Raw genomic sequence first — 576,716 nt, 5'->3', positions numbered from 1 at the left:
GTAACAGGCATCTTCTTTAGGCTACTACTGTAGGTGAAATATTCAATGTGGCCAACAAAAGCAAGATGAAGACATACTGTAAACAGTGTGTAACTGTACAATGAAATATTCAAGCCAGTGATCAGTGGCAGCCTTCATTTTTGCTACTTTCCTTATGGAGTTCTCATGAACAAAAAGCAAACGTCCTCGTTCCAGTACAGTTCAATCACGCACACAGCTGTGATGTGTCTTCCACATATCCACTCGCAAGTGTTGTCTAAATTCACATTCTACAACAGTCTTCACACAAGCTCACATATTCTCTCACCCAACACACGCCTCTCATTCTCATATTCGCATGCCACAATAGCTGTGTAATTCTAATATTTTTCAATGTGGTAAGGTTTAATGTTTTAAATTTTTAAATGTCAAATCTGCCATAAACAGACTGAACAGAAACTCAGGTCCCCTGTTGAGCTCCAGTGCTGCTCATCACTGAGACACAGTTATCCAGCCTGACGTACAATGGTCATCTTGTCAAATCATAATCCAGGATGTGAAGCAAGGATCCACCTGGAATGGGGGATTTGGATCGTGTTAAATGCACTTGAGAAATCAAAGAACATAATCTGTATGAATCCACCTGGCTCATCCCTGTAGAAATAGGCCCAGTGGTGCATTTAAAGGACAGCAGTGGCTTAAACTCCATGTAGTTGAACTACATAGCTTAACTCCAATTTGCTGTAACTTGCTGGTTGTCTAACTACATTCATATTTTGTGCTGCGTCAAGTATTTCAACTATACTATTGGGGTCATTTTTTGTAGTTTAACTACTCAATTAAACTACAATTTTGGCCATAACATGAAATGTTTTTTATATAAAAAAAAGTTGTTCTTTATTTTATTTTACCATTATTGTGTTCTACACCTGTCTTTGATAGAAGGCATGAAGTCCCAGCCAGTGCAGCATGTGAGCGGCTTTTTAGTGTCTGCAAAGATGTTTTTAGTGCCAAACGGAACCGTCTGAAACTTTGAGAGACTGCTGGTGTCAACAAGCAATTCTGCCCTGGCACCTTTTATCAATCTTGTTGAGTGATTTACATTTCTGATTTAGTGGCTATTGGGGTAAGATTTTCATTTTCTCTTTACTGTATATTAACATGTATTAACTGAGTTGAGAGGCATATTTCTGCTGGCTTTTGTAGGCTTTTATATTTTGTTCCATATACACCACATGTTGATTTATTTAAGGCTGAGTTAAATGAGTAGAAGTACTTGCTGAAGCTACTTTTTAATTTCTCCAGGGGTAGAAATGAAGTTTGTTCAAACTACTGCCAGGCTCAACTACATGAAGGACGGCATCATCCACTTACTGTATTATATCAAACCAATTTACATCTTGTTCACCAACTCACACATCACACACACACTCCAACACGTACTACTTTATATATTTAAGGTACTGTAGTGTCAATTTACTCCACTGTAAGTTTTGAGTTTGAAGTTTGATCGCATCATTTTATTTGTCTATTTTTGATGCACAGTTGATTATCATTTTTTCTTTCCTCAATTACAGTTTATTCTTTGTCTTTACAGATACACTTTTTCAAAACAAGGTCAAACCTCTACACACAAATCCCAGCATTGTAAGTACCACGTATTTGCTGCAAAATAAAATACTGCATTGAAAATCTCACATAGGGAAACCCAATCAAGAGTATTTGCATAGTATATTTTTGTATTGGTCCAAAAGTCCAAACACATCCAGTCTGGTAAATTTCTGGAAAAATCTTGATCCAAATCTATAATGTGCTTGTATCTTCTATAGGCTTGCGTCTACATTTCCATATTGAAGTGACAGCACAGTGATCTTCTGAGAGAGAATATACTTTCCAAGTATATATTATTTCCAATAATACTGATTATGGATGATTTACTAACCTATAAATCTATTTCAACTTTCTAATCTGTCATTACTGTAAGAATCATCCTGATATGTTTTTACCCATCTATGGTGCAACAACCACCAACTCCTCCAGAACCATCACGTACAACACCGGCTTCCTGACCCAGTTCAGATGCGTTCTCAAGAGGACCTCATACTCAACCTCCAGACCAAGGGGGCAGTTGTCGGTCTGAGAAGTGAAGCTCACTTCCGCGTTCAAAAAACTGCAATCCCCTCTGGGGGCTGGTGTCAGAAAGCAGCATTCTCCATAGACCCCCATGTTAAAATCGCCGACTTTACATCCTCAATAAACTTGATCAAAGCCTGGTGTCAGCACGTTTTTGTCTCAATCGATAGTTTCTACCCCAACACACACTCTGAGGGGGGTGGATTTTTTTTTAAAACTCTACCGTTTTACTGTTATTAGGTTAAAATTCTGGCCAATTAGGGCGCGGAAACGTTGAGTGACAGGTCCGAGCAGCTCCGTGGACAGCTGCTTCGAGGCCAGTGGGCGGGTTCTCGGCCGGCCAATCCAACATGGCGCTGTTCAGGCCGCCATATTTGAGTCACAAAAACGACTCCCCAAAACCAATGGGTGACGTCACGGACGCTACGTCCATTCTTTTTACAGTCTATGCTCCAGACCTCCGTTGCCCAGGTAACAACACAGCACCCGTCAAATGAACCGTCCGAAGAGACACACCTGAACGTGGCTGCCCCAGTGGCCGTTAAAATAGATGTGTAATTATGTGCAGTCCAGTAAACAGCATTAGATAAGTATCACAGATAACTGCAAACAGTAAGAATGACGTCCCTGATGTGTGAATTGCAACAAAGAGGTTGAGAAAAATTGCCATTCATCTGAATAGTGTCACCTCACCATGGTAACTGCTGAGCTAATCATGTAAATTGGAGACATTGAAGTCTGCTCAGTTTACATTATTACTATCAATCCACAACCCTGCTTTATATCAACTCATTCACTTCATATGTGTGTAGTTGTCAAAGACAAGCAGAACAGCCAGTGCTGTTGAAATGACAGGTGTGTGTGTGTGTGTGTGTGTGTGTGTGTGTGTGTGTGTGTGTGTGTGTGTGTGTGTGTGTGTGTGTGTGTGTGTGTGTGTGTGTGTGTGTGTGTGTGTGTGTGAATGTACAGTACAGTGTGTAAGCCTAGTAGCTGGCAGCAGTTCATCACTGTGGGTGGCATGGCGTCACAGTTGTTTGTGGATATATGATCCTATGTGTGTCAGGGGTGGGAGGGGTCAAAGGTTTATTAATGAACCAGTAAGTAGTTGTTCAAAATAGAGCCCTGACCCCCCCCCCCCCCACACACACACACACACACACACACACACACACACACACACACTCCAGAAAGACAGAGAGAGTTTTGTCATGACATTAACTATTATCAAAAGTAAAAATCAGACAATTTCAGTGGAACTAGTACCCCATCCCTACCCACACACACACACACAGACACACTAATGGGCAGCAAGAATTTCTCTAACCTAACTCATATTAAAAGGGGCTCAGCTCTCCTGTGAACTATTGATGTCTAGACAGCTCCTCTCCCATGAAAGGCTCAGAGGCCTCATCCCTCACACTCATCCTCTTCTCTCTTTGTCTTCCTCCTCAGTCTCGCCACCTTCCCTGCTGGCACAGGACAATTACCAGCCAGCGCTACTTCCTAAACATGTCATTGGAGGCCAAACAATTCCCCATCAGGCCCCAGCGGCCAGGGTCTGGGGGCAGGACCCCCATGATCAACAATGCAGAGCGACTACACAAGGGAACGGCTGGCTGCTCTCCAAGGCCTGGCGGAAGCAGGTGTCAATCATGGCAGCAGAGGAAAAATTACCTGATGATGAGAATAGGCTGATTTTTTTTTTTTTTATCCATCACAGTCATCATGTGAGTGCTACACTGGCAAGTGAAATAAAATATTTTCATCTTTAGTTGAAATCTTTGTTCATGTAACAGGGTTTTTTTTATTGCACACTCCTCTATTTTTTCTCCTAAATTGGATCCTGCTCATATCTGAAGTCTCCTGTCCGGGCTTATCACTAGCTAATGACTGCATCGGCTCACCAGTGAGGGGGAGGCTCAACAGTATGTCTAGGTCTTTTCATGCCAGAGGGGCCTCTGACACAAAAGGCTGTCAACAAAGACCCCTCTTATTTTCTCATTATTGACACTCTTAATTGTTTGTGCTGTCTGATAATAGCCCTCAAAGCTTCACTATATCAGCAATAACCTTCTGTCTTGGTTGTTTTTGAGAGGGGGTGACAGTAGCTTGTCCCTAATTCTGCGTCATATCCCACTGGTGGGGGACGGGGGGGAAAAAAAGTCCTTTCACTTGGAGGAATAACTTTGTATTCATAACCATGGACCAACATTGCACGAGCACATGTGAATGTACAAACTCTCCAAGGTCATCAGGGAATCCCATTTCCATATTGTTTATTAGCAGCGTTGTATGTTTGATAGCACTGCCATTCAAATTTGGAACCACACACACCATGTGATATTGTTGTCTTATTAATTACATGCAGGGGTGTAAGTACAAATCCCCTGATATGTCAGCCACCGCATTCAAACGTACTGCCTTATTATGAGAGGAAGCGCTTGCCTTAATTAAACGACACACTTTTATTAGTGCAGCATGTTATGGCGGCTTCCATCCTTGTTAGCGCTGAGTGCCTGACGCTGGTGGTTCTGCCATTCACTGGCCTTTAAGAAATATAAACTGTCTAATCCCATTTCAACTTGTGTAATTACAGGGAATGCTCTTGTCATTAGTCATGCACAAATTGCCCACTTATCCTGGCTTCTGAATATTCAAGAGACACTCTTATAAATTGTTAGGGTATTGAAAGGAATTTGCCCGAAAGCAAATTAATAAGTTATTTATGAGAAATGTTAAAGCTTATGGCAATAATAGCTGTAGCACAGGATTTAAATAAGCAGGCTGAAACACTTACATAAACACACACACACAATACTCATACTGAAATGGACATTCACCCCTGTTACACACAAAAACATCGGTCTTGAGGAATGTTTGCAATCGGCTGGTTTTACATATCTATTGGTGTTGGACTCAAATGTAAATTTGTGCTGAATTGCTTAGTGAACCTGCTAGGTCACTTCTAGTTGATAGTTTTTCAGGCAAGTCAAGCGAAGACAAGGTAAAACAAATCTATCTTATACATTACATCTGACTGACTTAACTTGTTCTGTGCCTCTCATTTTTTGCACCCCCCCCTATCTTGTCCGCAGGTATTAACAGTTGTTGCAAGCAATATGTTGTCATTAAAGCAGAACCGCCACCTTACCGTGGTGGAGGGGTTTGAGCACCCGAATGATCCTAGGAGCTATGTTGTCCGGGGCTTAATGCCCCTGGTAGGGTCTCCCAAGGCAAACAGGTCCTAGGTGACGGGTCAGACAAAGAGCGGTTCAAAGCCCCTTATGAAGAAGAAAACAGCAAGGAAGTGTACGTCGCCCGGACTGGCGTTACCGGGGCCCCACCCTGGAGCCAGGCCTGGGGTCGGGGCTCGCAGGCGAGCGTCTGGTGGCCGGGTCTTGGCCCACGGGACCCGGCCGGGCGCAGCCCGAATGAGCGACGTGGGCCCGCCCTCCCGTAGGCCCACCACCCGCGGGAGGGTTCACAAGGGGAAGGTGCCGTGTGATTTGGGTGGCAGCCGTGGGCGGGGGCCCCGGCGACCCAATCCCCGGATGACGACTCTGGCTTTAGGGACATGGAATGTCACCTCGCTGGGGGGGAAAGAGCCTGAGCTTGTGCGGGAGGCTGAGAGGTATCGACTAGAGATAGTCGGGCTCACCTCCACGCACAGCCTGGGCTCTGGAACCCAACTCCTTGAGAGAGGTTGGACTCTCTTCCACTCTGGAGTTGCCCATGGTGAGAGGCGGCGAGCTGGTGTGGGCTTACTCATAGCTCCCCAGCTCAGCCGCCATGTGTTGGAGTTCTCCCCACTTAACGAGAGGGTCGCTTCCCTGCGCCTTCGGGTCGGGGATAGGTCTCTCACTGTCATTTCGGCCTACGGGCCGAACGGCAGTGCAGAGTACCCGGCCTTCCTGGAGGCCCTGGGAGGGGTGCTGGAAAGTGCCCCAACTGGGGACTCCATCGTTCTGCTGGGGGACTTCAACGCTCACGTGGGCAGCGACAGTGTTACCTGGAGAGGTGTGATTGGGAGGAACGGCCTCCCCGATCTGAACCCGAGCGGTGTTTTGTTATTGGACTTCTGTGCTAGCCACAGTCTGTCCATAACGAACACCATGTTCGAGCATAAGGGTGTCCATCAGTGCACGTGGCACCAGGACACCCTAGGACGGAGGTCAATGATCGACTTTGTAGTCGTGTCATCTGACCTCCGGCCGTATGTCTTGGACACTCGGGTGAAGAGAGGGGCTGAGCTGTCAACTGATCACCACCTGGTGGTGAGTTGGATCCGCTGGCAGGGGAGGAAGCTGGTCAGACCTGGAAGACCCAAGCGTATCGTGAGGGTCTGCTGGGAACGTCTGGCAGAATCCCCTGTCAGGGAGGTCTTCAACTCCCACCTCCGGGAGAGCTTTTACCGGATTCCGAGGGAGGCCGGAGACATTGAGTCCGAATGGACCATGTTCTCCACTTCCATTGTTGACGCGGCCGTCCGGAGCTGCGGCCGTAAGGTCTCCGGCGCCTGTCGCGGCGGCAATCCCCGAACCCGGTGGTGGACACCGGAAGTAAGGGATGCCGTCAAGCTGAAGAAGGAGTCCTACCGAGCCTGGCTAGCTCGGGGGACCCCCGAGGCAGCTGATGGGTACCGGCAGGCCAAGCGGACTGCGGCCCGGGCGGTCACGGAAGCAAAAACTCGGGTCTGGGAAAAGTTCGGGGAGGCCATGGAGGAGGACTACCGGTCAGCCTCGAGGAAATTCTGGCAAACCATCCGGCGCCTCAGGAGGGGGAAGCAGTGCTCCGCCAACACTGTTTACAGTGGAGGTGGGGAGCTGTTGACCTCGACTGGGGATATCGTCGGGCGGTGGAAGGAATACTTCGAGGATCTCCTCAATCCCACTGAAACGCCTTCCGTCGAGGAAGCAGAGGCTGAGGATTCAGAGGTTGATTCATTCATCACCCAAGCTGAAGTCACTGAGGTAGTCCGGAAGCTCCTCAGTGGCAAGGCACCGGGGGTGGATGAGATCCGCCCTGAGTACCTCAAGTCTCTGGATGTTGCGGGGCTGTCGTGGCTGACACGCCTCTGCAGCATCGCGTGGCAGTCGGGGACAGTGCCTCTGGACTGGCAGACCGGGGTGGTGGTCCCTCTCTTCAAAAAGGGGGACCGGAGGGTGTGTCCCAACTACCGGGGGATCACACTCCTCAGCCTCCCGGGGAAAGTCTATTCCAGGGTGCTGGAGAGGAGAATTCGGCCGATAGTCGAACCTCGGATTCAGGAGGAACAATGCGGTTTTCGCCCTGGCCGTGGAACGCTGGACCAGCTCTACACCCTCCGCAGGGTGCTCGAGGGTGCATGGGAGTTTGCCCAACCAGTCCACATGTGTTTTGTGGACTTGGAGAAGGCTTTCGACCGTGTCCCACGTCGCATCCTGTGGGAGGTGCTCCGAGAGTATGGGGTCGGAGGGCCTCTGCTGAGGGCTGTACGGTCCCTGTATGACCGGAGCAGGAGCTTGGTTCGCATTGCCGGCAGTAAGTCAGACCTGTTCCCGGTGCGTGTTGGACTCCGGCAGGGCTGCCCTTTGTCACCGGTTCTGTTCATTATTTTTATGGACAGAATTTCTAGGCGCAGCCAAGTGCCGGAGGGGGTGCGGTTCGGGAGCCACTTGATTTCATCTCTGCTTTTTGCAGATGATGTGGTCTTGTTGGCTTTCTCGAGCCAGGACCTTCAGCATGCACTGGGGCGGTTTGCAGCCGAGTGTGAAGCAGCTGGGATGAGAATCAGCACCTCTAAGTCCGAGGCCATGGTTCTCGACCGGAAAAAGGTGGCGTGCACCCTCCAGGTCGGGGGAGAGTTCCTGCCTCAGGTGGAGGAGTTTAAGTATCTTGGGGTCTTGTTCACGAGTGAGGGGAGAACGGAGCGCGAGATCGACAGGCGGATCGGTGCGGCGGCCGCAGTAATGCGGTCATTGTATTGGTCCGTCGTGGTGAAGAAGGAGCTGAGCCGAAAGGCAAAGCTCTCGATTTACCGGTCGATCTACGTTCCCACCCTCACCTATGGTCATGAACTCTGGGTCATGACCGAAAGAACGGGATCCCGGATACAAGCGGCCGAAATGAGTTTCCTCCGCAGGGTGGCGGGGCGCTCCCTTAGAGATAGGGTGAGGAGCTCTGTCACCCGGGAGGAGCTCGGAGTAGAGCCGCTGCTCCTCCACATCGAGAGGAGCCAGCTGAGGTGGCTCGGGCACCTGTATAGGATGCCCCCTGGACGCCTCCCTCGTGAGGGGTTCCGGGCATGTCCCACCGGGAGGAGGCCCCGGGGAAGACCCAGGACACGCTGGAGTGACTACGTCACTTGGCTGGCCTGGGAACGCCTTGGGGTCCCCCCGGAAGAGCTGGAGGAAGTGTCCGGGGAGAGGGAAGTCTGGGGATCCCTGCTCCGACTGCTGCCCCCGCGACCCGGACTCGGATAATGCGGCGGACAATGGATGGAATAAAGCAGAAGTAAGCGATCCGGTGGTTTTGGCTAACTTCCTGTCAGCCAATGGAGTTAGCAGTCCCCGCCCTTGTCCCTACGTCACCACATTCACGCGCATCCCTTGGCTGCACACACAGAGAGGACCGCCCCTTTATGCCGTTCTCTCTCCTCATTGGATAAAGGTTGTAGGATACAAGGAAAGTTTTCTCCTCGGCTTACAGCAGAGCAGAGTGACTGACAGACCCGTGTTTCAGACCAAACACTCTATAGAAGTGATTGATAGAGATAGAAGATAGAACTATTTAAGACTTATATTAACACAAATATTCCGCTTACTTCTGCTTTAAGTATAATATATAACTTTTTGTTTATTTGGTATGTAGCCTATAAAGAATTTGTCTCCATGTCAATGTCAATGTCAACTTTATTTATTAAGCACAAAAAGCCTATGGCCAACCAAAGTCCTTTGCAGGATAACATAATCAGCAACAATAAACAATACAAGCAAAACAGTGAAACATTGAAGAAAAAAACAGAAATGAACACCTGTCGTGTGAAATGCAGCTGAGACAAAGTCCTTGCAAACAGAACTTGTTAGAGTTTATAATTCTGTGTAACAGTATGTCCATAATCATCACCTGCGTCACTTAAAGGGCAACTTCGGTTTTTTTCAACCTGGGCCCTGTTTTCATATGTTTTTCTGTATATGTGAGTGATGGATAATACTTTTATTAAGGTGGCTGCAGTATTGAGCCAGGCAGGCAGCCTGCAGCCCAGCTAACGCTCTACCACGGGGCAAGTGGCTCCCGTCAAAGTTCGCCCTATAAACGGGCATTTTTTTCAAACTGACAGGCTCAGATAGTTACAATGAGTGTCCGACAACATACTACAAAGGAGAAATGAACGTATGTCTCTACCTTTAGCTGGAGGTCGCTGTTTGCTGTGATCTGTGTCCAAATCTCACCACGCCAGAAATCTCGTTGTGAAATCTCGCGATAACTCGCGGCAAAACAACGGTGGGGAATACTGTTACCTGACTGAGGTGAAGAGAGATGACCGGAGAATTTACAAATTAACAACAAAATGTTGGGCTGCTCTTCGCACAGCTTTCACAGAGCTTTCACAAGTTAGGGCTAACAGTTAGCTGTGCTACAAATGGATGCTAACACTCCTGTCGATGCACTGCGCCGTCGCCGTGCCGACCACAGGGTCTGCTGTGACCACTTTGACCGGGGATGACTACTGCCAGTCAGAAGAAGAAGAGAAGTGCTAAAGGTAGAGACATACGTTCATTTCTCCTTTCTAGTATGTTGTTGGACACTCATTGTAACTATCTGAGCCTGTCAGTTTGAAAAAAATGCCCGTTTATAGGGCAAACTTTGACGGGAGCCACTTGCCCCGTGGTAGAGCGTTAGCTGGGCTGCAGGCTGCCTGCCCAGCTCAATACTGGAGCCACCTCAATAAAAGTATTATCCATCACTCACACATACAGAAAAACAAGAAAACAGGGCCCAGGTTGAAAAAAAACAAAATTGCCCTGCCCTTTAACTTCAGCAGGAAATATGTTTGGTAAGACATTAATGGATTAAAGGATAATGGGTGATGATTCCAGTGAGTTATTCTATAGTTTATTTTCATTGTACAATACAGGATGTACAGTAGTGTAAAGATGCCTTACAGTACATATGATAAAAACTTCACAGAACCATTTCAGTATGTTGAGAAGAGAGAACTGTGAGAGTTCTTGAAGGTATGGATTTACTCTGTAACTTAAGTCACAAATCACTGATATGTGATTGGCGATAAAGACACAAAGTGGGCTGAACAGTTATGACTATAAAATGATGACTTGGCGGTGAGAACGAGAACACACTGCAACTTATGGAAAAACAGATGCAACTACAAAAACACAAACAAATTCAGAAAACATCTTCATGAATTCGACAACACATTTTGCATGTTCACTTTGAATATGGGACCCTAACCACAGTAGCCTGGGTTTGAGTCCAACCCTTTGCGCCATATCAATATGTTTCTCTCTCACTGTTGGGGTGGCAAAAATTTATTTGGAAAGAAATGAGTGATGAACTTGCTGGGACACACTTGTTATTTAATGTTTTTGATTTCAAGTGTCTCAAGTGGACCCTGCCAAGTTCAACATTCTTTAGTGTCTGCAGGAAACACTCCCAATGTGGCTTAAGTTGAGAGCTCTCAGGGTCATGGTACCTTATACTGCTGGGTAGTTTGATCTGTGTATACATCATTGAAATTCTACATTAGGTTTTGTACATCAAATCTTTTTTAGTAAAGCAAATAGTGACTGGTCATGCATCAGTCAAACCCTTACTGTAAGTATCTTCCTCAGTGAGAGTGCTGAAAGCCAAAAACCTGTTCAGTTCTCCCTCTGTCAAGGCCCCATCTTCCTTCTCAGTGTCGATCAGTGTCGGTGTGACCAACAATATTTTAAGTGGCAACAGTCTTACTACTAATACAGTGACGTCATCAACGCTGCCCAGATAGAACTAACAACAGTAAATAATCTGTACATCTCTTGCAGTGACTATAAGGAGTTAGTGATGTACATCCAGGTGGTGGTGGAAACTTATATGTAATGTAGTTCATGCTAGGAGAAAGACATGAAAGACAAACACCATAGAGAATGAGAGAGGCTGAGTGGTTTATTTCATACAAGAAGAACAGTGGGGTGGTGAGTCATGGTCCACACAGCACTGTTACACAGTGTTCATCAGAGGTGGGAAAAGGCCGCAGCTTCAAAACCTGAGAGTAAAGATTCTCTGGACCAATGACCCCAATGCAAGAGAAAGTTGTTCAGTCAAATTTCTACTTAAAGCAGAAGTATGCGATATTTTTGTGTTAATATAAGTCTTAAATAGTTGTATCTTCAGACAGCAATCACTTACATAGAGTGTTTGGACCGAAACACGGGTCTGTCAGTCACTCTGCTCTGCTCTGAGCCGAGGAGAAAACTTTTCTTGTATCCTACAAGTTTTATCCAATGAGGAGAGAGAACGGCATAAAGGGGCGGTCCTCTCTGTGTGTGCAGCCAAGGGATGCGCGTGAATGTGGTGATGTAGGGACGAGGACCAATAGATCCATGACGAGGGCGGGGGCTGCTAACTCCATCGGCTGACAAGAAGTTATGGTGCGTTCAAGGCAGCCCGTAACTCGTGTCTTTCCAACCTGTGAACTCGTACCAGTTCGATCTGGTACGAGTTCACGGGTCGGAAGTTACGAGTGGCCGTTATAGTGACTTCCACAGGCAACAGGTCGGAAAAACAAGAGTTGCGGGTTGCCTGGAACGCCACAAAGTCTTAGTCGTGACTTGAAGCTGTAACTTACGGTTTCAAAAGCCTGCCTGGAACGCAGCATTAGCCAAAACGACCGGATCGCTTACTTCTGCTTTAATTTTAAACATTTAAATAATTTCTACATAATATTTTTTTTTTAATTTAAAGTTCTTTTTAGAAGACATGAGAATAAAAACCACATTTTAACATCTTTGTTCCACATTTAAAGGAGCGTCGAGAGCGTCAAATTAGAAGTTGAGAGAAGTTCAACTTTATGCAAATGAGGAGTGTCGCCGCCGCCGCGGCAGCCAGTTGCAGACCGGGAGTCTCACAGCGGGAGAAATTGAGAGCGCCTGAGTGGACACATCTTCCGCGCTGCTTGAAAGTCCCGCCCCTTTGGCCGCCGGCCGCTGGAGCTGAACAGAGCGGTGAAAGAGTCTGCTGCCCAAGTTGCTGACGCTCCCGACGCTTTTGGTGTGAACGCACCATTAGACTGCTGGGGGACACATCTGGTTACATGGAGTCCTCTCCTCTCCTCTCCTCTCCTCTCCTCTCCTCCTCTTTGAAAATATATAATCATTATTTTTTGTTTTATTTTGTGCCTACAGAGCACTATCTGTCAGTTTGTATTGTTTCCAATATACAGAGTATGATCCTGTCAGGTGTTGTGGAATTCTGCTGTTTGGGCAGAGGATGAGTCATATAGCAGCTGCGTGGTGCAAGGTGTCTGAGGAGCGTCACTCTCAACAGGTAATAAAATCACATTAGGTTGCAGCTTGGCAGCTAGCCTGTCAAGATGAGTAGTTTTGCAACACATGCAAGACATGTTGGTCTAGTGCAATCAATGCATTGTTGCAATAACATTTGTATCAACGCAATAATTATGTATTTGGCCAAATTGACAGCTGCAACATCCATTCATCCATTTTCCTCCACTTTTCTGCAGTTGCATGGTGGCAGGACATCCCCCTGCTGAAGGTTAACCTTGGCTCTGTTGACAATTCTGTGGAAGAATGAAGGCAGCTTCCAACAAAAACATGTGTAGAAAAATAGATGTGGTGCTGATAAGTTCAACCAGTGAGTTTGTACGCTCAAATCTTTTAGTTGAAAAAACTGAGTTGCGACAAAACACCACTGTAAAAATAAAAAAAATGTATACCCAAAATGGAGAGAGAATAGAAAAGAGGGATGGGAGAAACACCACAACTGTATTTTTCTTTTTATGATGGTGGGAGTTGAGTAGAGGGATTCAGAGAGACTGGGGTCTAATTTAAGACAGGCCAGATGCCATGTGTCCAGCTGGTGCTGCGATGGTGTGGTCTACAAGAGCAGAGTAAACACACATTCCTGTCATAGCAATGCATATGACCATGTGTGCGTGCGTGTGTGCGTGCGTGCATGTTAATCCACATTCTTAAACACCAAAACAAACAAACACACATACAGTACAAAGATAGATGGATTATTAGTCAGTAGACGACTAAGAAACATATAATGTGCATATTAGAAATACATCCAAACTAAAAGAGATGTTATAACCACAAACGATATAACAGGTTGTTGTCACATTGTGTCCTGTCTGTTGAAAACAATTGCCGTTGTTTTGCAGGTCTTTGTAGGTCTGAGTAGTGCAGAACTTTTTGTAGTTATTTGGATAACATTCCAATAAGAAACAGTGAAAACGAGAGGCTCCATACCAGGCGCACTCTGACCTCTCAGGCCCTGTACTGTTGGCCTCTTCGCTAATTCATCCATGATAATGGGCCACACACACACAAAGACACTCCACAAATAAAGGTGCATGATAGCAGGAACAGCCATAAGGAGCTAGCTGGTGTTTCACTCTGTAATACACACAAACATACACACTCACACATTCACACAGTCAGGACATTCCACATGTAGTTTCCCATCCAGTTGAAAAGTGGCTGAAGAGTTGCTGACAATCCTCCCTGATCCTGACCAAGACACTACCAACGTCCCACGGTCAGGACAGGTGTCAGGGAAGAAGCTGAGGGGAGAGCAGAACATTTAAAACAGACTATGTGACCTTTCTCACCTTTCCGCTTCAGACCCTTGACCCGCTCTGATCTCTTGGGCACCTGCGCTAGTTGCTCTACAGTATGTGGACAGCCTGTTGCCATGCGCTGCTGAGTCGAGTGAAGTTAAACCCATGATAAACCCAGGGTGAAGCAACACTCATGGCCGTGACAACACAGAATTCACAAAAACCCAGCTTTGTAAGATTCCAGGACATACAGAAGTAAAAAGTGGAGACATTTTCATTAGGAAGAAAAGGTAAAAGGTGAAGTAATGCAGCAGTGGGTAGCTTGATAAGCACAGTCCCTTCAAAGCAAGTGTATGTTGTTGGTCTCTGTATGTCATGTCATACACTGGCAAGCTGCCTGGGGTGTGCTCCACCCTCGCCATGTGTCAGTTTGCAGTTTGGTCATTTTCAACCTTGTGCTTGTGGAATAGGATTGATGACTCTCTTTTTTGGACTAAAGAGATCCTAGATTTAAAACTACATGCTATTACTTACCTACATACTCACTGGGGCAGCTGACCAATGGTGTATTTAGGGCCTGAGGGCACCAGAAGAGCCTATTTTCTTTTTAATGTTTCTTCTTTTATATAGGAAAGAGTGTTTACTTTTTGACAGACTGAGCCAAGAGAACTCATGAAACTCTGCAAACATTGGGCACATATTCTAGGGTTCTCACGCAAAAATGCCTAGCACCCCCTGGAATGGTCTATGACCACTCTGCACTGGGGTTATTTTGTAGTAGGTGGATGAAAATTGTTAGGCCCAACCTGTCAAAATGCACAAAAAAGTATCAGGCAGCAATTGTCTACAAAGAACAAAACAGGAAAAGGACTGTACTGTATGTTACTGTAATGAGCATGGTCAAAGCTGGACCAGCATTTCTGATGATTCACAAGGAGTGCAATGACCATTCATTGCTGCTTGCAGCTTTAGTCACATGTTTAGTTTGTGAGTTAGATGTACCATGACAAGCTCAACCAGCTTATACAGGTTCTGTCAGTAGAAGTAGTTCTGTTTGTGAGCAATGTGAATCTGAGCCGCATACTGTTCTTCCTGTATTTTCCCAGCAGTCTGGACAGCAGAGCTCTCTGGCAAGCTGGAGACCAAGGGCAAAGGGCAGGTCAGGGAGCAACAACACTTACTCCCTATAAAGTGTCCACCTGCACCCTGCTCCTCTGCTGTTTACTGCCCAACACAGTTCTGTTGGTGCAGCAGCACTGACACTTTTAACACTGCACAGTGGAAACTGTGAGCATGTTTGTCTGAGCTTCCCTGCCCCTCACACCATAAGAGCCAGGCTTCACCAGTGACAAACCTTTTGGTCATTGATGTAGACCAAGGTTACTTACATTAATTGTAGAGTTATTTCAAGTTCAGACATTTTCAAGTTCAGACATTTTTCAGACATTCAAAAAGAGGAACATTTACCATCATCTGGTGTCTTGGTAAACCAACCAAAGCATCAACTTCAAAACTGTAGTGTTAGGATAATTTCTGTTTTTTACAATCTGGACCTTATTTCTAGCATAAAATACAATCATTTACTCACCCAGATAACTCTGGTGTCATTACAAGTCGTTCCGACGAAATGAGCTCCAGCAGAGAGCCGCGTATATCCGTATAATGGAGTCTACAGGGCAGCAGAATGCAGCCTCTAAATAACACATTATCTGCAGAGAAACTCCTTCATTTCACCAATATTTTGTTATGATACGCTAGTGCTATTCCCCTCTGAGTCCGGGGTTAGCTGTTATCAACATCCGGGGTCTGTAGGTTGACCTACTGACCTCTGACCTGGATGATGTCATCTCCGACCGCTGCCCGGCTCATTCTGATAATGATCATTCCACTTCGGCATTCAGGTCCATTTTTAGCTCAACTAGCCGGAGCTTTAGTGAGTCCAGGTTGTGGAGAGGAAGTCTGTGGAAGCTGAACTTCATCCAGCTGCTCATTTTGTTCTGACAAGTCAGAAACACATAGAAACGAACCGTAGCATTAGCGGTAGCAACAAGCCGCGCCGGGCAGCGCTCAGAGATGACATCATCCAGGTCAGAGGTCAGTAGATCAACCTACAGACCCCAGATGTTGATAACAGCTAACCCCGGACTCAGAGGGGAATAGCACTAGCCTATCATAACAACATATTGGTGAAATGAACGAGTTTCACGGCGGATAATGTGTTATTTACAGGCTGCATTCTGCTGCCCTGTAGACTCACATTATACGGATATACGCTGGATCTAATTTTGTCGGAACGACTTGTAATGACACCAAAGTTATCTGGGTGAGTAAATGATCGTATTTTATGCTAGAAATAAGGTCCAGATTGTAAAAAACTGTAATTATCCTTTAAAAGCTACAGCTCCCACAATGATCACTAGAGTCTGGATCCAAAGGTGAGTCATTCCCCTTTGCCTCCCATGTCAAAATGTCCAACTTTACAATAGACATGTTTACATCCTGGTACAAACACTGTAGTACCTAATTGAGGGCGTGGCTTCACAGAGTCACAGGTAGGTGAAGTGAACATGCTGTTTCTGCTCCATCCACACCCCACCTCTTTGTCCAGTTTAAGATGGGAGGTATCTGATCCTTAGAAATCCATGGATAATGTCACAGAGGATACGTTCATTCATTTACTTTCTACACTTAAGGTACATTTGCATAAATAATCTTTAGAAACCTGCTTATAGTGCTGGGTGCTGCTGGTGTTCCCTGCTGTCCGCATATGACCTGTTCATCCTCACTGTCACTATCAAATAAAGGCAAAAGAAAAAGCCTAAAATAATCATAGCGCTGTGAGGCAGCAGGCTGTCTGCTATTTGCTGTTTAGGGAGAGGACAGAGGGCGTTAGAGCTCTGAAAACAGCTGCACCTGATGGAAACAAGACAAACTGTTGTAGGATCTAGGAGCTGAGAGGTGTTTCATTCTCTGCAGGCTCAGCGTTGCTCACAACAATGTATCTAATGATGACTCATTACAATACATTGTTGTTGAAAATTTTGATGGATGCTACTTTAACTTTATCTATGTGCATTTACATGGATTTAATTCAATAAGTAATGAATAGTTGAGCCTGTCTAATTGTAGCAGAAAAGGTTTTGTTAAGAAAAACTCAAGGTCACAGTAAAACCTTTCCTACTGCCAGGGGAATGCTGTGAGCCCAGATGCAGACTCATTTAGACCTGATGAGACAGTGAAGACACTGCAGCATGACCAATCTAAAAATTACCCTGCAGGCCTCTCCCTTTGTTTTGACTCCAATTTCCAGTCATGTTGCATGTTTGTTGAATATCAACTGTTGAACAGCAACTACAGTGAATAAATTCATTTCACATTCAGCAGAGAAGGTAGCAATTCCATGCAGAGAAATGGGGCCTTGGATTTCGGGAGCGCATCAGACCCCCTGTTGTGTTTCTCATCCAAACTCATTTGGATGTGTGACTGGGAACGAATCAAGGTGAATTACTTCTACTCAGCCAAAAAGCTATCTCTCATGCACACAGACATGCACAACACATGTGCAAACAATACACACCCCAAACATCCACAAACAGCACCCATTTAGGCATGGGGCTTTATGATATTCTTTCAGAAGGAGCATCTCTGCATTATCATTTTTCTACTCTCATTTCATTTCCAGTCATTTGCAGACTCTTCTTAAAGCACATTAAAAATAATGTAACCCCCTTGGAGGTCTCATAACTACCATCATGAACAATCGTTTTCAAGGGGGTCCATAAAACAAGTACAGAATACATTTAGACAACACATATAACAAACACAAAACAAAACAATACGCCTATTTACTGTAAAAACATGGATTGTTGTGCCATGATCAAGCACAATACCACTTTCTGTGTCAGCGATGCATAAAGTGATTATTTTTATTAAACTTTCACAGGTGAAATGGGTCAAGTTCTAATGTTCTACTTATAGTAGTGCATGATTTTTTTTTTTTCAAAGAAATGAAATAATACAAATTCATAGTAATAAAGATAATAGACAATGATTAAAAGCAAAACACAAACAAACAGACAGACAGTCTGCTCAATTAATCAATCAAATTATCCAGATTCTTCATTTATGCAGAGTCATTAGATATGATCTATAAAAGGCTGCCAAGTTTTGTTAAAGGCTATGAAGAAACCCCAAGGGGAGAATCTGATCAGGTGAAGTTCTTATTGACAGTATCATGTAATTATTCATCCATACGATTGTTTTGACAAATCAAAGTGGGCAGTTTCCAGCTATCCTGTTTTAAGGCTTTACACCAGTGCATGTTATACCTCAATCTTATGGTGATTTTGCAATCCATTAGCTAAGGAGTATACTTTTTTTTAAACAGACATACAGTATATTGTACTCGAGAATTTACTATATTTTTTTTTACATCAAATACACTATGTCCAGCAACAAAGACAGCGGACATCCCTTTGGCCTCTAAATCTGATCACCATGCAAATATTGTTATTTTCTTTCACTAAGAAAAAAGCACCCCAGTGGAGATTCAGCTCTACTTTAATATTCAGTAATAACTTTTTTTTGCTGTTGTAGAGGGCCCAGCAGCAGCTCTGCTCCCTGAGACTGCTAAAAAGAAACAGCCTGGGTAGTAAGGTAAGCTGCTGGAGACCTTGTATAGGTCTTGCATCGAAAGCCTGATGACTTACTGCATTTCAGTGTGGTACGGGAACACACTGCAGCAGTGACTGTTGAAATGCATGTGTGTTATGTGTTTTCCCCTTGTCCTCTACCCCCCTGATGCATATTGCACTTCATGAGGATTTTTTTTTTTACTGTATGTTGATATTTATTGTATGTTCTCTAGCACCTTATGAAGCTGTTTTTGTACTGTTTTTGTATTGTCTTGCGGTTAGTAGCTTGCCCTTTCTCCCATGGGAGACCAATAAATTGACTTTGACTCTGATTTTGACAGGAAAAGGCTGCAGAGAGACATTAAAACTGCTCAGAGAATCAATGGCCGTCCATTCCCCACCTTTGACCACATATACTGTATGTAACTCCGGCTACCTCACCAGAGCTAGGAGCATCATCTAGGACAGTTCACATCCCTGCCACCATCTTTTCCACCTGTTACCCTCTAGGAGTCTCATATCTGTAAATGTACAGAGGGTGATCTACAAATGTTCCTTGGTTTGCACACGTGTTTTGCTATCCACAAATACAAATTTCTAATTTGTAACTTGTATTTTGGTTTTTACAAATACATGTGTATTTGTAAATATATAATTTTCCATTTGTAAAACTGAAAGTTCTGTTTGTGAAGTGTGATTCAGCATTTGTGCATCACCACTCACACACACGCATCTCTTTCCTCAATGACGTATTTTTGAGATGTTCTTGTGGAGATCCACAAACACTCTGTGGCAAGGTGAAGAGGGCCCGGGCGGGGATTGAACCCACACCTCCCGGGTAAGAGTCATGCGCGCTTGCCAGTCACCCAAAGGGACATCCCCTTGGCCAAGTAGCCAGGGCACATGATCAATTGGAGGCATAGTGACAGGAACCTCAACTGTCACATCTCTCCCCCTCTTTTCACAAGCACGTCCTCGTGCTTCCGCGCAGGCTGCCACACATATTAGGAATCCATGGACCCACCCCTAGTGCTACATGGATCCTGCCAACAACGCCAGAATGTGGCAAGGTGAAGAGGGCCCGGGCGGGGATTGAACCCACACCTCCCGGGTAAGAGTCATGCGCGCTTGCCAGTCACCCAAAGGGACATCCCCTTGGCCAAGTAGCCAGGGCACATGATCAATTGGAGGCATAGTGACAGGAACCTCAACTGTCACAACTCTTTGACCTTCAGTGTTGCAGTGTTTGGCTGTGTCTCCATGTCTCCAACATTGATTTCCCTGCGAGTTTGTTATCAGACAAGCACTGGGGAGAGATGAGTCTGACGGATTGACGGCTCTCTCAGGATGACTCTAAGTGCTGTTCTTCCTGACTTCACCTTTTGTCCCATGTCCCTGCAAAATGTTTAGCAGCTGGAAGGTTGAACAGAAAATTGATTTTTTTTTGATCTGCTAACTGGTCCTGCAGCTGGGAGGGGCATTGCTTTGAAAGCCTCCTTGAGCTCACATGAAATACATTCCATCATCATAGAGAAGCTCAAACAGTTTGCTTGTGGAAGAGCCACAAGGCATCTGTGCCAAGGCTTTCCAGGAAGTGCAGGTATATGGTCATGAAAAAAGCATCCCCCACCTCTTCTCCTGCCTCTCCTCCAACCTTCACAGACAATGGGCCGAAACAGTTGGCTCCCACTGCATGGAATGGAGGCTTATAATGTTGTACTCGGATGAGTAACTTGGTGACATGGTGTGACGGGTCCGGGACAATGGGGTGAATCGCCTCTGATTTCATGTCCGCAGCCCTACAAAGTCTGCCTCTGGCTCTGAGGAGTCTGGTGATTTCATCATACAAGGAAGCTGAGACAACTATCTGAGATAATAGTCTGTTTAGCTTTGGCCGCCTTCACTACCTAGGGAAAGGAATCAGCCTGAGCCTGAGCCAGACGCATTCTCAGCCTTGCTGTAGTCTGAAGCACAACACATGTTGCAATGCATCTCTTCACACAAATTCTCTATTCCCAGCTTACTCTGCTATTTTCTATTCTTTTCTATCGCTTTTCAGTTCCTGGAGCATCTTGTTCAGCAGTATTCTCCTCCTACTGAGGCGCTGCAGAGCACCACTTCCTGGAGTATAAGGCGTAGTCACTCTAAGAAGGAACCACACAGTAGCACGAATAATGGTGTGAAACTGCCACAACTTCAATAAATAATCATTCCATGATCTTGTCACGACACTGACAGCTTCACCGTCACTTTTCACAATGCTCCACTGACAGAATTGTACAGAAATCAATCAATACACTTTAAATGTCAACATGCCAACTTTGACCATTTCATTTGTTTCAATTACCCCCCTTGCATTAATAATGTGTTTGGTCTTTTTTCCTTCACTGAGTGCTTGTTGTACAAAAGGCAGAAGTTTGTTTCTACACTGACAGACTGCATATTAGATCCTGAGCAATCCAAAGACTGTTTTCCTTCCTGACATCAGTGTTGAGGGAAGCCCTCCATACCTTTTGCCAGGAGACATGTTGATAAATTGCATAATGATGGGACATGTGCTTTTATCTTTTCATGAGGATCAGAGTCGGTCATGAATCCTTGCCAACGTTCTGATCTCCAGAAGCTCTTCTCTCACATCCTCATTGCTGCTCTCTGGGATATTCAAATGACAGAGGTTGGATCATTGTTCCTTGCCTCTCCTGCAGGGTAGTAATCTGATCATTCAACATCCTCACTGGGTAATCGCCGCCGTCACATTGAATTTCCAGTCCTTTCACTTTTTCTTGCATGGTAGTGATTTCAGTCAAATCTTTAATGACTATTTGATCAAAGTTAGAAAAACGATCATTCAGCCCATTAATGGCTTTTAGGATGGGATTAGAAACTGCCTCTTCTTACATTTTTGGGTCCTTGGTGCAGCTCCTCTTTGTGTTTGGACTGTTATTGGGTGTTTGGGGGTAAATAAAGTTGTAAATAAAATAAAGTCCATTATCACACCTCTTCTCCTGTCCTTTGTTTCTCCTGGTCATCCTGATGCAGGGCTCTAAATGCTTTTTGGTGGCTAACCTAACTTGTTAAAGTGGACAATAATTGTTTCATCTGTTGTTACTACTGCATGACAAAACATCACGTGCTAACTACACTGATCTTGACACGTGGTAACCATTTGACATAGAAGCCAGCAAAACAACAATTTAAATTCTTTCAACTTTTTAAAATCCTAACAGCACTGATAAAAAAACAAAAAGAAAAATAATCTGCACAGTCCTTTGCATATTCTTATCCACATCACACCTTACATCTTCTCTGCCAAGGAACCTTGGGAAGAATCCCTTGTCCAACTGTAAGAGGTCATGTGACTGAATGAAATTCAACACCTGAGAGTGTTTTCTGGATGGAATCAGCTGTGATTGATCTATTTTCATAACTTCAATCAGCTGTTTTTCAATGAAGCAATGAAGAAAAAAACCTACAGGACCTAACTTTGTTTCAGTCTACTTGACTACTTATACTTATACATATTTTTGCTACCTACTGGTAAATTAACCTTGTTCATGCTACTGCTCATACTCATCATTTGCAAAAAGACACATTAAGTTCACCATTTACCAAAATCACAACCAAATCTTTGACTTTACCCATCTAAATGCCAAATAGTTGTACTGGTACTTAAACATCTGATGATACTCATACTTGGAGGCATATTTTTCTTTCATTTTGCTGTGTGTGTGTGTGTGTGTGTGTGTGTGTGTGTGTGTGTGTGTGTGTGTGTGTGTGTGTGTGTGTGTGTGTGTGTGTGTGTGTGTGTGTGTGTGTGTGTGTGTGTGTGTGTGTGTGTGTGTGTGTGTGTGTGTGTGTAGGTGTGTGTGTGTCAGGCTCATGCTGGGCTGAAGCTGGGGATCGGCTGGAGTTTCCATATATATATTCTCCTGTTCTCTTCTGTTGCCTTCTACACCTCCTTCAGCTCTTTGATGTCAACCTCAGTGAAATGGAATATAGCAGAGACCACTAAGCAGGACCACCTGCAGTCTCTTGTCCATGGTCCATCATTTAAGAGCTGCATCCTAACCTTCGTGCAGGAGGACCAAAAATAGAATTGAAGCTTTTGGTGCAGAAGAGATTTTCTGAACAGTATGACGTTAGTTCTTTTTTTTTATGAAAAAATGTTGACTTCTCTGTAAGAGTATAAATGCACCAACCTCAGTCAAAACAGATGATACAGCTGGGGATACAGCTTCCCCAGCTCTGGCCTGAAAGGGATAGTTCAACATTTTGGTAAATTGGTCCATTGCCATAATCCCTATAGCATAGCAGTAGGTTCGTTACCTTTAATTGTCGGTGCAAGCTATTTTTAGAACGGCGGAGCAGAGCCGTGAGCTGCTCAGAGCTACGCTACGGAGGCTAATGGGATTTCTTGGTTTCCCTCATCAAACTCATCAAATACACAATCCAACAACTCCACAACGCTCTGGTGGACAAGTTGTGACCTGCACATTCACCACGCTATGAGATAATAACACAGTGTTACCAGACAGAGTTGTTTTAGAGGGAAATTCATGCAAAACCGCTGATGCGCGTTCCCATTGGAGGCAATTTTTTGGCAAGCAGTCTCTGCATTTACTTCGAAAACTGGTAACGTTCTGTTATTATCTCATAGCGTGGTGAATGTGCAGCTAGCGGCTCTGCTCTGCCGTTCTAAAAATAGCTTGCGCCGACAATTAAAGGGAACAAACCTACTGCTATGACTACAGGGATTATGGCAATGGGCCAATTTACCAAAATATTGAACTATCCCTTTAACAGAATGGTTGAATGCACCACAAACTACATTAACTCTTTTTTTTTATGTACAGACCCTGTATTACCAGCAATTCAAGCAACAAAGCCTGGATCGCTAGTATCATCAAGACCAAGACAATAAGTCAAGAGCTGAAGAACAAACTATAAAGGCCTGATGGTATCTGGTCTTTCTAATTTCTCTGAAGTAAGAAGCTGTTTGGTAACAAAGCACAACTTCAGCCCATTTCAATTCAAGTTCAAACAGTTTGTCTCTTAACATCTGAAGTGTTGCCTCGCATCAAGTCAGTATACACCAGGGGCTGGAGGCCGTATTGGAACAGGACAGGCCAAATCCAACTCCCTCAGAGTCTAAGCTATACAGCTGCAGCTTCAGGGCTTACTTCCCTGGCAGAAACTTCTTTTTAAGCATGTCACTCACTCCAACCTGTATGCAGTAGAACACTCTGCTGTAGTTTATAACAAGATCAGAGGTCTTCACTCAGAGGTACCCAACCCAACCACTACTTGAATCTAACTATACGTGGCCACCACACTGCGTCCCCTCATCACCACAATGTTTTGCAGTAATGCTTTTCTTCTGAACCCACGATAAGATTCATCAAAACAAGACCGCAATCATGAGAACACAGTGTTGCAAGAGCGTCAGTAAAAACACAGATGTAAGTTTCTATGAGAAACAACATCGGCTGACCCTCCACTCCATCTCCACTCCCCAGCTCATTAAGGCTGCGACTGAGCGCAGCGGGCTAATTGAGTGAATTGTCTGACAATGGATATTGTGCGTATGTGTTTGAGAGGTGAAGTGTGTGTGTGTGTGTGTGTGTGTGTGTGTGTGTGTGTGTGTGTGTGTGTGTGTGTGTGTGTGTGTGTGTGTGTGTGTGTGTGTGTGTGTGTGTGTGTGTGTGTGTGTGTGTGTGTGTGTGTGTGTGTGTGTGTGTGCTGCGCCAGTACGCTCCCCTGCATTGTTGTTAGGGCCCAGCTCCTGAGCCAGCCGGGGCCCTCAGTGCCTAGATAACGAGCTGTATGCCTGACAGGTGTGTCGAGATTAGGGCTGGGCTCATCCCTAACACCCCCACCCCCCCACCCCACCATCATCCCTTACAGTAAACATCCCATCATCCTGCCTGCCCACTCTGGGGAGCAAAAGGAGAGAGCATGTTTGACATAATTAATTGGCTCTTTCAAAAAAGTGAGTCAAAAAAAGATGAAAAGGGTTACCAGGCTGAAATAATTAATTTGGAACTAAAATCGTGACAGTTGGTTCCCTCAACAATCCACCTTTTTTTCTCTCATCAGTGCCTCTTGAAAGAAGAAGGTACGGTGCGTGGAGAAAAAAAAGCATATTTAATGAAATACGGCAAAAAGCGAATTTAATTCATTTGAACCTGCTGAGAAGGTCTCGCTGTTATACATTTTTGTAGATTATTGCCTTTCATTATGAGGCTAATGTAGCAAGCATTTTATTCCAATTAATTTCAAATGAAAGAGGAAATTATGTGGATTAATAATGGCGTGGGTGGTTACACACGTCCCTTCAATTACCATTGCTACAGTTCCCTATCCATATCTTACCATCACAGTAATTAACAGCTTTCAGGAGGGCTATTATGCCAGTCACTGAAAGGAATTTGCTATCACAGCCCAGACAGAGAGGCATTGCTGGGATCAGTGCCACGCTGAATGAAAGGCCGTGACTGGGATGAGTTAGATGCTGATTCCAATCACGGAGGTTCGTCTAGGCGACCTCTGGCATTGAGACAACAGCCAACATTCGTAAATTGAAATGATGATGAAAGCTAATTTGTCCAAATATCCACATGTTCACTGTTAAAATGGGCCCTTTGTTCCTCAGGCTGCTGCATGATCAACTATAACAACTGGAGAGAATTTATTGTGTTTCTGACCGTTGCAGCAATAGTCCGATTGTGTGTGTGTGTGTGTGTGTGTGTGTGTGTGTGTGTGTGTGTGTGTGTGTGTGTGTGTGTGTGTGTGTGTGTGTGTGTGTGTGTGTGTGTGTGTGTGTGTGTGTGTGAGAGAGAGAGAGAGAGAGAGAGAGAGAGAGAGAGAGAGAGAGAGAGAGAGAGAGAGAGAGGGAGGAGGTCCTGAATTTGTGACTGCTGCTATCACCATTAGTGCTAATTATGTTCTTTGTTGAATGGACAAAGGAGGAGTAATTGAATCCATCACCATTCTCTCCTCTCACCCAGAACCTCTACTTAACCTACAGTACGAGGTCTCGTGAAGCCGGAGTGTGTCCTCCAGTCTCTGCCACAGTGTGTGCACTTTCACAACTTAGTAAACACAATCAGCTGTAACTTTGCTGATGAATGAGAGAGAAGGCAGAGACGCTCCTTCCTTCAACAGCAGCTGAGCAGCAGTGACCTTCATTTCCGCTGATATTCCCTCTTCATTACATCAAGTCTGACTTTTGGAGGTCTGAGCATTTATCCGTCTGTCTGATGAAACTTTATTAATTTTGGATGTATTTTAAACATACATTGTTTTAGGGGTAACTCTGGTGTCCAGTCAGTTTAATAACTGACAACCAAATATACAAAGCATTGCAGAAATTAAACTGATGGAGTTTGTGCTCCTTCATGGATGCTTCAGGTCCAACAGCCGCCTGATAAACAATTTATCATCTGAATGAGCAACAACAGTGGCCTGCCCTCCCTGGAGAGCAGCTCCAGCCGTCCTTTGTGGTAATCTCACCCCAAACTGCCTGCCCCTCCTCAGTGAGGGGGGGCACAGTGCTCTCAGAGGCCTATGGAGGGATCTGGATCCACTGAAGCAGCACCCCACAGGGAACCCAGCCCAACATCCTGCACCTCTCCCCCTGGAGGCGGAGCTCACATATAATTGTCACTGGGTGCTTGTTAAAGGATCCAATTAATCAGAGTAGATCGGCCATCACAGGTCAGCAGACAGGCCACCCTAAAACAGTTGGTCCTCACTTCATCTCATATGTGGTTTTAAATGAAGACTCGCTGTACCATGACTCCATGATGTCCCCTTGATGTGCCATTAACATTTATTACTTTAGAGAGGAAACAGGGCATTCACAGCAAATGTACATCAACATGGCTGCAGAATCTGTCAGAGACGAGCTGGCTCAGTTTACGACGCAGCCTTTTATTTTGAAATTCTGACTCGTGTCAATTCTTAACACCACTCTTATTTTGGTCACATCAGGAAGTTGTCTCAGTGAAGTGGAATATTTGTCTCATATTTAACCAATTTTAATTGTCACTATCTTTGATGTCAATAGCTACCATGGTTACAGCTGTTGTTCTCCTCGACCATACCGTGTTTACCACACAAACAGAGGACACATATATAGCTCCAACTGTGATAAGCATATCATGCCTGTTTTATAATGATAATTATTTATATAGTATGACATGTGACATGCACAAGTGTTTCACATGAAAAGGCATAGGCCTAAATAATAAATGAAATAGGAAATCAATGAAATTTGTCATCAGATTGATATTATCAAGTGCTAAATAACAGAATAAGTTCAACTCTAAAGTGCTTTTACTCAAAGACACTTAGCAAGCTGCTTCTCTAGTATACAGTAATAGGTTGTGCATTTCACAAGTCGGGGGCCACAACAACGGCATCCCAAGTTTTCCTCTGTTAGTTGTTACTGGGAACTCTCAATAAACTGCTGCGAGTCGGTAGAAATATGGCACTCTTCATTTACATGATCAATTCAGTCATGTTTCATTTTCAGAGGAAACTATTTTTATCAACTCAACTCAGTTCATTACAGTCATTTTATAGTTCTGGTTGACAAAGTGAAAGCTGAAAAATGGCTTCATCTTATTTTTTTACTGTATCCCCTCATCCACCAGACTGGGTGGTGGTAGTCACTCTTTCAATTACTGACCTACATCCTACCTAGAATAGAATAGAATAGAATAGAATAGAATAGAATAGAATAGAATAGAATAGAATAGAATAGAGAATACTTTATTCATCCCTAGCAGGGAAATTCAAGTTAGTCCAGTAGCTCACACAACAATGACACAAAAAAAAAGAGATGAACACAAAAAACATTTTAACAAGTGTTATATAAAACGATTGCAGCAAGAACAAATGATCTCTTAAATCTTTGAGTTCTGCAGGTCAGGGAGATGAGCCTTTTACTGCGGCTGCTCCTCTGACCTGAGAGGGTTTTGTGTAGAGGGTCACCCAGGATGGTCTTCAACTTACACCCCATCCTCCACTTTTTTTCTTCACACACACATTTTTATATGTGACATATCAATATTTATGGGTGACCAGGACTGTCCCAATTGTGCAGCTAATTTAAAGCAGAAGTAAGCAGAATGTTTGTGTTAATATAAGTCTTAAATAGTTCTATCTTCCGACAGCAATCACTTATATAGAGTGTTTGGTCTGAAACACAGGTCTCTCAGTCACTCTGCTCTGCTGTAAGCCGAGGAGAAAACTTTCCTTGTATCCTACAACCTTTATCCAATGAGGAGAGAGAATGGAATAAAGGGGCGGTCCTCTCTGTGTGTGCAGCCAAGGGGGCAGTTGCATATGGCATAGACTGAGGACGATACACATGCATGTGGTGACGTAGGGACGAGGGCGGGGACTGCTAACATCCGCTGACAGGAAGTTAGCCTAAACCACCGGATCGCTTACTTCTGCTTTAATCTGAACCAGCTGTCACACATCTGTATTTTTCCCTTTTTCACTCTTGTCTTCTGCTAAGAGGCCAGAATTTGGGTGGGACCTGCAGGTTCAGGTAGTATTCTCTGAAGTCTGAATAAACAGAATAATGACCAAACGGGGCAATATCCAAATGTCTCACATACCTAAAGCAGATATAATTTGTCCAATTTGGAGGATGTTGAAATCACTGATGCACGGCAACAGAGGAACCTTCTCATCCTCAACACTGCTCACAGGCTTCGTGTGCTGCAGTAGACCACACTGAGCAGCTCAAGGTGTTGTCTGGTGGAGGTGCACAGACATAATCAATGATTTAGTGATTTCTTTAACAGCTACTATTGCTACACAGTAGTGAGTAGAGCAGTGAGAGACATCTACAATGGAGGACAATAAATGACACAAGTGTGACTAAATGAATGAATAAATAAATGGAGAAATGTAAAAATAAATACAAATAGAAATAATTCAATACAGAATGAAATTCTAAAAACGTGCTCTTTCAGTTTTCTTTCTATTTATTTGTTTGTTTGTGTGTGTGTTTATGCATGTATTTATCTAGTTATTATTGCAGTTTAAGATTTATTTCTGAATCATGAATTTATTTTTGTGTTTATTCCTGTATTTCTACATTTCTGCTTATTTAAATATTTCTGTATTAGTATGGTAATTAAGTAGGCAATAGGCACAAGCTGCTCCATCACTAGTGGCATACCATTATACTAAATGTATAAATACAGAAATAAGCATCAGGCGGGGGGAAAGAAATCTAAAATGTGGAAATAAACCCAATACGTAAATGAGGAAATAAATAAATAATTCAATAAATAAATGTATAATAACAGAAACATTATTCACAATCATAATGAATTCATTTTGACTGTATTTAAGTATTGGATTATGCATCGGGCTTTTGCTTGTTTGTTTTTATACTAAGTTGCGTCATTTTTTTGTCCTTGATAGTCAACTGCCCTGCACCTGCTTAAAATATATCTCTGACTTCCTTCAGGCCTGTCTGAGGATAACAAAACAGATTGTTGGAGCACAAGGGGAAGCAGAGGCTTGTACTGCGAGCAGACGCTCCCAGTGGACACATTACCTCTCTTCCTGTGTGTTCGTTGACCACACGGGGGAAAGAGACTCTGGAGACCATGTGCAGCGCTGGTGGTTCTTCTTCACACTTTTAAATCACATTCTCTCTGCCTCTTTTCAAAATTGGAAGCAGAACTTTGAAGCCGAATCTGGGGGAGCAGAGAAAAGAGGGACAGATGGGAATCTCAAAAATGGTGTGTTCAGGCAAAGGGAGGAAGATGAGTGATAAGCTGCTGAAGAGCACTTTCTAGTGGTGCAACTGAGAACTAGCATGTAGCGCCAGACCCCAACAGAAACCAGAACAATGTGTGTGTGAGCTGAAGGTCGTTATTCTACATCTGAGACAAATCCAACAAGCACCCACTTACTTTTAAACAGACTTTAAGGAGAGTTTTCAGTTTCCACACAACATGGTAAATGACTGCATTTATACAATTCCAGGTGTGAAAGAGGAGAGGAGATAAATGATCAAGGCCACGTAGTGCACAGCTATCACCTTCACTGGAGATGTGTCTGAGGAGCCAGTGTGTGTACTGAGGCTTCATCTCCTGCTTGAGGAAAAGACTCATAGGAGGAGGGATTATCTTCGGCAGGCCTTATGCAGTCAGACATAAATGTTTATCACCTATAATTATATTGGAAATATATATTTCCATATGAAAAGAATGTATGTATTAGCCTATGTCAATACCTTGATGATAACGGCTGTGCCATGGAGGATCCTCTGATCACAGGACAGCCAATACAACACTGGAAGCTCAGTGGACAAACCTGTGAATGAAATGTTATCTGAACTGTACAGACATTGTCATAGAAGGACAATTTGGGATTTAATCACTTTCAAGGTTCCTGTTGTGGTGCAACACACAGCACACACTGCCCTCTAGTCTGGTATTAATATGGACATAACTAGGACATCTACTGAGGTGAGTTCATTCACCAACTTGATATTAAATAATGGGATTTATAACCAATTCATATGTAACATGTTTCTCACTGTGTGAGTGTAACTGTATGGCTGTGTGACTGTGGTCATAATAAACCAGTCTAAGTGAAATGTTCTGTTTTACCTCCATCACTGTTGGCTTGTCCCTTAACCATGTGTCTCCATGAATTCACATGAGTGTATGAATGGTGAACTGTTGGTGCCCTGCAGAGACAGTGAGCCAAACCACTAGAAGAACGACAATAAAGATCTTTCCGAGTTCCCAGAAATGACTAATTCAACAAAGCTGTCTGCTGTAAATTTAACACGAGGAATAAAGCAGTTCATAATCCTGAGAAGAGGAATAGGCTAAGTCCTGACAGACAGAACAGTTGAACTTTGTTCGAGTCCAGCTTTTGGCTCCACATCTCCTCTGACAGACAGGTTTCTGCTGAGGAGCTGTGGATGTGTGTTTTCAAATAATCTCCTACCACTGCATACAAATCAATAAACACAGATCAATGAGACATGTTATCACGATCACCTTTATTTTGTGGCCAAAAGCATTGCCATATGTGGAAAGGCTTTATTATTATTATTATTATTATTATTATTATTATTATTATTATTATTATTATTATTATTATTATTATTATTATGATGAGATAACTGTCTGGTTTGTTCAAGCACCAACAGCAGAGACAAGATGAAGCGATGTCTCATTCCAAGAGTCCAATAAAGACAGAGAGTACTGGACATACATTTGTGTTGATTATTGTTATCTCATTATATATACAAGGTACATCATCATTTTGACTTATTTCTGACATCTATCACAAAAAGACAATATATTCATTAGGAAATTATATATTTTATTGACCTAATGGTGTAATGATTAATGATTTGAAAGTTGAGGTGTTTATATAAATTTATCCAATCAATTTAGTAAACCTTGTCAATCATATACACATTGTGTGTTTGGTTGGTGGAGATGGCAAAAAAAAAAAAAAATATATATATATACACATATACGGTTGAGGTGTAATTTATATTTGACCTCCCACTCACACTATGGGTGTTAGAGGTCACTGCTCTTATTGGGGTTGAGTGATTACTGTAAGCATCTGTTGAAACAAACACAACTCAAGTTACCATATAGTATGTCTCATTAAAAACTGTGTAAGGAAAGAGTTCTCCTCCAGCTCTTTCTCTGCTGCAGGTGCAGCACAGGATTGCATGGAGGGATCTGGCATGTTTTCACATGGAGCCTTAGAGATTAAGCGGCATCGGCTGTCAGGCTGCACACCCTGCTCCTCCTAAGGTGCTCATGTAAACAAGCTCCACTGCAGGCCCTGTAACAAGAGAGCTCACTTTCCAGCTCACAGCACCACACATTGTTCCTGTTAGAGATGCATTCTCTCCATGCAGGTTTCCCTCCTAATCAGGGGTGTCAAAGACAGAGGAGGGAGAGAGACAGAGAGGAGGGAGAGAGCAGGAGCATTTCACTGGAGACGCCTGCGTTCACGGCTCTAAACTCTACATATGAGAAGCTGAGTGTCGCAGAGACAAGTTAACTGTCAATCACAAGGCACCCGTCTGTGCAGGACTCACATGGTAGGCTGGTGCAGGGAAAGACAATGTGCTCCCAGATCATTTACACATCCGAGTGGGAGAGAGTCATACATCTGCAACCGGAACAGATTGTTGTATGTGTGTTTTGAAAGGTGGAAATTATTAACTTTACGAATACGTATGTTTTATTTACACAGCTGTGAGAGCTGTACTGCTGCTGCTGCTGCTGCTGCTGCCGTGGGGCAGCAGAGCTGACTGCCTCAGGCTCTGGGTATTTCTGGACTAGAACACACTGCAGATGAAGTGGTGGTTGAAAAACAATTGTGGACTGTAGTTAAGATCAGTACTAACTGACTGAATGACTGATATTAAATGACAATTAACATCAATTATAATGATAATAATCATAATAATAACAGATGAAATGATAAAATGTATGAAAATGATTGCAAAGCCATTTTAAGAGAAATAAAACAATTAAAGGAAAAGTAAAACCAGGAAAACTATCCAATAAGAATATCACTGAACAACGACCTTGGGTTTTTTGAAAAGTGCTTACTGTATTTTATTTAAAATTTTTGATTTACATAAAGAGTTTTGATCATTTTGTTTCTTTGTGCAGGATAAAAGTGTGAAGACCCTGACAAATCATTCCTTTGTATTAGCTGAATGTCACAGCCTCAAAGCAGTGAGATTTACACACTGTAGTGATTTTCTGACCCTCGCACCATTTACACCTCCTGTTCAGCACCAAACACATAGGCAGCCAATGCCATATAGTAAATATAGCCTATCAGGAGTCAGTTATTAGAAGTTTGCTCTGTGCCTAACAGACTTGCTTCTCGACATGACATTTCTATACAACATGGGTATGCAGAGGAATGCTTTTAAAGATCAGTTTTGAGTCTATTTTTCACAGAGAGTGGTTGATATTCCTGTTTTACGAACTTCACTGGTGTCATTATGGAGCTTCATCAACTTTTTGAGACCAAAAATAAAGGTGCACTAGGTCATTTTTGTAGGATTAGTGCCCCCCCCCCCTCCCCCCCTCTCTCTCTCTGTGTGTGTGTGTGTGTGTGTGTATTCATCAGATCTGGTGTTTGTCAGTTAGGGTCTTCAGCCTGATCCAGCTCATTCCAGACCCTTATCCAGGAGAGTCCTGACTACATTAAGCTCCAGCTCATGCTCTCCTAGATCTGCTCCAGGGCTCCATATCCAGACTTATCTCTGGCAGATGATTGACAGCTTGGGGTTTATTTCCCTTGAGTCCTCCCACTAACCCCCCTGTCTTCCACTCATTGGCTGATCCCCCTCTTTGCTCTCATTACAGCTCTTATCTCTGTGCCCTGCTCATAAGGTTTATCTTTTTAATTATGTTGCCACTAACCTATTGAAGAAGCTCCATGAGTGTCTATCAGTGGCCGGGGTCTCCTGTGTTCCAGACCTTTATGCTGTCTGGTCATACACACGTGTGTGTGTATGTTGGTCCCACATGGGCCAAGTCTGTCCCTGTGTCCTCACATACAAAGGCAAGTGTTTGTGTTCAGGGTCTATTGACAACAGATAACCTGTTCATACACCACCCCGTGTCTCTGTCCTCCTCATATGCCTCCTCTATTGTTGATCCCAGTCCTTCACCCTCATGGTCTCTTCCTTGCCTAGGAAAGATTTCCGGTGTGGGGGGGTTGGCACAGTGCACAGTTCAAGGTCAACAAGCTCTCATCAGACATTTCAACATTTTTACAGCCAATGTGTTGGTGCCTTCCTGGTGCACTGGGGATTTAGACTTGGCTCTGAGAGGGATTAGAGGTCTAACTCAGATACAGTCGGTGTCAGACTCCAGAATGCCTCTTAAACCTCGAGCCACAGTTGTTGAGACCCGGCAAACCAAGTACTGTCACAAATGTTAAGTCTTTTCCTTGTGATTTGTGAGATGGAATCAGTATTAAACAGTCCTCATGCCGGTGAAGACGTGGATGACATGAGGTTGCAGAAGGCTGGCTGGGGTCAAGTGCCATGGCAGCAGGGGAGCATTTAAAGTCATCACCCCTCTCACCCCTCTTTAGTGCAGGTCTTCTGGGGCTGTGTGTAAGCTCAAAGGCTCTCCCACGCTTTAACATCCAGTCTATAAGCACAGCACAGCAGCAGGGGGTTCCTGAGTAACACAAATCATTGATTCATAACCAAAGTGGCATAGCTGCAAGGTCAGAGGTGAAATCACTTCCAATTCAGGAAGTGTATGTTTTGTGCAGTCAGCACAAAGGAAATGAATGGAAGAAATAGTAACAATAACGCCGCACATTTTAAATAATTAAAAATAGATTTTAACTAACTTATTGCAATGTTTATTTTAGGTTTTTTACATCTTAGAATTTAGGATTTTAAACTCGTATCAATATATTCCCCTGAAGTAACTCTGAGTGTGTGGATCTGCTCTTTGGATGGGAATAAACCGGCAGCAGCAAACTGAGCAGGAATGTTCCATTTCTATCAGAAAAGATGAGATGAGCCATCTTGTGAAATTCACACCTCACAATTCCAATCACAACCTCTTTTCAAATATTCCCCTGCCTTTGTCATCCATGCTTGTTGACAATGAAGTGCACAGGCTGCCTGGCATGATATCAGTGGTGAAATGGGGGGGGTTGGTGGTGTGGGGGGTGGGGAATATAATTGATTTGACTTTGGCGTTAGCAAATCCCTGTGAGGTTTGAGGGGGAACAGAGGAGGAGCAGCCACAGAGTGTGTAATCACTGGGTATCCATGACACCACAGACAATAAGCCCTCTTAATAAGCCTAATCTCCATCATTGGGATAGAGGTAGAGGCAGCGGAGGAGGAAGGGGAAGGCGAGGGAGACGCGGCCCTTTTCATGGCAACTAAATTGGTTTTTCTTGGGACTTGTAGCAGCAGAGCTTACACACAGTATTCAATTCTGAATACCCTGATATTCATGAAAAGGAGTTTAAACTGTAAATTGTGCAACAGCGCCCTATTCTTCTAATGGAATATTGTTGTTTTTATCACTTCTGTGACAATAAATTATATCTATGAGTCAACTAATTCAGTCACTTCTTATCTCTGATTATCAGTTTTGTAATTGTCTGGAACATATTTAACACAAATCTGAAAAAAATAATCATGTCTATCTTTTTCCCTTTTTTTTATTTTATCTACTACCCTTTCAACTGATTGGTTGATACCTGCTTCTGGGGCCTCTGGTGCAATGAAGGCAAGTAAAAATGCTGAGAGACTTGGCAATAGAAGAAGCTCCATGATCAAGTACATGTGAAATGGGAAATGTTTTTTGTTAAATGCAAAATAATTATATGTGACTTTACAAGCTCAACCCTGTTAGCAAACAGTGAGAACACATGGACCACACGGTTAATCAGTCATTCAAATAATGTAGATCAACCGGAAACTGCATCCAGTCCATAATTTCAGAGTGTACCAGACTGTAAGTCATTGTTGGAATGCCATTAATTGGAAAAAGAGTTGTGGTAGTATCATTAGCTTATATGGTGTCTGCTGGTTGCTAACTTAACTTGAGGCTCCTCCTTGTGACCTGCAGACCACCGTAACAGTCCCAAAGCTGTTACACTGTTACGTTTGTTATGCTTTTTCGGACCACACACACACACACACACACTATCTTTGTCTCTTTGTCTGCCTGTGTCTGTCTCTTGCACACACAAACACACACAGAGCTAAGTGGATTATACACTGATGATTTGTGTTTGACCAAAAGCATTTAGTCACGGAGGGCACAGCAATTCAAACCGAGGATTAGGACGCTAGCATATCATCCGTTTGGTCAGAGGGCATGTCTAATGGCGTCAGTGATTTAGCATGTCATATGTGTCTGTCAGCAAATGAGCTAACAGGACAGGATGGAGGCCTTGAGCATGCTGGGTGAACTCTCCAGTTCACACTGATCCACGTGCAGAGAACACCACGATCAGGCCGTTTGTCACTGTCGCTGACTGACACTCAGCGACACAAATACACAACACTGACACTCATTTTCTGTCATCATGAATTACACTGCTGTTTTGGGATTAGAACTGACCCGTATGTATGGTGATGTGTTGGGAATCCTGTTACTCTGGTTGTCTTTGTTCAAAGCAGTGTTGGTTCCAGTCAAGTCGCAGAATCTTTCATTATGTTGTGCTGATCTTCGGTGAAACAAGATCCAGACTACTGGTTTAAAGCTTCCAGCATGGATTTAAAACCTCCTGCAGAAATGGCTGTTCCCACCCACAGCACCCCCCCTAACCCCCAAGACATCAAAGCATAAAACCCTGATTTGTAAGGATTTGTCTTGTTTTACTTGAATCAGTTACATTTTCAGTCACATATTCTCTGTTTACCCCCCCCCCCCCCCAACACAATTCAAAGCCTAAAATTAGAATCATGTATTTCTTTATATTTTCTTTTCTATTTGATTGCTAAAATACTAAAATCTAAAGTATAACGCAATTATCAAGGAGTAAAACATCGGCCCAGATTTGCACCACTATAAACAAGATGTCAGCCTCACACTTTTTGCAAAACAACGGTGATTTGCAAAACACTAAACACACTTATATACATTAGGCTCTGACGTGTGTGATGATGTCACTTCCTTGCAATGCCAAAGCACTGACTGTCAAATTACCACAACCATGAGACAATTGGTTAAACACAATCATCAGGTACATAAACAGATGATTGCTTTATTGTAGGCACACTGATGAGGTTTAAGCACTATAAAAATGCAGCAGGTGAGTTCACCTGTCTTCAGCCAACATGGAAGTCAGAAATGCACCAGATCCACAGTGTACAGGACTAGGAGTTTTTCTGAGTATGGCAGTGGAAGGTTTCAGGCTCAGGTTCCCTTCATTCAGGCCATGGAGGCCTCTAACCAGGATTCAACATTCAAGACTTCACATGTTGTCTGATATCACCTGTGATCATGTTGATGAGATTCTCTGGCCTGATCCAGCTACAGTAAGTGAAACGAGAACGTCTAGTGTTGTCTGTACTGTATTTTTGTGTGGTCTGTCTTTTTTGTACTGGATTCAGTATTTTATGATATTTTGATATTCTCAATCTGTAGCATGGTCTAGTGTAGGGTTTAGTGAGTATATATCTCTGTGTACTTCACTTACAGTGCTCACTGACAAGAAGAATTGCTAAATGTGTTTTAGGTTAAACACAGCAGTGTGTAACTGGTTCAAACAGAATGAGGTCATATGGAAAATGTGTATTTCCATATGGTAACTAAATATGATTTTTATAAAGTAGTCTATAATTTTTCATTTAGCAAAGGATGAGGTGTTCTCGAATTGGGTGTATGGTTGTGCTAATTGTGTGTAGTGTTTTTAAGCAATCAAAAAAAACTGCATTGGTTGAATTTCAATATATTATATTGAAAAGTATGACATTTTTCCAATAAATACAGTTGCTCCAGTGTATGTAAGAGGACCTGAATACTGAATTAAATTAGCCTTAAAAAGGCAAAGGGGGAAATGTTTCAGTGTTTAATTGGTAGTTGTGATGTGCTTTACATCATTATTAGATTTTTGAACACAGACTTTTCAACAGCCGTTTTAATAATAATGTCAGGAAAGGCTTCAGAAGTCTGTGCACTGCTCTGATACCAAGTAACTTATTAATAAACTTGGTCTTTGTGCAGCTATGCCAGCTACTGTTTAGTGCACATAAACACTGTTAACTCAGCTGTTAACAAAGTCCCACCATTAAAAAGTGCACACATGTATTTGGAAAATAACTGGTGTAGGAAGTGCTACAGTATTCATTTAATGACTGACATATGACACATCATATCACATGCATACATGGTCAACAGATAACAAATATTCTTAGTACCATGCGATCAGGTCAGTAATCAATATCAGCACACGTTAGCATGAAATGACACAGCCCACACATCACAGCAACAGAATCATTGTGTATGAGTGAAATGTGTGTTTTAAAGATACCTCAAAATATCATGCACAGATCCCAACACAACCAGACATCACAGTGTGTGTGTGAGCCATTATCCTGCTTGTGGGCTCCACAAAAATGCACCACAGATCCCAACAGTGCCGAACTTCATCGTCCCTTGATATCCGGCTCGGTAGCTTCCAGGGGGAGGGAGGGGACAAGTTGAAATCACAGAGGGGACCGTGACATTGCCTTTGAATCTTCAGACACTCTCAGAGAAAATTCAATTTGACCTCCATGACCGAATTGTTGTGGAGTTTGTGTCAGGGCAGGAAATCACTGCATGATGACAATGCCATGTGTGATTAGAGCCAAACACACAAGAGCACAGTGTGTTGAGGAGGCTGTCCATGGCTGCTTGATGAAAGACCTTCTCTGCTGTCCTGATATGATTTGGAAAATGTGAAGAGATGATTTACAGTAGCTCTGCAGGTAGTTGCACTGAGTGTATATTACAAGTTTCATCATATTAAAAAAAAAGTCTAAATGAGTTGCATTTCCAGCGTGATGTGGCCAAGACATCTGGATCTCACTTAGACACCCTGAATGTCTGATGACATTGGTCTTGACCTTTTACAGCGCCCCCCCCCTCCCCCTTTGATCCCCACTCTGTGGACATCTGTGGAATACTGAAAGCACCGGCCCTCATGTGTGACGACACCATTGTTCCCCTTCCACACAAAGTTTTTACTTTGATGTGTGTGACTCCTGAGGAGAAGGTCCTGATGTGACATTTACAAAAGCAAACACTTGAAATCTTTTCAATCAAGACTCCATCATCAGAACAAATCAGTTTCAATGTTTCAACTGGAGGAGTGGCACAGTGACTCTGTGTAAAGACAAATAAATAAAATGGTGTTTTGTTTTTACACATGATCAGATGAATGTTCCAGAGCTATATCATCTGAAACCACAAGGTACCACACGGACAGACCTGAGGATGACAAAACATCATCCATTAGTCTTTGAGTCTGTGTGTGTTGTGAGTATGCAGTGGCTCATTAGTTTAGTTTAGTTGAGTTGGCCTACGAATTAAGTTGCCTGAGGAGATATGTAGTGTTGTGCCCCCTACTGGTTGTCCTCACTCTGTATTCATGCATGTCAACAGCACATAGGACAGAGGTCAGCACATACCTCAATTACAGTTTTCTCTAATTGCTACACACTAAAATGACATAGCACAAATATTTAAACTGACACACAGAGAGCAAAACCTCTTCTTCAAGTCTTTTCTGCTTTACACACATTTGACAATTCAAAATGTCACTTTTTAAATGCACTCAACACAGTTCTCTGCATAAGACACAACAATCTGACACACATGTTGGCCATTTCAAAACACTGCCATTCAAAATGACAGTACATGAACCACTGGGTCAGCACATGTGGCACCTGGCCAAACACCTCAATGGTTAATTTTTCAACTTCACTGTAAATCTATCTGCTGTGCATATGTTACACTGACTTGTTTGGTGAAAAATAAATAAATGCATGTTTCAACAGCATGTGTGTGTATCTGCAAATATTTCTGTGCATGTGAACAATCTGAATAATTCTCTACAATTTGAACTATTTCAGTTTTATGGCAAAGCTACTAAAGATGAGAGTGCTTTTCATTATGCCCAACAGTGTGTAGTTGGTTAGACACAAATCTGGTAATATGAATGAAGTGTATGCCTTTTGATAATGCTACTGTAGTTCTGGTTGCAGTGCTTCATTTTGCAGGATATATGAGGTATTGGTTGTGTGTGTGGTTTTGTGAATTGTTTAAAGTATCTTGACAAAACCAGCCAATTGTGTTTTACTGTAACAATTGGGGGAAAACATTTATAATCCATGAGACTTCAGAGAAACCACAGCATGTTTCACATCTCAATATATTTTAAAATGATATATTATTGTGTGTCAGGGTGTGTAATAGTAATAGTAGTAGTTATGATAACCACATTATTGTTGAGAGTAGTATGAGTGGCCGCATTGGAAAGTCTCAATCCTACTGGGAAACAGGTTTATTTGTTAACTTGGGTAGTGTAAAGTTTTTTAAGAGCCAAACCAACAGTGAAGGTTTGTGTCTCACAGAGCTCCATCGTATGGTCATGAAGTTCAGAATACAGGCCATTAAAGGTTACACTTCTCTTTGTAGGAACAATGTGGACTAAACTCTGAGCTGCTGATTCACCAGTTCATTACTTTGACATAATTGCATTCACTGACACATTGTCATTTGATTTCTCAACAAGAACTGGATTTAGACTCTGTTAAGTGTGTGTTATAATTTTAACATGAAATCTTTAGTAAATGAAAGTTGAAAGCGGCCTATCAGCCTGAGGTGGTGCTGTGTACTTATCACCTTTTGCCTTTATGTTTTGTAACTCTGTTCTGTTCTTGTTTGCTTTACTCTGTTACTTGTTGTTGCTGCACTTTATACGGGTTCTCTCCTTTTTCTTTACATACATGTTGATGTTTTTTATGAGGCCAGACCTGCTATTATTAGGAGTACTTTTTTAAAATATGTAGGATATTGTATGTTGTGTGTGGGAGTGTATCATATACCACGTTTAGGTGAGGACAACAGATGGAAAATAGCTTCCTGCTAAATCTGGTGCATTCATCTTTTAAATGATTAATCTAAGTGCACACTGTCCTTATAAACTCAATAACGTAAAAATGAAAATAAAAAGAATCACAGACAGTGGTGTCAGTTCTCCGTCCACAGCCCTCAGAGGAGCTGTCAAAGATGGATCAGGCAGCAAAAACTTAAATAGAAAAAAATAAAGTGTGTTGAAAGGAGGATGTAATGAGAGCATGTGGCTAGATGTGGAGGATAGGGTTGACTAGCATTGGTATATTTCTATAGCTGTGCCGTATACCTGTACTTGCAATAAATACATGACCATTTTTGTAGTCAGAGATATGATTAATTAATAAATAAAAGCTGCGTCAAAGAAAGTCATTCATTCTGCCTCTTGTTGATGTGTTGAGATGTGGTTCATCTTGAATGTAAGATTAACCATTGTGCTAAACTGCTTTTGGTAAACTCAGCACAGAGGAACACGAAACATTAGAAATTGTAAAAAAAAAAAAAAAAAAAATATATATAAGATAAATAATAAAAAAGAAAATAAAAAATAAAAAAATCTGTTGTTGTTATAAACATGACCCCTATTTGCAAAGCTCAAATTGTTGAAGTATCATCATTTAAACAATTAGTCACACAGAAAAAAAAAACTAATTTCTGAACTGGTTGATTTATATTTTAAATCCAGTCCTCCACTGATAAAAATCCATTGTAGGAGATGGCCAGCATATATATTTACATATGTCTCATTGTCTACACTCCCTCTCCATTCATTCACTCATCTTTTGTCTGCAGTTTGAGCTCTGAATGTAACAGACTGAGCGGAGTGTAAAGAAAAACCAATTAACTGCTTTTGGCACCAAACAAACGTGTCCCACCTGAGACTGGCTTTGCATTCATTCTCTCCACCACCGGCCCAAGGCCTCATTCAGGCCTTAACTGCTTCTCATGACTGTTTCGTAGCTTTCTTATTAGAGGACATGCTGACATAGCAAAGCATTGTTCTGGCTGGAAATATGAGTCCGGGATGTGCTGCTGCAGCTACAGCTGCTAAGCCACAAAACTCCATTATTACCTCTATTCCAGCTCCCTCGTACCGAGCTGAGGAGAGTGGAGACACTGCTGGAATAGGAGGCTGATTGTGATTGATGGCTTCCCATTAGCAAGTCTGTTATCGCTCCGGCTGGGGGGAACAACCACTGAGTTGTAACACAACACATTACCTGAGTCTCTCTCCCACCCCAAGCCAAGAGCTCCTTAAATAAAATATAGACCCTCTCTCCAAGATCCTCATTCCCTGCTCAAGGCACTCTGACTGTTATCCCGTCAGCTGTGATTTGCTGAGCATCCCCTTTCAATAAACACATCATTGGTATTCATATTAACTGGAGCCTATGTCAGAGATATCCCCCCCCCCCCCCTCTCTCTCTCTCTCCCTGTAAAACCTGATTGTGGATGTATTCACTGTAGCTTCACCAGGTTTGATTTTCTTTCCTCCTCCCTCCTTCTCTTCTCTTTGGTGCACCCTGTCAAAATGATTGATTGGGACCAGGGCACAGAGTGTCCTGCATTACCCCAACAAATGATCTGGCCCTTGCTTGCAGACCTTGGCCAGAAAGAAATCAATATTTCACCATTAAAATCTATCAGAGGAGAGTTAGGGCAGAGGCTGTCAGAGGCGACACTATCACGCCACCGCAACATTAAATCTGACACCTGCAGCATATGAGTAATCAATATCTAGTGGTTCACAGATCATTTGTGGTCACCTTTTTAGCAGTGATGGATGTCTCCTGGGGCAGTGATTCATGTTGTGATACAGTTTAACAGGGTTTTATTCCAGTTTAGACGGTCATCCCTCAGAGATGGGCTGGAGATGGAGCACTGTGCTTCCCCGCTAAGACCTATTTCATTGTGTTGGGCCTGTCCTCAGCAATTACAGCATGCCTTTTATAGATTTTGTCCCCCACAATGTGTGTAAAACACGCAAGCGGGTGCAAGGTCAAAGACTGTGAGGCTCAGCAGTGGCAGACCTGGCATGATTTACATGGGGAGGGGGCTGACACACACTGGTGGTGGCGGTTTGATGAAAATCTGTGCAGTGTCCATTCACGATACTTGTGTCCATGGCCTGATGAAAGTAATGGTCTCTCTGATGACGTGACATTTTATGTGACATCATTCTACTACACACAGTGCTCATCTGTGTCTCTGGATTGGTAACATTACACTGAGTGTTGGTGCTATAATATTGTACTGACTAGCACCGACTGCTGAGCACTGTTCAAAGAAGAATGGGCCTCATTCATGATCCTTTATTAAGAGCAAATTTGTTCTTAAGTCCTACTTACGGAGTTTTAACAACGACTGTGGCATTCATGAATGTTTTCTTATCTGGGATTTTGTTCTTATCTTGGATAAGAATGAATGCCACAATTTGTTCTTTGCTAAGTACAAAATCTATACACATTTGAGAGCTGACACTTGTGCAAAATAATTGATTATTGCATTTAATTCTGTTCTGCAGGTTTATATATGTATTATATGATTTTAATTAGAATGATTTTCTTATCATTTATGATGTTTTTATTTTATAAATGATTTTATCATAAAAACACTATAGACCAGTGGTTGCCAAACTTTTTTGACTCATGACCCCATTTTGACATCACAAATTTTGCGCGACCCCGCGATCATGTCCAGTCACGTGATCGTGGCCGTCAATCAAGATGCGCCAGCTCAGATATTTTTATATGCTGCATTTTATTTGAACTCTTTATATTCAAAAAAGTGAAAGTGTAGAATACAGTTGTTGTTGTCTCTGTTATAAACTGTTTTCTTGTCTATAACAACATCTATGTCCCGTATGTCCGTCCTGGGTGAGGGATCCCTCCTCTGTCTCTCACCCTGAGGTTTATTTATTTTTTTATGGAGTTTCTCCTCAGTTATGATGCCATGTAAAGACCTTTGAGACAAACTGTTTGTAAAAACGGGCTACTGTATACAAATAAAATTGCCTTGCCTTGTCTTTAATATTGTGTGGTGTTTTGAGAAGAACAATATAAAACAATATTTTTATCAGTAATTATTTGAATCAATTACTAGACATTGCAAGTGACCTCATTTGAATTCCAGGCGACCCCATGGGGTCCCGACCCCAAGGTTGGAAAATCACTGTGCAATTCAATAGCAATAAAGTGACTGTTTATATGATATATGATAGTATCATGATATTTATGATGGCACACCTGAGGGTCTGATCCAGCTCAGATCAGTCTGGACCAGCCTGTCCCCTCCACTGCTCTGCGTCTCTCTTTGCTTGACAATACTTTCTTTACCCACAGATTTGAGATCGAACCATTTCTTCTTTACTTCGTCAGTAGTGCGCTCTTCTTCAGATACAACGGTCAGTGAACCACTGACAGCATCCCATGCATCTTTATTTTCTCTGCTGTGCTTGCATCATGTGGTGTCAGCACTCCAGGCCAGGTCCTCCTTAATGTGCACAGAGGTCTGAGACCGTCTTCACAAATCCCTGCAGATAATGATGGGCTGGGTGTCCATTTTCTTCCACCTGAAATGTCTCAGCTCCTTAGTTTTGAGTGGTGTTAAAGACCACGTTATTGGGTCTCATTCACCAATAGGCTATCTTCATAAGAATCAGATTCATCAACGTGTTCTTAAACCACAGAACTGTTCACAATTGTTCCTACATTGATAAATGGAGAGTGCGTGACTGGTGATCCTAATTAACATAGGATTAGCATAGGTAAACGCCCCATCAATGCCCTTAAAAGGGCATGAGACTGCTGAAATTAAAATCTGCAGAGGGAGCACCGACACTCCAAATGTAAAAATAACTTTAGTAGTGAAGTGGAGATACTGCTGCTGGAAGTGAAACAAAAAATAAACAGCTTATATTTAGTTTATATTTTCATATTTATATTTAGTTACATTTAGTAGCATCAGAAGTGGATGCAAAGTAACAGAAAATAAAGATGCATGGGATGCTGTCAGTGGTTCACTTACGTATCTGAAGAAGAGCGCACTACTGACCAAGTAAAGAAGAAATGGTCTGATCTCAAATCTGTTTGTAAAGAAAGTATTGTCAAACAAAGAAGAGAGACGCAGAGCAGTGGAGGGGACAGGCTGGTCCAGACTGATCTGAGCTGGACCAGCACACCAGTTATTATCAGAGACACTGCACAGCTAAATGCTATAGGATTCCAGCAGCGCTGATAACTGATATGGAATAAGTGTCTACAGTGTTTTTTAAGAGACCAATATGATTTGAAAAATAATTACTAAAAACATCATAAATTATAAGAAAATTATCCTAATCCAAATCATAACAATGAATAATATCTAATATTATAAGACTGCAGAACAGAAGAAAACGCAATAATCAATTATTTTGCACAAGTTACAGCTCTCAAATGTGTGTAAGTATACTCCCGAATGTGCATAGCAAAGAACAAATACTGGAAAAGAAAACATTCATAAATGCCATGCCACAATCTTAAATCTTAAAAACCTCCTAAGTAAGAACAAATTTGTTCTTAAGGACGGTTTGTGAATGTGGTCCATTGTCTGGTAGCCACTCCAGCTCATCAAGTGGACTCATCCCCTCAGCCTGACTAGTCGTATCATCCACAACTTTGATAGTTCTATTGCTGGAGTGCAGTCATAAGTGTAGAGGCTCAGCATACAGTCCTATGGGGAGCTGACAAAATGTATGTGTGTGTGTTATTACTCAAGTAATAATGTATGAGAACAGAGTAATGGTGTAATAATGTAGTAATTACTATGTGACACTGTAGTAAGAGTCATAACTTAACAAATGAATTCACATTTTTCACTGATTTCTGTGTTATTGGTGTACCACTAACATACACTTGCCTTAGCAGGTTACTAAAGAAGTGTTGGTCAAAACCAAAGTAGTCCTGGTGGTCTACGAGGACTGCAGCGACTGGTTCCATTTCATGCCTCCTCTTCAGCAAAAAGTGTGAGAGCTCTCAACCTTGCCTCCTGACCCTCAGTCTGTGAGAGGAGATAATTGCTTGTCAGGAATAAATAGAGAGATTAATGAATTCATTAGTGGTGGGGAGTTTAGCTCTTCGGAGCAGCACTTACAGCTATGACACATCACGCCTATTGTTTTACTAGCTAGTTAGCCTTGAACAATAACATTCACACAGCAAATTGCCTCATAAACTGATGTAAAGCTCAGAGAAACTGTGTCCTTATCCTTGAATTTAGCAATAATACAAACAAAGGCTCTTTAAATCCTGATTATTCATCTTAATTACTTTTGTCTATACAAGCCCGTGTCTCTAGAAGCTGGAACAAAACAGGACACATTAATCCACATTAGCAGTGAACACTGTATCAGTTGATGTGTGCAATTTTGCCATGGCAGTGCAGTGTGTGCAGCATTACTGCCAAATATGTAGCAGCTGTACAGTCAACTACATATTAAGTCAGCATGTAAATTCATGCGTGTGTATGACATTATGTATGTTTGAATTGTGTTGATTCTTTCACAAATGATTTTGTTACATCAGTTTATGGGTCATCTGAATTTTGTCATTGCTGCTGTCTTAGTCAGGAGTGCACGGAAAAAGAGATTTTGATAACACTCGTTTTTTCTCTATTCACAATGTGCAATAATTTAACTCAATTAGAGCTGCATGACCCTAACCTAACCCTGAAGACAGGCAGAACCTGAGCGCTAACACTGCACTTCCATGCTACAACTAATTGTACATAATACAATTTATTTAATGATATAGAGAACTAAGCTCCAACTACCATTTTGTAATTACAGGAGATCTAGTGTAGCTATAGTACTGGGTAATATACATTAAGTTTTAAAAAAGACAGTGAGTCGGTTATAAAGGGGAATAAAGACACATTTACCAAAGCCCATGGTTTTATTATATGTTCAAGTGGAGAGGTTTGTGTAAATGAATGGAGATGTCAGTCCCTGTTTCACCACTGTACATTTCATCCTATGGGAGCATAACAATTTCTCATATTTGAACAGATGTTACAGATATAAAACATTACCTTAGCAGAAAAAAAAAAGAAAAACAGGTTCATAAGTCTAAACTACATCATGGAATATTACAAAACACTGTTTTATGTTTTAAATGCTGGAATTGTGATTATATTCATCATATTTCATTCAACAGAAACTGTTACAAAAATGTCCCTTCAACAATCCAGTCCCCCTCTATCACTGTTTCTCATTGTTTATACGACTCACATTTTCTTATTGAATGGTTTTACCAGGAGGATTCAGTCCATCCACACAACTTCAGATTGTAACATTGCTGAACACTGGAGGTATTCAAGTGCAATCCTGTAGTCGAATCATCAAATTCAATGTGCATGAAAATAAGTTCAAGGAAAATCCACCCAGACAATCTTCACACACCATAGTTGATTTGATTCTACCTGTTTTCAATTTTCTGCTGTCATAATTCATACTCAGTGGCATGGCTCATGAAGGAGAACTGTCCCAAGAACATCCAGAGCTGCATGAGGACAATGAGCTGAGAGATTTGGTCTTTTACTAAGTGCTGTTTTTCAACTGAGGAAGCTACAAACGTCAGACAAATGTTTCTCTCTGAAATCAAGATTTAAAAACATAAATTGATGTCCTGAGGAAATGTGCTTACCAAGCTCATGCTGCTGGTGAAAATTCAGAATTAACCATCCAATGAAGAGCTTCACACAGTCGAAAAAAATCTATTTTCATGTCAGTGTGGCTCCCTTAACAGCATAGCACCATCACTCCTTTATCAAGTAACATGTAGATATACACTAGTCTCATTACATACACAGGTTAGTGTGGATGCAAGTCTCCCTAGTTATTAATGAGCAGGGCTGCGTGTTCTCCACCCACACGTAAAGGATGTGATAGAATGAACCGATAAGAGTTTAAAACTGAGCCCTAAGTGAGTGTGTTTGGCACAATGGAGCCAAAGGTTTTTAACATCCGAGCTGATCTAAAGAACGATAGATGCTTCGCTGCTAATCCCCGCGCAGGTTTATAGCGATAAACCACACCAAAGGAAACACAACAAACTCCAGTCTCATTGTTCAGCTCAGCTCAGTTTAGAACGAAGCCAGTGACCGCTCCAAACTCTGATCAGCCTGATGAGCCAATCAAAAATACTGTCCAGTCCAGTAGCCAATCAGGAGCTCGGGGCTTGTTCGATATGCTTGACTGGGTAGTTGAGGGCCAACTGGTGCTGCATGCAGATGTTCTCTAATGACCTGTCTGTGGCTGCAGGCTACCGCAAACACAAGAGTCCTGATGGAGATGGGAGATTCCTTAGTCTTGATGGGACTTCTCCTGGATAAATTTATATTCATACTGAAAAACAAGAAGAGAACAGGAAGTGGGACACGCCGGACCAGTCATGACCTCTCGTGTCATACATTTTGCATTACAAGACATTAGTCCAACATTACTTCAACAGAGGTCTCTTACCAAGGCTAGCTGCCGTCCTATATTTCCCATCGTTATCACACCAGCGAAGAAGATACAAGGTAACCAGGAGCGGATGTACAGGAAGTCTGGTGACGTATACCTGAGCAGAAGAAAAGCTCGTTACAACAGCTAGGCCATTATTTAAACCAGTGCAGTACCCGTTGAAAATGTGCATACATGTATTCAGTTTGCATCAATCAACAAATCAACCTCAGGTATGAGCCTTTTTTTTTTTCACATCCTCTTACATGACTACATTCTCTTTGGTTACTGGCTTCATTCGCTGAGATTAAACCTCAGGTATGGTCAATAAAGTTGTTGTCAGTGTATGCAAACACTTCTAGAAATACAGTACTAGCACCTTATTGCCATTCAACTGTAGTCTTTGCATCCGTTGTTATGTTGATCGTCCTGTATCAAGCAGGGCATACATTGTTACAACTTTATCCTACTTTTTTGGCCTTAAAGGAATAGTTCACCCAAAATTGAAATTCCCGATTCGTCAAATTTGGACGAACTGGGAAGAGGACAGACCCTGGTTCGTCCAAATTTGACGAACCGGGAAGAGGAGCTTCTGCTACAAACAAATTTGAAATATTATTTAATTTCTTTGGGACAATTTCGCATTTCGGGGCTCCAATACAAGACGGACATTACATACGAGCAGCATGGAGGTATTTGGATGTTTTTTGGTGTGTCTTTTTGTTACAAAGACAGTTGGTATCCATTTGCAACCATTATGCACTGCTACGCCGAGACCCCCTGTAACTCAGAGAAGCCACGGATAACTCTGAAACTTCTCCCAGCCCTTAGTCGACATGAGGGTGAGTAGATAATGAGTGAGATTTCAATTTTGGGTGAACTATCCCTTTAATTTGCACTGGCACAATTTAATGTACATGATCTTGTTTACTGGCCCCAGTGTGAACACAAGTGTCATGTGAAACAACACTAATGTTTGATTCTTTCTGTCTTTCAAGGGTTTTCAATTGTGCTGCAATGTAAAGACTTGTTGATGCTTAAGGTTTCATCTTTACAGTTTTTGCTGACATGGACATGACCAGGCTTTAAACAGCCAATCCAAACACCACTTTGCCTTAGAAGATCAAGCTTCTACCTATATGTCAGTCCTTTAACACAGCTGGTTTGTATGGGATGCTCATTTTTTGAGTATGCAAGATGGCCACTGAATTAAATGATGTGACAATCACATCTTCTAAAGTTTCGACTGCTGTCAGAGAGGGGAATGCTTTCCCTTGTTTGTCTTGAGGGTCTGACAGACTCCTAACTTATCCAATGAAATACACAAGATCAGAAAGTGAAACTGTGTTCCCATAATTCTCTTCTATCTGACAAGCAGCTGTCCTCCAAACTCGTGATGAAACTTTAATCAAGTTGAGAGAGAAATGATGTTTGTTGGTACATTCATTTCCTCCATGAATTGTAAACTCATGTCACAGTATCCTTTTAAGAACAACCAATATAGCTTAGATCTTCTCCAGTTTCAAACCTGTCTCAGGACCCATCTCTTTTACTAGTCACCACGGTCTTCTTATGTATATTATTTTTCTTTTCTTTTGCAGTGATTTTATTGTGGTCAATTTCATTATTTCATCTATGCAGAGCAGTGGCAATATTTGTTGTTTCTAAATGTGCACTCGAATTTTTCATCGTTCCTCAAATCACCTCATGCACACTAGGTTTGGGGTAACTTACTGAAAGACTCCATTATAGACCAGGAGCTGTGTGGCCAGCGTTGCCAGCAAGGCGATGCCGACTCCGAGGCCGAAGCCACTGCGGGATCGGTCGAACGTCCACCACAACCCGATGGAGAGCGCTGCCAGAGTCAGTGACAGCTGGATGTTGTTGGCAAAGTCCACTTTCTGACACGAGTGGGGTCAAGGACCATGTGGTGAGGGGGGTGACAGCTCCAAATGCTATCTAGAATGCTATACTATTTTCCCAACCCTTGACCTAGTTAATCATTAAATCAATGGAAAATCAATGGAAAAAGTGCATTCCTCTGGTTGGCTACTGCTGGACACAGACTGTAAATACAGTGGAGGATTATAACATCAGAAACAACAACAGATAAATGAAGGATACAGCACTAGCGTGGTTGATGCCCACAAACACAGCCACACAGCGCATCACGCTGGACCACTCCCTCTTGAACTTGTGTGGCTCGCCCAGTTGTCTGTCGATGCAGGGGTACAGGAGGCCGATCACTGCTGTGGGGACAAGGGGAGGCCACATGACAGCTCTAGGTCAGTGTAGCATGCATGCTGCTCAGCAGACACTGAGCAGGTTTACACATGTCACTACAAGTAACTGTGGTAACTGACTTCCCAAAGTGACTTAAAAAAAACCACAAGGAAAAACTAAACATCAACAAAGGGAGAGAATTTGAGATGATTTCAGACACACAAAACAACTACAGACACAGGAAACGATAGAGACAAACAACATAACAGGACTACAGGACACATAACAGATAAAAACATAGTGCAAATGCAAAAAAAGCACCGCGTGGCTTGTTGCCACCGCTAATGCTACGGTTCGTTTCAACAAAATGAGCAGCTGGATGAAGTTCAGCTTCCACAGGCTTCCTCTCCACAACCTAGACTCACTAAAGCTCCGGCTAGTTGAGCTAAAAATGGACCCAAATGCCGAAGCAGAATGATTATTATCAGAATGAGCCGGGCAACGGTGACATCATCCAGGTCAGAGGTCAGTAGGTCAACCTACAGACCCCGGATGTTGATAACAGCTAACCCCGGACTCAGAGGGGAATAGCACTAGCCTATCATAACAACATATTGGTGAAATGAAGGAGTTTCTCTACAGATAATGTGTTATTTAGAGGCTGCATTCTGCTGCCCTGTAGACTCCATTATATGGATATGTGCGGCTCTCGGCTGGGGCTCATTTCGTCGGAACGACTTGTAATGACACCAAAGTTATCTGGGTGAGTAAATGATCGTATTTTATGATAGAAATAAGGTCCAGAAGTTTATTCATGTAGCCCACATGTCTGCACCTCTCAAAACACCAGCACTTCCCTCCTTTTACTTTTTTCCCCCTTTTACGTTTCAAGTAATATAAAGAAAAACAACTAGAATGACTTCCTCGTGGTCATCTGCTTCCACAACTCTACTTTCAGAGTTTATCTTGACATCTGTGGGAAATTGTGACATCAGTGCTGTGTAAAATGTTGAGTCATAACTAAATAATGTTTTGTGAGGTCACACTGACCTTGACCCCCAAAATCTAGTCCACGAAATAACAAAGCAGACAAATAATTTTTTGGGGGGGACGTGTCTACCTACCTGATGCTGTTCCACAGCAAGGCGGCACCCACCAGGCTGAAGAGAAGATACTGCTGATGACATCTGGGGGGAAGAGGGTGACGTTTCTCTGCACTTGAAGTAAGTTTAGCACCAGGGCCAAGAAGACGCCCACAGAGAACAGCATGGCTCCACGGATCACCAGGTTGGTGCTTCTACAACACACAAACCAAGTCAGTCAGGAGCACAGACGGACACAATGTGGTGAGAGGAAAGTACAACCAGACTGATATAGATATCCTCTAAAGCTACAGTATGTTATACTTAGAGAAGCTAGTGGCACACACTTCCATCGCCATCATTACGATGAGATCTTTCTTATTTGATACATTAGACACAATGGGTCTCATTCATGAAAACTGAGCAGCATGAATTTGTGTGTAAACTGTGTGCAGACGGAAATTTACTTTTTCATAAAATCTAGGCCTGCTCCTGACTGCATGTAGTACTAAGTTTAGAAATGCACATAAATGTTGCTTGTGACTTTTGGAAATTACTATTTGTATAGCTCTCCGTTATGTACACAACACACATATGCCTTTGAGGCACGCACTTTAAACATCACATGCTGCTGATATGTGATGCAAAGTGTGCAGAAGACGAGCCTCCTCCTCCAGTGGCGGGTGGAGTTCTTCTGTGTTTGTGTTTTTTTCCCCATGCGTCATATCAAACTATTTTGGCTTTAATTCCTCAATGGTTCTTTAAATCAGTGACACTTAATTCACTACATCCGTTACCACTTACCAGGCTTTTGATTTAACTGCCTCTCCACTTAAACCAAAATTACTTCGAACCCAGTCTCTCCTTTCTTCCCTCTCCCTCTTTCCTTGTTTGCATCATGATCGCAGGTGGACAGGATGCTTCTGTCTCCTTATATGGTGGTCATGGTCTCCGTCCTTACACAGTGGTGGAAAAAAGTTTTCTGACATCCCTGCAGATGCGTCATTTCTTGCTGAAGAAACCCTTGGACGGCCAGATGTTGGTTTGTCTTCCAAGCTGCTGGTTGGTCTGGATTTCTGCAGAGTGGATCCAACTGCATCTGCTCTTCCTGGCTGAGAATCTGGATCTTCAGGTGTGTTTCCTCCGTTAGGTTCCTTGTTTTAGACATTTTTGTCTCTGAAGAACTTTCAGATGTGCTGGCTTTATATAGACACCAAGCCTTTTAATAAAAAGCACAACCTTCAATAGTGGATCACTAGAACCCAAATGACCCAATACTTAAAATGTCTTATGTATTTTTATGGAACCGATCAATTTAAAGTTTTTAATGGCTTTTTTAGGATTTGTTTAGCATTTTGGCTGTGACTGTACTAGAAGAAATGGATTGGATTGGTTCCATAAAAATACATACGGTGAGACATTTTAAGTATTGGGTCATTTTGGTTCCAGTGATCCACTATTGAAGGTTGTGCTCTTTATTTAAAAGCTTGGTGTCTATATAAAGCCAGCACATCTGAAAGCTCTTCAGAGACAAAAATGTCTAAAACAAGGAACCTAACGGAGGAAACACACCTGAAGATCCAGATTCTCAGCCAGGAAGGTCCAGCTGCCTCCAGAGAGCCAGGAAGTGCAGATGCAGTTGGATCCACTCTGCAGAAATCCAGACCAACCAGCAGCTTGGAGGACAAACCAACATCTGGACATCCAAGGGTTTCCTCAGAAAGAAATGACGCATCCTGATGGAATTGTGCAAACTTTTAAGGGTGTCCAAAAACTTTTTTCCACCACTGTATGGCGTTTCATGGATGGAGATCTACGCTAATTTCTTCTGATCACCGGGAGCACGATATGAATTAACGACGGGTTGTCATTCATGGTCTTACACACATGCTTACCATCAAATCTGAGATTCCCGCAGCGTTCATGAATCTGAAGTTTTAGTAGCTTTTATGTGCAAATCTACACACAGACTTAACATTTCATGAATGAGACCCAATGAGAGAGCACATGTTCAACTATCTGCATGATGTCACAATTCAAAGACCACAAAGTTCATTTATATTGTGAAATAGGGAGGCCCAGAGCTAACCTGTTGGTGATGACTGAGATATAGGGGCCTCGGGTCTGCTGCTGTGTGGAGCCAGAGCCGGAGCCGGGCCCTGACGACTGCTGCGGACTTGGTGTCACTTTGTTGTCACTCATGGCTGTCAGTGTCAAGGGCGATGAGAAGCCTACATCAGGAAATATGGAAAGAACTGTGTTCTTCATCCACCGATGAGTGTGACGTCCTCCCCTGACATCCTAAACGGAGCTGGACAAAGGCAGGCAGGAAGTCAGCACAGACTCTGAACCACAAAGTCACATTGTTACAGGATCTGCAAAAAATATATATACGCTACAAGATGTTGTCTGAGTAACAGTTACACACACTGTTGCTCGAGTCTACAATGTATTGCTCACTTTCCACACTCAACACTGGTAATAAAAACACTCTGCAGTTGAGCGGCTGCACCACAGAGAGAGACAGAGAGACGTGGTAACATTCCTCAGGCCGGTGGGGTCAGCTGGGCTGGGATCTCAACACGCTCGACTTTGGTAACGTTAGGCTACTTTTCGTTTTTGACTTTAGCAGGCGACACTGGACTGCATGGTTGACTTAGCCTAGCTGCTAACCACCGAGCAGCGCCACCACGACGTGTCTGTCTCTCTCATTAACTGCTTCTGATTCATTAACACACAAACAACGAAACGCCTCTGTTAATCGGTTATAATGAACAACTAGCTGTAGCAAAGACGGTTTAAATATCTTTGGCTGTAACGTTAGGCACTAGGCAGCTAGCGTGCTAAGCTAGCTGAAGAGCATAATGTCAATAACAGCTAACCGTCAGAGGAAAAGCTTCTTCTTACCCTACGATGACAGAGAGCTTCAAACATGAACTTCATATGACATTTAAACCTCTCACTCAGTAATAATACACTGCAATACAAACATTAATGAGCCATCTTTGCCTTTCTACTCTACTTCCGGCTGTCTGAACCGCAGGGACATCCCCTCAGCGTCTAGCCATGACGTCACGGCGTTACGTAAAGCACGTATCACGTGATCTGTGATGGAAAAAACCAATAACACGTGATCTGTGATGGGTGGGGGGGGGCAATTAGCTACCTGCGGCAACTGTTAACCACTTGAAAACTGGTGGTCAATTGTTACTTTATGAAGAATATGATAATCTTTAATGCTACCCCGCAGAATGTAGCTATTGCAGATTCATTTTGGCTCTAAAGCTTATCTTTATAGGACAGCTCCTATAAACAATATTTTTCTGGGAAATGTTGATGTCACAAAGTAACAAAATAATGTACAAATGAATTAGAAATCTTGTATTTATTTGTACATTTGTTAGTTGTGACATCAACAAATCTTATCTATTTTTTGTCTAAAAACATTATTGTACTCTACTTGCTTGTCAATAAAGATAAAAAAAACATTAGAAATGTAACATTTCTTCTGCTAATTTTTTTTTTTTTAATCTCTTTATAGGGATGTGGGATGGGGGAAAAAAATGTGGTTGATCAGTAATAAATTTTGTCTAAACAATAAGATCAGAATTATAGCCTACAAAAAATATATCCAGCAAAAAAAAAACACTAGAAAGATTTAAACTGTGGCTTGTATGATGAATCTATTGCACATGTATTTTTTCACTGTTTACATTGTCAAATGTTTTGGTTGAATGTACAAAATTTTATTGAAAAGAAAACTGGACATTCAGTACATCTGCATGAAAAGGACATTTTTCTTTACTTTTTTTGTACAACTTGTTTTATTTTTAGTTAAATTTATGTTACACTTTATCAGCACTGACATCAATGGATTAGAAATGCCATAAAAACAAACTTTATTTTGGAACATGTTTTATGTAATTTATGCTTTTCTTTACATTGATGCATTTTTTATACATGATACTCATATTCTCTTTGTATATCTATATTTTTATATGTTTTTCTTCCCCTGGCTCAACAGTTTTGTTATGTATATAATTGTTAATAAAGTAAAAAAAGAAAAAAATGAAATAAAAATTTGTTAGAGGAAAAAAAAATGTGTTAACCACCAATCAGTGGAAGGGTTGGGTTGGGTTTAAATTAGCAGTGGAAGCAGCAAGTGTGTGCAAATGGCTGTTTTTTGTTTGTTTTTTATACAGAGAGAGAGAGAGAGAAATATAGAGATATGGAGATAGAGTTGTTTTTTTTATTTTGTACAATAAGATGCCAGGCCAGTGCAGCATTTCAGATTTCAACAGCAGAGAACTTCTAGGCTTATGTGGAAGTCATGCAACACACACATTTGAGTGTGCAGCATATTTGATAGTCTTGTGTGATGAAATAGGTTTACAGAGAGCCAGAGGTGAGAGAGTCAGTGCAGAGTGGATCACCTTTAATCCTTAGTCCCATTCACACTGGTTTGAATTGTACATACTGAAGCCGGCTGCCATGATGGGGTTTCAGGGATTATTATAGCTGGCTACACAATGGTCTGAACAGCAACAGATTCTCCTGCTCCCTCATTCACCCACAGCTCACAGTTAACTTTATCACATAGATGAGGTTCATACACATATTAGGGATCCCATGAAAAAGCTGTTGCTGTGACAATGTCAAACAAACCAAGACAAAAAACAAAACAAAGAAGAAATGAAGAATAAAAAAGTTCAAGTTAAAAGATCGAAACAATGTATCTAGTAAATAAATTATTCAACGTCTTGTTGAGAAAGAAATACATTAATCCTGGATACAGGCACAGCACTACACTGAAAAAGAGCTCAACTGGTTTACACCAAACTTAGTGTAAATCAGCCAAGAATCGGCATATTTTGATGCTGACCTGGTCAGGTTAGGGACGGATACACAATACTGAAAGAGATTTTTTAGATTTTTCTCCATTTCACGGAGTTCAATTATGTTTAGATTTTGATACAAAGAAATCAGACATGTGGTACTGAAAGTTATGAATGTGTAGCCTACAGTTTGCTGGGACTGTTCAGGGCCTTTCCAGGTGAGACTATGCTGTACTTGTGTATTGGACCAACTGCAAATTTTAAGCCTGCAGCTATAGAGGACACCAAGGTCCTCTATCCTGTGTCAGCATTGTGGTGTGGCAAACATTTTTTCCTTTCATTTCCAAAAGAAATTCAACTCATAAGAGAGCTCTGGTGTCCAACTGATAGCAGGTCTAAATAAAGTAAATGTGGTAAATGAAAAATAACCAGACAATGCCTTTACTCTAAACCAGCTCAGAACTTGACTGCATTGCAGAATTAAAGAAATTACAAGTACATAACTTATATGAAATAACTCAAGATAAACAGTAGCCTATCTTCTTAAATAAATACCATTAGCTGTAACAGACAATGTAACAGACTAGATAATAAATCACTATTCTGTAACCCTAATGCTCACACAATGTCCTAATTGGTCAGTCGCATTCAGCGATATAGGCTGCACATTTATCTAACTATATAGTTCATTCACTTTAGTTTATTGTCATGATTCAACATGTCAAATATGAAGGAACCTAAAGGCTTAAGGCATTGATAGGACTTTGTCCTCCACACTCACCACTTTCACCAATTATGTGAGACTGTCATAGAGACAATAAGACACTGGACTATGTCCACAAAGGATGCATACAAGTCATCATTCCCCCTCAGCTGCTCAGTTTACAACCTGGTTCATCTGGTCCCTGTGGTGAAAGAACATCAACAACCAAATGACACTGTGCTGACCACCTGTGTGGGTGGGGCGCTTCCAGAGCCTCACCCACCACGTAGAGTATGTTCCATGTCAGCTCAGTCTCTCAGTCGCAGCTGCCTGGGTTTGAATCCCGCTTAAGACCCTTTGTTGCATATCGTCCCCTCTTTCCTTGTCCCACCTTGAGGACTCTGGAAGCTCCACTTCAGGAGACTGTCAGAGCTCTGAGCTGCTCCTTCTGCAGGATTCTTCACACACAGCGCATAAGAAACACTACCAGGTCCTTCATCTCACCAACTGTCAGACTCTTCAGCAGCCACTTATAATGCAGCTTTGTTGTTATGTCACTGTCATTTCTACACATCTATATATTTCTGTGCAGTAATATTACTCTCTGGTGCTATATTCTCTCTCATTTAAGTATTCTAATTTCCCTATTAAAGTATGAAGAATTAGAATTAGAATTAGAATTAGAATTAGAATTAGAATTAGAAAAACGTTATTGTCCCGCCAAGGCAGGAAATTCATCTTTGGTCTCACTTATAGACAGATAAATAGACATATAAATTATAAATTATAAAGGAGCCCTTGTAGATCTTTTTCTTTTATAATAATAATAAGTGTAGTGGCAGATCTGTATCCTGCTGCTCCAGAAGGGGGGGTCGGGGGGGTCCTGAACATGGCTCATCATCAGTTTCAGGAGCTGCATATTCAGATTTTTGAGTTCATTTTTTTTATTTAAAAAAATTGAGTTTGCAGGTTCTGCACACCATCCTACCCACAGCCTCATGGGATACTCTCTTAAACCCAGTAATTACAGTAATAAAGGAACTCTGAAGAGAGTATGGGGACTTTCAATTAGCTGTCAGCGAGCAGCCGCAGGTAGAGTTCATCATCTTGCCTCTACCAAATACTAAGGGCCATTTCATCAGACCGCTGAATCCTGCTGTCAGCTCTTTCAGTATAAATGTGAGTGATGGCATGTGCAGGGCGGTGGGTGTGGATGGGCTGGGGCCTCATCGTAAATGTCATCCCCATTGGACCATTGCATGTCCCAGCTCCAAAATAATAGGCCCTGTGACCTCTCTGTTGTCTATAATTAACCTCTTAACCCCCTCCCTCCCTGCCTCATCCACCAATCCCCAGACCGCAATGATGTGAGGGAAGCCTCCAACCTCAGCCCATGACTGTCTCTTTCTGCAGGCACAGACAGAAAATGGGAAAAGCTTGTGGGAGCAACAAAAGAAAATGGCTGCTGCTCTGCTATGTCACATGTTTGGGATGACCTCAGTGCTCCGTACTTTGATGAGAAAGTTATTCTAAAATTCACTTTTATCCATATTCATCCATAGTGTGACATATCCAGTAGTCAGGGTCATAAAGGGACCTGGATATGTGAACTACTTATTTGTCTGAGAAAATATTTCAAAAATACTAATTCCAATTTTATCTGAAATGTAAATTTGATTTCAATTTTGTACATTATAGCAACCTCCACCCACAGGGCATGAAAGGGAAACAAGGAGATCCCTCTAACAATGAATGTCTGACATGCTCTCTCTGTCTCTGTGTGTGTCGACATGCTTGGAATCTGCATTAACAGCACCTCTGCCTTCTCTCTAACAGCAGGGGAATAGCCAGCTTTGGACAGTCGAGCTCGGGCTGAAAACAAAAAAGAGAAATGAGGTGTAAAAGACAGACTCCCCGAGCAGGCAAACTGACATTTACCACAACAATGAAACATTTAGAGAGCAAATCGTGGCAAGTACTGGTTGTCGACTAAATAACAACCAAACACAATGGAAAGTCAAATGATCCCTAATGGCTGGAGCTGACACCTGAACATAATGACATTTCGAGGATGCATATGCAGCCAATTCCAGAATAAACAGACGACAAGAAAATGAGACATGGAATGAGAGAGCGTTTCTCTGTCTCTGGGAGGAGAGGCATCTCCCACCTCCAGGCGATTCGGGGAGAAGAGGACTTATTTGTGCTCTATCATTGTCTGCAGATTCTTCAGACTATGAGGAGAAAATGCAAATGCCCGCAGAACCATGGATGCCATGCCAGCATGTGTGTGGCATATTGAATAATAATGACAAAGTGGACTATGTCCCATGTGAGCAAGCCTGTGGAACAATGATTACAGATTGGTCAGTGTGTCCTTAGCAACACAAGGGACTCTGATTGTAATGCTAATCAAAGCGTGCATTGAAATATATCTGTAGTTGCAAGGCAGGAGGAAATAAGATGGAGTGTCCCAGTCAGGCTGTAATTGTATAATGAAGCTCTGTTTATTTTGATATTTTAGTCCACAGGAATTCACACAGTGGCTTTGGGCAACCTTAACCTCTTCCGCCACCTGCTGGCCAAGCTGATAGCAGGCTTATTCATTCATCCAGACTCTTGTTTTTGTTGTAGGACGTTTTGAAGTAATTACTGTCCGCCAGGCATAAAATGTTGATGTATGAGCTCAACTTTATTTTTGCATTATTGAATTCCTTTCGTGATATGGAGAGTCTGTTAACGGTGCTGGATCATACAGGCACAAGCTAATCCAGTCTCAATACACATTAAACATCCAGGGGGGATTCATCATGGGTTCCAGTTTCACAACCCCCCCCCTCCCCTTCTTCCCCAGGGTCTCCTCTTTGAATGCTCTTTATTGTCATTCTGAAGAGAGGAACAAGAAGGAGAGCTGAGGCACAGTGATGCTCAGCTGCACACTCCATGGAGGTTAATGGAAGGGAGGAGAGTCAGAGCTCCGCCGGCCTCTTATTGGCTGCCCGGCAATGTACAGCTTCTCCGCAGCACAACCTGTCACTGTTAATCAGGAGCCATCTCTTAACAGCCAGCCAGGGCAATCGGAGAGGTGAGCACATTGCTATTCAGGACGAAACAGATGATAAATCATTTGTACATAATTAGTGCTCAGCAAGGTTACAACTGACACGTATTTTCATCTTAATTAGGAGGGAAATTTGTTCCATTAATTTAATTTGGTGCGCATGAGCAGCTCTACACCTAACTAAGTTAATCTTACACCTGTCACGGAGGGAATGGTGCTGGGCCTCTGATTACAGCAGGAAATGGGAAAGAGTCCTCTGCTCGGCTGTTTCATGCTGTTGGACTGTGCATGGTGGAGCAGCAGAGGTAAATGAAGCTGCAGGGTTGAACATCACTGCTGTGTGGGGGAGGCAATTAAACTTCTGCTCTGCAGGACGATGAATACAGAATTATTAAGGCTGAGTAACAACAAAGTATGGGGCTGGTTTCACAAAGTTTAGGTGTATGTTTAGGTGTTGCTATTGGTTCAATCTTTTGTTCAAAGATCAGTGATGTTTCCTCCACAAACATCAGACACTGTACCTCCAGGCTGATTCAGTATAGACAACAACAAAAAACAGGAAAACATGGCCCAAATTTCATGATTTGTTTGTGTTTTTTATTGTTTTACTCTTTGCTAAATTTCCCAAGTACAACTTCTTTGTAAATTCATCCTAAGAAAACATTTTCTGTTGGCTAAAATGGAGCTCAGCAATTGATTGCGGCTCACCACTCAGCCATCTTTATTTTGAACACATGTTTTAATTTACACAGGCATACACTAAATTCCTTGGATGAATTTAGAATCAGTCTCTGATTATTTGGTTTAATACTCTGTTAAAGTCTGTTTTTGTGAAACCAGCCTCGGGCCAGGAGGAGAAAAAACACCTATGAAGCTATGCTCCTTAAGTCTAGAGCAAATATTTAAGATCCTCTCATGAATGGGCCTGGTGGAGAAAAACTTGTTTCATCACGGGGGCTGTAGAGCCCTCATAACACTGGCTGTCTGATTTACAACCACAGCACCCTTCATATATTTGTGTGAGAATCACTGTCTGATCTGGTTGCAGTCCAGCAGGCAGGAGGAAGTTCAAGGACTAGGTCTCTGTTCAGTGCTGAGAGCTGTATGAAGCTGTAGTAATTGCTCCAAAGAGGAGGTTCGATAGAGAGGAAGGCAGAGAATGACTGATTTAGTAACTATAAGGTTTCTAATGGAATTCTCCACTGCCTCTCGGGCACTAAAGCTGACAACCATTACCTGAACTGATGCATAGTCCATTATAGCATCCCCCTCTGTAATAGAGTGTCTATCATGTGAAATACAGAGATGTCAGGTGCCAAAGCATGCACTTTCACCCATGTGTGAAGGTTTAACCCAACTGTAATGGCTTTTCTCTTAGACTCTGCTGCATGGCCCAACAAGTGTACTGAAAATCATCAGAGAGAGAGAGTGGGAGCGAGTCACGCACAAACCAGAAAAATGCTGCTTTAAGCTTCAGCAGCGGACCACTGTAGATCACTGCAGACCACTGTAGACCACCGAGGACCAGCACACCGGCCACACAGCAGGCTGTAGCCACAAAAAAACACTCAAATCAGTTTCAGTGAATGTTTTTATGAATATCACTATTTCTGAGCTAACTGTAATGAAAGAAAACATCACCTGTAAATCCTGTGATCCAGAGAGTAAAAGGCAAAGTGCAGCTGGGGCACACACTGCCCAGATATGACCTACAACTATACACATGATCAGTGAAACCAGTGCAGTGCTGTTCCAAAAATCTCATTTGGTGAATGGATTATTTAAAAAGTTGATCTTTTAATCAGTTTACTGATGAAGAACAAGTAGTTTTCAGCTAAGTATGTTACTGTCATTTCTTTGGTACCAGAACCAGAACATTAACAGCATCAGTCTCTTTGTGTTGTTTTCATTGTTTTTATTACCTTATTTTATCCCTTACTGTCTATACATGTTTTTGTCTGCAGTTTTATTGAATTTCTCTTGTCGGTTTATTATTACTGCTGTTTATGATTTCATTAAACGCTGTTTAACACACACCAGCTGGACTGTGAGGCCTTGAAAATCAACTGTACACACATGTCTTCTGCTGATAGCTTGTTGTCATGTGTTTGAGTCAGCAGCTTGTGGCAGCACTTCACTATGAGCTGCATCACACTGGGATCATGTCAGTTCAAAACAACTAAGTACTTTCTCTTGAGTACTGCACTTACCAGGGTTCCTACAGCTTAAGCCAAGTTAAATTTAAGACTTTTTAACACTTTTTTAAAGCCACTTGAAATGAAATTTAAGACCGACTTCACAATAAACACAAATGCAGAAAAAAGAAGAAAAAAAACACCACATCAATTACATAGGGTTAGGGACAATTTTACCCACTTTCCTATGTGGTAGGTAAAGTCAAGGTAAAGTGACTGCTACATGAACATTGGATTGTGTCTCTTTCCAGCTGTCCTTTCAAAATAAATGCATAAAAAGTCCAAAAAAAAAAAAAAAAAAAACACTGACTCGGGAGCTGGTGGAAGTGAGAAATTTAGCGTTGACGGCCGCCACTAACTTCTCTATGTCGGAATGTTACCAATTATTTTGAGATTTGAGACTAATTACAACCATAAAATACCACTTACCATATGTTAACATTTTTAAGACTTTGAAAAGTTGATTTAAGACATTTTAATGCCAATTAAGGCCTTGTTTTTAGATTAATGAATTAAATGCCTTTTAAGACTTTTTAAGGATCCGTAAGAACCCTGACTTACGTATATTAACCCAATATCTGTACTTCACTTCAAGTGCAATTAAGTCTCCTAACTTTCATGAGGTATTTGATTAACAGTAAAAAACAAAAAAACACAATATTTCTCAGATCAGATAGTGTTCACCAGAAATGTCAATAAATATGCAACCAGACAATCAAGATATGATAATTTACTGGCGCCTAAACCAAGAACAAACTTTTTAAAACATACTGTAATATACAGAGCCATTATAGGATGGAACACATTACCTAATAATATCACAAATATTAATACAAAACACATTTTTTAAAAGGTAGTAGAAGTCTATTTAAATAAATTGAAAATTCAATGTGTAAGAAATATATAATAATTTATTATAGGAATGTATTTGTGGGTTGAACTGTTGTGGTATTGTAATGTGATGTATGATGTATTCTTTGTACCTAATAATATATTTTAGATTAGACAGTTTGCTGTTTGTGTATATGATGACGAGGTGTTACAGTGATCTGGAACAGTGAAGAATGTGAGTTCACAAACTTCAGTTTCATCTCTTTCAGAAACATGGGATTGTAACTTTGTACTATTACTACATGACTATGAATGACTCTTACTCTGAAGCAGCATTTAGTCAGCCAATGAATTTTGGCATTTAAAAAAAAACACACCACACACTGATGAACACAGAAGAAAAGCCAGCTCCTCCACTGTCAGTGTGCTAATGATGTCATGTTAAATTACCATGAGGGAGAAGACTCTTCACCAGAGACCGTGGTTATTTTGTTGTTGATACTTAGATGCATTTAAGTGACATGTGTAGGATCAGCTTTGAAGTTACCTGCTCTGAAATCTGTTCATTTGGTTTTGCTGGCTCTGCAGCACATGAGCTGTATGACAGCAGCAGTGCACTGTTCAACACAAACTGAAATGACTGTTACAGTGTATCTGGCAGGTGATGCAGCGGTGCACTGGAAGGCATAACACAGAGAGAGCATCCATATCTTTAAACCCACAGGTGGAATTTATTTCAAGTCTTCAATAATTTGATATATTTAACACATTTCAATATCAAATATAGGCGACAACATGAAAGAAATCCAGAAAGTAACCAGTCCTGAAAAAAAAAAAAGAGTTGATCAAACAGATGATGGGAGCTCCCATCAACACTGAAACACACAAACTGATCATACAACCTCACAAACAGTCCAAAGTCCACATCATTCTCATCAGTTCAATTTGATTTTTTTCTCTGATTCCACAGGAGGTTTCCGCCCGGCCGCGGCCTTCTGGTGTTTCATCAGCTCCTCCTGGGCCATGGGCGGGATGACGGCCCCCAGCTGGGTGACCACGCGGGGCCGGGTCATCTTCCTGACGGTGCGCTCCGTGTTCCAGGTGCGGCCCGTGGGAGCCGACACGCTGCTCTCGAACTGGACCTGGTTCTGGAAGGGGAAGGGCAGCGCGGTGACCTGGTGGCGGCTGACCGAGCTGCTCCTCTTCTCCGACAGGATGACGCTGGGCAGCTGCTGGTCCTTCCTGGGCGGACCCGGGGCCGCCTTGATCCTGAACCTCTTGCGTTTGTTGCGGGAGAGTTTGAGTCCCGTCCCCCCCCACTCCCCCCACCCGGGCAATGTCAGGTCCACCGTCTTGGGCTTCCCCGTCTCTTCCTGCTTCCTCTTGTCCTTCAGGAAGTCCGAGACCACGTCGTCGCCGGCGAAGGCTTCTCTGATGAGCCCGATCTGGTCCAGCTTCTCGTCCTCTGCGTCTTGGACCGTGGGAGCGAGTGAGACGCGGATGACTTTTGTCTCTTTGGTGAGAACTTGCTGCAGCTCGATCCCTCTCTTCCTCTTCCTGGTTTTGCCTGTGGCTTGAGGTTGTGGGTTTTCTGTGGCAGAGGGCTGAGCCGGTTCTTGTTCTTGTTCTTGTCCAGTAGACATGTCCTCCTGGCCGAGGAGGTCCACGTCCTCCAGGGACCTGATCCTCAACAGGCCTTCGTCCAGCTGAGCCGAGGTGTCCGCCGTCTCCGTCTCCGTCTCAGCGTCCCGCCGGGCGTCTGAAAGTCCTCGCATGAGGTTTGTGAACTCTGACAGCTCCTGCTCCTCTTTGTCTGAAGCTCCACTCTCTTCCTCTTTCTCCTCCTCCTCCTCTTTCTTCTCCTCCTCCTCCTCTTCATCATCCAAACATATCACAGGTTCTGTGTCAGCCGCCTGAACCTGACGCTGTTTCCTCTTGTTGTCAAACTCTCTGAGGAGCGCCTCCTCCTGTGTTTCCTCCACAGCCTCCTCCTCCTCCTCCTCCTCCTCCTCCTCCTCCTCCTCCTGCTCAGCTCCTCCTGCTGCTGCCGTCCCCTCTGCTGTCACATCCAGCGGGACACTTGTCTCTGCGGGCTCTGAGGACAGCTTGCCTCTCATCCAAGGGTTTGCAGAATCCAGCCCTTGTTCTGCAGCATTCACAAAATCCGGCATCAGCTCTTCATCGCCCCCCGCCTCCTCTTCCTCCTCCTCCTCCTCTTCCTCATTGTTCAGTGATGTCACCAGTTTCTGGGTCAGGTCTTTGTTCACCTCCAGCTGCTGCTGCATGGCTTTGCGAGCCCCCTCGTCGTACTTGGCCATGATGGCCTTGGACTTGGCCCACTTGCCGCTGTTCTGGTGCTTGAGGGACATGCGCTCCTGCATGCGGCCCAGCTCCATCTTGTTGAGCTGCTCTAAGGCAGCAGCCGGGTCCGTCTTCACCATCTCATCAAACTGCTTCAGGAACTCTTTCCGCTTGGCCTTGTTCTGCACCCGGTGGTATTTCTTGCTCTTGATCTTCCTCTCTCTGCGGGTCTTGGCCTCGTAGTAGGACTGCAGGGCCCGGGCTTTCTGCAGCTCTGCTCTCCGGCTCTTGGCCTCCTCCAGGCTCATGGCCCTCAGGGAGGCCTCCTCGGCGGGGGTCAGGATGGGGTCGTGGATGGGCTCCTTGTTGGCAGACAGGAGGGCGAAGATCTCCTGCTCCAGCGGGGTGTGGGCCTTCCAGCCCGTCACCACCCTCTCCACGGGTCTGGGACCGGCGGGCTCCTGGTTCAGAGGGAAGACCAGCTGCTCGGCCCTCTGGTTCTGTTTGATGACGGGTTTCCAGCGGGACACCTCTGTGGCTGCTTTCTGGAAGGCCACGTCCCTCTGGATGCGCTCCGTCTCCTGCCTGCTGAGGGGACAGTCCACAGCCTTGCTGCTCTGCTGGAGGGACTGCAGCTGCTTCCTGGTCTTGGCGTTTTTGTCTATGGTCTGGATCAGGTCTGACAGGGCCACTTTGTCGCCCTCGCCCTCCACGTTGATGGTGAACTCGGACATCTGGACGGCCGCCTCCGACCTCTCCCCCAGCCTCTTCTTCCTCTTCCCCCCCAGGCCGCTGATGGCCTCCAGCAGCTTCTGGCGTTTTCGTTCATTCTTGTCCTCGTCCTCCTCCTCCTCCTCCTCCTGCTCACCGGCGATGTTTTCGTCTGCTTCATTCTCCTCCTCCTCCTCCTCCAGCTCCAGCTCCAGCTCCAGCTCCGGCCTCACCGTGCTCTCCTCCTCGGTGGTCGCGGAGCGTTTCTTCTTTCTGCTGCTCACCACCTTCCTGCTTTTCTTTGATACTTTCGCCATGCTGAAGTAAACACTACCCGGAGCTGACTGACTGCTGATGAGACACACGTGTGCCGTAAACAGAGCCGCTGCCGTAAAGTAGTCGCTCCAGTGAAATTGTCGTAAAACTTCCTCTTCAGCTCAGCAGTCATTTACCGCCACCAACTGGCCGCTCCATGACTGTGTGAAATGTGAAATGCCACTTTTGTTGGAAAATGACTGGAGATCATAGAGCTGGCTGCTGGAGATGCAAAAATGTAACTGCTCTTTCTGTCATTTACACCCAGAAACAGTTGCTCATTTGTTCTGGCTTTGCTCTTACACGAAAAAACTATGGGCAGACCTTAGCAAAGTTATTACTGACTCTTTCACTATCTTATTTTACTTTGGGAAAATGCTGTTTTTGGTTTCCATAATTACCCTAAGAAAGAAGGAAAATAATAATAATATTTTAATAAATCTGTTTTTATTTCTTGCAAAATGTCATATTCATAAAAGTAAATTTTCTAAGAAATCCACTTGTTTTTATAAAATAAATAAATAAATGGAAAATCAGCAAATGAAAAGGCGATTAAAACTACCGGTATAGACTTTTGAACCAGACTTTTTGTCATGTTTTTTTTTTTTTAACAACTGTATTGCTTTACAAAATACATAAACAGTGCATAAAACCATATGATGAGCATCATATTAATAACAATTGGATAATAAACATACGTGACAATAAAATAAATACATAGCCTACATAAATAGAATGTCTTTCTGTCATGTCGTTTCATTTCAGTGTCCTGGTCCTACTGTGGGCAGAGTCTCTTCAGAGTAATATGATCCGGTCATGTGACCTGTCATCAACAGCCCTTCACGTCAACATGGCGACGTCTGTTTTCCACAGAGTGAGAACTGGGTCGAAGATCGGCGCCCAGTACGACCAGGAGGGAAACCTGATCCAGGTACAGGTCGCTTAGACCGGTTCTAACAGAGCAGGAAGGATTTTTATTATACAATAGTTTTTTATGTGTGAAGAGACCAAAGGATGGTCATGGCTAATGGTGGAAGCTAGCTGCTAACGGACGAAAACTCAACAGGCTTAATGCATACAGCCGCATAGCTTCGCTCCTCTGTTGTCTGCATGTAGATGATGACTGACATCCCTGATGAGGATCACAGGACAGGGACAGGGACAGGGACAGAGCGACCCCTCACCCCGTCCTCTGTCTCTCACCCTCAGGTCTCTGCTCCTGTTTCTTCCTGAGAGTTTCTCCTCAGTGGATGTGAGGGTCTAAGGACAGAGGATGTTGTTGTGATGCCATGTAAAGACCTTTGAGACAAACTGTTTGTAAAAACGGGCTGTGCAGATAAAATTGCCTTATCTTGCCTAATAGATGAATGAATCAAACACAAACAAAATAAATGAGATAAAAAAAAAACACAATAAGACCTTTTTTGTTAGATAAAACTTTGTCTTATCACGTGTGATAAAATGGAGAACTCTTCCCAAAGTCTAGGGCCCTGACAGTGAAGAAGCCAGCCCAAGACTGTCCAGAAAAATATACAGGCAGCAAGTTTACAGCAAGAAGTTTGGGGGGTGGGCAGGGTGGAAGGACAAACATTCTCATTATGAAATGACAATATTGAGTTTGTCACTCATTTTACAAAAAAAATCTTGTGAGTCCTCACACATTCACTACTGTACATATAGTCAAACCTGATTGGCTGGAACACATCAGTGACTCTTACTGTTAAAACTGTGTGTTTAACATTCAAAGCAGAACTACTGCTTTCCTAGATACCATAGAGAGTCTTTAAAACAATATAAAAATGCTTTAGGCTATGAATAAAATTGCCTTGTCTTCCAGGTGGAAACTAGAGAGGATGAGGAGCAGAGCGTTAAGCTGGCGGAGATCTTGGAGCTGCTGCTGGCAGCCGGGTACTTCAGAGCCAGGATCAAAGGACTGACTCCTTTTGATAAGGTACCCTCACCCTGTACTGGTCCCACCTGGGTCCAGGAAACCACCCTGATCCAGTCCCCACTGCTCAGAGAACCCCTGACCCTCTCTGAGCTCATTCCCTTCACTGTGGCTCAGCTTGTTCCCTCCAGCCTTTCTTAGCTTTCATCCCGTGTCTCCTCCCCTCCTCAGGTGGTGGGGGGTATGGCCTGGTGCATCACCACATGTAACTTTGACATCGACGTGGATCTTCTCTTTCAAGAGAACTCAACCATCGGTCAGAAGATGTGAGTGTGTGGTTACCCTGTTAGCTCCGTCTGTTTCTATTTCTCTTCTTATGATATGGTCCACCTGACGGTCAGGGATCAGTGTTACTGAGTAGGCTAGGGGTTTCACACATGAAACAGATAATTTACTAGGATATTTTATATGCATCATTTTGTTTAAAGGAGCTATTCGTAAGTTTTGCCATTGCCACTAACATTGGTATTAGCAGCTGCATACTTACCAGTCTAGAAGAAGCATTTGAGTTCAATGTTAATCCATCTCTCTATCATGTCAGCCAGCCCTGGTCTGTCACTACACTTCACACAGCCTCCAGTCTGTCCTGAGGACATAGGACAGGTCGTATTATGACCTGTTATACAGGACACAACCAGATCAGGTTGTCATGAGACAATCAAAATTGAACATAAATCATTTTAAAAACACTGACTGTGACTTTATAGTAACTTAATTTTCATACTTTCAGACACTGTTTCAGTCCATTTTGTTTTCAGCCTTTTTGTGTATGGTGAATAAAGAGGTAAAGAAACACTTTAACTTTGTAGGAACCCTAATGTTTTTTTGTAAATTTTTTTGACTGAGACCAAATCATAAAGTATGGTAAAAGGCAAAGTGTTTTTCTATTGAAACTTTAAACTGTACAGAAATGTTGAAGCAATAACTTGACCTGAAACAACCCAATTTGTGCAGAAATGAGGCGTTGGCGTTGAGATTTGGCAGAGAAATAAAGGCAGTTTAATGACAACTAGAAAAAGAAAGCATTTCCTGCAGAAAATGCGTGTGAATGCTGAAAGCAGCTGAACGCTACTGCTGAAGCAATGCCGAATGAGCTGAAGAAATTGTTGAAAGAAAGAAAGAAAGAAAGTAGAAAAAGAGAGGAAAAAGGAGAGAGAGAGGGGTTGATAGATGGAAAGAGGTAGATTGGTAGAGGGGGTAGAAAGAAAGAAAAAAAATAAAGAGACAGAGAGAGTGGGAAGATAGATAGAAAGAGAAAGAAAGAAAGAAAGAAAGAAAGAAAGAAAGAAAGAAAGAAAGAAAGAAAGAAAGAAAGAAAGAAAAAGGAGAGAGAGGGGTTGATAGATGGAAAGAGGTAGATTGATATGGAGTAGAAAGAAAGAAAAAAATAGAGACAGAGAGAGTGGGATAGAGGTAGATAGATAGAGATAAAGAAAGAAAGAAAGAAAGAAAGAAAGAAAGAAAGAAAGAAAGAAAGAAAGAAAGAAAGAAAGAAAGAAAGAAAGAAAGAAAGAAAGAGACAGAGGGGGTAGAAAGAAAAATGGAAGTAAAAAGACATAGATAGATAGATAGATAGATAGATAGATAGATAGATAGATAGATAGATAGATAGATAGATAGATAGATAGATAGATAGATAGATAGATAGATAGATAGATAGAGGTCTGGTGACCAGCAACAATCCCAGCAGATCAACAGCTTAAAAAGATGTAGTTTTTAATCTGCACACTGGGAAAGCAGTGTGTCATGCGTATTTTCTGTCTCACTGCAGAGCCCTGACAGAAAAAATAGTTTCTGTCCTACCAAAGATGAAGTGTCCTCATCGTCTGGAACCTCATCAAATCCAAGGGCTGGATTTTATCCACATTTTTCCTGTCATACAAGTAAGAGAAGCAACACTAAAAACACCCATTTCACATTTGTTTGTCAAATCTGTGATTTCCACCTTTGCTTATGGTGAGATTTCAGTAGTGGCTCATTAACGTGTTCATTGATGTGCTGTTTTGCACATGAACAACAGGGCTGCTGCTTCGGTGCTCACAGAGACACTTTCCCGTCCCGTTGTTGTTGTCTGTTATTGTTCTTGTGTCTGAGCAGCTTTGTGGTTTCTTTTGCCAGTGGCTGGTGAAGCGAGCCATCGAGACAAGGGAAGAGATGGGTGACTATGTGAGGGCGTACTCCATTTCTCAGTTCCAGAAGACCCACAGCCTCCCAGAGGTAAGGACACCTGTCACAGAGCCAGAGCGTGGCTGTGGTGGCTGCTGGGCTGACATCCAGGAAGTCAGATACATTTCCATTTAATATAATGAACACAGCTCTTTACTGTTCAGTGGGTGCAGCCTCAGTAACTGACCCAAACACAACTTTTTGAACATGAACCTTTCTGATTAACAATAAAAATAGACAAGGTAAAATATAAGAGTCATACTGAGTGTGATATGTTTTTGATTTACTGTGCAAAGTTTTAGGTAGGTGTGGAAAAAAAGCTGAATGCTTTCAAAGATGGAAGTGTTAATTTTTTTTTCATCAATTAACAAAATGCTGTGAATAAAGAGACAAAAATCCTAAATCAAATCAGTATTTGGTGTGACAACCCTTTGGCTTCAAAACAGCATCAGTTCTTCTAGGTAGCTACACCTGCACACAGTTTTTGAAGGACCTGGGCCGGTGGTTTTTTCCAAATATCTTGGAGCTCCTCAGATCCTTCTGCCTCTACATGTAATCCCAGACAGACTGGATGATGTTGAGCTCAGGGCCACACCATCAAATCCAGGACTTCCGGGACTTGTTGTTCTTCTTTATGCTGATGATAGCTCTAAATGGATTAGCATTCTAACTTAACAGCATTTTTTCACGCCTGCCTAAAACTTTTGCACAGTACTGTACTTCCCACACATCCAATGGAAGCACATCCAGTTCTCCATTGGGTGGTAATTGGTGGTTCTATATCTCTCTATCTATACTGTATTAATGATCCTTGAAACCAGAGCTGGTGTTGACAAGAAACCTTGTCTTCTAGGACGAGGACTTTCTTCAGAGGAAAGACCAGGCTGTGAAGGCAGTTCTGGACGTACTGGTGAGTGGATGCTTCATCTCAAAGTAGTCAAACCCCTTCTTTCTTTGCAGTTTATTTTTTTAATAGATAACTTATCTCTGATCAAGATCCATCCTTATGCCTTTCATGGATCCCACAGGAGGGAGAGGGATGTCTAGATTTATTACCTCACTCTCACTTGATGGCTATGATGACCCTAATACCAGATGAGTTGAATACATTTGCAAACATTTATATGTGTGAGTGTGCACTAGGGATGTCACAATTACTTGTTTTCACAATTAACTGTGGTATTAAAAGCCCCAATTAATTCATCGTAAAGATTCCTAAATACCATCACTTCCGAAAAAAGATTATGTCGGAACCATATCAGCAGATGTGCACCAAAATAAAAGTAAATGCACAGATACTGGTCCATTTATCTAACGTAACATTGAATTAGTAGGAAATTAAATGTTAGCGTGTCATTTGTATTTAAAAACAAAACAAAAATGATTAAAATAAATGTAAAAATTTGGTATAGATGACAATTTATTTCAAACACTTCCCCTGGGGGGTTAATAATTGGTCATATATGAATAGATACTTGAAATATTTTGTGTAAACAATGAGTAATATAATTATATTTTGACTATATTTGATTTTACACATTCATAGTGTTGTGAAATTAATTAATGCATAATAATCATGATAATCCTAACACCGTGATTATTTCATCTGACAATAATCGTACCAAGAAAATGTATATTCGTGACATCCTTAGTGTGCAGTGCACTCACTGGACTGATGGATAAATTGATCAATTTTTTATCCATACACGTCTGTTGCTCATGTGGGGTCAGGTCTGAGTGGCAGCAGGCTGAACAGGGCAGTCTGGACCTCCAGCTCCTCATGAGGGATTCCCAGACATTCCTGTTCAATTATTTTTATCTTTGTACAAGATGTAAAATTTGTAGAATATTTTGCGACATAACCGCACATACATTATATGAACAATGTAACTATCAAATTTACAATAATAAATACGGCTGAAATTGCTCATGGCTCATTTCTGAAGTCACTGTGGTGTTTTCCAGAAAGTGTACAAACCACAGAGGAAGTACAGAAGACAGAGGGATGCAGGACAGCTGCTGGATGAGGAGTCCAGGGTTCACTCTACCCTGCTGGAATATGGCAGGTATGTATCACATTGTGACATTGTGATTTTACCTTTGTGATTCTCTAACTATACGTCTCACATGACCACATGTGTTTCATCCTCATACTGCAGCTTTTTTAGCTTCACCATGATGATTTATAGACACTGTGATGATTATTGTTGTGAAAAAGCCACTGCTGAAGATGTATCGTATTCTACTTGCAGGCATTAAAATGCAAGAATGTTGTGAAATCAGCACCGGGCCTCTGAAATATCAATTTCCCTGCTCCTCTAGATAATACATAACTAAGCTCATGGTAGTAAAGTGACAGTAGTGGTTATCTGACAGGTTGTGTGAGGTAGTCACTAAGCTGTGGCACTGTACAGTGAATGCTCTGGGTACACGTGTGTTGGAATATATCAGTTCAGTGGTTGTAAAAACAGTTTTTTGTACCATGTTGCCTCCTATCCTGACCATGCATGACTACCTACCTCACACCCCAAGTTAAATAACCGCAACTGTCCCTTTAACAGAATGCATCTTCTTTATAAAGTAAAATCATGGTTGTTGCCTTCACGACCCTGGTGAAGATCCCTCAGCTGGTTAAAACATATAGTTGAGGAGTGTATCTTGTAAGAATGAATCATCACATGGATGGACACATGCTTATTGGTAGCATTGTTTTGACTGTCAATGACGTCATGTCCTCCACCATCATGTGTGTGTCTGATGGAAGTCCAATATTGACTTTGATCTGATTTCAAACCACAGGCACTATTTTACATCTTGGTGGTTTTCAGCCGGATATTTTAACCAGATGAGGTTTATAAGTTATTTAAGAACCACTCAAAGGGAAGGTCAGCAGTAAGCCCTCTATACAGCATTGGTGGAACACTCACTGTAAATGTAAAACTGCTATATTTAGTGCTTTAACAGTGTCTGCTTGATTTCCTGAACCACTGACACTGAAAGGCTCTAAACCGGGAGGAGTTTATATTAATGGGGATGAAGACAACTCCCATGCTGCAATTCTATTTCATGATATCACCCAGCACTATCTTTTATTAGTGTTTTGATGGAGGGACTCCCGAGGGGCAGAAGTTAAAGTAACATTGCAGCGTTTTTCGGCCTTAAAATAATGTTTCCAGACTCATTGCAATGGTAGAAAAATGGTTAATAGGATGAATGGTGCTGCCGCTGCAGCCTGAGCCGGGTCGCGTCGGCTGAAACTGCACTATGTAACTTCCCTGCACGGGTACGAATCACCAGATGGTGGAAGCACTGAGCTGAAACTCCGCAATGTTGCTTTAAAGGGACATTGTGTAACCTCTCCTGTTATCTATTCACGAAAATCGATTATTTCGTTCAAAAGTCTGTTTTTCATTAATCAGCAATCCCCACCATCAACAAACTGAAGTGTTCCTTTCAGCTCTGAATGAGCCGTTCATATCATTCATATCTACATGGAGCGGGTAAGCTCGGTGCTGGCTGCCATGTGGTGTCGCCATGTTTTTACGTTCAGTGGCAACTGAACAGTGGAAACTCAGCGGAGACACCGGAGCTGTCGGCTCAGGTGGAGGTGGCGTCGGTAACGCAGTGAGGAGGAATGGAGCGTTACACTGATGCTGCATTCACCTGCAGTCGGGCAGACGGCCGTCGCTAACAAACCAGATGTCATTTTAGTCACAGAAGTCCAGAGAAAGCCGGTACAACGTGGGTCAGGTAAACAATACCACATCGCCATGACAACATATTGTCACGTGTATTGTTTTGCCTCGTGTTGACGGACCACTTGTTTACATAGAGGCTTGTTTATGCCGTTACATGCAGCGGCTGTCGTCCGTCTGCCATCTGCCCAATTTCACGTGAATGCAGCGTGAAAAATACGACTGAGTTGCTTGCGATATACAACCACAACGCTAGATGGGAGGAATTCCTACACAATGTTCCTTTAAAGCAGATATCAGCTTCACGGCCGTTTCGGCTAATGCTGCGTTCAAGGCAGGCTTTTGAAACCGTAAGTTACAGCTTCAAGTCACAACTACGACTTGGTAGCGTTCCAGGTAACCCGTAGCTCGTGTTTTTACCATCCTGTTGTCTGTGAAAGTTCCCTATAACGGCCACTCGTAACTTCCGACCCGTGAACTCGTACCAGATCGAACTGGTATGACTTCACAGGAAGGAAAAACACAAAGTACGAGTTTCTTTGAACGCACCATGAGTTAGCAGCCCCCGCCCTTGTCAGGCATCAATTGGTCCTCGTGCTACGTCACCACATTCACGCGCATCCCTTGGCTGCACACACAGCCCTTCATGCCGTTCTCTCTCCTCATTGGATAACACTTGTATCCCACAAGGAAAATGTTCTCCTCGGGTTACAGCAGAGCAGAGTGACGGAGAGACTCGTGTTTAGGCTGAAATACTTCATGTAAGTGATTGCTGACGGAAAATAGGACTATTTAGGACTTATATTAACAAAAACATTCCACTGATATCTGCTTTAAGGTAGTTAATACAGTATAGTATAGTCTCAACATGACAATACCTGATCCACTTTGATGGCTGGTCGTGGTGTTGACATGTTGCTTAGTGCATCTTCATTTGGAATAAGAATTGGTGAGAAACATTCCTTTTTTCTGAGCCTGTTTGATCCTTCACTCTTTTCCTCCCTTGTCCTTTGTTCTGAAGCCCAGTCATGTGTTGTTGTATTCTAGAACCACACATGACGTGTCTGCTTTCTTATCTGTCTGCCATTGTTTTCTCATCCGTCCATCATCCATCTCCATCTCTGCGCTAGAATGTCAGATTTCCTTCTGTAAGTACTGTTTGTGTGAAGTCTTCTTCTTCTTCTTCTTCTGCAAGTTTCTACTCACAGCACCTTGTTTTGTGGTTGAACATGTCACTCAGAGAATGCGAACAGACTTCTCAAATCCAGTGGAAACCTCTTATAGTGATCACAGTCACAGGCAGCCTCTGACTGCACCGACACTGTTGTACCCGGACTCAGTGCTCAGACCTGCTGTTATAGTGATCAGCTCACAGCTGGTCTGTTCACACCTGCTTTGAAATGCGTCTCTGTATTCCCACTGACCATTTGTGATCAGATCTCACTTCCTTCTTAAAGGGATAGTTCAACATTTTGGCAAATTGGCCCATTGCCATAATCGCTATAGTCATAGCAGTAGGTTCGTTACCTTTAATTGTTGGTGTAAGCTATTTTTAGACGGAGCTGTGGAAAGAGGGAAATACATGCAAAACTGCTGATGCGAGTTGCGTTCAGGGACAGTTTTTCAGCAAGCAGTCTCTGTATTTCCCTTGAAAACGGCTCCGTTTCATAACGTTCCATTATTATCTCATAGTGTGGTGAATGTGCAGGTCACAACTTGTCCACCAGAGCGTTGTGTAGTTGTTGGATTGTGTATTTGATGATTTTGAGGAAACCAAGAAATCCCATGAGCCTCCGTAGTGTAGCTCTGAGCAGCTTGCCGCTCCGCTCTGCCGTTCTAAAAATAGCTTGTACCGACAATTATAGGTAACAAACCTACTGCTATGACTATAGGGATTATGGCAATGGGCCAATTTGCCAAAATGTTGAACTATCCCTTTAATATGTAAATAAACCGGCATGTTGTTGGGTCTGCTGAGTGTGTGTGTGTGAGTGAGAGAGGGGGAACACACAGGAGTATTTGAGCGAATGAATGTGCTGCTCACCGCCACTCTCTTTCAATGAAAGAAGTTCCCTCCATTTGAAATAGTGCTTATTATATATTAGATATATTTTTGGTTCATTATGAAACTGTGTTTTTGACTTAGTAATCAGCATCTGTTGTCTTCTAAAGTTGAGAGAGATGATGATCATGATGATGATGACACAGAGCAAAGGGTCACAGGCTGGCCCTGGACCAGCTGTGGTCAGGACTTGTGTCCGTTGTTTGCTGGAGACACTTTCATTGTGTTGTAGGTGGACTGGATGTGCAACTCGTCGTGTGTGTGTGTGTTTTGAAGCTGTAGTGTGTTGAGCTTTCACGGTTCTGAGCATTTTTCAGTGCATTTTGTGTTTGTGTTCATTTTGGTATGTTTGAATGCAGGTTACACAACGCAGGGTGATACAGATATTGAAATAATTACATATAATATGAACAATTGAAGTATACAGAAACTATGTAAGGTAAGAGTTGTTGAATACTTCCTAGCAATGAACCTTGTTACATTTGTAAAGCACCAACAGATTAAACAATAATGTTAAGTGCAACAACTGAGGTGACATTAACAGCTAACTTGATTTAATAAGGAGGAGTCACAGTGGGGGAGGCGCAGGGGCAGGGGCAGCTGAGTGAGTTCACTAGTGGAAACGTGGAGGTTTGCAATGACAACTGCAAAAGCCAAAGTGTGCTTCTTTTAATGATATCACTTCCATTTTTTATCCAAACTTCTCCTGCCATTAGCGAGACAAGCAGGACGCCTGTCAGAGGGAAGTCAGTGGGGGAAACCATTCAAGAGCTCTGTGATTAACACAGACAGACAGACAGTTCTATTTATGGGTTGATAGATAGATGATGTCAATAGGAAAATGTATTAAAATGTGTTATATTATACATATGCTAATATTTATCCTATTCTAATATCGACCCTGACAGATGTGATCAGTACAAGAGGTTTGACTGTCATTTCAGCATGATGGATGCAAGCTGTGGTTTTGCTCTGATGTGCTTTTGTGTTTTCTTAATTTGGTCAGATGATCCTCTCCTGAGATCTCTGCCATTTCATGTTCCAGTGTTGTAACGTGGCATGTTGTATTTTAAGACAGATGAAGCTCACCTCAGCTATTTTACTGTCACAGCTTTGTTATTGTCACAAGAGTGTTTTTTTTTCTGTCTCCAGGCGATATGGATTCAGCAAACAGTCCAAACAAGATGAGGTAGGTTTTCAGCAACTATACAAGCACAGTTCGGTGAGATGCATTCACCCAGACTGCTCACAACACATAGAACATGTCAGCGCTAAGACAAGGAGTTAGGTTTTTATGTTTGTGTACTGCTCAGTTTCTTTCTGCTTCCTCTCTTTCCTCCATCAGGTGGATGATGGGATGGCTCTGCAGGCCAACGGCTCTCAGGTGGGCTCTTCCAGGATGGCAGAGGCGTCAGAGGAGGAGGACCTGCAGGCAGCAGAGGAGGTGAGTCCCACATGACATATGGACATGCTTTCAGCATTCACACTCATTAAAGGGATAGTTCACCCAAAATTCAAATTCCACTCATTGTCTACTCACCCTCATGTCAACTAAGAGCTGTGAGAATTTTCAGAGTCCTCCGTTCCTTCTCTGAGTTACGGGGGGGGGGGGGGGGGGTATCTCAGCAGTATTTGTCCATATAATGGTTGTCAATGGATACCAACTTTCTTCGTCCAAAAAGACACACCAAAAAACATCCAAATACCTCCATACTGCTCGTTTGTAATGTCCCTCTTGTATTGAAGCCCCGACATGAGAAATTGTTCCGAAAAAAAATTAAATAAGTCTATATTTTAAGCTTGTTTGTAGCGGAAGCTCCCAGTGTCTCGGTTCACTGCTCTTCCTGTGACCGGCGGAACAATTTCTCATGTCGGGGCTTCAATACAAGAGGGACATTACAGACGAGCAGTATGGAGGTATTTGGATGTTTTTTGGTGTGTCTTTTTGGACGAAGAAAGTTGGTATCCATTGACAACCATTATATGGACAAATACTGCTGTGCGGACCCCCCCGTAACTCAGAGAAGGAACGGAGGACTCTGAAAATTCTTACAGCTCTTAGTCGACATGAGGGTGAGTAGATAATGAGTGAAATTTGAATTTTGGGTGAACTATCCCTTTAAGACTTGTTGTAAATTTGGATTTTTATTGTGGTTAATCTGTATGACTGAATTCAAATCATGTAAAACATAAATATGATCATCACACAGTAAAGAAACTAGTGGGTTAATAATCACTGGTTTGTGATTTGAATGTTTGTTTCTCTCTTTAGATGCGGATCAAAACCCTGATGACCAGCATGGCTGCTATGGTGAATGAAGAGGTAAAGAAACACTTTAACTTTGTAGGACCCCTAATGTTTATGTTCATTTTTTTGACCAAGACCAAATCATAAAGTATAGTAAAAGGCAAAGTGTTTTTTTCCATTGAAACTTTAAACCGTGCAGAAATATTGAAGCAATAACTTGAACTGAAACAACCCAATCTGTGCAGAAATGAGGCGTTGGCGTTGAGACTTGGCAGAGAAATAAAGGCAGTTTAATGACAGTTAGTGCCATGTGCACCAGCTGCTAATCTTGTGTCACTCGAGTATGAAGTCATCATTTGCCTGCCTGAAAAAAGAGTCAAACTACATTACACTCTCAGCAAAATAACATTTCTATATTTGGGAGGATTTTGCCGATAACAAATTTGTACCCCCCACAAAATGTGTTGAAAAGTAAGAGTCACTGATGTGTTCCAGCCAATCAGGTTTGACTATATGTACAGTAGTGAATGTGTGAGGACATGCCACAGTAGTTTCTGACTGTGAATCTGAATCATAAACATCAGCATAAAAGGAACATAGTTAAAACAGTATCCAAAGTAATATTTATAGGTAACATTATGCACATAGTGTACTGTCAGTAATGACTCTCATTATCAGGTGTGTAAATGGTGTAAAGTTTCGAGGAGTTTCTACTGGGACACGTCGTTTGTGAGGTGTGATGTCACTGTCTGAGATGCTTGCTAACTGAAGTTTGTCCTGCAGGGGAAGCTGACAGCGAGTGCAGTGGGTCAGATTGTGGGGCTGCAGTCTGAGGAGATCAAACAGATTGCCTCTGAATACGCTGAGAAGGTGAGTGTTATAAAATCCATAGCAGCCAGCAGCAGTTAACAGTCCACTGCACTGCCCCAATACAAAGTACACATCCTCCAGGCCAGTTGGACTCCCAATACAAGGGAGTCACATTTTTACTTGAGTTAAAGTACTGCAGTGCTTGATTTAAAAAAAAAAAATCAACACAATGTTGTATTGTGTCCAGTTATTTCTCAACATCAGCCCCGGCACCATGAGCAGAATGTTACGAGCAGCCTGCCGTACACCTGAAACACCAAGTCTAATGACACTAATGATTAGACAAAGGGACTGGACCATGGACCCGTGTATGTCATAGTACATGCTTTAAAGGGACATTGTGTAACTTCTCCTGTTATCTATTCACAAAACTTTATTATTTTGTTCAAAAGTATGTTTTTCATTAATCAGTAATCACCCCCATTAACAAACTGAAAGCCTAAGCTCTGAATGAGCCGTTCATATCATTCATATCTACATGGAGCGGTAAGCTCGGTGCTGGCTGCCATGTGGTGTCTCCATGTTTTTATGTTCAGTGGCAGCGTGACGGTAGGAAACCACGGAAACTCAGCGGAGACACCGGAGCTGTCGGCTCAGGTGGAGGTGGCGTCTGTGAAAAGTCACCGCGGTAACGCAGTGAGGAGGAATGGAGCGTTACACTGATGCTGCATTCACCTGCAGTCGGGCAGACGGCCGTCGCTAACAAACTAGATGTCATGTCACAGAAGTCCAGAGAAAGTCGGTAAAACGTGGGTCAGGTCAACAATACAACATCGCCATGACAACATATTGTCACGTGTATTGTTTTGCCTCGTGTTGACTGGCCACTTGTTTACATAGAGGCTTGTTTATGCCGTTACGCAGCGGCTGTCATCCGTCTGCCGTCTGCCCAATTTCACGTGAATGCAGCATGAAAAATACGATTGAGTTGCTTGCGATATACAACTGCAACGGTAGATGGGAGGAATTCCTACACAATGTACCTTTAAACCCACATATCAGTATGATAGTGCTTAAGTGATGACACAATACAATAAAGGTTTTCTAAAGCTAATAGTCACTAAATGTATCTTACACATGCTTTGATTATATTGGTGATGATAAAATGTCTACTGTCTGAAGAAAGATCAGGTCCTGTTTCTGATCAATTTGATTTGACAGTAGGAAGGATAACCAAGTGTTACATTGGGGTCTATAACTCACCATGCCCTTACTCTGGACTGATACCAGACCTGGTATGTCCATGACACCTTCATTTGTGTTAGTCATAAATACAATTTTACATAGACTCAAACAAGGACAGCTAAATTGGTCTACCCTTTTATACATACATGACATTGCCTGGTTGCCACCATTACATAAACTATAGTATCCAAAAACCTAATACAGTGATTTAACATAACTTGACTCCTGACTGAGAGAACAATAAAGTCAAAGTGTATTGGTTAATGGTTCTGACATTTATTATAGAGGTGTTTTCCAAACACAGTGAGCGTGTTCCAGCAGCCCAAGCTTGCCGTGGCCTTCATGTTGCTGCTTCCTTCCCATGATGTTGTTGTATTGTTGTGTTGTAACATGCTGTATAACCCATGTGTCTCTGCAGCAGTCAGAGCTGACCTCAGAGGAGCGTTCGGAGCGCTTCGGCCCGCTGCAGCAGCACCGCAGGGCCGTCACCTCGCTCAGCAAACAGATCCAGAACAAGACCAAACAGCTGGAGGAGGTCAGCAGCTCACACTGTATACACACTAGCTGATAATAATTTATTGTTTGGTAACAGTTTTGATGAAGTATTTTTTTATTTTACTCTGCATGTATCTGGTAAACATAAGAACAATGGTGTAGTGTGGAGTTATCCCCTAAACCTACAACCTGTCTGATCTCTTTTTGATCAGTTATAGGTGGAGTTAAAGTAATCCAGCTGTGTACTCTTACTGCTTCCCTGCCATCAGGATCTGATGTGTTTCATTTTGCCATAAAGTAACTGTGTAACATGACAACTGTCAGTAATAAGTATTTATTTTGGCAGCTACAAGCCAAACATGGAGAGGTGAAGATGAGCTGTGAGGAAGCCAAGGCTAAACTGATGGAGGTAAGATAATACATGTCTTCACAGTCTGATATGAGGAGAATTTAACCAACATGACAAAATAACACTGATTACACTGTGGGACTTCAACAAAAAATGGATTATTTCATTCCAAAGTCTGTGTTTGATGAATCAGTAATTCCCTCCATCAACAGACTGAAGAGTTCTGGTAAACTTTGAATCTTCCATTCATATCTACATAGAGCTGGTGAGCTCAGTGCTGGCTGCCATGTTGTGCCGCCATCTTTTACGTTCAGTGGCAGCGTGACCGTAGGTAACCACGGAAACACTGACTCATCGGAGCAGTCGGCTCAGTGGGAGGAACGACGTCTGTTTGAAAACCATCACGGTGGTGTAGTGTGAGGAAGGATGGAGGGTCACACTTGAGCACATTTCACCGATTTTAGCTTTGAGGCTACCCGTCCATTTTAGAATTCATTTTAAAATCCTTTTATTTGCTTTTAAATCTTTAATTGGTCTCGTCTCGCCCCATCCTACCTCTCTGAGCTTCTGCACCCCTACACATCCAGCCGATCCCTCAGGTCAGCTGACCAGCTGCTCCTGAGGGTTCCCAAAACTAGGCTGAAGCTCAGAGGGGACAGAGCGTTTTCCATTGAAACTCCAAAATTATGGAATGAACTACCGGACAGGCCTCCTCGCTGTCTGCTTTTAAAACTCTTCTTAAAACCCACCTCTTCTCTTTGGCTTTTCACGCTACGTAAGTTGTTGATTTTTATCTGGGGTGGACAGTCTATTTATTTACTATGTTCTATTGTGTTTTTTATCTTTAGTATTTTTGCCTTTTTAGTATGTTTTATGGTTTTTATTTTACTGTACAGCATTTTGGAAACCTCTGTGTTTATTTAAATTGTGCTTTATAAATAAAATGGATTGGATTGGATTGATGCTGCGTTCAGGTGGAGTCGGGCAAACCGGTGTCATTTTAGAGGATTAGAGGAGGCCAGCAGTTCCAACAGACTGCTTGTTTGTTTATCCCGTTCCGTGCAGCGGCTGCCGTCCGTCTGCCTGATTCCACATGAATCCTGGCTCAGCGGCTGACAGAAACTCAGTTCTTCTGAAACTGAGAATGGCCCCCCATCCCCTTATTTGCTTCATTCATAATGAAACAGTATTGCTAATAATCAGATTGTGTCAGAGGATTTCAGCGTAGTATTTGTTCCTTCAATGTGGTGAGGATGCAGTTCTGTTCACACTGTCAAAGGAATGTGGCTCCATGTGGCCCAGACCACCTCTGAATGTGGTCTGACTGATCTGATCTCAAATGCGTCCTCCTGAATGTGTCCTGGGTGAGTTCACAGCTGTACTCAGAGCTGATGACTTGTGGTGGGATCATCCAGGTCTGAACAGTGGCCTCTTTCAAGTATGATATGTTTTGTTTTTGTTTTGTTTTTTAGAAAAAAGTGATGTGTGATGTGTGTGTCTCCCCAGGCTACTGAGCTCTCAGAGAAACTAGAGAACCAGCTGAAGTCTTTTGAGGAGATGGAGGAGCAGGCTGACATCAGGTGAGTGTCTGGTTGCTTTCGTTTAATCATCATTTCTACCGATTTCCCCCCAAAACCTGGAGCATTGAATCACAGGAATATATAGAATGATCCATCTGTTGAGTTCACTGGAGGTCACAAGGTCAATGAACAAACCAGTCATTAAAAAGCAGCAGTTCTGCTTCGGACTTCGCACTTTTCTGAGAGAACAACCAAAGAAAAGTGTCAGGAGCAAAATTGTATGAATTAATTCACCTGTTTATTGATGATTGAAGAGCCCACTTAATAAAAGCTTTCCATACTAGAAATATGTAGCTCCTGTCACCTCCTGACTGTGTTTTTACAGTGCAGGCAAGTGAGAGACTGATGAGAATAATATCACCAGAGTCCCTTCAGAAAGTCTTCACACCTCATCAGTCTTCATATACATCACTGTGTTTCGGGTTGAGTTTTTTAGAAGGTGGTCTACATGCATCATCTCTGCAGCTTTCTGTAGCTAGAAGAAGGATTCAGAAGGACTTCAGGAACACAGTCACACAGGGTCAGAGAGTCTGACTGCACTTAGCTTGTTTTCATGGATGGATGGATACTTACCTATTTACTAACTAAAAATAGTAAATACCAATTAATTGAAGGGTCCATGTGCTCCTGCAGCCTCCATGGCTTCTGTCACAGAGTCCGCCAAACTCTGTGCTCAGGCATTAAAGCAGGTTGTGTGGAGAATGAGGCAGTAGACAAGATACATTTTATTTTCATATCCTGCCAGCAGGTGGAGCCAGAGACCACGCAGTGTGCACACATTCTGCTGTAACAGACCACAGAGGGAAGATGTCACAGAAATGAAATCATGAGGCCAAATCATGAGGACTCTATGAGGCCGTAGAGTGTCTGGGCTCAGGCCGAGAGAGGAGGGGAGGAGTTGAGAGACAGCTCACAGTACAGCCAGTGCTCCTCCACATCCAAAAGGAGATGGCCAGTTGAGTTTTGTTCCAACACCCTGGGACAGACCCAGGACTCACTGCATAGATTATACACTGTCCATCCCAAAAAAAGTCACACACTAATATTTCATTGGACCGCCTTTAGCTTTGATTATGGTACACATTTGCTGTGGCATCATTTCGATAAGCTTAATGTCACAACATTTATTTCCATCCAGAGTGAGAGTTGCATTAATTTTTCAAAGAATCTCAATGGGGTTCAGGTCTGGACTCTGTGGTCACATTGGACCACATTTCTTCCTTGAAGATGATGGTTCCCCCACTCTCCTTCCAGTGTTTAATAATGTGTTGGACATTTCTTAACCCTCCTGTTGTCCTCTTGGGTCAAGGAAGGAAGGCAGGAAGGACGAAGGGAAAGAAGGAAGGAAGGACAAAGGGAAATATGGGAGGAAAGAAGGAAGGGAAAAAGGAAAGAAAGATGGAAGGAGGGAGAGAACAGATTGGGTTAACTGGGTCAAAAAGGAAGGAAGAAGTAAGGACGAAGGGAAAGAAGGAAGGAAGGGAGAGGGAGGGGAAAAGGATTGTGGAAAGAAGGAAGGGAAAATGGAAGGAAAGAAAGATGGAGGGAGGGAGGGAGGGAACAGATTTGTTCAAGGAAAGAAGAAGAGGGAAAGAAGGGAGGAAAGAAAGATGGATGGAGGAAACAGATCAGGTCAATTGGATCAAAAGTGGAAGGAAGGAAGGGAGGAAGGAAGGATTGTGGAAAGAAGGAAGGATAGAGGAAGGGAACAGATTGGGTCAATTTGACCCAGAAGGACAACAGGAGGGTTTTAACACAATTTTATGTCCTTAGATGTTTTATTTGCTTGATGCCAATAATTTGACCCCATTTGACCCTGGATCATGGTTGAGACTGCACCAGTTAGGGTTAAATAAGTTGTTGCCCGCTGAAACATAATCATCCATACAGTAATTATCCAATGGGAGGCTCTGACCGATTAGCTTAGTTGAATCCAAGTGGTGACTTTTTTGGGGGGGATGGGCAGTGTATATCCACTCCAAGGAGACGTAGCCCCTCCAGGGTCTCCTTGGCGTGTGCTGTCAGGGCCACAGGTCGAGACATGATGTTGTCCACAGGACCAGGACCTTCCCTGTCTGCAGACTGAGGCTGGGCCAGCTGGGCCTCAGACACACACACCATCCAGACCAGCAGCTTATCCAGACTGCAGCCTCTTGAGCTCTGACCTCACCTCTGCTGACAGTAAACTTGACACCTGTGTGTCTGCTGCTGTTTTTTAACTGTGTTTGAGGTCAAATCTTCCAAATTTGAGAGAAGAGTTTGTAGAGAAGGAGGCGGTTTTCCTCCTGAGAAAGTGCAAGGTCACCGTTGCTCATGGATACAGGTGGGAGTTTGTCTCATTGAGTTTGTCTTGTGTTGCAGCTTGTTGGAGAAGCTCAGGGCTCTGGTGACGATGAACGAGAACCTGAAGGTGCAGGAGCAGGAGTTCCGCACACACTGCAGAGTGAGTCCAGTCCATCAACACACGCTGATTCTAGATCCCGTTAATCCTAGTGTGTGTGTGTGGTGAGAGTGACTTTCTAAATCGTTTGATGTCCTCCTTATTTTGGGATGTTGTGTGCAGGAAGAGATGAGCCGCCTGCAGCAGAGCATTGAGGAGCTGAAGATGGCATCAGGACAGGACACAGAGGAGGACAAGGTTTCTATTCTTCAAACCCTTTACTCTTTGACTGAATCTACTGTCAGTATCCAATAATAACACAGTGAAAACTTAATTTCAAATTGTTTTTGTTTTTTTTTCAAAAAGGAGAAACACCAAAACATATCACACTGACATAAGTACTTCTTTAGACACTTTGATTCAATTACAGCGGCTTTGATCACAGCCTCCAGCCTTCTGTTAGCTTTCTGTCATTATGAGGAGTTGTGGTTGGATTGATGAGGTAAAAATACATCTGAATTATCTAATCATGAGAAAGCAATATAAAATGAGAGCAAGTCAACACTGAATCTATTTGTATCAATAGTCTTCAGTATGTTCACACCAGTGGAGTGATGCATATTTTCTAAAGTTAAAAAAAAGGAAGTTCAACTGGAAAAAGAAAACTGAGGTTGTTTTCACCATGGCTCAGTCAAGACTTTGAAGGTACTGTATCTTTGCTCATGTCCTCTTTTATGTCGTTGCCCTGCTAAGCCAGACTACGAGAAAATTCCAAATTGAGTTTTTTGTGAAATTGAACTTGTCAATAAATGTTTTATCTTGTGTAAAGTTTTCAGCGGTCAATTTTGCTCAGTTTTAGAGATATGAGGTATGAAAAATTGCAGTAACTACAAAATCACTCTTGAAACTGAGCCAAATCGCAGTAACTGCACAGTTAACTGCGGTTTGGCTCTTTTTCCCTGTACTTCAGCTGCAGTTACTGCGCTCTATTACACACTGCTAGCCAGTTACGGTAGCTAGCGAACATTAGCTTCGGCAGGTTAGCACAAGCACATAACACTTTAGCTAAACACTGGACATTAAATGTTAGCTCACTAAAGTTTGTACTGTCATATTATTAATCATTTTTGAGGTGGCCAAAGTTAGTAATTAAGTAATGAAAGCTGGAAGAAAACAACATTGTAGTTACTGCACTTTGCCTCAGCATTTACTTGTCTATCTGTGTAAGGAAACCTGGCACCAGAGCGCAGTATCTGCTTTTTAGGGGTAAAATGTAAAATATGTGGTCATATATTTAATTGCATGAATATTAATTCATGAAAACCTGTCAAATATGTGTATTTTCACTAATCTACCTACAACACATTTGGAAGGCAAATCAAAAAACTTTAAAGCCATTTTTCTCAGTTTCACTGCTTGCGTAGTTACTGCGGTCTGGCTTAGTAGGGCAATAGGGAGCCACATGACTAACTGGTGTTTGATCAGTTATTGACCTTAGCCCAGACTCACTTGAGGTTGTTGTGGAAAAAAGAAGATGAAATTAAAACCAATACTGTATTTTGATGGCCGTCCGCTACACAGCGTTGTTAAGGGCTGTAGGAGCTCATTCAGTGAAGATAAAAAGGTCTTTCACTGCAGCAGTGATTGGATTCTATACTTGTAAATGTGGCATGTACCACACAGTGCTTACCCATTGTATAGCTTTCCTTTTTTTAAGTTAATTTATCTTTATCTAAAGCCCCTCCCAGTTTTTAATTATGCTATTATTTATTTCTCCACACCGTCTTTCACATTCTAATCATGTCTCAGTGGCTTCTGAATTATTCTGTGTTTTATTTTTGTTTCATCTGACAGATGCATTCCAGGATTAATGAAGTTATCTATCTATGTCATTCTCCTCCTTTCTGCCTTTGTTTTCTAGGAGAGGAACCAGCTGATAGACAAACAGTACGACACAGACAGAGAGAAACTCCAGAGGATCCGTCTGCTCATGGTAAAGACTTGTTACAACACAAGATTAGATGGAAGGCATCCCAGAGAGGCAGTGAGGTCACAGCAGCAGATAACACTCTGCAGATAAGACTGAAGCAAAGTGAAGACGGTACAACAAATAAACGGGATAGGAAGGGATATTTCAACATTTTGGCAAAATGGCCTATTGCCATAATCCCTATAGTCTTAGTAGTAGGTTCATTATCTTTAATTGTTGGTGCAAGCTGTTTTTAGATCGGTGGGGCAGAGACGTGAGCTGCTCAGCTAATGCTACGGAGGTTCATGGTATTTCTATGTTTCCCTTAAAAACAACTCCAAAACGCACTGGTGGACACTGTGCATTGACAATAAAGGCTTTCTACTTGTGTATTAAGACCCTCAGAGGGCCCTGATGTGAGGATGAAGGGTCTCAGTGACACTCAGGCCTTTCCCTCTCTCTGTTCAGGCTCGCAGGAACCGTGAGATCGCCATTCTGCAGAGGAAGATCGATGAGGTCCCAAGCCGGGCTGAGCTGACCCAGTACCAGAAGAGATTCATTGAACTCTACAGCCAAGGTGAGTTGTGCTCTTGTGTCCTGACTGTGAGCCTAAAGTAGTATTTGATTATATTCAGAATCCGGTATCCATGTAACATGAAGTGTCAGAACAGGGTCCAGGTTCCTGCAGGAGTGGCTGGATTTCTCCCACCACAGTATCCTGGTTTCTATAGGAGTGCTCCGGGAAGATATGCAGGTTTTCTGAAACCAAGGTGTTTACAGTCAGACAACATAACCAAGATACTAATGAACATGTGAACATATTCCCTGTGGCATGCTTTAATCACACATTACCGACACCAAATGTCTCCTACAAACCAGGAGCAAATATCGTGTGTTCGTGTCATGTTTCATGTTTCCCACATTCTGTTTACCACATTCTGTTATAAACTGTTTTCTTGTCTGTAACAACATATATTGCACGTCTGTCCGTCCTGGGTGAGGGATCCCTCCTCTGTTGCTCACCCTGAGGTTTCTCCAATTTTTCCCTGTTAAAAGGGTTTTCTATGGAGTTTTTCCTCAGTGGATGTGAGGGTCTAAGGACAGAGGATGTTGTTATGATGCCTTGTAAAGCCCTTTGAGACAAACTGTTTGTAAAAACGGACTATACAAATAAAATTGCCTTGCCTTCCCCTTCAGTTTCTGCAACACACAAAGAGACCAAGCAGTTCTTCACTCTGTACAACACTTTAGACGACAAGAAGGTCTATCTGGAGAAGGAGGTGAGTCACCACAGCAGGCCACCCTAATGGGTAAATAAATGTGGTTTCTGGAAATATTTTGACCTTTGCTAAGTTTGCTGCAATCAAAAACAGGTCAAAACTGTTAATGGAACACTGATTAATAGTTAATAGGACACCTATAAGTAGAGTGATATAGGGCCGTTGTATAGGGGAGAAAGGTGATGATAATTCTAGGGGCCCAGCGCCCAGTAGGGCCCACAAAACCCCCAGTAGTCTAATCTTTGTATGACTGAATTATTCTGCATAAGACCCTGACTGATACTCATAGTAATGCTGCATTAGCATCAAAACAAAGTAGGCTAAATAAGAAATGATAAAAAAAAGTGGAAAAGTCAGCGGGTAGGGGCCCACTTTAGTATACTTTCAGGGGGCCCAGAATTCCTAGCAACGGCCCTGGTGATATATGTAGTTAAAAGTCCCAGTGGTGATGTATTCTGCATCAGTATCCATTGTATTCCTTTCATCCAGTCAAACCACCTTACCTAACCAGTAATAATAAGAACATGTGTGTTTACCTCTAGGTGAATCTGCTGAACTCTATTCACGACAACTTCCAGCAGTAAGTGCACATGTGTTCACCTGTGAACCGCTGAGGTCTATGATGTAATAAAGTAGGTCCAGTTTTCACCTGCTCTGTCAGTGACTTACTGTGCTGTGCTGTTGTCCAGGGCCATGTCGTCTGCAGCAGCCAAGGAGCAGTTCCTCAGGCAGATGGAGCAAATAGTGGAGGGGATCAAACAGAGCCGCATCAAGGTACAACTCTACTCTGTTACACTTTGGATTCCATGTTCATTTGTTTGACTATTCTTTCTGTGGTTTTGGGAGTCTTGAGTCTTGAGAGCAGTTGACTACATCCATGACACAAGCTCCTACAGCAGCTGTGATGACTGTCCTGTCCTGCCTGTTCACGTTTCCAGATGGAGAAGAAGAAGCAGGAGAACAAAATGAGGAGAGATCAGCTGAACGATGAATACCTGGAGCTGCTCGACAAGAGGAGGCTCTACTTCAAAACCGTCAAGGACTTTAAAGAGGTGCTGTACAAGCTTCACAAGTCACAGATTATAGTGTTTACAGGAAGCAGCTTAAAGAATGAATTATATAATGAAAATCTGTAAAACGCATGGATCATCACGGCAGCTTTTAACAATGGATATCACACAAATTGATATCCGTGTTAAAAGCCAGCGTTAGTAGATCCATGCGTTTACCGCAACTATGACAACGACTGAAAACCATGGAAACGTAAACGTACAATTCCACCGGAAATGCAAAACCCGGCTTCCGGTTTTGACCATAGATGACGTTTGGAAACTTGTGGATAAGACAAATTCAAACATTGAGATAAGATATTGTAGGAACATTTTAGACCATTGATTTGCTGCTTGTTACCATGTTCACCCATAAAACCCAATAACACAAACTACAACAGCTAACATGCCTCTCAGTGCCTCTCAGTCAGGGCTGCTACACTCAGAGCACCGCCCGTTCTCAGATAACAAACACTGACATCACGTCAGAACTGGGACCAGGATCATGTCCTGTCACAGTTATTATTACTGTTCCACTAACTTGCACCACACGTGTTGATGCTGATGTATCCAAACAAAAGAGCACGTATCATTATTGATTAGATTATGATGATGATTTTTTTTTTTTTCTCCAGGAGTGCCGGAAGAATGAAATGCTGCTATCCAAGCTGAGAGCTAAAGGAGCCTCGTAGCCTGGACATTGCTGTGAAGTTGAGTCTATTGATGTAAAAAAGAAAAGAAAAAAACATGTCTATTTGAACCAACTTATTTCGGATTCACTGAATTTTCAACATCTTCACCCTTTTTCATTCTTCTCTTTATGGCTGATCTGGTTTCAATACAGTTTTAGACTTCATCTAAAACCCTGTGAGTGACAGTAGCCCTTGATGTCAAGTTTAAGGTGATCTTTGTGAACTTGTGCCAAACCCAGCCTGTAACTGATCAGTCACATCCTTGAGTTTATTTCAGCAGAGTGTTAAATTAGAAAATGAAGAGTGTGTAGAGCCACATAACAATCCTCTGAACCACAATAACTTGTTCATTATTCTAACAACTTTCATCTTGGGACTGTTTAATGTCAGATTCAAAAACCAATGTTTCCTTCTTAAAGGTGCAGACAGCTGCTCTCACTGTAAGAAACTCATTGTCCTTTATGTTGATGGTAAACTTCTGCAACATAAAAGGTCTCATATCCAGTAACAGTGCCTTAACATGTCGTGTGTTAACCAGCGTTACATGACAGGAACCTCCCTTAACAAAGTCTTTAACTTCATGTGGACAGGCTGTGATGATGATGATGATGATGATGATGTATGAAGGTGCAGGTTTAATGTGTCTTTGTACCTTAAGTTATTTTCTAATGTGCCTCTGAAGGCTGAGCTCACCTCTCCATCCAATCACCATGTACGTCCAGCGCACAGTGAATAAAAGAGCATATGAACAGTTCATAAGTTGTGTTATCAGTGAAGTGTACCATCACTCCCTGTGTGTGCTGATTGAAGGCAGCATTCTTTCACAAGCTGTTGCCAGAAGTTACATGATGACCCTGAAGGAAACATCCCATCTGTCAGCACAGCATCAAGATCTCCTGCTTCAGATGAACAAGCTGGCATAAAGATCTGCTCCAACACGGTACCCACAATCCCTAGCAGTCCTGAAAGTCCTGGAAAATGTGTTCCACATGGACTAACACAAACAGCTAATACCTCTGGATTTGTTGTATGTCAACATGATGATTCAGGTGGTTGTTACCTCAGTAGAGGCTGCGACACCACAGAAGTTTAGAACATCTCGCTGGTGTCCCAGTTCAGGGGCCACATCCCTGGGAGGCACCATTGTGAAGGCTCAACTGAAATGACAAGGTCTGGTCAATGGGGGATTTTCCATTTAAGAAAAAAGTTTTCAGACAGCCTTAAAGGTTTACACAATTCCCTGCACATGCAGATCAGGATGCGTCATTTCTTTCTGAGGGAAACCCTTGGACGGCCAGATGTTGGTTTGTCTTCCAAGCTGCTGGTTGGTCTGGATTTCTGCAGAGTGAATCCAACTGCATCTGCTCTTCCTGGCTCTCTGGAGGCAGCTGGACCTTCCTGGCTGAAAATCTGGATCTTCAGGTGTGTTTCCTGCTTTAGGTTGCTTGTTTGAGACATTTTTGTCTCTGAAGAGTTTTCAGATGTGCTGGCTTTATATACAGTAGACATCAAGCCTTTTAATAAAAAGCACAACCTTCATAAGTGGATCACTGGTACCAAAATGACCCAATTTCTTGTGTATTTGTATGGAACCAATCAGTTTTAAGTTTTTAATGGCTTTTGTAGGATTTGTTTAGTATTTTGGCTGTGACTGTACTTGAAGAAATTGCACTTGAAGACCTAAAGTGATTCTTAAAGGTAGGGTTGGAGATCTTGGAAAAACGTTTCCATCAGGCCACATTTTGAAATCACACGTCAAAAGTCCCAGCCCCTTTCCTCAGACTTCTCTGAAGCCTTCACCTTTCCGTGGACGTAGACACCCACAGCATTGCCAGAGCTACATTGTCAACCATCAGACTGGAGTGTGGCTTTTCCGCAGACATAGTTGAAGACTCTGGTGGGGGAGGGAGAGAGACGGCAGCTTGATTGGTCGTAGACAGAACCAGACATGAAGGCATCTGATTGGTTTTTCCTTTTCGGAGTGAAAAGCATGGATTGGTCAGAGTTTTGTCAGTCCTGCAGCTGCCACAGAGGTCTGATTATAACGGGCCAGGCAGCATCCACTGCCAGGCCCAGGACCCTATTGTTCTTTCTTCTTCCGAGGAAGTCCTACTTCTCATGCATAATCAGTGAAAAAACGAGAGTGGCATTTTTAAACATCATATGTTCTCTTATGATATATATATAAATGACAGAATTTCGGACATTTTGACAATTTTTGAAATCTGCTACGACAACTGCTGCCGAGCCGGTGACTCCCTGAGTCTATTTGAGAAGTCACACACGAGGTCTCGCTTCCAGACAATTAGCTCAGTGAATTAGGAGCTGTTTTTTGGTGTCAGAGGATGTGTGGGTTCAAGCCCCAGCAAGGATGATGATGGTGACAGTAGCACAAGACAATAGTCCTGATGGCGTTACAGCATACACTTTGAAAATAAATTCATGACAGATCAACCATATGTACTACGGCTTTGCAACTTTCACTTTAAAATTGCCTAATTTTGTCTATTAAAAAATTGCTTTAGTTTAGCTCAGTTGGTGAAGCACCCGCCCCATGTGTTGAGGCTATAGTCCTCACTGCAGGCGACCCCGGTTCGAATCCCGCGCCGAGCAGCCCTATCCTGTGTGTCATTCCCCCCCTCTCTGCCTCCCATTTCTGTCTCTCTTAACTATCCTGTCAATTAAAGGTGAAAAAGCCCAAAAATATATATTTATTAAAAAAATTAATGATAGAAGATAGAAGGACCATTTCAACCAGCTATAACAAAACATGTTTCTGAACAGGATTATCAACTATAACTTTATATTAATGCAATATTTCACAAATGCATGAGGTGTCCGAAACCTTTTTTCCACCACTGTATGTCACCAGTTCCTGCCCTGACATTTGCATCACAACGTTGCCTAGCAACCGTGGCAATGCAAACTTCTTTTTTAACTAAAACTTTGACCTTTAAAGGTCCTTTAACAGCTGTACCCGTTGGGTTGAGATGAAACCCAATATTTGTATTCAACAATGTAATGGCCTCAACCATAACCAAACAAACAACCCTAGATGTATGGACGTCAATAGAGCAGGCCATCAGTGATGATGCTTTTGATACAGGTTTAATGATCAGGTGTCCATATGTCCTTGTGGCCATTTAGGCTATTTACCCGCCTAGAAAATATCCATGACGTAAGGTTACCTGACTGAACTTGTGTAGCCTATGTGTGTGTGCTGTGCTGCCTCAGACTTCTCATGCTCTATCAGCTCAGCTCACTCTCCAATCTCAGAAAATGCGATACTGCACATACAGTTTGCATGTCTCTCCTGTCAGATTAGGCAACATCACAACACATCCATGTACGCAGGCTACACCCAAACACGCAACTGTGATTGTTAAGTTGTCTGACTGTACTTGTGGCCGTCCTCTAGGCGGGTTGAAATAAAACATGAACTGGATCAGATGCAGCAGACCAGTAAGTGAGAGGTAGTGGGGAAAAAGGTCTGCAGCACCCTCAGAGAAAATCATGTAAGGCTGTTGAAGCAGGACAACTGATATGTGACTGATAATGACAGCGTACAGAGGAGTATCTCACTGTGTCCCTGTCAGTCACTGCTCTGGCGTAGACACATGCAGGCACTGAGGAGATAAAAGAAGGAGGTGGATATGGAGGAGGCAGTAGATCTTAGGATCAAAGGAGCAGGAGAAGAGGAAGCAAAACCTGGACCTGGACTCTCCCTGTACCACTACCACTACTACGGCCCTCTGTCCCTGGATGTGAGGTGTCTGCTGCAGATCACTGAGCGGTCTTCCAGCAGGGGCCTGATGTGCTCCGCTATGGATGCTTCCCTGCTGCTGCTGTTCCTGCTTTTCTGTGTGTGTCATCGACCAGTGGAAGCAACAACACATGAGGCAGTGGCTTCACCTGACAACCTCAGCACTCGCCTCCGAGGCCTGTGGAAGCTGCACGTGAGGGACTCCCTGCGGAAAGAAAAAGGTGAGGGTGCACCTGTTTAAAGGGGACCTACCGTATTATTCTTTTCCAGCTATTCAGACATTATGTATTTAAGATGTTGGATTCCTGCTTCAGAGGATGTGGAAGTGCCATATCATGTGGTAAGTGTGCGTGGGCAGTTTCAGGCAACACAAGGCAAGGCTATTTTATTTGAATAGCCCGTTTTTACAAACAGTTTGTCTCAAAGGTCTTTACATGGCATCATAAAAACATCGTCAGCCCTTAGACCCTCACATCCACTGGGGAAAAACTCCATAGAAAACCCTTTTAACAGGTGAAAAAGTGGAGGCAGGCAGCTCTGAGCCGCTGAAAACGCTCGAGTTTGGAGAGTTTTTTTTTTAAAAGTCAGATATTGTGACATCACATCTTCGGCGGAAGTCAACTCGCCTGGCTCTGGCGTCAGTGCCCATTAGTAGCCTATGCCCACCCACCCTCACTCTGATCAGCCTCAGCATTAGCCCAGGTTCCTGTTTTGATGATGAGGCAAATGGTTTATCATTTCTCTTTCTACCATTTGGTTTTATGTGATAAAAACACGTGATGATAATGATAAGGTGTTAGTACATCAGACTGTGTGAGAAGAATTTCTGGGAGAATCTTAGATGAGTTCATCTCTTTCTGTGCTATCAGTAGTCTTTCCTTTAGGGTACAAACCACAGGGTGCAGGTACCACAGTATGCCCCCCCCCCACCCCCCCCTCTCTCTTTCTTTTTATATGACTAGACACAGAGCTGAAAAAATACTGCAAGGAAAAATAGACTGTCCCTTCCAACTTCCTCCCTGAGTGATCATGTTACAGTAAATCCAGCTAAATCACTGTAGTCCTTTTCAATTATGCGTTTGCTGATTTTGTCCAACGATGTTGCAGATACAACATTTGTGTACTAGTGTTGTTTGGTTTACTACTTCTGGCAATAAACTGAGTTTTTGATATTATATTTTGTTATAATTTACGAAAGCATGGACTCTGTATTTCTTTTGGGATGACATCATCCATAAAAGGCAATCTAATCATTTCTTTACCATGCAGGTTCCAGACCTCATCCAATCAGAGAAGGAGCCAAGCAGCAGCTGCTCTACTGCCGTGTTGGGATTGGCTACCATCTCCAGATTCTGCCTAATGGTTCTGTTGGAGGTGTCCACAAACCCACTGACTACTGTGAGTTCAGTCCACGTTCACTGGCCTGAGATTTCATTATGTGAGGAGCTTGTGATGAATCCATCCAAGCCATGATGGATTGCTTTAAAGCAGATATCAGCTTCACGGCCGTTTCGGCTAATGCTGCGTTCAAGGCAGGCTTTTGAAACCGTAAGTTACAGCTTCAAGTCACAACTACGACTTGGTAGCGTTCCAGGTAACCCGTAGCTCGTGTTTTTACCATCCTGTTGTCTGTGAAAGTTCCCTATAACGGCCACTCGTAACTTCCGACCCGTGAACTCGTACCAGATCGAACTGGTATGACTTCACAGGAAGGAAAAACACAAAGTACGAGTTTCTTTGAACGCACCATGAGTTAGCAGCCCCCGCCCTTGTCAGGCATCAATTGGTCCTCGTGCTACGTCACCACATTCACGCGCATCCCTTGGCTGCACACACAGCCCTTCATGCCGTTCTCTCTCCTCATTGGATAACACTTGTATCCCACAAGGAAAATTTTCTCCTCGGGTTACAGCAGAGCAGAGTGACGGAGAGACTCGTGTTTAGGCTGAAATACTTCATGTAAGTGATTGCTGACGGAAAATAGGACTATTTAGGACTTATATTAACAAAAACATTCCACTGATATCTGCTTTAACCCTGTGTTCCTCTGTCTCCACATTAGCTTGGCTGAAGGTGTTTGCTATCAAGCATGGAGTGGTGGGAATCAAAGGAGTCAAGAGTGGCCTGTACCTCTGTATGAGTGGAGGAGGACTGGCAGGGGGAATGGTATGTAGCCCATACACACCTCACATTGTAGCACAGCAGGGGGGTTGGTGTCATGTCATATCTGTGTACTGTAAGGGGAAATGACTGAGACCAGGAATAGTTGTACCGTGGGTCAATTCACTCCTGTAATCAAACTGTAGTGGGTCTAGTGCATGTTCGACCTGTGACCTCAGAAGATGGAGAAGTGTCCATTCCAGGGTCTTCATGATCTATGATGTGTATCTCAGCTGGTCATCCTACAAGACATCATGTTCTTGTCTTGTTCTGGTACATGTTTTCCACAGGGAAGCAAGTCTTGTCCTGTGTTTTCCACAGGACCAAGACAGTCCCTGTTTGTAGACTAAAGTTGAAGATCCTCTGGAGAGGCTCAGGTCTGCACAGTCCTTTAAAGGTATATGATGCGAAGCCTGCGGAGCTAGTTCAGGCAGACAACTCAAGCTGCGCCCATCCTGATCAGCTGATCAGTCACATGCCCTGCTCCTCCAAATAGGGCGGGATACTTAAAGGGACAACGAGGAGTTTCTGTTTGGTTATAAAAAAGTCTCACGTTAATGTGGATGAATCTACCCACACTTGTTAATGGGCCCATTTTCGATAAATATATCGTTTTGTCTCTATCGTTATTTTGTTATTATTAGTGGTGGCGGAAATGCTGGTCGAGCCAACCAGCGTTTTTTACTTTCGGTTTCGCAACGAGTCATGAGAATAACGCCGCCGAATCGCCGTTTATGGTCGGAACTACGACGGTATGTGATCGTCTTTGAACCTCTGACTTTAATTCTTGATGAATGAAAACATGAGTCTGTCTTGCGCCGTTCAAAGAATTTCTCAGTGCGCGCGGAGGCTCATAAATGTAGTGTGAAACACTTCGCTTTTCCAAAACTCCTCGTTGTCCCTCTCACTCTGCTCTGCTGTAAGCCGAGGAGAAAACTTTCCTTGTATCCTACAACCTTTATCCAATGAGGAGAGAGAACGGCATAAAGGGGCGGTCCTCTCTGTGTGTGCAGCCAAGGGATGCGCGTGAATGTGGTGACGTAGGGACGAGGGTGGGGAATGCTAACTCCATCGGCTGACAAGAAGTTAGCCAAAACCACCGGATCGCTTACTTCTGCTTTAAACCCCCCAGCTTACCTGCTCATCCCTGGCTATGCTGCTGCCGCTGCTATTTTCTGCTCTGCTGCCTTATATTAGTGCTGCTTCTGCATACATCTCGCTGCTGCTGCCCATGAGGTTTTGCAAACCCACCTTTTCCCCAGTATCCACCTGTTGGCTCTGTCTCTATGATCCCCTGGGGGGTCAAGGATACCTAATGCTGTGCTTCAGCTTGCAATGCTTACAATCAATCCTGCTGCAACCACGCTCAAGAATATGCTAACTATGCTGTGCTTCAGCTTGCAATGCTTATTTGTTCTCATTCCAGAGTTGTCTGACTGAAATGTATTTCCATAAAACAATGTACTACAGGCCCCGCCTCCTGCCTGTCTAATGCAATTCCTTATTTAGAAATCATTTTATTTTAAGAATTTTGGTCAGTCCCACTGTTTTATTTCTCTGACTCACTGCTTTGTTCTCTAATGCCATGCCCTCTCTTTATTCGTATATGTCACTCAACCACTGCTGTTCTCTGTCTCTCTTGTTGAGCCAGGGAGCAGAGGGCCAACTGTGACTGGCATGTTTCACAAACACCTGTTCCTTTTGGACTGAATGAATGATTGAGCGCTGAGCTTCATTACAGGACAGGATGATGTGATGGTGAACTGTTCTCTCATGTTTTCCAGGAGCAGTTTTCTGATGACTGTTTGTTGAAGGAAAACCTGGAGGAGAACCACTACACCACCTACTCTTCTCTGTCTTATCCAGGCACCTACCTGGCTCTGTCCCACAAGGGAGGCCTCAGGAGGGGCAGCAGTGTGGGCCGCCACCAGTCCTGCACTCACTTCCTTCCTCGGAGAACACCTTGACATACTGGTCAGAAGTGCAGCTATATGTGGAGAGGCCCACAGTGACCACACCGTTAGAATGACACAGAGATGAAGTCATTCTGAAACACAAGTGATGTAAATAGTCTCTTAGCTCTCTGTTGTTCAGTTGGTTTGGACCTGGAAATGTGCTGGTTAATATTTAACAGATAGCAGTCTGTGGTGATCCACCGAAATTCTGAATTTCTGATCTATTAAAACTCAAAACCAAATTATAAATTCATTTAAACAAGATTTGTTGGCAATAATTTCCAAATGGGAGAAGAGGAGTTTGAATATGAAAAATTAAGTTAACAAAAAAGATGTAGTGGGGAGTTAGGTGATAATGTTATACTTTGTGTCGGTTAACCCCAAGAGGACAGCATGAGGGGGAAGTTGTTCTTTACCTTAGACAGGTGAAGACTCAGACAAAGCTTTGACCTTTACACTGTAACTCGATGTATGACTGTGAACTGGATGTGAAAAATGACCTGTTCATTAGATGAACACCAGCCAAGATTTAGGTTTCAGAAAGAAAACGGGTTTAAAACCCTGTTGTCATTCTTTATGATTGTGTTTTATTTTATTTTCTATATACGTATATAATATATTTTTTCAGAATCATTTGTTCAATTAAATAAAAGATCTATATTTTATAATAATGTTGTGTTGATGTTGTCTTTTTCAAGTTGGATGAAATCTTTTCACAAACTCATCAATGTAATGATGCTGAGCTCTAAGGCAGAGTTAGTTGCTCTCTGGCTCCCTCCACTGATAACTCAGGTCCTGTTGCTCTTTTCCTCTTCTAGAAATTCTCAGCATTTTTTCAGTAATATTCAATAAATTCAATAGTAGGTGAGTAGAAGGGGTTGCCGTTTGTGTGCAGTTTTTGATTCCTGTCTCAGTGGGAATTATTTCATTTATCTTGCTACTGAACAACTCAGTTTGAAAACTTAATCAGAAACCAAGGTCACTGAGAACAGTTGAATGGGAACTGCTCTCTGAATGATGGTAGTTTTTTTTTTTTTTTTTTTTTTTTTACCAAACATGGATGAAAGGTCACTGACCTTTATTTCTGTATATCTCCAAAACTTGTTACATACTGACTATTTGGTGAGAATGAGCAGCTGGACAGTGTATCCAGTGACAGTGCCCTCATAGTGACCAGAAGCATCCCTCCTCCTGCACCCATGTCCCCACACACACTGCCTGGACACTCAGAAGACATACGAGCATGTAATCCTACCCACAGAATGGGAGGTGCAGGGTCACCCGATCCCCCTTCTTAGTGGCAGCACTCACCTGCTCAGGTGTCCCTTTGTACCAAAGTGTAGGTACGGCAGGAGGGCAGCCATTAAAACAGAGACACAGAGGCAGAGGGACAGAGGGACCGAGGGACCGAGGGACAGGGATTTGGGGTTATGGTGTTGGATAAAGCTCAGCAGAATGTGGACGATGGGACAATGATGAGTAACATCAGTATGTTGAAGATAATTAAGTCAACCTCAGGAATACTTTTTTTTTCATGTGGTCTCCGTTCATTCCACTGCTTCTCGTCTGTCTTTTCCAGATCCTGCTGCCGACTCTGCTGCTGCTGACACATCGACTCCCCCCTCAGTAAGTCACACAGTCAGAGTCCTGACTGTCTCTTTTATATCTTTGTCAACTGCTTTAATACGTTTATGCTCTGGACAATTGGTGGACATCAACTTGAGAATTAGATTCTATTATTTCCTGACATTTTATAAACTGGACTGATTCTATTGTGGACCCCAATTAGAAACCACCATACATGAACACTGATCACTAACAGTCCAACAATTTACAAAATGTACACACAGAAAAAACAATAAACAACTATACTACAGTATGAAAGAACTAGAGAATGCATTTCCTGAAGGAAATACGGGTGAATGCTGAAAGCTGGAAGCTGAATGAGCTTAATAAATTGTTGAAATAATGTTGAAAAGATGAAAAATCCATATCTCTCCATCCCAAATCCTGTCAGTATTTGTTGATATCAGATACATTTCCAAAAGTCTGAGACCACTTTCCCAGACAGACATGTTTAAAATGAACAATGAATTAATGAGAAATTGTCATGGTGTTTTTACCTGTGAGTGTTCTTCAGGAAACTTGCATTTATACATTAAATATGTGTATCATTCACAATATATTGGTCTACCATGCACAAACTATGGATATTGTCATACATGTACATTTTTACTATGGGTATGTCATGTTTCCAGACTTGTCTTCATATAGGCCTATGCTTACTGTAGCAGCTCTTGATGTAGGAATATATAGTAGGTCACACAGGCTGGTTGGACTGCTGTTTTCTTAAAGAGGAACTATGCAAGATTTTTACCGTAATTAAACAGCTTCAGAGTCCTAGTGCTGGTTAAATCAGTGACTTGTAACTTGTTCCAGGGAGAATTTAGGCTCTCTGCCTTCCACCTAGCATCTCTTAGCTGAAAACCAACCTTACGTAACCCGTAATCTCTTGTTAGACTAGACAAATATACATGTCATAAAACATATAACGTTCCATGGATTGATTTCTTGCCAGCTTGATTGAAAACAAATGCAGGACGAGGGTTAGCAACACAGAGGACAAGAGACCAGACTTGCACAGTTCCCCTTAAAAGGAGCAACAGCTCGTTCACAATTGTACGAAACATTCTGTGACTTCCTCTGGTGTTCTGTTCTGCCATAACAAACCTGTTACACCTTCATGCTTGCTGTGTTTCATTTACCTCCACATTGTCCTTTTACAGGAAATTAAGGCAGAGAAACCTGAGCAACCAGACCCCTCCACTATAGAAGTGGTTTCTGTGACAGAGGAAGACCTCCCCACAGTCGAGACCCCCAACACAGTGTTCGTCAGCCCCCTTGGCAGTTTTAATGCTGACCCCCAATCCCCAGCCGCATCCTCTCCAACCATGCCAGTCACCAAAGTGCAGCCATTTCTCCCAGGTAAGCCATGTTGTGGGATTTGTTTGAAATGTGATAAGACATCATGTGCTCTGCTATGGAGATAATGATGTAGGGTGATGTGTTCCAGCACTGATCCCTCCGTCCTCCTCTACACTAGTGATGAAGTTTTTTCTGCTGTCACCAAAAACTAATCTTTTAACAACTAATCGTTGTGTTGACAAGGCGAAAGTCGTGTTTTCATTTGAAACTTAAGTAATAATAATAATAATAATAATAATAATACATTTTATTTGGGGCGCCTTTCAAGGCACTCAAGGTCACCTTACAAAGCAGAGAAAATAACAATAACAACAAGAAGTAAATACTAAATCACTAAAAAAAAAAAAAACTCTGCGATCTTCAAAAATGAAAGATGCAGGGGTGGGGGGGGGGGGGGGGGGGGGTAAAAAGAGTTTAGAGGGAGTAGGCCTGTTTAAAAAGGTTAAGTCACCAAAATCCAATCAGCCTGAAGTACAGGCGAACCTTTCTCCTCCTCTCCTGTGTTGATCATCACCAAAAAACCATCTCAGTGTAGTTTTCCATCTCAGCTTCTCTCTGGGGCTCTAGTAACAACAGGTCAGTGAGCCAGTCAGAAATTATTGAATATGAATGACAATGATTGATTGGAATCGCAGATTTCAGGTGACCTCTAGCTCAGAGAAACCAACTCTTCAAAGGTTGGATGGTGAGCAGGGTTTAGGGCTAAGAGGGAGACTGCTTTGTTCGGACAGGTCAGTTTTTCCATACAGGGTGTGTGCATCAGGCTTTGATACTTTCACAATATCGCAGTTTTTCAAACACGCATTTCTTTTGTCACAACTAAATCCTCAGTGGCTTCAATCAATTCATTGAATCAATTGCAATTTGAAGATCTTTTTGCAAAACTTTAAACACAGTTTCTCTTCTTAAAACACATTGTGCATGGTGATGCACAAAAGTAAACATGGGTTGCAGAAGTTAAACACAAGTACAGCACAGGTGTTGTTGCTTAGACACCACACCTCAAAACTGTTTGGTTAAAATTTGAGAGAAACAATGGAGAAACATTCAAGTTTATGTTGTTAAATCGAAAGCAACTGGACTTAGTTATTTGTCTAGGAAGACGTTTCACCTCTCTTCCAAGAGGCTTCATCAGTTCATGTACGCATCTGACCAGGCTGGGACTGGTCCTACTATCTGGTGTGGAGACCCAGGTATTTAACCTCTTGTGTGGGCGTTCACAAGGGTGATGATGTCACTGTTTCCCTTTTGTGCTCCAAGTGCCAACGACAGTCGTTTAAATGACTGTCTTTGATGGAAAATTGGTTTCGACTTCGTTAGTGCCCTATGTTGTTATAACGACAGTCGTTGGAGGCACTTGCCACTTGTGAACAGTTGTTATTCTTTGAGGCTAGATTGTTGAATCTCCTGGGAAGGGATGAAAGGGCAGCATTGTAAATTGGAGATAGGTGGTGTCTGAGACCCCCTCCCCTGTTGAGGGATGGTTTCTCTGCTTTTACATAGATGGCTTCTTTTACTCCTCTTTCAAACCATCTGTCCTCTCTGTCTAGGATGTGGACATTGCTGTCCTCCACAGAGTGGGCTTTCTCCTTGAGATGTAGATGGACAGCCTGAGGAGTTAGCTCTCCTGTGTTGGGCCATACGTTTATGCAGTGGTTGTTTTGTTTCCCCAATGTAGAGTACATCATCACCCTTGTGAACGCCCACACAAGAGGTTAAATACCTGGGTCTCCACACCAGTTAGTTGGACCAGTCCCAGCCTGGTCAGATGCTACATGAACTGATGAAGCCTCTTGGATGAGAGGTGAAACGTCTTCCTAGACAAATAACTAAGTCCAGTTGCTTTCGATTTAACCTCCTTTGAAATACTATGACCTGGGCAAATGAGAATATGCACAGGCTTATTCAAGTTTATGGATATTTCTGTTTGTTCCTATTCGAGCCCAGGTCCTCCATCAGGGGCCGTGAGCTTGAGGGTCCTGCACACTATTGTATCTGTTCTCCTGGAGCTATTCTCCCACTGTGGGGGTCACAGCCCTGAGTGTCCGAATGGGACCTCCAATCTCCACATCCTTCTCTGTTCTTCTCTCAGCCCTTGGTATTACTCCAGCTTCTTGTGCTCCTGCTCCTTCTTGATGTTGCTGTCTCTTTGGATTGCTACATGTACTGTATCACTACAGCTATCCTCTGCTGTTTGTTCACCATTGTCTGGTTGGTTAGCCACCACTACTTTGTCAGTCTGTATGCCTGGTCATTTTCAACCCCCTTTGGAAGTGTGTTTCATTTTGACCTTGGGACTTCCAGCTCATAGGCAAGGCAAGGCAATTTTATTTGTATAGTCCATTTTTACAAACAGTTTGTCTCAAAGGGCTTTACATGGCATCATAACAACATCCTCTGTCCTTAGACCCTCACATCCACTGAGGAAAAACTCCCAGGAAATAAAACAGGAGAAACCCCAGGGTGAGAGACAGAGGATGGATCCCTCACCCAGGATAGGCAGACGTACAGTAGATGTAGATATTTAGTATTTATGTAGTTTTTCTTCTTTCTTTCTTTGTTTTCAAGATTATGAGCTGGATCATAAGTGATACCCAGAGGTGCCTTACTACTGTATTGAACTATAAAAACTACAGAGAGCAGTTATTTTGGTGAGCAGCTTCATTAGTAAGATGTTAAAGATTGAAAATGTTCTCCTCAGTAGGTAGGGACAAACTAGTGAGGTTAACCACAGGTTCAAGGTGTACTGACTCATAACTATCTCAATCATGAGATACAGTAGTATAGATTTTATTTGATAGTTTCATTGTATTGACCCTGTCTGGAGTCAAAACATCTAATTAGCTACTTGAATGACTTATTTGTGTGGACAGACGAAGACCTGGAGAAGAGCTGGAAGAACAGACTGTTGGCTCATCGCGTCGAGCTGCTCATTGCTTCAGGCATCGTTGTGGTGGTGACTCTTGCTCTTGGTATCGGCCTTGGAGGTGAGGAACTCAGTCTATGTGGAATTTGTGTCTATTAAACATTGATATTATGCCACTACAGCATGGGCTTTCCCACAATGGACAATGTTATTATGGTGTTTCTAGTTCTGCAAATACAATGTAAACCAGTAGCTACTGGATATACCTGTAGTTCTATGAATCACAGTGTGCTGTTGCAAGGGGACATCTAGAGGTTGTAGTGATAGTGATAGTGACAGGAGTAAAGGGAAAAGTGCTGTGATGTAGTATACAGACAGACAGACAGACAGCTTATCTTTGATCATGCTGCTGTGTGTCTACAGTGGGTCTGAGCTGTGTGGGGAAGTTTCGATGTGGTTCGTCATCTCAGTGCATCGTCTCCTCGGCTCAGTGTGATGGACAGGTGCACTGTGAGAATGGGGAGGATGAGCTTGGCTGTGGTGAGACACACACACACATACACACATACACATGCGCTTGCCAGCATATGTCACCACATATTCATCCACAGTGTGTCCCTTGCCTCCAAACACAGAAAAAACAAAACAAGACAAACAAAGAAGAGACAAACCTTAGCTCCTCGTGAAGATGAAGGTTCTGCTGTTCACGCAGGCCCCCTAGTGGTTGGGACGCCGGCGTCCCAAATCAATAACACCTGAACGGCGTCCTTAATACAACGAAAAGTAGGCATGCTGTAATGAAAACTCCACCACAGACCTTTTAAGGACACTTTCGGCAACATGTAGAAAAAAAAATGAAGTTTTTAGGTGCTACGGTTTTTTCACAGTCACTGAAAATGTCTCAAACAATATCAGACTACGGCAGCCCGCAAGTGACGTCACGTCAACAACGAAGGTGATTTTAACATATATGTACCATCTGTACACCTCTTCTTTCACCACCAAAAAATCATAAACTGTCATATAAACAAAGGCAAAGCACAAAAATGCAGTTTTTACCCCATTAAAGGTTTAAACAAGCCTGCTCACTCAACACACACAAACCCGGAAGTCATTTTCGAGTGCCGAAAAAGACGGACATAAACAGTCACAGACCCACTAAAACACTGAATAAAATTACAAGCTTACCCTCTTTTTCAAGCTGAAGATGTGCTCGACAAAACCGGCTTGGTTGATTTTATCCATCGTGACCAGATAATCCTTCAATGGTTACGTTTACCCGCAGTGCTAATGCTATGAGCTATTATCCGTCAGACTGCGCACCCGCTTTGCGCATCTCTCGTCGCCTGTCAATCAAAGTCACGGGGGTGAAAACTTTTTGGTCCAATAGCAGAGACTCTAAGGTGTGACCTGATGTATAATGATCCCTGATTGGGCAAAGCTTAAGCCTGCACCCAGCTGGTTCATGTGGTTCCCTCTCCCCCTAGTGTCAACAAGTAAGCAATACAAGTCTCCACAAAAAGTGTGTTTTTACTGCCCCAAGTTTAATTAAAATAATAATAAAAGACAAAATGAACTATTTCAAATGTCCTTGTTAATTTAAGCCATCACTGATGGTTGTGGGATGTTTACTTCTGGAGTTTTAAAGGAAAATAACAATATAATACAGGCGAAAATAGGTCAAATTCCTGTTTGGATGGGTTTTGGACACTAAATATTCATCCCCATAAATTAAATTTTCAAATGGCATTTTACTTATGTAACTGGTGTTCCTAAAAGCCATCAAGTGTGTGATTGGCCCCAGTAAGTTATCTGTTGGAAAAAAAAAAGTCTCACTAAAATCTTGCAGTGTGCATTTTAGCCAAATTGGACAATTTTGGACAGTTTTTGCACGCTGTACATCGCCAAGGGACACTGTTTGGAAAAACTCTATAGTGCCTCAGTAGTTTTACATATCAACCTAAAATTTGGTACATATGTGGACAGGGAGTGTGTGAACCATATATGTAAAATTCAACCTGTTTTATAATTAGGATTTTGATATATCACCTTTTCACCAAAACTTTCAAACTCGTTTTTTTTTTTTTCAAAAAAAAATTGTAATTTCAGAAGCCCATTTTTTTATGGAATGACTCAATTCAATATTTTATAGATATAGATGTAAAGGGACAAAGGTTTTCTTTCATTTAAGCCATTAGCCATAGTTGTGGGATTAGTACTTCTGTAAATAAAAAGCTTTAATTGCAGTGATACAAAAACAGGCGGAAATTGCCAAAAATGGCCTCTGCATGAAGGTTAAGGTTAGGATCAAGGCCACATCAGGGCCAGAACTGAAGACTGAGTTAGGTTCAGGCAAGAGAGAGGCAAGGCAAGGCAAGGCAAGGCAAGGCAAGGCAACGCAATTTTATTAGTGTAGTATAGCCCATTTTTACAAACAGTTTGTCTCAAAGGGCTTTACACAACATCATAACAACATCTTCTGTCCTTAGACCCTTCACATCCACTGAGGAAAAACTCCTAAGAAAAATGACATAGATGATATACGTGACATAGATGATATACGGACAAGAAAGCAGTTTATAATGCAGAATATAGCAAAAAAAAAAAAAAAACATGGAGAGGGGGGAGGCTAAGGTCGTGGTTGGGTTGGGGCCAGGTGTAGGAGGAAAGTCAAAGAAGATAGATTCCCATGTGTTATGCTGGTGAACTACCGAACACAATAAACACAGACACGTACGGGATCGCCATCTTTACTTCTCATTCACATCATCTGTACACTTCTTCTTTTCCTCTCTTTCCTTTTCTCCCTTCACCGTCCCTCTAGCGCTTCTAGCGGCCGGATGTTATAACTAGTGATCACATTCTATTTGTTATGAACACAACATTTTCCCCTTTCAGTAAAGCTAACTTCTTCCGTAACATAACATTTGAAAACTACTCATTCAGAATAACAACATTCTCGATGCTGCACTGGGCCTAACACTGTTCACAGTAAATAACTTAACCAGCCTTTTGAATCAAGAGCATACATGAACATCTATCAAAAGTAAGGAGTTATGTAATAGCTGTCAACAACTGCGCAAAGCTAATGCATAAATAATAACAATATTAGTCACCAACAGTATCAATGTACAATTATCTTCTGTTTCTTTTCTCTTTTTTTTTTTCTTCTAACATTTCAACTGAAACAGTTCTTAGCCTATGTAGGCAGGTGACCCCTGTTAGTCTACCCCAGAATATAGTCTTTGGTCCAAGCAGGGGAATTTCTATCCCTGTCAGGTCTACGTTGTTCAGTAGTCTCTAGGTGAGCATGGGCCGCCTGCTGGGGATTTCCCTCGTCTCTGTCCATGCTCACTGCAGCGTCTAACGCTGGTAGTGCAGACAGATGTGACGCATTCCACGTCCTCCCATCATCAAGCAGATATGTGTTGGGGCCTTTCTGTCTCACCACAGTTCGTGGTGGTGTGAACTTTTGTTCTCCTTTCTTAACTTTCCATGGTTTTCTGACCCGAACCTGGTCACCTGGGTAAAAGTGCTGGTGTTTTGCACTTCTCTTCACATCGGTGTATTGTTTTGATTTTTCCTGCTTGTCTTTCACTCTTTCTCTCACAGCACCTTCATTCACTGTGGTAGGAATGACATCCAGGATCTGGAGTTTTGTTCTCATTTGCCTTCCATGGAGGAGAGATGAAGGACTGACTCCTGTGGTTGCATGAGGGGTTGCTCTGTAATCCATAAGAAAGGATTGTATGAATGATTTCCAAGGTGTACCTTGTATTGAAGCAGTCTGCAGACAGTCTTTCAGCACTCTGTTGAACCGTTCCACTTCTCCGTTAGCACGGGGATAGTACACAGATGTTCTGGAGTGCACAATTTCTCTTTGCTTGAGAAATTCCTTGAATTCAGCAGAGATGAACTGTGTACCATTGTCACTCACTAGCTCCCTTGGGTTCCCCTCTCGTGAAAATATGGCTGTGAGAAACTGGATAATTGTTGTTGTATCAATGTGTGTGACAAAAGCAACTTCTGGCCATTTGCTGTAGTAATCCACTAGCGTGACCACAAACCTGCAGTGCCTCGGTGCTGTCTCAAAAGGACCAACGATGTCAATGCCAACCTTCTCCCAAGCAGCGGCTGGTAATGGAATAGGGTGTAGTGGTGCATTGTGGGTCACAGCTGACTTATCATTTTGTCTACATGTAGCACACACCTTGATGAGAGCTTCCACCTGACTGTCCATTCCTGGCCACCAGTACAGTTCTCTCAGACGTTGTTTGGTGCGAGCAATTCCCTGATGGGTCTCATGAGCAATGTCAATCAGGTGTCTCTGGAGGGACTCTGGTACCACAAGGCGGTAAGTGCCTCTGACAACACATTCATCCACAATAGACAGTTCATCACGTATCATGTAATAAGGTTGTAAGTCAGGATCAACAGCAGTCTTTTTCCCTGGCCATGTGTTTGGAATTTGTGCACGGAGCTTGGTAAGAACGGGGCAGGAGTGGCATTCAGCTTTAAAGTGTTCCATAGAAATTGCATTGGTGTCTGTCATTATTGCTGCAACTGACTCCACAGTCTCTGTGTAATCCATGACAGTTCCAGGGAGTGGTAGTCTGGACAAGCAGTCTGCAACATTATTTTGTGATCCAGACCTGTATTGGACATCATAATTGAACTCCATGAGACGGGCAGACCACCTGGCAATGCGAAGACCAGCCCGGTTATTCCCTTTTGTGGTCAAGAGCGTGGTCAGTGCTTGATGATCCGTGCGTAGCAGGAATTTTCTTCCCCAGAGCCACACACGCCACTTTTCAGCAGCCCATACACATGCCAGGGCCTCCTTTTCTACAATGGAGTATTTTCTTTCAGCATCCGATAGGCTACGAGAGGCAAAAGCAACTGTTTCTTCTTCTCCAGCATCATTAACTTGTGTTAAAACGGCTCCAAGCCCATAATCAGAAGCGTCGGTGGAGACCACTGTAAGCTTATGGGGGTCAAACAGTTTCAGTGCTGGTCCATTGGCAATCATGCCCTTAACTCATTCAAAGCTCGCTTGTGCTCCATCATTCCAGGTGAATGCAATGTTCTTTCGCAGCAGAGCTCTCATAGGTTCCACAATGCTGGCATAGTTAGGCATAAACTTGCTATACCATGCACTTAGACCTAGGAACGAACGCAGGGAAGCTGCATCGACAGGTGCAGGGGCATCCAGGATTGCTTTGACATGAGAATCATTAGGCTCCAAGCCATCAGGTGAGAGTCTATAGCCAAGGAAGTCCAGTGTAGTCTGGCGGAAGAGGCATTTTTCTTTATTTAATTTCAGACCAGCGTCCTGAATGCGGCGTAGGACAGCTTCCAGATTGACGTCATGATCTGCTTGTGAGGAGCCATAGACGATGACGTCGTCCAAGTAGCACTGTACGCCCTGCAACCCCTTGAGAATGTTTGTCATCATCTTTTGGAATGCAGCAGGGGCGGAGCTTAGTCCATAAGGCACTCTGCAGTACTGATATAGACCTTCATGCGTAATAAAAGCAGTAAACCTTCTGCTCTCCTTGTGCAATTCCAGTTGATGGTAGGCACTCTTCAGGTCCAAAGTGGAGTACATTCCAGATCCACGCAGCTCTGACAGCAAGTCCTCAATCAGTGGCAGGGGGTGGCTGTCAGGCACCACTGCTTTGTTAGGTTCCCTCATGTCCACGCACATGCGGATCTTACCATTTTTCCTACTGGTGACAACAATGGGGGACACCCATTCAGAAGAGTCAATTTTCTCAATGATTCCTTGCTCTTCCAGTTCATTCAGTTCTTTGGTTACAGCCTCCCTCACTGACAGTGGCAAGCGGCGGAGCTTTTGCTGCACAGGTTTCACCTCTGGCCGGATTTGTACTTTATGCACAAAGTTCTTGGCGTGTCCAATTTCCTTCTCCACTCTGTGAGCTGTGGATGAGAGCAGTGGTTCTGGTGGGGAAATCATTGCACAGTCCATTATGGGGTCAGGTGGAGGTCCCACCAAACGTCCTCCTTTTATCTCAATGTCAAGGGCTTCACACAAATCCAGCCCAATCAGTGGTATGCCGGACTCGACAACATTGAAAAATCCAGTGACACTCTTATTGTGGTAAGTGACTGTAGCTTCAAGGCGTCCAAGTACTCGCAGTCTGTGTTTTGAGTATGTCTGCAGTTGTACTGTGGGTGGGCTGAGTTTGCTTTTCTTGAAGTGTGCCATGTATATGTGTTTGGAAATTATTGAAGCACCAGATCCAGTGTCAACTAGCATATTACAGGTATAGCTTTGAGACTGTGATGTGGCTACAGTGAAATTTCCAAACAGTTTCCCTTTAACTGACTTCCTGTTGACACATAGTACCGTCACCTCAGGTAAATCCACTTCATTTACTGATGTAGTAGATGATTTGCAAACCCGAGCAAAATGGCCTGTTTTCCCACACTTTTTGCATTTGGCATTCCTTGCAGGGCAAGACTGGTCATTAGCAAGGTGACTCGGTGAGCCACATCTGTAACACTGGCTGTTCTCCCTTCGTTTGTCCTCCTTCTGTTTCACAGGCATCTTATTTCCTTGTCTGTACACTGCATTAACATGCTTCGTTTCAGCATCCCTGAACGTTTTAGCATCAATCAGGGCAGTTTCCATCATTCTGGCCAAGGTAAGTGTTTTGTCAAGTGTTAATTCAGGTTCTATTAACAGTCTTTCACGTATCCGAGGCGTGCATGTCTTCTCAACTATTTGATCACGCAGCATTTCACCTTCCATAGCGCCAAAATTGCATGTTTTGGCGAGCTCACGCAGCGCTGCCAAATAGTGATCAATTGACTCACCCACAGCTTGAGCACGCTGCCTAAAACGGTACCTCTCAGCAACGACGTTAACTTTTGGAGTGAAAAACGTCTGTAGAGCCAGCACGGATCCATCGTACGTATCAGCAGGAAGGGGTAAAGTATTATAAAGTCTCTGTCCCTCTGTTCCCAGACAGTGAATTAGAAGCGCTCTTTTCCTCTCTGCAGAAAAGGCAGATCCACCGATCGCGAGCAGGTAGTTATCAAACAACTTTTTCCAAGCGTCAAACGCTACTTTCGGTTCTCCCGGGCACTCCAGGAACGCAGAAGGGGGTTGTAGTCCGAGCAGAGCCATCTTCGTTTGCTTTTTTTTTTTTTATCCTCGTCGCCACTTGTTATGCTGGTGAACTACCGAACACAATAAACACAGACACGTACGGGATCGCCATCTTTACTTCTCATTCACATCATCTGTACACTTCTTCTTTTCCTCTCTTTCCTTTTCTCCCTTCACCGTCCCTCTAGCGCTTCTAGCGGCCGGATGTTATAACTAGTGATCACATTCTATTTGTTATGAACACAACACCATGAAATGTCTGCCAAAGTGGGATGAGAGAGGAGAATAGATCAAACTCAGTTTGATCATGTGACTGTGACTGTGTAGTTGCATTTCATGCAAGAAAATACATTTAAAAAGTTGGCGTTTCTTTACATATATCATAGTATTGTTGGTGGGTTTGCAAAGGTTGTTCCTAGCCAGAAACTAATGCTATCCCTGTCTCTCTCTCACCCTGTCTGTCAGTGCGTCTGAGTGGGAGGAGCTCAGTGCTTCAGGTCCAGAAAGGAGGGGTGTGGAGGACAGTCTGCTCCGAGGACTGGAACAACTGGCTGGGGGTCTCTGCCTGCAAGCAGCTGGGATATTCAAGGTCTTGACTGCAACTCAGATGTCTTTATTTCTTCCGTGTTTCCTTTTTAGTTGTATCTGTATGTTATGATGTTGTGATTTGAGCCCACAACCTGATTCTCATTTCGGGTGTTCCTTGTGCAGAGGGTTGTGATAGAGTCTCAACTAGTCAAGTCAAGTCATTTTTACTTATATAGTGCCAATTCACAAGATAAAAAATAGAGACGGTCGGCCCAGAGAGAAAATAACTAGTAAGGATGATGCAGTAATTAGAATGTCTATAATAATCTTGTCATCAGTACAATTTGGTCTAAACTATCAGTAATGCATCTATTATACTGACACTGAGGCCCCTTGCTGGAGGTTAGATGGGAACAGGTACAAGCCTGAGCTAATTAAAGGCTACGCCATAAAAATCTGTTTGAGGATTGGATTTGAAGGCCTGAATGGAGTCAGCTGTCCTGGTGTCAGCAGGGAGGCTGTTCCAGAGAAGAGGAGCCTGGTAGGAAAATGCTCTGCAGCAGCTGGTGCCTTTTTAAGTCTAGGAATAGACAATAGTCCTATAGATTCTGTGATGAAAGGGCATGAGATTCACTATGAAGTTTAATCAGATCAGACAGAAAAGAAAGAACAAGTCCATTCAGAACATTAGAAGTAACAAAAAGTTTGATCTGATGATGATGAGCAGGAAGCCAATGAAGGAAAGCTGTAATATAATGAAAATCTCTGGAGTTTGTCGTGATTCTAGCAGCAGCATTATGAGCCATTTGAAGCCTCTGAATGCCAATATGTGCCAGGCCAGATTATGAGAGATCACACAGTTGTCAAGAGTTACTGTTAAATGATCAAATTTGTGTCTGTGATAAGTCGGGCCAATGACCAGCATCTTGGTTTTGTCAGTATAAAGGAGCAAAACGTTACAAGACATCCAGTTTTACACCAAACACAGATAGATCTCTAAATCCATAATCTCAGAGGAATCATCAGCCGGATTTTGAACACAGTTTTTGTTGAAACTGTCTCTTCTTGAGTCCAATAGCATCATGAGAGTGAATAATAAATAACATTAATTAGAATAACTATTTGAGGACAACTCTAGGTTTCCAGTGTTTCCACCAAACCTCCTCTTGTTAGACCACTGATCACGATACAGTACAGCTGGAACCTGACATACAGTTCCTCAACTCACCTGTGCAGAGTGACCTTATTAACCGCCACCTTTGACCTTCGTCTCCAGAGTGTGGCTCAGGATTTTAAAAACATTATCATGGATTTAAAGTTTGAGTTGTGCGTTCTTCCTGTGTCTGTCAGGTATGTGGAGTCATTCTTCATCTCTTTGACTTCCGTTGAGCAGGACCTCCAGCACAACCTCATGTCCATGGTCCTGACCCAGCCTCAGGTCGTAACGCTGCAGAACACCACCACCTTCAGGTACATCAGCACACACTGAACTGAAATGACCATGTCACTGTCATAATCATGTTATTACAGTTTTTAGCATAAAGCAAATATGTTAGCTTAGTTTCCCTTTAGTAGCCTCCAGTATGTGGCCTTGGTGTAAAGAGTGGGGCTGTTGAACTCCATCCCTGTGATTTGTCATTGTGTCATGACAGTAAGACTGAGTGCAGCTCAGGGAAGGTGACCACTCTGAAGTGCCTGGGTGAGGAAACCTGCTGCACTGACTGATCTGTTACAGTCATCACTGTTTTCTATGAGGATTTAACCTGCAGTGGGGAAGTTTCCTATGTGTCATGTTTGTTTTGCATGGCATGCACCTGTGTTATCCCTTATCTTGTGTCCGGGTCACCAGTGACCCGTTTTCAGGTTTTAAATGCATAAAAGTACCACATAAATTTGTTTATAGCATGAAGGCTTTTTGACTTTGTCAGGAACCTCTATTTAAACAAAATAAAACAATTTTTTTCACAAAATTCTAAAATGCTCTGGTTAAAATTATGACATTTGTGGTGTTAGGGTCAATTTTGACCCAGTTATAACGATAAGAACAATAATGAGAGTTAAAACTGAAATCATAAGTGCAAAACCAACCTTTTCATGCATGAGGAAGCCTAACAACGTAACCAAGAGATGAGAAATAAATGTGATGATAAATAATTGTTTTTAGTGTGTTTTACTGCTGATTTAAGACTCGGGTCAAAACCGACCCTAACACCTTAAATGGTAGCAGAAAGCTGACAAGAGGAAGGTTATTTTAGTGTGGGTTGAGATCAGAATATCTTCAGCTGTTTATGTGAAAACATACTCTAACTTAAAAGCAAAAAAAAAGAGTTGAATGTGATTTCCTAACTGCTATGGAACCTATTGAAGGCCTGGAAGATAAAAGAACATTTTCCTTTAACAACCTCCTAGAATCAAGTGATGTATTTTTCTAGAGGATTTTTTTTTAAACCTAAATCTCAGGGATTGCTGTTGTAACGGATGTGCACTCACTCACCCATAAAGGACGTGCTACGGGCAGGCTGTGAGAAAACACAACACAGAGGTCCAGATACGATCATCGGCTACACTGTCACGAATGGGGAAAAAAAGTTGTGTGTGTGAAACAAGCATCACTTGTCTCTGGGAGGTTGAGTAGATACAGTAAGATTAATACTGGGTGTGTTAATGTGGCTTGTGTGTGTCTGTGTTTGCATGTTGAACTGCGACAGATGTTAAGGTTGATCCAGACTCTGGTCTGAACTACATCCTAAACGTTACATACTCCAGATGACAGCCGTTAATCGGTTTCATGATGACACACCAACACACAGGATACAGAATACAACTTTTCATGTAGAGTTTCATCTAGTTTTGTAGTCAGAAACCACAACGTTAGATGTTTCATTTTCACACTGGTTATTCAAGATATAGAGCTCAAGATCACAGATGCACTCTTACACTTCTGTGATATTTAACTGTATTACTGAGGACCTGATCATGTTAGTAAGAAGCATAGATATGAATGCTGGGATGACTGTTAATTATTTAGCAGACATCAGAAATAGAATAATAAACACTAAAACAGCAACATTAGGCCTCTTTATCATTTTCATTGTTAGATATATGACCTTTGACCTTTAACGTCTGTCTCCAGAGTGTGGCTCCAGGCCTCAGTACAACACTCGTATTGTTGGAGGAAACATCTCCAAACCAGGCCAGTTCCCCTGGCAGGTGAGTCTTCACTACAACAGTGAGCACCTGTGTGGAGGCTCCATCATTACTTCACGCTGGATCCTCACGGCGGCACACTGTGTATACGGGTGAGTCACACAACCAAAGGTAAAGTAAGAGGAGATATCAGATGTATATAGTGTTATGCCCAGAGCAGACCAGTCCGAATGCGACTATAGGGTTTGAAAGAGGCCAGAACAAGGTTCAGTACAATGTTCAGACTTTTCTCTGCACTTTGCTTCTATTAAAAGTTTTACTCAAACATCTCTCCAACAGTTTTTAAAGCAGCTGTCTGTGAAATGATCTGTGGCAGACATCTGATATGAGACATTAAGCCACAACAACACACTGCCTGGGTTTGGGTTTTTTTTTTTATTTAACAGAGTTTACAAGTCAAAAATATTTTTCTAACAAAGTTGCATCTGAAAAACTGTAATCGTGAAAGTGTCAGAGCAGATTCAGAAACTGAGCCTGAAAACCAGCCATAACTGAGCCTTACCTCAAGCCCCGCCCACCTGGACTCACCATCTTTACAACCTTACAGGCTGCTACTGTATGAAATCTGCCATATTCTTAATGGATCACTCAGATAACACTCAACCAATTAGAATAGAGGCTCAGAGAGGCAATGTATAAGTGTAAAATATGGAGCTTTAAGGCTGTATATGTCCAGTACTGAATACATTTGAGCAGGACTATTTTCCATGAGTCCTGCTGTGCTGGGTCAGCTCACATTGGCTCTGCTGCTCTCATGTCCTCATGTATAAGTCATTAAAGGCTGGCTGTGTTGAAAGCACACTAATACATTTACCCTGGTGACTGTAAACCAGCCTCTTGTTTGGTGGAACATGTGATTTGTGTTTACTTTTCATTTAAACTCATCTAACTGCACAACAATAATAGGATGATATGTTCCCATCACACCTCCTGACATGATGATTCTGTCCCGTCTGTCCTCAGGTTTGCGGACCCCTCCATGTGGACAGTCCACGTTGGGATAACACAGCAGCTGGTCCCCGGGGCCCAGTCTCTGGCAGTGAAGCGGATCATTTACCACGCTCGCTACCGACCCAAAGGACTGGACTACGACATTGCACTAATGAAACTGGACACGTCTCTGGTTTTCAATGGTACTGGCGTTTTCATACTGTACATGCACTGTCCACACACCTGTCTCAGACCAGCAGCCAAACACACAGACTGCCCTCTTCTTATAATCTCACTTAGTTCCAACAGAATTCTTCTTTATGCTCTTTAAAAATGTGACTCACTCACTGCAGATTGTTCTGTTTTACAAACAGAGTAAGTACATCAGTATTCAGATGCTCTTCTGTAGCCTATGTGTAAAACCAAGTGAATAAATCAGCATTAAGTTTCAGTATTCCAGCAGAAAGCTGTGGGTGTGCAGGACATACGTTACATGCGTATCTAACCCCAATAAATGGTAGGTCAGCATGTGGGTCCATTTAATGGATCACCTGCAGCTCTACGAAGGTTTTACACTTAAAGATATTTCCGGGCCTTTATTGTGATAATTACAGTATGAGAGAGTCAGGAAATCAGGAGACAGAGAGAGGATGACATGCAGCAAAGAGCCACGAGTGGAATTCAAACCTGAGTGACAGATTTTTAACTCAGACGTTACTTTATTCTCTCTCTCTTCACTCCTGTCAGGTATCATGGTGTGGATCAGTCTTAGTCACATGCTCTTAGTGTGAGTTTATGTGTGTGTGTGTGTGTGTGTGTGTGTGTGTGTGTGTGTGTGTGTGTGTGTGTGTGTGTGTGTGTGTGTGTGTGTGTGTGTGTGTGTGTGAGAGAGAAATTATATATTAAAGGGATAGTTCAACATTTTGGCAAATTGGCCTATTGCCATAATCCCTATAGTCATAGCAGTAGGTTCGTTACCTTTAATTGTCGGTGCAAGCTATTTTTAGAGCGGCGGAGCAGAGCCGCTAGCTGCTCAGAGCTACGGAGGCTCATGGGATTTCTTGGTTTGCCTCATCAAAGTAATCAAATACACAATCCAACAACTCCAAAACGCTCTGGTGGGCAAGTTGTGAGCTGCACATTCACCACGCTATGAGATAATAACACAACGTTACGAAACGGAGTCGTTTTCGAGGTAAATTCAGAGTCTGCTTGCTGAAAAACTGTCCCTGAAGGCAACGCGCATCAGCAGTTTTGCATGAATTGACCTCTAAAACAACTCTGTCTGGTAACGTTGTGTTATTATCTCATAGCGTGGTGAATGTGCAGGTCACAACTTGTCCATGACAGCGTTTTGGAGTTGTTGGATTGTGTAGGCTATTTGATGAGTTTGATTTGAGGGAAACCAAGAAATTCCATGAGCCTCCGTAGCATAGCTCTGAGCAGCTCACGGCTCTGCTCCGCCGTTCTAAAAATAGCTTACACCGACAAATAAAGGTAACAAACCTACTGCTATGACTATAGGGATTATGGCAATGGGCCAATTTGCCAAAATGTTGAACTATCCATTTAAACTGTGTAACTGATCATGATGATGGGAACCACACACATTCAATCTTGGGCTAAGTGTGTGTGAGTCTCATGAGTGCCTCCTCTGCAGGCCTGGTGCAGCCCATCTGTCTGCCCAACCATGGGGAGAAGTTTGTTGAGGGCACCATGTGCTGGATCTCTGGATGGGGAGCGACCGAGGCCGACGGTGAGCCCCCACCCCATTTTACTGATTGTCACAATTGCTAAAAAATACATTTCATGAAATCTTCAATGTTTTTCCTCAGAACTGTACACACAAACCTCAAGAGTCAAACTACTTTCCCCAAACCTCTGACTCTACTGCAAACACGCACACATTACAGTTTTTTTTACAATCACTGTGACCCATCGATACTATAAACAGTCACAGCACCGTGTCATAAAAAACACTAACAACTGATGGAATAACACAAACTGAGTCACTTTACATGTGTCAGATCTACTGTTTTACAATAGACAGATGATTGTATTGATCATAAATTTGACTTTTGTGCTGTAGTTTCTTTTGAACCTCTCCTCATTTTGCTTTTATTGGGTTTAGTAAATGCAGGTATTTTGTTTCTTTTTTGCAAACACTACAAAAAGTGTAACCTACTGGTATCTCAGAATGTACACTTTACAAAAAAATGGACAAAGCGTCAACAGTAAAGCAACTGAAAATTACTGCAGAAAAAGAAACATCTGCATCATAGCTGCTGGTCATTCACAGATGTGTGAAAATGTAATTTACAAACAGAGGAAATACAGTAAATAGGAAAAATACAGAGTCAATGCTAATCTTGGTCTTCTGTTTTCCTCTTCTTTGTTTTATACAAGATCATCCCAAACAGGTCATGTGACTGAAATAACCTCAACACCTGAGTGTGTTTCCTAGATGTTACAATTGGGGTTGATGTATTTGCATGAGCTCAATCAACTGTTTTTCAAACTGCTGTTCACTGCTGTTCACTTTGGCCTTTAGGTTCAGTTTAGAACATGAGGTTTTCTGTTTGACAAACAGTGTGAAAGTAATTGAAAATTTAGCAGTTAACATCTACTGTTTTGGTCTTAGTTGAGCTTGTGTGTAAAAGAAATTAAAACAAATTTTAAATGTGTTAAATGTATGTGTTTTGTGTCAAAAAACAACAACAAATGTGTTAATTGTAGACCCCACACAGACTGAAAAAGTGTTACAAATATTTTAAAAAATGGGTCATAGGGATCGTAAAAAACTGTGAACAGTTTTGTTTTTGTTTTTTAGCTCAAAACCAAACCCTGTTTTCAGATACAAGACAAACAGAAAACAAACACCACTCCTCATTCATTACACACTACACAGAAACATGGAAAACATATAGCTCCAGAAATGTTTAGTCTATATAGGCTAACAGTCAAAATGAATATTATATCTTCTAAAATATTCCTATGTGAGTAACAGTTACAGTATATCAACTGTAAACGACGTAGTATTTATCCAAAGATTCAGCTTCTGCTCTTCTGTCTTCTCCAGGAGAGACCAGCTTGGTCCTGCGCTCGGCCACCGTCCCCCTCCTGTCAACCAAGAACTGCAACCAGCCTGAGGTCTACGGCGGACTCATCTCCTCCTGGATGATCTGTGCTGGCTATCTGGAGGGAGGAGTGGACTCCTGTCAGGTACATCCACTTCACTCACCTCACAGTTGCTTTGTTTTTTTTTACCTTGAAATAATCGTGTATCTATTCTATTGGTTTATTACTAGAGGTGAGCCCTGTTTTCAGAGGTCAGACATGTCTGTTGGCCTGTTAAGTCTATTTCTGTCTCAGTAGAGTAATATGTCTCCATGTGTGTCCTCAGGGAGATAGTGGAGGTCCTCTAGCCTGTGAGGACCTGTCTGTGTGGAAGCTGGTGGGAGCGACTAGCTGGGGGATCGGCTGTGCCATGAGGAACAAGCCAGGGGTCTACACTCGCATCACACAGTCCCTCAGCTGGATCCGCAAACAGATGGAGGTGAGAGCAGGACAAGCTGTCCACATCCACTGTGGACAAGCTAAGGGCAGAAGTAACTGGATGAATGCTAAAAGCAAGGAGGCCGGTCCTGTACTGGGAGTCAGTTGCTTGTTTTGTTTAAAGGGATAGTTCACCCAAAATTCAAATTTCACTCATTATCTACTCACCCTCATGTCGACTAAGAGCTGTGAGAGTCCTCCGTGCCTTCTCTGAGTTACGGGAGGGTCCGCGCAGCAGTATTTGTCCATATAATGGTTGTCAATGGATACCAACTTTCTTCGTCCAAAAAGACACACCAAAAAACATCCAAATACCTCCATACTGCTCGTCTGTAATGTCCCTCTTGTATTGAAGCCCCAACATGAGAAATTGTTCCGCCGGTAATTTGCACTGACACAGGAAGAGCAGTGAACCGAAACACTGGGAGCTTCCGCTACAAACAAGCTTAAAATATAGACTTATTTAATTTTTTTGGGAACAATTTCTCATGTCGGGGCTTCAATACAAGAGGGACATTACAGACGAGCAGTATGGAGGTATTTGGATGTTTTTTGGTGTGTCTTTTTGGACGAAGAAAGTTGGTATCCATTGACAACCATTATATGGACAAATACTGCTGCGCGGACCCCCCCGTAACTCAGAGAAGGGACGGAGGACTCTGAAAATTCTCACAGCTCTTAGTCGACATGAGGGTGAGTAGATAATGAGTGAAATTTGAATTTTGGGTGAACTATCCCTTTAAAGCACCGTCCAGTCTGCCTTTGTGATGGGTCACATGCAACAAAACAGTGTAGAGCCAAGACTATGTGAACACACAAATCCAGAAGGAATCATAATCCATCTTCCAATCAGAATTACAAAGCTTTTCATTCATAAATGTAACTGAGAATGTGCATGTGCATGAGCCTCATGAAGGCACCTCCTTTATCAACCAGTCAGTATCAGTCCCTGTCTGTGAGACAGAACCACCATTCCATTGACTGTGAAGCTGAGGTGAAAACGTGCACCACTCTACTTCAGTACAGTCACTGAAGTTGTAAAGACATGTTAATAAGGCCCAGACACTGTGGTTATAACACACACACATCAGTATCAAACAGTTTACACAATGACTCACTGTGAATAATCAGGATCTTAAACTAAGCTGAAGGAAACGCTGAGAACAAACACAGTTTTTTATGAATTTTTTTAACTGTAACGTTCCTGTTATAATGAAGCTCTGTGAGTGTGTGGTTTTATTTGAGGTTAAATTGTGTCTGCCTGTTTAGTATTTTGACTTCACTGTAACTTAGAATAACTGTGTGTATAGGTGAGGTGTTGTCTTTAAAAAATATATGTCCATACTTTAACAATGTTTAACATGGTCATGATGCCTCACTAGACTTGAACCCTGTGTAGCTCCAGCTGTTGCCATGGTGACAGAACAACAGCTGGTTGCCCATAACAGACTGTGTGGACAGGGGAACGCCAGGTGTTTGTTATATGACAACAGCTGTGAGATTTAACAGTTGTGAGCAATTTCACTGATGATTACATCAAATTCTTAAACTCCATTCTGTGTGTTGTCTTTCAGAGAGAAGAGGTTGTCATTTCTCCAGCTCCGAGCACAAACAACTGAATAACCTACAGTACAGTTACTTCTCTGGACTCTGGATGTTACCACATTTGGACTGTACCACAGCAGGACCACAGAACCTTGGAGCCAATCAAATGGTGTCAAGAGGCAGAGCGAAGAGGCAGAGCAGAGAGTTAGGCATCATTTATTCCAAAATAGAAAGCTCTAAGGCAAAACAGACAAGAGAAAAGTGAACAGCGCGTCATAAAAAGCAACAGCTGCAAGTGAGGAACGAGCTCTCATCAAGGACCCACCCAGTCTCATCCTCAGGCTGTGGGAAATTAACCATTTCAAGTCTCAACTTTACAAGAGGGATATAAACCAGATTACTGCAACTATTGACAGACAACTGTTGTACAGTACAATATTACAGATATTCAAATAAGAGGCACCCCAATTTGTGCGGTTTTATCAACAAAATGATAAAGAGATGTCAAATCACTCACTATGTGTATGTAGTGACAGGGGGGGACCAACGGAGGCTGCAGGGTGCAGGGGGTCCACCTGCTCCTCTGCTCCGGTCTCCATGCAGTAGCATGTTTGTCGACATAAATAAAAGTTTAGTGCGTGCAAAAGTCCACTGCTTCATGTTGATGATGGAGCGCGTGTCTCAGTGTGGATATTGTCCTCCCAGGGGGGCTCCATCACAGACTCTATTGATTGTGTGAGTAGCATAGTGTTCTGGATTGTGCATTTGAGAAAGTGATGCCTACACTATCACTGTAGAACAAGTAAAAGACGTAACATAATGGTATACACAATGTGGCTAAAACTGGAGCTGCAATTCAAACGCTGACACTTCGGTTGAGTCTCTGTGTCAGACAAACGATGCTTCACAGAACCACCGGGTTCTGCAGTTTAGTGTCTATTTGACCAATTTCTACAAGGGTCAGACTCCTTTGTGCTTCTTGGCAAGGATTCTTTAGAAAAGAACACAGTAAGGCCTTGTTAGTATGGTAAGTTTAAAACCAATTTAAATAGCAATTTTCATCAGCATTCAATTCCTTTTTCTGTTTTTTAGAAAACTTCAAAGAGCCCCTGGAAAACAGGGTCGCTAGCTTTAATTATCAATCTGTACATAAATATTCCTTACAAAAAAAACAGGAGAACACAAACAAAACAAAAACACTCAGTTCATATTTTTGTATATAAAAATAAGCATCTCTCCTTTTTTTCCCTCTCATCTCTTCACCGGGGCCCTGCTCGGCCCTCGGGGGCTTACAGGGGCCTGAGTGAGAGCCATAGAGTCAGTCGTAAGAGTGCGCACATCTACTCAAAACACAAGCATGCAAAAAGTGAAGACAAACCATTACACATACAACTTTAAAGTGTTGGCATCCAAAATGAGAATCGACGGGGACGGGGAGCAGGAGAAGGGGCCCACAGGCCCAGGGGCCGAGAGAGAGAATATGTGTAATCAGTCAACATTTAGTAACGGAGCATACAGACTTGCTTTGGGTGTTTTTAACACTTCTATTTTTCTTCTGTTTGTTTGATTTAATCTTTTTGAGCTTAAATATACAAAAAGTGCACTCGCCTACATCAACTAAATAATTAAAAAATGGTTTCTTAAATGAAACTCCTGATGTACACATTTGCGGTACAAGCCGCCATTCAGCAGGTGGAGGGTTGGAAGAGTGCAGGACACGTCCTGTTGCTTTGTGCTCTATGTAAACCTAATGTGTATCTGTACTATGACTCATTGTGTGTTTGAAATGCAAACGCATTGTGTAGACCTATTTCTGCATGTCCCGCGTGTACGAGGAGATCAGTGTGAGGGTCGAGTCCTCTACTGCAGTGAGTCGCTGTTGTCCAGGCCCAGCCCGGCCATGTCTGCGTCGTCGTCGTCGTCCATGCTGTCCCCCGACTCGTCCTCGCTGTGGCCTCCCAGCATCACCTGCTGCACCGCCAGCGTGGCACCGTCTGAGGTCAGGCTCTGCAGACCCTCCACGTTCATCGTCACCATCGTACCTAACAATCAGGACACAGTTCACAGGTTCAATTTCTCTAGCTGAGCTAAAGACATATTTATTAGTCGCTGAGTATTGATATCGTAACCTTGATACTGATTATTTCCTGCTTTAACAGCTGAGATGCTTCATGGTGCTTCTCCTGAAAGTTGCCTTTGAAGTGAGACTGTCAGATTTAATGATCAAATCAGCTGTCCAAGTCCAATCACAAGTTTCAGATTACATCTCTCCTCAGCAGTACCGTCATTGTTATATAAACATGTGCAATCAACATATTGCAAAAGACTGACTAAAACACCACAAAGTGGAACAAATTACTGTATGACACACAGGGTCCTCAAGGTGCAGCACCAGCTGAACCAGGAAAAAAACACTACCGCCTTTCAGTCTCTGTCCGAACACACACGTATACACACAAACGAGACTCTGGCGGCCCGCCACAGTCTCGTTTGTGACCGTCGTAGTATCTCACACAAAATAATATTACAGACAGCGAGTGAGTGTCACGACTTCCTGTATCTGGCCCTTCAAATTAAAAGCCCTATAGCCTTTCATATACAGTTCAGTCATATTGATTTTGACAAGACACGGCTCCAAATGTTTTTTTTCTTTACTGCAACCAATCGACCAATGAAATTTTGGACGGCTAATAACCTTTTTGGTCGACCAGTGCTTGGTGTACTATTTGAGGGCAGCCCTATTTTGGTCTTTTGCTTTGTTTTGTTGTGTAAAGGGTGGAGAGTCATGTTTTCTCTCCAGCCAATGAGAGAACTCAGGTGAAGCTCCGTGCAGCACAAGTAGGAGGGCTGCTAGCCCGCAAGCTGTCTTGGATGCTAGCGAGTGCTACCACCCACTAGCTCGACGCTAACTTCTGCTAGTGGTGGCGGATGGCATCGGTCGCTAGCACCCGCATCCCAGCTCACCACAACAGCTCTCCTACTCGTTGCAGCATAATTCTCGAGTCCCCCGTTGTCGGTGATGGCCAGGTACCGCCCCGCCGCTCCAGTGCTTCACTCGGACTGTATTTCCTTTTCTTTGCAGTCCTGACTAGTCCTAGTTGCTAATTGCTGTCAGTTGAGCCTGAGAGGAGGGGCCCAGTTTGAATGTTTTGTTTACAAACTGCAACAAACAGACCTCCCGACTCTACCTTTGATTCGGTTAATTGTTTACATTTACAAATGTTTCTGGAGAATTGGGGCTATGTTTTGGTGAAAGTTGCAAAACTGTAGCAGGTACAGTTGCTTTGTTATGAATTTTCAAAGTTTTAAGATTTAGATGCTTGCCGTGCCACATTTGCAGCTGAGCAAATCTGGGAATCATGGGACTGGACCTTTGTGCAAAGTTTGGTGAGTTTTCATGCATGGGAAGTAGGATTTCCTCGGAAGAAGAATACTGGACAGAGCATTAGGGTCCCGGCAGCTTAGGCTGCATGGACCCTAATAAAAGTGTGGTAGTGTCAAATGAATTGGTGTATTTTTCCGATGTGGTCCACCTTTTTGTGTTACTTAAACGTTGTGCTCTATGTGTTGATAGAATGTGACATCATTAAAAGACAGTAAGCTCTCAGCCTGAATTATCCAAATACCAGCAGGAAGACTGGAAGTCCTGTTCTTTCATTAGATGACCAAACCATGTCTTAAAAGGATAGTTCACCCAAAATTCAAATCGCACTCATTATCTACTCACCCTCATGTGGACTAAGGGCTGGGAGAAGTTTCAGAGTCCTCCGTGGCTTCTCTGAGTTACAGGGGGTCTCGGCGTAGCAGTGCATGTCCATATAACGGTTGCAAATGGATACCAACTGTCTTCGTAACAAAAAGACACACCAAAAAACATCCAAATACCTCCATGCTGCTCGTATGTAATGTCCGTCTTGTATTGAAGCCCGAAATGCGAAATTGTCCCGAAAAAAATGAAATAAGTCTATATTTCAAGCTTGTTTGCGGCGGAAGCTCCTCTTCCTGGTCCGCCCAAATCCGTCATATGGACATGCAGTGCTGCACGGAGCCCCGCTGTAACTCAGAGAAGCCACGGAGGACTCTGAAACTTCTCCCAGCCCTTAGTCGACATGAGGGTGAGTAGATAATGAGTTATGAAATTTCAATTTTGAGTGAACTATCCCTTTAACATTAAATACAAACTGTACATAGAGAACATTGCTGTGTACCGTCTGGCATGGTAACATGCTGCTGGGTTCCTCCACCAGCTGCGATGGAGTCGGGCCAGAAACGCTGCAGTGGCCGATTTTGAGGCGTCTTCTTCTTGGTTTTAGGCGTCTCAGAGGAGCTGGCGTCCAACATGGGCTGCAGGATCCGTCTCCGTGCATTTATAAACCTGAAGAGACAAAACAACCACTCTTAGTTCCGTCACAGTTCTGTGGTTGTACCAGTTGTACCATTTCACATGGAGTGTGTAGTTTATGGCAGGTGTATCTTAGATGACAGGTCATACACATTATACACATTTATACAGCATTCATTCACACAAGGGTTGGAAAGGAGAGCAATATAATAAGTGGCCCCAGCTGGACATGACTCTCACTCATCTCACCAGAGAAGACTCACCAGTTGTTGACCTGCAGAAGTGTCAGGTTTGTCTGAGTAGCGATCTGTTTCTTTTCATCCTCTGTTGGATATGGGTGCTGCAGAGGAGAGCAGGGAGAGGGAGCGTCAGTGTTTGCAGTGTTTTTAAGTGTACAGAAAAATCAGATGCGAACAGACTCACCCCAATGTGCTGGAAGAGCCATGAGCGCATGACGTTGGTAGCGTGTTTGGGTAGAACGCCACGCTTGTTCTTGGTTGAGCTGTCATCGTGATTAAAGAGATTCAAATCCTGGTGAAACTGCAGCTGGAGCTGAGCAGAGGGACATTCATTTAGACCTTTCCAATTAGTCTGGCTCACTAACAATACATTATTTCATTCAAACTCCACTTCACTGCACACTGCACAACTGTTACTGAACTTAACTGTGAGAGCAATAAAAAGCAAAAAGTAAGGCTGGGTGATATGACAAAAATCACAATATATTTTCCATATTGATGAGGGATGGAACGGTTTATGAAAACCGTCCAAACCGAATGGTTCGCTTTCGGTTCATAGGCATGACAGAGAGGAGAGATGGTGAAACGCTGTTAAACACCACAATCATTTTTCTGAGACACTATGGCGGGCCCAAACCAGACTGCGGCGGGACGCCTATTCCTATGCCTATGGAGCCAAGGTTTCACTTTATGTTGTTGGTAAATAATGTGGTTGTAAAAGTAGTAAAGGTAAATTATTTTGTATATTTCATAAGATATCATTTTTGTAAGAACCACAATTGATAAATGTAGGTTATATATTTCAGTGAATAACTAATCGTTCTTCGCTTTCGTTAAATATAACTTTCTTTGCCCAATAAATTAAAAGCATGTTGGAACTATCAATGTCTCCCCTCTTGCAGTGCCAGAATCTCATCTACTTTTAACCTCTGACATTTGATACATCATTGTGACAGTCTGACTGCAGGGCTCCAGACTAACTTTTTTTTACTAAGAGCACAGTGGCCCCTAACTTAAAATTTTAGGAGCACAAGCAGAAATTGAAACCTGAGGGAACTAGAGAATGTGTTCAGTTTGGAAGGATGAGATTAGTTCACTTCCAAGCCCTCTCAGGATGGGACAGCTCACTAATCCACAGCTCCCAAGGCTATAGTCTATTTGTTTCATAATATTTAAAGTAGAGATGATGATGATGCTTCGCTGTAATATGTTTGACTACTAACTGCATTGCGAGGGATGAAGCAGCGGTACCGCTATATCTGTTATCATATTCTGTAGGTTGAACAGATTGATGAATATTTAGCTTAGCTATTACAGCTTTAATATTTCAACTCTAACTCTAGTAAAAAGCCAATAAGAACTTATTAAAGTCACTTGTTTAACAAGCTGACAGTAATGTTTTAGGACAGCCATTTGTTTTTGAAATTAAACACTTTTTTTCAATTCTCTGTAAACCCCCATTAAACATCCAATAAAATATTGCAGCAGTGGTCATGTGCATCCCCTGTAACATGCAACCAATCTTGACACCACAAACCACCCATCACCCTCAGAGAGACGTTACCTGATTGTTTTGGACGCGAATTGTCCCAGGAGAAAGAGCCTGTGTTACCACCTGGCCCTGAGGAGTGACGACTGTAACAGGCTGGTACACTGTGCCACCTGAAACACACACACACACACACACTGATCAAAGTGTCCCACTGGTACACGATGGTATCTGAGCAGCATTCACATCAGTACAGTACCTGAGGGAGGGGTTGTATGCCATGATGACATCCCTGCTACCACCTGGGTGGGGTTAACAGCTGTCACGGTAACATTCCCTTGCTGCAGCGCTGACGCTGGCACCACAATCTGACCTTGGGGACTGATGGTCCCCGAGACAGAACTGGGGTTCTGTACGATAGAACAGAAAAAAAGGCTTCAGTAACACAACACACCTCTGTTATGCTGTGATTTTACACCACACTGATTTAACTTCAATACTGCATTACAGGTTCAAAGTAAAAAACATCACAAGGCCTGAAAATCTATTCCAAAACTAGAATTCCCTTGTTTGTCTCTGCTACTCAAACTAGTTTCAGATTGCATTCCTGTTTATCCAGAGTCATATAAAATATGATCCACCTGAGGTCATCCTTGAGGCCTCGTGAACATTTGTGCCAAACGTGAATTATTGCAATCAAGGCGTTGTTACTGAGATATTGTGTCAGGAATGGGACAGATTGATAACCTCAAAACAATATGGCTCCAGCACAGAGGAATCAAAACACTGGTGTCAGGCAACAACAGATAGAGCTACTATGTTGCTGGTGGTTTCCTGCACCCAGGTGAATGGTGATGGATATACAGTAGTCTATCTACAGTGCATACCTGGATCTTGGTGGGTGAGAAGGTCGGGACCTGGCCTGGTCCTGGGGAGTACGGGCTGCCTGGGTCCCCACTCAGCAGGGTCTCACTGTTCATCTTAGTCTTGAGGCAGGCGATGTAGCGGCTACAGAAGTCCTTGCACAGGTCACTCACCTTCTCCAGCTCAAGTAGGTGGATCCGCAGCACCTGGATGGCTTTCACCATCTGGAGGTCAGAGGCAAAAACATACAGATTTCATGGCAGTCAACAAAAGAGAAATTGACCACCTTTCTCAAGCTGTACATTGCTGTACCTCTCTGATGTGCTGTTGCTTGCATTTAGCTCTGGTTTCGTCTCATTCCAGTGGGATGAGACCAAGGCCATTATGGCTGTTAATTATTGCTCTCAGTATTTTTGTGACTGTAAATATTTTTTGGTTATTTTGGCACATGAATTCAAGTTAAGCTTGACAGTAATCCTGCTACGGAGAACACTAGTTCAGCAATATACAGTCAGTGGCAAGAAAAAGTATGTGAACCTTTCAGAATTTCCTAGTTTTCTGCATTAATTGCTTTGCTTTCCATTGCAGGCCTTACGTTTGCCACTCCACAACACTAGTGGGAAAATGTCTTGTGGACTGATGAAACTAAGATTACATTTTTTGTATTATTTATTTATTTGTATTTTTTGTACGTATGGTGTAAAATGGCTCTGCATAGCAGCATGTAAACAAACATCATGTCAAATGTGGAGTACGGTGGAGGAGCATCATGGCTTGGGGCTTTGCTGCCTCAGGGTTAGAGTTAGGCCTGGACAGTTTGCCACCATCGAGGACATAATGACTTCCAGAGTTTATCCAGGCTTCCTACAGGATAATGTCAGGGTGGCTCCACCAGCTGAAACTCAGTAGAAGTTGTGTGATGCAGCAGGACAATGAACCTAAACATTGAAGTAAATCTACTATCTGGATCATCTAGAGTAGCTTCAACAAAAGAAAATCCACCTTTGGGAGCGGCCTAGTCAGAACCAGACCTGAATCCAACAGGGATGCTGTGGAATGACCTCCAGAGAGCCATTCACACCAGACATCCTATAATAACATGGCTGAGCTGAAGCAGTTCTGTCAGGACCAATGGTCCAGAGTTCATCCTGAGCGTTCAGCTGGTTGAAGTTGTTGCTGCCAAAGGAGCTTCAACCAGTTATTAAACCCAAGGGTTCACTTACTTTTTCCACCTGCACTGTGAATGTTTAATGGGTATGGACATGAAATATGATAATTATTTGTGTGGTATTAGGTGAAGCACATTGTGTTTGTTTATAGTTGTGACTTAGATGTAGATCGGATCACATTAAATGATCAATTAATATAGAAAACTAAGAAATTCCAAAGGGTTCACATACTTTTTCTTGCCACTGCATAAGTTACCTTGGTTAGTGGAAGTAAGAATGAACTCTGGCTTGTATCAACAAGACTTAACAAAAAAAAGCAACGATTTTCCTTTACCTACCTTGATGAAATAGGTTTGTTTAAATATGTAGCTCGCTGTCAAACCTGTTTTATAGTCTTCAGGGAAAATGTCTTGTGGACTGAGGAAACATGTACATGGTAAATTCAGAGGGTCCGCCTCTGACATCTTACCAAGTTGTCAAGTTCCAGGTCTTCACTGAAGAAGGGTTTTCCCTCTTTCTCCTGATTGCGGACAAAGTTTTCGATGTCCACATCAAAGCTAGCCGAGGTGATGCAGTCAGAGCTCAGTGTGGACTGCTCACACTTCTCAAACAGCAGGGCCAGCAAAGGGAACAAGGGATGCCTGAAAATGGTACAATCCACACCACACATACACAAAGAGGACAAATTAATAAGACTATGCTCGCTATACTAATAAAATATACTAATAAAATCAGATGATTAGCCTACATTTTCAGAATGAAGTGAAAACAAACCATATAGGTTGCACTTCATCTGTCATGAACACAGGATACAGTAATGACTGCACAGTAGTCGGCCTAGGGCACTGTCATTATCCAATAAATGAGGGTATTGTGAGTGTCTGACTTGCTTGCAGCCATGCTTAGACTTTAAGTGGATACAAAAATCAACAAACACATCTATTAGTTCACACACAAAAAATAGCAATAGTTATTAACACACGCTTTGGAATTTTAAATGCCAGAGGGCAATATGAAAGTCACATGAACAAAAGGGGAGGGGCCTTCATGGACATCATGTGAGCTTTTCTAGGTATCGTTTAGTAGTGTCAGGCCTATCTGGTTCTCTCTTTTCACAAAACACACACTCAGAATTAGGACTACCGATATATGGAGGCTTTGTCGGCGTCCATGGGTGTCTGCGGCTCGGTTGGTGTGGGGCTGGGCGGCTCTTCCAACGTCCCCTCAGTAAACTTCTGCTCCGAGTCGCTGTCTACCTTTACCACACCTTGCATCTACAGGAAAAGACAAAACAAAGTAATGAGGACAGACAGCAATAAAGAGACAGAAAGAATCAGAAGAGGTGAAGAGAAGGCGGAGAATGAAGGACATAAAAACATCATGTGAACTCCAAGAGTAACTGGAGGGCAAAGCTGAACACAGAGCCTCACTTCAAGATGATAGAGTCATGAGGACGTGGTCTTAAAACATGTCAGAAAACGCGTTGTACAAATTAAATAAGTATGAAGACTTGTTTACAATGTGATCCAAGGTGGCATAAAGACATAATAAAGTGTCATGAATTTTCAGTCCTGTATCGGTCACTGGGCAGAAAAAAACATAAAAGAATAAATAAAAAACTGCATTAATGTTGAGTGACCTAGTTTTCAATTGGATTTATTCTTATGGTTGTACTGAAAAGTGTCATAGTGTATTATAAATCAGGGGGACAGATGCAATTCATTTTCATTATGTGTTACAATTAAATGTTCATCTTATCCTATACAATGTTATGACTTAATTGTAATATCGGATATAATCCAGAAGATGTGAAGTCACCATTCCACTTAAACCATGTCTTTAGTCTCAGGGCCAGACAGCTACACAGACCCCCCTCTCAGGAGCATACATCTCATCCTTAACCATGTGCCTATGACCAACAATGACTGAGATTGAGTGCTAAAAATAATCACTTGCTTGGGGTGTAAAAAAAAAAAAAAAAAAAAGTCATTCTCAGCTCCTGACACCCACAAATTTGGTCCTTGAAAAAAGATGTTTTGTAAGCGGCTTACATGAGAACAGACACAGAAATGCTTGACATGAATGGGAATTATATTACATCAGCCTATAGGCTAATACTGATTCTATAGTATACTAATATATTATAATAGTGATTTATTTGCAGAAGCCAAGCATGATGTCACCAACAGATTACTAAAACTGACGCAATATCATTGTGCAGTTCCTTTTGTTTGACAAGCCACCACTAAAAATAACAGAATCTATGGACAAAGAGTGTGAGTTACAGCTTGACGTATGTGTTTGATTGTATTTAGCAAAGCAAAATTAAAATATATGTATAAAAAAATAAGATACAGTTTAGCCAGGTGGAGCAGGTTGTGTCAGCCTCAAGGGCCCAAACCATTTCTCTCTCTCACCCACCTGCTGCTCTCCCTTTGGATACTTGTCTATGGAAACCAGCTGGGCTGCCATCACGTTCACTGCAGATGCTGCAAACACTGGAGCATTATAGAGAGTGGGGACAGGTGGCCAACCTACACATGCACATAGGTTCAGTTAGACCACTTTTAAGTGAAGGCAAAAAGCTTTAATAAATGCATGATGTCAGGTATTTCAGATGACCCATGATGTCAGTTACACTGATGTCATAGTTGTAGTAGTGTAAACTGGGCCGGTGTGACTGACAGAAGGCATGCTTAATTTAATATTACAATAATCAATATTAACAATAAACTCCTAAAATAGTAGATAAGAATTAAAACCATGCCATTTAATGTTCAAAAAACTATTAAAGTAATGAAAAAAAAATGTAAACAAAATGAAGTGGCAACTTCAACTCTTGAATGTTCGGCCGGTACATCTGGGCAACACAAAGGCTTCTAAAGACTGGAAATAAACGAGTAACATTTATGAAGAGACTGCTTTTACATATGTATTAATGTAGCGTCTATATTTTAATTCCCTTCTACGACCCACACCACTCATGTAACGCTACAACAAAGGGGAAATTATAGACTCTGGGTGCGTTGTTGTAACTGTGGTGAGCATGTTCACGGTGTCCTGCAACTGATTTTAACACACCCACCACGATGAATTTAGCATGAGCATTTAGCTTAACGTTAGCAGGTCTGACACCGTTTGTGGCGGCAAGGGGAAATAAAAACTTTCAAGAACATTTGGGGCTAATATAACCTGCTACCCTTAGACTTGGGTAACGACAGTGTTTTTACAGATAAAGAGACTCGGTGAAGTCTGCTTTTCTTTACCATAATATTGATAGCCAGTCTGTAACGCCGACACGTTAGCGTTAGCTCTCGATCGGTATCAAGAGGATTGCCTAAATATGCGAGCGTCTGGCTATGCTACCGCTAACATTAGCAAGGTAGCTACATGTTAACTTAAAAGTGTCTCTCGTGCTGGTACCGTGCACCCAAAATGCAAAGCGCCATATTTAGTAAGGGGAAATCACTGCCAAAACACCAAGCTAAACTGGTTAGCCATGTACAAAAAAGGACCCCGCTGCGGAATGATACGATGCGAGCCGTCTGCCCTAATAAGACAGCATTCGTCGCTTTACCGTTTTGAATTAACATTGTAAATGAATATGCATTTCTTGTCAGCTGTGTAAAATAATTCGACTGCAGTGCTATTTAAAAGCACTATCTGAACACCGGGATAGCCCGTTTGATCCACAAATCCTTCACACATCAGTCAATCAATCAAGCGGGGACAGCTGCCCTAGCCGTCCCCTCCCCTCCGCGGTAGCGATACAACTGACGGGCCTCATTTCTAGCTCTCTCGCCCTTTGCTTTTCCACAATCCTCCTCTGCCCCCAAAACGCCGACATATTTTTTTTTACCACCCCCCCACCACCACCCTTGTATACAGGTTTGTTTTATTCTTCCCGGAGCTCTGCCGCTTCTGTTTCCCTTCCAAAAGCACACTCCGCTGCACTGCCTAGGTCCGCGTTCCTCGCCCTGGGGCATTTTTGCGTGCGGCCCAGATTGTTTGATTGATAGGGAACGGAAAAAGAGCGATTTTGAGTGACAGCTTACCTGAGTGCCAATCTTCGTCACACTGACAAGCGGCTGCAGCAATCGGGACCCGCAGTTGTGCCGTTGCGTCATCGCGTAAGGGCACGCAGGGGCGCTCAGCTCATGAATATTTATGAGGTGGGCGGAGACATGACGTTCCGCTGCCTGCCAGTCCTTCTGCACCCTGCCGGGTTTTTTTCTTTTCTTGCAAACGCTATTCACTGTCCTTATTTACACAACACGTTTTCTATGTATATCTCCAGCTTAACACCCCTTTATGCATATTCTCTCCACATCCGATACTAATACACACGAAAATAACAACAGATGCTCATTGTTTACTTGTACAGAGACGCATAGAGACAGGATAATTAGGACACTGTGTAGGGAGGCAGGCTAGGGGGTCAAAATTGTAATCATTATAATAGAAATACAGAAAACCATTTGCAAACTCAGCTCTATTCAAATTAACCCCCCACCCCCCAGGCAGAAAAGCAGCATAAAAGAAGCGTTTGATCTTTGCCTGCTGCTTTGTACACCTATTCTTTATGTAAGACAAAACAGAATCACACCAGGCAGAAACACACTATACTTCCTATTTGTGTACTTTAATAATATTACATTTCAACAGCTGAATTCCATGCTGTGATAGATGGGGGGAGGATCACACGTAAAGAGGGACAACACCATCATCACAGTCTATAAGCATTATAAAGGTTTGCAGCCAAGCCAGCTCCTCTAGTGCCTGGGTGAGGGTCTGCCAGAGGAGGGCTGAGGGAGACGAAACTTGGCCATCTCCAAATCCAGGTCAGCAAATGTGTAAGGGTTGTAGCCGTGGTGTTGGCAGTTTTTATAGGTGCTGTTGTCAAATGGCTCCTCAGGCTCCGGAGGCGCTGCTGCTGCAGCCTCTGCAGAACGAGAAAGACAAAGAGGCATGTGAGAGAAAGTTGAATCTGCTGCAAAGATTAGTGTCCCCAATCTTCCTCCTGTTTATGCATAAAAACAGAAGTGGTACAAGATACGCCAAATGCAATGCTGGGTCTAGTCTACCTGTCTCTTTGTCACGGTCTGTATTTCTAATAAGCTATAGAGTAAAAGAGCTTTGGAAATATTTGAGGGTTTTTCAAGGGACCATACATTTACATATTCACACATGCTTACAAAGGTGGTTTTTAGTGTAGCCTTCCCTATAATGGGCAACATGACCCCCAACAGAGTGTGGAGACACACTGGTGTGAAAAGTCTCAGAGCGTGTGAAGGTAAACGTGCTAGCAGACAGTCCATGCTAGAAAGAATACTGCTGGAGGCATGGAATGGATTTCAGAGAGGGCAACAAGTCAAAAATCAAATTTCAAACCAGGCTTTGGTGCATCTGATCACACAGATACGTTGTGTTCTTAAAATACTAATTTACTTCTATATCTAAATCTGTGCGGTAACTCCTCAGCATCCTGTCACAAGTTAAACAACAAAGAAAAACTGTACACATCCACAATCAAAGAGGGATACATTTACAAGCACATTTTAACATTTTCCAGTTATCAATGCAGATCCCAAAGGTTTCCAGGAGGACAACAGATTAACAGACGTTTTAAAAAAAGGAAGAAATGAACAAGTGGGGAAACAAATTTCCAAGGTGAGGACAGAGTTGTTCCAGGAAGCAGAATCCCCCCAGCCTCGGAGAAGAACATGCTGACAATGGGCTGTGGTCACAGGCAGACACTGAGAGATCTACTGGCTGCTTATCAGGTCAACATACACAGCTCATATCATGACAATGAGCTAATGATGAATAATCGTGTGTGATCCTGCTTCCTGAAACACCTCCACTGACTCCACCCACTCCCAGCTCTGCTCATCCTGCTGCTGTCAGAGGCAGGACTCTCCACAGTACGAGCATGTGCTATCTTAATAGTTAGCAGAAGTTGGACCTGGCATTATGACATTATGAAACAAACAACAGCATTATTACCTGTAACCTTAACAGTAACTCTGAAAACCTGAAACCAATATTCAATACAGAGATGCTATGAAGAAAAAAAAAAAAACGAGGATGGGCCAAAGTGAGACATAAATCAAAATGAGCAAAGTAATCTGGGAATGAGGCTGGATCTGGAAACTGTGAGGACTGGCAGAGCAAGAGGTGTTAAGAATGGGATGAGAGGAAAACAGAAGCAGGAGCAGAGTCAGGCTACATCCACACAGCTAGTTTTATTTGAAACCAAACCCATCTCTAGACGAGTGTTTCAGACATAATCACCTACAATGGGAGTGTGTGTGTGTGTATGAGCAGGGAGTAGACGTACACTGCTGGTCAGCTGTAGAAGATACTCAGAGCAAGGACCAGCAAAAGTTATCCATACTGTATTGACCACTGGGAGTCGAGGCCGATACCACCCAATCAGGAGATGAGGCAGGTGACTCCGTTTCTGTCTGTTCAGGCTACAAACCTACCAAGATTTTTTTTAAAGCCCCAGTATGTAACTTATTTGGCTTTTTATTAGCAAAAATCAAATATTGCTTTCATGAATACGAATTTCACTTAAGTCCAATCACACCTGCATACAAATGAAAGCTTTCTCGTACCTTAGAATTAGTTGTTACAAGTCGTTACAAAGTGGGCGACGCACCGAACCGAGGCGATGTTGCGTCGCCATTTTTTACGTTGAGTGGCAGCGTGACTGTAGGTAACCACGGAAACTCAGCGGAGCTGTCGGCTCGGGGAGAAAGTTTTCCAGGTAGCGCCTGTTAAAACTGTCACCACTGTGTAGTGTGAGGAAGGACGGAGTCACGGATGTTGCATTCAGGTGCAGTCAGGCAGACGGCCGTCGGCAAACCAACCGGATGTTATTTTACTCGAGAAAGACAAGACATGACAACATATTGTCACACCTGCATTGTTTTGCCTCGTGCTGGCGACCACTTGTTCACATAGACGCTTGTTTATCCTGTTACATGCAGCGTCTGTTGTCTGTCTGATGTCTGCCCGATTTCACGTGAATGCAACATCAAGAATACGTTCCGATATGCAACCGCACTGCTAGATGGGGGGAATTCCTACACATTATACCTTTAATATAAAACAGTTCCAGCAGTCTCTAGAAGTCTCTGTTTCCAGATGCACTTCAAAACAAAAACCATAAACCTATTAGTGTGGACGTAGCCTAGTGACAGTATGCCATTAGCAAGTTTGCTTGCACCATGCACTGACAGAGGACAATACAGTTGTATGGGTCAAAATTAGACAATCCTTAATGACAAGCAAGAAAGCAAGACCATGTGAAAGCTGTGAAGAATCCGGACAGAATAGAAGCAAAAAGCCCTGAAAGCAGTGTTAAAGGTGTGACCACTACAACAACAGCAAGCACAAGAACCAGGCTGAAACCAACGCAAAGACAGGTTATGTATGACAGGGATGGCAAAAAGCAAACGCAAAAGGTTATTTAAAAGAATCCAGGGATGATGTGACAGTAACGACTATGTGACGAGCTGACACCTTAACAGTACACAGAACCACAAAGAAAAGAGGGAGAAGAATTGAATTTTTTTTGGAGGGGGGATGGGTGGTGTGGTGTGTACCCTCAGATGATTCAGCTTGGGCCTCTGCCTGCAGCTCCTGCAGCTCCTCTCCTACAGCTTCAGCTATGACTGGAGCAGGGTCCACCAGCTCCTCAGCGCTCTCCACAGGCCCCGAAGCTTCAGCTGAAGCTTCAGCAACAACTTCAGCAGGGGCTGCTTCAGCTTCTACAGTCTCCGTGGCAACTTGGACAGGGGCTGCTTCAGCTTCTACAGACTCCGTGGCAACTTGGACAGGGGCTGCTTCAGCTTCTAGCTCCGTGGCAACATCGACAGGTGCTGCTTCAGCTTCTACAAGCTCCGTGGCAACTTGGACAGGGGCTGCTTCAGCTTCTACAGTCTCCGTGGCAACTTGGACAGGGGCTGCTTCAGCTTCTACAAGCTCCGTGGCAACTTGGACAGGGGCTGCTTCAGCTTCTAGCTCCGTGGCAACATCGACAGGGGCTGGTTCAGCTTCTAGCTCCGTGGCAACATCGACAGGGGCTGCTTCAGCTTCTAGCTCCGTGGCAACTTCAACAGGGGATGCTTCAGCTTCTACAGGCTCCGTCACAGGGGTCAGAGCTTCAGCGGGGCTATGCTCTGTAGATTCCACAGGAGCACCAGCTGCTGGAGTTGCAGCCTCTATCACATCTTCAGCTGGAGCATCGGGGACATCTTCTATCATTTCTGCAGCAGCTTTCACTGCGGCTTCAGCTGGAGCTGTGGTGCTGGTGGCAGCGACCTCTGGAGCGTCTTCTGTGGCAGCATCCACAATCTCAGGGGCGGAGTCCACTAACAGCTCAGAGCTCACGCTGGGCGTCTCCACGGCAGCGGGCTCTGCTGCGGCCGGAGAAGTCTCCTCTGCAGCATCAGCAACCGAGGCAGGAGAATCTTTTTTTTCTGATGGAACTTCCTTCGTAGCCTCATGACTTTCTTTCTTCACCTCTGGCGTGTGCTGGACTATTTCTTCTTTCACATGGGGCTCTGACACCGCTGGTGCTGGGGTCTTGGTTTCAATCTTCACTTCTGACTTATCTTCAGAGTCAGAGTCTGAGTCAGAGTCGGAATCTGAGTCAGAATCTGAGTCACTGGATGATGATGAGGATGCTCCATCAACTGCAGGATCTGCAGGCTGGGCGGATGCTGTGTTGGGCGGGTCTGATGTCGAGGCTGCGACTGGAGTGTCGTCTTGTGTGACTGTTTCAGCTGCTGCGTGGACCAGGTTTTCAGGAGCTGTCGCCTCGGTGACAGGCGGAGGTGGAGGTGGAGGTGTGTCGGCAACAACCTGAACACCATCTGGGTCGGGAGCTGGATGTGAGGAAGCTGCTGGAGCTCCAGCTGTTTCACTGGCGGCCACAGCCACAGAAGCTGTAGCTGCTTCTGTTTGTGCGGCGGCCGCTGGTTCGGCTGCACCTACAGACTGAGCTGGGAAAACCTCAGACTGGGAAAACCTAACTGGGAAGGCAACGGCAGTCTTGTAGGCTAACAGGGCTGCTCTGTCATCAGGAGACACTGCTGCTGTAGGAAACAGGAGTGGTTAATGAGGACAAACACGCACAATTAAATGGCTAATTATTTACAGCGCCAGACAAGTTTGGACATGCCTTCTTATTCACAGTTTCTTCTTATTTTCTGCACTATATAGACTGGCACATACACAAAACAACAGGTTGCATGTTTAATCATCTTCAGAGTGGCCTACGCTTGATTTTATGATCAGCTTCACGTTGAATTGAATTTGAATTTTTGAGTTTATATTCAAACGTGTGTAAAATGAAAAAAAAAAAGGGAAATAAAAACAAAAAAATGAAATCCTAATATGCACAAGTTCAAAAAAGGTGGGAATTCTACTCATTATGGTTTATATATATCTATCTATCAACACATAAATATCCATATGAATATATATATATATATACACTTCATAAATATCCGTATCAATAAACATAGCACATACATTATTAACACATATATAGTAGGCTACATAAATATCCACATCATCTTATCATATGCCATCCGGTTGCCAACAGTCTTGAAGGAGTTAATACCCCTTGAGCACCATTGGCAGCTTGTCTTTAACTCTGCGTCCTACTCGTCCCTCACAGACCTACAGGTGAGCTGGTTCATTGTGCTGCTGAAAACTAATGATGGCCCCACTAATGGGATGGCATGTGGCTACAGAACGTTATGGTAATGTTGGTTAAATCTCCAACATTCATGTAGGTGCTGCTAACAGGTGATGTGTATGGCTGCTCCTCCTCTGCAGCAGAGCTCAGTCCTGGTATCCCTCTATAGCCGGATTTGTCTGAGCATTTGATGGTTTTTACAACTGCACTTAAAGAAACTTCGGACTGAGCTCCATCTTTTCCAGTATGGTTGAACAATCATATCTTATTACTTAGTTGAGTTGGTGCCGGTGTAGACTGGAAGTTAGCTATATGTCTAATGTCTGCAGCCTAAAATTAGTTTCCATCTTTAATTGTGTAAGAAGTGACTAATGTCAGACGGTTCTATAAGTAACACAACAGGCCAATCTACATAATTCCATATGTTTACCTCAGTATTGTTTTAGAAGATCAAAGAAAAAGCTATGAATATGTGGGAGTGTCCAAACCATCGACTGATGCTGTATTATCGCACCCAAATCAGCTTTCCCTGAATTTCACATGGCAAGTCAATATTGTAAAGGAATATTCATTAACAAAAACAAAAGTTGACCTGGTTGATACAGTTAGAGTATTTATATTCGCAATTACACACAGTCAGTAATACTTTATTACAGACTGAATTTAAAACGGAGGATGAAGTGGATGGCTGGAAGAGAGAACATTTAGACCATAATACTGTATGTGTCTTACTCTGGCTCGCAGCTGTGGTCTTTTTGGCCGGTTCTCCAGTCTGAGTGCAGAGAGGAGCAGCGGAGCGCCTCAGGACACCCCAGCTGTCCACCTGGAGACGCTGCAGAGGAGCAGAGAAGACAGAGTTTCACTCTTAGCTGTTACCGTGGCCGACTTTAAAGCAGTACTAAAGAACTTTCAGTTTTGGTTGAGTTTGGCGGCGCCTGTGGACCAAAGCGGTAGTGTTTTGCCTGAAGGAAGACTCCATTTCCCATGAACACTAGCGTGAAGCCCTGTGAATTTCCTGCATTAAAATTAACAGAAGACATCAAAACTAAGTAGTATCTGTTTCCAGTGGATCATTTCAAAGTGAAAACACAAACATAATCCATTGCTAAAGTGCCGTTTTGCCTGTTCCCTCCTTGTTGTGACTCGCAAAAGTGAAAGTGAAAGTAAAGTGAGAGACAGGTTCCTACCATGCTCCTCAAAGCTGCTTAGTGCCACAGAAAGAGATACAGACCCCCTCAGACCACGACAGAGGTGTCATTCAACTTGTTGTAAGTCGATGTATCATCACAAAAGTTATGAAAATATTTTATGAAGGTTGAAAAGTTACTTAGTGCTGGTTTAATTCTTATGGACAAGCTTGTTTGCAGGAATCACAGTGACTGGTTGATGACAGACTGGCACAAACAGTATCCACTAGTAGGGGAGACGGCGGGGACAGTTGCAACACTTTTTGCATTTGGCTCTCTTACTCAGAGACGGTTTGGATCAGACAAACCAAATTTTTATACAATAAACTTACATTTGTCTGTTAATAGCCAACGCAATTAAAATATGATTACAGAATCCACATTTTTCACAATTTGCATTTGAGTGTAAGGAGTCAGATGTTGCAACATGTTACAAATACAATATATTTCATGTCTAGTAAAAGGATTATTATCAAAAATGTAAGTTCTATAGTGTTATTTATTCATCAGCTTTGATCAGATGGCAATTACAGTATAGATTTGTCTAGATTAGGAGGCCTTATTTTATGTGCAGATGTCAAATATTCAAATTGAAAAAACAAAGACTTTCAGTGACATAGGATGAATGGAACAATTTGTGAGGGAATAACTTTTATATTGCCATTGTCATTTATTCTCTCATCATTTTAATATTAGCAATACAACAGAAAAAAAAAATTAATGTCAAAATACTGTTTTGTGGTCTGTTTTTATATTCATATATTGCACGGGGACAGTTGCAACAGCCATGATTAAACCCCATGTGCTAGCTAAACAAAGTGCTCTTGATTCATGCTAATCATATCATCTTAAAGTTAACATATCACTCCTTTAAACCATATAAGTTTGAGCAGAATCACAAAAAGAGTGACAACAGTTTTAACAAAAACAAAGCTCAAGAAAAAAATACTTTCGTACCTCAAAAACTGTTTTTTTTCTTTTGCAATAAATCCTGGAGCATCTTTTGAATTCAACTGATTTTTCTCTGCAAGGGGGGGGATCCATGTGTGAGTGTGAGTATCATCACTCTAGCTTGTTCCTGATTGGAGAAAAATGACATGTTGCAACCATCCCCTGTTGCTACTGTCCCCGGTCTCCCCTAGTAATAACTAAAAACATTGAGGAACTCGGTAATAACAGAAAAGAAAAATGCTATTCAACTAGCTGAGCCAGTTGATAGTACAGGACAGGTTATCCAAGATGATCAATGTTAGCTACAGTTAATCCAGATAATCCTGGGTATGTTAAACTGGCTTTGTAGGACAAGCCTCTGAACACTGGGGCTCAGAGTGGTCCACCTCAGAGCAGAGGCCTCAAAGAGCCCCGAGGTCTATAGAGCCTTTCAGACAGAGTGAGGAGTAGCTAGAGTATAAGAGCGCATTTCTTCTTACAACACTGATGCATGCATGTACATTTATTTTAACAGGGACCAAGAATAAAAGATAAACAGTGAAAATGGACATTATGTCCTCTTGAAATTGCTGAGTCAGTTACAAAGTTAGACAAAGTCCACAGCTGCAGCAGAGAGTAGCTACGGATTCTCTGGTGGAATTTCATTCCAGTTCAGAATACAAACCCCCTTTTGCTTGTTAAGATGATGTGACAGTTGTTTCCTAATGTAGGCTACTTTTCGGATTTTGAATGTTATTGGTTTGATTCCTACATTTTGAACATACATAATATATCCTTTAACCATAACCATATCATACCATACTAACATGCAAACAGGATTTCAGCACTACTAGGCCTATTTCTCCAGAAACAGAAATAGGGATAGGGAACCAAAAAAGTCCCCACCTGTGGGTCCTGGGGACTCACTCACTACTTTGACAACTGTACTTCTGTAGATCGTAGAAAGTCAGAAGTAAGACTATTGTAATCTTTGACTTTATGAAAAGTGGACTGAAAGATCTGACCATTTCCAAAAATAACTAATAGTCAAGTATAGCAGCCTACAGGTACTGGAAAGACCTGCAGTAATCCAGTAAAAGTACTTGGTAACTGTCCACCCATGGTTGTTCATAACGTGGCTCTGTTATAATAATAATAATATTGATCAGGTGTATTTCAGGTTGATGGACCACAGTTCACACCATTCCTTCTTGGTTCAGGTAGAAGACAGGCAGGTCGGGGTCAGGACCAGGACCAGGACCAGGGCGCACACAGGACGCCCGCCCAGAGCGAGTTGTCCCGGCTGCTGTGTCCTGGTCCCCGGTCCCCTGACCCCCACCTGGACCTGGTTTCCAAACAGACCCTTTGAACACGTCTGGGAGACTGTTGAGGTGTTTTACCTTGAGAGCGCCCAGTCGTCCTAAGCGTAGCAAGGAAGTCGCCATGTTGTGTTCCCAGTGTTCAGCTCCGACCGGAAACTTGAGCTGAACAAACAGTTCCGCAATGGAAAGGACGGTTCTGACGTCACTGAATGTAAAGAGTCACTCGCTGTTTTCTAAAGTAAAAAAAAAAAAGTTGTTTTCTAAAGTATGTCGACTCATAAAGTATGTGTTTGATATGCCTACGAGCGTACACGCAAATTCCATCTCTGAAATTGTTCCTAATTTAATACGTTTTACATGTATAATGTTCACATGTAGTATTATTATTATTATTATTATTATTATTATTACTACTATTATTATTATTATTATCATGGGAGCAGCCACAATGGGCAGCAGGTTTGGAGACGCAGCAGAACATAAAATCAGACAGACAGATTTGAGTGTGTGGTTTATTAACAAAGATGTCATCCACAGTAAAGGGCAGCAACGCCTCCTGACCACCACCTTCATAGAGCTCGTCCAATCTTTGATGGAGACTTATCTCTGTCGTTATAGCCTACCCATCATTCATCGCATCATTCATTCCTCGCTCCATCGCAGCGACTCTCGAGCGCTGTCTTCCTCCTTTTCCCTGCCCCTGTGCTGGACTTGGTCCGTCCAGTTCATGTCAGGCTGCCGTCCGTATTTGACATTTTTCAGGTCCTGTCAGACTCTGTTCCATACTGACAGACTGTTGCTCAGCTCTATTGCTCAGAGTCGGCTCCAGGCGCACAGTTAGTCCTGGTCCTGTAGGACACATCCATGGTCCTGACTCCTGACCTGCCGCCGCTGGGTGGCGCTCCGAGCTCACTGACGTCATAATCCGTCAATTCAGAGTGTCAGACGGCACTTCTTCACCGTTTTGTTGCTAATAATTTCCTCTCATCATCATTATTGCAAAGTGGAAACAGAAATTTGAAATATATAGGAAACTGAGACCCAGAAGTAAACATCAGCCCCACTTTGACCTGTGATAAACACACTGTGGCCTATCACTGACTGAAGAATCTGTCTCAAATGTGTACTGGAGTACAGTAGCCTATTATTTAGATCACAAGTTTCCAAAATAAAAAATATTCAAGTAGCTGATGAGTAGCGTAGTTGTCATGTTCAGACATGAAACAGCTACATCAGTGATGATCACAGCCTCCAGTCTTTTTTGGGTCTGATGTCTCAATCCTGCAGCTGAAAACACTTCTGAAACCAGTCTGAACAGTGGAACCCATAGACCGCTGTGCTTCCTGCCCCTGCTGAACACACAGCACTACATTTGACCAGAGGATTTTGCAGTTTTCAGTTGTTTTACATCAGAAATATTCTCACAGAACAGTTCATCTTTCTCCCACACAGATAAGTTGCCTTCACACATTCTCTGGAGTTGAATTTCAACATTTTATTATACGATATTACACACCTTCCTAAACACAATGGTGAGGACATTTCTTGGCAATGATTTACTGGGGTCAAAGACGATGCTGGGGTCAAAGACCCCTAAAGGTCACCAAAGGTCATCCACCAAAGTGGTTCCACGTCTGAAATCAAACCTTGTGTATGAAATGAAATGAAATGAAAGTTTCATGCTTTAGTCATAAAATGCACAATTAGTTTGCTTATCTGCCCCACTAATTCTCTAAACCAAATGACAACACTTTTTCCACTGTGGTCAATTTTTGTGTGAAATCTGAAGCTCTTCAGGCTTACATGTACACTTCCAATGTGCTGTAAAGTGACAGTGAATGGTGTACTGAGAAGGGTTGATAGGCAATGCTGAAAATGAATATAGTTCTCCTTTTTCACATTTTTATTTGACTTTTCTGCAAGTCTCTTTTCCTGAAGTGAGCCAGGTCTTTATTGATGTAAGTGCATGCATGTAACATCTGGCCAGGGACAACGGGTGAAGATTAGCCTTACTGGCCAACTCTGGCTCACTCGCAGTTTCTTTTAAATTCTGTTGATCAGTGTTGCACTGTCCCTGTCAAATAAAACAATAAATTAAATTAAATATATCAAAATATTTGGTTCTGTATTCTGAAGCTTTGGTGACAGCTTTTATTCATTGGTCTACACCTCTTTGACTTGACCAAGCTTCCGTGACTGACTGACTTTGTAGGTTCAGACTCATGAATGAAGTCTGAGTAAACGCTTTAGCGCAGGTGATTGAGTATTATGAGATATGCATTAGCTGTTCTGACAATTGCAAGAGTTGTGAGAATGGTGTTTCTGAGGTGAGACCGGCATCAAAGTGACTGAGAAAAACTGCAGTCAGAGAAGAAATAGAATTATTATATTGCAGTGTGTTCTGAACCAGTAACTTGTTTCGTCATCACCAACAGCACTGGGGTTTTTGGCTACATATCATTCCACTTTACAGGTGTCCTGTAATCAACATTACACTGTGCGTTACACTGTGTCTTAGATTAGAGCAGACTTTGAAGATCAAAGATAAATACATAAATTTATCGTCTCTCCGTGGTCATCTGCCTCCATCACTCAGATGAGTTTCAGGACGTGTATCCTGATTCATCCAATATGAACCAATGGGGTGAATATTTTAATAATTGCTGTTTGAACTCTTGAACAATAACATTAAAACAATTCGGGGTCACCTTGAGCTTTTTGAAATAAGGAAGACATTTGAAGAGATTCCCCTGAGGAGTGTGTTCACAAGGTTAAAACTGTGTGTAGTCAGTTCGACCTTGATCCCCCCAAATCTAGTGAGTACATCCTTGAGTCCAAGTAAATGCCAGTTTACAATGGGAACAGGATGGACTGCATGTGACCTGAAAACAATATGCTAACTGCTCCGTTAACATTGATTATCAACCAGTGATGATATCAACAGACAGACACACTCACACTCACATGATCAGGGATTTATTGTTTCTTCACACTCAGCTCAGCCATGTATCAATCTGCACAAAGCTCATGTTACAGCTCTACCTACACCGCGTCTGCTAAACATTTACAGCTAATGAAATATCTATTGCAGCTTTATTTTCACACAGAGAGCAGGAGGCTGGGTGTGTTGTGACGGTTAAAGGAAGCAGACTGTAAGATTCCATTATGAAGCACAGACACACAGGAAGAAGGGGGCAGTAGAAAAGAGTCATTACAAAATGCTGATGTTCACTTCTGGGAAACTTCATCAAACTTGGGCTCTGAAAAAATAAAAGAAAACAATGCATGAAGTTTTAAAGTTAATATGTGTGTAGATTTTGACATCAAAAGATTACTGTACAATACAGTCACAAAGTAACCACTGGTTTACCTGTGAATTTGAACTCTGGGAAAGATGTGAGGTCTCCTCCACCATACAGTCTCTGAAGCTTTGCTACCTCCTCTGCTAAAGCCTTCTCATACTCTGAGCCTGCGTCCACCAGCCCCCCAGTAGCCCTACAGAGGATCACACATCAACACAATGTCAATTCATCTCTCCACATGGAAAACTGCAAAAATCATTCCATTACCTAAGAATCCTATTGTATCTTTCTGTACCTCAAATAGCAGACCAATACGTTTGCTGCCTGCTCTGAGTAAAATAATGGAGAAAATTGCTTTTAATCAAATACAGCACTATTTTGCATCTAATGATTTGAATACTGACTATCAACATGCTTACAGGGAGGAACACTCCACTGCCACAGCACTCACACAAATGGCTGATGAGTGGCTTCAAGAAATTAACAATAGACATTTAGTTGGAGCAGTACTGTTAGATTTCAGTGCAGCTTTTGATATTATTGATCATAATTTGTTGTTACAGAAATTAGAATGTTATGGTTTCAGCTTGAATGCAACTCGATGGCTAGAGAGCTACTTGAAAAACAGGAAACAGACAGTCTGTTTTAACGGAAGTTTGTCTGAGACAAAAGTGATTGATTGTGGCGTCCCGCAGGGTAGTAGTCTTGGTCCTTTGCTATATTCAATATTTACCAATGACCTACCACTGGCCCTAAAAGACGCAAAAATTTCAATGTATGCAGACGACTCGACAATATATATAGCTAAAACCACAATAGAGGAACTTAGCAGTGTGTTAAATCAGGAACTTCAAGCAGTGGTGAAATGGATAGTTGATAATAAATTAGTTCTTAATACCTCTAAAACAAATAGCATTGTGTTTGGGACAAAAAATATGTTAACAAATGAGCCAAAACTGAAGCTATATGTGAATGATGTGATTGTAGAGCAAGTGCACGAAACCAAGCTTCTAGGAATAATATTCGATAGTAAATTAACATGGGCAAAACATATTGAGAAAGTAATAAATAAAATGGGCAGGAGTCTGTCGGCGATAAGAAGATGTGACTTGTTACCTGTAAATTTAAGGGGAAGTGTAATTAAGAGCCTTGTGTTATCACACCTCGATTATTGTTCGGAGGTTTGGTCGTGTGCTGCTTCATCACTTATAAAGAAACTGCAAATTGCTCAAAACAAGGCAGCACGATATTTGTTGCGCTGTCCATACAAAACCAATGTTGATAAAATGCATAACTGTCTTGCTTGGTTGAATGTTAAGAACATATTTACTGCCTCAGTAGCAGCTGTTATTAGAAGACTGTCTGTGACCAAATTGCCAAAGGTTCTATATAAACGTTTGTCTTTCAGTTCAGATGAGCATTGTTATAAAACAAGACATGCTACGGAGGGTAAATTCACCTTACCCAAAGTAAAAACAAACAAGATGAAAAGCACGGTAATGTATAGGGCCATGGTGATATGGAATGCTCTACCACGACATATCATCCAAGAACATAACAAATACAGATTTAAAGAGCTACTGAAAGAACACTTATTAGTCAAACAGCTGTCTATCTAGCTGAAGCTATTTGGCACAATTAATTAGCATTTGTCTGATTTACTTGAAATATCTTCAGTCTGCTTGTGTATTGGGTACTGTCTGTAAGTTAATGTAATTATGAGGAACGAATGTCTTTAAACATCTGATTATTTCACAACTATGGTTAATAGCTAGCTACACTGTGGAAATGAATAAGGTCCAGTAATATGTATATGTTGTTTGTATTGTTTATGTTTTGTTGTTTTGTCTTGTTTTGTCTTGTAGATCGTTGTGAGTTGTAGTGGTTATGGATGTTGTTATTGTGTTTATGGTGTGATGTGTTTTTGTATTTATCGACTGCAATGGACAGTTCATCTGTGAAAGTAGACTCCAGGAAGAATAGCGATGGCCTTTGCCAAAGCTAATGGAGATCTAAATAAATGAAATGAAATGATGAGTGGACTGCTGAACACAGGGGGAGGTGCTGACACTTACTGGCTTTTTGTGGAGTACTCCCGTATGGAGTCCAGGAAGAGCTTCTGGATGGGGTCCATAGCAGCTGAAAGTCCCAAGGAAGGAAAAAAAATAATAATTAATTTCTTTTCAGAGAAGCTCTGAGATCACTATCATGCATCTGGATCTCATCTGTCCGCATTTAACATAAACCCTCATACGCAAACCAGCACCTGGGACAGGTGGACAGTGGGTAGCTACAGGGGTCAGACAGGAAAGAACAAGTGGAAGGTCAGGTCAGTCGACAGGTTAAACAGCTGCTGTGACAGCTCATGCTAGACTGCTGAAGATCTCCAACAGCCAACAGTAAGGAACCAAATTAAAAGTCCACACAGTAACCAGACTGCAGCCTCACACAGCTGCTGCCATGAAGGACAGGGAGGTTTACATTTACCCTTAACCAAGTTTCACCCAATAACCTGTGAAAACATGCTGGACTGCTTACATGTTACTACTGTACACAAATGAGTGTGAGAACTGAAACAGAGGAAAAGGTAGTGGAGGACGAGAGAAGGTGAAACAAACACCTTCCCCTTGGGAACAGTACCTTACACTAACTTTAGTAATAGACAAACACCAACACACAGTCAAAAAAAAAAGTCATAACATTGGAAATTGGGGGTGCTGAAATAGGACAGACTGAATCAAACAGTGGATCTTAAAACCCTAGAACAAACACCTGTGTTGACTGGGAGAAATGATGAGTAAAAGGGTTAAGAACTGAGCAGCCACATGTGCAGAGATAATAGAGGTGAGCGTCATAACGGGCAGGTTATCAGTGAGCAGAGAAACTAATGTCCCAAAATAAAGCAAGACAAAAACCTACTGGCAAAATGCAGTGCAGTTAAAACATGCGGGTAAAACAGCTGAGGGCGCATAGACACAGACAGAGAGTTCAACTAAAGCAGCATGACAGAGGACCCAGAGCAGGGAGGGTGAATACAGCATGAAGGAGGGAGAGGGTTTGAGAGGGTTTGGGACTATTAGACATTTTCTGTACAAGGCTAGAAAAAGGTGTGCTTGTGATGTTGGGTACGTTTACACTTTATCCTTTAACATTCATCACAAACGACTGCTGGTGTGTCTGTATCAATGGTGATGAGAATGACTGGTAGACTGCAGGATCCACAGAGGAAAAGAGGAGGACTGTGGGGGAGGGGGGAGTAATGTGTACCCTCAGATGGTTCAACTGGTTCAGCTGGTGCCTCCATCTGCAGCTCCTCTCCTGCAGCTTCAGCTACGACTGGAGCAGGGTCCACCAGCTCCTCGGCCATGTCCACAGCAGCTTCAACCACTTCAGAAACAACTTCGACCACAGGTGCAGCTTCAGCTACAGCTTCAACTAGGACTTCAGCGACAGCTTCAACAACAGGTGCAGCTTCAGCTACAGCTTCAACAAGGACTTCAGCGGCAGCTTCTACAACAGGTGCAGCTTCAGCTACAGCTTCAGCAATGACTTCAGCGGCAGCTTCTACTGCAGGTGTAGCTTCAGCTTCAACAATAGTTTCAGTGGCAACTTCAGCAACTGGTGCAGCTTCTTCTGCGGGTGCAGCTTCTACAGCAGGTGCAGCTTCTTCTGCTGGTGCAGCTTCTTCTGCTGGTGCAGCCTCAACGACAGGTGCAGCTTCTGCTGCGGGTGCAGCTTCAACAGCAGGTGCAGCTTCAGCTTCAACAATAGTTTCAGTGGCAGCTTCAGCAACTGGCACAGCTTCTGCTGCTGGTGCAGCTTCAACCACAGGTGCAGCTTCAACAACAGTTTCAGTGGCCACTTCAGCAACTGGCACAGCTTCTGCTGCTGGCGCAGCTTCAACTGCAGGTGCAGCTGCAGCTTCAACAACAGCTTCAGTGGCGGCTTCAACAACTGGCACAGCCTCTGCTGCTGGTGCAGCTTCAACAACTGGCACAGCCTCTGCTGCTGGTGCAGCTTCAACAACTGGTGGAGCTTCTGCTGCTGGTGCAGCTTCAACAACTGGTGGAGCTTCAACTGCAGGTGCAGATGCAGCTTCAACAACGGCTTCAGGCGTAGCTTCAACAGCTGCAGCTTCTGTTCCTGCAGCCAATTCAGAAACTGCATCAGCGGTGGGAGGTGCTTCAACAACAGGTGGGGCCTCAGGAGCCAGGTCTGGTTTGGAGACAGCATCAGCGGTGGCAGTGGCCTTGACCACTGGGCTGGTGGCCTCTTCCACAGAAGCAGCTGCCACAGCCTCAGATGCAGTGGCAGAGGCTACGGGTTGAGCAGCAGCAGCTGCTGCAGCAGCAGCAGCAGTCGCTGAAGAAACCTCTTTCTTGGGCAACTCATAGGTCTTGTGCTGGACAAGTTTCTCTATATCGAAGTATGTTTGAGTCTGGTTTTTATCTAGGATGTAGGAGGGTAAGCAGACAAGATGTATTATTTTATATAAACATATGCACATGATTAAGGACAAAATGTTCATTGTAACTCCACATTAACAACCCCCCCCCCCCCCCCCCCCCTTTTTTTAAATTGAAGATATCCTGGATGTCCTGTATATTCTAGACATACAGGAAAATGCAACAGAAAAGTTAATGAGGAAACAATCACAGGCCAGTGAAGGACACAGAAAATGTATTTTACAATGTGTGAGTAAACTTGGACCATAACAGCTTGATATTGAGGTACATCTAACATTAAATTTGGAATGACTGGCCAGAAGATGGGACTGTCAGGGAAATAATTTTTAAGACCTGTGGAAAGAGAGCAACAAGTGAGAATGATGAACTGTGGTGTATGCATCACACAATGTTCTATTTCAAGTAGGCTACACTACCAACTGCCAAGATCCAGATTTGCTCCATTAACCGGTCTGATCTTCCTCTAGGTCACTGATAAAGACAAATGTGACATCACTGAGCTGAAATCATATAGAAACTTACAATCTTTGTGTCTTTATTGAGCAGTCAAACTGCTAGTGGAAACAATGAGTGAACCACCTCCTCTGGAGCTTCTTCAGTTTAGAGAAAGCCCCAGGATGTCTGGTGTGCCACAGCATCTCCACTGGACTGATGCCTGGGATCTGACTTGACCACTCGGGAAGGTGGACTTTCTTTGATGAGTAGGGTCATTGTCCTGCTGCATCAGAGCTCTAGCAGGTGGAAAGACATCCCTGACAGTATGAGGAAGAGACCTGAATATACACTTGGTACTTAGTTTTCCTCTCCCGTCCAGGTCCAGAGGCAGCCAAGACCCATATCATGATGTTTGCTCTATCCTGCTTCTTCTCTGGGGAGGATGTTTTCATGTTTGAAAGCCCCTTAAATGCCACAATATTTTCACATTTTGTTGTTGGCAATTTTCTGTGATTCACTCATTTGACAGACAAATTTTGCCCAAAATGAGTTACAAGCAAGGGACATGACTGGGGCCTGATGCAGCAGGGGACCTTGTAGATGTGAGGATGAGTGCTGGGAGATAAAGCAGTGCATTGAAACTGCTCCTCATACATGTGTTGGAGGTGTTTAGAGAGGTCCCCTCGGAAGAGATGAGTCCCCAAGAGATTCTTGTAGATTGACAGGGACAGCCCTGCGAGTAAAGTCTGGACTGAGATTGTCTTGCGTGTGTAGCCGATGTTCGTATCTGGCCCTCTGCATTGTGTTTCTCACGGCCTGCCCTAGGTGGGGTTTGAACCCTAGTCTCCTGCACGGCAGGCGACAATGCTAACCGCTTCGCCAAGAGGTTGACAACCGCTTGGCAAGTTGGTTAGCACGTCCTTTATGGGTGAGTGAGTGCACATCTGTTACATGTGCAGGGATGGTATGGACAGACCACATTCCTTGGACAAGCTCACTGTTTGAGTGGGAGCACAAGTACAAGAGTAAGAGTACAAGAAGATGGAGCCGGCTCAGAAGATCTGCACATTAGTGATATGAATTTGATCCAGGAACTCATCGGTACTGTAGGGCTTCTCTGTATGATTTTGTTAATGCACACAGAGAGAGGGATAAAGAAGGACCACTGTGTAAAAATCATGTTTTACATGTTCACATTTATGCAGCTTGAACAGCTTGTCTGGGTTAGTGGCACTGGCAGAAGCCTTTTTGAGTACAACCTGAACCTCAACCTGTGTGGCCTCAAATGTCTTCAAGGAGGTGGTGATCCTGCAAAGAGAAGGAGTCCATGTGCAAATCTTTAGGACAATTTAGAGGGAAGGATATGGGGAAACAATGTATTTCCTTGCATCCAGTGAGATAGAATTCAAACCAAGAAAGAGCTCTGCATGCTCACATTGGAGAGTGCAGGCAGCGAGATGAGGTGATTCACTACATCAAAGACTCCAGTGTCCAGCAAGATCTGAACCGTCAAAGACAGAGCTATTCAGGAGAGTGGTCACTCTTAAACTTGACTGATCTGAATCGAGGAGGTCTTTCTGTGAGACTTGCTTGGATAAGAACGAAAGTAATGAGCCCAATCAATCCTTCTCCATTTGAGCGTGGTCAGGTAAGAGGTTTTTGAGAAGAGGGGTTTCCTGATCCCAGCTGGGATGAGAATCAGCACCTCTAAGTCCGAGGCCATGGTTCTCGACCGGAAAAAGGTGGTTTGCACCCTCCAGGTCTTGGGGTCTTGTTCATGAGTGAGGGAAGGATGGAGCACGAGATTGACAGGCGGATCGGTGCAGCGACCGCAGTAATGCGGTTGTTGTATCGGTCCGTCGTGGTGAAGAAGGAGCTGAGCCGAAAGGCGAAGCTCTCAATTTACCGGTCGATCTAACATTCCCACCCTCACCTATGGTCATGAACTCTGGGTCATGACCGAAAGAACGGGATCCCGGATACAAGCGGCCGAAATGAGTTTCCTCCGCAGGGTGGCAGGACGCTCCCTTAGAGATAGGGTGAGGAGCTCTGTCACCCGGGAGGAGCTCGGAGTAGAGCCGCTGCTCCTCCACATCCAGAGGAGCCAGCTGAGGCGGCTCGGGCATCTGTATCGGATGACCCCTGGACGCCTCCCTTGGGAGGTGTTCTGGGTATGTCCCACCGGGAGGAGGCCCCGAGGAAGACCCAGGACACACTGGAGTGACTATGTCACTCGGCTGGCCTGGGAACGCCTTGGGGTCCCCCCCGGAAGAGCTGGAGGAAGTGTCTGGGGAGAGGGAAGTCTGGGGATCCCTGCTCCAACTGCTGCCCCCGCGACCCGGATTTGAATACAGCGGATGAAGATGGATGGATGGATGGATGGGTTTTCTGATCCAGTTTGAACGCCATTAGAAATTCATCTGAAGAAAGTGAAGTAATTATCACAAGTTGTGACTACATAAAGAGCAGCAGAGAGAGATATGGGGCGGCAGTGGCTCAGGCGGTAGAGCGGGTCGTCCAATAACCAGAGGGTTGGTGGTTCGAATCCCGTAGTGTCCTTGGGCGTGTGAATGTGTACGAATGATCATGGTGGTGGTCGGAGGGGCCGTTTGGCTTCCGTCAGTCTGCCCCAGTGGCTGCCCCGTGGACACACGTAGCTTACCACCACCGGTGTGAATGTGGTATGAAAGAATAATGGTTGTTGACCAGAGGAGGCAGGAAAGGACATGACTCAGTATGGACAGTGGTGTTCTTTTCACCAACAAAGAATGGTCATCTTCTGGGAGCTTCAGAGAATTGGCAGTGAAGAAGAATGCAAGGATGTTGGCTGAGACATTTGTCTGGTGAGGGAAGGGGAGGCTTGAAGTTCTGAGGTCAAAAATTACTTCAACGACATAGCATAAGTAAGAAAGCAGAAGTGACAGATGAACCATGACATCAGTGACTGGTTTTGTGCCATTTTCTCTGAAATACTCAGTGGTGGTGGGCTGAAACTACAGGTGGTGGGATGAACGGCTGATCTGGTTGGAAAGGTGCAGAAACCTGACTGTCAGACAGACTGTGTTTGGGTGAGAATGAGGTCAAGTACTTTACCAGCTTTGCGAGCTGGAGGGCTGCAGATGTATTTCAAGTCAAATGAGTGCATCAGCGACAGAAGGTCTGCACAGCTTGGATTGTCAAAGTAGATGTTTACATCACCAGGAATAGCCGACAACAGTGTGTCTGTGACTGTAGATGTCAACCACAAAGACCTAGCAGTCCCATAACAGCATGGTGCTGGAAGGAGGAGCATTTATTTGAAGGATGCAGTGAACGTCATTTGTTGGAAATCAGGAAACCAGCCTTGTTTGAACAGATGAAGGTATAAGCTCAGCAGGGATTGCCAGGGTGGGTGAGTGCCAGAGGCCCCAAAGACAGCCAGAAATTAAATCTACTTTGTCAGCTGCAGACTGGCAGTTCATCATGCCTCTTTGAATAATGATGCTTTTTATGAGACCGCAGGAACAGAATTGCAGCAAATAACTATAATGCTAATTAAGCACAGTGTTTACAGTTTTCTTTGTCAGTAGTCTTAATCAATTTCCAACAAGTAGCAAGGACTCCTTTCACAAGAATCTGTGAAGAAGATAATATGGAGTAGCACTTACAACCTTTGTTACAACTGCAGCCTCTGTATGTCCTGTGAGCTTATCAAGATCTTTGGAGTAGAGAATACATACAGACCTATGCTCTCTCCATTAATCATACATCCTCTGAATTGGTGGCACAAATCCAGTATTCTCTGCAGATCCGCTCCAGATTCCTGAAGTTAAATGTGGGCCATCAGTAAATCAGTACTTTGCCCCGTTAGGCTTCCCCTCAGCCCTGACCCCTGACCAGTCTCCTCATCCTTTCTGCTGAAAAATACTCCCACAGACAGCCTGATGATGCTCTTGTAGAGACCTTCAATGCAACAGAAATGTTTTGAGCCTCCAAGCATCTCTGTCTCTGAGCTCTGCAGCAACTCCTTCTTCCTCATGGTTTCTGGTACTGTATACATCTTGACACATCATGTCCAATCAGAATTGACCACAGGTAGACTCAGGTCAAGTGGAGAAACATCAGAGTTGAGCCATACCTCCAATCCAGACTCTCTGACAAACTCCAGACCGTCTATCTCCAGTGTCTAGTTAGCTTCTGTTCATGTCTTTAGCCAAGAGGTTCACTCACTGCTTCCAGTTGATTTGTGAATGTTTGAATCATTGAATAATGAATAATTGAGTTCTGTCCATCCATGATTCAGTTACTTTACAGTAAAATCTGATCAGAAAGTCTTACCAGAGCTTCACTGGAGTTAATGACAGTGTTGAACATTTTATAGTGATGCATGTATTAACATGGATCTGCCAAACTCTTCTACGCTGTTTTTCCTACTAACACAGCTGCTCTGTGACCTTTAACCCCTTATCAAGCAGCTAGAGTATATTATGTCTGTGAGACTTTGATGAATAAGATCATATGATGGAAATAGGAACGCCTGACCAGTTTCTCCTCCACTTTCCAAATGTTTACATTTGATAAATGTTCTTCGGACAGTGAGAAATTATATAGAGTTAATGGCAGTTGATTACAGAGGTCCTGGTTTCAAACTGATGTTTAAATCTGATCTCTGACATAAGCCAGACCAGAGAAAGATTCATGTAACTTGACTGACAGTTAGCATTTTAAACCATTGCCAAAGCATGTATTTTCAGTGATGGGTGGCTGCCTTGACTACACGTACCAGTATGTATTAATATATCAATGAATAAACTGACAAATGAACATCACCTATAGTTAAATCTGAAATGTTTTAAGTGCTCAGCTGAGAATCAGAGCTAAACAAAACATCTTAAACCTAGAGAATGAGCAATGCCAGTGTGACTGCCTGTGATGATTTCCTGCAGCCTTCACAGCACCCTGCACTTCTGATTCAAAACACTTTAGTAAGGTTCAGAAGACCAGAATGGAAACTTTGCAACAACAGTAGAAGAATTAGAATAAATTGACTCTTATTTGTAATAAGAGAGTAAAAAACAACAACTGCAGACCAGCTAAATGTGGGGTTGGGTCAAAAGTTATACTATTAGATTCATTATGAAGTATAGCCATCTTCTTCACTATATGTCTTACATATACAGCACAGTGGTATTAGATTAGCAGCTAACAGTGATGTGCTGATGCTCCAGGCTCAGAAGGTTTTTAAACATAAATACAACTTGTACTTCCTCCACTCAGTGACTGACACAAACCACAGTCTGAGCAGATCTGGTGAAGAAGCAGTCAGGTGCTGTGACAGAAGAGGCTACTATGTGAAACGTACCTGAGCTGTTCTTTTTAGATGACTTCTTACTGCCCCCAGATTTTGAGCTATAGGCTGAAGCTGCAGGTGCTCTGCTCACAGTGATCCAGCTCTCAGCCTGCAAACACTGTAGACACACAGAAACACACTTTAATGATTATAGAATGATGGATAACACTGACAGCTCATCATAAAACCATTCTGTGATCATTTCTGGGTCAAATTATTCTAAATAATAATGCTCTTGTCATCGAGCTCAACCGTCTGAGCAAGTTCACCTGAAGCAGGACCAGCATGCGTCTGACCCAGCAGACGTTCAACAACTCCCAGGGAAGTTGCATTTCATTATTCTCCTCTGTTCTAAATTGTTGTAGCAGAGTGCAGTGTAGTGGTCTGAACACCTCAATATCCTAATACCACATGCATGGGAATTCAATTTAGCCCCCGGGACCATATAGATTTTTTTGTTTTGTGCCTTGTGCCTTTGTTTTGTGCCTCCTTTAGAACCTGACGAAGGTCTCAGTACCGAAACGTTGTTTAAGAAACCTATGCAAGAATTTTCACCACTTTTTCCTAGAAATGTTTTATGTTTTTGGAGAAATAATACCACATTTTCCAGAAATTTCCCTACAATATTTCAAAAAAAATTGTAAGAGTATACGCACATCCCTTGCTTGGTGTGCTGGGCTAAGGGGGGAAGCTTCAAAAGAAAAAAGGAACAGCCCGCACAACCTTGTTATGCTCCAAATATTTTTACTGACAACGTGTCGGGCTCCTCAGCCCTTAATCAGGTTATTATCACCTGATGAAGGGCTGAGGAGACCGAAACGTTGTCAGTGCCACAAATTCATGCCATTGGCCCTAATTTGAACATATACATTGACTTAAAAAGTTATGTTGTTATGTTGTCTCAGAACAAATATTTGTGTATTTCTGGTGTTTGCTTCAAATTTTTGTCCAGTGGGGGTCTGTGGTCTAATCTGTGTCAATTTAGGTGTCCTTGATGTAAAATAGTTTGAGAACCACTGCTCTAAAGGTCATTTGTGTGTGACTTTGTGACATGCCAAGCTACAAGATGAGACTGTTGTTCACTCATGACGGACAAATATGGACACATGTGCAAACACACGTAATCTGTATGTACTGTCTAGAGCTAAACTTCAGCTCTGTATACTACCTACTGCTGTAACATGTTATGTCAAAATGTCATAAGTAAATTAATGTTATATCAAAATGTAAAAAAAAGCAAAAAGAAAAGATTATGATAAAGATTTTTTATTCTGTGGGTAATGGGCGGGACTAGATAAGCTTTTGCTTCTCCCGCTTTCCCTTTCGGCCATGTGTATTGTATTATTTGAACTAAGATGAAGTGTGATGATGATGATTTAAATTGACATGCCCGAAATAAACAAATTGATTGATTGATTGATTGATTGAAAACATGCAAGTTCACACTGTGTTGTTTAAATATTATCATGTACATGTAGCAAATCTAATTTGACACAGACACAAAAACAATGGCACGTGTGATTTCTGACCCAACCTTCTGATATACACCTGTGTGTACATTACTCTTGCCCACAGTGCTGCCGTCTTTACATCTTACATCATGGTAGACTCTGCTCTGACATGTAACCTACCTGTACAGGACAAAGAATTCACACTAAACCAGAGGTCATGTGACTTAAACCTGTTCTTGAGCTTTAAAATCTGCAAAGCTAATGTCAGTTAAAGTTTGTTTTCATTCAAAGGGGAAAATGTGATATGTCAAGTAAACCTCCTAAAAGAAATACTTTCTGACCTTGAACTTTAACAAAAGATTTTAGAGTTTGACACGGCCCCCGACAGGACACAGTGTACTATTTCTGCCTCAAGCCATAGGCACTTCCCATATGTCCATACTGCCACAGCAGACCACTGTGTGGCTGCAGTCCACTTTTAGCTGTCAGTCACATGAAACATGTGAGGGTTTACAGGGCACACTGAGCACAGACATATCTCAGCTCTGCTTGTGTGATCCATAACAACACTTATAGCTTCAAAGACACACCTGATTGTCAGTGTGTGTGCTACAGCTGCTACTCCTCTAGCTCCTCACTGAAGCCACAGGTCCTGAGTGTTCACATGTGCTGTATTGTTGATTTGTGACCAAGCTCCAGCCACTTTTCTGACTTTTTTAGTGTCTTGAGAAACCCTGGGGTCTCCACTAGAGTTTAAAGTGAAGTACTGGGAGTTTTAACACTGTCTGAACATACAGGCTGAGATAGTACTGAATGTCCTATTAGTACATCAGTGGGGTGTTGGAGGTAAAAACAACAAGACTTTGATCCAGTCTCACAAAACAGACTCTTCCAAATGAGCAAGTCCAGGCCCAAAGCCATGCAGAGGCTCTAATACAGCCGATGACTCTATTTAGCAAAGTTAACCAACCATGCACATGCATGCCCCTGTTTTTCACATGAATAGCACCAAGCAGGCCTGGTGTCTGCTGTTAGCCTGCTCCATGCAGGCTCTAACAGGTCTGAGCTGTACAACTCACTAAATTCTAACATTTATACTAGATAGATACATAGATAGATAGATAGATAGATAGATAGATAGATAGATAGATAGATAGATAGATAGATAGATAGATAGATAGATAGATAGATAGATAGATAGATAGATAGATAGATAGATAGATAGATAGAGTCGTGCAAGGCTTGCTCAGAGCTGCAGAGCTGGTTAGAACTGCAGCCATGAGGTTGCATACATCACTTGACCTATCAGTTCCTACAGTGGCACAAATATTGTTACCTTCACACAGCCCAGCCGTCCAATCCTCAGCAGAGAAGCCGCCATCTTTCTGTTCGCTCTGCCTGTGCTGAAATTCAGTAAACACACGACGCTGCGTCAGTACTTGGTGCAACAACTGCCACTGATTTAAATGAGGTCAACATCGCCCGGGGACAGAGGCGCGCGGTACCGACCGAGCTGTGGTGGAGTCGGTCAGTCCTGGTCCTGGTCCTGGTCCTGGTCCTGGCTCAGGTCGCAGCAGCCTGCAGAGGGACGGAGCGGAGCGGAGGCTGCTTCTGATCACAGAGCTGGAGTGGAGGCGGTTCACAGCACCACAGACACACACACACACAGACACAGAGAGACAACAGCTCAGTCGAGCATCAGCAGCAGCACAGACACAGACAAACAGCTCAGTCCAGCTTCATCACCTTTTATGTAACACACGTGTGTGACACGCCCCCTTCCGGACTGCTGTGTTGTCCGGCGGTATGAACCTGTGTTTTATATTTTAACCATGAAGCTGTGTGGACAACATTGTCCCCGTGTCCTGGCTGAATGTATGAATATGTAGTGTAACCATATAGAACGTCTCTGGTATAACATTAGTCAGTGTTAGATGATGAGTAGCATTAGATGATGTGATGAGAACAGAACAGAGGTTTTGCTCCTCACTTCAACCATGTGCTTGTAAAATACTCAACAGCCTGGTTTGTCTTTGTGAGTCTGCAGGAGCAGCAGCAGCTTTGTGTACATTCTGTACTTTCTGAGCTGGGTGGGCGTGTGCGCCTGCTGTGGTTTGTGACGTCACTAGCCCGCGACAAAAACACGCCTCTCAGCGTGGCTCGCCGTCACGTGTGGCTGCTCCTCTACAACAGACATGGCTGCCGTGGGTTTCTGTGGAGACTGGTTCGTTTTCAGCTGCGATAAGAAGCTGGTAGCGATCCACAGCAGACAGAGCAGGTGAGCTGTCGGAACCGAGCCGAGACTCACTTCACCTGGCGAACCGAGCTACAGCTGCTAACCGAGCAGCTAGCAGCTGTAGCTCTGACCAACCGCTTCCTTACAGCTCCTGTCTTTAACATTCACTTGAATTTCTGTCATTTTTCATGAACAGCAGGAGTAAAATCAGATGTTCACTGGATCTGTACAACAAGTTCCATTAGTTCTAGATGGTTCCCTGGTCGTTTCTCTGCCACATAGTCCTCCAGATCTATTTAATAATGTTACTTGACAATTAAGTGCACTAGGTCAGCTTCTTTGTTAAATGTTTTATGTATATATGTGTGTATATGATTCTTTATTTAATTATCACTTTTAATAACATCATATTTGCAGTTTCCCTGTTCAAGCCATCACTGAGGAGTTCCTCTTGTAGTGTTGTGATGGTGTTCATGAATGAATCATTATTTATAGAAAGAAATGTTGATTTCCAGTGTTCTGACTGACAGACAGATCTGACAAACTGAGGGAAAGAAGAAAAGTAAATAGATGAAGTCTTTGATTTAAAGTGACACTTAATTTGCTTGTGCCACTATTGAAGGAATGTTTTTACTAGGAGCGTATCTGTGTTATCCATAATTTTGCATTTGAATTGAAAAGAATGGGTTTCTGAAATCAGATCAAATCAGATCTCATAACAAAAGACTGCTCTCCGCTGAATACCATCCCTGTTTACATTAAAGCCATGACATAAAGCAAGAAAAAGCCAAATCCATTCGGTAAAAGAGTCATACCTGTAAACCAGCTGAATACCAGAAAACCTGATATAAGTAAATTTCCCTACTGTGTGACAAATAAAGGAATCATAATTTTAATCTTAACACGCATTTCCACCGAATCAAATCTGTAGGCTATTTTGAGCGTAAAAATAAGACAAATAGAAACTAAACAAAAAACGTTATTGCCCATAGTTTTCTTTGTTTGATACATCAAGAGACTTTTGGCAAAGTAACCATGGACAGCTCATGCATCGACTCGCTCTGCTGCTAGTTTTAATAATATGTGATCGTGTTCTACCAATGAATTAAAAATGGCAGAAATAAGCCTTGTGTTCAGAGCTGCTTTCTCCCCACTGAGGAAAGTCAGCATGTCAAATGTCCACCTACACCTCAGAGGAAATAAGTGCTTTCTTTAAAAGGTAATCTGAGCTAGAGTTCTTCTGACTCTTAATTTGTCCGTCCTTTCTCGTTGCAGAGAGCCGTTTGTGTTTGACTGCAGCACAGCTGAGAAGAGACCCAAGATCAGCCAGGACAACAACAACAGGTACGGACCAGCAGATAGTCCTGAGGTTTGTACTGTGAAGATTTAACATGAGCAAGGTAACTAAAGGGTTAACTCTGGGTTTTCCCATTCCACATGTGTGTGTGTCTGTAACTGCTGCTGGGATCACCGTGGCGAGGATTTTGCTCCCAGTCCTGACCCAGGTGGCTCAGCTCTGCCTCTTCACATGAAGAGAGGAGATCGAGCCCAGGGTTCAGCCTGGTTTGTAGTTGAGACTTGGGTTGTTAAATGAGTGAGTGTTCATGTTTTAAGAAAACCAGAAAACTACAGTGGCCTTGAGGGCTCAAGCACACTGCAATAAAAAAACAACACACACATTCATAAACACAAAACGCAACGAAATTCAGACACATCTTCATTTTGATAACATGTGCTGCAAATGCTCAACACCAAAAGATGACATTAACACACTGCAAATACTTGTAACACAACAGAAGTGCATCAAGGAGACACAGAGCAGCTCAGGTCAACTTTTGAATGAAAAGTTGAAGACTTGTCACCGGTGTGTTAGGAAGGTTTGATTGGTTTCAGATATCACTGTAAGTGAAGCTGTTAGCTGAGCCTTCTGTGTATGTTCAGTGTGTGTGTATGTGATGAGGTTCCCATCAGTGAATGCTTTTGCAAACACATTTCAATCTCTGAAAGTATCGGCATCTTTGCTTTTACAGTCTTCTGCTGTAACAATGTCTCGTTTTTAGTTTGATCCAACAGATCAAACAGAAACATAACATACGGTTTACCATTCTCCCTGTTCATTAGAACACACATCAAACCTGGCACATGCTGCTGGAACCAAACAGGGTGTACTGTACATCTGTGGACCGGAGGTCTGGGGGTATTCTGCCTCTAGGGGGCGCTACAGATACATGCTGTTGCATCTGGCACTGCATGGATTCATGGATTTCATTTGCTCTAGGATGATTATTTAGTCTATTTATAAAACCGACATGGCTTAGGCAACTATTTAGACTAATCCACCTTTTACAGAGCTGATTTCTTCAGCTCATCCACTGAATGGGTAATGGAAGTTTTCTGACTGGAACCTCAGATCAGTTCAGAAGCCCCATCCTCTTTATAGTTTTTAAGAAATGTAAAATTAAATAACAACTAAATAAAACATCTCTTTTTGCTCAGTGCTGGATTCAGTGTTATCCGATGATTCTTCTGAAACCAGTAGAATGATTTTTTCCTCACACCAACATTTTGACTGTTAATGTGACATGAGATGTCACTGTCTCCACCTTCTCTGGAGTCCCAGTGTCAGAGTCCCACTGACCGAGTCCCAACTTCACATAGCAACAATTCACAACCGTGACGTGATTGTTTTCAGCTCGTGTTAAAGTGATGCTTGATGTTTTCTTAAGTTACAGTGCATTCAGCCATCCGGCCCACCATGCAATTCACACAAATACAGTCTTGAGTCTTCTGTTCTCACACTGCTCACACCTGAACTCATTCACTACAGATTTTTGTTTTTACAAAAACATAACATTATCAAATATCAATAAAAAGAAAAAGGGAGACAGACAGCTCCATATTAATAAATACACTGCAAGTGAGTACAAATCTTGTATAAAAGTAAACTGAGAGGCAGAAACTCCATGTCCATGTCAGGTCTGTAACATGGAGTGAAAATGTTAGTAGTTGTATCAGTAGTAGTAGTAGTAGTAGTAGTAGTAGTAGTAATTTATTTGATCTTCAGGCATCAATTAACATTCAGTAATACATTAATTAATTCAAATTTAATTCATAAATGTTACATAGATTAAAAGGGTGTAGGCTGAAGCTATTCAGCTTATAAATGCCGACCTTTAATTCTTCATTTCAGTTAAACCGAGGTCCTATGGAGCTCTTCGTGGTTTCAATGGAACAGAAAAAGTAGAAGACATTTTATAATCAACAGATGAAGCCAAAATAAATAAACATTATTAAAGTTGCAGTCAAATCCCAAATGTTCATTCCTGTTGATAGTTTTGTGCCATACTGTGTTTTAATTTCTTTTTAAACTGTTATGTTTTTGCTTTAAGATCCTCTGGCAGCCACAGAGATACACATGCAATGTAGTAACTATACTGGCTTGTTTTAAGTTAGCTCCTATCTCCCCTCTCTTTCCTCAAACATTTTTTGAATTTAGGGAGTAAATTATTCTTTGCTTTGTATATTATCTGTGCAGGTTTCATTTTCACTAAGTCAGCGAACTTTAATACGAGTAGTTTGATAAACAAATGACTGGTGTGGTGGTTGTATCCTGCATGATGCAGGTTTACATCCCTGTTTATCAAGAGCCAAATGGAATATGAGCAGGTTGAGTCATGTCTAAACAGCTTTATTGAAGTCAGTTTGACCTTTGACCTTTAGTCACCAAAATCAAAGGGCTTCATTCTTGAATCCAGTGGGCAGTTGATTGAGTGTAAGGTGGTGGTGCAGAGAGATGAAGATGTGACTGTGTGTGTGTCAGCAGCGATGGCTGTCCCTCAGAGGAGACGGGAGACGACAGAGTCCTCAGCTTCACCGTGTCTCCGTCTGGGAAGCTGCTGGCGCTGACCGATGACTCCAAGAGGCTGCTGCTGTTCCACTGCCAGCCTGCATGGACGTGTGTCAGCATCAGGTACAGTACCGGCTCCACCTCTGTCCTCACAGCAGCGTGTTGCACTCACACACATAATATCATGTTGTGTGTCAGTAATCAGTGTGTGTGTGTGTGTGTGTGTGTGTGTGTGTGTGTGTGTGTGTAGGTGGGTGGTGAGGAGGTGCACGTCTCTGGTCTTCAGCCAGGCCGAGGACCAGCTGCTGGTGGCCGACAAGTCAGGAGACGTGTACTCGTTCTCAGTGCTGGAGGCAGAGAAGGAGGGAGAGCTGAAGATGGGCCACCTGTCCATGCTGCTGGCCGTGGTGAGAGCAACAACACAGACACACAACTACACACCCACACTCCCAGTCTCGCAGACTTACAAACCCTTCAAAGTCAGTAATCACCCAGTGGGACATCTGTAGCCATTGTTGACAACCACTTGTTCCTCTGAGCTCTGAACACACGATTTCTGGTCTGGTTCTGGTCAGGGTAAAACTTAAAGTGTGGCATGGCACTGTGATCATCTAATCTGACATGTGATTATCTTGAATAACTAAATAAATGGTGTAGTAGTGTAACCCTGGTCCCTGGTCTAGGACTCAGACACAGACTCCTGGTAAGAGACAGCTCTAAGGACTGTCCCACTGTCAAACCATGAGGACATGGTTCTCTAGCAGACATTCTGAGCTCCTAACACACTCTCAGCTTGGCAGAAACTTCATAGGCAAGGCAATTTAGTCCATTTTTACAACCAGTTTGTGTCAAAGTTCTTTACATGGCATCATAACAAAATCCTCTGTCCTTAGACCCTCACATCCACTGAGGAGAAACTCCATAGAAAGAACAGGAGAAAGCTCAGGGTGAGAGACAGGGGAGGGATCCTTCACCCAGGACGGGAAATAGATGATGTATACAGACAAGAAAACAGTTTAGAATATGGAAAAACATGTGAAACCCCAACAGGAAGCCAGTGGAGAGAAGCTAAAGTGGGAGAGATGTGTTCTCTCTTCTTAACTCCTGTCAAAACCCTCGCTGCGGCATTCTGGACCAGCTGGAGACTCTTAGAGAGTTTTTGGGACATCCTGACAGGAGAGAGTTGCAGTAGTCCAGCCTAGAAGTGATAAATGCATGCACCAGTTTCTCAGCATCACTCTGGGAGAGGATATTCCTAATCTTAGTGATACTGCGCAGATGGAAGAAGGCGGTCCTGGTCAAAAATGACTCCAAGGTTCCTCGCAGTTGTACTCGGGGTCAGGGTGATGCCATCTAGAGTAGCGATCTGATTAGAGAAAGTGTCCCTGAGATGTTTAGGTCCAAACACCATGACCTCAGTTTTATCTGAACTCAGTAGCAAGAAGTTAGAGGACATCCAGGATTTAAAGTATTCCTTCCAGATTATATCGTCTAATGGAAGCATGTAAAGAATATTGTGTTGACATTACACAAAGGATTACCGTGGTTACCGGGCCAAAGTGTCTCCTTCTGTGCTAAATGCCTTGTCCCCTCTGCTCCTTCAGACCATGTCACCTGATGACAGGTTCATCATCACAGCCGACCGCGACGAGAAGATCCGAGTGAGCCACCTCAGGTCTCCATACAACATCCAGTCCTTCTGCCTGGGACACCAGCAGTGAGTATCTGCAGACTGCAGCAGGACACAGGACACAGGACACTGACCTGATGGACAGTGTGTGTTTCAAAATGTTTCTGGCTCATCTCACACATCTTTTCAGTTTTCCTCCTTTTCATGTTTGAATCCAGTTAAACTGCACCCTGGCTGGTTTTCCCCCTGAGCTCACTTTGTAAAGATGGCCCCAGGCAAACTGTGGAGTAGGGCTGTCAGATCCAACTTCGCTATTCAAACAGAACTCGAATGATTGTCAAAATGAGAACATTCGAAGGTGGAAACTGACGTTCGAATGTGTGCCTTCCATAACAAGGCAAATCTCGATTTTCAAAAAGTAGAGCAGAGTTTTTTTAATTGCCCGTTCATTCAGCTGCCACGGTGTGCCTATGTGTCCCCACACTACACGCACACCTTCTTCTTTTTTAATGGATCGATCTGCGGACCACTAGCGTGCCGATCACGGATCAACTGTGATCTGTTGCACAACTACTTATTATATTTTGATTATATTTTGATTTCCCTTCTTGAAGTTTTATTAAGTTGGTAAAACTTAAGTGTGTTGCAAATGTTACATAACAAATTTGGTTGGAATGCCCTTTAGTGGACGCAGGACGTAATAATAAGCTGCTATAGGTGGATATAATGAGCTAAAAACAACGGGTTAGATGGGTTAGAAATTAGAACCTGATTTGGGGAGAAGATTGACTACTGTGGACTTAATCTGACCACACCATACATATACATATAAAATTGCCTTGCCACACCAACAGGTAAACTAACAAGTTTAGTTTCCACAACCTCCTGAGAAATAAGCAGAGGAAGGTTCTCATGTGGTTTGTGTGATGCACTGTGGTTCTCTGGAACTGTTCTCTGTGTAAAAGCAAACTGAGCCGGGGGGAGAACGCTACCAGTCCATGAACTCATCAGCTCAGAGCAGAAGAAACGAAGTGAAGGTGTTAAAGGGATAGTTCACTCAAAATTCAAATTGCACTCATTATCTACCTCATGTGGACTAAGGGCTGGAGAAGTTTCGGAGTCGTCCGTGCCTTCTCTTGAGTTACAGGGGGTCTCGGCGTAGCAGTGCATGTCCATATAACGGTTGCAAATGGATACCACTTTTCTTCGTAACAAAAAGACACACCAAAAAACATCCAAATACCTCCATGCTGCTCGTATGTAATGTCCCTCTTGTATTGAAGCCCCGAAATGCGTAATTGTTTGTAGCAGAAGCTCCTCTTCCTAGTCCGTCCAAATCGGACGAATGGAGGTATTTGGATGTTTTTTGGTGTGTCTTTTTGTTACGAAGACAGTTGGTATCCATTTGCAAACGTTATATGGACATGCACTGCTACACCGAGACCCCCTGTAACTCAGAGAAGCCACGGAGGACTCTGAAACTTCTCCCAGCCCTTAGTCCACATGAGGGGGAGTAGATAATGAGTGCAATTTGAATTTTGGGTGAACTATCCCTTTAAACTCCCTGAGCCACAGAGCTGCAGCTGGAGTCAGGATGAACTGTGTGTTGGCTCACTGGAGGTCTGACTCTGTGTTCCTGCTCCTGTCAGGTTTGTCAGCTCTCTGCTGGTTCCACCTTCTCAGCCTGGCTGTCTGCTGTCTGGATCAGGGGTAACTCCATTAACACACACAATACACACTGTAATATTCAGAAATATACTTCTGCACTTTAGTCAAGAGTCAGTTCTATTCTGCTGGTTTTTAGATGAATCTTTATCTTCATCTGAACCAGAAAGCACCATCAGCTGACTGGGGAACAGTTGTTATTCTGATGAGTTAGAAGATGTACTGTGTAAACGTTTGCCAGGATGGGACGGTGAAGCTGTGGGAGTACGAGTCTGGCCGGAGGCTGCAGAGCTGGGACCTCACACAGCTGGAGGACACACACAGCTCCGATCCTGACGACGACAAGGTGAACACACAACACAGGACCCACATCACTAACACACTGACAACACGACCTCTGCCTTTTCCTGTGATTGTCTTGATTTAAATATGACGTACGTGTGTGTGATGTTCACTTCTGTTCATTTGATCAAATCTTAAAAGAAATGGATTCCTACACATGGAATGTTAAAACTCTGTTTGAGGGAACAGCTTGTCTCTTATAGCACAGTGCAGAAAGCCCATGTTAACCCCTTCAGTGCTAGGCAGAATCCACTACTTGGCTCAAGAGCAGGATCCTTTCTCTCCATGCCATTATGAAGATTATTATGTAATGTGATGTAATAAAATAGAATAGAATAGAATAGAATAGATAATGTAATGTAATGCAATAGAATATAATAGAATAGAATAGGTAATGTAATGCAATAGAATAGAATAGGTAATGTAATGTGATGTAATAGAATAGAATAGAATAGATAATGTAATGTAATGCAATAGAATATAATAGAATAGAATAGGTAATGTAATGCAATAGAATAGAATAGGTAATGTAATGTAATGTAATAGAATAGAATAGATAATGTAATAGAGTAGAATAGATAATGTAATGTAATAGAATAGAATAGAATAGAATAGAATAGAATAGAATAGAATAGCTAATGGAATGGAATAGAATAGATTAGAATAGATAATGTAATGTAATGTAATATAATAGAATAGAATAGCTAATGTAATGCAATATAATAGAATAGATTAGAATAGATAATGTAATGTAATAGAATAGATAATGTAATGTAATAGAATAGAATAGATAATGTAATGTAATAGAATAGATAATGTAATGTAATAGAATAGAATAGATAATGGAATGGAATAGAATAGAATAGAATAGATAATGTAATAGAATAGAATAGAATAGAATAGCTAATGGAATGGAATGGAATAGAATAGATTAGAATAGATAATGTAATGTAATACAATTGAAATCCTTTGAGCAACTGGAAAACAGACCCAATATCCCCAGGTCCCCCTTTTCTCTAAAGATGACGTGTCACATTTTTAGTTGTCAGCAGTAAAAAAAAAAATAAAAAAAAAATCACCAGTTTTAAAGAAATGACTCCACCACTTGTCTCTGTTGCTCTTTTTTCCCAGAAGCCCACAGTGCGCCACATGGCCTGCTCCCCTGATGGCCGTCATGTTGCTGTGCTGTGTGAGAGGTGAGTGCAGCTGGTTGTGTGTGAGTCATGTGACTGGACAGGTGCTGCCATGTCATTTCACTGTGGATCAGTCTCAGACAGAGGAGTTCACAGATGGAGCCTGAGGTTTATATACAAGTCACTCCACAAAAATAGTCTCAAAATATCAAAGTAAAAATAGATGTTGACATTGTCCTTTTCTATATGAAACATCAGAGGGTTTCGTCAGTCCAGCTCAAAATAGACACTTTACCAATCCATCTGTCTGTTGGAGACAGTGTGGATGCCTCCAAACAGATCATTTCCACATATTCTGGTCTTGTCTGGTCTGGCAGGAGGTCTAAAACATTTAGCAAAAAGTACTTCAGACAGACATTCCTTTTGAGTTAGTATCATTATATTTAGGAGTTCTACCATCAGAACACGTCTCCTCTAATGACAAATATTTTATATTATTATTTGAAGTGCTGCTTGTAGAAAAGCCATAACAAGGAAGTGGCTAAAACTAGAAAACCCTACAGTGGACAAGTGGTTTGACATCATTTATGACATTATAAGATGGAAAGACTAGAGCAGGGCCTGTTTTTGAAAAGATGGGAAAGATGGATCAGGTTTGTCACAGCCACTCCACCATTATTTGTCTAATGCCAGGTCTTACGTCCATTTCCCCCTCTTTTATCCCCCTTTTTAACCCTTTTGTATGAGTGCACCCCAGCATTCCTTTATAAATGTAATTTTGTGTATTGTTGAGGGAGGACCAATCTGTGATTCAGGTGTAATTTCCAGATGAATGGATGAGAATGGTGAATTGTTATGTGAATGAACATGTGAACCATGAAAAATCCTAATAAAAAGAGAATTGACACAAAAAACCTGGCACAAGGTTGTTGGGAAATACAATTTAAAGGGTGCAGAAAACATATTACACAAACATATTATCTCAAAAGGGAATATGATTTAGAGAGGCAAGATTTTTTTCAGATACCTTCAAGTAAGGAATCAATTAAATACAATTTTGAGAGAGGACCAGACAAGTGACACCCTGAAGGTTTTTGTTTCAATTTATAAATCTGGGTGTGGAAAGAAATTCATATCTAGATTATACAAAGGTCTCCACGACGCCTCAAATTCAAACAGCCTGCATATTAAATGTAGATGGGAAAGGGAGGGAGGGTTAGGGTTAGGGCGAGAGTCATCAGGGTAGTGGAACAAATTGTTGGAGGATGTGTGGTTCAGATGTGGCCAACCATTATCATTTATTTTGGGATTGTCTGAAACTTTCATCTTTCTGGCATGACATTCTTGATTGTCTGGAGTATATGTTTCAAATGACTTTACAATTTGATGTCAGCTCAGTGTATTTTTGTACCACGGCATTACATATCAATCAATAGCAGACAAATATTTAATGAAGATATTATTTATTGGAGCAAAGAAAGCTATAACAAGGAAATGACTACAACCCAACGCACCGGGGCTGTTCACCAAATCTACATCATGCAGAGACAGACATTCGCTCTAAAATTGCATTCGGAGAAATTTAAGAATTGGTGGTCCAAATGGATCAGATATATAAGATCACTGAGACCTGCTTTAAGTACCTCTATTACAAGGCTTGAAGTACCAGTCTATTCATCTTGATGGAAAAATGAGTAAATGTGACTTCTTTTGTTCAAATGTTCCTATTTAAAACATTGTAAAAATGAAAGGGAGAGTAATAGCTTGGAGAATATGTTTAACACAATTGTCCAAATACATGTTTTTGTTCTGCTCTGTATTGGCGCATTTCCACTAGCACGGCTCGGCTCGATACGGCTCGGCATGGCACGGCTCGGCTCGGCTCGGTTGTGTTTCCATTACAACTGAGTATCACTAGTACCGCCGTGACGTCATTTACACGTCGCCGAGCAACGCTCTAAACTCTGTAAATATATAACTTTACCAACATTTGAAACATTTTCAGGCGAGAAAGTAGTCGTTTAGATCCCCAACGTGTTGAAAATCTGACAAAATACCAGCTGTTTACAATTTTGTTTCAACGAAGTCGGCGTTACTAAAGCTAGCCGTAGTGAGCAACGCACTTCCGGTTATTTTCACAAAATAAAATACCCGTTGCCTTTTATCATAAGGAAAGCCATTACGATAGAATTGGTGCTTTTACTTTGTAAACAGGAAGTGAACCTACCCTCGCTGTAGCTAGCTTTAAACCGCCGTTTTGACTGCTCTCGTCCCGTTAACGGCATTTAACCGTTCAATATGCCTTACCGGAGAGTCTACCAGCTCTGAGATCGGCCTGGTTCATTGTAAAACATTTATTTATTGATGTAAATGTGGTGTTTTCTGTGCGTACAGACCCCAAGGCAGTGCTGCTCTTCTGTCTAACCACAAACAAACTGCTGCTACAGCCACAATTGTTAGATTTCATCAATGAGACCAACATTTAAGAGTTTAACCAGCCGGTGGTAAACCTCTAAAAGCCATCGGGGAAGTTAATTAGCGGTCTGTTCTCCTCGGGGTGACGGTGGTAGGCTGGCCGGTGTTGTGGCCCAACTGGTTCCAATTTAACTGGCTCCCGTACTGAACAGCTGCAGCTGTTTTGCGCTCCCTCAGCAGATTCGTCACAAATTCACAAACATACACAACATATTACCAGCGAGTTTCAAGCCGCAGTTCACATCTACTGCAGCGAATATGCTGCTGTGAGTGAGCACTAACAGTTACGTACCAGCCACATGAAAAAAAAATAAAGTGGAGAAAAAATAATCTTCACATATTTGCGTGGGTCGGGACTCGATCTTGCTTCAGCAAAAACTGTTACACCACTAACCACCTGTCTAGCTCTGTGAGCCACTCAAGCTCACAGGTGACAGCCGTTTCACTGCATATCACTCAATTACGTCAGCACAGGTAACGCTTTGACTCGAGCTGATCTGAGACAACTGGTTACCATTGAAAATACACAGACAATGCCTCGGTGTTTATTGTTCTCTTTCCTCCAGTCTAATCAACATATTCAGCGCTACACTTCTCTCCGCACAACACTACACACTATGACAAAGCCTGTCGTGTTGAGAAAGTGATTAAATAACTCGGAAATACTGTCAAAATACGCAAAACAATAAAAGCGAAACACTTGAGCCACTGCATGTGTAGGCTACATGGTTGAAAAGTACTACTTGCATTTAATCACATTACTGTATTGCAAATGTTTTGTGTACTTACATTTCTTTACACTTCTCTACAGATCTTATAAAACGCACAACGTATTTATTGGCGTGCATTAAAAGAAATGTTCACTTCAAGTCGCCGTGGTTCGCGGAAGAGATGTTACCTCTGAGTCTATCTGTTTCTGCGTTGTGGCTATGATGCGTTCAAGGGAACAGGGCAGCGTCGGACGTGAGTCGATTGTTTGAAATGTATTTATTGAATGGTCTGATGCTTTCGATTTCGTGTGTCGACATATTTTATCATTACCCTTTGTAAAGGTATACATTTTAATTAAAACTAGTTTGACATTCACAGAAAAAAATGACAAACTAAACAGTTTTGGGTCCATGGCGATCTAAATGGCAAGAAAATTATCAATCTCTATTTGAACATTAGTCCAGAATGATTTTCTGTCATAGATATGTCAGTTTTTTCTGTGAATGTCAAACTAGTTTTAATTAAAATGTATACCAAATACATATAAATTTCAAACAATTGACTCACGTCCGACGCTGCCCTGTTCCCTTGAACGCATCATAGCCGCAGAAACAGGTAGACTCAGAAACTTCACCTCTTCCGCGAACCATGGCGACTTTAAATGAACATTTCTTTTAATGCACGCCAATAAATACGTTTTGCGTTTATACGATCTGTAGAGAAGTGTAAAGAAATGTAAGTACACAAAACATTTGCAATACAGTAATGTGATTAAATGCAAGTAGCCTAGTACTTTTCAACCATGTAGCCTACACATGCAGTGGCTCAAGTGTTTCGCTTTTGTTTACATATTGTTTTGCGTATTTTGACAGTATTTCCGAGTTATTTAATCACTTTCTCAACACGACAGGCTAGCGCTGAATATGTTGATTAGACTGGAAGAAAGAGAACAATAAACACCGAGGCATTGTCTGTGTATTTTCAATGGTAACCAGTTGTCTCAGATCAGCTCGAGTCAAAGCGTTACCTGTGCTGACGTAATTGACTGATGTGCAGTGAAACGGCTGTCACCTGTGAGCTTGAGTGGCTCACAGAGCTAGACAGGTGGTTAGTGGTGTAGCCTAACAGTTTTTGCTGAAGCGACATCGAGTCCCGACCCACGCAAATATGTGAAGATTATTTTTTCTCCACTTTATTTTTTTTTCATGTGGCTGGTACGTAACTGTTAGTGCTCACTCACAGCAGCATATTCGCTGCAGTAGATGTGAACTGCGGCTTGAAACTCGCTGGTAATATGCTGTGTATGTTTGGGAATTTGTGACGAATCTGCTGAGGGAGCGCAAAACAGCTGCAGCTGTTCAGTACGGGAGCCAGTTAAATTGGAACCAGTTGGGCCACAACACCGGCGGAGCACGTCAGGAGCCGGGCTGCTGCCTCTGTGATGTCGCGGTCGCTGCTCGGACCTGGAGCTTCACACTCGAAAAACATCGGGGCAAACTTCTAAACAGCCGTCGTTTGGATAAACTAACCGCACATGGGGATCTAAACAGTTACTTTCTCGCATGAAAAAATATTAAAACTTAATAAAGTCACGTAATAACAGAGCCAGTCTCAATATTAGAAATTCTCTGGTAATAACAGGCTTCAGCAGGAACATTTCTGTTGTCGTCGCTTCCAGTGACGACACTCATCGGCCAATCAGTGGAAGGCAGTCGGCTGACGTCACGTTTTAGTAACGCTTCGGCTCGCTTGGAACCAGGGCTGAGGTGATACCAAAAATGTACCCGGTTGCAGGTACTGCGTGCTAGTGGAAACACGCAATAGCGCGCCGAGCCGTGCCGTACCGAGCCGAACCGTGCTAGTGGAAATGCGCCATATGAGTGTAATGGTGCTGAAATGACTTTCTATGTTTCTCCCTGATAAAAAAATAAAATAAAAATAAAAAAGGAGAGAGAATTGAAGATGACAGGAAGGTGTTAGTAGCTCTTCTACGGCAGCAGTATGTCAGCTGACCTCTGCTGGTGTAAGGGATAGTTGAGGGAGGGGTATTTTTGGATTTACAGGGTTAAAAGAGACCAGAGGTCAGTGTCCTTCAGCTGGAACCTCTTGTCCAGCTGTTGTTGTTGGGGGTAGATGGGGGGGGGCTGGAGAGAACAGATCTCACACAGTCGATTCCTTCAGCTCCATTTCTGATGAAGACATTGTTGTATGAAGGACTGTGGTGACTCGGTGGTCCCCTCATCATGTGTCCTGTCCCCTCAGACTGTCCTGGGTTCAGTTGTTCAGCCTGCGGGGGGGGAGTGAAGACAGGCTGGTCCCACACAGCAGGCTGTCCCTGTCCCACTGTCCCCTCCACGTGGCCTTTGACCCAGAGGGACGGCTCTGGCTGCTGATGGACGACGACCACGCTCCACTTCAAGTCTACACTCACACACCTGACTCCTGGCAGGTAGAGTGTCACACAAACACACACACACTTAGGTTTTAGCTGTTAGTTGAATGATGGGTCTGTTGTCAGGGAAACGGTTGAACGCTGACATCATACATCAGCAGAGGCTACCTGGATCACACACACCTTTCAAACTCACTAGTACTGCTTTACTGTGAGGAGGTTAAAGGGATAGTTCAACATTATGGCAAATTGGCCCATTGCCATAATCACTATAGTCATAGCAGTAGGTTCGTTACCTTTATTTTAAAGCCGCAAGCTACTCAGAGCTACGCTACGGAGGCTCATGGGATTTCTTGGTTTCCCTCATCAAACTCATCAAATACACAATCCAACAACTCCACAACGCTCTGGTGGACAAGTTGTGACCTGCACATTCACCACGCTATGAGATAATAACACAACGTTACCAGACAGAGTTGTTTTAGAGGGAAATTCATGCAAAACCACTGATGCGTGTTGCCTTCAGGGACAGTTTTTCATCAAGCAGTCTCTGTATTTCCCTCTAAAACAACTCTGTCTGGTAACGTTGTGTTATTATCTCATAGCGTGGAACTGAAAAAAGTAGTGCTGTTAGTAACACCATTATTCCCATTGCTGCAATTTAACTTAACTTAACTAATAACTAATCAAATCAGTCAAGTCTCATAACAGTTTGTATGTGAGTTGTTGCCATGTTAACTTGTGTTGTGACAGATCACTCAGACTCCTTCACTGCACTGTTCCCTCAATCTGCATTCAGACAGATATACTGTATGCTCTTTGTTGTTTTATTAAAAAAAAAAAAAAAGCACCACAGAGAGCTGACTGGAGCTGGAGCTGCTGAGCTGCTCTGGTTGGGATGTTTTCACACGCTCCGTCACCAGCCTGGACTGTGATTGGATGTGGCTGCAGTGACGGCTCAGCTGTCTCTGTGCTTCTCACTCTGACCTGTGACTCTCTCTGCTCTGTCCAGTGTGAAGCTGTGAGCCCTGAACTCAGCACGGTGATGGACGCCTTCAGGCCACACTGGGAGGCACTGGAAGGTGAGACACACACACACACACACACACACACACACACACACACACACACACACACACACACACACACACACACACACACACACACACACACACACACAGCCTCTTGTCAGTGTGTCCTCCCACTCTCTCCAGACAGAAATAACCTGCTGTGTCACATGACTTGACACAGTGCCTCCCCCAGGCATGCTGTGCTGCTTCACCATCATCTGTTCATTAGTGTGAAATGATGGAAGGGCTGATCCCTGGTCAGCTGCTGCTCAGCCTCCTGTTGGTTCAGGATGGAGGGAAGCCCTCTGCTCTTTAGCTCCACCTTCAGGTGTGACAGCTCCCATCCACCTCTGCTCAGCTGTGTTCAGTGCGGAACAGCAGTTGCATAACACCTAACACAATAAGCCAAGACGAAGAGGAGAGAAAACATCATCCCTCTTGAATGCTGCTTCAGCTCTACTATCACTTGGAAGATCAGGAAGCCGGTGGAGGCCAGTGAGTCTGTAGAGCACTGATTCCCAACCAGGGCTTTGATTTGATTTATTTAGCACAAGTTGAAAAAAAAAATGCAAGGAGGGCGGGTCATTCTGACTCGCGCTGTGCTGTTTTGTGAATGAATGACAAATAAAGTTGATTGAAAAAAAAAAAGTGTGCCACAGCCAGGAGCCAGGAACAGAATCAAAAGGATATCAGAGCAATGCTGATAGCGTAGCGTAGAGTCCAGGGTTCAAATCCCATAATATGATTTTTTTTTTTTTTTAGTATAAAAAAGTCCTACAATACCGGTTGCCGTTGCCATGGTCGCTCGTAAACACCGTTGTGGCGTGATGTCATCACTGATCAACTGGGCATGCGGGTCACTTAAAGGACAATTCCAGGCGAATTCAACTCTGGGGTGTATTTACCTATCATTTTAGGTCTAAAAGAATGAATCTGAAGATTTTCAGTTTAATTGCTCCTGTTTAGCGGTAGTTGCATCTGTCCCCGCATCCCCACGGCAGCAATGAATGGGAGTGGATGTAAGTTCCGCTGTTTAGGCTGTTTCCAGCCCTCAAAGCCGCAATTTTTTTCCACAGACAGCGTCAGATGGCTACTCAAACATGCACCGAGAAGTTAATTTACTTCAAGCAAGCCGGCATGTTTGTAAAACTAGATCTAATTCAAAGTCTCCCGGAGTCTCGCGCGAGCCCGAAGTTGCAGTGCTGGTGTATTCAGGCGCAGTAGGAGCTCCCGCTTGTGTCATAAACACAGGAATATCAACTCTTTACTTGCTTGAAGTGTACATTTTTTTCCACAGACAGCGTCAGGTGGCGACTCAAACATGCGCCGAGAAGTTTTTTTTACTTGAAGCAAGTCAAGAGTTGATATTCCTGTGTTTATGACACAAACGGTAGCTTTTCCCACTGTGCCCGAATGCACCGCGCACTGCAACTGGGTCTCGCGCGAGACTCCGGGAGACTTTGAATTAGATCTAGTTTTACAAACATGCCGGCTTGCTTGAAGTAAATAAACTTCTCGGTGCATGTTTGAGTAGCCATCTGACGCTGTCTGTGGAAAAAGATTGCGGCTTTGAGGGCTGGAAACAGCCTAAACAGCGGAACTTACATCCACTCCCATTCATTGCTGCCGTGGGGATGCGGGGACAGATGCAACTACCGCTAAACAGGAGCAATTAAACTGAAAATCTTCAGATTCATTCTTTTAGACCTAAAATGATAGGTAAATACACCCCAGAGTTGAATTCGCCTGGAATTGTCCTTTAAGGAGCTTGAGCTGTTCACACAGCGATCCGTAGAGACAGGACACATTTAAAGACGTGATGTGAACAGCCAAACAGAAAATCGGATTTGAGCAATAAATGGGAATTGTGCATTAAGACCTGCAGTGTGAACGTAGAGACAGTGATGAGCAACACTGGGGCTCCACAGGGAACTGTTCTGGCTCCGCCCCTGTTCACTCTGTGTGGTGGATGTGACAGCGGCCTTCAGTCATGAATCGATAGTGACAGACTCACTACACATTGATAGAAAGACCTTCAGAGTGTAACAATTAGTCAGCACACTATGGCTTTTGAAGAAAGCATTAAAGGGTAAAACGGAAACCAGCTTATACCAGAACTTACCTGAGAATCATCAGGTGTTGAAGTTCTCTGAAGTATCGGGGATCCAGTCACAGTTGTCAGAACAACCTGTACTGCTACAAAACACATATGTACTTTTAATATTTAATCAGTGTAATTACATTTCTAAAATGTAAGGACACAGGCCTACATTGTTTCATCCATGTCAAACATCCATGTCTTCCTGTTCAGCTTAAGTAGCTCTAAGAGCTGTTGTGACATTAAGTAGAGCTGTGACTGAACAACTTTATCTTGTATTGGAGTCATACTGGACCAGACTGATAGAGCTGGAGACTTTGTCCACCTCTCAGTAGTTCAGAGGAGGCAGCAACGTGGGTCATATGATTTAGCTGACTTTTCCTCTGGTCATCCTCTCTACACTATAAGAAGTTAAAATGCTTGTTTGGAATCCCCACCTTTTGTGCAGCTGGTGTGTCTCTATAGTCCAGTAATTTTAAGCCAAAAAGGGGTCATCCTTTAACAAATTGCAACAGAAGCAAACTTAACTGATTTTGTATCCTCAACATGTCCTGAGTGAGGGAAAAAAAAGCCCAGAAGAATCCCATTAGGGGAAAGTTTCGAAAAAGACCATTCATACGCCTATTAAAGAATTTCAAAAAACATGTAATGCATTTTTTGTTTGTCTTAATGTAAGTAATGAACTCGGTAATTTTCATGGCGATATCTAAAGGTAAAAAATGTTACCCTATTCATGTGAAAAAAATAATTACCATAATAGGCGTATGAATGGGCTATGTTTGGGTCTTTTTCTAAACTTTCCCCTGATGGGATTCTTCAGGGCTTTTTTCCCCTCACTCAGGACATGATGAGGATACAAAAATCAGTTGAGTTTGCTTCTGTTGCAATTTGTTCAACCTTTTTTCATAAAATGACTGGACTACTAAGCTTTTCCCTTCTGCTCTCCTGTAGCCTCCACACGGAGCAGCAGCAGCTCGGAGCATCTGTACAAGTCCAGTTATGATAACGTGGCCGTGTACCTGCAGAAGAAGCAGCAGCGTCTGGAGGAGCAGGAGCTGAAGAGGACCAAGACACAGGAGAGGAAACAGAACAAGAAGAAGAAGAATTCAGACGGAGGGACTCCATCATCCACCTCAACATAGACTTTCAGTTTCCTTTATGTTAATGAATCTAACTTGAACATGTGCTCTGAAGAAGCATCTGGAGAGAGACTATACAGATGTAATTTTTTTTTTGATTTAGTTTTTCAGATTTTTACTAAATGAGTGAACAATGCTGTTTGTGAACGTGCTTCTCTCATTAACTCTGAGCAGTGACTGGTCTGAGAGCAGCTGCTGCGTTCAGTCTGTGGCTGCACGTCACTGCAAAATACACAGCTCATCATCTGGCCTTTCTATTTCATGTCTATCTTCTATCATAATTTTTCTTTATCACTTTGAAGAAATTCTCACAACTCTTACACAGTTCTCAGAACAGATAGTCCTTTACTCTCCCCATTCAATCTCCAGTGCAAGTCCTCTAAAACAATCAAAACCTCACCAGTCAGAACCTGCAAAGTCAGTCAATCACTTCAAAAGTGTCACCAGTGAATTAAAACTGAACTTTAAAGGGGACATATTATGGAATTATAATTTTTTGACGGCTCTTTAACATATATTTGGGTGTTTGTCTTGTCATTCAGCCCCCAAAATGTGCCAGTTGACAAAAAAAATCTGTAATTTTCAGGCTCCAGAGGTTGAAATCCATGTGGTTTCATGAGCTGTTCCCTCAGTTGTCTAGGAATGATGTCATTAGTTTTCAAATTCTAATAACACATTTGCATAACCCCACCCCTACCTGTGAGTACCAAGTAACAATAAAGGTGGGCCTGGTGAGCAGTGGCTCATTTGCAGAGAGCTGTGATGTTTGATCTTTGGGGTATTTTGACCAAAGCATGTCACAGACACAGACATATCTATAAGACACCTGGGAACTATTTGAATTCTTGGAAATGGGACATAATATGTCTCCTTTAAGACTCAGACAAGTGACGTTTTTATACTTAAAACCTGAATGAGTAGGACAGGAAGAGGTTCAGAACATGGTTTATCCAGAAATAAGAGCGGAACAGCCCACTGACAGGTGTCATGATGAAGTGTTATTCACATCACCTGTCAGTGGTCAGAATGTTAGGCCTGGTTGGTGTATATGGATGCATGATGACAGATGATGTATTTCCAGAGGAGGGGCTATATTTTAATTCCTCAGGTCGTCCTCCATCTTCCACCATTCCACCTTGATCCAGGGACAAACAAACTCAGAGGAGGTGGAGCTTGACGGGAGGCTGAGAGATCAGAGACAGCTCTGTGAAGCCTTTGTGCTGATCTGAAAGCTTCTGTCTTGAAATATTTATATTATGCCAAAAATATTTGAATTTCAATTCTTAATCCAATTGAGAGAATAGCAGCTGACAGAGTGAACATGTTCCTGCAGCCTCAGGACAGTTGCTGCTGACCCGTCATACACAACCATGTTCTTACATGTAGAAATACAACTGTTAAGTAGAGGGAGGTCACAATAACAGTTCAGAAAGATTGTGTAATTAAAGTCACCTCTTTATTTTGTAGGAAAGAACAAATGTCACTATAAATCTGTACAATCTGTAAAAAACAACTGTTCAAAAGAAAAGAAAAAAAAAACATAAACATAGTGGTCTGCTGTGCAAATGCAGACGGTCCCTGAAGAAGGCTTTGGATTGTCCCTCTGGTTCTGGAGTCCAGCCCTGTAATGCGGTCTGAGAGCCACTGTCAGATCACATGACCACTGAAGTGGTCCAGGGTCAGCCAGGCTCAGCTGCTCAACGAGGTCTCTGCTCCACTCTGAGCCCTGGGTTGGAAACACATGAGACTGATGAGGAAAACACTCAAACACATACACACATACACACACTACCGTACTTATCTCAGCAACATCTGTACTCATAGACCAAGTGACTGATGAGATCTGGTCAATAAGAGACAAACAGCTAAAAAACCTACACACTGCACAACTCCATAGAGAGCTTATGACCTCATATACTAGAAGCACTTTTACTACTTGACTTTATTCCTCCATTCTTGTCCTCCACTCTGTTGTCTGAGGTCACAATGACACTGACTGCTGAATACCGACATCTCACCACCTGAGACATCACAACAACTGACACACGAACACGTCCTTATCAGCCAGGTTCACTGAGCCCTGTAGTGACAGGTTGTGTTGGTACATGCTGCTGCAGGCTCTAGCTTGTTCAGTTCAATTCAAATCAATGTATTTGTTTATTATAGCCAAATCATTAATAGACTTTATCTCAAGGCACTTTACAGGTTAGTTAGGGTCAAGACCTGACTTTGTTACAGAGAAAGCCAACACGTTCGCAGAGAGCATACTTAAAGAGAAACTCTTTAAACAGGAAGAAACCTCTAACCAGGACCATGGACATGGTTTTCATCATCTGAAGGTGTCTGAAGAGGCTCTCACCTGAATGTGTCTTCACTTGAGCCTCACTGCGTTCCTAACTGTATGGAGGACATACCTGACTCTAACGCAGTACAGTGTCTTCATACCCTGGGATGTAAAATGTCTCTCACTGTCTTTCCTTGGATTTAGCATCACTGTATTTGTTTATATGAATTGCTGATTCCCATCTGAATGAATGAAGAGTTTCTCTACAAACAGAAAAGCGCCATCAGTAAATTGAGTTAATGGGCTCCTGTCTGTAGATCTCAGCAAACTGTACAACTGCTGCTAGAAATAATGAAGAACCCTCCTGCTCCCAGCCACACTGGATTCCCATGTTGTGGAGCTATCTGGATCAGTCTAATTCAGGTTATTTGTATAGTCCTAAATCATAGCATGCATTATCTGAAGGCTCCTTACAGAGTCAGGTCAAGGCTTTAACTTTTGTCACAGCAAGAGAGAAATGCACAGAGAACAGCTCTTGGTGACAGAGGGAGAAGAAGCTGAAAACCTCCAACAGAGCTGGGCTCAGGATGGGCTGGATGACATCTGCCTCACTCATGAGTTAATATCTTTTGATGTTTCAAAGGAATAAGGATATACAACATGTTCCTGACAGAAATCCACTCGGGTCACTGACAGTGACCTCTGGCCACAGTCTCTGGGCCTCCAGATAAAATCCTTAAAGCTACATATATTAGCAAGGTAGATGTTTGTGTTAAAGCTCCTTCAGAATCAAGGTAGATTGTGTTAATGCTCCATACAGTATAAAGGTAGATGTCCATGTGTAGTGTGATTATAAAGCAGCTCTAGGTTCTATTATATTAATACTGTGAAAGTATCAAAGCCTCAGTCCACAGAGAAATGCACACAGCCTGTATTCAGAAACTGAGCCTTAAAGGGACAACGAGGAGTTTTGTAAAAGCATTTTATCAATATTTATGAGCCTCCGTGCGCACCGTGAAATTCTTTGACCGGCGCAAGACAGACTCATGTTTTCATTCATCAAGAATTAAAGTCAGAGGTTTGAAGACGATCACATACCGTCGTAGTTCCGACCATAAACAGCGATTCGGCGGCGCTATTCTCATGACTCGCCAGGGTCAAAATAACGATAGAGACAAAATGATATATTTATCGAAAATGGGCCCATTAACAAGTGTGGGTAACGTAGATTCATTCAGACTTTTTTATTGTTGCGGAATTTTTCGTTCTGCCGATGGAGAAACTCCTCGTTGTCCCTTTAAAACCAGCTGTCAGGACTTCCTGTCACTTTGTGATGTCACAACAAAGAAATGACCACTCTCAGCCACACCAGAAGCCCGCCCACCTGGGCTGGTAACCTGGTAACTCGTCCTGTGACAGACTGTCTACATGGATATTATCAACTGCTGAAGACAGTTAGAGCTGCTCCTAGATCTGCTCTGATCCTCCAGGAGGACTCCTCACTCCTGGTCTCTCTTACCTTTTCAAACTGTTCACTTCTTCTTCCCTCCAATGGTCAAGTTCTCACTTTTCTTCTTCTGCACCTGAAGATGTCACATTGCTGGTTACAATCAACAGGGAGGACAAATAATACACATACTGTACACACACACTTATAGTCACACACACAAACTGACCTCATTCATGGCATCATCAATCTGTTTGAGTTCTTCATATCTGTCTCTGGACTCTCTGAGAGGCTGCACCATAGCCTCCTCAATCTGGGGGAACAGCTGGTACACACGGACACACATGCACACACAGACACACACACACAGACACACACAGACAAGTCCAAGTGTCAGTGCTATCACTTTATCAGAACATTCTGCTGATTTTGGCAGCAGGTTTTTTCCATATTTGTCCCTCACAAAGCGTCTAACTTCAACCCTGGATCCTGTGAGCCTTGGCAGGGTTCAGACAACACATCCACTTTTCAAAGCAGCTTCACTATCAAATGATTAAACCCATCTATAGACCTCATCTACAAGCATCATGACTGATGTGTCCCCATTAGGAGCACCAGAGCCTGTTTAGAGGCTGCTCAGAGCTACGCTACGGAGGCTCATGGGATTTCTTGGTTTTCCTCATCAAACTCATCAGATACACAATCCAACAACTCCACAATGCTCTGTTGGACAAGTTGTGACCTGCACATTCACCACGCTATGAGATAATAACAGAACGTTACCAGACAGAGTTGTTTTAGAGGGAAATGCAGAGACCGCTTGATGAAAAACTGTCCCTGAAGGCAACGCACATCGGCAATTTTGCATGAATTTCCCTCTAAAACAACTCTGTCTGGTAACGAACGTTCTGTTACGTTCATCAGAGCGTTTTGGAGTTGTTGGATTGTGTATTTGATGAGTTTGATGAGGGAAACCAAGAAATCCCATGAGACTCCGCAGCGTAGCTCTGAGCAGCTCACGGCTCTGCTCCGCCGTTCTAAAAATAGCTTGCACCGACAATTAAAGGTAACGAACCTACTGCTATGACTATAGGGATTATGGCCATGGGCCTATTTACCAAAATGTTGAACTATCCCTTTAAACTGAAGAACTAAGAATAGAATGTATAATCGTCATCATTGTCCTGTCCTCTCAAACTCACTCTTACTCATCCTCTGCTCCATCTTTTTCAAGACACACTCACACACACACACACACACATACACATTCAGAGGGTGTGACGAAGGAGCCAGAGTTCAAGTGATGATGTGTGTTGTAGTAGAAAACAAAACCACTGACTGAGGAGTCTAGTCTAGAACATTACAGCCTCTTCCCGCATATTCACCTTCATCACCGTCTCGAACATGGGGATAAGCACAAACTTGATGAAACCGATCTGAGCCGTGGGCTTGGTGACCTTCTCTCTGTCCATGAACGGAGCCACGGGAAGCCCCTCGGCCTTCTCCCTGTCACTCTGAGAGAGGGCAACACATCACTGCACCGTAACAGCAACACACTCACCAAATAATACATCATGATATTGAGAAAGACTGTCCCACCTGCATGAAGTACTCCTCCAGCAGGCAGTCCACCCACGGCTCAGCCACCTCCATGGGCCGCACCTCGTTGGAGATGTCACAGCACTTGATGAGCACCATCTTCAGCTGCACAGGGTCAGAGCTCAGAGGTCAACATCACATTCTCCTTCACCTCAGTGGAGATTGTCATGAGGTGAAGAAAGGATGTGCAGTGAAACAACATTTACTCTATGTGTAGACTAAACAATGATGTTGTTGACAGTAAATTCAATATAATTCAAATAGAATCTTAAAGCAGAAGTAAGCAGAATGTTTGTGTTAATATAAGTCTTAAATAGTTATATCTTCCGACAGCAATCACTTCTATAGAGTGTTTGGTCTGAAACACGGGTCTGTCAGTCACTCTGCTCTGCTGTAAGCCGAGGAGAAAACTTTCCTTGTATCCTACAACCTTTATCCAATGAGGAGAGAGAACGGCATAAAGGGGCGGTCCTCTCTGTGTGTGCAGCCAAGGGATGCGCGTGAATGTGGTGACGTAGGGACGAGGACCAATAGATCCATGACGAGGGCGGGGACTGCTAACTCCATCGGCTGACAAGAAGTTAGCCAAAACCACCGGATCGCTTACTTCTGCTTTAATTGGATTTTAAAAGAATGAATCTATCTGTATTTAAGGATTTAGGCTTCAGTTGATCAGAAAAGGTTTTTCCATGAGTTCTCGATCATTTCACAAACGTACAACTGTGGGATGGCATTTCTCCTTCAGGGAATCATACAGTATGTACCTTTATCTTATTCTGAGTGAACTGTTTTGGGAGAGAGATGAGCTTTTGCAAGTGATCTATGGTGTTGTGCTGAACTGTATCACTGTTTAACCAAATGATCTTAGAATTTTGAGAATGTAATTTCTGTTTAGAGAAATGAGCCAAACCAATGGAGAAAAACTGTAATATATACTGTATATATGCCATCATGCTATTCTACATGTCATAGTGACAGCTCTGCAGCTTGTCATGTCCTTGCAGACTAAGCTCATACTGTAGGAAGATCCTGGGACATGATGATGATGATGATGTGGTTGTCTTCTGTCTGGACCACCTGAACACGTGTGTGGACTGGAGGAGGAGCTCTTACACATGTGACGTGTTCCTCATCCGTGTAGTCAAAGTTGTCGACTTTCTGCTTGAAGGAGTCGAGGATCTCCCCGTGTCGAGCCATGTCTGTGGCCAGGATCAGTGTGATGGTTCCCTGAAACACACACACACACACACACACTGATTTGTGCTGAAGGCCTTTTGGCTATTTGTTTCCTTCAAGTAGTTTTAGGCTGCTCCATCCTCAGTCTCCACACTCACAAACTGTCTAACTATTTAAGCTTTTTTTTTAAGCCACATATAACTGTTTTTACTCATGTAAACCATTCAGCTGCTACACAGCCTGCCTAAATTCATTCATATGGGGGCAGTTCTCAGTCTTATTATGCACACTGTTAGATCAAATACTTTGCTTTATCTCTGTTATCAGACTGCAGCCGAGGACCGAGGTCAGACTTGCTGTTACTTAGATGTGCCCAGGTCGTGATAGAAAGTATCCGCATGAGAACCTGGAGCTGACCATTTGTGATCAGGTCTTAACAGGTCTGAACAGGATCAGAGACACACAAAGTGGCAGGAGTACCACCTGACTTTTTAACATCACTGTTCCTCCATTATATCGTGATGCTCCCTCCCACACAACAATCAGTGTCACACACAGTAGAAACCTAGCACTTAACATCACCATGGAAACCTCTGTGTTGTGCATGTGGGGACAGTCAGCTGAGATCAACAACTTCTCTGATGTCTGTCGAGGTCTAAGGACAGAGGATGTTGTTATGATGCCATGTAAAGCCCTTTGAGTAGGGATGTCACGGCTACTTGTTTTCACAATTAAATGTGGTATTCAATTCCACAATTAATTAATCGTAAACTTCAAAACGTCAAACTTTATTTATTCATATAACACCTTTCATACATATAAAAATGCTTTACAATGTTAAAAGTAAATATTTCTCAATACCGTCACTTTCATGTTGGAACCACATCGGCAGATCAGGTATGTAAGGATCAGCCTAACATTGAACTGGTAGATATTAGCGCGTCATTTGTAAACATTAATGCATAAAAATTGTGATAATTGTAACACCATGATTATTTCTCTGACAATAATCGTACCAAGGAAATCTATAATCGTGACATCCCTACCTTTGAGACTAACTTTAAAAACGGGCTATACAAATAAAATTGCCTTGCCTCTGTGGCGTTTATCAGTCTGTTTCTATACAAGACAATGGGTTACACACATTTCAAGAGTTTCCCAATACAGTATTAGTCAAAACCAAATGAAATAGGGTGAATGTGAGGACACATAATGTCATTTTGTTTTGACTAAGAAGCCAGCACCACAGATTACTCAGCAATCCCAAAACATCTTTCTGAGATTTGCCTTGTCTGGTTGGCACACACACAGACACACAGCTCTACCTGTCGTATCTGCTTGAAGGCTTCTGGGTCGAAGTGGGAGAAGATGTTGCAGTCAGGCTGTGAGAAGATCTGGAAGGCCACGGCACAGTGATGGTTCTCCAGAGGAGAGATGTCATTGTAGCGAACCGCCAGCTCTGTTCTCGCATTGACCTGGTACCTGGGGGGGGGGGGTGATGGAGCAAAGATGAAGAGAAGACAGGGAGCAAATAGAAAGATTGGGAAGGACACCACCGAGAGGGAGATGGTGTTGAAAAAAGAAAACATGAGAGGAGAAGGAGGAGAAAAGAGAGAAAAAGAATCACAGATTACGGGAATTGCTCTGTGTGTGTGTGTGTGTGTGTGTGTGTGTGTGTGTGTGTGTGTGTGTGTGTGTGTGTGTGTGTGTGTGTGTGTGTGTGTCTGTGTGTGTGTGTCCATGTTGTCTTACGTATTGTTGTATCCAGGGTGATCTAGATCATGACACACTGCAGCTGTCATGAGAATCAAAACGTCCACCTGTGTGAACTTCTCCTAAAAATAAAGACACACACACACACACACACACACACACACACACATACACACAAACATTACTTAATGCATTAATGTAGTATTGTGATATGTGATCCTATTTGTGTGTGCGCTTCTGCGTGTGTGTTAAGTGTGTGACACATCAGTGATGCAGATGCTTCATAATGAGTCATTAGTCCTGTGATAACTTCTCCTCCAGGGAAGAGTTGTCCCTGACAACAGAGACAGAGAGAGGCTCTGTTGTCACTGTGCTTGTGTGTAGAGGGAGAGAGAGTGACAGAGAGGACAAAGATTTTTTCATCCATTTAAAATAATAAAATATGTTGGGTTCATAATAGAACAGCGTTGGGACATCATCTGACATGATCTATGATCCACCACAGCTTTCATCTACTGTACTTCCTCAGAAGTGGGTGGAGCCTTGATTTACCTGGAGTTGTTAAAGGGATAGTTCAACATTTTGGCCCATTGCCATAATCCCTATAGTCATAGCAGTAGGTTTGTTACCTTTATTTGTCGGTGCAAGCTATTTTTAGAACGGCGGAGCAGAGCCGTGAGCTGCTCACAGCTACGCTACGGAGGCTCATGGGATTTCTTGGTTTCCCTCATCAAACTCATCAAATACACAATCCAATAACTCCACAACGCTCTGGTGGACAAGTTGTGACCTGCACATTCACCACGCTATGAGATAATACTGTAACAGAACGTTACCAGACAGAGTTGGTTTAGAGGTTGCGCGTTGCCTTCAGGGACTGTTTTTCATCAAGCAGTCTCTGCATCTACCTCTAAAACAACTCCGCCGTTCTAAAAACAGCTTCCACCGACAATTAAAGGTAACGAACCTACTGCTATGACTATAGAGATTACGGCAATGGGCCAATTTGCCAAAATGTTGAACTATCCCTTTAACAGGCGTTTATTAGAGGCAGGTCTTTACGTACAGTAGAGTTGGTCATGCTTACCTGGAGGCTGCAGAGGCAGATCATACTGTACATCATCTGGGTCACACAGAAACAGTGGCGGAAGTTGTGGAAGGCGTTGTGCCTGTAGTTGTCATGGATACACAACTACATAGAAACAGAGAGAGAGAGAGAGACGGTTGTTAACACTGAACACCAACCAGGGTTGCCACACGCTGACACTCTGGGTGTGGGTCTCACCAGCCATCTCTTGAGGGTGATGGGGTTGATGTTGAAGTCTTTGACCAGGCCCAGGTCATGGTACATGTGCTCCAGACAGCTCAGCATCTGGAGCAACAAAGGACTGCATTGTGATATGTGTGAATGACAGAAGTAAAACCTAATGACATATCCAGTACTAGAGCTTTGATCTATAATAATATATTATACGTTATCTGATTTGTTTTTATTTGTCTGTCTTTGTGTATTTTTTATTGAATTGTTCTGCTTATCAGTAATAAAGATTAAATCACAATCTACTAACTATCTATAACAGGTCTGATTAACTGCAACAAACCAAGCTCACCTGCTGTGACTCAGCAGCAACAAACCTAAGACACTGAGTTCACTGCAGCTTATTTTAGTCAAATTTTAAAATCTTTCATTAATTCTGTTTTCTACAGTATATATTTCATTTTAAAAGTTTGTTGAGTTCGAAGCAAACATGCATACAACACTGCGTTTTTTTCCTAACACTCTGATGCACATTGCTCAAAGTCATAGTATCAGCTCCAGGATGTTGATCTCTTATCTCAATGATCTCCTCTCATCACCTGCTGAGTCTTATCAAAGACAGTCTGCTTTTCTGATTCAGTCCCAGAGCAAATACAAGAGGCTTGATGGAAACCTGTTGCTAGTTGGGTCTGACTATTATTTTTAGATTTTGATTTGTTCTGATTCAGTAACCTGGTTGAACTCAAGGTGCTGTCAGCCCTGTCCTGTTTGTCACACAGATACCGTAGCTAAACACAATATTTACATTCTAATAACAATAACAGTTTTATATTCACTTTTAGATGTTAAATTCATGATTTCACATATAAGTCCCTGAGAAATTACATAAGAAGCACTGCAGCAGTTACTGTCAACTGGAACAAAACACACACAGAGAATTTTCTATATTATTTACGTAATATTCTAATATTTTGGTGAATGTGGGGTGTGTGGTCTGCTGCCACACTAATGTTAGCTAATAGTAGCCTACACCTTGTCATTTATATAGACAGACAGACAGACAGACAGACAGACAGACAGACACAACGATAGATAGATAGAACGATAGATAGAACGATAGAACGATAGATTGATAGATAGAACGATAGATAGATAGATAGAACGATAGATAGATAGAACGATAGATAGATAGATAGAACGATAGATAGATAGAACGATAGATAGATAGATAGATAGATAGATAGATAGATAGATAGATAGATAGATAGATAGATAGATAGATAGATATATAGATAGATAGATAGATAGATAGATAGATAGATAGATAGAACGATAGATAGATAGAACGATAGATAGATAGAACGATAGATAGAACGATAGATAGATAGATAGATAGATAGATAGATAGATAGATAGATAGATAGATAGATAGATAGATAGATAGATAGATAGATAGATAGATGATCGATCGATCGATCGATCGATCGATCGATCGATCGATAGATAGATAGATAGATAGATAGATAGATAGATAGATAGATAGATAGATAGATAGATAGATAGATAGATAGATAGATAGATAGATAGATAGATAGATAGATAGATAGATAGATAGATAGATATCAGTCTCACCTCATTGGGTTCCCACTGCCAAGCATTGAATGTAGGCAATCTAAGAGCTTCTACTGTCTCCTTAGACAGATGGTACTATGCACACACACACAGCAGGCAGCAGTACACACAGGGGGGACGGGGGGGGGGGACAGGGGGAGGAGAGGAGGGAGTTGTGGGTGAGACAGGTTCAGGAAGTTCATCAGTCTTACCTCATTGGCCTCCCACAGCCAGACGTCAAAGGCGGGTTTTTTGAGGGCGTCTATGGTCTGTTGTGACAGCATGTACTGCAGGCAACAGATCTCTGTTAACCCTGTCCGCCTCTGCCTGGCTCGGGGGCACACAATCTACACACCTCTACACACACCCACACACCTCTGCAAACACCTACACACACATCTTCCAAAACTGCAGTCTCCTTTGTACTTGACGTTCTTGAATCAACTGCTGCTGTGTCCGACCACAGAGCCATGTTTAATATGTGTAACATACTATGATACTAGCAGTTGTACTGACATAACAACTGTCTGTCAATGTGTCCCTATGTATCATCTACTGTTACTGTCTGGACTGACCCTGACCAACATCTTCAAACACAATCAGTCAACATTTGGTTTGATTTCTGACTCCAGCAAGTGGAACTGCTGACTGACTAACACACACACACATGGAGAGACAGGTGTGTAGTGGAGGAAAGACTCACCTTGGGGTAGGAGGGCACATCTCTACGAGGAGTGAGCTTCTTATTGTCTTCCAGGAAGTTACTACAAGATACAACACAACAGAGAATAAACAACAGCATCCATCCATCAGTCCTCCTGCTGACCTCCTATCACAGGAGACAAACAAGGCTCATGCTACACTCATTCACATCATTTACACCCAAACCAGTGGTTCTCAAACCTTTTTACATCAAGGACCCTAAATTGACACAAATTAGACCACAGACCCCCATTGGACAAATTTGTGAATTTGTGGAAATATTGTAGAGACATTTGTAGAGATGTTTAAACATTTCTAGAAAGGGGCGGTGCGTCTATCTCTACTCCGTGCTATCAAATAAAGGCAAAAAGCCAAAAAATATACTAAAAATAAAAAAAACCTTTCTAGAAAAAAGTGGTAAAAATTCTCAAAAAAAAGAAAGAAATTCTCAAAAACAGTTCTAGAAAAAAAAAAAAGTTTTAAAAAAGTTTTAAAAATGTTTTAAAAAGTTTTAAAAATGTTTTCGAAAAAAGTGGTAAATTAAAAAAAAAAAGAGTACCAGTAAATAAATAATAATAAAAATAAAAATAAAAATATAGTTGTAAAAACTTTCTAAATAAAAAATAAATAAATAAATAAAAAAAATTCTAGAAAAAAGTGGTACAATTTCAAGAAAATGTTGGGGACCCCCTTGAACCTTCTCAAGGACCCCTGGGTCCTACTTTGAGAACCATTGATCTAAAGAGTCACTGATCAGCTTAATGTGCCACAGCCACAAGGAGAACATGCAAACCCACAACCTTCTGCAACCACTGCACCAACAAATACTGTGCAAATATTGTACGACTGATAATAAAACTACAAGTTGATTAATGGATCTTGTGAATTAATCCTAGAGTCTGTAAAATGTAAAAACATTTAAACCGTGTCCGTATGTTTCAGAAATCTGTTTAGGCTTCAATGACTTAAAATATTCATTTATTATTCAATCAGTGACTCATCAGAAGATGAGTGACTGATGCATCCAAGCGTTTTGGCTCTGGTCTGTTTGGCTGCAGTGATGCAGTAGATACAAACAAGATGTGATGTGGTCAGGATCAGGAAGTGACTGTTCACACTCACCTGTTGTTTCTCAACGCCATCTCCTCGCGGAGCTTCTTGATGTCGTTGCGACATTTCTCAATCTCCACCACCTTCAAGCCCTCCACTGCAGGCAAACACAGACATCTGTTAAAACCGCATTGGACATACAAGCTTTATATTTTTCAAACCATGAACCCGTATCAGGTTCATGATACTGACATGCTCCGACACAGTTTAGGTGCTCAGGGGCTCAGTGGTTCACAGCTGGCTCAGCTCTGTGATGCACTTTACCACTGCTGGCTTCATTTCTGTTGTTGATCAGTGAATGAAACAAGAAACACACTTTCCTGTCACCATTGCACACAGCTGAAGAAACATTTTTGAAAACATAACTAAACTAACCAAACTATCCCGTGGTGAATTCAAGTTCAATGGCAATCTGGTTGGTCTGCTGGGAACACCTCCATTGGTGTTGTAGGACTAAATGTACAGGGTTTATCTGCCTGTGTTTTGACCAAGGGGGGAGTTGTGGGTTCTATAAGTGAAGACCACTTCCGCGTTCAAAAAACTGCAGTTCTCCGGTGGCCTCTGGGGGCTGGGACCAGAAGAGACCGGTTCTCCTCTGGGGGCTGGGACCAGAAGAGACCGGTTCTCCTCTGGGGGCTGGTGCCAGAAGTGAGCAACTCTCCATTGACCCCCATGTTAAAATAGCCGACTTTACAGATTTTTTGTTTTTGGTCTCTACCGATAGTTTCCACCTCCGTGAACACTGTGGGTTGTACCACAACCGTTTTAGTGTTGTTTAGGCTTCATAAATGGGGGGGTGGTTACGTTGAGTGACAGGTTCACAGACAGTTACCGGCCGTTAATTGGTTGCTTGAAGTTCAGGGTTCTCGGCCAGCTAACCGCCGCACCTCTCCAAATATGGTAAGTAGACTCCCACTAAAATCCAAGATGGCGCAGTTCAAATGCCGTAGTAGAGGCACAAAACAGACTCCTGTATTGCTACACTATATGTGACTAATAAAGTACCTTTACCTTTACACTCCCCCAAACCAATGGGTGACGTCACGGTGCTACGTCCATTCTTTTTACAGTCTATGACTTTGATGTTTTGAATTTGCCCGGAATTGTCCTTTAACGCCTTCAACCCAGGATGAGGAGAACAGGTCAGATAGAATCTGAGCTGAGCTGTGGTCCAATCACAGAGCTTCGCTGCTCTCTGTCTACCTCCTTCACTCATTCATCATCCACCTCTCTCTTGAGAAGAAGAGGGACCCCGCGGCCCCTGACAACACTCCTGCTCTCATTACAATAGGTGACCATGGCGACCAAAGTGTTGAGAGGATGGAATCTGTGTGGGTGCCTCACTGTTGCCATAGTAACCAGGTATCCAGGCAATCGGCATGCTTATGTCAAGTGGCTGTACATAAGAGCTGAAACTACTCCAGGCAGCGAGTGTGCTCCTCAGTCCAGGTCCAGGATTAGAGGACAGGGGTCCTGAGGTGGTGTTCCTGACTTTGTGGGATCTCCAGTCCACACTAATGATGCATTTTGATATAATGACCCACTTCCTGCAACGGATCATGTGTAGCCTAAGGGATAATGTAGTAAGCGGGTTGTTATAGAGAAATAAACCCCGACAGGATGGACAGAACCACCACGCAAAGCTTTTCAAATCCTTTTAGAATGAATGATTTCATTTCTAGGCTGCAGAGTGTTGGGTAGTGTGGGATTAGAGTTCATGTATCACTCTGTCTCCTTTAAGAGACAAAACAGCAGGAGGAGTCAGACAGCAGCTTTCAGTCAGAAAAAAGAGCAGGTTCAAACCCATGAATCTTAGAACTGAGATGTTGTCAAACACTTGGATGAGAGACACCGAGACACTGAGCTGGGATCTCAGCTGGATTTACTTTTTAGATGGTGGCAAGCAGAAAAGGGCCACAGGCTGGACTGGAATCCAGACTGTCACTGCACAGCCCAGATGGCACACACTGTATCTATAACAGAAGGCTCAAGACGGGCTGTAGAGTGTCAAACAGCTCAGCTTCAGGTCTTTATGACTGACTTCCTCTGTTTGATACAATTAGATCTAAGTATAGAGTGATGACTTCTCTTCTCCCTCTCTGCTGGGACAATTAAAATGAGACATGGAGGTTCCTCCTCAAGTGGCAGGAGAACAGGTCATCATGAAGGCAATTTACTGCAATGTCCGGTTGCTCAGATGTAAATAACACCACTCACAACACCTCCACCTCCGCGTCAGAGAAGGATATTCTTGCTTATCACTTAAAGGGATAGTTCACTCAAAATTAAAATTTCACTCATTATCTACTCACCCTCATGTGGACTAAGGGCTGGGAGAAGTTTCAGAATCCTCCGTGGCTTCTCTGAGTTACAGGGGGTCTCGGCGTAGCAGTGCATGTCCATATAACGGTTGCAAATGGATACCAACTGTCTTCGTAACAATATTTATATTTATTTATATTTTATTATTTTATTTACAATATTTTATTTATATACTATATTTCAAGGTTGTTTGTAGCAGAAGCTCCTCTTCCTGGTCTGTCCAAATCTCGCGAGATTTGCGCCGGCGTCAGTGCGATTACTGACACCGCATTTCGGGGCTTCAATACAAGACGGACATTACATAGGAGCAGCATGGAGGTATTTGGATGTCTTTTGGTGTGTCTTTTTGTTACGAAGACAGTTGGTATCCATTTGCAACCGTTATATGGACATGCACTGCTATGCCGAGACCCCCTGTAACTCAGAGAAGCCACGGAGGACTCTGAAACTTCTCCCAGCCCTTAGTCCACATGAGGGTGAGTAGATAATGAGTGAAATTTGAATTTTGGGTGAACTATTCTTTTAATATCATGATGAATTGTAAAGAACCATTGACCAACAGGTCATTTATATCATCAGTATTCATGAGCTGATTTGCATTGACCATTTATTATTTAAGTGGAGCGTACTGAGGGCAGGACATGAGCTGGATCCATATGTTACATTTCCGAGTTGAAGGAAACCGTGCCTGCAGGTGTGTGCACACAGTTTTGCATACGCTGTTCTAAGCTTGTGTGCACACAGTGTTAGGCACTGTTGTATTAACGAGGCCTGATCAGCTCCGTCACTTCTAAAACATGTCTCTGGCTTCAGCTTTGACTTGTGATCGATCTCACTTCCTGCTTTATATGCAAACAAATAGGCATGTGTTGTTGTTTTGAGCCAGTGTGTTTGTGTGTTATGAAGCGACTACATGGACCCTGATTGGCTGACGGCTGACCAGTGTCAGTACATTAAGACAGATAGACTCTTTGTGTTTACCATCCCTTTGCTTTAAAGGAGAGCTGCCTACAGCAGTTGGTGAAATTGCCATGGTGACCAAAGCAAACTCAGGTCATGTTGTCATGGTGACTGAAAGGGTCGGCGCACAGGGGGCTATTATGAAATGCCACATCACATGGAGAAGCACATGCAGCCAGACAGAGGAGTCAGAGCGCATCATGGATTAAACACAACACACACACACACACACACACACACACACCAAAACACATGTGTTTCTGTGTCTTGTCATAAAACACTGCACTGTGTGATACGATTCCTAACAAGTACACAGCCATGTAAAGCACCAGATGCCTACACAGGCAACTACATGAACCAGACTGAGCCCCGTTACCACAACAATGAGCTTCATCTGATCCACTTGGTATAGAGCAGCCTGTTGCAGAGACTTATCACAGTGACATCACCAGCTGCTTCATGCTCAATGAGGTCTGGACCATCTCTGCAGCTCCATCAACCACGTCTTTATGGTAGAAAGAGCAGACAGAAACAATGACAGTCATATGAAGCCTGCTGGGTATGATGAAGGATGAGCCAGCTAAGACACTGGTGGTGAGAAATAAAGAGGACAGGTCACAGTTGTCTGCTGCCCTGTCTGATCTGAGCTGATCTGTCCAGAGGACTGAGGGGATCTGACCAGATCCTGGTTCAGAGCTTGTAGCCTGAGGCTGGAGCTGCTGGGTGGACTGGCCTGGATCTGGCCGATGCCTAATGTGGGCTGGTCAGCAGGTCATCGGCACAGCCCATTGGTTACTTGTCATTCAGTCTGGGGCTCTCAATCAGCCAGTTACTGGATGGGTTGAGCTAATGGCAGCGTCACCACAAGCCTCAGGTGTCTCAGGTGACAACATAGATAAACAACGGCGGAAAAAAACGCTCCGGTGGCGCCGAAGAAAGAACTCCAAACTCAAGACTCACAATGGCTTGGTCCAACCAACCCCCCTGTCCCCACTGTCCCCACTGTCCCCACTGTCCCCACAGTCACACAGCAGCTGTAGAACTGAATGTCTGCAGAGAGCTGATCTGTAGCAGTGAACTGCATAAGTTAAAACAAAACAAAAGAAATGACCATGCTGCATTTTCTTCTGTCTTGTTATCGTGCAGACGCCCTGGATGGATTCGCCACATGTCATCTTCCTCAGTCAGACCCACAGAGATCCATCTGACACTCATTTTTTTCTGCTCCGCCGTTCTAAAAATAGCTTGCACCGACAAATAAAGGTAACGAACCTACTGCTATGACTACAGGGATTATGGCAATGGGCCAATTTGCCAAAATGTTGAACTATCCCTTTAACAGAAGTTTTTTGTTAAAACTATAGAGAGTACACTTGGTTGCATCAAAAAGGGAAACTACTGTATAATAGCCTACGTAAAAAAAAAAAAAAGGTGGGGGGTTAAATGTATCCAAACAATATGATTATAATGCTGATTATACTTTATACTTTAACTGTCCTGATAGGAGTTGTGTTTTATGGGTGTAAAAATGATTTAATTATGTATGTATAGCCAGGGTTCTCCTGTTGAATTTAATGTGCAGCATGAATATGTTGTGTCATGATTAGAGCGCTGACTAGTCTTGATTCTGTAGTTGACTGGATGTTCCAGGTTTGATTTCACTATTATTACTTTGACCTCATTGAACATCAGATTCAGACAGCACAGCAAAAGGTTCTGTGCATTTGAAGAGTTACTGTGACGAAATGCTGCAGTTACTCTTTAGGACTTTAGGGCTGAAATTTATTTTCAACAATGAGTAACTGGTGTTCATTAAAGGTGTGTGTAAATCATGCAACTCTGTGGTATGAAACACTACTTGAATCTTAAGAACTAAAGCATCACATCAAGTCACTGAGCTCTAAAAGTGAAGGACAGCATTCTACCCCACCATTATCTTTAATCACAGCCCTGACCAGGAAGGATGGAATGATTACAGAACAATCACTGATTAAATGTTCCTGTGGGTAATTACTGCAACAGTCGGGAACACCAAGAACAAAAAGCACTGATGGTGCAGGACAGTGCAGTTTCTGCCCTATTTATTGATCATGGTTTATAGCTGCTTTTTATCTGAGGAGGACCGACACATCTGCACCTGGAGCCAGGATGCCGTCATTTCAAAGCTGCGTGGGGTCAGAAGCCTCAGGACGAAACACGTCCTCCTCACAGTTAATAAAGCCAAAAACCTGCAGAATGATAAAGGTCATGATTCCAGAGAGGAGGATTACTAAGTGTGATGATGACAACTTATCAATTAGATTAAAGCAGGTGAAATGTGGTGGATGTTCATGGAACAGGTCAGCAGACCATATAACCTGTGCAGCTCTAACTTATCTAATCACAGCCTCATAAACCAGAGGAACACTGGTGTAGACATGCACTGACAGCATGCTGCTATCCCTACACCAACACAAATGCACAACAATCACAAGTGCAACAGCTGGCCTTCTGGACATGGCTGGCTAGCTGGAGGGATGATTCCTCCCCCCTCGTGTACTCTTAGAAAGGTTATGCAATATCTCAAGCTGAGATATTCACCTCAAAGGTCTACTACAGACCTTTACACCGCTTGGCAGCCGTCTTTGACTAGTGTGAAGGAAATAGAGGCAGGGTAGGTAAGAGGGTGAGTTGGCTTAGGTTGGCTTAACTCGGCTGGATTGGATTGGATGCAATGGTCGTTTGCATTTGTATTTGTCTTCACAGTATAATTCATAAAATAACTAAAAATTGCACAAACAAAAATCTATCCTGTGCTCGATTTCTCCTTTTGCTAGTCGCACAATACTAATGTCTTTTAGTCAGTTCTAGTCAGTTGTTCTTCCACAGATCTCCTTTCTGTGGTTGCAAGAAACCTGTCAGCTTGTCTGCTCAGACTACGCTCAACTCTGCTGCACACGCTCAACATTGCTCAGCATTACAATGTGCCACATTTTTTTTGATCTACAGATCTTTTCCTGCTTTTAGTTAAACAATTCTAATAACTTCATAACTTACTGTAAAAGGATAGTTCAGCATTTTGGCAAATTCGCCTATTGCTATAATCCCTATAGTCTAGCAGTAGGTTCATTACCTTTAATTGTCGGTGCAAGTTGTTTTTAGATCGGCGGGGCAACAACTCCAAAACACTCTGGTGGACAAGATGTGACCTGCACATTCATCACGCTATGAAATAATCATGTATAATTATGTAACATTACGACAAATGAAGCAAATACTATATATAATAACTCTGTCTCGTAATGTTCCATTATTATCTCATAGCGTGGTGAATGTGCAGGTCACAACTTGTCCACCAGAGCGTTTTGGAGTTGTTGGATTGTGTATTTGATGAGTTTGATGAGGGAAAGGTGAAAATACCATATGCCTCTGTTGCGTTACCTGAGCAGCTTGCGTCTCTGTCCCGCTGATTTAAAAACAGCTTGCACTGACAATTAAAGGTAGGTATAGGGATTATGGCAATGGGGAAATTTGCCAAAATGTTGAAATATCCCTTTAAGGGTGCCAGTTTTTTTGCAGACTAACAGGATTACTGAAATATAATAACATATAAAAGATCACTGAAAGTGCAAAGAGTTTGCATTGAGATACTGAGGGATACTATAACTCTACCTTCATGTCAAAAGCTTCCTCGACTGTTGCAGTGGTGGAAGTGTGTGTGGTGGAGGAGGTGTGGGACAGTGTGGGACAGTGTGGCAGTGGGTGGAGGAGGCACACTTACACTCAACTCTCTTCTCCAACATGGCCAGACGGTTGGTGACCTCAGTCTTCAGCTCATTGATCTTGAAGGCCCTAAAGTCAGAGGACCAGGCAGGAGAGAGACAAAGGATCGACATTTGACACATTGTCTCCATGACAACAGCACATATTTTATATTTACATTGTCTGCTGCTGATACACCAAGTAGGCTATATAACTGAAATCACAGCATGGCCAGGTGTAAATCATATTATACACATGAACATAGATTAGTTTGGTTTGGTACAAAAAAATCACATCATGATTCTGATATTTCAAAGTAGAAATATGAAAAATTCAAAGAAAAACATTCAAACCAAAATTATAACTGCAATATGATTTTTTTCACTAATAAATAGTTAAATGATCAATATTAACTAAATGTATCAGATTATCAGTTACTGTACAGTACTATACGACTGTATATCACATCTCTCTAAAACTGATACTGTAAATTAAATAAGTAAGCTTGTTTGTAGCGGATGCTCCCAGTGTCTCAGTTCACTGCTTTGCCTGTGTCTGTGCAAATCTCGACACAGACATTACAGACGAGCACTATGGAGGTATTTGTATGTTTTTTGGTGTGTCTTTTTGGACGAAGAAATACCATCATATGGACATGCAGTGCTGGACGGAGCCCCCCTGTAACTCAGAGAAGGCACTGAGGACTCTGAAACTTCTCCCAGCCCTTAGTCGACATGAGGGGGAGTAGATAATGAGTGAAATTTGAATTTTGGGTGAACTATCTCTTTAAATCATTTTCCAGGACAAGTTATCACGCCTCACACTAATACATCCCCCGTCAATGTCAATAATCAAAAATATCAAAACTATAATAAAACCAAATCAAATCAAACAGCCACTGAGACACCTAGGGAGTGAATTTACGCAGGATGAACATAGTCCATTGTCCAGGCAAAAAATGAAGTTTCTTAGGTTTATTTTCCATTGGCAAACAAACCAACAAAGAACAATGGCCCTTTGCCGCCTCTCTTGCCCTGGTAAAGAACCAACTCCCCCCCCCCCCCCCCCCAGGTGCCTGCCTACCCATATACTGTATGTAAACTCACCCAGCGTGCTCCAGCTACCCAGTGCCTTCCAAATAAAAGCATTGCTAAATACCCAAATTAACTCAAACAATATTAAATATCATAAGCAAACTAAAGGCGTATTCCTCAAAACTAAACAACAAAAAATAACTCAATAAGTGATTACTGTAAATATTACAAAATTAACAAATACTGTAGCTCCAACACACTCATCATCTCAAAGTCTGAAAAAGTCCAACGGAGCTCTGGTAGCTGATGTAATAAATAATCTTCCAAGACAGCTCAAGCTTTTCCAGGACATTTGACTTTTTTTTCCTTCTCATTTTCCATGTGTTTTCCATGACCGGAAAATTGGTCAACCATTTGTTCAACTTGTGTTGTAGAAAGTCCAACAAAAACATTTGTGACAAAATAAAGTTTTCTGCTGACACCCAACACAGACAGATATCCTGACCTTATGAAAAATCTGAAGGATGAACAAGTGATTTACAGTGATTGAGATGTTAAAGAGAGAGTATGTACGGCTCAGAGAGAGGATCTCTTACCTGGAGAACTGCTCTGCTACCTGCGTCAGCACATTCTGAAAGAGTTCCTCTTTATCTGAGGAGAGAGCAGAGAGTGGAGGTGGTTTACACACTGATACATGAGCGCGCACACACACACACACACACACACACACACCATTCTTCTTGTAGTACTAGGATAACAGAGTGTGATTAACACAGGTGTTGTGGTAAACAGCATAGATCCACTGAGGCTAAATAAATATTGAGTTGTAAATGAAACAGCAGCTGGATGACACACAGCAGGCCACAGCCACGGCAACAGAAGCCCCCCCCCCCCCCTTCCATCCTCACCATCGGAGAGCAGCAGTGTTGAGTGTGAGTGGCTGACAGCTCCATGTGTTAAGAAGTCACCTCACACACACACACACAGAGGCTGGACACACACAGGAGCTCTGCCATTGGCCCAGAGCTCCTGTGTTGTGGGTAAAGTTCAACCCAGCGGGCCAATAAAAAAAGATATTGTTGGTTATATTATGGGCTGGTAGCAGTTTGTACATTGTGTTGCTCACATTCCATCTTTCATGCAGAGGTCAGAGGTCACGGTAGCCTGAGAACAGCTGAGAAATTCCTCTCTGTGATTAATTAATCTGGCTCGGAGCGACAAAACAGGAAGAACACACTGAACTACTTCAGTCAACACATTTGAAATGAGTCCAACAGTAACAGTTCAGTCACTGGGTTACTACACTCAGACTGTTGCCATGGGGACACATGACACACACCAACACATTTAAAGTGTTGAATCATGAGAAGATATTACTTTGAGTGGGACTGGATCTGAATGTGAGGGGGAAAGTATGATTCATTTTAACACTAATCAATACTGTTTGATCATCTGGTCTGATAAAAGCTTCAACTAGGCATCCAATCTACTTGTATTAATGAAGTCTGATATGATTATGGATGTAAATTGTTGAACTAACATACTGTGATGTCTCCAAATGGATGTGTGTCTGTGAGGATCAGTGCAGAGCAGCAGGTCAGGTGTAATGGCTCTCCTCAACTCAACATCTCAACACAAACTCAGGTCTGCTTCTGCAGACTGTTATAAAATCACTGAAGGGGACTTGATGGATGACCATATAAACTGGAATAAAAGGCCTCAACTAGTAGAACCATAAAGATAAACCATGATGAGGAGGATCCTGTGCTCATGCACATAGTGTATTAGTGTAAACAACCAACCTGAGCTGGAACAGAGCGGCCCTGAGGGTCAGTGTTTCTGACTGTGGCCCTTCAGGACGTCACAGCTTACAGTTAGCTTTTCTGTACAACTCCCAGTCTCAAACTCCCTCTGTGCCATCCAAACCAGTTCCTCCTCAGCCCCATGGTGCTTCTCCCTGAGAACACAGGACCTCAAGAGTCCCAGGTAGACTAGAGTAGCACTACACCTGTCATCATGACCACGCCATCGCCCCATAAAAAGTCCTATTCTCCTGCCTTGTCTGTGTATTTAGCCTGTGTGCTCCCTGCTGCCTTTGCCAGTTCATCCTGTTGAAGTTTTTATTTGGACCTAACCAACTCATGTATCCCTCCGCCCAGGGTTAGCGCCCGCCGATCAGCAGTTGGGTCCAAATAAAAACTGGGTTCTTCCTGCACTTTGAGGGGCTGGAAAAAATTGTATTATAGTGAACAATGGAACTGTGTTTTTTTTTTTCAGGTAAAACCTCTTTTAGGTCAGCCAGTAGTCTTGACTGTGGTGATGTTGTTGATGTTGTTTTGTGTGGAGCTGCAGACAGAGTACAAAACAAATGTCCCCTGGGGGACAATAAAGAATACTGGGCTCAGTTTACTGTAGGAGATCATTTGACCTACTAACAGTGGCTTCGCTGTCATAAAACAATTCCATTGTCCTCAGATGATAATACACAACTGACAGGTCACCAGTCTAAATTATTCCAGATGTTGTTCTGACCTGGAGTCAGTGCAGGGATGTATATATCTCTGGTATGTCTGTCAGGAGTTAACAAAGGTCCCGATTTCTCTGAACACATCTGTGTGCAGCTAAAGAGCTAAAAGAGGTTTTACCTGAAAAAAAAAAATACACAGTTCCATTGTTCACTATAATACAATTTTTTCCAGCCCCTCAAAGTGCAGGAAAAACGTATCCCTCCGCCCAGGGTTAGCGCCAGCCGATCAGCAGTTGGGTCCAAATAAAAACTGGGTTTTTCCTGCACTTTGAGGGGCTGGAAAAAATTGTATTATAGTGAACAATGGAACTGTGTATTTTTTTTTCAGGTAAAACCTCTTTTAGTCCACGAAAATAGGCCATTTCTTTGGGTCCATTCACAACAATGTATGTTGTAAATCTCTGGGCAGGGCTATGGGCTGGCATTGCTAACGGGAGGAGTGCAGAGAGTCTTCTACTGCAATTAAAGTACTTAGGGGCTATTTGTAGATCATACAACCCCACTTTAAAAAAATGCTACTATCCCTTTAACGAGTGGAAAAAGGAACCATGACAGGCACTCAGAGCCAGGATAGGTGACATGATCTGAAGCTAAACCCCAACCATGTCATTCACATGTATGAGAACCATGCAAAGAGAAGGGAATTGAACCAACAACCTCCTGGACAAACAGCCCACATTGATACTGTGTCACACATCAATGCACATCATCTTTTTACTCTTTCTTTGTGAATTGAATGACATGTTATTTATTTAAAGGTATAATGTGTAGGAATTACCCCCATCTAGCGGTGCGGTTGCATATCTGAACGTATTCTTGATGTTGCATTCAGGTGAAATGGGGCAGACGTCAGACAGACAACAGACGCTGCATGTAACAGGATAAACAAGCGTCTATTTAAACAAGTGGTCCGCCAGCACGAGGCAAAACAATACAGGTGTGACAATATGTTGTCATGGTGATGTTGTATTGTTTTACCGTCTTTCTCTGGTGGAGTAAAATGACATCTGGTTGGTTTGCCGACGGTCGTCTGCCTGACTGCACCTAAATGCAACATCAGTGCCTCCGTCGGTCCTCACACTACACAGTGGTGACAGTTTTAACAGGCGCTACCTGGAAAACTTTCTCCCCGAGCCGACAGCTCCGCTGAGTTTCCGTGGTTACCTACGGTCACGCTGCCACTCAACGTAAAAAATGGCGATGCAACATGGCCGCCTCGGTTCGGTGTGTCGCCCACTTACGTATGTATTTGTAACGACTTGTAACAACTCATTCTAAGGTACCAGAAAGCTTTCATTTGTATGCGGCTGTGATTCCACTTCAGTGAAATGAAAGCAATATTTGATTTTTGCTAATAAAAAGCCAAATAAGTTACATACTGGGGCTTTAATGTGTGATTTTATGTGATGAAGCCAAAGACAAATTTCCACATTGTGGACAATAAAGGAAAGATTAAGAGTAAGAACTGACGAAGATCCAAAGTGATCGAAACGTTGATCCACAATAAACATTAGAGGAGCTTTATACAGTGTGCGGACTTCACTCCTTTTTTCTAAGATGAAGAACTCACCAGCAAGCGGTCCTCCAGTCATAGGCACCACCCGGTACGGTGACCTTCAACACAACACACACAAACACACACAGGAGACACACAGTTAGTTAGTTAGTTGTGCAGGCTGAGGTTTGTCTATGTGTTTTCCTTCGGCCTGTACTCACACACACTTTACAAGGAAGATTAACAACACTCACACATCACACACTGTAAAGCGTCCTCTCTTATCACAGCAGGCCACTGTCTGCAAATGTCTACGACACGAGTGGCAGTGTAGAGTGACCCGGCAGCTCTCTGCTGCATGTCTGAAATCACTGCTCAGTCCAGCACCTTGTTCTGACTGACCCAGCAGCCTCTAACCCTCCAACCAGAATGTGAGTAGAGTGGTGTTCAGTCATCCCCTGCACCCTGCATCCATATCTGTCATCATGTTCATGCTCCATGTTCAAAAACAACAGCAACGTGCATTTCACATTAGATTCCAATCTCTTATCCTATATGCTTCCAAACCTGATTGTGATCCTTTACCCTGTCCTGGCCTATTGTTTAGTTTTGGTTACAACTCTAGCTGCTGAGTTTTGAATAGTTTGGAGCTGTCCAATAGCTCAATGGTTCAGACAGGTACTGTAAATAAGGCATTACAGTGATCATTGTGCAGGGATATAAAGTTGAGGAGAGGCTGTATCTTTAAGATCATTTCTGGTCCTAATTTGAAAAGGTTTGGGGACATCCAATTGGTAATGTTATCCATTCAGCTCAGCAGAAAGGCTTTCATACTGGTGCCCAATACGTCTGTCAGCATCTTCCTCCTGCAACCAGTGTCACTTCACAGCAGCTCTACACAGAACAACAGTGGAGAGAGGAGGAAATGAGGAGGGAATGACAAACAACATAAAGTATAATGAGCTACTATAATTCTGTATAAACAGCTGTGACTGATGTCATATCAGCTGTCAACAAACCCTCTGCAAAGGGCCGTGTGTGTGTGTGTGCATGTGTGTGTGTGTTCGTGCGCACACTGCAGGAGTCAGGACCCAGAGGAAGCTTCTACTCCTTAATCAGACTCACGTTGCTACTAGACAGCTTTAGCTGTACGAAACCAAATGAAGAACAGTTTTAAAACATTTCAGAGACAGAGCAACCTGCTGCTAAGAAGAACCTTAGGCCTGATCTACTCAAGGTTTGTGTGTATAAAACATGTGCAAACCTGATATCGCCTGTCTGACTACAGGTGTGCACTGAGGATTATGTTTTTCTCAAATGCTCCAAAACAACACACACTCCACAGTCCATTTAGCAGCTTAGCCTCTTGGGGCGTTTCTGCCCACATGTGCAAAAATAGTGGGAGGAGAAAATGCAAAAAGCTTGATTTAGCTCATCCAATGTGGTTTACCTGGAAGTGAACTGCAGTAATTGTGACTGTGTCTGGACTGAATACGTTTGAGAAGGAGGTGCTAACCAGCCAGGGGTTGTGTTACTGCAGCCAGAGGGAGACATCGGCACAATGACAGGGTTCTTATAGAAAACAGGTTTGAATGAATGACAGAAGAAAAATAATTCAGACATATCTAAAGGTTGATTTGGAGTTAGTCAGACTCTGTCTTCACCCCATCTTTGATCCCTCTCTCCAGGTTATTTAGATGCATCAGACCGACCAGGTGCAGCCAGGGTCAGCTGCTGAGTGTGTGTGGCACTGGCCCAGGTGTCCCGAGACAGCACACTACCCCCCAGCACAAAGCCTCATGTCCCAGTTATACCTGCTGCACCTGCTGCTCAACTAAGTTATTTTCCTCTGGAGTGGCCTGGCCGAATAATTTCCTTCGGGATGAATAAAGTTCTATCTATCTATCTATCTATCTATCTATCTATCTATCTATCTATCTATCTATCTATCTATCTATCTATCAGACTCCCACATTTCTTCTTTGCTGCAGCTCAACGTTATGTTTATTTGCCCTTTTCAAATTTTATTTCACATTTGTGGCTATCCAGTTGCAAAACCCCTCATTTAAACACTGCTGTTGGCATGTGTTGTCAACATGCTATTTAGTGCTGTATATGTGGGATCTTAGTAAATCAGAGCCGATAAAGGTGTGATGAGCCACTACTGAAGAGCTGCTTTCAGACTTTCACTGAGCGTTTCCGTTTCCACCAGCCCTTTGAAAATGAATTGACTGTGTGTTTGTTTGTCTACATCTGATGACACTTAGAGGTTCCCTGACCTCGCATCACGCTGCTGTTCATTCAAGAGCAGCGCAGTACACATCCACAGTACAACACTGATTTACCTCGGCAGGTCAATCAGTAGCTCAGCTCTGAGCAGCTGCACTTTTAGTTTAGCACATGGTAAATGTTTAGCAGGTCCCTGGTAAAAAAAAGCCCTTTAACTGGTTGTTTGTAGACAAGCATCAGTTTGAGCAGGACTTCTTTTCAGTATATCCAGTGTTAGAAACATGCATACCAGTCCCACCTGCAGTGGCTTGGACTTGAATCTGACTAGTAGCCCTTTGCTGCATGCCATCTGTCATCTCTGCTCTCTCTACCCTCATTTCCTGTCACTCTTAGACTGTCTATCGAAATAAAGCTCCCAGAAGAGAAATCTTTACAAACAATGGAAGACAATCAGCTCCATCTCGAGTCAGGCGTTGGGCATCTTTGCAAAATAAATGCAGAAACAACACAGTCTAAAGCTTGAAGCAGTCTGTGCACAATTGACTGATTCTTTGTCTTTCTAAAGTATCAATAAGGAATAATTTTGCAGGATGAGCATAAAAGAGGTCAATAATCTGAGGGATGGCAGTGTAGGGAAACATCACTCAACAAAAGTCCAAGAAATCCACACCAAAGTCAAAATAAAAGGAGTATTTATCTGCATTTAAACTTGGTGGTGATGTAAAGGGCGGAGATGAGAAGCTGGTGAACCTTCTCCAGGCAAAACAACAGAAAATAGTTTACAGAGTGAATACTGCAAGAACTAACTCCAGGTTAGACGAAGCTGTAGCAAGACTTGTGCAGAGTGAGAGGCTGAAATACTGAAAATACAAGGGCAGCTCCAGTGAAAGCTAACAGATCAAAAGGAACAAAGACATGAGGATATAAAAGTTTCTGAAGGAACTGAAGGAGAGGATTTAGTAGCCAGCAGGGGTTCAGCACCCAAACAGGACCAGCAGAACACCAGGCTACAAGGAAAAGCTGCAACTATCAGACGTGTTCAAACAGAGAACATACAGTATAGATTATACATAGATTTATAAAACAATCCATTCTGCCCAGGCAGCTTATAATTATAACAAACATATAAATGAGCTAGCCATATTGTTTAAATAATAATTAAACAGTCAGACAAAAAGAGAATTCCTCCTCTTTGCTTTATTCATTGAGCCCTGAGGTGAATTACTGAGACCAAGTGAAGTTGTCAAGGCCAGTATATGTTGTATAGGTGGCATAGTCAAATCATTTAAGGGTTAGTTCAACATTTTGGCAAATTGGCCTATTGCCATAATCCTTTTAGTCAAAGCAGTAGGTTCGTTACCTTTAATTGTCAGTGCAAGCTGTTTTTAGATCGGCAGGGCAGAGGTGCTCAGCTAATGCAAGGAGGCACACGATACTTTGCCTTTCCCTCATTAAACTCATCAAATACACAATCCAACAACTCCTAAATGCTCTGGTGGACAAGTTGTGACCTGCACATTCACCACACTATGAGATAATAATGGAACATTACGAGACAAGAGTTGTTTTTGAGGCAAATGCGTAGCAGGAACTACATTCCAGACACGGCTGCTGGGCGGAGTGATTTAAAAAATGCAAGTAGTTCCAAGTATTTGCTTCATATATTATTTCACAGCGTGGTGAAAGTGCGGGTCACAACTTCTTCACAAGAGCATTTTGGAGTTGTTGGATTGTGTATTCGATGAGTTTTAAGGGAAAAGGCCCATTTATACCCTATGGTAAAAACGGATACGGACACTTCAGGTTTGTTCTGTCCTTTGTTTTCTGTTTGTCTGTTTTTGGTCAGTGTATTGTCAGCTTATCTATTGTGTATGTTATTGTCTGTTTTCATTAAAGAAAAAAAAACAATTAAAGGTAATGAACCTACTGCTAAAACTACAGGGATTATGTCAATATGAATTTGCCAAAATGTTGAACTATCCCTTTAAATTATTTGGGAATAAGTTTGACAAAAGACATTTAAAAACTAAAACTAAATATGCATGGATGGAATCTATGCCACTTGTATTAATAGTAGCAGCAGTATCCATCTGTACAACAGGAAATGAACAGGCTCCAGCTAGACTGGATTCTAATGTCTGAGCAAATGTCAATTGGAGACTGGATCACACAGACATACAGTGAGAAACATGTTCTGTCCAGCAGCCCATCAGTGAATATGCTGCCTGTACCTCTCTGTGTTGTGTGGCATGGTGGGGTCAATGGACACCATGGCTCCAGAGGAATCCAGCAGGGACAGATTAGTGTTCCTGTGTAAAGAGACAGAAACACATGTTGAAGTTGAACTGAATGTAACTCCATGACCTGCCCATCAGAGACCAGACCTCATGCATTAATATCTCTCAATAAATCCACAACGACATTTCATTGGGGCTGGTGCATCAGACCAAAACATCCATGTGGAACTCTGACTGAGTAATAATCTATATATTCCTCAACCGCAGTTTCACAACAATATCATTTTCATGGAGTTTGTCAGCTTTGTGGTAGCCTACAGTACAAGAACATACACAAATGAAATGAAATTTTAATTTCTAAGGTTGGATACTATCTAACAATCATTTTTATGAAACCAAATACCACAGTGTATAGGCCTAAACCTGAGAGACATTTAAAGGAAAGTCCACAATAGCACATCACTCTGGTCTTTCTGCTCCTCCAGACTGTGAGCAGGTGACTGTAGGGAATACACTGGATAAATACATCACACATCCCCTGTCAAATAACTTGAACAATCACTTCAGCAGCACATAAACCAAACCCCAACCTCCAGGGCCGAAAATGTAGCCAATAGTGAAGTCCAAAAAGACTGCAGTTCCTCTAATGACCATAGACTCCCATTAAAATGTCCAACGAAAACAGTTTTGGTCTCTACAACAAATTTCTGTCATGAAAACTGAATCTTTATAGAACTCACCTGGCTTTAAGTAATGTCAAATTGAGGGTATTTCTGCTGGGTCCACTAGCCTGGTGTCACCTCAGCTAACTCAGTCAACTTGTCCTCACTGTGTTTGTAGTTTCAACTGTTCATTCAAATATCAAACAGATCATTTGACTCGTTGGCTAACAGAGCATGAGGGACTCTGAGCTCTTTGCTTTTTCAGGTGAATCAATTTATACACTAATTAGCAGCTATCAACATCAGCACTCACCATACCTAGCTTGTTAGCTTAGTTAACTTGTCAGCAGTGTGTGTGTGTGTGTGTGTGTTACCTTGGCACACCCAGGGCTGTACAGAACAGTTCCTTGATATCACATGGGCTGCAGAATCTACTGAAGACCACCTGAAGAACAACAACAACCACACAATCACAGAAAATGAATGATTGTGCATCACACTGCAGATCTAGTGATGAGAACCTGGTTTCACTTGTTTCACGGCTATAAAGCCTCTAGGCTACATGGTCCAGACAGAGGAACATGGTTTTCAAAAAAAATGTTGCCCATCTAAACCAAATTCATTTGAAATTCATTTTCTTCAAGTTATGTGACAATGCAAAGTAAAGTTTTTATGAATTGAACATTTTTTATGACTTTACTATGAAAACCATGTTCAAAAGTCTGGGTTGGGAACAAACCTGGAGCATATTTGGATTTTCAACATACAAACAAATATTCAAATGTCATAATTAGGCCACAATTCAAACTTAGCCCCAACAAATACTGAAATTTGAAAAATATGTTTTTCTTTAAAGTTCACTCCGGGGACAGACACACCATGGTATGGGTTTGGTTGTTAATTTTGTGTCTATTTTAGTATTTTTGCAATTGACAAGACAATTGACAAGCATTCAGATACTGCACCCAAACATTGCATTGATTAGGTTTTAAAAAAGCAGTCATTAAAGGAGTTCAGAAATGGCCGTTTGTGAAAAAAAACTACCACACTTTCATCCCGGATTTACTCGAAAATAGAATTCTGCACAAAGTTTGGGCTCCATCGTCTGATAGATGAGTTATTACACTAATGTTAAGACCCACAGTGGGCTCAAATTCATTTTTCTTTTCTGTACACCTTTAAATGTATAAAATAATGCAGGATATATTTCCACTACATGAGAAAGATAACAGACAAATGTTCTCAGTGAACATAAATGTAAATGTTGTTTTCCTTTGCAGAGGCTGACAGCACGTTGTGGTGCAGCTAACTGATGTGTAGCAGGAGTGTCTGGTCGACTGTAGTCATGTGAAAGTGGAGCGATCAGCCACTGGGGAGAATCTGTGAGCCGCTCAGGGCTTTTGTTCTGAGGAGAGTACGCCACACGCACACCGCTCCACAGCAGCTGCAAGCATCCAACGTCATTCAAGCTGCTACACAAACAAGGTCGAGTCACTGAAGATGAGAGATGACATGACCCACACAGGAATAGGAGACGTGCATGTGAAGGCATGGAAGAGCGCCAGGCGGTGGAAGATGAAATGAAGAGGCTGGGGGGGGCTGAGGGTGAGGGTGGGGGGGCTGAGGGAGGTCAAAGAGCACTTCACTGGTCTGGTTGTGGCAGGGTGGCACAGGTGAAAGTGACAGGGGCTGCTGGAGACAGGAGTACTGCTCCTCCAAACACTCCAACTACCACACCAAAGTCACCATTAAATGGATACAGTGCAGAGAACATTAGATATAAATACATTTGTTGTTTAAAATTACATATATTATCCACTAATGTATTAATAGGCTGTGTGGCTTTAGTTAGAAAGAACATACAGTAGGCTACTGTCCTAAAGAACACTCACAGTAACAAGTGTTAGTGACCAGTCAGCATCTCTTTAAGGGATAGTTCAACAGTTTGTCAAATTGGCCCATTGCCATAATCCCTATAGTCATAGCAGTAGGTTCGTTACCTTTAATTGTCGGTGCAAGCTATTTTTAGAACGGCGGAGCAGAGCCGTGAGCTGCTCAGAGATACGCTACGGAGGCTAATGGGATTTCTTGGTTTCCCTCATCAAACTCATCAAATACACAATCCAACAACTCCACAACGCTCTGGTGGACAAGTTGTGACCTGCACATTCACCACGCTATGAGATAATAACACAACGTTACCAGACAGAGTTGTTTTAGAGGGAAATACTGTCCCTAAAGGCAACACGAATCAGCGTTTTTGCATGAATTTCCCTCTAAAACTAGCCTAGAAATCTAGACGCACCCTAGCGGCAGCAAAAATATTTGCTCCGTAGGTGGGTCTAGAAATGAGCCATAGGAACTTTTTGAGTCTCGAACACCGATTGTGTTCACCAATCACAGCGCTCTATCTGTTTAGAGAGTCGTTGGGCGGGCTTAACGTGATGACGACATACATTTTAATTGGCTTGTCAGGCTAACGTCGTCCTGCTCTTTGCTCTGATTGGTCGTAGCGCTAGCTAGCGCTACCCTATTGCGTGCAGAGGCAGTTTGAAAGACAGCCTTCATCCCGCCCCCTGGATTGAGCCGAGGTCTACCGGTCGTTTCCAGACTATACATTTTAGTGATATAGTCTGGCTCGTCAGGCTACTCTAAAACAACTCTGTCTGGTAACGTTCTGGTTAGCTTGCAACAATAAATGAAGGTAATGAACCTACTGCTATGACTATAGGGATTATGGCAATGGGCCAATTTGCCAAAATGTCGAACTATCCCTTTAATGCCCCAGTCAGAACTATCAAGGCTCTGTCACATCAGACTGCATCTGAGTTTCCTCTGGTCAAGAAGCCTGATCACATCTGTAGTGGTTATAGTTACAACACCCGACTATTGATCTGCTTCTGCTCTGTCGAAGAAACAATCCAAAGTCCAGAGCACACCAATCATTATCAGAACAGTTATCACTTCATTCTCTGTTGATCAATTAATTAACCAATTACAGCAGCTCTGGATGGAACATTCTCCTGCTCCTTCATGCATAAGCCCTGGACTCTGGGGGGCCTGTCCTGGTCCTGGTCCCGGTGGGATCAGCTTAGTTTAAATGAGAGTCCATGAACCATGATGAGCAGCTCCCAGAGGAAACGACCAACGCTGAAAACAGCTGAACGCGCTGAGGGCCGCTGCTGAACAAGTGATTCAGTTAAACTAGATTGCTTTTATTTTCCCCGTCTGTTAAGGTGCTGCAGGGTGGTGGTGGTGGTGGTGATGATGATGATGACGATGATGGTGACAATGACGATTGTGATGATGATGATCTCGCACCTTCAATCTACCATTATCATGCAAATAAAAAAGACACCATGTTTGCAAAATGAGGCTGAAGCAGAATGTGATTATTAATGAGGAGCAGAGATGACAGGAGAAACAAAAGCCACAGAGAACAATGAGAGAGGAGAACAAAGCTGAACACACACTGATCAATATGCAACACAAGTGAAGAACACAAGTTCCACTTTGGCTGAAAAGCAGACAATTAGAATTCATATTTATTTATCAAGCTTCAGCCTGAGACACAGCCAATCCAGGGTTGAAGGCTGGGACAAACCTGAGTGGTCGCTGTGTCTCAGTGTCTCCATCAACACTTCACTCTCTTTTACTCCATCCTATCTGTTGGACATCTATAGTGAAACAGAACTATGGTAAAAGTGAAAACTACTGTGGGTTTGCTTTATGCAAATCAAGCCTTCTATCCTATAATTAAAGGCAAAAAGCCCAAAATAATACTTAAAGCAGAAGTAAGCGGAATATTTGTGTTAATATAAGTCTTAAATAGTTATATCTTCCGACAGCAATCACTTATATAGAGTGTTTGGTCCGAAACACGGGTCTGTCAGTCACTCTGCTCTGCTGTAAGCCGAGGAGAAAACGTCTTGTATACTTCCTTGTATCCTACAAGCTTTATCCAATGAGGAGAGAGAACGGCATGAAGGGCTGTGTGTGCAGCCAAGGGATGCGCGTGAATGTGGTGACGTAGGGACGAGGACCAATAGATCCATGACGAGGGCGGGGGCTGCTAACTAACGAAGTTAGCCAAAACGACCGGATCGCTTACTGCTTTAAAGGTGATAGCTACAAGTTTAATTCCTACATTGCCTGCTCTCGCTCCAACCTTCCGTTTTACTGGTTGCCAGTACCTTAAGTTACTGGCAACCAGTAAAACGGTTAATTAGTTAAACACACTATATTCTAACTTACAGTAGACACATGACATCAATGTTCTAATACCGTTGCCACAGAGATCATTCCATGCCGACGTTGCCAACGTAACCAGATGTAAATATTTATATATTTCGGACCCGCCAAAATGTCTTAAACAGTTATTTATATACAATTCTTTTTTAAATTCAGTAAAATTAGTACTTTTATTCTGCACCCCTCTAGACATTCTGTGGATGCATTATTTTTTAAAAATGTATCCTTTTGATGAAAAAGTTGTAGCTATGACCTTTTTAAAGGGACATTGTTCTCCTGTTATCTATTCACGACAATCGATTATTTTGTTCAAAAGTCTGTTTTTCATTAATCAGTAATCCCCCCCATCAACAAACTGAAGTGTTCCTTTCAGCTCTGAATGAGCCGTTCATATCATTCATATCTACATGGAGCGGGTAAGCTCGGTGCTGGCTGTCATGTGGTGTCTCCATGTTTTTACGTTCAGTGGCGGTAGGAAACCACGGAAACTCACCGGAGCTGTCGGCTCAGTGACCACTTGTTTACATAGAGGCTTGTTTATGCCGTTACGTGCAGCGGCTGTCGTCCGTCTGCCGTCTGCCCAATTTCAGGTGAATGCAGCATGAAAAATACAATTGAGTTGCTTGCGATATACAACCGCAACGCTAGATGGGAGTAATTCCTACACAATGTTCCTTTAAAAAAAAAAAAAGAAAAGAATGGACATCCTGCATGTTTTCTGTTCCTCCAGGACTCATCACACACATTCATCTTCTTACCCTGTTTCCAGATTGGGAAATAATCTGCATGAGGCCATGACATGTGTTTTTTTGCACAGATACATGCACTGTGTGAACTCCATAAAGAAGACACAACGCCATAAATGCAAACTGCCAGTGAGGCATAAACCTGATTATATGGCTGTTTATGGAGCACCTCTCCAATCTGGAGCAAGACATGTCCACAGTAATGAGACACTGGGAGGTGATGAGTGCTCAGCAGTGGATGAGCTATGTGGTTCACATGTGTCTGGATGTCACAGTCTGAATGTTAAAGAGATAGTAGCATTTTTTAAAAGTGGGGTTGTATGATCTACAAATAGCCCCTAAGTACTTTAATTGCAGTAGCAGACACTCTGCACTCCTCCTGTTAGCAATGCCAGCCCATAGTCCTGCCCAGAGATTTACAACATACATTGTTGTGAATGGACCCAAAGAAACGGCCTATTTTCGTGGCCTAAAAGAGGTTTTACCTGGAAAAAAAATACACAGTTCCATTATTCGCTATAATATAATTTTTTCCAGCCCCTCAAAGTGCAGGAAAAAGGCCGTTTCTTTGGGTCCATTCACAACAATGTAGGCCTATGTTGTAAATCTCTGGGCAGGGTTATGGGCTGGCCTTGCTAACGGGAGGAGTGCAGAGAGTCTTCTACTGCAATTAAAGTACCGTACTTAGGGGCTATTTGTAGATCATACAACCCCACTTTTTAAAAAATGCTACTATCCCTCTGTGATCCCTACTATCCCTGAACCCCATGCTGTGGTGATGTTTCACTGTGGCAGTGGTGTGGTAGCCTGATGCATCAGCCGCTTATTTCATTACATTTCATATAGCGTCTGAACACGAGCCATAGGGATTCGTTTGCTTCCGGGAGGCGGTTGCTTACATTTGCTTCAACTAATCGCTGCTGCTTGGTGGTCACGTGTGCTATACACCGGTTAAGCTCATAGGTTAATCTTGAGCGCTTGAGTTCAACGTCATCGCCTTCACTTACCCGTCTGTTCGCTGATTGGTCCGTCCGCTCTGGCGGACGGAGCAAACCGAAACGCATTGCTAGTTTCCTGACTACATGGTTGAGGCAAATAAAATTTGCCGGAACCAGTAGGCGGCGCTAGCCTGGCTAGTGGTGTGGTCCACATCACAAGAAATCTGGATGCAGTGTGGTCAGATTTTCACCTGAACACAGTAGCCTAACTGTCTGTGCTCATGGACAGGATGAAATTATTGTATGAGTCAATGAAAGAAGAGAAGATCCTGCAATTTACAGCTCAGTTCCATTCTGCTTGCTCTGGCCCTGGTTCAAAACATTTTAAAAGATTTACTATCAAACCTCAAATAATCTGAATGAGTGGTATGTTCGCAGCGCTGACTGAGCTCCAGCCTTTTAGTCGTTATCCGAATCACATGTCAGACTCTACAGAACAGGAGACAAAACATCAGCTGAGGTTTGGAGAGCTTTACTCCCTGACAAGACAACATGCAAAACACACAGTAAAAGCAAATGTCTATATTAGACATATTAGTGTGAGTCTGCAGACACTGGATTTCTCTGCAGCTTCTCTCTTTTGAAATGGTCTGAGGAACAAACACATGACCTGGAGCCTTCGATTTTCACATGTTGGATTAATAATTTGCATGTGTTGGATTCATATGAGGGGTGAGTGTGTGCAGAGCTCCTCCGTGAACTCTTCCAAACACACCTGATTATTGAAATGATGATAATGCTCATCACTTCACACTCAGCAGTCTGCGTCTCTATATATCTGACACACAGAAGGTGAAACAGTGAGGGTACGATGAATGGTGATGATTCATACATCATCATAACTCTGGCCTCTCTACTAACAAGCTATTTTTAGCAGGTAAAGTGTTCAGTATCATTTCATTCACAGTGATAAACAGACAGATGTGACATTTAGACTTAAAGGTCAACCAGCATCTGGGTAGAATTCACTCTCTAATGGAGATTTTACACAATAAACAATAATAAAGTGTAATGATCTTTTTGTTGCTGTATTTTTTAGGCCTATAACTGTTGTAACTTGTCTTTTATTGCTGATAGTGTAGACACGATAAGAAACTAAATGAGACGTTCCGCGGTAACTTCTATAAAAAAAAAAAATCTATAAAATCTATAAATGGATTTGTGAAGCTTCAGCGGTGAATATTTAGCAGCTTTATGACAGTTTATGGTCCATGTTTAATCAGTTCCTCCATCTGTGCTGCTCAACATTACAACTCCTCATTACCATCACTACCTACTGTGGAGAAATGCACTGCGAGCTCTGCTCTTCTGTTTATCATGGTGCTCATTTTTTAACTAATAGTGAATTTAATTTGAGTGAGTGTCTGGTGTTGATGAGCTGTAGCCTATCACAGTGCAGCAGCAGCAGCAGCAGCAGCAGCAGCAGCAGCAGCAGGTCCATACCTTCTGGATCCTGCCGTCCACGTCCAGGTAGATGACCCGGTATGAGGACGAAGCGGACCCCATGTCCCCCTCTCTGTCCTCGGCGTCAGTGTGTGTCTCTGCGCTCCCCGGTTCTTCTGCCACCGCCGCTGTGGAACAAGGTGAAGGGTGAGGGGGGAGTCACCCTGAAGACCTGGTCCCCGGCTCCGGCTCCAGATCTGTCTCAGTCCGGTGTGTCCCCTCACTGTCTGACCGCATCTCATAAAGCCCCCGCCCCCGCGACCCCGCCCCCGCAGGGCTACACGCGCTCACCTACACACAAACACACACTCTTTCTCTCGCGCGCGCCTTCGTTTTCTCTTTCTCGCCACACACACACGCGCGCGCGCGCAGCTCCGGACTTGTAGCCTACCTACAGTAAAACACTTGTGTGTTGTGTTTCTTTGTGTGCACTCGGTGAGCGACACGGCTCTAACGTCTCCATTTCCACCAATTAGAAACAAGTGTAGGTGACGTCACACAGCCCCCACAACACAAGGTGGGTTGCCCTGGTTTCTTCCTCTGTGATTGGTGTCTGTCTCTGAACTGTCCTCACTCAGAGGGACTGCGGGGACGCTGCATCCCGGACTGGACTGGACTGGTCCCAGAGGATGAAGGCGCAGATCCAGACTTCCTCTCTCTGGTCATCATCACAGTTCCAACATGGCCAATGACGTTTCCAGTGTGTAAATATCATTAGGCAACACGGTTCCCTATGTTATCAGGGTGGTTTTTTTTTTCTTTTTTTTTTTTTTTTACCTGTATACAACTCATACCATGCCACCATAAATCACAACTTCTTAGAGGCTCACCATTTCATTCAAAAAGTACTGCATTTAGTGCAGCATTTATTGTGCTTTATTCACTATATGAAATCAAATAAATTGAACTTTTTTGTCCCATAGAACAACAATAGTTTTTTGGGAACCATTTTGTTTATCTTTATTAGACTCTCATGGTCTAATTGGATGTTCTGTTCATCATGAGGACTAACAGAGATAAATTGTGCCTATTATGAGCTAAAATGTTAATTTTTATAAATGTATGTTTGCTTATGCACTTGAATATTTAAAATAAATTCTTGAAATTCAAAAACAAAACTGTTGTGGTCTGTTTTGATATTAGCATGGGGACACTTGCAAGAAGTTGTTACAGCCGTCAGCCATGGCAAAACATGACATCGACAAATGCTAACCATGTCATTTAATAGTCAACAAAACAGTGATTCAAACTTTGTACGTTTGGATTCACTCCTACAAAAGGTCAGGACAGTATGACAAAATATAGCTACTTTCATACCTCTAAAACAACTTTGTCTCAGTACAAGCAGGAGCAGATGCTGAATATGTCTTCTCTATTCTTGGTGTGCGTGTGCAGTGTGAGTGCCATTACTCTAGCATGTTTCTGATTGGAGAAATAAGACTTGTTGCATCCGTCCCCAGTCTCCCCTAACAGTCCTAGAGAAGAGTATAATGGCACATTACATAAATAAATTAAAAAACTGTAACATGCTAATAGATAGATAGATAGATAAAATTTCAGTTAATTTAAGTTAAAACATGACATTGATATCTTAATCTGATCCCCCCCACCCCCTGAATCAAAGCAGTCTAGAACCAGAGCCTGGACTCACATCCTACGGTTCTCTCAGCTCCAGGTTCTGTTTGCATCAATAGAAATTTAGGATTGTGTGTCTGCCCGTGTCACTGAGTGGGCTCCTGTGTGTCAGGACCTTTTCAGATGACACCTGTCATCACCAGATGAGACTGAAGGCCACTCCACACCATGAGTCAGATGGCTTTAGCCAGCCTGTAGTAGCACACTGTAGACAGAGCCATCAAAAACACCACACTGAGAACAAAGTGGTTTATTTATTTCCCAGAATGTTTTGGGAGCAAACCGACCCCAAACCAAGATATCCAGAGTAACGAAAACCTTCAGATGTGCTTCTGTATTACAAAATCAAGACACACAACAGGCAAGGCACACAATGTCTTCAGAAGGACAACCACTGATCAGAAATATACACGGGACAGCCAATAAATTAACAGGATCTAATCATAAATATTAACACATGTGAAAGAAAGAAACAATTAAAATGAGCTTTAAACTCAAATCGAAGGCAGTTATACTAAACAAACTAGCTTAAACAACCAACAACATTGCACTGCAGAATAGATCCACAAGGTTTGAAGAGTCTGTTGTCTGATCTGACAACTTTACATTCAAAACATCTCAGGACCCCCACCCCCAGCCCACCCCAGCCCTGCACATAGTGAAACATCAGCATCTGGAGGTTTGGTATAAAAATACAACTTTGGTGAATTTAATTCAGAAAACACCTCAGATTGACAAAATAAGTTAATGTATATTTTTTTAAATTACAACATGATCCCACAGTCTCTTTGGTTCAGTAAGGCAAATGCGACATGCAAGGCATAAACCTCCACAGTCCAGGGGGGTCTAGTGGTCTCAGTCCATTTGGGTCCTAGTGGTCCCTGTATGACCCCCTTTCACACAGGTCCTCCACTGCATTTATTATTTGTTACTTTATTACAATAGCGTCATGTTTCTGCTGTTCCAGAATGAGCTGTCAGAAGCTTCTAGGTCCCCAATTTGAAAACATTTGTCCTTTGAGATCTAAATAACAGCAGACGTTGCTGAAGGTTTGGTGAAGTGACTCTTCACCTAAATGTATCTGTTGCTCAAAGCTTTCTGCTTTGACATCATCTTCAGAAGGCAACAAAAACATGACTGACCAGGTCAAACCTGTGAGCTTTCACTCTTAATAAAGAGCTGGGCTCAGGTACTGTAGGACATTTGAAGTGGGTGGATCAGACGTTAAAGGGATAGTTCAACATTTTGGCAAATTGGCCCATTGCCATAATCCCTATAGTCATAGCAGTAGGTTCGTTACCTTTAATTGTCGGTGCAAGCTATTTTTAGAATGGCGGAGCAGAGCCGTGAGCTGCTCAGAGCTACGCTATGGAGGCTCGTGGGATTTCTTGGTTTCCCTCATCAAACTCATCAAATACACAATCCAACAACTCCACAACGTTCTGGTGGACAAGTTGTTTTAGAAGGAAATACAGAGACTGCTTGGTGAAAAACTGTCCCTGAAGGCAACGCGCATCAGCGGTTTTGCATGTATTTCCCTCTAAAACAACTCTGTCTGGTAACGTTCTGTTATTATCTCATAGCGTGGTGAATGTGCAGGTCACAACTTGTCCACGAAAGCGTTGTGGAGTTGTTGGATTGTGTATTTGATGAGTTTGATGAGGGAAACCAAGAAATCCCATGAGCCTCCGTAGCGTAGCTCTGAGCAGCTCACGGCTCTGCTCCGCCGTTCTGAAAATAGCTTTTAAAGGTAACGAACCTACAGCTATGACTATAGGGATTATGGCAATGCCAAAATGTTGAACTATTTTTCTATCCCTTTAAGATTCCGATCTAAGATAAGTGGCAGGTTAGATGTACGAGTGTGTGGAGCTCCTAGGGACATGAACAGGAGGAGTCAGACCCAACCTACAGGAGGAGCCTGTAGAGCACTCATTGACTGCTACCTACACATAGAACATCTCAAGTCCCAGCATGTGTGTCATTAGTAAGGCTACTTTTCTACATCTACCAGCTGTGTGGTTAGACTGAGCAGGCAGTGTTGGAAACAGGTTGAGGTGAGAAAGAGAGCAGGACTCCTCTCCTGTACAGGTCCACTGTGTGAAGACTCCTCCAGCTGCTGCCAGCAGGTTTGGTCCATCAGGCACGACTTCACATCTCCATCCACCATGAAGGTACAGCCAACACACTGTGGCTGGCACAGCAGTGTGTGTGTGTGTGTGTGTGTGTGTGTGTGTGTGTGTGTGTGTGTGTGTGTGTGTGTGTGTGTGTGTGTGTGTGTGTGTGTGTGTGTGTGTGTGTGTGTGTGTGTGTGTGTGTGTGTGTGTGTATGCATACATACACATGTTAGTTCATTAATGTGTGTGTGTGTGTTCATGACAATCAAGTTACAGTCAGAGCTACAGTCCATTTCAGGCTTGGACAAGTGGTTTCATTGTGTGTGTTTGCGTGTTGGCTCAATGCTCCTTCAGCCTGTGAAGTAGAGACAAACATTTACACCATGTTGATAAGTTGGTGTCATTAAGTTTCACACCCAGGAGTCATAAACTGAACAGTCAAAGATTATCGTTGGTATTTCAAACTAAACTTTACATTTTGTGTCCATGAGCAGGGCACTCTGTCTGTAGACTAGTGAAGCAGGACACCTTTGTTGCCAGGACAGCTCCAAAGTTGGGTGTGTAGTGTGTACATTTAAAGTGTGTGCGCAAAAGACGCTACACAAGTTGGGTGTCAAAACTATGTTAGGGAGTCATATTATTGTGTATTTGCCTGTTCGTAGTTGTGGTTGTATTTCATTTTAGATCATAGTTCATTGAGCGTTTCATAGTAATGCTGCGTTCAAGACAACTCGGAAGTCGGAAAAAAACAAGCTCCGAGTTGTAAAAAATGAATTGAACGGCGTTGAACTCGGAAATTACAGGTCGGGAACTCGGGCATCATATCAGAGCTCCGACTTTCCGACTTGACGTCACGACAACATGGCAGCCCTCGTCTTAAACAGTTAGAATTTAGACATTTAAATGTATTTGTTGAGGTTTTAATGCATATTTTTGTGTATTATTGCAGTAGCCTATACGAAATACGTTTATATTAAGCTGTGATTGTTGTATGGTGTGAAATTGCGGTCCTCCTATGTGACGGAAATAACGTTTAACTGTCATCAAGGCTGTAACATTATATGTGCACTCATCTGCAGCGTCTCCTCTCCTCCAAAATAAACATCATTTACTGCTGCATTGATTTTTCGTATTCAGCTATGAGCCACAATACGCCAAACTTCCTTCAGGTATCCATGTTTTTTTTCTCCCGAGTTCCTGCAGCGTGAACGCAATGATGTCGGATGTCGGAAATTTCCGAGTTGGGGATTAGGACCTCCGAGTTGTTTTGAACGCAGCATAAGACGCATTGGGCAGGTTGGTGAGGCAGAAATGCAAAAACACTTTAGGGTTCATGTCCAGTTAAATGCTAAGAGGGTTTTAATTTGTGCTGCTGGCTACAGAAATAGTTTAATAGTTTCTAACAGGGCAATCAGGAGCTCAAGGTATTAATTGAACTAAATTATTGCTCTATAACCTGTTTGACAGTGGACACTGAGTAATGAAGATGATGAAGAGGAGAAAAGCAGGACTTACTCTACAGCAGAGATGGGACGGGATTTACTTGATGTCAGCTCCTTTGTCACAAGTCGTAGCAGAAGCTGTAGGAACATTCGTTAGGTCAGTAACGTAGGTAGTCAGAGGCAGACACACTGAAGACATCAGGAATCTCTTTGTAAGGTGTATAGAGGGATTGGAGACTGAAAACACAGCTGATATGTTATTGCCTTATGACGCTGTCATGGTGACATCCAAAGGGAATGGTAGGAGGAACACTGTGTAGTTCATCAGAGCGGTCTCCTTCTCACTCATTCACCTTTATTTACTTTTTCTATGCACCTTGTTATTGAATAAATTTGCATGACCAGTACCAACTGGTTTCATGTTGCTTCCCTTTTCCCAGAAACAATGGGCTGGGTTGTATTGGAGCAAAAACCATAAAACCAAGGATACCTGCTGCAAGAGGACAAAGAGCTCAGTGTTACAGAGGTGAGCTGCCACTGTTAACATATACTGTATAAATATATACGAGCGTTGTTGCTGCTTCAACAGCAGCTCAGTAAAACACCAGGTGTGCTTCCTCTGGTGTTCACACTGAAACTTGTGTTGTTGATGGTTTTCACTCACCACGAGAGCAAAGAAGTCAGCAGTCATCAGCATGTAGAAGACCTGATCCCAGCCGCCTGCAGACAACAGGCCAGCCAGCAGGGGGCCCAGTGCTGCACCTGACAACACACACACACACACACACAGAGGTCAGTGTGTGAATGGGTATGCCATACTACTATGTTTTCTATGGAGAGACATTTGTCTCTTTATTATTCAATCAAATAGAATTTGCAACCAAAAAGAGAGCAAAAGAGTTTGCAAGTGTGCAATTGCAGAAAAGTTTTAAGAGCATATTTCTTCAACTTCAATCAAAACTAATGTTTGTAAGTAAAAAGATATGACGATTTTGCTTATAAATACACCAAGACACCCAGTCCGCATTGGAGCCAGGTCAAACCCACCAATAGAAACTCTTCTCTCATCCATCAGCGTAGGCCCCGCCCATTAAGTGCAGTTGAACGCGCAAGCAAAACTTTTTAGCTTGCAAGCGAAGAGGACTGATTTTCTAGGAAAAGTTTTTAACTTTAACTTTCCCTTTCCCTTATCCCTTATGCGTTCAAATTTTGTTGTTGTTGCAAATCTATTCTATTTGATTGAATAATAAAAGACAAATGTCTCTCCATAGTTTTCATTTTGACAAGATGGGGTGTAAAGAAGACCTCTCACATCACATCATGTGGATCTCCAGTATATATACCTAGAGTCCCAGATGTTGTTGTGACAGTGGTACTGACCTACAGATCCCGTGCCGTCAATGATAGCAGTGACGGTGGACAGTGCCCTGGCGTTGCCCTTCAGGCTCTTGTGGGTTCCCTGGGATCAGAGGGAGAGAGAGGAGACAGAGAGATGAGTCCATGGGCAGGCTCCTGACACACATCACACACACATGACATAACCTGCAATCAGACCTGAAGACCAGTTTCTCACAGTTTGACACTTTGACTGTGTCTTTGATATAACCAATGGCTGAATCTAAATCCATCTGTTGCACAGCGCAGTTTAGTTCTTGATTATCTCAAGCCAGACTATGGTAGAATGAACTCTGGGTAATTCAGCTCCAACTGCTTTGGTTACCTCAGCAGGAAACATTTGTCTTTAGGAAGAATTAATAATCTGATTTCTCTGTAAACACTCTTTATGCTCTCTCCATGATAATGCCAGCAAACTACAAATCATGAGACACGTTTTGCTGTTTTTTGTTGGCTGTCAGCGCGGGTGTCACTAGTTGTTAGTTACCATGGTAACAGTGTATTGGACTGGGGGTCTTTATCTGTGTGAAACAGTGTGACAAACAGCAGAGTGATCTAGGAATCAAGCAGAGACTGAACATGCTTACCAGATCAGCAGACACTGCAGTGGTGATGAGGGCGTAGGGTCCGTTGACCAGACATCCACACACCAGCAGCATGCCTGCAAACACACACACATCAGCTGATGATGCATACACACTCAAATCAAGTCAACTGACTCCTTTGAGGACCTGTGCAGTGATGAATATATAACATTAGAGCTGCTGCTGTGTCACAGGACACAGTCACTAAAGCTCTATTAATTGATTATGAACTAATGATGAGCTGATGAGCTCCGGACTTCATACACAATGATCAGCTGGACAACAAGGTGAAGCGGTGCTGTTTTTGTTCTGAGCTTGGACCCAGAAGATGTTTAGTTGAATAATTCACAAACACTGAAGATGGTCTGCTCTGACTGTGGCTGAGCCGAGGAAGGAGGCGGAGCTCTTACCGATGGTCGGCCCCAGACCCAACTCACTGATCATGGAGAAACCGTACAACTGCAAGACAAAGACAGAGAATGACAGTCAAACGCTGCAGGAACCTTCATCCCTCACCTGTCTCAACCAAGGTTATTATAGTTTTTACATTTTCATTGGTTTTGATTTAGTTTGATTTTTTATTTCAATTTAGTTTTAGTTAGTTCAGTGAGTGATGAATCAGTTTAGTTTTTATTTTAGAGGAATTGACTAGTTTTTATTTAGTCTTAGTTTTTCAGGTTTTAGGAGAAAGCCTCTGTCAGACTTCTGAAGATCAACTTCCACATTAGTGGGATTTTCCCTTTTAGTTGCATCCCATAATGTTTCCATCAGTCCTCATGTGGGTCGTACTCCAAGTGGTCCCATATTGAGCTGTGGCCTTTTCTTCCTGCAGCTTTAGACATTGACAAGAAAACTACAACTAAGCTGATGTTATCTGACTACACTTCAGTTTTAGTTTGTTTTACATTGTTCACTGGAGTTTTGATTTAGTTCTCATTTTTTGGGGGGGAAAAAATTCAGTTTAGTTTTAGTTTGAGTGAACTGTAATAACCTGACCACATCCTGCTCCAGTCAAAGGAAGATATGAGAGAACTTACTGTCGGAGCAGCCAGCAGCAACATGACTGCACAGGTGGTGGCTCTCTTCCCCAGCTTATCAGAGATCACTCCTGCCAGGATCCCACCTACACACACACACACACACACACACACACACACACACAAGAACAGCAATGAGTCAGGGTCATCCTTCACACTGACCATAATTCACAGTGGTGAGGACATGTTGACTGTGAGGGCTGAATGAAGGAAGAGAAAAAAACTTTTATGTGTGTTCACACACAAACACACGCTCCCGCAAACACGCCTCTCACTCTCTCAAGAGGAAAGTCAGAGGGACATGTCAACAAAGCCCTTACCCACAATTCCTCCCACATCAAACAGAGTGGAGAGGTCTCCAGCCTTCTTGGCATCCAGGTGAGCTGAAATACACAAACACACACAGGCTGAGCAGCTGGTTCCGCTGCACTTTGTCCGACATTTTCTCAGTCTTCATTCTAAAACCACTGTCCTGCAGCAACTTATTCACATGGATCTGAGTAATGGGATCAGAGCCATGGACCCTGTGTCCTTCTCTACATGTGCTCAGGTGGATGTATAAGATGAAACGTGTGTAAACAGACAGGAATGTGCATCACTGGATTAAACGTATTCTCTAATATGAAAGAACCACTGAGGAGATTCCTCTCACCACACTGCAAAAACTCAAAATCTTTCCAAGAATATTTGTCTTATTTCTTGTCAAAATGTCTAATTTCTAGTCAAAACTAATCTCTTTCCACTTAAAATAAGACTCATCACAAAAAATAACTTGTTTTTAGACACTTGTTTCAAACAAATTTTCACTTGAAATAAGTAGAAAAATCTGCCAGTGAAAGCAAGTTTTTCTTGTGCTTGTAATAAGAAAGAAAAACTTGCTCCACTATCAGATTATTTCAAGTGAAAATCTGCTTGAAGGAAGTAAAAATTGTCTAAAAACAAGCTACTTTTTATGTGATGAGTCTTATTTTAAGTAGAATGAGATTTGTCTTGACTGGAAATAAGACAAATATTCTTGGTCGTTTTTGCAGTGCACATAGGACGGATCCAAACCTCCAAAACTCTCCTCATACTAAGGTACATACTGAAACTGTGATAATGTGACAATATGGCAATGATATGAACATTTACCACAGTGTAGACTTGTTTGCTGTCTTATTCTGATTAAAAGAAAGAGAAAAAAAAACTTTGGTAAGGACTTGGGAATCTAAATGTATGGCTAGTTAGCAAGAGAAAGAGTTAAAAGATTTGAGAGGCAAATAGTGAATTGACAAGTGATTTTACCCATCAAACAACTAAGCAGAACAGAAACAGAAATACTGAGCTTCTCCTAGTTTCAGTTTGGTCCTGAGCATTTGTTCATTATATACTAAATAAAAAGAGAACTTGTTCTGTAGCCTCTGTGTAGTTGTGGGTCATGAGCTGTTCAAGGTTGGGAACCACTGGTCTATACAAACTGTTTTCTCCTCATAATCAGACTGCAGACTGAGTCATGGCAATATGTTACAGTACTAAAATATCCTGTTCAAGTCTTACTGCCCCCTACAGGTGAGATATTCCAAAACAACGGCTTCAATGAATTTTACGTATACAAGTGCATGTGCTGAAGAGGAAAGTGACATCAAGAGAGACCAAATCAAAATGTAACAGTAAAACAGTAAAAAAAAAAAAAAAAATGAAATAAATAATTAATTGAACAAGGTTCCATCTTTTGGTTCACTTGGTTCATAATTTATCAGCAGAAACATAAGATCTTTATTACAGAGGCTGACATGATTATAGTGCTGGGTAGAACTGTGGGTATGCTCTTTAATAAAAAAATAATAACCCTTATTCTAATTATTATTTGAGCACTTTCCAAAAATGTAACAGTAAATAGAATGAATAAATTCAACAGATAGAACAATTAAAGAGTGAGGAGCATTAAAAGCCACTAGAGCTGTGTGGGGCCCTGACTGTGCAAACTGCTCTGTCAGGAACTAGAGGTCTGATCCAATAAAGTGCTGGTCCTCACCCGCTTTAGTGATGTAGAGCGGCAGCCAGAAGAGGAAGGTGTAGCTGACCAGCTTGGCAAACAGCAGACTCAGAGAGAACTCAATCACTCCCTGGGAAGACAAACACACACACACACACATTACACACTGGTGTTGAGTGCAGCAATCAGTCCCACACTCATCACTTCTGGAGCTGATGGAGCCAGAGGCAGACAGACATGTGATGAGCTGCTGTCTGCCTCCACAGACAACCACGACCAGATGATCTGTTTTATCTTCACACTCATTCACTACATAGACAGTACATACTGTATATACACACACAGATCAGCCATAAGCCACAACGTTTCCCATATATACAGAAATCTGTTATTAGATACACCAGACAATACTTTTTATATTAAAAACAATATATATATATATTAAATATTATAATTGAGGATGGGGAGTGGGAAACAATGTGCATTGGATGTCATAAAGGTATCAATAGTAACATGTGGAAGGAGTTTGATTGGAAGACAAAGACAAGGTTCTTTAAGGCGCCTTCCGTGGTTTCTAAATTTGTAGATAACCCAGCTGCAATATACTGTTGGAGAGGGTGTGGAGTGGTTGGCGACCACTCACACATATTTTGGGATTGCCCAGTGATGCTTCCTTTTTATACTATTTATCCCAAGTCAGTTTCTTTTCGATCTAACTCCTGAAGGCATGTTTTTGTGAGGAGGTGGCTACCTATAGCAAGATACCTCTCTAACTGAGGGGAACCCCACAGTATGCTGGAATGTCTTAACTGTCCACTTATTTATTTATTTATTTATTTATTTATTTATTTATTTATTTATGTATTTATTATTTTTCATTCATGTGTATTATTCAGTTTTCTGGGCCCAAAAGGTTTTTTGTTTTTTGTTTCTTTTTTCTTGTCTTTAGCACTGTCATACATAATTTGTGATGTTGTCAAGGAATGTTTGTGTTTCTCTTTAATAAAAATAAAGTTCCCCCCCAAAAAAAACTGGCAATTGTTTTATCACTGTGGCTGATCTGTGGCCTGTGTGTGTGTGTGTGTGTGTGTGTGTGTGTGTGTGTGTGTGTGTGTGTGTGTGTGTGTGTGACTGACTGGTATCCGCAGAGCTCCCATGAAGCTGATGGCAGACGGCTCAGACTCGCTCTTCACCACCACCACGGGCTGCACGGGGACTCGGACCGTGTCCCTGGGCAGCAGCAGCTCTGTGTCGTGGCTCTGAGGACGAGGAGACAAAGATCAGTGGAGACACGGGACAGGGACACCCAGTAAACCTGCACTGGAAGAGCCAATCAGCTTACAATTTATTATGTTGCAGTGATTTTACATTTGGATGATCAGCATTCATTGTCAGATTATATACAAGCTGCTGCGTGGACGGAACTGTCACAGGTTGATTATCAAACAAGAGCTTTAATCTGGGCTTCAATCAACGACAAGATTAAAAAGGAAGAGTTGCATGAAGCAGACCCAACTCTACCACCGGCGAAAAGTCCAACAATCCCTGAGACTGAGTCCAAATGTCCTGACCTCAGGCTCACAAGCTTGATGATGATGATGATCAGTATGTTTGTATGACCAACAACATCCAAAAAAGCCCAGTTGACAGAGTGGACATTTGCAGTCAGCCTCAGAAGCTTTCACCCAGCGCTTGATAGGAACTGACCTTCCTGTTTTGAACACTATCCTTGTAACAGTAGTTGTTCACCTGAGTGAATCACAGCCGCATGTTAAACTCACTATCAAACATGGCAGCAACATTCAGTCTCTTATAGGTTATATAGTTACCATGGAAAAGGGATAAGGAGCCTAAAAAGTAAAAAAAACAACAACAGCAACAACAACAAAAAACACATAACCCTCTACGGCTGGTGTTGCCCTCGGCCAACAAACCACTTCTCAGTGCTTACGTTGACTCTTTAAAATGTATTTATATAAAATGTACCGAGACAGTAACATGTCTGTGACCAATAAAATGTGGAGCTGAAGTAGGTTTGACTGTTTCTTTGGAGGTAGAGCTGTCCTCACTGGGACACACCACCAGCAAACTGTGTGATTAGTATCACTTTTTTAACATGTTATCAATGTGGAAAAAATATTGTGAATGTGCATCTATATGTGAAGATGCATATTTAATTGTTTATATTAGTAAAACTGTGGTTTTTCGTCTGTGCCTCAGGGCTGCATTGTGCAGTGCAGCAAAAGCATTAACTGTCATCACAATCAGTGCTTTTCCTCTACAATCTAATGATCCTGACAGGAAATGGATGCAGGAACATTTTGTGTGGAAGGACCGATCTCTACTGCGTGCCATTTCCCCAGTCTCTCTCCACTATCCTGTTAGTTAAGGGTCAAAATGCCCTAAAAATATCTTTTCAAAAAATTGCTTAGATGTCTTTCATGGTTGATAGTTTGAAGTCACAACACAACAGCCCTCAGTCACACAGACACAGATGGACACAGATTTCCATAAAGGTCAAACAGAAGGTCTTGATAAGAGAGAGGTAAAGGTTCCGCTGCCTGTTGTAGGATTAACAACAAAAACATTAGAGACTTTCCTGTGAATTTTTTGCGCTGACTTTCTTTGAAGCTTCTCAGGTTCAAAGACCAAGACCTGAAGGACAACTGTCGTGGTGTGGTGAACACTGACGGACAGAGGGATACACACCTGGTTTTTGTTGTCCTTATATTGCAAATACACCTCAGTGTGTCCATTTGCTCCATTCCAACTCTTAGTAGAAACCTGTGTAAAAGAGACACATTGTTAGTTGAGCTGTCTCTCAGTGCTCAGAGACAAGGAGCAGTTTGCAATGATGTCAATGGTGTCAATAATTTTTTTTCAGGCCGTTTCTGGAATAATACCAGTTTTGTTTTTGTCTCTGTGTTATTCCACTGCAAACACAAGAAAAAACCTTTTTAAAAACCAAAGCCTTTCGTAACAACTTTCTGGAAGAAGTGGCGCAAATCTGAAGAAGTGCAGGGCTACCAATATTTTAGGCCATGAGGCAGGTGAGCTCACTGATTTGACAGTTTTTTTTATTTATTTTTTACCATCGCTAAAACCCATTTGTCATTACTTTAAACACTTTTTCAAAACTGATAACCCACGTCACACCTAAAACACACAATTCCCAAAACTGAATTTCATGTTGAAAATCACACAGTGTAACTAAACAGACACACATTTACAAAATACAATAACACACTAGCACAACTCACCAGATCTACCAAAACACTGACACATGTTCATGTAGTCAGTCACAGCACAGTGTCATAAAAACACTAACAACTGATGGAACAACACAAACTCAATCACTTTACATGTGTCAGATCTACTGGTTTACAATAGACAGATGATTGTATTGATCATAAATTGACTTTTGTGCTGTAGTTTCCTCTGAACCTCTCTACATTTTACTTTTATTGGGTTTAGTAAATGCAGGAATTTTGTTTCTTTTTTGCAAACACTAAAAAAAGTGTAACCTATCTCTGAATGAACACTTTACAAAAAAAAAGACAAAATGTTAGTAAAGCAACTGAAAATGATGAAACATCAGCATCATAGCTGCTGGTCATTCACAGATGTGTGAAGATGTCATTTACAAACAGAAGAAATTGTTAAAATGAAAAATACAGGGTCAATGCTAATCTGCTCGGTCTTCTGTTTTCCTCTTCGTCTTTCTATATATTTTTTTTCTATACAAGATCAGCCCAATAGGTCATGTGACTGAAATAAAATAGATGGGAATCAGATGTGACTGATGTATTTGCATGAGCTCAATCAACTGTTTTTCAAAAGTGATGAAACAAAATACAGGTCATTACAGTCATTTGTTTCAGTCTACAAAGTGAAGTGCCGGTCACTTCAGCCTTTAGGTTTGGCTTTGATGAGGTTTTAGTTGAGCTTGTGTGAAAAAGAAGTTTAAACAAATGTTAAATGTGTTAAATGTATGTATTTTGTGTCAAAAGAACAAAACAATGTGTTAATTGTATAGCTCACACAGACTGATGTTGTGGTAAGTTTTGAAAAAGTGTTTAAAGTATTGAGCAATGGGTCATAAGGATCATAAAAAACTGTACTGAAACCATGGTGACATTACGCTGCACTGCAGTGTGGCTTCATCTTTGTATCTAAAATGTCTAAAAGGTCAGTAAGGACTGTCTGTATAAATGTCTGCTAAACAGTAAACACACAGGAGAATAGATGAAGATGAGGACAAACATTGTGGTGATGTACACAGACAGAAGGCTGTAGAGCTCTGTACTCACACTCTGGCCTGGGGTAGACTTCGGAGCATGGATGCTTTTCAGGTCATTTGGATCTGTGAAGGGAAAAAGATGGCCTGTGATGTGACTCTCCTCTGTTGGCAGCCGTGCAGTCAGGCGACTCCTCTCACTCAAAACCTAACTAGGTAGATGTGATCATATTGAAGCCCACCAACCACTGATGACTCTGCACTCACGTTCGATGAGGAAGAGGAAGCAGACGACGCCCATGGCAGCGATGATGAGCCCCGGTACGATGAAGGACATCCCCCAGTTGGAGGAGACCCAGTAACCTGCGATCAGAGAGCCCAGGATGTTTCCCACTGAGGTGTGGGAGTTCCACAGCCCCATGATGAGTCCACGCCTGAGGGGAGCAACGGGACACAACAGGAGTTTCAGTCAGTCTGAGAGCCAGCAGCTCTGGTTGTCCTGGGTCTAAACTGATGCTGACATGTCTAAGTGAGTCCATGTGCTGCTCAGTGTGGTACAGCTGTACCGGCCCAGACAGGAAAGCTGCTGCAATCTACATCTAAAGGCTGACAGTCCGGTTAGTCACTGTAACCAAATTTAATGTCTGGCAGTTCTGACTCTAATTATATTGAATGAATGAATGAATGAATGAATGAATGAATGAATGAATGAATGAATGAATGAATGAATGAATGAATGAATGTGACAGAAAAAGGAATATGCTGAAGCCAAAAGCTTATATTTGCCTATCCTATATACTCCATAAAATTAACTTACCTAGAATATCAGCAGTACAAAATAATAAGATGAAAAGATTTGTTGTAATTTATGATTATTCTATTTTTTTTCCAACTCAACAGAGAACTACATAACTTCAACTCATCACTGAGCTTATTCCATATTTTAACTTCCAAACCTGAAACACATTTGTATTTTACATTAGTTCTCTCTTTACACAATTCGAAAATCAATAACCCTCTTAAATTATGGTTTCCTTTTCTTAAATTACATATCTGAAGAAGAATACAAACAGAAAGGCTGTTGTACTTTACTAGAATAATAATTTCCATTGTTTTTAAGAACGCAATACCTGAAAATGTACATGATCTTATAAATAGTGGGTTAGTAGGTTCACAATAACACCTCCACATATTACTGTTACACAGCCTCCTCTGGCACAGTCACATGACTCTCTGCATCGCTGCTATTAAAGCTTCTTCAGTCAACATCAAACAAACAACACATGCTACAGTCTGAGCGTGATCAGGTCTCACCTTCCCTTTCCAAACCAGTTGCTGATGCAGGTCACCACGCTGGGCCAGCCGGTGGTTTGGACCAGGCCGTTGGCCACCTGAAAACACACAGGATGACTGAGGACAGTTCAGATAACTGAGCTGTTAAAAACAGTTCAGCCCCTGTCCCGGGTAGGGAAGGACATTAAGTCCATATGAGACTAAAATGGAGACTTTGGAATTCTGAAATTACAAACAGAAGTTACCAACTGTGAGCTGTGTATTATTTGGTGATCGTGTGTAAACTTGTGTAGATAAATATCTGAGGAATATTATCAAGCGTCTTAGAGTGCCATTTATAGAGTTTAGTCCTACTCTCAAACTTAAGAATAAGTTCTCAACCTCCCCCAGATATTTAAGAGACCCCCAGAGGTGTCTTAAAGGTATAGTATGTAGGACTTCCCCCCATCTAGCGGTGCGGTTGCATATCTGAACGTATTCTTGATGTTGCATTCACGTGAAATGGGGCAGACGTCAGACAGACAACAGACGCTGCATGTAACAGGATAAACAAGCGTCTATGTAAACAAGTGGTCCGCCAGCACGAGGCAAAACAATACAGGCGTGACAATATGTTGTCATGGTGATGTCGTATTGTTTACCTGACCCACGTTTTACCGTCTTTCTCTCGTCGAGTAAAATGACATCCGGCCGTCTGCCTGACTGACACCTGAATGCAACACCGGTGCCTCCGTCCTTCCTCACACTACACAGTGGTGACAGTTTTAACAGGCCGAGCCGACAGCTCCGCTGAGTTTCCGTGGTTACCTACGGTCACGCTGCCACTCAATGTAAAAAATGGCGATGCAACATGGCCGCCTCGGTTCGGTGCGTCGCCCACTTATGTATTTGTAACGACTTGTAACAACTCATTCTAAGGTAAAGGAAAGCTTTCATTTGTATACGGGTGTGATTCCACTTCAGTGAAATGAAAGCAATATTTGATTTTTGCTAATAAAAAGCCAAATAAATGACTGGGGCTTTAAGTGGTTAGGAGTTGCCAGTAGGGGATGGCAGTCACGGCACTGCGGCTGAGATGTGCACGGACCTTCTTGTGTTTAATGGCGAACAGTTGATCAAACGATACCACTTGGACAGAGCAGGTATCATCCTTGTCATGGATTTATTAAAGGATGTCATCACCAATAACCTCACACAGCAGAGCTTTCACTGCAGAATTAAGAGGTCATCACAATGATCATCGGTTTCTCCATAGTAGAGTAGAAGCAGGTGTTACGGACGTTTGAGTCTTATTCTTATTTTTGATTTTATTTTTATCTTCTTTTTCTATTATTTTAATCTAAATAATGGTGGTTGTCTATGTGCTCCACGCGCACCATACTTTCTGCGGCTCTCTGGTTGTTACATAGTTGTATGTGTACACCATGGGTATTATATTCTGTGTATTATGCTCTGTGTGTATATGGACATGTATGTGTACACCATGTGTAATTATGTTCTCTGTGTGTATGTGGATGTGTGCGTACACTATGTGTACATGTGAATGTGCAGGTGTATGAGTACCATGTGCTCGCTATATGCATGTGTGGTTTTAGATGCAGCTGTGTCAGCACTTGTGCCCAAGACAAGTTTCCTGTCAAGGACTAATAAAGTATATCTTAATCTTAATCTTAATCTTCTCACCACTGGAAAAATGCAACAATGTAACACTGAATTAATGAATTGTTAAAGGAGCTTGAGGCAGGATCAAGGAATAAAACTTTTGTGGACACGCCCCTGGAAGTACCCCCAGCTCATACGGCCCTGCCCACACCACTGACCCAGGATCAGTGGACAACAACAGGAAAATGGTGTGTGAGGCAACTGTGCTTTGTGACCCGTTTAGGTGTTTCCAGGTGTTTTGTTCCTGTGTGGAGTTAACGTAACCCTTGCTTAATTACCAATGTATATATTTTGTATTATTTTGTAGATCATTGTCAAAATATGGTTGAATAAACACTCCCATTGGCCATTTACCTATTCACTGAGACATTTCTAAGATACAGTATTTCTATATTCTTACTAGATAAGGGATTCCCTTCAGGGATTGGTCATTTCTCTGGACTTGGAAGTGACGTCACATAAAATTCCGTTTACGGCACATAGTACTGTGGCAACTCAGACTGACACTTAATATTCAATCCTACACTTCACTAAAAGTCTGACAACTTTTAAAGTGCAGCTTTCAGCCAAGAACTGTTTTACTCATAAGTCAACTCTTAGCAGTGTTGAAAGGAGTAATTCTAAGAAGCTTGATGAATACGGCCCCTGATCACCATATGTGGACGTGTGTGGGTCTGTGAGTGTGTGCACATGTCTCTGTCATGGGAAGGTCATGACAGAGTGTGTCAGTGTCACTGTGTGTGTGATTGCAGGTTCTATGAGCAGCAGTGATGGTCTCACCTGGACAAATATGTAGAAGCCCAGGTTGTGGATGTTGTAGATGTAACCCAGTCCAAACAGGCAGGTGAACAGGCCGCTGGTCAGCATGCCCACAGTCAGGTACAGGCGGATGGGCAGACGCTCCCCGATGATGCCGCTGCACGGACACACAGTGGAGACATCATGGTAAGGCTGGTTTGGATTTTAGTTAAGTTAAGTAACTTTAAACTAAATCTACAGTGCACCTACGTATACACAGCTACTTCCTGTCTCTGTCTGCTCGGTTATATTTTGATAATTAAGGTGAACGCTTGGAGTTTAAAGGGATAGTTCACCCAAAATTCAAATTCCACTCATTATCTACTCACCCTCATGTCGACTAAGAGCTGTGAGAATTTTCAGAGTCCTCCGTCCCTTCTCTGAGTTACGGGGGGGTCCGCGCAGCAGTATTTGTCCATATAATGGTTGTCAATGGATACCAACTTTCTTCGTCCAAAAAGACACACCAAAAAACATCCAAATACCTCCATACTGCTCGTCTGTAATGTCCCTCTTGTATTGAAGCCCCGACATGAGAAATTGTTCCGCAAAAAATAAATTAAGTCTATATTTTAAGCTTGTTTGTTGCGGAAGCTCCCAGTCACTGCTCTTCCTGTGTCAGTGCAAATCACGAGAGATTTGCACTGACTCGGAAGAAGCTTTTTGGACGAAGAAAGTTATCCATTGACAACCATTATATTGACAAATACTGCTGCGCGGACCCCCCCGTAACTCAGAGAAGGCAAGGAGGACTCTGAAAATTCTCACAGCTCTTAGTTGACATGAGGGTGAGTAGATAATGAGTGAAATTTGAATTTTGGGTGAACTATCCCTTTAATGAAGGCTCCAAAATTCTGTTTTGGAATATGCAGGATTGTTCCTATCCATCTTTATTTATATAGCACATTTCATACCAAGGCAACTCAATGTGCAAGTGTGGGCATGTGCACGTGTTTAGATTTGCTGTTGTTAGATGATCTGTTGCAGATTGTTTGGTGATGAATGCTGATAGAAGTCCAAGTGTTTCTATTGTCTGTGGCTGACAGCATACAGTAGTTTATGTATGTTTTCTACATTTTACACAACAGATTTCAGTTGAGTTTTAATGTAAGATAATGTTTTAATATCATGTTATTTTCATCTATTAAGTGTATCTGTAGACAGATGTTCCTGATTTACTCCATCACTAATGACTGGAGGAATGGTCATTGACTTTCGCAGTGTATTGTTTGGGTTACATTTACAGTTTGGTTCTTTTTCACTGGGACTGAGTCCACCTCTGATTTAGATACACTTCCTGTGCTCATCTCACCTGAGGTACATTCCCACGGCGTAGGCACAGAGGAAGGAGTAGTCCATGGCTCCCAGCAGCTGTTTGTAGTTACTTTTATCTGAGGATAGCAAGAAGAACTTCACCAACACTGTGTCACCTTTTCTACTAACTTCTTCTTCCCCTGTCAAATCTGCCGTGTTCTTATACGTTCCATTATTATTCTTATGTAATAAACAGTGTGATTCAGCATCAGGAAACTAATCCTTGTGAAAGGGACAGTATTTCCATAACAGAACAACATCACCATGCTGATAAGGTGAATACAAACCAAAAGGCTTCCAGCTACAGTCCATGTCTGTGGGGAGAGACTGTGGAGAGGCCTGCTGGATGTTGCTGCTGCTGCTGCTGCTGCTGCTGCTGAGAGCCATGGTGACCAGCTCACTGGCAGAGGAGCAGTTCTTATGGAGCTCACTCTGTCAATACAAAACAAGTGACAACACTTTACCAGAAAGCACCCAGGGAACAGGCAGTATGGCCGACTCTGCAACAATAATCACCAAAGGCTAAATTGTGTGTTATGTGCATGTACTGTATGTGTGTAGATGTATAGGGCTGCAAGTAATGACGAGATGTTGAAAAATGTCAATCAGTGTTTCCCAAATATATATAAATACATATATTCAGTTTATTGTCATAAAGGAACAACAAAAATGAAATATTGAAATCAGAGAATAAGGGCTTTTTTTCTTAAAACCGATTATTCGCTTTTTAAAATAGTTGATGATTAATTTAATAATCGATTATGTAAGGGATAATGCCCGACGAGGTGTCCATTATCAGAAATTAATGGACGACGCGGAGGCGTGAACCGTCCGACGCGAAGCGGAGGACGGTTGCTTCCGCGAAGTCCATTAATCTCTGATAATCGGACACCTCGAAGGGCATTATCCCGCTTATACCATGGTCACTTACGAGAAAAATACATATTAAATCATTCACTTATGATTTAATGTTATGATTTAATGTTAAAATCATACGTCTTTCACTACAGTCTATGGTCTTTCACAATAAGCGGCTGAGCGGACTATTTAATAACTCTCGTCGGCGATAAAAGAAAAAAAAAGAGGGACCCGCTGTGACCGCAGCGCGCAGCCAGTGACTCTGCCACAGCCTGGTAGTTGATCAGTGAAGGGAGGTGAGGTGACGGCTTCAATGTTACGTGACACAAAGTTTTTCAGACGGCCAGTGCTTCTTACCGCTTGTGTGTTTACAGACTCAAGTGCCGTGATGCGCTGAAAAAAAGTTGTTTTGGTCCGAGTGTCCGTTGCCGTGGTTACCAACAAGCGTTTGAGCCAGCGCAGTAATATTTAGAACGTAATCAGGCAATTTGACCGGAACATCTTTATGGGTGTCCATTATCACTTTTTAATGGACACCCAGCAGCCAATCAGAATCGAGTATTCACCCAGACCATGGTATAAAGTTCAATTAATGGATTTATTGCTGTAGCTCTAATGTACAGTATATTCCAACAATGAGCATGTTTTACCTTAACAATGCTAATGGGTTTCCTGGAGAGGTGAAAACTGGTGTAGAGCAGGAAGGTGAGGAAGAAGGTCAGAGCTCTGTACCTGCAGAGTGGAACACAGGGGGAAGAAATTCAATTCTATTCCTTTTATTTGATGAAGAGGGACAATGTACATTGATAAGCATTTTAAAATAAAATGTAAATGTACTCAATTCTAGCTAAAAAGCTAATTTCCATTGACAGTCCCCCTATACTGAAATAGAAACAAGCAGGTTAAAGAAAACATAAGTATAAGTAGTACAGTATTTAAAAACATGGGGCAGGTACCCCCCCCTTTTTTAGAAAGAAAAAAACAAAAGAAGTAAAGTAAAGTAATACAATCATAATACGTAGATAAGACAAAAACTGTACAACACAATACAGTCATGGTTCACAGTAGGCACCGGTGGTAGGTGGTGGGGGTTAAAGTGCTAGAGTTGGGTATGTTGAGGTGTGTGTGCAGCTGCAGCAGACACAGCTGAGGATGAAACATCACACACACACACTCCTTCACGTCTCCAAAGCAGCAGCAGTCAACTTATTGACCGTCACAAAGAGATGATGATGATGCTTGGCTAGATTTGTATGAATCAAAGCATGAACAAGGTGTGTGGCTCACACCACACCCTCTCCACTCTATACTGTGTAACAAGCAAATATTCGATACATGAGTGTGACATACTCCACAGGTGACCTGACCTCTATGAACACACTTACAACACACGTCAGACCACAGCGAGGAGTTGTGAAATATGTCGGCACACAGACCAAACTAACATGTGGTCAGGGTGTAAAGGCTGATGGGTCTGACTCATTCATTCATTTCAGCGGAACACACAGAATGTCCTGTGCCTTAGGATTACTACCTTTACCACTACCTGATTTATTGCTGATTGTACTGATTTATTGGACCATTCTTTCTGAGCTCTAATGTATGAGGATTTTAATGTTCTGCCTATGTAAATGATGACCAGCATTAATGTGTTGTGTTTCTTTGCTGTGGTCAGCTGATAGGACACATTTTAGGCATTTATGTGTTGTAGATCAAAATTAGACCGGCGCACTTCCTCTTGTGACAGGTGGACGGTCTGCTGACGGAATGTTACTGGAATGACAAAAATGAACTTTGTCCTGTTCTAACAGGTGTGGACTGTAGAGTGAGGTCGCACCCACACAGGTGTAAAATGTGGCCACCGGGCCACCACACACTGGGCCATGCTGGGATGTGATTACTGCTCTCATCATTCGCTGCTGAACTGTGGAGGATCAGTACTTGTGTGTGTGTGTGTGTGTGTGTGATGGCGGTGGTGGAGAATATTGGTAGCTATGTGTGAAAAAAGTCATGAAGGAACAAAACGAAACTGGGAATGTGTCGGCAACAATCACAGCTCTCATTCCAAACCTCGGTCTCTTACAGTTTTTTTTACCATCACTATGACCTGTTTGTACGCACATCACACCTAGAACACACAATTACCAAAACAGTTAATTTCATGCTCCAAATCACAGTGTAACTAAACACAGACACACATTTCCAGAATACAATAACACACTAACACAACTCATCTACCAAAACACTGACACATGTTGTCTTCAACACAAACATGTAGTCAGTCACAGCACAGTGTCATAAAAACTGATGGAACAGCACAAACTCAATCACTTTACATGTGTCAGATCTACTGGTTTGCAATAGACAGATGATTGTATTGATCATAAATTGACTTTTGTGCTGTAGTTTCCTTTGAACCTCTCTACATTTGACTTTTTCGGGGTTTAGTACATTTCTTTTTTTTTGCAAACTCTACAAAAAGTGAACAACCTATCTCAGAGCAGCTTTGCAGAGTGAAAACTAAAACAAAGTGTCAACAGTAAAGCAACTGAAAATGACTGCAGAAAAAGAAACATCAGCATCATAGCTGCTGGTCATTCACAGATGTGTGAAGACGTCATTTACAAACAGAAGAAATAGTTAAAATGAAAAATACAGAGTCAATGCTAATCTGCTCGGTCTTCTGTTTTCCTCTTCTTCGTCTTTCTATATATTTTTTTCTATACAAGATCAGCCCAGTAGGTCATGTGACTGACAGAACCTCAACACCTGAGTGTGTTTCTTATGTGTTACAGTATATCTAGATGGGAATCAGCGGTGATGGATGTATTTACATGAGCTCAATCAACTGTTTTTCAAAAACAGCTTCAGCCTTTAGGTTTAGCTTTGAACATGACAAACAGTTTGAAAGTAATTGAAAATTTACCAGTTAACATCTATTGTTTTGGTCTTAGTTGAGCTTGTGTGTAAAAGAAGTTTAAACAAATGTTAAATGTGTAAAATATATGTATTTTTGTGTCAAAAAATGTGTTAATTGTATAGCTCACACAGGCTGATGTTGTGGTAACTGTGTGAACAGTTTTAAAAAAGTGTTCAAAGTATTGAGAAACAGGTCATCTTGTCTCACTGAGGCTCTGTGTATTAATTAGTAATAGGTGTGACGTGTCCACTAGGTGGCACTTTTGTTACATCCCTCATCTATGTCCTCTCAACCACACCAAAAAGTTCAATTACTGCAAATTAATTCAAGTTAAAGGGGAAAACTTGTACTCATATGTACCACAGCTTCATATAGTCACTAAACTGAAACATATGCTCAGAAGTTGATTCAAGTGGTTTAAGTGACTGGTTGGGACTCGGGCTCGTGTGTGTGACATTAAGCTGCTGTATTTCTATGATGGTGAATGTTTTGCTGGAGGTCAGAGAGACACTGCTCCTTATCTCTAAGGCAATAAACCACAACACTTAGCAGACTCAACCCATTACTTCTCTCTCTCTCTCTCTCACACTCACACAGCAGATGGCTGTGAGCACATGGTCTGTCTAAATCAAGTGGCCGTTTGAACTGGAAAGCTTTTATTGAGGGAGCCATGTATTAAGACTTTTCTACAACTGAATACTAAATACCAAGATGTCTGTGTCCGTCCCTCGATAACAACCTGACTTTCTGGTTTACACAATGGACCAGATATTTGAAACTGCACCCGAGTGACACGGATACAGGAACTCAGTGCCGGCAGCTGTTGACTCTCCTCACCGCACCTTGTAGGCTGATGTGTAAAGACTGAGAGATGATTAGGGAGATCAAATATTGGCTTACAGGTGACTCTGACAGGATTTAATGGAACTGACGGCAATACAGTCTCCTTGATTACGTATGACAGGATATCATTTCCATAGCTTTCCTCTCTCTTTTCATTTCCATCTATGATAGCATTAATCAACATATTTTTTTGACTCTGCAAAAGGAAGTTGCTTGTAGCGGCAGACCCACAGAGAATTATCAGTAACTCTCCACTTCCTCTATAAAGCCTCTTTCAGCCTCTGTCGCAGACTGGACAGATTCCAACACATTACTGATGGTTCAAGTCCCTGTGACCTAGTGACAGCATTTAGCAGCTAGAGTCCAGATGGTGACGAGCTAAGAGCTAAGTGAAATAACGCCCATCATGTGTTATACAGCAAAATGTTATGTTATGGTTATATTTACAAGTCATTGACCTGCCCCCAAAGAGTTCAAACTGTTATTCTTAAAATGAGCAAAACTGACTTCAGAAACTACCTGATCAGAGAGTAAGAAAACTAATCAGTAGGACCAATACTAGGAAGAGAAGGTCTAGACCTGCTCCATTTGAAGAGCACCTTCAGACAACTTCTGTTGAGAAAAGATTCTATAGAAATGAAGTTGGCTTGACCAGATGGTTGGGACACGTTGACACGACAGTTGACTGACTACAGTGGTTGTTCATGTTGCGTACATGAGTGGTTTTCAAAATTGGAGGGAAGATGAGAACAAATGCAAATAACAAAATAAAATTGAATTATTGTATTTTGGGTGTTATTATAAAAATATAATTTATGATCATATAACTTATCGAAACCTTATTTGCCATGCTCATCTTTCTAATTGCCTGCCAGACAAATGATCATTCATGACATCATGACCATTAATTGCTAACTGTTTCAAAACTCAGAACCCCTGGTTTAACTGTACACCAAGGCAAAACTATATTGCTGAGATAGCTGAAGGTAGAGGCTTATGCACCCAGGTCTACCGTTGCTCTGTATGCAGGCCTTAAATCGACATCCCTTGCTTTTTAGTCTTTAGTATGTTATTATCTGAACTTTGTATTATAAGTATTTAACCTATTTATTGCACTCACCGCACTTTCTTTCTGTCTCTTTTTTTGGTGTATGTTTTCCATTGTTACGGTTGTATTCTGGTGTGTATGTATTGTATGTACAAGGCAGTTGTTTCTTCCGGCGCTACTTGCCCAAGAGAAATTTCCCTTGAGGGACAAATAAAGTTCATTTGATTTGACTTGATTTGAAAGGATAAAACTAGTGTTCATTTATATTCTCCCTGCCAGCCAATTAAAAACACCAGCTGGCCTTGTAGTCCATTACTGCTCATTCCTGTCCTGTCTGTGACAGTCTAAACCAGTGTTTTTCAACCTTGGGGTCAGGACCCCACATGGGGTCGCCTGAAATGTCTAGTAATTGATAAAAAAAAATACTGATAAAAATATTTTTTAACTAATTATTATTCTTTTTACAATTATGATTAAAAATACCACACACAATATTAAACAACTATATTCTATACTTTCACTTTCTTGAATATAAATTGAGTTCAAATAAAATGCAGCATATAAAAATATCTGAGTTGGCGCATCTTGATTGACAGCTGTCATGTGATCGCGGGGTCGCCAGAAATTTGTGATGTCAAAATGGGGTCACGAGCCAAAAAAGGTTGGGAACCACTGGTCTAAGCTCTTTGGTCAGCCTACACACACACACACACACACACACACACACACACACACACACACACACACACACACGTATATAAAGGTCTGCTCCAGACTCACCACTGGTCCCTGTCAAAGGACACCAACAGGCGAATCCCAGGAGGAACGGGGGCCATATCTGGAAGGATGCAGCGACAGTCAGAGTGAAGAGCAGCTGACGGTCAGGTGTGTGATGGGGAACATGCTGCTCCGTCAGGAAGCTGGGGAAGCATCAGGAAGTGTCATGTCTGGGACAGGAAGCACTGGAGCTGGATACAGTAGAGTCCAAAACCCTAACACAGGACAAGACAACACTGTTATGGTTTAGTGTTTAATTAACCACCACCACACTGACTCAGCTTCAGCCAAACACTGGTTTTCAACAGCAGCTCAGTAGTCTAGGCTGAGCAGTGGTGGGAGTTAGAGGCAATAGGCCTGCCAGTGGCTGAAACTTCTCATTGAAATGAGCGTTATCGGACATTCTCATCTCTATTAATATATTTTTTTAATGCATAGTTATTGTAATATTTACATTTTCTAAGAATCACAATGTCCCTTACTTCACCCTTAAAATATGTTTTAATAAATATTCAAAAATTATTATTATCTTGTAAAAAAAAGTTGTGCTCTATTTTAAGGCACAATGTGATTTCAATGCATTACTTTTCAAATTGAAGAGAATTTTAATGGAACTTTGCCCTACTTTTAAGTGATATCATTTAGCCAATTCATACCCTGCAAATAATTACAAAGACATTCTTAATATTTGTTGATTTTATATAATTATCACCAAAAAACACACACAGGTAACAGGGTGGACAAACCACACTGAGCAACAATGCATTAAAAGGCCTAAATGAAAGTCTGCTTGGTTTTGTAACAGCCCCAGGCCCCTAATCACATCACAGTAAAGTGATGCTAAAACCTATTTATTACCTTGTTCACCCCATAACCTCCCCTAACTATACACATACTGTACATATGCATACATAGGGGTGCAGTGTTGAAACGGAAGCATGGATGATGTCAGGAGTTTAATCTGAACCCAGTGACACACATGCTCTGCAGAGTCCTTCTGCTCTACACACCACACACTCTGCTGACTCCTGCCTTGTGCTCCACATGTTGTCCACAGGGACACTGACCTGGATGTCTGTCTGTCTGTCTGTCTGTCTGTCTGTCTGTCTGTCTGTCTGTAGACACACACAGCCTGCTAGAATCTGTGCATTTCACTTGTAGCAGGACTTGTTCAGTCACAGCCCCGTTCATCCAGCTGGGGCCGTCACGTGACATGAACAGCTTCCTGGCACAGCTTCATGGTGGAGCTGTCCGTCTCTGAAGACACATCTCTTAATGTGGTACAGACATGACCAGACTGGACGTGTCTCTGACTGTCCTGTCTGACAGGGGACACACAGAGACACTGCCTCTCAAACTCCAGGCACAACACAGTCTGAGTGAGGCTACAGTGTCTCCTATGGACTGAGACCTGTACTCTTACGGTCCTCGTCCCCAATAACTTCTCTTTTCCCGCCCAGTTATCAACCGTATCGATAGGTTTATCAGCAGTGGAGGCTGAGCGTGTCGGAAGTCCTGACTCTCTGGTGTGTACATGTTAAACCGCAGGCTAACAATCCCTCCCTCCTCATGTGGACGACCGACAGCGAGCTACAACACCCCGAGCACACGGTCGGTTGGTCAGTCCGTCCGTCGGTCCGGTACCGAACACAACTCACCACAAGCGCTGTGTTTGTGCCCCGGTCTTCAGTCCCTCTGTCCTTACCTGCTCTCTGCTCCGCGGCCCCGGGTCCAGGACAAACACCGAGCACAGTCCTGTCCTCCACTTCCTTATTGTGTGAAGACTGGCTCTCTCTCTCTCTCTCTCTCTCTCTCTCTCTCTCTCTCTCTCTCCCTCACACACACACACACACACTACTGTCACTGTCACTCTCTCCGCTGCTCTGACGTAATGACGTAAAGTATGAATAGATAGATAGATAGATAGATAGATAGATAGATAGATAGATAGATAGATAGATAGATAGATAGATAGATAGATAGATAGATAGATAGATAGATAGATAGAGACCTCTGGGAACTAAATAGATAGACTGATAAAGTTGTCCCCCTATTCTTTCTTTCTTTCTTTTCTGCTGATGAGTTTGCTTGTGTACTGTGGGGCCATGAGTAATGTGTGTATAATACTATTTTTTTTATCTTTCTTTTTTTAATGATTTAAAATTGTTTTGTTTATAATGCTATTCAAGATATATTAATATTATTTTTGTTGTGTGTTATTTGTGCAATTGCTTTTATATGTGATGTTTACATTTTTTTTTTTTTCAATTTTATTGTTGCTTTTATAATCGTGCAAATAAACATAAACATACTGTATATGTGACATTGTTATCTTTGTATCGTAGCCTGATCGTAGCCTTTCATCTGGCGCCATCAGCAGGTCGATTTATTTCATGGCTGGAGTTTTCTGTTTTGTTTTTTTGACCTGCGGTACCTGGGCCGTCCTGTAGGTGGCAGTGATACAGTGATACACATCGGCACTGACGGCGGCAGCGGCGGAACGGAGCAGAAGAAGACAAGAAACGTGGTGCTCTCAGGGAGCGACGTAGTGCTGCTGGTGGACACAAGTTAGTGTCCCCACGTGAATCCTGGTGAACATGGCGGCGGTTCAGGAGCCGGAGGTCCAGTTCGCTCAGAAACTCGCCTCCAACGACAAGTCGACCCGGACCAAGGCTATCAAGAAGCTGAGGAAGTACATCAATGTCCGGTCACAGAGAGCAGAAGGTAGGAGGAGCAGGACAGTGTGTTAGCCAGCTAGCTCTGACCGGCTAGCAGCAGCTCGCACAGCACAGCACAGCAGCACACACCAAACTAGGACTAACTTTGGTTTAGAAGTGGGAACTGTGGGTATACCTTAACGACGACTATGATGATGATGATACAGATACACTACTGTATGACAGGGAACTTTAGTCGTGTGACGCTGAATGTGGTGTTGATGTACTAAAGGTGCACACACGTGTGGAGGGAAGTCAGTTGTAGGAGCCGAGGCCCGTCTGTACTGTAGGAGCCAACAGCACAGACTCCTACTGACCCAAACATGACATGATATCCACAGATACATCTGTCACATTGCCATAGCTGGTCATTTTATTATTATTTGTAACTGAGAATTACCATCGTTGGTCTTACGTCTGCCACTGTTGCCACTTTCATGTTTTATCTTTATTATTACTTTAGTTATTATTATCAATACTATGAATAATCATGCTGCTATGAGCACTTTGCACTTTGTCCACCACACATACAGTTATATACTGTATGTGTCCACCACACAAGTGTTGTCCATTGTCTAACTGTGTCTGTTTATGCCTCACCTTTGTATAATAGCTTGTATTCTGTGTATTTTATCACTTTTATGTTCCTAACCTCTCCTCTCTACAGGTGGCTTCACGAGCGATGACCTGCTCAAGCTGTGGAAGGGTCTGTTCTACTGTCTGTGGATGCAGGACAAACCTCAGCTCCAGGTACGTGTCTCCTGTTGTCTGCCATGGTGGACAGTGGACACACAGAGAGCCTATCAGTCTCAGTCACCATGTCACCTCTCCACTTGATTCACAGTGGCAGTCACACTAGTGGTGCATCTGTGAATACAAGACTTTCTGCTGAATAGAATGAAAGAGCTGAGCAGAGAGGTTACATACACAGAGAGGGATACAATACGGTACATGTGTTAATGTAAATGACAGCTATGCAAAGCCACAGTAATACTCTGCATTCTTTAATAAAATGCTGCAACATTTAAGCAGATCTAAAGTATGAGTTCCCTCTGGTTCAGCAGGACTCTATCATCCTCCACCACTGACTGACAGACATTCATTGATTGATTGATTAGTCTTTATTTCGAACATATTAAAAAAGAGAAAGAAAGAGGAAAAAAAGTCATATAAAATAAGTAACACATTATGTCCTAAAGAACAAGTCCCATATTTAAGTCAATAAACAAAGAATGCTGGAAAAGAAGCAGGAAGAAGCCGAGCTTTTCAGTTCCCAGCCCTTTATCACTACTCCATCATCCCATAATCAATAAGACCAGATAAACAGAATACAAGAAGACACAGTCACAGACTCACTCTCAGTTTCATCATCACCTATGTAGTCAAGATGATATTCCAACCTTTCCTCATTCTCATGTATTTTTTAGAAACATGTTTTTATATAATTTTTTTTTAACAGTTTTATGTTTGTGCTATTTTTGAGCTCATTCTCCAGACCATTCTACAATTGCACCCCACAGACTGTTATGCACATACGTTTCAGAGTTGTTCTGACATGAACTCTCTTAAAATTCACGTCCCCTCTCAGATTATACCCTCCCTGTCTTTCCACCATGCTCAGTGTTGTTTTGTGTCGCTATGTTGTGTGTCAAAGGAACTTCATATGCACTTAACTTTCACACATCATAAAATGTGTGTTATTGATCGTGTTGTTCCATTTTCATGTAGTCAGTTTGTCTTACATGGTGATGTATGAGTGTACGTATTCTATTCTACTAGAATAGACCATTGACCTGTGAGTTGTCTTGTGTTGTGCAGGAGGAGCTGTCCAAGCAGATCTCAGGCCTCATCCACAGCTTCCACGACCCTGAAGGACGTGAGTTTCCCACATGCACCAAATCGATTGATTAAAGGGATAGTTCAATATTTTGGCAAATTTGCCTATTGCCATAATCCGTATAATCTTAGGAGTAGATTCATTACCTTTAATTGTTGGTGCAAGCTGTTTTGAAATAGGCCAATTTGCCAAAATATAGATTTTTTCCTTTAAGACCTAGCAACCTTAGATACTGTCAGTGCTAAAGAATTGTGCTGATGCTGGTTTTGCTGGTTGACATCATTAGAACTGGTCTTATTGTTTCAGCTTTACAAAACTCTAGATGATTGACTATGATTAGCACAGTGAAACCTGCTCTGTAGTTGTGACACCACTGCTGATCCCTGCAGAGTTTCTATACCTGGAGAGCTTCCTGCTCACCCTCAAGAGGGAGTGGACGGGGATCGACAGGCTGCGGATGGACAAGTTCTTCCAGGTCAGTGCTGCTCACTGCCACACTGTATCACAGTACTGACAGCAACCTGCTGGATTTGACTGGAAATGAACCAGATACAGACATAGAGGGAGCAGGTTCTAATCTACACATCTAATAACCGCATGTGTTCTTCTGATGATCAGTTTCCTCTTAAATCACAATTTCTACCTCTTGAACCTTTTTCCTCTGACAGCTGGTCCGCTTCATGTTCAGACAGACGTTTGAGCTGCTGAAGAGGACGGACTGGGAGAGCAGGTGACGTGTTGCCGTGTTGTGTGGAAGCTTTCCGATGTGTTTGGGTCAGGCCGGGGCGACTAACTGTGTGGATGGTCTTGTCTCCTCAGCGTGGTCTCGAGGTTCCTGCAGCTGGTGGCGGCTCAGCTCCTGCAGACCGGCAGCGAGGCGCCCACCGGGCTGCGGTTCCACTTCCTGGACCTGTACATGACTGAACTGGCAGCTGTGGGCTCAGCAGAGGTACAGCACCGGCACTGCAGTCAAGACACTTTTTTAAAGATGTGAAGGTTGCCCTGCTGTGACGAGAGCAGCATATTTTAATGAGTTTAAAAATTGCCCCCACGAAGGAAGAGCCTTTATCTGTGGTGGGCAGGTTTCTGCAGATTCTCAGTCTTTAGAAGCTTTGATTTTGTCATCTGAAAGAAAGTGGGATTATTAAAGGAATTGATAGTTTTTAAATAGGAACAATCCTGCATATTCCAAAACAGAATTTTGGAGCCTTCATTAAAGGGATAGTTCACCCAAAATTCAAATTTCACTCATTATCTACTCACCCTCATGTCGACTAAGAGCTGTGAGAATTTTCAGAGTCCTCCGTGCCTTCTCTGAGTTACGGGGGGGTCCGCGCAGCAGTATTTGTCCATATAATGGTTGTGAATGGATACCAACTTTCTTCGTCCAAAAAGACACACCAAAAAACATCCAAATACCTCCATACTGCTCATCTGTAATGTTCCTTTTGTATTGAAGCCCCGACATGAGAAATTGTTCCGAAAAAAATTAAATAAGTCTATATTTTAAGCTTGTTTGTAGCGGAAGCTCCCAGTGTCTCGGTTCACTGCTCTTCCTGTGTCTCGCGTGATTTGCACTGACCGGCAGAACAATTTCTCATGTCGGGGCTTCAATACAATAGGGACATTACAGACGAGCAGTATGGAGGTATTAGGGTGTTTTTTGGTGTGTCTTTTTGGACGAAGAAATTTGGTATCCATTGACAACCATTATATGGACAAATACTGCTGCGCAATACCCCCCCGTAACTCAGAGAAGGAACGGAGGACTCTGAAAATTCTCACAGCTCTCAGTCGACATGAGGGTGAGTAGATAATGAGTGAAATTTGAATTTTGGGTGAACTATCCCTTTAAAGGTTGACTGTGTGGCTGGAACTCTAGACACAAAGGGTTTTTGGCCTGATGAACTTTAAAATGATAGTTTGCCAACAGTTGTAAATAAGTGTTTCTCCACTCAGCTGATGTGGTGGTTGTTGTTCTCTTCACAGCTCACAGCTGATCAGAACCTGACGCTCATCGAGCCGTTCTGCAAAACAGCTGCCAGAACCAAAGAGTGAGTCCACACCACTTCCTCTGACACCAATGTTCACACTCACACAACGCCGCAGCAAGACACAAGATGTTTCATAACATATTTACCTTGAAACTTGACATCTTTAACATTCTGATAGTAAAGTTAAAAAAAAGAATCTCCAAGGCACTCTCGTTTGAAAGTTAAAAAGCCATTGTTCCTATGGCATGGTCATGTTAAACCTTTAAAAAGTCCTACAAGTCTTTGTGCGTTTGGGCATACAAGCCTGACTCCCTGATGAAGGCTTGTATGCCCAAACATGTAGGAGTTTTTAAAGGTTTATATGGTCAAGTCATGGCCTTTTGTACTATGATGTAATTCTCATATCCAAAGAGCATCTCTAGGAAACAACTTGTGAGTCCCATAAGCGTTCCTTCAGACATTTTGTTGAGCTTTCACATTCTGATTGGCCACAGTAGTTGCTGATCTGTGTGTGTGTGTGTGTGTGTGTGTGTGTGTGTGTGTGTGTCCAGTCGAACTCTTTTCAGAGCCATCTGCAGCAGCATCTTCAGCACCATTATTGACCAGGCTCCCTTTGCCATTGAAGACTTGATGAAGGAGGTGGGAGCAGCTGAGGGTTTGGATTCAGGGTCTTCTGAAGAGGACCACGAGGACCAGATAGAAGCCAAAAGCAGCAAGCCACTCAGCAAGAAATCCACAGGGAAGCAGATCAATGGTACGTCTAACTAGGTGTGTGTTTGTGTGTGTGTGGTTGTGTAGAGCAGTGGTTCCCAACCTGTTCCAGTTGAAAATCTCCAAAATGTCTGCGGCCCACCTGCGACCGTGCAAACAAAAAAGAGGCTTTTTAATAGGGGTGGCATATATATCGCAATATCTTTTTTGACGATTTTTAAATCGATTTTTTTTTTGAAAAAAACTTTTTTTTTAGCCTTTTTTACACGCAGAGTACAGGTTTTGAAAAGGGTTTAAGTTCACTTTATAATGGAGTATGTTAATTTATAGGCTCCTACAGTATTTGTGTGCAGATAAATGTTAAAAATGCAGACTAAAAATCGAGAGAATCGACAATATCGTAGAATTGTAGAAGAATCGAATCGGGAGAAAAACATATCGTCCCAGCCCTACTTTTTAATTTGTATGATACAGATGGAACATTGAGGACTGATCTGAGAGCAGGGAAACATGTAGGAAGCTCCACAGTCACTGAGAGGTTTCAGTAGAGCCCCACCATCAACACTCTGCAAGTTCTAGGAGCTGACACACAAAGTCTTTATTTATTTATTTTTTATTTACCTAATTACATGTATATATATTTTAATTTTTTTCACAAAAATCGTATTATTTTGAAAATGATTAGACAGCCTACTTGCGATTAGCCCACAGGTTGGGAATCAGTGGTGTAGACAAATTCTGCTTTGGTGTTTTGTCCTCGTAGCTTTAAAGATCAGTTTGACGGCCACGACTCAGCTTCATTCACTTAAAGAGTTGATGAAGGCAAGAAGTGTCTTCACAACTACAGTATACAAAGTGTGTGTGTGTGTGTGTGTTTTTTTTTTTTAGTGCTAGGAGTTTCTCCTCAGTGGATGTGAGGGTCTAAGGACAGAGGATGTTGTTGTGATGCCATGTTAAAGCCCTTTGAGACAAACTGTTTGTAAAAACCGGCTATACAAATACAATTGCCTTGCCTTGCATTTTAATGACAAGTGCTACTTTGCCTTTCAGGTAGTAAATCAGATGATGATGAAGATGAGGAGGATGATGAGGATGAATTTCTTCACCTGGAGGAGTCGGACACTGAGTCTCAGGGTGAAGCTGACGTCGGACCGGTGCTACAGGTGAAACATCTTCTGCTCTTCACGGCGGTAGAGTGTCCTGTGGCTCAGGAGGTAGAGCGGGTTGTCGGCGGTTCGATTCCCGGCTCCTCCGGTCCACATGTCCAAGTGTCCTCGGGCAAGACACTGAACCCACACTTGCCCTCCAATGTACAGTATCATTGGATGGATGAATGAAAAGTATTTAGCTGTACTCGTCCATGAGCTTCAGTGTGATATAAACATCTGTGTGGAGTGATGCACAGCTGGAGCTGGTAACTGTTGAACACCAGTTCTGCCAGACTGTTGGAGTCATTTAGGCAGGAAGACACACACAGACATGGACACATATTTTCATTTATACTTATAAGGTGTGTCCATACCTGCACACTAGAGCATTGTCTGTGTATTCAGATTGTGGCTGGTACACAGGTGTCACCAAAGCCCCGCCTACACCCTTTGATGGTTCCGTTACATCTAGAGCCACAACAATGAATCAAACAATAATCGATTATTAAATTAATTGTCAACTATTTTGATAATCAAATAATCGGGTAGTAGTAGTAGTAGTAGTAGTAGTAGTAGTAGTAGTAGAGTATTTTTTTAAGAAGAAAAGTCCAAATTATCTGATTCCAGCTTCTTAAAGGGATAGTAGCATTTTTTTAAAGTGGGGTTGTATGATCTACAAATAGCCCCTAAGTACTTTAATTGCAGTAGAAGACTCTGCACTCCTCCCGTTAGCAACGCCAGCCCATAACCTTGCCCAGAGATTACATTGTTGTGAATGGACCCAAAGAAACGGCCTATTTTCGTGGCCTAAAAGAGGTTTTACCTGAAAAAAAATACACACTTCCATTGTTCACTATAATATAATTTTTTCCAGCCACTCAAAGTGCAGGAAAAACGCAGTTTTTATTTGGACCTAACCAACTGCTGATCAGTGGACGCTAACCCTGGGCGGAGGGATACGTGAGTTGGTTAGGTCCAAATAAAAACTGTACTTAGGGGCTATTTGTAGATCATGCAACCCCACTTAAAACAAATGCTACTATCCTATTCTATTAAATGTGAATATTTCTGGTTTCTTTGTTCCTTTATGACAATAAACCGAGTCTCTCTTTGGTTTGTGGACAAAACAAGACATTTGAGGACGATGTCTGGTGGTTTGAGAAACACTGATTGATGTTTTTCAACATTTTTTTATATTTTATTGACCAACAACTAATCGATAATCATTTACATAATCGACAGATGAATCACTAATGAAAATAATTGTTAGTTGCAGCCCTAGTTACATCACTTTGAAGGTGGAAACAAAGAATAACATCAATAACACGTTTTTTTCTCTTATGTAATGCAAAATAACCCAACAACAGTTACATAACCTTATTAAGTACTGTGTGTAGTAGTAGTAGTAGGAGTGTGATTGACAGGCTCTGTATGAGCAGTTTCTCTGATCTGGAAATAGTTGAACAAGTCATTCATCAGTTACTGGAGTGGAGGTGGATGCTGATGATGATGATGATGCTGATGGTGATGATGCTGGTGCTGATGGTGGTCTGTGTGTTGTAGTTTGACTATGGAGCCCTGGCAAACAAGCTGTTGGTGCTGTCTGGGCGCAGCAGCACACCGAGCCACAACAGACAGAGACTCTACAAGATGGTCAAAGTGTGAGTAGTAAACTAACTACACACACACACACACACACATGATGATGATGATTTTTGCCTTGTGGTTCCTCTGCTCGATGCTGCGTTCACTGATGTGGACGGGGGTTTAAAGACAAACTACAATCAGACACAAAATACATGAGTGGACTTAATCTGTTCAAACTGCAGCATTGAAAGACATGTGTTTGAATCCAGACTAATGTCTTGTCTTGTCCCTGTGTCCCGTATCCCCCTCTCACCTGCTGTGACCCTCAGGCTGCGTGACCTCAGTGAAGGTAGGAGCTGCTCTAACACCTCGCGTCATGACTTGACTCCTTCTCCTCACACACTCACACAGCAGCAGTCACTGTGGATCCCTGGAGATCTATGAGGATCTTCTCTGATCACAGTCCTCCATTAGGTTCCTAGATGGCAGCAGTTTGTTGACAGTTGTCTGCTTTAATAAGTTATTGTCACACGTTAAATAAATGATTGCAACATGACCATATGTCCATGGTGTGACCTGGTCCAAATAAGGAGCTGGTTACATCATAGATCTGTTTTTAAAGAGCTGGACTAGGCAGTTCAAAGTGTAGAGGTTTTTATTTTTTTCATTTTCCACTCTTTGGAATCCTTCTGGGACAAAAAGAGACACGGCCCATAAAGATCCTACAGGCTTCAGTAGTAGTGGAGTCTCGGTGTACTGTGTGAAGACTGAGAGAAGACAGTAACATGAGTCTCACTCTGACATTGTCCTCCTGCCAGGCGTCTTCCCTCAGGATGAATATCCGGAGGAGGTGTCCACGGACGAGGACGACGACATGTTCGGCAGCAGGACGAGGATGAAGAGAGGAAGCGATCCCGCTGAGGATGAGGAGGGGAGCCCAGCACAGAAGAAGAGTAAAGGTAACAGCAGCTGATCAGATGTGTTGTGGCGGGTGAAAGAGGAGGACATGAACCACCAGCTGGTTAACATTAACGTTGTCTTTGGATCACTGTGATTCCTCCACTTCCTTTTTGCATCACCTGTAGCTGATCAAATCGACTGTTTTCACGTGCATTAAACAAATACACTTCAGTTGTTATTTCTGTCTTATCCATACTTGTCACAAGTTTCAGGCTCTGAGCTCCAGCATATTCAGTTAGCTCACAAGTGTGAATAGAGTGAAGTTTTACTGAAGTAGGACTAGGGATGTGCACGGTTACCCGAGTACCCGGGTACCCGAATAGGCAATCTGCTACTCGGTTATGAATTTATTATCCGGTTAACCTAGGATTAAAAAAACGGCACGTTAGAGCGCAGTCTAGTGTCGGATCAAACTACATCATCATGCCATGGTTCGGCTTTTTGTAGTGTTAAATAGTTTCGGATCAAGCAACGTGATTTTCTGCTGTGTAAAAGCATTTTTGGATCGAGCCTCAGACTTTCAAACCTTTTACAATAATCTGTGGTGGTTCCCTCGGCGTAAGCCGTCGGGAGGGAGACGACAGGTGTCATCAAGTCTGTTAGAAAATATACTTTCAGTTTACAAATATTCTGAAACCTTCCCAGTTATTTCCTGAAACGATGCGAGGCAGAGAGGACCGAAGGCACCAAAATGTAGCGTGGACTAATAAATAAGCACCGCTAATGATTTTAAAAAAAGAAAAAAAAGTTTTCTCCTCCGAGGCAGCCGCGGCATAAATGCGCTGCGCTCAGCGCTCAGAGAGCATGCAGCGCATTTATTCCCCGGCATAAAGATGCACATATGCCCCATATGTGCATCTTAAACTCCAGTCTCTACTCTTATTATCCACCTGATATTTAGTCTGACAACGCTGTGTGTCAGTAATGTGGACTGTCTGACGGACAGAGCGCATTTATGCACCGGCTGCGCTCTGTCCGTCAGACATGACGTAATTTTATTTTTTATTACAGTATTCGGTTACCCGGGTACGACAAGGTTAGGATACTCGGTTAGAAAATTATTCGAAATGCCCATCCCTAAGCAGGACTTGGGCCTACGGAGGGTTTGAAGCCCTGACCTTGATGTAGGACGTATGCCTGATTTATTGTGATTTTTTAATATATAAATTTGGCAGGTGGAATGATTATCATTAATGTTTTTATGATCAGCCACATAATCAGTCAGTACCAAACTTAATACATGGAACATTTCTTACAGTTTTATTTTTTATTATTTGTGCCTGAGTTGTGGGAAAAATTTCCAATCTGCCATTTTTGTGAGGCAAAATCTATTGGAGAAAAATGGCAAACAGAACAAAAACACTATTCCCAGGCTTCCCAACAGCATTCAATGCTTGGACCCTATAAAAAAAAAGAGATGATATTGTGACAGTGCCTGCCAACAAGTCTAACCTTTGATTTTGAGCAGGATCCCATATAGAGAACTGTGAAAGTCCTTTAGACACAGAGCCCAGAGTTTAGAACTAGAAAATAGAACTATTTAAGACTTAAATTAACACAAATATTCCACTTACTTCTGCTTTAACTTCTCTGTGTTTCTGTAACTTCAGGGAAGAAAAAGGAGGCAGCTGCACTGGACAAGCACAAGGACTCGGGAATAGATGAACAAGCGGACCTGAACTCTAACGATGAAAAGAAAAAGAAGAAGAGAAAGAAGAAGAAAAAGAAGATGGTGAAGAGTGCGAGTGCAGCTGGTGAGGAAAATGCAGAGAAGGTGGAACAAGCGCAGAATGAGGCTCAAAGCCCAAATCCAGTTAAAGAGACAGAGGGGAGTTCACCAGCAGCAGCAGAGGGACAAAGCTCCGTCTCATCCGTCACAGTGACGGCAGCAGCTACTGCAGACGGTCCGGCTGAGACTCTGCTGCTGTCTGAGGTCAAGAAGCAGCCCTCGGTCACAGTCACAGAGGAAGACGGCACCACGGACAGCAAGGACCAATCTGAAAGCCTCCCGGAGACGCCCGAGTCCCCCAAAGCAGACGCTCCAGTGTCTGGGAAGAAGAAGAAAAAGAAGAAGAGTCCAAAAGCCACGTCACAGGCAGATGGAGATGAGGAGAAGACAGAGAAGACGGAGCCAGAGAGCACATCCCTTAATAACCAGGCATCAGAAATGACAGTCACAGCTCCAGACACCGACACCGTAACTCCTGCCAAGAAGAAAGGTAAGAAAAAGATGGTGAAGGCCGATGTCCAGCCCGAGGTAGAGCCTGAAGCATCCCAGCACGCCACTGCACGGCCGCCCAAAAAGACCAAGAAAAAACAGAGACTTGAATCTTCACCTGCCGAAGATGAAAGCGCCACAACGCCGGCGAAGAACAAAAGGAAAAAGAGTCAGAAACAAGCCGAGTCGACAGCAGATGAGGAGCCAGCAGCCGTGGAAACCCCCGACGAAACTGAGGCGGTTTCCTCCTCCAAGAAAGCGACCAAGAAGAGGAGGAAGATCCCTGTGGTGTTTGAGTTTGAGGCTGACGAGCAGGAGGCCTCCGTCAACGGACTGGCGGGAGAAGAGACGTCTCCCAAGAAGACTAAACTGGGAAACGTGAGTATGAGATGAGTTGAAATGGCTGAGATGAGATGAAGTGACTTTAGAGTCAGACTGTCTGATCACATGACCCCCCCCTCCCCCCTTAGGATGCTGAGGAGCCAGCCACACCCCTGAGTTCCAAAAAGTCTAAAAAGAAGGTGAAGGCTGCTTCACAGTCTGCCTTCGTGACCTTCCAGAGCCACGCTGTGGCCCCAACACCTCTCTTCTGCAAGACCAAAGGAGGCTGCTGCACCCCCCCCCTGTCCAGAAAGAAAGGAAAGGTATGGGCAGTCTGACAGCAGCCTGAAAGGCTCATCTACACATCATTACAAAACTTCTTCAGGTTTCAAAGGCTTGGCAAAGAAAGCAGATCTGTCTTGTATGAAAAAGCCTGACCCAACAGCCCTGAATGTATACAATTGATCAGGCTGTGGAGAAATACAAAGTCTGTGACGGCACTGTAGGCTGTCAGTGATCGCCTGAGCTGTCTAAGACTTTCTCTGTTTATATTAATGACCAGTGCCAGAGAGGCAAGGTACAGCCCGTTTTTACAAACAGTTTGTCTCAGCTCCAGTTGGTAAGTTGATGAAAGTGAAAGTAAACTCCACAACTTGGTCGGAAATTTTAAGACGATACTCCGTCAGGTCTCTTTATGAACCTCTGCCAAGTGCCCCACACACACACACACACACACAGGGACATACGTGCAGGCGTATGCACACGAAGTAGCCATAAACGCACCCACAAAAGACAACCAGAGACTCCAAAACGATCTCACGTCTCTCTCACCATCAAACACACTGTTGTGTGTGGAGGGAGGGGGGGGGTTGACAGAGGTGAAAAGAGGGAGCCGATGGTGTATCGTTTTGAAATGGCCGACCAAGTCACAGACTTTACTTTCACTTTCGTCAGTTTACTGAGTTTAGGAGCTGTGATTGGCTGCTCCTCCTGCTCCCTCTACCTGACTGGTGGAGAATCATCGGTCGCAGTGGATTTCGGCAAATACGATTCCAGGCTGTAGGTGGAGCCAGAGGAGTTGGATTTTGTCCTAAATTACCCATTTAATGTCCGACTATCAGAATATAGTGACACACAGGTGGCCCGACAGACTGTAGCCTGTATACATGGGGCACCTGCTCAACTATATGCTACACAACTGTGAAGTGTTGCTTCCTCCAGGATGAAGAGTGGCTCCTCGTGGTGCTGCCATCATCCTGTTGCTATGGTTTATAATATAACATTGTACTGTATGTAACTCTGTGTTGTACTTTTTGGTTTTTATTCCACAGAAGAGTCAAACACCCACATCAGAATCTAAGAAGGTGACCTTTGGTCTCAAGAACAACAAAACAGCTGGTAAGATATTTATGTGATGCCATATGAATTTCCACTTTCCTCATGTCAGGCTGAAAGCAGAGTGAGGACTGAGTAGGGCCCGCCCATGTTGTTGCTGTGTGTTTATCCTTGGGTTGAGCGTGGGCACAGTGTGTTTGGTGTCTAATTCCAATCTAGTCTCTTAAAACTGGAGTTGGGTATGTTACTGTGCTGCTGTGAATACCTGATGACTGGGTGACCTCCTCACTCCCAGTCAGGAAGGAATGAAACATTTTACTACCAGGTGTAAAAAGTACACGTTGGGTTAACTCCCATGAAACTTCTTTATTTTTCCACGGCATTGTGCAGAGTTCAAGAAGACGGACCGCAGCCTGCTGGTGAGTCCAGACGGATCGTCTCGGGTGGCCTTTGACCCAAAGCAGAAACCAAAGTGTGGGGTCTTGAAGTCTCCAGCCACTCCACTTTCCGCCAGAATCAAGAAGGCCAACAAGAAGACAGGTTTAAATACTCAAAAGAGTACACCCAAACGAAGACCTTCCGCTGCAGATTTCTTCTAATCTCCCCATGATACAGACTGTAGATACAGACTCCCTGTGGACTTTTTAACCATAGACTGCTTCACACGCATCCTGTTTTTGGAGAGAGGAAATATCATGTTTATCTGATATCATTGTTGTACTTTGCCTCTTTGAGTGACTTGATGTTTGAATAAAGTTACTCATTCCAGCTTTTCTAATTTGATCAAATATTAACTTTCTGTGAAATTAATTTTGAAACATTACTTCACTATTTGAAAATGAAGAAACTGTATAAATATGTTTTAATAAGAGGGGTGTACTTCATCTTTGTGACCTGAGTTGAATTCAGTGCATTTTTGTGAGCATGGAAGATGTTTGTAAGTTTTGCTATAGCCAGACAAACAGTGAAAAGTTTACCACCTTCTCTGCGTAAACAGTGTCACAGCTCTTGTCAATCAGATTAACAGTTGATTTATTAGTCCTGAATAAACTTCAGACATCTGAGCATTGTAAAACCAGAAGGGTGGGCTGACTGGGCCACAGCTGGTCAGCATGCTGACTTCAGTTGAAGGACAACAGTGGTACAAACAGAGCTGAGACAAAAAGTGACTGACAAGCCCAGAACTGGTAGGCACCTGTCAGAAAAACACATTTTGCACTCCTAGGTTTAACCTAAAATAAAAACAGAATTTTAAAATAATTTTATTAAATTTAAATCCATGAAATGATTGGCCAGCCCCTCTCTCCAACATTCTTTACTGTGGAAACTGGATACTTTTTATCATCTGTGATGGGAATAGCGGCGCTACTTTTTTCAGTAACCAATGAATAATCAAAAAAAAAAAGTTACAGTCAGTTTCCCCCATTATTGCGCCATTAGGGGTTAGGGTGACTCAAGAAATGCCGTCACAAAATAAGCTCGTTAAACCTTTTTTCAGTCCAGCTAAAGTCGGAAAAAAGGCGTTTATCTGGAGCTGTGCGGATGAATATTGAGTGAGTGGGCAGATAAACGGGAGGTTAGGGTTAGGGGAGCGAATCCAAGTAAATTTGACATATTTGAGCATTTTATTTTAAAAAAAACGTAACGCAATAGTTACTTTTTCTGGTAATTAGTTACTTTTATAATGCAGTAATTCCGTTACTAACTCAGTTACTTTGAGGGAAAGTAACAAGTAACTGCTTTTTAAAGGTAACGAGCCCACTGTTGACTCCTGAGTGCAGTGGCGTCAGGAGCTGGTGGCGCTGTAAGCAGGCTGACTTTGAACATGAACATGAAGAAGAAGGAGAAAAAGAGGAAGAGGAAGGAGCAGAGCAGAGCAGCCAGTGGAAAGTGAAAGCATCACGGCTCCTGACCTCCTGGAGACTGGTTAGTACTGGACCAAACACACAGTAATCCACACAGGGGAGAAACGGGCCCGGTGTCCGGTCGTGATTAGGATGTGTCGTTAGCCGTTAGCCCGTTAGCCGTTAGCTGCAGCTTCAGCCATGTCCGCTGACTCTGACATCACAGCTTTGACTGAGCCCGGGAAGGAAGCAGCAGGAAGCAGCAGGCTGTGGTGCTGCTGTGGTGCTGCTGTGGTGCTGGGGGCGGAGCGGGAGGATGGAGGAGCTGCCGTACTGTAGCTCTGTGCTGTGATATGATATGTATTAAACCTAGATAGCGGATTAAACCGGGGTTTTCCGGTTGAATGTAGCCGGGACTCGGTGGCACAAAGGCAGAGGCACATACGGTTACCATGGAGATTCAGTCTGTGCAGCTAGCCTGCCCTGCTCCCACCTAGGCTAATCTTATCCTCCAGGTGTGATGCGTTCAGTCGCCGTCAGTCAGGTTGGAAATAAATGTGATACATTTTTGTTAACATTTATTCAAATAGCACAAATTCAGTGTCACTCAGTGAAGAAGCCAAGTGTTACATTTATCTGTTATCATTTATATTACCTATTTAATGAGTGATAGTTAATTAGGGCTGCTATTATATCTTTAAAGACTCCAGTTCACATTGCTGTTGGAAGTTTGATGAATATTATTATTGCAGTTGATATGATCATAAATAAGAGAACACTGTACTGTAAAGGTGGGTTCAATGAAATCAGTGAGGAGATGTGTGAAGTCTCATTCACATGTGTCTTCATGTGTCTAATGGGGACAGGAGGACCCCCTACCTACCTACACTCCAGGAAGACTGTCTGTATGACTGATGCATCTGGTATTAGTGCAGACCGCTGAGGCCCGGGGCCACGCTCTCACCATCCCACAGGTTGGCTGTGTGGAATTAGGGTTAATTGTGAGTGGCCTGTCCATGCATGCTGCAGGAGAAGAACAACATATTTCAGATATCTGGGATTTCTTCACTCTGCTCTTTGCGCAATATCCCCTCAGGTGTTCAGCAGTCAAACCAGTGAGCTGCGGCTGCCAGTTACACTGTAGAACAGCCTTCCTTATTCAAAGTGAACGTTGTAACAACAGTGACAGGGACTTCGTTCATCTCTTCCTCATCATGAGATAGATAGATAGATAGATAGATAGATAGATAGATAGATAGATAGATAGATAGATAGATAGATAGATAGATAGATATTATTGTTATATTATACATATTTATCGGGAAACTGAATTATTCAAGGGTAATTTATTGTGAATTTTTCTCCCTATCTCTTCTCTCTCCCTGGTTCTCTCTCCATGTCTGGTTCTGGTACAGGTTTCTACCTGTTTTTCCTCGCTTGGTTCCTGTTTTGACTTGGCACTGTGTAACCACAACTGAATTGAATTAAATAGGACATAATGGTTGCTGGGAGATAGATTTTATGGTGAACATTAAAGCAGAAGTAAGCGATCCGGTGGTTTTGGCTAACTTCTTGTCAGCCGATGGAGTTAGCAGTCCCCGCCCTCGTCCCTACGTCACCACATTCACATGCATCCCTTGGCTGCACACACAGAGAGGACCGCCCCTTTATGCCATTCTCTCTCCTCATTGGATAAAGGTTGTAGGATACAAGGAAAGTTTTCTCCTCGGCTTACAGCAGAGCAGAGTGACTGACAGACCCGTGTTTCGGACCAAACACTCTATAGAAGTGATTGCTGTCGGAAGATAGAACTATTTAAGACTTATATTAACACAAACATTCTGCTTACTTCTGCTTTAAATGAATACAGGACCATAAAAAGTGTCTCTGAGCAGGTCCAGCACCAAATGATCAGTGAGGACTAATGCAGCAGTCAAATCCTAAACATTACACATCTGTAGTCATCTATGGAGAATAATACTTTGTGCTTTTATACAGGCAGTTTGATTTCCTGGAGGACAGCAGGCGCAGCAGGTGTTAACCCAGCCAGCCAGGAGAAAACCAGAGAAGTCGGGCAGCGGACACAGAGGGCTGCAAATGGCTGGCTTCCTGGACAACGTCCGCTTGCCAGAGTTTGAATGCTTCGACTGGGGGGAGAGGAGGAACACAGTGGCTGCTGTTGTCGCTGGAGCTCTGGTCAGTGGTTTTACAGACGGCGCAGCTGAGTGACCCAAATAAAAATGTTCTTCCTTTAGAATCAGCCTCATTAGCAGTGCTAAGCTCTTCTCAGAGCAAGTGTAACAAAGCAGAGACGGACACGTCCTGCTATGTGTGATCAGCTGATCATTTGAAATATTACTGGCTGAGTTGAGGGGGCACATCCTTCATACGTTACTGTGTCTGGGCCTTTTGTTTCCAGGGCAAAAAATGATCAGATGGTCACATCATTCACAGCACTACAGATCCCACAATGTAAAACCCATCATATTGCTTTGTTTTTTTCCCCACACTTTTTTCCCCACACTGAATGAGAGTCATGTGATGGAGCTACAGGACATGTACTCAGATCCCTCATATCTCCTCTGTGCTGTCCTCTTCCAGTTCTTCACAGGCTGGTGGATTATGATTGATGCAGCGGTGACGTACTCATTCAAAGACATGCACCATGCCTTCCACACCTGCGGGGTCTTCTCCACCATAGCCTTTTTCATGTAAGTTAAATGGTCTCTCCAGGTCTTAGGTCCATCTGTCTGTAGAAATGACCACAGGACAAAGACTACATGAACACAACTACGTTTGTACGGCCTCATTAACTTCCACTATCACTAGTGATAGTGGAAGTTAATGAGGCCCAATCAGGTCCTAAACCTGGTCCAGATATATAAAGTGAAATCATGTGAACACATGGTTTTATCATTCTGATGAGAAGAAGGTGCACACATCTGTATGTGGTTTCAGACCCTGGGGCTTTGGGTTAGAGACACTTAAACTAAACACTCACACATTTAGAGTGGAGAAACATCAGCAGATGTTAACTAGCCCTCACGGCAAAGACCAGCTCAGGAGAAGCTGTCGATGCAGACATACAAAGGCCATAAGAGTCAAATAAAAGCCCCTGGAATGGTCCAGTCTGAGCCCAGACCACAATCCAGTTAAGATACCCACACGCGCAGTATCATTGATCATACAAACAACTCCCCTGAGTAACAGCTGATTGTGTCTGTTCACAGGATCAATGCAGTTTCTAACGGCCAGGTGAGAGGAGACGCGTATGGAGAGGGCTGCCTCGGCAGGACAGGTGTGTTTCTGTGTGTGTGTGTGTGTGCTTCAATTGTACTGAAGCAGACTGAACCTAGTGACCTCCTGAACTTCCACTGCATGAAAGGATTATGACACATTGACGCACATCACTATCAGTACAGTAGATAGAGTTGATATTGTCATCTGGACTTTGCTTAATGTGAACAGGCTTCATATGTGAAAACTATGTAATTTATCCTCATACATTCACTGACTGCTTGTGCACTGTAAGACAGTGGGTTGGGCTGTTAATGAGAACCAGCCATGTTATGTTGTTTTACCTGCCCAGGCCTTACCTCCATTACAGCAAATAAACACATTTTATTCATATCATCACATTTGAAAATGTTGGAAATAACTGAATTCTTATGGTTGCTGACTGAGTGACATGAATGATACAGTGCTAATACTCTCATCATGTCAGTTGGTGTGTGTGACAAGATCAACTAAAACACTGTATGTATGTTATGGTAAGTGACGTTATGTTTGCCACGCCAGACTCTTTACTTCAGCCTATGTTGCACTGCTTCATTTCACCTGGTTCACAGTGGGTGTGGTCAAGCAGGTGTGATAAGAGTGGGTGTGGTCAGAGTGGGGATTATCACAGTGGGTGTGGTCACTGGGAATGGTCAGAGTGGGTGTGGTCACTGGGGATGGTCAGAGTGGGTGTGGTCAGCGGTCAGGGTGATGGTCTGGTCTGTCGTTGCAGGAGCTCGTGTCTGGCTCTTCCTTGGCTTCATGATGATGTTCGGCTCACTCATCGCCTCCATCTGGATCCTGTTTGGAGCCTACGTGGTTCCCAGTGAGTGTCTCTGTCTGCTGATCACTCTTATTATATCAACTGTATTATATTTACTGTGTAAACCTGGTTACATGAAACACCAAGTTTTCTCCTCAAGTCTGAGATTTAAAGGGATATTCTAAAATAAATGTAATCCATGGGCTAGCGCACCATGAGACCGAAATTCAGTCATTAGTGACTCCCCCTCATGCTGAAGAATACTCCGGAGTATTAATTATTTCAAGGTTTTGTGTCGTTTTATGGAGAGCGTGCACCAAGGCAAATTCAATACAGGACTGTTTAGGCTGTAAAAATGTCCTAAATGACGTCGTTTCCAATAAACTCTGGTCTACATCCCTTCAGGACACTTGGATTGCAGTGGATGAGCAGTGTGGAGGAATATTAAATGGTGTTTGTGTAGTTTTATGGATGTTTTTGTGTCGGGCCCTATTACTCTTATAGAAAGGACTACGAACCCCCCCTCCTGGGTCTCCAGATGCACTTTGAGGAATAAAAAACTACTCTGGAGTATTCATCAGCATGAGGGGGAGTCACTAATGACTGAATTTCATTTTTTGGTGAACTATTCCTTTAAGGTTTATTTTCTTAGCTGAGGGAGTCACTTAAGGGGGTTGGACAGGATCACTGATAAACATCCTTACTTCCAGCATTTGAACTAACAGCAGCTCAGATCTGTGCTGTCAACTCAGCTACTCATTGGGTCTCCATTAGGTTCCATCATTCCTCCTGGGATAAACTTAGACATAAGAGTCAGTGGTACCTTTAGGTTTTTATGTAACTAGTTAAGACTTAAGACACATTTCCTGCCTTGGCTGGACAATAAAGTTTTCCAGTCTAGTCTTTTGTGCACAACCCTAACCCTAACACTAACAATTAACTGAGCAGACTTAAGGATGTTTGTGCAGCTGTTTTAACAGCAGATGTCAGCTACAGCTGCAGATACATATATGTCAAACAGGACACTGTGGAGTGTTGATCCAGTCTCATTTGTGACTGTTTCACAGAAATAAAGACTGACCAAACATTAGACATCTTAGCCCCCAGGCTGACTCAGGTCTAAGACCAATGTTACCATGCTAACATGCTAATCTATGACTCTAATGCTAATCAATGACACCTCCACTGACCAACAGCACTAGACAATAAAAAATAGCAAACTGGCTTTTTCATTTTGTTTGCTGACATTGTTATAAGAATATTGTGCTCATTACAATATTTGATTCCTCCAAAATCGGTGCTGAACACTACCCTGAATTAATCATCTCCATTCCAACTCTAGATAATCAAGAACTAATTCAGATGTTGTGTATGGACAAACCTGAACTCATTTCCTCTTTTGTTGTCAGAGAACGCGGTGGCTCCGGGGCTGGCTGTCTTCTTTCAGAATGCCTTAATCTTTTTCAGGTGAGCATGATATCATTGTGGTACACAACAACTTACAGGACAGCATGTATAACATTTGACACCACTCAGTGTTAGCAATGTGGCCATAGATGTTATATTAATAATATATAACCAAAGGTTTGCTCACTAACCCTGCACAAGTAAGTAAACCTCGTGAGTGACTGTACTGACAAGTCAAGCAGACTGTTGACTCTTAGGGAACGTTTGGTTCATCATTCATATTAAATGTTTAAAGCTGGTCACTCTGCTCTGCTGTAAGCCGAGGAGAAAACTTTCCTTGTATCCTACAACCTTTATCCAATGAGGAGAGAGAACGGCATAAAGGGGCGGTCCTCTCTGTGTGTGCAGCCAAAGGATGCGCGTGAATGTGGTGACGTAGGGACGAGGGCGGGGACTGCTAACTCCCATCGGCTGACAGGAAGTTAGCCAAAACCACCGGATCGCTTACTTCTGCTTTAATTTGTTGAACATATTGGATACAAGAAATTGAACAAAGAGCTGAGGACATCCTCAATCCTCATAGTCTAAAACAAAGGATTACACCACTAAAAACAAGTTTCCAGAAATAGGTCATGTTGACATTTCAAGGTGATTGTGGGATTTTTCAAATGAACGTTCCCATAGTGAGACAAATCCAAACTGAGTCCACATATTAAAGCAACATTGCGGAGTTTCAGCTCAGCGCTTCCACCATCTGGTGGGAAAAACGAAACTTAACGAAAACGAAACTTATCAGCCAGCGCATCCAGCGTTTATGACGACAGTATTTCCCACATGTTTGCAAGGAGACTGTGGGGCGGGTGGTTGGGGGAGAGGGGGCGGCGGGGGCGGCGGGGGCGGGGGCGGCGGCGACGACAGCGACGACGACCGGAGGGGAACCGTAAGTTTCGCTTTTACCCACCACGTCTCTCCCTCGACGCAGAGGGGAGGGGGGGCGGTGATTCGTACCCGTGCAGGGAAGTTACATAGTGCAGTTTCAGCCGACGCGACCCCGCTCAGGCTGCAGCACCATTCATCCTTTTAACCATTTTTCTACCATTGCAATGAGTCTGGAAACATTATTTTAAGGCCGAAAAACTCCGCAATGTTACTTTAAAGGTTATTATAGCCATCTGCTGCAGCAGTGGAGGAGGAGCAGTGGGTTGATTCACCTCTCCAGGTCGAAGTGCTATTGCAGATGTGCTCTGACCGGAGAGTGTGAACATTAGAGTGAAACTCTTCATTCAGTCTCCTCTCTCTCTCTCTCTCTCTCTTTGCAGCACTCTGATCTACAAGTTTGGCCGAACTGAAGATTTATGGGGCTAGACACAGACACACACACACACCGATTACTCATCCTGATGTAAAGTCCTCCATCTGTAGCTCTTGTTTAGTTCATGTTAACTGTGTAGGGACTGCTGTTTGTGTGGGCTGAGGAGCAGGTATTAATTTATCTCTTCATGTGATCATCTGTTGTATGCGAGTTAGAGTGTAAAGTCACAGTAGTATGTAGGGTGTGTGAGGTGTGTGTCTGGTTCATGTGTTGGACTCTTCAGGGTCAGTGTGGTGTCGACAGGTGAGCCACTGTCGTCCTGCCTCAGGATCAACTGTGTATTTTTTAAATGGCCTCTTGTCCTCTTGTTTTTACCTCTTGATTGTAACATGAGATGTAAGTATTCACTCGCTTTAGCCATTTCCAGTCTGTCAGTATGGAAGCCACCCTGCCAAGCTGTCTGTCAGGATTACTGTAATCACAACCTTCAAACCTTTGTTACGGCTCTTTTTCTAGCACTGACTGAAATCACAAAGTCTTCAGACACCTTCACTGTTTTCTCTTTGTCACCGTGAAATCAAAAAGACACTTTTTGCACGACTCGTCCTAGTTCTATGCTGATGAATGTTACAGCCCCATGCTGCTGAGAGGAACGGGGAGTAACAAGTCTGACCTTGATGAGTTACATGGTTCAGGGTTTCAAAGACAGTTTAATGCCAAAATAACAAAGACCCCACTAACAGTCTGACGCTTCACTGACCTCCAAACATCGTACAGGGAAACAGGAGAAAAAAAGGGATTCAAACTAAATGGCAGCTCTCTCCATTCAAACTAATCTCCCCAAACATAAAGATGGTAGCTGGCACAAGTCAAATATTCACAAATCACAGAGAGGTTGATAATGAGGAGTGAGGAACTACAGCTCAAGTCCCAGACTCACTACACATGATTCCATCCACCTATGGGGGTTTAACATGGTGTCCCATTCAGACCAAGTCCTCCAGTGGGCTCTGCAGCTGCTCCTTCCTCTCCAACAGTGAAGGTCTGAAGACTATCAGTGAGACCTGTGTAGATATGTGCAACATACACTTTGTTTTAACCAATAAAATCTCTTGTATTACAAAGCTTTGACCTGCAGGGAGTTAAAGATGTGATCAATAAAGAGCGTTTTATTGGTGAAGGCTGTGCTGTCTGTCTGTGACTCTCTTCATACTCAATTACTAAATCGTCAGCTGATCCTCTGGTCTAGTCTAGAGCTCATCACCCAACATTCACAGTGTACCGTCAAGTTTGTTAAAGCGATGAGGAAGCTGCAGCCTTCCTCATGCTCCATCTCCCATGCATGAAGACGGACTTTTAGTCTTTCTCCTCAGCCAAGTGTGAAGCGTTTTTTTTTTTCTCAACACGCTGTGGATGTCACTCATTTCATCAATTTAATTTAAAGGGGAATGACACAAGTCTGGTCTCTTCTCCTCTCTGTCTCTAACCCTCCTCTCCTCCATGTGCATTTGTTTTCAATGAAGCCGGCAAGAAATCAATCCATGGAGAGGTGGATAACGTTATATATCACATAGCCTATGTTTTATAACATGTCTGTGTAGTCTTATCTGTCATAAACAAGAGATCGGAGGCTCTGATCTTACAAGGTTGGTTTTCACTAAGGGGGCAGTTGTCGGTCTGAGAAGTGAAGCTCACTTCCGTGTTCAAAAAACTGCAATCCCCTCGGCTGTCGCTGGGGGCTGGTACCAGAAGGGAGCAACTCTCCATTGACCGCCATGTTAAAATAGCCGACTTCACAGCTTTAAAAAACATATTTACAGCCTGGTGCCATTACGTTTTTTGGTCTCAACCGATAGTTTCTACCCCCGCACACACTCTGAGGGGGGTGAATTTTTTAAAAACTCTACCGTAATTAGGGCGCAGAAACGTTGAGTGAGAGGTCCGAGCAGGTCCGTGGACAGCTGCAGCCAGTGGGCGGGTTCTCGGACGGTAAATCCAACATGGCGCTGTACAGTCCGCCATATTTTTGTCACAAAAACGACTCCCCAAAACCAATGGGTGACGTCACGGATGCTACGTCCATATTTTTTACAGTCTATGGTTTTCAGCCAAGAGACGCTTGATGGAAGGCAGAGAGCTCCATTCTCCCTGGAACTAGTTACAAGTCATTGATTTAACCAGAACTAGGACTCTGGAGCTGGTTAATTATGGTAAAAAAAACTTCCATAGTTCCCCTTTAACTCTGTCATAAAGTTTTCAGATGACACTACTGTGGTTGGACTTACCACAGGTGGAGATGAGTCCACCTACAGACAGGAAGTCCAGAACCTGAGTGGTGCTCTGCCAACAAATCCCATCCTCAACACCACAAAAACTAAAGATCTCTTTGTTGACTTCAGAAAACACAACACAAACCACCAGCCTCCCTTCATTAATGTTGAATGTGTATTTCCCAGTTTATATCCCCCACAGCATCCTGTCCTACTGCATCACGTATGCTTCACTGGCTGCTCTGCTTCCCACAGGAAAACACCACAATGAGTCATCAAGCCAGCAGAAAGTCCCTCCGACTGTCAGACATGGCAATCAGCTCCCCGTTTTATGTGGTTGTATTTTCTGTCATAGCCATTATATTCAATGTATGCACCACAGTGGAGCAGCACTCCCAATCTCATTGTATTTTTAATGTGCACTGACAATAAAGGCTTTCGATTCAATTAAATTTAATATTAGTGACATCATGATTTAGAAAGAAAAGCTTGGCTCAGCATAAACACATGCAGCCTACTTACTGTAGTCATAAACATACAACCTTGATTTAATAATTACTGTATAAACACAAATACCTATTCAAGTGTTAGTGTACAGGGCAGGTGGCTCAACTTGCCCCAGAGCTACCATATTGACCTTATTCCTCCCCACAGCTAAAATGGTTCACTTCCATGTTAAGTTTATATCTCATATTGTAGCTCATAGATACCACAGCTCATGTAGCTATAACACAAATTTATAATTATCTATTTTGGTGTAAACTTATGATTGACTAAGTTCACTTTCAAGAGTGAAAAAAGGTTTTTTGGACATAAATGTTAAACCACTTTACCAATGTGGTTCTTACCTTCACAGACTCCATGAAATGATGCTTTGCTCCTAAATATTTGGTCACATGCTGATTTTTTCTTATGGTTTCCTAGAAACATGGGGTGGCTCAACTTCAGCACAGTCTAAGTGGACTGGAACAATCCCCAATGTGATCAATAAATCTACTGTAGCAGTGAGAAAGCCGTCCCTACACACATCACACCAGGAGCTACTTCTTCTAACTGCTCCAGAAAAAGGAACAGGAACATTAGAAACACAACAGCAGCACAATGAAAAGACTTTCATTATGTATTCAGCTCTATAGAAATAAATAAATAACTATTCTTGCATGAGTTGCACTAACAACACAAACTCTTCCAGCTACGCTCCACAGGGACAGGTGTTGGTGTGATTGGATAGAACTAGTTTAAAGGGTGATGTGAAAGAAAAACAGACATGACACATCCTTATTTATCAGTCATTCATGGAAAGTTTAAGATCATAAAAACTATTTACTGATTTGTTTGATAAAAAAGCGGCCCGTTCCCTTATTGTCATGTTAAGCTGTTGACACACGACAAACTTTTCTTTATCTGTGCAAATTCACATAAACATTTTGTAACAAGGCATTAGGACGTAACAGTCAGAGTGGCCGGGGTTAGTACAAGTGTTGATCAGCATTAACGCTGAGCAGTAAAACAGGAACAGAACAAGAGGCACATGATCACACTGAAGGCTCACTCATCAGCAGGAAGGAGGAGCTTTATGCAGCCATGTCTCCATGACGATGTGCCAGAAAAACATGGACAACGTGCACATGGCCAGAGAAAATGTGCTAATGTCTTGTTGTGATTCTGGTTCTTGTGGTGCTTCCACCTGCAGTGAGGAACTGTCCAGTGGGTGTCCCTGTCCACTCCCACTCTGAAAACTGAATTAAAAACAAAGCATGTTGCACACAACCAGGCATTCTGTGAAATGTTACAACCAGTCTTTTGATTTTGAAATAATTGCCAGATATTAAGAACAAAATAGCACTCTTCAAATCATGTAGAAACAGATGGTTATATCTGAGCTGGGGTAGAGAAGAAGCAAGTGCCCGCTAAGAATCTAAAGAGCAAGTCGGTCCTGTTGCTGTCTGCAGTCTCTGCTGCTGATCAGGGATCAGTCCTCAGCCTTCACTGAATCTCCCACTCCTCACATGAAGACCAGATCCAGTGTTTCATCAGGTTCAAATAAAGTGCAGATTCCACGAGTAAAACCAAAGCAGAACCAGTTAATGCTGAGCTGCAGAAACCAAGCTGACAGAATATGGAGAGTTTATATAGAGCTCGTTAAGTTCCTCTCTTCTCCTCCTGGCATCAAGTGAACTAAGTCCATCTGAGGTCAGGTTAGGAGCCTCAGACAGGTCTGAGCTTGGTGCAGTTGATGGTGGTGGTGGCCACTATTGTCTGGGCTCCTCTGCAGGAATGGAAAGGACATCACAATGCTCCTCACTGGGGCTGCTGGGACAACGGATGAAGTGGTGCTTAGGATAAGACTCCAGAAGAACCTAGAGGAGGGAAGAGAAAAAAACATTCATTACAGTTTTTTTTTCAATTGCTAACAAGCAGTGGTCGAAACTGAAGTCACATTTTCAAAACTCTTAACACAGTCTGCAAAACACAAGTCCATGTGGACCACACTGTGAATCACTTTTCATTGCTTTCACACAAAATGCATCCAGTAACCACAGTCACCAAAATTCATGGACTACACACACTAGACTTTTACAGCACATTTTTCAAATGCTAACACACTTTGCTCAAAACAGTTAAAAACACAATCAAAACAGAATGATGGGAGGGAGGGAGATTCTGCATTTTTTTTGTCTACAGTAAACTTTTTTTTTTGTAAGGTCCCACAGAGAAAATACATTTTCTTGATGTAAATTGCTGCATTCCTGATTCATTCTTGTTGCAATATATTATCTAGAACACTCAAAGTGCAAAGATATTGCAGTATTTATTTTATAATAAAACTGATTTACTGGTTTTGAAAAAAAGTCAATCAAACTTCAAAGATCTAATTTATTTTAAGTAATGTTCTTTAGCGTTTTGTAGTTCAGTGTGCTAAGAGTGACAGTGTTTGTTTCCAAAGTGATACTATGTCCTAGTGTTGTGGTTGAATGAGCTTATTTTGAGACATGTATGAAGTGTTTTGTTGGTGAGGCACCATTTTGGGGACGAGATTAACTGTTTAGCTGAGATGCCCGATGGAAATGCTGGCTGTGTTAAGAGTTTTGAACATGTGTCTTCAGTTTCGACCACTGCTTGTTAGCAATCGAAAAAAAACTGTAACAGGCATTATTCTGTTTCAACCTGGGGTGTAGTGGTAAAGGGAGGCAGGGGTACGTTGTGTTGTTTTAACCAGATTTATGAATTTTAACAGCCAGCATACTGTAGATGTTCTCAATTAAAATGAAATAAAATAGGAATATAATGAATGAAAATAAAAAATAACTTTTCATTGATGGTGTATTCAAGCAAAATGAGAAGAGATCAGATATGAACAAGCTGGTGGATTGTGATTTGTGAAGCACCAGAAGGAAACACATGTACTTATCTTAGTTTTGTCCATGGCAGACAGTCAGTCTATTGCTTGGTCATAACAGTACGGTATCTGTTGCAGTGCATGCTGGGGTTTGTACTGTGAGCACTACACCAGACGGCCATTCATAAAACAAATAGGACATTTTGTGGTGGGCTGGATGTGTCCCCCAGGCCTTGAGCTGGACATGTGTCCCAGACCTCTATTGTTGTTGTGTTTGAAGACTTGATTCAGACCGACTAGACCCTCCTCGACCTCACTTCCTGTCTGACACACACTGTTCTCACAGTGTGAGTGTGTGTGTGGGTGAGCGCTGGGTGTGCTCACCTCTGGCATCTCGTAGGGAGGTCGCAGCCACCTTTTGATTTTCCCCCGGTGGCAGATGAGGATGTACGCCGTCACAGCGATCACAGCCAGGATGAGGACCACGGCCACCACCGCTATCACCTCCGTCTGCACTGACCGATCTGTGGGCCACACACACACACACATGCACTTTGACATCTCCTCAGATGTGGGTCTAGTTGTAACCTCATCCTCTCCGGATCATTACTGGACAAAACATTTCAAAAGTTGTGTAAATCTCACTGATGTACTTTTTTTTTTTAGTTTAGCAGGAAAGAACTCATCATTCATGATAAACATCCGAGGACATGACTCAGAGTATTTCCTGACACTTGATCCACATCATTAGTCTTAAGTGTGATTACAATCACTGCTAGAACAAAGGGAAGAGTGATAGCAGGCAGAGGAGACATCCACCAATCAGAAGAGTCTGAACAAGGGGCTGAATCTACAATCTTAAGTGTCATTACAATCACACTTAAGACTAATGATGTGGATCAAGAACAAAATACAGTTCTTGTAAATTTCAGAGTTATTCCCTCTGAGTGTCTCCCTCCAGCTCTCTGGTGTTATTTTTCTTGTGATTAAATAAAGATGAAATATAAAAAAAAAAGAATCTTACCTGACGATGGGATGAACTCGCACTGGGTACAACTTTCCAATCCAAACTTTCGAGTGTACAACATGTACTGGACCCTCACGCAGTAGGTCTCCCCCTCCTTCAGGTCGTTGAGGGGCACAGAGTCAACACCTTCTCTCTCCTTATCCTGAGGAGACACACAACACACCAGTCACTCACTGAACACACACACATGATAGGGATGTGCGAGGGAGAGGTATGAAACCCAAAAGGGTTTATATGAAAACCTCAGCCATGAAGAACATCATCAAAAACCAAATATGTTACGAATAAAGGTAAAACAATAATGAACAATGAAATGATGAGAGTGTCTCTGTGGTCCAGTCTCACCTGTGAGTCCCCGTCTTTGCGGTAGTAAACCCTGTTTCTTAAGTGGTCTCCGTACTCCTGAACCAGGCTGTGGTTGCGGCTCATGTACACAGTCAGGGACCCGGGCCGCGCAGTCAGGCGGACTTCAGGAGTACAGGTGTCACCTGGACAACCAGAGGAAACCATCAGCTACACACACACACACACACACACACACACACACACACACACACACACACACACACACACACACACACACACACACACACACACACACACACACACACACACACACACACACACACACACACACACACACACACACACACACACACACACACACACACACACACACACACACACACACACACACACACACACACACACACACACACACACACACACACTGCCATGCTGTACTGGATCAGTTAGTTCTATAGTAGATTTGGTGCAGTTTGCTGCTCTACACATGAGTTTGTTGTGTTTTCCGGTCTTACCTTGCCTGCTGCAGGCCTGGGCTGCTTTGGACTTCAGCCCATGTCTCTCCGCTCGCACACGCAGCATGACGCAGCCGTGCTCGCTCTCGGTTGCGCTGCTGGTCACGTTACAGGAAGTGGAAGACGTGCGGACACAGGAAGAAACATTTCTCCATTTTGTGTCAATGCTGAGGACAAACACAGATCACATGTCAGGAACCACCATGCAGAGGACCCATTCAGAGTATTTCCTGTCAGTCCAAATGTTCTGAAGTCTGTATGATGTTTGACATGATGGTGGAGACCTGCATCAACATCCGGATATATAAATATCTAAAAGTACTGTGTTCATATCAGTCTCTCCTGGGTCCTCCAAATACAAAAAGCATCTTTTATGTCTCTCTTTGTTTTGGAATGGACCATAGGAAACAAAAGGAAGTGGTGGTGTGGAGGAGAGGAGCTGGTCTGGTGGGCAGGAGTCCCTGTAGGACTGACAGGAAATGTGGATGCTGCACATTACACACTAACCCTCCTGTGCTGCTTCCTGCCTCTCTGACTCAGTACCGTCCCAAATGATCCCACCACTTTCAAACATTAAACTTTCTTCTTGCTTAAACCACTAAACCAAATCAGGGCAGAGAAAAACAACCAGGAGGGTCATGATTCTTCAAACTCACCGTATGATCCTCAGTGTGAGGTCAAGCTGATCATAAACACTCCACAATCTAGATGCTCATGTTTTATCAGTCATCTGACTATGACTTATTTCACAAGTCAGCTATGAACAAACTGAAGCCACAGAGGCTCCTGCTGCCATCTTGTCTGAATGTGTGTTCACAACGCACACGGCTTTAGAACTTATAAGGAACTAGATGTATCCACAGCTGAAACCAAAAAGCAGTTTCAATTTAGTATTGAATCATGACATCCTTACACTTTCATTTATAGATTCTTTTCTGAATGAATCCTTTATGTCCATAAAATCAGAGGATATTATAAACATGGCCGTTTTAACTTTCCGTGGTCACCTCTCCACCAGTCTCACTTTGTCAGAACTGCAGCGTAGAAAACAAACTTCCTCACTTCATCACTGTGTTTGACAGAAACGGATCAAATCACCCAGGACAAGCTGAAAGCCAGTGTTTCCCATACATTCATTGAAAACGTCCCACCACCAATAATTGAAATAAACGAAACTCGTACGGTAGGGGTGGGCGATATGGCGATATTAGATCGTGAAGGATTAGAGTGTGTAGACGATCTGCCAAAGTGCAGAGATCGTAGGATCATCTGGGGCACATTCTATAAATTGCAGTTCTATGCTGCAAAGCGCAAACAAAGGACATTTGCAAAGTTTGCTAAAAGAGATAACAACAGTTACTTTATTTGACCCTTTTCAATCAGCTATTTAGTGTTTTGATATACTTAAAATCCTGTTAAAATGACTGTGTTGAATAAAACAAACAGTAATGTCTTCATTGATATTTTACTTTCATGTTTATTGAAAGCTACCTTTTATGTTGCAAGAGTGCACTTTATCAGAGTGTTGTTGTTTACCTTTTACTATGTTTACGTTGTTTGCACATGTTGGCAAAACTGCAACTATTTAAATTAAAATCTATTCAGAAAGGTTCTTCGGCCTAAATTGTCTATTTTTCCTTTTTTCGATTTAAGATCGTGATGAAATCGAAATCGTGACTTCATTTTTTAAAAATCGTGATATGATATTTTTGCCATATCGCCCACCCCTATCGTACGTTCCGATCGCATCGGCCCCACCCCCACGCCGGAGGATCGAACCCCCACCCACAGTCTCCTTGCAAACCTGTGGGAAACACTGTGAAAACACAACTTGTTCTAAGTGGCAGACGGGGACAGTCAGAGCTCACCTGCGGTACTCAACGCTGTAGGTGATGTCTCCGTCGTCTCCGTCCTCTGTGGCCGGAGTCCATCTCATCAGCCACTTCTCTACACTGATGTTCTGTGGTGGTGGTGGTGGTGGTGACGTCACCGCTGGCAGTGCTGGGACTGATGGGAACACACACAGAGCAGAGACTGATGAGTAGATGGCTCGCAGGTATCACAGCTTCCTCATGATGTCATGTGTTCTGTTCTATCATTCTAATGAATGTCAGCTGCAATCTATTGGATTGAAATTCTGGATTAACTATTTAAACGGTGTATCTGTTCAACTGGCTCTTGATGGAGACAAAGCTGCGCTACAGCAGATCGGCTGATCAGACGCAGAGGAAACAGAAGTTTAGAGATGACTGAACTCAGATCTGGACCACACAACTCTGATGACTTGAAGGATTTTCAGATGAAGAAGCATCGATGTTGAAGCTCAGGGTAAAGTTCCCTTCAGTGGTTTCTTTCAGCAGGTAGTTGATGGATGTCAGACACTCTGCAGCCAGGGTTTACAACTACACTCAGCCCAGTTTGTAAATGAATTAATCTGCAGATTTTCTTTGTAATGTCTCCTGTTCTGCAGTAGTTGTGTCTGTCCCTGCATCGACACAGCAGCATAGAATGACAGCAGAGCAATCTGCTGTTTACATCCCTCAAAACCACTATTTGTTTTCACAGACAGCCTCAGATCTCCTCAAACATACACCAAGGGGTTTGTTCACTTCAAGAAAGGCGACGTGTTTGTAAATAGAGCTGTGATATAAAGTCTTGTGAAGTCTCAGGCCAGAGTCATGTTTACAGGCAGATTCAACTATATCCAGATTTACTCTGACTGCTTCATATTCCTTTGTTGATAAAACAAACGGGAGCTTCAGAGTGACTTGTAAACATACTGAGCCGTCAACAACTACTGCAGAACAGACAGACATTATAACATTAAAAAGAAGATTCATTCTTTTAGACCTAAAACACTGGGAAACTAGGTTGAATTTACCCGAAATTGGCCTTTAACTTCAGCTGGTAAAAGTCTAAAAACGATGCGGACTCGGAGCCTCGGCCACTGGTGTAAAGTTACCGGAGTTCCACAGAGATGCAGTGACGCTTTTTCTCGTAAATGTATTTCGCAATAACGGTGTGGCAGCCGGCCCAGACCGGTCGAGGCTCCGCGCTAACAGCAGCCGTCTGTCTGAGGCGCCATGTTGAAGCTGAGCTGGCTGTGCTTCAGTTACACCACAGGTTGCGACATGTTGGTTCGTGTTAATGTTCATGTTGACCATGGCGGACATGAAGGAAGTGTGAGGCCGCCCCGGACAGGAGTGACAGTAGTCGAGTAACGTTACCTGATAAGACGGCGTTGGTCCACAGCATGAGAAGTCCATACAACAACATCGTGACGGCGTCATTTCACTGCCCGAACAGTTTCCATAGAAACCATCTTCAGTCCGCTGCTCTGCCCTTACATTCAGTTTGACCGACGATACTCTATGTTTATAAACCGTCTATGACCGAGAACCTGGCTGCTGCTGCGCTTCCTCTTCTTCCTCCTCTTGTTCTGCCTCTTGGCTGATCGGAAACCAGCCTGAACACCGCCGCCTGCTGTGTCGGAGCTGCCCCCGACTGATCTTCTTTTTGTTTTAGGGGTGCATTACCGACCCCTTCTGCTCTGGAGTGTGGGCATACACGCGCATTTTCATTTAGTCCTACCAAAGATATGCAATATACGTTCATAAACCGTCTTCGGTCCGGTCCTACCTAGAGCACTGGAGGGTCCAGCTGCAGCCCGAAGCCGCTCACGGTCCGGAACGCCCCCACAGTCGTTGCTCAGGGAACGCCCCCTTGCTCACGACACGCCCCCTCGTTCCTTCGCCTTCAAAATAAAAGCCCACGCTTACTTTAATGGTTGGTATTAGCAAAGATAATAATTATGGATTATTATATGGTTTATAAACCGTCTTTGGTATTAGGAAATCTGTGCAAAATATAATTCATCTTCAAACTCTATTTGAAATATTTATTTATTTAAATGGTTATTGTTTATCTGTGCAAAAGATAATCATCTTTAAACTCAATTTGAAAATACTTTTAACACCATAAAAAAGTATAAAAATGTTGTACACTACTAGTAGGCCTATTATGTGATTTGTAAATGAATTACAGTAATCTGCAGATTTTCTTTGTAATGTCTCCTGTTCTGCAGTAGTTGTGTCTGTCCTACCCTGTAGCTACGCCATAACCACAACCAAAGTCTTTTTATTGCTTAATTTCTTTGCAGCTCAATAAAGGAATAAGTGCATATGAGAACCCAGGAAAAACCAAACCAAACAATAAAAAAGACAAAGCCAATTCAAACAGAACATAGAAATAAGTCAAATAAACAAAGGCTGGGGCTTTTTTTTTGTAAATCATATTTATCAACAATAGGCCTACTAAACAGTTGAGTTGCATTTTTCTCTTTAGCTTTGGGGACTTTATGAAATTATGAAACATAAACTTAGGGGTCATTTTTAGAAATTAGCACTTATGTAGCCTATGTACCAATGATGAGAATGAAAATCATCTTCAGTAGGCCTATTGTCTGTGGTAAATTCATATATGACGTCTTCACAAGAGAAGAGCTTCAGGTGGATCGATGTATAAAGGCAATCAGTCAGTCCACAGGGCATCAGAGAACTTCCATTGGAAAAAAAACAAATGATCACAAGTCTCAATATCATCACAAAACACACACTGATTAGTTTCAAATTCAAATTACAGTCGTAAGAATTCATCAGATGGATACAAGCAGAAGAGGAAGGAAGATCCTGTCTACCAAACTGCTCAACAATGATTTCAAAATCCAATCCTGTCCTGCATCATATTTTCTTGAATCTCTCCCTGTCCGAATTATATTCATGACAGTGGATGATTGTACTGTGGTGTAGAGATTTGTTTGAATTTTCTCCATTATAGAGAAGATTTAAACCAGAGTCTTAATCTTGTAGTTCTTTTCTCCTCATGTTTATCCTGACCTGTATTCTGTGTATTATAGCAGTGTCTGCCTATATTGTCATTATTTTTCCCAGACATCTTGGCTGTTCCAATTAAAGGGATAGTAGCATTTTTTTTAAAAGTGGGGTTGTATGATCTACAAATAGCCCCTAAGTACTTTAATTGCAGTAGAAGACTCTCTGCACTCCTCCCGTTAGCAACGCCAGCCCATAGCCCTGCCCAGAGATTTACAACATACAGTGTTGTGAACAGACGCAAAGAAACAGCCTATTTTCGCGGCCTTTTTTCAGGTAAAACCTCTTTTAGGCCGCGAAAATAGGCCGTTTTTTTGGGTCCATTCACAACACTGTATGTTGTAAATCTCTGGGCAGGGCTATGGGCTGGCGTTGCTAACGGGAGGAGTGCAGAGAGTCTTTTTACTGCAATTACGTAAAGTACTTAGGGGCTATTTGTAGATCATACAACCCCACTTTAAAAAAAATGCTAGGCTACTATCCCGGTCTAAGCTTGTGGTCACATTACCTGATCTATTGATCCGTATGTCTCCTCCATTATTCAAGCTAACCAACAATCTATCTCCTGAAAGGTTTCCAACCACTGACATCCCTCTCCTCTCCTCTCCTCTCCTCTCCTCTCCTCTCCTCTCCTTTCCTTTCCTTTCCTCTCTCCTCCCCTCTGATCTCCTCTCCAACATTAACTTACAGAAAGTGGTACATGCTTTTATATTACAAACCGGCTGGACTACCAGGGACTACTGCAATGCTCTGTATGTGGGCCTAGACCAGTCCTCTATCCAACGTCTCCAGCTGGTCCAAAATGCAGCTGCTCGACTTTTAAACTGAGCACATAACCCCAGTGTTGAGGTCTCCACTGGCTTCCTGTTTGCCAGAGGATATATTTTACAGTAAAATGTTATTATTGACTTCCAAGGCCATGAATGGCTTGGCTCCCCCTTATCTAAGTGACCTCCTTGTTGAACATCACGGTCAGCCGACCAATTCCTCCTCAGCATACCAAAATAGGCTAAAACTAAACTTTGGAACAACTTGCCATTCTGCATTAGAACAGCTTCAAAACCCACCAGAAGAAGTGGGTTTTTTACAGTAACACCCCGACTGGTTGTTTTATCATTACAGTTCTTATTGTTTCCTACTGTATTGTGCTTTTATCTGATGTATTTAACTGTAGGCTAATTGTAATTGTTTTAATAAATAAATAAATTGTAATTTTTTAAATAAATAAACCTTGACTTGACTTGACATTTCAAACAGTCTTTATCTGTTGCACTTTGTAGTTTGACCTTGGTGTCTCTCTCTCTCCAGGGCTCCATCCCACTGCACCAGCCACCGCCTGCATCTCCTCCTCTCCCCTGCTGTTACAACCAGCCTGAAGCTTAACATCCTATTTTCTGTATTATCCCATATTCCATGTTGTAAACTGTTTTCTTTCTGTACACAACACATATAGCACACCCCTCTCAGAATCTACTCAGACTTCTCACCAGCCTCTCGAAGGATCCCACTGAGCATCTTTCTGCCTTGTCCCTTTCCTACCCTTAACCGTCCACTGTCCCTGTCCTTTCATTTTTCCATTTTCTTCTGGTTAACAAGTACATAATACGGTCTTGTTTTCATAACTACGCTAGATAGTCTGTTATTCTCAACAAAGCTAATAAAGAAATCAAGTCCATTTCTATAACTGTTGGAAAAAATATGATATTAAGAGATAAGAGATGATCAATGAATTCAGCCATTATTTTTTATTTTATGAATGGAACCCTTAAAATCAACCATACTCCTGGAACGGTATTCAAGACACTGTATGGAATTTTTATTCACGTGTGACTTTACTGTTCAGAAACTCCCAATCAAATGAGCAGTCTTTCACCAACAGGTTTGTCGTATTAGAAACTTACAACACAACTACTTACGTACAGCAATAATATCCCCCCACACACCAGCCCAGATATGGAAGAATAGATGTATCACTGTAAAACCAGTGAGTGACCAGTGGTCAGTGACTCACTTGGCTGACACCTGTTTAACTCCATACCTTCCACTAGCTCCAGCTCAGTCACATGTTTGATTAATGGGAGCTTCCCGATGACTGCGGCCCAGAGCAGCACTCTTCCAGACAGATTCGCCTGATGGGATGGGACGGCGTTCCATTTGGGCCGTAAATATGTTGCCACTCTGTACTGACTGAACTTTTGAGATGAAGTTGTGACAAAAGTGTTTTGTTTTGAGTTTTTGACGTGGACCTTTGTCATCTTACAGTAGGACTGTATTGTACATTTCATCCAGATGTGTTGTTCTAACATTACCTTCACAAATTCAGAATAATTTTACTGTTTCTTATTGTTCCTATTATTTTATCATCTTGTTATTCTGAGTACTCTTGTCAGTGACATTAGACAGGTTTAGGGTTAGATAGTAATATTAGTACCTACAGTATTAATAGTAATTGTTAGTATTAGTGGTATTGGAGGGAGACGGTACTGGACAGAAGTTAAAGGGGACATATTATGCAAAACTCACTTTTTCATTGTTTTAGTAAGCAGTAATTATATGGAGTGTAACAAGATGACAAAAGTCCAGTCTGACGTTGATCTGACAGACAATCTGATGCCAGAATATTTTTCACTTTAACAGCCATAAGTGCAGCAGTGAGTGGACCCCTGCCTGTCCTGTCCTGTACACCAGTGTGTATTTGACGTTTCTGGTTGGTTTCCAGTTGGATGTGTGCCTATGCTATATAATGAATGCCCTGCCCTCAGGTTCATTGTTCTGACTGAGTATTAACATGATAAAACAGCTGTGGTACATTGACACGGCTTCACATGATGCTTATATACAACTTGAAGATCATTACATCAGAGAGGGATGGGAGACATGTTGACACTGAGCAGACATTCTGTCACAACAATGATCTTACATCACAGACTTTGCTGAGCTTCTTTTTTTGTTTTGTTCATATGAAGTCATGGAATAAGTGAGTGAGGCACATACAAGATTAACTGTACATGGGATTTAAAGAGGCTTGGTTTCCCAAAACCAAACAGACACACATGAAAATGGAAAAATTACAATTCAAAAGCTTTTGTTAAAATAATGCAAGTGTTTGAGTTGTGAACCCCACAGACATGCTGCTGTGTGAGATGGACTGATAGATGTAGAACAGAAACATTTAGGTTACACTACCCTGCTGTTCCACAGAGACACTTCAGCATTACATTAACAGACATTTTACAAATCCCTCTTTGCTTCCAGTGACCCGCACTCTCTGAGGCATTCAGCACATTTGTATGACGACATCAAAGTCTTCAATCACATGATCACAAGTCCTGCAGATAAAGATAGGACACCAGCAGGGGTCGATCTTTTCATGACAGAAGAAACGTTTTCATTTGACTGTTCTACAGTCCTGTCATGACTCATGACTGTGTGTGGCACCAGAGTGTTTCCTGCTCTCAGTTTGTTAAGTGACCTGCACTTCCAGCAGAACCCTTCACAGGCCTCACTGGCGCTGCCACTCTGGTGCCAGTCTGTTCCTGTTGTAGGACTCTGATTGGCTCTGGCTCCTCTGGTCCCTTTTCTCTTCCTGTTTAAAAACAGTCACAGTTATTGATTATTTGATTATCGTTTCCTCATCGTTACTGCTGCAGACTGACAGAGCACAAAGCTAGTGTTCAGACAGAGTAACATATTTAAAGGTCACAGTCACACCAGGATTGGTGTGGAGTTGTGTTTTGTGTGTCTGTCATTGACAGTCTCTGAACTTTCATGAGTTCACAGTGACAGGTGGAAAAAGGCACAACCCCTTCCCTAAAACCATCCTGATGTGATGTCTGTGTGGGGAGAGAGAGCTGGGGACCAACATGCAGGTCTGGCCAGCTGGGGCTCAGTCTGCAGCATGTAGTCTGGCTGCCCCTCAACAGAAGGACTTCCCTCCTGCATGGCCTCAGACACACACGTCTCTAATGTCTTCATCTGCAGCCAGAAGTCGAGTCTTGAGCCCCGGAGTCATCTTGTGCATCTTGAGCTGGTCCTGGTGGGCGGGGTCCTGGAGGAGGAGTGAGGTCCCGCTGGAGGTCTGGCTGCTGCTGGAGGTCTGGCTGCTGCTGGGCTGCCTCAGGTTGGAGCTGCCTCCGCTGGAGTAAACCCCCGAGTCTCCACTGCTGCTGCTGTCCTGACGGCTATGTCTGCCACTGGGGACAACACAGAACATCCATCTGACTCATTCCTCAACAGACGTTTATTCATTATTAGCTCTATGTGAAATGTTTGATGTGTAATTCACTTTGTAAGCGGATGCAAACGTGTGTTTCCATGTGAGATGTGATCCTACCTGCTGTCCAGCTCCAGGCCTGGTGCAGCCTGGTGGATGGCCTCAGGAGGAGGGACGGAGACCTCCAGGTCCTCTGGCTCTGGACACACCATCACCTTGTCACACAGCAGCTCAGACTGGGAGTCTGGGGTGAGGAGGCGAGGGAGGTCAGAGCTCGGAGAGTCACACAGATGCTGGAGGGAGAGGAGAGATAACATAAGAAATCAACTTGGTGACTGAGTCAGGGTGAATGGATCTGTCAGCTCACAGCGGAGACACAGCGGAGACAGGACATGCAATAGTCTAGCATAATGTAGTTATTATGTGCGAATGTTTATGACCGGTTTGTGTGCAATAATCAGTCAGGGTGCAATCATGTAAGCATGCTCGGTCGGGTGAAAGCAAATCTAGCCCGAGCATGTGTAATTATGTTTTTTTTCTATGAATCATGTCAGTCACAGCTACATAGATATATATATTTTTTTATAATTCAACGAATCATGTCAAGCACAACTGTATAGATTTATATTTTTATATTTCAATGAATCACGTTAATTCCAGCTATGTAGATTAGATATTTTTTTTTACAATTCAAAGAATCATGTCTAACCCTGTAACTATGTAAATGTACTTTTCCTGTTATCTACTGGTCCTCTGTCTTTTTGGACTTTTTATGTTAATTTGTTGTATTGTTTTGGGGACTACGGATAAATCCGGTGTATTTAATGTGGGTACTCTAGTACTCACTGTCCATTAATATGCACTGTCCCGTCCAAATAAACAAATAAAAGTAAAGTAAAGTACTGTATGTACCTCCATGAAGTGTGCCGGCATCTGGTTGGACGGGTACAGTGTTGTCTTGAGGGTCTTATAGCACCAATAGGGACTGTAGAGTAAGATCACCACCAGCAGGAAGCAGACCAGCAGAGAGGCCAGGAAGCAGACGAAGATGAGCCACCACGGAGAATTACCTGCAACAACCACAGACACAGTCAACTACGACAATACAACCACAACATTATATATTAGTCGGAGAGAATCACAGGCACCGGACATGGTTTTACTAACTCAAGATGTTTTGCAAAGACGATACTGTCACAAAGTTTCCTCTTGTGATGCAACAGAATGAATGAAAGAAAGAAAATCATAGGCATCTGGAGCCCTTCTACTGAGGACATAATGGTGGACATCTTTTTCTGTCCTTGTGGAACCACGCCTGACCTGAGGAAGAGGATTAGGACCACTGTGGAAAAAGAAAGTGAGCAACCGACTTTTTTTTCACAGTGGTCCTAATCCTCTTCCACACTGACCTATTGAAAATGATGAAATCCATTTTTTCTGTAACATTGAGCTAAAACTGATCCTTCCAGTGAGTTATTTGTTGTTGTTGTGGCTCCTCTGTGGTTTACCTGCAGTCATCATACACTGCGGCGGGGTGAAGCTGCTCCTCTGGCCGTAGTAGTCGCGGTGGGACCGGACAGTGACACAGTACCAGGTCCAGGCCTTCAGGTCGGGCAGAGTCACCATGTTGGCATCGCTGTTCAACGTCTGGGTCTGAAGGACACAAGGGACAAGATGTTAACCTCACCACTCAGGACTGGATTTATGAACCAGGAGAGTTCAGTCTGGGTCTGTGACTGGTCTGAAAGGATGAGATGGAGATTCAAGATCAATACTGAGAAGTAGCTATTAATATTTCAGTGATGGAGCCGTCTCTGTTGTCGTCAGTCTGCAGATGAGGTCAGGGCAAGTTTATTGGTAAGAGGAGTTTCCTCCACTAGGAATTGTCATAGTCAAATCTGATTGGTCAGATTTTGCCTTTAGTCAACTCAAGTTTAATCCTGTTAATACAACTTTCTTTTACGAGGGAGATGTATCCATGGCAACAAACTGTTACAGTAGGTAGCAAAAGGTGTTTTGACGACATTAACGGATAGACTAAAGTGATTTCACATGTTCAAGGTGAACTTTCACCTCTGGGTAGATTTTTACCATTCCTATTTTTTTTTTTTTTTTTTTACAGTGGGGCTATTTTATTAGATAATATTTCTGACTGAATAAAAACTACATGAAATTGATTGTGTAATCCTCTTTCATATTGTCATCATTGGTAACTGTTCACTCCAGTCCACGATATATGCTCATTATACAACAGCTAAGGGGGTTTCCCTCCCTCCACTTCGCATCGAGCCCAAGAAGAATAATCACATTTTGCAACGATTCGACAAAGGTGGCAGTTGAACCAGACTTTGAATTGATTCAACGAATAGTGGACCGCTCGGTGTCACCACTAATCTTTTACAAACAGTTTGTCTCAAAGGTCTTTACACAGCATCATGACAACATTCTCTGTCCTTAGATCCTCACATCCACTGAGGAAAAACTCCCAGGAAGAAACAGGAGAAAGCTCAGGGTGAGAGACAGAGGACAGATCATCACCAGAGGTGGGTAGAGTAGCCAAAAATTGTACTCAAGTAAGAGTATAGTTACTTTAGAATAATGTTACTCAAGTAAAAGTAAAAAGTAGCCATTCAAATATTTACTTGAGTAAGAGTAGAAAGTACTTGGTGAAAAAGCTACTCAAGTACTGAGTAACTGCTGAGTAACCTCTGATTTGTTCGTTTAATGAAATGTAGGCCTAATCAAATACACAGAAATATAATAGCAATGAAAAAATCCAGATATTGCCAAAGAACAACATTTAACAACTAAGACAATAGCCTAAATGACATTTTTTTTTACAAAGTAACATAAATGAAGACAAATTCAGCCACAATAACTTACATAGGCCTATCTATGAAAGATCTATGAACTGTCCATAAGCTCTTTGTGTGGGTGTGTGTGTCTGTGTGTCTATCTGTGACTGTGTGCGTGTGTGTGTGGGGGGGGTCCTATGATTGGTTTCTAGTGAAACCAAAGTCACATGACCACACCCCGAAACTGGAGGGGTGGTCATGTGACTAGGAGTCACATCTCCAGGGCCCTCATTTATCAACAGTGCGTAGAAAAGGTTCTAAATTATGTCGTAGGAATGAAATTTAGAATGTGTGTAAGTACAAAAAAATCCGTATTTATCAAACGTGCGGACACCGGTCGTACGCACACTAGTAAGTAATCAGTGATGATAAATCCCACCTGTTCCTAACTACCATGGTTAGGGTCATTTGCATTCAGAAACGCCCCCAATTGACCATATATGGTAGCAACAATCCCTTTAATAATGCGTGAATGGATTTTTTTCCCCACACCAAAATCATGGCAAAGAGGGCGGAGAAGAGGAGTTTCTCTGATACCGAGATTGAGTTACTTGTAGGAGAAGTTGAATCAAACCAAAAAATACTGTTTGGAACACTAAATGCAGGTGTGACCAACAAAATAAAAAATGCTGCATAGGAGAAAGTAACAACTACTGTTAATTCTGTTGGGTCAGAGGAAAGATCACAGAGAAATAAAAAAGCTGTCTTTTATATGAAGGTAGATTTGTGTCTTTATTCTTCAATCAAAAGATATATTTTCAAAAAAAAAAACATTCACTTCAATAATAAAAAAAAAACATTTTCAATCAAAGAAAAAAAGTGTTTTATTTTTTTTAATTGAAAATATATTTTTTGATTGAATAATAACGACACAAATCTACCTGCATACTTTTATAGCTTGTCACACCAATCATTCAAAATGTCTGCTAAATTACTAATTGAGAATTTTTTTAAATTAGGAAACAGGGAACATGTGTGAAGTTTGAGATTGCTGAACACTGTGACTCCTCCACTGGGTTGTATTTGTAGTTTCACTGTTCTACCACTAGATTTTGTGTGTACGCATGGTCAGAGTTGTGCTTAAATTTACGCACGTTCCTAAGCACAAGTACAAGTTGATAAATTCCATACTTTGCGTGGGAATGTTCTTACGCACTCATTACGCACAGATCTGTGCGTACGCACGGTTGATAAATGAGGGCCCAGGTGTGTATGGGGTTTAAACTTCCTGGGGAGGAAGAAGAATAAGACGACCTGTCACCTGGATGACTGAGAACCTTCACGGACATTATCCACTATTATCCACGACATACCAGGGCTGACGTCATCCTAATCATTTACTAGCCACAGTTTCTCAAATTTGAGGCGGAGTGGCCGTCCTGTTTACCGCGGCGCGGAGATTTTGTGTGCGGTCATGTGACTGCCTGGCTCTGTCTGATTGGTTAAAAGAAGGCAAACGTTGCGAGTGGCTACATCTGATTGACAGTCATGTGACAGAGGCTCGGCAGTATCTCATTAAAACATAAACAAACAGATCGCACATTGGATCAATAAGAAAAAGTAGCGAGTAGCGACCGGAATGCAGCTCTGTAACGGAGTAAAAGTACCGCTTCTTCTGAAGAAATATACTCAAGTAAAAGTAACAAGTATGCTGCATTGAAACTACTCTTAGAAGTACAATTTATCCAAAAAGTTACTCAAGTAAATGTAACGGAGTAAATGTAGCGCGTTACTACCCACCTCTGATCATCACCCAGTAGATGTTGTATACAGACAAGAAAACAGTTTATAACATGGAATATGGAATGAGTGGGGAAGAACTGATGGTTGTGGTGGGCAGGCTGGGTCGTAGACAGGGAGGACAGAGACGTGAAAATAAAAAAAAAGAAGCAATATTTATTTATATTATATTTATTCTTATTTTAATTCCCCCCTCCTTCTCTCCCCTTTTAATTTATCTATTCATTTTATAATTTATTTACTCTTATTTTAACTCATTCTACAGTACAGTAGTGTACAGACATTTTCAAAGTCATATGTCAGGAAATGTTTTTTAAAATGTTCAAATAAAAAGTTCTAAAAAAAGAAAAAAGAAGAAGAAGCAGATAACAGACAGATGGAGAAGGAGCAGATTCATGACTGTTACCTGACTGTAAATCAGAGGTGCCCGTTTTTAATGGAATTTACCTTACATTACACTGAACTGAACACTGTACTGTTATGAGTATCAGTCACACCTCAAAGGAACACAGCAGGTCAGGTCACGTGACCCAACATAACCACCATAATATTCTTCCATTATCACCAGTAATAATATCTATTGAATGACTAGAACAGAAGGTAAATGTAAAGATTTCTAAAGAGACAAGAGATTGAAGAGAGAAGATGAAACTGGAGGAAAAAGACCTCAACATGCTCTTTGAGCCTGTATACACACAACAAGTGAATGGCTGAACCCCTCCCAGATTCCAGTGTGTTCCTGCAGCACGTGATAAGGTTGGTTGTTATATTTTGTTTTCTTTTGCATGTGACGTGTGTGGCTTTGATGCAAAAGATGCGTCTGACTGGTTAGGTCAGTCTGTGCCCTGGGTTGTTTTAGGACACATTGTGATAACATGCTCCTCCCTCATCAGACCTGCCAGCTATTCTCAGCAGGAAACGATGCCCTGCTGATTCTGAGGGCGGTTGCATGCCTCTGCTAAACATACCAGCACGAGTTAATACCCAGAAACCAAACCAAACCTCTGCTGTACAGGAAACAGAAACAGACAACAGGTGCTCTGCAGACAGCTCTGCCTGTGTGAGTAAGGCATGTTCATGCGACTGCTACAGTCTCACAGGTTTCACCAGGTGTCTTTAGGGACCCAAGAGAAACTGGGAAGTGGGTTTCTGCTATAGCTACGTCTCTCTGAGATCTGTCTCGGAATTACATGTCTAACAACCGGGGAATTCAATATAAAGGTTCTGGGAATTTTTTGCATGTGGACTTTTTTAAGTGAGCTTCAGTTCCTACCTCTGTTTCTGCAAAGCGCTCCCAGTAGACGATGTGATAGGTTAAGTCTTTAGCCTTTTCCCTCATGGAGGCCTTGGTGATGGTCTGCTGCGGGTCGGAGATCAACACGTCCAGGTCCTTTCCTGCAGGAGCAAGGCTGACGTTGGATGGAGGACCCACCTTAGCTGGAGGAGGCAGACGGGGTGTGGAGAGGTTCGGGTTAGTTTTGGAGCTCACACACACAGTTCTTTCATCAAAGCACAGAACCATTATATAATCTGGTTTCCCAAATCAATGGCTATGTCCATAGAACCTGTCAGAACGTTTTATCTTTAAGAGCTTCACATATTGTTCACATGTTCAGTATCTTCAGGCTCATCCACATAACATGTCTGCATTTTAAAACTAAAACCCTGTCCATACGGAGGAGTATTTAGCTGTGTGGGTAATAATCTCTAACCATCACACCTGATACAGAACACGTGAGGATTCGTCAACAGAGTCTGTGAGTGTTTTCAACAGGAAGCAGCTTTCTACTGAAGAGAACACTCTGCACCACAAAGACCATGTTTACACGCAGAATTCAGCTAGCACACACACACATCAGTAACACAGGAAGTGGAATTTCATTGCTAGGTTGCTTTCATCACAGATGGTTACGACTGATGAAAGGCCACTCTGGATTTCTACTCAAAGGGATAGTTCAACATTTTGTAAATTGGCCTATTTCCATAATCCCTATAGTCATAGCAGTAGGTTCATTACCTTAAATTGTCAGTGCAAGCTGTTTTTAGATCGGCGGGGCAGAGATGTGAGCTCTGCATAGTGCGCGTTGGACAAGTTGTGACCTGCACATTCACCACACTATGAAGTAATAACAGAACATTACCAGACAGAGTTGTTTTAGAGGGAAATGCGTAACCAGACCTACATCTCAGACATGGGCTGCTGGGTGGAGTGATTTCAAAACCGCAAGTAGTTCTGAGTATTTGCTTCACGTGTCCTATTGTTACATATTTATACGTCATTATTTCATAGCGTGGTGAATGTGCAGGTCACAACTTGAGTGTTTTGGTGTTGTTGTATTGTGTATTTGATGAGTTTGATGAGGGAAACAGAAATACTACGTAGCGTAGCTCTGAGCAGCTTGTGTCTCTGCCCCACCGTTCTAAAAATAGCTTGCACCGACAAAATGTAGAACTATCCCTTTAATTGTTCCAAAGGAGTCTGTTTCGTCCCTCATGACTGAGTTTTCAGACAGATTTTCTAGAAGCCTCTGTTTCAGAGGCTAAATACTGGAGCCCTGATACTTTAACCAAAGAATTAGACACTAAAAATATACTGTAGGAAAAGAATGCAGCTTAACGTTTTTAGAACCACGATACCAAGAACTCTATAAACTCAAGTTTACAAAGAACCAAAAGCAGCATTGGTAACCAATGGAGCTTTGTCTCCCTACTCTTTAAGCTGTCTATTTATAGAAGAGGAACCAGGAACATAAAATGCTGCTATTGCAGATAACAGTTGAGCTGTAGGGACAGCCCTGATGCATCTCTGTCAGTTGGCTCCTACTCTTAAGTGTTAGGCTATTCATCAGAATCAGTCCATGCAATCAATTTCTACATGCCACTCTTACATGCTGGGAAAATTTAAACTGAAGTTCAATGTTCTTTTCTTTCATGTGTTTTTTTGTTTTATTTGTTAGGATGCCCATTAGCTGTGCTCTAGAACGCCGCTAGTCTTCCTGGCGTCCACATGTGTCTCTCATGGGAGAGATTTTGCTTGGTTAAAAAGGGAACTGCTGCATGGACAAGACACATACAGAAACTATGAGACCACAGAACTCTGAGAAGCACAGTGGGACTGAACAAAAGGCAGTAAAAAGACAATAGAAACACCTGAGAGAGTAAAATATTGAGACAATAAGAAACAGTGTAAACTAAACCAAAATAGATTTAAAAAAAGAAACGTGCAAAAAGAATGCTAGCTTATAAGGCTGTGCAAAAATTAGCCATATAGTAATTCAAATAAAGTGCTTATGCTTTTCATGTTTACTTGTTAATAAGCCCAATGGATAGAGGTAGGAATGAATGTTTGAACCCTGTTCCTCCTCCTTGACTTCAACGATGTGTATTTTGTCTGCAGGACATGAGACTATTTGCCTGTGAAATGACTGCTGCCTGGTCAAAAAGCTGCTGGAGGTTGAGAGGAGTGTGACCCATGATCGTGCCTGTGTTCTTATTAAATCGTGAATCTGCTATTTGGATTTGACCGTTAACTCCCTAAACCAGCTGGTAATGTGTACTGCATACTGTGAATGGCCACAGGGCTCAAGAGTCCAACAGCATCTCCACAGTCTTACAGATTTATGTGAAGTTTATGGTTGTCACACGATTCCACACACTGACTGACTGCAGCAGCACTGTGGGTGGAACCCATTCCTACATAAGGTGTTTCATGCCTTTAGAATCGGTCATTCTCAACCTGTTCTCAACGGTTGAGTTGTTGAGTTGAGTACTTTATAACTCAACTACTGGAGTTCTTGGTGAGCAGGCTGAGAACGACAGATTCTAAAAGGCATGAAACACCTTATGTAGGAATGAAACTCAGACAAGATCTGGGAGGGATGCCATGGGTAACCGTTTAAAATGAGAAAGAAAAACCAACAAATCTAGACAAGTAAGAAAAAATAAAACTGACACTGAAGGAAAGTGAGTATTATTACAATGATAGTAACTGGACTGGATGAATACTGACCATTTCAGCCAGTCAGTCCAATAGAGAAAACTTCTCAACAGGGCATACAACAAAAACAACAAAACCTGTTCTTGTTCATTTTAGGGAGGATTGGGCCAGGGTAGGCTGAATGAAGGGACTGTCTTTCCATGTTTCCCATATTCTGTGTCATAAACTATGAACTGTTTTCTTGTCTGTAACAACATCTATTATCCGTCCTGGGTGAGGGATCCCTCCTCTGTTGCTCACCCTGAGGTTTCTCCAAGTTTTCCCTGTTAAAGGGTTTTCCATCGAGTTTTTCCTCAGTGGATGTGAGGGTCTAAGGGCAGAGGATGTTGTTATGATGCCATGTAAAGCCCTTTGAAATAAACTGGTGGTAAAAACAGGCTATACAAATAAAATTGCCTTGCCTTGCCTTGTCTGTCACACCATGTACAGAAACACTTATATTCAGATTTGATCCTGCCACATGTGTTAACATAACATCTGTGTATCAGAAGCGGTGGCGTTCCAGTTGGATTCATAATACTGTAGGAGATTTGTACAAGAACGGACAATTCATGTCTTATGAAGATCTAATATGTCAATTCAAACTAAAAGACAGACAACCAACATAGAAAAAAGATAGAAGTGGGAACTTCTCTGCACTGTAATATGGAAATGTGTATTAGCATCTCCATTCTGCCTGAGCACAGGAAAATCACTGTGGACACTGGTGCATCTGTTCTTCCAGCTTAATGTAACTATGCTTTTCAACTCTGTTTGTCTGATTTGAGATGACTTGTGGTGGGTCTTCACATCACACGCTGCCACACTGGTGAGTAAAACAAAAACGTCACTTCACTGCTCTCTCTCACCATGTTCGTCAGGGCAGAACTCCTGCTCTGCCCAGCCCGAGTGACGCCCGTTCACGCTGGCTCGAACACGAAGCATGTAGATGCCCATGTAGTGGAGGTCTAACGCTGTGAGGTCACATGACAGGAGTGACGTCTCCTCACACACTGTGAACCAGTTTGGACTCCTCTTCTTAGACCTCAACTCATATTTCCTGTGGAGACAATAAAAATTGAGGCATTAAGTCGTGGTAACTGAAAAGTAGACATTTCAAATTAGAGGGAAGTACCAGGAACTCCAGCTGTACTTGTTATGCGGGAAACTAAATCCAGCACTTGTGTTCTGAAGTCGTTTCCCGTAGTTACTGCAGACAAATTAATCACACTTCCTCTTGAGGAGACTGTGTGAAACCTTGTTTCTCTCACACAGAGCACAGGCCCGCAGTTCCTCTGAGTGGTGTTGCTTTTGTGGACTTAGTAGGACCAAGGTTCAGACGTGTCTACACTTCCTTTTTTATGTGAAAATGATTCAGACATGTTTACGCTTTAGATTATATGATATTCTGAAAGCAATTAAGCCAACTGTGTGATATTTACCTCTTTGAGGTAGTAGAGCCTGTTTGACCAATTCATTCTCTTCAAGGAGGGATGGGAGAGAGAGATTACAGATAAGCTCTGTTTACCAGATAACCAAACTAAAAACTTTGGCAGTGTGCCATTATTCCCAAAGGAAGGAGGTGAATAACTAAACATTAGACACATCAAGCAGAGAGAGCAGGATGGAGAGAGACAGAGAGAGAGAGAGAAACCAGTAGATCTGAGCAGCATGTCAACAACAGGAAGTGAGACAATGCTCTCACCACACAACAGCAAAAAAAAGCTATAAAAGAAATAAGGGCTTCAAAAACATCTAACTGCTGGTTGACCAACGCTGTACGCTGGCGTGTGTGTGTGGCTCACCTGACATATTGTGTGGTGAAGTTGACAGCCAGACTCTCTGCATCACTCTGGTCCCACTTCCAGCTCAGTGTGTAGTTGTCGTTCAGGGTGATCATAGTCAGATTGTGAGGGGGGGGCAGCTCTGCTGAGACTCCCTCAGAGCTTGTTGCAGCAACGCCGTTGGGTCCTGTTTAAAAAAATATTAACATTAAAATAGTAGTTATTGATCATTTCTAATAAACAAACGAACAGGAAGTGAAAGTGAAAAAGCAACACCTGTGAGAACTGATTTATGCTTTCAAAGATGTTTACACAATACACATGCTTTAGGTGACTGAGATAGTAGCTGGGTTGTTACATTTCTGAAATGCAGCAATGTAGCAATATCACACAGTCTGACAGTGTGCACTATTATCATATACACTGTACAGCTTATAAATACCCAACTGAATTAATGTACTGCAACATGCACACACTGGGTAATATGGGGGGCAGAGTCAATGTAATGCACTGTGATGTAATGCAATATAATTAAGTGTGGAAACTGTATGGAATATATTAATATTATTAAATAGCAATATATCAGATCAGTCAATCAGCCATGTTGATGCATTGCTCCAGCTGATACACAGAGAGAAGAGGCGAGCCAGAGGTCTGAACATGGCCCAGCCAAACACTCTGTGTGTGTTGTGTGAAGGCAGGGCCAGGCTTTAGCCAGGGTAAGACCTACCACTGTGCTACTGTTTCAATGAAAGCCACCATCACAGTGACATGAGGCTTCATGTCCGTCAGAGCATGTTGTCACTGGCAGCAGTTCCTCTCTGTTGTTGACTCATCGAGGGAATTTGTGAGCCACAGTTTCGACAGCAGGTGAGATTACTCTGGATCAGACTCACACAGCAGTCCTGTGATGTTTATGGCCCCTCTTTAAAATGATAGTGTAGCTGAGTATAACCTCACCAAGCACAGCACAGCAGAGTCCCAACAGCTGGAAATGTTAGGAGGTCAGGGCACCAGAGGGGGCCAGGACCCTGTTGCATTTGTTCCATTTCTTCTTCTTTGAAGAAATTATTTGCTTTTTAATGGCTTAAACGTGCTCTTGTTGGGCAATATTCACATTTCAGGTGTCTTACACATGGGTAAGGCAAAATGCCTCAATCGGCCCCTGGACCATTCTACAACCCCTGTGCATTGGGGTTATTTTGTAGTAGGTGGATGGAAATCAACAGGTCCATAGAACCTGTCAAGACACACACACCCCTCTGGCAGCCATGGTCAAAAACTTTATTTAGCCATTTTGCACCATTTTTGCATCATGGGAACTTTATACTAAAATTATCTTCTCCTTGGGATTTAATCTGACTGACATATTTAGTCTGCCTCATTTTAAAGGGAAAGTTCAGTTATTTTTCAGCTGTATGAGTGAGGTATAATATCTGCTGTAGACAGCTCTCTGCTCTCCCCCAGTTAGCCATACCAGCACATAGTGCTGGACAGCGATACAGGTGATGACTGGCTGTGAATGGACCCAAACTAACAGAGTATTTTCACTGCCTATACAAGAAGTCCCATCTCAATATAATACACATGTTTTACAATGCATCATGGGGAAAAAAGCAGTTTATCTGGAACTAACCTAACACACTGAGCCAGTCTGACCCAAACAGCTGATAAACGGCCCATTAGAGGTGGGAGTCAAAATTGTTTCAAAATTTTTTTTAAAGAAAAAGGTTTTTACTACTGTTTTTCCCACCTGGTCGAGGTCTTGGTACTGTATACCGGATTACCGAGGGCTGTTTCTGCCTCCGTAGCTGTCACTTACACAGCTGTAAATCACATTTGGGCTACAACAGGTGGAAGGCAGCAAGCACTGTGGCTAACAGTGCAGGCTAGCTGGTGAGGCAGTGCACTGGCTAATCAAAAATAAAGCAGCAAGAATATCACCTCAGTGAAGGTAACCTGAGCTTTGGATTCTACAATACACCAGGCCAAAACCAGTGGCGGGCTCAGACCAGGATTGTGGTCTGAGCCCGCCATGTGACCAGAGCGCCGTCGCACTATTGAAGTGATGATCAAAAATGTGACCAAGAGACACGATGATGACAACGCCTCCATCACGTTTGGTGTGAACGCACAGTTAATGTGCTCTGCAGGGACCATGTAGCAAAAAGATACACTGCTATCTTTTATACTGCCAGTCTATCACAGGACCACACCTCTCACCCTCTCTTCAAAGAGTCAGCACAACTTCATTTTTATTTCAAGGACAGAGTGTGTCCAGAGATGAAAACTCCCTTCATTCAGAAAGGGGGAGAACGTCCTGGCTGAGTCATGGGAGTGTCACAGGATGCACAAGAAACTCAACAAGCTCCAGCATGTGCCTTTTAAAAGCAAAAGTAAAAGAGGAGTCGAGCTTCAGCCTCCTGACCATCACAATGCAGTATACAGCCAACTGCCTGAGTCATTTGCCCAAACTGGGTGTGGATTAAAAGGCAAGGCAAGGGTAATTGTATTTGTATAGCCAATTTTTACAAACACAGTCTCAAAGAGCTTTACACAGCATCATAACAACATCCTCTGTCCTTAGACCCTCACATCCACTGAGGAAAAAAACCCTTTTAACAGGGAAAATTAGACAATACAGACAAGAAAACAGTTTTATAGCATATAATATGTAAAACATGGAAATTATAGAGTTGATGAAGGCAGTTTCTAGTGGGAGGGAAGGCAGGGTCAGATTAGGGCTAGACAGAAGCAAAGCTTGACTGGGTTCCTTGAACATACAGGAAACTCAGAGGACTGCCCGCTGTGACTGGCACGTGGTGAACATGTATATTATTGCTTCAGCAGGATTCCCACACAGCTAATGAATCATACCATGCTGCACTCTGGGTATTTCACTACCTAATCTGAAGTGCTAAACAGTTCACACCCAATTTCATCACTTACATATATTTATAAAATCATGTTCCCAGGAAAACTGACAGATGCATAGAGACAGGAAACAGCTGCTGCAGAGACACAGCAGTCAACAGATCATAGAAAAGGAACATGTCTGTGAAAGAACCCTACAATACCAATCTTTTCACCAGGCTAAACATGTGTGCAAAGTTTTGTTTGTTGTGAGTTTTCGAGCGTGTTCAGGCTGTGAGAAAAAAGCCATTCATTTTTCACAAGAGAAAATTATTTGAAAACCAACAGGGCCCTCACACTCTAGGGTGACTCTATAATACCCCTTTCCCACTGGCCAAAAAACCCGTTTAAACCCGCTAACAATCGGCTTTTGGTGGCAGTGGGAAAGGCGCACCGAGCCGCGTTGACCCGCGTCGACGCGGGTCAAACGACTCGGCAAGCAACGCGGGTTAAAATTGCCTTTAATCGGCTCGGCTCTGCTCGGCTTGCAGTGGGAACGCCAGACCCGTGTCAACCCGCTAATTTACGTGATGACACTGAACGTTACGTGACGCTGCGTCATCGCGCCGGTGGCGTCTCATATCACGTACCAAAACAAAGCTCTGCTCCGCTCTGCTCTCATCCGAGACTGGGATCAAAACATCAGAGAACACTGACCAAAAACAATAGAAGAAAAGAAAAGAAAAGAAGCGACAGTGTGTTTAACTGACGCGTTGTGCCGCGGACGTCCGTCATCCGGCCGCAGCAGACTCTCTGTCCTCCGCGGTCCTGGTGCTCCAGGTCAGCCAGCCAGAGAGTCTGCCTCGGCGGACGGACACTCCGCGGCGGGCGGCTGTGGCAACTGGTTTATGCTCTGTCTGATCCCTCAGCGGGGGGGTCAGACTCGGCTCATTTTGGTCAATGGGAAAGGGGCCAAATGCCGATTGTTAGCGGGTCGACCCGCGTTTAAAAAACCCGCGTCGACCCGCTAATTTTAGTGGGAAAACGGCTTAAGGGTCCTTATAAAAACAAAATAAAACCAAACTGATGGAACCCAGAACCCTGACATGATCCGAACCATTTGTGAACCATAGTAAATTATTTTTAAATGTTAAATATACAAGATAAATACCGTAATTTTTTTTTTTTTAATCAATGGGAATGTTTTACTTTGGTCCAAAACAGACAAGCAGTCACATTGTATCTACTTTTAAATATCTGGGGTTCTTGATTGATGACCACTTGTCTTTTAAGGCACATATTCAGTAGGTTGTAAAGAAGCTGAAGCTTTTACTTGGATTTTATTTTAGAAATAAGTCTTGCTTTTCTTTTAGGGTGAAACAGAAACTGGTGGAGTCAACCTTTCTTCCGATTATTGATTACGGTGGTGTGTGAATGCCTCCGTTCAATGCCTCCACATGCTGGATAGTGTGTATCATGGTGCTCTGAGGTTTATTACAAAGTGTGGAGTTTTAACTCATCATTGTGTCTTATACAGTAAAGTAAATTGGCCATCTTTATATGTGCACTGACTCGGCCATCGGTATGTGCTGATTTACAAGGCTATTCTTGAGATGATTCCATCTTATTCATCATCCCTTCTAATCTTGACTAACAGGGCCTACAAGTTTTCGTTCTCAGGACTTTTGTCATTTTACTGTTCCTAAGGTGAGAACAGAAATGAGGAAGAAAGCTTTTAGATTCTCTGCTCCGAGTACATGAAACGGTTTGCAGTCAGAGCTCAAACTCCAAAGTCCGGTTGGTATATCTGAATGTATTCAAGTCCATGATAAATTCCATTACATCCAGGGTTCAGGAGTGCAAATGTTTTATTTGAGTGCAAATGTTTGACTAATCTTGTAAATTCTTTTAACTAATTTTGAAAATTCAATTGTTATTGTATTCTATTTGTTTGTTACTTCTTTGTCTATGATTAATGATGTGTTGAAACTTATGTGCTGTCATTCTTGGCCAGGTCTCTCTTGCAAAAGAGATCTTGGATCTCAATGGGACAAACCTGGTTAAATAAAGGTTATAAATAAATAAAAATCTTTTTTCACCACAACGTGTTCATGTGTTCTCATGTTGAGAAGTGTTGATGAAGTCTTGGCCTCTTTCTTGTGACGGTTTATGTCGCACTAAGAATAACGACTTCACCTCAGCTCGGGCAGGTTGTGTGTTTCACTTCACTGCTCTCACGCGACGTGTGTGTGTGTGTGTGTGTGTGTGTGTGTGTGTGTGTGTGTGTGTGTGTGTGTGTGTGTGTGTGTGTGTGTGTGTGTGTGTGTGTGTGTGTGTAGCGCTGGCACGCACCGACACACACCCAGCACCTGAGAACCCCCCCCCCACCCACCCACCCACAGTCACACACGGGCACTGGGGAGCGTGAAGGGCAGCCCCGGGGGGGGGCGGGCTTTCGGTTTCTGTATGAGTTGGTGTTGTGGTGTGTCGGTTGGACCGGGCTCTACCAAGGCCCACCGACAGCAGCCCGTGTAGTCCATATACATCCATGGTGTAGTCACACAGAGCTATCGAGCTGTATTAGCACCTAGCACGTAGCAGAGCGGCTGGCGAATTCTGATAAATGTGTGTGACGCAACGAGGACAACACACGGTACAACCGACACTCACACATGACAGTAGTTTCACCCTGGTTAGGAACATTAACATTAGCCCACACGGCGCATTGGTCGGTGTGAACCCCGGGCGGGCGGGCCAGCACCGTAGCGGACTCACCGACAGCGTTGTGGAGGCTCCAGAGCAGCAGCAGGACGGTCACAGCGGAGGACATGGTCGTTGTCTCGGCCGGTGGTCGCTGACAGATGTTACCGTTCCCAGCGGCAGGTGTTCATGCTGTCTCTGACTCTCGGTTCACAACCAACAAGACTACAACACTGTCGATCTATGATCCGGTGGCACTGTGACGTCACGTCCCACCCCTTCCTGTGTCAGCTTCAAGGCAGACCGTACATTCTGCTGCATTACTGCCTCCCCCTGGCTTAATGCAGCCATTACAGTCATCTAATTAGACCTAAGAACAAAACCCTTTTCCTCCCATACTTAAAATGCTTTCGTATTCAGCTGTTTTTATGCTATTATTACTGTAATAATTTGGCTAGACAAAAAATATTTTGCTGTAGGCCGCCCACCATTGGCATTTAATGGGTCATTCATCAAATATGGGCAAATTTGGTCTTGAAAATTTTAGAAAATTAAACATATTTTGAGAAATATTTTTGATATGTTTTACTTTTCCATTATGTATAGAAGCAAATTGCTGTTGTGATAAAATTATTTAGATAATATATGATTTTTGACATTTTAGTCTAACATTTAGTGAAAAGCATCATTTCCATCACAACACAAAGAAGTTGTTTTTCAAACAAAATTCAACACACACAACTGCACGCCCATCCACGCCTCTAACACCTTTGTTAAATTTACAGATGTGTGTGGGACTGTTGTGGGACTCATATCAGACAATAATGAGAGTCACTATAGAGAGGAGATCCATCACCTGGCCCAGTGATGCTCCAACAAATACAATAACCTAGTCCTGAACACCGGCAAGACAAAAGAGGTCATTGTGTCGTGGACTACAGGACGACCAGTCCAGAAGGACAGCACACACCCCTTTATTAGTTATATATATTTTTTTTTTTTGGGGGGGGGGGGGTTGCCTTTAATCGACAGTGTAGGAGTAGAGAGAGAAATGGGGAAGAAGAGAGAAGAGGAATTGCAGTAAAGGGCCAACTCTGTCAGGATTCGACACGGGACGAGGACTGTTCTGCACATGGGGCGCCTGCTCTACCAACCAAGCTGGACGCCCCTCCAAACACTGTTATAAAGTTGGAATGAAAAGTCTGCTTGAGATCATTTCTGTGACAGGCAAAGGAAACTTATCCTTTCCCATCTCTAATAAAACAGGAGCAAAATAATAGTACTTGTCTGCTTGTATCAGGGATTTTCTGTACTGCACCACCCGTGACCTCAAGGTAGATGCTGATGTTCCTCCTAAATATTCAGCTAATATCTTAATTCCAATGTCTGTGTGTAAATATACAACAAAAGGATGTTTAGTAGGTGCTGGAGATGGGGGTCATGCATGGCTGCTGCTGTCTTCATTAGGCCTACTTTGAGTCCGAGCATCATGTCATTTTGGAGCCTTGGACACAAGTGGATATGTTCTGCAGAGCATTTTTGGTGAGTCATCTAGTAGTGATCAGCCATTAAGTCTGTGACAGTTGCCTTTCTCAAGAGAGAGACTGTTAGGGCCACAAAACTAAACCAACAGCTCAACCTTGACTCCAAAAAACGTTACCAACATCCGGTTATTAGAATGTTATAAGAATGTTACATTATTTGTAGAACTTTCTTAGAACATTTTTGGAAGGTTACCCTGTCACGGCCCTGCTGGCCTTAACCTTTCATCCCTGCAGGAGGTGCTGGTGACGGTGATGAGGCTGATCGGGTGCACCTGGGCTTTAAAACCCCGGCCCAGCTCAGTGTTCTCTCTCTTCGCCCTGCCTGCTGACCCACATTTTGGTTTTCTGTCTTTTGGTTTTACATCCATCATGACATCCACACACCGCAGCCACTCACCCACATTTACACTACTGATTATACAGATGAGCACACCTCATCTTTTTGTTTATGTTAAACCTTAAACTCTTGTGTTAATAAATTATTTCATTTATTGGCACTCTGCATTCCGTTGTTCCTTTTTGTCACTGCTTTTTGAGCCAGGCTGTGACGAAATGGGGGCTCGTCCGTTTTTGTTTGAGTTTGGTTTGGAATTTTGCGCACGGTAATTTGGTTGGGTCTGCAGTTTGGGATAGTTTTGCCGGTTGGCACGCGGCGTGGCGTTCGGAGTGATTTCCTGGTGTGGGTTGGCCAGTGGGGAGGTGTGTTCGTGGGTTGAAGTGTGTGGTGCGCGCAGCTCCTGTGACTGTCATCTTTTGTCTCTCGTGGTGGGGAGTTTGGATCGTTTGTTTGGTTAATGAACAGTGTGATGACAGTGCGGGCGGTGTGCCTGGTTAACTGGTTGACCCTGTAAGTGGTGATAAAACGGTGCGCAATTGGTAATTTGGCTTCTTTGATTTTGGTTTCGTTTTGTTTGTTCTCTTGCGCTGGGACAGAGAGAGACAGTTTGTTTCCAGTGTTGGTGCTGGCAGGTTAGGGGACAGGCGGTGGTCGCTGTGGCACCTACGTTTGGTTGGGGGGTTTCCCTGGTAGGTTGTAGCAGCGGTCCCCTTTGGGCCCGTCGGTCCGGTCCTGGTAGTGTTGCGAAGAAAGTGGCTGAAGCATTGCTTGGGAGCACGTCCTTGGTTTCGGGTGAGTGTTCGCAGATCGCTCCCCCGTGCCAACGGTTTACAGTGCGTAAATACCCACCGCAAGAAACCGCATGAAGACTAGGGGTGAGTTAGGTAAGTTTTGGGTTAGGTAGATAGCGGGAAATCTTCTGGCCCCGGTGCGCACGGGACATTGAGCCGCGTAGTCCTCGACCTGGTCTTGTGAATTGTGTGAGAATTGGTTGTTGTTGTGGCTTGGAAATGGAGACCATTTCGGAGTTCATTGCGTCTCCCTCTTTGGATTTTTTGGACTCGTGCACCAGGGATCAGATGGCTCTGATCGCGGAGCATTATGCTGTGGAGGTGCAGGGGGACAAACGTGTGAAGGACAACATTACAGCAGCTGTTGTCTCTGCTTTGTCTGCGCGTGGATTGTTTGGGGAGGAAAAGGGAGATGCTCCTCCGCTGCTTACTGGGGTGTTGTCCCAGCGGCCCGAGCTCACGTTTGAGCAACAAACAGAGCTCATGAGGATGCAGCTGGAACATGATAGAGCAAAGCATGAGTTGGAGGTGAGAACACAGCTGGAGTTGGAGCACATCCGACAGAAGTCGGGGAAGGCCGGTTCGTCTGGTCCCCTGGTCATAAGTAATTTGTGGTGGGTGCCGCTGTTCAATGTACGGGATCCAGACACCTTTTTTGTGTTGTTTGAGCGCGTGGCGGATGCACGGGGCTGGTCTGACTCAAGCCGTTTTCCCACTAAAATTAGCGGGTCGACGCGGGTTTTTTAAACGCGGGTCGACCCGCTAACAATCGGCATTTGGCCCCTTTCCCATTGACCAAAATGAGCCGAGTCTGACCCCCCGCTGAGGGATCAGACAGAGCATAAACCAGTCGCCCCGCTCTCATCCGCGGTGCAAGAGACACACACAGTGCCATGCCACAGCCGCCCGCCGCGGAGTGTCCGTCCGCCGAGGCAGACTCTCTGGCTGGCTGACCTGGAGCACCAGGACCGCGGAGGACAGAGAGTCTGCTGCGGCCGGATGACGGACGTCCACGGCACAACACGTCAGTTAAACAGACTGTCGCTTCTTTTCTTTTCTTTTTTTCTATCGTTTTTGGTCAGTGTTTTCTGATGTTTTGATCCCAGTCTCGGATGAGAGCAGAGCGGAGCAGAGCTTTGTTTTGGTACGTGATATGAGACGCGACCGGCGCGATGACGTAGCGTCACGTAACGTTCAGTGTCATCACGTAAATTAGCGGGTTGACGCGGGTCTGGCGTTCCCACTGCAAGCCGTTCGGAGCCGAGCCGATTAAAGGCGATTTTAACCCGCGTCGCTTGCCGAGTCGTTTGACCCGCGCTGACGCGGGTCGACGCGGCTCGGTGCGCCTTTCCCACTGCCACCAAAAGCCGATTGTTAGCGGGTTTAAACGGGTTTTTTGGCCAGTGGGAAAGGGGTATCAGATTGTCCTCTAATGCTTCAGTGTGTGCTGTCGGGGAAAGCGCAGGTGGCTTATTCGTCGTTGAGAACGGGTGACAGCTCCTATTATAGAAACAAAAAGGCTGTGCTCACGGCGTATGAGTTAGTCCCCGAGGTTTATCGACAACGTTTTAGATCTTGGGAAAGAAAAAATGGTCAAACGTATGTCGAATTTGCCAGGGATTTGGACGTTCATTTTAAACGTTGGCTGGCGGCGCTAAATGTAAACACTTTTGATGACCTGTGTGAATTGGTGGTATTAGAACAGTTTAAGAATATGTTGCCTGGTAAATTGGCCACTTACATCACTGAGCGAAAGGTCTCTGTCGTCTCGGCTGCGGCAGCTGATGAGTTTGTGTTGATCCACAAAGCGGAGTTTGGAGACCACTCTGCGCGTCATGGCCCTCTGCCCGTAGCTAAGTCAGGATGTAAATATTTACTGACTGTGATGTGCCAGACAACGAGGTATCCGGCTGCGTATCCGTTTGAGATCAATCACTGCAAAATCAATTGTTAAAGCTCTGACACAATTTATTTCGGCGTTTGGCATCCCCATGATTATACAGTCAGACCAAGGCTCGAATTTTTCCTCCCATGTGTTTGGTCAGGTGTTAAAGATTTTGCGCATACAACACAATCAGTTTTCGGCTTACCATGCGCAAAGTCAGGGTGCCTTAGAGAGGTTTCACCAGACACTGAAGTCTCTCCTCTGGGCGTATTGTACAGAGCTGGGTAGAGATTGGGACGGGGGTCTTCCGTGGTTGCTGCTGGCTGCAAGAGAGGCAGTTCAGAAGAGTACTGGATTCAGCCTGAATTACCTTGTTTTTGGACACACTGTGCGGGGTCTTCTGGCGGCCCTGAAAGGTGGCTGGGTGGAGGCCGAACCACCTAAAAACCTCATTGATTTTTTTAATGGCTTCAGGCACCGTTTGTTTGTGGCGGGTTGTTTGGCCAGAGAGAAGCTGGGTTCTGCACAGGGGCGGATGAAGCGTGTTTATGATCGGCGGTCGGAACGCAGAGAATTTGCTCCAGGGGATCAAGTTTTGGCTCTCATGCCTCTGGTGGGGTCTCCGTTCCAGGCCAAGTATGCGGGTCCCTACACTGTCTCTGAGAAAGTTTCAGGTCTTAATTATTTGATAGAAACGCCTGGTCGTCGGAAATCGCAGCAATTGTGTCATGTGAATCTTTTGAAGCCCTATTATTTTCGTGACTCTGATCCTGAGAGTGTTGTGCGTCCGGCTCTGGCGTTGAGCTCTGTGGCTGTTGCACATGAAGGCGATGGCGTGCCTGAGCCTGACGAGAGTGTGTTATGTGGACAACTGAAAAATTCGGAGTCTCTGTGTGTGTTGGACGAAACATTGTCACATTTGTTAGAGGATAAACGTCGTGAACTTGTAAATCTGATTAAAAAATATCGTGAACTGGGGCGGTGTTTAGCTCAGTTGGTAGAGCACCCGCCCCATGTGTTGAGGCTATAGTTCTCACGGGGGACAGCTCTCCATTCCGACACACCTCCACTTCGACACCCCGCTGTTCCGAAATACCCCCACTTCGAAACACTGCTGTTCCGACACCCTCCCCCCCGTAGCTGTCCAAGGTGCTGAACCGCGTGACGTTGTTTACATTCTGCTTTGTGTCTTGTCTGTAAAACGTGCGCTGCTCAGGGACTGGGCAGATCTGTCCCACTTGCTTTCTCCCCGACTTCGTTGTTGGAGATCTCCCACACAGTAATAGAAATACACTTTTTTCTCCCCCCCCTGCTCCGCTCGAGCGCGGCTGAACCCGGCTTGAGCTCACACGGGCGCGAGGCTGCTGCAGCCGCCGCTCGTGCTGACAGCTGACTGAGGGAGATGCTTTGGTTGGGCTTAGGCAATGAAGAAAGGAGTTGGTTAAGCTTAGTAAAAAGACCAGGTAGAGGCTAGACAGGCTAGAAGCATAATGAACATTATATGTCATTAATATGAAGTATTTGCTTGTTTTGCAGTTAATTATGCACATGATCCGTTTGACCCCAAAAAGGAAAAAAGGATCAATGCGCACTGCGCACTGGGGGTTTCCCCCAATAGCCTTTTCGGAATAGCGGGGTCTTTAGAAAAAATAGAAAACCCCGCTATTACGATGAATGGAAGTCTATTGTCGGAAAGGCGGGGTGTAACCAATTCTCACTGCAGGCGACCCCGGTTCGAATCCCACGCCGAGCAGCCCTATCCTGCGTGTCATTCCCCCCCCTCTCTGCCTCCCATTTCCTGTCTGTCTCTCTACTATCCTGTCCATTAAAGGCAAAAAAGCCCCCAAAAATATATTTTAAAAAAATCCTGTACTGTTTGGTGATACGCCTTCTTGCACTGATTGGGTAGAACATGACGTCTGTGTGGGAGATGCGCAACCCAATAAGCAACGTTTTTATCGCATGTCCCCTGAAAAAGCCAAGTTTTTGGATTCGGAAATTGATTATATGTTGAAAAATAACATTGCTGTACCGTCATCTGCTGCTCGGGCTTCTCCGTGCATTCTGGTGCCAAAACCTGATCGAACATTCCGCTTTTGTACTGATTTCAGGAAGCTGAATGCAGTCACCAAACCTGATTCGTTTCCCCTGCCCCGGATGGATGATTGCATTGATCAGGTTGGTTCGGCCCGGTTTGTTAGCAAATTCGATCTGCTCAAAGGTTACTGGCATTCTTATACTGTGATGCCCTTCGGATTGCGAAATACACCAGCAACCTTCCAGCGCCTGATGAACAGAGTGGTGTCAGGGCTGGAGGGGTGCCCGGTTTATCTTGATGATGTTGTAGTGTATAGCGATACTTGGCACTCACACCTCCAGCGCGTTCGTGTTAATTTGGCTAAATGCGAGTTTGCTAAGGCGACGGTCACTTACCTGGGTCGGGTAGTTGGGCAAGGTTGTGTTGCTCCAGTTCAGGCCAAGGTTCAGGCAGTGGGGCAGTTTTCTCAACCCACGACTAAAAAGGAGCTTCAACGCTTTTTGGGTTTGGTCGGGTATTATAGGAGTTTTTGTACGAATTTTTCGACTGTGGTGTTCCCTCTTACAGAGCTCCTGAAGGCGAAGGCGAAGTTTGTGTGGTCCTCTGATTGTCAACATGCTTTTTGATAACATTATGTCGCTTTTTATGTTCTGCCCCTGCTGGCCTTAACCTTTCATCCCTGCAGGAGGTGCTGGTGACGGTGATGAGGCTGATTGGCTGCACCTGGGCTCAGTCCTGCAGGAGGCTTTAAAACCCCGGCCCAGCTCAGTGTCTCTCTCTTCGCCCTGCCTGCTGACGCACATTTTGGTTTTCTGTCTTTTGTTTTTACATCCATCATGACATCCACACACATCGCAGCCACTCACCCACATTTACACTACTGATTATACAGATGAGCACACCTCATCTTTTTGTCTATGTTAAACCTTAAACTCTTGTGTTAATAAATTATTTCATTTATTGGCACTCTTGCGTTCCGTTGTTCCTTTTTGAGCCAGGCTGTGACAACCCAATAAGCAACCAAACGGGAACCTTAGGGGCACATCCTAAAAATGACTCCAAAAAAACATTACAAGCATCTGGTTATTAGAACTTTATAAGAATGTTACATTAGGCTATTTGTAGAACTTCTTCTCATTGTGGGAAGGTTACCCCAAATGCAACCAAACAAGAACCTTAAGTTCTTGTAAAAGTGACTCCAAAAAAACGTTACAAGCATCTGATTAGAACATTTTACCAATGTTACATTACAGTAAAAAACTAATATTTGTAGAACTTTCTTAGAACGTTTTGGGAAGGTTACCCAAAATCAAGAACGTTCTAAAAATTACTCAATTTATTTTTACAAGCATCTGATTAATAGAACGTTTTAAGAATCTTACATTAAAAACCAAATATTTGTAGAACTTTCTTAGAACGTTGTGAGAAGGTTAAGCCTTTATGCTTCCGCGTCGCGTCGACGGCGTACCTACGGTGTAGACCCAACACCTTCGTTGAGCATTCGAAGTTCTGTGTCGAGGGAACGCGTTGCTTCCAGTCACAGTAAACAATGGCAACTGAAAAACAAACACTTTTATTACAAATGTTGAAGTGCAGGCGACAAAGAAGACGTTTGCGGAGGTGGTCTCTCTGACCAGTCGAGGCTGAACCAAGTGGGGAGTTGTGGGTTCTACAAGTGAAGACCACTTCCGCGTTCAAAAAACAGCAATCCCCCCGGGCTTCCTCTGGGGGCTGGTGCCAGAAGTGAGCAACTCTCCATTGACCGCCATGTTAAAATAGCTAAACAGCTAAACAAGAAAAAACTGAAATGCCAGCACTCACAAAATAATCTTGAAACATTTATTAAACGCACAGCAGCGCCTGACGGACGCGTTTCAGCCCCTGGCTTTCTTCAGCGTGAGACTGCTGAATGGGTGTGACCCATATATATAACCTTCCGGACCTCCCTCGTTAACACCAGCTGGTCATCCAGGCATTTTAATCAGGCCGGCCACGGAGTTTGTAGTTTACGGTTTATGGGGATTTAAGCAGCCAGACCACTTCCGAGAGGAAGGGATAGAGAGAAGAAACTTTTACCGAGTGAAGCTTACTGGATACACCATTTGCAGACTGAATATCCCAGAGGCTTAAATGAAGAATTGTTATTGTCCTGTTTCTTATGAATGTAGTTTTCATTTTTCTGTGTATTTATGAAGAATGCAATTAATTATGTGGTTTTTCTGTATATGACCAGCGAACAGGACTACGTACACACATGTGCGTATGTGGTTTTATCTGTCTGCATGCACACGTTGAACACTGTATGTAGCTTTATCTGCCTAATTTATAGTAGATAGGTTTTGATAGGTCACCACTCACCACTGAGTCTCCCTGTTGAGAGGACAGGTGGATATATATATATACTTTTTCGATTTTTTTTCGTTCCTTTTTAATATTTGTATACTGTTTTTTAATCTATTCTTATCTGACTATTATTCTATGATGTTTGATACTTGTGTTGTTCACTGTTATATATTTAATCTTGCATATTTGATCTTGTGTTGTTCACTATGTGAAATATTTGATCCTGTGAATATGTGACTTCATATTGTACATCAGTCACACACTGAGGGCCCTAGTTTCCTGGCGCAGCGCAGGTGGCGCAAGGTAGCGCAGCCGGTCTAATGCAAGTTTCGACCAGCGCAGCCTAGTGCAAAGTCAGATTGGAAGATTCGTAGATCGCGCTGCGCTGAGATAGGCGTGGCCGCGCAGCAGGGGGAGGCGTCACAGATTCAGCTTGGTGCAGTGGAAGTTTCGTGGGAAAATGTCCCGCCGAGGTTGCGCTGAAAGCTCGCCACCTCCAACCAGGTCTACTCTCAGCGCAGGGCGAAGCGCAGCAGGTGCAGTGGAAGTTTGGCTGACTGACCTGCAGTGCACACACGTCACCAAGACCTCACAGGCAGATCTCCACAGTTCCAGACACATTTCAATGCAATAAATATCCACAATAACCACTATTTAATGCAACTAACGGAATCAACACGTGGATTTATATCTATATAGATTGTTCCGTCACATCTGAGTCAGATCAAAGCAGAGAGCAAAGGCTGTGGCACGCGTAAAGGAAACTCCACCTGAATTAACACAGCAGGGACGAACTGGCACTGAAAAGCAGCTGTGGATGTCCCAAGCAGGACTGAGGGTGGATGACTGCATGTCGCTGCCGTGTTGAGATCGGGAGCGTGCCTATGTTCCCACAGCCCTATGTTCCCACGGCCCTATGTTCCCACAGTTCTAAGGTTTTCCTCAAAATTAGGCCCTATGTTCCCACTGGACTCTCTCTACCTATCTGGACTCTATCTATCTGGCCTGTCTAGCCTCTACCGGGTCTTTTTACTAAACTTAACCAACTCTTTTCTTCATTGCCTAAACCCAACCAATGGTGGGACCAAAGGGCTGTGGGAACATAGGGCCTAATTTTCAGTGACAACAAAAGTTAGAAATGTGGGAACATAGGGCTGTGGGAACATAGGGCTGTGGGAACATAGGAATGACCCCTTGAGATCTACCACTCTGCCCTTGTGATGATCGCTTTATTTATTTACTTATTAATTCGAGCGACCGCGTCACGCAAAACAAAACACAAATCATCATCTCTCTTAGTCCACCACAACAGCCTTAGATAGTCAGTATATAGCCTTAGTATACTCAGCATCTCTATCACAGAAAAAAAAAGAGATGGAGAGAGAGAGAGAGCGTCCTTTACGCTGATTTCAGCCCTGTCACGCATGGTGTTTTGTTTATGTTGTGATTACACCTCCCATCTTTCTTACACGGGGTTTGAATAAATGTGAGTTTCTTAATTAGTTTATTAGTTGTTGTTTTTTAGCTGGGCAGCGGTTCTCAGTGTATCAGATAAAACCTGAAGTGCGAAGTGCACGTCACCAATACGTCACAGGCAGGTTTCCACAGCTTCAGGCACATTCAATGCAATAAATAACCACAATAACCACTATTTAATGCAACCAATGGAATCAGCACGTACATTTATATCTATTTGGACTGTACCGTTGCATCTGATGACAGATCAAAGGCTGCGTAATGGACGCGTAATGAAATCTTGACCTGACTAATTAACACAGCTGAAACGGTGACAAAAACTAATGAGTTCACATCACTCTGAGCCAACCACAAACACCCTCGTCATCAGAGAGTGTATATATGTGGGATCTCGTCTCAAATTCAAAAGAAACAAACAAAGAGAGAAAAACAGAGAGAAAAAGAGAAAAAGGAGAGCAAAAGCGCGCTGCAAAAGAAAAAAAAAGTAAGTTATGTTCTGTGTCGTCAGGATTAATGTGTTTGTGATGATCAATACAAATGTTATAATTTACTTGCTTAACGTAATCTACAAAGATGGAGTATATTATTGCAAGGAGGATGAGGATGAGGAGGAGGAGGAGGAACTATCCAGAAAGGGTATACAGGCAGCGGTCGTCTTATTTAGGCATGACCGAGCAGGAATGCAGGTAACTCAAATAAAGACTGGATTACCGCAATGTCAAATTCAATTCTCATCTCATTTGGTACTATTTTTTTTATTACCTAGGAACAAATTACATCTCACCAGGGAGGTGGTCAACGCATCGTGGCCTCCGATGCGCACCCGGGTGGCCCGTGCGCTCTCCCAGTTGCTGTGAGGGTGACAGCGGCTCTGACTTTCTTCGCCACCGGGTCTTTCCAACACACCGTGGCCTCGGTGGTGGGGATCACTCAGAGAGCTGTCAGTTCGGCTATACATGCAGTTACTTCCAGTCTAGTCCGACATGCAAGTGAGCACATAATTTTTCCGTCATCACCCGAGAGCCAGCTGGAAACGAAGCGAGGTTTCTTGTTGCAATGTGGATTCCCCGGGGTGCTGGGTGCCATCGACTGCACTCATGTGCAGTTGCGCGCACCCCGCATCCAAGCCATCACTTATGTGAACCGTAAGGGAGTACACTCCATCAATATCCAGGTGATTTGTGACTCGAATTGCCTGGTGACACATGTGTATGCTAATTTTCCCGGGTCCGCTCACGACTCGTTCATCCTGGCGAATTCTTCCATCCCTACAGTCTTTCAGGGTGACCCCCCCCTGGATGGGTGGCTGCTAGGTGACAATGGATATCCACTGAAAATGTGGTTGATAACGCCATACATTAACACCTACAACAAGAACGCAGCGTGTTTTTAACCGTGTTTTCAGTGGTGCCAGGTCAGTCATTGAACGCACTTTTGGGTTAATCAAAATGCGTTTCAGATGTCTGGACCGTACGGGTGGTTCATTATCATATAGCCCCCAGAGTGTCAGTGCATTCTTCATGGCATGTTGTGTTATACACAACATTGCTATACGCAGTGGATGTCACTTGGACCTAACGGAGGAGACATTACAGGACTTAAGACGGAGAGGCCGAACTGCATGTGCCGTATCAGGAGGGAGAGCAACAGAGCGCACGGGAGAGGAGAGACCACCTGGCTGCACAGATCTGCCCCTAAATGCGAGTATTTCTCTGTACATCCATTCAAACATTTTAGTGTAAATGTACTCACTTAAACTAGACAATAAACACCCAAAACAAACCATGTTAACAATAAACAATTTTTATTAATTACCCCCTCCCCCCCTCTTCTTCCTCTTCCTCCTCGCCCTCTCCCTCTCAGGCTGGGAGTGGAGGACAGCCCTCTCATGCGTGGCCGTAGTGGCCGTAATGGCCACCTATGAGGACCTGCCGCTGGCGACACTGGACGCGGTGCTGCCGCTGGCGACACTGGACGCGGTGGTGCTGGTGGTGCTGCTGGCGAGAGTGGGGGTTGTGGGACGAGCCTGTCCGCTGCATCTGCCAGGCGTCGCAGGCTCTGCTCAATGGAGGCCAGCGGCCGCACCTGATTGCTCAGCGTCTGCAGCTGGGCCTCGATCCCCTGGACCCGGGAGGAGAGGGCAGGAGAGGAGAAAGGCCTCGTCGCCCTCCTCTGCCACCTGGTCTCGGACCCGTCTCCTCTGCTGTGGAGCCTGCGGCTGAGCAGCCCGCTCCGGGAGCACCTGTTGTTGTTGTTCTTCATCACCCTCTTCTTCCTCCTCCTCCTCCTCCTCCACCACCTCCTCCAGCTGCGGCGGAGGTGCGGTGCCCTGTGTTGCTGATGAAACGTTACATTGTTTGTTACATTGTTTGTCCAAATAAAGTTTATTAAACGTTTTCACCCTTTGTTTTTAATTAGGAACTATAGGGTGATTTTGCAAGCAAACATTAGTGACAAGATCAGGCCACGGAGCTTGGCAAAGCGTCTTTTACGCACACGCGGTTCTTGATTGCATCCATGCTGCTTGTGATTCGCGCACAGGACTTATTTGTTGTTTGAACGTATTAAATAGGCTACCTTTATCAAATTTGCCTTACCCGTTCCTGCCTCCAGTCCACCAAATCCACAAATACTGGTGGAGGACAGGGTGGAGGACGCGATGTCCTCCGCAGTGCTCAGGGGAGTGCTGGTAGACGGACCACCGCTGGTGGTCCGCAAGTTTTTGTTTGGCTCGTCGTCTAACATCATTGAACCGTTTTTTACACTGGGCAACGGTTCTCAGTGTACCAGAACCAATTCTATTGATAATAGTTGTGACCTCCTCCCAGGCAACTTTTGCATCATCAGCCTGTGGAGGTCTGCTGGCAGTTCCATAGATTCGGACATTGCGAGCTTGGACCTCCCGGACCAGAACATCAGTTTCCTCCTGGGAGAAGTTAGGTCGCCTCACGCTGCTACCGCTGCTGTTCATGATTACCAAACTTGCAATGCACCTTGCCTCGCGGCGCATTTAAAGGTGAGGAGAGGAGCTCCTTTGATTGGTGAAGATCTGAATCGGCTGTGTTAATCCCGCGTCACGCCTTTCTCTCCTCCTCCTGTCTCCCTCCCGCCCTCTCTCCTCCCTCTTTGCCGTTTGCGCCGGTGGGAGGGACGAGGGGAGGGGCTGCGCTGGTCTAAGGCCCAATTCCAATCCGACCCCTCACGGACTCACTGACTTAGAGGCGCGTTCACGGGAAGTCCGTGAGTGTGTGAGGGCTGTTCCGTTGTCAGATCATCAAGTCAGTGAGTCAGTGAATGAGCCCTTTCTGCCCCCTTACCGTAAGTCAGCACCGATGCTGACTTTGAGTAGGGGAATTACCCACAGTTCATAGCGTTGTGAAGTCAAACCATAACACAGGGGATGCCGTCGGAACGCAAGTGTTAAAAAAAAAAGAAATTAACACAAGTAGTCAAAGAGAGCTCCGCCGGTCTCTTTATTGTTAATGGACAGGAGCCAAAAAAAAAAGGAATAAATAAAAAGAAAAGAAGAAGTTTACTGTCAGTATTAACGTGCAGTTTGTGATTATTGATGATGATTTGATCAGATCTGATCCAGGAATATTTTGTTTTGAGTCCGCCTCCCTCACACACCTTGTGCGCGTTGAAAGTAGCCTACAGTAAATTTATCGGTCCAAGGGCGGAGTTAAAAACATTTTGTTGTCAAGGTAACGTGTGGTGAGAGTGGGTAAGTGCTGTTCCATTCATATTTACAGCATCTGGACCCTCACAGACTCTCACACTCTGTCACTTAGAGCTGACGTCACTTTAGTCAGTGAGGGTTCAGGGCCTGAGTCTTTAGGGGGCGGATTGGAATTGGGGGTATGTCTGACTGCGCGGCCCACCAATCTTGCGAAATGGACCTGGGCCACACCCCGTTGGCGTGTCGAAGCTGCGCTGATGTTAGACTTCACTTGGTCTAAGAAACTAGGGCCCTTAGTGTGGCCATCTTATTAATTATGTTGTAGGTTTCCGAACACCTATTGGTCACTTGTAGTATGACCTTCTTTGTCATGATTGATGACCAGCTGGTGTTAACGAGGGAGGTCCGGAAGGTTATATATGGGTCATTCAGCAGTCTCACGCTGAAGAAAGCCAAGGGCTGAAACGCGTCCCGTCAGGCACTGCTGTGCGTTTAATAAATGTTTCAAGATTATTTTGTCAGTGCTGCCATTTCACTTTTTTCTTGTTTCGATTTTTGAGCCGGCACCCAGTTCATCTTTACACAAGAGTCAAGCACGCCATTCCCTTTGTTCTCAGATTCAGCTAAAAACAACTTACATAAGGCAAATGTTTCACACCACACAGGATTAACTTGTTTTATTGGGTAAAATGAGTAAGTGCTCAATCTAATAAAACAATCATCAGTGAGATATATTCAGTGATGATCATTAATGTCAAAGTGGAGAATATATGTTCAGTGTTAGTTCTGATGAGGTATCTGTGTGCAGCTTTGCAGTCTCCATGGTAGCTGACACAGGTTCAGCCTTATCTCATCAGTCAGTGAGACAATGGCGCTCTGTTTTATTTGTTAGTCAGTAAGGCACAATATCAAACTCAGTTAGTAAAAGGCAAACATTCAGTGTTAAGACAGTTTTCACCCTAACACTGCCGATAGTTTCCACCTCTGTGAACACTGGGTGAATTTACCACACTGACATTCTGAGCGGACCAATCACAGTCCTTGCGGTTCTATTCTCTTTCTTTTTGGAGGTGCGCGTCAGGCTAGCGTCAGGCTACGGCGTAAAGGCCCCCACATACTCGGGCGTACTTGACTCTGCGGACGTCTGCGCGCACTCGAGGCAGACTCAATGCGTACCCAAAGCGGACGTCCGCAGGACCTATCCGCGCAAAGCAAAAAAAAAAAAAATGTAAAACTCAGAAATCTTTTTTTTCACAACTAAGTATATAAAGTCCGCTAGCATAATGCTAACGTATAATGTAAAACACCATAGACGGGCTAAACAGAAATCCACAGTCTGTGGAAGCCGCGACTGGGGACCGTGGCAGCGGCTGTCACAGCGGCAGCAGCCGCTCTACTGACCTGGGGTCTCATTTATAACCGTTGCGTACGCACAAAACGGGGCTGAAAGTGGCGTACGTGACTTTTCACGCCAAGGTTGTGTATAAAAAACAAACTTGACGGGAGAATGTGCGCAGCCCTAAGCATACTCTGAGCCATGCGTACGCATGGTTTGGAGGAAAAGGGGAATTAGCGACACAGACGGTGTGGTGGTGAACTGAAGTCAGACTCAGGAAATGATGATTGAGAAGAACGATTATGTTTTTATTATCGGCCGTCACACATTTAATTTCAACCCGTATGCGTTAGATCCATGTTGCCACGGTGATTTAATTCAACAGCGTTATGTTGCATTGGACTGGTGTTTCAGAAACATCTTCTTAGAATCTAACTTAAAATTCAAAATCAAAATTCCTTCTCTATATTTAATCACCACCATCTCTCCGTCATATTGTCCACTCCCAGAGCGCAGGAGGAGGAGAGGACGGCACGGCTGCATGGGATAAATACATGGTGTAAATAACTATATGTATGATACTGTGAACATATGATCGAGAGTCAATTCAATCTCAAACCCTAGGGAAAAAATCCAGTAATTGTTCGCACAATTGTTACATTCTGTTTTCTTGTTATCAAGAGAAGTGTCATGTTTGATCATCCCTCAGAATGTAACTGATTCCGCTAATTATTCAAAGTTTTATCGATCAGTCTAATTACTGTAAATGTATGAATACAGTGGTGAGCCCCGTGCGTAATGCTGCACCACGGCACCGCTGGAGCAGAAAGGAGGGAGAGTGAGACCATGATGAATGGTTAATAACTCGTTTCAAATTAAAACTGTTGTAACTATGTGCCGAACCGGGTCCAGCATTTGAGAGGGCAGTGCACCAAAACAACACCGCGTGCGCTCTGTGCCGCTGACGCCGTTAACAGCTGCAGCAACACATCACGTTGTCACTTTCACACCTGCAACTAATTCACAACACAGACAGAACAAGAGCACGTCAGGCTCATTGACATGCAGATCGCATTCATGTGGTGGTTTGCATTGACCATCTACGGTTAAAACAGGGCGTGTATGTCACGAGGCGAGTTTGTTTGAATTAAAAAATAAACTAAAATAATAATTTAGTTTAAAAGTGTTGCCGACAACGCCACCTTGGGTTGAAGAGCCCAGGACTCTATAACTAAAAGACACAGGTTCTTTTTAAAATCAGGTTGAGCAGAGTTAAAAACCACAATTAAAATGAGGGTTCACCAAGATTTATTACAGAAAACAGTCCAAAGTTTCTCTTTTCCGGGTTCGGACAGTCCTGGATGGCTCCTCTCAGGCCCATGCGTCGGATCCCCAACTCCGACCGTCCTTCCTCGTCCATGGTCCACACTCTTCCCCTCGGGTCCAGCACTCGATCCGCCTGTTATACAGAAAACACAGCCACCAGTTCTCCGAACACACCAGCACACACACTTCTACTCCTTTCCGCCTGGCCCTGCAGCTGGTCCCCTCTGTGTCTGCTGACCAATATGGGAAAAAACAACACTCACGCTTTTCCTGGGTGAAAACGTCCCGTTATTCACCCAGGCTGGAGTTGTTGCGCCAAACAGACACAGGCCGCTGCACTTCAGGTAAGGTATAGGTGTGTCCCGCTGGTGGTCCCCTGGTCATCTGGCTGGTACTCTACTCATGGCGTCTGTTCCGGTTGCGGACCCACGCCGCTCGCCTCTCCCTCATGTCGATCCCGGAAGGAGCGGCGGCTCAGAGTGGTCAACTTCGTCCCACCGACCTGCGCCGCGGCCTCGTAGTACCTTCTCCACACATCTCGTTGCCTTGGACGTTGTTACAACCTGGACGTCGACTGCCTGTTGTTCGACCCAGCGAGTCCTCTGCGTCTGTGTCGCTGTCTCCGCTCCGTGTCTCTCTCTTGCTGCTGCTGCCTAAAAACCTGGTTCTGTCACACCTGTGGCTTGTTGAACTGATTAGTCAGTTGGTTGTAACGTTCAGGGTCAGTTCGTAAAAAAGAAACATTGTCCAACAATCAAAACCTATAAAAAACATAACACAACATGCAAAATAAAAGCAACGGTATTTCATAACTTATAATAAAATAACGAAAACATGCAATAAAAACTGACCCCGTCACATGTACAGGGCGGAACGTGAAGCGGATTCAGCTGCGCACACTTGTAGGAACTCTGTGATCTATAAAGGGAAGTTTGCCTGCAAGTGTGCGTACGCAGGGTTTTATAAGTCTGAATATTTACTGGCGCACGCAAAACTTGGCTTTTGAGCGTACGTACACTTTTAGTAACGATCCCACGCACAGTTTTATAAATGAGACCCCTGATCTGTCGGGGCAGAGCTCCGTCCTCATCCCAGGGGATCCCGCACGCTTTTAGAGGTTTACCGCTGGCTGGTTAAATTGTTTTTAGGAGATTAATGTTGTTCTCATTGATGAAACTGTAAGTAAGCAGTGTAAAACTGCTGCTACTAAATTTTTTGCTTAGGCCTACGGCGAAAAGACACCCAAAATATTTAGGCTACACCTTTTTCAGATCTATCAAACTGTGCGTGCACAACTCTCCGCAATTTCTCTTTGATAAATCAAACTGGATCCAAGAAGGTGCGCAGTTGCGCACGTGAACACACCTCCGCCCCCGGAACGCCTAGACACAACCATATATGGTCAGCACGTACATATTAATTAGTCATGTGCGCTCTGTGCAGCGGCAACAAAATGACAACGAAGACAACCGGGGGAAAGAAAGCGAGATACACGGCATCGGGCAATAAATCAGTCAGAAAAATGATCTTGCATTTTAATAAGCTACAATAAAAACAAAAACCTCCCAAATCTCAACAAAAGGGAGCAGAAAGAAGAATAATCTTATGTAGCCTAATCTGCTCCTTTATCCCAGAAAATCTTTTTTTTTTCTTTTACCTAGATGTTAAAACAATGTAGCCTAAAGCAGGATTTCCAGGATTTAAATGCCTTTCCACTACACAGTTACAGCTCTACTGGACTCGGTTTAGGTCATTTTCCATTACAGCTGAGTCCTTCACAGTTCCTCCTCAGGGCGGTGTTGTCTCACTCTTTATTCTCTCGTCAGCTCCAAACACACGTGCACCTCGTTATCTCAGGTGACAGAATAATAACAGCTGCAGATCAGTGTGCGCTGCTGCCAGTGTGTTTTTAAACATGGCGGGTTTGTTTTTTCTTCTCTCTTATAGGCCTATGTATTTGTGTATGAGAAACAGTGTCTCAGATGAAAAATCAGAAGGACACGTCTGACTATAACGTAATCAATCAACGTCGGAAAAGCGGAATGTTTGAAAAATAGTAAAGTGCCGCTACTCCGACAATGAAAAAAAAAAAGTCGAAATAGTGGGACGCTTGAAAAATAATGTTAATGCCGCTATTCCGACAATTAGAAGTCAATGTCGGAATAGCGGCATGTCGGAATAACAGCATGTAACCCCTGACGTGCACCTCCAAAATATCCTGACTATGCGTCGCGTCGACTGTGATTGGTCCGCTTTTCAGTTGCTATTATTTACTGTGACCGGAAGCAACGCGTTCCCTCGACGCAGAACTTCGAATGCTCAAGGACGGCGCCGTGTACGCCACGACGTGGAAGCATAAACTAGGCTTAACCCAGGCTTTACAGTACGCCTGACTCTGTGGGGGCCCGTAGTGGTCCGCGTCAACGCTGTAGCTACTGTACGCCGTTGCCGTGACGCAGAAACATAAACCAGGCTTTACCCAAAACTCAACCAAACGGGAACCTTAGGGGAACATCCTAAAACTTACTCCAAAAAAACGTTACAAGCATCTGGTTATTAGAACGTTATAAGAATGTTACATTATAATGTTGTGGGAAGGTTACCCAAAATGCAACCAAATGGGAACCTTATGGGAACATTCTAAAGGTTACCTTAAAAAAACATGTTATTTAATCTGGTTATTAGAATGTGTGACGGCCTATTGCCACTAGGGCCTGTCGTGTGTGTGTGGTTGTGTGTCTTTGTTTCTGTCTGTGCAGGTTGGCAGTGGGTGTGGCTCTGACGCCGGTGGGCCTGGCCAGTCCCCAGGTGTTCTTAAGTGGCTCGTTTCTCCCTCGTCTTCCCTTGCTTCACCTGGCTCCAGAGGGAGAGCGGAGTGCAGCTCCGTCGCAGCCCCTCGTGTTCCTTTGTTCTTTTGTTGTGCTTATGTTTAGTTGATACATTCTGTTACCTTAATAAATTGTCAGTTTATTGTTTCACCTTTACGTTTCGTGATATTTGTCCGGCCTAGAGCCGGGTCGTGACAAAAGTGGGGCCCAACGAGACTGGAGCCTCGGCAGTACGAGGGACATAGGAAACACGGTCATAATACGGTTTCAATAGACTTACAGGACACACTTGAGTCTTTTCTCTGCGCTCAGGGGTGGAAATGAGATACTTCAACTCAGACACCTGTCTCACTACCTCACAGGGACCCGAGAATTTAGCTTGCCAAGGAGAAGTGACAATCAGCAACAAAGCTAACACACGGTCACCCACACTGAACATTGGACGTCCAACACACCTCATTTTACACCGGGGAGACGACAACTTCTGACGGGGCAGCGGTCCACGCACCAGGGACCTGACAGCTGGAGAACACAAGAGCGCGGGTGCCACTACCTGGTCACCTGGGTGCTGACACAGACAACAGGTCCTGATATAAGCAGCAACATCCCGCTTCAACATTGAACACAAACATTTATACAACGTTCTTAAAATGTTCTTTAGGGAATGTTTAGTAAAAAAAACTTGTATGGAACGTTTTGGGAAAGTTATCAGAACGTTATGTGTTAGCTGGGTAGGCTATTCTGTGCAAAGCGCCAGTCAAGTATGTTTAATGAAAAACAATGAAAACTGTTTTTCATGGGACTGCGCTGTCCTTGCATTAGAGCTGCACTTTTGTGCCTTTGTTGTACTTGTACTGCCATGGTCTGTAAAAGTGAAATTATGAGCCTTTTGCACATGTTTGGTTAACTGTGATACTTTGTGTAATGGTGGATGAATGCATCCCTCAAACAAGCACTGGATCATTTTCTCAACTTCTGTGTCTGATCGGCTTTGTGGGACTGAGGTGGAAACTGGAGAGTGTGCTGCAGTAATGGTCATTCATGATATATCTACTTACAAAGTCTGAAAGTTGTGTATATATATATATATATAACACTTTGGTTTCTCTTCCAAAACTGGAGTCCATACTGAAATGATGCAGGGTAGCTGTATCCTTGTTGAAGCATTAGAGATGATGATTTTAAACTCAAACATCTGCATATCTTTTAAGTTCAATTAACAGGACTGCAGGTAGGCCTTAGGCCTCTTATGAGACTTTTAAGTCATACTTCATCATGACAGATAGATTTGTTCACTAGGTGTCACCACCACGTCACAAAAAGGCTACTTGGCTACATTTGTCAGTGATTATTGAGGCATCAGTTACATCCTGCATTTAAGTCTCATTTGGTCTGAAGTGGTCCCTGAGTGCTGATGTGCTGACGTTCCTCTGGTTTATTTTGTTCCTGAGCTGAAACAATGTGCTAGTCTCTGAGTTTGAAGATGTGTTGTAAAACTGTTTTTAAATGAGGTCAGTGAAATTCATACTGCAGTGGAAGTCAGCCGCTGCAGTTATGATTCCTGCCTGCTGTCAGTGTATCGTGTTGCTCTTCTACATGTCTCATATTGTTTTGTGATTTGATCTCCAGAAACTATGAGTCTGACAGCAGGCATATTTACCCTCTCCCCATCAACTTCAATGGGTATAAGGGATGTATCGGTCATTGATGTACTGCATCATTTGTATCTTATGGCTTTTTCTCATCAATGTCATGCAAGCCCATTCATCTTTTGAGCAATTGTTTGATAGTACTCATGTGGCGAATGCCACTGGACACAGTCTTTAAATGTTTGGAAAGTTGGAATATAGGAAACCCATTAGTAGCTGCCTGGAGCCGCTTGCTCTTGTTCATTTGGAAGAATTTGTTCAAATGAGAACTGTTTTGTATGTTTCCTTGGTGGAGATGGGCTGCGCTGATTCCTGGCTCCTGATTTGCTATCATTCCATCATTATAAGCCAATGGTTGACTATTGTCTGCTTAGTCATGGTCATTGTGTGGGGTTTGATGGATTGATCCAGGTTGTCCATTGTTATCTGATAAGGTAACATTGAGGATCCCTGAATAGAAAAGAGAATTCTATTTTAAAAAAAATATATATATATATATGTAGCTATAGCTATGGCTATATATACATATTGATTACTTCTTATAATATATAACAAGTATAATACTAAAACTACTACACGGTTGGAGGTTTGGGGGATTTTATTGGTTTCCCTCATCAAATACACAATCCAACAACTAATTTGTAAATTACCCCCCCACGTCTGTGTTTCTTGCGGTGCATTCGCAAGTGAAGTCTGTATTTTTACTCAAATTTACTGACATTAAGGCTCCGATATGACGTCAAAGCTGTGCACGTCGTAACATCCGCTGCTGTCACATCCATGCGCGAAGCAAATGTAAATAAAATGTCAAAGCAGCAACGTGACTTCGCAACAGTGTGCATTTGTTGTCGCAGTAACGAGCCGTCATGGCATTTTTATTAAGCCTGTTGAAAGCCACCGTCATCCATCTCAATATCCTCCTAAATTTCGCTCTTTTTATGGATCTGAGCTGTTTATTTAGGCTAAATGGGTCTCCAGCACTGATACGAGCCCGTGTTTGCACCTAAAACGCCTTTGAAAATGCCGCTCATAATTTCCAGCGCAGCCTCAATGTTTCAATCCGTACAGTATGGTTTCAACCGGGGAAGAACAAAAAATGCCCCTCAATTACTGAGATGCAGATTCGCACGGGCTAGTTTTACCACGGGACGTCGGTCTTTGGTGAAATATAGTAGGTCATTTGCAGGGGAATTTTTACTTTACAAATTACTGACATGGCGCATTCGCACGGGATTAAGATCACAGACATCCTCCGCAATTATCACAAATTACCTGAGGTCCCCAGGTGAAACTAATCCCGTGCGAATAGGGTTTAACATGATTGGACAAATTGATTAATCCAGGTGTGTCTGAGTAGTCACAATGGTCAGACACACCTGGATTAATCAGTTTGTCCAATAATGTAAGACAGGGAACAAAAGAGCAGCATTAAGTTCAGGAAGTAGTAGAGCTGTGCATAGAGCCCATTTACCTCTGTGTAGTAGATGGGAAGAGGGCTGGTATTGGTATTAGACTGTGACACTGTCCTCAAGAGATGCTCATGAGTCTCATGAGTTCATCAGCTTCCCATCCATATTCTTTATTAGTATGTTTGTTTATTTTGGTCTCATAAAAACTAATACAATAGACAAATATAAAGGTATAAATACAAAACAAAACAAATCAGAACAAAAACACAACAAGCAAATCAATTTACTTTGACCGAAAAGGTGTAGGCTGAAGCATCAGTTTATTTTGCCTACCCTTCTTAAATTAACATTTTCCGTTTACTCAATTTAAAAAAAAATGTTTTACAGAGCAACAACAAAAAGAAAAAAAAACCTGCATATTCTACATACAGCAGTTTATAAGCACACACTCAGTTTTATATTTATTAATAATATTATTTTTAAATAACTTTTTGAATCTATTAAGTGTGTTGCACAGTTTGATTTCTAATTCTAGATTATTCCATTGATTGACTCCTGTAATTGATATACATCTTTGTTTCACATTTGTTCGTACTTTTGCTTTTGTCTTAGTTCATATCTACTGGTTCGGGTCTGAAACATCCTCTGGACACCATCTGGAAGCAGATTATTATTTACTTTATACATAATTTGAGCAGTTTTATAGTCCACAAGATCATTAAATTTCAAGATCTGTAGGTTTATGAAAAATGTGTTTGTTGAGTCTCGATAATCGGCCCTGTTGATTATCCTTATTGCTCTCTTTGGTAATATGAAAATTGGTTTTGTAATTATTTTATACGCATGCCCCCAGACCTCTATGCAATAAGTAATGTATGGCTCAACAAATGTTCGATACAATACATGTAATGAGCATTTGTTGAGGATGTATTTTGTTTTATTTAATATTGCAATAGATCCTCAGAATCCTCATTCCACCTGCCTCATTCTACTGGCTGTAGTTTCAACATGTGGCCTCTCTTCCATGATATTCTCTACCAGTTGGGAAGTTACTCCACTCCCCACTTCTGGCACTTTCAGGAGTGTCTGCTTGTGGGACACACAGATCCCTTGACTTCTGAAACGCATTAAACAGCGTTTTGTGGCACCTGTATCTCGTAACAGTAACGAGTTGTGCACACATGCGCCTTTAACGAGCACGAAATATTAACGCTCCTGCCATGGCTGCAACATTTTTCTAAACACTTGAAAGTAACTCTGAACAAAATCAAATACAACATACCCGTAATATAATTCAAAATGTTTTAATTAACATTCACATGACAGAACCAGTTAGATTAGAACACAGTCGGAGTAAAGAACAATCAGAACCAACTAGAACAGCCTGGGACTCAGAACACAGGACTAGACCCACCTGGATTAGAACATCAGCCTACTGTCACACTCTACAACTAGGCCTGCTCTACATTCCAGCCCCGAAGGTTACAGGGAAAGATGAGGAGTAGTAAGACAAACATGGGAGGTGTGGCATTCCCAGTGGTATTCACTGACTGTGCACACCAGTCACCAGTTCTCCTCTTTCAGCCGATGTGTCTGTCAGTTACATAGTGTGATTGACAGTAAAGTTCACTAACTATAACTAAAAAAGTTCACTAACTAAAAAGAACCAGTTTTTTTTTCTTTCTCTGTCACAACCTGAATAAAATAGAAAGTTTAGAATCAATGGCATGTGCAATCAGTAGGTTACTACTGGTCTAACGGTACATTGTATTTCTTTTCAGTCCATTCATTTTTTCCAGTTCACAGGTTCACAACATTACTAATAGCATTACACCTCGTCCTGACATACAGCGAGCAAGCGAAACGGCAACGAAAACTCGTGCGAGGGTGTCCTGATATGCAGCGTGACGATTTTGTCGCGAGTATATTCTATTGGTTCAGAATCCAAACCAATCAAATTATAAAGTGACGTACACAAACTTGCGGCACTATTTTGAGATTCCTGGCATTTCCTGGTTGCCGTTTCTCACATCTTTGAGTGTTTTTTCCTCTCACATTCTCCTCTCCCTGATAACTTGCTTGTCAACAGAAAGCAGCGTGCACTTATCAACCAATAAGAAGTGTTTAGGGGTGGGACACCGCCGCAAAATGTCATCCAGATAGAGACAACGCGAGCGATAATTTCAGGGTTGAGCGACATCGCTGGACAGCGCGACGTCGCTCGCGGCACGTCAGGACAGGCTGATTGAAAAGTACGCATTCTAATCACTTTTCCTCGCTCGCGTCGCTGTCGCATCGCTGTATGTCAGGACGGGGTGTTAGTTTCAGTGTTCTATCAATAGCTAGCTGGTCATTATCACAAGCCACAAAGTTATCAGTCGGTGCTCTCTAGTGTATTGTAAAGACGCCTGTTTCATCCACATTGTAAATCATGTGTGGAGGGAATGTATGCCTGTTACTGTATGAGAGGCAAGGGAAGAACAGAATCAGAATCAAAACCAAATCTTACAGGTAAAGCCTCCATAAAACTTATATGGAATTAATTCTGTCACCTGTCCATCACTGCAGCAGCGAGATTGTCAAAGAACTCCCCGACTGTAGTTTTATTGAAGGTTGTAGTCCTTCAGGGATGTAGCCTCTTGGACAGAGAGATGGCGACGTGCTAGGAAGCTGCCAAACCAATCTTCACCTAGAGTAGACAATTCATTATTATAAGAGTTAGCTTTGTGGCAAGATCAGTTGGCCTACAGAATCATGTGATCTCTTGCACGCCCGAGCCTACCTGCACATTGTGTCTTTGTCCAATTGGCAGGGACAGGGATATTGTTTTTCTCTGCGTATTCAAATGCCACTTGACGGCACTTAACTGGAGAAAGGCCATGATGGAACTGTTCAGCTAGTTGCTTCAAGTGTTCGGCAAGCTCCTCCTCCATCTCATCTGTGAAGATTCTCTTTGCCTCAGCTACTGCACCCCAGGCTACTGATTTTACTTCCCCTTTCTCTTTTTTTTTCTTTATGAATCTTAGGAGGCTTGACTTGTCAATGTTTCTATCCCTTGCAGCTACTCTTATGGACTTCTTTCCTTCCTTGACTTCAGCGGCTGCACGCTCCATCTCCTCCAGGGATGTTTTGCCCCAGGTTGTCTTCCTGGTGTATTGCCTTGGCATGATGGCTTTTCTACAGTGTTTATGACATTAAAAATAAAACATATATTACATTAAAATATGTTTAAGACCACAGTAAACTTAACTTGCGCCTCATGGTGCACAGCATTTGTCTCACTTTACCCCACTGCCACCATTTTAGATACGTTAGAAATTCCAGCTGATCTTCAGCTAGCATCATCACATGGTTTTATATGTTGGTAGTTCATCAACATGTATGATAGCCTATACGTTTTTCTACCTGATTCAATTTGCTTTGGCACAACAGTTCATTAAGTTGACAGCAAGAAAATGTACTTTTACATGCAAAAAGGTATTTGTGTGGGGGGAAAAACATGCTTACCACAGCACCATGAGGTCCTCTCCTTCACAGCCAAGGGGAAATGAGAGGGCTTGAAAACATAATGGTCACATGACCACAAATGTGCTCCGTTGCCTAGATACAGGGGGTGTCTCACATTACCCGATGTCTCACATTACCCCACTCTCCCCTTTCTTTTCTTCTCCCTTCTGCACTGTCAGTTGGTGTGGGCCCATCTAGAGACACAGATGCAGCACACTGGAGGAACTTTAAAAATGTAGTTGCACCAATCACCATTCCTCCACTGAGTCACCTTTGCACATTCTTTTTTTTATGTGTTTCATGACCCCTGCTGCGACCAAATCATAAAGTTCTGGGACTGCTGCAATGAGATGTGGCAGTTTGCTGAATTTTCCCCGTGCTGCATAGTAGGGGAGAGTGGGGTAATGTGAGACACCGGGTAATGTGAGACACCCCCTGTATCTAGAAAACGGAACACATTTTTGGTCATCTGACCATTATGTTTTCAAGCCCCTTCCATTTCCCCATGGCCATGAAGGAGAGGACCTCATTATGCTGTGGAAAGCATGTTTTTTTTCACAAAAATATATTTTTTGCATGTAAAAGTAAATTTTCTTGCTGTCAAATTAATCAACTGTTGTGCCAAAGCAAATTGATTCAGGTAGAAAAACTTATATGATACATGATGATGAACTACCAACACATAAAACCATGTGATGATGCTGGCTGAAAATTAGCCTGAATTTCTAAGAGAGGTCGTTTTTTCTAAAATGGGGGTGTTGGGGTAAAGTGAGACAAATGCTGCGGGGTAAAGTGAGATGGATGTATTATAATAAATCCATGAGTGAGACACTGTGAGCACACCACACACAAAGATTTACACTAGAATCTTGTCCCCCAAGCCAGAAATGGTAACACTTTACACTAAGGTACACAAAATTAGAGTAGTTAATGAGTAACTAATGAAGAACTAATGAGGAACTAATGAGTAGTTAGTGAGGAATTGAGCTACACAAAATTACAGTAGTTACTGAGGAACTAAGGTACACAAAATTACAATAGTTACTGAGGAACTACTGATTAATTAACTATTAGTTAATGGTCAGTTCTTCAGGAACCCCTGATCAAATTTCAGAGGAGTAGTTAGTTAGGGAACTGAGATACACAAAATTAGAGTAGTTACTGAGGAACTAATGATTAACTAACTATTAGTTAATGGTCAGTTCTTCAGGAACCCCTGATCAAATTTCAGAGGAGTAGTTAATGAGGAACTAATGAGGAACTATTAATGATCAGTTCTTCATTAACTCATGATCAAATTTCATAGAAAGTTAATCACAACTTGATGATTAGCGAACTAGTTACTTCATCAGTACAGAATCATTACTCAATAAAATGTCCAGTAGTTAACCTTTATGACCTAAAGTGACACATAATAAGTGGTTTTTCATTTCTTCATCTTCATCTTTACATTAGTAGTTCCTTAAAAAATCACAGACAGCAGGATTCTTTAGAAGATTTTATTCATTAATTACAGACCACATACACATCAATATGACCATCCATGTTGCCTTCGAAATAAATATGATAGTTTGTCACATGTTTGGTAGGCTAAATGAATGTATCATGGGGCTGTGTAGTACTGTATACTGATCACACCGTGGTTCACAGTAAAGTTGTTTGAGGTGCACAAAATTTAGAGTAGTTATTTACTATGAAACAAATTTGGAATGAATGAGGAACTCACTATTAGTTAATGGTGAGTTATTCAGTAACTCCTAATCAAATTACTGAGGAACTAACTATTACTTAATCATTAGTTACCCTTTTTGTGTACCTTAAGGTAAAGTGAGACATCAAAATGAGTAGGTAATGAGTACTGAATCATTACTTAGTCATTAGTTACCCATTTTGTGTACCTTATAGTAAAGTGAGAAATCAAATTGAGTAGGTAATGAGTACTGAATCATTAGTTACCCTTTTTGTGTACCTTATAGTAAAGTGAGACATCAAAAGGACTAGGTAATGAGTACTGAATCATTAGTTACCTATTTTGTGTACCTTATAGTAAAGTGAGACATCAAAATGACTAGGTAATGAGTACTGAATCATTAGTTACCCTTTTTGTGTACCTTATAGTAAAGTGAGACATCAAAATGACTAGGTGATGAGTACTGAATCATTACTGAATCATTAGTTACTCTTTTTGTGCACCTTATAGTAAAGTGAGACATCAATATGAGTAGGTAATAAGTACTGAATCATTACCTAGTCATTAGTTACTATTTTTGTGTAAGGTACACAAACATTACAGTAGTTACTGATGAACTAATGAAGAACCAAAATAATCATTTGCCTCTATGTGCACCAAAATAACTTTTGTCTTCACGGGCACCAAAATAAGATTTTACCTGCACAGGTACACCAAAATAACATTTTTTTTATGTCCACACACAAGAAAATATGATAGAATGTAAAAAAATAATAATAATAAAAAGAGAAAGAAAAGAAAAGAAAAACCTTTGTAGCTTTCTTGTTTTAATAATAGCCTAATAAAAAATAACAAGTGTGTAGCGTCCCCAGCTAAATGATGGTCACAAATGATGAAACTGATGGTTCACATTCCTTCATTCCATGGACCGTATTCAGTTGCAGACACACCGTAAGAGCTATGAGAAGAAAATAAAATACAGTTACCTTTCCTTTTACATAAATGAAATTATTTTTAACTGCTTTTATCACATAAACAATCATAATAATAATAATAATAATAAATTTAATTTGTAATGCACTTTTCATCGGCACGATCTCAAAGTGCTACAATTGTTAAAACAAGGTAGGGAAAGTAGAGTTAAAAACAGGGTAGAAGGAAGAGTTAAAAATGTTAAAAACAGGGTAAAGGAAATAAAAACATGCTCAATGTAAGTTGACTCCCTTTTTATCTATTTAATCAAAAGACAATATCCAAATGGAGTGCTGTATTACCATGAAATAAATATTTTTAACCGTTTGTTTTTAATCCAATAAACTGTTTTTAACCTTACCAGACCTCACATCAAACAGACAAAACAGTCCTGTTGCATTAATAAAACAATCAACGAGTTAGCTTAGCTTTATCTCACTTCAATGTATTGAAGTGAGATGGAGCTAAGCTAAACTAACTAAGCCGAGCTGGCCAATGCTAATAGCTACCGCTAACCACAACATGTTCCATACATGAGACTATCAACGGCGACCAAACTCGAGCCGGACATAAATATAACATGAAAAGGTAACAAAAACAAACCTTGTGCCCCTTATTAGCCAGGTGCTAGGGCGTTACATGTAAGTTAGGCACACTTTTAGCATTGAAGACACTCTGGCCTTGTAGACACACTGCCGGTAAAATCCGTAGCACCGGAAGTTTATGAGGTCTCGGCGAGACGCTTTCAAAATAAAAGCACTGAATATAACGTCGGCTTAATATATAAGAAATAAAGCCCTGACCTTGACTAATGTTCAGAAACTAAATAAATAAACATAAAAACAACAAATGAAGTAATGTTCTTATCATAAAGGTCATTTACAAAGTGTCATTTGTCTTTTATTTTGGAAACGAGATCATCATTTCCTGTGCATCTTTACTGTGAGGAGCAGTGAATTCACTTGGCACAAGAGAAGCAATTGACCATGCCACAAGAGAAGCAATGGACCATGCAGGGAAAAGCAAAAGAAGGAAAATCCCATTTCGACGATATCTCGAGGATGAGGGTGTGACCGTACAGTGATATTTTAATGGTATCTGTCTTTTTTTTTTTTTTTTGGAAGATGTGTAAGATGACTCCTCAAATTTTACTATGCTAACTTTCTCCAAAGTGACCTAGCATAGCATCGATGCTATGGTCGGTTAACAGAATGTAGCATTGATGCTACACTTGCACACGTTGTACAAAACATTAAATAACCTGTTAACTGCATCTGAATCGCGGGATTCTTTGCTTTCCGAGGGTCCTTCAATGGTGCCTCTATGAAAGTATGCTCAAGTGTTGCATTGATGCTAGCTCGGTTTAGCTCTGTTCCCTTACCATGTGGTTACATGACGCATATCGTCCCTTGTTGTCATAGGTGCACCATTCAAAAAATCCAGTGATTCAGATGCTGTTCACAACTCATCTCTATCATATACGGTTCATAAGTTATTAAATATTGACAAAAATGTGCAACCTCAGCATCAATGCTATGCTCGGTTTAGCTTCTCTTCCAGTGTCACGTGTTGTCGTAGAGGCACCATTCAAGGACCCTCGGAAAGCGGATAACCCCCCCGATTCAGATGCTGTTCACAGCTCGTCTCTATCATAAACGGTTCATAAGTTATTTAATGTTTTGTAAAACATGTGCAAGCGTAGCATCAATGTAACGTTCGGTTAACCAAACTACGGTCGGTTTTAGAGGGCTAAATTCACTTTGGACAAAGTTATCTTACAGTAAATTTGAGGAGCAATCTTACCGAATTTGTATATATATAAAAAAAAGAGAGAGATACCATTAAAATGTACTTATACTGTACAGTCACATCCTCATCCTCGAGATATAGAACGTCTCTGATATAGTTGAGATGGGAGCTTCTGCTCTTCCTTGCTCTGTCCATTACTTCTCTCATCGTCGTCAAATGAATTCACTGCTCCTCACAGTAAAGCTGCACAGGTGAGCCACCGGAATTGAAGATCTTGTTTCCAAAATAAAAGACATGACTTTTTTTAAGCAAGTAAGTTACAAAGGTTTTTGTTGTTGTTTTACATTCTATGTCATTTTGGTGCACATGGAGGCAAATGATTATTTTGGTTCCTCATTAGTTCATCAGTAACTACTGTAATGTTTGTGTACCTTACACAAAAATAGTAACTAATGATTCAGTAATGATTCAGTACTTATTACCTACTCATTTTGATGTCTCACTTTACTATAAGGTACACAAAAAGAGTAACTAATGATTCAGTAATGATTCAGTACTCATTACCTAGTCATTTTGATGTCTCACTTTACTATAAGGTACACAAAATGGGTAACTAATGATTCAGTACTCATTACCTAGTCCTTTTGATGTCTCACTTTACTATAAGGTACACAAAAAGGGTAACTAATGATTCAGTAATGATTCAGTACTCATTACCTACTCAATTTGATTTCTCACTTTACTATAAGGTACACAAAAAGGGTAGGCTAACTAATGACTAAGTAATGATTCAGTACTCATTACCTACTCATTTTGATGTCTCACTTTACCTTAAGGTACACAAAAAGGGTAACTAATGATTAAGTAATAGTTAGTTCCTCAGTAATTTGATTAGGAGTTACTGAATAACTCACCATTAACTAATAGTGAGTTCCTCATTCATTCCAAATTTGTTTCATAGTAAATAACTACTCTAAATTTTGTGCACCTCAAACAACTTTACTGTGAACCACGGTGTGATCAGTATACAGTACTACACAGCCCCATGATACATTCATTTAGCCTACCAAACATGTGACAAACTATCATATTTATTTCAAAGGCAAAATGGATGGTCATATTGATGTGTATGTGGTCTGAAATTAATGAATAAAATCTTCTAAAGAATCCTGCTGTCTGTGATTTTTTTAAGGAACTACTAATGTAAAGATGAAGATGAAGAAATGAAAAACCACTCATTATGTGTCACTTTAGGTCATAAAGGTTAACTACTGGACATTTTATTGAGTAATGATTCTGTACTGATGAAGTAACTAGTTCGCTAATCATCAAGTTGTGATTAACTTTCTATGAAATTATATCATGAGTTAATGAAGAACTGATCATTAATAGTTCCTCATTAGTTCCTCATTAACTACTCCTCGGAAATTTGATCAGGGGTTCCTGAAGAACTGACCATTAACTAATAGTTAGTTAATCATTAGTTCCTCAGTAACTACTGTAATTTTGTGTATCTCATTTCCCTAACTAACTACTCATTAGTTCCTCAGTAACTACTCCTCTGAAATTTGATCAGGGGTTCCTGAAGAACTGACCATTAACTAATAGTTAATTAATCAGTAGTTCCTCAGTAACTACTGTAATTTTGTGTAGCTTAGTTCCTCAGTAACTACTGTAATTTTGTGTAGCTTAGTTCCTCACTAACTACTCATTAGTTCCTCATTAGTTCTTCATTAGTTACTCATTAACTACTCTAATTTTGTGTACCTTAGTGTAAAGTGTTACCCCAGAAATCTTGCGTGATCAATGATCTGTAGCCACACTGCTTTGTTATGCTATGTGCTCTTAGTCAGCTCACTTATTTATTGGTTAATTAACAAAATTTTAGTCACATTCCACTTTGTCGGCTCCCCCCACACACAAGAGGACTTTTGATCAAAATGGTCACGATTGTCGGGGCCTACAATCTGACCCCCAGACTATCTAACTGGTTCTATCTGTCATTTGAATGTTAATTAAAACATTTTGTGTTGTATTAAAGCAGAAGTAAGTGATATATTTGTGTTAATATAAGTCTTAAATAGTTATATCTTCCGACAGCAATCACTTACATAGAGTGTTTGGTCTGAAACACGGGTCTGTCAGTCACTCTGCTCTGCTCTGAGCCGAAGAGAAAACATTTATCGTATCCTACAGTTTTTATCCAATGAGGAGAGAGAACGGCATGCAGGGCTGTGTGTGCAGCCAAGGAACGCCGTGAATGTGGCGACGTAGGGACGAGGACTGTTATGGTGCGTTCAAGGAAACTCGTATTTTTCCGACCGTGAAGTGGTACCAGTTCGATCTGGTACGAGTTCACGGGTCAGAAGTTACGAGTGGCCGTTATAGTGACTTTCACCGGTAAAACAGGTCGGAAAAACACGAGTGGGTTGCCTGAAACGCTACAAAGTCGTAAGTTGTGACTTGAAGCTGTAATTTACGATTTCAAAAGCCTGCCTGGAACGCAGCATTAGCGAAAACGACCGGACCACTCACTTCTGCTTTAAGTGGATCAGTTTACCCCCTTGATTTCTCTAGTCTGTCTCAGTTTACCCCTGAGCTGGGGTAAACTGAGACACAAGACCACTTTTTTTTTTTTAAATAATCATATTTTCCCTTCGTTCTAAATACATTTTGATAATTTCCATTGCTAGGAAACATCCTGAATTAATGGGAAATGTGTACATTTTACTGATAAATCATTTCAGCTCGCTTAGAGGGGAGCAAATGTAAAAAATGTCTCACTTGCCCACTCTCCCCTACTTTATCCTCTGAAGATTTCTTTTGCTGAGTTTCTTCCGCTTCGATATAGCAGCTAAAGACAGAAGTGCAGCAGATTAGACAAACTCTCCATCTGTTCATTAAATAGACACGTAGAACAACATTTATAAATGTAACATACAGTGAGTTAACATGAGATCTTACATACAGGGAATAAAACTAACCTGGACTGACTTTGGGTCAGGGGACTTAAACAGCAGCAGTTTAAAAAATCAATACTCAAGCACGTAAGTACGGAGCCCTGGATATGACATGCAAGAAAAAAAATCATAATTTGTGGCCACGAAATATTAATTAGTTCCCACGAAATAGATATAACATGCGCACGAAATACTAACGTACTCCTGTACACATAGGCGCCGATTCCGTGGGCACTCCGGTGCACGAGCAGCCACTGACCAGGTTGAGCCCCCACTGGGGGTGGGAGGGCACGCCACCAGATGTGCATTTCTCCGTGCCGCCTCGGCCCCCCAGCTGTGTGTCTGTGGGTAGCTCGTGTGTGCGTAGCCTGTGTGAATGTGTGTGTTAATCCCTCTGTTCAGCATCTCTGTTAAGATGAATCAACACAAATAGCCGCAGAGCGCGAGTCTGGCACAGAGGTGCACGCATGGCGCATCTGGCACAATCGGTTAACGGCACCGCTCTGCGACTATTTCGCGTCCGACGTCTATGTTAAGCACACGTTTCTATTGATATTGTAGCGTCCGACCCGACGTAACTACAACAACATAACACAAACTTATCTGACAGCTCTCACTTCCTCCTCTGCTCCTCCTCACTCACTCACCTACACACACAGAATCGGCGCCTATGTGTCCAGGAGTACGTTAGTATTTCGTGCGCACGTTATATCTATTTCGTGGGAACAAATTAGTATTTCGTGGGAACAAATTAGTATTTCGTGGCCACGAAATATTAATTAGTTCCCACGAAATAGTAATTCGTGCGCACGTTATATCTATTTCGTGGCCACAAATTAGTATTTCGTGGGAACAAATTAGTATTTCGTGGCCACAAATTATGATTTTTTTCTTGTCATATCCAGGGCTCCGTACATAAGCACCCCTTTACACTGGAGAAAATTCTGTTCAAGAGGAAGTGCTCAGGCAACCTATGCTGTATCAGGTATATGACCCATTCCAGATTTGCGGTACATTTCAAATTTAGACAGAAAACAACCCTAACCCATTCTCAGAGAATACATTATTTCCTAACCTTAAACATGTAAGATTTGAAAAATTGAATCTGAAAATCAGTGTACTAAGAGTAAAACTTTGTTTTTTGTTTTACAGATAAATATTAACAAATAATGTTATGCGAGTAAAAAAAAAACTAAAAAAAACATACAAACAGTTTTCTACATGTTTCAATCTACATTTTATAATAAACAAATTATAAGTATAATCTGATATGACCAAGACGGGGCGCAAAACCCTTACCATGGGAGTCAATGGTAGTGTCGTTACTCTCTTTTCCAGTGCTCTACAGGCATAGCCTTGCAGAGCACAGCCAATCAGAGGCGGAGTAAGGCGGGTCTTGGCGTGGCCATCGTCGGAAAAAAAATATCGCTGCCGGTTGGGTTTAGGTATGAAGAAGGGAGTGGTTAAGGTTAGGGTAAGATGCAGGTACAGGCATAGCCTTGCAGAGCTCAGCCAATCAGAGGCGGAGTAAGGCGGGTCTTGGCGTGGCCATGGCAGGATTCGTAATATCGCGGCCTGGAAAGTAGTTGTTATTTAGTCCCGGTTGATTCTTTTTCAGTTAGTTTATGCAAATTGTATGAAAATAAAGATTAAACAATAGTTTATAGTGGCAGGTGGTTCCAAGCTGTGCCAAAAATGGACATTTTGGAAAGTTCGCCTGAATATTTTGTAGTAAAATCTCAATAATTTTGTAGGCTACTGCTTCAATTAATCAGAATCAACCACTGCAGAGATAATGTTCATTCATACATTGTATAATCATTTGATAGAGGTTTTGAGCTTTAGCAGCATCATTCTGAGGACACTCATCTAAAATATGATTTTTTGGGAATATTAATTTTATGATTTTTTTTCTGTGTGCCATCTTCATTTACTCTTCACCAGTAACACATATTGAACACCAAAAGTATTCAAATAGACCTTGTGGTTGCAGAGATATACTCATTTTATTATGGATATGCAATTTTTGAGAAAAGGCCTAGAAAATAGGCTTGGTTTTTAACAAGTTTCAAATGTAAAAACATTTTTTAATCCTCTGAATTGCTGACCTCTCATGACGTCTGATATCTCATGAACTTTACCTTGATCTCCTTCATTAGCCTACTGATAATGGCTTTCAAAATGTTTTTTTCCTCTAATGGTCACATGACCAGTAGATCCCAGTCATGTGACCACATAAATAATTACAATTTCAGTTTTGGGGGGAAAATGAAGATAAAGTAGTAGAGAGTAGAGATGGTATTCAGGAGAAGCTGTATCATTCTGGCCTTCAGTACTAGAGAGACACAGGAGCAGAGTGTTCACATTTCTGAAGATGATGTTGATGAGGGAACTCAGGGCCATTTTATTTTCCATTTATTAGTTTATTTGAAATGGGACTCTGCATATTCATGAACATACAAAAACAATTATTTGATGTGAATATGCTGATTTAGTGAGAAAGCTAATTTCCATCCATTGTCCCATGGTCACGAACAATAAAGTGCATTTATAGTTGTTGTAAAGTGTAAAGTTTGAGATTCAACAGGCAGTATCTGTCATAAAGTGCTCTTTTTATAGTGCTTAAAGGAGCATTATCGCAAATACAGCAGTAATAGCATAAAATAAGCTGACATATGCAAAAGATGGGTCGGGGGGAGCCATAAGTAAATTTACAAAAAAAAATCGCCAACAGTATAGTGTCCGTGGGGCAAATGCAGCATTTGTCTTTGTTATGATCCAAGCCGGCCCGGCGCTTGCTGCGTTAAAATGCACTCGGAACTCGCAAATCCGACCTCCGAACCGGACAAATATGCAACAGTAAGTAATGTAGCAGTGTTAGGGTGCTCACAGTCACTGAATCGCTGGTAGAACACTTTGTCTCCACGTCCCTGTGTCTTTCTTCAGCTGTCCTCTCAGCGTTATTAAGGAGGAGGACGTTTCAGTTGTTGTTGTCGTTGTTGTGGGCGACGTAGAGCTGCCGCTTCCACTAGCGAGTTTTCTTTTTCCCGCGATTGCACGTTCATTCGGCCTGGTGAGGGAGGAGGAGGGGGGAGGGAGAAGGAGGGGGGGCGGGGGGGACTAAACGAGGCTGCTCTCTCTCTCTGACAGCTGCCCACTTGTTTATATCTGATAAGCTCCGCCTGGTTCCATCTAGTGGCCGAATTTTGCGATAATACTCCTTTAAGGTGAAGTGCGTAAATAAAATAAATAAAAGATAGGACTACCCTTAGTGTTCACAGATTTTACTGAGCCATGTTTTTAGCTGTTTTTGAAATGTTACGTATGTTGAGCTGGGTAGTGTGTTCCATGTTGAGCAACCATAAATCGATCAAATCAGGACCTTGGTTAGTCCTGTGGTGCTGATAGAAGCTCTGGTTGCAGGTTAAACTCAGGCATGTTTGTCCAGACTCACTGAAAAAAAAAAAAAAAACTTGGAACACACATTCCACTCACCTAATGATTGCAGCCTCAGTGTGCTGGCATCATGTGCATCATGCGAGCTGCTTTGTGTTAAGCACTGCTCTTTTCCATAGTGGCTCAGTGAGAGATGATACTGCATATATTGTTGGTCAACCCAGTTTTCCTGTCCTTTATGCTTGCAGGTCTTTCAGAGGCGCTTACTGTATGGAACATGATGGTCACATAACCGAGGGGGGGGGGGGTTCAGAGTGGTGTGATGGGTTAGAGGGGCAGTTTGTCCCCTCAGGGTCCCTCTCCCTGCTCTTTTCTCAGCACTCTAACGTGCTCGTAGAAATGGATGTCTGCTTTGTCAGTGGCTCTCAGAACACTCTCCCTCTTTCAGTTGTTATTTGTCACTTTCAATCATACCAAAGCATTCAGATGCTTTCCACCCCAGTTGACAGACCTTAGCATATAGCATCAGTAGACCACTTCAGATCTGAAGACCCTCAGCCCTGGGACTCTACTCTGTGACACATAGCAACATGTCAGTGGTGACCATGCAGCCTGCTGTATCACCTGTTTAAGGCCAGACACTATGGGCAAAAACACTGGTTTTTCATGCACTGATCAATTTTGAGATGTTGGGCTATTTTTCTTCCTTAAAGCAGAAGTAAGTGGTCCGGTCGTTTTCGCTAATGCTGCGTTCCAGGCAGGCTTTTGAAATCGTAAATTACAGCTTCAAGTCACAACTTACGACTTTGTAGCGTTCCAGGCAACCCACTCGTGTTTTTCCGACCTGTTTTACCGGTGAAAGTCACTATAACGGCCACTCGTAACTTCCGACCGGTGAACTCGTACCAGATTGAACTGGTATGACTTCACGGTCGGAAAAATACGAGTTTCCTTGAACGCACCATAACAGTCCTCGTCCCTACGTCGCCACATTCACGGCGTCCCTTGGCTGCACACACAGCCCTGCATGCCGTTCTCTCTCCTCATTGGATAGAAACTGTAGGATACAATAAATGTTTTCTCCTCGACTCAGAGCAGAGCAGAGTGACTGACAGACCCGTGTTTCAGTCCAAACACTCTATGTAAGTGATTGCTGTCGGAAGATATAACTATTTAAGACTTATATTAACACAAATATATCACTTACTTCTGCTTTAACATGTATTCTTTCAGAAAAGTTGAAATAAATGGTAGAACATCCACATTGAGGTGGTTATTTTACTTCATTTTGTAGATTTCAAAAGTTAACATGCTACGGTGACATAGCCTACTGAGCTGTGTCTGTTGTCTGACCCAGGTCATGTCAGGTATCATTGTAAAGCTCTCTCTCTCCTGAACAATTATGTAGACTCCAAAAATTGTCATCTCCTCCATGTCCACAATCAATCATTTTTCCCCGAAATCTCCACTTCAGCACCACTTACAGACACCAAACCTTCCATTTTATTCCTGTCTATATTCTGAAGGTTTTTACAGAGGGGATTGTTGATATATCATTCACAGCCTGATTTATACAACATTTTATTCCTAAAAACATGGCAAAATTAGATTTTTTAGGGCTGGTGACAGTATTTTCTCATTTACTGTACAGAGTGATAAAAAGAGATATCCAAAATCCCCTCTGTAAAAACTTCTGACTCTAATATGTCAACAAAATAAAACAAGAATTTTGAAAGCGGCTTTATCAATTTTTCAGATTTCGGTTCTGGAAATAAATGAGTGCATATTTTATCAGATACTGCCTCATTTACATATTTAAATTTGACAAAACTTGTAATAGCCTACAAAAAATATTTGTCTCACGTAAGTTTCATGGTGGTCTTCATAAATGATCTTCTTGACAATGCAGGTAATTTTCTTTCATATCAGTTTAATAAAAAATATGGACAGTTATGTGACAATTTTAATCAACTGCTCTCTGCAGTGCCATCAAATTGGAGGAGGAAATAAAAAAAACACTAGTGACAATCAGCAGGTTAGTGTTCCAGTTCTAAAAACTCTTAAATGGTTAACAAAAATTAAGATAAATAAAATTATGAATAATTTTTTCTACATGCAGTCTGCTCCTTTTGGGAAGACGAGATTAACACTTTGATTCCCTGGAAAGATTATTTTAGGTCTATACAATAACAATTGATTCATACTCATACTAAGATTTTCTATAGAATTACCGCTACAAATAATTTTTAACACTATCCACTCTCCATTATGTAAATTTTGCAATGAAGAAGTGGAGGACCAGCTACATTTATTTTTTTATTGTACATATAGTCAGATTGTGGTTAGATATTGAAAAGCGGCCAAGACCCAAAAAGATTAATTTTGAATTTACACCACTAAATATTTTGTTGGGCGTACTGGATGCAAAATGCCCACAGATTGTAAACATGATCATTCTTTTGGGGAAAATATTTATATTTTATTTTATTTACATTTTTGAACTTGGTTTATTTTAGAAATACAGTGCATTGCCAATTTCTTTTGGAAAAAAATATCGCAACAAATCAAGATAAGGTGGAAATGCATAACAAAAAATGTGAAAAACTTACGTTTAATTTTAGTAGTTTTACACCCCTTTTTGTTGTAGTTTTTTTTTTTTTTTTTTACTTCTGTCCTGTTTTGGTCCTGTTTTATTATGTTGTGAGGTTTGTTCTGTCCTTTGTTTTCTGTTTGTCTGTTTTGGTTAGTGTATTGTCAGTGTACTGTATATATTGTGTATGCTATTGCCTGTTCCCATTAGAGAAAAAAAAAAGTTTAATGGTGATATCTGTTATTTAAAATTTTTTATCCTATTCACCTGTATTGTCTTACCTTAACACTCTTGAGGGGAGACACCGAGACAGCAGCTAGGTCATGTATTGACATTGTTTCAGTGTCTTTTCCAAGTTGGAGAGTGAGGGGCTTTGTGAGTGGCTGGGTGTCTCCCCACCATTGTGAACCCACACTGATCAACCCTCCCATCTCCTGTCTCCATACTCCTCTTATCACTGTTACCATTTATATAAATATTCAGTTCACAGATTGACTGTGCAGAAAGCATGATAACTGATGAAGGCACACTGTGACAAGTTATCATACTTGATTCATTCTGTCAGAGGAGTTAAAGACTGATGAGTTTCAACATGTTGATTTGATCCATACAAACAGGAGCCCGCACCACTCAAAACCCTGCAGGGTCACATGTGACTCATGTCATGTGATGTTATCCTCATCCTCACCTGCAAAGTCATTACTGGTCAAGTACCATCAGATCATCATATTCAAGCTCTTGGTTCCTCATCATCCTAAGAGAACCCTCCACTGTCTAAATGCAGGTCTACTTTAGAGAAGAACGGGAGGTAGAGGCTCCTCTAGGATTACAGCTTTACTATACTTAGTGATGTTGACTGTGGATGATAGATAGTGTAGTGTATTATCCACCTGAGCTTTTTTGCTTTAATATTTGAATTTGTTTTTCATGGTGTTTTCTTAGCCTAAAAGTTAAGGGATATGTCAGAGGACAGTCACCATTTGGATAGGAACTTCATTTGTGATAAGTAACAGTTTATAGTTAAATGGAATAAATATTAAATAAAATCAGATGTTACAAGAGAAACGGCACATACAGTACATTTACAGCAAGATGTTTAGATTAGGTGTCTAGCAGTAGTGTGGAATGTACCTTGAGAAATGTGTTTCTTGTCATTTACTCTTTTCTTGTGGGTCATAGTTTTTGGGGATACTTGACACTGTATCTATTCTTGGTTAGCCTGGTCAAGAGGTTAAATGTCAGAAGGCATAGGTTAGGTTTTGTTTTTAGATCCTGTCTTTGTCTGACCATCTTGGACAGACATATCCTTATATTGGAAAAAGGTGGAGGTTTAGAGAACGTACGTATATAAGGTTAGAGCTTTAGGCTAAGAGAGTGATCTCATATTGGACCAGAGATGCTCCAGGATTCGACATTTTTGTACACTGTTCTTCTTCTTGTAATAAACTCTTTTTGAATGCAAGAAAAGACGTGTCGGCGGTGATCCCTTCTTTTTCATCAACACACCAATATACCACAATAGATAGATAGATAGATAGATAGATAGATAGATAGATAGATAGATAGATAGATAGATAGATAGATAGATAGATAGATAGATAGATAGACATCAGATTCCATGGTACAGTAGTAAAGTAAACCACCCTCTCAAGACTTAATATCCAAACCTGCGATACCTCAAATCCTGCTTTACACACACACACACACACACACACACACACACACACACACACACACACACACACACGCACGCACACACACTGAGCCTCCAGTGATGAATCTGTCTGTGTGGATGTGAAGGGATGAACATGACTGTGACATGGAGGGAGCTGGAGGCGTGTTGCCCTCACAAATGTCACTTTCCATCCATTTCTCTCCTCCTCAGCCTCGCTCCTGATTGGTCAGGATAAACTGTCACCTGATCATTGTTTCAGTTGCCCTGCTTATTTTTCTTGGATTCTAGTATTTCACAGAGACCCACTGACCCGTCATCTGGGACTCTGTTCATACAGTAGCAGTAGAGCACTCCAGGCAATGGAGGACCCGTGCAAAATGTGTGTAAAGCAGAAAATGTGTTTAAAGTTTTGGAGACTTAAGAAGAGGTTCTGCTCTCTGTGTGTTAGTTTAAATACTAACCGGGGAGAAGCATGTGTCTGCAGACCCGGAGACCTGCACAGTCAGACCCCCGCACTTATGGACCCGCACATTCAGACCCCTTGGTTTTTTGCTACAGCGCCACCTGTTTTGTGTGGTAATGGTTACAGATATGACAGATACGAAATATGGACATAGTTTGTGTGTGGGCCAACGTGTTCATAAAATATAAAATGCCATGCTTGTGGAAACGTTGGCCCACATAATTTTATTTCTGTTTAATTTAAGTGGATAGTATTAATAGTAGATCTTGGTTTCATTAATTTAAACAAAATGTGCCGGCCAAATGAGCTTCCAAAAAAAAGCTAAGTTTGCTTAGCCTATTATATTATATTATATTAGTAGCCTATTTGATGTGCATATAAGACTATCGTTCGATACTCACGTTCCTGCCATCCATATTGTCCATATTTTGTATCTGTCATATCTGTATCCATTAGCATACAAAACCAATAGTAACCCAATGCAATAGAACAGGGGTGGCAAACTCATTTTAGTTCAGGGGCCACAAGTGGGCTGGACCAGTGAAATAATAGAACAATAACCTATAAATTAAAGGAACTTTGAATTTTTCCCTTTGTTTTACCTACATTATTAAGATGTTTACAGTTAGTTAACTATCCTTTTACAAAACATATTATGAACAACATGAAATTTCTTGATAAAAATATGTAATGTTCTAATATGTAATCCTCATACTTAGCAAATTCATCCTGAGGGCCGGATTGGACCTTCTCCCAGGCCAGTTTTGGCCCGCGGGCCACATGTTTGACACCCCTGCAATAGAGCATTTAAAAGCATTTTATTTCATTATAGGCTATTAAAAAAAGTTGTAAAGTGTTCCAAGCTTCACAAATGATTAGGTCGTGGCGTTTTATTTGGATTTTGCCCTGTCAAAAACCATAGTGCGGGTCCAGACTGTGCAGTTGCAATTTTACAGTCGACCACTCGGTGACATTAAGGGGTCTGAACCATAAACTGTATGGTCTGAACGTGCGGGTCCACAAGTGCGGGGGTCTGACTGAGCAGGTCTCCGGGTCTGCAGCCATACTATTGGCCCCGGGAGATTCTCATTCTGCTCGGGGCCCCATGAAGGCCCCTCCCTTCTTCCTCATAGGCCATTCCCTAACGGGGTTCCCACCGAGGAGCCCCGCCCCGCTGCCGGCCGGGGAGGAGCCGCTGGTGTGGACCCACAACATCCCTGATGAGGATCCACACAGCGCTGCCGGACTCTCTGAGACTAGTTTCCAAGAAGCGGAGTTGCAGGACTGGATCTGGTTGAGGACGTTGCGGGTCTTGTCCGCGGTCAGGATGGACTCAGACAGTCCGCTCCACTGTAAGATCGTGGTTGTTGGAGACAGTGAGTGCGGGAAGAGCGCTCTGTTGAACGTGTTTGCCAAAGACAGCTTCCCTGAGGTAAGAGGTCCCGGTGCTGATCCTGGTCCCTGTCCCCTGTTCCTTACGTCCACGGACGTCCTCTCATTGTCCCGTGTCCTCCGCAGTGCTACGTGCCCACGGTGTTTGAGAATTACACGGCCAGCTTCGACCTGGACCTGCAGAGGGTGGACCTCCGGCTCTGGGACACCTCAGGTGAGCGCGCGACCCCGCAATGAATGAAGGGTGCTTTACTTTACTTTTACTTTACTACTGTAAATCACCATGGAATCTGATGCACAAATCAATACCCATCAAGACCAATAATCAATATTTACCAATCAGATCCCTGGAAAAGTGGGAAAATAATTTATAAAGAAGTGATCAATACAAAGATCACTAGGTATTGCTAAATCCTATCTATCTATCTATCTATCTATCTATCTATCTATCTATCTATCTATCTATCTATCTATCTATCTATCTATCTATCTATCTATCTAGGCCTATCTGTTATTTAAAATATAATGTATTTATATTTATTTATGAATAGAATATTAGAATAGAATAGAATATCCTTTATTGTCATCATACAATGCATGACGAAATTTGCTGCAACCCATGGACGGCGCAATATGTTAATTCAATACATTAATTAATTGCCAGTAAATTATTATTTTCACAGTGATTTATGTCTGTTATTAATGTCCTGGAGAAATATACCACTCTGGGCTGGCATAGTGCTGCGTTCAGGGACCAGCCAACAAGGAGACACATTAGCAGGTTTATGGTGCTGTTATCCTGTTGTATATCACCAGCTCAGACAGACCCTGACCCAACACAGACCCAGGTCTAGGCTGCTGTTGCTGATGATCTGGAGCACAGTTTATTTCAGGTTGACTGTGTCAGGTGTTTTATAGCCACTAGTCCTGAACCCTGGGACCTGGTCTTGGTTAGCCCCCAGGCTGTGACCCTAGTGAAGAAGATGAAGCCTGTAGTAACCTGAGACTCATGTGTAGCTACACAGCAGAGATGGTCCTGTCTGTGCCTCAAAGCAGAGCTGATCCTGGTCTCAGTCCTTTGCTGATCCTAATTCAGTGTGGAGTGAAGGAAAGTAAAGGAAAAGGATCTGGACACTGAACCTGACAGCTCCCAGATGTTTTAACAACCATCCTCATTAGATCCTGCTGAAGGAGCTTCTCTCCATATTTACATACTCTTAAATCTTACACATTTTGATGTGATAGCCTGGAGGAAACATGCCTCTCTGTTGAATTTGTTTGGACCAGACAAACACTGTTAGGGCCAAGCCTTAACCTCTGAGGCTGAGAAATGAAGCCAACACTGACGTACCAAGAACAGCACTTCCTGCACCGACCACAACAGGCTGGACTTTACAGCCTGATACCAGAAACTGTCTTAGTCTTTACATTGAATTTCCTAAGTGGATTTTTTACACAAGTTACAATTGTATTTTTTAGCCTGTTTAGCTGTACTGTTCTGCAGTGGTTGGCTGGCTGAGTGTATGCTGCCACCAGCTGGCATGGCTTTACATGCGCCCCCCTTTTTTTTTTTTGCATTAGCTTTAGGGTTTAGGGTGGGGTAAGGAGATGGTGGATGCTTCAGACCTGATGGTGACATAACAGAGGCTACGTCCTTCTGTATCTCCAGCCTGTGATATGGCAGTTGGTGTAGATGCTACACCTGAGTGTCAGGAGCATCTGTAGAACCAGACTTCATCCACAGCACACAATCAGTGATGATGCTCCAGAGTGGCAGCATCTGAAATCTGGTGAACTGGCCCTTTAAAGGCAAGGCAAGGCAAGGCAAGGCAAGGCATCTTTATTTATATAGCGCATTTCATACCAAGGCAACTCAATGTGCTTTACATAAAGACAAAACATAAAAAAAAGAAAAAAGAACAGCATAAAACAGCATAGAAATAAAAAATGCCGAGTTAAAAGAAGGAGAAAAACGTAAAATTAAAGAAAATAGATACATTTTAAAATTCTTAAAAAGAGCTCAACTATAAGCACATGACAAGAGAAATGTGTTTAACCTGAAACAGTTGGGGCTGATCTCAGTTCTGCTGGTAGTTTGTTCCAGTTGTGTGCAGCATCACAGCTAAATGCTGCTTCACCGTGTCTAGTTTGAACTCTGTGCTCCATTATCTTAAAGGTTAACACAAGTTTGACTTTTCTTATTTAAAAAGTAGTTTGGCATCCAGCTGCAGAACAGGGGGGGGGGGGGGGGGCTGCTGGGAGTTGGGGGAGGGGTGCTCATGCCTTCACACTTTCAGCTGGTCTACAGTTGGGGACTTGGTGTATTTCTCAGAAAACATGTGATTTGACTGAGCTGATGTTCCTTTGTTATGTTCTCTTACGAGAAGCAGCAGTGTGTGTGTGTGTGTGTGTGTGTGTGTGTGTGTGTGTGTGTTGGGGGAGTGGGCTGCTGGGAACATTTCATATGTCGGCTGCAGTGAAATCTGACTCTGAGTTTCTATCTAGCGCTGGTAGACATTCCAGACAGACGGCGTCACCGTCTTTCTGTGGAACTCTGTGCTGTTGGATAAATCACCCCTGCTCCACCACAGGCAGCCCCTCCCTCACTTAATCCAGGGTGTTCAGATGACACACTCCCAACTTTGTGTTTCCCCTCTCTACTCTAAAGACTGAAGGTGGACTGCAGATCTGAATCCCCCTCCTGTTGCTCTTGGCTCTGACACTCTGATAATACATTGATGAAAAGCTTCAGCAGAGATGGAGATGTGTTTCTTTCTCTGAGACACAGGGATGTTAACTGTGCTCTCCAACCACAGAACACAGGGCAGTTAGCTCACTGACATACCTGCTGTACATCACATCAGTGGAGATCTCCTGTATCCTGCCGTGAAAGCCAAGCTTCTTGAGATTCCTGGTCTGTTTTTAGGCTGAAAGGTTCCCATGGAAAACTTCATACCTCAGCAGGGCCGTCTCCAGGGCCCCGCTTTGTTTGTTTAACATCAGAAACCTGCCCCACCACATCTCTGTTTACATGTGCACATGGAAAAATGTGCGGGGACTCTAGAGGACTCTGAGGTTGTGTGTTGTGCGAATCAGAACAGAGAGATTCAGGGCCAGATGTGTAAAACTGGCTTTTTGTGTTGCACAAAACTAGAAATGTAGAAGAATGAAGACGTGATGCGTTCACATGTGTTTTCACTTCACTGTAAGTTTGGATAACTGTGTGTTCACACATTCGAGGGAATATGCGGGGTGGCACATTCTGGTTATACATACTGTAGGTCTACTATCAAACTGCTCATTTGGTTTAATCATTTCAACTGCCATAATCAAACCCTCTGACCATTAGGATGTTGACCGAGTTAACTGACAATAACTGACCACACACAATGAAGCAGCAGGTTCAGATACTGGATGATGGAGAAAACCAAGCTCAGTAACTAATGAGACATGAGACTGAACAGAGCAGCTCAATGTTTGGTAAAAACTTGACACAACTTCCAGTACAAGTGGACTACAGACTGTATATAAGATTTATTTAGTTTAATACATTTGTTTCACTCACCTGTAGGTCTGTATCGTCATGTGATGATGATGGCAAGGCAATTTTATTTGTATAGCCAATTTATACAAACAGTTTGTCTCAAAGGTCAAAACACTTTTAACAGGGAAAACCAGGAGAAACCTCAGGGTGAGCAACAGAGGAGGGATCCCTCACCCGGGACGGACAGACGTGCAATAGATGTTGTTACAGACAAGAAAACAGTTTACAACAGAGAATGTGGGAAACATGGAAATTATTAACAAGAATGAAGGCAGCTTCCATTGGGAGGAAGAGCAGGGGGAGCAGGCAATGTTTAATGGGAGTAGGCTACTGGATGGCAGGTTGGTTTAACAGCAGGGGAAAAGGGGTGGTAGGGGGGGCGATGCAGGCGGCGGTTGGTGGAGAGAGATGGAGCTCCGGTGGATCTGTGGAAACACAGAGAGAGTGCGAGACACCAAGGCCAAACTACAAAGTGCAACAGATAAAGATAATGACAGTTGAGGAGAGGAGGGGAGAAGAGAGGAGAGGAGAGGAGAGGAGAGGAGAGGAGAGGAGAGGAGAGGAGAGGAGAGGAGAGGAGAGGAGAGGAGAGGAGAGGAGAGGAGAGGAGAGGGCTCCATGTAACCTGATGTGTCCCCCAGCAGTCTAAGCCTATGGCAGCGTATGGCAGTATATCACAGCGTATGATGTTGACTAGTTGTGCCATTCACTCTTACACATGTTGCTCCTGTTGTTGACCACTAGATGTCACTGTGACATCACTTCTCTCTCTTTGAGTCATCCCAGTGTTTCAAACATAGACTGTAAAAACTCTGCCATCTCTCTCTCTCTCTCTCTCTCTCTCTGTCTGTGTTACAGATGATCAGGAGTAACTGTATTTCTGACATATTGTCATATGCTGTATATTATGACACGAGTGCCTTTACTTAGTAAGTAAAAGCTCTTGTTAACTGCCCTGGTGGGAAAAAACCCCTCCATTATAAGGAAATAAAATTGATGAGTAATGTTGCTGACTCTGATCTGGGCCCGTTCACAAACTATTTTACCACTGATGCCAGTGTCACCTGCTATATATCACAGTAATTACTATGAGGAAACATGTTTACTGACCTGCAGATGTCTCATTGAAGGTTCTCCCTACTACGACAACGTGCGTCCCCTCTCCTACCCTGATGCTGACGCTGTCCTCATCTGCTTTGACATCAGCAGACCAGACACTCTGGACAACGTCCTCAAAAAGGTGAGTGTGAGGAGGATTCTCCTGTGTGGATTTCCTCTTCCTCACTGCCCTCAGATGCTGGTTCTCCACAGGTTTTGGCTGAGCCTGCAAAATGATAGAGGATTCCTGGCAGTGTTGATCACACTGACCTGCTGTCACCAGCTGTCCTCATTGCTGGTTGGTCTCTTCTTTAGGACTTGTCTTATACAGTACTTCCAGCTCTAAATCAGTTGGCAATCCTCCTTTACCTGGTGAACTGCTCAAACATTCTTTATCCCACTGTTCACACTGATCTGTGACCTGTTGCTCTCCAAGCTGATTCTCCCACATCATCTTTATTTATTTATCAGGTACAAACATTTAGAAGTGGTAAAGGGGGAGTCTTTTAGTAGTCATCATTTATTTTTGAGTTACAATAAGGTTTCTCTTGTGAATTACAAATATTAGTAAGTCATTAGGAAGATTCATTAGGAATCATTAACTTGATCTTGCCAAATATTGAGCCTGCATCAGTGCATACAAACTGCAATGACTTGTTTATTATTGTTTATTTATGATTAATGAGGTGTTAATGAATAATTATAAATGTTCGATATAAACCTTACTTAATATAATTATGATAAAAAGTAAGTAAATTGCATTTATTTGTTGCTTTCAAACCAGGTTATAGGGTGTGAATGGAAACAGAAGACTAATATACAGTGAAAAAAACTGTATGAGCTACACTATCCACAGTACAGGATAAAGGTCATATAGCACAACAGTCTCGTAAAAAGGTTGGCTGAGTCAGTGTTTTTATAATTAAGGGACAATGATTCCAGACAGAAGGATTCACAGGGTAATTATAGGTATGTAATTATAGGTAATTAAAAGAGTTTGGTGCTTTATGGGCAACCAGTATACACAATATGACAAAATACATAATCTGTTTGTTAAAGACAAGCAGTTTATTTATCCGTTTAACTGTGCCTTCCAGCACTGTTTCATCTTCTCAGAAATGGCCTCAAGGCCAGAGGTGACAGCTTGTGTTTATCAGTGTGAGGTTGGAGGGACCAATGTGACATCTAGTCCTTGTTAGGTAGGGATGACTGGGGTTACAAGAATGGGAGGAAGTAAACAATGATAAGAAATGCACCCAAGTACAATAACTAAGAGATCAATGGTAGCGCAGGGAGAAAAGAACAGGGTTTTTTTTGTTCAGAATATACATTTTTTTCAGAGTTGTTCTATAAAAAGAAGAAGAGAGTTAATTCCACTAGATCTCCAGAGTTTCTAATGCCCCCTGCCATGAGTGTGATTCTGGTTAAATGATGTGTATCATGTGCTGCTCTTTGTTCCCTCCATTCAGTGGAGAACAGAGGTCCAGGAGTTCTGTCCCAACACCAAAATGCTGCTGGTGGGCTGTAAGTCAGACCTGCGCACAGAGCTCTTCACCAGATCCCACAGCAGACTCACTCCAGTCTCCTATGATCAGGTGGGTCATGATCACAGCAGTCTGATTCTACTGAACCTGCTTCCTAACATGTTCATAAAAACATAACAGAACCCATAAAGATCAGCATTGTCCAGGAACAATTTGTTGCTGTAACACCCCACCCCCCAGACTATTCACTTAAAAATCAGAACAGATCTGACCTGTTAAAGCTTCTTTTCCCAGGGCTCCAATACGGCCAAACAGCTGAGCGCCCCCTACCTGGAGTGTTCCTCCCTGCAGTCTGAGAACAGCGTGAGAGACATCTTTCATGTGGCTACGCTGGCCTGCATCAACAAAAACAGCAAGAACATGAAGAGGAGGAAGTCGTCCAGAGCCACCAACAGGGCGTCTCACAGCGGCAGAGACATGTCCACAGGAGTAATGGGTCACTATCAGCAGACAAAAGACAAGAGCTGTGCTGTCATGTAAAACACTCCTCAGGGGACAGTCCTGGAGTGGACCGTCTGACCTTAGGTCCTGACCTCATCTCAACATGGAGCAGGAGTGATGACTGACTGGCTGCCCAGCAGGCTGCACGGAAACACTGGACTGGCAGAACACAGTCATTCCCAGTACAGAATACTCACCCCCAGGACAGACCACCATGAGTCCCAGGACAGACCACAATGACTCCTAGGGCAGACTACCATGGCTCCTAGGACAGACCACCATGACTCTTAGGATAGACTACCATGGCTTCTAGGACAGACTACCATGACTCTTAAAACAGACCGCCATGACTCTTAGGAAAGACTACCATGAGTCCTAGGACAGACTACCGTGACTCTTAGGACAGACCGCCATGACTCTTAGGACAGACTACCATGAGTCCTAGGACAGACTACCGTGACTCTTAGGACAGACCGCCATGACTCTTAGGACAGACTACCATAACTCTTAGGACAGACTACCATGAGTCCTACGACAGACTACCATGACTCTTAGGACAGACCGCCATGACTCTTAGGAAAGACTACCGTGACTCTTAGGACAGACCGCCATGACCCCTAGGACAGACTACATGACTCTTAGGACAGACTACCGTGACTCTTAGGACAGACCGCCATGACTCTTAGGAAAGACTACCGTGACTCTTAGGACAGACCGCCATGACTCTTAGGACAGACTACCATGAGTCCTGCGACAGACTACCATGACTCTTAGGACAGACTACAATGAGTCCTACGACAGACTACCATGACTCTAAGGACAGACCGCCATGACTCTTAGGAAAGACTACCGTGACTCTTAGGACAGACCGCCATGACTCTTAGGACAGACTACCGTGACTCTTAGGACAGACCGCCATGACTCTTAGGAAAGACTACCATGAGTCCTAGGACAAACTACCATGACTCCTAGGACAGACTACCATGAGTCCTAGGACAGACTACCATGACTCTTAGGACAGACCACCGTGACTCCTAGGACAGACTACCATGACCCCTAGGACAGACTACATGACTCTTAGGACAGACTACCATGAGTCCTAGGACAGACTACCATGAGTCCCAGGATAGACCACAATGACTCCTAGGGCAGACCACCATGGCTTCTAGGACAGACTACCATGACTCTTAGGACAGACTACCGTGACTCTTAGGAAAGACCGCCATAACTCTTAGGACAGACTACCATGGCTTCTAGGACAGACTACCATGACTCCTAGGACAGACCACCATGATTCTTAGGACAGACCACCATGACTCTTAGGACAGACTACCATAACTCCTAGGACAGACCACCATGACTCTTAGGACAGACCGCCATGACTCTTAGGAAAGACTACCATGAGTCCTAGGACAAACTACCATGACTCCTAGGACAGACTACCATGAGTCCTAGGACAGACTACCATGACTCTTAGGACAGACCACCGTGACTCCTAGGACAGACTACCATGACTCCTAGGACAGACTACATGACTCTTAGGACAGACTACCATGAGTCCTAGGACAGACTACCATGAGTCCCAGGACAGACCACAATGACTCCTAGGGCAGACCACCATGGCTTCTAGGACAGACTACCATGACTCTTAGGACAGACTACCGTGACTCTTAGGAAAGACCGCCATAACTCTTAGGACAGACTACCATGGCTTCTAGGACAGACTACCATGACTCCTAGGACAGACTACCGTGACACCTAGGACAGACTACCATGATTCTTAGGACAGACCACCATGACTCTTAGGACAGACCACCATGACTCCTAGGACAGACTACCATGAGTCCTACGACAGACTACCGTGACTCCTAGGACAGACTTCCATGAGTCCTAGTGTAACAGATGTTGTTGGTTCGGACTTGCTCTAGGTGAGGATCGAACCCGCAGGCGACGATGCTAACCGTTTCGCCAAGAGGTTGACAATCGCTTGGCAAATTGGTTAGCAAGTCTTTTATGGGTGAGTGAGTTTACTTCCAGTACCGCTACCGCCACAACCTGTCACTTCTCCTTACTGGTACCTCGTGACTGTAGCACACCCGCGGACCTCCGTTACACTAGGACAAAATACCATGATTCTTAGGACAGACCACCATGAGTCCCAGACTACCAGGACTTCCAGTACAGAATACAGTGACTCTGCTGCTCCAACTATTAACTTTCCATTCCTGCCCCATATTAATAAATGTTGTCATGATATAGTCTGACCCCAGTGATGTGACCTCCATGACCTGACCTCGGTACAGTTCACCTCCAGATGTTTTTTATGATCCAGATGACCGACCATACAGACGGGGGTTGCTCATTTCCTCAGGACCTTTGAATGGGCCAGTCTGGAGATGTGTGGCCTGCTCCAGAGGACACTTTCACTGGCACTGGTTCCACTGTGAAAATGAACAGGAGTGTGGACTGTTGAGCTTCATAATCTGAAGCTTGATTTTGTACCTTGTGTATATGTATTTTTGTAATATGGCTGAGAGCCAAACATTTTATTCTGTGAGCAGCAGAGCTTTCTTTAGTGTGACTGGATATTAAAGGTTTGCATGCAGATAATTTCCAGGTCACTTTTTGTCCTCCTTGTGATCCTGGAATAAACCCAAGTGATGCAAATCTAACTACTTTGATGAAAACAGCCTGAGAACCTCAGCACTGACCTGCAACTGCAGTTGCAATTGATTCTCTGTTGTTTTCCTGCAGAATTACCAATGGTTCAGCTCTTTGGCAGATTTATATTTAGCTGGAGGAAATTAGATTTGTAGCCTTATTTTCACCAGGAGAGACAAGGTTTGGCCTGATGTTATATGTTATACTGTGTTATAATATTTTCCTCCTTAAGTCTTAATTGGAGGATACTGATGAAACCTATTGTCGGTGCAGGTCTTCATGAGTTTTGAGTCTCCATTTGAGATGATGTAAGGTACGTGTTCCTTCTATCTAGGAGGTCACTCATATAGGCTGACCACCTGGCCCTTATAATCAGAATCCTTTATTTGAAAATATGTATTTTCATTTTTGTAAACCATATCCTTACAATGCTGTGAATAATGTAATGCTGAGTAAAACCCAACCTACAACTGAACTGGAGAAGTTTATCAATGAGCATTAGACTGATGACCTGCGCTCTGTGAGAACATACCAAATGAACACTATGCCCTCTACAGGTAAATACAGTAAAGAACCCTCTTAGCTCACCTGGCAGAAGTGCACACTGTAAAGGCTGGATGGTCCTGTGCTGCATTTCATCCTCTCTGTCTGACTGGACGGACAGACAGAGCAGTAGCAAAGACAGTATAGAGTATCTTTAGCAGTACTACATGTCCAAGCAGCAACAGAGCAGACCACAGTGTGAGGAGAACTGTCCAGTTCCTTTTACCCCGGATGTAGCCGCTGCAGCCTGTGTCATAGTCTACTGGCCTGCATATTGTACAACACTGATGTATGTAATAAGACAGCAACCAGCAGATTATCCACGCCCAAATCCCATCATGCTCTGATGGTTATGGTAATAGTTACTCATAAACGACTGATAGCCTAAACTACAGCCTTTACATGTAAAGAAAAACAAATTCTAGTTGAGAAAAAAGCATCAAATTATATAATTTTTTTCTACTTTAATTTGGTGACGGCTGCAGGTTGATCCATGCATATTAATCTCAGTGTCCAACCAGAGTTACAGCAGGGCTGGTTGTGGCTAATTCTAAATCAACATTAAGCAACATATTTTGTTAGCCATGCTTTGCTATTTCACCCACAGTCTGAGCCATTAACAACACAACACCTGTGATTCATATCTTTTAATGAGTACAATATATAGGAGGATGTGAAGACAATGATCAAACTAAATCATCTGACTGCAAGACAGGAAACAGAAGCTTCTTTTCACTTGGCCCAGTCCTCACATCTGTCCATAGGCTGCTATGGACAGATGTGAAGACTCAGCTCACACGTGGCTCCTGATATCATTCATCATTTTTCTCCATCTCCTCACAGAAGACAGCCAGCTCATTCTTTCCCCCAGAGAGGTACTTAATGCTGTCTATCTCACCGCCGCAGTTACTGGGCTTCTGGAAGTGGATCTCCAGGTAGTCCTGCAGGTCCTCTTCATCTGACATGTCCTTGATGTCATCGAGGAGGATGGTTCGCTTTGGGGAGCCACAGAAGGTCTGAAAGAGCACCAGAGATCAGAGCATCAGCTTCCTCACAGTCCTGCTCACAAACTATTATAGTAGTCTGCCATGAAAATAATAGGGAGAGAGGAGTTTCAGTCCCTCCAAAAGATCTATGAGCAAGCAGTGCTAATCTTTTAGCACCGATCTCAGCTCAGCAGCCGGGGGACGGTGACTGATCTTAGACCTGTATCTTACCTGAAACTTGCGCAGTTGGTGTCTGTAAACGGGTCCAACATGTGCGTTGACCTGAGCATCTAGATCCACAGTGTACTTCTCTCTCAGGGCCAGGCTCTCTGCAACTACAACCACACAGGCATGGCATCATCAGCTAAACACTGCTGTGGAGTAACAACAGCTCTGTGAGGCTACTGGCACTTGTCAGACAAGACATGTTAGCTGGTAAACAGACTGAGTCCAGGTCAGCTACACTCTGATCCCAACAAACCCACAGTTCTTAAAGACACGTACCTCAACAAACACCACCATCACTTCTTCTATATGTATACTGACTAGGGATGTCATGATTACTTGTTTTCACAATTAATTGCGGTATTCAATTCCACAATTAATTAATCGTTAACATTTCTCAATACCGTCACAGATCATGTTGGAACCACATCAGCAGATCAGGTACACAAGGATCAACGTCACATTGAATTGGTAGGTATTTAAATGTTAGCGTGTCATTTATAAAAAGAAAAAAAAGAAAAAAAAATTAAGATTAACTTAGACATTCAGTATAGATGACATTTCCCTGGGCGATTAACAATTGGCCCTATATTAATAGATACTTAAAATATTTTGTGTATATGATTGGAAATGTAAATATATTTTGATTATAATTGATTTTTACACCTTCATAGTGTTGTGAAATTAAATGAATTAATGCATAATAACTGTGACAATGGTAATACCGTGATTATTTCTCTGACAATAATTGTACCAAGAAAATCCATAATCGTGACATCCATAATACTGACTGACTCAAACAGGCTAATTTCAGTGAGAGCTTCATGTCTATATTAGCATGTGTTCTGCTTCTCCAACTCTGAAGAACTGGTGCTGGTCCGGTCCTTATGTTGCTCATAGATCAATCTAATATTAGTCAGACTGTTTTAAAATAAAATAAAATAAAGACTGACTCATTTAAAAATAAAAACACATTAAGTCCAGGCTGACTCAGGCCACAGTTACTGAGAACTTCAGACCCTTCCTTCCTCCAGCCCTCTCATATACTCTACCTTATCTCTGTTATTCTCCAGCCTTGTCCTGCTTCATTGTTTCTATATTTACTCTTCTTCACTGTTGTGTCTGTGATGATTTAATCAGAACTGAACATTTGGAGCAGACCACTCTGTCAACTAGTTGGACCTGACCTGCAGAGGAGTCAGTGATTTGGATGATGATCTAACGAGACAACATCTGAGCTCTCCCTGACCTCCACCTGTCTGGAGTTCCAGGACCATGATCAGTCCAGGATCTCTGTGTGATGAGCAGCTGTATGTGTAAAATCCCACGGTCTCAGAGAGATGTACCTCCAGGGTGCAGGAATGTGACCTGTCCTGTCCCGGTGTTCTCATTGTACTCCACTCTCTCTACCTCTCCTCCTCCTCTGCTGGGCCTGGAGAAGCTCATCTCCAGCCGGTCCTTCATTCTCTCCACTGGCATGGAAGGGGGGACGTGGGAAAACTTAATGTCCTTTCTGGAAACATCCAGGTGCACCTGTAATGATGAAGCATCAGGCCCAAGGCAAACATTTAAACCCCCAGTACCTTCTCCTTGACAAATGCCACTGCTGATGGAGATGGTGCTTTAAGGCCGCTGGAAATGTGGGAACACACTAGTATTGTAGTACACAAAGGCCGGTCTTTAGACCACATTTTCAAGGTCTTGGTCTTGTCTCAGAATCGACTACAGTTTTACTTGATCTTGTCTCTGTCTCAGTGGAGGTCGACTCAGGATTTTTATCTCAAGACTAGGGATGTCACGATTATAGATTTTCTATGTATTAATATAGGACCAATTATTAATCCCCCATACCATGGGAAATGTTTCAAATCTATACCAAATGTTTAAGTTTTTTTTTTTTATTACAAATGAAATGCTTACATTTAAATTCCTACCAATTCAGTGTTATGTACATAGGTACTACATACGTACATACATGTAAATTTACCTGTATCTGTGCATTTACCTTTACTTTGCCGACACATATCTTTTTTGGAAAGTGACGGTATTTAGGAATATTTACGATTAATTAATTGTGGAGTCTAATACCACGATTAATTGTGAAAACAAGTAATCATGACATCCCTACACAAGACCAATCAAGACCACGGCTGCAGTGACATCTTTTTTATAACCACAAATGTCTCTCTGTCACTCGCTCACTTTGGTTTATGTGATGCAATTCAATAACTTGAAGATAATTCAAATAGTTGTAGATAGTGTAACCATCTGAACAACTTGCTGTCACCAGTGTGAACAGTGGGAGGAGACTTCAGCAGGTTCTGTGCTGTGTTATTCTGTTCAATCCAAACTTTGTTTACCTTAAATATGGAATAGTTTTGATATAAAACTAAAATCTCCAGGGCTTGTAGGTTACTGGATTCTGATTTATTCATCACAGAGAAGACCACTGTGAATAAGACATCAACAGGTCTCTTCTCTTCTTCTATTTTTGCTAAGAGCTGTGTGAAGAATGTATAAAACATCCTGTAGGTGCAAGGCCGAATGTCTAGAGTGTACCTGTGACACATGAGACATTGTATGTGTCGTGTGTGTGTAGAACAACTACCTCAAACTTGACGACAGGATCCATTTTTATTTTTTTTGGTTTCACTCCCAGAGTCTTCTTGTCGCCGTCACAGGAAACAGAGCACTTGGCGATCTTCAGGATCTGCGAGGCCACTGGAGAACAAGAGCATGACAGAGAAGGTGACAGTGACATTTAATATGTCAGTGTCACTGGTAATGAACTGATGAAAGTCACTGTGGGTCTGTTCCTCTTCTACTCGTCTCTTATCTCATGTGTCCACAGCAGCAGCGCTCCCTGCTGGCTCAACCTCATCTACACAAACTGCTTCACCTGACACATGTTTATGTCCCTCTTCATCACTGTGCTGCTGTTTCCAGAATAATGGTAATTATCTAAAAGTTGGCTTTGGGGCAACTGTTCTTCTATGTCTTGAAGGATGTGGTGAACTCCTGCTGTTTGAGCATCAACACATACTGAAGCTGGACAGATGTGAGTCTCTGTACCACATCAGTGACAGGGACAAAGTCTCTGGACCTGGATGATGCTGTCCCTCCTCTTTGTGTGTGGACTCCTCAGTCCGCACACATACCTGACACACAGACTGAGTACTACACTAAAAAGCTGCATCAAGATAAGGTGGAAATGGATAACAAAAAGTGGGAAAAACTTAGTAAATGTATATTAAAGCAGAAGTAAGCGATCCGGTCGTTTTGGCTAATGCTGCGTTCCAGGCAGGCTTTTGAAACCGTAAATTACAGCTTCAAGTCACAACTTACGACTTTGTAGCGTTCCAGGCAACCCACTTAATTTGCATTAAATTAATTAATGCAGTCATCACAAGCATCCTGGACCCAGCACTTCTTCTTCTCTTAACTTCTTAACTTTTAACCCTCTACACGCATCTCTTATTCATATATTTATTTATTTTTATTCTGTGTTTTAATACACTATGTGTTTTTATGTCTTCATGTATTTTTACTCAGTGTTTGTGATCTGTGTTGTTGTCTGTATTGTCTTGCTGCTGCTCTGTGACATTTTTTTTTTTTTTTTTTTTTAACTTTTCTGGTGCTGTTTTATTATGTTGTCAAGTTTGTTCTGCCCTTTGTTTTCTGTTTGTCTGTTTTGGTCAGTGTATTGTCAGTTTATACATTGTGTATGCTATTGCCTGTTTCCATTAAAGAAAAAGAAAAAGAAAAAGAAAAAAAAAGAAGCTGCATCACTGTCACACAACAAATCAGTGCTTTTATAGGGTGGTTCCTCCAACCAGGTCTTATTAAAAACCACATCCTCACATGAGGGTGCTCTCTACTGTGTCCTTGTTGATAAAAAACACATTCAGCCTAAATCCCTGTGTCTAGATATCGCTCTTTTAACATGATCTGACACACAAACCCAAACATTTGCGATCAGAAGTGTCAATATCTCAGGTCAGAGCTGCACACGACCCAAGTTCAATTTCAGCCTGTCCCCAAGGCACTGACGGACAACAGCCAGCAGTCAGTTAAAGAGCTGGAAGCAGCTGACACTTGGCTGAATGCAGGTCAGCTGCTCTCATCAGTTTCAGTATGAGTCAGACTTATCTTGCTTTCATAAACATGTGTAATGTGACCCAGCCGGTTGGTCCTAACACGCCCTCTGAGCCCTTCACTTAGCTGAACTAACACTTCACTCTCCTGTCTGGTTACAGTCTCTGACTCAGTGATGCAGGCGAGTGTACCTTTCTCCTCCTCAAAGGTGATGAGTGCCTGTCCTCCCTTCAGGGACACAGTGGAGCGCTGGCTGATGGTGAACACTCCTCTGATTGGCAGACTGTCGTCATCGGCCTCCTCTCTGTCCTGAGCGCTGAACCTCACCTCTGTGTCTGGAATCTGGGCGGAGATCTAGACAGCAGGATGTTGCCATTATTGTTCAGAGACGTGTCAAATTATCAAGATTTATTGTGTGAAAAGCTCCTGCACAGTCCTGCGACGCCTCACCTTGAATTTCTGCTTCAGCTTGGTGGACTCAGCCCTCGTAGCCTCCAGCTCGGCCTGACACCTCTTCAGTTTGTCCAGCAAATCCTGTTTGCGTTTGGCAAACTTCTCCACTTCATCCTGAGTGAGACAAAGTAGAGATGAGTGCCCGTCTCATTTCTCCTGCAGATGTTTCAGACTTGAAGGTAAACCTACCTGCACTGCGCTCAGGTTCTGCTTGAAGTCCCTCTGACAGCCTTCTAGCTTTGTCAGCCAATCTTTCATCTGCTTCTTGGCCTCATCCTTGGCTTCATCTCCCTCCAGTTTGTCCACAGTGAGCCCGGATTTCGTATCATCAGCTTTCTCAACTTTAGTCTTAAGACATAGATGGTAAATGGACTTGCATTTACTGTATATACTCCAGCACTTTTCCAGTTTCACAAAGCTACGGTACATGCAAAAAAGAAGTGTCCTACATGTCCCACCTGTCCCATTCAAGACTTTTCTCAAACATTAATTCAAACCAGATCTACAGTATGATCACACATCTCAGTAAGCAGCATACATCTGTCTTTTTTTTGTCTCTATCTATTTGTGTTTGTGTGTGTTTTTTTTTTTTTAGAATCTAGCATGTTGACATTTCATACTGATGTTCATCAACATGATGACCCCCATTAAATAAACTAATAAACAAAACAACAAATACAACAGGAGGAGTCCATTTCCTGACTATGACAGACAACATTTAGCACAAGGTCAGGTTTACAGGCGGGGTGCAGTGGGATGGGTTGATGGTTAGGCTCCTCTGCCGTGTCTACAACACCATCCTGGACAACGTCCCCCAACCCCTGCAGTGTGCTGGTCACCATGATGCACCACAGACTGTCACAGCTTGTCCCTCAATATAAACTGGGCCAGGAATTTAGTTCACTCCTGTCAGCATACAGTTATCATCACCCAAAATTCAAATTCCACTCATTATCTACTCACCCTCATGTCAACTAAGAGCTGTGAGAATTGGGGGGTCCGTGCAGCAGTATTTGTCCATATAATGGTTGTCAATGGATACCAACTTTCTTCGTCCAAAAAGACACACCAAAAAACATCCAAATACCTCCATGCTGCTCGTCTGTGTTGTCCCTCTTGTATTGAAGCCTTGACATGAGAAATTGTTCCGAAAAAAAGAAAAAAAAGTCTATATTTGTAGTGGAAGCTCCCAGTGTCTCGGTTCACTGCTCTTCCTGTGTCAGTGCAAATCTCGCGTGCTTTGCACTGACCGGCGGAACAATTTCTCACGTCGGGGCTTCAATACAAGAGGGACATTACAGACAAGCACTATGGAGGTATTTGGATGGTTTTTGGTGTGTCTTTTTGGACGAAGAAAGTTGGTATCCATTGACAACCATTATATGGACAAATACTGCTATGCGGACCCCCCGGTAACTCAGAGAAGGCACGGAGGACTTCTCACAGCTCTTAGTCAACATGAGGGTGAGTAGATAATGAGTGAAATTTGAATTTTGGGTGAACTATCCCTTTAATATAGGCTACTATGCTATACTTAGTTTGCACTAAAATAAAAACAAATGTAATGTTTGAAAATCACTGACAGCAGGTTAAGTTTAGTGTTTCTTTTAATGTTTATATATCTTCATATATTTATCCATTGTCAGTGAATCACAGTTCAGCTTCCATTCTTGAGGTGCAACTGTGACCTACAATATCCTATTTGATCTAGGGATCAATAAAAATGTTCAAATTCTGACTATTAGGCCTACATTACAGATAATCGCTGCACCTCCATCAACTGCAGCAGTTAGCTATCAGAATAACCTGAGCACTGTTTATCATGCTCAAAACCCCACCCTTTTACATGATATGTCATATAGCCTATGATAATATATCGCTCAAAGGACAAGAGAAGCTCCCTGTAACACTACACTTTAACTTTAGTATCACTGTAACAACATTTTTGTCACTTCTGGTAGGCTACTTTTACTCCAATAGAAGTAGGCTACTTGGTTGTACTTTATTTATCCCTGAGGGGAATTCCGTTTGTAACAGCAGCATACGAGAGAAACAGGACATTCTATGAATTATACAAAAAAATAAAATACAAATAGCCTATACATAAAAAAAATACTTTAACAACTACTGTGCTCTGTCTGCTGGATAGAATAATGAATTAATAGTGCTTGCATGTAGACAAACTTAGATAAAAAAAAACACTTGCACTGTTGTTTTTCATATGTGGGTCAGGAAGTGTTAGTGAGCTGAGAGCAGACTTTTCTCTTACCTTCCACACCTCCAGCTCCTTCTTGGCCTCCTCCAGACCACTGCTCACCTGACAACAACAGACCGGGTCAGTACTGAGTCCAGTTCTCTGAGAACTAAACGGAGCAGTCCCCCAAACACCTAGGCTACTATTAGCCTTTCTTACCTGGTCACCGACGGGAGTGTTGTCGGACATGTCAGCCATGACCTCACTGACGAAAACAAGATTTGGTTATTAAAGTGCGTCGAATAAAGACGGTTAAAGGTGTTCATACAGTAAATCCACATACAGTTGATGTGTTAACAGCCTACCTACCTGATCTGCTGCTGTATTCTTCCGTGAGAGAAAAAAGTGAGAACAGCGGGAGCAGAGAACTCGTCGTTTCTGAAGAATCAAAAGTGAAAGTAAAAGCTAATTCAATCGACGCAACGTGTTCACGGCTCTGCTGTATGGAAGACCAAGGCGGACAACACTACACACATCGAAAATCAGAAATCATAGCTTGACATCTAAGTTAACATCAAACTAGCAAATACAAATAAAAATACAGTTATGCAGTAGAGTATTAGGGCCAACCCCCCCCCTAAAAAAGCCGGGCAAAGAAAAAAAAAAGACAGGAAAAAAAAATCTGGCAAAAAATAAATAAATAAATAAAAAAAAAGCCGGGCAAAATAATAATAATAATAATAATAATAATAATAATAATAATAATAATAATAATAATAATAATAATAATAATAATCCAGCAAAGAAAAAAAAGGCCAGGCCTAAAAATAAATAAATTGAGAAAATATCAAACTAATCGGTGGCCATGGCTGCCTCTGTAGGATCGGCTTCAGTAATTATTACTAATAAGGAAATTCTCTCTTTTGGCACATAAACACGGTGTGGTCATAAGTAAAAGGACACTGAAGAGATTGTGTCGGAATCTTGGTTTATTCAGGAGGATAAACCTCATAAACTTGGAGGAGGTGGCCGCATTCTTACAAAATGAAATAGCTGGAACTAGACAGATGCAGGGATATCGATGGTTGCACCGTGTGCAATCCAGGCAAGGCAAGGCAAGGCAAGGCAAGGCATTTTTATTTGTATAGCATATTTTACAAACAGTTTGTCTCAAAGGTCTTTATATGGCATCATAACAACATCCTCTGTCCTTAGACCCTCACATCCACTGAGGAAAAACTCCATGGAAAACCCTTTTTAACTCTTTCACTGCCAAAGACGAGTTATCTCGTCTTAGCGAATCCAAGCGTAGTCTGCCAAAGACGAGATAACTCGTCTTAGCGTTTTTTTAATGGCAACGCCATGCTGAATGTCTTTCCCTACTCCTCTGTGAAGATCAGACTTGTATCATCAAAATAAAGTGCAGAAAAACACATTTGGATTGAGAGATATAAAAAATATATATCGTATTTCTCCCCCCTCACGGAGCGGTGCGGGTGTCTGACTGCAGCGGCGCCGCTCCGTGACTCTGGCCGCCGGTGAGAGCTTAGGGGGCGGCGGCGGGGCTCATGGCGGCTCGGCAGCTCGGCGAAGCTCCGTGCAGCTCCGTGATACAAAGCACAAACGTTAGTAACAACAACCCCGTTGATCGCTCGTCGTTAGTCGTCAAGAGCGTTTGGAAAGTCGCCAGATTTTGCGAGAAATCACTCGGATAGCAGCTTGAAAATCCCGCGATCTAGTGTGGATGAGGAGCGGACGGCGCCGGCGAACGTGACGAGGAGAGCTAAAGATGGTGGGAGTGTCTGTTGTGAGCGTCAGCGTACTGTCTGTGGCTGTGGGTTCAGGGGGCACGTCAGCCAGAGCTGTAGGCTGGGTGTGGATGTGTGTGTGTGTAGATGTGTGTGTGAGACAGAGAGAGTGAGTGAGACCGCTGCCTGCTGACCAGAGGAAGCTGGATCTGATCTAAAGCGCCGTGTTTCGGCTACAAAAACCTGTCGAACTGATCCGCGCAGGCGCGCGCACACACACACAGACACACATGCACGCACACACACGCACACGTAGCCTACATGCACACGCACACGTCACGTACGCACACACACTAAAAAAAAGGAAAGAAAAAGTTGTAATTCAAAGAAAAGAAAGAAAAGAGGCTGCAGTAGTGTGTGTCAGTAGCTAAATGTTTTGTCTTTTGTCATCAAAAGTCATTTGTCAGTGTTGATTTAGTTGTTGTTTACAAGAGAACAACTGTACAGATGTTGAGGCATCACTAAGGCAAAATATAAAGGAGCCAATTGTACTGGTTCACCTGAAAATGACAGCCGACACAAAAACCTCTTTTTCTCAAGATTTTGGTGCCAAAATGGCATTTTGGGCTAAACTAACCTATATTCAACCGCCAATTTCACAAGACTGGAACAAGATAGAAACAAACTGTTTTTTTAGCTGGAAAGTAGAGACCCTCATCTTTCCTTTGATGGGTTGAATGTGTATGTAGTAACAGTACATAATATATGGTGGGTCTACGGAAATCAGTCAAAAAGCTGGAAAATGCCTGGCAAGCTGGAGGAAGCTGCTGTGAGAATGGCTGGCAGTCAAAGAGTTAACAGGGAAAACCAGGAGAAACCTCAGGGTGAGCAACAGAGGAGGGATCCCTCACCCAGGACGGACAGACGTGACATAGCTAGATGTTGTTACAGACAAGAAAACAGTTTATAACACACATCCAGACTCCAGAGAGGGTAGGCCGTATCACGAGTGCAGAGCTTGAGCCTTTATGGTTGAAAGAGGGCATAGCTATAGCCTGGCCAAGGCTAGACCACATAAGCTCATCTGAGATTGTGTATGGATCTGGGGAAGGTGTATTCACATCAGACTTCCAAGACCAATGGACATACAATATAATAGGCTAGATCAAAAATACCTCTGTGCCCAGTTGGATAGACCTCAAACCAAAAAGAAAACATACCAACAAATGTGGGGCTTTTGTAGGTAGTTTTGCAGGATCCATAGATATGTAGTGTCTAAGGACTTCTGCTGGTTTTGCTAAGAAAATCTGAGAGTGTCTAGTGTCACAGCCACTGGATCATCAATATAGCTGCCATGTTGCATTGAAGCAAACGCTGCTAGATGTTGCTTCTCTCTGACATCGTGTCATTGCATTAAGCCAAAAAACCTGTTTGTGAGTGGTTCTCCAGTTTTCAGGGACTGGAAGCCGGCCTTCTTCTCCAGATGGATCAGCAAAGCGAAATGAAATTGCTGACAGGTTTGTCTGGGTTCACCCAGGTTAGGCATAGGCTACATGTTGATTGTGTTTCAGGAGATGTGCACCTAGTTTTATGAATAACATTCCTCTTTTGCAGAATCACCATTTTCAGCCTTTTTTTAATGCTATTTCCCATTTATTCTGGGTCCTTTGCATGTAGGCCAAATGTATTAGCACAAACTAGAAATGGAAAAGGTAGCCTATTGACAGGCCAAAAAGGTCAGAGGACAGAGGCAAAGGTCAACACAGAAACACAACACAACTCAATACAGTAATATTTGAATTTATTGATTATTATCTATTTAAGTATTGGACATTCATTTATTTATTCAGTATTGACTTGATGTTATGGCCCTAGTCTTTTTTAATTCCAGGATTTAACTGCCGTAAATAGGCTAGCTACTAGGACCAACCATATTGGCTATCAATAGTGATATATGATGGTGGTGGTAGTCTTCTCCATGATAGTATAGACCCTTTCAGAGAGTATAAACAAAGACAGGTGTGGCTCATTAGAAAACGCTCTGGTACACTAAATTGAATGGAGCCTTAATTAGTGTCCTTGGTAACACCTGTATTTGTTTATACTCTCTGAAACGGTCTATACGATAGTATAGTGGCGCTACCAGACCATTTAAAGGCTCAGGAAACCTTTGCAGGTGTTTCGAGTTAAGCTGATTAGAGTGACACCATTCGGTTACAATGGTAAACTTTTCCACAACAGGCTATTTTTGAGATACAGAATCTTGGGTGCCAAAAGCCATAATCATTCGCTAGGCTACAATAAAAATGGCAAGGGCAAGGCAAGGCAAGGCAATTTTGTTTGTAGGCTATAGCCCGTTTTTAAAACAGTTTGTCTCAAAGGGCTTTACATGGCATCTTAACAACATCCTCTGTCCTTATCGACTGAGGAAAAACTCCATAGAAAACCCTTATATTATTATTATAATAATAATAATTATTATTATTATTATATAGCCTAATATAACATTAAATATTTCGATCTAACATCGAGTGCATCTTATAGCCTATGAGTTTCACAATTTGAATTAAATGAACCTTTCCATGATATTGTATCTGCTATTCCCGCATTGGATCTTGTTTTGTAGTTTGACATTGTGTTTTTCCAGTGGCTTATGTGTTAGCCTACGGGCTCCCTCTCTGATTTGTAGTTTTTTGTAAACAGTGCATGTAAACAGTTCGTGTGAATGTGAGGCTGTCGATGAGAGCACTGTGTGAGATGACGCTGGGTCACCTGAGCCTCCCCCAGCTGATGAGGACACAGCTCGGTGCTGACTGCTGAGGCTCCGGTGTAGGACGGGCTTACCAGGCTTTATGAGCCGATGTGACGGTTAGCCCAGCGGCTCACAGCGTCAGGGAAGCAGAGCAGAGAAAACACAGCCGGACAACATGCGTTGGTTTGACGGCTCCATTCCTGATGCCATTAACTTGGCGAAAGAGAAGAGTTTCGTTTTTGTCGTTGTCATTACAGGTAACACTGTTTATGTGTATGTGTCCATTAGCTAGCGTGCTAACGCTAGCCTGTATGTAACAAGTGATTGGGTGCTAGCCAGCTAGCCGTCGTACGTGGCCGTTAGCCAGCTAGCATAACCAAACTGTCAGGCTGTCAAAGAAACTAGACGTGTCGATGCGTATTCACCCCGACGTTATTAGCCCAGTGTCCTGGACACAGTGCTGGCTGGACCTGCAGGTTACCGGTCCGTGTAACGTACTGACAGTCTGACCAGATGAAGTCCAGCTCGCAGCAGTAGCGGCTAACGTCAGGCCGGCTAACCGAGCTGACAGCCCCGTCATGACTCACTGAGCCTCTGACAGGAACGCTACGGGGATGGCCGGTTCGTGGGGGGCGGGGGGCGACGGCTAGCCAGGTAACCTGAGGTCATCACACTGACCTGGGTCATGTATCACAGATAGACTGTTAGCTGTTAGCCGCTCCACCATGATGTGTCACCATGGTAAATGAGCGGTCAGTGAGCTGTCATCTCTGTTTACAGGGGAGGACCCACAGTCCGCACAGCTGACGTCCAGCTGGGAGGATGAGACGGTCTCGGAGGCAGCACTCCGCTGCTGTGTGGCCATCAGGGTGGATGCCAAGAGGTACTGATGACTTGACTTCAGTTAGACACAGTATGATGTTAGGCTGCAGGTGAGGCCACAGTGTTCAGGAGCTCCCACAGGACTTAACTACACGTACACCCTGATACAGTGACAGTCTGCTGAAAACAGTGGCACCGGAGCCCCAACACGGAGGACAGGGTCTCTGCTCTCACTGAATAATGTCATCTCATGTGAATAGTGAGACTTCTCTTCAGGTTTAAGTTACCCAGCTCCATTACAACATACACGCCCCTCTGTGTATGGGACAGTAGCAATGTGTTGACATGACACAAAATGTTTTTTAGACGTTATGTCAGGAAATACATCATTTCTGATGTGGAAGACAGCGTTTAGGTTAGATGGCACTAATCAGAATTTCATCTTTCAATAGACTTATTAGTCTGACTCCTTGTTGTAAGTAATCGCCATATAGGCTACTTACTACTCTGTAGTACTGACCTGCTGAGAGAAACTGTCAATGAAGCCACTTACTGCGGCAATCTCTCCTACAGATCAATTCATAGGTCTTAAGCTTCAGTTTGGCTGATCATCTCAACAATATAAATAATCCCAAATGTGCAAATAATCTAAAAATCATAAAATTGCTTATACTTCTGACTGAAACATTGCTGCTCTATAGGTCGAGACAAGTTTTCTGAGTTCATTCATTTTGTTATTATTGTCATTTAATTCCCAACAACCTGTCCCTCTTGACCACACTGTATGTGGAGTTTCACCGAATGATGCTGTGTCTTCCTTCCACAGTGAGACATGTGTGCAGTTCTCCCAGATCTGTATCCTTTTTTGTCGTTGTAAGTAGTTGGCTGAAGCAACATTGGGCTTCCAGTTCCAGTCCACTTATTCACTCTACTGTGAGGAAAGCTGCTTCTTTCACTACTTGTTGCCTTGCTGGGTCTATAGATACCCAAACTAACATTACAGATTACCATGGAGCAGGCTAGCAGTAAAGGAATATTTTATGAGAGCCTAAACAGTGTGAGACTGGAAATTGTTGAAATCTGTGTGTTTGTAAAGTTGGTGCAGGCCCACATAATCATACAATGCTCAATTTAACCAGATTCACTGATGTGTAGGATTCCTTGGGCCTCAGCGGACCCTGTGTTGTAGCTACTCATTCTAGTGCTGCTACTGCAGACTGCCAGGCTTACAAAGTGTGAGTTACCAGTACTAGGAGCTTGTTCCTTAACCCGTCCCCTCTGTGAAGACCCCGTGGTGTGCATACCCTCCAGCTTCTTCATAGGAGAGAATGGGATACCTCTGGAGGTCATCGCCGGCAGTGTGTCTGCTGAAGAACTGATGAAGAGAATCAACAGAGTAAAACAGGTACAGACTGTGTGCAGTTTAATGTAGAGGGAGGGGGCTCACCACTGTATCTTTTCTATCTAGAGATGCACTCATAGGCCCCTCAGGATGTATCACACATCATAATGACTCTCTAGCTTTTCCTGTAGCACCACCATAAGGCTTATGTTTAAATTTGTCCAGTACTAACCCTCAACCCCTTTACAACCTGCACAACAGTGACTTCTATCAGTTGCTGTTGGATGTTGTGTCTTATGCGAGCATTCTGGCTTGAGATGGTGAACATGCTACACATCACATCTGGTTAGCATCAGCTCAACATCTGAGCTGCTAGTGTTGTCGAGCATCTTCAGCAAAACATGTCAGCAGCTCTTGAACAGAAGAGTATGAGCATGAATTGTTGTCCTTTTATATGTCAAGACAGTTTCTGACTTTATTAAAGGGATATTTCAACATTTTGGCAAATTCGCCTACTGCCATCATCCCAGTAGGTTCATTACCTTTAATTGTCAGTGCATGCTGTTTTTAGATCAGCGGTGCAGAGACGTGAGCTCTGCACGGCGCGCGGTATTTCTGCTTATCCCTCATCAAACTCATCAAATACAAAATCCAACAAGTTGTGTGACCTGCACATTCACTACATAAAATCATGGAACGTTATGAGACAGAGTTGTTTTCGAGGCAAATGCGTAGCCGGAACTACATTCCAGACACGGCTGCTGGACAGAGTGACTTCAAAAGCGCAAGTAGTTCTGAGTATTTGCTTCATGCGTCGTAATGTTACATGATTATGTTATTATCTCATAGCGTGGTGAATGTGCAGGTCACAACTTGTCCACCAGAGCATTTTGGACTTGTTGGATTGCTTATTTTGTTTGATGAGGGAAACGTGGAAATACCGTGAGCCTCCGTTGTATTAACTCTGCCCCGCTGATCTAAAAACAGTTTGCACTGACAATTAAAGATAATGAACCTACTCCTAAGACTATAGAGATTATGGCAATAGGCGAATTTGCCAAAATGTTGAAATATTCTTTTAAGTTGAGGAAAACCTGACCTTAGAGACTTGCTGTGTTTAAATCAAAGGAAACACTTCCACAGTGAGATACAATAAACGGTACTTGTCATGCCTAGAGAGGGAGAGAGAGAGAGAGAGAGAGAGAGAAAGAATCATTCATTCAAGTGCTGCTTGCTGCTTTGGTCACTACTGTTTCTCTCTTGGTCATAGGTTATCATAATGCCCCCCAGATCCACAATAGGCCACGCAATTATCAGACAGAGGTGCAGATTTAACTGTACTGATCATAGAACAACTTTCAGATGCTTCCAAATGTCTCTGTCACTCTGTGTAAATCAGGCACCGGCCGGTTTCCGTTCTCCACACACCACAAGGAAAAGGTCAAGGTTTTAATACCATTAATATTTTCCATCATACAGTTTCTATGAGCTGATTTCCCCGCAAGTTAAAAGGACTTGTCAAAGACAGAAAGTGCAGGAATCAATCAGGCCGTGTGCAACAGTAACACAAGCCTCCTCCTCCGTTGGTGAGCAGGCAGCTGTGAACAAGCATCCTGTTTCTGTGGTGAAGGAGGTGTATGAGAATATTTATTTTAGTCCGCTGCATGAGAATATTTCACGACCGAAAAACACACAGATGGGAGGAAAGTCATCCACCATGTTAGACCAGGGGTTTCCCTCAGTGCCAGACATTAAAGCATCTACAGCCAGCTCCTCTTTCCCTCCCAGCGTCCTGTAGCTGTTGGAGAAATGCAGACTTTTAACGTGAAACATCATTTTTGTGTCCATTTGTTTTTTTGGAGAAGATCTTTGCCAATCAGCTTTAAAAAAAAAAAGTCCATACTGTCCCGCAAAAAAACCGAAGGCCTAGGCATATTAACTATACTATAATTATCAGAGGAGAAGTGTATCAGTGTCACAAACAGAAGGTAAAAATAATCACAGAGTAATGATGAACAGCAAATCAACTTCAGAAAGTGATCTGTTGTTTACATTTGAATCTCACTTTACTGTTATCACCTGAGTTTGTAGTGCTCTCGTGTGTCCAGCTGTCCTGGGTGACGCAACACAGTCTTTAATTTGTCAGTCAAAGCTAAACGGCTTGGGAGGCAGCACTGAGTGGAGACGGAGTACTGCTGTCTATAGAAGTAACGCAGCATGAAAAGGTGCCTGTGTCCATGGGAGAGAAGACCATGCTGCTGTCGTGATTGTGACTGTGACCAATGACAAGCTTACAGACACTACTGAATGATGCGCATCAGAGGGAATTTAGAAGTAGGTTTTAGTAATACTGACTGAAATATAAGTGGGTATACGCCATTGATCACTGTTAATTTTCAAGGACGTGCAGAGCCAACTTTTCAGAGGAATGAAACGTGTGTAGCTGAAGGGAGAAGACTACAGGCCCAGAGGTGAAGACATCCTTTTAAACATTATGTCATAACTTTCCCCATTTTCTTACAGATGCATGCTCAGCAGATCGGTGGTGCAGCAGCGTCACCAGAGGCAAGTCCCTCTGTAGAGACCAGTCCCAATAATAGCACACCCACAGAACCTGGTCCAGGCTCGGCTCCAGACTCGGCTCCAGGGGCGACCGGAAGATCAGCAGCAGAAGCCACAGAGACTGCAGCGGTAGCAGGAACAGCAAAAGGTGAGCTCACTGAGAGGCAGACCACAGCTTGGGTCTGGACTCTTTTACTCCTCATTAAGTGATCATCAGGAAGGAGAAGGAGGGCAGCAGGCCTGAGGTCAGCCCTGTAAACACAAATGTGCGAGTGGTGCACTGTGATGAAGACTGACTCGGTGTCAGACTTTTCTTTTTGGCTGAAACAGTTTCTGTCACATCATCAGGAGGGTTTTCAGAGTCACTTTTACAGCTCCTCAGGTGGACAGGGACTTTATTTACCTGCAGTAGGTAATATGCATTTTTAGAGGCAGGTCTTATAGAGGGATTATCAGTCTACGTCACTCTAGCCCGAACGGCGTTCTACTGCGCATGTCGCCTGCAGAAAGAGAGCAGCAAGAGCCACTATCATGTGCTGTTGGTTGCACTAATTGTGTTGATAAAAATAACAAAAAGCACAAGTTTTACAGAATACCGTCAACTCGCACCCCTTTCAAGGCAAACAAGAGAGAAAATAGTGCATTGGAGATTAATTTTGAGCAACATAATGTGACACATTGGTTTGAATGGTGATAAAGCTGGATAGGCCCGCAGGCACAGCTGTATAGCTGCAGCGAATGAGTTGTGAAATGTTTACGACTGTGACTGAAGATGAGGTTACATGGTAATAGAAAGCAAGCTAAGATTAGTTAACGTTATATTATTTTAAATGACATACCCAGCCAGTTCGCAGTCAGGTGCAGTTGTTCTCCTTGTTTACAATGACCCAGACTTTAGACATGTCCGTCCTCTTCCCTTGTCCATGACTAGGCAGCACCTCAGTCCTCACAGCCACGACATTTTATAATTGAAGAGTATGTCCTGAACACGACTGTCTGTTAAATAGCTGTAGGTAGGGATGCACATAGTTGTTTTTACCGATGACCGATGCTACGCTCTGAGTGTCTGTGGCTTGTGCAGATCAGCAACTTGATCCTCCATCCTGAGAGAATGATTGATTTTTTTTTTTGCTGTTATAAAAGACACACTTTTATCAGTAGGTGATAAACTGTTTGTAGTACGCTGACAACGTTGCTAGCTAACACCACTTTGAGTAAACCACATCCATGGAGTAAACTTCAAGGTAACCCCGACAACCAGTTCTTTGTGCAGTCAGGTTGCGCATGCACCTGCTGTGTTGGTAAACAAATAATCTCTCTATACGACCTCTGCTTGATATGTAGATCTGGTTATAGTCATTAGAAAGACGCCTCATTACCAATGACCCCACCAGGATTCACGCTGAGAATCTCTCTCTCGCCCTCTTTTTAAAAAAAATAAAACACTCTTGCTGGTCGTGCTGTGTGAAATGCATTGAATCGGCGCTGACGTTGGTTTTTTTTTTCTTTACTTTGCCGGGTTTGGGCGGCTTCTCTGCTCCACTTGGTGCCGTCTCTACTGTTGTGGAGCATGCGCACATGCATTGTCCAGCTTCAGTCCGACTAAGGCGTATACATGACGGAGAAAACTGAATTCCAATCGCACTATCTGGGTGTCTTAATTGGAGTTGGAGAACTCCGACTTTAGTCGGACTAAGGCGTTTACATGCCTTCAGAGCTTCAGTTGTCCAGTTATAGTCGGATTAAGGCAGTAGGTTTTTTCAAGTGTCATGTAAACGTACTGAATGGTGCATATGATCAAAGAGGTGTAGCATCAATACACAGTCTTGTTCTCTTTCAAACTGGAGGAGAGGACTGTATAATGGGAGTGCTGCTGATATAATCTGCAGTCACTCATCACCAGAAATGATGTTTCCAATCATAGTGATGATGGTAATCTGTTGATCATGTGAAAAGGCTTCAGTGAGAGTGAGAATCAGAGTCATCATCACTCAGCTCTCAGTCAGGACCCAGAACTACAGTTCCTCTTATGACCACTAGAGTGAGTCGGTCCCCACAGACTCCACTGTGAAAATGTTGAACCTCACAACAGAAAAAAACATGTTTTATCTAACTCATTAGTTGAAATTTTATTAAAGCTGAACGCTCTGCTTAACTAAGGGTGTGGTCTCTTTGAGTGACAGCTGGGTGAATCCCTGCTTCATTACAGGAGCCCTCTGACAATTTTTTGGAGTTCTACATCATTGTGAAAGTGAAAGCAGGCAGTCTTGAAGGGGTTAGTGGGGCCATACAGTTTATGGCATGACTGCAGCAGCTTGTAGTTGCTTTGTGCCATGGTATCATAAACCAGTGCTTCCCCTCTCTGTTCCTGTTCCACGTAGAACCTCTGTCAAACCCAGCAGATGACGGCCGCCCTTCAGCCGCTCAGAGTGCACAGAGTGAAGAAAACCTGGATGCCAAGGTGGAGAGGTATGGTCACACGTACACGTAGATAGGACACCAGCTCTGTGTTGGGGTGTTGGCAATGAAGTGACATGGCAGCCAAGAGAGAAAACACCTCAACACATGAGTTATTAGATGATCACTGCAGACATAGTAAGGCCCTTTACAAAAACCCTTCATTATACAGCAGTATTAGACAAAATCTTAAAGCACACAAATCTCCAAAGTCTGTGTTTGATGAATCAGTAATTCCCTCCATCAACAGACTGAAGAGTTCTGGTAAACTTTGAATCTTCCATTCATATCTACATAGTAGTGCTGCACGATTTGATAAAAATGTGCGATTGCGATTGCGATTACGATATTGTAAATTATCTATTTGCTTGATTATCAAGCACAGCACAGGAAATAACCATATTTTAGGAGTGTATTTCTCAAATAATAAGTGTTTCTTTTACAGTATCTTTGTATTAAATAAAAATAGGTAACTTTTTGTGCAGTTTCATAGTCTACTGCGATGCCATCATTTATTACAATGCCTTTCTCCCCCCTCCCTCCTCTCATAGTACACAGGTAACACAGAGACAGACAGACACACACGCACGCACGCGCGCGCACACACACACAACGGACAAGAGGAGACGGCAAATGTGTGACTGTTACCGTAAAATAAAAATAAAAAATAAATAAAAAAGACAGTTAAAAGAAAACCAAACACCGGAGCTTTCTGGTCATTCGCCTCAACAGGCATATACCTCCTCGTTTTTTAAACGCACTGCACATGTTGCGGAGGAAAACACAGTTCGTTCCGTGACGCTAAAGCTCCACACCTGCTGTAATCACGGGGAGACGGTCCTGCAGCACACGGAGCGCTGTCTGCCAGCTGGGTAGTCACGTGATCAGACCTGCTGGTCACATGACTACTGACGGAGTCTGCTATGCTGCACACATTAGCGGCTCTGCTCCACACACTACAGGAGTTAAAGTCCCGTTTACAGGCTCACGCGGTCGCACATTTATGTACTTTAAATCGCCAATTGCACTCTTTCGGCGTGACATCGCGATTGCGATTGCGATTAGATTAATCGTGCAGCACTACTACATAGAGCTGGTGAGCTCAGTGCTGGCTGCCATGTTGTGCCGCCATCTTTTACGTTCAGTGGCAGCGTGACTGTAGGTAACCACGGAAACACTGACTCATCGGAGCAGTCGGCTCTGGGAGAAACGATGGATGCGGCTTCTCACTGAAAACCATCACTGTGGTGTAGAGTGAGGAAGGATGGAGGGTCACACTGATGCTGCGTTCAGGTGAAGTCAGGCAGACGGCAGTCGGCTAACTAACCGGATGTCATTTATGTCGATGAGAGAGGTCCGGTAAAATGTGGGCCATCGCCGATTCGCCATAACGACATATTGTCACGTGTGTCTGGTTTTGCCCCTGCCGACTGACCACTTGTTTATCCTGTTGCTGTGCAGCGGCTGTCGTCCATCTGCCCGATTCCACGTGAATGCAGCATAAATAATAGGATTGAGTTGGTTGCGATACACAACCTGATCGCTAGATGGTCCCTTTAACCATACACATCCCGGTATGTGGAGGTGTGTCATCCTGATTTTTCACTACTAAATGTGTCGTTTTAAGGTCAATGGGTTGAATAAACTGAACAAAATAATCATGATTATGATTTTTGCCATGATCAAGCAGCCCTAGAACCCAGGTTAAGATGCCTACAATCTGACCTCACAGCAGCAGCTCCACACACAGTGTACCATCAGCACAGTGCCAACAGCTGTATAACAGCAGCTTCACAAAGATGAGTATTATATGACATCAGTGACAAGGAGAGATCAACAGCTTAGAGGGAAATATAGTACTGATGCATTATGGTGCAGTTATAGTTATGATGACTGTATGTTATGGTGAATGTGACGTGTGTCTGTCATTCTGTCAGGTTAACCAAGAAATTAGAGGAGAGACGAGAGCAAAAGAAGAAAGGAGAGGACGAGGTGAGTGTCTCAATTTGTTTATTGTGCGTGTGTGTTGCTAACTCACAGTAATGTGTAGAATACAAAGAAATGCCCCGTGTGTGTTGCTGCCTTTCATTCAGACTGAGATCAAGAAGGAGATGGAGCGCAGGAAGATGGGGAAGGACATGCTGGACTATAAAAGGAAACAAGAAGATGATAAGACCAAGCGCCTTCTGGAGGAGAGGAACAGGGAGAAAGCTGAGGAGAAGGCTGCCAGGGAGCGGGTCAAACAGCAGATTGCCATGGTAACTCATCTTTAACACTTTTAAATTGGGATGAAATGAAAAGCAGTGTCCAACTGTGTTCAGAGCGCCTCTCTACAAACACAACAATGGATGGGCCGATTACTTCTACATTAAAGGGATAGTTCACCCAACATTCAAATTTCACTCATTTTCTACTCACCCTCATGTCGACTAAGGGCTGGGAGAAGTTTCAGAGTCATCCATGCCTTCTCAGAGTTACAGGGGGGGTCCGTGCAGCAGTGCTGTGGTCGCGAACGGGGCTCACTTTTCCTCATCCAAAATACCTCCACACAGCTCGTCTGTAATGTCCCTCTTGTATTGAAGCCCCAACATGAGAAATTGTTCCAAAAAAAATTAAATAAGTCTATATTTTAAGCTTGTTTGTAGCGGAATCTTGCGCGACCCAGTTCACGGCTCCGCCAGCGCGATTTGCACTGACACAGGCAGAGCAGTGAACTGAGACACTGGGAGCTTCCGCTACAAACAAGCTTAAAACATATACTTATTTAATTTCTCATGTCGGGGCTTCAATTCAAGAGGGACATTACAGACGAGCAGTATGGAGGTATTTGGATGTTTTTTGGTGTGTCTTTTTGGACGAAGAAAAGTGAGCTCCATTCGCTACCGTCATATGGACATGCAGTACTGCGCCGAGCCCCCCTGTAACTCCGAGAAGGTACAGATGGCTCTGAAACTTCTCCCAGCCCTTAGTCGACATGAGGGTGAGTAGATAATGAGTGAAATTTGAATTTTGGGTGAACTATCCCTCTAAATGTACCATATTTACCGGCTCACTTGGGACTATACAGCCAGTATCCCAGAATGCTTTTCACTCTCCCCTACAGTGACAGTGAGGGCCGGTGGATATTTTGTATAGATCAGAGTGAATATATCACTTGTTTGCACTAGGATGTGATTCAGCTGACCAACACCTGTTGGTCAACCTGCTGTGACCTTATTTGAGGCAACATGCGGTCTGAAGAGATGCAATGCATTATGGGGCAGTTAAGTGTGTCCAGTAATCTTACTGTGCATAATGAGACATTCTTGTTGTGACACATGTGGCTATTTCCATGTCTGACTCTGCACAACATCCTCACATCACCTGCTCAGTGCAGTTTGAATGTGTTTAAGAATCCTCCTCTTCAGAAGCAAAGGAATGAAACTGTTATAATATTTCATAACAGTCACTTGAAGTTCTAGATGAGTTTATTCTGTAATGGAGGTAAGTGAGTCTGAGTCAGTGTTATAGCTTCTCCCACATACACCACATCACTGTTCCAAGCTGCTACAAAGTCAAGTTGATGTCATACTTGGTATGTTAGTAGACAGGTACAGGTTCTTGAAACAAATCCAGGTCTTCACTCTCTGAACAGAACCACAGATACATCAATCACATTCCAGTACTACAGGCTTTAAGTAGACTGGGAAATGTGTTAACTTCAACACCTACTCTACCTGCCCATTCATTCCAGCTGGTAATGGCTGGTTGCAGAGAGCTCCACACCTGTACCTGTACTCACCTGTCCTTGTATTGGTGCACTTCACCAGTTAGAATCACCATCAGCCCCAACGCCGTCCACTGTGACACTCCAGACACTCAACTCAACACCTGTGACCTGTATGTAAAATGAAGGACCTCCAGACAAAATGCAGAACCACATTTGAACCACATCTGTGCAGACAGCTACATGTTGCTTTTATCCACACAAGCCACATCAACCCCCCCTGACACAAGCTTTCTGTCCCCCTGTCCTGCAGGACCGAGCCGACAGAGCAGTCCGCTACGCCAAAACCCAGGAGGAGGAGAAGGCTGCCAGGGAGGCGCTGCTGCAGGCCAGACAGGCAGAGCAGGAGGCCAGGAGGGAGGCCGTGGTCAGGGAGAGAAGGTACAGAGCTCCGGTCATGTTTCCAGAGTGACAGTGGTAACTGGTGTTCTCCAGGCCTGGTTTGTAGTGATCCTCTTTAGGCTAAAATGGCTTTGCAGACGTAAACTGGTTGGAATGTTATGCCCAAAACACTCCCATTGATAATCCAGAGATTATGCACAGCCTCTTTGAACCATGCTCCTGTTGGTGTGTCCACTGTTTAAACAGCACAAAGATAGGACGAATCGCCTTGTTGTTTACAACTACTTCTGGGTAGAAAACCAGCATGAGAACAATAGTGACGGACGAGAGTTTCGCTATCTAATTTTTCATGTTACTATATCGCCGTTTACACTAATCTGATGTTTGTAAAGTCTATAAAACCAATGATTGGACAAACATTACTATTTATGTGTGCACATTTTTGTAATTAGTCATGGTTATCAGAGATTAGCTGGGCTAACGGTTAGCTACCTGTTTAACTTTAATAACTATAAAGAGCCAATAAGTTAGACTGTGTCAGATTTGGAGGCAGTGGGTCTTGTGGTGTGAGGTCTTAATGTGTGTGCCAGCGTCTGGTTTCATCTTTCTGGTTCCTCAGTGCACACTGGGCTGCAACAGAGGATGAATAACAACAACTATGATGCTAAAGATAATGATCACCTGGGTTCTAACGCTACAGGACCATCATTGTAGTAACATCAACACATTTAAGATTGAGCCACAACACTCATCATTAATATTAATAAACTGTGTGTGTGTTTGTGTGTCACCTCAGCACTGTAGCCCGCATCCAGTTCCGCCTCCCAGATGGCTCGTCATTCACCAACCAGTTCCCGTCACAGAGCAGACTGCAGGAGGCCCGGCAGTTTGCCGTTCAGGTGTGTGTCGCCTCACCGTGGATCTGACAGGCATTACATCATCTGAGCCCAGTCTGAATTGATGTTGACTTTGAATTCTGTCCAACCAGAGACGTTCTATATTGTAGCCTAGAAGGACTTCAGTCCAACCTGTTCCATGAACACACTTTGGCCTTCCTAGTCAGTATTAAATAGAGGCAGGCTTGAACAGTTACATTATGTGCCTGCATGAACTATACAGGAAGACAGAGCAGTTGACTGTTGAGAAGAGAACTGTGTCCCACAAAGAAGAGTAAACAATACATGTCTTGTCAGCAGCCCAGAAAACCCTGCTGTTTAGGGTTGGATCAGGATATGATATGTGATTGTCCTTTTTCATTTTATACACATCATTTCATTTATAATCCATGTCCACAAAGGGCCTTTGATGGTTTTGCTACTGTTATTTTTCGTATTGGCATTTGGAGCATGGGAGGCCAACCCCATGTCACTGAACACAAACACTGATGGGACTGTCTGAGGGGATCCATTGAAACACAGCTACATTAAAACTTGACAGCAATATCATCTACTTTGGCCACTGAGCTGATGATGATGATGATGATGGTGATGATGATGATGATGATAGTGGTGGTAGAGGGCTGTAGCTGATTCACATTCTTCCATGAGGTGTGTGAGTGAACTGACGGCAGACTGAGGTGCAGCCTGTGTAACTCTGTCCCTTCTTGTGGAGCCACTGCTAAATATTCAGTGTTCCTGTCTCAGGAGGTGGGAAACCGCTACAGGAACTTCTCCCTGGCAACCATGTTCCCCCGGCGAGAGTTCACAGAAGAAGACATGGACAAGACCCTGCAGGAGCTGGAACTGGCGCCAAGTGCTTCCATCGTCCTGTTACCGGTGAGTGGAGCAGCAGCCGGTCACATGAGTCCAGATGGACCAGAGCCTGCTCCCCTGACCTCGTGTGTGGGAGTGGGAGTGTTGAAGTGTTCCTTACACCGGTGTGTCTGGTTCTGTGCTCCCTCAGCGTTCAGGCAGGCCAGCCAACACAGTGATCCAGTCCTCTGAGGGGGGCATCTGGGCCATCCTGGGTACCATCCTCTACCCTCTGCTGGCTGTGTGGAGGTTCCTCAGCTCCTTCCTGTTTCCAGCCTCGCCCCCTCCTGGAGCAGGAGCAGGAGCAGCATCCCCAGCCCCCACCCAGCAGTCCAGCTCCTCCTACACCGCCTCTTCCTCCTCAGCAGCTTCAGACAAGACGAAGAGGTGAGGGACAGTCAGTGTGCACTGACCACACACACACATCCACCACCATCCAGCTTCAGCACCTCCACACAGTGAGGGCTGCATCAGATAATCCTCTTCAGACCTGCATTAAAGGAGGAGTGCCATTTTTTACAAGGACCTTATTTCTGGCATAGAATACGCTCGTTTACTCACCCATATAACTTTGGTGTCGTTAAGAGTCCTTCTGGTGATATTTAGATCCATCCGAGAGCCGTGTATATCCATATAGTGGGAGTGGTCGGAGCACCGAAATGCAGCCTCTAAATAACACATTATCTGCCACGAAACTCGTTCATTTAACCAATATGTTGTTATGATTCACTAGTGCTATTCCACAGCAACACCACCAGTTACCATCTATTCGCAGACGTGCAGCACTTTGTTGTTCTCTGGCCAGATGTTCCACACCCTCCTTTCAAACAGCTCTTCATCCGTATACTCCGGCCCAAATGGTAGGACGTCCATCATGTTCAAAGTCGTCATCCACAACCTCAAAACCTGACAAATATTCAGCCATGTTGCACAAAACTAGCAGTAGCAAAATCCAGGTAAACAAGAAGACCGTCGCAAAAACAGTTCTATACAGAACAGTAGTGTTTAGCCAGGGATATTATAGTTAAAAAATGATATAGACAAAGAGGCAGAGTGACTGTGCCTCAGAGATGACATCATCCAGTTCAGAGGTCAGTAGGTCAAACTACAGACCCTGAATGAGGATAACAGGAAACTCTAGACTCAAAGGGGAATAGCACTCGTGAATCATAACAACATATTGGTGAAATGAACGAGTTTCGCAGCAGATACTCTGTTATTTAGAGGCTGCATTTCGGTGCCCCGATCACTCCCACTATATTAATATATGCGGCTCTGGAATGGATCTAAATACCGTCTGAAGGACTCCTAATGACACCAAAGTTATATAGGTGAGTAAAAGACTGTATTCTATGCCAGGAATAAGGTCCAGATTGTAAAAAACGGCACTTCTCCATCTCAGGCCATCCATTCACAATTGGTCACTGGAGACACATTTGAAACAGGTATGAACAGGCCCTAACATCAAGTCTCACATGTTAGACTGCAGTCAAAGGTCAAAGGTCAAAGGTCAGCATCTCAGGTCAGCTAATGTTGTGTTGTCATGATTCATCACAGAAATGAGAAATGTATTATCTATAATATATGAGTAGTTTAGTATGAGCCTAGAAGATACTTAAAGCTAAAGTGACTCTGTTCATGTAGATCCAGTGTGGCTGTGAAGTCTCACTTTGGTCTGGTGTGACCAATAGCTCATTGAGCTGCAGTGCTCAGATTGCCATAGCGACAGTGGTAGTATTGATCAGGTTGGTGCTCCGTCATGCTACTGGTCTGTGTGTGTCCTCAACCTCCCACTGTGTGTCCTCTCAGAGAAACACTGTCCAAGACTACTGCAGAGAAGCGGCCCAAGCACTTCAAGAAGGAGGGTAAAATCTGCCGACTGAGGACTCAGGAGGACAGTGAGGATGACAACAACACCTGGAACGGAAACTCCACCCAACAGATGTAGCGCTCTCCTGGAACCCCCGCCCCCCCCACCTCCCCACCCCCCTTCGCTCTTCTGCTGTGAATTAGTTCTGACCAGTTGAAGGTTTCTGCTGCACTTAGAGCTGATGTTAAGTTTCCTCTGTCTTACTGTGCTCTGGGCCTCCGCCTGCTCCCTGCCTGCAGGCCAGATCAATAATCATCACCAGAGCTGGAGCCCAGAGTTTATGACTGTGTTTAGATTACAGCAGGTCACAGACTGTGAAGGCTCCACCAGCATCTTCTCTGTGGTCAGACGCATCATTGACTTCAACATCAAATTAAGTTTGTTCTTATTTCTTATGATCAGAAACCAGATTCAATGAAGAGCTGAAGATGCTAGAATCTGAGCCTGGCTTCACAGTATGTCATAGACTCACTGCAATTTAGAAAATATTAACTCTGACATGTGATTTGCTCATTGCCAGCGACTCGTCGATTCTGATCTAACAGCAGAATGAAGACTTTTTGTCTGAGATGTTTAGAATATTTCATCAGCCACTGAAGGAGGACTGTATACCAGGTGCTATACACACACCTTGGCTTATGTGTTTCTGCTCGATGACAGTGAGTGACTGCTGTAACTCTCCTCTTCAACAATAAAATGAAAGCCTCCTGTTTTTCAGAAACACTCTGAGTTTTTGTTGGTTATTTGGTAGTCTTTGTCACACACTTCATTCTCTTCAATTGTTGTGCTCTTATTTTGAAATAAAAACGGTTGGCTGGTCATCATGAGGGCATCTTAACAGTTCATCACTGATTGAAGCAAGTCCAAGTGTGTGTAACGATTGACTTGAACATGAAAACACTGCAGGTGAAAGCCCATACACCTATAAACAGTCTGACTGACCAGACACAGAGCTGGCCCAAGGCAGAAGCCAACTAAGCACCTGCTTGGGGCCCTGTGACCATTGGGGGGCCCCCAAGGGCAAGTAACATTTTGTAAGCTGTAAGTTGTAGTGCCTAACTTCTGTCAACCCTTAGAGACACACTGCATAATTACAAAAGACTTAAATTGTTGTTCCACTTTGCAGTTGTAGGTTATTTAAAACCAAAAATTTTAAAAAGCGGATGATGTGTTTACAGTAAATGCATTGTCTGTTGGTTTATTTTTGTTACTTTAACTTCCGCAATAGCCCACCCATTTCCCCGCTAACCACGCCCACTTTCCGCTATAGCCACACCCACTGTCTGGGTAGCCACGCCCACTTCCCTTTACACCCCCCCCCCCCATTTCCTGCTAACATTCAACTAATCTCCAATCAAAAATCATACAACTGAATTGGAGAGCGACAAAAATGAAATCTTTCTGAAGGAGAACACAACAGTCAACTCATCAAATGTTTGTGATGAGGCGATTACATTGTTGGAAGAACTTAATTCGATTCTTTGTCACACCCCAAATTAATACATATTCATCTCTACCACAGCCAGTTGGAGAAAAATATATGATAGACAATTCTCGTGTTTTTGGGCTTAGTGCTCAAATCATAAAATACAAATATGAATGTATTTGGCAACATGACAGGGAATGTTGTGTTAAACTAGGACAGATATTTATTGAAAATCTTGTTAACAGCTTGTAAGAAAGGAATCAAGAGAAAGTGGTATAAACCACCTGCAGGCTGCAGAACAAAGGCCATGAGGGTCATCATGGGGCAAAAAAAATATGAAGGTGAGAATCTATGGCAAGAAAATGTATAAATCTGTGACGTATTCTGGTGAGTTGTGATGATTCTAATGCTCGACATGTGGACTTTGGAAAAGTAGATGTATTGCATTATCTTTCATCTTAGGTGATACTCCACTGTATGTGAGTATCAGTCATGCTGCTCAGTATACATACATACAGTATACAGTAAAGTTCCATTGTGTACCCTGCTGAAAACTGTGTATGTCACAGTGGGCCTGGACACATGGGCACATTCCTCTAGACATGCACTATATGTGTATTCACATGAGCCTCGGACACAAAGAGCAAGCTGCACCTGAGACAAACAGTTTATTGGGCGTGACAGACGATGACAGACGATGACAGACGTGATGCTGCAACGCGAGTCTTCTCGTCTGGACATGAAAGCAAATGACATATTCTGATTGAAATGCAGATTTTTACACCTCTGATCAGTATGACTCCATCATTTTATCATTTTCAACAACAATATTGTCAATAACTTATTCTATGAAGAGTAGAACTACTGTCAGTGACACAGGGCTTTAAATTTGCAGCAGCCAATAGAAACAAGGGCAAAGAGTACTGACAATACATCCAGTCTGTTTTTATTATACATCATTACATTATGCCTATGCTGTACATGCTGTACCACTCATCTCTCTAACTTTGTATATGAGCTGTGCTACATTATCATATATTCCATATGTAAGGCTCATGAGCAATAAAAAAGAAAGCGCATCATCCTTGGACAAACAACAGCAGTCATGTGTAGATGTTCAATAATGTGGTCACTTGAAATAACATATGAGCTTCAGACTTTCAGTCTATGTGCATCAGATAGAGCAGGGCTGTGTTAGCTGTGGCCGAGCCTCAGTCTCCGGTAAAGAAGGGGTTGGTCACAGTGGTGGTGGCGTTCTTGAAAAGTGGGTTGGAGCCCTGGTTACAGGAGAAAAAAAAAACATCCATCAATTTTCATCATAGAACAGAGGGATAACTGACTGCTGACAACTATTTATTAATTTAATATGAATTATTAATGAACCATATTCATTTTTCCTGAGTCTGTATTTAGTCGAATGTTATTCAGCTGTGGTGTGACTGAAGCTGTGAGCAAGACTGTAGCTGAACAACTAAAAAGAGCCAAACAACAACAACATTAAAGCCCACGTTATACTCAGGTTAGTTAAGTAAAATGAAATGTGATCTCACATCTTCCCACTTGGCTTTCCTCTTTTCTTCTTCGAATTTCCTGTACTCTTTCAGATCCTTCATGTAGATCAGGAACTTGATGAGCATCAGCAGCAGGACGCCGATGAGGAACACACCCGCCACAGAGCCTGCGATGATGGCGATGACGCTGGGGGGTTCTGGACACTCTGGAGGGGGGGGAGAAGTCTCACAAGTTTTTACACAGACATGTGGAGGTGTTCAGTCTGTCCACATGCTACTGCTCCTCTCAGGTCAGACTCCAACAACTTCATCATCGAGCCAGTGTTTGTGTCCAGTTATTACTGCTCATCAGTGTCAGGAATTGGTAACACTTTACAATAAGGGTCCCTTAATTAACCTTAGTTAGTACATTATTAAGCATTAATATATAAACTAATGTGTTAATTAATGCTGAGTAATGCATACATAATGATAACTATTACATTATTCAACTTTTATTATTACTTAATAATTTATGAACTAACTTTGAGTAGTAAACATTAAGGCAGAAGTAAGCAGAATGTTTGTGTTAATATAAGTCTTAAATAGTTATATCTTCCGACAGCAATCACTTATATAGAGTGTTTGGTCTGTCAGTCACTCTGCTCTGCTGTAAGCCGAGGAGAAAACTTTCCTTGTATCCTACAACCTTTATCCAATGAGGAGAGAGAATGGCATAAAGGGGCGGTCCTCTCTGTGTGTGCAGCCAAGGGATGCGCGTGAATGTGGAGACGTAGGGACGAGGGCGGGGACTGCTAACTCCATCGGCTGAGAGGAAGTTAGCCAAAACGGCCGTATCGCTTACTTCTGCTTTAATTAACTGCTTACTAATAGGCTACACTGAGACGTCTGAGATGGCGAGGACATGTGCTGAGAATGGAGCAGGACCGCATCCCAGAGATAGCCCTAAGATGGACACCACCAGGCAAAAGAAAACCCGGGAGACCCAAAACTACATGGCGCAGAACTGTGACACAAGAGCTGGAACAGATGAAGTTGTCATGGGGAGAGGCCCAACATGCTGCCAATTGTGCCAAAGCAGTGGAGAGAGCTCACTGAAGCCTGATGTCCCATCGGGGACAAAGAGGAGTAATGTGAGTGTGTTTCCTAATCCTAATGATTGTTAATATATCTGTAAACAGTTAATTAATGCTTAATAATGTACTAACTAACGTTAATTAAGGGACCCTTATTGTAAAGTGTTACCAAGGAATTAGTTATAGTTACTAGTTACTTTCCCCGAGTTAGTAACTGAGTTACTACATGATAAAAGTAATTAATTACTTTTTTATAAAATGCTCAAATATGTCAAATTACTTGGACTTCCCTCCCTAACCCCCGTTTCTCTAACTACTGCACTAACCAACTGACTGAGTATTCCTCCACACAGACAGGATCACTCCGCCTCTTCCACACACCACTGATCCAAACAGCTGATAGGCTGAGTGGTACAGGGCATCACGGAGCCTGCCTGTGTGGAGCAATACTGAATGAGCACTAGTGAGTTGGTTAGTTCAAGATAAAAGGCTTTTTTCCGACCAGCTGATGAACTGAAATGTTTGTAAAACGTCCTACACTTAAATGGGTGTATTATTTTCTGATGGGACGTCCTGAGTCAAGTAACGGTGTAACGGTGCATTTTATTGTCATAACAGTGTTGTAACGGGAAACAATAACTAAGAACTATGAACTAAGTTCACTACATGTTGTAGATGTCAGTGTGAGCAGAGAGAGCAGAGCCACTGAAACATGTGTGTGTGTGTGTGTGTCATTGGCAGCTGACCTCTCTTTTCTAGAATGTAAGCCCGGTAACTGTCCAGTCCAGTCAGCTGCCACATATTAAACGTGATCCAGCAGCCCTCAGAGTCCTTCTGAAGGCACTCCTTCTTTGCTTTTGTTGAGGTGGTGGTGTTGGTGTTGAAATTCTTCACCAGCAGGGCAGAAATACTCTTGCTGCAAGACTCACTGCAGTTCTTTTTAAAGGGACCGGACTCAAAGCCCAGGCATTCAATGCAGTTCCTGAAACCAAGTCCAATAGCAAATGTTCATGTCTGAACATAACTGAGCAGAAACAGCAAAGTCTTTGTTATAGTCTTTTTTTAAATCAAACATTTGATTATAATTTGAGAGTAAACATTTAGTCCTTACAGTTTGGTCTGGCAAGGGTCAGCACAGCCCAGACACACCTCACATCGCGGGCGCTGGTATCCCCCATAGCACTCACAGCGGTCGCATGTGCACGTCCCTCGGTCGTAGCACACAATCTCTTTGCCGTTGACCTCGCTTGTGCGGCAGCCCTCCGTAGACGACTTGCACTGACAGGCCGAGCCCTCGTAGCCATCGTCACATTGACAGGTGCCACAGTTACACTGTCCATGCCCTGCAGGGGCAGAGAGGGGGGATGGCAGCCTTTAACTAAACACCTGTGTGTGCATACCATCTGTGTATCATCATTGCCCATGAAGAGCAGTACCTCCCCCCAAATGTGATAATACATAAATTGCATCTTGACAGCATAGAAACGTTGGTGATTTGTTTTTAACTCTAAGTGTTTTTCTTCATAAGAGAAAATCTGATGTTTAAAATGTCACTCTTACATTGACTGCAGTTGTTCCCATGAGAGCAGAATTCAAAATGTTCTCAAAAATTCCGTTTTTGAGATAAAATTTTGCCAAAACTTCTTCGACCATGACTCTAAAAGATTTTAATAAGATTGAAAATGTATTTATGAAGAATGGGCTGGTATATGTTTACAGTACTGTTTACAGTCATGCACTGTACGCTCAATTTTTCAAATATCAAAAATCTGGGTGGTAACTTTGTGGAGGACAGTCTGAAGATGCTCTGTAGCAAATTTGGTGTCAATTTAGCAAAAATTGTGGGAGGAGATAGGTTTAAAGGGATAGTTCACCCAAAATTCAAATTTCACTCATTATCTACTCACCCTCATGTCAACCTAGAGCTGTGAGAATTTTCAGAGTCCTCCGTGCCTTCTCTGAGTTACAGGGGGGTCCGCACAGCAGTATTTGTCCATATAATGGTTGTCAATGGATACCAACTTTCTTCGTCCAAAAAGACACACCAAAAAACATCCAAATACCTCCATGCTGCTCGTCTGTAATGTCCCTCTTGTATTTTATTTTTATTTTTTATTTTTTTAAGTATATTTTTTGGCTTTATTTGATAGATCAGTAGAGATAGACAGGAAAGGGGGAGGCAGAGAGAGGGGGAATGACATGCAGGAAAGGGCTGCCCAACGCAGGATTCGAACCGGGGCCGCCTGCGGTGAGGACTATAGCCTCTACATGGGGCGGCCGCTTTAACCACTGCGCCACGCACCGCCCCATGTCCCTCTTGTATTGAAGCCCCGACATGAGAAATTGTTCCGAAAGAAATTAAATAAGTCTATATTTTAAGCTTGTTTGTAGCGGAAGCTCCCAGTGTCTCGGTTCACTGCTCTTACCGGCGGAACAATTTCTCATGTCGGGGGCTTCAATACAAGAGGGACATTACAGACGAGCAGTATGGAGGTATTTGGATGTTTTTTGGTGTGTCTTTTTGGACGAAGAAAGTTGGTATCCATTGACAACCATTATGGACAAATACTGCTGCGCTGACCCCCCGTAACTCAGAGAAGGGACGGAGGACTCTGAAAATTCTCACAGCTCTTAGTCGACATGAGGGTGAGTAGATAATGAGTGAAATTTGAATTTTGGGTGATCTATCCCTTTAATAAGTGTTTGAAAAAGTGATGGACTTAATAATAACTTGTAATGTGTTTAAGTGGACAAATGTTTCTGAAGTATTGGGGCGACATTTTGCCGAAAGTTGCAAAACTGTAGCATGTACGTAAAGTTTTTAAATTCAAAGTTATTGTGGCCCCCCGACGAGGAATATTGACATGTCCTTGGAGTTGAGTTAATCTGGCATGGGACCGGAGCTTGGTGCAAAGTTTGGTGATTTTTCATGTATGAGAAGTAGGATTTCCTAGGAAGAAGAAGAAGAAGAAGGGGTTACAGTGCAGATAACTCTACCTCCACACAGTTTGTTCTGGAACCTTTCACAGTGGTCATCGTCACACTCGCAGTGCTCTCCATGGAAAAACTTCCCACTTTCTGAGGCATGGCACTCGCACCTGCCACACAGACAGTCTCCCCTCCCCTCACACACTGTGCCGTTGTCTTTCCGACATCTGTCCTGGGGAGAGGCCCCGCCTTTGTTGCCGACTTCGCACTCACAGAACTGTCCCAGGAAGTCGTCATTGCATCTGAATGAGGAAAGATTAGAGAGGCATCAAACACACGGAGGAGCATTCCTCCCTCTACAGCAGACATTTCCTCTATCATCTTCTTATCCACATTCATCATTTCTTCAGCGGTGTATCTTTGCACACCACCAGGCAATTTCCTCTCTCTATGCTGAGATAATGAGTACAGAAACAAGCAAACAAAGAAGTATATTGACTGAGAAGCTGCAGCTCAGGTCATCCTACTGCTGTAAACAGCTGTAGGGAGTTAGAATAACATGATTTCACATCCACTATACGAGCACCAATCCCCCACTGATGCCTGAATACAACAGGCACTGACACTCTCATTATGCAGCCAGTGAATCCTACCTGCAAGTGCCACAGTTGACCTTCCCCTGCATTCTGCAGTGTGGGTGGTTTTGTTCGTCGGGGTCTTTACACTCACAGTCACACTTGGTAGATAAGCTCACTTTCAGCGTGTCCTTTATTCCCTGGGGTCTGATCATGAAAGACTGTGTGCTCTCCAAACATTTGAGCGCGGTCACAGTAACATTGAAAGAGATCTGGAGAGGAGAGTCAGGGTTGAGAAGTCACACACAACACACATGTTTCTTTTTACATTACACACACAATTAAATCTCACTTAAACACAACTGTGAGACCCTGAGAGACCACTGGCCCTCCAACAGTCAGCTGTGCTAGGGGTGGTGTGGTGTCCTGAGAGCTACAGCACAACCTTTGGGCCCAGTTCCAATCCAACCCCTCACGGACTCACTGACTCACTGAAGTCCGTGAGTGTGTGAGGGCTGTTCCGTTGTCAGATCATCAAGTCAGTGAGTCAGTGAATGAGCCCTTACTGCCCCCTTACTGTAAGTCAGCACTGATGCTGACTTTGGGTAAGCAAATTACCCACAGTTCATAGCGTTGTGTGAAGTCAAACACATGGGATGCCGTCGGAACGCGAGTGTAAAAAAAAAAGAAAAGTAAATTAACACACGTAGACAGAGAGAGCTCCGCCGGTCTCTTTATTGTTAATGGACAGGAGCAACAACAAAAAAAGAAAGAAAAAAAAAGAAAAAGTTTACTGTCAGTATTAACGTGCAGTTTGTGATTATTGATGATAATTTGATCAGATCTGATCCAGGAACATTTTGTTTTGAATCTGCGTCTCTCACACACCTTGTGAGTGTAAGTACGGTAAATTATTAAAATAGCCGACTTTACAGCTTAAAAAAACATATTTACAGCCTGGTACATTTTATTTTTTTGGTCTCAACCGATAGTTTCTACCCCCGCACACACTCTGAGGGGGGTTAATTTTTTTTAAACTCTACCGTTTTACTATTATTAGGTTTAAAGTTCTGGCCAATTAGGGCGCGGAAACGTTGAGTGACAGGTCCGGAGACCGCTGCTTCGAGGCCAGTGGGTGGGTTCTCGGCCGGCTAACCGCCGCACCGCTCCAAATATGGCAAGTAAAATCCAACATGGCGCAGTTCAAACCTCCGTAGCGGCACAAAACAGACTCCCCCAAACCAGTGGGTGACGTCACAGGTGCTACGTCCATTCTTTTTACAGTCTATGGGTTCAGGGCTTGAGTCTTTAGGGGGCGGATTGGAATTGGGCCTTGGTCTCTTTTGGTCTCTCTGTCGCTGAGGGTGCGTCCCTGCTGGACCTGTCTGATCAGACCAATCACCTGCAGACTGGTGCCACTGGCACAGCCATGCTCCCTGCTGCCTCTCCTGACTGAATCTACGGCATGAAAAAGACTATACTGTATAACTACCTCACACAGCCTCATGTCAAATAATCCTACCTGTCACTCAGTACGTTTACATGACACTTGAAAAAAACGAATTATTGCCTTAATCCGACTATAACTGAAGTGCATGTAAACACCTTAGTCCGACTGAAATCGGAGTTGAGAACTCCGATTAAGACACCCAGATAATGCGATTGGAATTCGATTTTCTCCGTCATGTATACGCCTTAGTCGGACTGAAGCTGGACAATGCATGTGCGCATGCTCCACAACAGTAGAGACAGCACAAAGTGGAGCAGAGAAGCCGCCTGAATCCCGCAAAGTAAAGAAAAAAACCCAACGTTAGTGCCGATTCAATGCATTTCACACAGCGCGACCAGTGTTTTATTTTTTTTTTAAAAGAGAGAGACAGAGAGAGAGAGAGAGAGAGAGAGAGAGAGAGAGAGAGAGGAAAAAGGAAGCCCGTACCCTATTCTCAGCGCGAATCCAGCCCAGACTGGCGCGTCTGGTCGGGTACTGCAGTTGAGAATTTATTATTAAAGGCCCCATGCTGTGCACTTTTCTCTGGGTTTATTTACCTGCTGATATCCCTATCAAGATGTATCATTGGTTTTGAGTACCTGTGATCTGCTTAATATTGTTTATACTGCCCCTTTCTGCTGCCTCTTTCTGGAGCTCTAGCAGGCACAGGTCATTTGGCCAATCAGAAGAGAGAATGAGAACCTCTCCTCTGATTGGCTCACTGTTTTTGAGTGGCATGTGGTCGGACCAATCACAGGCAAGTATCTGAAACCTAAGCTGCATTCATAAATTAAAATTAAATTAAAAATTGAAAAAAAAACAACTGGTCACGGTGGGCGGAGTTACCTTGTGTGTGACATCACAGAAAGGAGGAAGTGCTATCTGCTCGTCTTAAAGAGAATGTTCGTACAAATGGGCGGTGTGTGTTTCTCCGTTTATGACCAGTTTGATGCATGGGGCAGTATATACGTGACCCAGAGACCTCCCCAAGCACGAAAAATAACCAAAATCACATTTTTTCATGCCATGGGGCCTTTAAGCTTACTAAGTTGTTTATATTCAGTTTTTTACGAGGTGACAGAAAAGTCAACAGGACAGGCGGCGTATTAACCCGCTGAAACAACAGGTGACGGCGCATGCGGGGGCGGACCCCGTCAGTTATTCGGTTTTCTCAGTTGCATGTATATTGAGACAAGGACAGAAGTCCGACTTGAGCCAAAATCGAATTTTGAGCATAGCTCGATTAAGCTCTGCATGTAAACGTACTGACTGTAAAGTTGTGGTACAGGATTGTTGTGGGAGAGGCAGCTGAGTGTCTCTGAGTCTCAGTTTAGCAGTTAACCCACTCTCTAAGTCTCACTTAGAGCCATGAACATGAGAAAGAGAGACTGAACGAGGTTTCCAGCTGAAGTGGGTGAACGTCTCCCTCACACCTCAGCTGACAGGAAGAAGCTCAGAACCATCCTCCCTCACATTGAAAGGAGCCAATTGAAGGACCAGCAGGGACTCTGAGTGTCCCTGAACGGACATGTGTCATCTGACCTGGAGAGGCCTTTGCAGTTTGGACCAGCGTAAGTGGACAAACAATGGATGGATGGATCAAATTACCAGATAAAAACTAATGCATCAAGACCTGTGTGACTGACCTCTTGTGCCACACGCACGTTGTCACAAATCCCCTCGTTGTCCCGTCCTTTCACTGGATTTTCACATATGGGGGTGTAGACAACCCTGACATTGTCAGGCAGCTTCTCATGGGTCAAGGTCACTCTGGAGGACAGCCGCTATACAAAGTAGGAGAAGACAAAAAAAAATCCATGAGGAAAAGTTTTATGAATACACAAAAAGGAAAAACAGCTGAAGGTGTCACTGACAGACTGACAACTTACATTGTAGGCCTCTTGAATCAGCTGGACAACATTGTCTGAATCTTGTGACAGGACTCCCACCTCTGATTTTGGAATCAGTTTGGAGAGTTTCTGGGAAAAAACATAACGGGACATGAAAAGTCGATCTATGTGTTCTATCCTTAAACAAGAAGAAGTAGAAGGATTTATTTACCTTGTATACAGATGCCACATTTTCTGTCACTGCAAATATTGGCTGGATATTGTTCTTTTCCAGCTGCACAGCTAGTTGTCCAACAGACGGGTAGTCCTGCACACAGCGGATGCAAATTAGCAGGCTGCTAACTCTGACGCATTTACATCTGTACTACACCCGTTCTGATGTTCATTAATGTGTATTGTCCCTTTTAAATAAATAAATAAATACATAAATTTGGCGGTTACATGCTGCTATTCCGACATGCCGCTATTTAGACATTGACCTCTAATTGTCGGAATAGCGGCATTAACATTATTTTTCAAGCGTCCCACTATTTCGACTTTTTTTTTTTCATTGTCGGAGTAGCGGCACTTGACTATTTTTCAAACAGTCCGCTTTTCCGACATTGATTGGTTGACTACGTTGTTACGTTGTTGCAAAGGTAAGTATCATATTACGGGCAGTGGAGCATGTGAGGTGCGGTCGGATATCAGGAGGAGTTGGCTTTGCAAGTAAAAAAAAGAAAAAAAGACTTTATTTCCTATAAGTTAACAATTCTAAAAGGGGAAGTGAGGGATCGATTGCCTAACAAAATTTCTGACTTGCAAATATCGGAAAAAGTGGCTGGAGGTGAGACCATATTTTTCCTGCAACTGAGCAAAAGACGCAAAGTGGTTATTAATGTAAAGGTCTTTGACGGTGGTCAGGCCTTTGTCAGACCACTGTACAAAAGCAGCATCCATCATGCCTGGTTTAAAGCAAGGATTCTGACAAATAGGAGCGTGGGTAGACAGACAGGGAGATTCAGTATTCAAGTATTCAGATTCAAGTATTACGCATAACAAAATCATCCTTAAAGCATCTAAAAGGTAGATTTAATTTTGAGAATAGAATGGCTGCTAATGAGGCACCTGCATGCACTGAAGCTAACCAAGTCTCAATTTCAGGCCAGCTGGGGGAGAGGGAAACTCTCTGCTCGGCCGCAGCTGTAGGGTGACTCCAAAAAACCAAAGCTCTGGCGTTACAGGCCCAATAGTAATGACGGAAGACAGGGAGGCCAAGACCTCCTCCATCAGCTGTGGGTTTGTGCAAGTGTGCCTTTGAGATACGAGGAGGTTATGAGCCCAGATAAAGGGAATAATGATAGAATCTATCAACTTGAAGAAAGAGGCTGTGAGATATATGGGTATGTTTTGGAAGAGGTACATACATTTGGGAAGAACTACCATCTTGACAATATTGACACGGCCAATTAACGAGAGAGGAAGAAGTTTCCATTTGTCTATCATAATTTTGAGTTTACCAATCAGGTCAGAGTATTTCAACTTAAAAAGAAGTTTTGGGTTCCTGGAGATGTTGATCCCAAGATACACAAACGACTCAGTGGAAACTTTAAATCAGTGGTCCCCAAACTACGGCCCGCGGGCCGCATCCGGCCCGCGCTCAAATTCCAACCGGCCGGCGGCCTCTGTCATAAAAAAAAAATCAATAATATGCGGCCCGCCAGCACGTACAATTTTTTTCCAGCCTCGATATATTGCCATGTGCATGCCTGTTTGTTTTCCTCGTCTCTGGCCTCCAAACAGGCTGAATGACAAGAGGCTTCACTCTGTGACTCGGTCTCAGCACCTGGGCCGTTTGTTCCATAGCGGAATGACATGAAGGGAGTGAAGCCTCTTGTCAGTCATCCAGGATCTTTGTCTCCGTGGGGGGAGGCGGGGCCGCTACCACATCGTACAACACACACAGTGCAGCATGTGAGGAGCAACGCAAGGTAACGTCAGTTGGCAACTTGGCGACTTTCTCCCTAAATCTGGCGACTTTCCAAACCCTCTCATCGACTTTCTTTTTGACAAAAGCCACTGGCGACAAATCTAGCGACTTTTCCGGTGCTGTTTTACAAACGCTTCTGGTTTGGAGACTCGGACGTGAAAGCACGTCATCATCACTGCTGTTTTCACCGAGCAGCGGTGCTGCCGTGAGCCCCCCGCCCCCGTCCCTACAGCACTCAGCGGCGGTGTGACGGAGCTGTCCCCGCTACAGAGACCCGCTCCACGCCGCTGACACCCCCACCCCACCCGTCTTTAGAGCGACATACACAGCCTCAGTCACTACTCACCTCATCTACTGTGATGACACGGTCAATATCTATTCAAGTGCAGTTTTGTTGAGACTTGATAAGCCATTTTATTTATTGTTTTGGTTGTGTGTGGTTTTATATTTGAGTGCATCTTTTCTTAACAGAGACCTATTCTTGTTTTTGATTTGATTTTTATTCAAGCGCAATTTTTGATTTTTTAAAAATATAATATAATATAAAATATAGCCTAATAATGTTTCAAATTAACCTAGATATGTTTAAGCTTCCTTTTTTTCCCCAGACATTTAGGCTATGTCATTTTATCTGGTCTTCAAATATGAAAAGCAGAGTGATTTTGATAAAAAAAAATGTGAAGAAATTAAAAGAATTCCATTTGCAATGAAAAAAAAGTATTAAATAGTTAATTTGCATTTAATGTTAATGGTTCAAAGGATGTCAGGCTGAAAGGTCGGCCGACCCGGCCCCCACACATTTTTACTTAACCAAATCTGGCCCTCTTTGCAAAAAGTTTGGGGACCCCTGCTTTAAATGGTAAGTTATTGAGAAAAGCAGAGTCGAGCCCATCAGACAGAGGCATGAACAGACTTTTTTCCCAATTAATAGTAAAACCAGAGAGCTGTCCAAAGTTCTTTATAAGATTTAAAAGTGGTGTGAGGGACATCCTAACATCGGACAAAGTCAAGATCACATCATCTGCGTACAGACCAATAGGACTATCAGATGCACGTCGCCCAATGCCGGTAATCTGAGGGCAAGATCTGATGGAGATAGCGAGGAGCACTGTATCTTTAAAGTAGTTTGATATCATTAGGCCATATTGACACTGGAACAGCCCGCTCTGAGCTTGGTGATGTCACAGAGGCCACTTCCATTTTTATATACATGTGTGATAGAGACACGTCGTTATTCATAACTGTCACTGGTTTTGCTCTCAAGTTTGAATAATGTAGTACTGTAACCCATTTCACTGTCCATTTCGTCCTGTGATTATACACTCACCATCTCATTACTCTGGCTGTAAAGGTTGTTTTCCAGGTGGCACATTTCATCACTGGGCTCCAGGATCCCAGCCAGTTTTCCATCTCCAGCCATGTGGAAGCCAGCATCAGTGGTCAGGACAATCAGCCGAGTGCTGCTATTCCTCCATCCTATTTTATCCTAAATGACAACATGTGTTTGGAACCATTTCAGCAAGATAACATCAGAGGCTAATGTAAAACAATCCTTTATTTTATTGGCTAGATGTGTATGTCCTCTATTTTCACCACACACACTCCATTCAAGATTTCAGCTGCTGACTCACCATACTCTGATGCAGAATGAGCTCCTAGTGCTCCAAGTCCAAATAAACTCATCCCTTTCTCTTCTTGTCAGTTTTTAATGTTCATTATAATCTTATTTCTGTTTCACACTGGCTACCCCATTCACAGTGGTCTACAGGCTTGACTGCTACAGGTTCTGCAGCGTAAAAGTCATCAATGTAAATGATTATGAGGTGTATGAATCATAAGAATTTAATAGCTCCACCACACACCTGTCATTTAGTGAGCATGACCCTCTCAGGTGGTTTCAGTGTGTCAATTTAATCTTCACCACACTTTATTAGCACAGTGTGTGTCTTCAGGGCTCAGGGCTGACACTAGTGTGAGATCACCAGAAAAGGCCTGTTGATTGTTGACTGTGTTGTTTTTTTCTGATCCTACAGCTTGATCCACTTTTCTATTTAGGATCTCTGCTTGAATTTCCTTTCTAGAGTCCCTGTTCTAATTAGTCACAGTTTGCACCGTTTACATGTCTTACCGCACACACAGCAGCCTGCATCATAGCATCAAGGCTTCCCTCAGGAGAGTCCAGGTTCCCAGAGATGAACTGCTTGCTCACTTCACTGGTAAACTTATCGATGTTTGAAGTCAGACTGAGAACGTGTCTGTAGCCGAAGGCCGCCTGGCATTGCTTCTCATTCTCATCACACGGCTTTTCCAGCTTCTGCTTGTTGGTGTTGGTGTAAGGAAGGACTGTCTTATCAACAAAGGCTCCAAACCCTGTCATAGACACAGCTGTTAGCGTTTTTATGAGGCAGAACCTTATCAGACTATTCACACCACTGAGAGGTTAACAGAGATGCACACTGGCTGTTTGTTGTTAAAGATAAAGAGAGATGCTGCTTCATTGGACCTTCACTCTTTCATTAAGTTTATCCCCTACCATTGGAGTCTGTAGTTGTCTTGATGAGTCTGTGGTAGCATCTATGAGTCTGTGATAGTATCTATGAGTCTGTGGTAGCCTCTAAGAGTCTGTGATAGCATATTTGAGTCTGTGGTAGCATATGAGTCTGTGATAGTATCTATGAGTCTGTGGTAGCCTCTAAGAGTCTGTGATAATATCTATGAGTCTGTGGTAGCATCTATGAGTCTGTAGTTGTCTTTATGAGTCTGTGGTAGCCTCTAAGAGTCTGTGGTAGCATCTATGAGTCTGTGATAGTATCTATGAGTCTGTGGTAGCCTCTAAGAGTCTGTGATAGCATATTTGAGTCTGTGGTAGCATCTATGAGTCTGTGGTAGCCTCTAAGAGTCTGTGATAGCATCTATGAGTCTGTGATAGCATCTATGAGTCTGTGATAGCATCTATGAGTCTGTGGTAGCATCTATGAGTCTGTGGTAGCATCTATGAGTCTGTGGTAGCCTCTAAGAGTCTGTGATAGTATCTATGAGTCTGTGGTAGCCTCTATGAGTCTGTGATAGCATCTATGAGTCTGTAGTTGTCTTTATGAGTCTGTGATAGCATCTTTGAGTCTGTGATAGCATCTATGAGTCTGTGGTAGCCTCTATGAGTCTGTGGTAGCATCTATGAGTCTGTGGTAGCCTCTAAGAGTCTGTGATAATATCTATGAGTCTGTGGTCGCCTCTATGAGTCTGTGGTAGCATCTATGAGTCTGTAGTTGTCTTTATGAGTCTGTGGTAGCCTCTAAGAGTCTGTGGTAGCACCTATGAGTCTGTGATAGCATCTATGAGTCTGTGGTAGCCTCTAAGAGTCTGTGATAGTATCTATGAGTCTGTGGTAGCATCTATGAGTCTGTGATAGCATATGAGTCTATGGTAGCCTCTATGAGTCTGTGGTAGCATCTATGAGTCTGTGGTAGCATCTATGAGTCTGTAGTTGTCTTTATGAGTCTGTGGTAGCCTCTAAGAGTCTGTGGTAGCATCTATGAGTCTGTGATAGCATCTATGAGTCTGTGGTAGCATCTATGAGTCTGTGGTAGCATCTATGAGTCTGTGGTAGCCTCTAAGAGTCTGTGATAGTATCTATGAGTCTGTGGTAGCCTCTATGAGTCTGTGATAGCATCTATGAGTCTGTGATAGCATCTATGAGTCTGTAGTTGTCTTTATGAGTCTGTGATAGCATCTTTGAGTCTGTGATAGCATCTATGAGTCTGTGGTAGCATCTATGAGTCTGTGGTAGCCTCTAAGAGTCTGTGATAGTATCTATGAGTCTGTGATAGCATCTATGAGTCTATGGTAGCCTCTATGAGTCTGTGGTAGCATCTATGAGTCTGTAGTTGTCTTTATGAGTCTGTGGTAGCCTCTAAGAGTCTGTGGTAGCATCTATGAGTCTGTAGTTGTCTTTATGAGTCTGTGGTAGCCTCTAAGAGTCTGTGATAGCATCTATGAGTCTGTGATAGCATCTATGAGTCTGTGGTAGCATATATGAGTCTGTGGTAGCGTTTGTGAGTCTGTGGCAGCTTCTATGAGTCAGTAGATTTGGGTTTGGATTTGAGAATCATGTTACCTATTTGACCATTTTCAGTGATTCCTTTCAGAGCTGTAAAGAGTTCTTGTCCCAGTTTTTTCACATTTGCCAAGTCGTCCTTCATGGAGTAGGACAGGTCCATCAGATAGTACAGATCAACAGGGTAGCCCTGAAGTCTTTTAAAGGAGACAGTGAATGTTTCAGGAAGCCCTGCACACAAAATGGAAAAGCAAATTAATGAATGAAATGATGGAGGATGATTATGTAAAAATGTCAGAAGAAATCCAGACAAAGACCCTGCAGCAGCACTGACATCTGCTTTCACCCAGGACCACCTCTGGGAACTGTTGTCTGTAAGTGTCAAAGCTCAGCATTAACTGGTTCTACTGACCAGGACGAAGAGTCAGAGAAATCTTCTGAGGTTTCAGCTGGATTGGGTCCTGGCCAGAAAATGCATTGGAGAGTGGGTCATTCCTGTCCGCCCTATAGTTGTTGACGGGAGAGATGATGCTTTTGCAGCCTCTGATTTCCAGCTGAGCTCTGGTGTCGCAGCGAGCAGCTTCCTGTTCGCCTGCTTTTGTGAAGTTCTGGACAAAAACACCGGAGAAGAGAAAATAACTGTATTTTATTCTGAAAATGTGTCATGTGTCCATGTGTTGTTATTACTGTTGGTCCCAGACTTTCAGTTCAAGCTACTTGCAAAGTACCACCTGTTGAAATATTATTTGTTTAAATAGTGAATTAAACTTCAGATCTGTGCGACCTGCTCTCTCGGGTTGCATGTTTGTAAAACAGAAACATGCCCACTACTACCTACTTTCTAGACCATATGGTGTTGAGGATATGATTGTAGAAGAGGATGGAAAAGAGGATGACATATATTCTTCTATCACAACAGAAAGTCAACATTCAGGAAGTGCTAATGTCATTAAGCTTTAAATCAAAGGAATGAATAAACCAGGGGCCTGGTGGAGCCTTTTGACTTGACCTCAACACACGCACACGCACATGGAGGTCACTGTTTAACTGTCTGGTGGACATTTGAACAATCTCTCAGAGCTCATTTCATGTGAGAGTCATACAGATCAGGAGCAGTACTCTTCATGTTGACATCCTACCACATGCACACTAAATTAGCCTGTAGGTGTGAGTGTGTGTGTGTGTGTGTGTGTGTGTGTGTTGTTGTTCTCTCTGTGTGGCCCTGTGATCGACTGACAACACATTACATGACGTCTGTTTCTCACCAATTCTTCGCACCACACGCAGAACTGCCCTGACTGAATGCAGTCATCACAGGAGTTGATCACCGACTTGGAGCAAACTTCCTCTTGTTGACAAAACCCTGCAAAACAAAACCACAACCTCTGTACAAAACTGACTCTGGGGCTGGGCACATCTACAGTAGAGTGCTCAATGCTGGTGGCACTAACAGAGAGAAAACAAGTGTTTAGACCAGTGGTTCCCAACCTTTTTTGGCTCGTGACCCCATTTTGACATGACAAATTTCTGGCGACCCACTCCTCTGATGGCCATCAATCAAGATGCGCCAGTTTAGATATTTTTATATGCTGAATTTTATTTGAACTCAATTTATATTTGAGAAAGTGAAAGTGTAGAAAACAGTTGTTTAAGTTGTTTAACTAGACATTTCAGGCGACCCCATTTGCATTCCCGGCGACCCCACATGGGGTCCTGACCCCAAGGTTGAAAAACACTGGTTTAGAGTCAGATGAAGCTGATTAATCATCATTGACCTCACTGATCACTGATCGCACATCAGCTGCTTTTAGAAAGAAAAGTCTGGCACGGTTTAGTGTTGCAGTCGGAGACAGCATGGGTTTCTGCCAGGTCAGGTCAGAGGTGACCGACTCTCAATACAAACACTGTGCTGTGAATATACTTTATATCGTCACTTTCCCTTCGGTTACATCTTGAAGACCAACATCCTTGAGAAGGACTATTAACCAGCCAACTACGTAGAAATCCAGTGTATGTGGTGTGTGATAGCTTACCCTCTCTGCCCATCAGCAGGAGCAGGCCCAACAGCAAACACCCATCCATTTCCTGGTGACACAGAGACACAGAAACATTGAGCACTGTTAGAAAGGAGAGATTATCATACATCATTTAAATGAGATTGATTTAACGGCCATCCAGCCGAATCACAGCCTGCTGACCAAACCCACTGGGCCTGCCACCCAGGAAAGTAAACAGCTGTGTGCTACAGGGAGCTTCTATCACATAGGGCCAGCAGACAGAGAACAGAACAGAAGTATGATACCTTTAAAGGGACAACAAGGAGTTTCTATTTGGTTATAAAAAAGTCTCATATTAATGTGGATGAATCTACGTTACCACTTGTTAATGGGCCCATTTTCAATAAATATATCATTTTGTCTCTATGGTTATTTTGTTATTATTAGTGGTGGTGGAAATGCTGGGCGAGCCGACCAGCGTTTCTTTACTTTCGGTTTCGTGGCGAGTCATGAGAATAACGCAGCCGAATCGCCGTTTATGGTCGGGACTACGACGGTATCTGATCGTCTTCCAACCTCTGACTTTAATTCTTGATGAATGAAAACATGAGTCTGTCTTGCGCCGGTCAAAGAATTTCACGGTGCGCAGAGACTCATAAATGTAGTGTGAAAACGCTTTGCTTTTCCAAAACTCCTCGTTGTCCCTTTAACTAGTTAGTTATATGTTGGTAACTTAATAAACTGTCTTGCATTCTCAGATTCTCAGAGTCTCAGATTGTGTTGGGGTGTAGGAACATTCTACAACACAAATTGCTCATTATCAACGGTGTCAATATAAGAAAAAATATTAAAAATGTATTAACCAAATACCTTATATTATGAAATATTTTCTTGTTTTTGAATTGGGACTCTCTACAGAGTTAAATACTAACAGTCCACTGCCTTCAGGTTTTCAGGTTTAATTTGATCAATGGGTTTTCATGTGGGCTCCATTCCAGGATGGTTGTGGGGTTAAAGTGACTAAATTTTCATCAAAATTTTACCACCAAAAGATTTTAAAAGCAAATGGGCAGATCAGTGCTTTATGAGAAGAAAAAAACAACTCTTTGTACAGTGGAGAAAATAAAGTAAAGTAAAAAAAAAAGTAGTTGATTTCCTGCTGATTTCGTGAGTTTCCTCCCCCACAAAGAAATGGACTGTCTAGTTTTTTTATGGTAAATGGAAACAGAATATCAACAAAAAATCCAGAAATAATATCATCTCCATATAAAGGTTGTAAATGTATATACATTTGATCAAGTGAAATTATTCCACTGGTATTTATACTTATTATTTAACTATATTATTTTCCTACATAGAAACTGAGTGAAATGAGTTGTAGTGCCTGACGTTTCTGAGAGCCACCACTTCTCCTATCTTATCTCCTTAAACAGAGGAGACACTTTCATGAAAAGAAAGGAGGAGATGCTGTCCACAGAATAATGTATAGGGTTGTATTTGACAGACTTACATAGGTTTCACAGTAACATCTGACATATGGTGATTTCAGAGCTGTAGTTTGAGAGAAAAAGGCCATTGAGCTGATAATGTGTGAAACCTCCACCCACCACAGATGATTATAGACATTTGACATTTCCTGTAACACACTCTGCACCAGCACCATAAAAGGTAGAAAAGTAGTGCTGGGTAATCAGCATCATTTCTGCTTTCTCACATGAGGAACCACAATGTGACTTTGTTATACATATCTATGCACACAGGACAACACTCACACTGAGGACGACATGCAACAGGTCATTAGAGATGAGGGGGGGTCGATGCACAGATAACAGCTACTGTATTTAAACATCACAGTAGATAAAGGTGCAGTACAAGAGCCAACAGTGACAGTCTGTTTCTTTTTACTTACTTAGTTCCTAAGTTTCACTTCATTTCCTCACTTGATCAGTTTTGCATGTTGTACAATCATTCAAAAGGCCAAAACACAAAAACAATATTAGTAGAAACAAAGGCAGTAGTGTGATGACACTTCTATTTTATTTTATTTTAACGTATTTGACTTTGCTGTATTTTATTGCTTTCACTGTTTTTATTGTTTTTAATTGTTTTTATTTCTTCTTCTTTTTTTATTACCCGCTGTAAAGCACTTTGGTACACCGGAAGGATTGTTGTAAAGGACTGTATAAATAAAGTACATTTACAAAAATTCCAGACCCTTCATAGATAATAGAGCAATATAGCTGAATAGATTTCACAGATAATTGGGCAAAATATATGTATCATATCAAAGTTTTATCATACTTCATGTTTGTGCAATCCTTTGGATTTATGTATGGAATGTTTAGTTCAATGTCACAGCTGTTCCATAGGCTCGTCCCTTACATCTACATCCCTATCTGTTTTCATTCATTTGTCCTTCCACCTGTTTGTAAACATAGCCATATTCCCCTGAGTTTACAGTCACTCCGTCTATGCTGAAGGGTTTCTGTAGTGTACACTATGATGTGCTTTGTACTGTGTCAGAGCAGATCTGAGGAGAACAAGGTCAGCGAATTTTAGGGCATTTAAAGAGACCTTGTTAAGTTTACTTTTGGTTATAAAAAAGTCTTATATTAATGTGGATGAATCTACGTTACCCACACTTGTTAATGGGTCCATTTTCGATAAATATATCGTTTTGTCTTTATTGTTATTTTGATACTATTATGGTCGACTCGCATAGCATTTCCTAGTTTCGGTTTCGCGGACGCTGCCGTTTATGGTCGGAACTACGACGGTATCTGATCGTCTTCCAACCTCCGACTTTCATTCTTGGTGCTGTTGATGCTTTTGCTTTCGTCCGTCTTGCGCCGGTCCAAGAATTTAAACATGCATTGAAACAAAACGTGCATTAAACACTTTGCTCTCTGAAACTCCTCGTTGTCCCTTTAATTTAAAAGTTTCGGGGTAGAGGGGTGTGTTCATGATCAGCAGCTCCAGTGACAACTGTTTCTGCTTTCTTTTGTTACATGAATACTGGATTAGTGTATGTTTTGTAAGTAATGGAACTCTGAGTGAACAATACAGTATAAAAAAGTGAATTTAAGATATCTGCAGTTTTATATAATATTGCAATTGTTTTAGACATTTTTGATTCCACGTTGTTTACGTGCGATGTCAAGGTTAGTTTTACTCTGACTGACCCCTGTGTCCACTGCTCACTGCTAACAGTCTGAGACCTCACAGGGTTCTCTCCTATTTTCACCTGCACTACTTTCTTTAACAGCATCACAAACACTTTCTCAGCTGTGGTATTCATAATGGTCTCAGTTGTTTCCAGAGACGCTCTGAGGTCTTCTGCCAGGCAGGACAAACACAAACTATATGCCTCACTGCCTGGTTATATGGGAGGGTGATTGGGTATGAGGAGGGGGGCCAAGGGGCAACAGTTGTTTAGTTTAGTTGTTTTTTTCTTTCTCCTCTCTCCTTTTCTTCTTTCTAAACTTTAGTGTCCTTTTACTCTTTTCTTTTTTCTCATGCTCCAATTGTTCTTGCTCATCCCCATTATTTCCAACACATACATCTATGCTCATAATAATAATAATGGCTTACATTTATATAGTGCTTTTCATGATACCCAAAGCGCTGTACAGAAACCATTATTCACTAATACAACATTCACACTATTGAACCAAATGCACAGACCAACATATGATCACTGACACGTACTCACATACAAACGCAGAGACCACCTTCCCCAACAACCTCAATTCATATTTATATATGAACCCATATATCATTTATCCTCATTTATTTGTCTTTTCTGTTGCTTTCCACTTGTCTTATATCTCACTTAATAATAATAATAATAATAAAAAAGCTTCAAATACAAGTAGGCTGCACGTGCAGTGAAATGGATTTTTGTCACATGCGTGATATTGTGTTATGAGAACTCCTGTAAAAGACTGATAATGTAATCAAACAGGCTCCTCTTTCAGAAAAAAAAAACTGTCTGAATGAACTGTCAACAAAGCTTTAGCTAATGGTGGTGTTAGGATCAGTTGGTAGAGCAGCCGCTCACTGCAGACGACCCTGGTTCAAATCCTGCATCTGCCTCCCCATTTCCTGTCTCTCAAAGCTGTCTAATATATTGCATAACAGCCAACTTGCCACCACCGTATCATCATGTGTGTACTAATATCAGTTGTTAATACGTCTGTGTTCATGATGTTCTGATGCTCCATAGAGAGCAACTACCGGTAGTTACCAGGTGCAGCGTCTTTATATTGTTGTAATAAATAATAACCCACAGTGGGCGGGCTGCTGATGTTTAGCAAGAGAAAAAATATATTCCTCCACACTGTGGAAACAATCCTCTGTTCAAACCCATCACTCACACATCAGCTCAGTATTATCTGACCGATGTTACTCAGTCAGTTTAGTCACAGGAAACACACTCATATTGTAGCCCAGTCCAAATATGTAATAGATAATAGGGTTCTTAAAAATAAAAGAAGCAGCAGTATTTGTGGTTGTGAATGGTGCTCACTTTTCTTCGGCCAAAAAGACACACCAAAAAACATCCAAATGTCTCCATACTGCTCGTCTGTAATGTCCCTCTTGTATTGAAGCCCCGACATGAGAAATTGTTCCGAAAAAAATTCAGTAAGTCTATATTTTAAGCTTGTTTGTAGCGGAAGCTCCCAGTGTCTCAGTTCACTGCTCTTCCTGTGTCCGGCGGAACAATTTCTCATGACGGGGCTTCAATACAAGAGGGACATTACAGACAAGCACTATGGAGGTATTTGGATGTTTTTTGGTGTGTCTTTTTGGACAAAGAAAAGTGAGCACCATTCACAACCATTATACAGACAAATGCTGCTGCGCGGACCCCCCCGTAACTCAGAGAAGGCACAGAGGACTCTGAAACTTCTCTCAGCCCTTAGTCCACATGAGGGTGAGTAGATAATGAGTGAAATTTGAATTTTGGATGAACTATCCCTTTAAAGGTAATGAACCTACTCCTAAAACTTTAGGGATTATGGCAATAGGCGAATTTTCCAAAATGTTGAAATATCCCTTTAACGTGGTGGAGATGAGGGACAACACCAGATTAGTACTCTGAGCCACTGGGAGTTTCTCTGGCAGTGCTGCACAAAACCAAAGCCTGTGAACCGGACTGCTCACTACTTTTCTGTGTGATACAGGCCTACAACATTCTATTTCATTTATTTAGCCGGCTGCCTTCTCTCCCGGCGGGACCGGGACGAGGACGTAATTTGGCCGGTGGAGCAGCGCTGCAGACCGGCTGCTGTCTCTGTGAGGAGCCGCTCCTCCTGGAGCTTCACTTCTCCGAAAAATCGTCGGAGCAAACTTCTAACCCGCCGTCATTTGGATAAACTAACCGCACATTTGGGACCTAAATAGTTACTTTCTCGCAAGAAAAAATATTAAAACTTAATAAAGTGACGTAATAACAGCGCTACAGTGAGAAATAAAACAGCTTTTCGTTTTACAGCCACCGCTGCCGGCTGCCGCAAGATGCATTCTGGGAAATTTTCATACCCCTCCGTTTGGAGTGTGCCTCTGAAAAATCTCCGTTTGGAGGGCTATGTAGCCCTACCCCTTCCCCCTACCCCTCTGTCCTAACGGGGATTGGGACACCCCTACCCCTACACGTGAACGCGCAAAACGGAGGGGTAGGGGTAAGTGGTAGGGCCAAGGGGTGAAATGGGATTGGGCCTAGGTAACTGAACTACATTTACTTGGATTGAGAGAGAATTGAGAAAGAATTGACCTGCTCCCCAGCAGTCTGTTACAGCCAATAACTGAGATTGTCAGCATAAATATTTGGGCACAATTGTATGACATATTGCATTGGGAGGAACACAGTAACACACTCACGTACCTCACAGAAAAGACTGTTTTTATTGGGGAAGTTTAACTCTTTTAACGTTGATAAACCTGTTTTAACAATATTTTATAAATCATTTGTTGGATCTGTTGTAAACATTGCCATCATTTGCTGGTTTGGAAATTCCAAGGTAAAGAGCAGATATACTCTATAGAGTGTGGTGAACGCCTGCTCCAAGCGGACAGGACTGAGTCTGTCTGCTCTGTATAACAGACACCTGGCATACTTTTGCCATGTTGCACAGAGAGATCCAGTGGTTTTAATCTCTTTTTTTAAATGAAATTTAGAAATTGCATACATTCTGCGACTTTTGCACACGACGACCACTCCTGTTATTGGGACGGTGTTGCTCACTGTTGGTCTTTATTGTTTCGCAAATGTCCCTGTCCTATGTGTTTGGGTATTTTAGGCTGCATTTGAATGCCTCTTTTGGGACAATAAAGATATACTAGAAACAGAAAGTACATGCATTTATTTAAATAAGTGAGATTAATATGAATAAAAAAGAAAAGCTACTGTATAGTTTGAGTGGAGAAAACTGTTGTATAACAAGTTGTTTAAAATGAAAGCAAAAAGAAAACACCCTTCAAGTTTATTTTGTTATTTTATTTTGCCTAATAATTGAAGTAAGTTATCACTCATTTAATGTTTAAAAACAGTTCCCATGGTGTAGTTATTATTTTAGGTTAAGGGCAAAAAGAACCAAATATATATCACATACTCAATTGCTTCTTGATGACGTTACATAGTAAACACACAGCATTATTTGTATTTGATACGTTGTGTTCACTAAATAATGAATTACTGTAGGTAAAAAAAAATGCCTATAAAGAGACTCAAGACAATGACATCCTGCCTGCCTACCTGCCTACCTGCCTACCTACCTACCTACCTATCTACCTACCTACCTACCCTTCTAACTAACTAACCAACTACAGGTTATGAACAGCTGCTGATCATGAATGCAGAGTGACCACCAGACATATTATCCTGACATCACCACATGAGGCTGCTGCTGCTACTGAGAAACAGAAGATGAAACATTTTAGTTCTGACATTTAAAGACCCACTCCCATGAAAATCGTGTTTTTCGTACTTTTCACATGTTCCTGTGGCATTTTTCTTGTGTTAGAGGACATATCAGCAGAAAAGGAAGTGCAAAATTGCATTTCTGAGTTTTTCTGCCTTCAAACTGCTGTGAACCAATGGCAGACGCAAACTGGCAGTTTCAGGGAGACTGGGGTTGACGTGTCACAGCTCCAGGGGAGGGCACTAGTGCTACAAGCTCCCGCCCCGCTCTGCATCTGGCTCAGAGGTGAAAGCCATGGCAGCTCGGTGGAACTGTCAAGGTATAACAGGTATAGCTCACCTGGTAGAGCAGCTTGCACCTTGAGCATGGACTATGTTCCAGTCTGGGATCAAATCCCAGTGTGGAGTTTTACGCTAAATGCGCTGAATCTGTAATTGTACAATGTCCAGCTGTCAGCGAGCGGGGGGTGGGGTGCAAGGAGGTGGCTGGGCGGGTGCAGAGCAGCGCGGTCTCCGCCCACCCCCCAGAGGTGCATTGCTAATGAGCTGGTTTTAAAATGGCCGAAAAGGGTCGCGGGAGTGGGACTTTAACTGTTGAGTCCAGTTAAACAGAGTGTTCAGTGGCTGAGGTCGACAAGGTTTTGTGACTCCTGTGTGGTCCAGAGTTAGGCAGAGATGGTTGCAGTTTGAAACACACATCCGGTGAACAATACTGTGCCACTAAGGTAACATGTTGAAAAGTACGGCTAGTGGACAACCTCTAATGTCACCACATGAAGCGACGGCAGCTCAGAGAGAGCTACATCCGCATGCTGCCCTGCCATGACGGCAGAGAGGTGCTAAAGGCGATGTGTCACCACCGTGTTCAACACCTCCCTGCTCAGACTGTGACCCGGTTGAGGCTGCTCTGAGTATCTACGCCTGTTCACACCTTGCTGCATCTCCATTGAACACTTAATTATGATCAGATCAGATTTCCCATGGGAGAAGGAAAGGGAGGACTGTTAGTCTACTACTACTTCTATCATTCACAAATATATCCCCTCCAATTCCCTGAACCCCCACTCTCTTTTTCTACTACTTGTCACAGATGTTTCTTTCAGGTTATATGATACATGAAGTGAAAGACATCACTGACAATAGAACGACATCTTTAATGTGTAAGTTCACATAAATGAAGACACGCTTCTGCAAACGGAACCAGTCCACTTCCCCCGTGAAAACAAGAAGCTTGTCTTCCTCATTTAAGGTTACACCATCTCCAGTCTGTTATACTGTACGTGGAATTTAATTTGTATTTAACAATTTCTATTTCTTTTCATCACTTACTTTTCCTTTACATTTACTTTTCTTTTACATTATAATAATCATTGTCTGTGCAGCAGAGCCACTTCCCCCTGTGAAGTACTAGTACAGACGTAGCCTACCTATGACACTTAAATATATTGGAAGTTCTTCACAAAATGTTTGATGATGCAGCATCAGAAAGAGAATCTACTTCTCCATCAGATGTTTAAAGACTAGATTAGTGCAGCAGTGTCAACATTAAAAAACAAAGTTCTAAAGAGTATTTGTCTATAAAAGCAGACTTACCAGAAACAGGAAGATGCAGGTCTGTGGTTGACAGTTGTGTTGAACAGTTCTGCAGATGCACAAACTCCACCCTCCTGACAGGAAGTGTGATGAAACTGAAGCTTAAGATAGCAGCGGAGGTTGTGTCAGAGAGTGGGTCTGATGTTAATCAGAAGAGACACTTGTACCTGACTCACACTGGAATCACTAACGTCAGGACGGGTGTGGACTTGATGAAAGTCCTTTTTATAGAGCTTTTGATGAGCTGGTCCTGACCCCATGCCCACTCTTCTGACATCTGATCCAACAACTCATAGGATGAGTTTTAAACTGGGTGTAGGACAGAACAACCATGCTGGCCTCAGCCACCGCTGCTATGCTGATGACACACCACTGTACATTCATACCAAGCCCACTGTCCAACTTCACAGACTGCTGTGATGCGTGGATTTGGATGAACCTTTACCTCAGACACCCCCCTCACTGCTTCCCTGTCATGCTCCTAAATCTGACCATTCCTTGGTTGATTACATCCACTGTACCTGGCCAAAGGGACATCCCCTTGGCCAAGTAGCCAGGGCGCACGATCAATTGGGGGCATAGTGACAGGAACCTCAACTGTCACATCTCTCCCCCTCTTTTCACAAGGGTAAAGAAAGGGAAGATTTACACAGGCACAAGTCAGGCTCCAGATTCAGACCCTGTTGGGCATGAATTGAACCTGTTAAAGAGGAGACTGAAGAGGGATAACATTGAAACAAGCACCAAAAGCATGGAAAAGCATCACTTAAAGGCAGGGCCGGCCCCTGGCATAAACACTCTATGCGGTTGTTTAGGGCCACAGCCGTTAGGTGGGGCCACATGATCAGAAGGTACTGGGGTTCAATTCAAGTCATTTTAACACTCGTAGCGTTTACGCGACGGTCTTGATATGTTATATGTTATATTATATTTATTATATTTTTTATATTTCGGTCATTTTACGCCGTAGAAACATGGTTCAACTGCTCCTGTGACCGAGGGACAGGTCCCCTCTTTCAAATACATGACCTACGTTATTCACAGCCAGAGTTAGAGAGCCAATAACAGAGCACGGCACACACATCGTCACCTCTCACGTGCGTAATTGGATGTATCCGTTGTCCGTCAATTTGAGCATACATGATTGGTTGAATCGCTTGTCAGTCAACTTCGGCCAACCAATTGGCACTCTGGGATCACTAAAGTCCTTCCTATCACAGTTTTAGCTCCATGGTTTACCTACAGCGACTGGCATGGAGAGAGACGGCAGAGGAGACCGAACCTGTCAATCAAACCAACGGTGAAGCTTCAATCCCACAGAATTGTTAGGAGAGAGAGAGAGAAGCGGTAATGACGGTGCTTCAGACACTGAAAGTTTTGACTCATCTGATGAGCAGGATTATTTTAAAAAATATGTATATATGAGAGAGTTCAGACTTAAACTCAGCTCCAGCTCTGTATACAGACCTGTTGAGCTCTTCACATTTTCTTTACCTTTCAAACAGCACAGACACAGCGACAACACACATTATATGAACAATGTAAATTGTGTTTTCTGTGCATTTAGTAAATATTTTTGTTTGAAGAGGGAAAAAAGCTAATTTCTCATTTACAAAATCTGATGAAGCTTTGAAGTCAATATTCAGCTTCTTTTATCTCACATTTGAGACATTTGGTGAACATAGAATGCCAGAATGACAACATTTATGCTCAAAAAGCCAAATGTAATTTTAGACTTGTTTTCTACACTTATCTATTACTGTATTCATATCCTATTTCAAGCACCAAAACAGTTTGATCTCATGACTGAAGGAGTGTTTTCACAAGGGATTTGATTTTTCAGAAAGCAGACTTAAAATTTCCAGAATTTGGCCTAAATTATTTCTTTATACAGTGTTCTAGGACAAACTGGCCTCAGTGTAGACATAAAACATTTGAGCATTGTTACATCTGCAAGTATCTTAATAAGATGAATTTAAAAAAATATGTAAAAGTCGAGAAAATTGCCTCAGACCTCAGAGGGCATAAACATGTCTGTATTCAGTTTTAAGCAGTGTATGTGATTTGGTGTTTGCGCTTAGAGTGGGCCACAAACAAAAATCTTGTTTAGGGCCACCAAAATGCTAGGGCCGGCCCTGCTTAAAGGGATATTTCAACATTCTGGCAAATCCGCCTATTGCCATAATCCCTATAGCCTTAGTAGTAGGTTCATTACCTTTAATTGTCAGTACAAGCTGTTTTTAGATCGGCGGGGCAGAGACGAGCTAACGCTACAGAGGCTCATGGTATACGTTTCGCTCATCAAACTAAATACACAATCCAACAACTCCAAAACGCTCTGGTGGACAAGTTGTGACCTGCACATTCACCACGCTATGAAATAATAATGTAAAATTATGTAACATGTCCGTGAAGGTGCTCAGTCATCCAGGTCATCTTATTCTTGTGGAGTTGTAGTAAAAAGCAACTGGACTTCTTTTCTTTCTTGAAGACGTTTCACCCCTCATCCAAGAGGCTTCTTCAGTTCTGAGACTAATGCCAGAAACCCAGGTATTTTAAACCCAGAGTGGGTGGTCCTATGATTGGTTTCTAGTGAAACCTAAGTCACATGGCCACACCCCCGAGACTCGAGTCACATGACCACACCCCCGAAACTGGAGGGGGTGTGTCCACCGACGCATGGCACAACATAGAAGAGCCACCTCACCGGGACATAAGGTAAAGGTAAAGGTACTTTATTGGTCACATATACAGCTAGTACAGTGAAATTCTTTCTCTGCATTTAACCCATCCCTGAGGAGCAGTGGGCAGCCACGGTGCGGCGCCCGGGGACCAACTCCAGATTATGAGCCAGTGCCTTTGGTCAGTGGCGCTGACTGGAAGGGAGCTGTACATCTGCATCTGAAGGAGAAAGGTCACTCTTTTGAGGACTCCAATGTTCTTGTTTTAGACAGGGAGGACAGATGGTTTGAGAGAGGGGTGCACTTAGAGAAACCTTCTCTAAACAGAGGTGGGGTTCTAAGGGACAATCTATCTGCCACCTACAATGCTGTCTTGGGAGCTCTCCCCAGGAAGTTTAAACCATATACACACCTGGAGACATGTGACTCCTAGTCACATGACCCCCCTCCAGTTTCGGGGGTGTGGTCATGTGACTCGGGTCTCGGGGGTGTGGCCATGTGACTTTGGTTTCACTAGAAACCAATCACAGGACCACCCACTCTGGGTGTCCAGTTGCTTTTTACTACAACTCCACAAGAGAATTATGTAACATTACGACACATGAAGCAAATACTCAGAACTACTTTCGCTTTTGAAATCACTCCGCCTGGCAGCCATGTTTGAAATGTAGTTGTAGTACACATTTGCCTTGAAAACAACTCCGTCTCGTATGTTACATAGCGTGGTGTATGAGCAGGTCACAACTTGTCCACGAGAGCGTTTTGTTGGATTGTGTATTTAGTTTGATGAGGGAAACGTGTAAATACTACCCCGCCGATCTCAAAACAACATTCACCATTAATTAAAGGTATACTACTGTAGGGATTATGGCAATAGTCGAATTTGCCAAAATGTTGAAATATACCTTTAAGAAGAACGCAAATGTTTGGTGATGTCACTGAGTCGCTGTAATGCAATTATTGTATTGTTAAGTGTAGTTCCTGGCACTGAGAGTCACTAAAACATTTCAACAACGCCACCTCCTATTAAAGGACAGGAGGAACCCTTGACTAGACTAGGAGTATTTCTCTTTGTGTTGTGTAACCCATACTTCCCCAGAATAAGAAGCGGGTACTGTATGATGCAATATGGTAGGGTAGCGCCGGGTCGATTGAAACACTTTTCATTTAAACGTCTTTTTCAAAGATGACGTTATGTACACAAACATTTTTTATCATGTGATCAACAACTCACATGTGTATTCTCTCAGTTACAAGTGTAATTTAACACATATGTTGGATGATCGCGCTGTTTTCTAACTTTGAACGTAAGTTGACATTTGTCTCAAACGCCCCACCTATGCGGGTCGTTTGAAACACAGAGGAGGGACGGTTGAAACAGCATGTTTTAAACAGAAACTACTGACCTTACTCTCGTTTTTATGAAGCATATCGGACAACATACTCGTCATTGCCAAAATGTCACATCATTTCTCACAACATAAATAGGTCAAACAAATATTTTTGTCCCGTGCGTAATTGAAAGATCCGCATTTCGATTAAACTCGCCTTTCTTCTTTTGTACGAGTTGTTGGACGACTGCATTTTCATTTCATTTACTTAGTTCCCTGTCCTAAGTCATGTTTATGGATACACAGTTGAACATATTGTCATTTTCCCCTCTGCATTTTCCCCTCACTTTGCTGAATATCTGTTGATTCACGTCATAAACACGTTTTGTTCATTAAAAATATGTGGTGTTTATTAAAAATACATGTTGTTCATTCAAATCAGTTGTTGTTCATTGCAAAACAGTTATTAATTTGGTGATTTATACAGATATTGATCGCGCAATGTGACCACAATCACTACGCACGGTGGCGTGAGGGACATTTGAAACAGCTGTATCAATCGTCCCTGCAGCGACTACTGACACTGACACTGACACACTGACACTGTGCATACATTAGGACCTGTTTGTGTACGAATTCATCTGTTGTTAGGTCATATTATTATTGCATGAAACACACAATACAACTTTTGATCACAAAAAAACTACCGCACGTAAGATTTTACTTTCCGTAGTCGAAAACTGGCTCGTGCGAATAACCTTTGAATGGAGTGATGTCATTTCACGAGCTTTCCCGGGATTAGTAGGTGTTGCGTGAACGTAGTGACAAAATCTGACGGCTCAAGCTTGCGTGGTTTTCGAGGAAATCGCTGTGTATCAATCGTCCCGTGTATCAATCGACCCGGTGCTCCAATAGGAGTGAAGCAAAATAGCAAACAAAATCTGGATGGTGAAAAACTACGTCTCCTTATTCTCAGAAGGTCGGGTCTGCTGTGCTCACCAGCTGAAATAGAAGCTGTGGAAGACAGAAAAAGAGGACAGCAAGTCTAGCACTGCAAACATGCACTATAAAACTCTACATCTAATTACTAAAGTCACTAGGCAATACACACCACTACAATGTGTCACCCTGTACAGTCCCACCACAGACAGGAGCAGTGTGTCGGTGCAGACCCGGCCTTCGACAATCAAGCTGCAGACTTATACCCCTTTCCCACTGGCCAAAAAAACAGTTTAAACCCGCTAACAAACGGCTTTTGGTGGCAGTGGGAAAGGCGCAATGAGCCGTCAAACGACTCGGCAAGCGACGTGGGTTAAAGTCGCCTTTAATCGGCTCGGCTCTGCTCGGCTTGCAGTGGGAACGCCAGACCCGCGTCAACCCGCTAATTTACGTGATGACACTGAACGTTACGTGACGCCACATCATCGCGCCGGTCGCGTCTCATATCACGTACCAAAACAAAGCTCCGCTCTCATTCGAGACTGGGATCAAAACATCAAAGAACACTGACCGAAAACGATTGAAAAAAAAGAAAAGAAACGACAGTGTGTTTAACTGACGTGTTGTGTTGTGAAATCAAAAGATGAATATGAGACAAGAGATCAGTATTTCTGTTTCAGCTTTTATTTCCAGGTATTTAAATCATCAAGATATGTTAACAACACCACATGGTTATGTGAGCAAAAGTACAGCAACAGATAGACTTGAATTATTATCTGCAGTGAAACTCCTTCATTTCACCAATATGTTGTTATGATAGGCTAGTGCTATTCCCCTCTGAGTCCGGGGTTAGCTGTTATCAACATCCGGGGTCTGTAGGTTGACCCCGCGGGGGGATCAGACAGAGCAACCATGTTGCCCCGCTCCGCGGTGCGAGTCATGCCACAGCCGCCCGCCGCGGAGGTCTGTCGGCCGAGGCAGACGAGGCGTCTGGCCGACCTGCGGAGCACCAGGACCGCGGAGGACAGCGAGTCTGCTGCGGCCATATGACGGTTCGTCCGCAGCAGACTCGCTGTCCTCCGCGGTCCTGGTGCTCCGCAGGTCGGCCAGACGCCTCGTCTGCCTCGGCCGACAGACCTCCGCGGCGGGCGGCTGTGGCATGACTCGCACCGCGGAGCGGGGCAACATGGTTGCTCTGTCTGATCCCCCCGCGGGGTCAACCTACAGACCCCGGATGTTGATAACAGCTAACCCCGGACTCAGAGGGGAATAGCACTAGCCTATCATAACAACATATTGGTGAAATGAAGGAGTTTCACTGCAGATAATAATTCAAGTCTATCTGTTGCTGTACTTTTGCTCACATAACCATGTGGTGTTGTTAACATATCTTGATGATTTAAATACCTGGAAATAAAAGCTGAAACAGAAATACTGATCTCTTGTCTCATATTCATCTTTTGATTTCAAATCAACATGTTTTCAGTCCACAGAAACAACAGGGGAATGTCCTCACTATTCCAATACTGTATCTAGATTATATCCTCTTTCCCAGTCTGCTGCAGCTTCTTGTGATAGCTTGATTACTGTAGCATTCTTCTTACCTAACTGCATGGGTTAAATACATAGACTTCATCACCCCCACCCTTCAGCAAATTTTAATTGCTCCCAGTTAAATATCGCAAACTCCCCCTTGTTTACAAATCCACTCATGATGTGGCACCTCCATAACTCTTTAATGGTCTCTATCCTTACAAACCTTCTAGATGACCATATTCCTGTGAGGCCTGTGACAACCCTCTCCAGGCTGATTGACTTTACCAGGAGTCAGCCCGTCTGTCTGGCTCCTCTGCCTTCCACCATGTTTTGTTTCTCCTAAGAGTAGTTCCCTTTTATGTACAATAAGCTTATTTTTAACTTCCAACTCATACAGTACGTGCTCTTCCCCAACTGAGCCGGGGTGTGACATTTGCTAACAGGAAGCTGTGTCATATCAAGCTGTGTGATAACATCAGAAGTTATGAACATCCTGGTGAGATGTGAGGCTGAATTCAAACACTGCTCATCGCCTTAACTGACACCACCTCTACCCTCTAGTGTCACACCTACAGTCTGTTCACTCTGATCATATCCGTCCTTCTTGTTGCTACTTTATACCACTAGGTGACACTGTTGTAGTAAGACTATGACACCAGCCTCTGGGCCGTAGCCAGGACTTTTGAAATACCGAGGTCATAGTCGTGGTGCGCGGGGGGTGGCGTCAGAAATTTGGGGCAATTTTATATTAAAAGGCTTCAATCTGGTGCACTTTGACAGATAAAAACTACACACATCATATTAGATTAATGCCATTTTTTATAATATTATCACTAGTGATCATCCAGAGAAGACCCAACTTCACTGAATTCTGATGAGAACACACCACCTATTACAAACAGTAGACTAGCTCCTCACATTCGTAGCAGCCACAGAGTAGCAAAAATATTATATTATAAAGTTTAATTCCAGCTCGAAAAAAAAAGTCTGAAATGCAATGTGATGGTCCTGGTTGTTAACATAAAGATTAACAGGTTTCTAGGGTGAAGTGTGCACTCTTTTTTACCATAGCAATAGCCTACTATTTTTGGGGTGACTTCCTTCTGGAGCGTCAGCTGTGTTCCTCACTTTGAAACAGGCCCAGGAAGTTTGTTTGCTTTTCCTTATAGTTACCACAAACATACATCTGACTGCTCCTTGTTGCAGCAAATTTTGGTTTGTGTTATAATTGGTTATTCACGTTGTTTAGCTATGTAGTATTTCACATTTCTATGCATATTTTTTATTAGTAAAATATTGGTGTCAAACTTCATTTCGGTTGTATGGTCTTCTTTGAATGGGAAAATATGAAGAGGTCTAGGTGAAATCAAAATGGGCCAAAAACAGTTGTATTTGGATGGAATGAATATTATGACACAGGCTATTAGTGAAATATAGCCTAATTAGTTTTCCAAAGGTCAAATTCCACCTGGACATACGTATCTCTGATAACAAAACAGATGCAAAATTGCTCAGGTTCATTTTTTTAGCATCTACTTTTACACAGTTAGCCTACACATTACTTATTCATTTGCCTGATATCCCATGATTCAAAGGTAGATTTTACTCTAATGTGATTTTTGTTACTAGGCAGAGATGAAAAATTTACATTTTCTACTGTAGCCTACTCCAGACATGTCTGTAGTAATCTCACCGGTCTTAGCTTTCTTTAAATAAATAAATAAATAAATAAAAAAGACTGAAATAAAACTAATGGTTGCCTAAACTTTACACCGTATGCTCTTTGTTAAATCTGTCCAAAATGTTTTAGAAACAATTTCACAGTCTTTGTTTGTGAAATATTTGTGCTTGTGCACCACATATGCTCACATCTTGTGCATCTCCTGGGGGCTAAGCCCCCCCTGTCCTTAAAACTTAGTGACGCCCCTGTCTGTAAACATAAAATGTATCATGTCACTCTGCTTTTCACATAAAGTTGATGGAAGAATGGACAGTGCAGATGCCCCCTCAGTATAGTATCTGCAGGAAAGAGGTCTCTGCTCTCCCCCACTTAGCTCAACTAGTGCATAGTGCAGGACACAGACAGTAAACGGCGCTGAATTGACCCTATTAAACAGCTGTTTTCTCCGCATACATGAGGTTCCGTCCCGAAATAATACAGCGCTTCAAGTGCACGTATGTACGAAACTTTTACAGTGTAACAACTGGTTGGAAAGAGCAGTTTATCTAGAGCCAACCAACTCACTCAGTAGCCTTCTCCTCCGTGCACACAGGCTCCGCGACGCGCTGTATCACTCGCTTTTTCCGAATGAATCGCCTTTTTTCCCGCGACCAGTAAACAAACACCAGCGTACGTGAGGGCGTCAATAAACAAGAGCATTGTAGGCCTACCGGAATTGTTTGGACAAGAGAGGAGTCACTCAGTCACCTTCCATCTGTCCTCCCTAATACTTTGCACTTTTTTTTTTTTTTTTTCATTCATTAGGCCGAAAAAAATACCGAGGTCATGACCTCGGTGTCCTCAATGGTAGCTACGGCCTTGAGTTCAAATCATTTCAAGATGGCTACTTCATACATGCCAAAAGTCTAAGAACTTTGGATCCATGGTTCAGACTCAGGCAGAAAGCAGGTTAAATACTTTGTTCAAATTGGGGCGCCAAGTGGTGCAGGAGGTTACACCATGTGTATGTGTGTTATGTGTTGAGGCTACAGTCCTCGCTGCAAACGGCCCCGGTTCGAATCCTGCATCAGGCAGCCCTGCCAATGAAAGCAGGTTTTTTGTGCTTGTAAGAAAGAAAAACTTGCTCCACTATCAGATTTTTCTTCTTATTTCAAGTGAAAATATGCTTGAAAGAAGTAAAAAAGTGTCTAAAAACAAGCTACTTTTAAAATGTGATTAGTCTTATTTTAAGTGTAATGAGATTTGTTTTGACTAGAAATTACATTTTGACTAGAAATAAGACGAATATTCTTGGTAAGATATTGAGTTTCTGCAGAAAGACTGCTAAAGAGGGACATACAGGAGGATGCAAAGCCCTTTGAGACAAACTGTTTGTAAAAATGGTCTACAAATAAAATTGCCTTGCCTAATCAATCAACTACATAACAGCTCATAGTATCATTTTGCACAGCCTATTCAGCAGGATTGTGTCATTCTAAAACACTTTTGTACACAGTTTGTGTTAGGGAAGACTACCAAAATTGAGTCCTATATGCAAGACACAGAACATATGAGTTTTGCCACAACAATCCATGTGAATGAATGCATCTCTTTGCAAGGGGGAAGCTGAGCAGTGAGTCAGAGAGCTGGGCAGTCTCTTTATTTACTGTTGTAGTATGACTTCATATAGTAATTTCCTTATTTATTGTATACAACACCAAACCAAAGTCAAACAGCTGGAATCTCTATCTCTATCTCTATCTCTATGGGATGATGTCATCAATAACAGTAAATACATGTATAGATGATAAGGAAACATGAAAATAACAACATTTTCAACTAGATGGAGGAAAAGAGGTGAGGTGCTGCCCCCTTACGGATGTTATGTAAATTAGCATGATGTTGCACATCGCCCTTTTAATGTTGATAACATACACAACGTGAAAATACACCACCAACACCACACATCTGTTTCATCAGTTCCACTCAACATTAGCTACTGCCAGAACTCTCTGCAGGGTGGTGGGTCTGATCTGAGACATGACAGGACCAGAGGTTCAAGTCTGAGCTATTGTACAGTCCAAAAGCAGATGAATTAAGTTTAGTTTAGATTATTTATTTGTGCATTTGAATTTAAGAGATAAACAACAGCAACAAAAAAGAAAGAAAGATACACAGGTAGTGTTTTGGTATCTGTTTTGAATAATGTTAAAGGGGACCTACAGATGTTACTGGTTCAAATTTGCGGGGTTTTTCCTGCACTGCAGGATCGCGTGATCGCGTGACTTTTCACCACAACTGTTTTCCTCTAGGTGGCAGCACCGTACTAAATACTGCTCAGACGTTTTGGGGACAATGCTGACAGCCTGATAGCCGCGATTAGGAGTGGCGCTGTTCATGATACAGAATACAAGAGGATGAAAGGAGAACTAGCTGCAGACAGTAAATAATATAGTAGCCTAGTTTTTCAATGACAAAATGTAACGACGGCAGCTACAGTAGACTATAGCCCACGTCTCACTCTCTTTTTTCGGTCATCTGTCTCGTCATCTCCAAAATGTGTTTTTAAAATGAGCCAACTACAGTACTGTGCAGTAGTGCCGCAGATTTCTCACTCCGCACCTTGTTTGAGAGTGCAGCTGGATGATTTCTTGTGAATGAACGGGTCTGTGTCACTTTGGGGCTGGGCGATAAAACATAGGATAAATAACTTTCCCTCGATAGAAGACGCGGCCGATACAAAGTGACACCGTCAGCCATGCATAATTAATTGATCTGTTGTTTGGCCACTGTTTGAAAATAACCCGAATTATGAGCAAATAATCTGATCCAGAGCAGCAGTCATAATCAGACTTCTTCTAAATAAACCTTAACATTCAATAACTGGGTCAGGTCGGACCATGGGGTTATTTTTTCTCTTCTTCTTCACAGGAGAAAATGAGGTGCCGCTCACGGACGCGTTGATGTTTTGTGATTTATCTGCTGCCTTGACTCTGCCCTTTATACATGTGCGTTCAGATTAACAATAAGACAAGCCATGGTTGAGTTTATTGAGTTTTAGCTGCTCAATCTCATTGTTTCAAAGAAAAGGGATTGATTTTTATAACGAAATGAAACAAAAACAATATTATATTGATACATTGTTGTAAAAAAAATCCAAAAGAAACGAAAATGAACTAAAGAAAATAACTTTCACACACACACATTAAAACAGTGCGATTGGTTGAAAGCTGATAATTAGCCATGTGCTTATAAGCTGATTGGCCGAAACCAAGAACAAAGCCGCGTGAATGGCCAATCGCCATGTGTTAACGGCCGACATGTAAATCAGCTGTTTCGATGGGCGTTATATGAATAGAGATGTTAATGTGGTACTTTGCACATAGGCTGTATACTTTCTGTAACTGGAAGAAAAACAGCCAGCTGGAAGAATGTGTTGCCTAAATCTTTTACTGTGTGGGAGATCTCCACCAACGTACTGTAGCCGGGGAGAAAGCAACCGTTCTGCTGCGGGGGGAGGGAGGGGGGCTGTCGGGGTGGAGGTGCTGAAATGGAGAGCTGTCCCCCACAAGGTGCTAAAGTGAGGGAGAGGAGTGGAGACGCCGGTTGATTTGAGCGATTTAAGCAAAGCAAAGCCTGGGCTTTTATTTGGTTTTATTATATGCTTGTGGTTTTTCTCTATTTTTGCCTGTTTTCACTCTGCACCTGCCCTAATGTGTGTCTCCCTTGTCTCTAGTAAATGAATATTTCCCACAATAAAATGAGTCTTTAGAACAAAGAACTGATTTTTTTCTCTAGCTTTATAGAGCTTTATAGGCTATAATAACCTTGCTTACTGCTTTTTGAATCACTTGACAAAATAAGATGCCTCGAGCAAACTTGGATATGAAAACATTTTATTGAAGAAAAAACACACACACATTGTAGCATCAAGTTTCATTTCAAGTCCTTTCTGTCCATGCCTGGAAACTCCGTTCTCAGTGACTGCACTCTAGCTTTATTTAAAATATACAGCAGCTTTATATTAGGCTACAGTCACCAGCAGGCACACAAACAGCATCCCCAGGACAGGATATCGATTACGGTCACATGCCAGTCGCTCCTCCCTTCAGTTCTATAACTTTCTCAATGACACTGTCCAGATGATCGATGTACTTATTACAGACGCTGATGGTCAGCTTCTCCATCCAAAATGTCTGGATCGCTGCTTCCAACTCCTCCCTGTTAGTTGGTTTCGCCTCAGAGCGGATGTAGTGCTTCATCGAAGCCCAGACCAGCTCTATCGGGTTTAGATCTGGTGACCTAAACAGAAGAATATGATAGATTAGCACTTATTTCCTGCTATTAATTTATCCCAATTATAAATGCATCATTATTAATGCAGGTAATCACGCCAAATTTATGACTAACTTACTCTGCTGGTGTTGGCACCCAGTTGATTCCCTCTGTCTTCATACAGGCTCTGACACTGATTGCAGTGTGTTTGGGATCATTGTCTGGTGGAGGGAAAATAAAGAAAACATTAGATTTCACCAACTAAATCATCATTACATTGCCTTTATTGTAGCCTAAGAATGTTAAGGATGGTTTTAAAAAAGTGTTAAGATGATACCTTGGAAGAATCGATGTGTGCGCATCGGATACTGCTCTCTGAGGTATGGACCAGCAACTTTTCGGATGATTTCCTCTTGGTAAAAGTGTCGGTCCATAATGCCTGTGGGTGACATAACGGGCTTAATTTCAACATTTTTTATTCTTCATTTTTTTATTTTTTTTATTTTAACTCTGTTTCAGACTAAATTGTTAGGTAGGTCTATATATATTCAAACTACGTTTTTTCCCCACTCACCGTCGAAAATGAGAAGCGGGCAAGGGCCACAGCGTGAAATTCCACCCCAGACATGAAGCTTGAGGGGGTGTTTAGCTTTAGGCTTTGGCGTCCCTGCAAAGTTGCTCCTCCTCCAGCACTTCAAGGCAAAACGCTCAAGGGCCACAGTCGACTCGTCGGTGAAGAGGACATCGTCGAATTTCTCCCCAGCAGCTTTCCATTTCTCAGCCTGGAGTAGACGTGCTTCTTTGTTTTTGTCCCTCGTCATAGGAACAAATCTGCAGAATATGTAGAAATTAGGCTTAAGCGAGCAGTTCATTACTAATAAATGTAACATAATTTCAAATTTCAATGCAAGATGCAAAAGAGCCTAATGTTTTACCTTGACTTCCCATAGTTCCAGCCAAGCTGATGCAACGCCTTCCGCACCGACCATAAACTGATGTTTATGTTGTGGTCACGCAAAAGAATCTCTTTCAATTTTCTTGCAGGTAACTCGTCGTTTGCTTTCAGGATGGCATCTAGTCTTTCCACCACCTGACTGATAGAGAGACATTGTTAGGGTAATAACAACAATAATAATAATAATAATAATAATAATAATAATAATAATAATAATAATAATAATAATAATGAAAATATATATATATTGGCAATACCTTGTCAGTTTACGTGGTTTACAGACTCTTTTCTCCACAGTTGCATGCAGGAAATGATGCTGAATTGTGCGCAGGGAGGCTGAGACTCCGGCCGACTTGAGATGTGCAGCGATGGCTCGTGCAGTCCAGCCTTTCCTCCGCAGAGTCTTGATGAGTTCACTCGTTTTCGCGTCGATCATAGCCATCTCTGAGTAAATCGAAGTCCAACTCAATGAAGACTAACCAAATGTAGTCCATGTACAGTAGGCTACAACAATTTATTCTTGCTGAGTGGGCGTTGATTAGGATGCCTCTCCCAAGGGGCGTGTCTGGTCTAAAATGATTTTTTTTCTTTTACTGTGGGTCTCACATTCGCCTAATGGGCGTGGCTACCCTACTGTAACTCTGCTGCCTTGTTCAATCACGTCCTCAGTTCTGTACCATATGGGCTATATGGCCCCCTGCTGATTACTCGACTCGACCTACTGATTACTTTAGCTGACCGAATTCAACTGCTTCAAGATGAAGAGCGCACGTTTCTACGGAGCATCCAAGGTCAGCAAGGCTCTCTTTCCCCGAGATGAGAACTCACCACCTGCTGCACGGGGGCGCAAAAAGGTATTTTTTCCCATTACATTTACAAGCGAGAATCAAACATTTGTCAACCTAATGGAAGAGATCAACGTTTTTAATTTTCAGTCTCTAATTTCTTTGCTATTTTTCCTTGTTACAGGTTGCAGCAAAAACCGCACAATCGTCTGCCCCGCCAGCAAAGCGTCTCATCCAAAAAAAAGCGGTAAGTGTCATAGGCCTAGACTACACTTTATACCGTGTACTGTATACTACTCTATCTCCCTTGTTTATTATACCGTAAACCATGACTCATTACTTGTTTGTTTTTCAAACCACAGGCAGAGGTTTCTCGTTTGGTGGCTCCTCGTGTTCCTGGTGATGTTGCTCTGAATATGCTCCTGGACCACAGAACGCAGCAGCTGCAGCGCGAGAAAGAGGAAAAAGGCAAGCTTCTGGCAGAAAAAGAGACCCTGCTCGCAAAAATTACCCGGATGGAGGATGAACTGGCAACCCTGAGGCAGGAAAATCAAAACCTCAGAGAGAGCGGGAACTCCGAAGGAAGAGGGCAGGCTTTCATGGAGGAGATCCGAGCTGGGATCGGAGAACTGCGAGATGCTTTCCGCGAGCAGCGAACTCGCATCCCGGTTACGCCCCTTACCCCCGTCAGGCCGATCCCACGACACACATCGACTCCTGATCTTTCCTCGTCGCAAGCCTCGATGTCTCCGCTGGTTCTATCTTCAACCTCGGACAGCATTAACATCTCTCACCAACACCCCGATGTAAGCTTGAGGCATGTCGGACCTGAAGACCATGCTCAAGTCCGTCACCAGAGCCACGGCCAGGTGGGACGTTTTGGGTGCCTACTGTTCCGGAGAGTCATTTCAGAGGACAATTACCGAGCCTGGGCCAAAACGACAAACTGGGACGGATCCCGGGGGAAACATGAACTGCCACAAAATGTGAAGAACTTTGTAGTGCAGTCACTGAGAACGGAGTTTCCAGGCATGGACAGAAAGGACTTGAAATACTGCATAGATAAGATCAACGAGTTCTTGCGAACTCCGAGAAGATCATCTGAGGGTCCTATCCTCACCCTACTGTAGCCTACAGTAGCCTACAGTACTTGATGCTACAATGTGTGTGTGTTTTTTCTTCTTCAATAAAATGTTTTCATATCCAAGTTTGCTCGAGGCATCTTATTTTGTCAAGTGATTCAAAAAGCAGTAAGCAAGGTTATTATAGCCTATAAAGCTCTATAAAGCTAGAGAAAAAAATCAGTTCTTTGTTCTAAAGACTCATTTTATTGTGGGAAATATTCATTTACTAGAGACAAGGGAGACACACATTAGGGCAGGTGCAGAGTGAAAACAGGCAAAAATAGAGAAAAACCACAAGCATATAATAAAACCAAATAAAAGCCCAGGCTTTGCTTTGCTTAAATCGCTCAAATCAACCGGCGTCTCCACTCCTCTCCCTCACTTTAGCACCTTGTGGGGGACAGCTCTCCATTTCAGCACCTCCACCCCGACAGCCCCCCTCCCTCCCCCCGCAGCAGAACGGTTGCTTTCTCCCCGGCTACAGTACGTTGGTGGAGATCTCCCACACAGTAAAAGATTTAGGCAACACATTCTTCCAGCTGGCTGTTTTTCTTCCAGTTACAGAAAGTATACAGCCTATGTGCAAAGTACCACATTAACATCTCTATTCATATAACGCCCATCGAAACAGCTGATTTACATGTCGGCCGTTAACACATGGCGATTGGCCATTCACGCGGCTTTGTTCTTGGTTTCGGCCAATCAGCTTATAAGCACATGGCTAATTATCAGCTTTCAACCAATCGCACTGTTTTAATGTGTGTGTGTGAAAGTTATTTTCTTTAGTTCATTTTCGTTTCTTTTGGATTTTTTTTACAACAATGTATCAATATAATATTGTTTTTGTTTCATTTCGTTATAAAAATCAATCCCTTTTCTTTGAAACAATGAGATTGAGCAGCTAAAACTCAATAAACTCAACCATGGCTTGTCTTATTGTTAATCTGAACGCACATGTATAAAGGGCAGAGTCAAGGCAGCAGATAAATCACAAAACATCAACGCGTCCGTGAGCGGCACCTCATTTTCTCCTGTGAAGAAGAAGAGAAAAAATAACCCCATGGTCCGACCTGACCCAGTTATTGAATGTTAAGGTTTATTTAGAAGAAGTCTGATTATGACTGCTGCTCTGGATCAGATTATTTGCTCATAATTCGGGTTATTTTCAAACAGTGGCCAAACAACAGATCAATTAATTATTATAGACTATATTTTCCATTTTTGCTAAGCGGTTTGTTCTGAATTAAATAAAAGCCTGTCCCATACAGCCGCGTGTGTTACGCCGTGTTTTGTTGATGCTATCATCTTTGCCTTGTGCAGATGATCCTTCATAATTTGTGATACATAATCATCAAGTCATAAAGCAAGACAGGCTTTATCATATTACAATATTTTCTGTGATTTAGGCAGGGTATACAGTAGTTAGTTCTAGTTTAATAGCCTAGAGTTTAAGCTGTGGATTACTGCACAGATCACTGAGTCATCCGCCTGTCGTCCTCCGTTCTCACAGATGCCACCTGGCGGTTGTTTTGGCACATTGAGGCTTTTCATTAAAACCTCTTGTCTCGCCAAAGAAAAAAAATGCATGAGTCTTGTGGCGTCTCGCGTGAACCACGCGTGAAGTCCGCAAATTTGAACCAGTAACATCTGTATTATGCTCCTTTTTGCACAAACTAAAATAGTTCCTGGGTGTCTTAAAGACATGTCTGTGACGTGCTTTGGTCAAAATACCCCAAAGATCAAAAATCACAGCATTCTCAAAAACAGGGCTCTGCAAAACGGTCTGTTTCAGTGGCCCCTCCCTTTAAATGCAAATTAACCACTCCCTCAGCATTGTGTTACCATGACGATGTCTACTACTAGTACCTATACTGATTTGGCCAAAATGTAGCATGCAAACAAAAGCTAAATCTGCAGTAGGCAAATTGCCAGATCTCCAGTCTGCATCTGACCAGTCTACATTGTGTAATGAAATGTGCCCATGACCTAGTCTCACCCTGACCAAAGATGGTATATGTAGGCTACTGTAACCATGTAACATGTAATATAAAAATGCAAAAATAAATATATAAAATAAATTAAAAATATATGCAGAATGGTCAGTTCATTGTAAAACAGTTATTTATTGATGTAAATGTGGTGATTTGTGCACATAGACTACAGAGCTCCGCAGCACTGCTCCTCCTCTCCTCCTCCTTCTCACAGCTTCACTTTTCATTCAAACTAATTCAACTGCCACAAGATTTCATCAATGAGACCAACATTCTGCTAAATAGACTAACCACACAGCGGTAAACGTCTAAAAAACCTGCGGGTATGTTTATTAGCGAGGGTTTTCTCTACTGCGATGATGAGCACGGACGCCTGCCCGGCCAAGGAGGCCTGCAGACGGGCTCTGCCTGCGTGAGGCGCCGCTGGAGCTCCGGAGCTCCGGTGCTGCGGCGGTCCAGCGTTACGTCGGTCCGGCGAACAACGTCGCCCCGGCGGTACGTCGCTCCTCACACAGGTACAGCCTCACTTACATGAAACGTCGGCGTAAACTTCTAAATAAAACTCAGTAAAGTGGCGCGACAGCGCTAAAACATGCAGGGGAAAAGCAGGAAGTAGTCCGCTCCGCTCTCCGCTGTGACCCCAGCAACAACAGAGCAGAGCAGGGGGAGGCGGGGCCGGCTGGAGCAGAGACCTCGGCATGACCATGTAGGGGAGTCCGGCACGCATCGACGTAGACGCGAGCTCATGTAAAAAAAAACTCAGCACAACCGAGTGTTAACAGGTGTGCAGAGAAATCCCAATTATCTAGCAGGGTTTACCTCCAAATGCATTAACCTCAGGATATGACACTTCCACGGCCTCTAGAACCATTATCCAACATTTTAAACATATAGAAAAGTCTGAAAAGCTGGAAAAGCATAATAGGTCCCCTTTAACCTTCATCCAAACTTACCAATGCTCATTTTCCCTGTGAATTAGCTACAGAACATCAACTGTTGTGGAGTCACACAATTCATGACCAGAAAAATGTTTGTCACCAAAACATTCGTGACCAGAATTTAGAGCATGTGAAACATTACTGTCCATTCAAACAGAATATTTTCACAAATGTAATAGTGGTCCTGAGTCTGCAGGGTATCAGAGGTCAGGCCTAGAGACAGGCTGAGGAGACCCATCACTTCAACAAGATCTGAGCAGGAAACTCAGGATGTAAATGTTCATGTACATTTAGGAGTCTATCTTTCTTTCTCTCTCTCTCTCTCTCTCTCTCTCTCTCTCTCTCTCTCTCTCTCTCTCTCTCTCTCTCTCTCTCTCTCTCTCTCTCTCTCACACACGCACACACATACACAGGCACAGCCAACTGTGACAAATCAGTGACTGAGTGCTGTTCATACTGGCCTACTAATGAGACAAACTAACCAAGTTACCATGGTTACAGAGAGGGGAGGAGAAAACAGGGTCAGTGTTAACTGGTGTGATGGACAGAGTCTGTGGAGTTTCAGCCTGTTCCCTCAGAAGTGATGGTCACAGGTACGTCACATTTTATATTAACTTGTGATATTTATATTGTATTTTTATATGATGAATATCATTAACCTCCTGATGAACTTAATCATCATAATAATTATGATGCAAAACATTTTATTTATTGGCCATATCTCTGTGTTACATATGTGCAACTGAAATAGGATCTATGTATCGTATAGTGCCCATCCATCCATCCATCCATCCATCCATCCATCCATCCATCCATCCATCCATCCATCCATCCATCCATCCATGAATACCGGTATATTGCTGATGATGTTTGGTGTTAAAAAAGATAGTCCAACAACAGAAGGCAGTCCTGATGGTTGTGGTGTTCGTCACTGCTCTATATTTTTTCTACTTTACTATCATGTGAGGCCAGATGGTGGCGTGTGACAGTGCTGCAGCAGCACCAGCTCTTGTGTGTGTTGCTGGCTGTTCTGCTACAGACAGAAAAGCTCTACAAAGACAGAAAGTCATCAGTTGCCCTTCCTGCTCTCTGTCAGACATGGCAAACAGTCGCATTAGCCAATTACATCATGAAGGAGCTACAGGTCCATCAAATAGCTTCTTCCCTAATGCCATAATCTCACCTAAAGTCAGTCCACCTGTTGCCCTCTTGCACATCAACACCTGCACTTTATTCTATACTTGTATTGCTCTGGTTTATGTTGTGTTTATGGTGTATTTACAGTATTATGCACCACTGTGGAGTAGCTCTCCTGATTTTGTTGTATTTTACTGTAATGTGCAATGACAACAAGGCTGTAAATCAATCAATCAATCAATCAATCAATCAATCAATCAATCAATCAATCAATCAATCAATCAATCAATCAATCAATCAATCAATCAATCAATCAATCATCAAACTGACCAGAGACAACACAGAAGCAGAGTACAATGGCAGTACAGCTTGTGATCTATTCGTTGGATTTGCAAAAATAAAATGTGTGTGTGTGTGTGTGTGTGTGTGTGTGTGTGTGTGTGTGTGTGCGTGTGTGTGTGTGTGTGGTTTCCTCTTTTGCCAGTTCCAAGAAGTAGAGTGGCTATAATGACTTCCTAGAACCAGGCCTGTTTGTCAGTGCGACTCTGTGTTAAGGTTTTCTGTTCATGTGCAGCGCAGTGAGAAGTGAGAGTTATGTAAGATGGTTATTTCCCAATAAGGTTTGTGTAAATGTAGCAGGGCCCGTCAGGTCTCTTTTACAGAGTGCAGAGAACCATAAACATCAGCAGTAATAAAAGAGAGGACCGAATGGAAACAGTGAGCGCAGAGGAGCTGCATGCCTGGAGGACACATCACTGACCGGAGAACTGCTCCTATAGCCACACGCTGCATGATGGGACTTCTGCCTCTAGAGGTCTCCATCAAAACTATTACAAAGAGTGACATTGTGAAACACTGCGGGAACATGGGAGTTGCTGTCTTCATCACCATTAACAGAAGCTCCTCCTGGTTTGGATGCCTTCAGTGTCAGTGGTTCAGGAAATCAAACTGACTGACGCAGTTTCACATTTTAGTTTTAATGCATGTTTGTATTTGCTATGCTCTGCTCTTGTTTATTATGTAAAGCACATTGAATTGTCTCTGTGTAGGAATTGTGCTAAATTCAACCTGCCCTCTCTACAGAACTGGTTCCAGCCAGACTTGTGAATGCCATGTGAATTAGTCTCCACCCAGCATAATGCTTTAATACTGGGTGCTCTTGTGTAGTGGCAGTCTGGGAACCCTGGCTGCCATCTTGCCTGTTCTTGCCAACCTGGGAACCAAACAGGAAGTAACAATAAGAGCCAGTGTTTCCATCTGCTCCACTCTCTCTCTTTTAGGGAATCTATGTACTTCTACCAATAACAGCTGCTTCGGTGCAGATATGAACATTCTGACACAGACAGTAGCATTCTGCTCTGATGTCCTACACTAATGGGTTTTTCTCTGACCATGAGGTCACTTTAGACCATGTTAGACTCACTGTCACTGTATTTTTCTAAACAGTGAGTGTCTTTCACAGGTAGAAGTATTACCTTCACCTTTACCCTCTGGTCTCCTTTAGCAGCTGGTTGATTTCTGGGGTAAATAATAAGGCACAGCAGCTGTAGCTGATCTTATTATTATTACTATCATTATAACCTTTATATAAGCTCAGAGGTATATTGAGGAAGCAACCTCATTCACAATATAGCCGAGACAAATCACAAATCATTTGAAACATACAATGAACATACCAGAAATACTCAATAAATACAGTATTCAAAGATAAATTGAAAACAGATAAGTCTAATTAAAAACAGGAGCAGTTGGAGGTCAAATAAGTTATGGATTTAAATTGTCCTAATGAAAAACGTGTGGTAAGTTTCAGATCGTTTTGCAGAGTGTTCCAGGTTGCAGGTTCACAGTAAGGAAAACTGGACTTACCAAATTCAGTATGAACAGTAGGAACCTGCAGTGTGAGCCAGTCCTTCGAGCATTTATGATAGAGAGTAGACTTGCATTAAAAGATACTAAAGAGTTAATATAGGATGGTAATAGACCAGCGAGGGCTTTAGAAATAAATAAAATCCACTGTCTATCACGCCTTGTTAGATAGAGAGAGCCATTCAACTTTAGAATACAGGCCACAATGATGGGTGTAGCCTGCAAACCTCAGGGCTGAATGATAAACGGTGTTGGATGTTGATGCATGCCTGTATAAAATGTGCAATTTGTTGAAAGGTTCAGGTTTGAATCCAACTGAGATCTGACTCCCTGTGTGGTCCAAACACCATCACTTCAGTTCTGACATTAAGATTAAATAAATGATTAAATGTAACAACATAAGAAAGCCCAGTTTGTTAGAATCACCAGAATGATTCGAGGTGTAACGACTCCGCCACAAGATGGAGATGTACACAGCGAGTCTGTGTGAGTGGAAGGGGGGTTGGGGTGGGGGTGGGGGTTTGAGTGGGGGTGGGGTCAGTGCCTTCAAGAGGAGAGGCGGCTCCCAAAGTGGGAGGACAGTGTGGCTGAGGAGAGAGAGGAGTGGGAGAGAAGATGAGAGGAAAATGGACACAGCGTCAGACTCTGCCATGCTGTCACTTCTGAGGAGAAGTGTGTCTGTCCAGAGTCCTGTAAGTGAGCGCTCTCTCCTTCTCTCCCTCCCCCTCTGTCCCTCCCCCTCTCCCTCTCTCCCGCTCCCCTCTCTGCTTCTAGACCAGCAGAGGTTTTCCAGTTGAGCTGCAGACAGATGTGGAAGCCGTCGCTGGTCTCGCCGCACGAGGAAACCCGGACTGACGACCTACCTGACCCAGATGGCAGCAGCATGCCACCGTGAGCACTGAGCTGTCCTTGTGAGTACATACATTGCTTTACTGGCTATACACTTCTGCAGTTCATAGATCTATGATGACAAACGTGTGGCAGCTGATATGACAGAAAGGCTTCAGGCAGCTGAGATGTGATGTCATCTGAAAACCTTCTTCTGTTGAAGAAAATGAACGGTTAATCCTCTGTTAGCCTCACATCCACTCTGCTTTAATAATGGGTTTCTATTCAGTTCAAAAACTTTGGTTGTGATGGTGTGTCACACCAGCATGTTTACCTAACACCACAGTGCTGTTTGTCTCATGTCTTAACCACACAAACAGTCCTTACAGTACTGCCTAACCACAAGGCAGCTAACCTGGTTATCAGTAACCACTTAATCCTAGCAGGTGGTTACTGTGGCAACCGCAGTGATGACCTCCTCTAACCTGAAATGTGGTTATAAAAGTAAAGCAGGATGATGAAGCTACCCATTGTTATTGTATTATTGTAACCAAGATGATGACAGCACTTAAAGCAGAAGTAAGCGATCCGGTCGTTTTGGCTAATGCTGCGTTCCAGGCAGACTTTTGAAACCGTAAGTTACAGCTTCAAGTCACAACTTACGACTTTGTAGCGTTCCAGGCAACCCACTCGTGTTTTTCCGGCCTGTTTTACCTGTGAAAGTCACTATAACGGCCACTCGTAACTTCCGACCCGTGAACTCGCACCAGATCGAACTGGTACGACTTCACAGGTCGGAAAAACACGAGTTACGAGTTGCCTTGAACGCACCATAACAGTCCTCGTCCCTACGTCACCACATTCAGGCGCATCCCTTGGCTGCACCAGACTGGCTCTGGCTGCACACACAGCCCTTCATGCCGTTCTCTCTCCTCATTGGATAAAAATTGTAGGATACGAGAAAAGTTTTCTCCTCAGCTCAGAGCAGAGCAGAGTGACTGACAGACCTGCGTTTCGGTCCAAACTAGGGTTGTACGGTATACCGGTACTAGAATGGTACCGGGGTACTGAGGCATTTAAAACGGTACCATACTGCGCTTAGATGGGACCGGTACTTTCATTTTGCGCCGCCGGCAGCGGTGACGTCGTCGCGTGAAGTCGCCGCATTGTAATTTGAGCCGCAGCGAGCGAGTCACAAACGAAGCAAGGTGCTTTTTTTTCTTACCGTTACAGCGCGACCTGACCATGTGCCTGTGTTAATGTGTGTATCTGTGTGTGTGCGCCAGCGCGCGCGTGAGAGAGACGGGCCGCCACAGACTCGTTAATTAATGCAAACACTGCTGGTGGATACGTTTCGTTTCTACCGCGCACCACCAATGGCATGCATGGTCTCTCTCTCTCTCTCTCTCTCTCTCTCTCTCTCTCTCTCTCTCTCTCTCTCTCTCTCTCTCTCTCTGTGAGTGAGTGAACACAGCGAAGCAGCGCTACGCAGAGAGGAGGAGGGGGGGGGGGGGGGGGGGGGCAGAATCAATTTGGTCTGGGGAAACAATAGGTGTGTGTTTGAGTAACATGAACGTTTGTGTTTCATTCTATAAACTACTGATAACAATTTCTCCCAAATATTACAACTGGTCAAAATAACAAAAAAGATGCAGTGTTTTCAGACCTCAAATAATGCAATAATAATAATAAAGCCAATAATTACATTTTTTGTGTTCTCTTTTTATTTGGAAAAGTACCGAAAAGTATCGAAAAGTATCGAAAAACATGTTGGTACCGATACCGGTACCAAAATGTTGGTATCGTGACAACACTAGTCCAAACACTCTATGTAAGTGATTGCTGTCGGAAGATATATTTAAGACTTATATTAACACAAAAATATCACTTACTTCTGCTTTAAATGTTCATTGTAGTGACCATAACAATGAAGCTAACCTAACGTAGTGTTGGGGAAGCTACTTAGTTGAGCCTGGCAGTAGTTTGAACAAACTTCATTTCTACCCCTGGAGAAATTAAAAAGTAGCTTTAGCAAGTACTTCTACTCATTCTACTCATTTAACTCAGCATTAAATAAATCAACATGTGGTGTATATGGAACAAAATATAAAAGCCTACAAAAGCCAGCAGAAATATGCCTCTCAACTCAGTTTTATTTTATTTTTTTAAAGGGACAACAAGGAGTTTCTCCAGCGGCAGAACGAAAAATTCCGCGACAATAAAAAAGGATGAATCTACGTTACCCACACTTGTTAATGGGCCCATTTTCGATAAATATATCGTTTTGTCTCTATCATTATTTTGTTATTATTAGTGGTGGCAGAAATGCTGGGCGAGCCGACCTGCGTTTCCTTACTTTCGGTTTCGAATCGCCGTTTATGGTCGGAACTACGGCGGTATCTGATCGTCTTCGAACCTCTGACTTTAATTCTTGCGCCGGTCAAAGAATTTCACGGTGCGTGCGGACGCTCATAAATGTAGTGTGAAAACGCTTCGCTTTTCCAAAACTCCTCGTTGTCCCTTTAAAGAAAAAAAGCTGACGTTTGGTCAACATCCTGTAGGTCGACCATAGACATTGGCTAATCTATAGACATGTTGGGTAATATAAAGAGAAAATGAAAATCCTACCCCAATACCCACTGAATCAGAAATGTAAATCACTCAACAAAAAATTTAAAAAGAAAACGCCAGGGCCAGCCAATCAGAGGCAGCGCTGGCTTGGCATGTCATGACATGATTCATGCCTTTTTTCAAAGAGAGTTCTGGAACACAATAATGGTAAAATAAAATAAAGAACAAATAGGCCTATATAAAAAAAATATTTCATGTTATTGTCCGAAATTGTAGTTGAGTAATTGAGTAGTTAAACTACAAAAAATGACCCAAAAAGTAGTTGAAATGACGCAGCACAAAATATGAATGTAGTTAGACTACCAGCAAGTTACAGCAAATTGGAGTTAAGCTATGTAGTTCAACTACATGGAGTTTGTCATGATATCTATCCATGATGGTGAGGGGTCTCAACCCTAAGAGATGGTTATCAAAGTAAGCATGGCGATGAAGCTAACCTAACCTAGCATGTGGTTATAATGGTAGAATACCCATCACCATGAAGGAAGTGATTAGTAACTGTGATGATAAAGGTCCGTGTTAGGGTTAGGCTGGTAGTGAAGCAATCTTATCTAATTTGATCTCATCTCATTCTGTCAACCACACTAGCAGGAGTCGCTGGACATCAGCCAGTTTCATTTTACAGCCGTCTAACTGGATTCTAATGGCTGCTTTCCTTAATGCAAGAAAATGTGTGGAGGAGAAGAGCAGCTGCTGCTGTACATAAAGAAGTGACAGGGTTATAGACATGTTTACATCCGCCTCGTCTCATTACACAGCAGATACAGTTATTGATCACACTGACTGTATGGATTAGTGGTCACAATGTCATCAGTGAACTCATTTAACAATACGTCTGATGATTCTCTATTTTTAATATCAAATCACATCATCACATCAAAAGAACTAATGCAGCAGCTCTGCAAACAAGGCTAGTCTTTGTATAATATTTCTGTGTCACTGCACTGCTGGCACAAAGTCTCACTGATGCTCACCAGAGCACTCGTGTGTATTCTTCAGACATTTGAAATACCAAAGGCAGTATTTTCTCCTGGTGGTGAGCACCTTTATCGTCCCTGCAGACAACAAACCACATTGTAAAGTCAGAGAGACACAACATTGGGTTTTATTTGTCAAGATGACAGTGACGTAAGAGGTTGGTGGGGTAATTAACAACACAACGTATCAATGTCAGCCGTTCTACGTCACACTGCTGGTGGTGGACGTTGATCTGGCACTGATGACATCACAACCCACACAGCGGTATCTGCAGGGATGTGTCAAAATATCAGTTTTACTGCAAACTGTTTTTAACATGGCTAGAAACAACACTTTCATATGAACATTGTATTAAAGGGATAGTTCACCCAAAATTGAAATTTCACTCATTATCTACTCACCCTCATGTGGACTAAGGACTGGGAGAAGTTTCAGAGTCCTCCGTGGCTTCTCTGCGTTACAGGGGGTCTCGGCGTAGCAGTGCATGTCCATATAACGGTTGCAAATGGATACCAATTGTCTTCGTAACAAAAAGACACACCAAAAAACATCCAAATACCTCCATGCTGCTCATCTGTAATGTCCCTCTTGTATTGAAGTCCCGAAATGTGAAATTGTCCCGAAAAAAATTAAATAAGTCTATATTTCAAGCTTGTTTTGTAGCGGAAGCTTCTCGAAGCTCCTCTTCCCGGTTCGTCAAATTTGGATGAACTGGGAAGAGCCGAAAGGCAAAGCTCTCGATTTACCGGTCGATCTACGTTCCCACCCTCACCTATGGTCATGAACTCTGGGTCATGACCGAAAGAACGGGATCCCGGATACAAGCGGCCGAAATGAGTTTCCTCCGCAGTGTGGCGGGGCGCTCCCTTAGAGATAGGGTGAGGAGCTCTGTCACCCGGGAGGAGCTCGGAGTAGAGCTGCTGCTCCTCCACATCGGGAGGAGCCAGCTGAGGTGGCTTGGGCATCTGTATCGGATAACCCCTGGACGCCTCCCTCGTGAGGTGTTCCGGGCATGTCCCACCGGGAGGAGGCCCCGAGGAAGACCCAGGACACACTGGAGTGACTACGTCACTCGGCTGGCCTGGGAACGCCTTGGGGTCCCCCCCAGAAGAGCTGGAGGAAGTGTCTGGGGAGAGGGAAGTCTGGGGATCCCTGCTCCGACTGCTGCCCCCGCGACCCGGACTCGGATAATGCGGCGGACAATGGATGGATGGATGGATGGATGGATGGATGGGAAGAGGACGGACCCTGTTTCGTCCAAATTTGACGAACCGGGAAGAGAAGCTTCCGCTGCAAACAAGCTTGAAATATAGACTCATTTATTTTTTTCCGGGACAATTTTGCATTTCGGAGCTTCAATACAAGACGGACTTTACATATGAGCAGCATGGAGGTATTTGGATGTTTTTTGGTGTGTCTTCTTGTTACGAAGACAATTGGTATCCATTTGCAACCGTTATATGGACATGCACTGCTACGCCGAGACCCCCTGTAACTCAGAGAAGGGACTGAGGACTCTGAAACTTCTCCCAGCCCTTAGTCCACATGAGGGTGAGTAGATAATGAGTGAAATTTCTATTTTGGGTGAACTTTCCCTTTACAGTAAATAACACTTTCAAGAAGGTGAGTCTCTCAGTGTTCTTGCTGGGTAGCAGACAGGAGACAGACTCAGAGAGCAGCTGCTAAACGTAATGCAGCTGGTGGAGACCAAACACAGAGCTAAAAGAGAGGAAACCCGACTGACATACATCAGAAAGACAGATTCACAACTCTTAATAATGATAACATTATTCTGGATGTGTTGACAAACAACTTCCTATATAGGAGGGGCTGTCAAAGTTAAAAAATAACTAATAATAATTTAGTGGGGGGATGTTGGGAGTCCAACATAAGTTAATGTGTAACATAATAATTATTTAGTGGGGGGATGTTGGGAGTCCAACATAAGTTAATGTGTAACATTCCTTTTAATGCCACACTAAACCATCCTTCTCAAAACATCTAGCTAATATTTACACCTGGCTGGTATAATGTTTGAAACAAATCTCCTGCCAGATGGATCTGTTAGCAACTAACCAGTTACCAACAGCATGCACTTATCCCTTGAAGGCACATTTTAAACTAAAAACTAAAAACTGTGCAACTGATTTGTGATTAATGGTGTGGATACTGGCTATTAATCTGTATTAAATATTTTGATTGATAGACAGTCCTAATTTTGTGTGTTATTGTACATTCAAGAAAATGATGTGTGAATAAGTTTCTGCACTGCTCTGCCTGTGTCGTTGTGGAACTGTAGCTGCACAGATGGAGGGAGAGAAAGAGAGAGAGGGAGAGAGAGAGAGAGAGAGAGAGAGAGAGAGAGAGAGAGAGAGAGAGAGAGAGAGAGAGAGAGAGAGAGAGAGGAAGGAAAGTCTAGGGTGGGTGCCTGTGGTTGAACATGATGTCAGAGGAATGTGTTGAGCCTCTCCTTCAACACAACGGAGCTGTGTGGAACAGCAGACGTCTCACACACAACCCTTACACACAAACACTCACACACACACGCCACAAACAAACAAACAAACAAACAAGACGCTCACACACTGCATCCACACGGAGGTTCTTCACAGACACAGGATCAGAATCAGACAATAATAACCATTTTTAGTCTGTGCCACATCTCTAGTGTCATCTAGTGTATGAATAAGTTAGAATAGCTCCACACAGAGGCAGTGAAAGTAAACCCCACACTGTCATCCGAGAGTCAGGGAATGTGTTTTCAGTGGTGAGTTTTCATCTCCGTTCAGCATCCGGTCTTACAGCTGGAGCCTGTTGCAGGGATTACAGGAGATGGAGGACTGGAGCGAATGAGAGTAGAGGAAGGGATATGAATAGGGAGTGGTGGAGAGGAGAGAGCAGCCAGACAGATGGAAAGAGAGAGAGAGAGAGAGAGAGTGAGAGTGAGTAATGTGTGGGAGAAGCAGACAGTGGAACAGCTGGACTGACAGTGACTAACGTTAGCAGTGAGGTAAGACAGCGGAGGATGGAGAGACAGGCTGTGTGTGGAGGGCAGCTGCTACTGTAAACCAACCTCAGTGAAGTCATCTGTATTTATAGCAGCACAGCCACGGTCCCAGAAATGAGCCTGTGAAGCCACATCACACTTTAAAGGGATAGTTCACCCAAAATTCAAATTTCACTCATTATCTACTCACCCTCGTGTCAACTAAGAGCTGTGAGAATTTTCAGAGTCCTCCGTCCCTTCTCTGAGTTACGGGGGGGTCCGTGCAGCAGTATTTGTCCATATAATGGTTGTCAATGGATACCAACTTTCTTCGTCCAAAAAGACACACCAAAAAACATCCAAATACCTCCATACTGCTTGTCTGTAATTTCCCTCTTGTATTGAAGCCCCGACATGAGAAATTGTTCCGAAAAAAATTAAAGCAGCACTAAGTAACTTTTCAACCTTCATAAAATATTTTCATAACTTTTGTGATGATACATCGATTTACAACAAGTTGAATGACACCTCTGTCGTGGTCTGAGGGGGTCTGTATCTCTTTCTCTGGCACTAAGCAGCTTTGAGGAGCATGGTAGGAACCCGGCTCTCACTTTACTTTCACTTTCACTTTTGCGAGTCACAACAAGGAGGGAACAGGCAAAACAGCACTTTAGCAATGGATTATGTTTGTGTTTTCACTTTGAAATGATCCACTGGGAACAGAAACTTAGTTTTGATGTCTTCTGTTAATTTTAATGCAGGATATTTACAGGGCTTCACACTAGTGTTCATGGGAAATGGAGTCTTCCTTCAGGCAAAACACTACCGCTTTGGTCCACAGGCGCCGCCAAACTCAACCAAAACTGAAAGTTCTTTAGTACTGCTTTAAATAAGTCTATATTTTAAGCTTGTTTGTAGCGGAAGCTCCCAGTGTCTCGGTTCACTGCTCTTCCTGTGTCAGTGCAAATCTCGGCGGAACAATTTCTCATGTCGGGGCTTCAATACAAGAGGGACATTACAGACTAGCAGTATGGAGGTATTTGGATGTTTTTTGGTGTGTCTTTTTGGACGAAGAAAGTTGGTATCCATTGACAACCATTATATGGACAAATACTGCTGCGCGGACCCCCCCGTAACTCAGAGAAGGGACGGAGGACTCTGATTTTATTTTAATTTTGGGTGAACTATCCCTTTAACCCTGAAGAACCTTTCAAACTGTCTCAAACTGACCTGAGCCAGCTCAGTGAAAGTATGTGGTGCTTTTCTGACCTGTTCTATCAGCTGCTCCAGACTGACAACAGGTGAGGAGGAAACGTCAGAGAGATTCAGCCACATGTTTATACTGTGGCCCTGAAAACTCAGAGCACTTAGGAACTGCATCTAAGACATCACATGCAAACAGACGAAACACAACAACAACATCAGAATGAGCTGTAAATACTTTCAGATCAACTCAAGTGCTTCCGGGGGACACAGAAAAGTGAAGAACCTACTGGGACGCATGGAACTGCTTTTAAACTTTACATAACAAGTTTATTCCAGTCAGGCCAACCACTTCTTTCTGTTGGAAACACATCTGTTGTGTATTTGCAGCACATGCTGTCATCTCGATGAAGATGTTTTCAGAAGTCCTTTAAGTTGTTTTGTCTATTTACATGTGTTTTCTTAAGTTGCAATATGTTGAGCTGACTGTTCAACTTCATCGTGGTGTGTGAGATGCTGACTGTTTGAATCTGTGTTTATGAGACACTGGCTCACTGCAGTTAAAGGTGGAACCATTCCGTCATGTTGACTCTTGTATTGCCTTGTTAGTTGTTAACTGTCTGGATCTTCAGTGATCAGAAGATGCCCCATGTCTACTAGTACAGAGCTCCTGGATGATGGAAATTAACTTTAACAGTCTTGGTATTTCAAGTGTTAAAGGAATAGTTCAACATTTTGGCATATTGGCCCATTGCCATAATCTCTATAGCAGTAGGTTCGTTACCTTTAATTGTCGGTGCAAGCTATTTTTAGAACGGCGAAGCAGAGCCGTGAGCTACTCAGAGCTACGCTACGGTGGCTAATGGGATTTCTTGGTTTCCCTCATCAAACTCATCAAATACACAATCCAACAACTCCACAACACTCTGGTGGACAAGTTGTGACCTGCACATTCACCACACTATGAGATAATAACAGAACGTTACCAGACAGAGTTATTTTAGAGGGAAATTCATGCTGATGTGTGTTGCCTTCAGGGACAGTTTTTCATCAAGCAGTCTCTGTATTCACTTCTAAAACAACTCTGTCTGGTAACGTTCTGTTATTGTCTCATAGCGTGGTGAATGTGCAGGTCACAACTTGTCCACCAGAGCGTTTTGGAGTTGTTGGATCGTGTATCTGATGAGTTTGATGAGGGAAACCAAGAAATCCCATGAGCCTCCATAGCGTAGCTCTGAGCAGCTCACGGCTCTGCTCCGCCGTTCTAAAAATAGCTTGCACCGACAATTAAAGGTAACGAACCTACTGCTATGACTATAGGGATTATGGCAATGGGCCAATTTGCCAAAATGTTGAACTATCCCTTTAAACAAGCCTGATTGGCCGATCAGACAAGGTGTGACAGTGTACAGTAGCTTTATAGCTTGAGGGTCAGGGGCCCACTTCAGTATGCCTATAGGGGGCCCAGAATTCCTAGCAATGGCCCTGACTTAATCTATTGGTGCAGACCAGTGATGGGAATAACGAGGTTATAAAATAACAATGTCATGAAATAACAAAGTTACTAACGGCACTAGCTTTTTCAGTAACGACTAACGAGTAATCAAAAAAGTTACTGTTTCCCCCCTTACTATATAACACTGTTACAGTAACTGACAATAAAATGCACCGTTACTTGACTCAAGAAGTCCCGTCACAAAATAATACACTCAAGTCTAGTTATGTTATATACATTTTATTTCAGTCCATCAACTCGTTGGAAAAAAGTGTTATCTGGAACTAACTAACTCACTCAGGGTTCCTCGTCACAGGCAGGCTCCGCGACGCTGCAGGATGTTCAGTTACTAACTCCGTTACTTTTTTTGGAAGTAACTAGTAACTATAACTAATTACTTTTTTTAAAGTAACATGCCCAACACTGGTGCAGACCAAGTCAGGGTGGAGTAGTGAAACCTCACAGGTCTAACTGTCCAAGTGACTGTTGTCAGCTGTATTTAATGTGTGTCTTCACTGGTTGGGTTTTAGTTGTAGATGTGATTCACTTCAATACTCCACTGTTAGTTTCCCACTGAGTCATCTGCTGTTTCCATCACAGTCTGGGAAAAGATCTCACATCCACATCTGGAGTGAAGAAAGGAACATTTCTATAAATACCATGTGACTGGTAAACAGGCTAACAAAGTGCGTGCATATGTGTGTGTGTGTGTGTGTGTGTGTGTGTGTGTGTGTGTGTGTGTGTGTGTGTGTGTGTGTGTGTGTGTGTGTCAGTGAGACTCATAGCTTACCACAGTCTGTTTGATCAGTATGGATTCTACGTAAAAATGTAAAGTTTAAACATTGTGTTTGTAACCAAATAACCAAATGTGTCACATGGACCGGACCTGTTATTACCCCCCCCCCCCCCCCCCCATAGACTGTAGCAGCCAGACAGCTCACTGAACCACGTCTCCTCTGACTTAGGAAATAAAGAGACCAGTGTTTCATTTAATGTGGCCACAGCAGCTGTATCCCAGCCTACGTGTGTGTGTGTGTGTGTGTGTGTGTGTGTGTGTGTGTGTGTGTGTGTGTGTGTGTGTGTGTGTGTGTGTGTGTGTGTGTGTGTGTGTGTGTGTGTGTGTGTGTGTGTGTGTGTGTGGACTGGAAATAAAAGCTCAATTCAGCTGGCTGATGTAACAGAGGTTACTGTGGGACACAGAGAACTCTCAGCTGAGAGAGAATCTGATGTTGTTGAGTGTCCTATAGTTGCTTGTCCGTATCCATGGTAACCTCACCTTTCCTGTGTTCACAGCTCCATCCATCTGTCCACTCTCTCCACCTGGTGAAGATGTAGTCTGTTTGATCTCCATGGAGATGTCTCCAAACACTTCCTCCTCTGCCTTGCTGCTACACTTCATGTGCTTGCTGTTACTCCTGACCCCCATCACCCAGACAACAGACTCCGCCCCCACATTAGCCCCATCCCTGCTGACCAGCACCACCCTGCTGTTTGACAGCGGCGCCCCGGGCTCCGGCCTCAGGAACTGCAGCTGCCCGGACCCGGTGCAGGACTGTGATGAAGCACTGGCCAACTCTCTGTGCCGGTGCCACACCGTTGTGCGCTCAGCTCTGCCGCCGGCGGCCGGGCTCAGAGGTCCAGGACGGCTGACGGTGTGGGTGAAGGAGCTCTGGGTCCTGGAGGAGCTGCTGAACAACAGCATGGTTGGCCATTTACACTTGTCTTTCTGTGGAATAAAACCAATGGACAGTCAGTACCTTGCTCTGATGGGTCTGCAGACCCTCAGGATCCACAGTGCAGCGCCAGAAGCTTCATATCGCGACCAAGAGATCTCGCTCCTCCCTGCAGGAGGCGCTGCAGCGGAGCTGGAGGCGCTGTCCTTCGACCTGTCTTCCTCCTCTCACCTGACCATCCTGGATGTGGCCGTGCTCAACGGCCTCTCTGCCCTCAAGGCATACAGTGTTGTGGGACCACCAGCTCCAGAACTCTCCCAGAACTTCCCCCTTTTGGCCACTCCCTTCAGTCCTGGCGAGGCTGCAGACCCTCTGCAGAAACTGCTCATCACATTCGTCTACTGACAGCAGAGCTCTCCCTGGAGCGGGAGGGGCTACTGGGGCACAGGGATGTACCAGTAGCCCCTCCTCCAAGTTTCTATTCTGACACAACATGTCTATAGTCATAACCCACACCAACTCAAACCAATGCCCCCCCTTAGTCTCACAGACGTTGAGGTGCCCTCCTAACACTAACCTGTTATGGGGTGGGATCAAACCATGACACTGTCATTTGCTGTTAACCAGGAGGCTGCAGTGACCCTGTCTGCTTGTGCTGTTAGTTATTGGTGTATACACAGAGTACAACTCTGTCAGCAAACAGTGTGTTTATGTGCATTAAACGGGACATATTATGTAAAATATCACCTTTTGAAGGCTCTTTAACATATATTTAGGTGTCTGTCTTGTCTTTCAGCCCCCAAAATGTGAGAATTGACAGATAAATCTGTAATTTTCAGGCTCCCTAGCTTGAAATCCATGTGGTTTTATGAGCTGTTCCCTCAGTTGTCTAGGAATGATGCCATTAGTTTTTGAATTTTCCATAACACCACCCCTACCTGGTACCAGTAGAAGGGGCGGGGCAAGCAGTGGTTCATTAGCATTTAAAGGGACAGGCACTGAAACCAGCCGTTCTGAACAGGGCTGTTTAGAGAGGATGAAAAGAGCTGTGATGTTTGATCCTTGTGGGATTTTGACCGATATGTCTCACATGTCTTTAATAAGACACCTGGGAACTATTTTAATTTGTGGAAAAGGGGCAGAATATGTCTCCTTTAATGTAATCTCAAAATCTCAACGTGCAAATACAGATCAGTGTGTTACAGGTTCTGATGGCTGTCCCACGAGTGTGTGAATGCGTAACGTGGCTTCCATTGTAAAGCATTCTGGGTGGATGATAAGACCAGAAAAGCTGGGAATGAAAATGATAGAGACAGCGATTTAGCGCCAGGCACTGACACCAGAGCAGTAGGTGGACCTGGACTCCACAGTGTCTGTAGCATGATCACTGACTCCATGCTCCGACTTCAGCTTCTGTGTGACGGACAGCTCACTGAGACATTTAGTGACTTTCACCCATTTGCTGCAAGTGGTGGAATGTAGTAATTCTATCATTAAGTCATAGATTTTGGTTAAACCAGAACACAGTACGGCATTGGTGCCAGCTTCACTCCTCACTAAGGTGAAGAACAAGGTTTGTTGATTTTCCAGCCAAACAAAGTGGTAATCTGATGAAATCCACATTTATTTGATCAGACGCATGTGTTCAGTCCTTTAATTCCTCTGTTGCTACAATGATCTAACCCTACTACATACAGCACACGCTGTGCCAACGGTTTAGAACTGTTTGTTTCGGCGGCTGGTTTAAATGAAGGTGGCTCACCTTGAAACCCTCAGCACTCAGCTGGATGCCTTAGTTCTGGCAGCAAGTCTGAGGTTCTGCTGGACCATGTGATAGTCTGTACCTGTTCCTGTCCTGTACAGTCTGAACGGTCCTGTGGAGAAGAGGACAATGTCCTGCTTCTGGGTCAAAGTATCACAAGAAAACAAGATGTCCTGTGGCAGCTGACTGCAGTGAGCGCTAACTGGACCTGGTCCAGAGAGCCCAGAGGGGGGGGTCAGAGCTGGACCACACTGTTGTTGTCTGGGACAGAGGTTGAGGATGTTCAGCAAAGTAAATGATTGTGAAAGGACAAACACAAGGGGAAATGGACAGAGGAGTGTCTGTGTGTCTCTGTGTGGTGTGAGGCGATGAGGCGGCGCAGTGGGCTCCCTGTTATGAAGGCTGCGTTTTTCCAGCTGCTCTTATTGAGTGCAGATGGCCTAATAAAACAAGTTGTTTTGAAACAGGTTAAAATGGACGCCGAGTGAACGAGAGCCCCAGAGTCCAGACCCAACAGACTTCAGTGTGTTTGGATCAAAACAAAGAGCTGGTGTCTGGGGAGCTGAACCAATCCTGCAGCTATTAACCACCCTCAGGCCAAGCTGTCAGTGTTCTTCCTTTGGTTGTTTCCAGTCTCTTTAACCTAGAAAAGTTGTGGATAGCTTGAAGGGACTGATGAAGGACTTACAGCTTCTTCTGTTTTTATGTTGTTATGTTTTTTTTTAATGTTTAGGTGAAGCAGGACTTCATCTGACCAGGCTGTGGTCCATAAGTCCCAGTAACTCTGTAGGTTCTGTCAGATTCTCTAACCAATGAGAATCTACTGCAGCTGATATAAGGATGTGGTTGACAGTGACTAGAAAGCAGCTAACACGGACTTCTATTCACCTATCCAGATAGTAAAATCAATCCAGACCATACTTGTTTAGTTGAATCTGAACTGTTTGTTGGGGCAGAAGTTTCAGTTTGTAACCTTTCATCTGGGAATATGGCTATTTGATCATTTCTGTCTCTGAGGTAAAACTCAGTTCCCATGAAGCTGTCAGCTGTGACCTTATATCAGACATCTGCATGTCTCAGCCTGGCTGATAACAAAGATTGTACTTTGGTGGAGTTTTTTTTGTCTAATGTATTATTTTGCCCTGTCCTGTGACTGTCAGGCACGGCTGCACTTTGTCTGAGTTTTCTAAGACCAGATTAACTCTAGACTACTTCACTGTGTAACCGGCTGAATTACATTACATTACAACAACCAGACCAGACCAAGGTAATCTCATCTGTATGAATAAAAGTGTTACTGTTGGAGGCTGAAGTTGCCTCTGTGGCTTTGCACCTTTACTGCACCTTTAACCTCCATCAGCCTTCTACAGCCATTGGCCAGCCTTTAGACAGAGCCCGCTGTCTACAGCTGGTTGGCAGCTGGTCTACAGGATGATGGCCCCGGCCCCGGCCCTGCACCAGCCACATCACAGACTGTACAACATAACTCATTTCTGCTCTATCTGCTCTCTCTTCTCTTCTTTCAGGGAGTTCAGTCAGATTGTGTGTAACCTACAGGCAGGAGTCTAACACTGCTGATCTGCACATCTGCATTTTTACGACTTTTGACATGCGCAGTGACTCGAGGTTGAAGAACACAGTGCGTGTTCAGAGGGAGCATGGGTTTGATTTGTATATACTTTGGCTTATTTAAGCAAATTCCTTGAGGTTGTTTTGTTTCTCATGATGACATGGATTAGTGTTCTGTCCACGAACCCTCTCCCTCTGTACGGTGAGAGAATAAAAAGATTTCAAAAGTGCTTTTATGGTTGTGTTGTGTTTAAATGTTTTTACATGAGGTGACAAGTGTTTCTCCCCAAGTCAGAATCCTTATGGTCTTGTCTGCAAGAAATAATTCTCTCACTCTGAGGAGCTGCCATGACAGTCCACATACCCAACTAGGGAACAACATTGACGTCAGTCATTTCATCAGCCAATAGAGAAATCCACTTGGCACCCATCTCTTCTTAAATCTTTTTTTCCATAAAATCTCAGGCAGCTCATTCTGAATTTGATGACCACAGTGTTTTCTGTCAGCTGTCTCAACAGCTCATCTCCCTCTGCACCATATATAACGTTTTATAGTTTAGTTTAGTTTGGTTGTTAAGTTAAGTTAAGTTTAGGTTAGTTTAGTTTAGTTTACAGTGGTTAATTTGAGCAAATAGTAAAAGTGAAACATTGTGCTGGAGAGGTGGAAGACGAAAAAGACTTCCCAAAGAAAAAACAACAATGGTCATCTTCAGAGTCTGGAAAAAAAAGTTATTACAGAAATTAATTACAAAAAATTATAGCAATTTACATACAAAATGAAAGATAAAGATAAACAGATCCAATAAAGTGCTGCAAATATGCTTTTTTCAGTTGTTTTTGAACAATGACGGTTAGCAGGTTGACAGTTCCATAGTGATGCCCCTCCGTATGTTAAAGTGTGTTGATTGAGGGAAGTCTGACAGTATGGAAGATGAAAGTCCCTTGAATGTCTTGTATGATACGAGTGGATGGAAAGTGAAAGTCATGACTTAGATGTACTTACATAAACACACAGGTTTGGTTTATGTTCACATTAAAAAGTAATTGCAGATTGAAATTTATATTAAAAAAAGAGGAGCATATCTGCAAAAGACCCTCCACACCCAAGTGACTCTTAAATAGAGTCGTTTTTTATTCCTCCATGCTGGTGACAGTCAGAGCAGAAGTCTTATTGTTTCAGGATTGTCTGTCTATGTGTTTTTGGAATGATGTCTCAGTTACACTTTCACAGAGTTTGGACTCAAAGATGAAGTGATTTCATTCTGGTGCAGGTTTCAGCCAACACTCAACACAACTACTAACAGGCAGCATATGAAAAAGAAAATCACCTGAGTGCTTCATATTGTGTAGATGGAACTAGTCCGAGTGCTGGAGGCAGCAGAAGACCACAAGGAGCTGATTCTACTTTTCACATCTGTGATTGAGTTTTTTTCTCAAAATGTACAGTAGCCTATGGAAATGCTGAAGAATAACTGAAATATTAAAGCACTGAACAGTAGTGCAGTTACTGAGAAGATCAGCAGACTTCTACACTGTTTAAAATGATGAGTGATGTCACTGAGCAGCAGTGTTGGGCACAATGCTTTTAAAGAGAAATAAGTTACAGTTACTGGTTATTTCACATGTATTCACAGTTATAGTTCAGCACCTAATGTTCTTCAGAAAAACTGACTTAAATCACCTTTTTAACTGTGGATGGACTCAGCAAAATGTAGAATCACAGATAATCAAAATCAACTCCAGATTCAAACTAACTGCTCTGACTGACACGGTTCAACAGACTCCTCTGTGTGAATGTCTCAGGAACTCCACACATTGTTCATGAGACCAGATTTTTCTCCATGTCATTTAAGCTTATATAATGTCACAGAAAGCGCTCTCTGCACTGCCCTCTGGTGGCCTTTTTTCCCCCTTTTTTTCTTATCTCTGTGCAGTCGGAGCACTGTTCTTCTCTCTTTATCTGAATAAAAAGTATTATTCTGCAAACACACTGAAAGTACCACATTGGCTATCAGGTCTTAACAGAGTTTCATATTAATATTAGGCCTATACCATATTACCAGAATACAACTACTGAGCTAGTTGCATTGTGATGTAGTAGAAGGTGCAGGAAGAGTTCATGTTAACACAGCTAATGATCTGCAGGCCAGTGTTCATATCAAGGCTTGGTGTAGGCTATTATTGTTAGAGCACACTGTAATATTGTTACATATCTACATATCTAAGAGTATAATGTATATCCATATAGAAATGTGTGCAGTTAGGACATAATGCTCTCTTTTTGTTTTTAATACATATAACAATGGCAAATGAGAGAACATATAAACATGTATAGGCTACAGAGTACAGAAAAATAAGCTAACAAAAACAAAAGCTAAATAAATATCCCTCCCACCCACCCTACCCAGCCTTACCCTTCCGTCTACTTCATTATAGTAAAGGGGGAACATTCATTTCCACTACGAGGTGTGAGATAGTGAATGAGAAGTGAGTTTATCCATAAGAGTATATTTTATTCTCTCTAAGTGGAGAGTGGCTTGGTGTATTTGTTATGGATCAGCAGCTGCATCACGTTTTAAACACACACGCTAAGGCTCTGGGAGTGTGTTGTGGGCCTTTTGTACAGCTCCAGTCCCAGCTTTACTGGATGTGGAAAATACCATTTTCAATTCAACCAGAGAAGCTGACAATGTAGTCAGAGTATTCTTTCTTCTTGTGTTATTACACTTATACTATTGCACTCTTCTGGAGCCACTGGAACATAATTTTGTCCTGTTTGTGCACTGTATAGGCTAGTATAAAATCTAGTCTAAGTGTAGTCAAAACTTAAAATGATGGGCATATAAAGGAGACTACCCAGCAAAAGCAGCACTGAGGAGTGAAGATCAGAGGAAAGGAAAGATTGTTTCAATGTTTAATATGAATAAGGAGATGCAGACGCTGGGACTAGGAGAGGCAGATGTCCCCAAGAACGCTCTACACAGACAGATGATGACACACAAACCAGAAAATCAGGGTTTGCTATTATATTCCTCAATTTCACAACAGAACTACTGGCTGTCACACAGGCACTGCAGTGGGCGAAGGGAATCAGGCCGAGGGGTGCCGTGCCGGGAAAACTGTGGAGCCAAGCCAGACCTGATTATAGAAGGTTCCGACTGTTACTGAGGACAAGCCTGAAAACAGTGGATGCAGCTGTGAAGAGACAGCTGCACACACTGGCCTGAGAGAGGCAGCAATGCGCCGACTGACGGTCAGCCGCATGAAGAAGAACGACGCAACAGAGTTCTCTTTACTTTGAAGGCTGATACAGGAAGTATTGCACGCGCTGTTCGAGAGCGCTGTGACGTAACCGTTGGTAATAAGGTAATTACCCTGTTGACAGCCTCAGGTGTCGCGTCAAACTTGGGGACACTGAGGAGGACAACCGTGTGTCTGTGGAGGACTGTCCCCGGTGAGTGATTCTTCTGACGGTGGTTCCGTCCAGTCCTGACTGTAGAACTACTGACGGGCTCAGTAGTTCCTATAGCCACCGACCTCTGAACTCTAACACAACGTCTGACTTTACGACCAAGTGTTTAGATTATACAAGAGTTTAATGAAGACGCGTTTTAGATGAATAGGACACGTTCGAGTTAAACACGTCAAAGTTGAACTCTTGTCTGAGCTTTAACAATAGCCTACAACGTTTTTGATTTTAACACGACTCAGGTTCATTTGTGTGAATTCTATTCTTCATATCTGAATTTCCAGTTTGAATTAATGTTACAATTAAGTGGAGTGGTGTAAACAGTTCGTGCGTAACGCCATCAGCTGATACAATCTTATCCAAATCATATTTAAATCATGCTTTAAAAATAATGTTTGACTCATCTCCAACATAATGCTGATATATTAGTTTTTGTGTTGTCTGTGTGCAGACAGTGAACAGAGGAGCTGTGACAGGATGGACTGCTTCCCTGTGGGTCTTCTCCTGATGTCACTGCTCGGCTGTGGTGAGAAAAACATAGGCCTAGTTGAAAATCAAGATAAACATCTAAACTAACTGTAGAAGTGTGATAGTGTATTTTGTCCATGGAGAAAATGACATCACCTTTATTACAAACATATTCATTCTGTATGGCAATTTTCACAAATGCAAATACTCCAAAACTCCACCCAACTTTGACACTAAACAAAGCACCACATCCACAGATATATAGAGATTTTTCAAAAAAGAATAATGTTACCTTCTGTTTCCTTGTTTCCCTACTTTTTTAAGTTTACTGGCATTACTAATAATAACCTTAGTTTACTGTGATTTATTTATTATTTATTCATTTTTGATGGCACATATATTGGAGTCTGCTCTACAATTGTTTGTACAACCCTTTTCAATAAAGTTCATTGAAAAGAAAAAAAATAGGCCTAGTTGAATAGCAGAGATGCCATTCTCCTGAACACACCACACCTCAGTGCTGAGACTGCCCTGCCCACAAGTTGCCAGGTGTGTCTTTGTTACTTTGTATTGAGTCAGACTGGTCACCTGTTACTTTGTTGCTCACACAGTGCTGGGTTCCCTCCCTGCTCCTGTTAACCTATCTGTGGACTCTATCAACTTCCACCACGTCCTGCGCTGGAGCCCTGCACCAGGCACCCCTCCAGGAACAGTGTACAGGGTTTACAAGAGGTACTGTCTGTTGGCTGTCTCACTTCCTATACACAAACCTAAACTTGATGCCATGTTCTCTCTGTCACCTTGTATGCAAAATACAAAATTTTTGGTTATAACACAATTAATAACAAATACTTTATTGTATTTTGGCATTTAACATTGGAAATATTTTTTCATTGAATGATGACAAAGCACAAATGATAATTAGAAATAAACTGTTGTGATCAGTGAGTTCACTCCTCAGTTATAAGATGAAAGAAAGACTAAACAAGCCACAGAAACAAAAAGATGGAGAGGACGGAAATGATGTAAAGTCAGTCTAGCTTTCATCCTGCTATCATTCAGATTCTTACAGTGTCTCTAACCCTGAATAAGTTAAGTTTATGATTTTTTAGTTAAAAAAAATAGCCTCACTTGTATAAAACATTTATGAACAGCTCATCAGCTGTTTATACAAGTTTTATACAAGATTAACGAGGGTGAAGTCAGCTATCATGTTTAAGTCTGTTCTAAACACAGTGTGACAAACATCTGGTTCTGTGTGACAAACATCTGGTTCTGTGTGACAGACATCTGGTTCTGTGTGACAGACATCTGGTTCTGTGTGACAGACATCTGGTTCTGTGTGACAGACATCTGGTTCTGTGTGACAAACATTCGGTTCTGTGTGACAAACACCTGGTCCTTTGTGATAAACATCTGGTTCTGTGTGACAGACATCTGGTCCTTTGTGATAAACATCTGGTTCTGTGTGACAGACATCTGGTTCTGTGTGACAGACATCTGGTTCTGTGTGACAGACATCTGGTCCTTTGTGATAAACATCTGGTTCTGTGTGATAAACATCTGGTCCTTTGTGATAAACATCTGGTTCTGTGATAAACATCTGGTTCTGTGTGACAGACATCTGGTTCTGTATGACAAACATCTGGTTCTGTGTGACAAACATCTGGTTCTGTGTGACAAACATCTGGTTCTGTGTCGTAAACATCTGGTTCTGTGTGACAGACATCTGGTTCTGTGTGACAAACATCTGGTTCTGTGTGACAGACATCTGGTTCTGTGTCACAAACATCTGGTTCTGTGTGACAAACATCTGGTCCTTTGTGATAAACATCTGGTTCTGTGTCACAAACATCTGGTTCTGTGACAGACATCTGGTTCTGTGTGACAGACATCTGGTTCTGTGTGACAAACATCTGGTCCTTTGTGATAAACATCTGGTTCTGTGTGACAAACATCTGGTTCACATCACATTGAACTAAGAAACGAACCCTTCCATCTCATTTGTGCTTTGTATCCTTATCCTTGTTATTCTGCAGTAGTCTCCCAGATACCAGATCTGTCTGTGTGAAATGAATATACAATATGTGATTTCTCATCAGGTTTCATTCATCATGATCTTATCAGTGTGAGTGTCAACCCCAGGATCGACCACAGTCTTTAATTTGGTTAGGCTCTCAGTCAGAACACACACGGTGTGAGAGCCTGTGGTGGACCTGAGAGTCTGCTCTGATGGAAAGTCTGACTGTGGCTGAAGCTCTGTTGCACTGTGGTGTTTATTTCCATCCAGAGTGTGTTCGATGAAGCTGTGACCAAAGAGAGGCCAGCTGACGCTTTTAGAGGAACCAGGCATTGTCATTTGACTTTCACTTCCATATGACTCAGTCTTTGTTTTTGTCATTGTAAAGATTCACTTTCCTTAATCCCACACTTCACTTTGTTGACAGAGATAAATGCCCATTTCATCGCTGGATTTGACCTCAACTATATGATCATGTTGGTCACATCTTTACAGGAGCAGTCTTATAATATTTAGAGGAAATATGCTATATATTTTTTCCCTTAATTGAACAGCTCCAGAGTCCTAGTGCTGGTTAAATCAATGACTTGTAACTAGTTCCAGGGAGAATGGAGGCTCTCTGCCTTCCACCTAGCGTCTCTTGGCTGAAAACCAACCTTGTAAGATCAGAGCCTCCGACCCGGTGTCCCAGCTCTCGTCTCCACCACACAAACATAACGCGCCCCGTAACACGTAATCTCTTGTTTATGACAGATAAGACTACACAAATATACACATTGTAATCCATATATGTAATCTACCGCTCTATTGATTCCTTTCTTGCCAGCTTAATTGAAAACAAATGCACATGGCCAGCAGGAGGGTTAGCAACACAGCAGAAATGAGACCAGACTTCTGCATAGTTCCCCTTTAAAACACACTAACAAGCGTGGATCAACACCTGCTCTCACTCAAAAATTAAACTTCATGTGATGCTGCGGTTGAAGCTGTGGTTCTATGCTCCATATCAAACTGTTGCCTGGTTACAGAAAAGTCTGAAAAATGAAGCAGACGCTCAAGCACCAAAAGCTGCAGTCCCTCCAATGTCCACTAGAGTGAGTCTCTAACAGTGAGTCATCAGTCCACATGGACTCTCATGTTAAAATGTCCAACTTCACAGCAGCAATTCATGTTTACAGCCTGGTACAGAAACAGTTTGGTTCTCTACAGCTACTGTATATTTCACCTTCATGACAACTGTTTATAGAACTCATGATTTTTCATTCTTTTAAGAACTAAACTTGTGCAGAATTGAGGACTGTGGTCTCTTTGGGACAGACACATGTGGGTGTGTATTTGTGCACCAAAGTAAGTTTTTGGATTAGCCGGAGTTAGAGGTTAAAGGTGGAGCAGCTCCCTTGTTATGTTATGTTTTGTTTTTTAGGGCTGCCTTTATTTTGACATGACAACTAGAGAGAGACAGGAAATAGACAGAGAGAGAGAGAGAGAGTGAGAGGGGGACACGTAGCAAAGGGTGGAATCAAACCCGGGGCGCCTGCAGTGAAGACTATAGCCTCTGTCTGCGCGCCCTCTCCCATTGACAGTCTATGTTGACACACCTGGCAGAGCATGTCCTGTAACTGATGTGGAGCTGTCTTCATTCTGCTCTGATAAAACAGGGAGCTGAAGAAAGCTCACATGTTTACTAGAAGGAAGAAGACTGGCAGATTGACAATGGGTCTGTGGTTTTATAACATATGAATGAATGAAAGTTTGTTTGAACACAAAATATAAGAAGAACAAAAAACAACAATAAATACAAGACAACAACACAAAATTAAACAACAAGACTTAACACTTACTTATGTTCAAAAGGAGTGGGAAGAATCTTATTAAATCCACCCCTTTTCCCTATTTTGATTCACTATATACTATAATAAGTTGGAAAATAGCAATGCAGCTCAGGAAAAAAAATAAGATACCACTTTCACAAATGTTTCTTAAAAGCATCTCTACATGCATGTCAGTCATTTGTTTCTTTTCTTTTTAAAATACCAACACAAACTCATTCTACTTACAGTAATGAGACAGTGATGAGGTCATCACCTGAACCACATCTGGTTTTATAGGAAGATTATAAAAACCATTGCTGGGATTAAACATTGACATTATCCCACAAAAACTGATTTATAAACTCTTCCTGAGTTAAAATATTCTTGCTGTGTTGTTTAGGAATAAATATGAACATGTTTTCTTTGCATTATTATTATTATTCAAGGTCCGAAAAGACTTGATATGTTTTGTTATTTAGACTAGTTTAGTCATTTTCAGCCAATAAAAGCTCTAAATGACAATATTTTTATTTCAATTTTGGGAGAAATGTAACTTGTCGGTAGTTGATAGAATAATAAAAAAAAAAAAAAGTATTTTACTCAAACACATAGCCTACCTATAAATAGTAAAACCAGAGAAACTGATCATTTTGGGAGTGGTCTCTTAATTTTTTCCATATATATATACATACATAACATACATATTCACACACACACATACGCATATAGTCAAAAAAAAAGTTATTGTGACAAACAGGAAAAACCAAGTGTTTCAGATTGTGTTATTAAGCGTTATTTAGATGTAGCTGGTTATTCCACACAACAATGTAGACGCACAGAGGCCCAGACCGCAGCAGGCTGGTTGGTAGGCAGGGGAAACCCACAGCTCAGCTCGGGGATGGGAGGATGTGCAGCATCAGGCAGCACAACCCAACAGGGAACCCCCCTGGCCCCCTCCTCACAGGTTGGTGGAGTCACTCCAATCTAAGGAGCAGCACCGCATCAACAACAGCATCATATACTTGAAATGAAATGATTGTTACAGCCACTGTTCTTATAACTTATTAAGTTATTCATCCATTGCTCAGATGAAGATATGGATACTGATTGGAGGGTTAGGGTTAGGGTTATCATCTCTACATCTGTGTTGCCTTCACTGTCTGCTGTAGTGTCTTCTATGCACTGTTCATAACAACTGCTATGTTGATTTAAATTCATTCATTGTCCTTGTCAATAGAATATCTGTCATAATGGACACACACACCACACAACATAAAAGCCTAACTAGGGACGGGAGTTGGAAACTAGCATTAGCTATAATCTCTGCATGCAGAACATCAGTCACATTGACTTGTTTGTAACGAGTGGAGGTGTCACTATGTTAACCTGCATTGTCCCTATCAAATAAACTGAATTAAAAAAAAAAAAAATTATATCCATGAACTATTTACCATTTCTATCTGTGTCTGGTGTTTTAGTAAAACACTGTTTTGTTTAAATGAATGGAAATATAATATGATCTTTGAGAAAGTTGTTGTTTCAGCCAGCCAGCACCAGAGTGACACAACACATTTTAATCACAACTCCAGCCTTGTTTCTAGCCATCTCACATTAAACGTCCATGACAACCAGGTAGGTAAAGCCACAGAAAGCTCTGCTTCTGCTTCTGCCATATTGGAGGCAGTTTCATTTAGGTGCAAGGCCTATCCTGTATTTTCTCCATTTTTTTCTACTACTCAGAATAGCTTTGTTGATGGCCTTAGCTTTCTCATAAACTCAGGAGACTATGCACATGTGTCGGTCCTGGTGAAAGTTCACGTAGCCCTGGTCTGTGTACGCTGCACACAGGCCTGTACCTGCATTCTTTACCCAATCCAACCTGTCCAATAGCAGGAAGGGAACATTTGTGATCAGTTCCTTCTCCTCTGTCAAGCTCGCTAACAGTGGCGCTCTGTGTTTGTCACTGTCAAGTCTGCTGCATCAGTTTGCAGTGGTCCCACTGTTAGTTTTGTTTTAAGCAGCTACTTGCATGTCTTCACCAATTCCTTTTTCAGACTTCATTTTGACTAGAACATCACAGTCTGGAGCTGAGAGTCTGAGCAGTGAGCTTGGAGATGTGTTGGCTGAAACGACACCTTTTTGTTGTGTAATGTGTAGTCCTTACATGTGTGTGTGTACAGACTGGCTGAAGACTAATGTCTGTGTTGATTGGGGACTTGGCTTTGGGTTTAGTCACTGTTCAGACATGAAAAAATATTCACTGCACAGTCTTGTTGTCCTGTCACTTTCCAGTGCATCGTGCACTGATTTCCAGTTGCTCTTAACTGTGCCAACAGTTGGATTCAACACAAGCCTGTCTGGAGTTATAATGGCCCCTCATCATCTTTCAACAGAGGCGATTTTAGAGTCTGCTGGGGCCCTAAGCAAAAATCCCCAGGGGGCCCTCCAACCAGTGTTTATCGCCATAATTTTATAAATAATCGAACACCAACAAAAAATGTATGAAATTTAAACTTTTTTTATTCCAAATGTCCAGTTATGGTGTAAGCTGGTGACATGTCGTCTTCATGATGGGCAGGTGTTGCTGTCTCACTGGAGGTGTACGTTCAACTGATATGACAAAAAAACAAAAGACAGTTTTACTTTAATTGATAACATATGCCATGCCCTCTAAAGATTCTTTATGACAATATAGCCTACACTTACAGTTTTCACTGTCAGCACTGGGAGGAAGCACTTTGTCCCTCTGTTTTGCTGCTGTCAGAAACCTAAATAATAATCCTGAGGAGAGATAAGAGAGTGATTTTTAAATGTTTTCCTTGGGCATAGCTTTCATAGCACCAATAGCTTTTACACTTTCATATTATTATAATAATAATAATAGGCTACTCACTTCAATCAAAGAACGTCTCTGCTTCAATACAGTAACATAACTTTACTATGTCACCCTGCTAGCTAGCAAGTTAATAGTGTTGTTACTTACTGCCAAGGAGGCCAGCAGATAACGTTAAGTTAACCTTGCTCTTTTTTCTTCTTTTTTTTTGTCACTTAACGACCGTAACTGAGTGGAGCACCAGAACCGCACGCACCGAGTCCCTCAGTCCAGTGCAGTCCCACTCGCTAACGTTAACTAACTGGTCACCGCTGGTCTGAAGCTAACATTAGACTATTAGCATTTGTTCAACAGTTATTTACTGTTCACGTTACACTCTGCTCCACTTACCACCACTGTCTTGCATTCATTTTTACTTCAGCCTCTTTTTTCTTCTCGTCTTGCTCCCAGGTGGACTCTTCTTTTTCCCTCGGCTTCATTAGAAACTCCCAGTGATAAGGTGCTGGTGCATCATACAGGTTGACGTTAGATGGGATCAGGTCCGGAGAATGACATGGGGCCCCGTTAGGGGGGTTTCCTACTGAGATGTCATTGCAAATCAACGCTATACGACGATACGGGGAGGGGGGTGCGGTCACTGCGGGTAGCGCATTTTGAGATATTTCTGTCAATAAAACTGCCCTCGGGCCCCGACCCTCGGGGGCCCCCTAATGGCTCGGGGCCCCAAGCAGTTGCCTGCCTTGCCTGTTCACAAGCTGCGCCTCTGTCTTTCAAACACTTCTCAGTATTCTCAGACGATTTATCCTCAGTTCAAAAGGTTTAATCTGGATTAAAATGATCCAGATTTTGAAATCCCTTGTTCTGCCATCCAGGATCGAGTAGTCCATCTTTACTTTTATTCCAGTTGTTCACAGTTTGATCCAGATACAAACTTTTCAAGATTATCAAATCTGGATATCAGGTGCTAAATCATACTGAAGACTGATAGGTCTGTAAACAACAGGTACAACAGCAGCATGGCTCACACAGAGAGGACTGACTTAACAACAGGCTGTATGTATTATTTTCTGTGCTGTTTTTTGCTGATGTTTCTTCAATGTCTTTCAAACAGCCAGACCTTATCTGACCCACAGAAAATACATAAACAAGCAAATAGACAGTACATTATTCAAATACATTGTGAATATTTTTCCATGGGTTTCAAATTCAAACTTCAAATTTCATTTAAATGTCCGGTAGTTGGGGGAAAAAAACATTTGAGTTCTTCATTTGTGGAATGAACAAAAGTTCACTTTATACTACATTATAAAGGTTGTTTATTTGACCAGATCGAATTGAATTTAAATCACATTTTGTTCCTGAAATCCACCCTGAATCCATCCCACTGCTGGGATCAGAATAATCCTGATTTTTTGTTTATCAATATTATCCCCATCCCACTAAAACGTTTCCAACAACGCAAACTGAGGGTCTGATCCAGACTGAAACCAAAATTCTGCTTTCTTTTGAACAACCTATTTTCAAGATTTGATCCAATCAGATTACTTTTGAACAACTGGGGCCTGGAGCTCAGACTCAGTTAAACACTGTTCTTTCCATGGTTAGTTTTAACATAAGCTCAGTCTTTACACTCGGTGAATATGAGCTCCAGCACCCTGTGACAACAAACATGTCTGACGTCTGTCTCTCACTGTGCAGGTTGCGGGGGAGGACCAAATGGAAATCAGTGCGAAACACGACGAGGACATCAGCCACGCTGAAGCTAAATTATACCAGGCACTTTTTCCTGAGTGTTGAGGCTTCCTACAACCAAACACTGTCTCCAATGGCACACAACATCCGCTTTTACCCATACAGTGACAGTAAGTGCATCATCATCATCTGAGTGACATGTTATCTGTTAGGAGTCACCTGAAGCCAGGTACAAATGACTGTTACAGATCAAAGGACGGTCTCAGTGTATGTATAGACCTATTCCTGTGACCTCATCCTAAATATTATTCCTACACAGAGGTTAATTAATCAGAACTGAAGAAGACTCTTTGATGGCATGATACCCATGAATATATTTATATAAGTGTATAATCGCTTTAAAATAAAAAATTGTTTGGTTTTCGTAGCCTTATAATTATTCTTTATATACCAAGGGTCTTGCTTTAGAGAGTGTCGCCATCTTTAGCTTTTTATCTTTTTGTTTGTACAGCAGCCCGAACTAGCTTTTTTGTGTAGTAATATTTTGAAATGAATGGACAACTTTATGATTTTTATCATGCATTAAGCAAAGTTATCTTCCATCTGTACTACTAAAAGTAGTACAGATTAAAGTCAAAGTCCTTCTAGTCCTCCTTACAATATAGATCGTGTCTGTTAAAGTACACCTTTAAGCATCGTATGGATAGAAGTCGAAAAACAGTGGTCTTAGGGTTCAGGGAGGATTGAAAAGAACCCCCTGATTGGATGACAGCTGCTGTCAGTCGGTCCACCACTATACACAGTGGTCATTCCATGTGCCTACTGGGAATAACAGAAGCATAAAAAACCACTGTTACATTCCCATCGGCATCCTTTCTCAGCCCAGTCTTGCTATAATAATTGTGACTCTTCTGAATTTGCTTACATTGGTGCCTCTTTGATCTCTTTGGTTGATTCAGTCTGACCAAAGGTAAATGAAAACAAGCAGCCCTCAATATTGGCTGTGGTAGCACCTGGGAGGATGTCCTGCATATGAACCATTTGTTACCTTTTCCTGGTGTTCATGCTCAATACGATATCAGAGATTTTCACATGGAAATGTCTAATGAAGTAGAAATTGCCAGTATATTAAAAAAGAAATGTGTTTTTTGTTTTTACCAACTACCAGCCAAAATAGGTCCTCCAGAACTGTCACTGGCGGATGGTGGAAACTGCATCCAGATAAACATGTCATTGCTGGAGCCCAACAGCAGTGCAGGGGTCGTTGACATCCACCATATATACAATGTAAAGTTCCGAGTCCAGTGGAGGAGAGAGGGAATTCTAGAGGTAAAACATCTGTTTGGTCGACATGTTACACCACAAATTCCTTCTGCTGAATTCCATCTGTATGAATACTACACTCAGTGATTGCTTTAAGGAACACCATGCCATCACTGGGTATTTCCTCAGTCCTTCGTGTCATAGATCGAAATGGTGTTGACTCTGCTCCAACCTCGAGTCACTGAACAAACCAAGACAGCAAATTATAGCAGGGAATCAAAACAGAAAATGTACACAGTGAGTTTATTCAGAGAGAACACACAGTAGAGAAAACAGATGAACGAAACACAAAGGCTGAATAAACAAGTGAGAACATGATGAAGCAAAACAGAAAACGATGACACATGTGGGACTCACAACTCAAACACAAGACAACTGAAAAAATACAAACCATGACATGAGCCAGACTGCCCACCCTCCTCTGACCTGCTGGATCCCAGTAACAAGGTGTTTTCCTTAAGGTTCAGAGCTGGGGATGCAGATGAATTAAAATGATCTCACTTACATTTTTTCTTCTTCTGTCACCTACAGGATTACAGAGACACACAAAACAAGAATTTTACCCTGGACAGCCTACAGGCGGGTGTGCAGTACTGCATACGGGTGCATCCGATGATCACTGTAAATCCAAACACTGTGCCATCAGACTGGGACTGCATCTTCACTAGACCTGTGGAGCGCAGAGGAGGTGAGCTGAGCCTTTAGAACAGGGCTGTCCATACTTTCTGGAAAGAGGGCCGACCATTCAGCCTGACATCCTTTCAACCATTAACATTACATGCAAATTAACTATGTAATACATTTTTCTTTATTGCAAATGGCATTCTTTTCATTTCTTAACATAGATAAATAAATCTAAACAAGTTTTTTACCAAAATCACTCTGCTTTTCATATTTGAAGACCACATAAAATGAAGAAAAAGTTTGTCTGGAAAAAAAACTTTCAGAAAGCTATGTAGGTTAATTTGAAACATTATTATATTTTATGTTATATTATATTTTAGAAATAGGCTGGAAAAGGTCGTAGGCCTGTGACGATAAAACATTTTGCTGGATGATATATTGTCCCAAAATTGCTGATAAACAATATTATTGTCAACATTATTTTGAGACCAAATTAATGTAATGATAATATATCATAATAATTCAAGTACACCCTTTTAAAAGCAATGAACTTTTATTTTGTATTACTTTTTTACCATTGTAACAGGTCATTGCCAGGTCACCTACAGACCACTCTCTGATCATCATTACAGGTCACCCTCTAATTCCTCTCAGACCACTCTCTGGTCTCTATCAGGTCACCTACAGACCACTCTCTGGTCTCTATCAGGTCACCTACAGACCACTCTCTGGTCTCTATCAGGTCACCTACAGACCACTCTCTGGTCTCTATCAGGTCACCTACAGACCACTCTCTGGTCTCTATCAGGTCACCTACAGACCACTCTCTGGTCTCTATCAGGTCACTCTCAGACCACTCTAGTCTCTGGTCTCTATCAGGTCACTCTCAGACCACTCTCTGGTCTCTATCAGGTCACTCTAATCACTCTCTGATCACCCACTGATCACTTCCAGACCAGTTCTCCCTCCCAGGTAAACCTCAGACCACTTCAGTGTTATTCCCTCATCAGTCAGGTCATTCTCAGATCACTACCATCACATGCTCACCAGCATTCCTTCAGTCTTATTGGCTGAGCCTGCATGAACTAAAGACACTTCTGCCACATGATCTGGAGAAGGAAATAAACACATTTAATACTGACTGACTGACAGATTGATTTCTGTGTGTTTGTGTCTTTTCAGACCCAGTTGTTGTCCGTGTTGTTACTGCTGTTCTAATTGTAGTATTAGCGGTCCTGGCGATCTTCATGTTTTTCCTCCACTACACTGGATTCCTTTGTAAGGTGGCAACACTTCCTCGCGCAATGATTGTAAGTATCTGTCTGTTTCCTCTCACATTTTTCTACACGTTTGTTTGAAGTTCACCTGTTGTTAAACTCAGATCCAACATGTTGAATATGATACCAGATGTTATTTAGTAGAGTTGTACTCTCACCTTTCTCCCCTGTATTCTCATTTCATATTTTGTTTCCACTCTAGATGGCTCTGAGTCAAGGTTACACCCTGACACTAGAGGGGACCAGCCCAGACCCAGTCTCCATTACCTCAGAGAAAGATAAACCGAGGAACCACAACAACCCCATGTCGCCTCCTGTCATCGGGGATAGGGATGAGAATGAGGATGAAGACGAGGAGGAAGAAGAGGGGGTAAACAACTACATGGACAGAAATGCACAGTTTTCCTCGGAGGAAAGCTTGCGCTGTGACTCTGCTAACATGCAGGAGGCCAGTAAGCCAGGTGCACCAGGGGATTGTGGGAGTTGTAGTACTGACAGGTTGCTGTCAGAGGTGGAGGATGCACCGTATGAAGGTGGCCTGTCACGTGGGAGTCTTGATGAAGATGCGGCCAACATGGAGGTTTCCACTGAGCCTGAGGAGGGTCAAACTGAATTCAAAGACCCTGTCATAGGCAAGGAGGAGGAGATGGAGGAGGAGTTTGACAGCTCCTGTGGTGTCAACCTCTTCTCAGTCACTCTGGCTGCACTGGGTGGAGGTAAGGAAGAGGAAGAGGAAGAAGAAGAGGAAAAGGAGCATAATACAAGACACTCTCTCATAGACCTGTCAAGACTTTGTGATGTGGAGCCTCGAGTGCTCACAATGCCACAGACAAATTCACAAACTGATTATCAGAGCACAGATGATGTAGCCTACAGGTGTGCAGGTTACATCAATACCTGTGGAATACAACATGAGGAGGAGGAAGAGGAGGAAGAGGAGGAAGACGACAGATGCTTCGATGGGTATATGGCGCACACGTAGCCCTGATGTGTGCTTATTTCATAAATAAGACAGTTTGAAGGCAGTGTTCTGGGACCAGGGTGGGTGTGAGGTGCATGTTTGGGAGTCATTTCCTTCACAGTGCTGTATCATTTCATTTCCTTGCGGTTCAAACACCTGAGACATTTCAGCAGGCTGAAAGCAGCAAACTCATCACACGTCTCTGTGCTTGTATTCACATCATGTTCATTCATGATAGGTGCTTGGATATATCTGACCTGATGATACTTTACGTAATTTGTCATTGTCATGATAACACAGTTATAACAACAAGGTATCACAGAACAACTTAATACTGACGCAGAGCGATCATAGAGAGTGCAAAAAGTGCATATGACATAATGTCCAGAGGAGCCCAGCAGAAGTGCATTGAGTGCGATACAAAACTGACTGAACGATCAAACCTTATCTCAGCCAATGAGAATAGCCTACAGTTATACAGCTGGCTTTTACTCAGGAGACATGGGGAATTACGAAAGGGCTATTACCCTATTATAACTGGTCTAACTGGACTCTAGAAATAGAGACAGTGTTCACACTCCAGTACATTCAGTGTGTATAAAACGGGGCGAACGACGATGTTATGGCATCAACCCATCATGTTGTGATTGTAGTCCCTGTTGCACACACCGCATGTCTCTCCAGTACACCGGCGAGTTCCGCTACTTCATGCAGGTCATGTGATTTCCAGTCAACAAGCTCCACTGGTGGTGCCTTCAGGAATCTCCGGACGAATGACTATTTCTTCTGAAGCCGATTTGCAAGACATTTTTATGCATGAAAAACCAGTTAAAATATATATATATATTTTTTTTCTCTTTTATTTTATATTTGTAAAGTAACTTTGATAAGAGATCTGTCGCTTGTCTGTTTACACTGTACGTGTGTCTGCACTGTTTTAGTACAGTGGCAATCTAATATTTTTCAATACAACATATCAATTCATGAACCAGCCCTACGACTGCGAAATAAAGTCAATTCCATTCTGTCTGGCTACTGGTGTGTGTCATTTCTTGTCAGTGTTCAGTACTGGGTAATCAGTTGTCCTGGAGGTCTTTGAAGGCAGCAGGAGGGGGTTACCAACATGGTTACCAGCGTACGGCGGTGAGCGGTGTGCTGCTGACAGTATGACAGTATGACAGCCTTCCTCCTCGTTGCTAGCAGGCAGGTGAGCCGCTCCTGCTTCCAACTGAATCAGAACCGTGAGTGAACAAGTCCACACTTGTTCTGGGAACTGCTGCTTCATCCTGACAGAGGAAATGCTGCTCCGTTAGCTAAGTTAGCTAACGTTAACGTTAGCGTTTCCGGTGGAGTTAACGTTAACGTTACACAGCGCTGCCTGACTCTGGGTAAACCGCTTGTTTGTTTTTTGAGTGTTTCCTAATGCAGTTAATGGTAATGAGAACATGTTGCTGGGCCGACAGATACACAGCTAAATGAAGTCCGTTGAGTGGTCAGAGTCATGACATACTGTGTAGTTTGATGAAGTGTAACTGAAGTTGCCTCAGTAGCAAGAACTCAACAGGAAGCAACTGACGTGTAATGTTTGACACTGACATGACGCTAACACTGCGAATAAGTAACATAAAGACGTGATTTAACCCGGTTCTCACAGCACATCGGTCTAGTATGGAAAGTGAAAGAGCCCGGGGAGGCGAAGTGGCACTACGTCAGTGATGGTTGTCAAGACTACTCTCTTCTGGACGCTCACATGGCTGCCTCAGGTGCTGTCAGGTGAGTACAAATACAGCAGCAAATTCAGATAGCACCTTCACCAGAGTGACAACATGTGTGCTGCTGCTGCATGCAGGATGATGAGCTTCAGGGTCAACAGTGTTTGACACTAGGTCAACGTTACAGCCAAGTTATTTTCACAGTGACTGTTATTGTCAAATATTCACTAACTGTACTAACATTTACTTTGAAAGCGATTTCTGGTCCGTGTGTGAGATGATGGGCTATACAGCTAATGTGTTTTTGCATTAAAGCTGTAAGAGCTCATTGATGAGCTTATTTATTGAAATCACTAAGCTTTGTGGCTCCAATGCCCTTATGTGACCTCTCTGACTGGACTGTAGGCTACACTGACCCAGGATCTGTTGCTATGTACCGTTCAGTGATAGTTTGCTCCTCCATCCCTGACACACGCTGCAGGTTTCTTCTTCAGTTGCAGCTCCACGGTCCTGTTCAGATTACAGCTTCTCTGTTAATACTGTTCAGTGTTCACCATTAGACTGCTTGTTACAGTGAAGATAATAACATCCACACTGATCCATTAGCAGCACAGTGCTCTCTGCAGAGTGACCACACAGTTGGACAGTGGTTCAAATGAGTCACATCCATGGAGGCCACACCTACACAGGACTGCAAGGATCTGCTGCTGTTTTCTTGGTACCAGATACACAGTGCGCAGCTCAAGTCCCCAGGAAGACTAGCGGCGTTCTAGAGCGCAGCTAATGGGGATCCTAACAAATAAAACAAATAAAACAAGTCCATGTCTTGAGAGGTCAAAAGGTGTTGTGACCTACGCAACCTGATTGGTGTATATATATGCCAATGAACATGAAAGCTCATTGGCATCCATCTATATCTGGATTACAAAGCCCATCTCTCTGTTATTAACAAGTCAAATGAGTCAGTACAGTTTTGCTTTTACTGTAATGTCCAAACACTAGATTCCATTATACGAACCAAACCTTCAGTGGCCACTGGCCTGAACCAGTTCATGGATTCAGTCACTCTTTGGACAAAACTATAAATGATTTTCAACAGTCAGACACAAGTTGCAGGTCTCATATCACCGTTTTATAAAACTCTAAACAGAGTTTACCCACTGAGACACAGGTTGTACAAGCACAGAGCAGGCTCATTGCATAAACACATCTACTCAAAAGTGTTCACACTTTTTTTCTAATGAAGTGATGAAACCAACACAAACCAGGTCAGAGTGCTCGAGGTGTTGCAGCAAGAGCAAGACAAAAGCAGTAGGTTCAGAGGAAACATAGTACAATGCACCAGTGAAATGTGATATTGTGTCTGCTTCCAGAAATAATTGAATAAAAAGACATGTCGTGTAAAATATATGTATGAGATATGAAATATGTAAAAAGCACACATACTGTAGAAATAGCACCTGTTACCCATAAAGTTGGAATCATTTTGTTTGAAGTCTATTACAGTTGCTCACATTTCTTTTGAAACACACACATAAACATAGGAAGTTGGAACATGTTTGAAAGCTCACAGAAGTCCAAGGATGAACTATTTATTTGCTGTCTGGAGCTCCATGCTCTGAGCGCTGTGTTTGTCATGTTATTGTGTTGGTGTGTAAGGATTTATCAGGGGGGATTTTATTCTGATTGACTGGTGTATGATCTGAACTGTGTGTCTTTACTCCAGCAATAAGTCAACCACCCCAGCCTGTTAACCTCACCCTGCACTCCATCAACCTCCGTCACATGTTGGAATGGCGACCTGGACCAGAGACCCCCGCTGGAGTCCACTACAATGTTACCATCAACACAGAAAGGTGGCTTTATCTCTTTCGCTTACTTCTGCTCACTTCATCCATAGCAGAAAATGTGTGTGTGTGTGTGTGTGTGTGTGTGTGTGTGTGTGTGTGTGTGTGTGTGTGTGTGTGTGTGTGTGTGTGTGTGTGTGTGTGTGTGTGTGTGTGTGTGTGTGTGTGTGTGTGTGTGTGTGTGTGTGTGTGTGTGTGTGTGTGTGTGTGTGTGTGTGTGTGTGTGTGTGTTGCTTGTTCTCATTCTGCTGGTTTCCCTCCTCTCTGGTCCTGCAGTGGAAGATCCTGGGTGTCGGTGTCTGGATGCCAGCGTGTCCGTCACCCACTGGTTTGCAATCTCACAGGCTCCTTCCCTGACCTGAGACAAGACTACCTAGTCCAGGTGACAGCGTGGCTGGGACGACAGGCTTCACAACCACTGGACCACCCATTAAGATTTAAACCCATCAAAGACAGTGAGTGGAACTGAAACATGGTGACGTCAAGTCAAAGTGTCTTGACTTGATCCTTCTCCTCCAAACAGTCTGGTTTCTCTCCTCCTACCCAGGCTGTTGTTCTGGCTCAACATGAGGTGGAGCTGGTCTCTTTAAAGGGATAGTTCACCCAAAATTCAAATTTTACTCATTATCTACTCACCCTCATGTCAACTAAGAGCTGTGAGAAGAGAGAGTCCTCCATTCCTTCTCTGAGTTAGGGGGGGGTCCGCACAGCAGTATTTGTCCATATAATGGTTGTCAATGGATACCAACTTTCTTTGTCCAAAAGGACACACCAAAAAACATCCAAATACCTCCATGCTGTAATGTCCCTCTTGTATTGAAGCCCCGACATGAGAAATTGTTCCGCCGGTCAGTGCAAATCACGAGAGATTTGTACTGACACAGGAAGAGCAGTGAACCGAGACACTGGGAGCTTCCACTACAAACAAGCTTAAAATATCGACTTATTTAATTTTTTTCTGAACAATTTCTCATGTCGGGGCTTCAATACAAGAGGGACATTACAGACGAGCAGCATGGAGGTATTTGGGTATAAATGTTAATCACCTTCATACTCTACATCCTCAGCAGCTTTAAAGGTGTACAGAAATGGCCGTTTGTCCTGTTTGTCGCGCCGAGTTGTCACGAGCTGCAACACGAGTTTACCCGAGTGAGGAAAACGAATTTGATTGGTCGTTATCGAGCGGGCGGGATATTCAAAGCTTGGGGCGAGCCCGAGCTCCGTGTGTGTGTGCGTGTCTCAGACGTTGAATGACGGATGACGGATCCAATATCAGTGGCTGGTGAATCGTGTACAGGCTGACGTATAATCCGTGCGCCTGCATTATCCAATGCGAAAAAAAAAATACACACTTTCATCCCGGATTTACTCAAAAATAGAATTTTGCACAAAGTTTGGCCTACAACGTCTGAAAGATGAGTTATCACATTAATTTTATGACCCAAAGTGGGCTCAAATTAAATTTTCTTTTCTGTACACCTTTAAAGGGACAGTATACATCTTATTTGGCTTTTTATTAGCAAAATATTGCTTTCATAAATATGTTTACCGAAGTCTAATCACAACCGCATACAAATGTTAGCTTTCTCGTACTGTATCTTAGAATGAGCTCAACCTATCAAATGTACTAAATATAATATATATACAGTGTGTGTGTGTGTGTGTGTATATATATATATATATAAGTATTAAAATCAGAAATGTGCAAAAAGAGCAATTATTATAATAGTAAATAAATATAATCAATGATATGTATTGAATATAGTGCAAAGGAGCAGTTATTGTAATAGTCCAGATTATTGCATTATTGTCATTATGGTCATTGTTTGCTACTTTACAAACAGTAACTGTGGCAATTGGGTGCCATAATCACAGTGTCTTAAGATAATGTATTGATAACTATTACTCATCATGTTCATGCTGATCTGATCTGATCTTTGCCCCTTTGTTTCAATACTGACAACATGACAGACCCGTCACTGTATCTGTGTGTGTGTGTGTGTGTGTCCTCCAGCTCACCTGGACCTGCCCCGGCTCACAGTGACTCCCTGTGGCGGAGGCCTCTGTGTGGAGCTTCAGCCCCCCATGGAACCCCTCAGACAGGCCTATGACACGCTTGATTACAAACTGAAGGTGACGAGCGACAGTGCAGACAGAGTCCAGGTACAGTGTGTGCAGTTTGTGGCGTCGTGGCTGGAAAGTTCAAGTTGGCATGGCAGTTTTTTTTTTACAGTTGCTGTAGCCACATTTACGAAATGTCTTTACCTTCACTTATAATGTAGATTCTCACGTACTAGACACAGTAATAATCTCACTCTATATTTACCCTTTACCCGCTCATCACCCCAACAGTTGAATATGTCCTATAGAGGTCCTATGTTTTGGAATGGACTACCTCCTTCATTAAGATCCAGATCTTCCTATTCACTCTTTAAAAAAGCTAAAGAAATACATCTGAACTTTCCTGGAATTTCCTGCTCACTCCATATCCCACATCCTTACACTCTCTTTTTGATGATTTCAAGCTAGTCTCTATTTGTTACTGATCACTTTGTTCTCTATCTCCTCATTTTTGCTCATATAACATTGATTATGTATGCACTTTATCTCCTTTTTTTCCTCTATGTTTATTTGTTAGCCATAGAAATTTGTTTTGTTGTAATTAGTGACAGGGGTGGAACTTATGTACAAGCCAATCAGCTTTGTTCCCTCCTTGCACCATCGAATAGAAATGTGTGCTAAATAAATAAACCTAAACCTAAACCTATGAAAATAGATCAATCACAACTGCTTCCATCCAGAAAACACTCTCAGGTGTTGAGGTTCATTCAGTCACATGGCCTCTCAATATAGAACAATAATAGAGTCTTCCTGTGATTTAATCAGTTGGACTAATACTGTACTTGTTGTGTTGTTTCCTCTGAGTAACATGTTGGTCTGTGCTCTCTCTCTCTTTGTCTGTGTGCGTGTGCAGTTCATCAGGTCTCCGAAAGAATGGAAATGGAATATAACGGACTTGGCCCCCGGCAGAAAGTACTGTGTTTCAGTCTGTCTCTTAGACAATCTGGAGTCCAAGGAGTCCAACTACAGCCAACCTGTGTGTGTATTCACCACCGGCATCTTTAATGCAGGTACACACGCGCATACACAAAGGTTTTGTCAGTTACCCAGCTCATAAAAAGCTGCTGGCTCTAGTTGCCATGACACTGTGGCAGAGGGGGAAGGATGAACTATGTCTGAGACAGTTTCAGGTCTTAACTTTAAGGTCACAGTTGCTCCTCAGCATCAGCTTGTGCCAGGAAGCCACTTGTTTTCATCCCACACAAATAGCACTCTCTGCCTTGTGGTTGAGCTGCACGTTGAGTCATCTATGTAGATATTTCCTAGATTTCCCCAAGATGTTTCAAAGTTCAGTCAGTGTTTTATCCTAGAGGATTATAACATAGTAACTCTACTGTATGTTATAAAATTGTTTATTAAGCTTTTGTCTGCCATGGAAAAGCTTTAGGCTGCAGTAGGCACAGGTGTTTAACACTCAGGTGAACAACAATTGGGCTTGATAACAAGTCCGGTAAATGGAATGAGAATTATTTATCTGGCAGAACTCAAGCTGTGCAACTACTTAAATGTTTTAAATGTCTGTAAAGGGGTGCCACAAGGGTCTGTTTTAGGACCACTGTTTTATATATATTAATGTTTATAATGTTGGTATAAAAAAAACAGTTGAATTCATCTTTACGAGGGCGATTCAGTCATCTACTCGATTGCTCCCTCACTTGATCTAGCTCTGCAAAACCTACAGTCTGATTTCAGTGTAATGCAAAGCACTCTTGCCAATCTTATATTTGGCAGGCAAATCACAATATATGATTTTCACAAAAAAAAAACGTTCTGTTTATTTAAATAAGCGTTATAACTGCGTTTGATTGGATTCCTATAGAAAGGGTTTCCTGTTACACATTTCCAGGCATTTAGATTGATGAAAAGTTGTCTTTAAAACACATGTAGCAGAACTTTTAAAGAAGCTGAAACCTTTATTAGCATTCTTCTGCAGAAATAAATCTTTCCTTCCACATTACTGTAAGAAGCAGATAGTACAAGCTACCGGTACCGGGCTATGCAGATGTCATTTCCATGCCTGCCTCTCCCTTTAAAGTGAAACCACTTGACACAGTTTATCACACTGCAGTTAGATTTATTACTGGTGATGATTTATGACCCATCACTGCCAACTGTACTAAAATGTCGGCTGGACTTTGTTGGCTCTGAGAAGAGAGCAACACTGTTTACTGTTTATACAGTATATAAGACCTTCCTTCACAAACTATCTGTTGCTTATTTAATTATTTCACTCGTGTTCATAATTCCTTGGCTCTTAAAGGGGACCTATTATGCTTTTCCAGCTTTTCAGACTTTTATATGTGTTTAAAATGTTGGATAATGGTTTTAGAGGCCGTGGAAGTGTCATATCCTGAGGTTAATGCATTTGGAGGTAAACCCTGCTAGATAATTGGGATTTCTCTGCACACCTGTTACACTCGGTTGCGCTGAGTTTTTTTTGACATGAGCTCGCGTCTACGTCATGGCGTGCCGGACTCCCCTACATGGTCATGGCGAGGTCTCTGCTCCAGCCGGCCCCGCCTCCTCCCATGCTGCTCTGTTGTGCCTGGTGTCACAGCGGAGAGCGGAGGAGAGCACTTCCTGCTTCTTCCCTGCCTGTTTTAGCGCTGTAGCGTCACTTTACTGAGTTTTATGTAGGACGTTTCATGTAAGTGAAGCTGTACCTGTGTGAGGAGCGACGTACCGCCGGGGCGACGTTGTTCGCCGGACCGACGTAACGCTGGACCGCCGCAGCACCGGAGCTCCGGCGCTGCCGCGGCTCCTCACACAGGCAGAGCCCGTCTGCAGGCCTCCTTGGCCGGGCAGACGCCCGTGCTCATCGCGGTAGAGAAAACCCTCGCTAATAAACATGCCCGCAGGTTTTTTAGACGTTTACCGCCGTGTGGTTAGTCTATTTACCAGAATGTTGGTCTTATTGATGAAATCTTGTGGCAGTTGAATCAGTTTGAATGAAAAGTGAAGCTGTGAGAAGGAGGAGGAGAGGAGGTGCAGTGCTGCGGAGCTCTGTAGTCTATGTGCACAAATCACCACATTTACATCAATAAATAACTGTTTTACAATGAACTGACCATTCTGCATATATTTTTAATTTATTTTATATATTTATTTTTGCATTTTTATATTACATGTTACATGGTTACAGTAGCCTACATGGCAAAGACTACCATCTTTGGTTAGGGTGAGACTAGGTCATGGGCACATTTCATTACACAATGTAGACTGGTCAGATACATACTGGAGATCTGGCACTTTGCCTACTGCAGATTTAGCTTTTGTTTGCATACTACATTTTGGCCAAATCAGTATAGGTACTAGTAGTAGACATCGTCATGGTAACGCAATGCTGAGGGAGTGGTTCATTTGCATTTAAAGGGAGGGGCCACTGAAACAGACCGTTTTGCAGAGCCCTGTTTTTGAGAATGCTGTGATGTTTGATCTTTGGGGTATTTTGACCGAAGCACGTCACAGACATGTCTTTAAGACACCCAGGAACTATTTTAGTTGGTGCAAAAAGGAGCATAATAGGTCCCCTTTAATATCCCAACTGTTAGGACTGAGGTAGGAAAAACTGCCTTTGAGTATTTTGCAGCATTCAAATGGAATAATCTTCTGTCTCCGCCTTGATTCCCTTTAATCACTTCAAACATATCATCATGGACTTCATGCATTCTGAATGTACATGTACTTTTTGAAATGATTGTTTCTGTATTACTCTATGTTTACTCCATGCATGTGTATTGTATTGACCCATTCCAGACCCATTGATCTCTGCCGTGCTCTGCCTGTTGGTGCTGATGGGTCTTGCAGTCTTTGGCCTGATGGTCGTCACTGGTTTCTGCTGTTTGGGGGAGAGACCACTGCCACTGGTCCTGGTAAGGAACACTTACATTTCAATGTGTTGGTAGTGAAGTGCACAAGGTGCCAGTGGGTGGCTTTTATGGCTGCTCCTTTTTAATTATTTTAATTCATTCATTTTAAAGAATATGATACATTAGTCAGAAGTTTCAGGCCTTTGATAATCAGTAGAGTCACAGTTGCATTTCTGAACATGTTGAGCAGGGCTGCTGTTAGGACCAGACCTTCATGAAAACGTGTTTACAAGCCTGTAACCTCTGTCACCTGCTTCCTCCTGCTCTCACTCTCCCTCCTCTTTCTCTCATCCTGGCTCCTTCTCTCCCCCTCAATTTAAAGCCTTTTTTTTAAATATAAATCCTGATTATATTTAAAGAAATATGAATCCCCTAAATTAATTTCCCTTTGGGGATGCAGCTACAGTATCAAACAAATGACATGTATTCTGTAATAAATATAGCTGGGTCTTTATCAGATAAATCCAGAGATGGACACAGTACTCGACCCCAGTACTTGAGTAAGAGTACAAATACTACTGGTCAAAATTTACTCTGTTAAAAGTAAAAGTAGCTCAGTCGACATGTTACTCGAGTAAGAGTAAAAAAGTACTTGCTTTTAAAGGTACTTAAGTATCCAAAAGTACATGCTTTTAAATTTACTTTAAGTAAAAGTAAGAGTAAGAGTAAATTTCTTATTTTTCACATCAATGAATCACTATAATTTTTTCTAAATGAATTTAAGGACCTTTTAACTCTTGTTTCTGAGAATTAACTCTTTGCAGTAATGTAAAGTAATACAGTTGTTTATTAACAAAATTTGAGTTGACAAACGCAGTCGAGAGCGTGGCTACTGGCGGTATCCTTATGGGGAGGGATGACGTATTTCCGCTTTTACGTAGATCCCAGTGGAGAGCGTGCACTGTGATAGGTTTCCTTCTTTGACAAACACAGCTTGTGTCCAATAGGATTTTAGAAAAAAAAAAAAAAGAGCAGATCTGAAAGTAACGAGTACTTTTCAGCCTTCCTAGAAATTAACTCGAGTAAAAGTAAAAATATTTGTCTTATTGTCCACCACTGGATAAATCAATGTGAGAGGAGTCTTCTCCTGTTCAAACATTAACTCAGCCTCTTCACCTAGATCTGCAGCTGCCACATGATTGGCTGATGACTGATCTAATGAAAAGCAGGTGTTGAGTGTAAATACACAGATACAGGGGGCTTCGGTGTATTTTTTTTAATTTTTTTATTGTGCGATACCAGTGACAAACATTAAAGACGTGACATAGCACAAGACAGGAAAGACATGACACAGCAACCCAGTAAGCAAGTAAATAGACTGAGATAAATTGTGATAAGGAGCAAAACAAGGAAAGGAAGAAAAAAAGGGGGGAAAGGAGAAAGGGAGAAATAAAGACAGCGGTGTAATTTTTCTGTGTAATGAGGATGGTTCATGAACTGATCATATTCAATCAGCTGTTTTAGGATGAGGAACTGATCACTAAATGTTGATCAGCTTGTGGAACCTGCTTGATTTCCTGCAGTTATGAGGAGTCTGTTCTGAGTGTAGGCGTTGGTTGCTATTAACCTTTTACATTCGTGGTGTTGGTCTCAGGCGAGTGGCTTTTCTGTGATATATGCTGGAGTTTCATGTTCCTTTATTAACGGCTTCAAGTCACTCAGTGGCAGCGAGATGTAGAGGAGTGGGGGGAGGGGGGGAGTTCCCCTCATAGAGGACTGGTGTGTGTGTGTGTGGCCTACAGATGGGGTGTCAGGTTTGGAGCGGACATGAGGCTGCTGGTGGTTTACCCTCACTCTGTTTTCTGAAGAACAGTCTCGCTTACAGCAGTTCAGTTGTGTAATTTCTGTAATATGATTCAGTGATATTTCCACAGATGGAGACGTTCTTGACAGTTCATGGAAAAGAACAACTAAGCACACACTATCTATCTATCTATCTATCTATCTATCTATCTATCTATCTATCTATCTATCTATCTATCTATCTATCTATCTATCTATCTATCTATCTATCTATCTATCTATCTATCTATCTATCTATCTATCTATCTATCTATCTATCTATCTATCTATCTATCTATCTAGTCACCACTCTCACAGCGAGGATCATGAAGTCAGTCTCTCTTTACTCAGCAGTTCACAGGATCTCACACCAACCATGTTGTGGGAGAGAAGCTCCCCGAACAAAGAAGTTTCTCAGTATTTAAACACAGTGCATAAGACGTGTCACCTTGCCTAGCAACAGCCACGTTATCTCTTACATTGCAAGGAAGATGTTTTCAAAACTTTGTTGTATCAAAGCAGGTGGCATACCTCCACTATCCCAAGGCCCTTCTTAAAACTGGACAAAGCCTCTCACACAACTTATCTGCAAAACAGGACTTATGGTTAACAGAGTTAAATAAACAGCGGTGTAATAACACATTATATTTTTCCATCATTTTCCCATCAGGAAAATGTGTCTTAGGCATGAAGTGCTAAAGTGCTAAAAACATACTGTAATACATACATAGACAGAACAGCACTGCCAACAACATTAACAGTATATAATGCATTATCAAGTGTATATAAGTACTGCGTAAGATCATTCAAAGGAATTTAAAAATCAACTAATAAAAGAAGAAATCCAACAATGGCAAAAATAACAATAACACATTTCATTTATTGGCACACTTTAAAAAAAAATAATAATTTTGGGTGAACTATCCCTTTAAGAACCTTACAATACACAGTGAAAGATCAAATGAAAGTACAAATACAGTAAAAATGGATATAAATGGATATGAAGAAGCACAGGTGTTGGAGTTAAAGTTAGTACGTGTTTTGAGTTTTGATGACACTACTGGAGGCTGCAGGTGCACTTTATTATTGTTGGACTACAATGTTTGTTGAATTTATGATGCGAAGCTAATGCGAAGCTAGTTCAGGCCATAGACTGTAAAAAGAATGGACGTAGCACCCGTGACGTCACCCATTGGTTTGGAGGAGTCTGTTTTGTGCCGCTACTACGGGGGTTAGAACCGCGCCATGTTGGATTCTACTTGCCATATTTGGAGAGGTGCGGCCGTTGGCCGGCCGAGAACCCGCCCACTGGCCTCGAAGCAGCGGTCCCCGGACCTGTCACTCAACGTTCCCGCGCCCTAATTGGCCAAAACTTTAAAACGGTAAAACGGTAGAGTGTTAAAAAAATTCACCCCCCTCAGAGTGTGTGCGGGGGTAGAAACTATCGGTTGAGACCAAAAAAATTAAATGTACCAGGCTGTAAATATGTTTTTTTAAGCTGTAAAATCGGCTATTTTAACAGGGGCTCAATTGGAGTTGCTCCCTTCTGGAGCCAGCCCCCAGCGACAGCCGAGGGGATTGCAGTTTTTTGAACGCGGAAGTGAGCTTCACTTCTCAGACCGACAACTGCCCCCTTGGTTCAGGCAGACGACTCAAGCCGCGCCCATTCTGACCAGCTGATCAGTCACATGCTCCCCTCGCCCAAATAGGGCCGGTTTACCTGCTCATCCCTGGCTATGCTGCTGCTGCTACTCTGCTGCTGCTGCTGCTGCTGCCCATGAGGTTTTGCAAACCACCTCCTCCCCAGCATCCACCTGTGGGCTCCGTCTCTTGATTCCCTGTGGGGGGTCGGCTTCATTCCCTGTAATATCTGGCAAAGCAGATCATTCAGGGAACGAGTATGAGTCAGAGCCTGATGCCAAACCTGCTGCAGCCACGCTCAAGGATACGCTGTCCATGCTGTGCTTCAGCTTGCTATGCTTACACTCAATAAATGATTTCTTCTCATTCCAGAGTTGTCTGATTGAAAAACTTTTACACAAATGTCAGCAAAAAGTTGAGCTTTAAAAAGTATGAGTATGTTTGGTGTTGTCTGTTCTCTGGTCCAACAGAACAATCCTCAGGTTTGTGGTCATTTATTGACCAAAACAGTGAATCTGTTCCAGAGCTTTTAATGAATACACTTCCATATTTGGTTGAAATAATGACAACCCCAGTGAATCAACAGAGTTTTGGTCTGTTTTGTCTGTTTATTTCATAATGGAAGAACGCGCCATGATTCATATGTCCTTGGCTCTCAGTTGTCTTCTCTGTCTCTTTGTGTCTCAGACCTCCGTCCATCATGCAAACGGTCTCCTGGTCATGGCTCACAGCACAACACCTTTGTCCTCTCTCCTGGATGTTAAAGCCACGCTGCCCTCTGCAGGTGAGAGGAAGAACAGCCGGTCCTCATCGGAGGACAGCGAGGAGGAGGGAGGGACAGAGAGCACCGGGGACAGCAGACCAGCTTATAAGACGGGGGCTCTCTCTGGCCTCCTGTCCTCCTCCTCTTTATCTTCATCATCTTTATCTAATTGTCTATCGCCAACGTCTGACACCACATCAGACCTCTTGAGTTCACTTCAGTCTGAAGTCCCTGTTCCAACGGAGACCGGGCCCGGTGCTGGGCTGGACCACACACCGGACACACACACAGACACACACAGTGTGACTGCAGGGACAGTCCAAACATCCAGAGAGGAGGCGGAGGGTGTGGACAGCCTGGACGTCAACCTCCTCACATTAACCTTTGGCAGCCATGAGAAAGAGAAAGAGGAGGAGGAGGAGGAGCATGTTGGTGTGGCAGAGACAGGTCGTCCTTCAGTCTCAGAGGTCGTCGGCATCGCCATAGTTCAACCCTCACAAACCTGGAATCACACAGACTTTGCCATGGAAACTACCTCTGCTGATAAAGATGAGGAGGAGGACGAGGATGAGGATGAGGATGAGGAGGAGGAGGAGGAGGACGAGGATGAGTCAGGGTATATGGGCCGACCATGTACTGACACCCTGAAGAAGTTATTGCGATGATGCTGTGACACCTGTTCCCTGAACCAGCTCCACTGTTCTTCATCATGTATTACTGATTTCATTTTGTTCCATTCCTCATGTGTGTGTGTGACAGTTGTGACTCAGTGTAAAGTGACTCCATAAACAGCAGAGAGCTGCTGACTCATGTCTCATATAACTGGATATATTGACTTATCAAAACACTCAGACTGATCTTATCAATAATAATATCTGACAAGTGGTTAAACATCAACATCCAGAACAGGTGAAACTGACACAGATACTATACTGCCAGACTCATGAGCCCCCTGGTGGAGAGACCTATTTGCTCTTTTTTTTCTCCTTTACCAACATTTGTCATGTGTTTTTTTGTTTGTTTTTTTGCCCTGGCAGCTTGCAGGCTACAGAGTCTACAGCAGTAGACTGTGTTTGTGAGTTTCCCATCATGATCCACTTTGATTCAGAGAGACACACACTTCTGTTGAATCTGACATGAAATGCTGGTAAACCTCTGAACGCAGAGACACTGAGACTGGTTCCTCCTGTGGTGGAGCTTCACTGCAGCTCCAGAGCAGCAGACTGATGCCCCACATGTCTGGATATGTTTCCACCTGACAAGGGAACACTTTATTTCATAGCTTTGGATTTTATATGCATTCGGCCAAAAGCAGTACTGGTGTGTCCTACGGCCCTGGGAGGCTTCCATGGTTTAATTGTGCGGTTTTAGTTTTGCCGCTGTTCCGCTGTAAGCTTTGCAGCTGGTTTATCTGATGTTGTCAAGGTAACTCAGGACATAAAGGCTCTAGTGTCAGTTCCAGCAAAAAGAAGAGTGAAGGAAAAACTAATGTTTCTGTGTCTTAAAGGGATAGTTCAACATTTTGGCCCATTGCCATAATCGCTATAGTCATAGCAGTAGGTTCGTTACCTCTAACTGTCGGTGCAAGCTGTTTTTAGAACGGCGGAGCAGAGCCGTGAGCTGCTCAGAGCTACGCTACGGAGGCTCATGGGATTTCTTGGTTTCCCTCATCAAACTCATCAAATACACAATCCAACAACACACCACGCTATGAGATAATAACAGAACGTTACCAGACAGAGTTGTTTTCGAGGTAAATACAGAGACTGTTTGCCGAAAAACTGTCCATTGCATGAATTTCCCTCTAAAACAACTCTGCCAAAATGTTGAACTATCCCTTTAAATGATGTGTTATCTTCAAACATTCTTCTTCAACGTGCACTGAAAACACAGTGGTCTGTGTTCTGATGTTTGCATCGAGCTCAAACACTTGCTGCTTCAGTCATTGGGTAATCACTCAGAAGAAAATCAGCCATTTTTGATACTTTGATTTATTTTTGTCACTTGTTTATTATTTGTACAGCTTGTGATTCATGGACGTGTTGATGATCATTCATTTCTTCATTTGCCAACTTGTTATTGCCAGTGTGTAGTCATGTGACCAGTGCACTTATCTGATACAGTATTTCACCATTGTTAAGTCCTTAATGCATTTATTTATGACATGTGTTAAGTTTCACTATGCAGCAACAATATAAACAGAATTATGGTGACAATTTTTGTATTTTTATACTGACTGTAAAAAAAACCACTGATAACCACAGTATCCGTGTATTCTAGGTTAGTCAATGCCCAGTCTTTTACAGTTAGATTGAATCTTGTGTCTGTAAGGAGATATTCCATGTGTGAACTGTTGAAGCTCATTTCATACACCACAGACATGTTTGTCATGATATTAACGATAAATAAAAGTGAAAGATAAAGTGAGTGATTTCCAGCAGTCTGTCACCGTCAGTCACTCATCTCAGTGCACACACAGGGAGGGACTTCAAGGGAAATAGAAACTTATAGCCATGTGCAAGGTTACAGCCAGTGTCAGTTTCCCAGCCCCCACACATATGTTGTGTGTGTGTGTGTGTGTGTGTGTATGTGCTCAGACTCTCGCCATCTTCTGTAAAATGTTGATCTGCGAGCCATAACACCGTCTCTGGAGCAACCATGGAGCTGTGGATGCTTCTTCTGCAAATGCACCTGGGTAAGGAGGGAGACAGTAAGAGGGTGAACTTGATCTGTGTATAGATGTGTATTTTTTTCTCTATTGATGTTATTTTACGTTTATTTTACAATTTATTTTACGATCACTACGACCCGTTTGCCAATACTTTAAACACTTTTTCAGAACTGTTAATCGCACATCACACCTAAAACTGTTAATTTCATGCTTTTTGTGTTATCTGTGTTATCTGTGTTATATTAATTTCATCCAAATCGCAGTGCAACTAACACAGACACACATTCCAGAATGCAATACCACACTAACACAACTCATCTACCAAAACACTGACACAATGTTGTCTTCAACACAAACATGTAGTCAGTCACAGCACAGTGTCATAAAAACACTGACTACTGATGGAACAACACAAACTCAATCACTTTACATGTGTCAGATCTACTGGTTTGCAATAGACAGATGATTGTATTGATCATAAATTGACTTTTGTGCTGTAGTTTCCTCTGAACTTCTCTACATTTTACTTTTATTGGGTTTAGTAAATGCAGGAATTTTGTCTATCTTTTTTTCCAAACACTACAAAAAGTGAACAACCTATCTCAGAATGAACACTTAAATTAATTATAAACGAAGTTACAACAAATTTTAAATGTGTTAAATATACGTATTTAGTGTCAAAAGAAAAAAATGTGTTAATTGTATTGTATAGCTCACACAGATGTTGTGGTAACTGTGTGAAGAGTTTTGAATAAGTGTTACAGTAAAAGTATTGAACAACAGGTCATAAGGATAGTAAAGAAGTGGAGTAGATTTCCTGTTAGATGGTCTCCCTCACCACTCCTTCATCCTCTGCAGTGGTTGCTGCTTCCCTCCCAGCTCCCTCCATGGTCTCCATCTCTTCCTTCAACTTGGAGCACACACTCAGCTTCCTGCCCGGTCCCGGGACGCCCCCCGACGCCCACTTCACCGTCCAGATCATCCGCCAGAGGTATCCACTGACCCGACACATGTGGACAGCTGCTTGTGACTTTAAGACTTTGTGTACATTGCTTCTTAAAATAATAAGCACATTTTTGATTTCTATTACTGTAAATTTGTAAATATTTCTAAAAACATATTTTCACACTCGCCCTGTCATAAGTTATCGAGTATAGAATGATGAACATTTTAAAATCAACCATACAACATAATAAAATCTCTTGGACACAAGGAGGTAGCCCTCAAACGGATAAATGAATTGCAAAATTGTAATTATAGCTGCTGCGCAGCAATGGGTCGGGTCCGGGCTATTTTTTGGCAAATTTAGGCAAATTCTGAGCAACAAACAGGAGAATAAGAAGACAGGTCAATTGACCTTGTAATGTTCACTTTGTACCATGTAGGTATGTATTTTTGAAAAGAAAATTTAACTAACAGGTATCACCATGTAACATTCCAATTTTATTACTCACATTTAGACAAACATTTTTTGTATTACAAGTTTTCTGAAATGTTATGTTTAAATATGTAAATGAGGCAATATCTAATGAAATATGCACTGATTTATTTACATTTACATTTACATTTACAGAACTGAAATGGATAAAGCTATTTTCAAAATTCTTTTTTTATTTTGTTGACATATTTGTGTCTAAAGTTTTCCCCGAAGGAATTTTGGATATCTCTTTTTATCACTCTGTAAATGAGAAAATACTGTCAATACCGTACAAAAAATCATATTTCGCCATATGCGTATGAATAAAATGTTGTATGAATGATATATCAACAATCCACTCAGAAAAAAAACCTTCAGAATATAATACAGACTGGAATAAAGAATAAAAAAAAAATTAAATTTTTTTTTCTAAAAATAAATGAAAATAGAGAACTCATGTGTTGTTGCTGCAACAACAACAGGCCAGGAAGGGGTTAAAACATTTTGTAACCCATGTCAAAAGTGATTTTTATGATAGGTCAAGATCCAGCCTTATATGTATCACAAAATTTTTTGGAGTAACTGATGTCTAAATGTCTCTTACTACAAGTTGAAAATTTTGTCAAGGGGTAAAAATTGAAAAAGGCTGAAGGGGCACCTGAGGGTTACCACTGAGCTACTTATCTGGAAGTGGGACATGGTGTGTGTCTTCTCAAATAGACTCAGGGAGTCACTGTCTGGGCAGCTGTGGTCAAGGCAGATTTAAAAAATGGTCAAAATGTCACAAATTCTAATATCTAAACAAAAATCTGATAATACATAAATTGCATCTTGACAGCATGACATCTGATGTTTAAAAATACCGCTCTTAGATCGACTCCAGTTGTTCCCATGAGAGCAGAATTAAAATTTTTCTCAAAAATTCAGTTTTTGAGATAAAATTCTGATATTTGCCAAATTTCATCAACCATGACTCCAAAATATTCTCAATTTTTTTCAGGAAGATTGGAAATGTATTTAGCAGGAATTGGATGATATGTGTTTACAGTAGTGTTTACAGTCAAACGTTTTCATGCACTGTAGGCTCAATTTTTGATAAATCAAAAAGCTTGGCAGCTTAGCTCCCCGGACCCTAAATATAGTAAATTAAAGAAATAAATATAAAGACTTCCAACACAAAGTTCATCCATCTTCCTTGCTTGTATTTTAAATGTTAATGTCGACCATCATGGGAACAAGTTCCTCCATTCATAACTTAAACAGGCTTTGCCTGAGTTTCATTTTACCAGTTAGTAATAAAATAATACAAATGGTAATTTGCACTGCAATTTGAGGATGGGAAGGTCATAGGTTTTACAATCAACCCATGATCTGATAATGAAGCAGTAAATGTGGATGTTATTAGCGTTCCTCCTCAGAGAGAGGCAGTGAACTACAGACCAACTGAACGGTGTCAGTCCAGGATGATGGTCAGCTTTGTCTTTGCTCTACTTTTTGTTTCTGTCTTGTCTTCACTTTGCAGGAAGTCGTCGTGGAAATCAGTGTGGGGTTGTTTGCAGCTGGTGGTGGGACAGATGTGCAACCTAACCACAGAATTTGAGAACCTGTACTCTCAGTACCAAGTCCGGGTCCGGGCCTTCACAGCCGGCCAGACATCCAACTGGACCGTGTCCCAGTGGTTCCAGCCTCTGTCAGACTGTGAGACACCACACACACTGAAACACACTGTTTAAAGGTCCCATATTATACTCTTTTTACTCAATTTCACTCAGCTGTCAGACGTCCAACTAAACTGTATTAGAAATGTATTGCCCCAAACTGATCCGTGGTCCTGAATGTCGGCTGTCTAAAAGTCGCTCATATGAGTTCTACTGAGAACAAGCTGCTTCTGTGCCTGCACCTTTAAAGCAGAAGTAAGCAGAATATTTGTGTTAATATAAGTCTTAAATAGTTCTATCTTCCGACAGCAATCACTTATATAGAGTGTTTGGTCTGAAACACGGGTCTGTCAGTCATTCTGCTCTGCTGTAAGCCGAGGAGAAAACTTCTTGTATACTTCCTTGTATCCTACAACCTTTATCCAATGAGGAGAGAGAATGGCATGAAGGACTGTGTGTGCAGCCAAGGGATGCGCGTGAATGTGGTGACGTAGGGACGAGGACCAATAGATCCATGACGAGGGCGGGGACTGCTAACTCCATCGGCTGACAAGAAGTTAGCCAAAACAACCGGATCACTTACTTCTGCTTTAAGTAACATGGTTACTGTACACGGCAAAGATTATTACCACTTTATGACTTAAAATTGGTTGTTATTTCATCAATTTAGCTCAGGAGTTTCTTGCTGTGCACTGCAGCCATAGAAATAGACGTGGTAGGCGTTTTATCGCACTGAGGGGCCGGCCTCACTCCCGTCGTGACATCACCACAGGAGCTGAGTCTGAACAGCCTGTTTTAGCACCGTTTTACCAGTGGGTGGGCTGCAGAGTGGATGCAGGAATCATCTGCTTTCCTCATTCTAGGAGTTGGTAGGCTCAGGGAGGATCAGTTTATGTATGTAGAGACCAGAAAAGTTTTTCATGGGACCTTTAAGAGTTACGCACATTTCCCTCACCATCTCACCAGTGGTGGCCAGCCTCACTTCACTGTTGTTTGATTTCATGACAGTTGACTGAATGTCAGTTACTCTGTCCCTGCAGCTGTGCTGGGACCTCCTGATGTCTCCGTGTCTGGCTGTGGGAACTGTCTGAACCTGCAGCTCAGGTTGCCGGTGACAGCGACGGCCCAGCAGAGCCTCCAGCTGCAGAGTCTCTACAGAGGAGTGGTGCTGCACGTGCAGCGGAGCAGGGACGGCTCACAGGTATGTGTCGGACTGACAGCAGCAAAGATGACAACTCCCATTCATTTTCTGCAGCTGGTAAACACCACACTAACTTATGAAGTGATGAACTAAGGATGAAAAGTGCACTAAGTAACATGATTTATCTCTGCATCAGCTGTTGATTGTTGGGACTGGTAATTAAGTCATTTTCTTTTTCTTTTCTCAATTTTCTTTCTTGCAAGAGTATAGTTTATTTCCGTTGTTTTTCATGGCCAAAGCTTAAGTTGGTTGGGGTTTTGTTTTGTGGTTGTTTTGTTTTGTTTTTTATTTTATTTTTTCTACTTATTCTTTAAAGGCCCCATGCTGTGCACTTTTCTCTGGGTTTATTTACCTGCTGATATCCCTAACAAGATATAGCATTGGTTTTGAGTACCTGTGATCTGCTTAATATCGTTTCTACTGCCCCTTTCTGTTGCCTCTTTCTGGAGCTCTAGCAGGCACAGGTCATTTGGCCAATCAGAAGAGAGAATGAGAACCTCTCCTCTGATTGGCTCACTGTTTTTGAGTGGCATGTGGTCGGGCCAATCACAGGCAAGTAACTGAAACCTAAGCTGCATTCATAAGAATTGAAAAAAAACAACTGGTCACGGTGGGCGGAGTTACCTTGTGTGCGACATCACAGAAAGGAGGAAGTGCTATCTACTCGTCTTAAAGAGAATGTTCCTACAAATGGGCGGTGTGTGTTTCTCCGTTTATGACCAGTTTGATGCATGGGGCAGTATATACGTGGCCCAGAGACCTCCCCAAGCACAAAAAAATAACCAAAATCACATTTTTCATGCCATGTGGCCTTTAATATGGTACCTTTTTGCATACCCCTCGTCTCTGGAGTCATCCTTTATTATCCCTCAGCGTAATTAATTTCCTCCCTAGTCGAACCTGAACATATGGGAAACTACTAGCCCACACTAACAAGTCACACACTGGTTAAAGCTACTGTAGACAAGTGTTACATAGAGCATTTAAGAGCTAAATTGGAGCTGGTGAAAACACACAGCAGTCCGTTTTTTAGGTTTTTAATGCATAAAAGTACCACATAAATGTGTTTATTGCATCAAGGCTTTTTGACTGTGTCAGGAACCTCTATTTCAACAAAATAAAATAGAATAAGCATGTCACTTCCTGAGGCAGACTTCATGTGAGATACTGAGAAATCAAAACTCAGCTCTTCTTCCTCTATTTTACACATCTGTTCAAGCTTACAGGCTGCTTTCTCTCTGATGGTTTTCAGGATGTGTGGTTTCACCCTCAGTTTGTGTTCCTGTGTTCAAGGAAACACTGAAGAAGTCAAAGAATTCATCAACACATCATCTGCTGTCACTCTAGGCAGAGCAGCTTCCTTAGTAAATCACTTAGACGCGTCACCTAGGAGTCATTTGTAGTGTGTGTGTGTGTGTGTGTGTGTGTGTGTGTGTGTGTGTGTGTGTGTGTGTGTGTGTGTGTGTGTGTGTGTGTGTGTGTGTGTGTGTGTGTGTGTGTTTCCTGGTGTGTGGCAGCTCTTTGTCGTTCAGCGCCGTGGCACAGGAAGTGAGACATGTTACTGCAGCAACAAAAACAGTTTCTGTGGAAAACCAAGAAATAAGAAAACAACTGTGGCTGACGTCAGAAAACACTGACTGAAGCAGGTTGACAGCCACAGACCTCAGGTCAGGGCGCAGCTGGGAGCTCAGCTGGGCTTTCTGCTCACCTTTCTTCTGACTGTTTCTCTGAAAACGTATTAATTAGGCGTTCAGCAGGTTTTTAGCAGCAGCTGAAGTATCCACAGAGGCTCCTCTCCACATCAGGCTGATCAGAACTCAAAGCACTAGAAACACTGAATAAAGTCAGTGATTTACTCCAGCTCTGGGAGCTGACGTCACACATTCCTTTGAGTTTGAGAACTGATGGAAACATTTGGGAAAATAGAAGATCACAACTCGACTACATATAGAACATAGGCTGAGTTGTTTAGACATTTTTGAAAGTGTTTTGGGGGCTTTTTGTCATTAATTGACAGCACTACCCTCACGGAAAAAACCTATAGGTTTTAATATAGGTTTGAATATATGTGACATACATAAAAATGGCTGTTTTCATATATACGCATATATGCTTGCTAATATACATATGGTGGATATATGCTGCATATATGTATATCCTACATATCCTCATGAGGATATATGCGCATATAAGAAACCTATATGCAGTTTATCTGTGCATATATGCACCATATATATTAGCATATATGCGTATATATGAAAACAGCCATTTTTATGTATGTCACATACAGTATATTAAAACCTAATAGGTTTTTTCTGTGTGGGTATAGAGATGGGGAGGCAGAGAGAGGGGGAATGACATGCAGCAAAGGGCACACCAGGGGAATCGAACCAGGGCCAGCTGCTGCGAGGACTATAGCCTCTGTATATGGGGCGCCTGCTCAACCCATTGAGCTACACCCTGTTTCTAGGCATTTTAATGTAGAAAATTATATTGTAGCAGTTTCAGGCCTTTAGTTGACTGATTGTCCACCAATGGCGGCTGAGTTGGATACAAGTCTTGACACTAGAAGATGATCCAGTCGGTGTTGCAGATGACTGGATTACAGAAAGTTAAACTAAAGAGTCTCTGGTATAGTTCATAGTTAATTCACAGGTATGGCAACATGCTCAAACAGCTGTTTTCCATTCCGCTCCATATGCTGCGGCTGCTGGTTTTTAAAGGAGACAGTCGGTGGGGGGCGACATGAAGTGATTTCAGTTTCCTGACTGCTGACAGTTGTTGTTGGCAGAATATGTCTGTCAGGTGTCCTCTAGATGGGGCTATACACACCTATGGCCATATAGTGACACATGAGCTCTATCACACCCACATACTAATAACAAGTAAACTAGAATGAGTTAGAGCTCAACGTGGCTCCTACACATATTATAACCTGAACAGTGTTTATACATTAAGACATTTACATACAATATTAAAATACTGCTCACATCAAAATCACTGTCATAATACCTTTTCATCAGCAGGTAGTGGGAATTTGGCCTGGTGCATAGTGCAACCACAAGAAAGAGGGAGAGTTCAATACAAATAGTGTGTTCATCTGGACTAGAGTAAAGATTAGGGGGATGGATAATGCATCAAAATGTGGGTGTGGTTATGGATCCACTGTGTCCATCTATAAGACCTGAGAAGGGTTCAGAAGCTGTTGTGTGATGTATGGAGACACTTCCAGAAGGACGACCATCTCTGCAGCTCTCAGCTGATCTGGTCTTCATGTCCAGAGTCCAGATGAAGCAGCTCCTCACTGACTGTTTGTAAAGAAGCAGCTCAAGGACTCTGAGACTGAGAGAGACCAGAGTCTCTGGTCTGAAGAAACCAGGACTGAACTGTGTGGTCTCAGGTCTCAGAGTCAGGTCTGAAAACCAGGATTCATTCTCACTCCACCCTGTTCCATGGATGAGCTTGTGTCCTTTCTTGTCTCACTCCTGTCTCCTGTCTCCTGGCTTGTTGTGTTCCAGTTCAGACTGAATCTGCCGTACAGAGAGGAGAACGTGATCACGTACCTCCAACCAGGTGTAGAGTACTGTGTGACCGTCACCGTGGAAACACTCTTCAACTCCAACACTGTCTCTGGTGGACCTTACTGTGCCTTCACCAGTCCTCCTCCGTCCACAAGCTCAGGTAGCTACGTTACTCTGTATACACACAGTGAAGTAAAGTGTCCATACACTCAGGTGGACAGAGTACACAGCTCCATTACTTAAGTCAAAATATAGGCTACTGCTTTAGTGTTATGGCTGACCGGTGTTTCTTTTTAAGAATCACATCTGAATTATTAATCTTTTGATTTAAAGCTTAATTTAGTGTTAAAGCAGAAGTAAGCGATATTTTTGTGTTAATATAAGTCTTATATAGTTATATCTTCCGACGGGAATCACTTACATGGAGTGTTTGGACCGAAACACGGGTCTCTCAGTCACTCTGCTCTGCTCTGAGCCGAGGAGAAAACTTTTCTTGTATCCTACAAGTTTTATCCAATGAGGAGAGAGAACGGCATAAAGGGGCGGTCCTCTCTGTGTGTGCAGCCAAGGGACGCCGTGAATGTGGTGACGTAGGGACGAGGACCAATAGATCCATGACGAGGGCGGGGGCTGCTAACTCCATCGGCTGACAAGAAGTTACGGTGCGTTCAAGGCAACCCGTAACTCGTGTTTTTCCGACATGTGAAGTCGTACCAGTTCGATCTGGTACGAGTTCATGGCTCGGAAAAACACCAGTGGCCGTTATAGTGACTTTCACAGGTAAAACAGGTCGGAAAAACACGAGTTACGGGTTGCCTGGAACGCTACAAAGTCGTAAGTCGTGACTTGAAGCTGTAACTTACGGTTTCAAAAGCCTGCCTGGAACGCAGCATTAGCCAAAACGACCGGATCGCTTACTTCTGCTTTAATTATTTTTCATGACTTCATGGTTTGACCCAAGGCTTAAAGCAGAAGTAAGCGATCCGGTGGTTTTGGTTAACTTCCTGTCAGCCGATGGAGTTAGCAGTCCCCGCCCTCGTCCCTACGTCACCACATTCACGCGCATCCCTTGGCTGCACACACAGAGAGGACCGCCCCTTTATGCCGTTCTCTCTCCTCATTGGATAAAGGTTGTAGGATACAAGGAACGTTTTCTCCTCGGCTTACAGCAGAGCAGAGTGACTGACAGACCCGTGTTTCAGACCAAACACTATGTAAGTGATTGCTGTCGGAAGATAGAACTATTTAAGACTTATATTAACACAAACATTCCGCTTACTTCTGCTTTAAAGGTATGACTTAGTAAGTGAAAGTTGTACAGTCAGATCAAAAGTATATTTATTATGTCAACGACTGACTGACTGACACTCAGTGTGTTCATCTTTAAATTAATCTGAGGCTCAGAGAAGTTCTGTGTATTTCCTTGGACAATCAGGATCAGGATCAGGATCAGGATCTGTCAGTGGATCAGGCAGCAACAGCTCCGTATGTCATTATGACGGAGGACTTGTTGACACTGATCCTGGAACAGGCTCCTGTTCCTCTCCACTGTTTTCTGTGGTAAAAAAGCTGAAAGAGGAAGTTGATTTGAATGTAACGGTTCCTGTCTGAGGGCAGTTGAAGTAAACCACTTAGCCACATGGTAATAATTAGCAGTGTTTATTCCAGCTCTGTGTCTCTCCTCCCTTGCTCTACAGTGTATGTGGTGGTGAGCCTGCTGGGGGCTTCCTCTGTGCTGGGGCTCCTCCTCATTGGACTGCTGCTTCATGGTGGTCGACTGACCTCGTCCAGAACTCTGGTAACTGATCTGACTCGGATGTGCCGGAATCTGAACAGTAGCGTGCACACCTGAGTGTTGTCATTATGTGTCTTATCTCCGATCATACACAGCTGCAGCACAAAGACTCAACCAACTGGCTTTTGGCTCACGGCCAGACTCCAGCATCCTGACGGAGAGAGGGAGAGAACAACTGTGACGACTGTGGATGGATGAAAAACAACCCAGATTGAACATACAGATTGGACAGGACTGAGGTCTGAGACCAGTAGAGCTGGTTTAGCCAGACCTGATGGGGCCTTAGAGGAAGTTAAGGGTAGACTTTATGGCTCAGTATCACCATAATGGTACATACAAGATGTTTTTCACATTTAACTTCTGCTTTCACAAATTCATAATGTTACCATCTTCTCTTGATTTTTCTAATGAAACTGTTACTGATACTGAAACTGCTGTGCTATACTGTAAAATAGATCATGTTGTAACAAGGTGGAACTGCTGTGTGTCTCTTTTTGTGACTTGTCCAGTACAACTCCATGTTATATATACACACACAAAAATAAAATACATAATAATGTAATAATAACTTTTGCCACACCAGAAGAAGAACTTCAGAGTCACTGGGGGTGAAATGAAATGATGTTGTTAAAAGAGTAAATGGATCATATGAGGAGGAACAGGAAGTGAAACAAACTATAGATATAAATGAACTGTATCACTACCTCATGTAAGAATGTCCATGTAGCCTACATGTGATAGGATTAGCATTGTTGCACTTAAAGGGAGAGTGGGGTAAGTTGAGCATAGGGGCAAGTTGAGCCACCCCTTGTTGCTAGGAAACCATAAGAAAAAATCAGCATGTGACCAAATATTTAGGAGCAAAGCATCATTTCATGGAGTCTGTGAAGGTAAGAACCACATGGGTAAAGTGGTTTAACATGTATGTCCAAAAAACATTTTTCACTCTTGAAAATGAACTTAGTCGATCATAAGTTTCATGAGAATTGTGTTTAGACCAAAATAGATCAATTTGTTTTATACATGAGTTGTGGTATCTATGAGCTACAACATGAGGTAATAAACCATGCATGGAAGTGAACCATTTTAGCTTCAGGAATAAGGTCAATATGGCTGAGCCGTTTGGCCAGGGGGAAGTTGAGCCACCTGCCCTGTACACTTGAATAGGTATTTGTGTTTATACAGTAATTATTAAATCAAGGTTGTATGTTTATGACTACAGTAAGTAGGCTACATGTGTTTATGGTGAGGCCAAGCTTTTCTTTCACAGAGAAAGATGAGTTATTCTTCCCAAGATGCTGAGTGAGCTGGTGTTGACCTGTAACCTGGAGGACAGGTGGAGTATGGAGTAAAGGGGGAGGGAGGGGGGGATGGATGGAAGGGAAGGAGAGGGGGGACTCAGCCTACCCCGCTGCTATGCTCAGCTTGCCCCATACACTAGGTAAGTTGAGCCACAAGACCACTTTTTGGACATGCTGTCAAAACAGTTGTGTTTAAACTCATTCTGTTTGTCAGGATGCACAACATCCTGAAATATATGCAGATATGTTAGTTAGCAACAAAACTGTAATTGTCTTGATGTAGGCTAGTGATCGTGAATATGAAAAGTGGCTCAACTTACCCCGGCCATGTGTCCTCACTAAAGAAGTGAGGAGTCCACCTCTGACAGCTGAGCAGATCATGGCTACTGTTGATACTGATGACCTGCTGCCTTTATAGTGAAAAAAGTGCCTTTCTCAAGCAACATTAGAAACATATGCTATTTGATCTCTGGCTGAGTTTAAGCTGGAAAGCTTTTTTAAATGTAGCCTACGTGCAGTTCTTTCACACATCATTTTAACCCAGGGCTATCCATGTTGGTGTGTTAGTTCTGAAGTCATGGATGGCAGAGAATCCTCTACACCTCAGTCAGGACCAAACAGGTCCTGCTTAATGGTTGTGAAGTTCAGAGAGAGAAACTGAAAGACCTGCACTAAACCCAGTTAAAGACCCCATATCAGAAAGCTGCTTTCCCTCTGAAAGACACACATTGTCACCATGAGGCCTTTACTACAGGACTGACCGTGACCTTCTGCTTTCTGGTTTCCATAAGAAGAACATGTGCAGCAGCTGCTGCAGGACCCAGCTGTAGGCTATGTGTGACTTAGGCCAAAGAGACAGACACCAGTCTAAAATCTTCTACTGAAGATCCACCCACAGTGAGCTGTGTGGGTGTTCAGTGGTCCTGAAAGACCAGTAAGCACACAGACACTGACTGCTGTGTCCGTTTATTCCAATTAATTCTTATTTTGTGGATTGTTTTTCCTTTTACCTTTAAATTCTTATCCTATAATATGTAATTACTTGAATACATTTCATTATTTAATTTATTTATTGTTTTCTTTTTTCCGTTTCTTAGTGAGTAGGCCTACATGGTGGACCAACACCAAAGTTGCATGTCCATGATCCTTGGAGCAACTCTGGCCCATATCCATCTGGACAATCATGTGGGCCAGATTTGGGCCATGGAAGCAGGTCTATGCTGAGCCAGAAGAAAACAAGCATGTGGCTCATGTATGGAATTAATTATTTTATTTTTTTCTATATGGGAGATGTTTATTCATATAGGCCTATGTTTCATTCAGAATCCCTTTAGAATTAATGTTAGGAAGAACAGAATAGAAGAGCAGAATATCAAGGTCTTTACATTCACTGGATTAGACAGTTTATCTCGTAATAAGATGTCTAAAAATTTATTTTATCCAGTGATGCTCTTCCGTACTCTCCATCCATGGCCCCTCTCTGTTTAAACTACAACCAACATGGCGGACACTTGCCCCAGCGCACAGGTTTACACATCGCTCCACCTCTGAACACGGAGTTTCGTTTCCGCGGAGTTCCCCGCCTATTGATTACAGCCCGGCTACCAGGAAACGTTGAGATCATAAATGAAAGCGACCGTCGGCTGAACTAACCGGAGAGGACAACATGTCTGCCGCCGTACACACATTCATCCTGACGTTCGCAACGTTGTGTGGAGCAACAGGTAACATCTGTTCACAGACACACACACACACAGATAACATACACACACTCTCTCTCTCTTCCTCTATTTGTGTGTGTAGCCTACTTTAGTGTGTGTAGGTGCGGACTAACTGGACCAAGTCGCTGGGAGCTATTAATGTCAGTGACGCCGGGTACAGTCAGCTGTCAGTCAGACTCAGTAAAGTTTAGTCATAGTGAATTAACCGTCAACTCTGCCCCCGTGTTGTTGTGGCTTTGTTAGTGTGACACACTGAGACATGAGTTGTGTTGTCACAGCTGCTTGTTTACTGTGTTTGGCTCCAGCTCATAACACAAGCAGTGCTGCACGTTACCTTTAAAAATATAGTTATAGACCTTTTCAGAGAGTATAAACAAATACAGGTGTTACCAAGGATACTAATTAAGGCTCCATTCCATTTAGTGTAGCAGAGCGTTTTCTAATGAGCCACACCTGTCTTTGTTTATACTCTCTGAAAGGGTCTATAGTGACTATACTTTCCTCAACAAGTAACTGAGTTACTATCTTGTAAAAGTAACTAATTACCAGGTAAGGTAGCCTAACCATTCCTCATCTTTTTTATAAAATGCTCAAATATGTCAAATTACGACCTGCCCCTCTAACCCCCTACCACTGTGGTTCCCAACCTTTTTTGGCTTTTTGACATCACAAATTTCTGGCGACCCCAAAGTCAAGTGATTGTGGTCGTTAATCAAGATGCCAGTTCAGATATTTTTATATGCTGCATTTAATTTGAAATCAATTTATATTTGAGAAAGTGAAAGTATAGAATACAGTTGTTTAAGATTGTGTGTGGTGTTTTTAATCATAATTTTAAAACAATAAAAAAAATATTTTAATCAGTAGCCTAATTTAAAAAAAAAAGATTAGACATTTCAGGCGACCCCACTGCCCTACCATAACTCCAGGGGCGGGTCCAGAGTATTTTCTGGTGGGGGGCACAGGGGGTAACAACAGTGAATTCGGGGGGGGGGGGGGGGGGGGGGGGCAAAAGTAACAAAAATGAAGGCTGCCACAGTATAGTCACATGTAGGAAGATGTGTGATTCTTCCAGAATGAATGTGTGTGTATGGTTTGCTTCTTTCATTCCAATAAAAGAAAAGAAAAGTCCGCACACCAAAAGGATCTCCCTTCAGAGGATTTAATAGCGTGACGTTTCGAGCAAAACACAGCAGTTTGAAAAAGAGCATTGTTTTGCTCGAAACGTCACGCTATTAAATCCTCTGAAGGGAGCTCCTTTTGGTGTGCGGACTTTTTCTTTTATTGCATTGATTCCTCTTTGATCCAGCACCCATCCCAATTGGGCCTACTCGATGTGCGTGTCTCTCTCTCTCAATTTTGCTTCTTTCTTTCCACATAACCACCAGCATGTAGGTTGTATGTTGAGTATGTTGTAATCGCTTTTGTTGCACTATTAATATGATAATAACATTAACATATAGCCTACTGCTACAGGATATATTGTATGTTGTGTGATGCTGTATGGGAGTGTATCATATCATGTACCACGTTGTCTGTATTTTAAGTTTTATCCATCCACTTCAAGGTTGGATGTGTTGCTTGTTTTGAAGATTTACTGCTCAGCACAGGTGAAGAGTAGTTAGTGATATGACTGGAGCCTCTCTGTCAACTGTCAACTCCCCACAACTAGCCTAACCCACTGGGCCCAGTCGGCTCATACAGCTGCTGCTTCACTGCTGCTTTTGGTTGTTAAAATGCAGAAAACTCACACATCACATCTCACATCTGTCCTCATTCACTGGAGCCCCTCACCTGGATCTGCTGCTGCTTCATGGTTGGCTTGTGGGAAAATTGCAGAACACCAGACCTCATCTCAATGTAGATTGAGATTCGGTCTGGGAACCACCCATTCATTTTTTCGTATTTGAGGCGTGGTTTACGAAAACCCAGAGCTGTTTATTGGTCGCTACGAATGTCTAGCAAATGGGTATTAGCCAATCGTATCGTAAAAACACACAATGTTGCTCTTTTTTCAAAATAAACTTGCAGTCTAAACTACATAAAACACTTTGTAACGCTGCACTGAAAGGTAAAAGCATCTGCCGCCATGTTGGATCGACAAGCTATCAACAAAGTAGCCTCGGTGTGTCATTGACTTGCTGCCCCCTCCCCCGTTCTGTGATTGGCTCCCTCGTTGAGGGGAAAATTGGGTCCATGGTTTCCAGGCTGACTTGCAGAGTGAATGAATTCAAGTAGGGTTGCAAAGGGGTGGAAAATTTCCAGTAAATTTGGAAACTTTCCATGGGAATTATGGGAATTATGGAAATGTATGGGAATTTATGGGAATTAACTGGAAATTGGGGGTAATTAATTTAGACAAACACAAATGTAAATATTTTGTTTTGTCATACGCAGACATCCATGCAAAATAATATAATTAAAAAACATGACATTTCAACAGATTTATTTGTGAGTAGAACTTTATGAAGTTTTAATTCTTGTATGAACAATCAATTATTTTACTGAACCACAAAAACATGAATGTTGAGTAAAATTATGTATAATGTGAGTGTATAAATAAAGTGTGCACCTGTGATTAAACTGACCACGTCACATGGTGTGTGTTTGTGGACTGTACAGTGGTGTCGGGGATCCTCAGCAGACCCACAAATGTCCGTCTGACCTCCTACAACATGAACCTGGTGCTGAGGTGGAGTCCACCTGCAGGACCAGCCAGGGACATGGTCTACACAGCTGAGTACAAGTGAGTCCACCACCACATGGTCTAATCTACACTCACCTAATGAACCCAGCCATGAACACCTGTCTGTGCCATCACTCATTATTTTCATCATTGATTCTTCAAACAATGGTTTTTGTTTATTAAATGTTGTATATTATTCCAATATATATATTTTTTTTATTGTTGCTGTTGTTTTTGTTTTTTTTTCTTTTTTTTCTTTCTTTCTTAAATATTTAAAAATTTTGATTTTCTGATTTATTAAAAAAAAAAAAAACATCTAATCTGAAATGTATCACGTCATCCCCTCTACTTGGTCATGATCAACATGTTTATAGAGGGGAAATAGGAAGTGTGTGCTGTGGTGTACACACTGTAGAGCAGTGGACCAAGGAGAAATACACAAATATTTGTTCTGAGACTGAAGATCGTTACTTTATTTTAGTTAATGTACGTTCAAATTACTGCCAGTGGCATGAAATTTTTCTAAAAATTTCATGAAATTTCTGGAAAGAAAGATGTGGTTAAATTTTGAGGAAAAGTTGGGGACACTCTTGAACCCTCTCAAGGACCCCTGGGGGTCCCCGGACCCCACTTTGAGAACCACTGCTGTGCTGTAGTGATCTGATGAAAGAAGCGTTGAATGACTGAATGTAGAAAATGAAGATGAACTGCAGTTACTGGAGTAACCACTGGATGGCAGCACGGAGCGCTGTGACTTGAGTTTGCTGCCAGTTCACAGCTGGAGTGACTTACTGTGACATTTTAAATGGATGATTAAAACATGATGAGTTATATCAAACAAAGAGCAGCAAAGGCTTCAGTAACAACAGCACTGAATGGCCATAGTCGTGCTGAAGTGTACATCAGCTGCTAAGTGAATGAAATGATTCATTAGTAAAGATGGAGAGACAGAGAGAGACCTTCAGTCACGCGGGTTGGACCCTACTGTCCACTGCATGTTTGACCCTGCGCCGTGCATTGACCTTATCCAGACAGTTGTTTCTAGAAACTAAAGTCCACGCTCCTCCACTGTTAAAAATTGCTGTGATTCTGATCGTAGTCTCTTAACCCTGCAGGCTGTAGGAACTGAACTAACAGAGCATGGTGTTTGTCTGCAGCACTACAGTCATCCCCTTCACAGTGGCCTGTGTCAACCTCTCCACCTTTGAATGTGACTTGACCGGCCTCAACACCTCCATCCATTCACCCATCGTGGAGTTTGGAAAGTACACGGGCAGAGTGCGGGCGCAGCTGGAGTCAGAGAGCTCGGCCTGGGTGGAGACTGACCCCATCACCCTGGACACAGACAGTGAGTACAGACCGTCTCAGTATAGATGGTGTTGTACAGCACTGTGCAAAATGTTTAGGGACTTCAGATGTTCAGATTCTTATCCATTATACAGTACCATCCCAAAGGCCACTCACATTTACTCTGCAGCAAGACAATGACCCAAACATGTGTCAAAAATAAGTATTTGAATTGACAAGAAGAAGACTGAGTCCTGCAAAAGACAAGAGTCTGTACCTATCAACAGTTTACAACATGGAATATGGAATAAGATGGAAATGGAATTGGTCAGTTAACAAGGTGGCAGGCTGGGCCATATACAGGAACAGCAGGGAGAGCAGGCCAGATTAATAAGAGTAGTTTAGGCAAGGCAATTTTATTTCAGTTTGTTTAGTGCCTGAAACTTTTGCACAGTACTGTACATAACACTGATAGCCATCTGATGGGAGGTTTAGTGTGTTGCAGTCAGCTGGATTTTGATTCCATTATGGATTGGATAATTAATTGGCCTAACAAACAACCAACTTTACTTATAGCATATGGAAAATATTTTTCTTTTCCCAACCACAGAAACAAGTTAACCAGATAATGAAATATTGAAATAATAATAAAATAATAAAAGAGTTGAGTCATTAAAATAATACTTCAGTTAAAAAAAAAGCAACTAAACAATGTCAGAATGAATTATATTCAGATACTTGAGTTTATAACTTTAGTGACTTTTGACATTTTTGTACATTTGTTTAAAAATGTTTTTTAGTGAGGCGTGGTTTAGCTGAGTGGAGTGAGCGCTCCATGTGCAGAGGCTATTCACCTTATTTTCAAACACGGAAGTCAATTTTGACGAACTTCCGTGTTTTTGTCCGGCACTTCCCGTCAGCCGCTTTCCCTTACCGGAGGAGGAGGCGAAGGAGGCTCAACATAGCCAGGCTTTGTGTTCATGATGCAGCTCAACAAAACCTGAAGCCCCGGTCCGAGTTAACACGAAGCCGGTTATCAATTTGGTTTGTTAATTGTTATGCTCTGAAGCAACATGTTGCTGCAAATATGACAAGAGAGGAGGCTGCTTTTAATTCCTGACAGCTGAACATTGCGCTACTTTTAAATATGAAGCTTTATCCATTTAAACTAAATAAACTACTAGAGCAACAACAACTGTCATTTTTAAATTGTGTTTTATTGTTTTCGTATACTGATCGCACTAATGGCATGCGAGTGTGTGTTTTATTGAAAGCGAGGCTGGTGTGCGTTTGAAAATAGGTTACAGTGGTTTTTTAAGTGCTGTAGCTACAAACAAATCTCATATTGTCTCTGTACTAAGACAACAAAGACCTTTTTAAATGTGAAAACAGCGTTGACTTATTCAAGATTTGTGTTTGGGCAACACAGCCATATAACAGGTGAAACATCAAAATTAATTTATTCATGGTCACATTAAGTGAAATTATTAACTTTACCGATTATCCATGATTATCTGTCCTGCTGCGAGCGCACAACTTCTTTCAGCGGTAGACACGAGTTAGCTAATAGCTACACAGTCAAGAGTGCTGGACAGGAAGTGTCGCACAAAAAACCGGAAGCTGGCTGCGTTCTGTCTTGCCTCCATGATTCTGTGAAAAATAAGGTGCAGCTGCCTCAGTTCCATTCGCTTCATGTCATTATCTCCCTCTCTGTCTCTCTACTGCTGTCCTATGAATTAAAGGCCAAAAAGGCCAAAAAAATATACTTGTTTAGTGTTTTACCAATGGGAGGGGACTTGTGAAGTGGTATTAATGTACAGACTACAGTGTTTTGTTATGATGATGGTATTTGTAGCGACCACAAACAAAATGCACTGAGATTTTAAACTAAACTTGAATTTTTTATTAACAAAATATATGATTAACTATAACAAAGTGCACAAACTTATACTCACAGAAAAATAGAAGTCAACAAAAAATACATTGACCCAGCTCAGCTCACCCTCTCTCTATCTCTGACAATAAGAAATTAACATCTGACTATATGAACTAATATCACCATCCATATCCATGTGACATGCTACCCCTCCCCACTCATTATGATCACATAATAAATGATATCATAGCCAAAACACCAACAAATTACAACATTACCTTATTAAGTAGAACAATGCCTAATTCATTCATGGCTCCTGCAATATTGTTAACAAGAAATTCAATATACTTGTAAATGGATTTAAAGACAATGAATCTGTGTTTATGGATTTGGGCTCCAGTCGTTTAGATGAGGGTTGTTTCCTGTTAAAGTGATGTATGGTTTAGATTTCAGACCTGCTTTCAGAGACTCAGGTGGAGCTTCTTTACATCACTTTAACTACTTGACTTCATTTTCCTTCATTCAAATCATGTTTACCACAGCACTGACTGAGCCATAGGATTTGCATCATTATACTGTTTAGACTGCTGCTGTGGTTTTCTGGCCCAGCTGGACCTGCAACAGTCAGATCAAACAGTGTGGTTGTTTTGTTTCATTTAGTTGGTTTTGTTTTCCAGACACATTGGAATTGAAGGGTCAGTGTTGTCTCTTGTGCTGCTGTATTTCCTGCTCTTCTCTGTCTTCCTCAGCTGTCATCGGTTCACCCACCGCCTCTCTCTTCTCCAACGGGGCGACGCTGGAGGTCAGCATCGAGGACCCTGTGTTCGTGGTGTCAAAGCTCAGGACGGTCTACCAATCTGCCACGTACAATATCAGCTACTGGAAGGAGAACCAGAAGGAGACGGTGAATGCACTGCATTATAGTTACTCAGATTTCCTCTGAAATGACTGATCTCAGTCGTGTGTTACTGTATGTCCTATATACAAACAGTGCTGCTTGGGATTTTGTGAACCCCTTGAATAGTTTAGATTTTTCTGTTGCTTTTTACCTTGGTTTTCTTATTTTATCATCACCAGTTTTTATATATGGAATATCAGGTCTATGTTTATCAGTGTGCACACGTGGTCTCCAGAGAGCTGCAGACCTCTCTGGCAGCGTCTGGGATAAATGTTCATGTGTCAACAACCAAGAGAAAAATGAAGAGACATGACATTCACGGGAGGGTTGGTAGAAGGAAGAACAAAGCTGTCCGTTTAAACTTCACCAGAGACCTTCTGGACTATGTCCATTCTCTGGACAGAGTCCAAAACAGAATTATTTGGCCACAATCACAGGCACCGTGTTTGGAGGTTTCACAAACGTTAAAGGGATAGTAGCATTTTTTTTAAAGTGGGGTTGTATGTTCTACAAATAGACCCTAAGTACTTTAATTGCAGTAGAAGACTCTCTGCACTCCTCCCGTTTCTTTGGGTCTGTTCACAACACTGTATGTTGTAAATCTCTGGGCAGGGCTATGGGCTGGCGTTGCTAACGGGAGGAGTGCAGAGAGTCTTCTACTGCAATTAAAGTACTTAGGGGCTATTTGTAGATCATACAACCCCACTTTTAAAAAATGCTACTGTCCCTTTAATGCAGCAGTGTTGTTAGGGGCTCCATGGGCCACATTTACAGTACAGGTTCATATCCTTTTTACGTGTCTCATGTTTTAGCTTCCGTAAGCTCTGGATCCAAAGATGAAACACTTAATTGCTTACACATCTATGAAGAATGAGATGTGAATGAATTTTAGAAAGTATAGTCTTATTTCTATTTCTATTTCTCCTATTCCTATTCTTATGTATTCTTATTCTATATCTTTTTTTAATCTTAATCTTATTCCGTAACTACCTTTAGAATAATGCTAGCTCTTAGAGTGACTTTCACATTCAGTAGTTGTATACATGTTGTTCAGTTACTAGCTTAGCAGTTAGCGACAGCCTCTCTCACCTGGTGGCTTGTTCTTCAGGGTGTTGCCTGTTTCTGTAACTTCACTGTAGACCAGTGGCTCCCAACCTGTTCCAACTCAGGGCCAATTGAAAATCTCATTGTTCACGGCCCACCTCCGACCCCAACAATACAGAAGCCAAATAAGGCATTCTCAGAACGCTTTTTAATTAGAATGATACAGATAGAACATTGAGGACTGATCTGAGAGCAGGGAAACATGTAGAAAGTTCCACAGTCACTGAGAGGTTTCAGTAGAGCCCCACCATCAACACTCTGCAAGTTCTAGGAGCTGACACAGAAAGTAAAGTGTTAGAACCATCCCTGGTCTCCTCTGTTTTTAGTTTTATATAATTGCTAATATATATATATTTTTCACAAAAATCATACTACTTCAAAAATGATTTGATGGCCTACTTGCAATGAACAGGTTAGGAATCAGCGGTGTAGAAGATTGTGATGTTTATTACAACTTGAGTGACATAACCCATCAGGTGCTGTGGGCGGGACACTGCTCCAAATCACCGTGGTGACCACATTGCACTCGAAGTTGAACATTGTACTTATTTTATGGCTTTACAATCTAATGGCACTGGTAGCTGGAGGTGAAAATTACATCCCATAATCAGCCAGGAAGATAAAGGATTGACAGTAAAGTGTCTGTGTAGAAACAGAGGAAATAAAAAGATCAGTCCTGTATTCTCTGTCACCATGACAAGAGTTGTATCTGTTTCAGACTGTTAACTAAGGTTCAGGTACATCTGCTCTCCTGCTCACTCAGCCTCTCTATGGTTTCCTACAGGTCAAATACAAGAGTGGTATACAGCAAAACCGTAAGGTTCTTGACCAACTGGAGCCAAACACCAAATACTGTGTCCAAGTTCAAATTAACACCCACAGCAACCCCCACCCCAGCAAGCCCAGTGCAGTTGTGTGTGAGAGCACCTCCACAGGTAAGTGACCAGCTGGAGTCTGAATGAGTGGAATGATCAAAGTCATGATCTTGTATCCAGTCTGGTGTAGAGGCTGTGGTGACAGTGTTGGTGCTGGTCTCCTCTCACTTGGTCCTCGACATTTTCACACTGAAGTTCTCTGCTCTGATTCAGTTTCTCAACTAGTTTTTCTCTCCTGTGTTTCTCTTCTCAAACGAACAGAAACAACATTACACATCACAGGAGAACATTCACTTTGCTTATTGTTACTTTTGCTTTTTTCAACAACAAAAAATAAGTCAAAAATTAGATCATTTCTATCTCCCTCTGGTTGACATTAGGTCATCCATACATTCTTACACTGGCTGCCTGTTACCTTCCATATTGATTTTTAAATTCTCCTTATCACTTTAAAAGCACTAAACGGTCTTGGTCCAAATTATATCAAGGACTTATTAACCCCCTGTGAGCCTGGACACTCACTTAGGTCAGCGAGTGGAGCTCTACTAGTCACTCCAAGGTCTCAATTATTGACTAAATGTGACAGGGTCTTTGCTGTTCAAGCCCCCACAGTGTGAATAAGTCTTCCTATTGTCACCAAACAGGCAAATTCCAAATTCCTTTCCTTTACTTAGTGTCTTTTAAAACTCTTCTTGAAACATTCTTTTATCGAAAAGCCTTTGTAAATGTTTGATATGCAATGTGTTTCATTATCCAGTCATATATAGTAGCCCCAAGTCTCCTGCGTCTCCTGGGTTTCTCATTCTTTTGCAGGCTACTGCTTTGTTTCCCTTTGTCACCTCCCAATACACTGATATTGATTAAAATATTGCAAAAGAGTGTTTCATGTTTAACTTTGTCTTTTGGAGATCATTTCATCTTCCACTTGCTGAACTGTTCACATTAACAGACATTTTGCATGCCACTGCATGCATTTTGTAACTTTGTTAAGAAAATTGCTGTATAAATAAGTTTATTATTATATTGGTCAGATTGTCTGGCCAGAGCCAAGGGATGGTATCCATCAACACTGCTAAAGCAAGCCAAGCTTTCCAGAAGAAGCCTGGCTTAAAGGGATAGTTCAACATTTTGGCAAATTGGCCCATTGCCATAATCGCTATAGTCATAGCAGTAGGTTCATTACCTTTAATTGTAGGTGTAAGCTATTTTCAGTACGGCGGAGCGCAGCAGCTGGCTGCTCAGAGCTACGCTATGGAGGCTAATGGAATTTCTTGGTTTCCCTCATTAAACTCATCAAATTCAACATCCCAAAACTCCACAGCGCTTTTGTAGACAAGTTGTGACCTGCACAACCACCACGCTATGAGATAATGACGGAACGATACGAAACGGAGCAGTTTTCGAGGTAAATACAGGGTAAATACGGAGACTGCTTGCTGAAAAACTGTCCCTGAACGCAACGCGCATCAGCGGTTTTGTATGAATTTACCTCGAAAACGGCTCCGTTTCGTATCGTTCCGTCATTATCTCATAGTGTGGTGGTTGTGCAGCTCACAACTTGTCTACAAAAGCGCTGTGGAGTTTTGGGATTTTGTATTTGATGAGTTTGATAAGGGAAACCAAGAAATTCCCTTAGCCTCCATAGCGTAGCTCTGAGCAGCCTGCTGCTGCGCTCCGCTGTACTAAAAATAGCTTACACCTACAATTAAAGGTAACGAACCTACTGCTATGACTATAGCAATTATGGCAATGGGCCAATTTGCCAAAATGTTGAACTATCCCTTTAATCTTACACCATCTCCAGATGAAGCTTCAAGTTGTTCCATTTACAAAAAAATATTCTTTTGGAAGAATCAGATCTGAGTTGAAAAGATGAGAGAATGAAGGGTAGGGACGAGTCCATCGTCTGAGGCCATGAGGACATCATTTGTCATTTTAATCAGAGCTCTGTCTTGAAACAAATGAACCTATCCCTGTGTAGATAATGAAATAAATATGAGAGCAGAAAATATCTTCAAGATTCCACTTAGGCCTACCTAAGAAGCAGTTGCAAATTAAGGCTGCGTTCAGAAAGCTTTACAACATGTGATGCTTTCTGTAGAGTTTGGTTCAGGCAATTTAATACAATCAGTCTTGTCTAATGGAGGCTGTAATGGTTAGTTATTTATGATTATCTAAACAACATTCACCCTTTCACTTTTTTCTCAGACCTGATCCTCTTCCATACAACAGTAACTTGAGAAGGTAAACATAATGATAATTTCTGCTGTTGGTGTGTTTCCCTGCAGATGAAGCTCCATGGATGGAAGCTGTGATAACATTTGTCCTCATGGCGGTGGGAGTGGCTCTGGTGGTGGTCGGGGTTGTGTACCGGGAAAATATCTCCCAGACCTTTTGTCCCAAGGACGCCCTGCCTCAGCACCTCAAAGAGGTGTGTGTCCTCATATGTCCTCTGATCAGTCATAGCACATGTGTCCAAAACCTCGTAGTTGAGTCAGGCTATCTGTATGACTGAGGTGTTTACCCATCTGTGTGACTGAGGTCAAGACGGCCATTCATCTTTGAAAGAAAGAAGGCATCAGAGACTTCTGTTCCTAATAGATTAGCTGTTACAGTAGGAATGACACGTTCAGCCTCTGGTTGGCCTTGGAGTAACCAGTCCCATATTGTAGACCAGAATTCAGAGCCAGAGGACTGAGACTTCAGCTGACACCTGTCACACAGCTGAGGCAGAGGGAGAAGAGTTTGACATAGTAAAGATGATGGAACAGTTCCTCTTTGTAAACCTCCCTGGTCTTCACAGCCATTAGACACACAACCTTAGAAAGTAGATGCCTGGACTGTGCAGCATATTAAAGAGATAGTTCAGCTTTTTTTGAAGTGGGGTTGTATGAGCTACAAATGCCCATTAAAGTTATAGTTGGTAATCCTGTTCAGAAACACGTTTTGTTATACTGGGTGAAATGGTCCTTCTATCCTGAGAGTAGTCAATACATTATGTATTCAGAAAAAGAAAGCTGCGTGACTGACGAAACTCTGACCAATCCATGCTTTTCACTCAGAAAAGGAAAAACCAATCAGATGCCTTCATGTCTAGTTCTGCCTACGTCTCTCTCCCTCCTCCTTTATACTGAGACCTTTCTACTGCATCTAGTAGCCTATCATTAAAGCAGAAGTAAGCGATCCGGTGGTTTTGGCTAACTTCCTGTCAGCTGATGGAGTTAGCAGTCCCCGCCCTCGTCCCTACGTCACCACATTCACGTGCATCCCTTGGCTGCACACACAGAGAGGACCGCCCCTTTATGCCGTTCTCTCTCCTCATTGGATAAAGGTTGTAGGATACAAGGAAAGTTTTCTCCTCGGCTTACAGCAGAGCAGAGTGACTGACAGACCCGTGTTTCAGACCAAACACTCTATAGAAGTGATTGCTGTCGGAAGATATAACTATTTAAGACTTATATTAACACAAACATTCTACTTACTCCTGCTTTAATGGGCATTTGTAGCTAATAGAACCCCACTTCAAAAAAAGCAGAACTATCCCTTTAAAAGGGGATGTTTCTCTGGGCTCTAACCATGAGCCTGTAGACAACAACTGAAACCACAGATTAAATTCCAGGCTAGAGATGTCTACCAATCAGCACTGATTTGTGTTGATGTTGTCACTGACTGTGTGTTCAGAGTCCTGATGTGGTCCCTTTACCTGGGTAGCACTCTATCCAGGCGTTTCATTGGTTCTTCAAAGCCAAATCTGAATCAGTCTTCCTCTTTCCTGTCCCCAGTATCTGCTGGCGCCACCTGACTCCACCATCCACAAGGCCATGCAGAACTCCCACCCTCAAGAGGAGTCCTGCGACCAGATCAGGATCGTCACAGACCACAGGACTGTGGAGGAAGGAGGCCCTCCGGAGGGAGCAAGCACCGACGTATCAAGAGGGGAGATGGTCGCCGTGGACACCGAGAAACAGTGACAGATTAAGAAAAGAATCTGCAGTTGGTTATTATTGTTATTATTACTATGAAGAGACACGGTGGCATGGAGCTACAGGACTGAGAGCTCTTCAGTCCCCGTGTTGTTTGTGGTGTTACTATACACTGTGTGTAACTGAAGGAGCATGACACCACCCACACTAAAGGACATATGGGGCAGTTTGGCTCCAAGGTACTCACTCACCAAGCTCTGTTTATTATTGTGTGTTTCATGACTTCATGAACCTCCTTTCACCGAGAACGACACAGTTCTCATTGTTACAGAGTGATTACATGAAGGTTTTCTAAATGAAAATAAATACAGACCTCAGATCAGTGAATGACTTGAGAGTCAAACAAAACATCCAGTGTTTTTCAGTGGAGTTTAAATAAAGTCAGTGTTTGAATGTGGGATGAATTGTTTTGGTCTTTTCTGACATGAAGCAACACACCAACAGCCACAGTGACAGCAGCACGCTGCCTCCATAGCTCGGTCATGGTACAGGTTAGTCATTCTGTCTCTCACTATGTTAACTGTGCATTGACCTCTTTCATATTATACAGTAATCAATGTAACTGATGTCAACAAGGCAGTGATCAGCACATTGGTCATATTAAAATTTGGCGTGGTGCAGGGGTTAAAGCGAATCCCGCGTCTGGCCCCCTCTTCCCCCTCTCTCTGCCTCCCCCTTTCCTGTCTAGCTCTATGTGCTATCAAATAAAGGAAAAAAGCCACACAAAAAAAAAAAAAACTTAAAAAATGTCATCCACGCACATTTAGGGCTGAGGTTGAGGACAGTTATTTATATAAACGATGCATTTTATCTACAAGCTAAATACTCTACATAAACAACCACATCAATATATCCTGTATTATTCAGAAACATACAGCCTAATTAGTGTTGTGATCAAGACCACCTAATCCGAGACTGAGTCAAGACCAAGACCAAGACTTTGAGGGGGTCAAGACCAAGTGACACCATTTTCAAGACTGTTACTGTATTCTTTACCAGTATATCACATTGTTTCTCAGCTAAAAAGAAAAGTTAATTTTCTATAAAATCTATTGCATAATTGAAACATAGTTTGGATTGAACAGAAGAACACAGTCTCCACTTCAGACCGACACAAGACCCAGTAAAAAAAAATGTAGTCTTGAGACAAGACCAAGAAAATAGGTAAAATGATGGGGATAACTGAGGTTTAAAACGAACCAGCTGTCTGAACTTCACATATCACCTATCTGGGGTGCCTTGTAACTTGTATACAATTACAGGGTTGTTGTAGCCTATGTTGTTTTGTGGAAACAACATTAATGGCGAAACTATTATAAATATTGCAGATCCTTTGTAGCCTACCTACAACCATCAGGTTATTAAAATGCAATTACAAAAGTTGTTGCTTTCAGAACTGAGCGTAGCATTTCTTACATTCAAAAAGAATAGGATATAAACAGAACAATAATAGAAAGTAAAGCAATAGAAAAGAAATTAAAAAACAACAACATTTTCTCATAGGGGAACAATCAAAAGTAAAAGAATAAACTATACAGCAATAGGGCTTTCTTTGATTTCATAAGTTTTAATGAATCAAAGTAAAGGTGCAGTTCTTTTTTTTTAAATGTAGAAACGTGGGGTAGTTTTTGAGAATTTACATTTGTGTATAAAGTAGGCTATTTGGCAAGGCGTTTCGTTTCTTAGCAGGACCTGTGGCCGCTCCGTCCCACCTCCGAATGTATTATCCATAGACAATGGTATTATTATCCATGCTCCGAACCAGTGGGGGCGCTAATGGCGCTAATGAGCGGTGAAAAGGCTTTGTTTTCCCCCCACGAGCCTCCACTCTAACTGCGCATGCGCGGACTCAAGGTGAGTTTTGTTGAGACTTTCTGGCTGATGTGTGGCAGCTGTTGTGCTAACGTTAGCTGTGAGCCAGCTGGCCCTATTAACGTTGCATGTGAATTAGCTTGTAACGTTAGCCTTGAACAAGCCGCTGTTGTTCTAACTTGAGCCAAACACGAGCCGCTGCTGAGCTAACAGTAGCTGTGTGTGGGAGCTGCTGTTGTGCTACCGTTAGCTTCAGGTGGGTTGTTGTGCTACCGTTAGCTTCAGGTGGGTTGTTGTGCTACCGTTAGCTTCAGGTGGGTTGTTGTGCTACCGCTAGCTTCAGGTGGGTTGTTGTGCTACCGCTAGCTTCAGGTGAGCCGCTGCTGCTGCTGCGACTGACGACCTGTTCAGTGTTGGGCCGCTTCAGAGACATTTGGACTGGCCTGGGGTCAGTGACTGTGTAGTGAAAGGAACAGACAGGTCCTCTTACATAACGTGACCACCGTGTGTTGTCCTCTGTGTTCTCTGCTCTGTCTGTCTCTGTCATGTCCCCGCTGATGTCTCAGCAGACGTTGTGTAACGCTGACGTCTGTCTTGTCCTCTCCCACAGAACAACTGTAACAACTGGGTCCTGCAGACAGACACACACACACAGCAGGATGACCAGTGTAAGTCAGGTTGTGTGTTCAGCTCAGACGCCTCATTTCTCCTCCAGTTGACTTTACTGTAGCAGCTCTTCAACATTACAATGTACTGAGGATTGCAGCTCTGAAGAGTTGTCTGTAGCCAAGAATAAGAATACATACTGTATATATATTTCTGTTTATTTCTCTATTTTACTGTTTTTATTCTCTCTTTTTTTCCCCTGTCATTATGAATTTCACTATCAACTAAATCATGTTATAATATTGTTGAACCTTTTTGGGTTTGAACCAGTGGTGCAGTGATCACACTGTCATCTCACAGTGAAATAAATCTTATAGAAAATTAAATACCAGTAGCCTACATAGACAAACACAAAGACGTAAATGTATTACACATCCTCTGTAAAGACTATGTAGCTCTTTGATTTGATGTCTGTTTCTCGTCTGTCCGTCCTCCTCTGTCTCTCACCCTGAGCTTTCTCCTGGTTTTCCTCAGTGGATGTGAGGGTCTAAGGACAGAGGATGTTGTTATGATGCTTTGTAAAACCCTTTGAGATAAACTGTTTGTAAAAATGGGCTATACAAATAAACTTGTGTGTTGTGTTCAGGTGCTGTGCCACAGAGCCAGGCTGGTCACTTACCTCCCAGGACTTCATGTCCTGGTCCATCGAGTGGCTGGAGCCAGAGCCTTTTCCACTGCTGGATCCTCCGGCTCTGATGAGCCCCACAAAGCCTTCACACCCCCCGACATGGGTATGGCATACACATTCACTTCACTTTCTAACATGAAGTGGCAGAGGTGGGGTTAAACTATAAAATGCAGCTGTTAGTGGGGTCAGTGATTTCAAATTGATGCAAAAACTTTGTTTTTACTTCTAATCTGTAGATAAGGGTCTAGAGAACAATTCTGGTTCAAGTGTCAAGATACCAGATAGAAAAGAGGGGAAAAAAGCCCTATTTTCAAAATGCTCACAGGTGAAATTATGAATCTTTGTGTCTTAAAATGTCTTAATTTTCATACAGTTGCTGTGTGATATTCTTTTTTTATTCACATATTTGGTCAGTTAGGTTTGAGTAATCAACTGGAGTTGAAATACTAACTACGCTACACTTCAAATCAATTATGGCTATCAATTTCTGTACTTTTGATTTTTGGTTTTTTGGTTGTTGTTTTTTTTTTTTTAGAATTAATGCTTAACTTCTATCCCATTGAGCCTAAAATAGTGTTTTGGTGCCTATACCTATGTTTTTGTGAAAGAGTAATCAAAGTAACCAAATACCTGGATGTGTGTGAAAGCTGCTCCATGTACTTGTCTTGACGTTTAGAGCTGAGGACGGTTTGGCCTGATGAGAGCATGGGGCCTTTCGGGCCCCAGGACCAGCGCTTCCAGCTGCCTGGGAACGCCGGCTTTGAGTGTCACCTAGAGGGACTAGCAGAGCAGAAGAAGAGCCTAGTACACAAGGTGATACCTGATGTCCTGTCCAGCCCGTCCAGCAGTGAGAGACATGAGTTCATACTGGCCCAGTTCATTGGAGACTTCTATGTAAGTGTCATGATTTTAGACTGTGAATAGAAAGCCTGCATCAGATCACAGAGAACCGACTGATAGCACAGAACTGAAAAGTTGAGATGACTTTATATATCCCATAGGGTAATTCTGTTTCTACAGTTGACCATTGTACCACATTCATTTACACAAGCATACATACAAGTGAGGAGGAAAGTGCGAGACTGTGCAAATTAAGATCAGGTAAGATAAAAAGTACAATAAGTAGGACAATACAAACATAAATAGGGCAATATACATAAAAAAAACACATGGTCAACAACAGTACTTGTACTAACTACAGCTTCAAGCCAGCTCAGCATTCAACAATTTAATGGCAGAAGGCACAAAAGATGAACCAACAGTCAACAGCTCTTTTTCTTGTGTGTGTGTGTGTGTCTCAGGACAAAGACGACCCAGCGTCCTCCCAGAGTGTCAGTCAGGCTGAACAGTACTTTGACAGCTCCACGGTGGAGTGTGCCGTCCAGTCCTGTCCTGAGCTGCTACAGAGAGGTACATACACCTCACACTCCTCACCCAGGCTGTGTTGCTGGAAGATGATCTGAGTGACTGACCAGCATCACTAGAAATCTGTCTGTAGTATTGAATAAATACTACACCACAGTTTAATGCACAGAAGCAACAACCCCAGGCAGACTTCAGCAGCTCTGATTTAGATTCACGAGGCTCCAAAAGACCAGCTCCTCCTGGGATTAAATACTAAGGAGCATGCCATCACATGTGGACCAAAGTGTGACTGCAGAGACGCAGCCACTGTCTCTGTGTGTCCAGCAGAGACACAGCCACTGTCTCTGACTTGTGTTCTGTTGATTGTCCAATGCACAGATTTCCAGTCCATGTTTCCCGAGGCTCCGTCTTCAGGTATGATGGTCGTCACGGTGACACAGAGGACCAGGAGCGACATGACAGCGTGGAGCTCAGAGGTGGAGGAGGAGAGGGAGCAGATGCTGGGGAGGGTGAGCTGCAGTCTGTTAGATCCTGACACCTTTACATGACACTTGAAAAAACCTATTGCCTTAATCTGACTATAACTGGACAACTGAAGCTCTGAAGGCATGTTGTTCATGAGTTCTCCAACTCTGATTAAGACACCCAGATAATGCGATTGGAATTCAGTTTTCTCCGTCATGTATACGCCTTAGTTGGACTGAAGCTGGACAATGCATGTGCGCATGCTCCACAACAGTAGAGACAGCGCAAAGTGGAGCAGAGAAGCCGCCCGTCAGCGCCGATTCAATGCATTTCACACAGCGCGACCAGCAAGACTGTTTTATTTTAAAAAAAAATTTTAAAAAAAGAGAGAGAGAGAGATGAAAGTTGAGAGTTTTCTGTTCCAGACTCTTGACTCTTTGAACATAACCTGCTGGCTGGCAGGTTTACCTGAAGAAACTCTGAGTCTGATGGAGCTGTCTGACGGGACTGTCCTTTCCTTCTCAGTCCCATCATGTTGAAGCAGAAATAATTCACATAGTTTTACAACAGGGGCAAAATTTAAATTAATTTAGACGAGCTCTCGTTCCTTGAGCCGAACGGTTCCGCTTCTCCGGCTGCACATCGAATATCAGGGTACACAAATGAAAACATGAGTCTGTCTTGCGCCGGTCAAAGAATTTAACGGTGCGCGCGGAGGCTCATAAATGTAGTGTGAAAACGCTTCGCTTTTCCAAAACTCCTCGTTGTCCCTTTAATTAAAAAGCTCCGGAGTAATTGTGATCGTTAACTACATGACTTATGACTTGTTACAGTGAGAACGGAGGCTCTCTGTCTTCACCTGGCGTCTCACGGCTGAAAACCAACCTTACAACATCAGTGTAGTACCTGACTGCTGCCCAGGTGTTCCAGCTCTCATCTCTGCACCCCGCGACACAAACATGCTCCGTAACCCGTAATCTCTTGTTTATGACGGTTAAGACTACACAAACACACACGCCATAACATTGTATAATGTAACATTATCCGCCGCTCCATTTATTGATTTTTCGCCGGCTTCGTTGAAAACGGATGCACATGGGCGAGAGGAGGTAACCAGAACAGAGGAAAAGCGAGCAGACTTGCACAGTTCCCCTTTAAATTGCAATAAAACTATTTCATACAGCAATATGAGCACAAAACAGCACATGACCTCATTACCCATGGCTTTTTATTGGATTTAAAGGTCTGAGATGGAGATGCACTTGAACCAGCATTATTCACATTAATATTTTTATCGATCTTCAGATAATTCAATCGATGGAAACATGATTACTGTGGCACAGAGCACTGACTCTGTGGGGGCCTTAATGCAGGTTCCTCACATCCCCATGTAGAGAGGGAGACACTCCGTCCCTCCACATGGACAACACCAGGACAGTGTGTGTGTGTACACAGGAACAGTGTGACATTGATGAGAACTGTTCCTCTGCTGCAGTTTGTAGATGGAGCCAAAGAGATCTGCTTGGCCCTGCAGGGAGACGGCTTCTGGGCCGACTTCATCGACCCGTCCTCAGGCCTAGCGGTAAGGTTCTACCCTAACACAAACACACACAAGCACAACAAAACCAACAATGCAAGACTGACTGGTTTTCCTCTGCAGTTCTTCGGCTCCTACACTAACAACAGCCTGTTTGAGACGGACGACCGGTACCGCCACCTGGGCTTCCAGATCGAGGACCTGGGCTGCTGCAGAGTGATCCGACACACCGTGTGGGGGACACACGTCTTTGTTGGGACAATATTCACAGACGCGCCCCCCAGCAGCCTAGTCATGAAGAAGCTGCAAGGGAGATGAATCTGTTCACACACTGGCTCTGAGTTCGCGTTTTATTATCTGATAATGATTTATATTTATACATCCAGATCTCATTCTGAAACATGCTGTGATCACAATAAATAAACTCTAATGTGTCCTGTTGTCGCCTTTGATTCAAACTCCTGTCATCAACACAACTCACACTGAGATCGCACAGTGTTGACACTAATGTCAGCAGGAGGAGAGAGAAATTTAACCCTCCCCTCCGGGATCAAGGAAGGACAAAGGGATAGAAGGAAGGACAAAGGGAATGAAGGGAGGGAAAAAGAAAGGAAAGATAGATGGAGGGAGGGAACAGATTGGGTCCAAAAAGAAGGAAGAAGGAAGGATGAGGGGAAAGAAGGAAGGGAAAGGGAAAGAACGATGGAGGGAGAGAATAGATTTGTTCAAGGAAGGAAAGAAAAATGGAGGGAGGGAACAGACCAAAAGAGGATGGAAGGAGGGGGAAAAGGATTGTGGAAAGGAGGAAGGGAACAGATTGGGTTAATTTCAGCCAGAAGGACAACAGGAGGGTTAAGTTTGATGTTGAGGCAGAACTGAAACGACAGCACCTGTCGCCTATAGCAACCTTGATAGTTTTATTGGTTTTACCATTACATTAGCTCCTGGTCTTAGATAAGAAGAAATGTAGCCACTATTAAGACCCAGTGGCTGCTAAGGATCTAAATGGCTAAATGAATAAATCCATTCAGACAGACTGTCACTGTGACCTGCACCACCACTGATCTGAGTGCTGTGTTTGCTCACTCCTCATTGTGTGACACAGCTGTCAGCAGCTGCTGCAGTGCTGATGACCACCAGCAGGTGGAGTGTTGATGTTGGTCTGTAGCTGCTCTGGGTGCTCGTGCGTGAGCGCTGCTCCATCCCTCAGCTTCTGACTCAGCTGTGGTTTATTGGTTGAGACTGAAGTGTAGTTTGTCTTTGTGTATCCAGGCTGCTTTCTGTTGGAGGGCTCAGTCAGGACTACTGGGTCTGGGTCTGGGTCTGTCCTCAGCTCCAAGTCCACCACACACCCTGGGCAGGGCACATATGGAGCTTTTCTACTCTCAACAAACACTCAAATCACTTCACTAATTCATCAGTATCTTGCACATACAGTACATATCACTATGCTTGAGATTCTCACTTTTTTTAAGCATGCTTAATGGTTCACAGTTCAAACTGTAGCTGGAAAACATGAGGACTGAAGATGAAATAAAAAGGTGCTAAGCAGAATTAAAGAATGATATTATCCAATATAACTTCCACACAGGAAACACACCTATTTAAAGTCAGAGCTAGGTGAACTGACATCATTACGTAACACTGAATCTCTGACAGTGTGTGTGAGTTAGTAGTAACAGCTGAACTGTCAGTACTGGTTCATGTTGAACACAGTACAGGTGGATGTGTGAATGTGTGTTCTGACTGTGAAATCCCCTGGTGGAGCATGCTGGGAGTTCTAATCCTGTTAGACCTTCACACCAGGAATTCCATCCAGTCCTGCCTGAGACCAGCCTGGGCTTCAGACAGCAGGTGGGGGAAGCAGAGCATGCTGGGACTTTCTTCACTGGTGCACACAAAGTCTGATTGGACATTAGCAGGACATCCATGTCCAGCTGTCTCCAGATGTTCAGCTTCGATGTCAGCTTTGAATGTTCCTCATTGTCTCAGTACAGGAGAGACAGTAGCAGAAACACATGTGGAACTATTCATCTGACAGGTGTGGCTGTCACAGTCCATCATCCATTAGACACCAGGCTGATGTTAGACAAGGGTTGGCTACATAAACACACATCGTGGATGTTATCAGCATGTTTTTAGACTGAGAGGAAACTTGAGAACCAGAAGAGAACACACACACACAGCATATCTGTACTGCCGGTGTCAGTCATCTGTTATTCTTCACTCTGATTATTTCCTCTCCCTAAATAAAGTTTAATGCACAGATACTGGTCCATTTACCGTAATTAACGTAACATTGATTTCGTAGGAATAATGTTAGCGTGTCATTTGTAATTTAAAAAAAAAAACTAAACTAAACTAAAAAAAATTACCATTAGATGACAATTTATGACCTGAATATTTCAAACACTTCCTCTGGGGGATTAATAATTGTACCTTTATTAATAGATACTTGACATATTTTGTGTAAACGTATGAGTAATGTAATTATATTTTGATATTTTACACACTCATAGTGTTGTGAAATTAATTAAGGTCAGGTTTATTTATTTAGCATATTAAAAGTGATAATCGTAGTACCGTTATTACTTCTCTGACAATAATCGTGTCAAGAAAATGTATAATCGTGATATCCCTATTGTAAGGTAGTATTGTTAATTTTATTAATTATTTATTTTAGTCCATAACATTTTATTATTACTTTTAGTGTTTTGTTTTTATAGATGTTTTGAAGATGTAGTGGTTAAAGGTTTTGATTCCAGATTCTCGGTAGCCTACTGTATGATATTGGTTCCGTGTGCCCTTGTTTTAGTGGGGTCCAGAAAAGGAGAGACAGCAGAGTGTAGCTCTGCCCCACGGTCTTAGAATACATCCATGCTCCTGTAAATGAAGTGAATAAAGTCTTCCTGTCCTGTCCTAACGGTGCCTTTTTCATTGAAGAATTATTTCCCCCCTCGTTACCCGCTACCTCCAGAAACCAGGGTTACATAACCAACCATGGGTGCAGATCCCGGGGGGGGAACGGGGGGGACATGCCCCCCCTAATTTCTGAAAAACATGAATTGTCCCCCCCAATAAAAATACCCAAAATTATTAAAAATTGAACAAATGTATTTTCAGACTTCACATTCTTCACATTTTAGATTAACATCTAAAAAGAAATGATTGAAATGGTGGAACAAATAACCAGAGCAGAAATCTCTGGTCTCCTTCACTACGATGCAAATGAATGTGTAGTTTCTTACACAGACGTTGATGATATCAGCAGGCTTTAAATTTTAAAAAACGACCCCCTCAATCTTAGGATTCATATTTTGATATTCATCCATATCAATTAATCATGCATAAAGTAGCCCCATACACTGGGAGAAAAGGAAGATGGTGAGAAGAATCGGGGATCTGGGAAGGTTGGAGGGAGGCGAAAGATAAGAATGCGAGTAGACATTATTACATGTACGAGACCCTTAAAATTATAATTTACTAATATAACAGCAGTGATACGCGCTGTTGGCTGTTTAGGACAAATAAACAAGAAAGGTAAGCACAATAAATGATTCCCTGTGCTGTACTTTTTGAATGATATGGTGAGCCTCTACCAAGTTGTGATTTATGGTCGCATGTTATGAGTTGCATATGGGCAAAAAATAAAAAAATAAAAATAAAAATCACTTTTGTGTCCCCCCCAATCCTGACATCGGATCTGCACCCCTGTAACCAACATCTGATTAAAAAAAACAGCAGTGAGCTCTTTTATCAGAGTAGTTCTGAAATGTAACTAAACCCATTCTGTCAGTACAGGAGCTGATTTGAGCTTTACTGCAACAGTCATCTAATGATGAATAAAAAACCTCCTTATCCAACCTTCAACACTTAAAGCAGAAGTAAGCTGTCCCCGCCCTCGTCCCTACGTCACCACATTCACGCGCATCCTTTGGCTGCACACACAAGAGAGGACCGCCCCTTTATGCCGTTCTCTCTCCTCATTGGATCAAGGTTGTAGGATACAAGGAAAGTTTTCTCCTCGGCTTACAGCAGAGCAGAGTGACTGAAAGACCCGTGTTTCGGACCAAACACTCTATAGAAGTGATTGCTGTCGGAAGATAGAACTATTTAAGACTTATGTTAACACAAACATTCCGCTTACTTCTGCTTTAAAGCTGCCCTGTGGAGTTTTGCTAATTACGAGCCATCAGCCGTGTTTTTTTTCGAGTACTGCAACAGTCAGCCTGCGCCGTTCAATGACGTCGAACCCCCCCACCTCCCCCTTCCCTCCCTCCCTCTCCGAACGGTAAGTGCAGGTAACCAGGCAACCAGGTGACTGGCGAAGTAGGAAGAGAAAAAAAGTTGTGGTCATTCAGCTTTGGCATATTTAGGGGTGTGACCTTGTACACGTGTAAACGTTTACACAGAATGAAACTGTAAACGTTTAGTAAAAAATCCCTAAACGATATCTAGGCCTACACGCAATTTATTTTCATATTTTTATACATAGGCCTACATTTGGGGGGAGCTGGGTGAAAAATAGTCCCGCACACTGTCTTAATGTAGAGAAAACTATGATTTAATTTAAAAAAAATGATGCTGTGACGGGTTTCCCTCCTCCAAAATCTGTGTAGCCTAAGTGCGTTTTCTCTTTCCTTTTTTTCTTGTCTTTTTTTTTTTTTTTTGCGAGCGAGTGTGATGGCGCCGCCACGCCGGGTCAAACATTGCTTTTCTGGTTGCCAAAAAATATTCTATGCAAATATAGCCTCCCTAAACACAAACAAATAACCTTAAACAGATTGAAAGGGGTGTCTAGAGACATTAAAGACGGCCGAGGACTGACGAGACGCCTCTGGGCTGGTTGCTCCAGTCCTGTCCACTCCTCTCATCCGCACTTCAGCACCTGTCCTGGGCTGCACAGTGTCGGCTCGGCTCGGCTCACTACTCCTCGTTTTAAATGACTTATTATTCCTTTTAAAAGTAGCGTAAACAATGTACTGTTCTGATCACTCATACGCGTGTTTAGTTAGGCTATACATTGCATTAGTATTAGTTATAGTTACTTCAAAAGTAAAGGACGGTGGAGCGAGCCAAGCTATAGCCCAGGACAGGTGCTGAAGTGTGGGAGAGGAGGGAGAGACTGGGCTCCGCGGCGGATCAGAGAGGGCGGAGGATCGACATGACTGGGGGTCTTGGTCTCCTGGTACCTGTGCGGGCCAGGACCGTGGAGGTCAGCGGGGGGGGGGGGGACTCTGAACGCTCACCAGGCGGATCTCTGGTGCGGTGCGGTGCGTTTCGGGTGAGGGGGGGGGCGGGACGAATCTGCCGTCGGGTCTCCTCCGCTCCGGTGTAACACCGGCACGGTGGCTTGCAGTGGCAGTGCTTCCACCGGCTGTGCATATCAGACTAAACAAAAATTAGATAAAATGTTCTTCTTCTCTTCTGTTTACCAACGCTCTAAACTCTATGTCAAATCCGAACGTGTTGTGTTGCATGCGTAATGCAAACGTAATTCCCTGTGCGACAGCGCGGGAAAGTCGCTCCTCAGAGGCAATTGCGCTTCTGGGTAAACGGAGATGCGTTCAATGATCATCCTAATAACTCGTTTGGCAGTGGCTGCAGTGTAACGGACATTGTTTTATATGTATAAACTCCACAGGGCAGCTTTAAGCCGCAGAGTGATGGGTTGTTCTGAGTGGAACTTCTTGTTTAGTTGACAGCTTGTGTTGGAAAGGAGCCAGCACAGCTTGTCTCTAAAGGTGAAGGGGGGCAGGGGCGGGTTGGATGGTGTTAAATACAGTTGAAAAATCAAAGACGGAAGCAGCTTGTTCATCCAAGTAAGAACGGGCCCAGGGGAGCACAGGAAGGACGGCATCCTCAACTCCAACATGTTCCTGCTAATGAAACTGTAGAGGGTCCTGACCCCGGTGTGTGTGTGTGGGGGGGGCTGCAGCTGCACTGTCAGGGTGTGAAAGTGATACCACAGGAGAACCTGCATCTGAAGCCCAGCACTTCCTATTGGCAGTGAAGCACAACAAAGTAAACTGCTCCTGCTGCAGCTGCTCCATCTCACTCTCTCTCATCTAGTGGAAAGACTTAACTCCACTCCACTTGACCACAGGTAAAGATAAACTGAGTGTAGGCTGGTTCTAAACTGGAACCAGACTAAATATAATGTATGCACTTCATCCTAACAGGTTGTTAGGAGTTGTATTGAAGTCTCAGCGACGTCAGGACAGCCCACCCTGACCTCAGATCTGCCCCTCAGAAACCTGTGGGTGACATCACCATGGCTATGTCTCTGAGAGTAATCTGATTACTTCTGTATTAAGGTGATAGTAACTGAAAACACAAGAAATATGTTACTCACAGACTCAGTACTGGGCTTCGTCAGTCCTGGTGTGTGTGATCATGAGACTGAACCTCAGTCAGTACATTCTTTAGTAAACGTCATGTGGAATCTGCTCTAGAAACAGTCACCAGCTCATACATGAACAGTCCATATACATTATTTTATTAAAGGAACATTGTGTAGGAATTCCTCCCATCTAGTGTTGTGGTTGTATATCACAAGCAACTCAATCGTATTTTTCATGCTGCATTCACCTGAAATTGGGCAGACGGCAGACGGACGACAGCCGCTGCACGTAACGGCATAAACAAGCCTCTATGTAAACAAGTGGTCCGTCAGCACGAGGCAAAACAATACACGTGACAATATGTTGTCATGGCGATGTGGTATTGTTTACCTGACCCATGTTTTACCGGCTTTCTCTCGACTTCTGCGACTAAAATGACATCTGGTTTGTTAGCGACGGCCGTCTGCCCGACTGCAGGTGAATGCAGCATCAGTGTAACGCTCCATTCCTCCTCACTGCGTTACCGCGGTGACTTTTCACAGACGCCACCTCGACCTGAGCCGACAGCTCCGGTGTCTCCGCTGAGTTTCCGTGGTTTCCTACCGTCACGCTGCCACTGAACGTAAAAATATGGCGACACCACATGGCAGCCAGCACCGAGCTTACCCGCTCCATGTAGATATGAATGATATGAACGGCTAATTCAGAGCTGAAAGGAACACTTCAGTTTGTTGATTACCGATTAATGAAAAACATACTTTTGAACCAAATAATCGATTTTCGTGAATAGATAACAGGAGAACTTACACAATGTACCTTTAATGGTCTCACATTTCATCTTTGATTATAAGCAGGTTAAAGCTGTACATTGATATTGTGTAAGTATCGAAGAGAAAACCAGACAACCTGTTTTTAGTAACTGAACCTAAGAACAAGATGACAGCGTTTCTATGAATTTGTTGTGATGTCACAATGAGGCAGTTACCAGTCCCAGCTTCCTGCAGGACCCACAGACCCACCTAGATCTACACCTCTGTTCTGAAAGCCTGAGAAAGTAGATGGTAAAGTACACTGACATGTTTATGGATCTTGTATCTTCTTACAGATCAAATAATGGGACATATGTAAAATAAGGGACCTTTAAGGGACACCCTGCACCCACACAGAATAAAGTGTGTATGTATCTCCCAGTAAGAGGCCCGTGTAATCTCCTCTGGCCCCCGACCCTCCTAATCCCTTTCCCCTGACATTCCAGCTGGATAACAGGAGTGGGTACACAGCTGAGTCCAGAAACAGGATAACACCCTTGTCTCCTCTTTCTGCAGCGAGCGCCGTCTCTGCACCTCTCCAGCTGCAGTGGATTACTGCCATCGCTGTTTTACAGATCGTGCTACACCGAGTCTTCTGCTGTGTTTCCACAGAGACTCCGTTTCCAGGTGTGCAGCATCGTTCGCATCTCATCTCTCATGTTACCTAATGTTACCTGATGGTACCTGATGATACCAGATTACAAATGATAAGAAAACCTAACAAACACAAACCAAGTCTCAATTAAAATGGCAAATTTAATTTAATTCTCAAAAAATGCAGATGTAAACTAAACGTAACGTTGAATTCAGAAGAATAGCTGTGTCTTGATTCCTGCTTTATACGTTTAAATTAATTCATGACTAATTTTAATAAGTACAAATCCAAGACAATCATTTTTTGTCGTCAGTGGAGCTGTAACTTTGCCCTCAAAGCTCCCTTTGAAAGTGCTTCTGGAGAACATGAAGGAGGCAGCTCATGGGTCAGCGAGTTGGTCACTGTTACATGAACACCATGACACGTCCTAAGGTCATGGCAGGAAGCTAATCCCTCCTCAGAAAAGGGATTAGAAATTACACTTGAGGGTAGAAAGCCTGAGAAAGCTACAGGTCGTCCTGAAAAAGGAGAAGTTTTCTCTGAGGTGATTTCCAGAGCAGGACATAAACTCAGCAGTGAGGTGGCTGCTCGCACCAACACACCATGAAACCAAATACCTCGGCCCAGCAGAGTCCACTTTATTGTGTCCACCACAGAACAAAGAGAGGAGGCATGGATATTAACCTGTGGCTCAGAGTCATAGTAGTCAGGTCATGTTCCCATGCACCTCCAGCAGAGGAGGAAGGAAAGGACTGGAACAGTCAACCAGGCAGACCATAATGGAGTTCTGTACCGTACTGCACATTACTTTGTTGGCTTAGTCCAGTCATTTTATGAAAAAGGGTTGAACAAATTGCAACAGAAGCAAACTCAACTGATTTTGTATCCTCAACATGTCCTGAGTGAGGGAAAAAAAGCCCAGAAGAATCCCATTAGGGGAAAGTTAACCCTAGCCCATTCATACGCCTATTCATTATTTTTCTCACGTGAATAGGGTAAAAATTTTAACCTTTAGATATCACCATGAAAATTACCCTGTTAATTACTTACATTAAGACAAACAAAAAATGTATTGCAAGTTTTTTTTTGAAATTCTTTGTTAACATGAGCAAAAAGTGCATATACAAGACCAGATCTAAACTCTATAGCAGGTGAAAATGTCTTGTTCAATCTTGTTGACATATTAAAAACGTAATATTAAGGTCTAAATGGAACCCATTGACTACATGAGCATTAATACATATAGACAGAGAGGAAGAAGGAACTTTAAACCAGTCTTTATTAATTATTATTGCAGAGATGGGATTTAGGGGTGGGTCTGTGAATATGTCTCTATCTGTCATTAAAGGCAAAAATGCCAAGAATATATATATTTTTAAAGAACTGTTCAATCAAAACAACCATCAGAAGATAAATGTCCTTCTGCTGGAGCTCCCTGATCTCAGCAGCAGTCACTTCCATAAGAAAGGAGCATGTCATACCTGCTCCACTAAGGTGATGGCAGTCATCTTGAAAAATTGCAGCCATCTTGAAATTTCAAGTGATTTCTTGTCGAGTGACCGATGGAGTCAACTCATCCCAATTTTCATGTTGGTACCACCACAGCACCTTCATGCAGTCAAAACGGTGGAATTTATGCAAATTTTCTCATGTTAACAATTTCAAAACTTGTAATACATTTTTTCTTTGTCTTAGTGTAATCAACTCAGTAATTTTCATGGAGATATCTAAAGGTTAAAAATGTTACCCTATTCACAGGAGAAAAATAATTAATAGGCGTATGAATGGGCTATATAAACTTTCCCCTAATGAGATTCTTTGGGGCTTTTTCCCCTCACTCAGGTCATGTTGAGGAGTTCAGATTGCTTCTGTTGCAATCTGTTGTCTTAAAATGACCGGACTAGCTGTGCCATGTTGTTGCACTGTACTGTCATGTTATACTGTGCTGTGACAGTGTGCAGATGAAGTGCTCAGATGCCTGTAGTCACAACACACACAGTTTTATTGACACACTGTTACAATCACTGTAATAACACCACATGATTTTTCATGAAGTGAATGGTTTTCATTGATGTTCACACGGAGAAATCACCTGCAACACGAAAAGTTAAGGTTTCACATCTCAACATACTTGAATAAATGTATATGTCCAAAAAAGTGGCACATCAACAAATGTAGCAGAAGTTGTACAAAACTGGCATGCAGCAGTCATTTACCCTCTAAGGCTCGTCTCACATTCTTTTGTTCCTGACATCAGGAAACAGTTAGTGTTTGAGTTAAACCAAAAAACACAACAGAAAACCTGTAAAATACACAAGACACAAGTAAGACACTCCACATGCACACACAGAGTGCTGCACCAGACATTGTTAAGAGTTTAGCAAACACAGGAAGTAAGACAGGAAGGGAGTAACTGTTGTTTCTTAGAAAACACAGACTTAGTAAAACATCATTAGCACCATTATCATGTAAACAAGCCAGACCAGTTTATAGACGTATCCCTGTCCACGTTTCTGTCAGCACCAGTCCAGAGTCAGTCCCACTGTGGAGCTCAGTCTGGACTAACACTGGAGTTTCCACTCTGTTATGAAGCCTTCCACCATGATTCAACAAGAAGACAACAAACTAATGGTTGGTTAAAGGGATAGTTCACCCAAAATTCAAATTTCACTCATTATCTACTCACCCTCATGTTGACTAAGAGCTGTGAGAATTTTCAGAGTCCTCCATGCCTTCTCTGAGTTACGGGGGGGTACGCGTAGCAGTATTTGTCCATATAATGGTTGTCAATGGATACCAACTTTCTTCGTCCAAAAAGACACACCAAAAAACATCCAAATACCTCCATGCTGCTCGTCTGTAATGTCCCTCTTGTATTGAAGCCCCGACATGAGAAATTGTTCCGCCGGTCAGTGCAAATCACGCAAGATTTGCACTGACACAGGAAGAGCAGTGAACTGAGACACTGGGAGCTTCCGCTTCAAACAAGCTTAAAACACAGACTTATTCAATTTTTTTTCAGAACAATTGGTGTGGTGTGTCTTTTTGGACGAAGAAAGTTGGTATCCATTGACAACCATTATGTGGACAAATACTGCTGCGCGGACCCCCCCGTAACTCAGAGAAGGCACAGAGGACTCTGAAAATTCTCACAGCTCTTAGTTGACATGAGGGTGAGTAGATAATGAGTGAAATTTGAATTTTGGGTGAACTATCCCTTTAATCACAGCAAACATGATGAGTCATTTATTTGTCCACAGCTCCATCACTGGAGTTCACTGCTCTCTACTTTAAAGTTAAGAGTTAAAGCACTGGAGTACTCGAGTTTCAAAATACTTATTATATTTTGCAAAATTACGCAAAAATACTTTTTTTTTCAACACAATGTTGTATGTATTCCATATTACCTAATGACTCTTAAACAACCCACTGACTGAGAGTAAACCCTTTGTAGAATATGACACAAACACTGTAGAAATGTACATAACAACACAATTGAACTGGTCAACACTGCAAGCATCAAAAACTAAATGAGTATTTCCAAAGCTTCAAACACTGACTTCAGATCAAACATGGTCTCTGGTGAAGAATCTCCTGCCCCATGAAGCACTGACAGGTTCATACCTGACTGACTGGCTGTGACTGGAACAGTGTGTGGTCGATCACATTTTCAAAATAAAAGATTATTCATTCCATTGACTAAAAGCTGCTCCAAAACAAGTCAAGAAGTGGAGTCAAAAAAACAATATTTGCTTTTTTTTTAAGTTAAGTAGAGTAAAAGAAACATGTTTTTAAAAAAAAAGCTCAAGTACAGTTCTGGAATAAAGAACCTGTTCCTGTCGAGTTGTTCTGGACCAGAGCTCTGAAACTTTCACATCAAACTCACACATTCACTTTTCTCACAAGACTTGATATAAAAATAAATACTATAAGTATGTACATGCATTCAACATTAACAATATGACTGAATATCTAACACGGTTCAGTCTCAGTTGCTGTGAGCTAAGACAGCTGGAGGTTCATGCTGGTAGAGTATTTAACCTGGTCCAACGTACATTCACCTCTGTGAGTTCAGCCCTGTGAAACTCTTCTACACAAAGTGAATGTTTGAAGGGAAACTAAAAAGATGTGTTAGTCATTTTATTACTGTTGTTTCCTCTGGGATTAACTGCATATTTTAGTTCTGTGTGACAATGGCACATCAGTGTTACTAAGTGCTGCTGCTGGCTGGATGACTTTAAACAGCCAATGTTTTCATGGATTATCTGGTGCAAGGGCCATGTTTTTTCTGAACGTGTAAAACCAATCAATAATCTGACTTGTACAGATGTTACTGGTTCAAATTTGCGGACTTCACGCGTGGTCCACGCGAGACGGCACAAGACTCATGCATTTTTTTTCTTTGGCGAGACAAGAGGTTTTAATGAAAAGCCTCAATGTGCCAAAACAACCGCCAGGTGGCATCTGTGAGAACGGAGGACGACAGGCGGATGACTCAGTGATCTGTGCAGTAATCCACAGCTTAAACTCTAGGCTATTAAACTAGAACTAACTACTGTATACACTGCCTAAATCACAGAAACTATTGTAATATGATAAAGCCTGTCTTGCTTTATGACTTGATGATTATGTATCACATATCGCCGCGATTAGGAGTGGCGCTGTTCATGATACAGAATACAAGAGGATGAAAGGAGAACTAGCTGCAGACAGTAAATAATATAGTAGCCTAGTTTTTCAATGACAAAATGTAACGACGGCAGCTACAGTAGACTATAGCCCACGTCTCACTCTCTTTTTTCGGTCATCTGTCTCGTCATCTCCAAAATGTGTTTTTAAAATGAGCCAACTACAGTACTGTGCAGTAGTGCCGCAGATTTCTCACTCCGCACCTTGTTTGAGAGTGCAGCTGGATGATTTCTTGTGAATGAACGGGTCTGTGTCACTTTGGGGCTGGGCGATAAAACATAGGATAAATAACTTTCCCTCGATAGAAGACGCGGCCGATACAAAGTGACACCGTCAGCCATGCAGCCGGCCTGGACTTTTTATTTTTAATTATGAAGGATCATCTGGGCAAGGCAAAGATGACAGCATCAACAAAACACGGCGTAACACACGCGGCTGTATGGGACAGGCTTTTATTTAATTCAGAACAAACCGCTTAGCAAAAATGGAAAATATAGTCTATAATAATTAATTGATCTGTTGTTTGGCCACTGTTTGAAAATAACCCGAATTATGAGCAAATAATCTGATCCAGAACAGCAGTCATAATCAGACTTCTTCTAAATAAACCTAAACATTAAATAACTGGGTCAGGTCGGACCATGGGGTTATTTTTTCTCTTCTTCTTCACAGGAGAAGAGGAGGTGCGCTGCGCTCACGGACGCGTTGATGTTTTGTGATTTATCTGCTGCCTTGACTCTGCCCTGTGCGTTCAGATTAACAATAAGACAAGCCATGGTTGAGTTTATTGAGTTTTAGCTGCTCAATCTCATTGTTTCAAAGAAAAGGGATTGATTTTTATAACGAAATGAAACGAAAACAATATTATATTGATACATTGTTGTAAAAAAAATCCAAAAGAAACGAAAATGAACTAAAGAAAATAACTTTCACACACACACATTAAAACAGTGCGATTGGTTGAAAGCTGATAATTAGCCATGTGCTTATAAGCTGATTGGCCGAAACCAAGAACAAAGCCGCGTGAATGGCCAATCGCCATGTGTTAACATTTCCATATTCCGCACATTCTGTGACAAACTGTAAACTGTTTTCTTGTCTGTAACAACATCTATTGCACGTCTGTCCGTCCTGGGTGAGGGATCCCTCCTCTGTTGCTCACCCTGAGGTTTCTCCTGTTTTTCCCTGTTAAAAGGGTTTCCATGGAGTTTTTCCTCAGTCGATGTGAGGGTCTAAGGACAGAGGATGTTGCTACGATGCCATGTGAAGCCCTTTGAGACAAACTGTTTGTAAAAACGGGCTATACAAATAAAATTGCCTTGCCTTGCCTTGCCTTAACGGCCGACATGTAAATCAGCTGTTTCGATGGGCGTTATATGAATAGAGATGTTAATGTGGTACTTTGCACATAGCCTCCTCTTCTCATGTGAAGAAGAAGAGAAAAAATAACCCCATGGTCCGACCTGACCCAGTTATTTAATGTTTAGGTTTATTTAGAAGAAGTCTGATTATGACTGCTGTTCTGGATCAGATTATTTGCTCATAATTCGGGTTATTTTCAAACAGTGGCCAAACAACAGATCAATTAATTATTATAGACTATATTTTCCATTTTTGCTAAGCGGTTTGTTCTGAATTAAATAAAAGCCTGTCCCATACAGCCGCGTGTGTTACGCCGTGTTTTGTTGATGCTATCATCTTTGCCTTGCGCAGATGATCCTTCATAATTAAAAATAAAAAGTCCAGGCCGGCTGCATGGCTGACGGTGTCACTTTGTATCGGCCGCGTCTTCTATCGAGGGAAAGTTATTTATCCTATGTTTTATCGCCCAGCCCCAAAGTGACACAGACCCGTTCATTCACAAGAAATCATCCAGCTGCACTCTCAAACAAGGTGCGGAGTGAGAAATCTGCGGCACTACTGCACAGTACTGTAGTTGGCTCATTTTAAAAACACATTTTGGAGATGACGAGACAGATGACCGAAAAAAGAGAGTGAGACGTGGGCTATAGTCTACTGTAGCTGCCGTCGTTACATTTTGTCATTGAAAAACTAGGCTACTATATTATTTACTGTCTGCAGCTAGTTCTCCTTTCATCCTCTTGTATTCTGTATCATGAACAGCGCCACTCCTAATCGCGGCTATCAGGCTGTCAGCATTGTCCCCAAAACGTCTGAGCAGTATTTAGTACGGTGCTGCCACCTAGAGGAAAACAGTTGTGGTGAAAAGTCACGCGATCACGCGATCCTGCAGTGCAGGACAAACCCCGCAAATTTGAACCAGTAACATCTGTAGTTTTGGAGGAAACTGTCCAAACTGTCTCCTGTCAGAGTCCAACAAGGTGATTCCCTGAGTCCACCTTAGATGACCCCAACATGTTTTTACTTAACAGCACTCGAGATGAAGAAGTGAGCGAAGATGAGGAGATAAATGGGCATGTGGCTTGGTGGTCGTCCAGCTGTGCTGCTGAGAGGAGAAGTCATGGAGAAGATGGCATCTGTTGTGTTCCATGGCACCGGTAAGTTACAGATGTTTCCCTCACAGCACGCTGTGCACACCTGGACAGCAGGAAAGACATGGGATTTACATATTTACATTCATATGACACTTGACTGTCCCACTGACCAGGACAGGAGCGTGTCAATCTGTCTTTGACTGAGCTATGGTCTGTGACAGGAAATATACTAGCAGGACACAAGGTTGTAATCAGTCATTTTAATAGGATTAATGATTTCCAGAGTACACTATTAACCCAACAAAGAAAGATAGGAGCAAATTGTCAAACAGCACAAAAAACTTTCTTTCATGGCAAACACACTAGAGCTCTAAAGAGGAAGGGGGTTTGGAGACAAAGGGAGGAAGTCCTGGGGCTGTACTCAGTACTGTGAGAAAGAAATTCTAAGAACATTTTAAGGATTAAAAGAATTTGCCTTAGAAAGATAAAAGTTATTCACAAAGCATCTTAGGCCTTAAGACAGGTCCTAAGGTGAAACACTGTTAAGAGGAGGGAAGAGGACTTTATAGAGGCCTGAGATGTTCTCAAGAGAGAAGACAATTGAAGAAAGAAAGAATATTCTCCATAATTATATGATAATATTCCCCTGAACAACAGTGATTTGATAAAACAGCAGAGATTAGACTGAGCAGAAAGGATAATGCTTGTGATCAGAGATGAGCTCCCACAACCTCCAACCTTCAGTCAGCACAGTCATCAGTCAAACACTTAGAGCAACTTCACACGCTGGTGGCTCAGAAAAGGACATTCATGGACATAGAGGGTGTTGCTGCTTTAATTACACAGGAAGTAAGATAACCTAATGTAGTACTATGGTACTAAGTGGAGAAGGGGTAGGAATTAATAAGATAATGCTTCTTCCTACTCCTTTTCAAACATACAAAGCGTTCTGTTTACAGGAAGATACCACAGCATCAACACTAATAGTTTTCAGTGCGGAATAGAAGATGTTAAACAACAGGTTTAGACAGCTGTTTGATGGACAGGACCAGCTGGTCAGGGGACAGGTCCCTGCAAACCTCAGGTTTAAACACCTTACCTCCGTCCAGACCCAGGACCAAAACTAAACTACATCAGCTAACTTCAATATTTTAGAATTATGGACTATTATGTATATGAATTAAACTAAAGAGCAGTTGGAGTTACATCACATCAACAGTGTGCGGCTATTTTTCAAGTCTGACATACATTTTTTTTAACTGTTAAACTGGTCATTATATCACATTATATTCACAATTTCTGTTATTTGTGTTTAATTTTATTTATTTTTAACAACCAATCACAGTTTCATAGTTTATAGCTACACTGCCATAGACTTAGACTGCTGGGGGACACATCTGGTTGCATGGAGCCCTCTCCTCTCCTCATCTCCTCCCCTCCCTTTCTTATAAAAACAGGCTATACAAATAAAATTGCCTTGCCCATGCCTTTCAGAAAAGAAGGCGTCATACATAGCAACGGGGTTAACCACACCTCCTCACTAACACAGAAGTTTAGAGTCCTTGCTAGAAGTTTTAGGCTAAGTTAGGAGCTGTCTGTGAGGAGGCCTCTGAGACTGACTTCTGTTTATAAGGATGTACTTCCACAGGTGTGTGCCTCCTTGTGAGGGAAGATGACTACAGTTTCTAACAGCCATGGTGGCCGTAAGGGTGAACAATTTAATGTGGGAATCATGGCAAATATCATTATCTAAAGAGCAAAAGCAGACAAGTGCAAACAGAAGAAAGTTTGTTCAAATGAGTCTTGGTGAAATGATCACTTCATTAACTTTCATAGTCAGTGACATGTGATGTTGAACTATAACTAATAATAACTAGGCCTACATTCTTTGTTCCCACCTTTTTTCCTTCATGGTCCCTGTCAGTGCATCCTGTGGACAGACAGTCCTCCAGAGCCACACAGCGTTTGGTCACTGACACACTGTCTCCCTCCACATCCACTGTGTGGCGGCTGTAACAGTATTCAGCTTCTGCAACACACGATGATACAAGCACAAACAGCACCGCTCATTATCGCTGACTGTGTATATTGAGAGGGAGAGCTCTGCAAACCCCCACTGGTCAGTGTCAGTGGTGATGTCAACACTGAGGTAATTACAGCTAAATGTGCCTGTTAATATTCTTCTCATTTGTCCAGGTCATAGTAGGCTATCTCAAAGGAATTTTAAATCGAAAGCAACTGGACTTGGTTATTTGTCTAGGAAGACGTTTCACCTCTCATCCAAGAGGCTTCATCAGTTCATGTAGCATCTGACCAGGCTGGGACTGGTCCAACTATCTGGTGTGGAGACCCAGGTATTTAACCTCTGTGGGGGCGTTCACAAGGCTGATGATGTCACTGGTTCCCTTTTGTGCTCCAAAGGAAAACAACTGTTCACAAGTGGCATGTGACTCCAACGACTGTCGTTATAACACAATAGGGCACTAACGAAGTCGAAACCAACTTTCCACCAAAGACAGTCACTCAAACGACTGTCGTTGGCACTTGGAGCACAAAAGGGAACCAGTGACATCATCACCCTTGTGAACGCCCCCACAGAGGTTAAATACCTGGGTCTCCACACCAGATAGTTGGACCAGTCCCAGCCTGGTCAGATGCTACATGAACTGATGAAGCCTCTTGGATGAGAGGTGAAACGTCTTCCTAGACAAATAACCAAGTCCAGTTGCTTTCAATTTAAAATTCCTTTGATATTTTTGATTTGATTTTTATTTGTCTCAAACAAGCACATCAAAAGACAAACAATCTATGTAACAAGAAACAAAATAACAATGATACTGTGCAAGTTTGAGAAGGGGCTGAAAGAAGCAAAGCTTATCAAGTTCAGTCCCCCCTTACATTGTGATTCATGTCATACATCTGTAGTTCCATACAGCTAAATGTGTTCACTAAAGAAAGCAACCTGTAATGATTTTTCATCAATGATGACAAAATTTATATTAGGGCAAAATATGACATAAATATTGATGAAGATTACATTTAAATTAAATTAAATTAAATTAAATTAAATTAAATTAAATTAAATTAAATTAAATTAAATTAAATTAGATTAGATTAAATTAAATTAAATTAAATTGAATTAAATTGAGGTTGGGGTTGAAAATGCTCTCTGGTTTTTACAGGTTATAAACCCAGGTTTTCAATTCAGAAGAGAGTGTGTTAGAAGCTTACAGATGTTGGTCTGACATGGTCTTACCGTGAGGACAGTACACATCTGGAGCCCAGCGGTTGCACTCAAAGTTGTCTTTTGCATCTTCACAGGTGAAGCACTTGAAGGCACCAGGAAATGGAGTACCTGAGACAAGAACAAACCAAACCATTAAAAACCATCAACAACACTCAGTACTTTTACATGACACTTGAAAAAAAAAATTACTGCCTTACTCCGACTATAACTGGACAACCGATGTGCATGTAAACACATTAGTCCGACTAATATCGGAGTTCTCCCAGATAATGCGATTGGAAACCGATTTTCTTCAGCATGTATACGCCTTAACTGGACTGAAATGGAAGGGCTGTAGTTGAGAATTTATTAAGCCTTATGAAGTTGTTTATATTCAGTTTTTTACTAGGTGACCGCTGAAACGACTCATATCGCCGCCTGAGGAGACAAGACACCGTCAGTTATTTGATTTTCTCTGTTGCATGTAAACTGGGACAAGGACAGCAGTCCAATTAGACGCTCAAATTGAGCTATGAGCATAGCTCGATTAAGCTCTGCATGTAAACGTACTACAGACTTCTGTCTGTCATGTTATCAACTGAAGACAGTGTGGCTGAGCTTCACTGGACCAATCACATATCTCAGGCAGACCATAATATATCTCTGTATTGAGTACACAGTAACATAGCTCACAGTGTAGAACTCATGGATACCCACAGAAACAAATGAGAGGCTCCGATGTGTCAAATTAAATTATCATTCTGGTTCAGCATTTTCTTTTCAGTTGTGGTCTAGAGCCTTATTATATGGCAGCCTATGCAGTATTATGGTCTACATTAACTGAACCACCAACACAACCTGTGTCCAACATGTGGAGTATCACTGCCTCAACATGTGAAATGTGTGGAGAGTCTGGAGACCATGGGCACAGTAAGTCTTGTTATCTGGTTAAAGTGAACCTAACCCTGTCCAGGTAGGAGTCAGGTAGCACAAGTGAAATTCAACAAACTCAAATGTGGTGAAACATTAATATTATGTAATTAGAATTTAAAAAAACAAAACAGACAAAAAAAAAACAGTTCAACATTTTGTTAAATTTGATTCCCTAATCTATATGAAAGTCATACTTAGGAGTACTCTAAGGCAGTGATTTTCCACTAGTGTGCCGTGAGAGTCCGTCAGGTGTGCCGTGAAAAATGATCAAATTTTACTTAATTGAGTCCAACTAGGGATGCACATTTTCAGACTGATAACCGATGCTTGTAAGTGTTTATAACCGTTAACGGATAAGATTCAACACTCCATCGAGTGTTGTGACTAGGTTCGTACCGACTGGCCTGTCCTGTATTGGCGATTAAGAGGATGATCGACGATGTGTTTTTTTGTTTTTGTTCTTGCCAATAAATATATAAAACACACACACGCTGCTCCCGCTGTGCTGCGGCACATCCACGCCAGAACAGCAGGTCAACTGTGCAGCTGCAGGTGAGTGACGGGGGAGCCGGCTGGAGAGCGCCTCCTTTTTTATTTTAGGGGCACCGTCCTTACAGGGTGGAGCACACGTTGCACTCAAAGTTTGTTCTGACTTTCTATCACAGGGAGTGCACAGCATTAAGTGTAAGTCCTCTCATGTAACGCTTTGCTGTGAAATATGGCTGAAGGCACGAGTGGAAGTGTGCACGTGTTGACAAGCTCCCATGAGTTGACTGACATAGCTAAAAATAAAGCTGTCTGGCAGAGTTGGCTAATAAAATAGGACTCTTTTATGTCAATGGGTGTAGTAGTGGCAGAAGCCTGCACAATGTCCATATACTGAGTCAGAATAAACTAACTACACTGTAAGAGACTACATTTGTATTATATTTACTGTATTAGGCTGCACTGTGCCATTTTGTAACATTTTTAGTTTGTGGTGTGCCGCAGGATATTCTTTTTAATGAATAAAATGTGCCGTTAATTAGCAAATGTAAAACTATTCTTTAGCCAGCTCTGGCTCTGTGGACGCTGGTGTGTGTGAGGTGAGCTGAGACAGACAGAGACAGACACTGTGCAGGACACTGACTGGACGGGTGGAGGGATACGATGTCTTGTTTAGTGAAGTCTCTGGTGTTGGTGATCTTCAGAAGATCCATGATGACGGTCAGCAGCAGCACCCAGGCCGCTGCAGACCAGGGCTCCATGGCTGCGTCCTGGTTTCACACATGCAGCTCCCTGATTGGTGCAGATCAACCACACACCTGTAACAGACGGAGATCTATAGGTAAATGATATTGAAATACTGGCGATGAAACTACTACAATGTTTTATTAATGTACATTGTCCCAATTAAACTGAAACTGAAAATAAAACACTGTCATTTATTTTTAAACCAGCTTGGGCCAGAAGGTCAGGTGCACTTTTACAGAAAAAGCTGATGCTATGATGGATGGATGCATTTACACGTCAGTATGTGAGCAGCTGAAACTGTGAAAACAGACGTGGCGGTCAGTTCTGTCACTTCTGTCAGCACCTCTGCCTGGCTTGGCCAGTTTGAGAGTTTGTGTGTAAGAGGAAGACTAAAGTTTCACCACAGAACCGTCTCCACACAGACCCAGCTCTGCTACATCACCTTAGCAGATTGTAGTGCCTGTGTCTGTCAGTCTACTCCCCATCCATCCATCCATCCATCCATCCATCCATCCATCCATCCACCCATCCATCCATCCCATCATATCATCCATCCAATCCATCCATCCATCCATCCATCCATCAACCCATCCATCCATCCATCCATCCATCCATCCATCCATCCATCCATCCATCCATCCACCCACCCACCCATCCATCCATCCATCCATCCATCCATCCATCCAATCCAATCCATCATATCATCCATCCAATCCATCCATCCATCCATCCATCCATCCAATCCATCCACCCATCCATCCATCCAATCCATCCATCAATCCATCCATCCATCCAATCCAATCCAATCCATCATATCATCCATCCAATCCATCCATCCATCCACCCATCCATCCATCCATCCACCCATCCATCCATCCCATCATATCATCCATCCAATCCATCCATCCATCCATCAACCCATCCATCCATCCATCCATCCATCCATCCATCCATCCATCCATCCATCCATCCAATCCATCCATCCATCCATCCATCCATCCAATCCATCCACCCATCCATCCATCCAATCCATCCATCCAATCCAATCCATCCATCCTTCAATCCATCCATCCATCCAATCCAATCCATCATATCATCCATCCAATCCATCCATCCATCCATCCATCCATCCATCCAATCCATCTACCCACCCACCCATCCATCCATCCATCCATCCATCCAATCCATCCACCCATCCAATCCATCCATCCATCCATCCATCCATCCATCCATCCATCCATCCATCCATCCATCCATCCAATCCAATCCATCATATCATCCATCCAATCCATCCATCCATCAACCCATCCATCCATCCAATCCATCCACCCACCCACCCACCCACCCACCCATCCATCCATCCATCCATCCATCCATCCAATCCAATCCAATCCATCCATCCATCCATCCATCCATCCATCCATCCATCGCCTATACATGCTGGAGGGTTGACACACAGAGAATCACCTACAGGCATCCATCAACCTAGTGTACATGTTTTTGGACTGTCCTCTCCCACCTGCTGCTGCTTACTGGAGTTTGTAATGTAGCCTAACTTTATTGTCCTTGTGAGGATTGACAGGCCAATCACAGATCAAAAGTTAAGAATCTCCTTTGTCAGTTTTACATTTCATCTGAGCGTTAGAGGCGGGGGGGGGGGGGTTGGAAGTGGGGACCACGGTCACTGCTTGTTGTGTTTCATCACTGTTGGCTTTTAACAGTGATGTTGACATCTGTTGACATCATCGTTGGAGGATTGATTAAAGAGCAGGGATGTTCCCATGGGAGGGTTGTTTACTCCGGCCAGCAGAGCAGTGACTGGGATCAGGTCCATTCATCACCCTGCAGGTAAAGTCAGGCCAGGCTGAGAACACTACTTCATTCAACAGCACAGGATGCATGGGAGAGCCTGTCCTATAGACAACACACTGCTTTGACGTGGAAGGAAACAAATGGAGCCATCTGAACATTTGTCACATGTAGTTGACTCCGGCCCTTTGTGCACTTTTCTCCAGCACAGCCAGATGCATTGAAGGCCCTGCTGAAAACTGGACAGGCTCATTATCAATGAGCTGAGTCAATGAACGGCTCACAAAGACTCCTCACAGGTTCATACTCTGTCTCACACACAAACAGCCACTCATTAGTCTCTGAGGCTGGCTGACTGGATCACAGCACTGTACACTTCCATATGGATAGATATTTAAACCACACACAAACAACATCCAGGGTTCTGAACCACGCTGGTATCCTACCCTGGAAGAAAACCAAATAATCCATGGATGGACCATGGACGTATAACCACACGCTACTTTTTATTTTTGGCATCGTGCAACATTAGTCAGTTCCTGTCTATTGTCACCACCTAGTCCAGTGGTTCTCAACTGGTGGGTCGGGACCCAAAAGTGGGTCGCGGACCCGTTCTGGATGGGTCGCGGACAGCTGGTCAAAAAAGTAAATAATATTTAATGCACATCTGATGTTGGACATGTCTTTTATTTAGAAAAATAACTTATTTTGAAAGGCACATGAGACACGTGAACACATGCAGTTGTAATAGTCCTCAATTTCTTATTATTTGCTCCATTTTCTCTGAATGCAAAGATATCAGTTCCTTATAAATGTGGCCTGAATGCAGTGAAAATACCTTGTTTTGTGGGTCTTTATTTTGTGCAATTTGATATTTATTCACTTTTGTGAATATGCTCTGAATGCAGAGCTACATTAGAAGTCAAATATATCGTTTTGTTGGTCTCCATTTTGTGCAGTTTGATATTTTTTTATTCACTTCCGTACATGCAGTTGTCATGGTCCTCCCCAGTTTCATTCATGTGCCCTGAAATGCACTTTGCTCAATAAAGAGCAAAATGAGTTTTTAAAGGCTTTAAAAAAAAATTCTTGGTTTGAATTCTATAAAGTGGGTCGCGACTTAATGACAATGGGAAAATGTGGAGCCCAGAGTGAGACTAGTTGAGAACCCCTGACCTAGTCAACACTCCTGACTGAAGCTGCAGCCACCTGAACCGGTGACCCTCACATAGATGGTGCATCAGCTGCTCCGTCATGTCAGTGCTGATGCCACATTGGAGAAGACTGGCCTGGAAACAGAGAAGCTCTATCACACCACTGATTAAAAGGAGTCTATTTACACTCTGTGCTCTTTTATTTTGTTTTTCATTTTACTGAGGTGAGATTTTCTTTATCAACCTTTCTGGGTTTCATCTCACCTGCACATCCTGTTAACTGTATTTTAATCATTTTTGTTTGCTTGATTATTATAATATTGTGCAAATGAATAAATGGAAGGTGTTCTTCTGGAGTGAGTGAGCATTCCAGAACCATACTTTTAAGAACTGAGGGAAATATATGATCTGCATAACAGAGGCTTTAGGGAATTTTTATAGCTCAAAGACTGTTTGTCTAAAGTAGCCCCAAAAAGCTTACCTATTCAATCTCCTATCGACTCAAAATTGATATTCTTAAGTAAGATGACCTGTTAAGCATTTTTAAGGGTAGTAGGGCCTACAACAGGCTTATAAGTGGTGTGGGAAAGGCAAGGCAAGGCAAGGCAATTTTATTTGTATAGACCGTTTTTACAAACACTTTGTCTCAAAGGTCTTTACATGGCATCAGAGATTTAGGAGCAACATATGTAGATGAAGAGTGGAGTCCAATGAGAGAAACTCATTTAGTTTAAAATATTCAGTATGTAGACTGTACTGGACTCCAGTGAGGATGAATAGACTTGGGCCAAGTCAGTCAGAGTTGACTCTCTGCTGATGCTTCAAAACGGACAAAGGATATCTTCTTCATATGTTCCTTCACTGCCTACTGGCAGAGAGTTACAAATAGTCTCAGTACAAATATTAATCTTGCCCTGGCTTTATGTCTCCTGAATAGTCTGAAAGGACATGAAAGAATTAGTGGGAAAGAAAGCCCAGTGGCTAAAGGCAGCACTTAGTACTGCTAATAGAGTCATACAGAGACATTAGGCAAGAGGAAACAACCTGGTCTGCTCTGAATGGTTCAATGCCTTTGCAGAAACAGCCTCATAAAAACAGTTAATACACAAAATAAATGGTAAGATGGACATCAATAGAGAAATATGGGACCAATTTCTAACACAAATCAGGGATCTATAATCTATGACTTAAACTAAAACCATGTTCGTAACAGTTTAGTAATATTAGTATATTACAGTGCATTTTGTTCAATGGACACCCGGGGACAGGGTTTGGGGTGGAAGAAAAATGTCTAAGACAACAACTGACACAACCAAACAACCTGCTGTCTCTGTGCAGTAGAACTCCACCACACCTAGAAACACAGTGGACAAGGTATCACATGAATTTAACTCATACAACATGTTTTACAGTGACTTTCTCAGAAAACAGAAGCTCCTGAAGCAACTGTGTCCATGTGAATCAAAGCTGGACAGAAGACAAAGCCTGTGTGGGTCAGAGCTGACATGATGTCATGAAAGCTGATGCCAGTATGTGGTGGTGGTGAAAAGCCACAGACCCATGGGCTGTAGTGTGGAGTCACAGCCTCTTGTAACACACGACCTTCTGACCTCTGCACAAAGCAGCAGGTCACTCTGCAGCCATGTTGGACCCTGACCCTGACCCTGCTGCTTCAGGTTTCCTCCCTGATATCTTTGTCTCAGGTCTCCAGTGTGTTCTCTGAGATCAGGACACAGGGACATATACAGAGCTGAGTGACGGACTGACAGAGATATAGGGCAGCCGGCCTGGGTAATGCTGTCCCTACAGGGAGACATGGGGGGGTCAGCATCATGCTGTCAGAGGGGCTTTTCCTCAGCATAGACATGGATGCTGATAAGACCTGGACTTCATTGGCTCTGAGAAGAGAACATAGTTTACTTAAGCAATATAGCCTACTACGGACTGGAGTGATATATTGCTTTTATAAAACGGTTACCAATAATAACAATATGAAAGAGGGATACGCAATCAATTTCATGTAGTTTTACTCAACCAGAAATACATATTATCCAATAAAATAGCCCCACTGTGAAAAAAATAGCCCCACCTCTCCAGATGTTAGCTCCAAGTTAGCTCTGCATCTCGTCTTTTCCTCCGCTTTTTTTCAGGTGAAAGTCACTGCTCAATCCCAATTGTTAACCCTCCCCGGAGATGAAAGTTCACCTTAAACATGTGAATTCAACTACTTTAGTCCATTTTTTAACATTGTAAAAACACAGAATGTCTTTTGCTAGGGACTGCAACAGTCCGACAGTCCGGCAACAACTTCCATTCATACCAGTCATACGTGCCTGACGCAGAGTGATAGCCAAGGCTTTAGAATAGCTGTGGTACAGTATAAGCTCATTATACCACGGTTAACAACCAATCAGATCGCCGGATTTCACCTTTCCGTTTTATAATGTTTATTCATAAGGCCTTCCTTAACAAACTACCTGTTTATCTAACAAACTCTCTTTTAAGTTATTAAAGCAGATATCAGCTTCACGGCCGTTTCGGCTAATGCTGCGTTCAAGGCAGGCTTTTGAAACCGTATGTTACAGCTTCAAGTCACAACTACGACTTGGTAGCGTTCCAGGTAACCCGTAGCTCGTGTTTTTACCATCCTGTTGTCTGTGAAAGTTCCCTATAACGGCCACTCGTAACTTCCGACCCGTGAACTCGTACCAGATCGAACTGGTATGACTTCACAGGAAGGAAAAACACAAAGTACGAGTTTCTTTGAACGCACCATGAGTTAGCAGGCCCCGCCCTTGTCAGGCATCAATTGGTCCTCGTGCTACGTCACCACATTCACGCGCATCCCTTGGCTGCACACACAGCCCTTCATGCCGTTCTCTCTCCTCATTGGATAACACTTGTATCCCACAAGGAAAATTTTCTCCTCGGGTTACAGCAGAGCAGAGTGACGGAGAGACTCGTGTTTAGGCTGAAATACTTCATGTAAGTGATTGCTGACGGAAAATAGGACTATTTAGGACTTATATTAACAAAAACATTCCACTGATATCTGCTTTAAGTTCCACTCGTGCTCTTATATCCCAGCTGTTAGGACTGAGGGAAGAAAAATTGCCTTTGAGTATTTTCTGTCACAACTCCAGCTGGATGCCTTGATTCCCTTTACTCACTTCACCCTATTATCATGGATTCTATGCATTCTGAGTGTACATGTACTCTTTGAAATTGTTGTTTTGTATTACTGCTATCCCATATTCCATGTTATAAACAGTTTTCTAACATCTATGTCACATCTGTTGTTTTCAGTTTGTCATTGTGAGTTGTTGAGTGTAGAATGATTTGATCCATTCTAATTGAATCTACAGCAGTGTAGTGTGGACAAAATGGTTTCTGAATACTTTCTGAAGCTCCGCCCATTATTGACTAATTCATATTCCCCCTCAACACACATCAGCGTCAGACCATTTATCAAGTTTCTATTGTCCCTGTCATTGACTTCACAGGCCCATTCGCTCTGTGCCTGTCTTTCAGGATGTGCTGTGTGTGTATGACTTGGATCATTCCAGGGTGAAAACATTTTGTGGTAGCTGTTGGCGTGGAGCAGTGCCAGTGGCGTGGTGCAGTGCGCATCTCTGAATGCAGTGGAGACAGCTCCGTGACACTACTGTGTGAGGCTGACCGCCGGTGAGTGCTTTGAGACAGGGGTGGGGCTCGCGGCAGCACCGCTGCTCGTTGAAAATAGCTGTGATAACGCGCTTTCAGGGCCGAGTCTCCAAACCAGAAAAAGTCACTAGATTTGTCGCTAGTCACTTTTGACAAAAAAAGTCGCCAAGAGGGTTTGGAAAGTCGCCAGATTTAGCAAGAAAGTCGCCAAGTTGGCAACACTGGCAGTGGGAACGCCAGACCCGGGTCAACCCGCTAATTTTCTGCGTTTTGCTGAGCGTTACGTGCCGCCACGTCATCGCACTGGTCGCATCTCATATCACGTACCAAAACAAAGCTCTTCTCTCATTCGAGACTGGGATCAAAAGATCAAACAGCACTGACCAAAAACGATTGAAAGAAAAGAAGCGATAGTCTGTTTAATTGACGTTTAACACTCGCTGTCTTCCGCGGTCCTGGTGCTCCACTGTCCAACTATCCCTTTAAGGTTGTGTTTTAGTCTACATGACAGAAACTTAGACTTTAGCCAACAGTGATGCAAAGGCTACATATGCGTTGCCTTCTGACCAAGTCTAACTATTCACAGTCTGTTTTCTGGCACCTCAAAATTTGATCTCCCTTTCATCTGATATAGTACAGAAATTTCACCACAGTTTCTTGTTTAGAGGATTTTCTTTAAATAATCAACCACCTGCAGAGTAGACAATCTGCTTCCTGTGCACACGCCCAGTGTACATCAATGGTCGTGTAACAGTGTTTTTGGGTGTGATAATATGGAGCTGAAATATGTTTCAACTTGTGATCCATGTGTCAGGCTCAAGTCAGTCTGCTGTATCTCCAGTAGACAATCCACTGAACACACATTACAGCCTCTGTGATACACTCAGATCACTTTGGATTATGTGGCCAACATTCAGGCTGCATTGAAAAGCTCTAGATATCCACTCAGGACGCACATCTTTTGTCCCTTAACAAATCCAATTAGCATGTTCCCAGACAGATCCAGGTCTGAGGACTGAAAGTGAGTGTGACAACCGCAGCCAGAGGCCCAGCCTCCTCACTGACATGAGACAGTTCAGGACAATGTGTGGACAGACTCAGTCCTGATCCAGACGCTGCTCCACATGGATGAGGAAATAATCAGTATCAGTACAAGCAGTATCCAGCAGAATGGAAGAGTGTTGTTTACTTATGACACATTTTTTCTGGTTCATAAAACCACATTTAGTTGTCACTTTTTTCACATTGATGAAATAAAATGAGGGCAAAGAAGAAACAAAGAAGAAGAGGGGGGAGGAGGAAGAGGAGGAGGAGATGAGGGAGAGAACTAAGAAGATGAAGAGCAGAGAGACAAAGCAGTAGAAAAACACAACGAAGAGGAAGTAGTAAGAGTATTGTGACTGTTGGCCTGATCTACTAAAGGTTTGCTTGTATAAAAAAACGTGTGCAAACTTGATGTCACCTGCAAAAAATGTGCAAGCTGATCTACTAATCTGGTGCACTGAGGATTGCGTCTCTCAAACGCGATGCATTTAGCGTGTTTGCCTTGATGAATATGCAAATATGGGCGTTTCTGCCAGAATGCGCAAAATATTGGGAGGAGGAGATGCAAATAGATTTATTTAGCACACGCAACCAAACCTGAAACAGATTGCGGTGGCAGTTTTTGCGTCTTTTTTTAGTATGTTTGAAAGGCAAGTATTGTCTGGCACCGCTTTTTTTCTTTTATTGATTTAATACCTGCCAGGTCACTGAAGATTCATATAATTTCATTTAGATGTTCAAGAACTTGAGAGAAACAAAGCAGCCTCATGGCACCGGTTTACCTGCTGTGGAGATGATGGTACCATCACAGGACGAAGACAGATTTGTAAAGAGAAAAAAAGAAAATATTCAATCAACACATACACACTGTGTTTGGTGCCGTAAAGTGTTCAGATTCTACACGAGTCATTGATTAAAGCTAGGGTCGACGTTGAGACAGATTGATCATTATTATTCACATTATTTAGATAACATCATTGAAACGGTGGTTATGGCCTAATAATACGACTTACACAATGTGAAGAGCAAAAGGAACCAAAAAAATCCATTCTCTGTAGTGGCTGCAAGCCTACAAAGAAATTGACCAATCAGTTTCTCCTTGTGCAAATTTGTACTATCTCTCTCTCTCTTGTACCGTTCATCCCATACCCCCCGCCCCCCTTCGTCTCGCCTCGTCCCTTCCCCCTTCCGCATTTGAAACTATGAGTGGTTTGTGCAATTCAGCCATAGACACATTGAATCCAAGAATTCAGCAGCCTCTGCTTGCTCCACCGGCAGAGGCCGAAAGAAAGCACAAGTCTGCCACTGAAGAGGCGGAGACAGAGAGGAGATGTGACAGAACGAAAGTAAACATCGGGTCATCGTTTGACCGATGGAGAAAGTTCCGCCAAGATATGAGCCTGAGAAGTGATGCTGATACAGCAGAGTTTATGTTGAACAGGTAATCTTTGGTTTTAATTGTGGAAGTTGTGACTGTGAATCTGACATTGTTACATTGTTACTTTTTCATGTCACAATATCGCCGTTTAGACTAATCTGATGTTTGTAAAGTTTATAAAACCAATGATTGGACAAACATTACTATTTATGTGTGCACATTTTTGTAATTAGTCATGGTTATCATAGATTAGCCGGGCTAACGGTTAGCTACCTGTTTAACTTTAACGGTCCATATCCAGCGGATATCTTGTTACAACATGACTGAGCTGGGCGCATGACGTCTGTCCGACTACCCATTTCTCCGACCATACATTTCTTTATTTTTGCGTCCATTAGTCCGACCTCCCATTTCTCCGACTTAAGTAGCCCTAACCCTTAACCTTACCCTAAACCTAACCTTAACACTGTAGAATAGGTAGTCGGAGAAATGAGCCGTCGGACTTTTGGGCAGTCGGACTGACGTATGCTCCCCAACTGAGCTAACTGGAGTAGTTTCATGTCGTGTCCGACAACGGGAGGGTTTTAACAGCTGACGTCCTGATGTTAGCTTAGCTACCACTGTTAGCTGTCCTTGTGCTGAACCACTGATGCTTTCTAGATACTGTGATTCCCCCAAACTGAATATACCACACATAGCAACACAAAACACACACACAGAAATAGTATTATAGTTTCTTCTATAATTTCAGATTTGTCTAAATGGTGATAGGGCGTGAAAAATATGATAGGCTATAGCTAAACTCTTGTTCGTTATACTGTTCTCATTCAAATTATGTGCTGGTTTTCTACCCGGAAGTAGTTGTAAACAATAAGGAGATTCGGTCTATTGTGAGAAAACTTGTCTCTTTGCACAGAATAGAGACTTTTAGTGCGATTAGCTTAGTAGATGATAAAGTGTGATATGTGAATATTGGCCCTGATCAGCTCACACTCATTCAGATGAATCAGTCATCTGAGAACTGCGCTGCGCATCACAAACACAGCATCCTCATATGCTCATCTCCTCCATGTTACTACTACAACTGCCTATGAGCAAGAAACGTCCCAGTGGGAGCTGCTCCGGCTCAGGAGAGGTCATGTTGAATCCATGAAGAGAGCGTTCAGCCTTGACATGAGGAGAGCAGCAGACGGCCGGCAGTGGGCTCCATGTGTCCTGCAGTGTGGGCAAAACACACACAGTCATCTGTGCTGCTCTTATACATCACAGTCATGCAACAGCACACTGGTGACAGCCGTGCAAATAATAAATAATGATTGATACGCCCAATAATAAACCTGCAGGCTTATTGAAAGGACAATTCTGGGCAAATTCAACTGGGGGCTGTGTTTTCTGAACATTTTAGGTCTAAAAGAAGGAATCTGAAGATTTTCAGTTTAATAGGCTCTATGCCGAGGGTCACATGACCAAACCGGAAAACGGGTAACTCCACTTCCGCTTAGATTCTGACAAGCACAACGCGCGGTAAAAACGAATCAAACCCACTTCATTTTTCCACGATTTTGTTGTTGCTCTTCCCAGGATGGCACAACAACTTTTTTATTCACAATGCCTGCAGGAATTACCCAATCTGAGCATGTCTGACGTCCATCGAATCATATCTAAAGCTCCTACCACAAAAATGGACAAGCTTAATGTTAATAGTTGTGCTAATGCTAACTCTTGCTGTCTGCCAGGTTATAGACTACTTGCTCCCTGCAAATTCTCACGATTGATTACTGGCTGAGTTAATCTGTTTTTATGAGCCTGTCATCGGTTCACTGCTATTCCAACATGGAAATAAACATTTAAGACTTCCACTGCTTATTTTCCTCATATGTAATGTAGCCTATAATGTAAAAAACATCTTGTGGACATGGTAAAAAGGTTAAAAGCTCTAAAAAAAAATGCCTTCTCTATATTTCTGTATACTTTGCAATTATCAGTTTGAAAAAAAGATTACACAAAGGAATGAAATATGAAGTTTATTCAACAATGTCCATTGTTAACATAAAAAAACATTTAATACACAACTTGTAACCTCCTTATATGACGTCGGTCTGAAGGAAGTGCCGGCTGCAGACGGTGGTGCTCTTTTTTATTATTAAGTTTTTTCTTTTAATATTGTGAATCCACTTCTTTCTTTGGTCCACATAGGGCATTCAGGAACACAGCAAAAGCTGTGGTTGCTAGCACTTCACCTTCTTTTCCCTGTCTTTACTCAACATTTTTCAAACATAAAACATAAAAGCGATAAAAAACATTATACATTACATACAACATAAAAGAGACTATAACGTTATAACTACCTGTGGCAAAAGAACGCGTAGAAGTCGCTGGCTGTGGTCTGTTTGATTTGTTTTTACCGCGCGTTATGCTTGTCAGAATCTAAGCGGAAGTGGAGTTACCCGTTTTCCGGTTTGGTCATGTGACCCTCGGCATAGAGCCTATTGCTCCTGTTTTGTGGTAGACCTAGTTGTGTCGCCACGGCAGCGATGAATGGGAGTGGATTGAAGTTCTGCTGCTTAGGCTGTTTACATCCCTCAAAGCCACAGACAGCGTCAGATGGAGACTCAAACATGACCCGAGAAGTTTATTTACTTCAAGCAAGCCGACATGTTTGTAAAACTAGATCTAATTCAAAGTCTCGCGCGAGACCCAAGTTGATGCGCTCGGTGTGTTCACGTGCGGTCGGAAGCTCCCGTTTGTGTCATCAACACAGGAATATCAACTTCCATCTTTGAGGGATGTAAACAGCCTAAGCAGCAGAACTTCAATCCGCTCCCATTCATCGCTGCCGTGGCGATGCAGGGATAGACACAACTACTGCAAAACAGGAGCAATTAAACTGAAAATCATCTCTTCACTTCTTCAGATTCCTTCTTTTAGATCTAAAATGTTAGGAAAATACAGCCCCGAGTGTGTGCGTGTGTGTGTGAGACTGGCCACTGTCGTCAGGACAAAGCCTCAGAGGAATGCACGCTGCAAGCTGAGCCAGTGGCATACCAGCATGTTGAAAGTTAAACCAAAAGGCGGTCAACAGATCAACGTGTTTGTGCATTTGATGCAGCAGAAACTACTGTATATGGAATGTTGACAACAAACACAGCTGCTAGTGCTGTATCTGTTCAACAGTGGAGCTGCTGCGTCATTACAGCCTCTCTGTGGCTTTGTGGATTTATTGTTGCAGAAATAACAGAATCATCTGGTTTGTTTTTCTTTATATCCTGTTTATTTGTCAGAGCTGGCCTGTGGGCCATCAGCTGAAAAGGTGAGGCATCTTTATTTCTATAGTAGATTTCATATTTAAAGTGCTTTACAGAGCAATAAAGTATAAAATATAAAAAAGAAAAGTAAATGTGATTTCTGAGTCATTTAGAATTCACAATTTAAAACAGCAAAAGACTAGACAGACATGCAAGGATTCAAAGATTTTTAAATAAGATAGTAGTCATTACTAGATGGAGTAGGCAGTGTAAAAAGGAACAAATTTAGCTTTTATATTATTTCATATAATTTGTTCTTATAGAAGCATACAGAGATGAGACAGGAAGAAACAGACCCTGAATCAGTCACAGAGTCACAAGATCCGGGGTTTGATCCCCAGCTCCTCTGCATGTTGAAGTGAAACATACTCAACCTCAAATGGTGTCAGGGTTAGGATTAGACTGGTTTGGACTGGTTTGGAACAGCTCAGCTCAGTCACCACCAGTGACCCTCAAACTGCCATGAACCATTAAACATCTCTGTGGTGACAAGGCTGTCACAGAGGAAACACATGTGACCCACCCATGCAGCCAAATCTGTCTCTGCAGAACTGTGTGACGCTCCCTCCATGAAGCAGAGCCATGGCTCACATGTTCTCCTTCACCCACCCGTCCTCCATGTTTCCTCTTGACATATTCAATCTAATAAACTGCTGAAATCTATCATCGAATCACTGTGAGGTCTAAACTGCTTTGGACACTTTCATCACTCAGTCCACTCCACTAGCGACAACCTGCTGCCAGTGACCTCACTGCTCCACACTGCAACCAAAACAGTCACATACTTAAAACGACACATGGTCATATTCATACCAGTGCTTGGTCATTACGTTGTGTTGTACTGGGTTTAGAAGTAGCCTATTGAATGCATTAACCTTTTACTCAGTTAATAGGCCTACTGTATATTTCTAATGGGGATTTTAGCATGACATTTTCACCAGATGTTGGTATAGTGTTGTGGTCAAGACCATGCCCAAGACTGAGTCAAGACCAAGAGCAGAGCATACCAAGGCAATACTTTGAGGTGGTCGAGACTGAGTCAAGACCAAGGGGGTTAGGATTACGTAGGTTAGACTGGGTAAAAATGAAGTTGACTCCGAGACAAGACCAAGACAAGAGAAAATGTGGTCTCATCTTGACTAGTAGTCCACAACACTTGGTAAAAACCCAAGTAATCCACACATACAAAGAAATTAAAACATGTCTACAGCTTTTATTACTAAAAATATATATATATAAAAAAGGAGCCAGAGAGAGAAGAGAGAAGGAAGCCAACTTAGCTCCTTTTCTTTCAATATATCATTATTTCACCAGAATTTTGTACTAAATTGCCCAACTTAATAGCAGCTGTAGTTGACAGCACATCCTTTCCTCTCTAAGTTTACCTTGTCATTACCAATACAAAATGTCATATATCATCTACTGTTACCAAACAGTGTGCTGTCATGAGCAGTGAGACAACACAGCATAAGTTAGAGACATTTTGACAGAATCAATATAGAGTTTATTAGAAGTTGTTGTGGGGGGTCTTTTACCTTTGACATTAGTTGCTTCTTTCATTGACCTGTTTGGTCAATAAATAACATCAAAAACCCTGAGTGGCTGACAGCACAGTTGACTGAAGCACACAGCTGCACTGTACTGGATTCTCTTTACCCTACAGGACCCTTTACTTAGCTTTAGAACAAAGTGGGGAACTTGGAGACTTGTGATGATGCCCTGTCTGCTCACTCACACTGATGCACACACACCACCTCACCTGAACTCTAATAAGTAAGAACATCTGCAGAGGAAAGTAGTGAGGACAGTGGTGATCTGTCTCATCTAGAGAACAGACGGCTGCTCCTGCTCGTTGCTTCTGTAAAAGTAAATGAGAATCCTGATCAGTGCCAAACATGCAGCTCTCACAGGGTTGGGGCTGCATGTGTGCTGTGATGCAGGGAACTCAGAGCACAGCTGATCTGGGACCAGAAGCACTGAAATGAGCTGATCAAGCAGGTAATTCCTCTCCTGCTTGAATTATGTTGAACTTTTGCTAGCTGTGTAACACAACAACTGAAAACTGATCAGACTAGTAGCTGATGATGTGAGGACACCAACACAATTCAGTTTAGAGAGCGCTGGTTGTTGAAGGTTGTGCAATGGACAGAAACACTCTGAGAGGAAGAGGAGGGGAGCGAAGTCGGGTGAGACACAGAACAGTCATTTCTGATGATGGGACGGGTTCTTGTCCATGGACTGACAGTGAGGGACGCAGGACAAAGAGATGAGAACAATACCGTTAGATTTTTTTTTTTTTAATCTTTATTGTATACAAGTGCCAAATTCAGAGGATTGTATTTTTTCCCCAACTGCATGTAGCCTACAGTACTGTGAACAATATACATTATTTCTATGTCCTTAGTCCTGAGTCTGGAGCCGTTGACTCACTGTTTTGGTGAGCAGCCAGATCCAGGGTGAGAGAGACAGGCCTTTCCGTCGAAATAAAAGCACCAAGCTGATAAAATGCGGTAGAGCCTTTTTAATTTAAAAAGGGACATTGTGTAACTTCTCCTGTTATCTATTCACGAAAATCAATTATTTGGTTCAAAAGTCTGTTTTTCATTAATCAGTAAACAGCCCCATCAACAAACTGAAGTGTTTTGGTAAACTCAGAATTTGCCGTTCATATCATCGAGCGGGTAAGCTCGGTGCTGGCTGCCATGTTGTGTCGCCATGTTTGATTAGAGCGCTACGCTGATGCTGCATTCAGGTGCAGTCAGGCAGACGGCCGTCAGTAACAAACCAGATGTCATTTTAGTCACAGAAGTCCAGAGAAAGCCGGTAAAACGTGGGTCGGGTAAAACAATACGACATCGCCATGACAACATATTGCCACGTGTATTGTTTTGCCTCGTGCTGACGGACCACTTGTTTACATAGAGGCTTGTTTAAATGCTGTTACGTGCAGCGGCTGTCGTCCGTCTGCCGTCTGCCCAATTTCACATGAATGCAGCATGAAAAATACCATTGAGTTGCTTGTGATATACAACCGCAACGCTAGATGGGACTAATTCCTACACAATGTACCTTTAAGGAATATAATTTACAAGAAAGTCCCAGAGCCATTAAGATAACCTTTTGCTTTTATTGTATTTCTGTTTTATGTTGGTGAACACTTTTACTTTGGTGAATTTGGTGATTTCCGGATCCGCTAGAAGACCGGAACCAGAATGCAGACAAAGTAAACAGACACCAGGCTCGAGCCTGGTGATGCGAGGCTAGTCCTGAGCATTGTGTTTTCCATTTTTTTCAGTAGTGTTTATAATTCAGTTGACTTGGGGTATGATCTGACAGCACTGTTTGGTTTGGAGCACAGTTGAAACTGTTTTGAGACGATTGGTTTTACAGGAGGAGACAGAGGTTTGGTGAATGTAGTTTGAAAATTGGGTTTTATGTTTATACTATTCATAAAAGAGTGGAGGGTGTCAAGAATGTGTATGTTTTAGCAATTGATAAATACTGTAACTGCAGCTCTTAACACTCCACTAGCTGTAGTCAAACAGGCTACTGAAGGTGTTTGTTCAGAGAATCAGCTGTGAGGCAGAGATCAGCTAATGAGGGGGGGTGGGGGGCAGCGTGTGTAATGGTCCTGAACGCAACACTCAGTGTGGATCTCAGAGGCATCATGTGCTCCTGCACCGACCGAGGAGAGTGGTCTTCATCACCTTTTCATCACACACCTGGGGAGGGGAGCAGCCCCTCCACAGAGGCAGAGGACAGTAACAGATGTGCCCCCCCCCCCGTCACTGCACCGCTCCACAATGGAACGTGTCTGCTCTAATGAGGGTGAACACTTTCCCTCACCGTCGGCCCATTTCTCAGCCGTGTCAGTGTCACAGCTCCAGACTTCATCCGTCACACAGCGGGGGCCATAGGGCTCCCAGGCCCCCCATCCATCACTGCTGCAGCACTAACACAATTTATATACACAGCCACAATCGGCCTTATAGAAGCCCAATCAGCAGGGACTGGAGGCAGAGTGATGGTCGCTCACATAAACAGACATTGAAGTAAGAGACCTACAACAAAGGTGCCTGGTCATCTCTCTGTTTCCTCTGCTGAGCAGTTTGGACAATTCAATTTCCAACTAAAATTATTCAGAGACATTATATTTCCCCAACACATTAACAATACAAACAGCTTTTTTTTTCTAATTCTCAGCTTTAAATTCACTTCACCAGTTTGTGTTTGTGTCATCATAACAAGCCTACATTTATCTAAGTGTCATTTTTTAGAGCTTTTTAAGAATGTTTTGTGGACACACCAGAGGGAGAGAAGAATGAAGGTATAAAAAAGCCACAATGTGGTAAATACTGTCCAATAATCAATCAGCTTCACTACATCGTGTGTCTGAAACAGATTCACGATTAATTTCCATCATGATCCATCTGAACAAAGAGCGACTTCATGGATGTGACGCCGCGCTCCAGGGCCGGACCCTGTGGACTCAGAGCCTCACTCTGGTCAAACCCTCATCCACACACCAAGCTTTGGTGACAGAGGGCCGAGTGACAGGAGCTTCATGCAGCACAGCAAGACACTAAGTGACGCACACACACACACATGCCACTCCAACACAGATACACAAGCCCGCAAAACAAAGGAGGGGTTCTCCACCCAAAAACATCTTCTCCACGGCCTGGTGAAATGTTGCACCAGGTGAGCTGATGATCCACCTGCTGCACACAAACACACACACACAAGCTCCACGGAAACACTGCTGATGGAGCAGACCAACACACATCCTCTCACATCAGAAATCACTCAATGCAACTGACCAGACACAAACAGAGATGTGATTCATGAGCAGAATGATCACAGCAGAATCCCTCGCTGTCTGAGGCCGCTCCACCAGACTGTTTGATCTGATACTGATACCAGCTTTAAATCAGATGAGTTTCTATTAAAAAAAAAAATAAAATAAAGAAGGACAGATAGAGAGAGAGGGGAGGGAGGGGGCCACTGGTAGGTTTTGTTATTCATGTAGAGAGCTCCGTGTGGGTGTGATAGAACTGGTGGGGAGGTCAAAATGGGTCACACAAGAGCAGCCGACCCCCCCGCGCCCTCCCCTGCAGCCAGCTCTGCTGCTGCGGGTGTTTGCACACAATGATTTTGGAGGTGGTTTGTCTTGGAGCATTGTCCAAGCCGGGTCCTGATCCTGATCCTGATCCCTGACCGCGCTGCGGCCGCATCTCAAATCAAAGCACTTACTTCTCCAGAGAGGTTCCAGCTGTCAGAGCGGATCAGGTCCCGGCTCAGGTCCCGGCTCAGGTCCCGGGGCGCTGCGGGGAAGTGTCCTCTCCTCTGTTTGTTGTCTCTCAGGATTATTGTCCCATTGGCGGATCGGCTCCGTCACACTCTACGGAGGAGAAGCTTTTTTCCATTGAGGGCAGAGACGGAGGTGAAATGCTGCTCCGCTCCTATCAGAGGTCGTCGCTGGAGCCCGACTCTGATTGGCTGGGAGCGGCCTGAGGGCGGCGCCGCGGCGGCCCTACCCCCCTGATCAGAGAGCTGGAGGAAAACAACTGGAGAGAAGTAGAACACCTGCACCTCGGAGGATCCTGTGTGTTGATCTGACTGGAGCAGTAGGAAGTCTCCTGGTGTTGGTCAGTAGGCTACAGACCAGGAGGAAGCACAGACACATTTTCTTCTGTGCTGCCAAATAAGGTGACATTTGTTCAGTTTTCATCTAGTAAACATAACAGTCCTTTGGTTAGCCCTTGTATGTGGATAAAAACTTCAATTAGTAGAAAGCATGTCAGCTGTGATCAACAACTTAATAGAATGTAAAAAATAAAATTAAAATTAAAATCTGTTTAAAATAACAAGAAATAAAATAAAATAAAATATAGCAATTAGCTGTATAAATACAGCACCAGGGTCCAGCAGCAAAATAGTTAAGGACTGGATAAAGGAGATGTTTTCATACAGTTTTGTGCTGATTTAAATATTGATCTGTTGAATCCTAATAAGCACAACATGATTGATCAATACAATGTATAGTATGAGCATATATCCAAAAAATAACCAGCCAGTGCAATCAATAACATACTCACTGATGACATTGAAAACAATACAGTGAGGGGATGATTAATGAGCAACATCAGTGTCCACCTGTCATTTTCTACAATTTATGATGGAAACTACAAGAGAAACCAGGTAAAAAAAAAATTAAAAATTAAAACGATAAATCTCAGTTACAGAAGAGTGAGGACCGACTTATTTATTGCATTAGAGAAGTCACACAAAAATAGGACATTGTGTGTAATGAAAATGATATTGATAATGTATATGAAACATTTTTCACATATGATTTAAAAAATAATAATACAAAAAGAAGTGTAAAACAAGTTACCAAAAAAACAAAAATGCACACATCAACCATGGGTCACAAAGGGATACAAAATACATTTAAAAATAAAAATACACTTAAACACAGAAAGAGTTTGAAGAAACAAAGAGGCTGAACATGAATATAAAAACAAGTTAACCAATATTATAAGGGGGTGTGGGAAGGAATTTGAATTATTACAACAACAAAAAAACAATACTAATGGAATATGGGACATATTACAGTAAATTATCAAAAAACAGACAAATGTAAAAATGATATGGTAGTGTGGGGAAAAGTCATGAATATTTCAGAGTCACTACTTCTAATTCCAAAACAGTACATTTCCAAACAAAATTAAATTCATTAAATTAATGATAATCAATGTGACTGCTGCTGAAACTGGGAGTAGACACCACACGTTACACGTTTCTTTACTTCCACAATTCTCCAAAATGCAAGAAAATGTATTATCTATAAAAACAGAGGAGAAAAATTCATAAATAAACAAAAATGACTTCTTGATACAGAGGTATGGTGTGCTGTGGATGGTGTTTTTGGTTTTTAGCCAAACATGGTGCTTGGAGTACAAACCAAAAAGTTCAATCTTCGTCTCATCTGACCTTTTTCCACATGGCAACAGAATCATCTAGGTATTTTAATTATATATTTTTTTGACCGAGCTGGGATGTGGCTGCTGCTGCAGACTCAGCAGTGACAAATACAACAATTAAACACTGGAAGACAGAAACATGAATTTGAATATTCCCCAGTGTTAGACACTGAGCTGAGAGGAAGCTAGTGAAGAATTACAGCTGCATGAAAGTGAAGACAGACACCACACCCACCTCACCCCGTTCCTATGTCACTTCTGGTCATGTGCAATCTGTTTTCAGATTCGAAAGAATTAGAAAAACTGTTCTGTCTTTGGAACAAACATATCAAATCACTTCTTCTAAAACTTCTTAAAGGTATAATACATAGGAATTCCCCCCATCTAGTGGTGTGGTTGCATATCTGAAGGTATTCTTGATGTTGCATTCACGTGAAATCGGGCAGACGTCAGACAGACAACAGACACTGCATGTAACAGGATAAACAAGCCTCTATGTAAACAAGTGGTCCGCCAGGGCGGCGCGTGGCGCAGTGGTTGAGGCGGCTGCCCCGTGTGGAGGCTGCGGTCCTCGGCGTGGGTGTCCCTGGTTCGAATCCCGTGTCGGGCAGACCTTTCCTGCATGTCATTCCCCCTCCCCCTTTCCTGTCTGTCTCACTGTGTGCTATCAAATAAAAAAAAAAACCAAAAAGAAAACAAGTGGTCCGCCAGCACGAGGCAAAACAATACAGGTGTGTGTGACAATATGTTGTCATGGTGATGTGGTATTGTTTACCTGACCCACGTTTTACCGTCTTTCTCTGGTTGAGTAAAATGACATCCGGTTGGTTTGCCGACGGCCGTCTGTCTGACTGCACCTGAATGCAACACCAGTGCCTCCGTCCTTCCTCACACTACACAGTGGTGACAGTTTTAACAGGCTGAGCCGACAGCTCCGGTGAGTTTCCATGGTTACCTACGGTCACGCTGCCACTCAACGTAAAAAATGGCGATGCAACATGGCCGCCTCGGTTCGGTGCACCGCCCACTTATGTAGCTAATTTGTAACGACTTGTAACAACTCATTCTAAGGTACGAGAAAGCTTTCATTTGTATGCAGATGTGATTCCACTTCAGTGAAATACGTATTTATGAAAGACATATTTGCTTTTTGCTAATAAAAAGCCGAATAAGTTACATACTGGGCCTTTAAAGCAGAAGTAAGCGATCCGGTGGTTTTGGCTAACTTCTTGTCAGCAGATGGAGTTAGCAGTCCCCGCCCTCATCCCTACATCACCACATTCACGCGCATCCCTTGGCTGCACACACAGAGAGGACCGCCCCTTTATGCCGTTCTCTCTCCTCATAGGATAAAGGTTGTAGGATACAAGGAAAGTTTTCACCCGTGTTTCAGACCAAACACTCTATATAAGCGATTGCCGTCGGAAGATATAACTATTTAAGACTTATATTAACACAAACATTCCACTTACTTCTGCTTTAAGATGTGAAAAACACATATCTGAGGCCAAGATGCCTCCTGCGGTGTCCACCCTCCTCCAACAGCCCAACAAACAAACGAAACTGTCACTCAAGTAGAAAGACATGAAGCTGAAAGGAAAAGATCAAAGCAGCTGAAATGTGAATGAGGTAAAAGAGTGTGAGAGAATAAATTCAGTTCAAACGACATGTTACAGGTCAGAGCAGTTCAGTAATGTGTGTGTACATCACCTGCTGTGATGTACACTAAATCATGGGCAGATGAAACACACAGCCTGAGGACACATGGAGAAGAATGTGCCGACATCAGACAGAGGTTTGAGATGTGTTGAGAGGATCAACAGGAAGAAACTGATGTAAACCTGAAATGATTTAATGTCTGTGCTGACAGATGGAAGGAAGGTCTCCAGTCTGCAGCACATCAGTGTAAAGAGATCCAGCCTCTGCATGCCTCCGTTTCTATCATTATCCATGCATTATCATTTGTTAGAGCTGGGTGTGACTAAATCCTGGTTTAAAAACCAAGTGTGTAACATCTGCCTCTCGGGATATCCCAATCAAAACAATAGCAGAAGAGAGTGGGTGATTTGATGGAGCATGGTAGTTGTTGTGCTGGGTTCCTCCCAGTTTGGATGTCTTCAGTGTCAGTTGTTCAGGGACTCAAACGGACACGCTTCAGAGACGCTGTACTGAGGACGGGGCTGGCAGCTGAGATTACTGCTGACTTTTGTTGTGTTGCTCTGAAAACGTCAGGAGCAGCCGTTCAGAAGACAGGACAGGAAAGTGCATGTGAGCTAAAACTACATGAAATCAGGAAGTTAAACACAGCACATAGAGGATATGATATGACATAACAACGTACTGTTACTGTGAGTTAAATCACAGATCCCTCTGGTTTGAGAGTTGTTATTAGACAGTTTAATGTGGGACAGTTAGACACTATGGGCTCTATTTTCGTAAACTAGCGCAGGCGCAGCGGATCAGCCCTGCGCTTGGCGTTCGCTTCGCCAACGAGGCGTGTCCAGGAGCAGTTTGCAATTTTCCTTCATTGCACGGCGAAGCGCAGCGGGGCGCATCCCGCCTACTTCCCTCACACCAGCGCAAGTGGCATAGAGGGAGGAGAGAGGGCGTGGAGTGGATTTAACACAGCCGAGTCAGATTATCACCAATCAAATGAGCTCCTCTCCTCGCCTTTAAATCCGCCGCGCGTGAGGCGTATTGCGAGTTTCATTTCACCATGGATGAAGGAGACAGCAGCGTTAGGAGGCCAAACTTCTCCCAGGAGGAAACTGATGTTCTGGTCCGGGAGGTCCAGGCTCGCAGTGTCCGAATATATGGTCGCGCGAACAGACCTCCACGGGCCGATGATGCAAAAGTAGCCTGGGAGGAGGTCACAGCTATTGTGAATAATGTTTGCCCTGATACACTGAGAACCGTTGCCCAGTGTAAAAAACGGTTCAATGATGTAAGAAGAAGGGCCAAACAAAAGCTCTCTGAGCACCGGAGGCAGACGGTGGCCACTGGGGGCGGCCCCTCCACCAGCGTGACAATGAGCTCCGCTGAGGATATAGCATCTTCCACCCTCTCAGCTGTAAGCATCGAGGGCTTTGGTGGGATTGAAGTTGGCGCTACTGGTAAGGCAAACATATTATTCCACTAATAAACACAGTCCGTTCAATAAATTTGACTAATGTGCACAACAAATATACCATGCGTAACAACATTGCTCGAGTGAGCGAGCCTGGGACGAGCGAGCCGGGGACACAGGAGGTATACTACCTTTGTGGGGGGGGGGGGTCCTTATCTTCATGTTTATGCACTATAGCCAACTGGATGTTAACACATCTCCCCACCTTTCTAGTATAAGAATCTGAGCTTTGCTGTTTGACCCTTAGAATTGAGGTGGATTCATGCACTTATGTTGTGATGATGACTCTTCTGTTCTCCGTGATCAAGTAAATAAACTCCTTCAGCATAAGACATACAGAACTCTGGTACTTCTTCTTCACCGGCATCACCACAAAATCCTCCCTAACACAGTCCAGGTCCAGTCCAGGTCCAGTGATCTTCTCAGCTGGTACCATTGTCCTTTTTGCTAATCAATCTGTTCTATGTCTGGGGTCTGCTCATAATTCCGATATCCCATCATTCTGGAAAATACCCATTGTTCCAAATTCTCAATATTTCAACATCCCATTGTTCCGACGATATTAAACCCATTGTTTCGAGTCCGATGTCCCATTGTTGCTATGTGTGATTATACCAGGCGTCAAAGAGAGGAGAGAACAAACACCATAACCTCCTGGTATTAAAGGACAATTCCGGGCAAATTCAACTCGGGGCTGTATTTTCCTAACATGTTAGGTCTAAAAGAGGGAATCTGAAGATTTTCAGTTTAATTGCTCCTGTTTTGCGGTAGTTGTGTCTGTCCCCGCATCGCCATGGGAGCGGATTGAAGTTCTGCTGCTTAAGGTGCGTCCACACCGGACCTTTTATTTTTGTCGCTGTCGCTCGTGTGGCTCCAAAAAAATTGCTCTGTCACTCAGCTGCAGTCGCTCGTCAGTTTGGAACGATACAACAGATCGCTCTGATGACGTAATTCAAGCGATTTCAGTCGCTCTTTTCTTCCCGTTTGTATTGGTCCAGCACGGCTGACATTTACCTGTTGTGGAAGTCCCACAAGCACCGTCAAGCCGGCTTTGCTCTGGCGGACCGGTGGAGTTGTATATCACGTTTCCATGATTTCAGTAGTTGTCATAGTTACACATTGATTACGGCAGCCAATCAGCGCTGAGCGACAAGCGACTGACAGCCGGAGAGTTGGGATTTGCTTTAAGTGTACAATACATTCTTTTCCACAGACAGCGTCAGATGCGACTCAAACATGCGCCCAGAAGTTTATTTACTTGAAGCAAGTCAAGAGTTGATATTCCTGTGTTTATGACACAAACGGGAGATTCCGACTGCACGTGAACACACCGAGCATCAACTTGGGTCTCGCGCGAAACTTCTCGGGTCATGTTTGAGTCGCCATCTGACGCTGTCTGTGGAAAAAAAATACGTCTTTGAGGGCTGTAAACAGCCTAAGCAGCGGAACTTGCATCCGCTCCCATTCATCGCTGCCGTGGCGATGCAGGGACAGACACAACTACCGCAAAACAGGAGCAATTAAACTGAAAATCTTCAGATTTCTTCTTTTAGACCTAAAATGCTAGGAAAATACAGCCCCCAGTTGAATTTGCCCGGAATTGTCCTTTAACTCTGGTGCAAGTTGTGCGCAAATGTCAATGTCAATGTCAATGTCAATGTCAATTTTATTTATATAGCACATTTAAGGGCCAAAGGCCAGCCAAAGTGCTTTACAGTATAAAATAGTCAGCAACGATAGCAATACAAGCAAAGCAAAGCAAATGACACGCTGGGGTCCCGGGTTGTTTGGGGAGCTCTCCGCGGTGCTGACCGGCCCCCAGCGGGTTATGGGATGTGTGTTAGGGGTTAGGTGGAGGGTAAGGGTTACGGTTCAAAACATTGAGATTTGGGAACAAGTGACGTCGCAACAGTGGGATGTCGAAACATTGAGAATTTGGAACAATGGGATGTCAGAATTATGACATGGCACCCTATGTCTGACAGATCTGAGAAAGAGAAAGTCACAGCAGACAATGTTCAGAAAAAGAACATCTGACACACTTGAACAAGACAAACAACAGCAGACAGCCAACAGGAAAAACACTAAACACTAAAACAGTGATATACAGCACTGTGCAAACATTTTAGGCACTTCAGATTCTTATCCATTATACACTACCATTTCAACTCTTGTTAACATTTCCATGTTTCCCACATTCTGTGTCATAAACTATAAACTGTTTTCTTGTCTGTAACAACATCTATGTCACGTCTGTCCGTCCTGGGTGAGGGATCCCTCCTCTGTTGCTCACCCTGAGGTTTCTCCAATTTTTCCCTTAAAAGGGTTTTCTATGGAGTTTTTCCTCAGTGGATGTGAGGGTCTAAGGGCAGAGGATGTTGTTGTGATGCCATGTAAAGCCCTTTGAGACAAACTATTTGTAAAAACGGGCTATACAAATAAAATTGCTTTGCCTTGCGGTCCAAGAGGCCTCTGATCGGTCCCACATTTACTCTGCAGCAAGACAATGACCCAAACATTAGAGCCGGTGTCAAAAATACCTTTTTGAATCAACAAGAAGAAGACTGAGTTTCTTTGGGATTACATGAAGAGACAGAAGAACTATAGTTCTCCAAGATGCTTCAACAAGCTGCCAGTCAAGAACCTGGAAAAACTGTGGTCACACCAGATGATGATGGTTTCTTCTGTTGACTGAACTTTGGGTAAAGTTAATCCATAAATAAAGACTATTCATGAAAGTATCTTCTTATAGTGCCTAAAACCTTTGCACAGTACTGTACATGGGAGAGGTTCTGGGAAATACTGCGTATAAAGAAACACAGGGTTACCTAACTGGAACACCAGGGACAGGGTAGAAGGTGAAGGGAAGGTGTGAGAAAGGAAGGGAGCAGATGGCTGCTGTTCAGTGAGTGTCTGCAGCAGATTCCTCCGTGTCACAGATATCCTCCAGCCTGTCAGATGACCATCTACATCCACAGGATGAGACATCTACATAACACTTAAGTGCTGATGTGTAATCCTGAGACCAGATCTCCTGCAGATGCTTCTATGGGGAGATTTCAAGCATGACTGGATTCCACTTGAAGTTCAGCCGTCTTCCATAATTACAAGGTAGTTTGCCGTGGGGATCAGGTAGCAGCTAATGACTGAGTGAGGATGGCACAGTGAAGTGGCCTCCACACAGGGAGCGCTCTGCTGCAGATTAAAGCAGCAGAGAGAGAGAGCTGACAGGTTCATGACCTCAGTGAACCTGTAAAAACACATGCAGTCCTGTGTTCAACAGGACCAGGTCAAAACCTGACTTTAGAACTGAGACGTTCTCTGATAAAATGACCAAACACATGAATGAGAGACAAAGACCGAGCTGGGTTTGCTGTAAAATGATCACTCAGAGAGAAAGTTAGAGGAGACAGGTTATTTTTCTTTTTTGAGAGAGAGAACCACAGTCTGAAGTCAAAACCTGATCAACTGATCCAAACTGACCTACTCTCCACCAGCTGAGCCTCTCTCACACAGCCTCTGTCCAAGGAAAAGATAAGGACTCCTTGTCTTTTCCTTTTATTTAGGCTACTTCAACTCCAGAACGTAACAGACCTTTATCAGAGGCAGGTCTTCATGTCACATTGATATTTTTATTGATCTTCAGATAATTCGATCTACAAGTGGATGGAAACATGTTTCTAACTCTCTCTACTTGATACACAGAGTTGGTCCTAGTTGGAGGTATGCAGCCTCGTCACCAACGCGTATTCAGTCTGATAATAAAAACTTTTAATAATCTGACCCCAAAGCAACAAAAGCTTTACAGTAATTCCTTCTGTTTTGAACATTGCTGTATGGGGGAGTTGATGGACTTAAGGAGAATTCCGGTCATTTCTGACCCCTAAATCATTGTCCTGATGGTCAGGAAATCATGGCATGGTTGGGGGGGAGCAAAAAACGCGACTAAAACGTTGTGTTTTTGCATGTAGTCACTCACCTCAGATAGCCGAAGTCTGAAACATCCTGGAAAGACATTATTATCTGATCGCAGAGCGCCTGCTCTCCCCGCCACAGAAACAAACACTTTTTCCTTGTTGTGATGATTTCTTTACAAAAAATAAATGGTTGAGCAGTGCAATGGTAATGTCCAAAATATCTCTGACCGTTCATACATGCAAAAACACAAAGTTTATACTGTTTATACTGTACACTATATGAGTTCAGTGCTGTCTCTAAGGATTCCAGTCATGTACCATAGATCTGATTGTTTTTTAAGTGTTTGTTGTGGTTGAAAGAATTGCCCCCATAGTTTCGCGTTGTCGCTAGCGCTAGCGCCAGGTAGCCATGGTGTAACTCTGGTTTACCTGCATCAATTTTAGTCACGTTTTTTGCTCCCCCCCAACACTGGGTGACCATCAGGACAATGACTTAGGGGTCAAAAATGACTGGAATTCTCCTTTAATGTGACTATACCATTAGATATAATCACTTCAGTTTAGATTGTTGACAACTGTCTGGATTTGAATGTAGCTATCTAAGAATAAAGGAATTCACATTCACACTCTGTCAACAGTGAAACAATAGAAAAGGTTGAATCATACAAATATCTTGGTACAACAGTGAACACCTTTTCTCCCAGTGTCAACAACACCTCTTCTTTCTCTGTAAACTTTGCAAACTTCAGGTTCATCAATCAGTTCTTGTTGCATTCTACACTTCACTGAATCCATCCTCACATTCAATATGATAACCTGGTTTGGTTCACTCAGCATCTCCCACTCTAACAGTCTAAACCAAATAATCAAGATGAGCAAATCACTTATCAACATCTACAATACATGAGTCAGGAGGAGAAAAGGCAAACAGCTTGTAACAGACACAACACACACACTCACTATCTTTTACCATCAGGACGCAGATACAGATCTCTCATTCCAGTTTTATTCCTTCCTGTGATGTGTTGTTGGGGTTGTTGTTGTGATGTGTTTGCCTGCACTGACGCTCCTAATGGATAAATGAAGTGATTTTGATTTGATTCAGTTCTGACTTTAATGGTACAGATTTAAAGGTTGACTGAGCTTAAAGGTTATCAGACTTCACTGATAGAAAACCACACCGTGACAGTGTAAATGCCCTTTTCTGTTTCAATCCCATCCAGAGTCAAACATTTTCTCATCATAGGAGCTTCACCAAAACAGCCTGCAGAAAGTACTTCAGTGTTGAAAACAGACTTTTTATTTATTTATTTTTGAAAAAGAAAAAAGAAAAAAAGAGACAAGGGCAAGCACCAGGAGGTTTGTATTTGAATGTTTTTATTGGATTTTACTTTACACACACAGCTGCACGTACAGCACAAGAACATCATGAAACTCAGGAACATCTAGAAACACCAATGCTTCACACACACCATACAATCCGTAAAAAATGATAATAATGAAAATAAACAAAATTAAATTGACAAAAATATTAGTGTTAATGACAGTAAACAAAATAAACAGACATACTGACAAAGAAGAGCAAAAATAGCTGCACATACAATGCAAATCATCTTACACACAACCGACAAATAGATAAGCAAATAAAAAAAAATCAATAATAAAAAAATTAAATAAATAAAATAACATTTAAAAAATAATAAATAAGTTCACAGGGTCATTGCATTTATTTATTCAACAGGGAGCTTCTCCACATATAGTAGGAACGGTTGCCAAAGCTTTTTGAACTTTCTTTCCGAGCCCTGGGTTATAATTAAGCAATATATCACGACAGGCCGTGGTATATGCTCATTATACCACGGCTAAGGGGCGTTGTTCGGCCCGACGCGAAGCGGAGGGACGACAACCCCCTTGGAGTGGTATAATGAGCATATACCACGGACTGGAGTGATATATTGCTTTTATAAAACGGTTACGAATAAAGGCAATATAAAAGAGGGATACGCAATCAATTTCATGTAGTTTTATTCAACCAGAAATACATATTATCCAATAAAATAGCCTCACTGTGAAAAAATAGTCCCACCTCTCCAGACGTTAGCTCCAAGTTAGCTCTGCATCTCGTCTTTTCCTCCGCATTTTTTCAGGTGAAAGTCACTGCTCAGTCCCCTCTACCATTGTTAACCCTCCCCGGAGGTGAAAGTTAACCTTAAACATGTGAATTCAACTACTTTAGTCCGTTTTTTAACATCGTAAAAACATCAGCTGTCTTTTGCTACAGACGGCAACAGTCCGTTGTCATGGATACATGACAACAACTTCCATTCATACCAGTCATGCGTGCCTGACGCGGACTGATAGCCTGCGCTGTGATAAGGTTTTAGAATAGTAGCCGTGCTCAATATACCACGGCTAACAACCAATCAGATCGCCGGATTTCACCTTTCCGTTTTATAAGTCTTAGTTGTTCCACTCTGAGGTGAGCCATCATGTCCATCACCCATCGCCTATGAGAAGGGGGTGCTGATTTTTTCCATTTAAGCAGGATAGTCCGCCGTGCCAGAAGTGTGGCGAAGGCCACTGCTGTGCCATGGGTGGCTGAAATCCTGCAGTCCAGTGGTACCACACCAAATAAAGCTGTGACAGGGTTTGGTTGAATTGTTATTTCCCACACTGCAGTGATTGTGTCAAAAACCCCCTCCCAAAAGACTTTTAGCCTTGTGCAGCCCCAAAACATATGGCTAAGGGTGCCCGGATCACATTTACATCTAGGACAGATTTCACTTGTTCCTGGGAACATTTTGGCAAGCCTGCTAGGTGATAGGTGAAGTCTGTGCAGGACTTTAAATTGGAGGAGTCCATGCCTGATACAAATAGATGAGTTATGCACCCAACCAACTGCCCTCCTCCATTCTGTTACAGAAAGATCAAAACCTAGTTCTGTCTCCCACTGCTGTTTAATATGGTCCAAAGAGGGGGTTGCTGCCCCCTGCAAAAGCTCATATATAACAGATACGCATCCTCTTTGCAAAGGATCAGCTTTCAAGCATTCTTCCAACCAGCTGCTCTGTGGATTTTGAAGAGAAGGAGAAAAGTGTTTTTTGATAAAGCTTCTGACCTGCAGATATCTGAAAAAATGTGATTGTGGAATATTAAGTTTTGTTTGTAACTGCTGAAATGACATGAAATGACCTTCTTTAAAGAAATCCCTGACCAAGCCTACACCTTTCCTTGTCCAGAGCTGAAAAGTTGTGTCAATCAGAGATGGTGGGAAGAGGGCATTTGCCGAGATGGGAGCTAAAGGGAGGCCCTGTTTGCACCTAAAATGTATTCTTAACTGTTTCCATATCTTAAGCGACCCTTGTGTTACTGGGTTGTGCCCAAGCGATCTTTTACTCATTGGCAGTGGAGCACAGATTAAGGAGCTCAGTGCTATTGGGCTGTAGGAACGCTGTTCCATAAGTGCCCAAAGGGGCATTTGTTCACTTTCAGGAGGCCACATCAGAATGTTCAACTTGGAAGTGTTAGCTGCCCAGTAGTAATGCATGTAATTTGGCAAGGCTAACCCTCCTTCCCCCTTCCTCCTTTCCAAGCACTCCTTTCTGATACGTGGTATCTTCTTATTCCATACAACGAAGTAGCTCTGTCCAGTTCTTTAAAAAATGACTTTGCTATGAATATTGGAATAGTTTGGAAGAGAAATAAGACTCTTGGCATTATTACCATCTTTACTGAATTTATGCATCCTGCCATTGACAGAGGAAGTGTTGACCATCGTTCCATGTCTTTTTTCGCCTGTATTAGAGCTGGTTTGAAATTATGTTTGAACAAGTCCCTATAATGTTTGGTCACCGACACTCCCAAATAGGTAAATTTATCTTTACTTATCTTAAATGGATACATCTCCAGTTGCATTTGGCTAGCCTTATCATTGACTGGGAAGATTAGGCTTTTTGCCATATTTATTTTGTATCCTGAAATTAATCCAAAATCCGTGATAGTTTTCAGAGCACTTGGGATGGCATTCCTGGGGTCAGACAAAAAAAGAAGGAGGTCATCGGCATATAACGGAAGTTTGTGTATGTGTCCTCCTCTGCTAATTCCTGTCAAAGTATTGTCGCATCTCAGTGAAACAGCCAAGGGCTCAATGGCAATATCAAAGAGTAAGGGGGATAGGGGACACCCCTGTCTAGTTCCTCTGAATAAGGGGAAATATTTCGACATATTGTTATTAGTCCTAACTGCAGCCTGTGGACAGGTGTACAGCAAATTCACCCAGGAGCAAAAAGAAGGTCCAAATCCAAAATTTTTGAGGGCCGAAAGTAAATATCTATGCTCGATTCTGTCGAATGCTTTGTGCGCATCCAATGCGATAATAACCTCCGGAACATTATCATTCCCTGGAAGATACATTACATTGTATATTCGGCGAAGATTACTGTATAGCTGTCTACCCCTTATAAACCCTGTTTGATCGCAGTGAATGATTTTGTCTAGCACTCGCTCTAATCTGTCTGCTAATATTCTAGTTAATATTTTATAGTCACAGCAAAGCAAGCTCACTGGACGATAAGATTCACATTGCAATGGGTCTTTATCCCTCTTGAGAAGCACTGAGATGGTCGCCTGTGTCATTGTCGGAGGAAGGGATTGGACGCTGAAGGCTTCATCATAAACTTTACATAAGAAAGGGAGGAGTTTCAGTGAGAAAGTTCGATAGAATTCTATTGGAAATCCATCCGGCCCTGGGGATTTCCCAGACTTCATTTTCCTAACTGCCTGTTCTATTTCCATTTTCTGTATTCCCCCCTCTATACTGTCTCTGTCTGCATCTTCTAACACAGGAACCTTAAACTTCTTAAAGAAATCTTCCACTAGCCCTTCTTCACACTGTTCAGAGGTGTATAACTCCTCATAAAATGTCTTAAATTGATTATTAATTCCCAATTGATCTGTGACAGTGTTACCGTCCTTATCCTTAACTGCTGATATGTAATTTGCTGCAGCCATTTGTTTCAGCTGATGACTTAACATCTTACTGGCTCTTTCTCCATGTTCGAAATATTGCTGTCGTGATTTTAAATGCATGTCTATGGCCCTTTCATTCATCAAGAGGTCATATTCAGCTTGGAGTAATGATCTTTCCCTCAAAAGATCTGCAGATGGTGAGACTGATTGACACTGATCAATTGATTTGAGTCTGTCACTAATGTCTGACAAGCGTTTCAAATTTATTTTAGAGCGACTTGCACTATAGGAAATTATTTGTCCTCTTATGAAAGCCTTAAATGACTCCCATAGGAGGGTGTAACTTATATCTGGTGAACTGTTTGTCTCAAGAAAAAAATCAATTTGTGTGTTGATGAACTGCACAAATTCCTCATCTGCCAGAAGTCTTGTATTGAGCCGCCATAGTGGCCTGGGAGGTACTATGTCTGGGAATCTGAGATTTAAGATTACGGGACTGTGGTCTGATATTACTATTGTTTCGTAATCTGTCGAAATTAAGAAGGGGAGAAGTCTGCGGTCCAATAAAAAGTAATCGATTCTGGAATACGACTGATGTGGTGGAGAAAAAAAAGAGAACTGTTTTGATGCTGGGTGTTTAAACCTCCAAGGATCCACCATCCCATAGGTCTGCAGAAATGCATTAATACACTGAGCAGAGTTATTTAATGAAGTGCCAGTGTTGTGACTTGGATGAGAGCGGTCTAGTGTTGGATGCAGAACACAATTGAAATCCCCCCCAAGTATTAAATTGTACCTGTCAAGGTCAGGAAGGAGTGAGAATATATTTTGAAAAAACTGTCTGTTATCCCAATTAGGGGCATAAATATTTGCTAATATTACAGGTGTGTTACCTAGAGTTCCTTGTACAATTACATAACGTCCATCTTTGTCTTGAATTGTATTAAGTTCCTTAAATTGTATCGATCTGTGTAACATTATTGCCACACCCCTAGCTTTACAGTTAAAAGAGGAATGATAGATTTGTGTAAAACCTGCTCTTTTAATTCTGTTCTGATCCTTTTTTAATAAGTGTGTTTCCTGAAAGTACACTATGTCGCCCTTTAATTTATTTAAATGAAGGAACACCTTGTTACGTTTAATTGGATGGTTAAGCCCTCGCACATTCCAGCTCACAACTCTGATCCCAACCCCAGATACCTTATTGCTGCCCGTAGTCATAACAAGAATGACCTATTCGATGTTGCCAACGACCCCAAACTTCTGCTCTCCTGCATGTCTTTTTGATCCATCTGCCCCAGAAACCTGTACAGCCGTCCTCCTGTAACATATACTTGAGAGAAGTACAAAACCCAGCACGATATACATGACCCAGTGAAGAAAGTGTAAAGGAAAAGCAAAACATAAAAGGCAAACAAACATAAAAAGGTGTGCAAGACATTCTTCTAACATTAACATCAAACAACATATTCAAAACCTCATTTGCCATAAACAGTGGCCTCAGATACATTACCAAACAAACGAAACACCAAAAAAAAAGAAAAAAAAAAAGACCAAGACTAACCTAGCCCAAGTCCAAATCCGGCTCAATTGCCTTCAAATGTAAAGTGAATGAGCTTACGCACCAGGAGGTTTGTGACACGCAAGTCATTTCTATAATGTACAGTAATGTTGGAGCATGGATTTTATGTTATTGGATTTAGAGCAGTTGCAGTTTGGGTTTATTTGAGTGTTTTTATGTTGCTGAGCTTCTAAACCACAGCACACAGTCCACCTCTCTGTCTCTGTATTGTAAAGGAATCCAGCTGGAGAGTCTCTTGAAGGCAGCAGAGCAGGATACCTTGATCCTCACTACTTTATCAGCAGCCTTGCTGTCAATCCAAGGAGACAATGACCATAGTTAAGAAACAGAGCTCATACAGAGAGGCCCATTCACATTTTGGTGGGTAAAAAAAAAAAAAAAAAAAAAAAAATTTACAGTGGGACCTCAGATCGAGGCCCCAAACTTCTTGTAATGGACCTGAGAGCATTCTCATGTTTAGCTTTCTGACTCCTTGTAGAGACGACTCAACCAACATGGTCATTAAATCATTCTTAACTAGACATTAATCAAACCTAAATATCAGCTGTAAGATATTCAGTAAAAACAATAAAATTAACTCAGGCTAAATGCACCTGGTCTGAGCTGACAGGTGCTGACATGTTGGTCGTGTGTGAGGAGATCCACACCACCAGCACCACCAGCAGCCTTGTCTGTCAGCTCTTTAAATGAAGCTGCCATGTCGCATACAGCTCATCTTTCACTTCAGCCTTTAGCCAATCAGGACAAAGTGCTGATGTCACAGGTAGTTCAGCCAGGTGCAGTGCAGTTGCCCACATGGAAAACTGAGAATGTTCTGCTCCTGCAAGGTTTTTACAGAAACATCACAAAACTATTCTTGAAAATCAGTAAAAAAGAAAAAAAAAGAAGAAAAAAAAGACTGAACTATATGCTACTGAATTGTGTATGGACCATGTGATGTGCTGACATGAGTCCATAGAAACAGGCAGAAAGTCTCTGTCTCAGTCATGAACACTGTCAGGATAAAAAACAGGAAAGCTGACATTCGTGTTCGTTTATTCCAAGAGAGGACAAACAACGACGTTCCGGTCAACTATTTATTAAATTGGATCATCAAAGGAAATCAGATACAAGAAACTCTCCTGTTCAGGAAATCACAGTCTGCAAGCAGTTAGCTGCAACCACCATCCCAAGAGAGCCAGAATTCTCTGTCCTCTGCTTAAAACAAAGGCTTTACATTAATTTTAATAAATTCGCACTATGTGTGTGTAATTAATCCTTATTGGTCAGAAACAGGTGGGGAGTGGCTGTGGTTTAAACTTAGCCCTCCCTTCGTTGGTGCCCTCTGGCTGGCACAGGCTGGTCCCATCTTCCCAGCACACGAACCTCTGGGCCTGAAACACAACAAACCCTCCCTACACTGACATAGCTCTCCATCCCAGGTGCCTGAGGGGTCAGGGCAGATAATACAGACTCTTCCTCACAATGCTTCATTCAGCGGGCCACAGGCCTCTCATCCTCTCCTCCCTTCGGCCTTGGAGATGTTTTGCTTTCACTGTGGCTCTGTGTGCCCTCAGTTTACCTCTGAATGATCAAACAGGTTACTGGTATTCATTGCATTATGAATCAGGCTCAACATAAGTCTATATGGTTTGCTTACAAGTTTCAGTTATCTTTAAACTCAATGGGTTAGTCAAAAACATAAGGCACAACAGGTTAGTTAAAACACAAGGCTAAACTCTACTACTACTTAAAGTGAATGCATAAACAGGTACATAAAGGCAAATGTTTCACACCACACACAGGATTAACTTGTTTAATTGGGTAAAATGTGTAAGTGCCCAATCTAATAAAACAATCAGTGAGATATATTCAGTGTTGATCAGTAATGTCAAAGTGGAGAATATATGTTCAGTGTTAGTTCTGATGAGATATGGTTCAGCCTTATCTCATCAGTCAGTGAGACAATGGCGCTCTGTTTTGTTTGTTAGTCAGTAAGGCACAATATCAAACTCAGTAAAAGGCAAACATTCAGTGTTAAGACAGTTTTCACCCTAACAACACAGAGAGTATAGTCACAGTCACAACACATTGTCATTTTGAAGAGACAGAACGGACAACAGCTGAGAAAAAAGCACCTTCATGTTTTAACAAGCTCCCAAAACAGACTCATTCTGGGTAAATCAAATAAGAACCAATGCCTAACATCAATCACACCAACGCCTCCAGTCTGCAAACCACCCAGACCTAGACCAGTCTCAGAGCCATGCTGACCTTTGGTGCCTTCATGGGGAACATACAGCATCACAGGCTTTGACAAACAAGACGGACACACTACACAAAGAGATCAAACACATTAAGACACAGGCTGTCCAGACAGAGTGTCCCTCCGTCCTCTGCACATCAGTGTGCTGAAGGGGAACTTCATCTGTCAGCACCCGTCAGCTCTCCCCGCTCCAACAGAGGACTGAGCATGTCAGATCTTTAAGTAAGAAGGACTCAGATGTAGACAAACAAAAATGCAGAAGTGGCTCCTCTCAAGTTACAGTGAGGTGAAAATACAAAATAAGAAGTAGATAAAAATATAAAACAGCCACCACTGCTGAGTTTACTTCATTACAAGTTGTACATTGACAATTTTACAATTCATTGACAGAAATAATTGTTTGTGATTATCAATGTTTACTTCAGCTTTGATTAATATCCTTATCATCATCCCGGTGTCAGTGCCTGTCTGTCCCTCAGTAACAAGTGTTCAGGCCCAGTACATGACATAAAAAGTAAAATTGTTTTGTCTTCCACATAACATTTCATATTTACAGTGACTATGAGAATTATCTCTTTAGTAGCATTGGTGAATTTTTTCTTCAGTCTCTTCTTTGTTCCGATACAGTCTTAAGATAAGAGTCTTCATCAATTCATGGCTGCTGATGGGAGTGGAAATGAGGCACGTGCACAGATTCTTAAAGAGAACAGTGAAGAGGAACCAAGAGACAGATTTACACTTCTGATGGATATCATCTTTATGGACATGTCTGGTTTTGTGCTTTCACATAGTTGTAGTCATGGTCTACAGAGAGTACTGTGCAACAGCTTCATGGTCCTGGGACAAACAGTGTCCAGTGTTACATGATTTTGAGAATCAGATTCACTGTTACCGAGGGATCAAACTATAAAACACTGATCCGGCCTAACGTTTCTAATATTGTGTTGGTCCATTTTGCTGCCAAAACCACAACAAACTGCTCTGCACTGTGTGTTGTGACAGCTTTCTATCAGAAGCAGCATGAACTTGTTCAGCAGTCTGAGCAGCAGTAGCTGGTCTGTTGGATGGAGCACACGGGCCATGCAGCCTTCTCTCCCCATGTGGCCGCTTCACCACTCTTCCTTCCTTGGAGCAACTTCTGATAGATCCTGACCACTGCAGACCTGGGATCAGCCAACAAGAGCTGCAGCTGTTCACATGAGACCCAGTCCTCCTTGGAGAACTGGACCAGATCCTTAACCTGAACATTGTTCCTGCTTCTTAGGTCGCTTTCACACTAGCCTCGTTTGGTCCGAGCCAAAATTTCAGGTGTGAACACTCCCCCGGACCATGATCCGGACTTTTGTCGGACCAAACAAGCGGACCATGGTCCCCCAAAAAGTCAGGACTCGGTCCGGTTCGAAGTGAACCATGGTCCGGTTCGCTTCAGGTGAGAACGGAATTGTGTGTGTGCATGCAGGACAGCAGGGCGCGGTGAAAGCCTGCCACAGTCTCCTTGCAAAGGAGAACTGTCAAAGCTGCTGCTCCCCATTGTTGATGAATATGGAAAAAAATGACAGAAAGTGATTTTCCCTCACAAATTTTCTGACCAATAGCTGAACGACCTGTAGACCATGTGTCATTTGTTTACAAAAAAGGTGCATTTTGACAAGGGACAGTGTGAACACAGACCGGACCAAAACTTAATTGCAACAATGTATCATTGGACTTCAGGTGTGAAAGCGACCTCAACTTTGATGTTGACCTGCTGCCTAATATATCCCACCCACTAACAGGTGACCATGATGAAGTGTTATTCAGTGTTATTCACTTCACCTGTCGGTATTCATAATGTTACGCCTGATCGGTGTAGACTGTAACTTATATTGTACAGGTGTTCCTATCGTCATGTCGGTCCCATGAGGGTAGACTAAATAACAGAATCACCTGTGTGTATAATGTAATGTAGTGTAATGCAGTTCAATGACCACACAGTCGAATAGTGCAGGATGGTGCTGTGTTGGCTTTAACCAGATGGTCACACACAGACTTGACTGTGTGTGACCTGCTGTCAAATAAATAATGTTCAACCCTGACTCAAGACTCTTTGAAACACAGTAACCAATGAAGCATGGTGACCTCTGACATGAGACTAAATGTAAATTCTTGATATATTCCCGAATGTGTACAGTTGTACAGAGTCTGAGCAGCCTACTGAAGAATGCATGCTGGTTGGGGTTTGTGATGTCACTGTGAGCACCTGCTGTTTTGACATCCACATTTTCAACACATTGTTTTCAATGGTACAAGAAAGTTGCTGGTTCCACTCACTGGATCACATATAAGCATTATTGTTCTCAACAAGCCCTGCTGATCCCAGATCAGGAGAGATAACATATATTAAACAGAGACACACACTGATGGCTCATGTTTCTCTGTGAAGAACATGGAGGTACATCTGTAGTGTAACCAGGACTTGAAGGTCAGGTTTTAACCAGTTGAGGCCAAAAAAAAGACACCGGTTGGATAGACACTGAAGTAGAAGTGACATCTCTCCAAAATCTGGTGTCTCATAACAGATGAGATGCTGCCCCCCTGTGGCTGCAGCAGGCTGTTGTCTCTGGAAGTAATCTTGGTGGAAATCTCCCAGTCGTCCCGATGGCCACCCCGCTCCTGACTGTTTCTCAGTCTTCACCAAGTGCTTTATGTACAAAGCGAGATCAACAGAAACAATCCCTTCAATCAGGTCATGAAGGGGAGGCCTGGCCGGCAAACATAAAAATACTTCAGTTGACTGCCAGATAGTTGTTGTAGGTCTCTACTGATCTAACAGGACCTGGTTTTGTGGGAGTTTGCTGCCAGGTTTCCCTGTCTTAGGCAATACCTGCAGAAGTATCTACTTTTACTGAAGTTCTCAGTGAAACCTCCAATGCAATGAAACCCCAGATTATTGAATTTAATTGAAATGAATGTCTTTATTGTCATTGTACAAGTGCAACGAAATTGGGTGCAGTCCTTAAAGTGCAAGTTAGGAAAAAAACGAAAACATCTATAATAAATAAATCAATAAAATCAATCAAAAAAAAAAAAAAAACACATACAGGATATAACAACACGATCACAATATTTCTTTCAGGACCATGAATTCCACTTATTTCCATTTCTTTCAAGTGATTAACTGCAGCAGAAAATACCTTTTCCTGGCCAAAATAAATTGAACAACAAAACTAGCTGCATGTGATCAATGAAAGATCTGTTGTGTGCTGCTATCTCTGCTAGTGTCAAATACACAGCTAGAATCTTGTGCTTTTTTCTGCCAGAGCCAAGAGTCAAATGAATCTTGGTACAAGATTATGCCTACTGAGGATAGTGATTCATTTAAAGACCGGGTAAACCAAGAATAAATATGTGTTTTAAGTTTATAATACAGGAAAACATATTATTAACCACTCAAATTTGGAGTACTAAAAAAGTCGTAAGTATATGAAATTCTTTATCAAAGTTGTCAATAAATGAGCAGTAAAAAAGGGAAGAAGTTCCATCGCACACAAAGGGGTTGTTTTAACACTGATTTATTTAAAAAGTCACGCATTATGCCAACTATGTCCTCACCAAGTGTTGGGCACATACATGCACATGATGTGGGAATGCCCTGGAGTCTATTCCTTTTGGCTCAGTATTTCGAATCTTCTTTCACGTTTAATTCAGACAAATATACCTTGTTTACCACATATATTGCTTTTGAATGATGACACCCCTCTGAATCTATAATTTCCTAATAAGAGAGTACTGTTTGCAGGTTTAACTGCTGCTAAAAAGATGGAAACCACCACATGTTTTAAATGTGTATCTGTGGAAATTATCATTTTATGAAATTTTGTCACTAGAAATCTCCAGTGCCCGTGCCCAAAAGGCAAAGGTAGAAGCTATACATAACCTAGAAGCGGCAGCTGAGAATGTCAAAGTGCTGTTTTGATGGGCTTGCGTGTTTTGTTTTTGTTTTGTTTTTCTCCGTCTCATGAATATGTCTGCTATGTACTGTTGATAATTATTGAAAACTATTTATTTATTTTTGTTTGTTTGTTGTTTTTGTTTTTCCCTGTAATCACCCTAACCTAATGTTACCCCCGGGACCCGGGACAAGGGTGGGGTCAAGGGCAGGGGCGGAGTGGCCATCGGGAGGACCGGGAGATTTCCCGGTCGGCCGGCGGCCAATAAACCCAAGTGAGCCGGCCCGCAAGCTGCTCTGCGTGGCCGTGTGGTGATCATGAGTTAAAAGTAACTATAATCACAAGCCCCCACGATAGTCTCCAAGCTCTACCTCTATACCATATTAAAAGTCCACCCATTATTTGTACCCCTTCATGTCTCTCTACCTCTCACTCATGGTTGCGATAGTGAATCAGACTCTCATCAATCCAGCCTACTAAATGATTTTTGTTTAGCCTCCTATCTTTATATAATTATTTTACTTCAATGTTACAAAACCTCCATGACCACAAAATATAAAATAACCAGCAATTTAATTAGTTTGTTTGTTCTTAAAGTAATGTAGAATGGTGCAAAGCCTCATGGGAAATGCGTCAGCCTGTCACTGTGAAAGTTATCATTAAACTAGCGGCTGCGGCTAAAAACAGAACGACTCACGGAAGCCAACCAGCAAACCTGATCAGTCCTGCCCGTGTGTTACGTTATCTATAAGTTATATTAATTTAACAAGACAACACAGTCCGTGCTTTACTGTAAGTGGGCCAGGGGGCGGCGGTACGCGGACCGCGGTACCGCTACGAGCCGGAACCTCTCACATCACAGCAGCAGCTGCTCTGTCTTCTCCATGGGCACCGAAGCAGGTTGGTGAGTAGGACAAGACCCCAAACCGTGGCGTTTGCAGCGCGCTGTCAGTAAAATCCATTTGTAGAGTAGTTGAGAAGGGGGAAATAAAGGAGTAAACATGACTGGATGTAATGTTATGGTCAGCAGTGTTAATCTGCTTGGGAGGCACTAATTGCAGCTCTTTCACATTCTGTATTTCTGTAATTTCTTTCTTCTTTTTTTTTTAGCTAGATAAAAGTAACAATGTGTTAAAATCATGGATGTATTGGTTAAAATGCACCAGAATATGGGAAATGGTGTAGCCTTTACAAAAAAATTTCTGGGGGAGGACCCCCAGACCCCCAATTAAGTTGTTTCACCCACATTTTTTTTTTTTTGCTTCTGGCACTCATATATTTTGCCATATGGAATGACACATAGCTCTGTTTGAGCGGTGAGCGGTACAGAAATATGTAAATGGTGTGTGTGTGTGTGTGGGGGGGGGGGGGGGTTGGGCCGATGGTGGGCCGGTGCGGTCAGAATTTTCCCGGTAGATTTTGGTGCCCCACTCCGCCCCTGGTCAAGGGGAATGGATAAATGGAATTGTAATGAAATAAAACAAAAAATAAAAAATTGATCACAAAAAAAAAAGTCACGCAACAACGCGTTTCACCCGTGTGGGCTTCATCAGGCTTGTGGCTCAGACACAACCACTGCCCCTTGTAGGTTCTTACTGCAATCAGTGGAATAAGCCGCAGCTGGCCATGGGCTGGTCCAGCCTGTCTTCAACTCATCAACTCATCACAAATAATATATCAAAGGTTCCATAAGTTCCATAGTACAAAGTACAAATGCTACTATAAAAATATACACAGATCTGAATTTAACACCATAAATAAGAGAACAAAGAGTAAACATAACATACTTCCTATAGACCCCTATGAGGGGAAAAAGGGGGGGGGGGGGTGGAAGGGGAGGTAGGTGAGGAAGGGGAGGGGAGGGGAGGGGCGGGGAAGTGCTGCTATGAGCCATGAAATGATCTCTTCCCCCCAGGAGGAGGTGGGGGGGGTTTAAAATTTGGGCTGAACAGGGGTTACAAAAAATAGGAGATCTTTTTATAGTCCCAATGATAAACATCTGTTGTCTTTTGATGAAATAGTTGTCAAACACGACCAGGTAAAGGCAATAAACATTTTCCCCAATTGATTTAGATTTTTACTGTGGTGTAATGGCATTTTGGTCCATAATTTCTAACAATGGTTGGTACACTTGACCTCAGGACCAACCTGACTACCAACTCACTCATCATTATCAAGCATTTTTACTGTATCATTTTTGAGAAATTAAGCCTCAAAGTTGTCTAAAGTTTTGCACCAAAAAATGACGAAAATAAAAATGTTTAATGCATGGGTGGCGCCGGTAATGGAGGCTAGGAAAGGCTGAGCCTTCCCAAATTTTATGCTGGAAAATTGAGAAGGGCATAGCTGCAGCCGCAGCCAAGCAACAGGCACTCCAAACCACGCCCCCTCCAAAACACGCCCACATAACGCTATGGTGGCTGTCGAGGCCCACAGCCACTGTAGCATGTCAAAAGAACAGAACGGAAGAAGAAAATGTAGCCTAATAGCGCAATTGCAGGAGCAATTTAAACAACTTTAACGGTTCGTTTACAACATTTAATGCCTTCCAATGCCAACATTGTGCTTGAAATAATAAACTAATTTAATTTTTTTTTTTTTTTTTTTTGAAATTCTGACTTCTGGTCTATGTTGCGATATGAAGCAACCATTTCAATCTATATCCTGTACCATTCTGAAATGCTTAGGTTTAAACTGTACCAAGGTGCTGTACTGAGAAGAAATCCCACCAGCCTGGCTGTGTGGTCAATAAAGAATAAATCAATCCATCAATCAATTAATTCAGACAAATGAAATGACCAGAAACAGCTTTTATTGTCAGTTAAACAAAATAAAATAAACACCGAGCAACAGACTGGCCAAAGTGCGGGGAGCAACCACACACGTACAACAATTAACTTGAAGAGTACTTTTTTTTTTAGTCCATAATGATGTAGCACCTCATACAAAAGTAATTTGGTTGTAGAGCTTCTCTGTGGTCAAAACCAGTAATTGGAAGCAAATGTTGTGGATATGAGCCAGGTGAAGCTTAATAATGTCTACCTGATGAATTTTATTGCAGGTTCGAAGCAATCACAGGAGATAATGTGAAATGTTCTCAGTCAGACAGGTAGGCACACCACCTGGTGGATACAGGGTGGTCTGTATGACACACCGGCGGCCATACACAAGTGCAGGACTTAGAGGGCCGGATTTACTAAAGGTTTGCGTGTATTAAAACGTGTGCAAACGTGATTGCACGCGCAAACACATGTGGAACCTGATCTACTAACCGGGCGCACCGAGGATTGCGTCTCTCAAACGGGCAAAATAGCACGTGCGATCCATTTAGTGTGTTTGCCTAGATGAATATGTAAATATGGGCGTTTCTGCCAGAACGCGCAAAATACTGGGAGGAGTAGATGCAAATAGATTTATTTAGCGCACGCAATGTGATTTACCAAACCAGGAAGAGATTGCGGTGGCTGTTTTTGCGTCTTTATTTACCACGTCTGAAAACCATGTACTAACTGATACAACTTTGTGAAAACGTATGCGTTTATTGATTTGATGCCTACTAGAGCCCCGTGATCTTCCATCTCTGCATTTCCTCACGTATGAGTAATTCTGTAACAGTTTTTCAGCCATGTTAAAAGTCTTTTACGCGCCGTTAAGCACGGGGCACGTCTGTCCTGCAGTGCGCTCCTCTCCTCTCCTCTCCTCTCCTCTCCTCTCACCTGGCTGCTCAGCTCCGTCTCTCAGTCCCGGCCCCGGACTGAGACACGTCACCGCTGCCTTCACCCGTCTTTGATCCCTCTGGTCAGTGGTCAGAGCGTTTAGATCCGTGTGTCCCACCTGAGCTCTCTATTAATCCACTGGATCATGGGCGGCACACACACACATATTATAGGTGTGTGATTGTCGCTGCAGCTGCTGCCTGTTCGTCACTATATGACGAGTTGGGCCCTGTAGTGATTTGTGTTTATTAATCTAAACAGAGCGCGAGAGAGATGAACACACATGCTGTCATTGTATGCATCGGATCAAATGTCATTTTGTCCCTTCGTCCGTCCAGCTGTGACGTGTTTTCATTTAGCGGGTTACTCTTAGTAGATCACCTGTTTTGCGTGCACTAACCAAACACGCAATATTTTAGCGGGCGCAAACAATTTAGCACCCGCTATCTGGGATCTTAGTAGATCCGGCCCAGAGTCATTATTATGCGCTGTAGTTGCTTAGCAACACAGTGAATGCTTGAAGACACATTCAGGTGTTACACATGGCTCTTATCTCGTCTCCTGTTGCTTCATCACCAGCTGTCACAATCAGCACACACAACTCATACTGCTGTAACCTGCTCACTTCCTCCTGGAAGAAGGCCATGTATGGGCATGATCCTGAGTTTACAGGTTAAGCCGCTCTTGGTAGGTAAATAGCTAAACTCACTCAATGCAGTATGTTAGGCCATAAAAATTCTTACTGCAAAGCCAAGGGAGACATAATAGTGCAGGTATCCTGCCAGAAAGAGAGAGGTACAAACACCAACTAAAAGGGGTCAAAGAAGACCCTCCCAACAACGGGGAATACGAACACACAAGTTTACAACACAATAACTCTGGCTACTGGCCAATGAAGCTTAATCTGGCTACAGCCTCTTCAAAAAGTCCTCCGACTCCAGAGCTCTCTGTAGCTTTTTCTTATAGTCGTCTATTTTCTTTCGATCCTCCTTGCTCATGTTTTTTTTTCCATGTAATGAGCCAACAGCTGTTTCTCACTGATGAGGAAAAAAATTGAAGAAAATAGCAATTGGTAACAGAAAATTTACAATAAGAGGTTGTCATTAAAGCAGAAGTAAGCTGAATATTTGTGTTAATATAAGTCTTAAATAGTTCTATCTTCTGACAGCAATCACTTATATAGAGTGTTTGGTCTGAAACACGGAGCTGTCAGTCACTCTGCTCTGCTGTAAGCCAAGGAGAAAACTTTCCTTGTATCCTACAACCTTTATCCAATGAGGAGAGAGAACGGAATAAAGGGGCGGTCCTCTCTGTGTGTGCAGCCAAGGGATGCGCGTGAATGTGGTGACGTAGGGACGAGGGCGGGGACTGCTAACTCCATCGGCTGACAAGAAATTAGCCAAAAGCACCGGATCGCTTACTTCTGCATTAACAATGTACAAACAATAGCATACTCCTTATGTTTGTGGCTTACTTTAAATCATACTGCGGCCCACATTTGTATATCTCAGTTGCGCTCTCCAGGGAAACAGCATGGACAGCTGCAATGGCATGGAGTAGTCTGTCGTGTAGCATTGAACAATAACCATCAGACTGTAAGAATAGTTATATAGAATATTTTAACATTATAAATATTAAAAAAAAAACAAGACACACCTCTGGCAGCAGCACATCGAAAACAAATGCCACTTGATCCTGGCATTTGGTAGCCTGTGCTTCAACCAGGCTTGCCAAGAAGCCCATGACTCTGTCCAGCTGCTCACCCTACTCAAAGAAAATCATTACTCTGCCGCCCTTAGATGATGCCCAGGAGGACACACTTCTTCTTGCGATGACTGCCTGTAAATAGAAATATATTTTGAGAGGTTGTTAAAGTAAATATACAAACACTAGGCTAACAGAAAGCGTTTCACATTAGTATCTGACCCCATTTTCATTTTAAAACTCACTTCAAGATGTTGTAGCATGCCTTTATCCTCAGTGATGAACTTTAATAGAAGCTCACTGATGAGTCTTCTTTTTTGTTCAGCTTGCTGAGCCCCTTCCTAAAATTTGATTTAAACAGCATATAAATGTCCAAACTATAGAACTATGTTTCTACTGTATCTGGGAAAAATTTAAATTTGTCTCAACTGAACTGCAGAGGTGGCAAGTAACGAAGTACAAATACAACGTTTTACTTTTACTCCCTACATTTATACACAACAATATGTACTTTCTACTCCTTACATTGTAAAAACAGGCTCATTACTTCTTCTTTTTTTGACACGACGTAAAAGCATACCGGTAAAAGACGTGACGAACTAGAGAGGTAAAGAGGGACAGCTCGGGGAGCATACGTCAGTCCAACCACCCAAAAGTCCAACGGCCCATGTTCACAGAATGCATTTGAATGAGGAACCACTAGTGCATCAAGGGCAAACTCTCCCAGTTCCCTGAACACCCTTCTTGCCCCAAGGTCCTCCAAAGTGGAGAGATGGTGCCAGAACTCATCCACAGTCATTGTTTTAGTTTCTTCATTAAGGCTCACGAGAGGCAATCTCCTCCACTGGTCATCGATGGCTTGGAGACGGTCAGCATCTGTTGAGTCAATCAGACGTGGCAATAGTCTCATGAGTGGAAACAGAGAGGGATACTCAGCTCGTGCTCTTGCATCGGTCGCTGTGGCAGGGGACAGGCATGCAATGTGGACCAAGAGGGCATCATCAAAGTCAAAGCGTTTCTTAATTTCTCCACAGGCAACCCGGAGAAATTTTTGACAGCGCATATAGAAATCTGTCAGGGTGGCTGGTGTGAATTTTGACTGCTGGACTTTCTGCATCACTTTTACACCCAGGTACATTGTGTTGAGTGGTAAAAACTTTGAGTCATCATTGAAATGGATCTGACTCAGGGCTGTGTGTAAAACATAGTCTCGTTGCATGAAGGTCAGTAGGAGATCTTTGTAGGTCTCACACATCTTGCTCCTCAGTGATGTAATAACCACGCCTTCACTCTGGAAATATTGATTGAGGTCTGTGAATTTCGGCAGAGCCCACTCCAGAAAGTGGTAATACAGCCGGAGAGACTCATCATTGAGTGCATGATAAATATTCTCAGCGGCATTCAATCTGGCATCAATCCACTGGTCAGTGAAAATAAGCCTGAGGGCTTCCCACTGGGCAGATATCCTTTTGACAACTTCAGTCAGTGACAGCCATCGTGTCTGGGAGGGCTTCAGTATTTTGTGGGGTTCAACATGGCAAAAATCCTGAAATTCACGAAGTTCAGCCACACGATTAGCACTTTTTAAAATATCCATAAATGTCTCTGGCTAAATCTTCGCACTGGCGAGGAAGCTGCTTGCACGCCTCACTGGCACACAGGTGTAAGGAGTGACAGATGCAGCGATGTATGGTGATTCCTGGCAAATAGTTTCTTAGACGGCTAGAGTTGTGTCGTCCCATCATGGTATTACAGCCATCCGACCCAAACCCCACAATGTTTTGGAGTGGGACGCCTGCCTGTGAATGATTTCATCATTTCTTCGTACAGCCTTTCTGCAGTGGCTCCTTCTCTGACAAGATGTCTGTTTTCTTCTGAAAAGATCTGCACCAGCTTCCAAAAGCGGGTCTGAACCCTGTTTGTACCCTCATCAAAAAAACGAACCACAACACAGAGCGTTTTGACATTTCCAATGTCGGTTGATTCATCAATTAGGATGCTGAATTTTTTTCTCATCAGGATTTCTGACAGACTCTCAAAATAGCAGTCACCAATAACATGCTTTGCTATGGCAGTTGCCTTTGTGCGGCCAAGTGACATGTTTTGTGCAGTTTTTGAGTCACTAAATATGTCCTTGATAACATCCACCAGATGGTCTGTGGCCCTCATTGCGATGTTGTGCTCTGCTAAAAAACCCGCCAGCTTGACCTCAGCAGTCTTTACCGCTGTTTCCAGCTTCTCCTTTTCTGATGTTCTTTGCAGGCATTGTGTTATGGATTTTTGTGTTGGCGCTAATATCTTTTCTTTCTCTTTGTGTTTTTTGGATTTGCTGTGGTTTTTTAATACAGTTATTTCGGCCACCAGCTCTGTCCTGCAGCACCGGCAAAAAGCTTTGCTTTCCGAGCCTGCAACAGGTCTCAACCACCCGGCAAATTGGCTCTCCCACTCTTTTCTATAAGTTTGTAGGCGATGCTGCTTACTTCGACTCTGCCCCGCCGTTTTCTTAGCCTCTCCTTCTCCTCCTTCAACTCCTCCTCCTCCTCCTCCTCCTCCTCCTCCTCCAGGTTCTCTCATTTTATTTTCCGCGCTTCTTCCAGACTGGGCCGGCTCTGCTTCTTCTTCTTTTTTTTCTTTTTGTCCCCCTCACTCATGGGGCGGGCACAGCGGACTATTCAGCCAATCATTACCATTGTTCTGAGGCAAGCTCACATTTAGTAGAGCACTGGAAAAGAGAGTAACGACACACATTGGTTCAATGGAAGCGCCTCCTGATGGCGGAATATGGGTATTGCAAAAGCGCCCAAGAACTGACATCTCTGCATTGTTGGTGAATGAGCAAGTGCGGTATTTTCAATAATTTAAGGACATTTATAGATCACCCACGTTAATAGCATCATTGAGGACCCTTTACAGATAAACATTAACACATAGGCTAGTAAAAAAAAAACAGTTTTCTACATTAATGTTTCAATCTACATTTTGTAATATACAAATTACAAGTATAATTTGATATGACCAAGACACCTAAAAACAAAAACACGGCCGTTTTCATCAATTTACAAGCAAGTGGGCAACACACATACATTTCTGGGCGCTTTTGCAATACCCATATCCTGCCACTCGGGGCGCAAAACCCTTACCACGGGACTCAATGGTGGTGTCGTTACTCTCTTTTCCAGTGCTCTAACATTTAGAAAAGCACGATTGGCTTGAAACTTGTCACATGGAAAGAGATGCCTTCAGGGTTCACAAAAAAAACCGACAGGCTGATTACAACTGATTACAACCACACATTCACGGAATGGTCAAATTATCGTATATTTGGCCTTTTCTGGGATTATTGATCGTACAGAGGGCAAAATTATCGTACAAATACGATAATTATAGTACACCTGGCAACACTGATGAAGGCTGTCTTTCAAACTGCCTCTGCACGCAATAGGGTAGCGCTACGACCAATCAGAGCAAAGAGCAGGATGACGTTAGCCTGACAAGCCAATTAAAATGTATGTCGTCATCGCGTTAAGCCCGCCCAACGACTCTCTAAACAGATAGAGCGCTGTGATTGGTGAACACAAACGGTGTTCGAGACTCAAAAAGTTCCTATGGCTCGTTTCTAGACCCACCTACAGAGCAAATATTTTTGCTGCTGCTAGGGTGCAGCAAGATTTCTAGGCTAGGAGTCAGTTGAAATTAAATAAGAAAATTCTTACTCTAATATCCATAACAGATGTTGAAAAGGACAGACAAGGAGGGAAAGGAGCTCGACACTTTGAAGAATGACCAGGGGCCTCATTTATCATTGTGGATACACGTTTTTTTTTACACACTCTTTCCCCCGTTTTGTGCGTACGCCCTTTTCTCCGCCTAATTTGGGATCTATCAAACCAAAACCTGTCGGGAGAAAGTGCAGATTTTTTTTTTTTTTTTTTTTTCCCCTCACTCATGGGGCGGGCACAGCGGACTATTCAGCCAATCATTACTGTTGTTCTGAGGCAAGCTCACATTTAGTAGAGCACTGGAAAAGAGAGTAACGACACGCATTGGTTCAATTTCTCTCTCTCTCTCCCTCTTATCTAAAGAACAATATAGCCATTTGTATCTATTGTGACTTTTTCCAGTTATGGAAGACATCGCTGATTTGGACCTTTTGGAGAAAGTAAGAAAGGTCAGTTGCAACTCTTTCTACGATGACAGGAATAACAGACACAATGCTGAAATGTCACAATTTAATCAACGAATGTGTCACTTTATGAGGACTACCTGATCATGGCAGATTTTTAAAAATGTTTGTGCCATATTCTGTTCATTTATTATTACCAATGTTTTCACATAAGCGTTAGCCTTTGCCAGAAAATTAACTAATTACTAGCTTCTGCTGTATAACAAGCCAATATGCTGCTCCTTGTGATGCCAGGTATCAGAAAGCACAACCATTGAAGACCTTGAAAAGGCAAAGGCCCCCCTGCTGGACTACTTGGCCAATGCCGGATGCCTGAGGCATCTTCGGTCAATCAGAGACAGGGATCTCCTGGTGCAAGACATTGTAATGTTCCAGGTGATCCACCGGGTTCAAGGGCCATTTCAAAGGTATTTAGTGTTGGTTTAGAGTTAGTCAGAATATGGAATAGACTTTTACCCATTGACTGACAGACTTTTTTTTTTTAATTGATTTTGACTTCGATAATGTTATGTAATGTAAAGTTAAGCTGGAACAAGTAATTATGAATGAATTCAAAAAAATATATATATATATTTTTTTTTTTATTGTTGTTGTTTTTTTGTTTGTTTCTTATAGATTCTGTGAAGGACTGAAAACTCTAGGGGTTCTGGAGAAAATCCAGAAACATCCAGACAGCTTTCGCCCCCTGTTCTCCTATGAACCAAACACCCTGACTGCTGACCAAGTAGATGATATTTAGTAGCACTTTTACACCCTGTTTGATAAATGAGGCCCCTGGGCGTAACGGAAGAATATCTCCTGCAGTGGGTTTAAGATGTTATTGACTTATATGCAGGTTTTCTAACCTCTGATACACATATTTATTGAACAGCTCCATCAAACATCAGCTCAGACGATGCTCCTGGGCTGCAGCGCATCATGGAAGGGGAGAGGGAGAAAAGCAGCTTGATGAATGCATCAGCTTTTCCAATCAGCTGGTCCCAGAGGAAGAGGCTGTCGCTCCTGCTGATGAAATCCTGGCAGCAGATTGTACGATATGGCCATGGGATAAAGGTATGAGCTTACCTAAACTTCTAGTGTTTCTGAATGTAATGCATTCATATTTCTGACTCATAACATCAGTTCCTTGTTTTTTTTTCTTTCTTATTACAGAATCTGACATTCCTTTGACTAAAAAAAGGAAAGCATTTGATCAAGTGATGCTTTTAAGGCGTCTTGGAGAAGAGAGAGGGATTCTCATTAAAGAAATGCAGCAACACTGGCAGTCGCTTTGCTGCTACTCCAGACAGCTGAAAGAATCCCTCAACAGTGACTCATTGACTACGTTTTTTAAAATTTTTGAGACAACATTGCAAATATGTTCAGTTTTTCTTTTGTTTTGGAGTGCATTCTGTAGTTCGTAGATTACTGATAAATATGCTTATTAATGAGTAAAATGAAATAATTTTGTTCATACCTATCTATACACATAGTATTCTATTCTATACACATACGGACTTCATCCACAAAAATCTCAGCAGTGCTTTCACCTACTGAGGAAGCTCTGGTACGAAAAATTACCTCTTGCTCCCATACTCGTATAATCTCTGAATGGGTCAACGTTTTGGTCTACTGACCTTCATCAGGACAAACACCTCGCACTGAGGTGTTAAAATGAAGCCAAACAAGTGTAAAATGTTGGTCCTGATGAAGGACGATAGACTAAAGCATTGACCCCATCAACAGAGTTATGAGTGTGGGAGCAAGTGTGTGTGTTTGTTTTTTGTTTGTTTGCTTTTTATATATTTAACTTGACTGGAGATCTGTTCCCAACACCACACAATACCAGGAGAGTGAGTGTGATTGAGCCTTGGTGGTACGGACACACTAACCATGATTTAAAAATCACTGATAGAAGCTGTACTCACCTTCAGTATGGCATCATGGTACAATTTGAAAACAAACGGAGAACAAAACTTAGCTGCATAATGAAATAGGCACTCCTCACAGCTTTACACCCAGGCAGTTACCAGTAAAGCCACCACCACACAGGAGGGTTAACCTTTTTCTTTTTCTTTTTTACCATTGCCATCACACTCAGATATACTACTATGTGTAGCTTTTATAATGTTTACTTTGTTTTGTGTGGTCTTGTTTACAGTCTTTCATTTCAGTACTTTCCAAAGATCATTTAATGTTACCCGTTACAAACAATACACTATTTTATTTT

The 576,716-nt window shown here is 42.7% G+C and overlaps 26 protein-coding genes across 40 annotated transcripts; 15 read left to right on the top strand and 11 right to left on the bottom strand.

Moving 5' to 3' along the window:
- Positions 1–46,100: 46,100 nt before the first annotated feature.
- Positions 46,101–54,045, bottom strand: insig2 (insulin induced gene 2). 2 transcript variants are annotated; one of them, XM_083996580.1, is made up of 7 exons: positions 53,871–54,045; positions 53,053–53,274; positions 51,006–51,178; positions 49,783–49,907; positions 49,393–49,559; positions 47,677–47,776; positions 46,101–47,559 (listed from the first exon to the last, which is right to left on the bottom strand). In XM_083996580.1, the coding sequence occupies exons 2-7, from the start codon at positions 53,229–53,231 to the stop codon at positions 47,518–47,520; spliced, it is 786 nt and encodes a 261-aa protein (XP_083852706.1). In that variant the 5' UTR covers positions 53,232–53,274; positions 53,871–54,045; the 3' UTR covers positions 46,101–47,517. The 2 variants fall into 2 exon arrangements, with proteins under 2 accessions (XP_083852706.1, XP_083852707.1); XM_083996581.1 differs by having other exon boundaries at positions 49,783–49,904.
- Positions 54,046–63,523: 9,478 nt separating this feature from the next.
- LOC311004753 (U3 small nucleolar RNA-associated protein 14 homolog A) lies at positions 63,524–65,983 on the bottom strand (the record flags this gene model as incomplete). The annotated part of the gene is made up of 1 exon (XM_083996922.1): positions 63,524–65,983. The coding sequence occupies exon 1, from the start codon at positions 65,915–65,917 to the stop codon at positions 63,524–63,526; it is 2,394 nt and encodes a 797-aa protein (XP_083853048.1). The 5' UTR covers positions 65,918–65,983.
- Positions 65,984–66,739: 756 nt separating this feature from the next.
- Positions 66,740–90,174, top strand: ccdc93 (CCC complex scaffolding subunit CCDC93). 2 transcript variants are annotated; one of them, XM_083996558.1, is made up of 24 exons: positions 66,740–66,846; positions 67,753–67,866; positions 68,035–68,129; positions 69,635–69,746; positions 69,982–70,080; positions 70,883–70,939; positions 71,995–72,095; positions 74,855–74,872; positions 76,939–76,975; positions 77,132–77,230; positions 78,059–78,109; positions 78,818–78,904; positions 80,508–80,624; positions 80,931–80,993; positions 82,440–82,513; positions 84,875–84,956; positions 85,077–85,151; positions 86,815–86,886; positions 87,331–87,439; positions 88,060–88,142; positions 88,685–88,722; positions 88,832–88,916; positions 89,081–89,194; positions 89,827–90,174. In XM_083996558.1, the coding sequence occupies exons 1-24, from the start codon at positions 66,766–66,768 to the stop codon at positions 89,881–89,883; spliced, it is 1,920 nt and encodes a 639-aa protein (XP_083852684.1). In that variant the 5' UTR covers positions 66,740–66,765; the 3' UTR covers positions 89,884–90,174. The 2 variants fall into 2 exon arrangements, with proteins under 2 accessions (XP_083852684.1, XP_083852685.1); XM_083996559.1 differs by lacking the exon at positions 74,855–74,872.
- Positions 90,175–93,536: 3,362 nt separating this feature from the next.
- Positions 93,537–97,773, top strand: LOC311004752 (fibroblast growth factor 4A-like; the record flags this gene model as incomplete). The annotated part of the gene is made up of 4 exons (XM_083996921.1): positions 93,537–93,867; positions 94,916–95,044; positions 95,709–95,812; positions 97,591–97,773. The coding sequence occupies 4 exons, from the start codon at positions 93,537–93,539 to the stop codon at positions 97,771–97,773; spliced, it is 747 nt and encodes a 248-aa protein (XP_083853047.1).
- A 1,418-nt stretch (positions 97,774–99,191) lies between these two features.
- tmprss3a (transmembrane serine protease 3a) lies at positions 99,192–120,586 on the top strand (the record flags this gene model as incomplete). Its single annotated transcript, XM_083996920.1, has 14 exons — positions 99,192–99,249; positions 99,341–99,387; positions 100,548–100,746; positions 103,620–103,733; positions 104,036–104,152; positions 111,213–111,336; positions 112,626–112,745; positions 112,928–112,974; positions 114,409–114,574; positions 115,446–115,615; positions 117,073–117,168; positions 118,492–118,634; positions 118,816–118,968; positions 120,542–120,586. The coding sequence occupies 14 exons, from the start codon at positions 99,192–99,194 to the stop codon at positions 120,584–120,586; spliced, it is 1,599 nt and encodes a 532-aa protein (XP_083853046.1).
- A 157-nt stretch (positions 120,587–120,743) lies between these two features.
- Positions 120,744–132,737, bottom strand: pknox1.1 (pbx/knotted 1 homeobox 1.1). 2 transcript variants are annotated; one of them, XM_083997137.1, is made up of 11 exons: positions 132,671–132,737; positions 131,037–131,149; positions 129,759–129,889; positions 129,085–129,256; positions 127,470–127,670; positions 126,842–126,992; positions 126,658–126,755; positions 125,278–125,406; positions 125,118–125,194; positions 124,721–124,887; positions 120,744–122,554 (listed from the first exon to the last, which is right to left on the bottom strand). In XM_083997137.1, the coding sequence occupies exons 2-11, from the start codon at positions 131,085–131,087 to the stop codon at positions 122,373–122,375; spliced, it is 1,359 nt and encodes a 452-aa protein (XP_083853263.1). In that variant the 5' UTR covers positions 131,088–131,149; positions 132,671–132,737; the 3' UTR covers positions 120,744–122,372. The 2 variants fall into 2 exon arrangements, with proteins under 2 accessions (XP_083853263.1, XP_083853262.1); XM_083997136.1 differs by lacking the exon at positions 132,671–132,737 and adding an exon at positions 132,502–132,620.
- Positions 132,738–133,236: 499 nt separating this feature from the next.
- LOC311004750 (uncharacterized protein) lies at positions 133,237–158,486 on the bottom strand. The gene is made up of 11 exons (XM_083996919.1): positions 158,262–158,486; positions 158,089–158,155; positions 155,314–155,419; positions 148,339–149,520; positions 147,147–147,210; positions 145,140–145,264; positions 145,002–145,029; positions 141,848–141,965; positions 139,063–139,162; positions 136,229–137,722; positions 133,237–133,557 (listed from the first exon to the last, which is right to left on the bottom strand). Exons 2-11 carry the CDS (start codon positions 158,131–158,133, stop codon positions 133,388–133,390), a joined length of 3,432 nt encoding a protein of 1,143 aa, XP_083853045.1. The 5' UTR covers positions 158,134–158,155; positions 158,262–158,486; the 3' UTR covers positions 133,237–133,387.
- Positions 158,487–158,907: 421 nt separating this feature from the next.
- wdr4 (WD repeat domain 4) lies at positions 158,908–178,054 on the top strand. 2 transcript variants are annotated; one of them, XM_083997478.1, is made up of 11 exons: positions 158,908–159,030; positions 160,264–160,332; positions 162,812–162,958; positions 163,086–163,242; positions 164,440–164,552; positions 166,115–166,175; positions 166,372–166,476; positions 167,604–167,668; positions 173,054–173,240; positions 174,196–174,265; positions 177,303–178,054. In XM_083997478.1, exons 1-11 carry the CDS (start codon positions 158,948–158,950, stop codon positions 177,491–177,493), a joined length of 1,248 nt encoding a protein of 415 aa, XP_083853604.1. In that variant the 5' UTR covers positions 158,908–158,947; the 3' UTR covers positions 177,494–178,054. The 2 variants fall into 2 exon arrangements, with proteins under 2 accessions (XP_083853604.1, XP_083853603.1); XM_083997477.1 differs by having other exon boundaries at positions 162,809–162,958.
- An 883-nt stretch (positions 178,055–178,937) lies between these two features.
- pde9aa (phosphodiesterase 9aa) lies at positions 178,938–215,277 on the bottom strand (the record flags this gene model as incomplete). Of its 4 annotated transcripts, none has more annotated exons than XM_083996563.1 (19): positions 178,938–179,216; positions 181,294–181,357; positions 181,451–181,546; positions 182,607–182,735; positions 182,821–182,925; positions 183,934–184,047; positions 185,322–185,478; positions 185,749–185,831; positions 186,797–186,901; positions 186,995–187,081; positions 188,791–188,865; positions 189,282–189,342; positions 190,403–190,487; positions 197,433–197,503; positions 199,044–199,098; positions 202,545–202,588; positions 206,930–207,007; positions 207,972–208,042; positions 215,036–215,239. In XM_083996563.1, 18 exons carry the CDS (start codon positions 215,096–215,098, stop codon positions 181,307–181,309), a joined length of 1,530 nt encoding a protein of 509 aa, XP_083852689.1. In that variant the 3' UTR covers positions 178,938–179,216; positions 181,294–181,306. The 4 variants fall into 4 exon arrangements, with proteins under 4 accessions (XP_083852689.1, XP_083852688.1, XP_083852686.1 ...); XM_083996562.1 differs by lacking the exon at positions 188,791–188,865 and adding an exon at positions 188,600–188,674; XM_083996560.1 differs by lacking the exons at positions 188,791–188,865; positions 202,545–202,588 and adding an exon at positions 188,600–188,674 and having other exon boundaries at positions 215,036–215,277.
- A 2,866-nt stretch (positions 215,278–218,143) lies between these two features.
- On the bottom strand, positions 218,144–241,187 carry slc37a1 (solute carrier family 37 member 1). 2 transcript variants are annotated; one of them, XM_083997434.1, is made up of 20 exons: positions 240,974–241,187; positions 236,033–236,114; positions 234,812–234,956; positions 234,523–234,601; positions 233,193–233,328; positions 230,772–230,848; positions 229,725–229,891; positions 229,531–229,583; positions 227,930–228,004; positions 227,050–227,070; positions 226,357–226,479; positions 225,260–225,350; positions 223,566–223,628; positions 223,246–223,331; positions 222,619–222,667; positions 222,212–222,285; positions 221,610–221,688; positions 220,894–220,991; positions 220,303–220,367; positions 218,144–219,142 (listed from the first exon to the last, which is right to left on the bottom strand). In XM_083997434.1, the coding sequence occupies exons 1-20, from the start codon at positions 241,027–241,029 to the stop codon at positions 219,127–219,129; spliced, it is 1,635 nt and encodes a 544-aa protein (XP_083853560.1). In that variant the 5' UTR covers positions 241,030–241,187; the 3' UTR covers positions 218,144–219,126. The 2 variants fall into 2 exon arrangements, with proteins under 2 accessions (XP_083853560.1, XP_083853561.1); XM_083997435.1 differs by lacking the exon at positions 227,050–227,070.
- Positions 241,188–243,488: 2,301 nt separating this feature from the next.
- Positions 243,489–256,560, top strand: rrp1 (ribosomal RNA processing 1). Its single transcript, XM_083996672.1, has 16 exons — positions 243,489–243,694; positions 244,355–244,437; positions 245,506–245,563; positions 245,914–245,999; positions 246,193–246,254; positions 246,344–246,473; positions 247,514–247,578; positions 248,070–248,272; positions 249,280–249,392; positions 250,941–251,038; positions 251,294–251,313; positions 251,783–251,923; positions 253,535–254,520; positions 254,613–254,786; positions 255,795–255,861; positions 256,189–256,560. The coding sequence occupies exons 1-16, from the start codon at positions 243,568–243,570 to the stop codon at positions 256,395–256,397; spliced, it is 2,622 nt and encodes an 873-aa protein (XP_083852798.1). The 5' UTR covers positions 243,489–243,567; the 3' UTR covers positions 256,398–256,560.
- Positions 256,561–257,609: 1,049 nt separating this feature from the next.
- Positions 257,610–265,580, top strand: LOC311004663 (transmembrane protein 50B-like). Its single transcript, XM_083996833.1, has 7 exons — positions 257,610–257,724; positions 259,641–259,838; positions 260,244–260,353; positions 260,873–260,940; positions 261,652–261,744; positions 263,091–263,148; positions 264,408–265,580. Exons 2-7 carry the CDS (start codon positions 259,740–259,742, stop codon positions 264,451–264,453), a joined length of 474 nt encoding a protein of 157 aa, XP_083852959.1. The 5' UTR covers positions 257,610–257,724; positions 259,641–259,739; the 3' UTR covers positions 264,454–265,580.
- Positions 265,581–268,009: 2,429 nt separating this feature from the next.
- Positions 268,010–275,337, bottom strand: ifngr2 (interferon gamma receptor 2). Its single transcript, XM_083996712.1, has 7 exons — positions 275,086–275,337; positions 273,727–273,865; positions 271,859–272,025; positions 271,383–271,525; positions 271,035–271,179; positions 270,395–270,534; positions 268,010–269,030 (listed from the first exon to the last, which is right to left on the bottom strand). The coding sequence occupies exons 1-7, from the start codon at positions 275,132–275,134 to the stop codon at positions 268,923–268,925; spliced, it is 891 nt and encodes a 296-aa protein (XP_083852838.1). The 5' UTR covers positions 275,135–275,337; the 3' UTR covers positions 268,010–268,922.
- Positions 275,338–279,446: 4,109 nt separating this feature from the next.
- On the bottom strand, positions 279,447–297,114 carry LOC311004206 (interferon alpha/beta receptor 1b-like). The gene is made up of 8 exons (XM_083996159.1): positions 296,944–297,114; positions 291,337–291,502; positions 290,401–290,591; positions 286,829–286,992; positions 282,469–282,613; positions 281,873–282,030; positions 281,081–281,253; positions 279,447–280,940 (listed from the first exon to the last, which is right to left on the bottom strand). Exons 1-8 carry the CDS (start codon positions 296,996–296,998, stop codon positions 280,694–280,696), a joined length of 1,299 nt encoding a protein of 432 aa, XP_083852285.1. The 5' UTR covers positions 296,999–297,114; the 3' UTR covers positions 279,447–280,693.
- Positions 297,115–339,727: 42,613 nt separating this feature from the next.
- On the top strand, positions 339,728–346,760 carry LOC311004193 (rho-related GTP-binding protein RhoE-like). Its single transcript, XM_083996142.1, has 5 exons — positions 339,728–339,943; positions 340,030–340,117; positions 344,578–344,687; positions 346,015–346,140; positions 346,324–346,760. Exons 1-5 carry the CDS (start codon positions 339,839–339,841, stop codon positions 346,567–346,569), a joined length of 675 nt encoding a protein of 224 aa, XP_083852268.1. The 5' UTR covers positions 339,728–339,838; the 3' UTR covers positions 346,570–346,760.
- A 3,758-nt stretch (positions 346,761–350,518) lies between these two features.
- nmi (N-myc (and STAT) interactor) lies at positions 350,519–358,199 on the bottom strand. The gene is made up of 10 exons (XM_083996545.1): positions 358,057–358,199; positions 357,907–357,952; positions 357,763–357,810; positions 355,683–355,841; positions 355,491–355,607; positions 355,232–355,394; positions 353,554–353,666; positions 352,292–352,478; positions 350,952–351,055; positions 350,519–350,750 (listed from the first exon to the last, which is right to left on the bottom strand). Exons 2-10 carry the CDS (start codon positions 357,943–357,945, stop codon positions 350,547–350,549), a joined length of 1,134 nt encoding a protein of 377 aa, XP_083852671.1. The 5' UTR covers positions 357,946–357,952; positions 358,057–358,199; the 3' UTR covers positions 350,519–350,546.
- A 3,967-nt stretch (positions 358,200–362,166) lies between these two features.
- On the top strand, positions 362,167–377,822 carry ubxn4 (UBX domain protein 4). The gene is made up of 13 exons (XM_083996564.1): positions 362,167–362,444; positions 362,968–363,070; positions 363,836–363,864; positions 364,296–364,414; positions 366,875–367,061; positions 369,295–369,382; positions 371,308–371,362; positions 371,464–371,628; positions 373,390–373,517; positions 374,275–374,377; positions 375,122–375,253; positions 375,381–375,616; positions 377,039–377,822. The coding sequence occupies exons 1-13, from the start codon at positions 362,363–362,365 to the stop codon at positions 377,175–377,177; spliced, it is 1,566 nt and encodes a 521-aa protein (XP_083852690.1). The 5' UTR covers positions 362,167–362,362; the 3' UTR covers positions 377,178–377,822.
- Positions 377,823–378,438: 616 nt separating this feature from the next.
- On the bottom strand, positions 378,439–404,551 carry itgb2 (integrin, beta 2). Its single transcript, XM_083996557.1, has 16 exons — positions 404,490–404,551; positions 396,011–396,062; positions 395,243–395,340; positions 394,390–394,585; positions 394,038–394,208; positions 392,052–392,293; positions 391,251–391,409; positions 388,166–388,261; positions 387,994–388,083; positions 387,751–387,888; positions 384,694–384,887; positions 384,110–384,342; positions 382,224–382,455; positions 381,859–382,094; positions 380,076–380,242; positions 378,439–379,802 (listed from the first exon to the last, which is right to left on the bottom strand). The coding sequence occupies exons 2-16, from the start codon at positions 396,057–396,059 to the stop codon at positions 379,737–379,739; spliced, it is 2,367 nt and encodes a 788-aa protein (XP_083852683.1). The 5' UTR covers positions 396,060–396,062; positions 404,490–404,551; the 3' UTR covers positions 378,439–379,736.
- A 10,311-nt stretch (positions 404,552–414,862) lies between these two features.
- Positions 414,863–420,992, top strand: LOC311005086 (uncharacterized protein). The gene is made up of 3 exons (XM_083997408.1): positions 414,863–418,720; positions 418,836–418,898; positions 419,014–420,992. The coding sequence occupies exons 1-3, from the start codon at positions 418,625–418,627 to the stop codon at positions 419,779–419,781; spliced, it is 927 nt and encodes a 308-aa protein (XP_083853534.1). The 5' UTR covers positions 414,863–418,624; the 3' UTR covers positions 419,782–420,992.
- Positions 420,993–426,317: 5,325 nt separating this feature from the next.
- LOC311004503 (exosomal polycystin-1-interacting protein-like) lies at positions 426,318–527,929 on the top strand. Of its 2 annotated transcripts, none has more exons than XM_083996584.1 (3): positions 426,318–426,399; positions 437,122–438,706; positions 527,906–527,929. In XM_083996584.1, exon 2 carries the CDS (start codon positions 437,178–437,180, stop codon positions 437,904–437,906), a length of 729 nt encoding a protein of 242 aa, XP_083852710.1. In that variant the 5' UTR covers positions 426,318–426,399; positions 437,122–437,177; the 3' UTR covers positions 437,907–438,706; positions 527,906–527,929. The 2 variants fall into 2 exon arrangements, with proteins under 2 accessions (XP_083852710.1, XP_083852709.1); XM_083996583.1 differs by lacking the exon at positions 426,318–426,399 and adding an exon at positions 426,416–426,618.
- crfb1 (cytokine receptor family member b1) lies at positions 444,159–458,290 on the top strand. Its single transcript, XM_083996838.1, has 8 exons — positions 444,159–444,286; positions 444,753–444,827; positions 445,381–445,501; positions 453,132–453,295; positions 454,294–454,454; positions 454,980–455,136; positions 456,255–456,382; positions 456,552–458,290. The coding sequence occupies exons 2-8, from the start codon at positions 444,779–444,781 to the stop codon at positions 457,329–457,331; spliced, it is 1,560 nt and encodes a 519-aa protein (XP_083852964.1). The 5' UTR covers positions 444,159–444,286; positions 444,753–444,778; the 3' UTR covers positions 457,332–458,290.
- Positions 458,462–473,455, top strand: crfb2 (cytokine receptor family member b2). 2 transcript variants are annotated; one of them, XM_083996566.1, is made up of 8 exons: positions 458,462–458,551; positions 458,965–459,083; positions 460,749–460,878; positions 461,146–461,324; positions 462,884–463,032; positions 463,844–464,000; positions 466,747–466,862; positions 470,970–473,455. In XM_083996566.1, exons 2-8 carry the CDS (start codon positions 459,026–459,028, stop codon positions 471,708–471,710), a joined length of 1,530 nt encoding a protein of 509 aa, XP_083852692.1. In that variant the 5' UTR covers positions 458,462–458,551; positions 458,965–459,025; the 3' UTR covers positions 471,711–473,455. The 2 variants fall into 2 exon arrangements, with proteins under 2 accessions (XP_083852692.1, XP_083852691.1); XM_083996565.1 differs by having other exon boundaries at positions 458,474–458,698.
- Positions 473,651–483,671, top strand: LOC311004499 (interferon alpha/beta receptor 2-like). The gene is made up of 7 exons (XM_083996579.1): positions 473,651–473,740; positions 474,575–474,707; positions 476,656–476,831; positions 477,832–477,992; positions 481,511–481,673; positions 483,211–483,311; positions 483,404–483,671. Exons 1-7 carry the CDS (start codon positions 473,704–473,706, stop codon positions 483,461–483,463), a joined length of 831 nt encoding a protein of 276 aa, XP_083852705.1. The 5' UTR covers positions 473,651–473,703; the 3' UTR covers positions 483,464–483,671.
- LOC311004496 (interleukin-10 receptor subunit beta-like) lies at positions 486,201–499,437 on the top strand. Its single transcript, XM_083996572.1, has 7 exons — positions 486,201–486,333; positions 488,953–489,076; positions 490,174–490,364; positions 492,929–493,083; positions 494,966–495,116; positions 497,345–497,487; positions 498,839–499,437. Exons 1-7 carry the CDS (start codon positions 486,276–486,278, stop codon positions 499,025–499,027), a joined length of 1,011 nt encoding a protein of 336 aa, XP_083852698.1. The 5' UTR covers positions 486,201–486,275; the 3' UTR covers positions 499,028–499,437.
- Positions 500,839–505,952, top strand: mmadhcb (metabolism of cobalamin associated Db). Of its 5 annotated transcripts, none has more exons than XM_083996575.1 (8): positions 500,839–500,893; positions 501,462–501,519; positions 502,104–502,248; positions 502,822–503,039; positions 503,447–503,555; positions 503,889–504,019; positions 505,471–505,557; positions 505,636–505,952. In XM_083996575.1, the coding sequence occupies exons 2-8, from the start codon at positions 501,511–501,513 to the stop codon at positions 505,828–505,830; spliced, it is 894 nt and encodes a 297-aa protein (XP_083852701.1). In that variant the 5' UTR covers positions 500,839–500,893; positions 501,462–501,510; the 3' UTR covers positions 505,831–505,952. The 5 variants fall into 5 exon arrangements, with proteins under 5 accessions (XP_083852701.1, XP_083852699.1, XP_083852700.1 ...); XM_083996574.1 differs by lacking the exon at positions 500,839–500,893 and adding an exon at positions 500,903–501,107; XM_083996576.1 differs by lacking the exon at positions 500,839–500,893 and adding an exon at positions 501,207–501,223.
- Positions 506,621–525,811, bottom strand: LOC311004749 (ly6/PLAUR domain-containing protein 6-like; the record flags this gene model as incomplete). The annotated part of the gene is made up of 5 exons (XM_083996918.1): positions 506,621–506,865; positions 520,346–520,508; positions 522,304–522,434; positions 523,662–523,760; positions 525,694–525,811. 5 exons carry the CDS (start codon positions 525,809–525,811, stop codon positions 506,621–506,623), a joined length of 756 nt encoding a protein of 251 aa, XP_083853044.1.
- Positions 527,930–576,716: the final 48,787 nt, after the last annotated feature.

Source organism: Trachurus trachurus, assembly GCF_905171665.1.
Source record: "Trachurus trachurus genome assembly, chromosome: 21".
NCBI lineage: Eukaryota > Metazoa > Chordata > Actinopteri > Carangiformes > Carangidae > Trachurus > Trachurus trachurus.
This window is presented reverse-complemented; position numbering and strand designations above follow the sequence as displayed.

What these genes read in the sequence shown, in the direction of transcription:
- ubxn4 (XM_083996564.1), top strand. Translation starts at nt 362,363, where the DNA reads ATGCGTTGGTTTGACGGCTCCATTCCTGATGCCATTAACTTGGCGAAA. An exon ending in GAATCAACAGAGTAAAACAG is followed by an intron (nt 364,415 to 366,874) that starts GTACAGACTGTG and finishes ATTTTCTTACAG; the next exon opens with ATGCATGCTCAGCAGATCGG. An exon ending in CCCGGCAGTTTGCCGTTCAG is followed by an intron (nt 374,378 to 375,121) that starts GTGTGTGTCGCC and finishes TTCCTGTCTCAG; the next exon opens with GAGGTGGGAAACCGCTACAG.
- LOC311004206 (XM_083996159.1), bottom strand. Translation starts at nt 296,998, where the DNA reads ATGTCCTCCGCTGTGACCGTCCTGCTGCTGCTCTGGAGCCTCCACAAC. An exon ending in AGCGCTTTGCAGAAACAGAG is followed by an intron (nt 282,614 to 286,828) that starts GTAGGAACTGAA and finishes TGTGTCCTTCAG; the next exon opens with ACCCAGACGTTGAACAGCGA. An exon ending in GGCCTGGAGCTGGACAGCAG is followed by an intron (nt 280,941 to 281,080) that starts GTAGGATCACAT and finishes TGTTGTCCCCAG; the next exon opens with TGGCAGACATAGCCGTCAGG.
- insig2 (XM_083996580.1), bottom strand. Translation starts at nt 53,231, where the DNA reads ATGAAGAACACAGTTCTTTCCATATTTCCTGATGTAGGCTTCTCATCG. An exon ending in ATCTCAGTCATCACCAACAG is followed by an intron (nt 51,179 to 53,052) that starts GTTAGCTCTGGG and finishes TGTGTGTTGTAG; the next exon opens with AAGCACCAACCTGGTGATCC. An exon ending in GCATCAACCACGCTAGTGCT is followed by an intron (nt 49,560 to 49,782) that starts GTATCCTTCATT and finishes CACTCGTGTCAG; the next exon opens with AAAGTGGACTTTGCCAACAA.
- crfb2 (XM_083996566.1), top strand. Translation starts at nt 459,026, where the DNA reads ATGGTTGTCAAGACTACTCTCTTCTGGACGCTCACATGGCTGCCTCAG. An exon ending in ATTTAAACCCATCAAAGACA is followed by an intron (nt 461,325 to 462,883) that starts GTGAGTGGAACT and finishes TGTGTCCTCCAG; the next exon opens with CTCACCTGGACCTGCCCCGG. An exon ending in GACCACTGCCACTGGTCCTG is followed by an intron (nt 466,863 to 470,969) that starts GTAAGGAACACT and finishes TTTGTGTCTCAG; the next exon opens with ACCTCCGTCCATCATGCAAA.
- ifngr2 (XM_083996712.1), bottom strand. Translation starts at nt 275,134, where the DNA reads ATGTTGTTGTATGGACTTCTCATGCTGTGGACCAACGCCGTCTTATCA. An exon ending in GCAAAGACGGGGACTCACAG is followed by an intron (nt 271,180 to 271,382) that starts GTGAGACTGGAC and finishes GTGTCTCCTCAG; the next exon opens with GATAAGGAGAGAGAAGGTGT. An exon ending in CTCCCTACGAGATGCCAGAG is followed by an intron (nt 269,031 to 270,394) that starts GTGAGCACACCC and finishes TCCCTCCTCTAG; the next exon opens with GTTCTTCTGGAGTCTTATCC.
- itgb2 (XM_083996557.1), bottom strand. Translation starts at nt 396,059, where the DNA reads ATGGATGGGTGTTTGCTGTTGGGCCTGCTCCTGCTGATGGGCAGAGAG. An exon ending in CCAGAACAAACTGTGTGGAG is followed by an intron (nt 382,456 to 384,109) that starts GTAGAGTTATCT and finishes CTGCCCCTGCAG; the next exon opens with GGCATGGACAGTGTAACTGT. An exon ending in GACCCTTGCCAGACCAAACT is followed by an intron (nt 382,095 to 382,223) that starts GTAAGGACTAAA and finishes ACTTGGTTTCAG; the next exon opens with GAACTGCATTGAATGCCTGG.
- LOC311004750 (XM_083996919.1), bottom strand. Translation starts at nt 158,133, where the DNA reads ATGGCGGCTTCTCTGCTGAGGATTGGACGGCTGGGCTGTGTGAAG. An exon ending in GACCACAGCTGCGAGCCAGA is followed by an intron (nt 137,723 to 139,062) that starts GTAAGACACATA and finishes TGTTTCCTACAG; the next exon opens with CAGCAGTGTCTCCTGATGAC. An exon ending in CCAAGCTGAATCATCTGAGG is followed by an intron (nt 133,558 to 136,228) that starts GTACACACCACA and finishes CTCGTTCTGCAG; the next exon opens with AGGCTGCAGCAGCAGCGCCT.
- LOC311004499 (XM_083996579.1), top strand. Translation starts at nt 473,704, where the DNA reads ATGGAGCTGTGGATGCTTCTTCTGCAAATGCACCTGG. An exon ending in GGAGCAGGGACGGCTCACAG is followed by an intron (nt 477,993 to 481,510) that starts GTATGTGTCGGA and finishes GTTGTGTTCCAG; the next exon opens with TTCAGACTGAATCTGCCGTA. An exon ending in TGACCTCGTCCAGAACTCTG is followed by an intron (nt 483,312 to 483,403) that starts GTAACTGATCTG and finishes GATCATACACAG; the next exon opens with CTGCAGCACAAAGACTCAAC.
- wdr4 (XM_083997477.1), top strand. Translation starts at nt 158,948, where the DNA reads ATGGCTGCCGTGGGTTTCTGTGGAGACTGGTTCGTTTTCAGCTGCGAT. An exon ending in ATCCACAGCAGACAGAGCAG is followed by an intron (nt 159,031 to 160,263) that starts GTGAGCTGTCGG and finishes TTCTCGTTGCAG; the next exon opens with AGAGCCGTTTGTGTTTGACT. An exon ending in GTTGCTGTGCTGTGTGAGAG is followed by an intron (nt 167,669 to 173,053) that starts GTGAGTGCAGCT and finishes CTGTCCCCTCAG; the next exon opens with ACTGTCCTGGGTTCAGTTGT.
- LOC311004193 (XM_083996142.1), top strand. Translation starts at nt 339,839, where the DNA reads ATGGACTCAGACAGTCCGCTCCACTGTAAGATCGTGGTTGTTGGAGAC. An exon ending in CCGGCTCTGGGACACCTCAG is followed by an intron (nt 340,118 to 344,577) that starts GTGAGCGCGCGA and finishes GTCTCATTGAAG; the next exon opens with GTTCTCCCTACTACGACAAC. An exon ending in TGGACAACGTCCTCAAAAAG is followed by an intron (nt 344,688 to 346,014) that starts GTGAGTGTGAGG and finishes CCCTCCATTCAG; the next exon opens with TGGAGAACAGAGGTCCAGGA.
- nmi (XM_083996545.1), bottom strand. Translation starts at nt 357,945, where the DNA reads ATGGCTGACATGTCCGACAACACTCCCGTCGGTGACCAG. An exon ending in AGGAGCTGGAGGTGTGGAAG is followed by an intron (nt 355,842 to 357,762) that starts GTAAGAGAAAAG and finishes CTATGTCTTAAG; the next exon opens with ACTAAAGTTGAGAAAGCTGA. An exon ending in AGCTGAAGCAGAAATTCAAG is followed by an intron (nt 355,395 to 355,490) that starts GTGAGGCGTCGC and finishes CCTGCTGTCTAG; the next exon opens with ATCTCCGCCCAGATTCCAGA.
- LOC311004496 (XM_083996572.1), top strand. Translation starts at nt 486,276, where the DNA reads ATGTCTGCCGCCGTACACACATTCATCCTGACGTTCGCAACGTTGTGT. An exon ending in AACGTTGTGTGGAGCAACAG is followed by an intron (nt 486,334 to 488,952) that starts GTAACATCTGTT and finishes TGGACTGTACAG; the next exon opens with TGGTGTCGGGGATCCTCAGC. An exon ending in TGCCTCAGCACCTCAAAGAG is followed by an intron (nt 497,488 to 498,838) that starts GTGTGTGTCCTC and finishes TCCTGTCCCCAG; the next exon opens with TATCTGCTGGCGCCACCTGA.
- LOC311004663 (XM_083996833.1), top strand. Translation starts at nt 259,740, where the DNA reads ATGGCTGGCTTCCTGGACAACGTCCGCTTGCCAGAGTTTGAATGCTTC. An exon ending in CTGTTGTCGCTGGAGCTCTG is followed by an intron (nt 259,839 to 260,243) that starts GTCAGTGGTTTT and finishes GTCCTCTTCCAG; the next exon opens with TTCTTCACAGGCTGGTGGAT. An exon ending in AATGCCTTAATCTTTTTCAG is followed by an intron (nt 263,149 to 264,407) that starts GTGAGCATGATA and finishes CTCTCTTTGCAG; the next exon opens with CACTCTGATCTACAAGTTTG.
- LOC311004503 (XM_083996584.1), top strand. Translation starts at nt 437,178, where the DNA reads ATGGAGATGTCTCCAAACACTTCCTCCTCTGCCTTGCTGCTACACTTC.
- slc37a1 (XM_083997434.1), bottom strand. Translation starts at nt 241,029, where the DNA reads ATGGCCCCCGTTCCTCCTGGGATTCGCCTGTTGGTGTCCTTTGACAGG. An exon ending in AACTGGTTTGGAAAGGGAAG is followed by an intron (nt 229,892 to 230,771) that starts GTGAGACCTGAT and finishes TGCTCCCCTCAG; the next exon opens with GCGTGGACTCATCATGGGGC. An exon ending in TGGGAGCTCTGCGGATACCA is followed by an intron (nt 225,351 to 226,356) that starts GTCAGTCACACA and finishes TTGTCTTCCCAG; the next exon opens with GGAGTGATTGAGTTCTCTCT.
- ccdc93 (XM_083996558.1), top strand. Translation starts at nt 66,766, where the DNA reads ATGGCGACGTCTGTTTTCCACAGAGTGAGAACTGGGTCGAAGATCGGC. An exon ending in AGACCCACAGCCTCCCAGAG is followed by an intron (nt 70,081 to 70,882) that starts GTAAGGACACCT and finishes CTTGTCTTCTAG; the next exon opens with GACGAGGACTTTCTTCAGAG. An exon ending in AACAGTCCAAACAAGATGAG is followed by an intron (nt 76,976 to 77,131) that starts GTAGGTTTTCAG and finishes TTCCTCCATCAG; the next exon opens with GTGGATGATGGGATGGCTCT.
- crfb1 (XM_083996838.1), top strand. Translation starts at nt 444,779, where the DNA reads ATGGACTGCTTCCCTGTGGGTCTTCTCCTGATGTCACTGCTCGGCTGT. An exon ending in GATGTCACTGCTCGGCTGTG is followed by an intron (nt 444,828 to 445,380) that starts GTGAGAAAAACA and finishes TTGCTCACACAG; the next exon opens with TGCTGGGTTCCCTCCCTGCT. An exon ending in CTTTTACCCATACAGTGACA is followed by an intron (nt 453,296 to 454,293) that starts GTAAGTGCATCA and finishes ACCAACTACCAG; the next exon opens with CCAAAATAGGTCCTCCAGAA.
- LOC311005086 (XM_083997408.1), top strand. Translation starts at nt 418,625, where the DNA reads ATGAAGAGCGCACGTTTCTACGGAGCATCCAAGGTCAGCAAGGCTCTC. An exon ending in CTGCACGGGGGCGCAAAAAG is followed by an intron (nt 418,721 to 418,835) that starts GTATTTTTTCCC and finishes TCCTTGTTACAG; the next exon opens with GTTGCAGCAAAAACCGCACA. An exon ending in GTCTCATCCAAAAAAAAGCG is followed by an intron (nt 418,899 to 419,013) that starts GTAAGTGTCATA and finishes TTCAAACCACAG; the next exon opens with GCAGAGGTTTCTCGTTTGGT.
- pknox1.1 (XM_083997136.1), bottom strand. Translation starts at nt 132,601, where the DNA reads ATGCCCCAGGGCGAGGAACGCGGACCTAGGCAGTGCAGCGGAGTGTGC. An exon ending in GACAAAGCCTCCATATATCG is followed by an intron (nt 129,257 to 129,758) that starts GTAGTCCTAATT and finishes TACCATTTTCAG; the next exon opens with GCATCCCTTGTTCCCTTTGC. An exon ending in ACCTGGAACTTGACAACTTG is followed by an intron (nt 127,671 to 129,084) that starts GTAAGATGTCAG and finishes TCTGACCTCCAG; the next exon opens with ATGGTGAAAGCCATCCAGGT.
- mmadhcb (XM_083996573.1), top strand. An exon ending in CTTCACACCCCCCGACATGG is followed by an intron (nt 502,249 to 502,821) that starts GTATGGCATACA and finishes CTTGACGTTTAG; the next exon opens with AGCTGAGGACGGTTTGGCCT. An exon ending in TCCTGAGCTGCTACAGAGAG is followed by an intron (nt 503,556 to 503,888) that starts GTACATACACCT and finishes TCCAATGCACAG; the next exon opens with ATTTCCAGTCCATGTTTCCC.
- rrp1 (XM_083996672.1), top strand. Translation starts at nt 243,568, where the DNA reads ATGGCGGCGGTTCAGGAGCCGGAGGTCCAGTTCGCTCAGAAACTCGCC. An exon ending in AGGACGGACTGGGAGAGCAG is followed by an intron (nt 246,255 to 246,343) that starts GTGACGTGTTGC and finishes TTGTCTCCTCAG; the next exon opens with CGTGGTCTCGAGGTTCCTGC. An exon ending in CAAGAACAACAAAACAGCTG is followed by an intron (nt 255,862 to 256,188) that starts GTAAGATATTTA and finishes GGCATTGTGCAG; the next exon opens with AGTTCAAGAAGACGGACCGC.